The 514,056-nt window shown below is 40.7% G+C and overlaps 2 protein-coding genes across 2 annotated transcripts; one reads left to right on the top strand and one right to left on the bottom strand.

The window, feature by feature from the left end:
- The first annotated feature begins 12,334 nt into the window (after positions 1-12,334).
- LAMP5 (lysosomal associated membrane protein family member 5) lies at positions 12,335-40,215 on the top strand. The gene is given in 12 exon segments (XM_057704092.1): positions 12,335-12,387; positions 19,737-20,021; positions 20,812-21,007; positions 21,392-21,599; positions 22,011-22,278; positions 27,345-27,429; positions 27,431-27,671; positions 28,246-28,418; positions 28,789-28,920; positions 29,044-29,149; positions 30,516-30,704; positions 39,332-40,215. Coding segments are annotated over 12 exon segments (2,115 nt in total). The 3' UTR covers positions 39,511-40,215.
- A 6,062-nt stretch (positions 40,216-46,277) lies between these two features.
- On the bottom strand, positions 46,278-399,215 carry PAK5 (p21 (RAC1) activated kinase 5). Its single transcript, XM_057702212.1, has 10 exons — positions 399,048-399,215; positions 256,318-256,467; positions 160,113-160,326; positions 90,831-91,616; positions 71,900-72,391; positions 70,583-70,716; positions 66,347-66,473; positions 52,963-53,088; positions 50,740-50,874; positions 46,278-48,583 (listed from the first exon to the last, which is right to left on the bottom strand). The coding sequence occupies exons 3-10, from the start codon at positions 160,314-160,316 to the stop codon at positions 48,428-48,430; spliced, it is 2,160 nt and encodes a 719-aa protein (XP_057558195.1). The 5' UTR covers positions 160,317-160,326; positions 256,318-256,467; positions 399,048-399,215; the 3' UTR covers positions 46,278-48,427.
- Positions 399,216-514,056: the final 114,841 nt, after the last annotated feature.

The raw sequence follows: 514,056 nt of genomic DNA, 5'->3' as shown, positions 1-514,056 counted from the left end.
TGTAATTTTCTAGAGCTATGTCACAAGAAGCAAGAAACAAGCCTATAGAGGTTCTACTGCATCTTGCTTCTCGCTCCCCCAGGACTGAAGATCAAAGCGTTGCCTCAATTCTTACCTTTCACCTTCCTATCAGCCCCACAAGGATATTCAACTCTCATGGTTGACTGATTGGAATGCTCATACTGGACTGTACTTCTCCCCTAAGTAGATTGTTCTTCCCCTTCTGGGTGAATAAAAGGCTTCATGGAAAAGAAAGCAGATTGACGACATAGGGAAGCCCATCAGGAAGTACCATACTTCATCAAATCCAAGACATCGTTGATTATTACATGCCCATTACTATTTTATATCCCACAAAGAATGAAAGCATGCTGCCAGTTAAACTGTGACACACCATCCAGTGATTATAAGACACATCTCAATTTCAGTGATGTTAAAATGTGGAAAATATGTGAAACTTGGAATCCATGAAATACATATTATTTCAAAAAATACTGTAGAAGCTACTCAAACCCCAAGTCTTAATGGCGGGGCAGGGGCGTGGAGGGGGCGGGGACAGTTAGTTTTAAAGATAGAGCACAAGAGAAACATTATATCAGAAAACCTAAGCTAAGGGACACTTACACTATTGGGTTTGAAATTTAGCAAGGAGCTTCCTGAAAAGCAGTTCAAAAGGGGGAAAGAAATCTATTTTTCATCATCAATTCAAAGAGTGTTTTTTATGTGTATTTTCTCTTGGCTGTTTCATTCAGTTACATGCCTTCAATTTCTACTTCTCTGCACATAATTCTCAAATCCGTAACATTAGCCTTGATCTTACTTCTTGTAAGCTCTGGTTCTTCCTCTTACAGTTTCAGTTAAACAAGTGGCCCACAGGCACATTGTATGTAATTAATCAAAAATAGAGACCCTTCCTCCATCTGTCCTCCCTGTTTAACAATCCATAACAGGCGCTAAACCTTTGGGCCATCTTGTATATGCACCATCTTATTTGCTTCCACAACCCAATCGAAACCTATGATAAAAGCCATGAATTCTACCCTGTCTTGGAAGTTCCCTTCTCCCTTACAAATTTTCTTTATCCTCAACACCCAGAATTTTTAGTAACTTCCTATTGAATTTCTTTGCCCCTCAAATCCCTTCTACACCTAGATTAATCTCCCCAAATGGCAGCTCTAATCATATTACTATTCGGCTTGTAAAGGCTGAATTCCTCCTCACTACCTAAAGAATAACTTTGAGATTACTAATATCAGCGTTCAGTTTGGGCCCCAACCTGCCTCCTCACTTAGCCAATCCGGATTATCGCTGTTCTCTGTTCACACACGTAGCACACATCTTTTCTACATCACATGACGATGTTCTATGAATCCTTAAAAGCAATCTCCAAAAATGCCACTCTGAAACTTCCCTCATTTCCCCAAGCAAGAAATCACCTGCCCTTCCGAGTTTATCCATGTATACTTTAAAAGTTATTTAAGCATATGACTTTTCCACCAGTTCAGACTAATTTCTTTTCAGGCTTTTTGATTTGCTTTGCAAAGAACAGGTAATCAATAACTATCCAATGACCATTTAAGTTGTTTTCTGTGATGTAGAATGAAAGGTTTGTAACTGTCTGGGTGGCCTGTTGTGCAATGTCTTTGAATGAAAGGCTAAAATAAGCTGCCTACCCAATTTCAAGAACAACAATTTTCCTCAATTCTTATCATCAGCATCCTTTCAAAACAGTAGGACTATCACAGTGGCTAACAGGTGGTGTGGCTCTGTGAACACTGTGATTAACAGAGAGAGAAGAGGGAACACCCCGCATTATTTCGGTGTTGAGGTTGTCTTAGAGATGCCTCATTCCAAGCCCACAATAGCTTCTCCTTTACCATCACGTATGAAAGTTTAGCAGAAGACCACTTTTTTCTACAACTTTCCCTTGATGCTTGGCATTTAACCGAATCCCAAGCACAACTTTAATAACTACATCTTTAATGTCATAATAAATCCCAGGTAGTGCCTCTGGGATGAATTTTTATGAGCCATCTTCTTTAATAATATATCATGAAAAGTGTTCTGCTCCATAGGTTAGAGTAATGAAAAAATATCAGGAAGGGAGCTGGGAGATGGTTAAAAATAGCAGCATCATTGCTTTTATATTAAAAGAAAAAAAGGTGGCAGTACTTTACTCGATTAATGAAGCAATGTCTCTTCCTCTCCCCTCCTCATGTTATTTCCTTGGAAATTTGGGGCAGGGGACAGTCCCCAAGCTACTTCATCTGGAAATTTTTCAGACCCCCCCCTTGACGTCTCCACCAAGATAAAATTTGGAAAACTTTTCCAAAGGAGGCCAATTTAATATTGTATACCTAATTACTCACACCATGACCCGATAGCTTTAGTTAATTGAATGTACTTAAAACATAACAATGGAGATAAAAGAATTTGACCGTTGATTGTTTCTGAACTTATACAACTTGAATGAGGAAATGCTATACTGGTCCCTCAAAATACTTACTGTTTGCTCTTTTCAAGCCAGGTATACGTTTAATCTTCTCACACACAGCTTTTTACACTCTACCTTCTGCTTCTCCTTAGAAAAAAACGTGATGTTTGTGTTAAAGTGTGGTGCTCATAACGCAGCATATTGAACTCCATCGACTACAAGACTATATTATAGGGACTTTCCTGGTAGTACAGCGGTTAAGAATCTGCCTGCCAATGCAGGGGACACAGATTCCATCCCTGGTCCAGGAAGATCCCACAAGCCGCGGAACAACAAAGCCCATGTGCCACAACTACTGAAGCCCGCATGCTGCAACTACTGATGCCCACGCACCTGGAGCCCGTGCTCCGCAACAAGAGAAGCCACCACACTAAGAAGCCTGCACACTGAAACAATGAGTAGCCCCCACTCGTCACAACTAGAGAAAGCCCGCACGCAGACAAGAAGACCCAACACGACCAAAAATAAAAAAAGAAGTTTTTAAAGACTATGTTATGAATTCGTATATACCTTGACTGCTACACAAATGGTTGTAGTGAACACATTCTCAGCATCGAACTAACTTTATTCATTGATCAAATATTCATTAGTAGACTCTAGTCCTCTATACTGTCAAATATTGGGCTGGCCAAAAAGTTCGTTTGGGTTTTCTGTACGATGTTATGGGCAACCCCAAACGTTTTGGCCACCCCATTTTTAACTAGTAATATGCTATTTTTTTAAATTATCTGTAATTATAGTTTTAGGCCATGTCAATGTGATAGATGAGTTGTATTAATGGCCCAATTTGCCATGCCTTCCTATTAGGACCCATGTCCTTTGGTAGCACCCTGCTGCACTGACTCTGGGCTTGGTCATGTAATTTGCTTCTGCCACTAGGATGGCAAACTTGACAAAGCAGAGGCACATTTTTGTTTCACACCTTGGATCTCCACCACTGTCATGAGAACAAGTGCAGGCTGGCGGGCCGATGGTGTGGGAGACTTACAGAGAGTTGAGTCATCTTGTCCACTTTTCTAGCCAACAGCTGATGTACGAGCTCGCACCTAAGACCGCCCAAGCTTTTCCCAAATGAGTAGAACCACCCATCCAGCCCACAAACTCATGAGAAACAGTGAGTGTATGCTATTTTGGGTTGGTTTGTTATGTGGCAATAGTTGATACATCCAAGTCTTGGGAATATGAAAATGATGTGTCATCTCAGGACTCCAGAGACGTCACATTAAAAAAAAAAAAACAAAAAAAAAAACACTGGAATCACTGATGTGAGTGACACGTAGTGTTCTCTTCCATTGGACGAGCCCAAGTACTAAGCCACCATGTTTGGTGTCCCCTGCATCTCATTGTGTCTGGGTCTATTTTCTTTTGGAACCTTCTGAGGGTGTGTTTTTCACATCCTCTAACTTGGACCACTGATGCTTTCAACTTTGTCATTTGACATACACCTCTTTTTTCTTCTTTTACTTCCCATTCCTTTTCTTCCTTAATTTTTTGTTTGTTGTTTTTTTTTGTTTGTTTGTTTTAATAAATTTATTTATTTATTTATTTGGCTGTGTTGGGTCTTTTTTTGCTGTGCATGGGCTTTCTTTAATTGTGGTGAGTGAGGGCTACTCTTCGTTGTGGTGCGCGGGCTCCTCATTGCCGTGGCTTCTCTTTTTGTGGAGCATGGGCTCTAGGCGCATGGGCTTCAGTAGTTGCAGCACATAGGCTCAATAGTTGTGGCTCATGGGCTCTAAAGTGCAGGCTCCATAGTGTGGCACATGGGCTTAGTTGCTCTGCAGCAGGTGGGATCTTCCTGGAGCATGGATCGAACCCGTTTCCCCTGCATTGGCAGATGGATTCTTAACCACTGCACCCCCTAGGAAGCCCTGTGGTTTGTTTTTAAACCTTCTTTTTCCTTCCTTTGGGCTCCTCAGTCTGTAAAATTATACCAAGTGAACAGCCCTAGCTACTAATATTCATTAGTTGTTTTAAGATGTTTTGTTTGCTTGAGTTATGAGTCCTAACGTTTCCAGAAACATGGAACACATTCAGGTAAATGGGTAATTACTTTACTACCTCACCTTGTCCAATCACATAAAATAAAGGAAACAGGTTTTTTTTTTACTAGACTAGCAATGGAATTGTATAGTATTGGGAAATTACATGGATTTTTAAAGCAACATTTTAAAAGAAAAATATAGAAGAATAGATTATATATTAATAGGAAAATATGAAATAATTTATGTTAAATGATATATACTGACAAAATTCAACAAGTAAAATTATTTTCTATGGCTTGGAAATCTATAAAGCTAAACATCTGCCTGCTCATCTTATGTTTCAACAATTCCACTCCAAGAGAAATGAGTGCATGTGTTCACCAAAAACTATGTTCTTCACTCATAACAGTAAAAAAAAAAAAAAAAAAAAAAACTAGACACAATTCAAGCGTGAACCGATAGGAGAATGGATCAATAAAATATGGTATATCTGTTGCACAATGGAATGCACAGAAGTGCTTATATTGTGATTCCATGTCTATGAAACTCAAGAAGAGGTAATTCTAATCTTGAAGGTCAGGATAGTGGTTCCTGTGGGAACCTTCTGGAATGATGGGAATAGTCTCTAGAACTAGTTCTTAAAGTGTGTACCAAGGACCTCTTTGTGGACCAATGTGTCCATCAGCCCTTCAGAGGGTCTGCCAGGTCATTTTGTATCAAACCCATCTCTGTGGAAAACCAAATTTTCTTCATATACTTCAAAGAAAATCACAATAGACTGAATGAAGCAAAAGATACCAGAACACAGATGACTTCTATGAAGCCAGACATTAAACAGATTTGCAACAATATAAAACAATGTCACTCTTTCCACCAACATTTAGAAAACATACTTTTATTGAAATATGCTATTTTAACAACACATTAGTTATATCTTAACATATGATGGGGTTTATTATTTTTATTTTGAGTTTTCTTGGTTTCCATTTCTAGCATTTCTAGCATAATATTGACATTTAATTCACATAAATAAAAATCCTTTGAGTTTCTTAAAAATTTGAGTGTAAAGGGGTCTGAGACCAAATAGTAAAGTTAAATCTTACTTGTTTATCGCTTTTAACAATGTTTCTCATTTACTCCCCATATTACAGGCAAATCAGGAACATTATCACCATTGTACAGATGGAGAAATTATTGAATCCAAGGTCACAAAGCCACACAATGGGAGATTAAAGAATAAAACACATTTATTCTCCAGCCTCCAAATTCCTCTTCCTTACAGAACCACCACCCTGTAACAGAGATCATCATATCTTATACCTGAAAACCATGATCACAATACCACCTGACATTTTACAGTTGCAATTAACAAAGCATTGCCACAGACACAGTTTCACTTAATTGTCATGGCAACCTATTAGTGTGGGTTTTATCATCTTTTCTTCAAATGAGAAAATGATTGAGTGAGTCCCACAGCACAATAAAGAACAAATAATAAACTCTCTGCTCTGGTGTTATTATAAATTAATTTCTGTATACAACCACATGAGGTGCTCTGGGAAAAATGCAAAGGATATTTTCCCTGCCCTAGAAAGATTTATTTGCTGATAGTACATAAAAACTTGATAAATCCAATAAATCCAATGCATTCCTAGCATTAATTAGATTTGATTCAAATAATACCAATCAACAAGGAATTTAGCTGCATAAACAGGATTTTTCTTTGAAAGTCTAGCCTACAAGTCCACAAACTACACTCCACTGGTCAAATCCAGTCTGCTACCTGATTTTGGATGGTCTGCAAACTAAGGATGATTTTACATTTCTAAGTGGTTAGGGGGAAAATTAAAGAAAATTATTTTTGACTTGCAAACATTATATGAAATGCAAATTTCCATGTCCATAAATAAAGAAGTATTGGAACAGAGCCATGCTTGTCAATTTATCTATGACCTATGGCTGCTCTCATGCTACATACAACAGCAGGATTAAACAGAGATTGCATAGCCCACAAAGTCTACAATAGTTACCATCTTCTCCTTTACAGAGAAAATTTGCCAGCTCTTGATCTAGCCCACCGGAACTGGGTAAACAAGAGGGAAGGGGAATGAAGTACCCCAGAGTTGAGGAGCAGAGTGGTAAAAACACAGCTCTCTAGCCTTTGGAGAAGAGAAGCAATAACGGGCCTTTGGAGCCCCCAAAGAACAGGCTTTCTGAAACCCAGGGTCTGGGCAGTGGCAGAGCTACCTGACTGCTTTACAAGTCTTTATAGAGGGAAGGGAGCACCCAAGAGAGGAGGCTGCCTAGGACGTGGAGCCCCGGCCATGTTGGCTGGGACAAGCAACACTAGCAGCAGTGTCCTCTGGGACTGAGGAGTGGCGCCTCCCCCACTCCCGAGGCCTCCCAATGTCATCCTATGGTCCGAAAGAAGGGGAAGAAGACAATTAAGTGATGCTGGATGTCTCAGTGTGTGTTCCTCAAAAGCAGACCCTCAGACAAGAATTTGGGTACCAGTATTTTATTTGAGAGGTGGTCCTAGAATATATAATGAGAGATTGGAATGGGGCAGATAGAATACTAACAGTATAATAATGGTCACTGTTACTGCTGTGGGCAACTGGGGCTCCATCCCGCTGGGGACTCTGTGATGGAGAGTGTAGCAGTCCCCTCAGAACTGTCCCACCAGGAAGAAGACAAGGGCTTTTCATCCTCCAACTTCTTCTTCTCATTTGGTGAAAGTGGTTCTTGAGGGTAGTAACTCCTCGCACTTTCAGCCTGCGCTGTGGGGGCTGAGCAAGTTCCAGGGGCTAGAGAAAGCCCTCGGGAAGAAGCTACATGTTTTTGAGCCAGGAAGTACAAACACCACCACGTCCTAAAGCTGCCTGGGGCCACAGGGGAATAAATGGGCACCCAGAGTGCCTGCTGCACCGGGCTTTCCCTCAACCTTGCGGAGTCTGTGGGTTTTGGGGAGGACATTCAGATTAGACTCATTATGATTTTAAAAAATAAAGAAATGGTACCTTCAGCTGCCAGAGTGTGTCAGATGCCCATGTATGTGTCTTAACTTCACTATGAGGCAGCAACATCCTCAACGTCATGTAAAAAATGAGGCTTGACTTTTGCTTCATGGATTAGTCAATTGGGAAACAATATTAAGATTTTGCTTTGTCTTTCCTCTTTCACTGCCTGTATTCTGGTACGGAGGCTGTTGCTGAGAAATGTAAGTGACAATAATAATGAAAGTCATGAATAGCCTGCAATACATTATTCTTGAATAATCAATGGTGATACCAAAACCGGTGAGAGCTAATCAGCACTGGATCTCATCTCGAAAATTCTAACAAATAGGGCAAAAGAACATGACAGGTACACAGATGCTATCATATGCACTATATTTTAGTAGCAACAAATCTCTAGCGATATGACTGGGTGGGTCATGAGGGGTATTTTTTGTTTTGTTTTGTTTCATCTTATGATTTAAAAAAAAAATACAAAAGATGACGATGTGTCCAGTTGGAATGAACTCCAGCCAGCACTGCAGATTTCAAAGGAATTTATAATGGAAGCAACAGCCCATAAGTGGGTCATCAACAGTCTCGTCCATTAATCATCCCAGGTCCGCAGCATGTGCGTGCCAGGGGCCAAGAAAGCCACGAGACTGTCTCAAGGACAATGTGCTTTTCTAAATTTACTTTTCAGTGTGAAAGCCTCATATCTGGGTTCACTAATATTTTGCATTTGTACAAGGAAGTGGACCCTGCACCAAGGGGTGGGGCAAAGCAACACAGCCCTCCCTCGAAGTAGCAAAAAGTATCCCTAGTAATCAGACTCACAATTTTATATGTCCAGCAGTTCCTCCTCATTGATCCCCACTTAAATCTGCCATTGAGTATATAATAGGCATTTCAAAGTTAGCTTATTCCTGTTTGTTTGTTTTTTAACCCACTCTTCAACATTTCAGCTTTTCCATCTTCTTGGGCTCGGGTTAAAATTTTAAGAATAATTTTTGATTCTCTCTTTCTTTCATCCTTTCGGTCTAATCCATAGTATTATTGGCTCTTCCTCAAAGATGTTTCTGGAACAGAACTACTTCTCAACACTACTGGGAAAGTCACCCTGGTTGTAGCCACTGTCACCTCTCACTTTGACAACTGTCACAGCCTCCTGGTTTCATTTCCATCCATTCTTTTTTTTCTTAATTGGAGTATTATTGCTTTACACTGTTGTGCCAGTTTCTGCTGTGCAACAAAGTGAATCAGCTGTATTTATACGTATGTCCCCATATCCCCTCCCTCTTGAGCCTCCCTCCCACCTCCCTATCCCAGCCCTCTAAGTCATCACCCATCATCGAGTTGATCTCCCTGTGTCATGCAGCAGCTTCCCACTAGCCATCTATTTTACATTTGGTGGTGTATATATGTCAGTGCTACTCTCTCACTTCATCCCAGCTTCCCCTTCCCCTCTTGAGCCCCTACAGTATTTTCTCAACACATTAACAGAGTGACCCTCTTGAAGCGTAAATCAGACGTAACTCATCTGCTTAAAAATTCTCTAATTTTTCCCTCTGCATTAAAAATAAAAGCCAAATTTCTTTCCTGAGCCCCTAAAGCTTGCTGCAGTCTGGCCCCTGCTGGTCCACTTATCTCTGCTTGCATAACAAGCCTCCCAAACAAGGCTTCAAGCAACAACAATGCATTATTTCTCATGATGTTCAGCAGAACAGCTGGCCGGTTCTTCTGCTCCATTTGGTATTGGCTGGGGTCACTTGTATGACTGTGTTTGGTTGGGAACCCAACTGAGGCTGAAATGTCTAACATGCTTTACTCATGTGTCTGAGGATGACACTCATGTGTCTCGGCTGTGATGGGTGCCTGGGCCTCTCCCTCTCCTCATGCTCTCTCAGCTTTTAGTGGCCAAGTTCAAGCTTCTTTTCCTGGCAGCTGAATCTCTAGAGGACATCAAAGGAAGCTGCCAGTATTCTTAAAGACTAAGCCTAAGTCAAAGCACACCACATCACTTTCAGCACATCCTATTTATCAAAGCAAGTCACAAGAGTAGCCCAGACTCAGGAGGACCTGCCTCTTGATTGGAGGAGGAATATAAATGTATAAGAATGGAGGGATTTTTGGCAACCATCTTTATAAAGAATCTTCCAAGCCTTACTGTCTCTCCAAACTACTACTCTACCCCTTTTTTCAGTCTGCCCAAGCCACACTGGGCATCTTTGTCTTAATAGATGCTGAGATAGAGACTGCTGGCATTCTTTCTAATATCCTTCTACCCATCTTCATCAGGAATAGAGCCTCTGAATTTCAGTGAGGTGCATGGCTTCCCAGAATAAATACTGCATTTCCCAGGCTCCCTTGAAGCAAGGTAGGACCATGTGATTACATCCCAGGCTATGAAATGTCAGGGGTCCAGTGGCAGCTTTAGTAAACCTTCTGAAAAGACAACAGTTGTTTCTCCTTTGACATTGACCCATCTCTTTCTGTGACTTTTCTCCTTCTTACTGATTGCACTATGAGGAGACATTAAGAATGAAGGTTTTTCCAGATTGAGAAGCCTAGTCTCTGAGACCATGGAACAGCCTACCAGCCCTGGAGCCATGGCCCCTGGACTTTGAGAGAAATACGCTGTTATTTTTTTATCTTCCATCCTCCCTTCTTAGATCCTCCTGCTGGCCAAATCTAACTGAAAGCCAGTGAGCAAGGAGCTCTTGATGTAAGCCATCGCAGTTACCCTGCTAGGGGAGGAGGGGAGAGAAGGCGGAAAGAGGATCTGTGGGGCAAACAGTAAATATTTAGTACAATTCGCTAGCTAGACGTGCTAATTTCCTCTCTGGTTCTCAGTTTTATTCATCAGTAAAATGGGAAAATCACTCTGCCTACTTTGTTGTGAACTGCATTGCTCTGTGTGTGTGTGTGTGTGTGTGTGTGTGTGTGTGTGTGTGCGCGCGCACGCGTGCGTGTGTGTGTGTGTGCATTCACATGATGAATAGGTAGATATAGACAGATAGCATCATATCTTTCTATACATTTCATATATGGACAAAGGAGTACATACACACACACCCCCACACACACACCCCTTCATATCTTTCTAACTATAGTAAGGCTTTTAGGGGAGAAGTGGCAATGCCTTGTATCTGTCATCACCTGTTTCATAGCCCATGCATCTTTGGTCCCATGTTCAGCATCAGATGTACACCATATACTTAGTAAAGTCCCAAGAAGGGCTGGTGAACCAACTTGGAAGGAAGGAGTTTACTCTGGTCACTATGACAGTTTCTTTCATAGCAGCTGTTCAACAACTTCATACCCAACATTCACAAAATCCTTTGGGGCTTTTCAAAACCTCTTACCTGCTGTCTTGCTTAAGCCACAGTTATTTGGGGTTTGCCATCTTTGCAATCAACTTAATCCTTACTAGTGAGCATTCCCAGCAGAGGGATTAGCAAGCGCAGAGGGCTTGAGGCATGCGCATGTCCAGAATGTGAGCAGAGTGAAGGGGGGGGGGGGGAGGGACTGTAGAGGGTGTAACAGTGGCCACATCATACACAGCCTTACAGGCCTGGTTTTTTCATCTAATGAAACGGGAAACCACTGCAGGGTCTGGAGGAGAGAGTGACACGGTCTTACCCACACTGTGGAATCACTCTTGACCCCATGTGTAGAACAGACCACAGGAAGGCCAAGGAAGAAACAGAAGAATAACTAGGAAGTTTTTTAACTCGGTAAGAGGGGCAAAACCAGGAAGAGAGCAACGAAGATGGTGAGAAGTAGTCAGATCATGGACCTGGTTTAAAGGGAGAAATGGCAGGAATTTCTGATGAGTTAGATGGGTGAAGGGAATGGGAGAAGTCAGTGGTGGTTCAGAAGATTTTGTTCTGAACAACTGGAATTGCTGTTAACTGTAAGGGCTGAGATGAAGCAGGGTTTGGGGAGGTGGAGGCAGGAGAGAAATTAGAAGTTTGGTTTCTGACATTGTGTTAATCAGGGTTACCCAGAGAAACAAAACCGATAGAATGTGTACACACAGAGAGATGTATTTTAAGGAACTGATGCTTACAATTACGGACACTGGCAAGTCTGAAGTCTGCAGTCTGCAGAGTAGGCTGACAGGCGGGAGATCCAAGGAAGAGTTGATTTTGCTGCTCAAGTCTGAAGGCAGTCTGGAGGCAGAATCCCTCCTTCCTTGGGGGACTGCAGTCTTTTCTCTTAAGGGCCTCAACTGATTGGATGAGGACCACCCACATTGTAAGGGTAATCTGCTTTACTCAAAGTTTACTGATTTAAATGTTGATCACATTTTCAAAATACCTCCACAACAGCATCTAAGCTGGTGTTTGACCAAATATCTGGGCACCATAGCCTAGCCAAGCTGATGCATAAGATTAATGATCAAAGACATATGAAGTTGGAAATCTCTTTATATATCCCAGTGGTGATAATAAACAGTTGATTTATTTGAGATGAACATTTGGCATCATCAACATATATATTTCATTTAAAGAAACAAGACTGAATGATTTAACCAACTAAGTGCAGGAAGAGAAGAGAATAGGTTTGAGGACTGGGCACTCCAACTTTAAGAGTTAGGACACTACTACTCAGCCATTAAGAAAAGATAGTATCTTGCCATTCATGACAACATGGATGGATCTTGAGGGTACTGTGCTAAGTGAAGTAAGTCAGAAAAAGAAATACAAATACTAAATGATTTCATTCATATGTGGAAAACATACAAAACACCATTGATACAAAAACAAACAAAACAAAACATATGAACAAAGCAAATCAAACAAAAACACATACAGAGAACAGAGTAGTGGTTACCAGAAAGGGAGAGGGGGGCAAAAATGCATAAAGGGGACCAACCGTATGGTGAAAGATTGAAACCAAATTTTCAGTGGTGAGTATTCTGTAGTGTATAAGAAATATGATGCTGTATGCAATACAGTGTTCATTGCAGCACTGTTTACAATAGCCAGGTCATGGAAGCAACCTAAATGTCCATCAACAGATGAATGGATAAAGAAGATGTGGCACATATATACAATGGAATATTATTCAGCCATAAAAAGGAATGAAATTGGGACATTTGTAGAGACATGGATCTAAAGACTGTCATATAGAGTGAAGTAAGTCAGAAAGAGAAAAATAAATATCATATATTAACGCATATATGCAGAATATAGAAAAATGGTACAGATCAACTGGTTTACAAGGCAGAAATAGAGACACAGATGTAGAGAACAAACATATGGACACCAAGTGGGGAAAGTGGGGGGGAGTTGGGGTGGGATGAATTGGGAGATTGGGATTGCCATATATATATTACTATTAAGAAAGAAATATCAAATTGTACACTTTAAATATATGCAGTTTATTGTATGTCAATTATATCTCAATAAAAGTTCTTAAAAAAGAAATATGATGCTGTAGAAATATAATGCTGTGCACATGAAACTTAAAAAATATTATAAACCAATGTCACCTAGAATTTAAAAAAAAAAAAGGAAAGAATAAGGACGGATGAGGAAGAACCACAAATGGGAACTGGGAAGTAGCCAGTGATCCATTATAATCACTAGGAGAGCCAATGAACAAAGTGCTTCCAAGATGAGGAAAAGTTCACTGTGTCAAATATTCTTCTGATAGATCAGGTAAGATCTAAGAATTTGCCTTCAGATTCGGCAACTTGGAAATTATGAATAACTTCATGTGTGAGTTAAGGTTCAACCAGAGAAGCAGAAGTTGTAGGAGATATATATTAAGAGATTTATAGCAAAGAATTGGCTTATGCAATTGTGGGGCCTGGCTAGGCAAGTTTGAATTACAGGTAGGCCACCAGGTAGGACAAGCTGAAACTCTCAGCCATGGGCAGAGGCTGCAGGAGAGAAGAAATTAACATATCCCATCTGGAGACTGGCCAGAACCAGGAAATATTTTTAACAACTTCTTGCTTTTTTACTTTACCTCCTCACCTCCTCCACCCTTTGTTCTATAAAAGAAGCTAGCATCCAAACCGGGGTAGGATGGTTCTTTGGGACACTAGTCCATCATCTTCTCAGTCTGCTGGCTTTCTGAATAAAGTCACTATTCCTTGCCCCAATAACTGATCTCTCAGATTTTTTGGCCCGTCGTGCAGTTAGCAGTATGAGCTTGAACTTGGTAACAGTTCTAGGGCCTTGGTCTCACCTTTACTGATGGAAGCAGAGGAGTTTATCCCAGCACTTAATCCTTACAAACCTTGGTTTCCTCATGGGAATGACAGTTTGACTGGAGAAATTCTCCTGTGAAGCTCCTTCCAGCTATGTGACCCTGTGATTCTAAATCAGCCTTTAAAACAGTTTCATAACTTTTATTTGGCATGAATATTTGGTTCTCAGAATGTTCACTTTTTAAACTCCTTGGACTTCATCAAAATCACATTTAACCCCTTCTTGGCCTCTTTCCATAAGACTGAAAGAACAAACCTAGTACGTTTTGTCTAACTCCTGGCTCCTCTAAGGAATAAGAAGGCATCCTTAGACAGAAAGAGTTTACTTTTCCCTGGGCTTATGTAGCTATATAAAAGTTTCTGTATTTTATTTCATTCACATCTTAGAAAGCTATATTCAGAAAAGTAAAAGCCCCTCACTGTCCCCTCCCCATCCCCCAATCACCTCTAAGCCTTGTGTCAACTCACGTCGTCATCCCTCCAAGGATGAGCCCACAATAGTACATGAGCTGGAACGCTGATCCCCTCTCTAACCATCCAACCTCCTCCCCCAGACCAGCAGTTCTCAAACTGTGGTCCCTGGACCCACAGCATCAGGATCACCCAGGAACCTGGTAAAAACACACGTTCTCTTGCTGCTCCCCAGACCTACTGAATCAGAATCCCTGTCTCTTTCCCCAGGTGATCCTGGTGCATGCTTGAGAACCACAGCTTCAGACACAACATCCAGTTCTCCTAACTTTTCATACTTGTATCCCCGGGCCTTGAAGCTGTTCCTCCTGCTTGGAAAATCCCCCCTTACAGCACCTGCCTCTCACTCCCTTGTGGACCATCTTGGCTATCACCTCCCTGGGAGGTCTCCCACCAGGCGAAAGGACATACGCCCCTCAGCTTGCAAAGAAAACAGCCTGCCACCTTCTATTTATGCATTTCTTATATTGTTTCATGACTATTTACTGGATCTCTGGTCTTATTCCTGAAGACATGAATGCTATCCTCCACATTTAACACAATTTTAAATGCCTGTTATATTTCATGGAGTGTTTAAGACCCTAGGGAATTAGAAGTTTTTTAAAAAAAAGATTGAAATCTTTGTTTCTACTGAAAGGGCCAGACAATAAAAAACGTAAATGAATGCATTTTCTAGCATTACAGTGTTCTTTCGAAGCCAGATATAGTTTCTTTCCCCCACTTTTAGTATTCTGAAGTCAGAATGAGTCTTAATTGATGCCCTATCATGACTTAATGGGCAGTATTTTTTCCTTTCTTAATAGTATATAAAATAATGGTTTGTCTTACAATAAGGTGGCACCTTAGATTTGATGAAATACAGAAAGGTTAAAGATGTCATATGTTATAAAGAGAAAAAAATTAAGCCAGGAAGAAGGATGGGAAATGTAGCTGTGGGGGCAGAATGGGTATCTTTAGAAATAGGATGCTCAGGGAAGATCTCACTGAGAAGGGTGACATTTGAAGACAGACTTGAGGGAGGCAAGGATATGGAGGGGGTGGGAAAAGCCTTCCAGGCAGAAGGAAGAGGAGGGGCAAAGTTTTAAGTACAGGAAAGTGCCTGGTGTCTTAATCTATTTATAACAGAACTTTGAACAGTGTCTGATAAATACCCATAAACGTCTGTTTATATTGATATAATGAACCTCGAACCACTGGTAATGTATAGATACCTGTAGACATGATGATTACAAAATATTTTAACTTCATGCACATGTGGGCAATAGTGACTCCTGGAAACGACAAAGCCTTAATAGGTAAGTGTAAATTCGGGAAAGGAAAGCTTGCCTTGCATAGGTGGTTCCAAACCTTATGATAGGAGTTGGGGAGACATATAAAAATACAGAGATGTATTAAATGTGACCCTTGCCCTCAAGGAGTCCTCCGCTAGCACGAAAAACAGAAAAATAATTAAGGTATAGTCAGAGGAATGTGAAATGTGTTGTTATAGCCACTTAAGAAGGAGCAGTATCTATGTTCATTCATACTCCCGTCAAGGTCTATTTCATATTTCATTCTCTTGGAGGGAAGTTAAGACCAGCCTTTTAGTGGCACTTGGGTTGAACTATCTGCTGTGAGAAGTACATCTACCATACTGTTTGTAGACCCTGACTTTTTATCAAGTCTCCAGCATCAAAGTACTATAGATTGCAGGATATTCTTAAAAAACGAGATCCAAAGAAACAGGCTGCTACTGTGCCAGTTATGTGTCCTGCTACCAATGTTATTTAAAAATAATAATGCATCAAAGGGCTTGAATGTTAGACCAAGCTGTCCAACAAATGCAATTTGCCACTCTGGTCTGGCTTGTGATACGTACCGACCCATGAAAGGATCTCCTCCTCACCCATCTTTGAAAAAGTAGGGGATTCCGGCTGATCTTCAGCTGCCTTGAAGTGCAGGAGAGTCAGGGACTCAAGCCCTATGGTGCTGGCTTCCCTTTCTCTCAGTTCTGATCTTCTTCATGTTACCAGAAAGTCTGTTCCCTCATGGTGGAAGTTCAAGTTTTCACCTTCTGGCAGCTTCAGACCTTACATCCTCTTAGCCAAGTCCAGTGAAGAGCAAGAATATCTTTCCCACAAGCCCTAAGGAGCACCTCATCCTCCCTCATAAGGTCAGATATTGGTCTCTAAATCAATGATCAACAGCACATTCAACATTGCAAGAGTTCTATGGACAGAGAACTGGACACAGGGTTTCCTCCAAGGGAAACAGGGCACAGTTATAGGAAGTAGAAGTGGGTGCTGGGGATGGGTGAAGCAAAGCAAGACATGTCCACTAAACATCCTTTCAAAGCATGAACCCACTGATCATCACACCAGTGAAGGTGACGGCCCCATGTCTCACAGCTCCCAAATGACTCCTACCCTTTTATCCCTTCTTCTCTCTCCTCAACCCCCCTGTCTCCCATCTATACACAAAGAAACACCATACAAAGAGAAAACTATTTGGACATTCTGGCTTTTGTGCATCTCTGGGCCGTTTTCAAGGGAACAATGAAATTTCATGTCTACTACTTTTCAGTTGAAAGAATTCTCTAGACCTGCACCAGGTACTACAGAAGCCACCAGACATCTGTGGCTCTAAAGCAGTTGAAATGTGGCTATTACTGACCAGATTTCAAAGATGTAATAAAAAAAATACAAAACATATGCATATTTAATACAAAATGTTAAATAACATCACTTTTTGTTACTGATTAAATGCTGAAACATTAATATGTTGCATATATTAGGTTAAATAGACTATATTATTAAAATTAATGTTATCCATTTCTTTTTATTTTTGAAAAGTGTGGCTGCAAAACTCATTAAAAAGAAGCAAAATGGTGCTGCCAGAAGCTGGGGGAATAGGAAAGATTTTGCTTAAGGGTACAGACTTGCTAGGTAAATAAGTCTCAGAGATCTAATGGAATATATAATGAATATAGACAACAATACTGTATTATAATCATCAAACTTGGAAGAGACTAGATCTTAACCATCCACACCAAAAAAAAAAAGAAATGACAATTGTGATGTGATAGAGGTGCTATCACTACAATAGCAATCACATTACAAAATATAAATTATCAAATCAATATGCTGTACCCATTAAATTTGCACCATGTTACATGTCAAATGTATTTCAATAAAAATAAATAAATAAAATGTGGCTACCAGAATATTTAAAATTACAATTGTGATTTGCCTTTTATTTCGATCCGGTGGTGCTGCTATTGAGATTTCTATGATACTCTGAGCAGACCATTACTGGTGTTCTCAAAGTCCGGTCCCCTTTGACCAGAAGTATCCACACGACTGGGGGGCCTGTCAGATATGCAATTACTCTGCCCCTTCCCAAACCTACAGAAGCAGCATCTCTGGGCAGGGCCCTTCCTCTGTGTCTTAACAAGCTCTTTGGCTTATCTTAATTCTGTGGCTGCCCTGGCGAGACACAGAGCTAGAAGTACACTTCACTAGTGTTTCTAGAACTAATGACCTAGGAATGGAACTACTGGAAGTTGCAAAGATTAATCTTTGCATAGGGTCAGGTTTACTAAGTTGCTAAGCAATTAAAAATAACGGTTTTCATAATTCAAAAAGATACATGTACCACAATGTTCATTGCAGCACTATTTACAATAGCCAGGACATGGAAGCAACCTAAATGCCCATCAACAGATGAATGGGTAAAGAAGATGTGGCACATATATACAATGGAATATTACTCAGCCATAAAAAGGAATGAAATTGAAGTTATTTGTAGTGAGGTGGATGGACCTAGAGTCTATCATACAGAATGAAGTAAGCTAGAAAGAGAAAAACAAATTTCGTATGCTAACGCATATACAGTATATGAAATCTAGAAAAACGGTACTGATGAACCCAGTGGCAGGACAATAATAAAGATGCAGATGTAGAGAATGGACTTGAGGACATGGGGGGGGAGGGGAAGCTGAGACAAAGTGAGAGAGTAGCATTCACATATATACACTACCAAATGTAAAATAGAGAGTTAGTGGGAAGCTGCTGCATAGCACAGGGAGATCAACAGGATGACCTAGAGTGGTGGGATAGGGAGAGTGGGAGGGAGGCTCAAGAAGGAGGGGATATGGGGATATATGTATGAATACAGCTGATTCACTTTGTCATACAGCAGAAACTGGCACAACAGTGTAAAGCAACTATACTCCAATGAAGAGCTGGAAAAAAAAATACTGGTTTTCACGTTAAAATGTTGAAAAGTAAACACGAATATTTAAGCAAAAACAAGCTCAAGAAAAGGACTGCTTGCAAAAAAGGAGTGAGATAAATAAGTATTCTGCCATTTTGGGTTAAATGAGATTGAAGGACTTGGTTTATAAGTGAACATTTATTGAATTTGCTTCTAAACATTTGATTCTAAATCTGCACCACACCCTTTGTGGTAGGCATTATTAACTCCATTTTACAGGTAAGGAAATTTAGGCAAAACAAGATTAATTAGCTGCCTCAAGTCCACACTTGCTGGAGCCAGACTGAATCAGGCTACAGAGCCCAGGGGCCTTAACATTTTACTTACTGCTGTGCATAGAGCCCAGACCTATCTCAGCTCATCTGCAAAGTGGGTATTTCTACACTAGTTATTCCTGGCTGCTGTTAAAATCATCTGGGGACACTTAAAACCATATTCCTGCCTGGACTCCACCTTCTAATTCCACTGGTCTGAAGTGGCTCCAGGGGTGCTTGAGAGTCCCCAGAACCTCAGAAACAACTCCCGTTTGACAGATGATGGAGATGAGGCTGGGAGACACAAGGAGGAAGAAGTGGGCAGTGGCTAATGAGAGGTTCTATAAATTGGGCTTCTCCAGCTGAGATGTGCATTAAGTCCCCTAGACCACCGTTTTCAATGGAGCTTCTGATGCAGGAGGCCTGGGTGGGACCTGAGATTCTGCAATAACCAGGTGAGGGTGATGCTACTGGTCCACAGACCACACTTCAGCCTCTGAGCAGGGTCTAGATGCCCTCACCCTTGTGATGCTTTCCTGGCTCCCTAGAGAGTGGCCGTTTTCCCAGCAGGCAGTTGGGGAGTTGGTGGGATACTTTGCCCAGATGCATGCCCAGACTGGGGATTCCTTAAGATCCCAGGCCTGATCCCCTTAGGCATCTCCAAGGCCCAGCCTAGGATGAATGCCTCCAAGTGGAGTAAGAGTTCAAGCTCCTGGAGACCTAAAGGATGATTGCTGGAAGCTGAAAAGGAAAATCCCACAGTTATGGCCTAGAAACAGGAACCCCAGTGTCTGGGGTTCAGCTGTCCTCTCACCTGAACTCAGGCTCAGGCTGCCCCCTGTGTTTCTGGCCTCCTTCCACTCCTTCCTGAGTTGAGGAAGTGATGGGACAGGGACCAGCAACCTTGCCCTCCCCAGGGCGGCCACTTTTGTCGGCCTTGCTAGAGGGTCAGAGCACCCTGAAGCTAGTGTTCCAATGTGCATTTTCCCACCCCCACCCTTCTGCAACATTCCTTATCCATGCCTGACTGTCAAGGCCAGTTCCCTGTCTCCCTCCAAGGTTCCCAGGGAACCAGACTTTAGATGGACCCAGAATTGAGGCTTTCCCACACTGCGGCTTTCGCAACCCGTCTCCCAACCCACGGCCCTTTCTGGGGGCACTCGGAGGCCGAGTTCTGTTCTCCGCAGCAGCGGACTCAGAGGCCCAAGGAGAGGAGGAGGTGCCTGGAGCTCTGACAACCTCCACTGCACTCACAGCCCCGAGGTCCTCAGAGACCAGAGACAAGGCCCTTGTTCCCAGAGCAGAAAACCAGAGGAGAGAGAACTTCCCCTTTGGGGAGGGAGGGTATTCGGGTATTCGGGATCTTTCCCAAGATACGTATCTCTCTCTCTCTCTCTCACACACACACACACACACACACACACACACACTCACACACTCACACATACACACACGCGCCTATGCAGCTGTGCGGCTGGGTCCCTACACCAGCCCCCTCCCCGCGAGCCTGGCGACCCCAGGTTCCGGCCCATCAAGTCGGGAAATGAGAGGATCCATCAGCTGGCCCTGAGAGCCGGCCCCAGGCATCCCCCATCTGTGCGCCTTCACAAAGTCCCTGGGGATGAAGCACGCAGCGGCGGTACCCAGGCTCCGGAACCCGCTGACAGGGGCTGAGGCGCGTTGGTCACTGTGGCTTCGGTGCCCTAGGCTCGAAGACCCGCTTGGCTAGGGTTGTGACTCCAGAGCCTGTGGGCGAGGCGGCGGCTACCACCTCTAGAGACCTTGCTCTTTCGCTGACGAAATAAAAAAGGAGTGGGGAGGGGGGGCGGGGGAAGTATTAGAAACACAAAGAACATCCTGGAGGGGAAGGGTAGATTTGGACCTAGACTGCACGTGAGGATGCCACCGAGCTGCTGGGCCAGGGGACACCTCTGGCAGGCAGACCTGGGGCGGCAGAGGCCTGGGCTTGTCACAGGCAGAAGGACTGGGGCACCCACAAATTTGCTTTTAGAGTTAAAAAGTAATCGTGGAGTCGCCACGGAGAAAAATCCGAACGTTAGTGTTACTTTTAGTGTTGCAATTCGAGATTTAGTGTTATTTGAATTTTGGATTTAACGTTATTTATATTTTAAAGGGAATCTCGAGGGATCCCCACAGTGTTTTTCAGGTGTGGGGCCTCCCAGAGTCCTCTCCTGGGCCTCCCATCAGAGAAGAGCAGCGCCGCAGGCCCCCGGCTCCGCGTGCCGTCCACGTGGGACCTCACCCCGGGGGGGGAGGGGGCGCAGGATCACCGTCCGGAGCGGGGACCCTCCGTGGAGAGGAGGCCCCTGGTTTGTCCCTGGCCTTTTTCTTCCGGTTGCGACCTAGAGTAGAGAATACCCTCCGCTCCCACCCCCACCCCACCCCCACATTAGGAAACAAAAACACACAAAAAAACCCCCTTAATCTTAACCTCGCAGGCCTGGGCCTCCAGCAGCCCGGGGCGCCCCGAAGGCGTAGGATTGGGGGTGGGAGGAAGTGAGCGATTTGGTACCGCTTCACCCCCAAGTCAGGAGCCTCGCTTAGCGACCAGGGGACCCTGGTAGAGAGCCCCAGTGAATCAGTCCACCATCTCACCGTCCTATCCCCGGGCCGGGACCCACCCGGCTCCCAGGCCGCCAGCCCCGCCCGCAGAACCGCTTCCCCCGGGGTGCGCTCCCTCTGAGCCTTTTCAGCCGCCTCAGCTTCGATGGTCTCTCAGCAGAGTTTCAAAACCTTGCCACGTCCCAGAGCGGTCCAAGGACCGACCCGCGCTCGGAGAGGATGCCCGCGCGCGGCGAGGATGCCTGAGCGTCCCTGGCTGTGGGGCGCAGCATCCTCTCGACTTCTGCCCTGGAAGCTGGACAGGGCATTTTTCCTCCGGTGCGGATACCACCCTGGCAGGTTAGAAAAGAAAAAAAAAGAGAGACAGACAGAAAGAGAGACACAGAGAGAGCGATTAAAGAAGAGAAGCGAAGCCTCTGTAAGCTGGCCTCCTCCCCCTCCTCTGTGTAACACCCCACCCCGCCCCCAAGCCCCCCGGCTTTCCTCCGGGCGGGGAGGGACCCAGAGAGACGGGGTCTCACCGCCCACCCTCCCCGCCCCAGCGCAGGGTTTGTCAAGGCTTCCCGGGCGCGGGTGCTGCAAAGAAGGTCGCAAGGGAGCCAGGCAACACTTTGTGCCGGGAATTTTCTTCCTCCCTTTCTAGTCCTGACTCCCCTCGACACCGGAACACAAAAGAGCCCGGGGCTGCTGTCGTGCAGCCCACGCCCGCACTTGCTCAACCCCAGCACCTTCGCAACTGATCCTTCTTAGCCGGCTTTGGAGCGGGCGTGGAGCTCACCTTTGCAAGTTTCCCTCTCACCGCTACACCGGGAGGGGCTGCGCGGTGGCGTCCAACGCTGGTGCCAGGCGCCCACGTCTTTCCCAGGCTGAGGTCGCCGCGAACTCCAGGCGGCCCGGCCGCAGCGCCCAGCTCTCGTCGTGCGGGCAGAAGCAGTCGGGTCTGCAGTCCGCAGCCCCAGCCCCGCCAAGCTCCAGACCTTGAGCAACCAGGCCCATGTGCCTCAGTGCCCACCCAAAGGTAACACCGCGGGGCCGCAGTCCGTGAGTCTAGATCCGCGCAAGCTTCTAGCACGTGGGGATAGAAAGCTCTAGTAATGGAATTCCCCAGCGGCTTCTTCTTTTCTTTTTTTCTTTCCTTCCTTCCTTCCTTCCTTCCTTCCTTCCTTCCTTCCTTCTTTCCTTTCTCCCTTTCTTCTTTCCTTCCTTTTTTCTCTTTCTGGAAAGAATTGCTCAGATCACTTACCAACTAAGGTCACCCATAGAAGCGGGACATGCAGTCCTGGAAGGATCCTGTAGGAAAGGCATGTTGAAGAGGAGAGGGGTGAAGCCATTTCTTCCAGAAGCAGTTGTTAGTGGAGTAATAAAGGCAAAGCTAACATATTGCTCCCTAGATTCCCATGCCAGTAGCCTTTGCAATACACTGAAGGCTCTTTCCTCTTTCCCTTTCTTGGTTAAGTTGCAATGGTTTCAAATAAACAGCAATAGAAACATCTCAAACTTCCAAAATGAGAACAGCCTGGGGCACCCCAGGGCTCCAGCTCTGCACCAGCAAAGATTCTTTCCAAGCTCAGCTGACTGGCCGCCCCACTCTCACCCTCCCCTCAATGGCAATTAATATACATTTTCCTTAGTTCCAACACAGCTTCAGGTGAACATGCAGAGAACTTCAAATAGAGAGCTTAAAGAGTAGTTACCTGGGAATAAGAAACTTCGTCATAAAAGAAAGATTAAAGAATTGCATTATCTCAGAACTCAGGTAGCAAACTATTGTAAACAAGCCACAGCTTGTCTAACCTTAAGCCCACTAGGATAGCTGTTAGTATTTCTTGGAGAAAAAACTTCTTAAAGGATTTTTTGAAATTCTCAATTGACTCTTGTCTTTTACAGAGAAGTCCCCAGGCCCCGGAGTTAAGCTTTTCCTCACTGCCAAGAAAGCAGAGAGGACTGATTGTACTCAGTGGCCTAAAAATTTATGTACTGAAGCTAGCAGTAGCTATCAGAAACAGTTTTAAAAACAGTTAACTAATTACTGGCTCAAAAGATGAAAATAATTTCTTTGCTCTTGAATGTTTCAAGAATGATTACTTGGCCTCACCATCTGCTTATTCGAGGTTTTTCGTTCATTTGTTTTGGTCATGTTTTTTGTTTGTTTTTTTGTTTGTTTCTTTTTTTAATGAGAGACTTTGTCCCCTGCGTTCTCTCCTGTGTGAAGGCATTTATCCTAAATGACTAATAAAGGGCATTTTCTAAGAACATTGCCAATGTCTTCTCCATTGGTTACCCTTATTGCAGAAATAGCTTTGTTTCTTTAAAGTAGCTGCAGAAGAGACCGATGACACAAAGGATGAGGGAAATTTCATCAAGGTCATTCAGGCCGAGTGCATCAGAGGGCCAAATTAATTAATTTTCTGATTCTTTCCACATATTCTAGGGCTTGCCAATTTATACACAAAATATTCTTATGTACACTTATTTTTCAGTTCCCATCCCAACAGGGTTTCTACCCTAGAAAGGGTTTCAAAGATTTTCAAAGGCAGTGATTAAATTAAATGAAATAATTGTTCAGCGATAAGTTGAACACAGAAAAGGTTTTGGTAACTAGTAATTTGGGCTTAACAGCTGTGTGCATCTTGTCCAGTTTAGTTAAATTATCCCTGCTTCTGTTATCCATGTGTGCTTCCTTATCTGCATGTATATGTGTGTGTGTGTGTGTTGGGTCAGCGGAGAGCATTGGTGGTGATGGGAAAAGCAGAGCCAGAGTACAGTTTTACATTTCACTGTAAAGTGGACTGAAACATTGACAAGCCAAATTTCAGCTGCAACAAAGCTTAGCTTTCTGCCTTTATTCTACAGATACTAGTCAATTGCTTGTGCAACCAAGTGTAAAGAGATACACCTAATAGTTTGAATATTTAATTTTATTTAGAATGTTTGGCATATGCCATTCTTTTGCATATACCATGTATGGGTAAATTATCAAATAAAGGAGTTAAATAAGGGTTATATATCAATGCTATAAAACATTGTGGATTTGGGGGTCTAATTTCTTTATTGCAAATTGACAAACATAGAAGAATGAAGAGTTACAGTTTTGCACTGACTCTCCTACTTAATATATTTTTCTTCCATCTTCATTGCCCTTCTTTATCTTTCACTTTACATCAATCGTCCATTTCTTTAAGATCTCCCTCTCCAAGAGGCCTCCTTTGGTCAATTCCACCCCACCCTGGAATGGCTGTCTTACTTTTCCTTTCCTTAAACATCTATGCACACATTGTGCCAGGCAACCATACATCTTCAGGTTTCTTCTTATTTTCTTCCACCCAAGCTAAAAGTGCTATACATGCCGGGGGGTTTTCTTCCATATCCATGAAACAGTAACCACTCAGTGACATGCATGAGATTCATAAAGACTAATTCAATGAGTAAATACGAGAATTGAAGAGAATCCTTTGAAGAACTTAGAGGATCTAGAAGAGATTCCAAAGCCAATGCATTTTGACTGCCAGCAGCACTGATGAAATTGATACAGCTATCATCCACATGAGTGTATATGTTTATGTCAGTTTTTCCTACTTTCTCTCCCACTCAAGAAATGAAGAATGGGATGAATTCTGGAAAACTTTGTTACTATCTTAAAATATGACTAATAGTAAGTTTTTCTCCTTTATCACCTCCTTGGTACTTTTAAAGAGCCGATTTTTTTTAAAGGATGATTAGAAAGTATTTAATTAATGGTAGTGAAAGTTGTAGCCATAGTAATCCAACTCCTACTGCAACATGAGAATCACTATAGATAGATAAATAAGCTAATGGATATTTGTGTAGCTATGTTTAAGATTAAACACCTAAAGGGATTTTAAATTATGTTTTAAAGAGGATGCTCCCAAGAAAAGGGATTAAAATTGCTTCTTTCTTTCTTTTAACTCATTCAAGTACTAGTCAAGAAAAAGAACATTTATGTCAGGTATGAAAAGACACCATTTTCCAAAGGAACCACTATTTGATTTGTAAATCAGCTACAACAACTTAAGATTAATGACCAATGCTACTTGCCATCTAATATTTTCTTATAAAGCAGATAACCATCAATTAATTCAGCTGCTCTTTTAACAAGTTATAATTGAGGATATCTGCATTAATGTGTCACAAGAGAAAGTGTCCTAACTTTTATAAATATCTCTTCTACTTGTATACATAATGCTATTTATTTATCTTTGGGTTTCCAAAGTACCAAGCATAGTGCCAGTGGTGGGTACTCAGTTAATTCTTATGGCCTAAATTAATGTGGCTTCTGTTTTCAATGTTTTTATGTTCATTGGCTCAGTTGGCCTAAGCAGACACTCCTGAGCTGTTATCCCAGTTTTTTAGATGAGGAACACTAAAATCTGTTCAAATAATAAGAAATAAATAGTGAATCCTGGACTGAAATCTATTCATTTCTTTCCTCATTTAAGTACTGGAGGGAGAGAGGGAGAGAGAATATATAAATGCTTCATTACATATGTCTCATTGCTTTCTAATGGGTTTAATAACAATTGCTAACATGACAAATCATAATGCATATATAAATTTTACAGCCTCCACTCAACTTATAATAATTGACTTTGTATCAATCACAATTTTGCCTCAGTACTTCTGTATATATTCATTTATGTAAAGTTCTTGAGAAATGTTTGGATGAAATATCAAAATACAGAGATAAATGTAAAGATGTAAAAATGAGTATTAAACATTACTTCATAATTTGAATTGCTATTGATATAATTATTGACATAGGAATAGGCTTGAAAAAATAATTGTAGAGACACTTTGTGGTGAGCAGAATGTCAGAATATTATTATACTTAAAACAGCACTCTAAATTTCAGGAATGTGAGTTAGAGATCTTAGGTTTTAGCTTGTTATTTGGTCATTGAGTAAAGTTTTTTATGAAAATCAACATATGGTATATTTTAGAGTCAGAGTATTATATAAGAAAAAATGAAAATGATCCCTATGAAGTTAAATCATGTGATTTTTCTAATTTAATTTTACTGGCCATGTGACATTGAGGAAGGTCATTTAATTTCTCTGAGTCTCAATTCTGGGGTATGTACAACCACAATAAGGTATATTTTCCTTTGCCTACCTTCTAAGGTTGTAGGGAGGATCAAATTTGACAACATACATGAAAATACTTTGCAATTTTTCCCTTATTATGACATTGTTTTATGATATTATATTGTTGATTATTCATATAATGAAATATCATCTAAGAAATAAAATATTTGGACATCACTACAATTGATTAGGGCAGTATATCTATTGCCGAAAGAGCTGTATTGTGATTTATGGAGCAAAAATTTAAAAATTAAGCAAACTACTAAAAATGTAAATACAGGAATCAACGCAGTAGTATTTGTTTTTTCTGTCCCACTAGAGGCCATAGAGTAGTGTGTGTGTGTGTGCACGCGCCACGCAAACGCACGCGCTTTTATATGAGTATAACTCTTACAAGATCCTAAATAGCCCTCACAAACTTCGGGTTCACTTACATTCCTCTTGACAAGTAGTCACAATATAACGAGGGAGGGTAGGTGACCCCAGAGTTCAAAGTCCTCATGCAATCAGAGAACAGAACTCAGAAACTAAGCCCAAACAGATATACTGCATTGACTGACAGCCTCTTTGGAGGAGGCGTCAATTTAACTTTAAACCCTGAGCTCACTGAGAGCAGGGGAGGAAAGGGGATGGCTCCAAATGCAGGAAACTGTTGCCATAGCATTTCCCTTTTCTATTCCTGCTTCCTCCTCCTCCTCCCCCAAAGCAGCAACAATTTGTGCTCCACCGTTTTCCTTCAGGAACCGGATGCACTTTCAGAAGCCAGGACTCCAGTGGCGTGATGTCTCCACCATCTGACCACTGTACTGGTAGGGATATTGAATAAGTCTGAGGGTGCTGTTAAGTTTCTCAGGGCAGAATCATCTTTGCGGATGCAGTCGCAGCACAGGAAACAGGGAGAATTTTAGCCCTCCCAAATCTCATTGGCCCTCTGCACAAGCCCAGACACAATCACTCCGGCAATACAACCGAATCCTTTCAGCACTCGCAGCCGTGGACAGCTCCCTGGCCGCGCGGTCCTTTTCTCTGCAGTGAGCGGGCTCTCGTTCAGCCTGCCCGGGTCGGTGCCTGTACTCCATTCACTCCAAGTCCGCCCGCGCACACGGAACACGCGCTCCCTCCCTCCTTCCTCTCGGTGCCCCCGCCCCTCGCTCACCCCGGCTCACTCCTGCGGCGACTTTGAGGGATTCCCTCTCGAGCGGCCTCTGCAGCAGCACCTCTGGCCTTATTCACTGCTCAGCTAGCATGCATCTCCGAGGAAGAGCCGTTCTAGGCATGGACAGACTTCGAGTTCTTCTGATGCTGTTCCGTGAGTAGCGTTTCGGCGACCGTCAGAGCAGGGTGCACTCTTGGCAGAGAATAAAACTGGCACAGTAAAGCCAGTAGCTTAAGGTCAAAACATGGCCCTAATGTTTTCCGGGTTTGTTCTTTTCTTTCTTTCCTTTTCTTTTTGCGGGGGATGGGGGGGGGGGTGGGGCGGGGCGGGAGGACCTTCCCCTCAGTGGCAGGGAATTCCCCAGAGAGCCATACACCTGTATGGCAATCCAGACACGATGCTGCACAGGCCTGCTTCGTGGGCTCAGAGAATTGGCAAGAAAGCTTTCGTTTAAAAGTCTGAGATGAAGAAAAAGGCCAGTCGAATTACAAATTTGTAAGCCTTTAAATTTTTTTTTTCATTTTATTTTTATTATAAAGTAACGGCAACGAAGCCAAATTTGTTGGCGCTAGGTCAGAGAAATGGCTCGCAGAGCGCACGGCAGCCAGCAAGGAACTTTGTCACCCCAAAGCCCACAGACCACGACGTTCCTCCACCCTTGTGCTTTAGAAGCCTGGGCTCGCTGAGCCCGGAACCCATAGGATTTTTTGTTTGTTTTTTCCCGCAGATACAATGGCTCCAATCATGGCAGAACAAGAAGTGGAAAATCTCTCAGGCCTTTCCACTAACCCTGAAAAAGATATATTTGTGGTGCGGGAAAATGGGACGACGTGTCTCATGGCAGAGTTTGCAGCCAAATTTATTGTCCCTTATGATGTGTGGGCCAGCAATTATGTGGATGTAAGGCACTTTTTCCCTCCCAGCTTGCTCCTAGGGCTTCAGGGGCGAAGGGCCCCCTCCCTCAAGACCCTGTGAAGACTTGGGTCGCCCGCCCTTCCCCCTGCACCCTGCAGTCTGCTCCTGAATGCTGCATGGGGGTTCCGGCTTGTACCGCCTTCTGCTCGCCCTGCCTGCTTTGAAAGTAAACCCCCCTCTCTCTGCTTCCCTAACGGCCGGGTCTGCACGCAGAGCATCTAACCGCATGTTCCTGGACCTGGGAGCGCGCGCAAAGGAGCGCCCAGGCGTGCGACCCGGAGTTTGGACGCGCCGCCCTTTACAGTCCCCACTGGGGCCCGAGCGCTGAGGGGGTGCGGGGCGTCTGTGTTCCCAGCTGATCACGGAACAGGCTGATATCTCACTGACCCGGGGAGCTGAGGTGAAGGGCCGCTGTGGCCACAACGAATCGGAGCTGCAGGTGTTCTGGGTGGATCGCGCGTACGCACTCAAAATGCTGTTTGTAAAGGTAACTGCTAGTGGGGCGCTTGAAGGGGATGCAGACTCCAGGTGGGTGGAGGTAGGGGCCGCCGCTCGGTTTCCCCACCCAGATCCGCAGGGGCGGTTAACGCGCGCCTCTCCCGCTGGGCAGGAAAGTCACAACACGTCCAAGGGACCCGAGACTACGTGGAGGCTGAGCAAGGTCCAGTTTGTCTACGACTCCTCGGAGAAGACCCATTTTAAAGACGCAGTCAGTGGTGAGTAGAGTCCAGCAAGCGCTGGGGAGGGAGCCTGGGGAAGTGCGGACACTGCAGGGATCGCAGGCTTGGAGGCCGAATTCCTCAGGGTTTTGGAAACTGATCTGGCCTTGCACTCAGCGGCCAAGTCCGCCCTGGGCTAGCTCTCCAAGGCGGAGGAAGCGGAAGCGGGAGAGAGGATGGGTCCTCTGGACCTCAGGCCTCCTAATAGATGCGCAAGAAACCCAAGGCTTAATGATCAGCCGGTTACCCATCACCTGATCCTGGATGAGACGTCTCTAGAGGGCCTGTGTTCCCGTGGCTGCTGGGATGGCTTTCTTAAGATTTGTCCTTTAAAGGAGCACGGAGAAGGGCAAAGCTGTATTTTTATTTTCTTCTGCACCCCGGTTTTTCTTCTTACGCGCTAACATTTCAAGGGGGCAGTATGACTTTCATTTTGGGTCTGAATTTGATGGCCTTCAGATCTTTTGGTGCATAGCTCAGGCCTCACTACGATCCCCAGTCATCCACTGCAGCCACCCCAGAGTGGATTCTGAACCGTGTCCTAATTTATTAGCTTTTCGTGCCCATCACTCCAACAACTCACTCAGATTCTCCAAAAACATTGTGGCAAGGAATATCCAGGCTCCAAGCAACAAGCTTGGTTTCTCCAGGTACCATCAAAGACCACATTTAAATTTATGTAATTAATTTGTAAACTGTCTGACCTGCTCATGATGAAGCTTTCCATCACCTGGGCACCTGAGTTGGGAAAACATTTTTATTGAACACGTACAAGAATACATATGTCATCTCTTCCGTTTCACCCGTTATCATCTGGCAAATAGGGCAATTTCATCTCTTCATCAAAATCGTATCAAACATTTCCCACAATTAAATTAGACCAAAAAAAAGAAAAAGAAAAACTCTTAATCTGGAAAAAGAGAAAAAGGCTGGTGGCAGGCCTCCAAAGAATGTGTATGTGAAAAAGGGCATCTGCCCAGAGCACTAGCAGCAGCCATGCTTTGCTGAAGAAGACGTATTTTTTGCAGGCCAGCGTGAGTTGTAGAAAACCAAGTGACTCTTCTTTGTGTATCTTTGGAATCTGTCATTAGGTCTTACATAGTCAAAAAGGGTTGGGGTTTTAGGTATCACTGTCTTCTTCTTCCAAAAAGAAATTCCAAATTAATATTTAAGGAGCCCATGCTCATAAGAGAATAGATGCATTCCCATCTGCAGAGCTCCAGCCAGGCAAGGCAACAGGGCATGTCAGCAGAGGATTGGAGGAGGCTCTGGGCTAAGAAGCAAGAGCCAACTCTCTGGATCACCACGAGGAGGGTCCTGCCAGCCACAGGGGCCTGACCGTTGCTTTGGGCCTTCCCTGCAGCCGGGAAGCACACAGCCAACTCGCATCACCTCTCTGCCTTGGTCACCCCAGCCGGGAAGTCCTATGAATGTCAAGCTCAGCAGACCATTTCACTAGCCTCCAGCGATCCGCAGAAGACGGTCACCATGATCCTGTCCGCGGTCCACATCCAGCCCTTTGACATCATCTCTGATTTTGTCTTCAGTGAAGGTAGGTCGGTGGGGAGGCAGGGGGAGAGGGAGAGGAAGGAAGCAAAGGCTGACCTCAGGATAGATGTGGAAGGCGACCTGCAAGGGTGCCAGGCTGTTCCCGCTTGGGTTTTCTCTAGGATAACATGGTGCTGCCTCCCTCTATAGTATTTTTCAGAGACTAAACACAGCAAACGATTGTATCAACTTCAATGGCTTTTTCCTTCATCTTCCCTCTCTCTCTTCCTCTTTCACTGCTTTCTTTTCCTCTCTCTTTCTCTCTCTGCCTTTTCTGCATTTTCTTCCTTCCTCCCTCCCATCCTTTTTTCTCTTATTTTTTCATCTTTCTCTTCCTCCCTTCCTTTGTCAAAAGAGGAAACTGGATAGGGAAAAGATAAGAAAATCACCTGGAAAAAAATATAATTTGATGCAAGTTTCCCAAGGAAAAGGCAGCTAAAAATCCCAAGCAGCTATCTAGAGAGCCATGGATTGGAGAAGGGCTGTTGCTTGTGTGGGCCTCAGTTTCTCCATGGTCTCTAGGCACTTCCAACCCTAGGTTCTGCCACTATGAGCCTCAATTTTTGTGTGACCAGAATGCAATAGAGAGGGGTGTGTGTGTTTGTGTGTGTGTGTGTGTGTGTGTATACAGGTCACAGAGAGAGACTCATGAAGACCTGCCTCTGTCCGGCTCTCACCTTTATGTGGAGGGACACCCATGAGGTTCCAAGGAGGCAAGGTCCCTGGTCTGCTCCTTCTAGGGTGTGCAAGAAGGCTTCTTCTCAGTCTGTGTGAGCCCTGGAAGGGCATCAGTCAGGATCCAGGGTGGAGGGAGGGGAGAGGGAGGCAGGTAGGTTCATGGCATCCATATTCTTTTGGTTCTCTGAATCTCAGCAGAAGTAGGGCAGGAGGGGAGCTCACAGGCTGTAATTTGTCCAAATCTAACAACAATTTACACTGGGCAAGTGTGGGGTAAGTGAATTCTTCCATTCATTTGTTTCCTCTCTCTATTGTCTGGAGGAGGTGGTTAAAGGCAGTTCAATATTCTCGTTTATTCCTTGTGGTTAAGAAATGGGGAGAGATTCTGATAGCTTTATGGAGGCCCGCCTTTGGGCTGAGGACCCCCAGGTGAATAGAACCGTTCAAATGTGTAGGATATTAAGGAATCCCCATCTGGGGCACACACAGATCATCAGAAGGCATTTGGGAATTCCTAAGTTAAGCTGTCCTTGAGAGAAAGGCCTCCTTCTTATTTGGCTTTGTATTTTTAGCACCTAATACAGTGCTTGGCACATTGTAGATGCCCTGTTAATTTTGGCTGAATTGATATTCTGAAGCTGTGGGCTCAATTAATGGAGACTTGCAAATGCATCAGTGTCAAGCAAATCAGAATTTAATAGATGTAGTACAGCTGTTCCATGCTTACCTGTTATGGCTGGTACTTGTATGGGCTATTCCATCTTAATGTGTTTCCTACAAAATTGAAGCTAAACTAAACATCAAGATCTTAACACTAAAAAATACTGTTGATTATGAAAGTATAAATGTAATAGTGTTTTTCTTAAACTGAGTACAGTAAATATAATTAAAAGTAACTGGACATGATTATGGATGACCCAGAATTCATTTTGAAAATATTGGATCATGTAGTCCCCAGGATCCCTACCATAGATGCTTTTGAATTTATATAGGTACTTTCAATAGTCTCTAATTACTCTTTGTGTTTCCCTGGTCAGCTGTTTTTAGACACTTCTTCACTTCTTGGTACTACGGGTGCTATAATGGCTGCTTTTTACTAGTTCCTCATCACAGACTCACCCTAACCCATTCTGGTTTATTTCTAAGTTGTTGCTTAGGGTCATTTAAGAATGGAGAAATCAAATCTCATAGATGTTAGAACTGTGTACAAAAGAAGAGTAAAGGAGTACTGAGTAAGGACCAGGGCTACTTTCCTAAAAATCAGTGATATTCTTGGCATAGACTTAATGATGTTTTTGCATAAAAAGCAGTTTTTATTCACTTTCAGGGCCTAAATGGATAGACTTAGAGAGTCTGTAAGCACGTGTAACTTCCTAAATGCAGATATATTAAGCACAAGCAAATTGCAGTTGTCTCACACAGGCTTTTCTGGGTAATAATTAGGATGCTGCCTCCTCTATGGTGCCCTGGGGCTCGAGCCTTGATGCTCCTGGGAGGAGGCAAACCTCATTCAGAGTCACTCACTGGATCGATGTGCCTTTGTGTGGCAGGGCTTCTTTTGTTCCTGGCTCCCCCTGACTGTGCCGCTCAGCACCTACCTCCGGTGTGTTTTGTAAGAGATCATTTTATCTGATTTGGTGGAACCCGAAAGATTCCTTTCGGTGTGACTTTTCAGGACCTGGCACTTGGCCTGCCACTCCACAGAATAGAAGGAGGCTCTGGATGTGTTGCTGATGGCTGTGTGGGTGTGAGTGGAGCCTGGCTGTGTGGCGGGTGGGTATCTGGTCATATGCCGGATGACCACTGCAGGGCTGTGTACATGCAGGACCCGCAGCAAAATGGCTTCCAATGAAGAATCTGTTCCCTGTGTAAGGAGGTCATGGCTGGCAGTGGCAGTCTCTCACCTACCTCCTTCATAGAGTCTGAGAAATGCAAGGAAAGGACAGTGGAATGGATTAGTGGACACTCACAGGGTCTGAGAGCAGCCCAAATGAGGATGATGTCTTTATCACACAAATCACTGATCCGCAACAAATGTCTCTTAGCCCAGCCTGGCTCCAGTTGCACTGTGCACAGTTCTAGTGATTTTGTTATCATGACAAGTCTGGTTCAGTAGGTCTGGGGGTGGGGCTCAAGATGCTCCAATTCTAGCAAACTCCCTGGTGATACTGCTGGTCCATGGCAAACTGTAGGTGGATGGAGGAGAGGGGATGGTTGAGAGATTTTGAGCTGATCAAGGAAAGTGACATGACTATGAGAGGCGCTAACACATAAGCTTCATTGGGTGGCACTTGGGCAGAGTTGTGGATGGAAAGCCCCTCTTAGCATCGACTCTCCAGAAGAAGGCTTGCAGCACCCTGGGACCACTAGCTAGAAGGAGAGGAGGGTTAGGGCTCTCCTGGCAGGGAGAGGGGTGTCAGGAGGGGCTAATGGGTCTAGGGGATGTCACTCGGCAGCCTGGGGAGGAGTCTTGGGGTCAGAGAGCTCTGAGGGATGCAGAAGCTCAGGGCCTTATCTGTCTTATCAGTGGGTAACAGCTATTGGGTGAGGCAGGTAGGTCCTAAATGGCTAAATGTGTTTGGACTGTTTTTTAAATAATTAAATGTGTAAAAGTTTGACTTTGGCACAGGTGAGCTGTTGAGCTAACGGGTCTCAGCCTGCAGTGAAACTATAAACCACCAAGGGGCCAATCTACAGAGGCCAGCTTGTTTCTATAACAAATACACTTGGTGCGGCGCCTCTCAGCCTGCACTTCAAGGCAGCCCATGTGGCTCAGCTGGTGTTGGGTAACTTGTCCTTCCACAACTCATTCCTGGTAGTGTGTCCCTACCAGGAGACAGGCCCAGGAGAATTCTAACTGTGATGGGATGGGGGATGCATCACTGGGAGGGAACAAATCAGCCTGGGTGTTTTAATGGCTTGAATTGAAGGCAACTCTCATGCATAATGACAGAAGAAACATAATAGAACACATGATAGAACGTGAAGGTACCTCTGTGCCCCTTTGCTAAAGACTAGGTTTAACAGATATTTAAGTTGCCACATACAGACTGGGCCCTCCTTTTTGTTTTTCTTAATAAACTTTATTTATTTATTTATTTATTGGTTGAGTTAGGTCTTCATTGCTGTGCGTGGGCTTTCTCTAGTTGTGGAGAGCAGGGACGTCTCTTCCCATTGTGGTGGGCGGCCTTCTCGTTGTGGTGGATTCTCTTGTTGCGGAGGCTTCTCTTGTTGTGGAGCATGGGCTCTAGGCTCGAGGGCTTCAGTAGTTGTGGAGCATGGGCTCAGTAGTTGTGGCTCAAGGGCTCTAGAGCGCAGGCTCAGTAGTTGTGGCGCATGGGCTTAGTTGCTGCATGGTATGTGGGATCTTCCCGACCCAGGGATCATCTCCCCATTGGCAAGTGGATTTTTAACCACTGCGCCACCAGGGAAGTCCTGGGCCCCTCTTAATTCTCAAGGGGGGAGACAAAAAAATAAAGAGAGCTGTGAAGAAGGTACCGTGATCCCTGTTTACAGTGGAGAAACTCTAGGCTCAGGGAAGTGAAGTTACTGGCCAAGGCTGTGCTCCTGGTGGCTGCCAGGGCTGGGACGGGAGCCTGTCTTTGGGTATCAGATCCTGTACTCTTAGCCTCTCCGAGCCTCAGCTGCTCCTGCTGAGTGACTGTACCTAACATGTGAATGCAGGGGGCCATCTTCAGAAAGGTTGTCAAGTGCTCCGAATTTGTGAGCTTTTTTCATTGCTTCTAACAGCGTGATCGGGAGATACCACCTGATCTGTGTTTTACCCAGATCCCTTGGAAAAACAATCTGTGTTTTAGTGGAACCGAACATACACCACACCCCGGTAGAGCACCCCGAGGTGGCTGCCGTGCTGCAAACCGGAGAAGGGTGTGCCGATGCTGATCAGAGTGCTGTGTACACGTGTGGTTTACACGGCATCTCCCGACCAAGAAATGTGCCACTTGGGTAGTTGCTCCTCCTCAGAACCTCCTAAGGAAGCATCCAGAGACAATCCTGTTATTAACACCACAGAGAACTGTGATGAGGGCTGGAATACAGAAGCCCAGCACAGGGCCATGTAGCCAGCCAGTTCTAGAATTCTGTATGCTTGATCCTAGTGTTTGAGGTTGGGTTCCCCAAGGAGCACATCCTCTGTGAGTATGGGGCAAGTAGTTTATTTAGGAGGTGATTCTAGAAAGCACTGCTAGGGGAGTGGAGAAGTGAGGTGGGAAGGCAAGGCAGCTAGAACAGGTGGGTAAGTGAGCAGATTACCACCATGGGCACTGGGGCTCACACTGCTGGAACCTCCAGGAAAGAGGGTGGAACCCACTTGAGTTATCCCACCAACTCCCATCTGCCTTTGATGGCTGCCAGGGTTGGGGAGGCAGGCATTGACTCTCCGGGATGTCTAAACTGCCTTGTAGTCAAAGCCCATTGGAATGGGTGGGAATGGTGAATGCCAAGGGCATAAGACCCTGTCTGTGTCTGCTACACCTACTATTGGGATATAGAAACTTTCCCTGCCCTGGTGGAGGTGACAGGATAGTGGGAAAGAGTTTCTGCAACTCTTCCTTGTGCACAGGGGTGTTCCTGGCACACAGTGGCATCAATCAGTAATTGTTTTTCTTGTCTTATTTCTTATTGTGCTTATATCTTGGTGAGAGTATCTGCTTGTCTCCAGCCAAAGATCTCCAAAGCCCACTCATCTTAACAGCTTTTCAGTACATAAAATACCTTTTGCTGAGTTTACAGGAGTCCCGAGCTAGCCCAGAGATAATATGGAAAGAGGGGCAAACCCCTCCCTCCCGTTGCCCTATCAGACAGCAGAGGGAAGCACAGCCAGCAAAAGCCTTGCACTCCTTCTCCAACAAGATAAGTCTGTGGCATTAGCAGAGCTGGAAAGAGCAATCAGCTTGCCTCCTGGTCTGTTGCCCATCTCAATGCTGTTTGTTTGGAGCTGCTCTTCATTAAGACCTCTTACAGTTCATTTGCCTCAGGGAGTAAATACAACTTTAAAATGCTGTGGTCATCAAACAAAACAAAATAAAACATGCCTAGAAAACAGAACCTAAGATGATTCTGGATTGCAATGGAGGCACCAGGTTTATGGCTGAGGGGACCTGAGCTGGCAGCTGGCAATTATGCAGTTTTGTCTGATCTGTCTTCATCTGGTTCTTTCCAATGACTGGGCTGCTTGTTGCTTTTTCCAGTCATGGGTCATCCACCCTGGGCCTCTGTTTTGTGTTCTCTGAAACTGGAAGTCCAGCATGGGCAGAGGTGTGAGGGACCCCAAAACCTGTGGAGGTGGACAGGGAGTCAGGTCTCTGAGCACCCAAAGCCAGATACTGAGCTGGGCTAAGCCAAAGGATGCTCTTCTCCTAGGCAGAGATCAAAGCCAGCTGTCTTTGTTTTATAATCTGTGGGTTGTATAATCAGTTTATTGCACACTATCTTAACCCTGGGGTCTGTAGTGTTTGTGTATAGAATTCAGGGGGTCTGTAAATTTCAATGGGAAACATAAAAATTTACATCTTTATTTTCACTAATTTCTAATGAATATTTAACATTTCCTTTCATTTTCAATAAAGGTAACAACCCACATTAGTATTAGTCATACCTATGACTTTGTCGCCAATAGAAATGATAGACACTTTCTTCCCACATGTTTATGGAGATCTTGCAAAGTAGCAATTATGTTTCTCACTACTTTGCAATCACAGCCAGTATACATGTGTACTAATAAATACATATATAACTGTACCTCAAAGTATTTTAAAATATTTTAACAGCGGAACTTCAGCATAGTTCATTTTCTTTGTAATCTTATGTATTTTATTTTTATGCATTTATAAGTATTCTGAGAAGGGGAGATAGTTTCATCACACTGACACTAAAAAGATGATAATCTCTGCTTTAGTGGGTCATGACCAGCACTATTTTAAATGAAAGAGAATAGAATAGAGGATAAATTATTAGAGGCACAAAGTAAGGAAAATCATTTTTTTAAATAAAACTTTGGTTTTAGTTATGTATGTATATGTATGTTCTGGGTTGGAATGTAAAATATTGTTTCTCCTGGGGGTCAAAGGCAGAGTTTGAAAACATTGGCTTAAGCCTGAGAGAGGAATGCATGTCTTTTTTTAATGGGCTCACAGTTTCTCATCTAAAACCCTGAGGCTAGATGTTTTTCAGAATTCAGAGTATTTTGGATCTTAGGAAGATAATACAGTGCATTGTCCATGTACTATATAAGACCCAGAAGAGTGAGGGAAGCTTCTGTAATCAAACATATTAATGTATCTGTTTCCCACAGTGAAACACCTTAATGTTCGTGCTAAGGAGAAGAAATTGGAATCAGAGCAGCCTGATGTTGGTTCAAGCCAGCTTTTAGCTGCCAAATGAATGATACAGAGTACTTGTGGTTTCTAGAGCTGTGTGGATTTTGGGTTGGTGGGCAAGGGAAGGAAAACTCAGGAATTCCCCTCTATTTGACCACTTAATGAATGGGGATGGGTGGGGATGGGGATTCAGTATTTTTCATGATAATTTTTGACGTCCCCTTATTTTCTCATAATTACTTTTGACCTGTCCAGAGTTTCATACTCCCTTTCTATTCTCCTTTCTGTGGTGTGTTTAGTTCAGGTTTTTTTCCTAAGGCAAAAAACCAATTTTTAAAGAAATAAACTATGATAATATTTTAACCATAATTTTTTTGCCAATATACGTCATGCTTTTCTCCTCCTTCTTCCTTAAAGAATGGTGAATTAGATGTTATTCCCCATAACTATACCAAGGTTATTTTCCATTTAAGGATGATACTTTTGGCACCACAATTCTGACACCACAGTCCTGATATGTGGGGTGTAAATACATCAAACTCTACACTTTCTTTTTTAAATGGTAGTGTAATTTACATATATCAAAATGTACAAATCTGAAGTAGTAACTCAATATGTTTTTACCTGTACTTGCAACCACATAACCCTCACCTAAATCAACATAAAGAATATTTTCATCACACCTGAAGTTCTCAAGTCCTGTTCCCCAGGACACACTATTCCCCACTTTTCTGACTCCAATCATCGTAGACGTAGTTTTACCTGTTCTTGAACTTCATATAAATGTAGTCATACAACATGCACTCTTTTGTGTCTGACAGTTTTCACTCCACATAATGATTTTGAGATTCACCCATTTTGTTACATGTAGCCATAGTTCATTCCTTTGTGTTGTTGATTAATATTCCGTTGTATGAATATACCACAGTTTATTTAGCCATTCCACGTTGATGGACATTTTGGTTGTTTCTGTTTTTAGGCTATTATGAATAAAGCTTCTATGAACATTTATGTTCAAGACTTTTTGTGTCCAAATGTTTTCATTGTTTTGGGGTAAATTCCTAGGAATGGAATGCTGGGTTATAAGGTAGGTGTATATTTACCTTTATTAGGAACTGCTAAACAGATTTACAAGTGAAGTGATTGTACCATTTCCCACCGATGGTGGATAAGAATTCCAGTTGCTCTGTATCACTAACACTGGGTATTTTCAGGCTTTTTGAAAGCTGTGTATTTGTCTGCGATTCTATGTACGTTATATATCAATAAAAGGTTTTAAAAATTAAACAATAAAAATGATAGTGATTGTGTCTAATGCCAAAACTCTGAAAATTTACATAAATCATTTGAATGTTTTATTGACATCGGCCAGGAATCCACTAACCTGAACGTTGCCCTGTTTAATTGATGTATTTGTATTTTACACTACGCAGAAATATTAAGGGATTAGGCTTTAAGTTTGGTTGGGAAATATTGTTTCTGAAAAGAATATCTCCCTAAAGTTTCCTTGAGAAATCTTTTCACCTCTATCTGCCTTTTACTTTTGTTGAGCAGACTTATGATTCAGAATATTTTGGCAGGAGCTCATTGCTTTTCTTCTTCTTTCCCATTTCAGAGCATAAATGCCCAGTGGACGAGCGGGAGCAGCTGGAGGAAACTTTGCCCCTAATTTTGGGACTCATCTTGGGCCTCGTCATTGTAGTAACGCTGGTGATTTACCACATCCATCACAAAATGACTGCCAACCAGGTCCAGATCCCTAGGGACCGATCCCAATATAAGCACATGGGCTAGGAGCCATTAGGCGGACAGCCCCCAGCCCCCCTGCGCCGGCTGGATCAGGTAGAGAAACAAAAGCACTTTCCACCTGTACATGGGATATACCAACATAGCTACAATCAAACAGACCTGGGTATTCAAGGCTTGCTTGGCCTGCATCCATGCTTAAACCCCGGGATGGGGATGAGGGATTCTCTTGGATTCACGGGATGAAGGACAGTTGTTCCTTCCATGCTGGGGAGTGGGAGAGAGGGGTCAGCCAGCTTCCATGCTCATGGTGGTTTGGCTTTCACTCTCCAAGGAGCAACACATAAAACTCGGAGGGGTATCTGACTCTGAAGTTTAGGGATTGGAACCACACTTTGTTTGGAAAGACAGCCCTTAAGTTTCAAGAGGAATACTGGATGCTTTGCTCCCTTGAACACAGATGGCTTACCTTATACTGTCGTCAGTGCACACAAAGCACGGCCTCATGCTCCCTGCAGCAAGACCCCTGAAAGTGACCCATGCTTCTGGCTGGCGTTCTGCATGTCTAGTGATTGTTGTGGGAATGTTTCACTGCCACCTGCACCCAGTGAATTCACAGCACAAGAACCTGTTTAATGTAACTAGGCAGAGTTGTTTGGACTTCATAGTGTGTCAGGTCCAAGTAAGGGGACCTGAAGAATCAACCCATGTGAGTTTGTTTTTCAAAATGAATTAAAACGCACTACTGTCTAACATTTGGCTGCTTTCTTGAAATAAGAAAACAAACTAAAATGGTTTCTGTGGCATCCAGAGGAGAGAGGGGAATGATGAAGATGGGATTTCATTTCTGCCAGAGGAAAAGCAAGGGAAGAGCAGGGGAGAAATGGGAGGGGACTTGGCTTTTCCAGTTGAGAAAACGTGGATTTGTTTTGGCAAATATAAGTAGTTTTAATAATGGCACCTCTTGAACGATTGGTCTAATATAGCCTCTCATGCTTCCTGGTCTTGAGTCTGGCATTTTGCTTTGAATTAAAAAGCTAGGCTGAACATGGTAGCTTAGGTTGAGTTTTATTAGAAATAAAATGTGATTTACTAAAATTTCCTAGAGAAATATACATAGTTTGGGTTTCACTCACTTTCTGAATAATCATTTTTTCAGAAGATCTGAGCAGAGGTAAGGAAATCCTTTCCTCTGGTGTTAGGGTGGGAATCCCCCAAGCCCCATAAAATCACCACTATATGAGAGGCAGCTCGTGATTTTTCTCCCTAAGTCTTCAACTGATGACAGTAGCACATCCTTAGAAGTTATCCCTGCAAATCTTGATAAGTATCAGTGAGTTGCTCTCCTGTTATCCCTTTGTCTGCTCCTCTGTCGACCTCAGCCTTTCCCTGCATGACTTCTTTTCAGCATCTACCTGCTGCCGGTGAGGAACAAGCCCTGATTCCTCATGAAAGTTGCCTGTTGCACAAGAAAAAGGAGAGGCCTTTGGTGCCAGTGGACACCTCCTGCCCCCCACCCATCCATCACCTGTGATCAGCTCACCCCTGTGCCCCAAACGTGACAAGACCTTTCCTTTTTAGCATCTCATGTATTTTTAAGAAATCTCCTATTTATCCGGAACCACCCAAGGACTGGGGGAGAAACAGACACTTAGATTATCCATGAGTGACCCTTACTATCTGCAACCCCTTTAGAAAACATTTTTAGACATTTCTGAATCATACTTCTGAAAACTCCATATTTACTTAATTTACTTTAATCTACTTTTACAAAAGAAAATTTGTATTTTAAAAAACTTTTACTTTCACAAAACATAGGACTCATTACTAGTTTTGGAATTGTCCTTCATTCATTCAACAAACAGTTTTTGATCACGTACCATAAGCAGGCTCAGTGCTGTGTGTACAGTAGTAAACTTGACAACTAGGAGCCTATGGGGGGAGAACTGATAAGGACACACACACACACACACACACACACACACACACACACACACACACGTCATTCTGAACAGATCTAAGTACCCTGGCACCCACATGGCCACATCCCTGTGTCTAAGCTCACTAATTAAATCTTTCTAGAATCCAAATTTCTTACTTCTCAAAATTAAGAGTGATTTTTTTCCACCTGCGATATGCAGTATATATACAAAGCCATATACTACTACTGTTATTGTTATTATTAATTGCGGCATCTTTATCTAGCAGTCCTAAAATTACATCTCAAATTCAGCCTAATTTCTATGAACCTCACCTTATTTTTCTCGGCCCTTGTTTAATCTTCATATCAACTAAGCAGAATAAAGCAGGGCCTCCTGATGAGGGCAGGGCCAGTGGTCTCTGGGTGGACAACGCAGGGTGTCCAGAAGGATGACTCACGTTCATTGCCATTGTCCTTGCATTTCACGGAGGCTCCTGCAGCAGGAACGAGCTGGGGCCGTGGCTCGTCTATCTGCATTGCTGCCCAAGCTCAGACACGGGAAAGAAAATAAACAGATAAACCACAGATGCTCAATTACCCCTTTAACTGTCATGTTTCTTTTTTTACTGGAGTTTTAAACACAAACGCTTCCGGGCACAAAAGGATGATGTTGTATCTGGTTGCTGCTCTGCTGGCCTGGAAAAGCCAGGCCTGATGAACCATATGCATGTTTCCTTTGGGGAAAGAAGAGTTTGATTTCAATTCTGAGAGTGATTTTTTTGCAGGGTTCCTCCATTCTTAGAAAATAGCCCCCAGTGAAGCTGCCTCAGTGGGCAGGAGAACAGTCTCCAGCCAAAGAAAATCCTCTAAACTAAAATCGCTCTTTTCTTGCCAATTGTCCAGTCTTTTCATTAACAAAGACTTGGCAAAGCCACGTGGATGGGGGAGACAGCAGAGCTATGAGAATGGGGAAGTGGGAGGAAAGGTGGAAGGAATGACCTGCAGCATCTGGTGGAGGCAGCATGTGGTGCGTGCACTGGTGTTTTTTACAGGAGAGGGTAGTCCAAACCGGCACTAGGCACAAACACCTCCCTGGAACAAACATCCAAGCAACATGAACCAAACAGGCACAGCTTTCAATCTGTGGCTCAAAGTACAGTTTGCAAGCAGCCTGTATCAGAACCATCCCAGGGGGTCGTTGAAAAATGTCAGTTCTAGGGCGTCAACCCAATGATTGAGAATCTCTATGGCGAGACCCTAGAGTTGGTATTTTGCTCTGTCCATGTAATTTTAATGTAGCAGTATGACAACTTCTGGTTAAAAAAGCCTTTGCTATCAGCCTACCTGCAGCATTAGCCAAATTATTGGACTCCTCTGTGCTCATTTTCTCACCTGAAAATGGAGCTCACTGTTCTCTCCTTGCAAAGTTATTTGAGGATCATGGCAGTACGTTTAAGTCCCTAGCACAGCGCCTGGTACACTGGAAATGCTCCAGTAAAAATATTCTAATGACATTTTTCTAGCATCCTTCTTAACATGTGTGTTAAAATTTTATCTGCCAGACACATTCACAAAAGACCCAAAAAGACTGATACAAGGTTTTTGTTTTTAAACTAGCATCCACAGTTTTCTGTGTCAGTTTATTTTGAATTCAGAGTATGTTTCTATGCAGGGATTCTCTCCACCCCCAGCCCAATGAAACACTCAGGAGGCTGTCAGTTTGGGGGAGATGGTTGGAGTCCATGAACTTGGACGAGAAAAAATTACACCCCCAGTTTTACGAACCTCAAATGAACGGCGGTATCTCCTTCAATTATGAACACAGACACCAGAGCATTGTAGTGTAAACAGGACCTGAGTGTGCGTCGTCAGCAGAAATCACCACATTACACTGGTTGCGGGTACCTCCCGACATCATTTACATTCCTTACTGGAACCTATGGTAGTTAGACCCATCACGGATCTTGTTATTTAATGCACTATAACCATAACATTGAAAAATATATTTTGATAACTATGCTTTGTATGCCTATGTATTTTACTCTACATATATTTTTTTTTACTTTTCCATGTATACTTTTATTTATTTTACATTGAAAGTGTACAATTTGATATTTTTTTTCTTATTAGTAATATATATATGGCAATCCCAATCTCCCAATTCATGCCACCCCAATCTCCTACTCTATGCATTTTAAAACATTTTTCTGAGGAGTCCTTAGGCTTCGGATAGCCAAGGGGGGTCCAGGGTGCAAAATTAGGCTAAGAACTCCAGGGCTGATGGTACTTCAGTTGTCATTTTAAAAAGAATGTATATATGTGTGTAAGTGAGCCACTTTGCTGTACAGCAGAGATTTGCACAACAGTGTAAATCAATTAAACTCCAATAATAAATAAACAAATACATACATACATACATACATACCTAAAGTGACGGAACCTGGCAGGTTGTCTGTTGGGGAAGGAGTTACAAAGGCTCGTGTGACAAATGAGATGACAATTATTTGTTAGCACTGATCTTGTGTGTTTTAGACCCTGGAGTGGGTGCTGGGGACACATTAGTGAACAAAATAGGTTAAAAATCCCTGCCCTCATGGAACAGAACTCGTGTGTGTGTGTGTGTGTGTGTGTGTGGTCTATTCAGGTACCATGATTCATGTGCTGTCATTGACCAAGTTGTTGACCAAGTTAAGATGGACCATATGTGATCTTGCAGTCTTTTCTAGCTTTAATTTTTTTCAAAATGCTGCCAATGATGCCAATGCATAGTTATCAAAGCATTTGCTATGTGGGCAAACCTTTCAAGATAAGAAATCCCTTTGCTTTTAAAACAGTATATTTTGATCCAGAAATCAGGAACCCTTAGACTTTCTCAAGTCCCCTTTTTGTCCTTCATCAGATCCATTTATGTAGGAGACGTTGCCAGAGTCCCACCCACGTTCCCTCGGCCCTTCCTGGAGCTCATTTGCTGACAGTTTCCGTACATGCCCACGGCTTCCCATGTGTCCCTCCCTCTTTGTCAGAGGGAACAAACTTTGCCCATGTACAGGGCCAGATGGAAGTTCTGGGGGATGATGCCATAGGAGCAACACTCAACCAATGAGAGACAGGAGATGGCGGATAAATACCCCAGCCTCTTCACCCCAGAAGGACGATTCCGGAGCGTCTCTCCCAGAAGGTCTCCAGTGGGACTGAGCCCCAGGCACCCATAGTGGAGACTCATTCATTAATATACACCTTTTTTTTTTTTTCTTTCAAATTTCTGTCCCCTCTTGGTCTCACTTCTCTATTCTGCTATGTTAAATGAGTTTCCTGGGATCACCTCCCAGGAAATACTTGTGTGTAAGTCTTTGTCTTAGCTTCTCCTTTTGGAAGAACCCACACTAAGGTCACCTATTCACTTGACTCCAAATGCACACATTTCAAGGCTTACGTTGACAGGTTTGCCACACAATTTGGATTTGTATTATACCATATCACTTTCGCAGAATTGTTCCTGCTTGTCCATTTTGGACCTGCTTCAGACCAAATCAATCTTCTCTCTGCCTGGAATCTCATTACCACCTCCTTGATGACACAGTGACATTCATTTGATCGGTTTGACCAAAGAGTCTGAACTCACTGAGTTGATAACGTCATGGAATGATTTTATTTTTCCAGTAATTTCTACTGTGTTCTTCCCAGTGTGTAATGGAGACACAACCATAACTCAGACTGATTCCATCTGTCTAATCCATTAAACAAGTCAATCTCATTCAAATTCAAAATAACACCCCTCTCCTTTGCTTGGGCTAAACTTGTATCAGAGAGATAGAAGCAGCAGTGGAGAGGCAGCGGCAGGACATATGGCGTGCTCTCTTATTCTCCCTTTCTTTCTTCTGAGTCCCTACAGATCATGGAGTCTTAGACTAACTCTTGGCTCAAACTCATGGAGAGCTGGGAGGAAGGGAGATTCCAGTAACACAGCTGGCTGCAATCAGCTGCCTTGGAGATGCTGTTGGAGGAAGAAGAGATGGCTGAATCTCATTTCTGTCCACCTGACGACAGCCTGTGCTTTTTAGAGTGGTCATGGTGTAGATAATACACGTGGTTTTTAGAGTGAGCTTCAACTCCTCCCCGACCCCTGCCCACTGTAGAAAAGCAGCCATGTTTCCCTTTGCTTTTCCCCACGGTGCATCCCTCAATGGACTCCCCAAGTTGGACATCATCCCATGGCTTAGTTCAGTGGTTGCTGTGTTCCCTGCTCCCTCTCTAGGTACCATTGTAGCCAGAGGAACCTGGTGTCTTCTTCTGTGCCCTCCAGTGGCTTCGGGGACCTGCCTGGGGAAGGTTGCCTCCATCTTTCTCTTCCCTGGCACACAATATACTACCATCGAGAGGTCTCATCCTGCTATCTCAGGCTATTTCCTGAGGGTTTTCACTTTCTGAAATTTCCAGATGAGAAAAGAACTCTTTATATACCAGTATCCCTCTCAACTTCGTGGGATAAATGTTAACATCTCCCTTGTCACCAAGAGGAGGAGGGGCCCAACATTCTCTTCCAGTCTACCAGAGAGCTTCTCTAATCTAGAACAATCTATGTTTTATATCTTTCGTGGGTAAAAGCATTCAGATCAGTTTAGTGCCTTTGGAACAGGGAAGTCGAGTAGGAGTCTCTGGCCGTGAATCTGGCTTTCCTTGAATTTGGCCTTCCAGAATTTAATTTTGTTTTTTCAATAGCAGGACCTGCATCACAGTCTTACACTGCTTGTAACCTCTGGGAATGGAAATATTTATCTTTGGTTCATGTCAACATGATATTACACATACTTTTATAGCAACTCATGTGAATTCCCCAAGATCATAAAGACATCACTCTTGTTACTCAAGAAACAAATTCAGGAAATCACGAGAGTTTCCAATAACATGATGGGAAGAAGGCAAACATTTACTTTTATTTGCAAGTGCAGTTTCTGCCAATAGTTAGTGCTCACAAAACCTTTTAAGCTACAGTAACTTTTGGTAAACTCAATGAAGACTTTAAAAAAGACCCGGTAATAAGAAAATTACAGAAAAATTTCCATTACACTGTTGAAAATGTTTGGAATCCAAAATCTGCTATTTTCTGCAATGGTTTTTTAATATTTGCTCTGATTAAAAAAAGATTTTCTTTTTCTTTCCTTTCTACTTCCCATAGTCCTGGTTAAATGAATACAGTGTATTCCATGACTGCCATATTCTGGACTTAGATTACTTTCATTCTTACATACTTATATTAATATTTTAATATTTTACATAAAACATTGAGTGTGATGTATTTTATGAAACAAAATTATAGACCCTATTTATGATGAGGCATTTCCAGTTTAGGAAAAACTGAAAATTTAATCAGTAGAAGGTCATTTTATGCCTTTTTTCCTCTTTAACTATAATAAATAATTAGCAACCTATTAACTACAAACATTCTTAATTAGGCTTAGAGCAACCAGAGCATTTTCACAATTTTAAATTCATATTTGTTACAGTATGTGAAGTCATTAAGAAAAGCCTCTGGTTTTCCAGTTAGGTAACAAATGGCTTTCGTTTGATGCAGAATTAATAGAAACTAATCATGACTATGTAGCTTTTCCAGAGTTGTAAAGGCAAATCTATATTGGCCTACAGTTAACATGCAAATTCATCCAACAAGCAACACAAAATGTATTGTAGTAGCCATTCATGTTTATCAACATTCAGGGAGATCTAGTCAGCAGCACAACGCTCCTATGTCAAAAACACATAACATGGTCACGATGGAACTCAGGTCACACCCTGGAAACTCCCCTCTTCCTAATTCACCCTCTAGAGTCCAGACTTCCCGGACGATACACAAACAATAGCGATGAATACTGTGGTGCGAAGGTTAAGGTACAGACAAGAGTTTGGTGTGCTAGCATACAGAGTTTAACAGTGACAAACAAAATCAAACATCTTGCCCTGGTCTCTCTCTTTTCCCTTTGTGAGACTGGGATGCTCACAGCCTTCTTGACACATTCAATTTGGAGCACGGAGTCCGAATGATCCGAACACTGGGGTGTCAGATCAAGATGGCAGAGGAGTAGGACGGGGAGCTCACAGCCCCCCATTTAGTGATCCTAGCACTAAAAGTGTGCCTTGGAGGTGAAATTTGGCCACAAGGGGACATGGTACCCATCTGAGAGAGGGTACTAGGGGAACCATCCTGCCACGCAAAAGATGGTTTGCTACAAAGAGGCTTGAAGGAAAATGTGATTTTTCAAAATATTTAGCTTTCACCCAAGGAGTTCTTTTGGTGGTATCCCGTGGCTCCAATTTTATTATTTTTGATTGGATAAATGAAATGTGCACCCCATCACCATCACTCTTAAGTCTTCTTCCATCACATAAGACACTTGTTAAGATAAGAAAGATATTCTACTAAAGCTGACGGTGATTGAGAGTCATTCAGTATTCAAAGTTCCTAAAGAATCGTTGGTTCTCTGAAAGGGATAAAAAAGTAGGAAAGACTTTGTTCAAACTCTTGCTAGTAAACAGGTATTACTTCAACTGATACAATGGCTACGTGACATCAAAGTACTATAAATTATCAAAACTATCATACAGAAAAATTACAAATTCATTGCAAAATACATTACACTGCTACCATTAAGAAAAAAGTGCTTTTTGTTTTCCTTTCTTTTTTTTTTTTTGCCAGAAAAGTACTCTTTCAATATAGAAAATCCTATGCGTTACCCTGCACGTGGCTAGGATATATCATAATGGAGTTTGTACTGAGTCCTTCTGATTTGATGGATGAAAGGCTGAAAAATATAATAATGACTTAATAAAGCCGTGTTCCAAATGACCATGCCAGCTGTCAGTGGAGAGATGCCTGTTTAAGACACAAGAAGATGCCCTGGTCTGCTGAACCCTGCTAGTCATCACACAGTCCCATCCATCAGCTGGTCTGGAATACACAGGCCTGTTGCATGTTCTCTGGTTTCCTTGTGTTCTCCTGAATTATTCTCATGTCCTCATCTAGCTTTGTTACCTCTATGAATCCTCTGCTCAGTGATGCCTGTATTGTCTCATGAGGGGAACAATGCAAGATGGCGGACCTGCCAATTTCAAGAAGGGATGTCCGAGGAGTTCCTGGGCTGTGGCTCTTTGAGAGGGTTCCCTCACCAACATCAGGTCTAGGAATCCCCGGAGCACTGAAGAAACCTGTGAAAACGCAAGATACCATCTTGAGGACTAACACAGAGACCCAGCCCAGTTCCTGTAAAATGGTTTCCCAGTGAATTCCCAGGAAAGTCATTCTACCAACAACATCAAGTTGCAGAAAGTCAGCTTGAGAAGGAAGAGGTTATGGAAGCAAAAGCAGGTATTGCCTTTCTTAACATATGCTGTTTTCCTTACCTTCTTCAAGCCTGAAATAATCGGAGTAAATGACGGTATGACAAAGAATATTTACTAAATAAAATAACGATGGTAATGACAGTGACTGTAGCATCTATTCTGAAGCACCTAGTCACACATATTTGATGAACAGTGGTATAAACATGGAATGAGTTTCATTTTGCTAACCACTGCAACTATCTAGGCTTTGTGGAATCCCTTTCTTGAAGAGAAATAAACTTCTGTAAGGGTATCTGACAACAGATAGCATTTTTCCTTTAATTTCTTGTAAGTTACTTTTTGAGGTATAGCTTACATACATTCAAGGGCATAAAAGTATACGTTTTACAGTAGTTTTTAAAAACACATTTACACCTATATACAAAGGTGAGTCAAAAATTATCCACACTCCCGTTATATTAAAACGTCTGTAAATTCTACAGCCAGAGCACGGATAATTTTTGACTCACCCTCGTATATTCCCCACCCTTACCAAAATGTAGAACATCTCTACCTCCAGGAGCCTACCTGGGGCCCCCTTCCGGTCAATACCCATCTGCCTGCAAAGTGTTACCACTATCCTGACTTCCAATAGCATAAATTAACTTTACCTGCTTTTGGCCTTTATAGAGATGGAGTCATATGCTATCAACATTTCTCTGTCTGACTGTTTCACTCAACATTGTCTGTGAGATGCATCCCTGATGTGTGTGGCAAAAATTGTCTCCTTTTCATTGCTGTGTAGTATCCACTGCAGAATTATCCCATGTCATTTATCCCTTTGGGGAGCAATCTTGGATGGTTCGCAGCTTTTGACCATTAGGATGAAGACTGCTCTTGTCTGTGACTTTGAAGAACATCACCCTCATTGGTACTGAGTGTGGGACTATTTGATACCATACTATTTTAGCCACATTTTAGTATTTAAACTCAGTCCAATGCAGTAAAAGACTCAATGTCCTGTTCACGTCAAGCCATCTCCCATTTCTTTGGCAGATCCACACAACCTATGTGAGTGATGATACTGGGGGTCTTCCCTAAGGTCTAGGGATGAAGGAAGAGGAGATGCTACAATTACAAACTATTCTCCCCATAAAGGCAGCCTCACCCCCACTCTTGTTGTCAGGAGGGGGATGGGAGGGTCAGCGTTTACAGAGCTGATTTGTGGAAGCGGTCCCTCTCAGCAAGCCCTGCCCCACTGGTGGCTCCCACAGTGGTGGTTCTTTGACTTAGCATCATTTTTTCTGAGCTTGGCCCTCCTTGACAATCTGGAAAACAGGGCAGAGCCTACCTGGTCCCTTAACTGTGTTGCTCACTGCCCTGCGTGGTCTAGCCCCTGCCTGCCCTCTGACACAGCTCACCCTTTCCCTTCGCCCTGGCTGAGGGTCTTCGCACTGCTCCTCCCTCTGCCTAGGACGTTTTCCTCCCAGATCTTTGCACGACATGCTCCTTCTTTCCAATCAGGCTCCAGTCCCTTGAAAGGGCTTCCTTCACCCCTCAGCCAGAAGTAGCTTCTAATCCCTCTCTGGCCCCTTCCAACACACCAGTCTTTTATTCGCTTCATAGCAGGTACCACTCTCTGACATTATTTTGTCCATCCATTTGTTGGTAGTTTATTATCTGCCTCCCCACCTAGAATGCAACCCCTATGAGAGTCAGGAAATGTAGGATTTTGAGCTGCTGTGTCCCGGCCATTAGAACAGTCCCCAGCACGCGATAGATTCTCAATGAGGGAGTGCAGAGTAGAGCCAACCCCATGAGAGAGGAGCGGGTGTACCCCATTTTACTGATAAACTTCAGAGAGGGAGGGATGGCCTCACTCACCCAAATGAGGGAACAAGAAGAGCTGAGATCTGAAAGCAAGTTCCATGCCCATAAACCAGGATCCACTCCCGAATGGGATATGCCCATCTTTGAAACTACAGAGAGAAGGAAAAATTGAAGAACAATGTCCAACTTCAGCAATGGAAGCTGCTTCTCACCTTGTGCAGGTCCTTCACTCTTGGAGGTAAACTGTCCCGGATCCGCCGCATGGCCTGGAGGGGAGGCTCGTTGAAGTAGGGGGGCTCGCCGTCAATCATCTCCATCACCATGATCCCGAGGGACCAGATGTCCACCTGTTGGGCACAACCCATGGATCATCTCAGGCAAAGGGAACCTTCTGAAAGGTTGGGTGTGTCCAGGGAACCCGACAGGTTCATACTCATTCATAAACTAATATGGGATTTGCAACCTCTCAAAATCTACAATTCAGATTCATAGGCTGAATTGTTGAGTGGCCAAGTGTTTGCTAATGGCCTCCATCTGCTTTTTAAAGACACCTTCAGTGAAGATGCTGACACTTAGAGTACATGTGAATATCTTAACACTCTGAAGTTTAGACCTTTTTAAAAAATGTTGCTAACTTGGGTGGTTCATGCTCTATAAGGGCAGATGAGAAAACCATCCAGTTTTATGTTATGAACAGTGAAGAAAGTTGCATCCAAACCATAAGAAAATAAGAAAAGTTTCTGGCATATTCATAACAAACTCCGAAGAGCTACATTGCACAACACAATATATGCTGATTCTTTTATTAATTTGATTTTTAAAAGTAGTTCTTTGCCCCTGTCTTGGGGTTCTTTCCTTTGTGTGTTATCGCTTTGAAGCAGCGTGCACAAAACCCCACTCTGTAAAACCATGTTCAGGAACTGGCGGAAAGGAAAGGGAGAGATGACAAGCGATCCCTTCTGGGTGAAGAATGGGAAGTCAGGACAATGAGAGACCAGAGCCGCGCTATAAATTCCCAGGCACTGTCGCCTCCCGCTTCCAGCCTCATTATACCTCTTATCAGTTAGTCGCACTCCTGCTCTCACCCGCGCAGTGACCTTCACTGAGAATTGATGCTCTTGGGACCACAGTGAGATAAACAAGTGGAGTATTCATCCAAGGGCAAGCAAACCAGGGAAAGAGAGCGGAGTCCGCCTTAACTTCTGCCACATCCTGCGCTCTCTGGTCTGTGCCGCCTCCTCCAGACTTCTCTTCTCTTAGAATCCCTTTCTGCACCATAATGTATGGAAACACTGTATGCCCAGGCAAAATGAGCTCCTCGCCCGTGTGTGTGCGCATGTGTAGTCTTGTGTGTGTGTCTCAGAGTTTCTCCTCACACTATTCCCTCCCTAGAAGGCCCTCCTCCACTTCTGGCCCCTCATTTTATGTATCCAAACCTTGCCTCTTAATAGATTATGAGCAGGTATGGAAGCAACCCAAGTGTCCATCAACAGATGAATAAAGAAGATGTGGTATATATACAACAGAATACTACTCAATCATAAAAAAAAGAATGAAATTTTGTTATTTGTAACAACATGGATGGACTTGGAGGGCATTATGCTAAGTGAACTAAGTCAGACACAGAAAGACAAATACTGTATGACATCACAGCGGTGGAATCTAAAAACTACAACAAACTAGTGAATAAAACAAAAAAGAAGCGGACTCACAGATATAGAGAACAAACTAGTGGTTACCAGTGGGGAGAGGGAAGGGAGGAAGGGCAGAGGATTTTAAAAAAGGGAAGATTATTGTGGGATTATATGAAATCATGTGTGTGAAACTTTTGAAAATTGTAAAGCACTGTAGAATTTAAATAATCCTTCATTCAATAAAAAAGATCAAAAAAATTTTTTTGATTAAAAAACCCCCAAAACCAAAAAAATATATTATGAGTGATTGTTTCCTTTCCAGAGGAAACAAGAATTGTGCCATATTTGAAAATATGTCACAATATTCACATATAATTTTTCCTAGAGGAAAACATTATTCCTCATCCAAATATTAACCACAATCTTGTGGAGCTTTCTCTGACCCTCCATCCTTTGAACCATCACACCTGCTCATCTGTGTGTCTCCGGCCACTTTTCAGGTTGCATTGCCTTGCTTTGTGTGCGCCAGGCCCTGAGGGTGAGATGAGAGTTTGAGTGACTCTCCCCTACTGTCCTCTGGGGCCCTCAGTACACTCCTGGCTCAACGTCGTGGCAACATGCCCAGTGTGCCCGGTCTCCCTGCTGCCACAACCTACTTTGTGACGAGTCTGGAGAATGGGGTTCATAAGTGGAGTTAAAAGTCATCATCCTGATCTCCTGTGGTCAACGGTCTCAGAGCCCCTGTACCCCGGAGGCTGACCAGGCCCTGCCACTCCCCAACAATGACTGCCACCCCCTTACCTCTGTCCCATACGGCAGCCTGGAAATCACCTCAGGTGCCATCCAGTAGGGCGTGCCAACCAGTGATTTCCTTTTTGGCACCTCTTTGGAAACTTGAGCACAGAAACCAAAGTCAGACAACTTTATCTGAAAAGGAAAGGAATGCAACAAACTAACAATTTAAAAATACTGGCTTCGACATTTGCAGCAACATGGATGGACCCAGAGATTATCATACTAAGTGAAGAAAGAAAAAGACAGACATCATATAATATCGCTTACATGTGGAATCTAAAATATGAGGCAAATGAACTTATTTCCGAAACAGTAACAGACTCACAGACATAGAGAATAGACTTGTGGTTGCCAAGGGGAAGTGGGGGTGGGAGAGGGATGGATTGGGAGTTTGGGATTAGCAGATGCAAATTCTTATATATATGTATAACTGAATCACTTTGCTGTACACCAGAAACTAACACAACATTGTAAATCAACTATGCTTCAATAAAATAAATTTTAAAAAATAACGGCCTCGAGATGTAGAAATACAGAAAGAGTTTCAAATTCAAAACAAAGCTGTCTCATCATTAATAGGCCTTGGAAATACCAGAGTAGGGGCTATCAGACCCTTTTATTGGAAAGACACAATCCATTTTAATGACAAAACCTCTTATGGCTCCACCAGGATTGACTTGCAAATGTTTAACTCCTGCTGCTGATATCTTTTATAAAATTAGGAAACCCGAAAATTTACAATACACTCAAAACAAGTTCATTAAAATTCAAACCTACTACTTTCACTTAACGTAACAGGTCAAGCAGTGTTAGGTAAACTGCTTTTTGACTGCTGCAGTTTAGGGTTTTTGCATTGAACATATTTAGATTTCTAAGTAGCATGAGATGATTCATATATCCATCCTCATTTTTATGTCCGAATTATTGTAAGACCCCACTTATAAAGGATGCTGAGATATCCCATTCAGTACTGGCTCCCCTTTTCTTTTGGTTTTCCTCCTTCGCTCAGTTCAACTGAAGTTGCCAATGTGAACATCAATGCAAGTAGAAATATGGGCATAGAGACTGGGTGTTAACAATTAGTTACCGGGGTTCAAGGTGGTCTTTTTAATTACCCAATGTACGTACATACATGTTATTTATCTTACAGGTCATCAAAAAGAAAAGCACCCTTAAATTTCTTGCCCGAGAGCTTTTAAGAATACTCCTAAGAACATACTGCACCCTTAGGCACCCTGTCAGTATATATACTTCAAGTGACCAGGATTCAGTTTATTTCTGGGATGCGTGACTCCTGTTCATGGTGATCTGGTCTGAACTGCAGGTAGCCTCATGGAAAAGGACTGCCACTTAGGATTATTGGTGATAAGAGAATACATTAAAAACAAACAAAAACGATTCAGGCATTAGTTGACAATGGTTCAGAATGGCCATTTGAATTTAAAATTTCCATAGATCAAAGGTATAGTCTCTAAGGCACAAATTCTCCCTTGATTCTCTTGATACCTCTCTGAACTTTTTTCAACCTCTTTTTTTGGCTCTATCTCTGCTGCCCACACCTTAAGCACTGGGGCTACCTGGAGTTTGGGTCCCAGCTCTCACCTCTTCTCTTTTTATGTGCTCTTGCCAGATACTCTTTTTCCTCCCATGCTTAACGCAGATTTCTCTCCTTCATTCTAAACATATACATCCATCCAGCATATGCTTCCACATGGAGTTAATTTTTGTGAAGTGTGTGAGGTCTGTGTCTAGGTTCATTTTTTTTGTCATGTGGATGTCCAGTTCTTCCAGTACCATTTGTTGAAAAGACCACTTTTGCTCCATTGTATTGCCTTTACTCCCTTGTCAAAGATCAGTTGACTCTATCTATGTGGGTCTATTTCTGGGCTCTCTATCCTATTCCACTGGTCATTTGTCTACGCTTTTGCCAATACCACACTGTCTTGATAAGTCCTAAAGCAGTGTCGGTCTTGCACTTTGTTCTTCTTCCTCAATACTTGGCTACTGTGCTGGTCTTCTGCCTCTCCATATAAACTTTAGAATCAATTTGTCAAGATCTACAACATAACTTGCTGAGATTCTGACTGAGATTGCACTGAATCTGCAGATCAAGTTGGGAGGAAATAACATCTTAACAATACTGAGTCCCTTCTAGCCAATGGAATATCTCTCCACTTAGTTTTCTTTTTATTTTATTCATCAGAGTTTTATAGTTTTCCTCATATAGACCTAGTACACATTTTGTTTGATTTATCCCTAAGTGTTTTGCTTTAGAGCGTGCTAATGTAAATTGCGTTGTGTTTTTAATTTCAAATTCCACTTTTTTTTAAGCTCTTTATTGGAATATAATCGCTTTACACTCTTGTGCCACTTTTTGCTGTACAACAAAGTGAATCAGCTGTATTTATACATGTCCCCGTATCCCCTCCCTCCCACGATTCCCTCCTACCCTCCCTATCTCACCCCTCTAAATCATCACCCATCATCGAGTTGATCTCCCTGTGTTATGCAACAGCTTCCCACTAGCTATTTTACATTTGCTAGTGTATATATGTCAATGCTACTCTCTCACTTCATCCCAGCTTTCCCTTTGTTCCCCCACCGCCCCATTGTCCTCAGTCCGTTCTCTGCATCTGCATCTTTATTCTCGCCCTGTCACTGGGTTCACCAGTACCATTTTTTTAGATTCCATATACAAGAGTTAACACACGGTATTTGTTTTTCTCTTTCTGGCTCACTTTGCTCTGTATAATAGACTCTAGGTCCATCCACCTCACTATAAATAGCTCAATTTCATTCCTTTTTATGGCTGAGTAATATTCCATTGTATATATATGCCACATCTTCTTTATCCATTCACCTGTTGATGGGCATTTAGGTTGCTTCCATGTCCTGGCTATTGTAAATAGTGCTGCAATGAACACTGTGGTACATGTTTCTTTTTGGATTACGGTTTTCTCAGGGTATATGCTCAGAAGTGGGATTGCTGGGTTATACGGTAGGTCTATTTTTAGTTTTTTAAGGAATCTCCATACTGTTTTCCATAGTGGCTGTACCAATAAAATTCCACTTCTTTATTGCTGGCATATAGAAAAGTGTTTGACTTCTGTATATTAACTATATATCCTGCAATCTTGTTATAATCACTTATTAGTTCTAGTTTTTCTTGATTCTTTCAGATTTCTACATAGGTGATCATGACATCTGTGATTAAAGATAGTTTTATTTCTTCTTTCCCAATCAGTATGCCTTTTATTCCTTTTCTTGTTTTATTGCATTAGCTAGTACTTCCAGTATGATCTTGAAAAGGAGTGGTGAGAGGGGGACATGTTTGTCTTTTTCCTAATCTTTGTGGGAAAGCATATTCAATTCTTAGGCATACCTCAAGGCCCTGATCACTTCTCACTTCCTCCAGGATTTTTCTCAGGAGCCTATATTGATCTCTCCCTTCTCCAAATTCAAAAGAATTTAGCACTAATTTAATCTTGAACTCTTTTCTGATGCTGATTTTGTCACTCCAACTAGAAATGACATTGCTCAGGGGCAACAGCTCTGCCTTTTAATTGTGAAGCCTTACTGTGTTTTTTAAGAGCTGAGAAAACAGTAGATACTCAAAGAACTCATGCTACTAGATTGATTATATTTGATATTAATACACACAATTATGACAGCAGATCATGTGATAAAAGACACATCGGTGCTCTTTCTGAAACTAACAGTGACATACTGAAGACAACTGTTTCTAGAATCAAAGCTGGAACACAGATGAAATGGACGCAATGTTTTGGAAATTATTAATGTGTTTTTTTCTTTTTCCATTTCCTTGTTCATGATCTTCTTTCTAATTAGGCCAAAACTAGTGGGGTGTGGTTTGGAGTGGGACTCCATCAATTTGGATTTTTCCGGATGCAATGCTAGAGAAAGCTGGTTTAGCAGAGAGATGATTTCTCTCAACTGCTTAGGCATATCAAGAATCAAACTCAGATGCTTCAGATCAAAGAATTTCCATGTGGTATAAAGATGAGAGTCCAGTGGCCATACGGCTGGTCCATAATCCCTGTTGCTTTATTGTAAAAGGAGCCTACAATTCCAAGAAGTGAAAATCCTACCGTCTATCCCTTTTAACCTAGGATTACTTGCAGAAGAGGACATAGAACAGTGACTTATGTCAGGCCCCAACTCTTTATTATACATCACTTCCTACCAGCCCAAGCAGATGGTGGTGGGCTTCAGAAATATTGGAGTAGCATATATCCACACACAAACAAGGGAGAGGAGAAGCCACATACATCTGTGTTCAAGAGGTAATATTAAAAATATTTAATAACCAGATTCATCTAGACCAATCAGAATCTAGACATAAAGTTGCGCATTGTCCTACAGTTATCCTGGGGGTATTACCATCTTTAATGAAGCAAGCCCTGGTGAAGGGCTGGGGTCATGAAGCATAATACTGCAATGACCGGAAAGAGTGGCAAATAACCAACAAGCATGAGAATATTGCAACATCTTAACAACAGGTATAGATACAGTGGTGAATACCTGTTGTACATCAGCCTTGGCTATGACCAATATGGCCACCATGAAGAGACGGCACAGCACCGCGGGTGGAAATGAACTTGAGGCAATGTTACTGGCTTCCATGGCCTTTGTGTGGTGTGCAAGGGTCCAGAAGCTCCTCCAAATCTCAGTGAAGGAATGGGGAAGAGCCCGGCACAAGCCTATGGTTGACATGAGAGGAAATCTCAAGGATAGCTTTCAAGACTTGAGGAAAGAGGTCAGAGTGAAATACTTCAGAAATGTCTTCTTGAAAAGCCCAGCAGCTGATGAGAGCTGTTAATGCTCACTGGTCACTAGTCCAGAGAGCAGAAGAGGCTGCTACACCAAGACAGGGACCAGCGAGGAACAAGAAGATGGATCTTATCTCCTTCACCCAGAGGTCCCATAACCCACATTTGTCTCCATCCTGAGAAAGATGGGGGTGGGAGGTGGAATGAAGGAGTAGGTGGTGGACAAATCTGCAAGATTGAGGTTTTATAGGTATCAGTTTGACCTTACAATAATGTGGCTGAACTCTGATAGACAATGTTCAAATTATTTACACAGACTAGATTTAATAGACTGAATTAAAACAGAGCTTAAAAAAAATCCTAGTCAGTAGGGCTTTGTGAAGAAGTGGAGATTAGTTTTAAGAAACAGAAAAACTATATAATTGTGTGTGTGTGTGTGTGTGTGTGTGTGTGTGTTTATTTCCAAAACTCGAGTGTGAGTACATTTGCGACCCTAATACACAGATAGTAAAGGAGGAACAATTTTGCCAATATATTTTGTTTGCCTGTAAATTTAAGAAACCTGACTAAGGAGGTGAACAAATCAGCATTTTGGTATTGGCCATTTTAATTTCAATATCTCTAGGGTGGTTTTCTTTTTCCAGACATTAAAAATAAGATACCAGTCCCAACAGACTAATAATTACCTCCCTGACAAAATGTAAGTTGAGAAACTGAAACTCAACACTTCGAAGCCAGGCCCATTCTTCTGTTGTAGGAGTATAAGTGCTTTTGCATGATTTTTTGTACTCATCCAAGTACATTAAAGAGACAATTTTCTAAAAGAACATAATTGCATACAACATTCATCCAAATAAATCTGCAAGTAGATAATGAGAACTCAAGCAATGAGTATAATAAAGTATTGTAGGCAGTCCTCAAAAGCAAATCACACAGACTTGAAGCTGAGCCTTCATTTAGATAGGATTGTACAACATGAGTACTTAGGAAAACACCTTTGTCTCACTAACACAGTTAGGCTAAGAGAACTGAAGCAAGCACTTTGCTTGCTCCCTAAGAAGAGATGTAGCCATTTCCACAGGGGCCAGACAAGAAACTAGAGCTCAGAGCTCAGACAAAGCTTCTACTTAAACCTGACATCCTATCCATCTCAAAAGCATCCTGACTAGCAATCAGGGGCCCCATGAAAACATGCAAAGGGGGTACAAAAGAGAGTCAACCCACAAAATAGCTACAAGTTTAAAATAGAATGTAAAACCCTTGATTTGTATGTTGCATATGCTCTAAAGAGTTCTTGCATCTGCTCCAGGCTTTTGCTAAGGCAGAAAGATGCATGCTTTTACGCCTGGTTCCTGGGTGCATTGTATAAGGCAATGGTACTCAAGTGTGTGGCATCAGCATCCCCCTGGGAGCTTGTCAGAGATGCACCCAGCTTGCACCCAGAGATGCACCCAGCATGACTAAATCAGAATATCTGAGACAGAGGCCCAAGAATCTGTGTTTTTTTTTTTTTGCCAAGGTCTCCAGGGGTTCTAATGTTCACTAAAGTTTGAGAAGTTCTGTTTTAAGAAGAGCAATGACCCAGAGACAAAGGAACTGAGAGAAGTAGTAGAAGGGGCCAGACTGATGATGGTGCCTCCAGCTGAAGCCCCTCTTCTTCAGCAGCCAAACCCAAGAAGAGAGAGAAGGCATCATAGCAGCTGAGCTGGAATAGCCTAGAGGCCTCGAGCAGCCCCTCTGCCATTTGACATAGCACAGAGAGTGGTAGGAACTTGCCCAAGACTGTACAACAGTATTAGTGGTGAACTCAACCCTGGGGTCTCCTGACTTTTCATGCTGTGTTCCCTGAATTAGAAAAAGTAACATCTATGGAGGGAGAGTTTGGGTGTATCTCAAAGACTATTGGAAAGGAATGAATTTTAGCAAGCTATTTAATATGCCCAAGTCTCAATTTAAGAAGAACTTTTGGGAATAACCTTCAGGTCTTCTTCTAATTGTAAAATTTTAGCAGTTTTAGAGACAACAAAATTCAAATGACTAAAGGAGCCAGGAAAATATTGTGTTGGCCAAAACAATCCATTCAAGTTTTCCTGTAACATCTTATGGAAAAACCTGAATGAACTTTTTGGCCAACCCAATAATACCAATGAATTAAATGAGCCAGTGGAGACAATGGAAAACTAGGGGCACATGTCCCTGGTAAAGAGACACTAACTTCCAGCTGATTGTCAGGGGCCCACAGAGAAGGTTTGGAACACTCATAGGCTCTGGTTGCCCGTCTATGGCCCCTTTTTTATCCTTTAACCCTAACTTCAAATCCTGCAGGAGAAAGGGCACAGACATATTTATTATCTCCAGGTGCTATGTTAGTTTGGACCCCCTCCCCCAGAAGCAAGTGCTAAGATAAGGATTCAGCATAAGTCATTTATTGGGGGAGATACAGGAAACACTAGCAGTGAAATGAGGAAGTGTAACAGGGAAGGGAAGGCAGTCAATCAATGGTTAATCAGCAAGCAAGTTACCACCATGGGAACTAGAGCTTAATCCTGCTGAGGACTGTCTGGGAGACTGTGTAGAACATGGGCCTCAGAGCTATTCCATCCAAGGGCAAGAGAGCTGGGGTATTTACACACCAACTCCCATCACTTTTTCAGGGCTGCTCCTGGGAAGCATGATTGTTGATTTCCTGGAATTTCTAGCCTGCTTTGTGCTGGAAGAGCAGACTACAGTGGCCAGAGAAAGTCCCCAGGTGAAAGAGATGCAGGTGGTGGCACTGGGAGGTGGAGTTCGTGAGCACTGAAATGGGAAGATAAGGGTGGGGCACCAGCAACGCTTGCACCACAGTGCTCTTCACCCTCATCACACCACCTCCGTTACTGCCATGTGTTAAGTCAGGCACAGTTTTGTCAGACACTGATTTTTTTTCAAGGGAGACAGGAATCTGAATTTTTTTGTGAAATCTCCTAATTCTCAAAGTGTGGCAACCAATTTATAGTAAAAAGAAAAACCATAAAGATTACTTGTAAATGCTTCTTTTTAATAGATGCATTGGGCTTAAGAGGTCATGGGTTTGAATTCCATTTCAGCCGATGAATTCAATAAAAGTCACTCACCGCCTAGTGGCCCCTAAGTATCATCTTTTAAATGCAAGCCCCAAGCCAAAAAAAAAACCATGGATGAATTTACTCAATCCTTAATTGCAAGGGTGGGGGGACTGCATTTACTCTGAGGAACTACCTTGTACCTGGTTTACCTCTTATGGTTTTATACTAATTACTTCATGTAATTCTTGCAACCACTCTGTGACATGTTATTTATTTTCCCTTTCAAACCCCAAACACCAGTCCATAAACAGCCCTGCTTAACACAAATTGATATTATTTCTATCATGGACAAAGGGTGAATGATTTCTTTTCAGTTGATAGCAAATAATATCCCTTGTAGTCTTTGAAGAGGCCAGAAAGGATTTATCCTTTTAAACCTGAGCAATTCACTTAAAAAAAAAATCTTTTATTTTGAAATACATATAGGTTCATAGGAGGTTCCAAAGAAATGTGCATCCCGTCCTCCCTGTGTGCTATCATCTTATACACCAGAGCAGGGGTCCCCAATCCCCCGGTCTCAGACTGGTAATGGTCCTTGGCCTGTTAGGAACTGGGCTGCACAGCAGGAGGTGAGCGGTGGGCAAGGGGGTGAAGCTTCATCTGCTGCTCCCCATCACTCACATTACCGCCTGAACCATCCCCCCACCCCCACCTCCCACCTGCTGAAAAACTGTCTTCCATGAAGCCGGTCACTGGTGCCTAAAAAGGCTGGGGACCACTGCACTATAGCACAATATCAACACCAAGAAATTGATGTTGGTACAGTCCATAGACATCACTCAGATTTTGTCAATTATACATGAACTCATTTGTGTATGTAATGTGTGTGCATGTATATGTGTGTGTACTCTGCAATTGTAGCACATTGTAGTCTTGCACAACCACCATCACGAATCAAGATACCCAACTGTACCATCACCATAAAGGCTACCCCTTTATAGCCACACAGTTCCAATCCCTACCTCCTGGCAACCACTAATATGCTGTACATCTCTATAATTATGTTATGTCACAAATGTTACATAAATGGAATTATGCAGTGTGTATCCTTTTGAGGTTGACTTCTTTTTTCACTCAGCATAATTCCCTTGAGGTTCTTCCAAGTTCTTGCATGTGTCACTTGTTCATTCCTTTTTTGTTTTTTTTTTTTTTCTGGGTAATAGTCCCTGGTATAAATACACCACAGTTTATTTAACCCTTCATGCTCTGAAGGACATTTAGGTATTTTCTAGTTTGGGGCTATGATGATTAAAACTGCTATACACATTTGTGTACAAGTTTATGTGTGGAAATAAGTTTCCATTTCTCTGGAATCTATGCCTAAGAGTGAGACTGCTTGTCAGATGGTAAGTCCACTTTTAATTTTGAAAGGAGCTGCCTACCCATTTTTTAAGAGTGGCTCCACATTTTACATTCGCACCAGCAGTGCGTGAATGGGTGGTGTCATCACTGTTTTTCATTTTAGTTATTCGTACAGGTGCGTAATGATCTCTCATAGTTTTAATTTGCATTTCTCTAAGGGCAGATGATGTTGAACATCTCCCAACAGAAAGAGAACCCAGAACACCTTGTGTGACAGACAATATTTCCAAAAATGCCAACCATAATACTGTCCAGCCCATGAGATCTTCTTATCATGGGATTTGATTCTCCTACCACTCAGGAGGGTTTCATGTTCCTTCCCCCTGAATCTGGAAGGGTTGTGATCATGGTGGTAGTGACACTATGTGACCTTGACGCTAGGTCCTAAAGATGCCGTACTTCCACCCTGTTTTCTTGGGATTCTCACTCATGCAATCCAGCCTCCACGCTGTGAGGAAGGCCATGTGGGGACGCCACATGGTAGGTGTTCTGGGGCAGACAGTTCCAGCTGAGCGTCCAGCCACGGGTCAGCACCACGTGCCTGACATGTGCCTGAGGAAGACTTCTAGATGCATCGTGTAAGTCAGGGCAGCACTGGCTAGCTGAGCCCAGCCCACTCTCAGAGCCATGTGAGAGTGCTGAAATGACTTTGACTTAAGACCTAAGGTGATTTGTTATTATGACAATAAATGAATATGTCTTCTGCACTATATAATGCTATAAAAGCTCTAATAGATTAGTATAAATTGTATTCTCAGTCTTTTCTTGGAGTAGTCACACTCCATCTCTGCTCTCCTTTTTAAGGAAAAACATTTTCGTTCTCTATAGAAACTGGAGTCAACACGGCGCCTTGTTTTGAAATGTGGATGAGCTCACCTTGGCCAGTGTGGCTGAGAGCCAGCCTCCAACACACGCTGTGTCCCCTCTTCCAGGGTCACTCTCATCACTGAAGGCCACAGGCCCCATCCCTCACCCGTCTCTGCTGTCACCACCCCACTGCCAAGGGGCCTTCTCTGACCAGTCTCTACAAACCCTCCACTCTCCATCCTCCTTACTCTACTTAAATTAATCTAATTAATTATAGAAAACTTAGAATGTACCACCCTGCCTGTCTGGTAGTGATTTTATTTGTAGGTTTACCTATTTATTATCACACCCCTATTATCCACATAAAAGGAATGAAATGAGTGCTTTTGCTTTATTCATCCTTGGGACCTAGCACCGCCCTTGCACAGAATGACGCTCAGCTAATACTTATTGAATGAGTGAGTGAAGGAACCCATCAGACTGAAAGCACTGATGGTGCCGGTCTCTGTGAGCTCTGCTGGGTGCATAGAAACTCAAGAAATATTTGAAACGGGGATTCTGCCCTCGAGAATGACATTGAATGGTCTAACAGCCTTTCATATATTGTGGGGAGGGGAGATCTTTAAGTAAGCTGATTCAACAATGAATTGTCTTCATTTCACGTCTGATTTTTGACATCTGACAGGTATCACAGCAGGGAAGCCTACACCCTCAATCTCTAGAAACAAGAAAAGAAAGCCTGGCAGAAACTGTCCTGATTTTTCTTTCCTATAAGCTCCAGTCCCCAGCGCCAATTTGTGGACCAGTTCAATTCTCTGCAAATTGTGTTCTAAGGTCATGGGACCTTGCCCTGGTGTTTTTCTTTTTCTTTCTTTCTTCTTTTTTTTTTTTTTTTAATTTTATTTATTTACTTAGTTTTGGCTGCATCGGGTCTTCATTGCTGCACCCAGGCTTTCTCTAGTTGTGGCGAGTGGGGGCTATTCTTTGTTGCGGTGCACAGGCTTCTCAGTGTGGTGGCTTCTTTTGTTGCAGAGCACAAGCTCTAGGCATGTGGGCTTCAGTAGTTGCAGTGCATGGGCTCAGTAGTTGTGGCCCGAGGGCTCTAGAGCGCAGGCTCAGTAGTTGTGGCACACGGGCTTAGTTGCTCCATGGCATGTGGGAGCGTCCCAGACCAGGGCTCGAACCCGTGTGCCCTGCATTGGCAGGTGGATTCTTAACCACTGCACCACCAGGGAAGATCTGCCCTGGTGTTTTTCTGAGTCAGGCAAGGGGAGGGTTCTAGCCCTTTTCCTATAGCTCCCTGCTGTATGGGAGATTCTGCAAAATGGCCACAGTCTTCCCCTCCCTGTACCCACATCCCTTTGGCTGCAACTTTGCATCTTCTCCCATTAAGAGGCAGTGGTGTCTATTTCTCCACCCACTGCATCCAGGCTTGACCCAATGACTGACTTTGGCCAAGGGGACATTAGCAAACAAGATATAAGCAGAGGGTTCAAAAGTGCTTGTGCGTTGGCGCTTGCCTCTCCTGCTGCTCTTGGAAAACTTGCCACAGGCATCACGTGAGTAAGCCTGGGATAGTCTGCTGGGAGGTGAGTGACACACAGGCTAGTTACCTCCACTGGCTCTGCTGAGAGCCAGTGAACCTCCAGCAAATGAGTGAGGCTGTCAACCCCAGGCTGACCACAAATACAAGAGTGAGCTCAGCTGATGTCATGTGGAGCACAGGTGAGCTGTCCCAGCTGAGGTCAGTGCAAATGCCAACTCTCAGAATTGTGAGCAAATAAATGGTTCTGGGTTTAAGCCATTAAGTACTGAGTGGTTTGTTAGGTAGCAAAACCTGACTGATATATACTCCCGTATCCTCTTTTAAAAAATTCGGCCAGAGTAATGTAAAAAGCAGGGCTTAAAACTGCTCATTAAACATACACCAAATTGGTAAATTATATATATATATATATATATATATATATATATATATATATATATATATATATATATATATAAAATACACACATACACAAGTGAAATTATGAGAAATGGGATTGTGGGTGATCTTTATTTTACCCTTAATGCTTTTCTGAATTTGCTGAATTTTCTACAATAAAATCAATAATTGTTTTAAAACAAAAAAAGAAAAGCCAAAGTGCTTGGGTAGTTTCTTCCGGCTAGCCTCTGATCATTGATGGGCAAATTCTGATGTGACTTGAATGTTTTCCATGTGGCTGACGATGCAGGGTGGTAAAAGACAGGTGCATTAAAGGGACAGCTGGCTCCACTTATCCCAGGGCTCTTACATCTGGTGGGAGTTTCAGGGAGATTAAAAGGGCCTAAATAGGGGGGAAAAATCTATGCTTCAACTCTTCTATCTAACTAAGCCTTGGTGGGAATGTCAACTCACGCCCTCCTTGGCTGTTGTATTCTCTCTGGTGTGGCTGATGAGTTTCAAGTAAATCCCCTGAGCAGGTTGCAATGATGGGAAATGCAGATATCTGGGCCTGGAGATAACCTAGTGCGGTGGGTATCTTCCATTTGTCCTTTCAGGTCTGCTCTCCTCCCTCCTCTGAGCCCTGGGAGGCCAAACTGTGCTGACTGTTGATGGTTTCCAGTTGGACTCAGCCAATGGGGAGCACCAGTAGGAGATTGGAAGGAGGGACCAGAGTGAGGTTGGGGTATGTATTGGCCCAGCTCTCATCCTGCAGGTTCACTGTGGTCTGGCTTCCACTGAAGATCAGAGCTCCTGCCAGACAACCATCTTCACACAATAATCTCTATTTCCAGATTCCAGTAACTAGCTCTGCACCTCGCTTCTTCTGGCATGGGGTAATAAGAGCAGTGTTCCATTCTAGAGACCTGCACTGGTCCTCATGACAGCTCCTTTGGACTTTACTACATCTGCCCACACCTTTATTAAACTCTCCCCAAAGCACTGGAATTTGTCATCTGTTTCCTGCGGGGACTCTGAGAGATACTACAGACATGTGTAGTCACATGAATAGGGTGGACACAGTCCTGGAAAAGTCATTTTCTCTCCACCAACGAAAATAAGAATGTGGCAGAAAAATAAAAGAAATTTCGATAGTTTCTATTACGTCCTATGCTTACTGTTAAGGCAGAAAATTATCCGTCAAATTCAGTTCACAGATAGTTCTGACTAACAGGATGACACAGAGGATGGTAATTTTCTTCGTGAAAGCCTCTGGGAAGGGCAGTGGGTGATTTGCAACTCAGGAAAATTAGAATTATGAGAAAGTATCCTTAGGAAGATGATACCCATGACAGGTGAAATGACAAGGTAAACCAGGGAGGGACGAAACATGAAAATCTTACCCGGCCATCACTTGTCAGCAAGATGGAGTCACTCTTTATGTCCCTGTGAATCACTCCTTGGTTGTGCAGGTAGGAGAGAGCCCTCAAAACCGACAGACAGACGGTAGCTATTTGTTCTTCATTCATTCTAGAAAGGAAATCACATTGAAGCAGCAAGGTCAGGCTTAAGACCATCTTTGAAATGATCAAGAGAGGTGGCTCCCTTGTGTTCTAGTGCATCAGTCCATGCTCACCAGCGCATGTCTGGAAAATCTATGGGGAAGGGAAAGAAAGTCTTTGGGACTTGATTCCCAGAACCTAAGCTGACATTGAGGATGACAGGGGCTCAATATAAGCCAAAGGAAAGAGACCCCCATTGGCTGGCTTTTGGGTCATCAGTGCAAATGCACTACGTTGGACTCTTATAGGCAATGCCCCAGGTATTGAAAAACCTCCAGGGTCCTACAGAGAGGACACACTGAATGGAGCCAAAGTTCTAGGAGTGGCTGCTAGATGACCTTGAGGAAGTCCTTTAACTTCCTGAGGTCTCTTTTTCCTCATCTTGGAGATGGACACAGATGCGGTTCTCATCAAGGTTGGACTCAGGCAAAGCGGTCTTTGGATCTCTAAGATCCCCTCTAGGACTTGCTCTGCCTCTCACCAGCCCTCCCCTCCCTCGTTGGGGAGCTGGAAGCTTCTGCTGCTCCAGCTCCCTCTGTCAAGCAGGAAATTGGGCCTAGTTAGTTACTAATAACCAAGCGTGAACGGGTGATACCCTAATAAGTAGATGGTGGGGATGAAAAAGGCAAGCACAGCACTGGATATGCTCCCCCACTTCACGGCTGCACCCTCGGAAGATGGGATTTCTCATTTCAGAGGAGCCTGAGGTCAGGTGACTTGCCCAAGGGTATGTAGCTCAGAAAGCGACCAGATCATGATTGAAACCCCACCCTTTCTGAGTTCAGACCCCCTGCTTTCCCACTTTCCCACTGCATCAGGTAGCCATTGTAACTCAAAAGAATGGATTTTCAGCCGCTGAGGAACGCAGGTGGAAAGAATGATGTGGACAGTGGGGTCCCTCAGTGCCCTCAAAATGACCCATCAAGGCATCTGCCTGACCCCACTTGGTATAAAACTTCCTCCCTCTCACAGAGATATTGTGAGGCCTGAATTAGGTAGCAAATGTGAAAGACCCCCTAAAACAAACCATCAGGCAAACAGGAGAGACAGTCAGGAGACATAGTGGGTAACTGAGCGGAGCCCAAACTTAAGGACTGGCTTGAGAAATAATCCCAGGTAACTCAGCTCAGCAGGGTGAGTAAAGAGATGGCCTTGAATCTGAGTTTCAGTCATCAATGCCGACAAACCCCAACTGAGTAAAACCAGGGTTCAAATCCAAGGGCATAACCAATCAGGAGAATGTCAAAGGTACAAAGCAGATGAGTATGAAGAAATGTGACCTTCTCTTTGAAGAGGATTCTTACCACAACGAATTGGTCTCACAGGAAGGCAGGTGTCTGAAACAGAGTGGAAACCTGCAACCTCTCTGTTCTTTATTTTATGGTAACTGGGCTGGTCATTATGCTGGATTATTTTCAGGTGACAATTTTCACATCTGCCCAAAGCACACTCCTGAGAGGTTTAGAGCACCAGACACAGGGACAAGTCCAACTACATCTTAAAATTAATTCAGGACCAAGAATTTTCATTTTTAATAAAATTAATAAAATAAAATCCATTTTTATTGGATTCCATGAGATTTGAATTATTTGAAGCAGACATAAAAATTCTTCACAGATCAACTGTAACAAAAATTGACTCTGAGCCTCCCATCACAAACTGAAAGATCACCTGGAATTTGTAATAAATGATACTGACTCAATTCAATGACTTGAAATGGACAGAGCCTGCTGTAAAAAGGCTGGTGCTTTCCTACTTCAGCAGGGAGGAAGTCGGATGGGGATAAAGACACCTCAATTCTGGAGTCAACGCCAAATTCAAACCCTGGCTCTGTCAATTATTAAATACGTGATCTTGAGAAAGATACTTTTCACTTCTGTGAGTCATAGCTTCATCCTCTAACAGACAGGCACATCAACACTCACCTTATAGAGATGTGTGAAGGTTACATGAGCTAATGTATAAAGAACATGACAGAGCTTGGTACTTTCCTTTTCCTTCTAGAACTGTTTCATTGAAATAAGTAGGATATGATTTAACAAGATGCTAGGTGGGACTAAAACTTCAATACGTGTAAGAAACTCCTGAGCATCTGGCTAGATCATGGATTCTTTTAGGCCATCTGGGTAGAGCCTGAGATGCTGCATTTCTAACAAGCTCCTAAATAATGCTGATGCTGCTGGTTCCCAGACCACACTTTGAGTGGCCAGTGGTTAAACATTTTATCAACCAATCAATCAATCATCCAATAAATTACTTATTGAATATTTACTATAGGAAACTCTCTGAACGATCAGCTTAAGGATTTCAGATTCTAACTATCCAAGGTGTTCCTTGACTCACAATTGCTTCTTGCTCTCTGGAGCTACCTTGCCTTCACAGGGAAATTCACTGAAGAAACTAGATGGAGAGAATTAGAAAACACGATGGATTCTAGAGAGGCTAGCTCTTCAGTGGATCCCACAGATACAAAATAAGAGCTTGACAAAGGGAGAGCTCTAGAAAGACGTGTAGTTTTCTGAAGCTCCCCAAGGCTAGAAAAAAGCCCCTCCCTTGGACATATTTTTATTAATTGTTTTATACGTACGTCTTAAGTCGCATTTGTCTTATTCTTAGGTCTCTTCAGTGTACTTGTTGCTGTAATTTAAAATGAGCATATGTATAATATATGGTGGTTGTATGGCTATACCAATAAGAATCTGCCAGTTGGAATGTTGGTGATAAACGTTCCATGCTTTCCCTCATGTCCTTTTGTTTTTAGATGATCTACTGCAGATTCAGAGCTATAGGGGGTCATGATTGAAACACTGCCTCATTTTAGTGGAGAAAAAGCAGCGTCTTCGATCCCTTACAGAGGTTCTGAACCATTTCTTGCTCCCTTCCTTTCCCCCTATTGCCACTCATCTGGAGTCAGATGCCATTTCAGTGACATCAGCTAATATCCAATATGTCTCCTTCATGACATTCCTCTCAACTCTTTGGTATTTTATTTACCAGCAGAGCAAACTTAAAGTTTCCCAAATGTAACATGATTTTTTTTTACACATCTGTTCCTTTGAGCCTTGCTTTTCCAAGCGTGGTCCTTGAACCAGCAGCATTAACATCGCCTGGGGGTTCCTTAGAAGGCAGCGTATTATGCCTCTCCCTGCTGAATCAGGATCTGCATTTTAATAAGATCCACAGGTAATTTGTACACATATTAAAATTTTAGAAGCACTATCTTAGCACATACTCTTCCATCTGCTTTCAATGCCCTTTTCTTCCCACCTGCCTTCCTAGTAAACTCCTATGCATCTCTCAAAACCCATCTTGGACATCACCGTATATTGGAAATCTTTCTTGACTCTCTTAGAGATATTCAGGTATTCTTCTATGCTACTTCTACACATCTTTCTAATTCTGCACAGGTGTTATAATGTATTTATTTCTAATCTGTGATTTCCTTGAAAGGATGTACGTGAGCCTCACTCATTTGTATCTTTTGTATCCCCAGCACTTAGGAAAGAGCCTGGCACATAAAAAGTGATCAATAAACCCTTGATGAAATGACCACAACTGACACATCACAGAAGCAAATAGCTGAGGCAACAGTGGCAATCAACCATCGCTACTTGCAAGAAGATTTACAAACAGAATTGAACAATCTCTCTCTTTTATGTAGTTTGTTATTATGACATAAAACTTTGGTCTTTCATCTGACCCTGCCTTACCCAAGTACCCTTGGTGGTATCAACACAGAGCAACGTAGAAGAATGAAACTCGGTTTTAGAAATCTATGTACTGATAGTAAATTCTAACATTTGTCACTGAAACTCCACTCTCAGCAGCTTGCTGATTTAAAATCAGTGGGTATCAATGAACTTCTGGAGCGCAGAGAGAATGTGAAGTGAATGAATAAAATATACATGCACGAAACTGTGATAGGCACCCGGGAAGACAGAGAAAAGGGCACTCATTTCTCTGCCTTCAAAGTGCTTATGACGTATGAAGCGTTCATAAATATAGTCACTGAGGCCTTAGCCTGGAGAAGAATAACAAGCACCTTGAATTATTTGTCTGGATAATAAAGAAACTCACCTGGTATGAGTAACGATGTCTGTCAAGGCACCGCCTTCTAGAAATTCCATGACCACCCAGAGCTCATCGTTGACAAGGTAGCTGTTATACATGTCAACCACGTTGTCATGGTGATAATCCCGCATTATCACAACCTGGGCAAAGTGGAAAGATCCTGTTTAACTTAGGGTGGTGAGATTTGACTTTTTGTTTTCTTGTGGCTACATTTGGGCTGTGAGTTCAATTGATGGGGAGTACTGACTGGAGGTGAGTATTCAGAAGTCTATTACAGACAAAGGGACAGCACTGAGAGTAGTTGTAGGAATACAGGGGATCAAGTTAATAAATTCAGAGAAAACGGCAGGTCAGCCAGACACTGGATTGGGGGAGAATAAGGAGGAAAAACAGGCAGAGCCGTGGCATGGTCTGCATTCACAGGAGGGAGTTCAGTTGGCTGTTCTGGGGGATGTGATCTGATATCCCATGGGTTGCCTTTAAAACACATTGTCCATACTCTGCTGTTGGTTAACTGGGCAAAAGGGTCACCAACTCAAGGTAAGTAAGTCTCACAAATGAATGAAGTAAACAGTTATTAGAGCTGGGGCCACATAAGACCAATTTAACTTCTTGGGAGGTCTAAGCTGAGTCTGAAAGAGTTTGGACTGAATACAAAGGATCAGTCTTGAAGGTAAAAGCATTACGACTGGCATAGAAAGGCCAATTTGTGTCTGCTTGCTGGACAGAGCATCCAGGAATTGCCACCCTGTGGCTCTTTCTGGTGCCATTTTCAGAATGAGTGTTAAATAATAAATTATATAGTTGTTTAAGTTCTATTTACCCTGTCTGTTCTGGCATTGTGATTTGGAAATAAGTTCCAGAAATCAGGAGCTGTGGACTGGGAAGAAGCTGAATCCCATTCACCTGGTGCTCTCTGTGAGGCTGGGAGCATGGAAAAGAAATGAACACCAATGGAGCTAGAGATGCATGGAGCCACCATGGAAGAGGGTCCAAAACCACAGCTGACTGCACTGTTATAGTTGTATGAACTTGTTGTCTGACCCTGGGCTAATCAGGTAAACTGGGTCCAGCTTTCCTTGTTGCTAAATGGAGATAACATCTTTCTGTCTAACGCTGCTGTGAGAATCAAACCAGACCAATGCTTAGCACAGTGGCTGATCCCCAGGAAGTACTTCATAAAGAGGCAGGCATATAGGCATAGAAAAAGGGATGCTATTTTTGTATTTATATTTTCTGTGTCTTCTAACATCCTAAAATGTACATGTGCTATTTCTGAAATGGGAAATAGGATGGAAAGGATGATCCGAACACACCATCTACCTCATTAAAAAGCAGCTCTCGTCTCTGCTGCTTTCGGAGGTCCATTTTCTTCACAGCAACTTGTTTCCCCGTGTGTTTTTCAGTGGCTATGCACACAATGCCGGTTGACCCTTCTCCGATTTTGATAAAGTTGTCCAAGTATTCCCTGGGGTCTCCTGGGCTGACCACCAGCTGCAGGGCCGCCCGGAACTGTTCGTGGGACACCCTGGAGGGCTGCTGGTCTGAGGAGGAGCCCCAGCTGGGTGGGGGGTAGGTGCTGGATGAGATGCTGAGAGAGCTCAGGTAAGAAGCTGTGGAGATGTACTGCGAGCTGGTCTGCAGGGAAGGGTGGTGGTACAGGGTGGCTTTGTGGTACCCAGATGGGTACTGGTGGTTGCTTGAGGAATAGCCTGCTTTGCTTTGACTTTGAGGTAGTTTGGCGGGGCCCCTGGGGTAGGTGTCAGACCCTGACAGTGGAGGGCTGAGGACCATCTGTGCCCGATCGTAATCCACCTGGAAAGACAGACACAGATGGAGAAATTCACATGCTACCTCTGACCACTATTGCCATCACACAGCTGGTCCAAATGATGAGCAACGTTGCACAATCCGCTCATGGGTGAGGCTCACCTCATGAGGTCCCAGGATGCACTGCTCCCACCCTTCACCTGCCCTCAGACCTCCCCATTCAGCCTATTCCTTCCTCCTTCCCCATTAAAATCCCCAGAAGTAGACTCTGAGACCTGGATTAGAATACAAGTAGTAGGAGGTGATCCCAGGAGTTATGAAGGGGAAAATGCCAATACAGTAAGTCCCTTACATATGAATGAGTTCCGTTCCGAGAGTGTGTTCGTAAGTCCAATTTGTTCGTAAGTCCAACAAAGGTAGCCTAGGTACCCAACTAACACAATCGGCTACATAGTACTGTACTGTAATAGGCTTATAATACTTTTCACACAAATAATACATAAAAAACAAACACAAAAAATAAAGAAGATATTTTTAACCTTATAGTACAGTACCTTGAAAAGTACAGTAGTACCAGCTACATCATCGCTGCTTTTACACTTGCTTCCAGACATCCTGGGCTTGAAATAAAGATACTGTACTACTGTACTCTATACAGTACTGTACAGTAAAGTACACAAACGCACAACCACTTGTAGAGGATGCACGCACATGACAATGTACTCCAGACGTGAACTAACTTACGTGATTGGACATGCGAATGCATGTCCGCACCTTTGAAAGTTTGCAACTTGAAGGTTCGTATGTAGGGGACTTACTGAATATGTAAACGGGACAACCTAGTTTCCGGTGCAAAGCAGCTTTTCGGACAACAAGATAAACACATACAAATCAGTATAATATTTGGGAGAAAACAAAATTTGCAGGGCTGTGTGTGTGTGTGAAAGAGAAATCTGCTCAGCCCTCAACAGGATTCCAGTCAAGAACATTCTGCTCTGATTGTGAAGAGTGGATTGAGGGAACTTAGCGGAGAGGATGGGGAGGGCAGACAGGGCAGGGGTGGGGAAGCCAGTGAGGGGCTGTCGTGACACTAGGTGTAGGTTCCAGCAATCACTTTCTGGAAAAGATCAAGAAGGAGCTCTGGCCACCCCTGTTGGACCTCAGGCACCTTCTTAACCCAGCGCCCCAGGAAGTCTCTACCATTCGAATGGGATGTACATGGAATGACATTTACACGCCCACCCCCATCTTCTCAAAGGATCTAGATTTGCTCTAAAATGATGGTTACTAGCCACATGTTGTGATTTTAAATCAATAGAAATTAAAGTTAAAATAAAAACTTCCATTCCTCACTCATGTTAGTCACATGTCAGCTATTTAAGTCACCACACTGGACAAGGCAGATACAGAACATCTCCACCATGGCAGAATATTCTATTGGGTGGCACTGTTCTAGTTGAATTCACTGCTCCCCTGTGGTCCATTCATTCACTCATTTAGTGCACAATTAGTATTTGAGCAAGCATTTTGTGCTGGGCACCATTTCAGGTGCCGTGAGAAGGTCCAGCAATAATCACAATGGATGGTATTTCTGTCTTCCCGGAGTTTACATTCTAGTGAAAGAGAGAGATGATAAACAAGAAAATTAATAAATACACAGTATGTGGTCCAGCAGTGATAGGTAATATGAGGAACAATACAGCAGAGCAAGGGGGTTGAGAGTAACAGGGTGCTGTCTTACATGGCATGGCCAAGGAAGAGGAGCCGCGCGAGCAGAAACCTGGTTGAGGTCAGGAGCAAGCCCTGTGACTAGTGGGGGCGGGGGGGGGGGGGCGCAGTTCAGGCAGAGGGCACAGCACACGCAGAGGCCTGGGGAACAGCGTGGAGGCTCTCCTGGAGTGGAGAGGAGGCCGTTTGGAAAGACGGACAGAGAAGCAGCAGTGAAGGGGCAGATCATACAGGCTGCGGCAAGGACGCTGGCTGTTGCTGAGGGAGGTGAGAGCCGCTGGAGGCTGCTAAGCAGAGGGGAGTGACATGAACTTGACTCTGGCTGCAGGAGAAGTGGCTTTGGTGGCAAGAGTGGAAACAGGGATGCCAGTGAGCCTACTGCGGTCAACGCGGGCAGTGATGAGGGTGGGTGCTGCAGATGGGGCGAGAAATGGTGGCATCCAGGGTAGGGTCTGAACATGGAGCTGACAGGATTTGCTGATGGACTGGATTAGAATATGAAGGAGAAGAATCAGCGATGACTCCCAGGATATTAGCCTGAGGAACAAGTCACTTAATACGAGGAGCACAGGGGCGGGAGCAGACGGGCGGGCTGTGAGTCAGCCTCCAAGACGGCTCCCAGCGATGCCCGCCTCCCAGCGTTGAACGTATAGTCTCCTCCTCCATCGTGTCAGGTGGATGTGCGTGAGTGAGAGAACACGGTGGAAGTAACAGTAAGTGCCCTCTGAGGACAAAAAAGACATTGTGGCTGCTCTGCCCTCTCCCTTGGATCACTTGCTCTGGCTTTCTCCAGCTGCCATCTCGTGAGGACACGCAGAATCCTATAGAGAGGTCGTCTGGCCAAGAGCCAGCTAGAAACTGAGGGCTTCCACCAACAGCCGTGGGCGCCATCTTGGGCGTAATCCTCTGGGCCCAGGCAAGCCTTCAGACGACTGCAGCCCTGCTGACGGCGTGCAACTTCGTGGCAGACTCAAGGCCAGAATCACCCAGCCAAGCTAGCCATGGAAACCCACCAGAACTGCGTGAGGTAATAAATGCTCATTGTTGTTTTAAGCCATTACGTCTGGGGATGAGTTGTTACACAGCAGTAGATAACTATTGGGGGGAAACCCGGAGTTCCAGCCTGGCCACGTCGAGTCTGAGAGAGCTATTAAGCATCCACACAGAGATGCCACTTAGGTGACTTAGACATGCCTCCAGCCCAGGGAAGAGTTGAGGATAAAGACATGAATCTGAGCGTCATCAGTATTTAGCTGGTATTAAAAGCCCTGGTATTGAATGTGTAACAAAAAGTCCAAGGACTCCAATATCTAGAGACCAGAAAGTAGAAACTTGCAAAAAGGAGCAGAGAAGGAGTGGCCAATGATGTGGGAAAGAAACCAAGGGATTAGAATGTCCTGAAACCCAGGAAGGAAAGCGTTTCAAGAAGGAAGGAGTTGGGACTTCCCTAGTGGTGCAGTGCTTAAGAATCTGCCTGCCAATGTTCCGCGGCATGTGGGATCTTCCCGGACTGGTTTGATCCCTGGTCTGAGAAGATCCCACATGCCGCGGAACAACCAAGCCCGTGTGCCACAACTACTGAGCCTGTGCTCTAGAACCTGTGAGCCACAACTGCTGAGCCTGAGTGCCACAACTATTGAAGCCCGCACATGCTTAGAACCTGTGCTCTGCAAAAAAAAAGAAGCCACTGAGCTGAGAAGCCCGTGCACTGCAATGAAGAGTAGTCCCCGTTCACCAAAACTAGAGAAAACCCGCGCGCAGCAACGAAGACCCAACACAGGCAATAAAAATAAATAAATTAATTTAAAAATAATAATAATAAAAGAAGGAAGGATGTGATGAATGCCATGGAGAAGCGAAATGGGAGGAGGCATGTTGCTCATTGCACCTGGCAACCTGGTGGTCGTCTGGCACAAGGCAGGTATCTGAAGCTCCGGCCCCTCACACAGCATGAACAGATGCCTCTTCCACAAGTCAGGGAGCAAGATCTGCACACAGCAGGCTCCAGAAAATTGCTGCCATTGTACCATTCTCAGTTATGCACTGTCCATTGGCTCCCAGATCACACTGCTGGCCTCCTGCACTGCTGTACTCAGACAGCCTCGCACCAGCCAGCAGGGGCTGGGGTCCTGCTAAACCAGGGCCCTGGCCTGGTTGCAGAGCAGAGAGAACATATTTGAAGGACATATTGAGGGTTGAATTTTGATTCTGATGACCTGGGTCAACTCATTTAGCCTCTCTGAACCTCAGTTTCCTCATCTGTAAAACGAGGGTCATCATACCTCCATCATACCTCCCTCGTAGAAGGGGCTTTTATGGAGCTTACCCAGGGGCATCCTAGAGCAGCCTCATGTTTGAGAAAAGACTCTGGACTCAAAACCTTCTTCTGCCATTTACAAGTTGTTTGACACTGGGTAAGTTATTTAAACTCCCATGCTTCAGTTTTCTTATCAGTAAAATGAGAGCAATAATAATAATACCTACCTAATAATAGTAATACCTACCTCCTTAGGTCACTGTGAACTCTAAAGAACTGAATACAAATCGAAGGATCTGAGCAGTGACTGTTCCATACATTCTGTTCATTCATTCTGGGTAGTGTTATTATTATATATAGTGCTTAGCACAGCAGTGGGAGTTTAAAAGAAAATAATAAATAGTAACTACAGTGGTAATAAAACTAGTGAGCATTTATTGCATACATACAATGTACTGGTGGCATATATACTCCCATACATTAATCTTCTAAAGCAATCAGACAAAGTGTCTCTAACTATAATATATTCAACATTGTGTTATAATTAAGATGCTATATTTGAAATCAAGCTGATTTTTATCTAAGACCCTGGATTTGTGCCACACACAGGCAAAGCTGGCGTGTGTATGTGCTGGGCTGGAAGAAGACGAATCTCAGTGTAAATTAAATAATTTGATTCTTCCTTCAAATTAAGCCCCAGCTTAGCCAAGCCTGGCTAGTCACAAGGCCAGCGTGTGAGGGGAAGCGGCGTCTGTGACTTTTACTTTTGAAAGTCGTCCTGGGAGCCATCACTGCCATCGTCTCCTAGTGTCTTCCTGGGAGGATTTCCTCCCATACTTTAAGTGAAACTGAATTCATTTGCCACAAGCACGTACAACTGATCTCTGAAGAAATATTAGAAATAAAAGGCTGTCTCCTGTAGGAATCGCATTTGGCCACTGCCCTTCCTCATCAGAGTCTACTCTTCGCGCCTGGCATGTAGCATCAAAAAAAGGATGTTGGGTTGGTATAAGAGTATAAAGCAATTATTTTCCAATAAAGAGCTTGGGGGAAAAAAAAAAGGATGTTGGGACATCCCTGGTGGTGCAGTGGTTAAAGAATTCACCTGCCAATGCAGGGGACACGGGTTCAAGCTCTGGGCTGGGAAGATCCCACATGCCGCGGAGCAACTAAACCCATGCGCCACAACTACTGAGCCTGTGCTCTAGAGCCTGTGAGCCACAACTATCGAGCCCACATGCCACAATTACTGAAGCCCATGTGCCTAGAGCCTGTGCTCCGCCACAAGAGAAGCCACTGCATTGAGAAGCCGGTGCACCACAACAAAGAGTAGCCCCTGCTCACCACAACTAGAGAAAGTCTGCATACAGCAACGAAGACCTAACACAGCCAAAAAATAAATAAATAAAATTAATCAATCAATTAATTAATTTAAAAAAAGAAAAAGAAAAGGATGTTGTATCCGGCTTACATTCAGGTCTTTAATGCACTTTGAGTTTATTGTTGTGTATGGTGTTAGAGGATGTTCTAATTTCATTCTTTTACATGTAGCTGTCCAGTTTTCCCAGCACCACTTATTGAAGAGACTGTCTTTTCTCCATTTCCTATTCTTACCTCCTTTTCTAAATCAACCACACTCCAATATAATATAAAATAAAAATTAAATTAAAAAAAACAATTAAATGCCAAAAAAATAAAAAAGAAAAGAAAAGGATGCTTGTCTGCACAAATGGGACAATTTCCAGTCAGACAGAAGGCAGAGTTATTCACTGCAAGCTAAATGTCTTTGAAACTAGGTCTTGGAGATAAAACAGGGCCATCGTCTTTCATGGCTGCTAGGAAGAGGTGCAGATGCTTAAAAAAGCAGTGGATGAAGAGCAAACACTATTACAGGAGATAATTTCTGGAACCAGACTCAAGGGATACTGGTCAAAGGACAATGGACTTTTGGCTCCAGTGAGAGAACATGTGGTCCTTCCTCCAGGCTTCATCCATTCAGAGAGATGATGGTGGACAAACAGCTGGCTTTGGGAAGGAGAAATTCATAAGTGACTCTGTTCTGGCCACCATGTTGCTGAACAATGGCCTTCAGTTGGGTCCTGATGACCCAAGGGTTCCATGATGGTGACTATGGCTCGCCCACACATTGGTGGCTGGCCTTGTGATTTTTCACTCTAAGAGTCAAGCAGAAGGCAGTTAATCCCATTGTATGGCTGGTAAAACTGAGGCTCTGGGAGGTGAAACTGTCCCCAAGCAATGCAAGGCCAACTGTCCCAAACCTCCAACAAGATTACACAACCCAATTCTTCGGCTCAGGTCAGACCTTCACCCCCAGTGGGGGGGTGTCCCTGTCCCAGCTGTCGGGCACACTGGCACCACAGGCCTGCTTTCCTGCCTGCCTTGGTATTTCTACCACTAGTTGTCACCTCTCTGATCTAGGCAATCAAGTCTAGACATTCTCTTTTTGATAAAACAGAGGGGTATCTTACTGGGAGCCAATGATGGGTCCCTTCCATTAACCAACTGCTCTGTTAAAAACCTGTCCCACAGGAGTAACTCACACTGATGTTAATAATGATACTTGATATTTGCTGAGAGCTTTCCACGTGCCAGGCACTGTTCCAAGCATTTCATGTATGGAGCTGCATTTAAATCCCATGTTACACAGTGAGATGAAGTCCTGTAATTGTTCCATTTTACAGAAAAGCAATCTTGAGACACGGCAGGTATAAGTAGGTCATGCAAAGGTCTCAGAGCTCCTAAGAAGTCGAGCTGGGATTCAAATCCAGACAGTGTTACTTTAGAACTTGGGTTCTTGAGACCTTCTCAGAGCTATCCTTCAATGATAAGAAGGTAGACAGGGTCAGGACAGAGGTGGGCACAGTGTAGTGACAGCTACGCAGCGGAAGCCCGGTTACAGTGTTTCACTGGGGGCCCAGATGTATGAGCAGCCTGGGGCAGAATGCAAGAACTGGGCCAGAAAATGATGGATGATAATGCCTGGGGGAGGGGGATGGAAGAAAAATTAAGTGTGTGTGTGTGTGTGTGTGTTTTAACAGTCTTGGCTTAAATAAATCAGCTCAAAATATACAAAAAAGGAATAATCATCACAGCAAAATGAGTTGATCATATGTACCTAATTTATTGCTTTCATTTTTGCTTTGGCCAGAGCAGAATTTTGTATTCAACTACAATGCTCAAACTTTCTTCTGTGTGTTGGTTTGAGAAGAAAGCTCAAGCTTTGATCTATAACAAGGCCTCCTGGCCCTTTTACATGGCTCTTAAACTATTATAATTATTTAATTGTCCTACCTAAATCATCTTTCCCATGATATCCTATAGTTGTAAATGGATGAAACAAAAATGATTTGTACTGAAACAAAAATTATGAATTTGCCCATATGTACTGTTTTGTACATACATACAACTTTATGTCTGCAAGAAAGACTTGCAAAGGAGTAAAGCTTGAACTGGGTAACCTTTTCTACAACCTGATTTACAAATATATTCTAGAAAAAAAGGAGTACCTTTGGAGTCCACGTGGGCAGGCCTATAGCATCTCAAGAGGGATGTAGGATTTTATCATTTAGTGAAACCACAAGGTAGTGAAATTTTAATAAGGGAATCCAATGTGCCGCCCATCACCTGTGCCCCAAACCATTCCCAAAAGATATATGCATATAGTTTACCTTCTAAGACCTTACTGCAAGGGCACAGGGACCAGCAGCAGGGGTGGAAAGCCACAAGGCGGGAGAGAAAACAACTAAGAGACACCAGAAGGGCTTCCCCACTCCTCCGAAGAGAACAGTCCTGTGATTTTGTGGAAAAATATCAATCATTTCATACAAATGAGACCATGGTCTGCATACTTTTTAAGGGGGATTTCCACATGGCAAGATGTAATAAGAGGAGACCAGATTGATCTGCAAATTATCACTCAGGCTGATATCACCAGGCTGCCAAACTACTTAGTTGATGTCACAGGACCACTAATTGTCATTGGAAATCAGATATGTTCTGAGAAGGAATTCTCTCTACAGGAATCTTTGAATTAGGAAGCAGTCTTAGTTTCCTTCCTCTGAAATGGTTAATAACACATATTCATTTGTTAGTTTCCTGATGCCTTTTAGAACTCAACATAAATTAAATCTTAAAGAAACGGGCTCTACTCAAACCCAATCAAAAAATAAGAAGGGCCAAAAAAAAAAAAAAAAGCAGTATTATATGGGAATAAATAATCCTCAGTTAACAACTCAGCCAGACTGCCCTTCCACAATGAGCACAATATCTCCAAGGATAGGGTCAGACACAGGCTTGTGATGTATCAAAATTACAAATAATTATAGCAATGAATTCATTTAATCAATCAATTTCACCAGTGGTGTGCTGGAGTGGACAGGACATAAAACTCCACACAGCTATCAATTGCTCCGATTACAGCTGGCTGTCAGCCAGAATTCCCCTGATCCGTGTTAGTTAAATGCACATTAATCTGAATTTGGCAGTGTAATCAAGGACCTAACTGAACTGTGAAATTGAATTCTGCGGTAGAACATCATTTGACCATTTTATGCCAAGGCTGGGAGAAAAGGCTCGGTGGAGGGAGGGAAAGAGAAAGAAAAGAAGGAAAAAAATCCTGCGGCAGCATCTATTTGTCACCATGGCCTTCCATGCTGGTGATAGGCAGGCTGCGGCTGGAGGATTGTGCTGGACATGTGTGCGTGTGTGTGTGTGTGTTTGTGTGTGTATGTGGGTGTGTGTGGTATAAGTCTGCGCCCATCCCAAAGGATGGAGTCTCTCTTCCCACGCCCCACAGTTACAGGGGATGGGAGGCAGCTGGTTCCAGTGTCTGAGTGATACTCCAATACACCTTTTCAAAGAACAATAAAGCAAAGAGATGCCTCATCCCCAAAATGAAAAAAGCCAGACCGCGTGCTACTTGTTCTTCATAAATCAAATGCAGGATAAAAGTGAATAGTAAGGCTCTGAGCAAGCAAAGGACATCTTAAATTGTCCTTACTTGACTCAAAGCGAAATGTAACAGGACCACGCTTGGCTTGGGGGAAAGAAAAACGTCTCCTTGTTTTTCTCCAGGATTCGTGGGAGAATCAGTACCCGGCTTTCTCTGTAGAGACATTTTAAAGACTGACGGTTAGGGGAAGGGGATTCATTAAACCCTGTGACCTGCATCCCTCCGGTTGTGCTCTGCAATTCCAGGGCACGCCGCTGATGGGGGCTAGTCCCCACCTGCCTGGCCCATGGCCAATGGGCTCCTGTGTCTCCATCCCTGACTTTCCGGCCTCAGCGTCTCCCACCGAGGTGACTGCTGACACGAGAGCTCCGATTACAGGGTGGTAGGGAGTTGTTCCACCTCTAACGGCATCTTAATAGACAGTAACTGCTGTCCCCACTTGAGGCGAAACCTTGACATGTGCTACGGTCCGTTTCCTCCAAATTACTTACGCTCATTTACAAAATGGAGTGCCCCTGTTTCAGAGCCTATTATATTGGCTGGATGACAAAGAGACACAGCACACACTTTGAGCTGGCATTCAATTTCAGTGAAAGAGGCACGTATATCACCGCAGGGAACAGCGGTCAAGAGCAAGACCCAGTAGGTGTTTCCTTAAGGTCCTGGTGCAGGGAGCTTGGGAAGGAGGTTCAGTTCTGGACGGTCAAACACTTGCTGGGTTTCCAAACTGCATGCAGCAGAAAGCCATTCACCATGTTTAGCTTTTTTGTAGGAAAATCTCCCACATCTTGATGTTGGAGTCCCATTTAGGCTTGTAGGAGTTTACACCTTATGACAAGAAGTTTGAAGAGTCATGTATTTCCCTGCCTTACAAAATGAACGGCAAATGCACACCGAGAGTTCTGACAAGTGACTCATGACCCCTACAAAAAGGCAAACCCTAGTTATTTGAAGAGATGAATCAATCTCGTGATACTGAGCAGGGCCCTGTGGGGCTCCCGGGCACAAAGCCCTTCGGTGTCCCCTATTTCTTTGATGACAGGAAACAGCCTTCATTCAGCCTCCATGACCTTCCCTGAGTTCCAATGGGCAGATTCAAGCAATCGTTAATTAGGGAAGGGAGGAGACGAGCGAGACCAAAAACTGTCAAGAGCAGCCTCGGGGCAGGTCCCGTTTCCCCATCAATGAATACACACAACAATATCTCTGAGCTATTTTGCAGATACGGAAACCCCGTCCAGATAGGAGAAGTTAAGGATTAAGGATGGCAGGCTGCCCTGAAGCAGGGAGACCACAGACCAGTCGGACTTGAAGGCTGCTGATGCTGACTCCTACTTCCCTCACCACTAACCAGTCAGAAGAACGTAGACTTGCTACTGCCTTGATTCTTATCGCCTACCCCTGACCACGAGCCCCTGACTATAAGACCTCTCCCTGTTCCCCAGGGACGGGGGCACAATTCTTGAGGCACTAGCCTACTGTGTTACCTCTTTTCCTGGCAAAGTAATAAAGCTATTCCTTTTCTACTTCACCCAAAACTCTGTCTCCAGGATTTGATTCAGCACCAATGCACAGAGAAGCTGAGCTTTCAGCATCACTGCAATCAGCAGGCTCAAGCGGGTATTTCGGGCTCTTCTTCCACCTCAGAATCAGTTCATCCAATTAACCCCCCACCGTTGCTACTCCAAACTCTAAGGATGCATTCTCTATTCAAGAGCAGATTACTCTGACCTGTGATCTATCACCGCCTGCAGGGACATGGTGAGGGGAGGGGGGCTGCACCTCTGGGGATTAGTTCGCTGCTGCAGAATATGGTTCAAATGTGTCAGGGCCTCTGAGAGCACTGGGACGGACAATGCCAGCTTAGAGTAATTTCGTTTTTAATTTGATAATGGGAAAACCCGCTTATAATGACCAAAATACAATTTACTTTGAACCACAAGAACGTTCACGGGAAGATGAGTTCATTCATATGCAAAGGACGTCTAAAGTCTCCATCAGAAGGGACAGATGTTAGAAATGTTGCTCTGAATCACCTCTTTGGATGTTTTATGAGCCTTAATGAACAGACTGCAGGAGCCCATGTGTAAAGAAAAAGAAAAAAATTCTACAGGCAATACTATCCATTGTTATATTAAGTGATTAAGCACTTTTCTCTCTTTCTCCCCTCTCCCTCCCCCTCCCCCCTCTCAGATTTTTGGCACAGCCCATCAGATTTCACCAGCCTCATCATTTCACTACCCATCAGGCCCTAAAGTATCTATGAAAAGTGTTCTGCTGGGATCCTTACTAGATTAGGAGCTGCAGTTTTGTTCCTGGAGCCTTGGTTGAATCTCGGTGTGACAAGTACCACAACGAACGGTGAGTCATTAAACTATTCGTTCAGGAAGGCTGAGCACACTGGTTCAACTGCTTTTCCTTCCAGGGGAAGCAAAATGATAGCCGAGCCGTGAAAAATCATTGCACGGGTGACCCTGGAAGGAAGGTCTGGGGAACCATGCCACTGTTTTTCTTGCATTCTCTCTCTTCACTCAGAACCCCTTAATATGCTATCTATTTGGGATGACCTGGGCCCAGCATGGGTCACTTTGCTGCTCTGTGCAGTGGAGATGAAGAGGGTAAGGTGGAGGGGTTGGCTGGCAGGAACCATCACAGCTATACATCTATAGAGATGATGGTGCTTGTCTTAATGCTGCTAAATTTCCTGTTCTCTCTTAGCAGCTGGCTTTAACAGGAGGTCTGAGAATTTCATGTCCATTCTGGAGAATAGAGAAAGCACTGCGGTGGCGGGATTGGGGTCCTCACACCAGATCAATCACTAAGGCTTTGCATGACCTTGAGGAAGTCACACGGCTACCCTGGCCTTCTGTGACCCATATCTCTAAAGAGAGGACAGCAGTACTTGTGAGGTTGCCCAGAGCGGCCGTGAGGGCAAGAGTCAGATAGAAGCTGTCCCCGTATTTTGAAGATATATAGAAGATGATACAGACAGGATGCTCCTATGACTGGCGAGAGCAGATCTGGTGACAATATTTCCAACCAGAAATACTCCTGAGAACAAGGGCTGATGCTGAGGGCTTGCCATGTGCTAACTCCTCTACATTTATTAACTTTTTTTGATCCTCGGGACAAGTTCAAAGACGGTGTTGAAACACCCTACTTTACAGATGAATGAACTGAGGCACAGACAAGCTCACATAGCTGGAAAGTGCTTGAATCTTGGGAATCTGATTCTAGAACTTGTGCTCTTAAATGCCTTCTGTAATGGGTGGGAAAACCTGGACTGTCTTTTCTAAAATCAAATAAGACCATCACTCAAGGTAGAGTGAGTGCATACGAGAGACTCGAGATCTCTACTCTTAATGCTTCCTGTGCAGCCCATGGTCCCAGCTTTACCCACAGATCACAGTCTGCTGACACTAAGGAGCTTCTCAGAGGATCCCAGCCTACCAAAAACAGAGTCAAGTGCATTCCCACACACCCCAAAGCCATCAGTGAGTCAGTAGCACCCATCGTTCGTCAGCAAGGTGAGGGCTGCCTGTGGTGTGTGCATCTGCGCCCCAAAGCCTCATACCCATCTTTCTGCTCCTCAGTTTTCTTCTGTAGAAATGGGAATGTTCTGGAATAGGTAGACTTTGGAGTCAGAGGGACCTAATTTTGGCTCAGTGTTTTGTCTTCACATCCTTGGGACGTCCAGAAACATTTAGTCTCTGAGTCTCAGCTTCTTCGCTGTAAAAGGGAGATGATCTTGAATTCCTCCAGAGTTGTTGCGAGGACAAAATTGGGTCGTGCTTGCAAAATGCTTAACACAGTACCTGGCAGCACACAGAAGCCCTCAGCATTACATCACAGCTGCCATCCATTTACATGCTATACACACAGACTGATGTATACAAACGATCCATATTAATAATGAGGCTACTGTAATGATTAACTTATTTAACCTCACTCAACATGATAAGGCAGGGACAGTCTTTATCCACATCGCATGGATAAAGAAGTAAAGGCGCAGTTAAGCAGGTTACTCACCCAATTGTAGCTAGCAATATCAAGACTCAAACCCAGGGAATTTATCTCCACAAGCTACGGCCTTGACTGCCAGAAAGCACTTGAGAAATGCTAGCTAGAGAGCAGGGGTTCTCAGCTGGAGCTGCTTTGGCTCCCCCTGCCCCACACGACATTGGGTGGTGTCTAGAGATATTTTGGTTGTTACAAGTGAGGGAGGGGTGCTACTGGTGTTTAGTGAGTTGAGGTCAGGGATGCTACGAAATATCCAAGAATACATGGGATGCCCCCACAGCAAACAATTACCAGGCCCCAAAAGTCAGTAGTGTCAAGGCTGAGAAATCTAGCTACAGAATGGAATAGGATGACGCAACCCAAGGGGACTTCACTGCTGCGGGTGTTAGAAAGAGTCAGGTTAAGGCTTGGCACCCACAGAAGTTATTCCTATGCCATTGGGTATACAGCCAACGTCCGGTGAGGGGGTTGAGCCCAGAAAGCTGGGTTCCAGCTCTGCTATGCAGACTGACTGGGCTGTTTCTGGAGCCTCTCAAAGCCCCAGTATCCTCATCTGTTCGAAGGGGGCAAGAATTTATAGGACTGTGAGGCTCAACAAGACAACATGTGGATCTGACACCCAGCCAGTGTTTAGTGAACTGCCAGATCTGGGATGATGCTGAGGGCTTCTCAGCAGTTGGAGCCAGAACAAGGGAAGGATGTGCCAGGCCAGCACCAGACACTTGAGCCAGCAGCCAGCTGGTCCCTGGAGAGCGTCGGCATGAGCAAAACCGAATGCACTGGAACAGGGTCTCCAGCCAGTGCCCTTCCCTGTGAGGCAGGCTCCACATCCGTTTTGGTAGTTCTAGTGATCTGAATGGTGCTACATGGCTTTGGTTTGCCTTTATTTTTTTCCCTCAAGGTTTCATTTGCTCAGCTCCAGCAAAAAATGATTTAAAAGTAGAGAGATGATGTCAATAGCTACAGATTTCATAGCATCCTTTATTCCTGTCACATTAATGGGAAAATTAGGTAGATAGATAACATTGGAGTTTTTTTTTTTTTTTTTTTTTTACTGTGGGTTAACATTTGTGGGGTTTTTTTTTTTTTAAAGAAATTTGAGCCAAAATGTAAAACTGGCGTCACACACACACACACACACACCCCTCCTCATTTTTGCTCTATCTGGAAACCTACTCAAGTTTCATGCTTTCTCTTATTATAGGAGATGTGAACACTACCCACCAGTTTCTAGAATTTTCCATGAACCAAAGCCAAATTATGTGAGTCATGACTGCTATTTCTTCCCTCAGTAGGAAATCCAAATGTGATTGGTAGATTTTTAAGAGTCTAGTTCTAAGAACACAGGCACCTAAGTCTTTTTAGAGAGATGTTATATTTTGAATCAAGTAAACATTTTAATTACTAACAGGCCTCCCACCTCCGACCCTTCCACAAGACCTGCTCGTGAGTTTCTCACGGGTCTCCTGCTTGCTCCTTTGGAGTTCTGAACACAAGAGCTGAAAAACTCTTGGTAGAACCGTTATGTGTTCTTTTGTTTGTTTGTTTGCTTGTTTGTTTTTCTGAGCCACAATAGGTTCTGCATTATTTTTGGGTTTGACAAAACCAGATGTCACAGCAGGTCTGTTTTGCCTTATATTTGGAAGTCTGCAAGAAGAGGCAGTTAGTAAAAAATTAAGCAATTTATCCCCTTCCTCCTTCCTTCCTCCCATCATCTTCCTATTCCTCCACTTAACCTTAAGTTCTGGTGGCCACTGGGACCTCTCAGGGGTTTTACTGGCAAATGCAGTCAAACCCCTAAAACTACATATGCCAATATAATGGGAAACATACTGACCTGGGAGAAACTGCAGACCTAGATTCTTGTCCTTGTTTTGCAGCCAACCAACTATGGAACCTTATGTGTGCCATGTGACTTTCTGGACCTCAGTCTCCTCTTCTGTGAAACAAGTAGGCAGGGGATGCTGGTGGTTATATTAAATCTCAAATGCCTCTAGGGATTAGGCTAATGGGAAAATGAATGAAGTGAGCTGGGCAGAGCCAATTCCTTGTAATGAGGCAGCTTTTACCTCCAGTCAATTCTATTTTCAATGCTATGTGAAAAGGTGGGCCCAGGGGTAACAGACGCTTCCATTTTTCACAAGATAAACCTGAGACCCAAAAGCTGAGAATTCTAAATGAAAATTTTGAGTTTTCAGATGTTGAAAATAACTATGATGACTAAACATGTCAATGAGCCAAATATGGCTCCATGACTGGAAGGTTAAAGCCTCTGGACAGAACTGTCCTGATGACCATGATCTAACACAGATCCCAACAACAAACTTCAAATATACCACACATACAAAATCACATGCGACCCTGAACAGCCAAAGCAATCCTGAGAAAAAAAGAACAAAACTGGAAGCATCACATTTCCTGATTGAAAACTATATTACAAAGTTATAGTAATCAAAATAGTATGGTTTTGGCATAAAAACACACTTAGATTAGTGGAACAGAATAGAGAGCCCAGAAATAAACTACATGTATATGGTCAATTAATCTTTGACAAAGGAGCCAAGAATATACAATAGGGAAATGATAGTCTCTTCAATAAATAGAGCTGGGAAAACTGAATATCCATGAGTAAAAGGATGAAACTGGACACCGATCTTAAACCACACACAAAATCAACTCAAATGGATTAGAGACTTGAATATAAGACCCGAAATCACAAAGTTCTTGGAAGAAAACATGGGAGTAAGCTCTTTGACTTTGTTCTTGGTAATGTTGTTTTTAGACTTGGCACTAAAAGCAAAGGCAACAAAAGCAGAAATAAACAAGTAGGACTAAATTAAACAAAAAAACTTCTGCTCAGCAAAGAAAACCACCAAAAAAATGAAAAGGCAACCTACAGAACAGGAGAAAATATTTGCAAATCACATATTTGATAAGGAGTTATATCCAAAGTATACTGGGAACTAATAGCAAGGAATTCAATAGCAAAAACACCATATTATGTAATTTAAAAATGGGCAAATGACCTGAATAGACATTTTTCTGAAGAAAACATACAAATGGCCAACAGATATATAAAAAGGTGCTCAACATCACTCATCATCAGGAAAATGGAAACCAAAACCACAATGAGATATCACCTCACACCTGTTAGGATAGCTATTATTAAATAGGTAAGAGATAACAAATGCTGGTGAGGATATGGAGAAAAGAGAACCCTTGTACACTGTTGGTAGGAATATACACTGTTACAGCCACAATGGAAAACAGTAAGGGAGTTTCTCAAGAAATTAAAAATAGAACTACTACATAATTCAGCAATCCCACTTCTGGGTATATATTCAAATGAAATCATTATCTGGAAGAGATATCTGTACCCCCATGCCCTCTGCAGCATTATTAGCATAGATACAGTATGGAAACAGCGTATGTGTCCATCAACGAATGAAGGGATCAAGAAAGTGTGAATCAAAGAAATATATATACAAAGGAATATTACTCAGCCTTAAAAGAGAAGAAAATCCTGTCACTTGCAATAACATGGAAGAAGCCGAAGGGCATTACACTAAGTGAAATAAGCCAGACAAAGAATGACAATACTATAAATGGTATCATTTATATATGGAATCTTAAAAAACAAAAGAAGAAACCAAACTCATAGAAACAGAGAGTAGAAAAGTGGTTGCCAGGGTCTAGGAGTTGGGGAAAAGGAAGGAGTTGACTAAAGGGTACAAACTTTCAGCTATAAGGATCAAATGTATAACATGGTGACTATAGTTGATAACACTATGCTGTAGAATTGAAAGCTGCTAAGAGAGTAGAACCTAAGTGTTCTCACACATAAATAAAAAAGGTAAATACGTGAGGTGATGAATGTCTTAACTCAGTGAGGGAAATCCTTTCACAATGTATATCAGATCATCAGCTTGTCCACTTTAAACATCTTATAATTTTGTCAATTATATCTCAGTAAAGCTGAAAAAAATTACATTCTTTATTCCTAAAGTAACCACTGATGTTCAAAAACCAGAGAATGTAACTAGATTCAGCTACAGAGTGTGTTCATTTGCTTAGCTCACTCTACAGCTATGAAGGGGTTCCTCTGGTTGAGTGATATGCACAGGAAATTGAATAAATGATCTCATGCATCACGACACATGCACACGCCTTCCTATAGCTTTTGTCTGTTGTCAGTTAGACAGACCTCTTTCCAACCACTGCCCTGGCAAGAACATAGGAAGAAAAGGCAGTCATGATACCCTAATCATGGGAATTCAAATAAATAACACAGTGAGATGGAAAACGTTTTCAATATTTAAATTTTAACCAGCGGTATATATTTCAGGTCTTTATTTTCTTAAGGTTTATTTTTAAGTTTATATATTGGGAACTAAAGTGATAGCTTTGTTGCTTTTTCTAAAGCATGGCTTAAGCCCCTCCCAGGATGTCCCTAAAAGACTTCAACATCTTGGATTGGGTTTATGAGAAATAATAAGCAAAGGAAAAATATTGGGTATTGACAATCAACCAAACAGATGATGCAGGCAGGCCTGCCTTCAGGGTTTGCTGCGCAGCCATCGAGCAGTTGAAACGACAGTATTTGGTGAAAGTTCTATGATCATGCTTCTAGAAGTCAAGTCTCCCTCAACGTCTGAGACCTCTGATATCTAGAGCCCACTGCGAAATGCCCCATTTTCACTTTGCTGTACAGGGGAGGCAGCAAAAACATTTCTAAATTAACTATGGGAAAATAACCCCCTGGCACACTTTCTAAGCTATTTTTGCAAAGTCAGTTAACTCCTCCAACAGCAGTTTCCAAACTCTGGGATATCACAGACCAGCCACGTTTCAAGGCAAATTTGCAGCAGCTAACATTAGGGGGAGAAAAAGGTATCAAGAGAAGAATTACAATAAGACAAAAACAAAATAAAAAGCACACCAAAGAAGGCCCAGCAATCAGATTCCATCTATTATCCCAAAGTTTCATAAAAACCCGACATTTGAATACTAAACCAGTAAAAAGAACATAGTCTCAAAATGTGGGACCATCCCTTGAGTTGAATACAATTAACTATATTAAAAACTTACCACATTATCCTGATTTTTTTCCCATTGTCAGCAGCTGCCTGTAACTTTTACCCAAATGCAGGAACCACCGTTACTCCATCTAATGGTCTACAACTGTATACTCCTTCACACAGGACTTAGTGTCACATGAGCACATAACGATCATCATTAGTGTATCAGAATATCTTTTGAATAAATAATTTTTTTCCTTTTAACTAGAAACCCTGTAGGAGCTCCTAAAAGGCTTTGATTTCAATGAATAAATGTGCCTTGCCCTAAATTCTCTGCCCTTGGGGCTTGTGGGTGGAAATCAGGTAGAATTTTGACATGGACTCTCACTTATAGGCAAACCAGCAATCTAGAATCTGTACAAGAAGGTCGTGGGAGCACACCTTTGTGGAGGCCCCGCCCGCTGGAGGGAAGGAGGTGGTGAACGTTACCTTGGGAATGCACATTGTGGGCTCGGACAAGCGAGGATAGGTGTAGGAGCTGTACGAGTGTCCTTGGGGGTGGGTTTTAAATGCACTTGCTCCGAAGGGCATCATGGGTTCCTGGAGCCCTGAGCCTGACCGTGACCTCTGCCGCATGGCGGGCTGAGGGCTCGTCTGACTCAGGTACGATGACTTTGGCCTCCTGTCATAGTCATCCAGGCTGGGTCCCCACTCACTTTCGCTGTACGCCAGGCTCTCCTTGGAGCACCCACTGGTCCCTGCAGTTCTAGAAGGCGTGAATTGGAATGGGTAATCCAGAGGGGAGCTGCTCGAGGCTCGCTGGTACCCCCACTTGAGGTCACTGTACTCACTGGGTTTGCTCAGTGAGTCCAAGTGTGCGTGATAATCGACCGGAAACCTGGCTCTGTCAGATTGCAAAGGCTTCACCTCAGAATAGTGGGCCTCCCCATGCTGCACTTTCATCATGTGCCCATTTTGCTTGGCCAAGTGGCTGCTTTTGTAAAATGGGTCCAGATCGTCTCCATAGAGACTCTTTTCTCTGTACTTTTCCGTCGCATAGTCAGCAGTGGTATCAGACTCGCTGGAATACTGTGAGAAGGTGAGGAAGCCGTTTTCTTCCCGATGGCCTTGACCATAGCTGGAGGCTCCCTGGTCTGGGGTGGGTGGGCTTTCCTTCCTTAGGGAGTTGGAGCGGGTCACAGAGATGTTGTCGAAATCCTCCAGCAGGCCGTTGATGGAGGTTTCCTTGCAGGGTTTGTTTCCTCTAACGATTGTCTGGGAATAATAAAGGGAACACTGTTTAAAGAAAACATTTCATGCTTTTCAAATTGATGGAAGAATCCCACCCTGACTCCAACCAAATTAAACCACAGAGGAAAATAGGCCCAAAGAACGTTTCATTAAAAAAGATAGAGAAAAAAAAAAGTTGTTGGTTGATTTCACTGGTGAAATAAATCAAATATTAAACAATAACCTCAAACTGCAAATTCTTCCATACCTATCTCAATAGAGATCAAACATCAGGAGGCCATTTAGAAGACTATATATAGGATATCACTGTCTTACTTACCAGTTCCTTGTTCCTCCACTTAATAATAAACCCTAGCTATCTAACAATAAGCTGATGATTATAATTTTAAGTATATAACTCTTTGGTTATAAAAGGTATATTACCTTTTTACATTCTCCAGATTATTTTGAACATCAAAAACATTGTTACTTGAAGAGTAACATACTCAGAAAGAGGTGCAAATTTTTTTTACCTTGCTATGGAAGATATAATAATTTATCAGATTTTATATAGACGAGGAAGAAACTTTTGAGCTGTAAACAGGGAACGGCATGAAGACTACTCGTATGATTTTTTAAATAAATTTATTTATTTATTCATTTATTTATTGGCTGCATTGAGTCTTCATTGCTGCACACAGGCTTTCTCTACTTGCGGCAAGCGGGGGCTACTCTTCATTGTGGTGCGTGGGCTGCTCACTGCGGTGGCCTCTCTTGTTTTGGAGCACAGGCTTTAGGCCCGTGGGCTTCAGTAGCTGCAGCACATGGGCTCAATAGCTGTGGCTCACGGGCTCTAGAGCACAGGCTCAATAGTTGTGGCGCCCGGGCTTAGCTGCTCCAAGACATGTGGTAACTTCCTGGGGAAGGGCTCGAACCCGTGTCCCCTGCATTGGCAGATAGATTCTTAACCACTGCTCCACCTAGGAACCCCCTACTTGTATGATTTAATTTGTGATCAAATGTGATGTTCTTATAAAGTATATAACTAATGCTTTCTTGGCACACTTCTGTGTATCATCAGTAACATCATTGCTGAATTTTGAATGGCTTGGTAATGATGTGATTGTACCCGAATCTTAGTGACAAATTGCCAAGCCCAAATGTTCCCTTTAATGAACCTAAATAACACCGGAATGAATACCAGGAACAGAAAGAAATCAGAAACTACTTACAAAGCCAGTCAGCTGCACCTTGACAATGACAAGGTTTGCAGTAAAATATGACGGGGGTGGATAAAAGAACAAAGAACAAAGTGTGACTTCAGACTTCCAGGATTTCAAGAGAAAAATAACCTTTGAGTAAGTAACAAGGAGTTCAAAGCCATTTCAGTTAGTACACTATATTTCAAACTGGAAGAAAAAGTCATATGTCCCAGAGCATATGGTTTTATAGATCAGTACTTCTCCAACTTTCTATAGTGAGGAACAAGGTTTTGTCTTTTCTCCCCTAATCAGTCCTGGATTAAAGCTTTTGGTCTCTACCCTTTTCTTCTAAACAAACATTGAAGTCTGGAATACTTTCAGATGAACAGAGAAGCTGCAAAGAGAGTTCACTTAGTCCGCCGATTGTTATGATCTTGCATTACTATTAACTAAACTCCACAGTTTTATGTAGATTTCATTAGGTTTTTTTTTTTTCCCCTAGCATTCCAGGGTCCCATCCAGGATACCTCATTACCTTTATTTGTCACGTCTCCTTAAACATGCGACAGTTTCTCAGACTTTCCTTGTTTTTGATGACCTTGACAATTTTACTGGTCAGGGATTCTGCAGAATGTCCCTCAGTTGGGTGTGTCTGATGTTTTTCTCATGGTTAAACCGGGGTTATTGGTTTTAGGGAGGAAGATCACAGAGTAATATATCAATTTTGTTACATCATATCCAGGGTATACACCATCAACACGGCTCATCTCTGATGATGTTGACCTTGATCGCCTTGCCAAGGTAATGGTTGCCTGGTTTCCACCCTGTAAAGTTATACACCCTCCCTCCCCTCCCCCTTTCCATAATGCACTCTTTGGAAGCAAGTCACTAAGTACAGCCCACACTCAAGGGGTGTCAATTCAAGATCGACCTTCCTGAGAGGGTGTATCAACATAAAGTACTTGGAATTCTCCTGCACTGGAGACTAGGCAAGTCTCCCTATTTATTTTTTCATCCAATTGTTTATTTGAATCATGGATATTTACTTGTCTTATACTTTGGGTTGTAGTTCATTTTGGGTTGTACTTCATTTTATTGCATGTCACTTGATTCCTCTTTGAAGATATTGTGAGGGTTTTTTGTTTTTGTTTCTGTAATCAAATTGAAGGTTTATGGCAGGCAACCCTGCCTCAAGCAAGTCTATTGGTACCATTTTTTCAACAGCATTTGCTCACTTCTTGCCTTTGTGTCGCATTCTGGTAATTCTCAAAACATTTCCAACCTTTCACCAGTAAAGAAGATTATAACTTGCTGAAGCCTCAGATGATGGTTAGCATTTTTCAGCAATAAAGTATTTTAAAATTCAAGTATGTACATTTTTTTAGGCATAATGCTATCATACACTTAATAGACTACAGTATAGCATAAACATAACTTTTATATGCACTGGGAAACCAACAAATGTGTGTGTCTCTCAATTTATTGGGGCCTTTGCTTTACTGCAGTGATCTGGAGCTGAACTCGCAATATCTCTGAGGTTTGCCTGTACTATGTTGTTTTGTTGCTCAAATTGTTCCAACTTTGGTTATCAGAAGTTCTTTCACACTGGATGCTATGTCCTTATGAGAAGCCTCCACTCTTTTACTTTTGGAGCATTTGCTTACTTTCTGGCACTATAAGGTGCTCCAGGCTCATCTTGTATTTTCCCTGTCCTTGCCCTAAAATCAGCCATTTCTCCAAGGAGCCCTGGCTCCTTTTACTGGAGAATGATATTAGAAACCAATATCTGGGTGCTGGGTATACACATTGCTACTGGGGTGTCACTGCTTCCAAACCCCTCTCAGTGAATAGAGCTATGAAATAAGTGTATGTATAGTTACCCACATACACAATTTAAAATTATATAAATCCAGCTCTATCTATATTAAACTAAACATGAATTTAGATGGATGTCTCTGAATCTAATCTAGTACCACATGGTTCATTCTAGCTTTCCCCCCTTACTTGTCTGTAATTCCCACTCTCCCAACAGTGAAAAACCTGGATTCCACCATCTGCTGTTCATTTACCTATTCAATCCCAATAGATATGTATAGCAGTTTCAGAATTATGAACCCACACTGTGGGAAGACATTCAGGAGTCTTTCTGAAACCTTGCAAATGTTACTAAAAGTAATTAAAGTATGTGGGCAGAGCGACTAGATGCAGAATGTCCTGCTTGAGCAGTGGAGGAGCTAAAGGTGCTGGGCGTGGAGACTATGGGGGCATAGGCAGAAAATTGACCCTCTCTGGGGGCGCAGCCCCTTTCTCACTGCATTCCTCATATCACCCTGTTTGGCCCTGGAGGATGGCTGGTTAGCCAGAGACGGGTAAGTTTCCTTAGTGGAGGAACAACCTAAGACAGGCACAGTCGCAGAGGGGCCAACAGGGGTGGGGCATAGGCCCTTAATCCTTCTGAGAAAGGTCTCCTGCCCCCAGGGCTGCTTTGCTCTCCAAGCCCAGCTCAAATCCGCACCCTGCTCAGATCCACAGCTGCTCAAATTGGACCCAGGAGGCAAACAAAGATCATTGCCCCAGTCATGTGAGGCCTTTGATTGTTTATGGGATTAACCTGGGAGTGTTAGCCAAGAACTCAATAAAAGCAACCTGGGATGAATCAGCAAGGCTCTTGATCCTAGAGGTCTTGAGTCCCCCGGTCCCATCCTTCTCTTCAATCTGTGTCTGTGTTTTCTTTAAGCTTGCGGCACCCGTCACTCACCTCAAGTTGCTGAGCTGGTCTCGGCACCACACCGCTATCGGAAAAAGCTTTGCCAACTACAGCATAGTGTTTATGTGCAGTTTTTTTTTTTTTTACTTTAGTCTCACAGTTTCCATTCAAATCACTGTTTTTAAAAGTTACTTAGGTTGGTGTCTTTTTTCCTCACCCCCTCTTCAGGGAGCTTACGTTATACATGTGTAATAATAGATTCTTTTGTCACAGTCTCCATCCCATCTTGGGATCCTCTGATCTCCTGGCTGACTTTTTTTAAAAATTGCATATATTAGTTCACTTTTTGTGCCAGAAAGTTCAATGGGAATTGACAAATGCAAAGCATCACGTATTCACCACTGGCAGTGCCATACAGGTTAGTTCCACCCTCCCCTCCCCAAATGACCTGAGTTTCCCCTAGTCAGGCACTACCCTTCCCCAAACCCTGTTTTTCATCCTTATAGTTTTGCCTTTTCCAGGATATCATATGAACGGAACCATACATGCTGGAGTCTTTTGGTCTTACTTCTTTCACTTAGCAAAATCCATTTAAGGTTCATCCAGGTTGTCCTGTGAACTAATAATAGCCTATTCTGCTATTTTCCCCCCAATTCCCTTTTATCACCGAATAGAGCTCCTTTATATGGAATGTTGTGATTGTTTTTGTGGAGGGGAGTATAAATTGATTAATTGGTTGCCAAAATAGGTGACATTCTGTTGAAGCATCCCCCAGAGACAGAAAGAATCATATATCACATGTATACTTTGGACCTTTTCTCAGAGCAATGTCTATGCCTACCCCAAAAGATAAACTTGGGAGAAACAATAGCTCCGAACCGGGCAGAGGGAGCAGCCTAGGAAGAGGCAAGGATGAAATGGACACCTTCTAATGCATTAAATATGAATGCTAATAGCTTACCCTCTAAAGTACCAAGTCTGTTCGAGCAGCTTCCTATTGCACTGCAGGTGGGTCTTACCTGTTTACACTTCTTGTTCTCTGCTCAGGGTGGCCTTCAAAGCCTCTGAGACATCCATACTGTTTCTTCCTGTGCACTTAAACTCTTGGCCTCTTTTCCTCTTCATAATGCTTGTAGTAATTTTCAAGAAAATAGTATCCATTTGTTTACATCACAGTGTATCTACTAAAGGTCTTTTTAAGCCAGCATTCTGGATAGAAATTACCATCTTCACATTCCTACTCTCTCTCTTTATCAACAGAAAGCAGATTACTCCAAGAAATGTAATAAGGAATTCATGATCCCCCAGAAAGTAGCTTCTTGGTATTTTCTAATGCCAGGAATCTGTGTTGACTAATGTATCACACGAATAATGACTGTAGGGTTTGCTGAGGTCTTCAAGTACCCTCTGAACTATTGGACTTATTTGGATAATCCTTTAGCAAAAAATACCATCCAGACTTCTCTGGACTTAGCAAATAATAGATAACTATATCAGAATTTTTTGTATTTAATGCTATCTTTAGGTCTACATGCTAGGAAAAACATCATTTCTCTAAATTCTATCCACTTTAAAGAATATTTCAGTCTTTCCTGTCTTCCTCTACCCTTCTCATCTCTGAATATTTGAAATATTCAGCTCTGGGACTACCGAATCATTTTGAGTATCTTAATGTCGAAAGGAGTCTAGAAATCATCTAAGTCACCTCCTCCTTTTAATAAATAAACACTGAAACTCAGAGTTGGCTTTGCGGGCTGGTATGTAACAGACCTGGGATTCAAACCCAAGATCTCTCTCTCCTAGTCTAGCTTTTTACCAAGGTATTCCTCAGACTCGTTTGAGCTAAGCAAAACAGCATGAGTTGGCAACGCAAAGGCTGGGTGTGTAGTATCATAACTCATCAAAAATGGGTCATTGGGGACTTCCCTGGTTGCGTAGTGGTTAAGAATCTGCCTGCCAATGCAGGGGACACGGGCTTGATCCCTGGGTCAGGAAGATCCCACATGCCACGGAGCAACTAAGCCCATGCACCACAGCTACTGAGCCCTCGTGCGGCAACTACTGAAGCCTGCGTGCCTAGAGCCCGTGCTCTGCAGCAAGAGAAGCCATGGCAATGAGGAGCCTGTGCACTGCAACGAAGAGTAGCCCCTGCTCTCCACAACTAGAGAAGCCTGTGTGCAGCAACAAAGACCCAATGCAGCGAAAAATATAAATAAATAAATAAATAAATAAATAAATAATAATAAAACTTTAAAAAATGGGTCACTGAAGTACACATATCTGTGGCACATTTTACCCCTACCTGAGTTGTTGAATTTACAGAATATAGTTTATTCTAGGTCCTGGTCTCAATTCTAGCCACACTCGCTATGTAATTTAATTTTATTATTTCATTACCTGTTCGCCAATTTGTAAAAAGGATAATTTCACTTGGTATCTAGTGACATTTCCCTGCCTGCCCCCTGAACTGTAGAGGGTGATGGAGGGAGGGATTAAAAAGCAGTTTTAAAACACATCTGATGCCCTCAATAAATACACTGCCTTCAGGTGGACATAAATGTGCAAATATGAAATGAATTAAGAACGTTTAAATACAACTTATCAATGAAGGCAAATTAAAACGTGAAGATTTATAGAGTAAAGGAAAGATCAGAAAAGAACAAACCAAAAATCTTGGAAAGTTTTCAGGAAGAGAATTATGAGCTAAATCCAGGAGGAAACGAGATGTAATGGGATGGGGGGAAAAAAGAGGTAATTACTGGCTCCTCACGTACTGAATGACTGAGGCACAGAGACGATCAGAATGAGTTAAGGTGTCACCATCTCTAGGGCTATGAGGATGTGTGATTCTCTGCTCAAATTAGCATCTCAATCACTTGTCCTTTGGAACTTATATCCAGACAACCTGTTAGTTCATCTTAAGCAAATTAATAAATAGCTAAGTTGAGGGCTGGACTTGGAAATTCACTACCAGGACATAAATACTTAGAAGGAAAAACAAAAACAAAAACAACCAAAAGCAAAACCCTTCCCTGTGTGATACGATTCCTCTGAGAGGAGAGCATTATTGAACACTTCCTTTGAAACTGCTTATTCCTTAAATCTCCCTATTTTCCCGCCAACACCCTTACAGATTCACTAACGAGTTGAATTAGCAGACATGAAATTAACTCCGTTTCTGGGGAATACTGAGAGAAAGGAATTTAGATGCCAAAAAGGCTTCTCTTTTATCCATCCATCCATCCATCCATCCATCCATCCATCCAGCTACCGAGCTGTTGATATCCATAGAGAAGTATAATAGATATCCATAATATCTATATACGTGACTATCTGTAAAGATTTTTTAAGTGACTGAGCAATAACATAGTTTGGGAGAGATTTTTCCCTTCTCTCATTAATTGTGCTATAAATGTCTTACATTTGGAAAATTAAAAACCAAGCTATCACAAACAACTATTTCACAATTTTTTTTTTATTGCCCAAGTATGTTTGCTTAGATTTCTGTGGGGATTAGAGGGTCACTGATTTAGCATACAAATTAACATATGACCTCAGAATTGGGGAGTTTGCTGTTTCTGTGCACTAATTGAATAGCCAAAGTATGTTCGGTTTACATGCAAAATTATAGCAGTAAACGTAATAAACATAATTCTATACATTTTTAATGTGGACGCAGAAATATTAATATTGCTATGAGCTAAATGCTATTTAGGAAGAAAAATATAAAGACTACTGAATAATAAAATTTCAAAAGAATGAGTATGTATTTATTATCCTTGCTTTGAATCTTAGGCTCACAGCACTTGTCAGCTTTGTAACACCAGGCAAGTTACCTAGCCTTTTCAGCCACAGCTTCCTAATCCATAAATGGCAAGAATAAATACTTGTCTCATAGCGTTAATGTGATGCTTTAATGAAATAACATGTGGAACAGCTGGCATGATTCCTGGCATACTAAGTTCTAATAATGGCAGTCATTTCACTACTTTATGGGTAAAATTTACCTTTAAATTACACTGATAATAATTTAGGGAAAAAAAGAAGCTGCAAAGAACACTAGAAGAAATAAATCTTAGCTTTATACACTGGAAGAAAAAGGATAATTGATGTAGCAGATGTTAAATATTACCATTAGTAATTTTAGATATAAATGTCTTGCATTTAAACGGTTGAACCTCAAATTAATTCAAATTGTTATATACAGTAAATAGATACTTCTTATTAGATTTAACAAATGGGATACTTTCAAATCGTGATTAATACTTGATTTCTATCTTTTTAAAAAAATGCTGGGACTTCCTTAGTGGTCCAGTGGGTAAGATGCCAGGCTCCTAATGGAGGGGGCCTGGGTTTTATCCCTGGTTGTGCAACTAAGATCTCACATGCATGCTACAACTGAATTCGCGTGCTGCAACTAAGACCCAGCACAGCCAAAATAAATAAATAAATAAATAAGAAAAAAACAAAGAAAAAATAAAATTAAAAAATTGCTAATGGTTGCAAATATTGATAAAATTTGACTTTCAATATTTAATGGAAAGATCTGTATGGGAAAGAAAGGCTAATAGAAACACAGTAAAAAGTTGACATTGGTCATCCCTGGGTGGGAGTTTAAGGGTGGCTTATACTTCAGGCCAGTGCTTCTCAAACTTTAATGTGCTCACAAATCACCCAAGAGTCCTGTTAAAGGGAGATTCTGACTCAGTAGGTGTGAGGAGGGGCCTGAGACTCTGGGTCTCAACTAAGCTCCCAGGGGATGCTGCTGTTGCTGGTCTGCTGTTCACACTGTGTACGTGTAATAAGGAAGGACAAAGCTGACTCCATGTTGGATCTGTTTCTTTCACTTTAAGCTCTGTGCTCTGTTGCCTGTGCTTAGTCGTGCTGGCTCTGCACCTTCTGTAAAAGAATGTTGCCTACAGCCTGAAATACACAGGAGAGCCCATTCTCAAGGCTCTGACCCTTAAAGGTATCACTCTTCCATTCATACAGAGATAAAAAGTTGCAGAACAGAGAATAACATTTGTCTTGTTGGAGGTTTACAGGAACATTGGGACCTCACCTACCTTTACAGATGCAAGAATAAAGGATTCTGACACCAAGAAGTGTGCAACAATCAACCACACTCCCTTTCCTTTTTTTTTTTAATAGTGCCTTTCCTTTTAATATAAAAGAAACCTGGAATCTAACTTGGGTAAAATGATGCTATGGGACATTAGTCCACCATCTTCTTGGCCTGCTGGCTTTCCAAATAAAGTCGTTACTCCTTGTCCCAACAATTCGTATCCTGATTTATTGGCCTGTTTTATGGCGAGCAGAATGAGTTTGGACTTGGGAACATACTCAATGGGGTTAGTGTATTTTCCAGATTCTTCTATAATCATGGTTACTTTTATAATTAAAAAAAGTTAGAGTGGGCTGTGCTTTTCAGTACAATAGGATTCAGCATTTTATATATATATATATATATGTATATATATACATACATACACACATGCTATTAAATATATAATGCATACTTTATTAAATATATATAGCATAGAGTTAAATATATTGTATATACATAGTGTTAAATATGCACCTATTGTGTACATTTTTGATGTTATAGTTGGTTATTGCTATAGTTGTTCAATATTTCCACCTTCCCTATGAAGGTTAAATATTTATGTTTAACCAAAATGAAGATCTTTAACAGATCTTACCATTTGGGAACATCTTCTATAGCATCGTATTCTTACCATGAAGCTCCAAGCCTTGGAGCTATTGATGAGTAAAAGCTGAGCACCACGAAAATGAAGGTGTGGTTGCAGACATTTGAAAAGAAGAAAATTTTATCTATAGTGAAAACAAACAAAACTCCAAGAACCAAAAGCACAGACTACCTAAGGCATTTTCTTGGATCTCCTTTTTAGCATTTGAAAATGTTTACTGATGGTGTACCTGAATCCCTCCTAATTAGGAAACACATGCTTTTCTCTCTTTCAATGAAAACTATTAAATCTGTGTTAACAAGAAGGGGCTTACAAAACGCCAACATTAAAAATAAATTGTTGACTTGCCCTCCAAAAATGTTTTTATAAAGAAGGGTATAATAACCTTTAATCAGAAAAACCAGTTAAACCAGAACTGAGGCAATATGTGTTTCCGTGACATGGGTTTCATTTTAACGAACCCTAAGCGCCAAAGTGATGATAATGAAATCCAAACATGCAGAATTTTACAACATGGCTTAACCAGGCTTCAAAAGGTAAGAACTGCTATTTATTGCTGTCAGGATGTAATGTTTATTAAACCAAGATTGTGCAATTTTGTAGAGATCAATAATACAATAACTGCAAGAGTAGCGGTAAATTTCACGCTGCAGAACAGCCAGGCATTAAAAATCAATGTAACCCAATCTACTTGAGTTTGACGCTGTGGTTCTCATTGTGTCTGCTCTGTTCCTGGACCAGCTCGGCGGCCCTGGTTCCCGGTGACAGGGGCCATATTTCATGGTGCTCCTTCTTCAGGCTGCTGGCCGGTGATAAGCTATAATGGATCTGTCCGTAAGAACAGCTGTCTCCCCTTGTTCCCGGGAAGAGATGAAAAAGTGCCTTTGCTCTCACAAACTGTATTAAGCTTGACAATAATAAAGTGTGTAATTAACAACTTTGCCCTAATAAGACCTCGCATTTCTTTTCCAAAACAATGTCTTCTATCCTCCTCAAGAATGTGTTTCATTTTGTCTTTCTGGTAAATACTTCTCGGGAGGTCAATAAGCTAAATAGTCCCCTGACTCAAGAATAAGCCAGGACCTCTCAGAAAATAATCGACTTTTAAACAATCCATCTAAATTCTTATCCTTTTTGCAGAGAACCAATTCCCTTGTTTTTATTAAGGAATGTGGCTAGAAACAGCTGGGTACATAATCACAACAAACAGACCTGATATACTTGGATCCTTATGGGAAGAAATGTGGGCTTTTTTGTAACATTAAAAGAACGCAGACTGTCTATTTTCTTTCCGTTTTCTACATACGCTTTTTTCTGATAACCACAGGGGGTGGGGCTACTTGGGTGAGTGGTTGAGAATTGCACATTCCTGCAAAATATGAGAATTAGGGCAAGGTATCTCAGAGTGGAGGGGCTGGTGAGGGTTTCTAATCATTAACACCCTTTAATGTAAATTATGTAATAATCTTAATCACATGGACTCCAAATAAGCCAATTCCTTTACTAAGAATATTATCATATTCTGCACAAATTATTTTAAAAAATGTTGAACGTATGTAAGGAAGTTTCTGTGAATTTTGTGGAGATCAAGATTTCCTCATTAAGGTCACTGGAAAATGTCCTGTCGTTGGCCACTTTCTCTGCCCTTGAAAACACAGTGAATCTGACACATTTACTCATCCGTTCCACACAAGCACAACCCCTGAAGGTGACGTCCTATTTATTGCTAACTTTGGCAAAGCAAATGTGTGGTTTACAGCCCTAGTTCTTGCTGCTTGCAACGCGAGGCAGCCAGGCTGAAGTCAACTAAAGTCAGTTTGCCCAGAGTTAACAGCCAGAAGGCTTTTATGTTTGTAGTTAAAGTCAGTTTGAGACTATGAGTACCATAGCTGGGAATTTAACTGTTATTTGCTTGCTGTTTTTTGGTTCTGGTGTCTAGGTAGCAATGAAGTTTATGGAAGTATCTCTGCTCATTCATTTATCCATTTAATCACACCAAAAATCGTTTCCACAATCTGTTTCTTAACTTGGGCACAAGATGTAAGAATTTAGTATTATTCCTGAAGCTCCATCATGTGCTACATTCACGTCTCACTCTGGCTTCCTCAAAAGCAGAGCTGAAACAACGGCTTGCATGTGGGTAGTTTATTTTGGAACATGAGGTCAGCAGGGAAAGTGAAAAGGGGAAAGGCGGAAGGCCATTTGGGGGTGTGTTACCAAGCCGGTTGTCTGCGGACAACCAGGGCTAATTCTCAGCTTCAGCACTGAGACTCAAGGGAATGAAAATGCAAGTATTCGTCTTCCATCTCCTCTGTCAGAATGGCTGAGGGGACCGCCCCCCTCCCCCCCCATGCACACCACCAGGTCCGAAAGCAGAGGTAAGTGACGCAACTGAGGTGACAGCAGGCAATGGCCGGAGGAGAAAGGCTGGCCTAAAACATGTGAGATGGGACACAAGAGGTGTTTAGCACACCTGTTTTAGATATATATTTCACACTAAAAATATGAAAATGAAGTAAGGCAGGGTCCCCTGCTCACAAACCAATGGGCATGGGTATCAGTACCCCCAGTTAATGTGGTAGATATGCTAGGTGGCCACCAAAGATGTGTGCTCCCTTTCCATAGGGCACCCTTACTGCTGCCAAGCTGTTCCCAGCCAGGGACCACATTTCCCAGCACCCTTTGCATCTAAACGGACCATCAGACCAATTCTTACCCATGGACTATGAGCAGGCTGTAATGTGTGTCCTTCCACAGGCCAGTTACAAAGAAATGTCTGTTCTTCTCTTTATTCTCTTGTCTGCCTGCTGGACAGAGAAGATCGAGCAGGATACTCTCAGAAGTTGCTAGGAGATGCCAGAGCCATGTGATGGAATCTATGTTCCGAACTGGAACATACACGTTGGATAGTGAGTGAGAAATAAACTCCTATTTTGTTGAGCTTACTTATTGAGGTGTATGGGTTAATTTGTTACAGCAGCTGGAATTACCTTAACTCACGCATCATAATGATGATTATAGTGAGTCTGGAATTACAAAGCACTCCTGGAATAAAGAGAGTAAGGAGGGACAGTCTTTTCCTGGTTTCTCTATCAAGTATGTCCAGGTTACATAGAGAATAGACTTGTGGTTGCCAGGGGGTGCAGGGGTAGGTAGGCAGGGATGTATTGGGAGTTGGGGTTAGCAGATGCAATTTATTATACACAGAATGGATAAACAACAAAGTCCTACTGGGTAGCACAGGGAACTATATTCAATATCCTGTGATACACCATAATGGAAAAGAATATAAAAAAGAATGTATATTTATGTTTAACTGAATCACGTTGCTGTACAGCAGAAATGAACACAACATTGTAAGTCAACTCTACTTCAATAGGAAAAAAAAGTGTGTCCAGGCTAATCCCCCATCACTGGCCATGGAGCCAAGGCTACCACGGCAGCTGCAGGGATGCTCTGAGTTACGAACCAGACATGCACTGATAATGAACTGGCAGAAGAAATGGTGCAGCATCTGGAGCCCGGGACGGGGCACTGAGAACTGTGACTGGGACCACCTATCTCAGCCTGATGCTAGGCTCTCAGGAAGAGCTGACCACGGATGAACAGTGTTTCACTCTTCAGTATTTAGGGATGAGATACAAACTCACGGGTTGTGAAAGAAGGCGTATTCATTAGAGTGTATCACACAGGGGCCAAGCCTATGGTTTGATATTAGTCCCTGTGATAGACTGCTTACAAAATGGGCACACTTATTCCCCTCCCTATGCAATGTGACACTGTAGTTCTTCACATTGGGAGGTGGTGAAGTCTGTGTCCCCAACCTTGAATGTGGGATGGCCACGTGGCTGCTTAGATAAAAGAGGGTGGTTGCAGTGACATGATACTAATTCTTAGTCTGGACTGCAAGAAGCTCTGCTCTCTGTGTCCCCTGCCTCTCCCAGGTGAACCAGCTTGGACTGGCCAGCTGCAGGATCAGAGAGGAGCCATCCCTGCTGAGACAGTCCTAGACCAGCCCGTTCCAATTCATCTATGTGCCCCTTTCCTCCATGCTGGCCAGAGAAGAGAGATGCAGAGGAAAGGAGGCATGAAAGCTGGAATCTGGGCCCATTTGTGCTAGGGCAGGTGAACCAGACTGCAGAAGGGGGAAAGGCCTGTGTGCTTGGGGGTAAGGAATGCTAATCCTTGATGTGGCTACAGAAAGGGGCATGGATATGAGTGGAAACCCCTGAGATAAGTCTGGGGGAGGGGAGCAGGCGTCTCTTAAGTGGTGCCAATCACTAAGCCCCCAACATCTGCTTTTGCCCAGGAAGGATGAGTCAGCATGGAGTCCAAACAGGGGTGTGGTCAAAGCTTATCTGTGAGTGGGTTTTAGCTTTTTTATAGCAAAATTATTTGAAATTGACATAGCTTCATGGATATAATTTTGGTTCTATTTATATGGATTCTAAAAAATCAGTCAAAATGGGCATTTTAATAATTACACAAAGTTTCCTGTCACTTAAGATTTCTTAAGGAAGGCATTAGATATCAGGTTGCTTCAACAAATTTACGGTATTTGTAAAGAAAGGAATCTGTCCCTTTCTACTCTAAGATTTTTTTTTATTCTATTTTTTAAGTCCTTGAAGATTGAGATGTTTTAATATATCAAGAACTTTTCAAATGTGGTTATTGGGAAATGTAAAATTAAGTATGTATTTTGCATTATATTTCTATTGGACAGTACCGATGTAGAACGAGGGTTGGCAAACTATGACCCGTGGGCTAAATCTAGTCTGTTTTTGTAAATAACACCTTATTGGCACACAGCTACATCCATTTGTGTAGGTAGAGTGTGTAACTGCTTTTTTTTTTAAATTCTTTTTTTAATTGGATTATTTCTCTTCTTATCATTAAACTTCATATTTATTTATATATTTATTTTTTTATTGGCTGCCTTGTGTCTTTGTAGCTGCGTGAGGGCTTTCTCTAGTTGCAGAGAGTGGGGGCTACTCTTCATTGTATTGCATGGACTTTTGTTTGTTTGTTTTAATTTTATTTATTTATTTATTATTTTGGGGGGTACACCAAGTTCAATCATCTGTTTTTGTACACATATCCCCATATTTCCTCCCTCCCTCGACTCCCCCCACCCTCCCCGTCCCAGTCCTCTAAGGCATCATCCATCCTCAAGTTGAACTCCCTTTGTTATACAGCAAATACCCACTGGCTATCTATTTTACAGTTGGTAGTATATATATGTCTATGCTACTCTCTCACTTAGTCTCAGCTTCCCCTTCACACCCCGCCCCCTCCCAAACCTCGAGTTCTCCAGTCCATTCTCTGCATCTGTGTCCTTGTTCTTGTCTTGTCACTGAGTTCATCAGTACCATTTCTAGATTCCGTATATGTGAGTTAGCATACAATATTTGTCTTTCTCTTTCTGACTTACTTCACTCTGTATGACAGATTCTAGGTCTATCCACCTCATGACACATAGCTCCATCTCATCTCTTTTTATAGCTGAGTAATATTCCATTGTATATATATGCCACATCTTCTTTATCCATTCATTTGTTGATGGGCATTTGGGTTGCTTCCATGTCCTGGCTATTTGTAAATAGTGCTGCAATAAATATTATGGTACATGTTTCTTTTCGGATTATGGTTTTCTTTGGGTATATGCCCAGTAGTGGGATGACTGGATCATATGGTAGTTCTATTTGTAGTTTTTTAAGGAACCTCCAAATTGTTTTCCATAGTGGCTGTACCAACCTACATTCCCACCAACAGTGCAGGAGAGTTCCCTTTTCTCCACACCCTCTCCAACATTTGTTGTTTCCAGATTTTGTGATGATGGCCATTCTGATCGGTGTGAGGTGATACCTCATTGTGGCCTTGACTTGCATTTCTCTGATGATGAGTGATGTTGAGCATCTTTTCATGTGTTTGTTGGCCATCTGTAAGTCTTCTTTGGAGAAGTGTCTATTTAGGTCTTCCGCCCATTTGTGGATTGAGTTATTTGCTTTTTTGGTATTAAGCTGCATGAACTGCTTGTATATTTTGAAGGTTAATCCTTTGTCCATTGTTTCATAGGCAACTATTTTTTCCCATTCTGAGGGTTGCCTTCTAGTCTTGTTTATGGTTTCTTTCGCTGTGCAAAAGCTTTTAAGTTTCATGAGGTCCCATTTGTTTATTCTTGATTTTATTTCCATGATTCTAGGAGGTGGGTCAGAAAGGATCTTGCTTTGATGGATGTCATAGAGGGTTCTGCCTATGTTTTCCTCTAGGAATTTTATAGTGTCTGGCCTTACATGTAGGTCTTTAATCCATTTGGAGTTTATTTTTGTGTATGGTGTTAGGAAGTGTTCTAATTTCATTCTTTGACATGTAGCTGTCCAATTTTCCCAGCACCACTTATTGAAGAGGCTGTCTTTTTTCCATTGTATATTCATGCCTCCTTTGTCAAAGATAAGGTGCCCATATGTGTTTGGGCTTACTTCTGAGTTCTCTATTCTATTCCATTGATCTTCCTTTCTGTTTTTGTGCCAGTACCATACTGTCTTGATCACTATGGCCTTGTAGTATAGTTTGAAGTCAGGAAGCCTGATTCCACCAACTCCATTTTTCCTTCTCAAGATTGCTTTGGCTATTCGGGGTCTTTTGCATTTCCATACAAATCGTAAGATTTCTTGCTCTAGTTCTGTGAAAAATGCCATTGGTAATTTGATCGGGATTGCATTGAATCTGTAAATTGCTTTGGGTAGTACAGTCATTTTCACAATGTTGATTCTTCCAATCCAGGAACATGGTATGTCCCTCCATCTGTTTGTGTCGTCTTTGATTTCTTTCATCAATGTCTTAAAGTTTTCTGCATACAGATCTTTTGCCTCCTTAGGCAGGTTTATTCCTAGGTATTTGATTCTTTTTGTTGCAATGGTGAATGGGAGAGTTTCCTTAATTTCTCTTTCTGCTCTTCCGTTGTTAGTGTATAGGAATGCAAGAGATTTCTGTGCATTAATTTTGTATCCTGCATGGGCTTTTCATTGCAGTGGCTTCTCCTGTTGTGGAGCACAGGCTCTAGGTGCTTGGGCTTCAGTAGTTGTGGCACATAGGCTCAGTAGCTGTGGCACACGGGCTTAGTAGCGCCAAAGCACGTGGGAATTTCCCAGACCAGGGCTCAAACCCGTGTTCCCTGCGTTGACAAGTGGATTCTTAAGCACTGTGCCACCAGGGAAGTGCCTGTGTGGCTGCTTTTGCACCACAATTAGCAGAGTTGAGTATCTGCAATGGAGACCACATGGCCCTCAAAGTGTAAAATATTCATCATCAAGCCCTTTACAGAAAAGTTTGCTGCCTCTTGATGTACAGTATCACTAGCTGGACAGGAATATTTCAGGGGGAAAACTACTAGCATTTGATTCATGTGCCATGACAAAAAAAGAAGAAAGACTCCCAGTAAGTTGGGTGTGTGGTTTCAGAGGGATGTGGTCACTTGGCACCAAAGGACCACTCTTGGCTCATTGACAATCCGTAGTTCTGTGGCAGAAGTGACACAAAACATATGTCTACCCATTCCTGAAGCAATTCCATTTGTGGGCCAAGCCAATCCACTAGAATAAGAAACCACATCCTATTTTCGAAGGAATTTTGAAGTGACAGTAGGGAAGCATGCTGGTTGAGTTTTGCTGGGTGGTGAGCTCAGCCTTAGGCATCACAGACGAGACGGGCATAAACAAGAGTTGACTCCCCTCCCCCACACAGGATGTGAACTTGAAATAATTTGTGAGATGATTGAAGTGGCTGCCGTCATTCCATGCATTGGTTGAAAAGAGCTTCTAGTCACTAACACTGACTTCAACAGTCACTGTGTGCCAAGACCATTAGAAGTGTTTTCCCCATTAAATCCTCACACAAGACTCTGAGATTTGGGCTTTACTACCCCTTTGTACAGGGAAGGAAATTAAGACTCAGAGAGGCCAAGTCACTTGACTGATGTTACTCAGCTGGTAGGTGGAGGGTTTGAAAGCAAGACCCACTCTTACCTATGACAAATACTGCGTCTCAATACATACGGAAATCACAGCCGCCCAACTCCCAACTCTAGCTTCTGAGGAGGTGGAAAAGACAGCAAAAGCATCAGGACAAACTGTATCACTCTGTGATACAATGCAGGGAATGTAAACAAACACCATGGCAAGGAAAAAGAAAATATTTCCAGAAACAAAACTTTCTTAAGAAAGGATGGTTAAAACTCAGAATTATGGGAACTGGGGAAAAATAAGTTGATTGCTATTTGGCATAATTAGGCTTTGCAGCAACTTCAAAATTCTGTCATTGTAACAAAAGAAGTATCTTGTTACATCGCATGTGCTGGCGTCTGACATTTAAAAATTAATACCTACCAAAATGTGTGGTCTACGCATTGATTACCACCCTCCCCCTGTAAAAACAAACCCATTCCTGAAATGTGGCTAATGTGCAATGCTAAATGTCAACATTTTTTTGCTTTCTCTGGTAGGCTATATAAAGAAGCACAGGGAGTATTTATTTTAAATTTGATGAACAGAATTTTACCTTTGAGTGTCCAAAACTTTGTTCATTAACCTGACATTTTAAGCAATCTTAACAAACTTAAAAATCTCTTCAAGGCATCATAAGTGTTAAGAAACTTGTTCATCTAGAAATAAAACTTCTAGGTGGTTAAATGACATTTAAAGTATAAAGTCAGTATTATAATTATGTATCTATTATTTCAGAAATGGACTGGTCTTAGATGCCAAACAAAACATATGCACCTGTGGGAAACAAGTGGAGAAAAGCTGGGCTCCAAATTTTCTAAATATTTCAGAAATATACAAAATATCCCTTAGTTATTAGGAATAATTATTAATTATTTATTAATTAAATAGTATATTATTAAGTTATTAATAGTTATTAACCCATTTCTTTTTAGTGATCAAAGTCAGAATAACCATTACCTCCAAGGGAAGGATGTTCACTGGGGACAAGGGAATTTTCTGGGTGATGAAAATTTTCTATATTTTGATCTGAGCTGTGGTCACATGACTATATATGTAAAATTTAGCAAGCTGTACATTTATGATTTGTCTTTTATGATGTGTAAATTATTTTGTTAAAATACATTGAAGTGGAGCCACAAACCAAGTGGTTGCTTGTCTTTTCCAGCAAATATGTAGCATACTGAGGGCAGCTTCCACAAATGTGGGGCTCTGCATGTATCTCAGAGTGCATATTTGCCAGGTGGGTGCCATGATGACTAATAGCAGGTAAGTACCAATGAGGAATTAATAAAGGAGGGGGCTGATAGGTAAGGATAATGCAGCAGTGTCAGAAGATCGGCGCTCCAAGGAGGGGAGAAGAACAGGTGTTGTGGGGTGTGGCTGTGGAGTAAGGGCTCAGTCAGAGGGAAGGCAACCTCTATCAAAGACATGGGACTGCACACTGAATATTCTAGTAACTTAGCAAGTGTCAAAGAAATGATGTTATCAAGAGTTGGGAGGCTCCTTTCATCTTTAATTTCTTCACCATTCCCACTGGTAGAGCCTCGTGCCTCTCTAGCTACTAACTTGGCTCACACAGAGAAACGTGCAAGTTGGTGGGGCTTTCCTTGTGCATAGCAGAGGTGCTAATACCTCAATGTTTGATTCATATAAGCTATGTATAGAATAAAATCATGTGGTTTCTCTCTCTTTTTTTTTTTGCAAAATGAGACATTTTCCCCAAGAATATGAATGTGTCTATTATGTACCTCTCACCCTCAAGCACAGATATAAGATTTGTTCACACTTAAATGATTTTATTTCCTTGAAACCTAATGAAATGTTTAAGAATGCACCTTTATTGTATAACAAAGGGTGTTCACCTCGAGGATGGAAGATGCCTTAGAGGACTGGGAGGGGGAGGATGGGGGGGACTCGAGGTAGGGTGGGGGGGGAGTCGAGGGAGGGAGGGAATATGGGGATATGTGTATAAAAACAGATGACTGAACTTGGTGTACCCCCCCAAAAAATAATAAATAAATTAAAAAAAAAAAAAAAGAATGCACCTTGAGGTTTTCTGATAGCTCTTAGGAAAGGCTAAAGCAGTGAGAGCTTCAGCTCCATCTGGCAGTTTCAACCACAACTGCTCTCAGCCAGAGTGACACCTGGGAGTCACCTGGGGAGTTTATGAACGTTTCTGAGGCCAACTCCTCTCCCCAGACCAATTACAGTTTTGGTGGTGGTTCCAGGTGTCAGTAATTTCTAAAGCTCCCTGGGTGAGTCCTGTGTGCAGTCAATTTTGGGACCGATGCTGCTAGTAGCCTTTTCCAGCCTGATGCTCTAAGCGTGATCCCAGACCAGCATCATCACCTAGAAGCATGTCAGGACTGCAGAATCTCAGCTCAACTTCCAATCAGAATTTGCACTTTAACAAAGCTTCCAGGTAATTCTCATACAAACTGAAGTCTAAACAGCACTGGTGGATCATTTGTGTGAGGTCCCCTTTACACAACCCAAAAATTTCAATTCAATAGAGATTTTGAAAATCAGTCGATTCTTTCAGTGAAAAATATATATACACACACTCATATACATATATATTTATATAACAATTGTAACAAATATAACAATTGTATATTTACATGTATCTATATTTAGATGTATCTATACCTATAGATACACATTATCATAGAAAATATATTCTCTAGACTTTGAACTCCAGATTAGCAGGGTCATTTGTTGTATAGAAAAAGAAACAGCTGTCCAAAACTGAAAAGGGAAAACGATTGAGTCATAACACCAAGGGCAGCTCTGGGGTATTATGTTCCTAGAACATCTTCTGTGACTTAATGCTGGAGCACATTCATCCTATTATGACTGTGTTCAAATATCCCAGAGGGCAAGTTTAAGGCTAGAATGCAGGAGTCCAAAAAGACTTCACTGGATAATCTTGTTCACACATTCAGGGATATTAACAGAACAGCAAGAGCCCTTGCACCAGAACAGAGAGAACACCCACAACTCTCCCTTTAGGCAGATGACAGACACCCAACCAAATTTAAAGAGGGGGTGACTTTACAACGCCCTTTCCTTAAATTATATCTTAGATTAAGCTGGGACACACACAACACACCCACAGATGAACCCCAGAGGAGACTCAGATGATATTCTCTTTCCTTTTTCCAAGGCCGTATTCCATCAATTGTGTTTCATGTGATGACAACAGGTTTTTAAAAAAGACACTATAAGAAACAGATGAAATCCAGGAATTTTCTCGAAGACATAGTTCACAATGTCATTGTGTTCCCACTGAAAGACCTCATGAAACACTTATTTACAAATTGGAGTTAGGGAGCTTTGCTTTCCTGTAGGAAAGACTGTTTCTCTCACTCCTTGCCTCTATTGAAAAAAAAAATCTGCAACTGTTTCAACTTGACTCCTAGGAGGCTTGAAAAAAAAATCAAATTTATATCCTAACTATGTTCACATGTGAGATTTTCACATTTGTGTCCTTTTTAACTGTCTTGTCTCTCGTCCATGATTTATATTTTTCAGTCCTCAATCTTGTGTTTATAATCTGACAAAATTTATTATGTGGGATTTCATTGTACATAAGTGCCGATCCTTTTGGGGAACAAAGTAGGTTTAAAAAATTCCCTTCAATACCAGCTCCAGTATTAAACGTCTTCCCTTGTAAAGATATTTAAATAATTCTTGGCAATTTATAAATCCCTTAATCCGACATCTGATGCAGGACACTGGAGCAAGGTCATCAGTTAGGGTCTTCTGAAACTTGGGTGCACTTATTAAGAAAATACTAGCCCACCGCATGGAGGGAAAACCTAATAAAAAAAACCTCTAACATCTTTAGCACATTAGAGACAGGCTATAGATGTAACACGGAAGAACAAATCTGACTTCATATTGGATCTGTTCCTTTTACTTTAACCTTTGCATTCTGTTGCTTAAGCTACAAATTAACAATGTTGTCAATAGCCTGAAATATACAGGATAGCCCATTCTCAAGGCTCCGACCTTTAAAGATACAATGCTTTTCCAGTCATATAGAAATGAAAAGTTGCAGAACAGAGAAAATCATTTGTCTTGTTGGAGGTTTACAGGAATATCATGACCTGACCTACCTGGACAGCTGCAAGAACAAAGGATTCTGATGCCAAGAAGTTTGCAACAATCAACCACAGCCCCTCCCTTTTTAATATAAAAGAAGCCTGCATTCTAACTTGGGTAAAACTGTTCTTTGGGACACTAGTCCACTATCTTCTCTGTCTGCCAGCTTTCTGAATAAAGTCACTATTCCTCACTCCAACAACTTGTCTCTCCATTAGCCTGTGTGCTGTGAGCAGTACGGGCTTGGACTCAATAACAGAGAAGTGGTCGCTTGAGGAGCTTTGAAAAAGCCTTATTCCCAGATTGCACCCAAGAACAAATAAATAAGGATCTTTGGGGGTAGAACCCTGGCATCAGAATTTTTACACTTCTCCTACTGATCTCAGTGAGTAGCCAAGGTTGAAAACCAGTGTCCCAAGGCAACACATATCAAGCTCTACCCTACACACAAATGCCCAGGGCATCCTATAAATTTGCAGACTCTAATTCAGCAGGTCTGATGTGGGGCATGAATTTCTGAGTTTCTAACAAGCTCTCGGGTGAGGCTGATGTTCTGAAGGACAACTTTAAGTTGCAAAGTCCTAAAGAACAGATCAAGTTCCTTGGATAACTGACCTAGGGTCTGTATAGTCTAAGGAAAATGAGATCACCACTACGTCCTCGAGAGAGCACGGGATTATGAGTTCAGCAATCTGGGTTCTAGTCCAAGTTCTATCATTGGCAACTATGAAGGCTCTGTCAAGTTGCTTTACGTTGCTGGGTCTATGGTTCAGTTTGTGCTGAGATTTGCCTGGCCTCCTTCCAGCTCCAAAATTCTGTTGTTTTGAAGACTCTCCACAGTCCAGCTGCTCCAAAGAGTTACAGCTTCTACAAAGTACCAACTTTGCAAAGGAGCTGGCTTGATTGAAAAATAATCTGACAGGTGCTTAATGCCTAGGAGAGAAAATTATGTGCGCTAACTGGAGTTTGTGTATACTTTCCTACACTTTTAAATTCCTAGAACAGGCACTGACCCTCTATTGTAAACAACTCCTAGGTTAGATAAATGATCCCATCCTGCCTCAAGCTATTTGGCGTCCTGACATGTTCTGTATAAACAATGTCAAACTGTGGTAGGTTGATGCAAAAATGGTGCCAATTTTCCTCTCCTGTTTCTATCCAGGTCGCTTTCAACATGACTCTGCAGCTTCTCCCATCAGAAGATGGTGACTGTTTCCCTTCCCCTTTGGCCACATGACTTGCTCTGGCCAATAGAATGCAGGCAAAGTGATGTCATGCCTATTCAAGCCTTCATCTCTAGAGGCTGTGTAGCTTTGGACCCTGCCCACGTGCCATGAGAACAAGCCTAAGCTAGCCTGGGGAACGATGAGAGGCTCGTAGAGCAAAGACGGGCAATCCCAGCTGAGGCCATCCTAGACCAGCCAGCCGCCAGCCCACTCAGCAGCTGACTCTAGACGCATGAGTGAGCCCAGATGAGACCAGAAGACCTGCCAGCTGAGCACAGCTCACATTGTCAACTTGCAGAACTGTGAGGAATAACAAATGTTTATTGTACTCAGCTCTTTAAAAACAAATTTACCATTTTAAACATGTTTAAGTGTATAATTCAGTGGCATTAGCTATATTCACAATGTTATGCAACCATCACCACTATGCATTTCCAGAACTTTTTCATCATTCCAAACAGAAACTGTGACCATTAAAAACTAACTCCCCATTTGCCTCCCCCTGGCCCCGAGTCTCTGGTAACCTCAAATCTACTTTCTGTCTCTATGAATTTGTTTATTCTTGGTCCCTCATAAAAGTGGAATCATACAATATTTGTCTTTTTGCATTTGGCTTATTTCACTTAGCATGATGATTTCAAGGCTTATGTTGTAGCATGTGTCAGAATTTCATTCCTTTTTAAGGCTGAATAACACCCTATTACATGTATATACCACATTTTGTTTATCTATCTTTTGATAGATCATCTTTTGGCTTTTGAATAATGCTACTGTGAACATCAGTGTACAAATATCTGAGTCCCTACTTTGAATTCTTTAGGTGTATATAACAAGAATTACTGGATCATGTGGTAAGCCTATGTTTAACTTTTGAGGAAACACCAAACTGTTTTCCACAGCAGCTGAGTCATTTTACATTCTCACTAGCAATGCATGAAGGTTAAAATTTCTCCACATTCTTGAAACTTGTTATTTTTCATTTTTTTATCTAAAAATTTTTTCTTATAATAGCCATCCTAATGAATGTGAAGTGGTATTTCATTGTGTTTTTAAAAATAAATTTATTTATTCTATTTTTATTTATTGGCTGTGTTGAGTCTTTATTACTGTGTGTGGGCTTTAGTTGCAGAGAGCGGGGGCTATTCTTCGTTGTGGTGTGCAGTCTTCTCATTGCGGTGGCTTCTCTTGTTGCGGAGCATGGGCTGTAGGCACACAGGCTTCAGTAGTTGTGGAACGTGGTCTCATTAGTTGTGGCTCACGGGCTCTAAAGCGTAGGCTCAATAGTTGTGGTGCATGGGTTTAGTTGCTCTGTGGCATGTGGGATCTTCCCAGCCTGGGGCTTGAACCCATGTCCCCTGCATTGGCAGGCGGATTCTTAACCACTGCGCCAGCAGGGAAGCCCCTCATTGTGGTTTTGATTTGCATCTCCCCAGTAACTAGTGATGTTGAACATGTTTTCATGCACTTATTAGCCACTTGTATATCTTCTCTGGAGAATGTCCATTCAAATCCTTTGCCCATTTGTAAATTGTTTTGTTGTTGTCATCGTTGAATTGAAGTTCATTATTTTTCCTCAATATTAATAGGAGACAAATGATTTTGCAACTGTTTTCTCACATTCTGTGGCTTGTGTTTTCACTCTCTTGATAGTGTCTTTTGATGCACAAGGTTTTAATGAAGTCCAGTTTATTGATTTCTTTTCTTATGGTGCCTGTGCTTTTGGTGTCATATCCAAGAAATCATTGCCGAATACAATGTCATAAAGCTTTTCTATTATGTTTTTGACTGAGAGTTTTATAGTGTTAGCTCCTGTGTTTATGTCTTTGATTCATTTGGAGTTAATTTCTGTATATGGTATAAGGTAAGCCTCCAACTTCATTCTTTGCATGTGGATATTCAGTTTTCTCAGGACCATTTGTTAAAGACATTGCCCTTTCCCCTATCCAACGGCCTTGACACCCTTATCAAAAATCACTTGACCGAGGAGAAAAAGATGGCAGCGAAGTAGAGGGATGTGGAATGCATCCCTCTCCACAGATGCATTGGGAATGCACCACAGGACACAATAATTCCCACAAAGAACCAGCTGAACACCAGCAGACGGCCTCTGACACCAGAAAGGACCGCAAGGAGCCCAACATAACCGGTAGGGAGGCATCTACGACCGCTCAAAGAGGGTGAAGCGGCGGAGCTGTGGCAGACGGGAGGGAGGGAGAAACATACGGAAGGTCCGCACCTCTGCTCAGCGTTCCTGGACCGAGACGTTGATCCACAGCTGAATAGAGGTTCCGGGAGCGGGAGCGTGGGAACAGGAGAGCCAGTTCAGGGTGAGGAAAATTGTTGCCAGTAAGGTGACGGACCGAGAGGACAGGAGGGAAGAGGTCTGCGGCGAGGAGTGCCCGCCCCTGAGAGCTGCCCAGCCATGATGGCGGCTGGATGCTGCAGGCTCATGGGCGGGGGGGTGGGATGGGGTGGGGGGAGGATCCTCAGGCACTCGGGCGGGGCTCGGCGGGGCTAGATTAAAACCCCTTGGAATGCCAGCAGCAGAGAGGCTGCTGAGAAGAAAATAATAAATAAATAAAACCCGAGAGAGGCTCAACTCTGAGACTTTCTGTTTACACCTGAGCCACCGGCATCCCTCTGCAACAGGCACCTCCAAGCCCAACTGAAACAACAGTGCGCCACTGCTCACTCACGCCCAGGGGAAGGAGCCACTATTGTACCCTCTCCCTCCCCACACACCGACGCTTACAGACCAACAATAAAGGAAGCTCTGCTGGTCACAGAATAATGCAAAAAAACCCAAGGCGAGTAGAAGGACACTTACAGCTGAGACTCTAAGGAAACAGAAATATTAGTATCAATCCTATTGAACTGGTCCATTCTGGGAGCAGTTCTGGATTTTTTTTTTCCTTTATTAATTACGATCTTAGTCCTAAGGGATCTACAAGTTTTATAACATAATTTTTTAATGCTATTTTTTATTCTATTTTTATTTTTTTGCCTTTTATATACTTCTATTTCTAGCTAAGTTTTTGGTAGTACGGACAATATATCTCTCATATGTTCCTTTCACCCCTATCTTTTATACATTTCTATTCCTTTCTTTTTATTTGCATATTTCCAATCACACTACGCTCTTCTGCTCCCCTTTCTTCCATCCATTTTTAGTTTATTTTATCTTAACGTACTTATAAGCAACACTATCGATCTGCTCAGACTCCTTGCTCTATTATCCAGATGACGCACCACCTTGGTATTTAATATTAGGTTTTTGTCTTTATCTTAGTTCTTAGTACAGTTGTCTAATTTCATTCTGAGAATCTCCATTCTGTCTGGTGGTACTCTAGCTCTTTTCTATATTTGATTCTAGCTTACAAAATCTCCCTGGATTAGTGTTTGTATGCGTAAGGTGTTATTTGTTTGTTCGTTTGCTTTTGCTTTTGTCTCTGATTTGTTCTGTTTCAGTTGTCAATTTCTGTTGGGTTTCTCTTTGAATATCTGGTAGCATACTGAGGTTCTGTCAGGTCTTTCCAGAGCCTTATGTCCTAATGGATTCAGTAATTGTGTGTCTTATACATGTATGTGTTTCCTAGACTTAATATGTGTTTAACCCAATACTTGGACATTAGTCTGAGGCTTGGACAGTCTTCTATAAACACCTCTATCACCAGGACAAGCAGCCCCAAAAGTTTGGACAACCATGAGGAAACAAAGAAACACCATGCAGGTAAAGGAGCAGGAAAAAAACCCACAAGACCAAATAAATGAGGAGGAAATAGGAAAAAGGCCTGAAAAAGAATTTAGAGTAATGATAGTAAAAATGATACAAAATCTCTATAACAAAATAGAGAAAGTACAAGAAAAAGTTCATAAGAACTCAGAAAAACAAACAGCAATGGATAACAAAATAACCGAAATTAAAAATACTCTAGATGCTATAAGCAGCAGAATGACTGAGGCAGAAGAACGAATAAGTGAGTTGGAAGATAGAATGGGGGAAATAACTGCCACAGAGCAGGAAAAAGAAAAAAGAATAAAAAGAATAGACAGTCTCAGAGACCTCAGTGATAACATTAAGCGTACCAACATTCGAATTATAGGCATCCCAGAAGAAGAAAACAAGAAAGGGTCTGAGAAAATATTTGAAGAGGTTATAGTGGAAAACTTCCCCAACGTGGGAAAGGAAATAATTAACCAAGTCCAAGAAGCACAGAGAGTCCCATACAGAATAAACCCAAAGAGAAACACACAAAGGCACATATTAATCAAACTAACGACAATTAAACACAAAGAAAAAATATTAAAAGCAGCAAGAGAAAAGCAACAAACAACATATAAGGGAAAACCCATCAGGATAACAGCTGACCTTTCTACAGAAACGCTGCAGGCCAGAAGGGAATGGCAGGATATACTGAAAGCCCTGAAAGAGAGAAACCTACAGCCAAGAATACTCTACCCAGCAAGAATCTCATTCAGATTTGAGGGAGAAATCAAAAGCTTTCCAGACAAGCAAAAGTTAAGAGAATTCAGCACCACCAAACCAGCCTTACAACAAGTGCTAAAGGAACTTCTCTAAGTAGGAACCACAAGAAAAGGAAAACACCTACAAATACAAACCCAAAACAATTAAGAAAATGGGAATTGGAACACACATGTCAATAATCACTTTAAATGTAAACGGATTAAATGCTCCAACCAAAAGACACAGACTGGCTGAATGGATCCAAAAACAAGACCCTTCTATATGCTGCCTACAAGAAACCCACTTCAGACCAAGGGACACATATAGACTGAAAGTAAAGGGATGGAAAAAGATATTCCATGCAAATGGAAGTCCAAAGAAAGCTGGAGTAGCAATCCTCATATCAGACAAATTAGACTTGAAAGTAAAGACTACTAAAAGAGACAAGGAAGGACACTACATAATGATCAAGGGATCCATTCAAGAAGAACATATCACAATGGTAAATATCTATGCTCCCAACATAGGAGCACCTCAATACAGAAGGCAAATGCTAACAGCTATAAAAGAGGACATCGACAGTAAAACAATAATAGTGGGAGACTTGAACACCCCACTTACATTAATGGACAGATCATGCAAACAGAAAATAAATAAAGACACACAAGCTTTAAATGACACATTAGACCATCTCGACTTCATTGATATTTATAGGACATTCCATCCAAAAACGACAGACTACACTTTCTTCTCAAGTGCACACGGAACATTTTCCAGGATAGATCACATCTTGGGTCACAAATCAAACCTCAGCAAATTCAAGAAAATTGAAATCATATCAAGCATCTTCTCAGACCACAACACCATGAGACTAGATATCAATTACAGGAAAAAAACTGCAAAAAATACAAACACATGGAGGCTAAACAATTCACTATTAAACAACCAAGAAATCCCTAAAGAAATCAAAGAGGAAATCAAAAAATATCTAGAAACAAACGACAACGAAAACACAACAACCCAAAACCTATGGGACGCAGCAAAAGCAGTTCTAAGAGGGAAGTTTATAGCAATACAGTCCTACCTTAAGAAACAAGAAAATTATCGAATAAACAACCTAACCTTACACCTAAAGCAACTAGAGAAAGAAGAACAAAGAAACCCCAAAGTGAGCAGAAGGAAAGAAATCATAAAGATCAGAGCAGAAATAAATGAAAAAGAAAGGAAGGAAGCAATAGCAAAAATTAATGAAACTAAAAGCTGGTGCTTTGAGAAGATTAACAAAATTGATAAACCATTAGCCAGACTCATCAAGAAAAAGAGGGAGAAGGTGCAAATCAACAGAATTAGAAATGAAAAAGGAGAAGTCACAACAGACACCTCAGAAATACAAAACATCATGAGAGACTACTACAAGCAAATATATGCCAATCAACTGGATAACCTGGAGGAAATGGATACATTCTTAGAAAAATACAATCTTCCAAGACTGAACCAGGAAGAAATAGAAACCATGAACAGACCAATCACAACTATGGAAATTGAGGCAATGATTAAAAATCTCCCAACACACAAAAGCCCAGGACCAGATGGATTCACAGGAGAATTCTATCAAACATTTAGAGAAGAGCTAGCACCTATCCTTCTCAAACTCTTCCAAAATATTGCAGAAGGCGGAACACTCCAAAACTCATTCTATGAGGCCACCATCACCCTGATACCAAAACCAGGCAAAGATGTCACAAAAAAAGAAAACTACATATCAATATCACTGATGAATATAGATGCAAAAATCCTCAACAAAATACTAGCTAACAAAATCCAACAGCACATTAAAAAAATCATACACCATGATCAAGTGGGGTTTATCCCTGGGATACAAGGATTCTTCAATATACACAAATCAATCAACGTGATACATCATATCAACAAATTGAAGGATAAAAACCATATGATCATCTCAATAGATGCAGAAAAAGCTCTTGACAAAGTTCAACATCCATTTATGATAAAAGCTCTCCAGAAAATGGGCATAGAAGGAAATTACCTCAACATAATAAAAGCCATATATGAGAAACCAAAAGCCAACATCATTCTCAATGGGGAAAAACTGAAAGAATTCCCTCTGAGAACAGGAACAAGACAAGGGTGTCCACTCTCACCATTATTATTCAACATAGTTTTGGAAGTTTTAGCCACAGCAATCAGAGAAGAAAAAGAAATAAAAGGAATCCAAATTGGAAAAGAAGAAGTAAAATTGTCACTCTTTGCAGATGACATGATATTATATATAGAAAACCCTAAAGACTCTACCAGAAAACTGCTAGCACTAATTGATGAATTTGGTAAAGTAGCAGGATACAAAATTAATGCACAGAAATCTCTTGCATTCCTATACACTAACAACGGAAGAGCAGAAAGAGAAATTAAGGAAACTCTCCCATTCACCATTGCAACCAAAAGAATAAAATACCTAGGAATAAACCTGCCTAAGGAGGCAAAAGATCTGTATGCAGAAAACTTTAAGACATTGATGAAAGAAATCAAAGACGACACAAACAGATGGAGGGACATACCATGTTCCTGGATTGGAAGAATCAACATTGTGAAAATGACTGTACTACCCAAAGCAATTTACAGATTCAATGCAATCCCGATCAAATTACCAATGGCATTTTTCACAGAACTAGAGCAAGAAATCTTACGATTTGTATGGAAATGCAAAAGACCCCGAATAGCCAAAGCCATCTTGAGAAGGAAAAATGGAGTTGGTGGAATCAGGCTTCCTGACTTCAAACTATACTACAAGGCCATAGTGATCAAGACAGTATGATACTGGCACAAAAATAGAAAGGAAGATCAATGGAATAGAATAGAGAACTCAGAAGTAAGCCCAAACACATGTGGGCACCTTATCTTTGACAAAGGAGGCACGAATATACAATGGAAAAAAGACAGCCTCTTCAATAAGTGGTGCTGGGAAAATTGGACAGCTACATGTCAAAGAATGAAATTAGAACACTTCCTAACACCATACACAAAAATAAACTCCAAATGGATTAAAGACCTACATGTAAGGCCAGACACTATAAAACTCCTAGAGGAAAACATAGGCAGAACCCTCTATGACATCCATCAAAGCAAGATCCTTTCTGACACACCTCCTAGAATCATGGAAATAAAATCAAGAATAAACAAATGGGACCTCATGAAACTTAAAAGCTTTTGCACAGCAAAAGAAACCGTAAACAAGACTAGAAGGCAGCCCTCAGAATGGGAAAAAATAGTTGCCTATGAAACAATGGACAAAGGATTAACCTCCAAAATATACAAGCAGCTCCAGCAGCTTAATACCAAAAAAGCAAATAACCCAATCCACAAATGGGCGGAAGACCTAAATAGACACTTCTCCAAAGAAGACTTACAGATGGCCAACAAACACATGAAAAGATGCTCAACATCACTCATCATCAGAGAAATGCAAGTCAAGGCCACCATGAGGTATCACCTCACACCGATCAGAATGGCCATCATCACAAAATCTGGAAACAACAAATGTTGGAGAGGGTGTGGAGAAAAGGGAACCCTCCTGCACTGTTGGTGGGAATGTAGGTTGGTAAAGCCACTATGGAAAACAATTTGAGGTTCCTTAAAAAACTACAAATAGAACTACCATATGATCCAGTAATCCCACTCCTGGGCATATACCCAAAGAAAACCATAATCCCAAAAGAAACATGTACCATAATGTTTATTGCAGCACTATTTACAATAGCCAGGACATGGAAGCAACCCAAATGCCCATCAACAAATGAATGGATAAAGAAGATGTGGCATATATATACAATGGAATATTACTCAGCTATAAAAAGGGATGAGATGGAGCTATATGTCATGAGGTGGATAGACCTAGAGTCTGTCATACAGAGTGAAGTAAGTCAGAAAGAGAAAGACAAATATTGTATGCTAACTCACATATACGGCATCTAGAAATGGTACTGATGAACTCAGTGACAAGAACAAGGATGCAGATGCAGAGAATGGACTGGAGAACTCGAGGTTTGGGAGGGGGCGGGGTGTGAAGGGAAAGCTGAGATGAAGCGAGAGAGTAGCACAGACATATATTTACTACCAACTGTAAAATAGATAGCCAGTGGGAAGCTGTTGTATAACAAAGGGAGTTCAACTTGAGGATGGAAGATGCCTTAGAGGACTGGGATGGGGAGGATGGGGGGGACTCGAGGGAGGGTGCGGGGGGGGAGTCGAGAGAGGGAGGGAATACGGGGATGTGTGTATAAAAACAGATGATTGAACTTGGTGTACCCCCCAAAAAATAATAAATAAATAAATTTAAAAAAAAATCACTTGACCAAAACTGCGAGGGTTAGTTTTCAGTTCTATATCCTATTCCATTGGTCTAGATATCTATCCTTATGCCTGCACCATACTTTGGTTTTTATTATTGTAATAGTTTTTTTTGTTATTTTGTAAGCTTTGAAATCACTAAGTGTGTGTTCCTCAAGTTTGTTCTTTTTGAAGAATGTTTGGTTATTTCGGGTTCCTTGAGATTCTATATGAGTTTCAGGATGGGTTTTTCTATTTCTGCAAATAACGCTGCTGAGATTTAGACAGGGACTGCATTGATCTGTAGATCACTTTATGTCATATTGTCATCTTAACAATACTAAGTCTTCCAACCCATTAACACAGATGTCTTTCCATTAATTTATGTCTTCTTTAATTTCTTTCAGGAATACTTTGTAGTTTTCAGCGTGTTTTAAACTCTTTGATTTTGAAGTGCTTTGTTACACACCCTTATTTGTGATAATAGATGACTCTATTGAGAAAGCTCCCAGCAAGGGATTAACCTTCCTCATTTGTAAAACAGGTTGTCAGGGAAACTGCTTCTCCCCAGTCCTCATGTTTCCACGAGAAGGGCCTTCCACTGGGATAATGCTTTTATTCTCTTGTCTCTACTACTCAACTTGTCTGCATGTGACAGGGAGTGTGGCTTATCTGATGGAGGCCAAATGAGAAGGGTTAGGGCATGTGCATGACTTGAGGGCCCTTCTCTTTCTTTTTCTGGACAGTCTTCCTGTCTGCATGGCTTGGCTATTCTTCTACTTCCATGTGGCAAGGACCCAGAACTTCTTGTCTAGAGGTCAGCAGTCTCATTCTGACATCATTCTGGCAGGTGATGAGTGAGTGTGTGTGGAAATGATCCTCCCTCCCCTGGGTCAATAACAGCTTTGCAGAGCTCTCTCTTATACTTCAACTGGAGGGTGCAGTAGAGGTGTGTATTTTATTAGTAAATGGGGCTTTACAGTCATAAAGCTGGTATCTGGATCTTGATCTCTTTCCCACAGTCTAAATACAAAGATATTCACATTGCCTTAACCTCATGTGCAATTATAATCATTTGAATTGGTCCTGGAAATGAGAAGAAGCCAAGCAGGAGAATCCAGGAATGGAAGGTGGGACGTGCTGCTCGTGGGATGGTGGAGAGATGAGGAGAGAAAAAGAGTCCAAAGGGAAAGGGCAGATTCTGTTACAATCAAGGTACCCTTCGTTAATCACTCACTATGTGCTATCCTCCATCTACTGTTTTTAATCATCCCATCACCTCTAGGAGGCAAATACTATTATGCTTCATTTTACAAATGAAAAGAGAAGTTATCAAGGTTTGCAGCTTGTTAATGGTTGTGATAGACAAAATACTGTTTCAATTCTTCACCCCCTCCCTGTAATGATTATAAATTCAACCCTTTGTATATGACTTTTCAGTGCCTCTCGGTAGAGTTTGTGGAATATATATCCCCAATCCACTGACTTTGAGCTTGGCCATGGGTTTTGCTTTGGCCATTGCAATGCTGATGAATGGACACAAGCAGGGGCTTTGATGTGCTTGCATGGTTTGGCCTGGTTCCTTGAGTTCTTGTCATCTCCCTGAAAAGAACCTGCCCTGGGCACTTGCTCATCCAAGAATACCAAGAGGCATCCACAACAGGCTTGAACCCAACCTAAACCCTGAAGCCAACTTCAGCTGTTGTGAAGCTTGAAGCAGAGTGATTCTACCAATCTGCAGACCCAAGAGTAAGAAAAATAAGTGTTTGTAATTATAAGCCATTGCATTTTGGGGGTTGTTTGTTAGGCAGCATTTTTAAAACCATGGTTGACTAATACAGCAGTGAAGTCAGGATTAAATTCCAGGACTGTCTGAATTCAAAGCCTTTGCTCCGAAACCTCCCTAATATACAACTCAGGGAATCACATTTCCTGTGGCTAGCCCCATTGCATTCATGTGGAGCAGAGCCCCTTGGTGCCTGGGATATGCCTGGTACAGATGTTCACCTGCCATGGATTAATCATCTTTATGGATAACACTTCAGGCTGATTCATCAGTCAGTTCCTCAGAATCTAAAGATTTCTTTTGCAGTTCATTCTAATCATTTTGCACTGCCGGGCTTTTCCACGCTAGATTGGTAGCTAGTGGAAAGCTTGGTTTACATGCAGCATTTGGCAGAGCTGAGATTTCAGAGCTGCTCCAAATCAGTCAAACATGACCACAGCATCTGAACAAAACGCAGACAGGACCCACTTTATCAACCAAAGTTTGCTTTCCTCTTGGGGAATAATTTGAACTTAATCCAAGGAATTCCTCATCTTGCCTGAATTGATATGTAATACAGCTCTTGCAGGCAAAAATAGCCATTTACTTAACCTAGTCTTTAACCAAAAAACAACACAACAACAACAAAAAAACCCCAAAAGCAAGCAAGCACATGAACAAAAGGAAAATAACATGTGCAATCAGTCATGCACTTTCATTCCTATTCCTCTAAATCACAGATGGTTGAGACAGAGGTGTCTTGGATGGAGAAGCCAAGTTGACTTATTTTACCCCACTTGGTCTTGGCACAGAACCCAGGAAGCTGGATGGGACCACTTTCAACACAGAAGCATCACAAAGCATAGCAGGCTAGTAGGTACAGTGGCCTGGAGGAAAAAAATCACACACATCTCTAGATAGAAAAGTAGCCAAAACCCCTATTAGCTACCTGGCTGATGACATAATGGCTTTCTGGGTAGATGGAGCTCTTAGGGAGGGATGCCCTTTGGCTTCTCCCGGAAGTGCCTCTAGATGGGGAGGGAGGACAGGTAAGTAGCAGCCGGCTTTATGTGATGGGGAGGAGGAAGCCACACAGTTCCTTGATGTCTATCTGCTTGTTCTCCTCTGTTCTTTTTCCTGTTTTTGCAGGTCTCTTCCCCTTATGCCACCTCATTCCCCAAAGACATCAGGTTCTGTCCTACTTTAATCAGAGAATCAGCACCTCCTGGTACCTGAGGGTTTCGGTCTCTGCCTGGCTGGTCTCCAAGGAAGAGCTTCTGCTCCAGAGGAAAATTCAGGGCTGTCTTTCAGCATTATTCTCCGTGACTAGCTCATGTCCCTCCTGCCTATTAGTCAGTCCACACCTTCTGGACCCACACGCCATGACTGTGCTCCAAGACTCTGTCTCCAAACAGTTTCTGGATTCAAGTCGTTTTTCTAGATTTTCTAGGACTTTTGAGGTGTTACACATGGTTTAAAGTTCTCTGTCTCTCCCTCCCTCCACCCCTCTCTATTTCTCTCTGTATTTAATCTTCACAACATATCTATGAGGTCTGTACTATTATTATCCCCATTTTATAGATGTGCAACTGAGGCCTGACCCAGTAAGTAGGAAAGCTGTGTATCTGAACCCAGACTCTCTAGCCAGCACATCCACATGGCTAACATTAAAAAAAAAAAAAAAAAAAAAAGATTATCTACTGAGAATTATATTAAGGGCTTTAAATATATTTTCAAATTTAATCCATTCAACAACCTCTAAGATTGGCAGAATTATTACCACCGTATGACATGGAGAAAGTGAGGTATGGAAAAGGTTAGCTGACTCAATCAAGGTCACACAGCTAGTTTCAGTGGAAGAATCAAAGTTTGAAGTTAGGCTGCTTTAGATGCAAAGCTTTTGCTCATAAAAAGTTATGAATCCCTACTCAAAATGAGTGCATCCAAGCTTGGGAAACTGCCTCTTTGTTACCCACACACCAACACCATCCTTTCTCATCTCTCTTTAGGCACTCTCTCTCTGAGGGAAGAAAAAGATACCTGGTTGTCTTGATGCGGTTTTCCTCCCACAGAGGTACCACTGAATGCTGAAACGAGGTACCCTGTGGGAGGGAGGGGAAAACTCAGGGCTTCTACAACCAGCCATGGGGTGTCACCTGAGATACTACCCTATTCAGAGGCATTTTGGTACCCTGTCAGGGAACTGCATTAGAACAGGTGTCCTAATCTGGGTTCTCCTGAAAGTAGACCCTGATGAAGGACTTTAGTGCAGCTTCTTTATATAGGAGGAGATTTCAGGGAACCACAGAGAGACTGAGGAAAGTGCAAAGGAAATGAGAGAAATCCAAAATGGGTGCATGATGAGCTTGGTACCACTGTGGGTGACTGGGGCTCAGTTCTGCGGTGGCCCCTCTACGGATACAAGCAGAATACACATCAGAATTATCCCCCTAGGTGACAGGGTGGCGGTCAAGGTGTGTCTACCAGGCCCAGTCTCTAGCTAACATTCTGGATGTTCTGTAGGTGTTTGTGGAACAAAAGAAGGAATAAAAGACCCCAAATCCGGACGGTGACCTAGGAGGGACAGTAATGGCAACTGTATAGGACAGCACAGATGCGAGAGCATCTCATCATGGTGAGTGAAAGCAGTTGGGCATCATCCAGAGTCTACAAACAATACATACGGGAGAGGGTGTGGAGAAAAAGGGACCCGCCTGCACTGCTGGTGGGAATGTAAATTGGTGCAGCCACTATGGAGAACAGTGCGGAGGTTCCCTAAAAAAACAAAAATAGAACTACTGTGTGATCCACTCCTGGGCATATATCTGGAAAAGATGAAAACTTCAATTTGAAAAGATACAATGTTCATGGCAGTACTATTTATAACAGCAGAGACTTAGAAGCAATCTAAGTGTCCATTGACAGATGAATGGATAAAAAGGTGTGAGATATATATATATACACACACACATAATGTAACATCAGGCATACAAAAGAATGAAATAATGACATTTGCAGCAACATGGGTGGACCTAGAGGTTATCATATTAAGTGAAGTAAGTCAGACAAAGACAAATATCGTATGATGTCACTTGTATATGAAATCTAAAAACATGATACAAATGAACTTATTTACAAAACAGAAATAGACCCACAGACATAGAAAACAAACTTATGATTACCAAAGGGGAATGGCGGGGAGAGAGATAATTGGGAACTTGGGATTAACAGATACCCACTACAATATATAAAATAACAACAAATACCTACTCTATAGCACAGGGAATCATATTCAATACCTTGTCATAACCTATAATGGAAAAGAATCTGAAAAAAATATGTATGACTGAATCACTTTGCTGTACACCTGAAACATTGTAAGTCAAATACACTTCAATTAAAAAAAGTTCAAAAAAAAAAAAAAAAGTTGGGCACAACAGAGCAGATCCTGTGCAATTCCATGAAAGTCAAGTCCTCAAACTGGCGAAATCTGTGGTGGACAGTGGGTTACCTTTGGGCATGACTGAGAATGGAAGTGGAGACAAGGTTGGTGTCTGCTGGGGTGGTGGGTAGGTGTTACAGTATAGAGATTCTAGTGTGTTGGGCTCTTTGTGTACAATTTGTGCACTTTTCTATATAAATGTTAAACATCAAGACTTTTTACCAGGGTGAGTCAAAAATTATCTGCACTCCGGTTATATTAAAACTTCTGTTGGCCGCACTGTCTTATCAGCACTTTCCTTTCAATGCTACTATCTCCCCAGTCACTGCTGTGCAGGTGTGAATGTGTTACACCAGTTCATTTGTAACTGTGGTATGAGCAAAAATGGATGTCCCACTTGTGATTTGCACGAAAGAAGAGCAGTGTGCAGTGATTCATTTTTTGTGGTCCGAGGGTGTGCACGTCCGCATACTTCTGCCCACACTGTGGACACTCTGCAGAAACTTCATTTTGAGGTGTTAAAGCATCCTCCCTATAGTCCTGATCTTGCTCCATCGGACTTTCACCTGTTTGGTCCCCTGAAATCAGCTCTACAAGGACAAAGATTCTTCTGATGAAGAAGTGGGAAGTTGCTGTATAACAAAGGAAGATCAACTCAATGATGGGTGATGCCTTAGAGGGCCGGGATGGGGAGGGTGGGGGGGAGTCGCGGGAGGGAGGGGATATGGGGATATGTGTATAAATACAACTGATTCACTTCGGTGTACCTCATAAGCTGATACAAGAGTGTAAAGCAATTATATTCCAATAAAGAGCTAAAAAAAAAAAAAAAAGAAGTGAAGACAGTGGTGCATTCGTGGCTCACAGCTCAGCCTAAAACATTTTTATGTGGGAATACGAAAGCTTGTTGACAATGGACAAAGTGTATTGAAAAGCAAGGAGATTATGTCAAAAAATCATGTATCTGTTTTTTCCAAAAGTTTATTAAGTTCTATAGCCAGAGTGTGGATAATTTTTGACTCATCTTCGTATAAAAGAAAAAGTGCAAGTGGGGACATGTAGGCTTAGCTTTAAGCATTTCTAGGACTTAACATCCCCAGGGAATGAGAAATACAGAGACACCCAGAGTTAATTTCCTTCTGTTCCTTCTGAACAAAAATGTAAGGAAGCCAACCAAGCCTTTTTAGAAAGGTAACTAAAATTTGGGATCAAAAATCCTTTTGCTGATGGATGTTTTAAAAATGAAGAACCAAATTTCATCTTCTCAAATGACCTCCAATACTTACTAATTACAAAGGAGAAAAGAGTAACCTTACAGTAGAGAAGCCTGGCAGACACCACCTTCAGTGAGTGACCCCCATCAGCAACGGGACACATCGAAACTGACCGGATACAACAGGAAGACCCAGCATCACTTCTCTGATAGGCCTGCAAAGGTGCATCACCTGAACCCCATTACAAGGAAACAGCAGACAAAACCAAACCAAGGGACACTGTACAAAACAAATGGCCAAGGTCAAGAAAGACATCAAGACATTCCAGACTCAATGAGACTAAAGAGACATAACAACTAAATGCAACGTGATTTTCAGCTGGATCATTTTGCTATAAAGGCTGTTTCTGGGACTCTGGAGAATCTTCCTGAGGCCTGAGATTAAAGGGCTGTAAAGTTTCAGTGTTGATGTCCTGATGTAGGTGCTGGCATGTGGCTATTTAGAAGACTCTCCTTTTTTAGTAGGAAAAACACACTATGGGATTTGGAGGTGATGGAGCATTGAGTTGACAACATATTCTCAATAAATTCAGGACAAAGAGTTCTTTATATGGTGCTTACATTCTTTGTGTAAATTTGAGACTATTTGAAACAAAAGTGAAAAGTAAAGAAGTTTCCACAAACACTTCAGTCAAGGAGATTCCCAATCTCAGAAGACAGCCACGTAGTCCAAGAACACAAGGTGCAATTGCTCCTTCTTGGAGGGGGCTTAAGCTGATCAGTGAGCCTCAGCTATTTCTATGCTGGACAAGGTATTCAGACACCCTAGATCCTGTATAATGTCTTCTTATTTGATTTTCAATCTTGTTTTCGAAACCAGAGGGAAATATTTTAAATTTCAAATATCTTCTCTGCAAAGTCTGAAAGGGTATTTTTTTAAAAGAGAAATGTCTGCGTAATGTGCACATGTTCTCAAATTAAAACAAAATCAATAGGAAGACTCTAAAATGAATTAATTTATAGGAAGCTGCTGAAACACTTTTTGAATCATTTAGATTAAATCTGCTTTGCTGGACGGGTCCACTTCTGCCTGTTCTGTTATCAGCGGTAGATTGGCCTTGACAACCTTAATAAATTAAACTGTCCGGCTGCCGCTCCTTCCTCTATGCCACTGGTAATAGAAACAAGACTGAAAGGGGAAAAAGGGAAATCTCCAGTAACAGAGGCTATTCAGTGCGAGGAAGAAGAAAGCAAAGCATCTCCCGAATGAGCAAATTAATGATGCCTCTTCACCAAGTGATACTCCTTATCTGGAAGGTATGAATTCAACCCCCTTCCCAGGACCAGAGAAGGGGTCCCCTTTATAGCTAGACACCGGGCTTTGGGTAACAGGGAACTGATGACCCTATGGTGTTGGGTTGTGTGTGTGTGTGTGTGTGTGTGTGTGTGTGTGTGTGTGTGTGTGTGCGCGTGCACGCGCGTGAACGTGCATGTGTGTGTAGAGCGTTCTCCACGTGGTCTCTTTGGCAAGAAAGAAGGTCTTGCCTTCACTTCCCAGACCCAGGCCAGAAGCTCGCATTTACCAATTGACCAGTTGGTCATCAGGCAGTGTCTGAGCCATGAGCATGCGTCACACGAGGAGGTCACCTGCCATCGTAGCCCATTTACGTCACCCTAAGCAACCAAGCTAGTGCCACCACCTTCCAGACTGATGAGAATCAGACACATCACAGTTTTACCCCATGCAGGTACCCACATATCCTAGCTCAGGGCAAAGACACCAAAAAGGGGTTGAGCAGGCACAGATGCAAACTCTTCCTTCCCTCTGCGAGGCTGAGGGATCACGCCAGACAAATGAGTCTGTGGTTCTGTGGTCCTCGAACTCTGAGACCAACCCTCTGCCACCAGCAGTCAAGGCCATCAGAGGCAGGGACATCAGGACTTGTCTGCATTTGGCCACTGGGCATGCTCTACTGAAAGATTCTAGGCTAGCAAAGCAAGAACACATTTAAAATGACTAATTTTGGCAAACTTTTTATTCTAGGAATTTGGAAACTGTGGCTCTATATCAGCTGGTGAGTTTTTAACACAGAGAATATATTCTCCTGTTTAAAGCTCCAATGGATTCTCAAAAATTGTCCCAAATGGAGTAGGAAAAAAACAGACAGGACAGATGGACAGCAACACTTCTAAATCTAGTCCACAGAAGGTTTGTAACCAGCCCATGAAAGTGAAAGAAGTGAAATGCCGGATGGTAATTTTCCTTGGAGGTAGCCAAGTGTAGTGCGTATTGGTTTTTATTTTCTTTCAAAATTACATTCAGCTATTGTTTTCTAAGGACATACATCAGATTTCAGACTCACGTCTGCCCCCTGGTGTCGGACATGGTAAAAGCAACTACAGCTACTTAAGGTGCTTAAAAGGCATCTAAGTACCTTGGGGATAAGGCTGAAATTACCCTGCTATACACAAACCCAAGGGTGTATGGTGGGCTAATAAAGTCCACAACAGTTTTTACATTGAATGTATTCAAAACCAGGCTAGCCACTAAGTAAGGTGTCAAAGGAAGGGAAGAGTTAGCCTGTGTCCTTTAGAGAATCAGACTATCATTAAATATCTTCCGGATTTGCTGCCCCAGGTAGAGTCTGAATGTGGCTTTGCACACAGGACCAGTGCTATCAGTTACCTCTGCTGTACTTTCTGAAACAAAACTACTGGGTGTGAGGTGGCATTCCCCAACTGGAGAGCAAGCTTGCACAGTGTGCTTGCCCCATCCTTACCCAGAATCATATATTTAATAGAGTTAACTGAATGGAATACAGGAGATGTGCCTGATATTTGAAACAAATAGGCAAATATAGGACTTCCTAGGTGGCGGAGTGGTAAAGAATCTGCCTGCCAAGGCAGGGGACATGGGTTCGAGCCCTGCCCTGGGAAGATTCCACATGCCACGGAGCAACTAAGGCTGAGTGCCACAACTACTGAGCCTGTGCTCTAGAGCCTGTGAGCCACAACTATTGAGCCCAGGTGCCGCAACTATTGAAGCCCATATGCCTAGAGCCTGTGCTCCAAAACAAGAGAAGCCACTACAATGAGGAGTCTGCACACCACAGTGAAGAGTAGCCCCCACTCGCAGCAACTAGAGAAAGCCCATGTGCAGCAACGAAGACCCAACGCAGTCAATAAACAAATTAAATAAATAAATAAATAAATAAATAAATAAATAAATAAATAAATAAATTTATGAAAAAAAAAAAAACAAATAGGCAAATATAAGGCGTGGACATATTTACAAGATCCTAAGGTATTTCCTCTTTCTTCTTCTCATTTCTCCTCCGGTCTTTGTAGCAGAGGCTGCTGATAATCTGCTTGGATTCACTGGGTCTTTTTTAGTGTACCCATGTGTGTCCCTCCCCTGGCCTCTGTGTGCTTTGCTTCTAATGACCTGTTCCTGTAACTAATCTTCCAAGGACTACCCTTGGGGCCGCTCTGCCTGTGCAGGCACACAGCAGTAGTGCCTGGGAATCTACGGTCCACCCCGTCCTGGGGTGGCCCTCGGCCAGCCTGCCTGTGCTGGGGATGTGAGAGGCAGCTCCTTGCCTCAACAGGGAACAAACTCAGAGGAGTCATTCATGCTCCAGGGCTCCCTGGGGGATCGGGCTGAGGCAGGGGATTTGCCTGAAACTGCCCCACTGCTGAGCTTCTTTGTTCCTTCTCTCTGCCTGTTTCCCTCACTCTCTGACAAGCTTTTCCTGAGCTTACGCCCTTCAGAAATCCTTTGCACATGAAATTTTGCCTTTAGGTCTCCTCCAGGGAATCCATCCTGAGACAGCTCTGTTCTCCTCTTTAAAAAAATATTTTTTTTTAATTGAGGTGCTTTAAATTCTTCAAATAGGTATGAACATTGCTCTGCTGCATTAGGAAAACCCCAGGTGTCCGGTCCATCATGGAAGGCCTGCCCTCAAGAGAAACTATTTTACCAGAGCTAAAGTACTGTTTTATTTTATTTTTTCCAGAGCTTAATAATTAAGAAAGAAATTATACCAGCTTTCTATAATCTTTTCCAGAAAACGGAAGCAGAGGGAATGTTTTCTGACTCATTCTCTGAGGTTGGCATCATTCTCACACCCAAACCAGGCAAAGATGCCACAGGAGAAGAGAACCACAGACCAACATCTCTCATGAACAGAGATGCTAAAGTCCTCACTAAAACATCAACAAATTGAATCCAGCAATACATAAAAAGAATTATACACCATGACCACAGATTTATTCCAGGCCCATGAGGCTGGTTCATCATTTGAAAGCAAATTAATGTAGTCCATCATATCAACAGAGGAAAAAAATCACAGGACCACATCAACAGATGCAGAGAAAACATTTGACAAAAATCCAACACTCATTCATGATTAAAAACTCTCAGCAAACTAGGATTAGAGGAAACTTCCTCAACTTAACAAAGAACACCTACAGGATACCTATAACCAACACCGCACTTAGCGCTGAGAAGCCAGAAGCTTTACTGCTAAGATCAGAAAATATGCAGGGATATTTCTCTTTACCACCCCTTTTTAATATTGTACTGGAAGTCCCAGCTAATGCAATATGATAAGAAAAGGAAATAAACAGTATCTTGATTGGGAAGGAAGGAATTAAACTGTTTGTTTGCAGACAACATGACTATCTATGCAGAAAATCTGAAAGAACTGACAACCCCCTGAACTAATAAGCAATGACAGCCAGATTATAGGATAAAAGGTTAATATAAAAAGTCAATTGCTTTCCTATATACCAGCAATGAACAAGTGGAATTTGATATTAAAAACATAATATCATAATGTGTCCCTTAAAAAGAAATACTTAGGTATAAATTTAACAAAATATGTACTAGATCTATATGAGGAAAACTACAAAGCTGTGATGAAAGAAACCAAAGATGAACAAATAAATGGAGAGACATTCTATGTTCATGATGGAAAGACTCAATATTGTAAAGATGTCAGTTCAATTTATAGATCTTGATTTGATCTATAAATTCAGTGCAATCCCAATTAAAATTCCAGCAAGTGATTTTGTGGATATTCACAAACTGATCCTAAAGTTAAATGAGAGGCAAAGACCCAAAATAGTCACCACAATATTGAAGGAGAGGAACAAAGTCAGAGGGCTGACACCACCTGACTTCAAGACATTGTAAAGCTATAATAATCAAGATAGTGTGGTATTGGTGAAAGAACAGCGAAATGGACCAATGGAAGAGAATAGAGTGTATACAAATAGATCTGCATAAATATAGTCATCTGATATTCGATAAAAGAGTAAATACAAGACAATGGAGCAAAGATAAGCTCTTCAACAAATGGTGCTGGAACAGCTGGACGTCTACATGCAAAAAAAAAAAAAAAAAAGAATCTAGACACAGACCTTATCTCGTCACAAAAAATAACTCAAAATGGATCACAGACCTAAATATAAAACACAAAACTATAGAATTCCAGAACATAATTTAAATAGATAACCTTGGGTATTGCAATGGCATTTTAGATACAACATGAAAGACATGATCGAATAAAGAAAGACTTGATAAACTGGACTTCATTAAAATTAAAAATTCTGCTCTGTGAAGACACTGTCAAGAGAAAAATAAGACAAGACACAGACCGGGAGAAGATATTTGCAAAAGACATCTGACCAAAGACTGTTAACCAAAACATACAAAAAAACTCTTGAACTCAACTATAAGAAAATGAACAATCTAATTAAAAAATGGGCAAAAGACCTCACAGACACTCACCAAAGAAGATATACACATGGCAAATAACCATATGAAAAGATGCTCTACATCATATGTCACTGGAGAATTGCAAAATAAAACAACAAAAGAATACTACTACACACCTATTAAAATGGCCAAAATTCAAAACACTGACAACACCAAACGCTGGAGAGGCTGTGGAGCAACAGGAACTCTCATTCATTGGTGGTAGGAATGCAAAATGGTACAGCCACTTTGGAAGACAGTTTAGGGGTTTCTTATAAAACTAAACATACTCCTACTATATGATCCAGCAATTGTGCTCCTTAGTATTTATGCAAATGATCCGAAAACTTATGTCTACACAAAAACCTGCACACAAATATTTATAGTGGCTTTATTTATAACTTCTAAAACTTGGAAACAACTAAGATGTCCTTCAGTAGGTGAATGGATAAACTGGGTACATCCAGACAATGGAATATTATTCAGCGCTAAAAAAAAATCAGCTATCAAGCCATGAAAAGACATGGAGGAATCTTAAATGCACATTACTAAGTGTAAACAACTAATCTGAAAATGCTATACACTGTATGATTCCAACTCTATGACATGCTGGAAAATGCAAAACTATAGAGACAGTAAAAAGAGCAGTGGTTGCCGGGAGAGGGATGAATAGGCAGAGTATAAGGATTTTTTGGGCAGTGAAACTATTCTGTACGATAATAATAATAATAATGGATACACGTCAAAATCCATAGAAAGTATAGCACCAAGAGTGAACTGTAGCATAAACTATGAGTTTTGGGTGGTAATGATGTGTCAATACAGGTTCATCCATCGCAACAGAGGTACCATTTTCATGTGAGATGTTGACAGTGAGGCCACCGTGTGTATGTGGAGGCAACGGTGTATGGGGACCTCCCTACTTTCTGCTCAGTTGTTCTGTAACTGCTCAAAAAATAAGGTCTGAAAAAAAAATACAGTCTGTTAAAAACAACGACAACAAAACCCCCAGATCAGATGGCAAGCAAGATTTGGCTGGCAGGTTTAGTCTGTTGACTCCTGATTTAGGTCTGTTGTTGAAGAAATAAATGAAAGAATCCCAAAGCATTCCAGTTACTGTTGCCGCATAATCAATGACCCCCAAACAACTGTTACTTTGCTCATAATTGTGTGGCTGAGTCAGGCATCTGGGAAGGGCATCGGCTGGGCAATTGTCTTTAACTGTGGTCAGATGTTGTCTGGGGTGGCAGGCGGCAGACTGGATGTCCAAGATGCTCACTCACGTTGCGGCTGTTGGGAGCTCCTGGCTGGGAGCTCAGCCAAGCTGTCTGAGCATCCACATTAAGCCTCTCCGGGGTGGCGGTTTCTCACACTGTGCAGGGCTCCTCCCAGAGCTAGCATCCCGAGAGAACCAGGTGGAAGCTGAGCTGCAGCCAGCCCTGACAGTCCTGTGGGGGCACTTCCCCCACATTCTCCTGGGTACCAGGGAGTCAGAGCCCAGCCTGAGTCAAGGGGATGGGAGGGAGACACCACCTCTGCTAGGAAAAGTATCAAAGAACAAAAGTGTGTTGAAACTATTCTCAACATTTTCAGCTGGAGCAGGAGTGGGTGGGTAGAGAAAGGAGCTGATGCTGATCCAGGGCAGACCATGAGGCAGGCGTCAGGCCATGTGCTTTATATGTTAAAGCCTGCAACTCCCTGAAGTAGTTATCACAACCCCCATCTTACAGCCAGGAACTGGAGGCAGAGAAAGTTGGAGTTGCCCAGACCATCGTGGCGGTCAGCGGCAGATTCTGATGCCACAGCCAGATCTGCCTGATGCTCGTCCTTCCAGATGATGCTTGGTGATGCTCCTGGGAACGCAGCAAAGGGAAGCAGCACATTGGGAGGCGGATCCAAGCTCTCTGGCTAAAACCTCTGTGCTCTGCACAGCGGTGCTTCTTACACTTTATCATGCAAGTGCATCACCTGGGCGTCTTGCTGAAATGCAGATTCTGGTTCAGCAGGCCTGGGGTGGGCCTGAGATTCTGCATGTAACAAGCCCCCAGGGGATGCTGAGGCTGCTGGCTTGTGGCCCGCACTGTGTGACACGAGGCTCTATGGTACAAAAGGGGCTCACTGCCCAGACAAGGCCTGTGACCCAAGAAAAGCATGTCTCCTTCCCAAGGGGCCTGGTAAACTTAGCTCTCCGTGGGCAGTTAGAACCTAAGGATAGAAGTCTGGGGTGGGTGGCCAGGAGGGTGGTGGAAAGCTGTTGGATTCCTTGGCAACCTGCCACTTACCACCAGGAGGAACAGGGAGGAGTGAGAAATTGCCATTTTCCTCTGTGGAAGTCTTTCATTCCTTCACTTTGGTCTTCCTGGAGTTGTGTGTAAAAATATAGTTAATTGCAAAAAGCTGGACCACTGCAATTGTGTGTGATTCAGACACAACAAGGCTGAGAGGCATAACTGAGTTCAGAAAAAAGAGGAAGTCATAAATCAAAAGGGAAAGCAAACCAATTATTACAGGTAAGTCGATGGGCTAACACTAACCTATCTCACAACAGCATCGGCTTAACTAATTAAATGCAAATTCTACTGCATTTATAGCTAGAAAAACAGATAAGTGAAAGCTTCAATATATCCATATTGGATGGAGCAACATGAAATTCCAGGCGCATCCACTGCTTCATCCATTCGGCCAATTCCGAGCGTGAGGCTGTCCAAATTGTTCATGACCACTAGGTGGCGCTGCAGCATCTGTCTTTACAAATCCAGAATTTAAAACTCGAAGCAACGGAAAGAAACCTGTTCGTTCCAGTGGTCTCAAACACACTAAATCAAACCCTGGAGACTGGACTCTGGGAATTAGTATTTTAAGTAACCCTTCCCAGATGATTTTTCTACACTGACGGTTGATATGCTGGCATGAGAAGGCATTAAAAGCAGCAAACGATTAAACCTTTTACAGAAAAATAAGGAAACTAAGGCTGACATTTATTCAATTTGCAGGGACCAGACTAGAAGCCAGGAACCCCAATGCTTGTTTTGATGGCTTTGCTATCAAATCAGGGAAAACAAAAAGTGAGAATTTTAAACACGTTTAATTGTCAAAGCATCAAAGAGATTGTTAAACCTCTAAAGTGTGTCCCGAAATTGAAGATACACCATGGAAGAAAAGGTTGAGGCTATCAAAAGAAATTATGCAACATCTAACCTTCAATTGAGCTAATATTAATATAATGAAAAATAAGCCTTTTATAAGCTTACGAAAGACGGGTAGGCTTGTAATGTGGCCCTAGTTCCAGTAGATGGCAGCATAATTTTAGGAATGCGCAGTCCTTAACACCATCAAGAGTAAAGCTGTAGGTAATAAAGTACACACAATTTTAACAGATGAGCTAGACGCCTAATGTGTAGTTTAAAGTTACTTTTTGTATACAAAAAAAAAAATTCAGGACCTTCCCAAATTTTATTAGCCCACTACATTATAATCTGACTGAAGACACAGCTCTACCCCACGTGGCTGCTGTATTTTCTACGTTTAAGACTCCCTGCCAGGTGTTACTGCTGGGCATATGTTAATACCTGTGACAAACTATTATGGGCTGCAACGTATTAATTCAATCATTAAATATTTATTGAGCACCTGCCTGGTGACAGGCACAGTTGTATAAGTAGAATGTACATACAAATTAAAGAAAGCTTAGATGAATATTTCATAACATAGCATGTTTCAGGACTAAGGTTTTGAAAGGAGATAAGGAAGGCAGACTCTATTGTTGTTTTACTCTTGGTGGACCAGAGAGGAAAAGAGAAGAAAAAAATTTGGAGAAAAAAAAAAGCATGCTGTATCCAATCTTAGGGAACTTAGAGGTCACCTAGGATTGGTAAAGATGTAATTGGAAAGCGGTTCCATTCTTTCCTGACTCCTCCTTGACCACGGCCACACTTCTCAGACCTCCCTCCTCCTCCCTCTCCACCCCCACCCCGCCCCGATGCTCTTCCCTCTCCTGGGTTTCCTCAGCCTCTCAGACACCAAGTTCCCCAACAAATGTCACTACTCCAGTCCTTCCAGACCTTTACTGCTGCCCCACCTGCTGTGTCCAGGTCCCTTCTATGTGTGTAGTTGGGCCAATACTTTCCAAGGCAGCCCCATCGACTGCCGGAGAACACACACTGCTTCCAAGTCCTGCTCTACTGAGTGTGCAGCGCTGAGGCTCTCTGTGCTCACTCTACTTAGCTCTGCCTGCGCGTCCTTCCAGGGGATTCCTAGAGGATCCCGAATTGCCCTCCTGTGGGGCAGGCACTCAGCAGCTGAAGAAAGCCATCCTGCACCTTCCTCCCTGGATCAAGGATTACGAGTGTTCTCAACCAGCTGCCAAACTGCCTCTGTCCTAGACTCTCCATCATCTTGGCCACTTCTGTTCGGATACATGGGTTAAACATCATCCAAGGATGAAATGGAATGAAATGGACATCTTTACAGTGAACCTAACAGGGCAGGAGGTTTGTTGTGACAACTAGGTGGGCACGGAGAGCAAAAATGTGAGGAGCACACACTGCCATTCCATCGCAGCCCTCTGTCTCTGTCTCCATCCTGTCTGTGGACCACATCTGTAATTATTTCCCCTCTGGAGTAAACGTTCCTGGAAGGCCTCTTGCCCGAGTTATCCACACTGTGTCCCCAGCATGTAGCATGGGGCAGGCATTTGTTGAAACAAAATAATCTGAAATGGAAGAATGGAAACTTGCATTTGGGTCTCTTTGGAAGGAAAGCAGAAGGCAGAAAGGAGGATGATTCTGGAACCACGACGACCCAAACATTGCTCCCATCCTCTCCATGTTCAATTCCAGCCTGTCTATTTCTCTCCATCAGATGGCCTCTGAGACCAATGGGCAGCTGGAGGTTAGCAAGGCCAGGGTACAGAGGATGTCTCAATAGAGGAACCGGTGGGCTGGCTAGAAATGTAAAATAATTTCATCAAAATGTAAAAGTTTGGGAGGTGTTTAAGAAATAAAAGCATTCATATCGAGTGGATAAGGAGAAGGAGGAGAAGAGATGAAAGTTTTCTACATGTCTTATGAGAGCACAGGGTATGGAGGAAACATAGCATCTTTTGAGGGGACACACACAGTGCATCTCACTGAGGGAATTAGTTGGGGTTTTGTTTACAAAATATAGTAAGGAAGGAGGAATCTGATCGCAAGAGCAGAGAAAGGGGAGAGAGAATCCACTGGTGGAATGGAAAAGTGGAGCCTCCAAGTTAATGAATGAAAAGCAATGATGAAAATTAGCAAGAAAATAAGGAAAAAATAAAATAATAATATATATTAAAACACTAATATGGCAGAAATAAAATCAAGCATATGAGTCATGATAATAAAAAGTAATGTACTGAATTCTTCTAATAAATGACAGATGGAGTGAAGACAAAATGGCATAAAACCAAATACCTAAATACTGTGTGCAAAAACATGCTGACATGAAGAAACATGCAGTGTTAGTTAAGGATGTATCAGATGAGCATAAACAAAAAGAAATCCGGTTTGGAAACGTACATATCAGAAAGGGGAGCATTTAAAATTAAACGCACTGAACAAACTTACTAATGAAAACAGTTTTGCAACACAAATGAAAAGACTGGAAAACCCACAGAAAAATTGGCAACAGATCTGAAAAAAGGCAATTCACAGAACGAGTGGTCCGACAGTTCACAGTGATATGAAGACATGATCAAACATATTAGCAGTCGGAGAGAGGAAAGGAAAGCCGCAATGACACTCTCTTTAGAGCTGAAAGTATCAGAAGGGTTTATCACACCAAGGCACGGTGAGGGTTTAAGATGTGGCTCCTGTGCTTTACCGGCGGGGCGTGCTGGTATCGCCGTTCTGGAGCGCCACCTGGTGGCGCCACTAAACTTAAGTGCACATATGCCCATGACCCAGCTGTCCCACTCCAGGGTGACAGTATGCCCTGGAGGCAAGGAAGAGTTTAACTCAACGCTGCATCTGAAGTCCAGCATCAGAGAATAAAATGTTACAGAAAAGTATTTTAAAAATCACAATCCTAGAGAGACTTAAATATACCTCTCTTGGAATTTGGCAGAGATAGAGAATTTTTGCCAAAAACAGAAATAAGGCATAGGAGAATTGTGTTGGGAAATTCAAATCTGGTCCAATTCTATAAACATTTTAGCTTCTGCTAGTTATCCATGTCGCAGTCACGGGTGCACGTCTTGTATTTCAGCAACCACCGCACCACACCCAGCTTTACAACAAACGAAATGTTCAAAACCTAATAAAGGTATCAATGCAGTGAACAAATCAGAAATCAAGACATCTTGAACGCTTGGGAGGTACCTACAGGAAAGTTTTTCATGCAGTGCCCTGGAATGGGCTAATTTTCATCATTGCCTTTCATTCATTAACTTGGAGGCTCCACTTTTCCATTCCATCAATGGATTCTCTCTCCCCTTTCTCTGCTCTTGCGATCAGATTCCTCCTTCCTTACTATATTTTGTAAACAAAATCCCAACTAATTCCCCCCATGAGATGCACTGTGTCCCCCCCAAAAATGCTATATTTCCTCCCTACCCTGTGCTCTCATAAGACATGTAGAAAACTTTCATCTCTTCCCCTTTTTCCCCTTATCCACTTATGGAGATAATGCAGGCAGAGTTTCCTCCAACTCATCTGTGCTCTTGCTAATTGAGGTTTCTGGTTTCTCCACACTTCCCTGCCTTGTAATATGCTATTAATGGCGCTATACCCTCAGCAACTACCACCCATCTTAAACATGGTTTTCAAGTTCCAGCTCTACCATGTGATAGTTGTGTGACCTGTGCGAAGCGCCTGTGTTCTCTGAGTCCAGATTTCCCATCTGTAAAATAAGGTGGACATACCTCCCCTCACTTAGTATGGCTCAGATGAGGTCATGTCTATTCAAATGTATTAGTACTACTAATCTCAACCCTGCTCCCCAGAGGGAGTTCACATCCCTCCCAGAGAAAACCGCATTGAGAATCTGTTACCAGCAGATTTGGAAGCCAGAAACACACGTACCCAATATTCACACTGGTTCTGGTTTGTAGACACTGAAGTTTATAACTGGGCATAAAGTAATTGTGGGCTTTTTCCATCTACGGGGAGCCATTCATGAAGGTTTTAAAACAGTATTATTACTAGTGTCCTCACCCCCATCCCCCGCTCCACCAACCACCATCACCATCTTTTTCCTTTTTCTTTCTTTTTTCCTATGACTTGACTCACATAATAATCTTAAAAGGCAGGAAGGTGTCGTTTGGGGCTGAGGCAATGTTAACTCAGCACAGGGCAGGGATCTGTCCTTAACTGAAGACTTAACTCCCACCCTGAACTGTTATCTATTAAACCTTGCCAAGGAGAGAAGCGAAAAGCTGAGTAGAGCATCAGTGTCTTTCCCTGCTGAGCCAAGCTCACCAATGAGGCAGAAGACAGTGCTGAGCCCAGATTTTTGGTGTGAAGCTACCAAAAAATCAGTTTTTGGAATTTGAGCATTTTTTTTAACTTGCCTGCATTGTTTTCTGTGTTCTAGGTTAATTTCTCTCCGGTTTTTGCTAATTTACAAAGTCTTGTCAACTGCTTGGCTTTATTTTCAGTCATTAACTAGGAAATGTGAAGCATGGCCGATGGGTTACAGAATTGTTTCCTGTTTTAGGCTCGTTGTTCCTAAAGCCAAATCACTTACAAAACAACAAAGATCATAGGATCTGGAAGACGGAAATTCATAGCATTCAAGACTGCAGGTGCTACCGGCTAATTGGGCTAACTGGGCTCTGAAACTGCAAGGTGAGAATGTAAACAAGCCAAATAACTACAGTAGGCAGGAACTGTGCACTCAAAAATTTCACTTTTACATCAACGAATGGAACTTTTTACCCTTTTGAAGATAATGAACTTATCAATAAAAAAATAAACTAGCAATCAACATAAATTTCTAACAGTAGGAAGCTTTTCAAATCATGACACATCTGTCCTAATGCGGCCACTAAAAAGGATATTGCAGAAAATATAACAATACGTTAGGTTCATGGTTCCCAAACTGTATATCCAAGTGCCCCAGAGGCCTGCTGTGAACTCTTATCAGTGTGACAGGATATTTTAAATTTCGAAGGAGACACCAATGTCTAACCTTTTGTAAAAACAATTCTGAAGCTGACAAGACTTTTAATTATAACATTTCTTATTTGTGCATGATTCTAATAACAAATATGTATTTTTACCTTTCATCTAAATACCGTATATGACATGACACTTTGTAAATTACCAGCTCAAGGTAGTTCAAGGTTCTACACTCGATTGCACTATATGCCTGATGATGACAGCACTGAATGTAAAGCTGTGAGTTTGGCCGTTGTCATGACAGAAAAATGCAGGCTCTGTGAAAATCAATGGAACAGGAAATGAGGCTGAAATATTGAGGGATCCAACAGGTTTCCAAGGCTGAAGAAGATGTGCAGTGCCCAAGCAGACCTGCACATTTTCATTAGCGTTTCTTTAAGAATGACATCAAATATCTCAATTTTGTGTACTATCTGTTAGGAGATAAATACTTAAGTTTGGATTGAACTATGTATTTAATAAATAAAATAATTATCTCTTTTTGCCTGGGGGGGGGTGCGCTGAGACAAAATTACTGAGACACCATGTTCACTCATGCTGTGAACCAAGAAAGTTTGGGAACTGCTGGATTAGGTGAAAAAAATGAAATAAAAACTGCATAAACATTGTAATCAATCTTGCTTTTCCGTGTGTGTGCGTATGCGTGTGTGTTTTCAACTGGTGGAAGAAAACACGTCAAAGTGCAGCAGTGGAAATACAAGTCTCTTCTCCATAGTTTTCTAAATTGACTAACCTACTTGTGATGAATCAGCATTACTATCATATGCTGAAAACGATGAAAGGTTATTAAAAATGACTCCCCAAGGGAGCATATTTGCTTCTATGAATACAAATATCTGCTAAACCAGAGAGTTTCATTTTTGGAGAAGAATAAAATCTTATTAGCACTTAGCACTCTGCTAACCTCTCCAGCTTCCTGCTCCATAAATGTGGGATTGGCTTTCGGACACTGAGGTTTGGAAGAAACTTGTTTCCCTGTGTATCTCTCCTTTTATGCTATCTAAAAAAAAACAAAAACAAAAAATACAAAAACACCCCCACCCATTTCCCACCCCTGCAGCCCTTAGGCAGTGAGCTTGGCTTGGAGCTTCCAGCAATGGGGCTTCTCAGCCTAAAGGCTGGCGGATCTAACACAGATGCTGCAGCTGACAGGGTGGGGGGCGGGGCCTGCGGACGTCACGGATGCTCTGTGGGGACCCTCGTTTCTCTGGTTCCTGCTTCATGGTGGAAGGAATGGCCTGCAGCATCTTGCACGTCTGAGGTTAAAGATGTCACTGGGAGCCTGCCCTGAGGAAATGCACATGTGAAAGCACTCCTGAGTGAAGGTGATCTGTGGGGTTTTGCTGTTAAAACCGACCAACTCCTGAGAACTCACATTTTATAAAACTACAGAGTTATCTAAACAACTGAGACATACACATGTAGTCTTTGCTTTATTGATTGTGAGTGGAAACAAGCTCAAAATATTTTTCTCCTACAAACTTTTGGTTACCAAAGGAGGGGGATAAATTAGGAGTTTGGGATTAACATATACACACTACTATATATAAAATAGATAACTAACAAGGACCTACTGTAGAGCACAGGGAACTCTACTCAGTATTCTGTAATAATCTATACGGTAAAAGAATCTGAAAAAGCATGCATATATGTATCTGTATACCTGAATCACTTTGTTGTACACCTGAAATTAACACAACATTGTAAACCAATTACAGTCCAATGTGAAATAAAAATTATATTAAAAATTGTAAAGAGAAAACAATACAAACTTTTTTTCTCCTAAAAAGGCAATTTTCATTGCACTTTGTCCTTGAGATATCTGGGTTTGTTTCCTTTTTAAATTTATTGACCACTAATATTTTAAATGTAATTGACTGTTCAGCCTTCACACCAGCCCTGGGAGGCAGCACTGTTATATCTGCTCTTAACAGATGAGGCAGCTGAGGTGCACAGAGGGCGAGTAACTCGCACAAGGTCAAACGTCTAGAAAGGGTGGGACCAAGCTTCGGGGTTTATCTTGAATAGTGTGGCTCCAGAGGGCTCTGAGGCAAGACACTGTCACTGCCTCTTTGTAAATTTATGCTCTTATCTATGAGGTATCCTTTCATTAGGCATGAATAGAAGACTATTTCCATTCTTTCAAAATCCAAAAATCACATCTTCCCTGCATTTCCTAGGACTTCATTCCATTCTCAAAGTTTTCATAACAAAGTGTTTATATAATCTATCGTTATATATTCTAGTAATTGTTAGATATTCTATTATAACATTTATTCTATTTTATTTGTCTTCATATTGATAAATCTATTTCCCCCCCTAGGCTGTGTGCCCGCAGAGAGGGGACCACACATTGTCTCTCTCCAGAGCGTCACTGCCGAGAACACAACAGGTTCACAAAACACATTTGCTGAAGATGTGAAAGCCGGTGTTACACTGACAGCAGCTGCCACTGGTGCTGTGCCTTTACGTCACTAGTCCACCTCCAAGGCCACCTGCAGCCACTTCCTGTCCACACTGAGGGCTGCCCCAGGGAGTCTCTCTACCTGAAGGTGTCCTTGGGCGCTGGGGAATGCTTGGCCAAATGTGGGGAGGCTGGATTCTGCCAGGAATTAACTCCCAGGGCCAGCTGACAACCAGGGGGGACTGGGCTTGGTGGACAGATAGCCCAGCTTCCTTGCTCTTGGCAGGGCCAGTTCTGAGCTGTGTCCTACAAAGTCACATCCTAGCAGCATCCCCAGTGGAACTGGACCCCAGCTGCCCACAGCAGTTACCTGTTCATTAACACAGGTAACTTCTCTCGGCTTCTCTTCCTTCCTGGTCTCAGTACCCTCTTTCCTCAGAGCCACGAGGCAATGGATTCTGCCAACAACCTAGATGAACTCTGAAGTGATTCTTCCTCATCGAGTCCCTTGATAGGAAGGCAGCTGGGAGGGCAGCTCAGTGGACATGCTGATCTCTGCCTTGTGAGACCCTGAGAAGAGAATCTGGCTAAGCTGTGTCCAGCTCCTGACCTCTTAAATGTTAAGGACAGTAATACACATGTGCTGTTGGAAGCTATTACGTTTATGAAAACTTACCATAATAGAAAGCACAATACTATAGTAGCAATAGAAAACTAACACAGATTGTGGTGCCTGGAAGTGGGATGCTGTTCTAACAAATACCTAAAAACCTGAGTATGAGTTTGGTAGGGCTGCTATAACAAAGTACCACAGACTGGTGGCTTAACCAACAGAAATTTATTTCCCACAGTTCTGGAGGCGGGAAGTCTGAGATCAAGGTATCTGCAGGATTGCTTCTTCTAAGACTGCTCTCCTTGACTTGCAGACAGCCTTCTCTCTGTGCCCCTGTGCATCCCTGGCATCTCTTCCCTCTTCTTATAAGGACACCAGTCCTACTGGATTAGGGTCCCAGCCTCATGACCTTGTTTAACCTTAATTACCTCCCTTAAAGGCCCTATTACCATATAAAATCACACTGGTGGTTAGGGCTTCAATATGCGGCTTTTGGTAGGAATTGGATTCGATCCATAACAACAAGGGCTTTTGCAACCAGAAGTGGGTGGAGGCTGCAGGGATGTTGAGGAACATGGAAGAGAAAGTCCAACTTGCCATGAACACCGTCTTAATAGAAATCTGGACTTTGAGGATGCAGATGGTGAGGGCACAGAAACAAATGAGGAACACATCATTGGAAACTGGAGGAAGGGGGATCCTTGCTAGGTACTGGCAGAAATTTTGGAAAAACTGTCTTCTGGAGCTATGTGGAAAGCAGATGCTGTAAGTGATAAATTTCGTGACATGTCTACAGAGATTTCCAAGCAAAGTGTGGTCAGTGCTGACTGGTTTCTTCCTTCTACTTACAGTAAAATGTAAGAGGAAAGAGATTCATTGAAGGAAGAATTTATTTAAAAAAGGGAACCAGAATCTCATGACTTAAAAAATTCTGAGCCTCTGTATTTGGCAAAGGTGAGAAAATGAAGGGATGCACTCAGGAAAGCTTACTCTAGAGAAAAGGCTGAGGGTGTGGCTGTATAACCAACTCTCAGTTAAAAACTGAGCAAAGGGACTTCCCTGGCAGTCCAGTGGCTAAGACTTCTCCTTTCAATGCAGGGGTTGCAGGTTCGATCCCTGGTTGGGGAGCTAAGATCCCATATGCCTTGTGGCCAAAAAACCAAAACATAAAAACAAAAGCAATATTGTAACAAATTCAATAAAGACTTCAAAAATGGTCCACATCAACCCCCCCCCCCAAAAAAAAAGAAAACAAAAAACAAACAAACAAAAAAACTCAAGAAAGACCCAACGTCAGGGTATGCAGTCATACAATGGGCCTTTTGAAGAAATTAAGGGTATGCCCCATAGATCTTCTCAATCAAACCAGAGAACCTCTAGGAAGCTTAAAGGCACTGCCCCTCAGCCTCTTAGGGGAGGCTGAGGTCCTGGAGGGTTTATCTTAATATCTGTGGATGTAGTTGTTTCCTCATGGAGGGAACAACAGTGACATCCACACAAGGTCTACAAAGTTCTTGAGAAATTGTCTCAACAGAAACACTGCCAGCCTGGACTGCGAGGCACCGAGATGTTATGGCAGGAGGGTTTCAGATCCCCCCCCCCACCCCAAATTCTACTGGCAACAAAGAGCAGGCTGATAAAACTACTGGGCTGTAGACATGGGCTACTTTTCATGGGAAAGGAGGGCAGAACCAAGACCCCGAGAGTGAGAGTGGGGCTTGAGCCACAGAGGACTATTCCCAAGCTTGAAACCTAATCGAGGAACTCCCAACATCTGCCAGGCTGGGTTTCACGGCAGCTTTGGACTGATGACTCCTTTTCACCTCCTGTTTCTCCTGTTTTGAACCAGAACGTCTACAGCAATTATCCTATGCCGGCCCCACCACCACTGTTGGGAGGGCTGAGGGTTCACAGCTCCACAGATGGAGGGCAGTGGTGCCCCAGCAGCTGTGCTTAACAGATTACGCCTGAGAGCTTCGTGTACACCTGACCCCAATTTCACTTGAGGTGATTCTATAACAGGATGAAATGGAAAACTTGGGCTGACGTGATACATTTTGCATGTGGGAGGGACTGTGAGGACCAGAGTGGATAGGCCCTAGCGTGGCTCCTCCATGATTCTGGTCTCCTGGTGCTCACGCCTTTCTGTGATCCCCTCTCTATGAGCCTGGGCAGGACCTGGGACTTGCTTCTAAACCACCAGAACATGGCAGAGGTGGCAGGATGCCACTTCCACACTTGTGGGTTATGTGATATGGCAAGGGTCATGGCGTGTCACCTGTCTCATGGTTATGTTACATGATATGACAACAGTGATGGGACATCACTTCATGATTACATTATGACATATACATCAGACTCCACGCAGGTAGCTCTCACTCTCCTGCTGGCTTTGAAGAAGCAAAGCATCATCCATTCTACAAAAGCAAGGAGGTGAGTTCTGCCAACAACCTAAATGAGCTTGGAAGTGGATTCTTTCCCAGTCAAGCCTCCGGATGGCAATGAAGCCCAGCTGACCCTGACCGCAGCTTTGTGGGAGCCTGAGCAGAGAACCCAGACTCTACACTCACAGAAACTGTTGAGATGATAAATGTGTATTCTTGTAAGCCATGGCATGTGTGGTGATTTATCATGCAGCAGTAGAAAACTAATACAAAGATTCTCAATAAGCGATGGACTGTGTGAGTACAGCAAACTCTTAGACTAGTGCCATTTTGGGTACAGCTTTTGCACTGCAGTTTTCACCTTGTAGGTAATAGTAGTAGCATCCAATCAGTTGGATGGTGATGTGCAGCTTGGAAATGACCAAGCATTGATTAAATTCCTTTATCAATAGTTGACAACATAACGCTTATATTTAAAATTACAAGACAAAACGATTAAAAACTATAGGATTTGACAGTGCCCCTCCAGAAGCCTATAGCTGCCATCTTAGTGCCCCAATTTCTATGAGATGCTAAATAAAAGATAAAATTAAATCTTTCAAGTTCCAAGCATGTGTGGGAGTCACAGGGAGCCACATGCTTTTGCCTCTGGATTTAGAAGCACTATTTTCAGTTAGGTCACCCCTGCCAGGAGAGAAGAGCTGGGGCAAATAAGGCATCCCTGAGAACATCGTCTCTGTATATAGAATTTCCCAGTTATCAAAGCACGACCATCCTCATTGGAGGAGTTCAGCTGTCAGGAGTTCAGAGCAGTTCACTCAACAGGAAACCAGCATGAGTCTGGAGTGATGCCTGTGATCTGAGGGTTCATGTTTGACCTCAGATATGATCAGCTCAGGGAACAGGGAGGCCACCGTGGACAGAGAGGGAGCAGCAGGCGTTTGAACACTTACTCGTTTGCTTCTTGGTGCCTGTGTTCCGCCACTATGAGGGATCTGTCCATCTCCTCCTCGGAGTTACATCTGGGGACCAGAGTCACTGCAGGAATGCTGGGCTGGGGATTTTAAGCTGAGAGGAGGCACTTAGAAATAGACCTAACCACCAATTAGTCATAAACTACTTTTCAATACAACCAGTGATTGACCATTGCTTTAAAATGGTACATCCTATTTTTGTTTATCTTCAGGGCTATAGCAGATACCAAAGTCTTGAGAGGGAGGGGCTGAGAGCCCTTGCTCGTGGGACCTTAGTGGTCCTCTTTTCATGGGAAACCCAGGATCTTCCACATTCTAGGATCACGGAACATGAAAGTGTAGCTGTTTTCTACTTGTCCCATAGCTGCAGGTGTGCAATCCCGTCATTTGTGAGTACAGAGACGTCACAGGGGTGCCGGGAGGAGCCAGCTGAGAACCCAGGGGAAGTGTGCAGTTAATATCCGGCTCTCCTCAAAATGCAAGAAGGGGTGAGAACCTACAGGGGTCACTCTCCTGTGATGATTCCCTCTGCCCTGAAAACATCAGCCTCTGCTTTTCTGGAGTAACAACTAGGCCATACGAGCTTAAGTCTGCTCCAACGGAAAGGAAATATTGAAGCAGCTTGAGTAAAACACTGCAGTAAAAGAAGAAAGATGGTACGTTTGAAGGATGTCAATTTTTACTTTTTTTTTTTTTTTTTTTTTTACTTTCGGAGGTGGCTGTATGTGTGGGGTGAGGGGAGTGGTGGGCGTGTGGCATGCCAAATACTAACCTCATTTATACAATGGAAAATGCTTTAAAGAAGTTTCCAGATTTGGTTGGTTCATAGAAATGAAGATAGATCATAAATCTGGCTTTAGGTTTGGCCTTATCCACTCCTTTGGGATAAAGCTCACCTTGCCCCAATCTCCTGAATTTAGGCAAGTGAGAGAATTTGAAGCCAGTGTAATGTTTTCCTTGCAGTCTCTGTGGCAGTGGAAGGTTGAGAAGGCATATTGAAAATGGAAGGAGAGATTCCAGAAAGAAATGGGCACCAAGACAGTTATGAGAGTCCAAGTCTGTTCTCCTCACTGGTTTTTGAAGTGCAGAAATATTAGAACTTCAGCAAAGGTTAATCACCTGTCCTCCCAGTGAAAGCCTTGGTTCCAGTCTACTTAACAGACACTCCTGTAGGTGTTTCCAAGTGATGTTTTTGATGAGAGGTTTTAGAATAGAGGTAATCTGCCCCCAAGTTTCATTTTATAATTACCTTTTCCTTTAAAAAAAATTAAACATCTTTACAACACACACATTATTTCTTCTGCAAGAGGTTTGTGTTTTTCTTAAATGTCTTTTGACAGTCATAGAGTTGGAAGGACTCCCCGAATCTCAACTATTCACACCCATTTAATTAATACGCCCCTAAAACCTGCAGGACTTGCATATCAAATCAATATCGCTGGCACACTTTAAAACTGGATCTGACCTTTAAATGAATCAATTTATTTTGTAATAGAGCAATTTCTTGATCTGAGACCCAAGTCCTTCATGCACAGGGGTTTAACCAATAACAACTCCTGCCTGTGGCTCACAAGGCGCCCCCCCCACCCCACCCCCACCCAATCCCTCTTTGCCTTGTGTCTGAACACGTCTCCCAGCCCCTCTCCCTGCGCCCTCTGCTCCAGCCCCACAGGCCAACTCCCCACGCTTGTTCCCACCCCAAGGTCCCTGCACTAGTTCTTCTTCCACCAGGGAACATCTCCCCCTCCTGGGCCTTCTCCTCCTTGGCTCCCTCGTCACCTTCATGGAAGGACATTCTTCAAGGACTCCAAATAGCCTCACCCTCAGTTACTTTATAGGATGATGATATTTTCTTTTCTCCATCATATTTATTGCTACTGTAGCTGTGTTGTCTGCTTATTTAAATGATCACTAACTGTCTTCCCATGAGAATTCCAGTCCCCAGGACAGGGACCTGGCACTTCCTGTCCACATGGACAACTCTAGCATGGAGTGAGCCTCCAATAAACACTTGTTGAATGAATGAGTGAAATTAATGTAAAATTTTCTGCATCCTGGGGGTTTTAAGGATACAGATTTCAGAACTGGCTCTGAGTTAGCAAACAAGTTTGGGCAACCTGGGGTACATTAGAGGACATAAACTCCGAAGGAATAACAGTAACAATACCACCACCACCATCACTCCCAACAATGACCACAAGCACAACATTAGGTTCTGTTTACTGAGTCCCTAACAGCTTGCTTGAGATGGTTGGTATCTTTTATCTTTTAGGTCTGGTAGTACTGTGTAACCCTAGGAAGGCTTAAAAATAAGTTTTGCAGTAAAATTTGAGAAAGTATAAAATATATATTGAAATAATGAGGAAAGGAAGCAAAACCACAATATCAATAATTTTGTAAGAGACCAAGTGTTGGTAAAACAATATATCTTACAGCTGTTATGACGGTTATGATATTTGATGTGTCTTTACTATCCTTGTTCGCATGTGTTTACTTTTTTTGCATTTATGGTTGAAGCAGCCAAGAAAACTTGAAATATTCCACCTATGATATTCTTGAAATATTTGGGAGATTCTAATTAGTATTTAAATGCATAATTTGATCAATGGAATTAATTTAATGGTGGGTACTGGTATTTTTCTAAAATATTACTTAACAGACCCATAATTTTATCATGTTATTAAACTAAGTACAAATAGTAGAATGTATTCTCCACCCACCAAAGCTCCTTGGACAGTTAGGATCTTGCCATTCAAACGTTCAAGGGAAATACCAGTACCTTCATTTAACAGACAAGGAAACTTCTGTTCAGAGCAGCAGGTAGGTGACTCATGTGAAGCCATTCAGTCTGCAACTGGCATCTTGCACTTAGATGCCAGTGAGCTGACTTCTGAAGCCTCTTCTTCCCATTTCTCCCCATAGACGGGTGAACATCAGGGCACTGAATTTCACGTTGTAAGAAAGATGCTTCCACGCTCAACACTATATTTTAGTGGAAACAGATCTAAAAGGAGGAGTAGATAGAACCACATGGACTTCAGAGGATAAGAAGATCATGGGGGATCCATGAGCTTTAAGAGGGGACCCAGTAGAAAATATCATGATGAAAAAAAACAGGACAGAAGACACTCAGCCTAGCTGAAGGTCAATTGTGAGGCTCCCATATTACAAGTCAGTCACGAAACAGGAATAAGAGCCAGAAAAGTCGTGATGAGACTTCTGAGCTCTCGGAATTGCTGGAAGTTTCATTCAGTTAAGAGCCTGACAACCATCTGAGACACAGTTTGAACTCGTTGATGACAGCTCTCAGAAGGCAAAGCTGGTCCTAAAACCAATAGTCCCTCTAGACTGGATTCTGACCAATGAGGAAGAGCACATCAGTGATGGGGGAATGAGAAGGAACCTTGTGAGAAATTGTCACCTTGTGTCAAAGGGAGATCATGCCAGAAAATGTCAGAGAGTTGCCCTGTATATTAGGAGAGGAAATTTCAAAAAATATTCAGGGACCTCCCTGATGCCACAGTGGATAAGAATCCACCTGCCAATACAGGGAACACAGGTTCGATCCTTGGTCCGGGAAGATTCCACATGCCACGGAGCAGCTAAGCCCCTGTGCCACAACTACTGAGCCTGCACACCACAACTACTGAAGCCCGTGTGCCTAGAGCCCGTGCTCCGCAACAAGAGAAGTCACTGCAAATGAGAAGTCCGCGCACCGCAATGAAGAGAAGCCCCCTGCTCGCAGCAACTAGAGAAAGCCTGCACGCAGCAACAAAGACCCAACACAGCCAAAAAAAAAAAAAAAAAAAAAAAAAAAAATTCAAGGAGAGGGTGAATCCCAAGGAAATAGAGCTAAGAAGGATGATGTGGCTCTGAAAACCTAAATCCTGAATGCAAAGTTGTGAATCACGAAAAGGGAGAAAAGATGAAGAATTACATTGTTCAATCTTCAACAAGACACTTCAACATAAACGATGACATGGGAGAAAATAAAACAACAGTACAAGTATTCAAGAATGGGGAGGCGGGACCTGAGGATTTATCCCTCCTGATTTTACTTGTTTGTGTGAGTAGAGTGGTTTTTAATGCAACAGTCAGGGGCAGACAAGGATGAGGGAAGCTCGGCTTTGGAAGATTATACAGTACCACAGACCACGGAGAGGATGCAGACCCAGGCAGAACCAGTGTGTGTTCCTAGTCTCTGTGACTCTTCAAACTTGAAAGGATAAAAAGAAGACTGGCAGAAAGGATTTGAAGGCTACATCAGAAAAGGGGATGGTAAGGATGGGGGCATTTTACTTTATTATTTTTAAAAATAATTTATTTTATTTATTTTTTATTGGAGTATAATTGATTTACAATGTTGTGTTAGTTTCAGGTGTGCAGCAAAGCGATTAAGTTATACATATACATATATATATTTTTCAGATTCTTTTCCTTTTATAGGTTATTACAAAAATTGAGCATAGTTGCCTGTGCTATAGTAGGTTCTTGTTGTTTATTTTATAAATAGTAGTGTGTATATGTTAATCCCAAACTCCTAATTTATCCCTGTTCCCCTTTCCCCTTTGGTAGCCATAAGTTTGTTTTCTTGGTCTGTGGGTCTGTTTCTGTTTTGTAAATGAGTTCATTTGTATATTTTTTTTTAGATTTTACATACAAGTGATATCATAGGGTATTTGTCTCTCTCTGACTTACCTCACTTAGTATGATAATCTCTAGGTGCATCTATGTTGCCGCAAACGGCATGATTTCATTCTTTTTATGGTTGAGTAGAATTCCATTGTATCTATGCACCATATTTTCTTTACCCATTAATCTGTTGATGGACATTTAGGTGCTTCATGTCTCGGTTATTGTAAGTAGTGCTGCAATGAACATTGGGGTGTGTGTATCTTTTCGAATTATGGTTTTCTCTGGATATATGCCCTGGAGTAGGATTCCTGGATCATATGGTAGCTCCATTTTTAGTTTTTAAAGGAACCTCCATATTGGCTGTACCAATTTACATTCCCACCAACAGTGCAGGAAGGCTCCTTTTTCTAGGACGGAGTCATTTTAAATGACTTCAAAACCAGAGAACTCATGTTCTTAGAGAAATTATATTCTATGACACTAAAAGGGATAAAATACTGCATTCAATAATCTATGAGACAGTTGTTTACCCCAGAAGATTACCAGCCAACTGGAGAAAAGTAGCCTCTATTTTCAAAACAAACAAACAAACAAACAAAAGAATAAGAAGAAAACACCAAAAAACACTGGGTAGTATGTAAGGAGCAAGTTGAAGAAGCCACAGATAATTAAATTTGATGTCAGCCCTAAGACAATGGTGCTCCAACTTTTTGGTCTCAAGAACCTCAGTTACTGAGGACCACAAAAGACTTTGGTTTATGTTATATCTATCAATATTGACTGCATCTGAAACAAACTGAGAAACATTTAAAACACAAGAATACAAAGCACAACATCCATTAGGCATCAGACCAATGGCATTAACACACGCCATGTAGGTTTTAGGAAACTCTACTGTACACTTGGGAGAGAATGAAAGTGAAAATGGCAAGTGATGCTTTAGTATTATAATGAAAATAGTTTTGATCTTCCATTCCCTGAGACAGTCTGAGGGACCCCCAGGGGTTCTAGACCAAACTTTGAGAACTGCTGCAAGAAAATGTCTCACCATGTGCCCAAGGGAACAAGAACAAAGATATTCACAACATTATTTATAAATAGCAAATATTTGGCAACATCCCTTCATCAAAAAATGGAGAAGCTGTAAACAGATACAATTTTTAAATAAATTCATATTGATTTGTAGAAAATGAGTTTATCTCAAAACAATGTTAAGTAAAAAAGCAAGTTAGAGCATATTATAGACAGTATGACATCACTTAACAAAACAAATATGCCAACCAATACTATTAATATTATTTCTATGGTTTTACTTGAAAAACAAATCTGAAGCAAATGTTAAGATATGCTATTTGTTCACTTTATTTTTTTAATTAATATATTTATTGGCTGTGTTGGGTATTTGTTGCTGTGCACAGGCTTTCTCTAGTTGCGGTGAGTGGCATTACCCTTACTTGCAATGCACGGGCTCCTCATTGGGGTGGCTTCTCTTGTTGTGGAGCACAGCCTCTAGGCACGTGGGCTCAGTAGTTGTGGCACATAGGCTTAGTTGCTCTGCAGCATGTGGGATCTTCCCAGACCAGGGATTGAACCCATGTCCCCTGCCTTGGCAGGCGGATTCTTAACCACTGCTCCACCAGGGAAGTCTCTATTTGTTCACTTTAAACAGAAACTATAAAGCCTTTTTTAAATGGCCATTTATTCTTATTTTATTTTTTAATTGGAGTATAGTTGATTTTACAACATTGTGGTACAAAGCCTTTTTCACATTATCCTCTGTATATTTTTTTAGCATTTTAAAATGATTTGTAGGCTGTTATAAAGGGTGATCACTAAGTTCAAGCTTCAGTCCACCTAAAACAGTGGTTCTTAAAGTTGTCCTCCACCCATCAGTAGCATCAGCATCATCTGAGAGAGTGTTAGACATGCAGACTATGGCATCCACCCAGAACTTACTGAATCAGAATCTCTAGGGTGGGGCCCAGGAATCTCAAGTTTTAATAAGCTCATCAGGAGATTCTACTGAAAGCCCAAGTCTGAGAACCACTGGGCAAGAACAAACATGACCATTCAACCTGCCCTTTATATAAATGTATCTAATTCAGCAGGAACTTTGCTAATATTGCTTATGACATTCTTGTGGACAGAATGATGTTACATTTTGAGAAAAGGAGTTTCTCAAAGATATTTGCCAAACATTTTATGTTTTAAAGGGCACTCCCCACCCCACCCTCACCTTGCCTACAAGTCTTTGGCTTGGGTACCTGAAGTTTAACTTTGGACACAAATCAAAGCTAGCCTGTGGTTCTTGGTTTCTGAGATTTTGTCAATGTTGGCCAGTGTAAATATGTGTTGATACATTATATGGATACATTCCTTTGTATTAGCTAAATCAAGGTTTTCAAAGCGTGGTCCCCAGACCAGCAGCATCCATATCACCTGGAAACTTATTAGAAGTGCAAATTCTTAGGCTCCACCCCAGCCCTGTTCAATCAGAAACTTTGGGGATGGGCTCAGCAATCATTGTCTATCAAGCCCTGCAGGTGATTCTGTTGGACTGTAGTTTGAGAAACACTGACCTAAATGAATCTCCGTAGAAGAGTATGTCCTGGTGATGGTGACGTGTAATTTGAAGAAGGTTTGAACAGGAACAGCTGACACGTTAACCAAGCAGAGAAGAGAGTGTTGGATGCAACAGTGAATTTCTATTCAGAACCAGCCCGCCTGAAGCTTACTGACCAATCCTGAAGAACTGGCACTTTGCCACCACCTAAGGCGCTATGCACCTCTTCCAGTACTGCTTTTATGTCACGATCTATTTTCTCATTTCCTTTGCCTGCTTTAAAGGACAACTCGACCAAATTAGAATAGTCAATTCTACTTAACTTAAAAAAGCTTTGCCAAAATGGCTTTAAATCCGCACAACTCTGCCTATTCATTCCTTTCTATCACTTCATTCATGGCTTCTTATTCCAAAGACTGTTCTGACTTCTGCAATATATTTTGCATGGTTTATAATTTGTCCTTCTCAAGTCACTTGCAAGATTTCTTCAGAGAAGACATTTCCAAAGAGCGAGATAATCCTAACCTCATGGTGTACTTTGGCCCCTGGAATCTTTTATTTTCCTTACTCCAAGAGGCTGGTAGAGTCAGCAGGATTCTCTTGGACTCCAATTCAATATGTGCTGATAGCACCAGCTGCATTTGTGGGATCTTGGGAAAGAGAGGCTCCATCTCAAGGAGTTTGGTGAGAGTATGAAGTATGGATTTCTTGGGGGTCCTTCAGTTAAAAAGCACTCAATTATCTCTGCTCTTTCTGGGGAAAATTCAACCTAGCTGACTCTTGTTACTCCTTGTCTGTTTTTGTTTGTTTCTCACAGGCAAAACTGTGCTTGAAATTTGCAGGACTGGATACTCAAGATGTATCTTGCAATACTTGAGATGTATTTTCCACTCATCTTTCTGTTTGCATTTAAGTGTTTAAAACAAACATTCGCATTTCATACAGCCTGCATACTCACACATTTGGCATCAGGGCTGGGAAGCCCATGATGTAAGAGAATCACAGGGCCCAGGAGCTCAGTAATTCTGTCTGGGAGGATAATGAGCCAGCCCATTCAGGAGATGGAAGAAATGAGCTAGAAGGTTCTCTTAGGTCCCATGTCCACTGAGCGTGGTAGATTATCACTGAGATAGGAGCTTCCTACCTCACTGCCAGCCAGGATCTGCTAGCATCCGGACAAGTGAAAAACCATGGTGAAATAATTGGTACTTTGTCCTGACCCCATAATAAACACACTCCTGGATAAGAGAGCACATCGTGGGCCTTTAGTTAAGATGTCACACTAAGACTGCTTCCTTCCAGAATGTTCTTCATCAAATCACTACATTCAAGGGTAAAAAAATAGCGCTTGTTTCATTTGGGCATTTTTCCTTTGCCATAATGATTAATAGCAGATAACTTTTCTGGGCACACTGCATCTTCTGTTTTCTGGGTTTTATAAAAACTTGGAATATGCAAAAAATAATGAAACTAAAAGGTAAATTCTTTCCAACCTCAACTTCTTTTTAGATAAAGTCCAGCCTATTATTTATTAGTCATTAGTGAGGCATCAGTCTTTATTACAGAAGAAAATCATGTTCAATAGTAGGATACTGCCTAATATTAACCAGTTGAGTTGGTGAATTGGTCAGTTTCTATTAAATATCAATCAATACCTGTTTAGAATGAGAGGTTCCTTTTTGTCCCTACAGATTTATCTTCTCACTATCTATCTCTTCAGTATTTTACATTTTAGCTGGCCTGAAAACTTCCAAAATCTTATCAGAATATCAAATTCACAAGATGCAGGATTAAAACACTCTGTGTCCATCTTTGGGCAGAACAGACCCACGTGTTCAATACTAGAAAAGACAGAATCACAATTTCAACTTAGCTCAGGTGATGTCATAAGAATTTCTTGTAATTTATCAGGTTCCTTCTTTACACCCTTTAAAAATGCATCCGCTATTGTTTCACGTATCATTTAAACCCAGTACATTCAATATGCATGTTAATACAGAACAAGGTATTTATGCAGCTGAGATGCCTGCTAATATAAGGAGTGAGGATAGAATCTGACCTAGTGGATAACATGACGATAAGCTTCAATGATGTTTAACTCCCATAGGGAGCTTTTGGGAAATGGCCCAGGGAATTCGTATCACTCTGAGGTGCAGAAGGAGATGGCAAAGGCTGGATTTTCTTTGTAGTCTCTTGACATATCTTAAATGTATTGGGTCTGATTTCCACTTCGATGCAATTATTTTGATGAACATTCCTTTTAAAAATCCACTAGCCATTTGTTTAAGACACATTATAGCCTATTCTAGGACACAAATGATTCATTTTTATTTGAAATAGCTCTCTCTTAGACTATGACGGCTACATACATATAATTTATAGATGCATATACTTATAAATATACTTAAAGATATATATTTGATTATATATAAAATACATGCATATGCATGTATGTGTATACATATATAAATCATTTATTATTGTTAAAAACTGTTATTACTATTTATATAAAAGTTTAGACATTCTGAGGGCAAATGCAAAACAACACAAGGCTGCCTAACATAATGTCTACTCAGAGGTTATAGTAAAAAGAACACACATCATTAAAAGTAGAAATAAAAATTTCCTATTTTGTGACTGTATTGTATGATTCTGATTAAAAAAACTCACATCTGAAAGCTGAGGTTCCTTTTCATGTGTTGCAACTTACAGTAAGTGGTGAACATTATAATCATTGAAGATGATTGTGGATAATCTGTAGATATTTAAAAACAAATACATAATTTACACATTTGATAGCTCGCCCGTAAAGATGGTGCACTGCATCAAACGAGAACATGCTTCTTAAGCCAACTTAAAGACAGAACCCTCGCCATACCTTCATGGGAGCCAGCTGGATGGGAGTGATGCACGAAGGGTCTACCATGGGCTTCGGTCTGTTCGCCGTGTCTGCTAACAGGCTGTGCCACTGCTGGGGGAGGCCGGTAAATTTCTGTTCTTGTGGATCAAACCCAGTATGAACCCTGTGTTCAAAGTTGGATGGGCCAGATATTTCAATCTTTTTCTTTTTCTTTCCAAACATGGTGCAAAACCTGAGAAATGCAAACAGAAAAGGGGAGCTGTTGATATCTCACCAGCAGAAGACCGTAGGAAAATTAGTAATTCATTCAGAGTTCTACCTTTTCAATTCTTCCTCTATACATCAGCAGCAAAAGATGGAATTTGTATTTTCAGGGTGTGTAGATTAGATAACTTCATTCAAATGTTTTTGTTCTCTCCTTGCACTTGCCATGTATAGTTTCCTGACCCATAGAGTTTGGATTTGACCATGTGACTCGCTTTGACTAATGGACTGTGGGTGGAAGAGAACGTCCTTCAGTTCAGGGTGGACATTTCTGAAGGTGAATATGTATGTTTCCACTTCCCACTTATGCTCCTGCCACTTGGTATGAAGATATCTCTAGTAGGCAATACTCCCTTAGTCAAGATTCTAGAGGGAGAGATGCAAGAAGCAGACACAAATATGACCTCCAGTTTGCAGCCAAGCCCAGCTAAGCCACAGCTGAGTTACAAGTATGAAATAAATGTTTGTCATGAAGCCTCTAAGATTTTGCACTTGTTTGTTACATGATGTTATCAAAGCAAAAGCTGACCAGCACACAGGGAGAAGCATCTCAAAGTCTGGTGTGCATTTAAACTCTAAAACATTTGTGCGGAAAATATGTATAAACATGAAAAATGGGGTTAATAATTCTATTTGCCACACAAAATTATTATTAGGATTAAACAAGTAAACATTTGTAAAACACTTTGAAAAGCACCTGGCACAAAGTAAGTGCTGCAAGTATTAAAAATACTTCTGAATGAATATATCAGAAACTTGACTGGTGTTGCCTGCAGAGGAAGGAGCCAGGGGGACAAGGCAGGGAGGAAGAGCCAATTTTCACTGTATAGTTAGAATTTTATACAATGTATTTTACTTGTTTGAAACAATGTATTTACCCTGTGACAGGGATACCTCTAGAAAATAATGTAAAATAGTCACTGTATGCTTTACATTTATTGAAAAGATGTAGGGTAACTTGGGTTTGAATCCCAGCTCTTCACCATGATCTTGGGTAACTGCTTTCCTCTTTCTGAATTTATTGTGAACAGGACAATCATGACCATTTGGGGAATCCTGACAGCCCTGCTGCAGGTATGATTTATGCTGCAGGTATGATTTATGCTGCAGATATGATTTATGCTGCAGGTATGATTTATGCAGGTAAAGGATGGTGCTTAGGCTTCAATGCTGCTTTGTTAGAGAAGCCTTTTCTCAGCCCTCAGACTTGAGTAGGTGGGTTATACATACACTCCTACAGCTCTGTACATACTTTTCACTGCACTTATCCACTTGCTGTCAATTAATTGGGTGTAACCATACGCCCACTGTCTGTCTTCCCATCTAGAATTTAAGATCCGTGAGAGTAGGGATGCTGTCTGCTTGTTTATTACTGTTTGCCAACACCTGGCATATGGTAGGGCTCAGGAAATATTTGCTGACAGACTAAAATCACGCAGCACAGAACATTCAGGGAAGAGCACCTAGGATTAGAGCTCCGTAGATGCTCACATCTTCCTTTCTTCTCTCCCTCCTTCCTCTCTCCCTCCCTCCCCTTCACCCTCCATTAAAACTTCTGTTTTCTCTTTTAACCACTTATTCTTGCTTGTCCCGTGGGGGCTTCCTCCTTCCCTTCTAGTTTTCTAAAGCTTCTGTTCCATCCTCTACTGATGCTAGTTGGGCTGCTATGACAAAACACCAGAGACCAGGAGGTTTATAAACAACAGAAATTCATTTCTTACTGTTCTGGAGGCTGAAGTCCAAGATCAAGGTGCTGGCAGATTCAATACCTAGTGAGAACCCGCTTTCTGGATGGCTGCCTTTTTGCTGTAACTTCACAGAAGGGACAAGGGAGCTCTCTCTGGTCTCTTCTTATAGGGGCACTAATCCCATTCATGGGCTTCCACCCTCATGAAGCGATCATCTCCCAAAGGTCCCACTTCCTACTGCCATCACCTTGGGGATTAGGATTTCAACATGAATTTTGGAGGGACACATTCAGACCACAGCACTTCATATATATTCTCTTGACAGGGATAAGACTCTTCATAGCATTAACTCCCCAGAATTTATCAAAACCCATTTTCCCATTCATCCTGGTTGTTACTTCAGACTAATTTAGAAAACTCACATAAGGTGATAATGAAAAACTAATGAAGGATGATAAGGGCTCAAAAATACCTTGATGTGTTGTCTCTCTTGGAAAACATAATTGTAATTTTTTAAAATTCTTTAAGTATCTTACTATAATTAGGTTAATAAATATAGGTCAACTGATTTTAAACATGTGAGAACATCTCAGCCAGAATATAAAGAAGTAAAGGAACCCAGATGCAGTAGATCATCACAGGAATGACCCCCAATGTTTCATGCCTTCCAATGTCCAAGCCCTTGCGTGGGTCTCCCCCGCACGGACGCTGGACCAGGATACGTAATCTACAAGGGGACAACAGAAACCGTGACACAAGTACGAATGTGCTTGCCCACGAGGGCTTGCCTCTGTGCTGCTCTTGGACCCAGCAGCCAGCATGAGAACAAGGCCAGGCTATCCTGCCAGGGAACGGCCCACCATGTAGCCCAGGCACTCACCAGCCAGGCAACAACTAGCCCTGGAAACAAAGCTGCCTCGCTGACCAGCAGCTATCCACAAGGCGAGCCCCATCAAAACCAGCAGAAAAAACCCCAGCTAAGCTGGACCCAAAGTGCCAACCTATAGAATCAGGACGCAAATAAAATGGCTGCTGCTTTAAGCTGTTACATTTTGGAGAAGCTCGTTGCACAGAAAAAGCTAACTGATTATCATCCCATACCTTGCATCTTCAGATGTCCATCATTTTTTTCTCTATTTTAGCTGCTTCAAAGTCTCAAGTAACAATGCCCAATCTGGGTACTGTATTAGCTGTTACACAATTGTGTCCACTCAGAGGAGTCTTTACTCTGATGCTACCGTTTGGTGTGTCGAGGGCCTAGAAGGTTTTTAGCGGCCAGGAAATTATGCCAAATAAGTGACTCCATACACCATATCTCAGTATTATTTTGTGAAAATAAAAAATATTTGACAGACTTCCCTGGTGGTCCAGTGGTTAAGACTCTGTGCTTTCACTGCAGAGGGCACGGGTTTGATCCTTGGTTGGGGAACTAAGGTCCCACATGCCGTGCGTCATGGCCAAAACATTTTTTTGAAAAAATAATTTGGTCATGTGTGGGCTGAGTCTACTTGACATTAAAACAAGGTGGCAATTGTTTTAGAAAAGTCATTTGAGAAGAGTTCTTTGCATGTATTCACACCTGAACGAACACTGAGAATGTTAGATCAGGTATTTTCAGAACCAGAATAGAAATGTCTTACGATTCCCTTCCTGACTGTGAGTTTCTCAGTGGTTGCTATGTCACTCAAGGGAGAATATAAAAAAAGAATATATCAATGAACTAATAGTATTCTTGTTTTAAAATAAGACAGTTGCGGAGAGGAAACCCACAGCTGAATTAATTTGCCTACGTTTCATCGTGTGATACTATACAACTGTAATTTAAATGGTAATAAACAGTTTTAGGTGTCTAGTAAGTTTGAGTTAAAGCGGAAACAACTTAAAAAGAAAATGAAGACATTCTAAATCCTAAAGCCGTGTTCCTGTGACGCTCACACCTGACTAAAAGCAGAGAGGGAATCCCCGTGATGTCCAGTGATGTTCGTGAGTGATGGCCATTCCTCCAACAGCAGTAAGGACTCTCACACTTAGGTGAAAGACACACGCCAGGGAACCCTCCTCAAACCCAGACCTGCTTAGTGAATGGTTTCTTCTCTCTGATGAGCCCATGCTTAGTCTGTACCGGCAAAGTGCTAAATGTTCAGTGTGTCTGATCTTACTTAAAACTCACAACAACCCTATAATGGGGGACCCCAAGACCACCCCCAGGTTTGATTTGTTAGGAGAACTCATAGGACTCGGCATAGAGTTACACACATGGCTGTGATTTATTACACTGAAAGGATACAAAGCAAAAACACCAAAGGAAAAAGGCACAAGAGGTGAAGTCTGGAGGGAACCAGGCATAAGCTTCCAGGGGTCCTCTCCCAGCAGACTCACACAGGACATGACGAATTCCCCTAGCACTGAGTTGTGACAACACATGTGAGATGTTGTCTACCAGGAAAGCTTGTGAAAGACTCAGTGCCTGAGGATTTTATTCAGTACTTGTCATATAGGTACCTGTGCCTGGTCTGTGCCAAAATTTCAGACTCCAGAAGAAACATGGGTTCAGCTTAGACCATATTGTGTGGATAAACAGTTTAGTCACAGTGAGCCACTCTAATCAGAAAACAGTGGGAACCCTCCTAAAATCCCAGTACCCAGATGCCAGCCGAGTGCCAACCCTGCACAGAGGCTTCTCTAAGACATGCCGTCTCAGACCTGCTATGTTAACCCCTCTGTACAAGGGGTGTTATTATCATATCTCCATTTTACAGAAGGCAAAACAGGAGCTCAGAGGTGAGAAACTGGCAAAGCTGGAGACTCAGAATCTCAAAGCACATGCTTTCAATCCCTGGGCAGATTGTATAATAAAGCTAAATTCTATCTACCATAAACAGAAAATAGGATGGAGATGCCTAACACTGGTATAGCTGCATACACATATTTTCGTCAGAGGTAAAAAACTAAAAAAAAAAAATACCTGCCCAAACCGAAGAAATGTCATGGTGACCTCTGGGGAAACAGAACTTGGAGTTATCGTAGGGTACATCGGGGAACCATTGGGTTTTGAAAGTTTTTTTGATAAACCACGTGTGGTATGTTTATTTTCTAAAATATGTTTAAATCGACTCAAAACAAAGCCTTGTTCAGCAGGAGTTCCCTGGTTGCATAGTGGTTAGGACCTCAGGCTTTCACTGCTGTGGCCCGGGTTCAATCCCTGGTCGGGGAACCGAGATCCTGCAAGCCGTGCAGTGCAGCCAACAACAACAGCAACCAAAGTGGGTTAGAAAAAAAGGAACAAACAAACAAACAAACAACCAAAAACCCCCACTTGTTAAAGTTAGCATGTATCAGAATACATTGAATAAAACTTAAAAAATTCGTCCTTTGGGTTAACATTCTGAAGAAAAGATTGATTTACGTGAGTAGCCATTCACATATGATTCTAGAAGCTGCTGTCTCTTGAGGAATACATCAGATGACAACTTGGTCTTCCCAGTGGTGCCAGCCTGTTTAGATTCTCATCTTGCCTGAGAAGTGGCAGTTCCTACAGAATGAGTGTTCAGTAAGGTGTTTGAATCCTGAGGAGCTTTCTAATCTTGAGTCATTTTACCTTTATTGCTGTTGCTCTACATTAAAGTTTTTGAATATTGGCAAAACCTACCTAGTTCTTTGGTAGCCGTATCCACTGAAAGTGGCATGTAGCTCAGGAAAGAACTATTTCCTTTGACTGTTGAATTGTACATTTACAGCTGGATGAGCCAGTGGAGACATTTCAAGAAGCCACATATAACAGACAGACATAAACTAATGCCCCCTATTTTTAGCCTCTCTAAAATGTCTCTTAGCTCATAGGTCCTCACCTTATGAAATAAACACTGTAATAGAGTTCTCCTGAGAAACAGAACCAATAGGATTTATATATTATAGATCTATATAGGAAGAAATTGGGACTTCCTAGGTGGCACAGTGGTAAAGAATCCACCCGTCAATGCAGGGGACATGGGTTTAAGCCCTGCTCCAGGAAGATCCCACATGCCGCGGAGCAACTAAGCCCGTGCACAACTATTGAGCCTGCGCACCAGAGTCCGTGAGCCACAACTATTGAGCCCGTGTGTCACAACTACTGAAGCCCATATACCTAAAGCCCGTGCTCTGCAACAAGAGAAGCCACAGCAATGAGGAGCCTGTGCACCACAATGAAGAGTAGCCCCAACTCGCTGCAACTAGAGAAAGCCCTTGCACAGCAACGAAGACCCAACACAGCCAATAAATAAAGAAATAAATAAATAAATAAATGAAGAAATTTATTTCAGGAATTGGCTAATGTGGTTATATTGGCTAAGATACCCCCTGCTCTGCTGTCTGCAAGGTGGTGAACCAGGAAAGCTATCACTGTAATTCAGTCCGTGTCCACAGCCCGGAGAATCAGGGGCTGGTGGTGCAGGTCCCAGTCTTGAGTCTGAAAACACAAGAACCAGGAGTGCCAGTGTCCAAGCGCAGGAGGAGATGGAAGTCTCAGCTCCAGCAGGGAGAGCGTGAGCTTACCCTTCTTTGTCTTTTTGCTCATTTGGGTCCTTGAGAAATTGGACGAGGCTCGCCCACGTTGGGGAGGGTCATCAGCTTTATTCGGTTCACTAATTCGAATGCTAATCCTTCCAGAAACGTGCCCAGAAATAACAAATACCAACTATCTGGCCATCCTTTGGCCCAGTCAGGCTGACACATAATATTAACCATCACAAACATGCAGGGGAGAGCTTATAAGAACATCCTTCTTGTTTACGTAGAAAATGAAGTAACCGTGCAGGTAGATTTTAAAACTCTCCTTGACTACAACCATGCCTAGTGGTCTAGAAGACACGTGGCTACTGGCCACTAACACTTTTTATTTCCCTGAATATTTTTGGTTCAAAAGGTCTGTTTCAGGACTATGAATTCTATTTTCAACTTTCTTGTTCAAAGTATAATTTGTTTTATACATATACCTGGTAATTCTATATTTGTAACTACTTTTCCCATCCTTTATTAATATGTAGAGTTGGAATAATCAGTAAGAATAGTCTATACTGATGGGAAATACCTCTAGTTTTCAAAATGTCGGCATGATGCTCATAAGGGGCTTTGAATGCAGGTTGGGCCACAGTATAAAAATTCACAAGGTATTTTATTTTTCTAGTGCATTCAAAATTACTAAAAAATATTTGAGACACAGGCAACAGTGTGGATGAGCCTCAAAGATATTATACTAAGTGAAATAAGCCAGACCCAGAAGGACAAATGTCTGATTCTACATACATGAGGTCCCTAAAGTGGTCAAATTCACAGGGACAGAGAGTAGAATGGTGTTGCCAGGCATTGGGAAGAGGGGAGCATGAGGACTTACTGTTTAATGGGTACAGGGTTTCAGTTTGGGAAGATGAAAAGGTTCTGAAGATGGATTGACGGTTGCACAATGCGCATGGACTTAATGATGGCACTGAACTGTACACTTAAGGACGGTTAAAATGGTCAATTTTATATTATGTGTATTTTACAATAATAATAATAATAAATAATAGTATAGACATGCCCCAGGAGCTTTGGCCTGCATGGGGGGAAGCAGTTAGCAGAAAGGGGCCACACTGAAGATGGGGTGTGGCAGCGAGCTGAGCAGAGCTGGGGCCAATCTATTAGACAATCTTTTGTTCTTATCCTCTCTCACCATCAAAATGGTATTGGTATTTGGCACTGACAACAGCTTGGACTGTGCTTGCAGGCCCTACAGCTGAAGTGAGGAGTCAGTGTAATTACTGGACTATGAAGGTTTTCAGCTAGACAGACAGCGGGATGCTTACAGGAAGACCGCAGAATTAAACGATGGCGCCTTTAACGAACATCTCAGGGGTGATTCTTTTCCTGTTGACCCTCTCATGAAGAGATTTTTCTTTTCTTAGCCTCAGATCTCTTTTGAAGAACTTGGGAAATGCGGTAATGGATATTTAAGTACTTCCGAAATACCTACCAGTGTTCAGATAATTTAGGTTTAATGACCAGCCTGTCATTGGTTGAAGAAAGATGGCTGTTTGAGAAACTCCAGTGCAGAGGGGATGGCACCTGCCACACCATCCCCTTGTCGAGATGCCATTGCTCAGAAACCATTTGACACAGTCTCAGATTTGAGAACAAAGGATTCACTGGGCTTTCAGTTAGGTGATTTTAGGTAAAATATAACACGGATATAATACAATTTGGGATTCAGAGGAAAATATTAAAAACTTGGGATGCATCTATAATATCAATAAAAATAAAGATGTTTCCTAAGAAAAGTTATTGTATTGTGTCCAAAACAGTGTAAATGACATGGTTTCCTTCCCTGGGATTCTTTTACTGTGGTGTGTCTCTTGGACATCACTCACGGGACAGCCACTGTTCCAGCGGGTGCTTCCCACTCCAGAAAAACTGCTTCAAGGCATGTTGGGTCAACAAAAGAACAATTCTTGCACTCAGTCCCCGTTTGTATTGCACAGACACTCGTGACCCAGATGCTTGCTGCTCTGTGGGCTCTTCCGACTTGCTCCCTAATCCAACTACACCTGCCTTCTCAACCTCCTTGGAAGCAAATGACTCTGATTTTCAATTTTTATCCTCTGGATTTAAACTCAGCCTTCATACCTGACTCCTTGCTTCTTCTCTGTCCTTCTCTACTGTGTGAATCTCTCAGTACCTCCACTGATCAAGTTGTTTGGATCTAATATATCTGCTGGCTTCTTCTCACCTAAGCTTTCTGATTCTGTCCTGATTCTGGAATCTGTGACTGCAGATGGATTTATCATATCCATTTATCCAACTCCACACTGTCTAGATCATCCACATCGCAAGACCACTCTGATCTATCTCAACTCTCCATCCTGGCTTCGATTCATCCAACTCTTTTTTTTCTGCCACCGAACACCCAGGATTGACAAAAGGAATGCTTTGAGAAAACATTTAAATTCTAATTATTTTCACACTGTCCAGAGTGATAAAAATGTTAAAATAGGAGGAAGAAGAAAATTATGCTTTGTGGAATAGCATCAACAGAGTAGACATTCCAAAAAAAAAAAAAAAACCTGCAGAAAAACTATGTTAAATGTTACAGTCAAAAGCTATTATATCATTATGGTCTTATCCTATACCCTGTTTCTTCTTCCTTATTCCAATAACCACACATATAGAGACATAGCTCAGACCCCTTTCCTAAGCTCCAGATTTATGCATTCAAATCTACTCTTGGATTCATTCCACTCATGACACCCAGCGTCTTCAAAACGTAAGTCACAATCTTCCTACTTGTTCAACCTGTTCCTTCTCCAGATATCTCAATCCTAGTATATATACAGTACCATACTGTATGGAATTGCTGAAGCCAATTTTGGGAATCCACTTTGACCTTCTCTCCTCTATGATTCTGTACCTCCAATCACTGCCAATTCCTGTCCATTCTGTCTCCCAAATGTCCACTACATCTGTCCGTCTCTCGGAATTCCCACTGTATTAGTTTTCTACTGCTACTGTGACAGTTACCTCAAACTTAAGGTAAATTCATTACCCTATAATTCTGGAAGTCAAAAGTCTGAAATGGGTCTCACCAGGTGAAAATTAAGGTGTCAGCAGAGCTGTGTCCCTTTCTGGAAGCTCTAAGGGGGAACCTATTTCCTTGCCTTTTCCAGCTTCTAGAGGCCACCTGCGTTTCTTGACTCTTAGAACCTTCCTCCATATTCAAAGCCAGCAACAGTACATTTTTCTCTGACTGTTCTTCTTTGTACATGGCTCTACCCAACTCTCTTCTTCTGCCTTGCTCTTCCACTTTTAAGGACACTTGTGATTACATAGGGCCCATTTGAATAATCTCCCTATTTATTTACTTGTCCCCTTCCAAGCAGCCCTCCACCTAACAGGTAGACCAATTTTTCTAAATGTAAATCTGACTGCATCATGCTGTCTCTTTCCTAAGCCTTTTCTATGACTTCTCGTTGACCTTAAAAACAAAATCAAACTCACCAGGCTCCATAGGTCTACACCTTGCATAGCTCTCTAACTGCATACATCCCTCTCCCCTTCATTAAGCCTTACCTTCTTTAGTCACCTCCAACAGAGGCTCCCTGACCCTCCAACAGCTGCCTTCCCCTGCCCCAGGCCCCACATCACCCTAAGTCTTTCTTCCAGCCACTCTTGAACCCCAGAATCCCTTTCTTCTTCTGTTCTCCATAGCTCTTTATATAACTATTGTGCTTATTCCAAATTACAGAAGTAATACATGAGTAATATACAAGTTGGCGTGGATGGTTCAAACAATAAAGAAGCATATAGAATAAAAGCTAAACGTCAAGTACCATACACTTTCCCAACACAAAATCCCAAACATGGACTTTTTTCTGTTTGCTTCTGCCATTCCTGCACACAACCTGAATTTTCATACATAAACATGACCCCATGATGCTAACTGTTGTGGGATTTGCTTTTTGTGTCATTTAACCTAATTTGGCTGTTAAGTTTAAAAAAAAAAAAAAAGCAAACCTTGGCTATCTTTCCATAGTACACATATTGGTACTTGCTTTTTTTTTTTTTTTTTAAAGACATCATAGCATTTTATAAAATGGACTGTACTGGGACTTTCCTGGTGGCATAGTGGTTAAGAATCCACCTGCCAATGCAGGGGACAAGGGTTCAAGCCCTGGTCTGGCAATATTCCACATGCCGTGGAGCAACTAAGCCCGTGCGCCACAACTACTAAGCCTGCACTCTAGAGTCTGTGAGCCACAACTACTAAGCCCATGTGTCTAGAGCCCATGCTCCACAACAAGGGAAGCCACCTCACTGAGAAGCCCATGCACCGCAACGAAGAGTAGACCCCTGCTCACCTCAGCTAGAGAAGGCCCGTGTGAAGCAATGAAGACCCAACACAACCAAAAATAAATAAATAAATTTATTTTTTAAAAAATGAATATACTATAATTCATCTATTGATTCATTTATTGACTAATATTTAAGAGAGTTTTGTTTTGTTTGCTTCTTGTCATTTTGGCTACTAGTGTTTCTCCTCGGGTTTATCCTGCCTGGGACTCTCTGCGCTTCCTGCACTTGGGTAGCTATTTCCTTTCCCATGTTAGGGAAGTTTTCAACTATAATCTCTTCCAGTATTTTCTCAGGTCCTTTCTCTCTCTCGTCTCCTTCTGGGACTCCTATAATGCGAATGTTGGTGCGTTTAACATTGTCCCAGAGGACTCTTAGGCTGTCTTCAGTTCTTTTCATTCTTTTTTCTTTATTCTTTTCTTCATCAGTGATTTTCACCATTCTGTCTTCCAGGTCACTTATTCACCCTTCTGCCTCAGTTAATCTGCTATTGGTTCCTTCTAGTGTATTTTTCATTTCAGTTATTGTGTTGCATATCTCTGTTTGTATGTTCTTTAATTCTTCTAGGTCTTTGGTAAACTTTTCTTGCAACTTTTTGATCTTTGCATCCAGCCTTTTTTCAAAGTCCTGGATCATCTTCACCATCATTATTCTGAATTCTTTTTCTGGAGGGGTGCCTATCTCCTCTTCATTTAGTTGTTTTTCTGGGGTTTTAGCTTGTCCCTTCATCCGGTACAAAGTCTTTTGCCTTTTCATTTTCTCTATCTTTCTGTGGCTGTGGTTTTCAGTTTTGTTTGCTTCTTAAAAACAGCATTCTGGTGAGAGTCCTGGCGCATGTATCATTCTGCATAAGTATGAGCAGTTCTCCAGCACAGAATGTCAGAGATGGGAATAATGGGACCAAAGGCACATGTATCAGTTTGCTAGGGCTGCCATATAAGGTACCACAGTTCTGGAGGATGGACGTATGAGATCAGCATGTTTGTAGGGTTAGTTTCTTCTGAGGCCTCTCTCCTTGGCTTGTGGACGGCCGTCTTCTCCCTGTGTCTTCATGTGGTCTCCCCTCTGTACCCATCTGTGTCCTAATTTCCTCTTCTTATAAGGACACCAGTCACATGGATTAAGGCCCACACTAATGATCTCATTTTAACTTAATTACCTCTTTAAAGACTCTATCTTCAAACACAGTCACAGAGGTATTGGTAGTTAGAACCTCAACATATGACTTTGGCATGACAATTGGGAGGGTAGGGAATACAGACAATTCAGCCTATAACAGCAAGTATGTTTAAAAATTTTTAAATGCTGGCAAGGTGGTTTTCAGAAAGCCTGGCTCATTTTTCTCTCCTACCAACATTGTCAGAAAGCAAAACTGGCCTTCCCTAGTACTCCATAAACTCCATCAGCTGATTGCCATCTTATCTGTGCCTGGGACATAAATAATAATTTATTTATGTCCTAATACATATTTCAATAAATATTTGTTGAATGAGTGGTCACTGGGACAAAAATATTTACCTCTCTAAAGGCAATTTGTGGTTTAACCAGATTGGCAGCCCATAGGGTGAGAGCGGCAGCATGTGACAGGCAAGCATCTGAATCCTTATCTCAGGCTCTGCTCCTAAGGAACCCAATTTAAACATATAGCTGCCATTGACAGTGTGGGACAGAGAACCCAGGGCTCCCAAACTTTTTCCTTGTAAGTTTTTAATCACTCCTTCAAAAATATCTCTAAGCAGTGAACTATAGACAAAGCAGGAATGGGGAGGACAAGACCTTATGGAGTAGAGGTAAGAGATTTTCTAGTGGAGAAGAAAGACACAGGTATAGTGACATCTGGAGCTTGAATGCTAGCTTTGTCACTTATTGGGGCATATTACTTAATCTCTTTGTGCCTCTATTTTCTCATCAATAAATGCACCTAGCAATTAATACCTATGTCAAAGGGTTGCTGTGGATATACAATGAGTTAATGTCTGCCAAGCACATAAAATACTGCCTGGCACAGAATGGGTATTTGATAATTGTTAGGTATTGTTACTACAAAGGAAAGAAAACATGATAGGGTATAAAAAGTTCTATGAAATTAACAAAATAAGACCAGGTGATAGAGCTGTTCTATTTGATATAGATGCATATGAGTATAGAGTTCCAGAAATGGGGCTAGTCTACACTGAGATTGAAATATACAACATATGCCAAATTGTGAACACTGGGTATAAAAAAGAATATAAAATATTTCATATACATTTGTGTGTGTACTTTTTACTTTGAGATATTATAGATTTACAGGAGGTTGCATGTACCCTTCCTCCAGTTTTCCCCCATATTTACATCTTACATGATCATAGTACAATATCAAAACCAGGAATTTGACATTGGTAGAATGTGTGCATTTGGTGCTAAACCATTTTATCACATGTGTAGATTCGTGTAACCTCCAGCATAATCAAGATGCAAAATTGTTTCATCACCACAAAGATCTCCCTCTTGCTACCCTTTTATAGTCACACCCACCCCTTCAGCTCTGACAACTGCTAATCTGTTTTTTATTTACATAAATTCGTAATTTTGAGACTCTTATATAAATGGCATCACAAAGGGTATGACCACTTGAGATTGGCTTTTTCTTTCCTGCAGCATAATGTCCTTGAGAGCCAGGAAGTTGTTTTGTGTACCAAAAGTTTGTTCCTTTTTATTGCTGAGTAGTATTCCATGATATGGTATACCACAGTCTGTTTAACCATTCATCTACTGAGAGAGAGTTTGGCTGTTTCCAATTTTTGACTATGATAAATAAAGCTAGTATGAACAATAGTGTATATGTCTTCTGTGGTCATGAGACTTACTAATTTTTTATATTAATTGTGTATTGAAATGATAATATTTTGGATACTTTGAATTAAGTAAAATATATCATTTAAGTTAATTTCACTTTTTTACATTTTAAAATACAGCTACTAGGATATTTAAAATTAAATATGTGTCTCCTTTATTTCTATTAAATATCACTGTGATAGAGTAACTTCTGAGGAGAGTAGCGGTGTGACTACTTGTAATATGGATATTGGTGAATAATGTGTAGAGTTCAGTCTTCATGAATAAGAAGGTGTAGGTCTTGAAAAGTTGAGATGGAACAATCCAGGGAGAAGGAACACAGGATAATGGCCCCAGGAAAGAAAAGAACTTGCTTTGTTCAAGAAACCAAAGAAGCCTGTGTTGCAGAAGCAATAATGACTGAAGGGGGAATGGCATGGCCCACCATTTTGAGATAGACATTACCTACGTAGCTCCAGATTCTCTACTCCATTGATACTAATGCCCAAATATCCTCATCTACTTTCTCTGAGGCTAACAGGTAGGAAAACGTAATACAGAAAATACTTTCAAAGTGATTCTTTAAGCATAGTAGAGGCTCCCAAATAGACATTTGATGATATATTAGTCCTCACAATACTGCCATTTGTTTAAAACTTACTGTAAATTATAAGATTAGTGTATCAGTTAGCTTTTGCTGCATAACAAACAATCCCAATAATTAGTGACTTAAAATGACAACCATTTATTTAGCTCACAATACTCTGGGCTGTTAATCTGTGCTAAGATCAGGTAGGTGTTTCTTCTGGTCTTGCCCATGCTTGCTTCTGTGGTCAGCTGTGGGTTGGCTGGAGACTGACTGGTCTAGGATGGCCACATGAACTCTATTCTTTCAGCAGGATAGCACAGGCTTGTTACAGTGGTATCAGGGTTTCAAGAGAGTGCAGAAGTGAGGCCTCTTGAGACCTAGGCTAGGAATAGGCACATTGCTGGTCCTGCTACAATCTATAACCAATGCAAGTCATAAGTCCAGCCCAGATTCAAGATGTGGGACATAGAGTCCACCTGTTAAAGGAAGAAGCTGCAAAGTCACATTACAAAGGGTGTGGCTACCAGGAAAGGTAGTGAATTAGGACCATGTTTATAGTCTATCACAGTTAGTGGTATACTGGTAAATGGTAAATGATTGGCTCTGGCAAGGAGGTTAGAAAGGAGCAAACAGCCCTTATTGTACCATTTGTCAATTTCTATGGTGCAAATATTCCCAGAATGGCTGATGTCAAGCTACCATGTGACATTGCTGAACAAGGATGCACACAACTGGCTCTCAACAGCTCATGTGAGACAGCTCCAGCACAGCACTGAGAGTGACACTAAATCCAGAAATTGGCAGTGGACTGCTCCAATTTTTGGCATTCACCATTCAGGACAGCACACTAAGACCCCTGTCCTCTCTTAAAAGGGCTACTGCAGGGAGCTACATTCCCCAGTAATAGGTACAAAGGCCTCCAAATTCCCATATTGGGTGTAAAGATTTTAGAGTTCTTTGCAACAGAAACTATGAAATATATGGTAGATGTTGTCATTATCTAATTCTCCAACTTCCCAGGTGACTGAAGATAGGATTATGCATGTGTGGCTGGCAATCAAAACAGATCTCCTATAAATCATAATTGGAAACACTGTCAAGTTATTATAATAATATTAGAGAAGTCTTTCTTTCCTTCAGTCTCCAAGCAGATAAAAATTGATGCATTTCACATGGAGTGAAAGAACCTTAAGTAATCTTAATTTTTCTTTATTTAGATTGGTCAGATGAGTTGCACAAACACTTGCCTAATTTTGCTCTTACTCGTTTGAGGTCAGATGCTAATACCACCTCTGGTGAGAACATGGGCTTCACCTGGGCAATGGCACTGGCACCTGTCTTATTTCCAAAAATAAGTTATTAGCCTTGCTGCCAACTATTTGAAAAAAACCTCACAGAGTTGGGCATTTGCTGGAGGTTACGGGAAGAAGTTAGCAAACTGTCCATTTCTAAAGTCTCTGATCATGTGCAGTTTTACAGAGTATTGGGTATAAGGGACCCTTCCCTGTTGAAGAATTTTGGTCAAAACATCAAGAAGGGATTTTGCTGCTATAGGCAAAGAAAGGATCCTCCTTGGTAGTTACTCCAAACTCACAGGACAATTTCAGACAGAGAATCATTTGGGGTTTTTTTGGGGGGTGGGGGAGCTTGTTTCTTCCTTTCTTTTTCTTCTTTTCATTTTTTTTTCTTTATACCATTGGGTTTGTTGTCAGATTGTTGTCTTCAAATCATCCAACATCCTAAATTAACAGGAGCTGTACTCCTGCTGATGTGTCAGCTTCAGACTGAAGTTTCCATGTGTAGAAACTCCTGCCTCGGGACACAAAGCTCACCATCTGGCTCCCTTCCTCATGTGTGCTCCTCCATGACAGCGAACAGGCCAAAGGCGAAGAGTCAGGATGGGCTTGGTTCATGCAGCCCAAGTCAGATCAGCCGGGGGCCCAATCATAGCACCACCATCAACAATAACCCACCTCTCATTCCATAACTCCCTTCAAAATCTTAAGGTGCCCACTCCTACTGTAAAACCATCCAGAGCAGCTCACTGAATGCCTGTCACCCACCCAAGGCCCTCAAACCCCAGAAGATCCTGAGGATGATGTTGGCAGCAGGAGGATAAATGTGACCAGCGCAGTAAAGGCTTTCAGGATCACACAAGGAAGCAGATGCACCACAAGCAAATTGGCTGTGTGCTCGTGAGATGTGATGCCCATTCCAGGTGGACCAAATTTGTGGTTTATTGAATAAGATGATTTTAACTCACCTCTCCAGTCTTCCTCCATCCTCCCTCAACCTTTTCTTCAACAAGTATTTTATTGAGCACCTACTACACAGCAGGCACTGTCCTGAGTGCTGAAGGTTTAATAGAGAAATAGACAAAGATTACTGCAACCCTGTGGGACTCATATTCCAGTCAGGACAGAAAAATAATAACAAATTAATAAGTAAAGTACTTAGTGCATTAGAAGGTGGTAAGGCCTGGAAGGACACACACACACAAAATAAGGCAGGGATGGGGGATAGTGAGTCTGGGTGGGGAGGAGTTATATTAAATTGTGGGTCAGAGAAGAGAAGATGCCCCTAAGAAGGTGATATTTGGGCAAAGAAATGAAGGCAGTAAGGGTGGAAACCATGAGAACATCCGGGCAAAAGGTTCTAGTCTGAGGCAAAGGCCTGGACATGTGGACGTGCCCAGCTGGCTCATGGAAGGTGGCTGGTGAGCTGGAGAAGGGTGAGCCAGGGACAGAGACACGTGAGGACAGAGATGAAGGAGGACAGAGTTCAAGTGTGGCCCTAGACCAGCAGCATCAGCATGACTGGGCCACTTGTTAAAAATGTGAATGTCGGTGCTCCACCCCAGACCTACTGAATCAGAAACTCTTAGGGTTGGGACCCAGAAATCTGTATTTTACCAAGCTCTTCAGATGATTCTGATTCACACTGCAGTTTGAGAAGCCAAGATTTAGGGCATCATCTGCCACTGCAGGACTTTTTTTTTTTAATCTGAGTGGAGTAAGAGGTGATTTGAATATTTGGTGATTTGACCTGAAACCACATCTGATTTTGGTTAAGATGTGATTAACTGGTTGGATGTATTCCAGGTACATTTATTTTCCTCAACCACAGGGTAGAATAGTGGAGAGATGGTTATGTAGGATCTGCCTCCTTAGCACGGCCTCCTTGGGTCTCCCTTCAGCCTTTCTGGACAGTGACTGGTCCTAGAGGAAAGGATGCTCATCTGATACCAACATCCTGCAAACGAAGCCTGGGTTTAGCTGCAGATCTCTCCCACCATGACTCTTGAATAACTGCAGCACAGAATTTTTTCTATATATGGTGGCTTAAGTTAGCCTAATTTGGGGGGCCCCCTACCTGATGGGGATCCATTTGTTAACTCAGCAAAATGTTGGTGGTGGCGTATACCCTGTATTGGGTGTTCTCAGCAGCAGCTGTATTTCTTACTGTGATGACTCATTGGTCATCTTTTATAAGATAACATGGTAATGTTCCATTTGACTATGGGATACTGGTGCAGAATGGTGATGCTATAGGGAAGAGTACCTAAAATGTTAATAGCAAAACATCAACATGATTCACAATGTATATGGATTTCACATGCTCTGCCATCTGAATGTGGTGCTCACCCTAGGCAGTGGGTGCCCAGCCTACCAGACTACATCCCCAGTTCCCTCTGCATCCAAGTATTGCCATTTGATTTCTCCTGGCCAACAGGATGTGTACAGAAGTTAAGTCAGTCAATTCCAAGTAAGAGCTTTCATGCTGGCTGGATGCAGAGAAAGGTGATGTGCAAGGAGGTGGCAACATTTCAAGGCAGAAGGAGCCTGGGTCCCTGAGCTGTCGCCTAGAGGAGACCCAGCTGCTGACCAGAACACCTGCATTGGACTTCATGCAAGAGAGAAATCAAATTTTCCTGGGTAAGCAAATGAAATTTCAGGGTTAGCTGTTATAACTGTGAGCAATACTGTAATATGCATATCACTTTTTTCTGCTGTCAACACTATCCTGTCAACAAATAGCTTTAACCTCATATCAAGGAGTAAAACAACTGACTATTAGAATGAAATCACTTGCCTAAGGTCACTTGGCTAGCTGGTGGCAAATATAGGACCCATGTCAAACTCTTTTGGCTTTTAATGTACAGTTTTTACATTATATATAATGAGCCAAAGAATGACACACAAATATGCAGTCACGACAACAGTGATTATTAGCCACTCTGCAACATTTCAGCATTTATACCCTAAGGAAGACTGCTAATGAAGTTGTTGACAAAATTACTGCATACTTTGCAGGATGGACTCTATTGTGATATACAGTAGCAGATAAACTTTTGCTCCTTTAAATATATAAATTAATAAAAGGGGGAAAATGGCAGAGTAGGAGGACATGCGCTCACTCCCTCTTGCAAGAGCACCGGAATTACAACTAACTGCTGAACAATCATTGACAGAAAGACACTGGAACTCACCAAAAAAGACACCCCATATCCAGAGACAAAGGAAAAGCTGCAATGAGACAGTAGGAGGGGTGCAACTGCGTTAAAATCAAATCCCATAAATGCTGGGTGGGTGACTCACAAGCTGGAGAACAGTTATACCACAGAAGTCTACCCACTAAAGTGAGGGTTTTGAGCCCCCCATCAGGCTTCCCAACCTGGGAGTCCAGCAACAGGAGGAGGAATTCCCAGAGAATCAGACTTTGAAAGCCAGCGGAATTTGACTGCAGGACCTCCACAGGACTAGGGGAAACAGAGACTCCACTCCTGGAGGGCAAACAAAAAACTGTGCTCACCACGACCCAGGGGGAAGGAGCAGCGACCCCATAGGAGACTGAACCAGACCTACCTGCTGGTGTTGGAGGGGTGCCTGCAGAGGTGGGGGGTAGTTGTGGCTCACCGAGGAGACAGGGGCACTGGTGGCAGGGGTTTTGGGAAGTGCTCATTGGTGTGAGCCCTCCCAGAGTCTGCCATTAGACACACCAAAGAGCCTGTAAGCTCCAGTGCTGGGTAGCCTGAGGCCAAACAACCAACAAGGTGGGAACACAGCCTCACCCATTGGCAGACAAGCAGATTAAAGTTTTACTGAACTCTGCTCACCAAATCAGATTAAAGTCTTACTGAGCTCTGCACACTCAGCCCTACCCACCATCAGTCCCTCCCATCAGGAAGCACCCACCAGCCTCCTAGACAGCTTCCTCCACAAGAGGGCAGACAGCAGTATCAACCAGTATCAGCAGTATTTCATCTTGTGGAGCTGAAAACCATAGCCACAGAAAGATAGAGAAAATGAAAAGGCAAAAGACTTTGTACCGGATGAAGGGACAAGCTAAAACCCCAGAAAAACAACTAAATGAAGAGGAGATAGGCACCCCTCCAGAAAAAGAATTCAGAATAATGATGGTGAAGATGATCCAGGACTTTGAAAAAAGGCTGGATGCAAAGATCAAAAAGTTGCAAGAAAAGTTTACCAAAGACCTAGAAGAATTAAAGAACATACAAACAGAGATATGCAACACAATAACTGAAATGAAAAATACACTAGAAGGAACCAATAGCAGATTAACTGAGGCAGAAGGGTGAATAAGTGACCTGGAAGACAGAATGGTGAAAATCACTGATGAAGAAAAGAATAAAGAAAAAAGAATGAAAAGAACTGAAGACAGCCTAAGAGTCCTCTGGGACAATGTTAAACGCACCAACATTCGCATTATAGGAGTCCCAGAAGGAGACGAGAGAGAGAAAGGACCTGAGAAAATACTGGAAGAGATTATAGTTGAAAACTTCCCTAACATGGGAAAGGAAATAGCTACCCAAGTGCAGGAAGCGCAGAGAGTCCCAGGCAGGATAAACCCAAGGAGAAGCACGCCAAGACATATAGTAGTCAAATGGACAAAAATTAAAGACAGAGAAGTGTTATTAAAAGCAACAAGGGAAAAATGACAAATAACATACAAGCGAACTCTCATAAGGTTAACAGCTGATTTCTCAGCAGAAACTCTGCAAGCCAGAAGGGAGTGGCATGATATATTTCAAGTGATGACAGGGAAGAATCTACAACCAAGAATACTCTACCCAGCAAGGATCTAATTCAGATTTGATGGAGAAATCCAAAGCTTTACAGACAAGCAACAGCTAAGAGAATTCAGCACCACCAAACCAGCCCTACAACAAATGCTAAAAGAACTTCTCTAAGCTGGAAACATAAGAGAAGAAAAGCATCACAGAAACAAAAACAAAACAATTAAGAAAATGGTAATAGGAACATACATATTGATAATTAGCTTGAATGTAAAATGGACTAAATGCACCAACCAAAAGACACAGACTGGCTGAATGGATACAAAAACAAGACCCTTCTATATGCTGTCTACAAGAGACCCACTTCAGACCTAGGGACACATACTGACTGAAAGTGAGGGGATGGAGAAAGATATTCCATGCAAACGGAAATCAAAAGTAAGCTGGAGTAGCGATACTCATGTCAGATAAAATAGACTTTCAAATAAAAAAATGTTACAAGAGACAAGAAAGGACACTACATAAAGATCAAGGGATCAATCCAAGAAGAGATAATAATTATAAACATATATGCACCCAATATAGGAGCACCTCAATACGTAAGGCAAATGCTAACAGCTATGAAAGAGCAAATCAACAGTAACAATCATAGTGGGGGACTTTAAAACCCTACTGACACCAATGGACAGATCATCCACACAGAGATTTAAAAGGAAATACAAGCTTTAAATGACACAATAATCAGCTTGATTTAATAGATATCTATAGGACATTACATCCAAAAACAATAGATTACACATTCTTCTCAAGTGCACATGGAACATTCTCCAGGATAGATCACATTTTGGGTCATAAATCAAGCCTCGGTAAATTCAAGAAAATGGAAATCATATCAAGCATCTTTTCCAACCACAACACTGTGAGATTAGAAATCACTTAAAGGAAAAAAACTGTATAAAACACAAACACATGGAGGCTAAACACTACGCTACTAAATAACCAAGAGATCACTGAAGAAATCAAAGAGGAAATCAAAAAATACCTAGAGACAAATAACAATGAAAACACAACGATCCAAAACCTATGGGATGCAACAAAGGCAGTTCTAAGAGGGAAGTTTATAACAATACAATCCTACCTCAAGAAACAAGAAAAATCCCAAATAAACAATCTAACCTTACACCTAAAGAAACTAGAGAAAGAAGAGCAAACAAAACCCAAAGTGAGTAGACGGAGAGAAATCATAAAGATCAGAGCAGAAATAAATGAAATAGAGACAAAGAAAACAATAGCAAAAATCAATAAAACTAAAAGCTGGTTCTTTGAGAAGATAAATAAAATTGATAAACCTCTAGCAAGACTCATCAAGAAAAAGAGGGAGAGGACTCAAATCAATAAAATTAGAAAGGAAACAGGAGATGTTACAACAGACCCTGCAGAAATAAAAAGCACCACAAGAGACTACTACAAGCAACGGTATGCCAATAAAATGGGCAACCTGAAGGAAATGGACATATTCTTAGAAAGGTATAACCTTCAAAGACTGAATCAGGAAGACATAGAAAATATGAACAGACCAATCACAAGCAATGAAATTGAATCTGTGATTAAAAATCTCCCAACAAACAAAAGCCCAGGACCAGATGGATTCACAGGTAAATTTTATCACAAAATTTAGAGAAGAGCTAACACCCAACCTTCTCAAGCTCTTCCAAAACATTGCAGAGGAAGGAACACTCCCAAACTCATTTTATGAGGCCACCATCACCCTGATACCAAAACCAGACAAAGATACTACAAAAAAAGAAAATTACAGACCAATATCACTGATGAATTTAGATGCAAAAATCCTCAACAAAATACTAGCCAACAGAATCCAACAACACATTAAAAGGATCATATACCATGACCAAGTGGGGTTTATCCCTGGAATGCAAGGATTCTTCAATATACGCAAATCAATCAATGTGATACACCATATTAATAAATTGAAGGATAAAAACCACATGATCATCTCAACAGATGCAGAAAAAGCTTTTGACAAAATTCAACACCCATTTATGATAAAAACTCTCCAGAAGGTGGGCATAGAGGGAACCTACCTCAACATATTAAAGGCCATATACGACAAACCCACAGCAAACATCATTCTCAATGGTGAAAAACTGAAAGCATTCCCTCTAAGATCAGGAACAAGACAAGGATGTCCACTCTCTCCACTACTATTCAACATAGTTTTGGAAGTCCTTGCCACAGCAATCAGAGAAAAAAAGAAATAAAAGGAATCCAAATGGGAAAAGAAGTAAAACTGTCACTGTTCACAGATAACATGATACTATACATAGAAAATCCTAAAGATGCCACCAGAAAATTACTCGAGCTAATCAATGAAATCGGTAAAGTTGCAGGATACAAAATTAACACACAGAAATCTCTTGCATTTCTATACAGTAACAATGAAAGATCAGAAAGAGAAATTAAGGAAACAATCCCATTCACCATTGCAACAAAAAGAATAAAATACCTAGGGATAAACCTAACCAAGGAGGTAAAAGACCTGTACTCAGAAAACTATAAGACATTAATGAAAGAAATCAAAGACGATATAAACAGACGGAGGGACATACCATGTTCTTGGATTGGAAGAATCAACATTGTGAAAATAACTATACTACCCAGAGCAATTTACACATTCAACGCAATCCTGATCAAATTACCAATGGCATTTTTCACAGAACTAGAACAAGACATTTTACGATTTGTATGGAAATGCAAAAGACCCCGAATAGCCAAAGCAATCTTGAGAAGGAAACAGGCTCCCTGACTTCAGGCTATAGTACAAGGCTACCGTGATCAAGACAGTATGGTACTGACACAAAAACAGAAATATAGATCAATGGAACAGGATAGAAAGCCCAGAGATAAACTATGGTCAAGTAATCTGTGACAAAGGATCCAAGGATATACAATGGAGAAAAGGCAGCCTCTTCAATAAGTGGTGCTAGGAAAACTGGACAGCTACATGGAAAAGAATGAAATTAGAACACTCCTTAACACCATACACAAAAATAAACTCCAAATGGATTAAAGACCTAAGTGTAAGGCCAGACACTATAAAACTCCTAGAGGAAAACATAGGAAGAACACTCTTCGATGTAAATCACAGCAAGATCTTTTTTGACCCACCCCCTAGAGTAATGGAAATAAAAACAAAAATAAATAAGTGGGACCTAATGAAACTTCAAAGCTTCTGCACAGTAAAGGAAACTAGAAGTAAGACAAAAAGACAACCCTCACAATGGGAGAAAATATTTGCAAACGAAACAACAGACAAAGGATTAATCTCCAAAATATATAAACAGTTCATCCAGCTCAATATCAAAAAAACAAACAACCCAATCAAAAAATGGGCAGAAGACCTAAATAGGCATTTCTCTAAGAAGACATATGGATGGCCAAGAGGTACATGAAAAGCTGCTCAACATCACTAATTATTAGAGAAATGCAAATCAAAAATAAAATGAGGTATCACCTCACACCGGTTAGAATGGGCATCATGAGAAAATCTACAAACAGTAAATGCTGGAGAGGGTGTGGAGAAAAGGGAACGCTCTTGCACTACTGGTGGGAATGTCAATTGATACAGCTACTATGGAGGACAGTATGGAGGTTTCTTGCAAAACTAAAAGCAGAGTTACCATATGATCCAGCAATCCCACTGCTGGGCATATACCCAGAGAAAACTATAATTCAAAAAGACACATGCACTCCAATGTTCACTGCAGCACTATTTACAATAGCCAAGACATGGAAGCACCTAAATGTCCATCAACAGATAAATGGATAAAAAAGATGTGGTATATATATACAATGGAATATCACTCAGCTGTAAAAAGCAATGAAACTGGGACATTTGTAGAGACATGGATGGACCTAGAGACTGTCATACAGAGTGAAGTGAGTCAGAAAAAGAAAAACAAATATCGTGTATTAACACATATATGCGGACTATAGAAAAATCGTACAAATCAACCGGTTTGCAAGGCAGAAATAGAGACACAGATGTAGAGAACAACCATATGGACACCAAGTGGGGAAAGCAGGGAGGGTTGGGGGGGAATGAATTGGGAGATTGGGATACCAAATTGTACACTCTAAATATATGCAGTTTATTGTCTTTTAACTGTATCTCAATAAAAGTTCTTTAAAAAAATTAATAAAGGGAAAACAATTGCAGTGGTAAAATCTGCAACAGGTTGGGGCAATGTGTTTTTTGTTTTGTTTTGTTTTGACCAAATCTTGATTTTAGTCTAGAAGTTGTGTGTTCCTATGAAGCTATCCCACTACGTGGTGACTGGTCAGCCCAGTAAGATAATCTTGAGTAAGGAAATACTGCCAAAATAGTAATTCCTAATTTCTGCATCTTGAAACTGTGTCTAAAATGTGTGGAACTTTCTAGAGAAGCTTACTTAAATAGCATTGTCATTTCCCTCTCTGTTATGCATAATAATAACCCTTTGAAATTCAGATCTTTGAAAAAATGTCAAAATGCATTTTCCTCTCCAACTTATTACTAGGGTTTAATTTGGGTAGGTGTGTTGGAGAACAGTGGGATTTCTGGCTCTTTTAAAAGAGAAGATGGGCTTACTGTTCCTACTCTCTATAATGTCAGAATTATGAAATATATACACTCAGCAAAGGCTGCCCCTCCTGTTGAACATGTGAGGCCAGGCTGTACCTTGGAGGTCATATCCATCAGGCTTTCTCTGAGTTCTCAGGTAGAGACAGGGAACTTAAATTACCACTAGGAGAGTCAGTTTCCCCCTCAGTAGAAGAGAGGAACTCTTTGAATGAAGAGAACATTTAAAATGACTGCTTTACACACCTACTTTTCTATACACAAGTGACTCTCATTGCCTACTTGCTCAAGAATCCCAAACTATCTTTCTCTGACTTATTTCACTTAGTATGGTAATCTCTAGGTCCATTTATGATATCACTTATATGTAGAATCTAAAAAAAGGTACAAATGAATTCATCTATAAAACAGAAATAGAATAACAGATGCAGAAAACAAATTTATGGTTACCAAAGGGGAAAGGTGGGGGGGAGGGATAAATTTGGAGCTTGGGATTAACATATACACACTACTATAAATAAAATAGATAATCAATAAGGACCTACTATATAGCATAGGGAACTCTACTTGATACTCTGGAATAACCTACATGGGAAAAGAATATGAAAGATAATAGATATATGTAGATGTACAACTGAATCACTTTGCTGTACATCTGAAAGTAACACAACACTGTAAATCAACTATACTCCAAAATAAAATAAAAATTAAAAAAAAAAAAGAATCCCAAACTGCAAATTACTCACATGCCCATGAGCAGAATGCAGAAACAAACTGTAGTGTATTCCCTTGCAGAGAACAATGAGATATAACTACAGAGAAAAGTTTCATGAATTTCACAAACATAATGTTGATGGGAAAAAAGCCAGATACGAATGAGTGCATAGTTCATCCTAGGATAGGAGATGTTACAAATAGGTCAGACACAGGCAGGAAAGTCTCTTATATCAAGGTCACACCGTATAATGGAAAGAACCCCAGACAACACATCAGAACTCTTAATATAGAGTGAAGACCCTTCTCTGGGACTCAATTATCTCATCTCAGCAAAGCCTGAAAGAGAGAACCTGTAGATCCTAACCAAGACTGCAAAGTTTAATCCAAACTGAAGAGTTTCCCCTTCTCTCTCCAAATAGGTCAACAGACTGACACCCTCTTTTGTCTGAGAACAAAGTGATCACAAGAGATTCTTCCACCACCAATGGTTTCCTACAGTAAATCAGACCTCCAGTGACCCTATCCAGCTCTAAAATTCTGTGATTCTTTGATGCTGTAGGAATTGGGACTTTGAAAATTAACAAGAGGTATATTTTAAATGGTTGAAAAATAGCATATTACTGTATAATTTACCCAGACATAAACATTTTGGTTAGCCAACAGAACTTTGCCAGACATCCTTTAAATCTCATGGAATATCATTTCATTTTTCAGAAGAACCAAGATTGTATTCACTGCTGCTGTTTGAAATGATTTCTCTCACTTTCTTCCACAGTTATCATCCTGTATCCTTGGCAGTACCAAAGGCAATTGTCATGCATGGATGAAAGTTATTGTTTTTAGAAAAAATGGCTCATAGCTGCGAGCTTCATGCTGTGTATCATAGCCTCATAAATACAAAGCTAAAGGACATTTAAAATCAGAAAACTATTCACAGAGACACGGCCCTGACCCATAAATGTCAAATTATTTTATTAAAGAAGAGCCTCTCAAAAATTGGGCGTGGGGAGGCACAGTTTGGCAGTACCACCTGTGGGGTGTGGAAGAACAATCAGATAGCTATCATTGTGTATCAGTTACACAAATGTTGAGTGATTTTATAGAGCAGCAAATGTGGCATACGATTAACTGTGTGCACCACCAACTGCCCACCCGCTGCACCCCGCCCCTGCCTCAACCCACCCTCAAAGCCCTCCTCCCTGGCAACATGAATGTCTGGCTAGAAACTAAAATTCCCAGAGTCCTTACTGGTACCTGTGATCATGTGACTAAATTCTTGCCATCAAGATAGGTGAAAATTATGTGTGCAACTTCTAGGTCATCTTCTTAAAGATGTAGAGATTTTTGCCCTGGACTTGGTCTCTATTTCCTTCCTGCTGCTTGAAAATGATGGCAATTAGAAGAACAATGGAAACCACATTTTGAGGATGGTTGAGCCCCTCAGACTGGATTCCCGAATTACATTGTGGAGCAGAGCTTGCTTCCATACCCTAGACTATTAAGAAAGAGAGAGAAATAAATATCTATCTTTTGGGACACCTTGTATGTTTCAGACTGTGTTATAGCATCTTCACCTTTACCTCGACTTACTTAAGAAAGAAAGTGCTTTCTGTTTACTTGTAAATGAGCTGAAAAAGAAGAAGGGAAGGAGGGAGAGAAAGGTAGATAGAGTTTAGCACTATTTCTTAGCTTCTTTCTGGGAAAGAATCGAATATAATTTAACAAAGACATTTCTACCTCTTTAGAGGGAATGATTAGAGTCATATTACTGAAATCTGCCATCCACAAGCATGATACAACATCCTTACTGTCCAAAGGAAGCAACTAATGGCAAACAGAAGTCCAGTAAGATTAACAGGGAGGAATGAGAGGGTGTGCTTCATTCTTCAATATGATGGGCATTCTGAGAAAATATCTTCAGTAAAAGCAAAATCAAATGGGAAATAGTAAACTTTCAGTTATGGCATTATGCTGTCTGACTGGTGATTCCTTTTCTTGTTTTCCAAGAGGCTTGCTTACCCCTGGCTACAACGTCCTCCTTCCCCTCCCCCTTTTATAGTCAGATGAACTACAAAAAACTACAAATAACAGCAAACTTGAGTACTTTGCATGTATATGTGTATCTGTGTGTCACTTATCACATGGACTTACAGTACCACACTATGAGATATGCATAGGTATTACCACTATTCTTTGTTTTTAGATGAGGAGATGAGAAAGTAAAAGCTTCACATCTAATCAGTTATAGAACTGCTCTTCCACATTCTTGACCACTGTACCATCTCTCTCCCTGTTAGCCAGGGCACAGCCACTGTACCATCTCTCTCCCTGTTAGCCATGTGATAGATTAAACATGGCTGCAAATTTGGTGTCACTCCTCCCATTAAGATGTAGAGTATAATTTCCCTCCCCTTAAATCTGGGCTGCTTGTAGGGACTGTTGCAGAAGTTATGCTATGCCAGGAGTTCTGGGCTCAGGCCTTAAGAGCCTGGCAGCTTCCACTTCCTGTTTCCTGGAATGCTTGCTCTTAGAGTACCGGGTCCAACTACCCTGAGACCATCATACTGGGTTGACCATGTGCAGGTACTCCAGTCAACAGCCCCAGCTGAGCCCAACCTCCAGCCAGCCCCACCAAGGTCCAGACATGGAGGTGAAGCTGTCTTAGATTCTCCAGATTAGTCCATCTGCTAGTTGCATACTACTGAGGAATCTGCATCGATATCATGTGAAATAAAAGTATCATCTAGCCAAGTGTGGACTAAATTCCTGCTTCACAAAATCATGAGATATCATAAAGCTGTCTTTTTTTTTTTAACCATTAAGCTTTGGGATAGTTTGTTACAAAGCAACAGGTCACCAGAACATAGAATTTCCTAACTTAAAGCCCAAGATGTATACATGCAGATTTATGTGTTTGTGTACATGTGTGTATGTATTCTCTTATATTCACATATTTGAAAAATGAATTGTTGCATCCTCTTAATATATTTCCAAAATACTTCCTTCTTAAAATGTTTACCAGCATTTCCAATCACTGAAGAAATAATAGCTTGTTAGTATTAAGAACATTCTATTTTGAATGTATAGTTTATGTGTATCACATAGATTAGAAAGTAAGACATGGAAATTTGAGCAGAATTTTCTTGATCTTTCTTAGATAATCATTTGAGTCATCATAATTTCCATTCAGGAAGAGAGGGAAGAATGTTTTTATTTTAGAACTGCTTTTGTACGATTTCTGTCCTCTGAATACAGTAGCCAGTATACAGAATTCCAGTAATATTAGAATATCCCTATTAGAATCTAAATACACAGCTCTCCCATACAACCTAAAAGAACTGGACATGTACTCCTAAACTCATACTGCAAGCAAATAAGACCACTCCAAAGAGTGATAGTTACCCATACATAACGCAATGTAAAATGGCTCTCTACGTCTCTGTGCTTTTCAGGGGAAAATCTTGGATCCTACACTTTCATTCTTTTCCCTTTGTGATTTGTTGCCTGCACAGGGGATACAAGGCAGTCAGTTCCTCCCTGGATTTAAATCCTTCACCGCTGGAAGAACAACATAGCATTTCATTCACTTACAAAGATGATACTGACATACCTTCTGCAGGATGGCACTTCAGAAGAGCCTTTCACTCTTTCTGCCTGGCCTTTTCTTATGACCAGGAAAAATGGTCAGGATTAAGTAGGAAGTTGATGGATAGATCAACAAAAAAGCAATTGGCCACTTGGAAAGGGAAGCCATGGACTTTCTCAGAGCAGAACACTGAGGGTGAGAGCCATACTTTTGCACACTGTCAATAGTGTCATGCTCCAACCAATAAACGAAAGCATCTTTTAGAAGCTGCATTTGCTGTCTTCAGACACCAGTGCACCACTGACTTGATGATGTAATAACCTCTGTCCTATTCGGAAATTTTACTGAGACATTTTCAATTTTGCTAATCTGGTTGGGGGATGCTGCATCGAAGACACAGTTACCTAAATGCAGAAACAAAAGGGAATGTGCATTTACACACTGGACACTCTACTGGAGAGAGCAGGATGGGGTCCTCCTGCAGGCCAGCATGGACTCTTCAAGGGGCCCATCAGTGCCTACCGGCCACAATGTATTCAAGAGAGCTCCTTTCCTTGAATCCACAGTATCACAAGAGACATTTTTTTTTAAATTGAAGTATAATTGATTTACCATGTTGTGTTAATTTCTGCTGTACAGCAAAGTGATTCAGTTATACATACATATACATTCTTTATTATATTCTTTTCCATTATGGTTTATCATAGGATATTAAATGTAGTTCCCTGTGCTAAGCAGTAGGACCTTGTTGTTTATCCATTCTATATATAATCCTTTGCATCTGCTAATCCCAAACTCCCAATCCATCCCTCCCCCAGCAACCACACGTCTGTTTTCTATGTCTGCAAGTCTGTTTCCGTTTCATAGATAAAAGTTCATTTGTGTCACGTTTTAGATTCACATATAAGTGGTATCATATGGTATTTGTCTTTCTATAAGAGACATTTTTTGATGTATCATGGACTACAAAATCCAACTTGCACTAATTGCAGAAGTTAGTGAACATTTCTGTAACAAAAGGCATTTGACATAACTATGGTTGTAAATGTAATTACACACTTTGTAACACACCTGTTAAGCCGGCAAAGTTCAAATGGCAGGCCATGTTCACTTTTTGGAGGTAAAAAGTGATTTGGTTATTATTTTACATTTAATAAAGTGTTTCTAGGATAGTTTCTCTGGAGCTCAGATTACTATTATATTTACATGCTATTTTTAATTCCTTATATATTTATCTATGTACATGCTATTGCTAAATATTTAACTAGTGTCCTTTCAGAAATAGCTCAGAAAAACTGTTTTCTTTTTCTTACTACCATTTTAAGTGATTATCTTATTTTTAATAGGCTTTGTAAGAAAAAAAAGATTTTGTTTTTTCTCAGAGAAAAGGACTGTGTATATCACCATCCAAAGAACACCCAAGTTGGAGCATCTTTGCCCTGGTCTGGGATAAGAATTGGCCACTTTGTTTTGGAGCAGAGAATTGGCCACACAGCTGTTTCCAATTTGGCTTTTTGATTTACCCTTTTGAGGAGAAACCCAGGCAAGCATTAGTTGCTGTAAAGATAGCCTTGAGTTTAAAACAGACCCTGCTCCTGTCATAGAACTCCTGATCCTTTCATGAAAATGAGCCACATCCTGCAGAAAGCTAGCTTAGAGAGAGCTTTGTTCTTAGCCTTTGAATGTAAAATTTGTTGAAGAAAAGAAGGAGAGAATCAGAGAAAGAGGAAGAAAGAACTTTCTTACAGAAGTAGTGCTAGAAATGGTGGTACATTAAGAGTTAATTCAGCTCGTGAAGGCAGCCTAAGAACCAATGCATCACTTTAAACAATGGTTTCCATGGACATTTTTTATTCCAAATTATACTTACCAAATGTCCTTGGAAATGCAACACATTTATACACATAACATTTATCAAATGCTTGACATATGTCAGTGCTTATGGTTATTGGATTTAATATACATGAAATCATGGCACGTAACAGACACTCAGTAAATTCTAAAAAGCAAAAGTTAGAAATGAGCATCTTCTCAATTCCCAAATTAGAATAGTGAGTTTTCTTTTTAAAAATTCTGTCCACATATACAGGTAGGAGGTATCAATATAAACTGACAGCTCTTAAACCAAAGTCTACATTTGGTAACCCTTGAGTACAAATAACTTCATCCTATAAAGGATGCAGTAAACACAGTCACTGCATTAGATGGGGATGGTATATAGAAGACCTGTGAGGTCCTTTCTGATGCTAAGTTGTAGAGACTCAAAGAATGACATCCACTTCTTGTTCTTTCTATCCATTTGTCTCTGTGCAAAACCATTCCCCATACAAAAGAAAGAACTGCAGGGGCAAGAAAGAAATCTTAACATGAAGGGACAGGCACAGAATGTTTTTAGTGTGTTTGAAATCTTATTGCATTTAAAATGACTACAAAACACCAGTTGTCCTTCCTGTTGTAACAGATGGAAGGAATCTGGCACCTTGTCCTTAGTGTGTTTCCAGGAAAGGGACTCAAAATGTGTTTATTATCATATTTATTGGAATAGAGAAAAAGAACTCAAAAGAAATGAACCTCTCAAATCTCCTCCTTTAAATAAAAATAACAACCTTTTAAAAGGCTGTTCAGTAGAACTTTCCTTTATATGTTGGCCATGGGAGCTGTCAGTGAGGAGCCACACGTGGCTTTTGAGCACTTGAGACATGTTAGTGCAGGTGAGGAACTGAATTTTTTACTGAATTTAATTTTAATTAATTGTATTAAATTTCAGTAGCCACATGTGGCTTGTGGCTACCACACTGGACATCTCTAAAGACTGGGACTTCATAGGTTATCTGAAGGGAAATCAATAGTACAAACAATTCCCTATAATTTATCTGATTGAGTTAATGACATTTGCCTCCCAAATGTCCAAATATCTCTTCTTAAAATAATCAAGTTAAAAACTCCTCTCTAACTCCTACTTGTCCACCAGGATACTGGGACAGATTTTATGAGACATTTCTGCCCATAGGTACCCTCTGGGCAATTCTCTATCACTGACAGTCCTACTGAATGAGAACCCAGCTGTTACAAACTGCATGACCACCCCCACCTACCTCTGGCACTCCTGGAAGGGTTCCTGACCCCAATGCAATCTATTCATAGGCTGGCCAATTAGTATCTTAAAACCCGGTGAGTAAAGTTAAACTGTGCTAATGGGAGACATGGATTTGGAATCAGAAATCTGGGAGATTCTGCTAGTTATTATATTGCAAATGGGACCAAAGTAATACAGGAATTATGAACTTATTGCGCTACAGAGGGACCCACACAGCATAATGGCCTTGTGTAAATTGGAAAAGGGAAGAAAAGCTCCAAGAAAGTCAGGAAGTCCAGCAGCAGAAATAGAAGGAGAAGAACAGCACAGCCTTGCTGAAGGAAGTACAGAACTGCCTTAGCTCCTGACTGGCAAGAGTAGTTCCAAAATCTATTTTCACTATGATTACTATGTTTTAGATATTCTTCAGATCCACAATTCTAACTGTGACTCCTCATCCTTTTTTTCTGAGCTAACCTGAACCTAAGAAAGTCTCTGTTCACTAAGATACATAGATTTAACACACATATGTAGAACACTCACCTCACTACTGAATGGGAATCTAATTGTTATATAAAACAAAAAACAAACTTGAGACCCCCTGAGTCCTAAAGTTGATGAACCTGGGGATCAGTCCTAGAGGAAGAAGATATGTGCTTTACAGGGTGGATTGCTTTTTCTTATGTTTCTCTTTTTGAGGGTTTTCCCTTGCTAGGCATTGCTGCTGAGTAATCTTTGCCACTGGAATATGTTCTTTTTTAAAGAAGCTTCATAGTTTTTGTTTGTACTTTAATTTTTTTAGGTTTTTATAGGAATTAATTCTTATAAAGTACATCTTAGATTATATCATCTGCAGGCAGATGCTCCATTTACTTCAAGAGATGCAAACACCCAAGCCAGGATGACAGCTACGTGATTAGAAACAATGCTACACATATGAACTGAGAAAATCATAGAGGATCAATATACTTTTTAAAAGCCCATTTGCCACTGACTCTGTTATTTGAATATGAGTCAGGTCATGTGGAAAAGGCTAGGACTTCCTAGTCTGGCAGACAGAGGGTGGCACAACCTAGCGTGATTCTTACTGTCTTTGGCTGGGTTCCACCAGAGCCTGAAGCAGGGATTTGGATGCATATAACTTACAGAAGCAGTGCTCTCAGGGAAGCAGGGTAGGCAGGATGAGGAGCTGCGTAAGGATGTGGTCTTGTTGCAGAAATCGGTCCGTGGAGAAACCAAGCACCACATTCAGAGGGTTGGAGAACTCAAGTTTATTAAGCTGGCAGCCCCAGGAGAGCTAACGCTCCGAACTTCTGGGCCCCGAGCTCAGGGTGAGCTTTACTTTTATAGTGCACATGTTTACAGAGCATGGAAGTTTCCAAAGAGAAACTTACAAGAGCAGGTGCAGAACATTCCATTTTTTAGCAAAACATCTTAAAGTTACACTGGATTGGTAGCGCATCCTGTTTTTCTGTTTTTCTCCACGCAGCAAGCATATTTCACAGGAGCAAAACAAGCATGGAGTTATTTTTAGCTGAGTGTAAGTCAGTCTCAGCTGGAGTCTGGTCTCAGCCTGATCTCAGAGGGAGCTCTGGAGCATTAGCTGCCTCACAGGCAAGGGGATCAACATCCTGTATCCCTGTGTCAGTCACTGCCTGTAAATGAGCACCTTGGATGGAGATTCTTCCATTGGCTGAGGGCAACTCTCCAGAGAAGGGGCCATCTGTGAGTGACTGGCAACCAGCATGCCCTGTAGCTCGGGGATGGTACCCAGACCCAGTAACGGAATCTGGGGAACTGGGTGGGGCACTTATAACATCTACCACACACCTCTTCCTAAACAGCAGCTCCAGTCCCCAGGAGAAAATGGTACATTTGAAAATTGTTGGGAGTGGGGGGGGGTGGAAACTTCCCTGGTGGTGCAGTGGTTAAGAATCCGCCTGCCAATGCAGGGGACATGGGTTTGATCCCTGGTCCGGGAAGATCCCACACGCCATAGAGCAACTAAGCCCGTGCGCCACAACTATGGAGCCTGCGCCCTAGAGCCCACGAGCCACAACTATTGAGCCTGTGTGCTGCAACTACTGAAGCCCATGCACCTAGAGCAAGAAGAGAAGCCACCACACTGAGAAGCCCATGCACTGAAACGAAGAGTAGCCCCCGCTCTCTGCAACTAGAGAAAGCCTGTGTGCAGCAATGAAGACCCAGTGCAGCCAAAAACTAATAATAATAATAAAAAAAAATTGTTGGGGTGGAGGGAACTTCCCCAGTGGTCCAGTGGTTAAGACTCCATGCTCCCACTGCAGGGGGCCCAGTTTTGATCCCTGGTCAGGAAACTAGATCCCGCAGGTGACAACGAAGACCTAGCACAGCCAAATAAATAAATAAATTTTTTTTAAAAATTGTAAGTATTTTGGTTTTCTCAGGGTATATGCCCAGTAGTGGGTTTGCTGGGTCATACGGTAGCTCTATTTTTAGTTCTTTAAGGGACCTCCATACTGTTCTCCATAGTAGCTGTACCAACTTACCTTCCTACCAACAGTGCAGGAGGGTTCCCTTTCCTCTGCGCCCTCTCCAACATTTATAGTTTTTAGATTTTTTGATGATGGCCATTCTGACTGGTGTGAGGTGATACCTCATTGTGGCTTTGAGTTGCATTTCTCTAATGATTAGTGAAGCGCTTAAAAAAAACTGTAAGTATTGAATTGAGCAAAGAGGATTCCTCAGACTAAGGACAATCAAAGATATGGAGATCCTGGTAACTTTTTAAGGAGACAGAACCGAATACAGGTGACGAGCAATGAAGCACAGAGAGGGCAGGAGTCAAAACAGGCCAGCTGATCACCCATGGAGGCACAGGGAACACCTTCCTCTCATGCAAGGACGACAGAAGACTCAATTTGGACTGAAAGAGCAAATAGGACCAATGGTTCTTAGCACAAGGCATGGCACAGAGTAGATGCTTTAAATACTTGTTCCACAATTGAATATAATAATGAGTAAATGAATGAATAAAACTCTCAACAGGTCAATAGTTAGTTCATCATTCCCAGTGTTCACTTATTCCCCATTCTGATACATTATTCGGTTCACATTTTTTAAATTAAAAACTACCAGAGGAAAGAATGTTTTTAAAGAAGAAAAGCAAGTGATACAGCCATCCAAAATATTTATGGAAAATAAACAAATCAGTCAACTAATACTATGTGTCTTACTGCTTATTTTGGTAGTCATAAGGCTCCTTGGCGATCACTTGCTATAAGCAATATTTAATTTCTAATTCTATAACACTTCCTTGTAACATCACTGTAAATGAAACAAATAATTACTCTAAGCAATATATGAATTATTGCAACTGGATCAATCCAAATCTTTTATGTGAGTATATGAAATATTACACATGATAATTTTTAAATTTCATAATTTATTTTTAAAGGATCTAATAAACTGATTACTGTCTCCCCAGAAAGGAAAACAGAAGAGTATTCAATGAACATTACTGATACCATTTTTTAACAAAGAAGAAAGAAGAGGGGGTGGTTTTCATTTCAGTTTTTCTGGAAAACATGGTGGGGAAGGAGAGGTTAAGAGAAAAAAGGACATTTTCAGAAATCTTACCTTTCATTTGAGTATGAAAATTCTTTCAAAAGCAACAAATAAAAGAAAGTTTAGGAGAATACTGAAAGGGTATATCAGTATAACCACACACATATAAATACATATGTGTGTATGAAACACATTCTTTCTTTGATATAAAGTCCTTCTGACTGTGACAATTCATTTCCCAGGGGGCAAAAGAAACTATGTCCACAAATCCTCATAATTTTACACACAGTTTTGTATATTTGGTGATATTCAAAATGTTCGCAATCATCTCTCAGTATCCGCAGGGGATTCATTCTAGGACCCCCTGCAAATACCAAAATCCACGGATGCTCAAGGCCTTTATGGCACAGTATTTATATATAACCTACGTGCATCCTCCCGTATACTTTATATCATCTTTAGATTACTTAATAATACTAACACTATATAAATAGTTGCTGGTACACAACAAATTCAAGTTTTGTGTTTTGGAGGGTTCTGGAATTTTTTTTCACATATTTTTGATCTGTGGTTGGTTGAATCCACAGATGCAGTACCCATGGAAATGGAGGCCAACTGTATATATGATATACGTAATTTTTATCATTTATTTGCTGCATTTGTATTTACTTCAGATGTTGAATTTCATGTATTAAGTGCATATCTGATATTCTAACAATAAAATAGCAGTTTTATTATAACCATGTATAAAAATGGAGACTATTTATATTTAGTTATCTATCTACAATAAAATAAGTGGGTCTAAATGGTTGGTTAGTGTTTCAGGGACTCTGACACTTTGCCACTGAAGACTATCTAAAGACAGAGGAAAACAGACAGATCTGCCTAAAGTCATGTTGTTAAGGGCACAAAATGGTATTTTGTGTATGTGCGTGGGGGGAGGAAGGGCACCTTCCCTTTTATTTCAAAGGAAGAATATTGCCTTTCGCTCTGTAATATATTCTGCCTTAATATGAAGCTCAGGTTTTCCTCCCCACAACTCTTAACAACTCTTTCCTCTGACAACTCCAATGTCCTTTGGCATTCTAATAAGACACATGACATTCATACCGTGCTTTCCGCACTCCAGCCCTGGCCCAGTGCTCTATACTTACTGGAAGGAGTAGAAAAGAGCCAGGGCTGAGAGGCTCAGACTGGTAGAGCCCAGAGGTATATACCTCTTCTTCCTAGCTTCAATCTGAATGTTTGGGGGGTGGGGCCTGCACACAGGCTGTGGCAGGCAGCCTTAAACACTAGTGCACCAGGCCACACTATGCTTCTAAAATGATGCTGCTCACTGCAACCCCTCCCTTGACAACATTCACTGGCTCCCATTTGCTTGTAGAGAAAAGCTCTAAACTCTTTTCAACACTAGCCAACTTCTCACCCATGGCTTCTTTACCTAATCCTGAAGGGCTGGAGCTTGGATGGGCAAAATTAAACATTTATCTTTATTAACCATTAATAGAAACTGATTATTTCCTTAAATGATGTATGGAGCAACAGACCATAAAAGTAACAGGGTCACTTGTGATGCTTTTACTCGTGGGGATTACAGATATCTTCATAAGTTTTTTTTTAACGTTCTGTTAACTGCAGTTCAATAAAATTGAAGTTATTCTGAGAAGGGCTACAGGATTTGCCACCTGTGGCACAAACCAAGGTTAGAACCCCGCTCCAGCCTTTCTCTACTGATACCCTCTACCTACGCCATGGTTCTGCTATAACTAGGTGATGTTCTTCCCAAAACATGCCTTGGCCTTTCGTGACCTCATGTCTTGATCTCATAGCTCTTTTCTTGGGATCTTCATCCCTGTTGGAAAAAGTGTTCTTTAAGAATGTTCTGGGAAGAACAAGCTTGATGAGGTCTTCCCTGATGTTAGACTATATCTCCTTTGTGCTTTTAAAACTGTTGGTACATTTTCCAACTTCAGTCTTTAGCAGATTCTATTTTGAGTCTGTCTGTCTCTACCATCACACCTATGTCTCTACATGATAAAGACCACCTTTTTAATTTTTCATCTCCCAACTCCTGGCATAGTAATTGTCACATTGAAGACACTCCAAAAATGCTTAACGAATAAAGGAAAGGCTATTTTCCTGGTAATAATAGATTAATAAAGCATTCTCTATAGTCAGGACACAGCAGCAGAGTGGCACAGTGACGTGGCAGGACGCACTTGCTTTCAATGACAATTTCTGAGTATAGGATGGTGCTCTCATTTCCAAACAAAGTTTCCCTTAAAATCAAATTACTGATTGATTGCAAATAAAATTACAAATCAATACAGCATCTCTTCATGTTATAAGCAAGGCTGGCTCCAGGCAAAATGTGACAGGCAAAACCTGTCTCAGGAACCCCGATATTCCATCTCATCAACCTTGCCCTTGTTCAACAAAAGCTCCGTGTATATCTCCCAGGCAGGCCCTGAGGACTCCTCTGACATCCCAGTATGTCTAGGGATACTTCCTGCAGCATGTAATCCTGGCCTGTCCTTCTAGGAGTTCATGCTTGTCTCCACTCTCTCTTTTTTAAAACCCTGCTGTGTGATCTGCTCGGGCAGCCCTGTCCTGAGAGAGCTGATGATAGCTTTCAAAACCAGGTTCATTCATCGATTTGACAACTGCTACTGGGTACTCATTAAGCACTTCTTATGTGCAGGTGCCATGTTCTAGGATAAAGAGATAAAAGCAGAGTTCTGCCCTCAAAGAGTTCCCTACTAAGAGGCAATGAGCAGTTGCAACTTACTTGGTTTAAGTTATGATAAGGAGCACAGCCAGGGGTGCTGTCTTAGTTCAGGTTCTCAAAAGCAGACCCATGCACAAAAGCTTGAGGCAGGCTTTCATTTGGAAGGATGCATGGAGAGAGTATGAGGAAGTGAGACAGGAAGGAAAGAGCAGCCAACACAGGGTACGTTTTCAATTGGTTATGCCATGAGCAATTGGGGTTCAGTCCTGATAAGGATATCTGGGTGATGTAGAATGTAACCCAGAGTTGTCCTACATGAGAGGCCATAATTGATTCAGCAATTCCCACTATTCACTGTTGGAAACTCTACCTGGCATGTTAACTCTGGAGTTTCCGGCTTGAAATGTATGTGGCTTGAGCAAGTTCCTATGAGGAGGGAAAGTCCTCAGGAGGGCATCCAGGGTGCTTGCAGAAAGAAGCTATAGGCATGTGGGAAAATGATGAGTGCTAAGGGACACAGACAGGGTCTGCTCCAGACCAGAGTGGGGGCACTGCCAAGGAAGGTTTTCCAGAGGACAGGATGCCTGAGAGGTGCTTTAAAAGATGAAGACTCCTGAAGTAGCATATGATCACACTAGCAAACATTGCATGTCCACTTCCAAAGGATATGTACTCTTCAATTGCTAAGTGCAGTGTTTTACATGTCAATTAGTTCAAGTTTACAAATTATTTTGTCAAAATCTATAACATTTCTTTTGATCAGGAGTTACCAAGACTTGTGGATCTGTCTGTCTCTCTTTTTAGTTTTATCAATTTTTGCTTATACAGTTGACCCTTGAACAACACAAGTTTGAACTGGGTGGGTACATTTCTATGCAGATAATTTTCAATAGTAAATACTACAGTACTACATGGTCTGTGGTTGGTGACTCTGCAGCATGTGGAGGAATCATGATACAAAGGGCCGAGTATAAGTTACATGTGAATTAATTCCCAAGTTGCTCAAGGGTCAACTGTGTGTACCTGTGCGTGCATGTGTGTGCGTAAGCAAGAGAGTGCAAGACTTTATTATTTGGCACATAGATATTAAGAATTGTTATATCTTTCTGGTGGAATCACCCTTTAATTTTAGCAAGTATGACAGATTTTTCTTTCTAAAAATGGATTTCTTGTCTTAAAATCCACTCTAGATTTATATAAACATATCTATATCCACTTTTGTTTTTAATGTTGCATCATCTATATTCTTTTTTTTTTTCATTTTTTTTTTATTTTTTTTTTTTTTGGGGGGTACACCAGGTTCAATCAACTGTTTTTATACACATATCCCCATATTCCTTCCCTTCCTTGACGCCCCCCCTCGAGTCCCCCCCACCCTCCCTGCCCCAGTCCTCTAAGGCATCTTCCATCCTCGAGTTGGACTCCCTTTGTTATACAACAACTTCCCACTGACTATTTTACAGTTGGTAGTATATATATGTCTGTGCTACTCTCTCGCTTCTTCTCAGTTTCCCCTTCACCCCCCGCCCCCTCCCATACCTCGAGTTCTCCAGTCCATTCTCTGTATCTGCTTCCTTGTTCTTGTCACTGAGTTCATCAGTACCATTTTTAGATTCCGTATATGTGAGTTAGCATACAATATTTGTCCTTCTCTTTCTGACTTACTTCACTCTGTATGACAGATTGTAGTTCTATCCACCTCATTACATATAGCTCCATCTCATCCCTTTTTATAGCTGAGTAATATTCCATTGTATATATATGCCACATCTTCTGTATCCATTCATTTGTTGATGGGCATTTAGGTTGCTTCCATGTCCTGGCTATTGTAAAGAGTGCTGCAATAAACATGATGCTACAAGTTTCTTTTGGGATTATGGTTTTCTTTGGGTATATGCCCAGGAGTGGGATTACTGGATCATATGGAAGTTCTATTTGTAGTTTTTTAAGGAACCTCCAAATTGTTTTCCATAGTGGCTGTACCAACTTACAGTCCCACCAACAGTGCAGGAGAGTTCCCTTTTCTCCACACCCTCTCCAACATTTGTGGTTTCCAGACTTTGTGATGATGGCCATTCTGATTGGTGTGAGGTGATACCTCATTGTGGCTTTGACTTGCATTTCTCTGATGATGAGTGATGTTGAGCATCTTTTCATGTGTTTGTTGGCCATCTGTATGTCTTCTTTGGAGAAATGTCTATTTAGGTCTTCTGCCCATTTGTGGATTGGGTTATTTGCTTTTTTGGTATGAAGCTGCATGAGCTGCTTGTATATTTTGGAGGTTAATCCTTTGTCCGTTGTTTCATAGGCAATTATTTTTTCCCATTCTGAGGGTTGCCTTTTAGTCTTGTTTATGGTTTCTTTCACTGTGCAAAAGCTTTTAAGTTTCATGAGGTCCCATTCATTTATTCTTGATTTTATTTCCATGATTCTAGGAGGTGGGTCAAAAAGGATGTTGCTTTGATGTATGTCAAAGAGTGTTCTGCCTATGTTTTCCTCTAGGAGTTTTATAGTGTCTGGCCTTACATGTAGGTCTTTAATCCATTTGGAGTTTATTTTTGTGTATGGTGTTAGGAAGTGTTCTAATTTCATTCTTTTACATGTTGCTGTCCAATGTTCCCAGCACCACTTATTGAAGAGGCTGTCTTTTGTCCATTGTATACTCGTGCCTCCTTTGTCAAAGATAAGGTGCCCGTATGTGTTTGGGCTTACTTCTGAGTTCTCTATTCTATTCCATTGATCATCCTTTCTATTTTTGTGCCAGTACCATACTGTCTTGATCACTATGGCCTTGTAGTATAGTTTGAAGTCAGGAAGCCTGATTCCACCAACTCCATTTTTCCTTCTCAAGATTGCTTTGGCTATTCGGGGTCTTTTGCGTTTCCATACAAATCGTAAGATTTCTTGCTCTAGTTCTGTGAAAAATGCCATTGGTAATTTGATGGGGATTGCATTGAATCTGTAAATTGCTTTGGGTAGTACAGTCATTTTCACGATGTTGATTCTTCCAATCCAGGAACATGGTATGTCCCTCCATCTGTTTGTGTCATCTTTGATTTCTTTCATCAATGTCTTAAAGTTTTCTGCATACAGATCTTTTGCCTCCTTAGGCAGGTTTATTCCTAGGTATTTTATTCTTTTGGTTGCAATGGTGAATGGGAGAGTTTCCTTAATTTCTCTTTCTGCTCTTCCGTTGTTAGTGTATAGGAATGCAAGAGATTTCTGTGCATTAATTTTGTATCCTGCTACTTTACTAAACTCATCAATGAGTGCTAGCAGTTTTCTGGTAGAGTCTTTCGGGTTTTCTATATATAATATCATGTCATCTGCAAAGAGTGACAATTTTACTTCTTCTTTTCCAATTTGGATTCCTTTAATTTCTTTTTCTTCTCTGATTGCTGTGGCTAACACTTCCAAAACTATGTTGAATAACAGTGGTGAGAGTGGACACCCTTGTCTTGTTCCTGTTCTTAGAGGGAATTCTTCCAGTTTTTCTCCATTGAGAACCATGTTGGCTTTTGGTTTGTCATATATGGCTTTTATGATGTTGAGGTAATTTCCTTCTATGCCCATTTTCTGGAGAGCTTTTATCATAAATGGATGTTGAACTTTGTCAAAAGCTTTTTCTGCATCTATTGAGATGATCATATGGTTTTTATCCTTCAATTTGTTGATATGATGTATCATGTTGATTGATTTGCATATATTGAAGAATCCTTGCATCCCAGGGATAAACCCCACTTGATCATGGTGTATGATTTTTTTAATGTGCTGTTGCAGTCTGTTAGCTAGTATTTTGTTGAGGATTTTTGCATCTATATTCATCAGTGATATTGGTCTGTAGTTTTCTTTTTTTGTGACATCTTTGCCTGGTTTTGGTATCAGGGTGATGGTAGCCTCGTAGAATGAGTTTGGGAGTGCTCCGCCTTCTGCAATATTTTGGAAGAGTTTGAGAAGGATAGGTGTTAACTCCTCTCGAAATGTTTGATAGAATTCGCCTGTGAATCCATCTGGTCCTGGGCTTTTGTGTGTTGGGAGATTTTTAATCACTGCCTCAATTTCTGTACTTGTGATTGGTCTGTTCATGGTTTCTATTTCTTCCTGGTTCAGTCTTGGAAGATTGTATTTTTCTAAGAATGTATCCATTTCTTCCAGGTTATCCAATTGATTGGCATAGAGTTGCTTGTAGTAGTCTCTCATGATCTTTTGTATTTCTGACGTGTCCGTTGTGACTTCTCCTTTTTCATTTCTAAGTCTGTTGATTTGCATCTTCTCCCTTTTTTTCTTGATGAGTCTGGCTAATGGTTTATCAATTTTGTTAATCTTCTCAAAGAACCAGCTTTTAGTTTTATTTATTTTTCTTATGGTTTCTTTCCTTTCTTTTTCATTTATTTCTGCTCTGATCTTTATGATTTCTTTCCTTCTGCTCACTTTGGGGTTTCTTTGTTCTTCTTTCTCTAGTTGTTTGAGGTGTAAGGTTAGGTTGTTTATTCGATCATTTTCTTGTTTCTTAAGGTAGGAGTGTATTGCTATAAACTTCCCTCTTAGAACTGCTTTTGCTGCATCCCATAGGTTTTGGGTTGTTGTGTTTTCGTTGTCATTTGTTTCTAGATATTTTTTGATTTCCTCTTTGATTTCTGTAGTGATTCCTTGGTTGTTTAAGAGTGAATTGTTTAGCCTCCATGTGTTTGTATTTTTTGCAGTTTTTTTCCTGTAATTGATATCTAGTCTCATGGCGTTGTGGTCTGAGAAGATGCTTGATATGATTTCAATTTTCTTGAATTTGCTGAGGTTTGATTTGTGACCCAAGATGTGATCTATCCTGGAAAATGTTCCGTGTGCACTTGAGAAGAACGTGTAGTCTGTCGTTTTTGGATGGAATGTCCTATAAATATCAATTAAGTCGAGATGGTCTAATGTGTCATTTAAAGCTTGTGTGTCTTTATTTATTTTCTGTTTGGATGATCTGTCCATTGATGTAAGTGGGGTGTTCAAGTCTCCCACTATAATTGTGTTACTGTCGATGTCCCCTTTTATAGCTGTTAGCATTTGCCTTATGTATTGAGGTGCTCCTATATTGGGGGCATAGATATTTACCATTGTGATATGTTCTTCTTGGATGGATCCCTTGATCATTATGTAGTGCCCTTCCTTGTCTCTTTTAATAGTCTTTACTTTCAAGTCTAATTTGTCTGATATGAGTATTGCTACTCCAGCTTTCTTTTGACTTCCATTTGCATGGAATATCTTTTTCCATCCCTTCACTTTCAGTCTATATGTATCCCTTGGTCTGAAGTGGGTTTCTTGTAGGCAGCATATAGAAGGGTCTTGTGTTTGTATCCATTCAGCCAGTCTGTGTCTTTTGGTTGGAGCATTTAATCCATTTACATTTAAAGTGATTATTGACATGTGTGTTCCAATTACCATTTTCTGAATTGTTTTGGGTTTGTATTTGTAGGTGTTTTCCTTTTCTTGTGTTTCCTACTTAGAGAAGTTCCTTTAGCACTTGTTGTAAGGCTGGTTTGGTGGTGCTGAATTCTCTTAACTTTTGCTTGTCTGGAAAGCTTTTGATTTCTCCCTCAAATCTGAATGAGATTCTTGCTGGGTAGAGTATTCTTGGCTGTAGGTTTCTCTCTTTCAGGACTTTCAGTATATCCTGCCATTCCCTTCTGGCCTGCAGAGTTTCTGTAGAAAGGTCAGCTGTTATCCTGATGGGTTTTCCCTTATATGTTGTTTGTTGCTTTTCTCTTGCTGCTTTTAATATTTTTTCTTTGTGTTTAATTGTCGTTAGTTTGATTAATATGTGTCTTGGTGTATTTCTCCTTGGGTTTATTCTGTATGGGACTCTCTGTGCTTCTTGGACTTGGTGAATTATTTCCTTTCCCATGTTGGGGAAGTTTTCCACCATAACCTCTTCAAATATTTTCTCAGACCCTTTCTTGTTTTCTTCTTCTTCTGGGATGCCTATAATTCGAATGTTGGTACGCTTCATGTTATCACTGAGGTCTCTGAGGCTGTCTTCTAGTCTTTTTATTTTTTTTTCTTTTTCCTGCTCTGTGGCGTTTATTTCTCCCATTCTATCTTCCAACTCACTTATTCGTTCTTCTGCCTCAGTCATTCTGCTGGTTATAGCATCTAGAGTATTTTTAATTTCAGTTATTTTGTTATCCATTGCTGTTTGTTTTTCTGAGTTCTTATGAACTGTTTCTTGTACTTTCTCTATTTTGTTATCGAGATTTTGTATCATTTTTACTATCATGACTCTAAATTCTTTTTCAGGCATTTTTCCTATTTCCTCCTCATTTATTTGGTCTTGTGGGGTTTTTTCCTGCTCCTTTGCCTGCATGGTGTTTCTTTGTTTCCTCATGGTTGTCCAAGCTTTTGGGGTTGCTTGTCCTGGTGATAGAGGTGTTTATAGAAGACTGTCCAAGCCTCAGACTAATGTCCAAGTATTGGATTAAATGAATATTCAGTCTAGGAAACACATACATGTATAAGATACACAATTATTGAATCCGTTAGGACAGAAGGCTCTAGAAAGATCTGACAGAACCCCAGTGTGCTATCAGATATTCAAAGAGAAACCCAGCAGAAATTGACAACTGAAACAGAACAAATCAGAGACAAAAGCAAAAGCAAACAAACAACAAATAACACCTTACACATACAAACATCAATCCAGGGAGATTTTGTAAGCTAGGATCAAATATAGAAATGAGCTGGAGTACCACCAGAGAGAATGGAGATTCTCAGAATGTAATTAGACAACTGTACTAAGAACTAAGATACAGACAAAAGCCTAATATTAATACCAAGGCAGTGCATCATCTGGAGAATAGAGCAAGGAGTCTGAGCAGACCGATAGTGTTGCTTATAAGTATGTTAAGATAAAATACACTTAAAATGGCTGGAAGAAAGGGGAACAGAAGAGCGTAATGTGGTTGGAAATATGCAAAGAAAAAGAAAGGAATAGAAGTGAATAAAAGAAAGGGATGAAAGGAAAGTATGAAAGATATTTTGTCTGTACTACCAAAAACTTAGCTAGATATAGAAGTATATAAAAAGGCAAAAAAAAAAAAAAAAAAAAAAAAAAAAAAAAAAGGAATAAAAAATATCCTTAAAAAATTATGTTATAAAACTTGTAGATCCCTTAGGGCTAAGATCGTATTTAATAAATCAAAAAAAAAAAAAAGAGAGAGAGAGAGAAAGAAAAAAAAAAAATCCAGAACTGATCCCAGCATGGACCAGTTCAATAGTTATTGATACTACTATTTCTGTTTCCTTAGCGTCTCAGCTGTAAGTGTCCTTCTCCTTGCCTTGGGTTTTTTTTTGCGTTATTCTGTGACCAGCAGAGGTTCCTTTATTGTTCGTCTGTAAGCCTCGGTGTGTGGGGAGGGAGAGGGTACAATAGTGGCTCCTTCTCCTGGGAGGGAGTGAGCAGTGGCGCACTGTTGTTTCAGTCAGGCTTGGAGGTGCCTGTTGCAGAGGGCGCTGGTGGCTCAGGCGTACACAGAAAGTCTTAGAGTTGGGCCTCTCTCGGGGTTTTTTCTTTTTGATGCTGTTTTTTTTTTTTTTTTTTTTCTCTCGGCAGCCTCCCTGCTGCTGGCGTTGCAAGGAGTTTTAATCTAGCCCCGCCCGAGTGCCTGAGGGTGCTTGTTATCCCTGAGTGCCTTAGGTGGCCCGCAGGGCGTCTCTCCACTGCCTGTTGCAGAGGCACGGAAAGAGAGGGAGAGGCTATGCGCGCGGCTCCTCCCCCGCGCCCGGGAGCCTGCAGCCTCCAGCCGCCATCATGGCCGGGCAGCTCTCAGGGACAGGCACTGCTCTCCGCGGACCTCTTCCCTCCTGTGCTCTCGGTCCGTGACCCTACCGGCAACAATATTTCTCCCCCTGAACCCGCTCTCCGGTTCCCACGCTCCCGCTCCTGGACCCTCCGTTCAGCCGCGGATCGATGTCTCGGTCCGGGAACGCTGAGCTGCGCTGCGGACCCTCCGTATGTTTCTCACTCCCTCCCGTCTGCCACAGCTCCGCCGCTTCACCCTCTTTGAGCCCTCGTAGATGCCTCCCTACCGGCTATGTCGGGCTCCCCGCTGCCCTTTCTGGTGTCCGAGGCCGTCTGCTGGTGTTCAGCTGGTTCTCTGTGGGAATGACTGCGTCCTTCCGTGCATTCCCAATGCAACTGTGGAGAGGGATGCACTCCACGTCTCTCTACTTCGCCGCCATCTTGAGATCTCCATCTATATTCTTATTAGCATTGTTCCTTCAACATTTGTACACCATCATATTTAAGGCTGTCTCCTACAAGCAGCATGGGATGGTATTTCTTTTTTATTGAATCCAATCTTAAAGTTTTTGATTTTTAATTGCAGTGTTCAGTCCCTTTACACTTAATATAGTGTAATAAAGCAACGATCTTGCTTCAGAAATAATTTTTCCCCACTTGCCCTACATTCCTGTTTCTCTGCTTTATGGGCTTCTTTTGGACTAATCAAGTATTTACCATTCATTCTCCACCCCCCCCACCCCCATTAGCTGGTTAATTATATATTGTTTTGCTTTTCTTTGAATAGTTTCCCTGGAGATAACAACATGAATCCTTATCTTTGTGGAATAATTACAATGCAATTATATGTTAGTCATTTTACTACTTTCTATTCAATGTAAGACCTTTGGAATGCTTTCACTCCATTTACCTCACATTATCTTTGGTAATTCTGTACAAATTTAAAACCCTCTGAGACATCATTATTATTTTATGTAGTCAATATTCATTTCTATTTACTCTTGATCTTGCTCTTCTTTCCTTTCTGCATGTCTGTGTTTTCCTTTTAGGTCATTTTCTGTTCACTAAAATTCTCTTTTTAGTGTAGGTCTGCTGGTAACATTTTTTTTTCATTTCTATTATCTGTAAACATCTTTATCTTGCCTTAATATTTGAAGGTTTCTTCACCAGATAATCTTAAGTTTCCTTTCAGAACTATAAAGATGCAATTCTACTGTTTATTGTTTTTCACCATTTCTGTCAAAAATTCAGTTATCAGTATTATCGTGGTTCTTTTGAAAGCAACATGTCTTTTCTTTGATTGTTAGGATTTGCTTATTGTCTTCAGTTTTAAGAAGTTTTATTATAATGTGCCTACATGCAGATCTTTTTGAATTATCTTGCTTGGGACTCTTATTCCTTCTTAAATCTGTGAATTTTCATCCTTTCAAACAATTTTGATTATTATTTCTTAAGCTATTATTACTTCTGTATTATTTCTTCTCCCCATCAGACGTCAATTATGTTAAACTTTTCATGGGGTTATGTATGTCTTTTATGTTCTTTTCTATATGTTTCAACTGTTTTCCTCTCTATTTCAGTCCATTTGTTTTCTTTTGACCTATGTTCCAGTTCACTAATCCTATCTTCTCTTGTATTGAATCTGTTTTAACCCCATTTATTGAGTAGTTAATTTCTGTCATATTTTCAGCTATATAATTGCCAGTTGAATATTATCATAGATTTCAGTCCTCTGAAGAATTCTCCAGCTTATTATCTATATTCTTAAACATACTAAGCAAATTATGTAAAAGTCCCTATAAAATGGCACTCATAACTGTGGGTATGCTTGTATTATCTGTTTTGTTTCTCTTGGTTTTTAATCATTGAATCCCACTTTCAGCATTTCTGATAAAGTTTTATTAAATGCTTGACATTGCATAAGAAAAATTGATAATAACTGAAGCTATGCCTGACATTATCTTCTTACACTGGAGTATAGCTGACTCTTGAACAACATGAGGGTTAGGGCTGCCAACCCCCGTGTAGTCGAAAAACCATGGATAACTTTACAACTGGTCCTCCATGTCCATGGTTCTGCATCTGCAGATTCAACTAATGTGGATTGTGTAGTACAGTAGTATGTATTTATTTTTTAAAAATCCATATATAAGGGGACCTGCACAGTTCAAACCCATATTGTTCAAGAGTCAACCATATTATTTTTTTAATGGCAGGCAGTTATAAACAGGGGTAGATAAATTTAATTCTGTCTGGCATCGAGCTTGGTCTAAGCTGGTTTCAACATGTCTGTTTGATGGCTAGTCTGTAACTAGTATACCTTATTCCTAGGCTGGAGTCCTTCTGTTTATAGAGCCCCTTTTTCATGGTGTACCTTATTTGCATCTGTTAGGCCCCAAGAAACTGAGCCTGCTGAAAGCTCCTGTTGGCTTTCTAACCTCTTAGATGAAGCTTTCTATTTGGTTTCTTAGCTTCTCAGTCCTAAGTCATTACTTTTAACTGCTTTGATAGAGAAAAGTTGGGAAGGGAAAATGAACCTAACGTTTGTTGCACAACTACTATGATCCAGGTACATTTTATAATTAGATTGTTTGAGCCTCTTTCATATCCTATGGCATACATAGCATTATTCCTATGTTCCAGATGGAAGGTCTGAAGCACAGAGAAATAAACAGAACAAGACACACAGCTGGTAAATTAGTAGAGTGGAGACTCCACTCCACTCTTTGTTACCAAAGCGTTATGCTTAGAAATGATAGACTTAAAAATAACAAAATTTTTGAGATCAAAGAAAGATGGTGGTGTTTAATTTTAATAACCAATATGCACGTTGTATTTTGCCAGGCATACTAATGGCACTTAAAAAATAATTTTAAAAAATCATACAGCATCTATCCCGTGGCTTTTTGTTTGTTTGTTTTTGTTTATAGAGTTTATTACATGCAATTATTTTAAGGGTACATAAGCAAATTTGAGTCAGGATGGCTGGGTAGATAAATGGAATTACTCGTCATTGATATGGTGTGATTTGAAAATTTCAAGTAAGTTTCCTTTATCATAAGCATTTTTACCACTGATCTTTTCCTTTGGCTAGAATGCTGAAACCATACACTTCAGATGGGACTTGAACACACGTACCAGGACTCAAACCCAGCCTAAACCTAGACTGGGACTTGAACCCACATGCCAGGACTCAACCCAGCCAGGACCCACTGTCTTTTAATTGAGCTCACACACCTGGTCTTGGGACTTAATGAAACTCAAATGCTTTATCTCTCATCACAGAAAGAATTCAGTGAGAGACAAAGTGATAGGTAAGAAGTGGATTTATTTAGAGAGAAACAGACTCTACAGACAGAGTGTGGGCCATCTCAGAAGGCAAAAGGCCCCAAAATATGGGGTGGTTAGTTTTTATGCGTTGGGTAATTTCAAAGGTTAATGAGTGGGAGGATTATTCCAACTGTTTTGGAGATGGGGCAGAGATTTCCAGGAATTGGGCCACCACCCACTTTTTGGCCTTTTATGGTTGGCCTCAGAACTGTCATGGAGCTGGTGGGGTATGTCATTTAGCATGCTAATGTATTATATTGAGCATATAATGAGGCTCGAAGTCTATTGGAAGTTGAATCTTCTGCCATCTTGGATCTAGTTCATTCTAACCAGTTTTTTTTATTGTTGTTGTTTTTAATTTTTATGGCTACATCAGGTCTTAGTTGTGGCATATGGGATCTTCAATGAGGCATGCAGGATCTTTCATTGTGGGACATGGGCTTATCTCTAGTTGCAGCGTGTGGGTTTTCTCTTCTCTAGTTGTGGTGCACAGGCTCCAGGGTGCGTGGGCTCTGCAGTAGTGGTGCACGAACTCAGTAGTCATGGCGCACTGGCTTAGTTGCCCTGTGGCATGTGGGATCTTAGCTCCCTGACCAGGGATTGAACCTGCATCCCCTGCATTGAAAGGTGGATTCTTTACCACTGGATCACCAGGGAAGTCCCAGTTCTAACCAGTTTTTGTCATGTCCTATGGCTATGTCATTCCTTTAAAAGTTGTACCCTGCCCCCTTCCTTCCTGTTTCAATTCCATTATTCAAATATACCTCTTTTTAAAAAATTTTCATTTTTGAAAAGGGTAGAGTACAAACCCTTCCCCCTAAAATAACTAGCAAAGCTTGACAGTTTATGTTGAAATCATGCTCACAGGCACCAGAAAGCTACTAAGGCAGCCAGAACTTGACAGACCAGGACGTTGGAGAGAAGGGAAGCACATGAGGTGAGAGTCTGAGCTTCATTTCCTTTCAAGGCATTTACTGACTCAGAAGAACTCCAGATCCAGAAAGTCAAAAGCCACGTACAAAGCAGTGGCCAAAAGGGAGAAATTTCATCAGTCTCATTAGTCTGGTGACTTAAAATATGAATATTAGGGCTACAAAGCAAAAACAAAAACAAAAACAAAAACCTGACTTTCCAAGGTCCTGAAGAAATGGGAAACACCTTGAATTGAGCCCAACCTTATGTTCCTGAGGTTCTTTATGTTCTTAGACAAACCAAAGGAGGGATGGCCATCCCTACATCTTCCCTTTGTTGGTCAAAGTAAGCAAGAAGTGGTTGCCATCTTGCACACAGCTCATCACCCACTGGAATGATAACACTCTACATATGGAAGGATCACCATGGCTCAAGGAAAAATTCCTAATTGTGTTCAAGCTCCAGGAAGTAGGTTTATGGATTCTGTGAAAGCAGCCATAGGGTTGGCATTTACTCTAACTTCATTCTAGAAATTAGGGTGCTAAGGTTTAAAACTTCATACTTAAGTAAACTGCAATCTTCAGAACACTTGGTACTAACAGGCAAGCTGACTGTCTTCCCTTTTGGGACTAATGTAATCCTACTGTAACCAAGCAGGAGCCTATGGGGCCTTCCCAGGGAAGACCCCTCACCCATATCCTCTGCTTTAGCTCTTCTCTGAGGTACCTAGATAATATTTCAATAGGTACCTATTGCACATTTCCCAGGTTGTTTTACAGATGCTAAAAACCCCACCAAATGGAAGAACTTAACTACTTCATGACCATGAGCAGGTAACCCCAAGCTACTGATTCCCAAGGATTGACAATGTTAATCCCTGAAACACTGCTCTGCTACCTCACCACCAACTAATCAGAAAACTGTGCATGAGCTGATCACATATCCCGTGACTCCCCTCCCTCACTTTACCTTTAAAAATGCTTTCCTGAAACCCATCAAGGAGTTCGGGTGTTTTGAGCACTAACTGCCTGGACTCCTTGCTTGGCACCCTGCAATAAACTCCACATTTTCCTTCACCACAACCTGCTGTCAGTAGATTGGCTTTACTGCATGTGGGTGACCAGACCCAAGTTTGGTTTTGTAACACTAACTACATTGTTCATTAGAAACCTCCAGAGAAGGTTTCACAAACCTACTGAGGAATTCTGTTCAAATATTCACATACTCTCTCTCAAATGTCTAGTTAACCAAAAATATCTCATGCTGCTATTTAGGCTCCTGCCTCTGGTTCTGTTCTCAGAAGGAATGGAAAAATACATGTCCCACACTCTGTGAATAATTATATTTTTTACATAGAGTGAGACCTCAATTAGCTATTCTCCTGGGAATGAAGTTCCTATAAACGAACTCATTGATGTTAAAGATAATCTGTATTTCTCTGAAATTTCATAAAGCAAATCTATGTTTGCACCTGCCATGTACTTTCTATTAATGCAGGACCAAATGAAGGTAAATAAGATCCCTTAGGACAGGGGTCCCCAACCTGACTGGTTCTGGTCTGTGGCCTGTTAGGAACCAGGTCTCATAGCAGGAGCTGAGTGGCAGGCGAGCAAATGAAGCTTCATCTGTATTTACAGCCACTCCGCATCACTCACACTATTGCCTGAGCTCTACCTCCTGTCAGCATTATGGTGAGTTGTATTATTTCATTATATATTACAATGTAATAGTAATAGAAATAAAGTGCACAATAAATGTAATGTGCTTCAATCATCCCGATACCACCATCACCCCCACCCCCCAACCCTGGTCTGTGGAAAAATTGTCTTCCATGAAACCAGTCCCTGATGCCAAAAAGGTTTGGGGACTGCTGCCTTAGGAGATATTGTGAATTCCAGGGGAGTCTAATTCTGCCTCTTTTTTCTTTCTTTTTTTCCCACATGGATTGGCCTGAGATATGAAGTTGTACCAGAAACCGTTTCCCTTTTTCTCAGATTACACTTCCCAGCTACCCCTGCAGTTAGGTACGGTCATGTGATTAAGTTCAGACCCACAAAATACAGATGATAGTTATTTATCCCACTGCTAAGCACAGCCCATAAAATTCCCAAGTGATCCCTAGCTTTTTTTTCTCATATGCCCAGAATCAGCGTAGATTTCTGATGGAACATGTGGAGGGCTGCCAACCAGAACCACTTACATTGGTCAGTGAAGTGAATGAGAGATATACCTTTATTTTGCTTTATTACCATTGGGAATTTGGATTTTTATTATAGAAGTAAGCCAGTTATCATTAAAGAGAGACTGGAATCAGGATCCACAGATTGTTAAGCACACGTTTAACTCTCTGGAAATAGACTGCCTGTGTTCAGGTCATGGTTCTGCCACCTGCACTAGTTATGTGACTCTGGGAAACTCCCTGAGGATTCTGATTCCTGAAGGAAGGCTGTTGGACCAGAACTCCTGCACTGGACTAGGAAATGAAGGAGAAATAAAAACCTATTTGTGTTAAGCCACTGAGAGTTTTGAAGTTGTGTGCTACACTGATTTGCCTATTCTGACTGAATCAAAAGGTACTGAAGATGGGAAAGTCATCAAGGAATGGAAGCCTTCAAGAAACAGTGGCACTCAAGGCTTGGGAATGTACAGAGAGAAAGCTACTGACAATTTGCCAGTATCCTTTATCATAGTAATTTGGACACATCGGTTTGCTACAGCGACATTCTGGTCCTCTTTTCCCTGCTCTTTCCCCTCCTCCCAGGAACGTTCACACTGCATCTGAATGGCCTCTCTTGCTTTTCTAAAACTACACCTCTGTTCTTTACCCCCCAAAACTTACAGCCAAACTGATTAAACTCATTCATGCAGGTGCTTCTTCAATCATGCATTAGTATTTTTAAGCCTTTTAGCTTAAAGTATGGAGTTGCCCGCCTTTTCCAGTAAATAGGTGGGCGATTTTTTTATGACTAAAAGCTGCCTGGAAAGCAGACCTGACAGCAATTTGGGGAGCTTTGAGGTGAGGGTGGGAAGCATGCCTGGCATACAGGTGCCTCTCTCTCCCTGCTTTATACGGGAGATCTAACCTTCCCCCGCTTTCCTTAAGACCCCCTCCAGCCCCAGCCTCTCAGATCTATAGACACAGGCTTTCCTTTTAGCCCTTCATTTAAACTCTTTTCTTCTTGGAGACAGCTTGGTTCTAAAATCTCTAATCTTAATCCAATTTTGTCCTTGCCTTTCCATAGCACTGGCTCCATGCTTCTGACAAATGTTGTTTTTGAGCACAGTGGATACCTTTTAAAGCATTTTATAGTTGGGTAAACTTTATATTGATTAAATTCTTGCTGACTCAGTTTTCTCATCTGACAATTGTGTTACGGGTTAAAATGTGTGTGTTTCCCCCTCCCCCTCCAACACATTCATATGTTGAAGTCTTACCCCTCAGTGCCACAGAATGTGACCTTATTTGGAAATAAGGTCCTTGCAGATGTAATTAGTTATAATGGGGTCATTAGGGTGGACTTTAATACAATACGACTGGTGTCCTTCTAGAAAGCGGAAATTTGGAGACACCCACACACATTATCAGTGAAAATGAAGGCAAAGACCTAACAAGCCAGGAACGCCAAGGATTGCCAGCAAACCACCAGAAGCTAGAAGAGAAGCACACAACAGCCTTTTCTCTCACAGCTCTCAGAAGAAACCAACCCTGCTGACACCGTGATCTTGGACACATCCAGCCTCCAGAACTGTGATTCAATAAATTTCTGTTGTTTAAGCCAGCCAATCTGTGGTGTTGTTACAGCAGCCCAAGAAAACTAACTCAAAGGTGGACAGCAATAGCTATGTAATCGGGCTACTTTGAGGATTTCAAGAGTAAGTGATATTTATAATGTTCATAGCATAGACTCTGGCACATAGCGAGTGCCCAATAAATGTCTGCTGTCCATGATATTTCTGCTTCTCCTTCTTTACTGAAGATTTCATCCATCAATTGCATCATCTATGCTCTTGGAAGGGCAGCCCCATCCTGTCTGCATTATTTTCATCTTTGGCCTCAAAATTTCTGATGAAAAAATGTATTATGTTTGAACCCATTTTCTTGATTAGCAAAGTATTGCTACATGGAATGAACAATTTTAATTGATCCTTCAGACTTCCTTTCTTTGAGCTAAATGAGCCTTGATTTTTTTCTTACTGAGTCTTAATGCCTTAAGGTTTTTAATCATCTCTATAGTGGCTAAGAAAGGCCCTGAGTTCTTCAGTAATAGAATCTAGAATCTCACATGGTATCAGCAGGAGCCAAGGCTCTACTGTGATAAGTAGGAATACCATGTGGGCTACTTATTCTCTGTGTGCTCTGGCAAATCCAATATCTGCCCATTGCTGTGTCCTTGGAGGTTTACCCATGAAATCTATCTGGTCCAGATTTCCTTGGTGACTGGTATCTGGATGGGTTTGGCCACTGGGAAAGGCACTGGCAGAGGCCATGGGGGCAGGAAGAGATGAAAGTCAGGGTATTTCTTTCCTTCTCCCTTCCTGCATTGGTTCTTTGTCTCTGAGGGTAGCTGCATCCCTCCATGATCATAGTGCCTGGAAGATACCTGCACCCCTTATCCCCTCAGCCCTAGGGACAGTAAAGGTTTCCTGCTATTCCCAGTCCCAGGGCCTCTCCATCTTTTGCTTCCTTCCTTAACCCTGTCCACACCTCCTTAGGCATCCCTTCCATTGACTCGGTTCATCTGCACCACCTGGAGTGGGTTCTCTCTCCTACCTGTACCGTGACTGATGCGTTCTTGAAGTCAGAGGTTGCCCTGTAGCAGATCCTGAGGCAAGGACTGAGTGCCAGTTTATCTGGGAAGCGCACTGTCATGAAGTAGGGAATGGATATGGGAGGGGAAGACAGCTAATTAAGGGTGAGCTAGTTCACCAGTTACAACAGCCTGTGACTGAGCTTCAATCCTGCTCAGAACTCTGGGGTATAAAACATGTGCCTCAAAATTATCTCACCCACGGGGTGAAGGGGCTGAGCTCAGTGGGTGCAGAGCTACTCCACGTGTTCTTCACTGGAACTGCCAGCCTATCTTGTCCCAAGGCTGTACAGCTTTGCTCAGGAAAAAGGGCCCTTGGCCCCAGAGCTGCACAAATTGGCAGCTGGAAGAAAAGCAAAAAGCTCAGTGTGTGAGGGTGAGTCAAAAATTATCCACATTCTGGCTGTAGAATTTATTTTAATTAACTTTTAGAAAAGACACATAGATCATTTTTCGACATTATCTCCTTGCTTTTCAATCCACTTTGTCCATCTGTCAACAAGCTTTCATAGTCCCTCATTAAAAAATGTTTTAGGCTGAGCTGCAAACCACGAATGCACCACTGTCTTCACTTCTTCATCAGAAGTGAATCCGGCTCCTTCTTGATGGCTAACACTTGTGTGACCCTCCTTGAACTTCTCTATCCATTCATACACACTTCTTCCAGACAAAACACTTTCTCCATACTGTGCACGAAGTCTTCGATATATAATGGCACCAGGTATGCCCTCAGACCACAAAACATGAATCACTGCACGCTGCTCTTCTTTCGTGCAAATCACAAGTGGGGCACCCATTTTTGCTCGCCCCGCAGTTACAAGTGAACTAATGTAATACGTTCACACCTGCACAGCAGTGACTGGGGAGACAGTAACCTTGAACAGAGGATGATAAGACAGTGCGGCCAACAGAAGTTTTAATATAACCAGAGTGCGGATAATTTTTGACACTCTCTCATACATGGGTGGTGCTCAAAGACCAGCTCCTGCCTACATCCAGTCCACACACCTCTCCTTTCAGGCATGCTGCTGAGACTGTCCTTTTAGGGAGGCTCCAGTCACGCCATCTCTCCTGGATATTTTCCAATGACACTTGCGCCTGCAGTGTATAATTTTCCATCTCACTTGTGAACTTTCTCCACCCTAATCAGGGTTTCTTGGGCTTTTCTTCACTGGATTTTATCCTGACACTTTCAATTTCACTGTGTCATTCTGAGTCCTGATTTCCTCTGTTGTACACTGAAAACATGACTTAACAGCATTCTCATCATCCAGGGGCTACTCCGGATAAGAATCAGGACAGGGCTTCTCTAGGTTTCGTGCTTTTCAAAGACGTGGGGCTAAGACATATAAATACCTGGTGATTAATTTCAAATGCTGCAAATAGTGGTTCCAAATGTGGTCAAACTCATTTTTTGGGTCACTAAGGTAGTCACTTTTCCACTCAATTACCATGTAGGCTGTGTCTGCCATGAATGGGGCGCCGAGAATATATTGATGCGTATAAAAGGGTCTTTGTCCTCATGAGCAGTCAGACAAATAGATAACTGAAACAGTATGATGGGTGTTTGCATGAAGAGAAGGGGCTGGGTGTGTGTGTGTGTGTGTGTGTGTGTGATTATCCATTCCAGAACTGAGGGTGGGATCAACGACGTCTCTGAGATGGCAGGAGGCAGGGGCTGGGATAAGGATGTTCCAAATATTTAAACAGACACCTAGGTGAGAGAGAAGCTGGTGCCTTTTGGGGAGGTAGAAGGAGTCTAAAAGTGGCTGGAGCACAGCCTTAGCAGAATCCAAGGGCAAGGGATGGGTTGAGGCGCAGAACAGCAGAGGGCAGACTTTGCTGCCTTCCTTCTTCCAAACATGACTTCCTCTGTGAGCCCCATGAAGAGCCAACAAGCCAGAGTCTTGCTTTACACAAATTCTGCTTTTCTCCCATGTGCACCTTGTATCATTTAGGAGATGACAGAGCATTGCCCTTGAACTTGAACATCTTTCTCAAAGGGGAGATAAGTCTATTCCAAGGAACGGAGGGAAGATGCCTGTGTGTTCACTCGACTGGTAATGAATGCTGAGTCAGGGCATCCCTGCTTCTACCGTCTGTTCGGCATGGGCACAGGGCTCTCCTGGTTGGGGCCTCTTCCCTGGCTGATAGCAATGGCCCCTTCCTCATTCTCCTGGCGCAGCCAGGTTCAGGCAGATTCTGGGAAACCTCGGTAATTCCTCCCAGCACACTGAGAGGCAGAAGCTCACAGAGCCTGCATACAGGATAGGAATGAGCAGCGAGTCAGGGGCACTTAAAACATTTCCACCTTGGAGCTAAGGCTGTGGAGAAAAGGGAATCCTTGTACACTGTAGCTGGGAATGTAAATTGGTGCAGCCACTGTGGAAAAGAGTACGGAGGTTACTCAAAAGAGAAAAAGTAGAACTACAATATGACACAGGAATCCTACTCCTGGGTATATATTCAAAAAAATACTAATTCAAAAAGATACATGTACCTCAATGTTCAGAGCAGCATTGTTTATAATCACCAAAATTTGGAAGCAACTTAAGTGTCCATCAACACACGAATGGATTAAGAAGATGTGGGAGGTGTGTGTGTGTGTGTGTCTGTGTGTGTGTGTGTACACACACACACAGACACACACACAATGGAATACTATTCAGCCATAAAAAAGGACATTTGCCATTTGCAGCAACACGGATGGACTTGGAGGGTATTATGCTACGTGAGATCAGTCAGACAAAGACAAATACCATATATTATTTATATGTGGAATATAAAAAATACAACAAACTAGTGAATATAACAAAAAAGAAGCAGACTCACAGATATAGGAAATAAACTAGCAGTTACCAGTGGGTAGAGAGGGTGGAGGGGCAACACAGGTGTAGGGGAATAAGAAGTACAAACTATTAGATATAAAATAAGCTATATGGATATTGTACAAAGCGGGGGATACTGCTAGTATTCTATAATAACTATAAGTGGAGTATAGCCTTTAAAAATTGTGAATCACTATACTGTATACCTGTAACGTACATAATACTGTACATTAGCTCTACTTCAATAAAAAACTTTCAACCTTGGATCTCCCTGCCTCAGTGTCCCCATCAACACAAAACCACCTGGGGTTGCTGTTAAATGTGGTATCATTGAAAACAATTTGCCTGGCAAAAATGACTGCTATCTAAATTTTAACTAGTCCTTTTTCTAGCCAGCCCTACAAAGGGACGATGCCCAAGTGATGAGAGCCTTGGTTGGCTGTAAATTACATCTGCCATCCACGCAGGCACAGTCCTATCACTGTAGGTGCAGCGACAGTGTGGACTCAGTCCCATTCTTGTTAGAGGAGCGTTCGGAATTGTTAGATAATAGTTCCCTCAGACCAACGACTGCATTTATATCAAAGTGATATTTCAAACTGTTCTCAAAGAATTGTGAGGCTTCATTGCGTTTGTTTCTTATAATTAAGGTCTGTAGTCGAATATTTCTCTCCTCAGGTACTGCCTCATTTGTTTTCTGAGTCAGGAGGTGTCACTGTTCTGTAAACACCCTCCCTCTGCAGAAGCTGTGGGAGGTTCTGTCTGCCACATCCCAGCCCTCCAACTAGGCTTCAGAAAGGAGGAAATGAGGATGCAGAATAAATCCACCCATCTTTGCTCCTTTCATCCTGTGGCCAGCCTAATTATCTACTCAGCCAAATACCAATTACCTGTAATCAGCGTTACTATGAAGTTCAATAGCAGATGGACACTCAATTGATTTCAAACAGACTCTTAATTGCTTCTCCTCCTTTACCCCTCTTCTTCCTTTGTATCTCTCTCCGGCAGTTCTAACTCTCTCTTGAGTTCCCTAACCTCCCTGGCAACTTCACCAAACCAACAATTACTCCCTCCCCCAGCCTTCACACTTTAAGCATTTAATGATTTGGAACCTAGTGATGAAACTTCCAATAATCAAGAGACATCCTGCACATTGGCTTGGAGAAAGCTATCTTTGGCAACTTGAACTAGATAAGTGGATTATTCAGATTCTAAGTCTTTATCTAAAATGACTTTTTGATCCCTTGTACCCCATAAATTCTTACTTTCAGGTCAGAAGTACATTGGAATTTAGAGTGAGAAGAACTGTTTAACAGCCAGATCTCTCTTGGATGTCTCTGTGGATTCATCTGTAGACACATTATATTCATATTTATACTCACGTGTAGAGGTAACTAGAACATATCTGCCCTTCTAGGCCATTTCTACGGTTACATGATGACCACACTGGCCTGCGGGAAGTAGGAGCTTATAGGCACCTTTATATGCAGATGCACACAGATAAAATTCTCGTTTGAGGACAAGATGCTGTACTCTAGATCTTTGAAAAAGCACACCCAACTCCACCCTCAAAATATAGTCCCCTTTGCCCAATGAGTCAACCAGAAGTATTATATAAATAGGTGGCTATTTATAAATAACTCACTTAGGTCAGTTGATAGAAAAACTGTCAGTAGCTCTGCCCTTCATTGGAAACTCAAAGGAGAGCTGTGGTCAGGGGAGGAGAAACCAAGATGGCAGCCAGAGTCCTGCGGAGGGGAGGCGAACAACAGCATAGCATCTGAAACCCCCCGTTTGTGCTGGCTGCTCCATAGTATGGACAGTGATTCCCAAAGAGAATTGCCTTCTGCTCAAACACCACGTGGGTGTGGCACATCACATCAATTCCGAAAGAAGTATGTTGTCTCAGGTGCAGGCTGCCCCAGGAGGCAGACTCTGGGACAAGGATCTGAGTGCAAGCAGTTTATCTGCAAAGTCGCCCGGGAAGCAATGCTTGGGAAGGAAGGCAATGATTCAGGGAAAGAAAGGCTGCCAGAGGAAGTCGAGTTAATAAACAAGTTATTGCCGTGGGCAACTAAGTCTCAGTCCTGCTGGGAAACCGCTGGAAGACAGTGTAAAGGTGCTTCAGAGTTGTCACCTCCTTGGTCCCTTAAATCCCACTCGGGAGCTAGGAAGCTACAGTATTTATACATGAGCTACTAAGCATCATATGCTGAGAGATGCTCCAAGGGTATCAATTCTTCACCACTTCTTTCTGCCCCCCACAGACAGGCTAAGAGGCAAGAGAAAGTCAAGGGGAGACAGGCAGGGCAGTAACAGCTTCTGTGTGTCTTACAGCTGCCTCACAGAAACGTATGCTCAGATATGCCTGGTAGGAGATGCCCTTGTAAATGTTTCAAATGCAGAGGTCCCTGGTACCAAGATGAAACCTACAGAGCTGCAGGAAACTGGATAACATCTGTGCCAAAAGATGGATGCACTTGGTTACTGAGGACACAGTGGGAGATGGTGGTGGGAGAAGGTGAGAGGGTGGGGGGTGGGGGAAGAGTGAGGGTAATGAAGAAATGCTGTTCCTGGAGTTAAAAGTATCCCAAAAGCCTTAGGCAACTCTGCCACCAAAATCATAGACTCTATGGAAAGAAGACAACCTATGATCATTTTCTCAAACACCCGTCCCGAGGGTAACATGTTGACTGAATGGCCCAAATTTTGTACAGTTTCAATGGGAAACCACCTTATTCTTTTCCATCCTTTCCATGGACCTCCTTTCCTTGCTCTGAACAAAAACTTGAGGAAGATGCCATAGATCACTGGTCGCTCTCAGTTATAAGAATCATCTAATTTTTAATAATTAAAATTCATAAATTAAGTCACAAATCTAATTCTACGATTTACAAGGAAAATAAAATGAATCACAAGTATATGACGGTAACAAACCTGCTTATATTCTTCATATGCAAAGAATATGGCCCAGAACTTCATTCCAGAACAGCACTTATTTCCTCTTAAGAATACCTGATACTCAGGGTGCAATTTAAGATACTTTACTTTTATAAAAACTTTTATTTGGGGTCATTTGTTTTGACTTTTGATTTAAAAAGAATGACTTGTTTTCAAAACATTTATTAGCTGATCACAAGCCTCAATTGTGCCTTACCTTCAAACAGGGCTGCTGCTGGGCCCGCACTCTAAAGGCCTCTAGGATTGCTAAGCCTACCTTGCAATGCAGAATCAAGTTTAAATCCATCTGCAAAGAGATCACTGAATCTGCCCAGGTTCACACATCACTCATTGTTCAAACTTTGCTTATCATGCATTCTCCCTTCCAGAGAATGAACATTTCATGATTGTCGTTCCAAAAGAGCTCCTGAGATTTAAAAAAATTTTCACGGAAAATAAAACAGATGGACATCAGGACCTGTTTCACCTGTAATGCTTCTAACTTGACTGTAATGTCAAGAAATACGAAAGCCACATTCATTGTGTGATAGCAACGAGAAGGTGAAAGATCATTGGTGCAGTCCCCCTTTTTAATTACTGGTTTGTAATATCTTCCATATTAAAATGCAAATAAACTCTTGGAGCAGGATTCAGGCCTGTCAAGTACCCATCTCTGCCACTACGTGTAGGGCTTTATCTATGGACCCTAGCAAGGGTCAATCATAATTTTATTTCAATTGGCAGTTAGGCTATGTTTTATTCCATGGATAAACTTCCATATAACATGATTTAAATTGAGGTATTTGATACTAAAGGAATTCCAACTCTCAGCGATTTTTTTGAAGTAGCTGATTCAACTTCATTCATTTATTTTGGAAGGAGAAGAAAAAGCACTGGGAAGTAATCATAACTCCAGCTTTTACGCATGCATGATGCCTTTTTACATAGTTGCAAAGTATACACTAATACTTTGGAAACCTGCCATTACAGCATTAAAAAAAAATTAGATGGGGGAATGACAAAGCTCTAAACTGGAGGTCGGGTGATATGCTGGAAAGAGTGTGAGTTTTACATGGGTCAATACCAGCTTAGCAGTTATGTGAACCTGGCCCACAAGTACTGGGTTAGTTCTTTATTCAAAAAAACCCACAAAGAAACAAACAAAACCTTCCGCCCCGTCTCTCTCAACATGCAAACTCACAAAACAAACAGCCCATCTCATAGGTTTACTGAGAGAAGCAATGCTAGTTCCTCCCTTACCAGCAAATCATGGGTATTACAACATATTTCCACTTTATTCTATGTACCATGCAATTTGAATGCATTAACATCTGGTCCCATGAAGGACAACTAAGTCCTCTATGATGAGTGAATGTAACTGACCACTTGTGAAGGTAATTGATATTCCTTTTTCAGAAAAGGGATAAAAGCCTCCTTCTTCGTATATCTATCATTATTCTTGATAATTTAAGAGTGGGATAAGACCTTCATTTAAAGCGATGTTCTGGCTGAGGGAAGAGAGACCTGTGGGTAAGCCAAAAGCAGAAAACTCAAAAATGAAACAATAACAAACATAAAGTGATGCTCAGAAAGAGTAACTGATTTGACTTTTTAATTCCACCAAACGAGGAAGACAGTGAAGAAATGAGTCTGATTAATTACAGCATGAGTTCCTCTCCCCCTTCCTCTTTACCTCCATTCTTTCCTTCTCCATCTTTCTTTATCCCCCTTTTCTGTCTTTCCCTCCCTCCCTCCTTCCCTGTCTGTCTCTGTCTCACTCTGTCTCACTCTCTATCACATACCCCCAAAGTATGCAACCTTAATAAAGCCAAAGAACAGTAATTATAGTCATTTCTAATGCAAAGAGGCATATAACACATTAGATTAGTGGAATCGTGTCAGTAATGCAGCATTTCAAAGTAGTCATGCATAGATATTACATGCTACTACACTGCAATCATATACTTATGTACTAAAACCAAAAGTTGGAGCAAATGAGTTTTGAGTCATATAATTTTTAGTTCATTAGTGCTTTAGAAAAATATACATTAAGACCAACTTCCTACTGGTAAAGAATACATCAGTATACTCGTGAAGGCTTTTGAATATGCTGTGTTGAACAAATTATGTTTTCTAAAATAATTCCTCTACATAATTTGTCATTTCAATCTAATGTAAATACATGGATGGCAGTTGTATATATTTATGACTGTCAAAACTCTTTTGAGTCACATAAGACTTTTCAAATCCTGCGATCTATAGAACATGGCTGCTATCAAGGTTCTAGATTTTTTTAGGTTTTGGGGGACAGTTTGAATAATATAACATCTCTATTAGCTACCTGATATCTAATTGAATATAGAATCCATTAAAGTTCTATAATTCAACAGTTATTATCATATTTTAATTTTCAATGCTATGTGCTTGGTAAGGAATTTAAGATAATTAAATAAACTGATAGTTCCAAAATCTCACTATATTAAACAATTTCAGTAAGTCTACTGCAACCTATACTTTTATTTATCTTTTGTTTATTTTTGCAATCTATAGTTATTAGCTGTGGGATACAGCTACGATTAGTGTGTGTGTGTGTGTGAGCACGCGTGTGTGTGTGAGCACACGCGTGCGTGTGTGGTGTATTTTAAGGAGGTAAGTTACTTTGGGGGGCAGTCATGAAGGTTTGACTTTGTGTTTCCTGTTCTTTTTTGTCAGGTAAACATTTTATTGAAGTATAGTACACATGCAGAAAAGCACACAAATCTTAAGCATACAGCTTAATGAATTTTCACAAAGGGAACATATTCCTGAAACTACAGTAAAAATCAAAGAGAAAAGTGCCAGAAGTCTCCCTTAAGCTGTGCTGGAATCAACATCTCCACCAAAGATAAGTCGTCCTTTTGACTTCTCCCACCAGAGACTGGTTCTGCTTGATTTTGAACTTTATATGCATAAAATCACACAGCAAGTATTCTTTCAGGTCAAGTGTCTATGTTTCAACAGCTATGAGATTTATCCATGTTGCTGAATGCCACACTCCTCCTCACTGCTGTCTAGTGTTCCACTGTGTGGTGATACCACAATTTATAAGTTCACTCTCATGTTGGTGGAAATGTGGGTGGTTTCCAGTCTGGGGTTACCAGAAATAATGCTGCCATGAATGTTCTAGTACTTGTCTTTAGGTGAATGCAATGTGTGATGCATTACTGATTGATAGGTATATACATACCTAGGATTGGAATTGTTGGGTCAGGGTTATGTGTATATTTGTCTTCAGTAGACACTTCCAATCAGCTTTTTAAGATAGCTACAAAATTTACACTCCTACCAGCAGCTTAGGATGCTTACATCCTCATCCACACTTTCTACTGTCAACCTTTTTCATTATAGCCATTCTAGTGAGCGTGTAGTGGCATTTTGTTCTGGTTTTATTTTGTATTTCTCTAGTGATTAATGAGTCTGAATACTGTTCACATGCATTGGTCATTTGAATATTCCATTTTGTAAAATGCCTGTGCAAGTCTTTTGCCCATTTTCCCATTGGATTCTCTCCCTTTTTCTTACTCATTTGATGTAGTTCTTTATGAATTCTTGATGAAAGTCCTTTGTTTAAATGTTTTCTCATACTCGATGATCTTTTTACTCTCTTAATAATGCTTTTTTAAAATTGAAGTATAGTTGCTGTACAATATTATATAAATTACAGGTGTATACTATACAGTGATTCTGCTGAAAGCGCTTCCTCTCCAGATGCGGAACAAGACAAAGATGCCCACTCTCACCACTTTTATTCAACGTAGTTTTGAAATGCTAGCCACAAAAATCAGAGAAGAAAAAGAAATAAAAGAAATCCGAATTGGAAAGTAAGAAGTAAAATTGTCATTGTTTGCAAATGACACACTATACATAGAAAATCCTAAAGATGCCACCAGAAAACCACTAGAGCTCATCAATAAATTTGGCAAAGTTGCAAGATACAAAATTAATACAGAAATCTGTTGCATTTCTATACACTAACAATGAACTATTAGAAAGAGAAATTAAGGAAACAATCCCATTTACAACTGCATCAAAAAGAATAAATACTTAGGAATAAACCTACTTAAGGAGGTAAAAGATCAATACTTGGAAAACTATAAGACACTGATGAAAGAAACTGAAAAGGACACAAACGGATGGAAAGATATACCCATGTTCTTAGATTGGAAGAATTAACATTGTAAAAATGACCATACTACCCAAGGCAATCTACTCTCTTAATAATGCTTTTGGAACTTCCCTAGTGGTCCAGTGGTTAAGACTCCATGCTTCCACTGCAGGGGGAGTGGGTACCATCCCTGGTCCGGGAAATAAGATCCTGCATGTTATGAAGTGTGGTTAATAATAATAATAATAATAATACTTTTGATAAACACATGTAACTTTAATTAGTCCAATTTAGATATCTTTTCACTGTATCTATTATATTCTGTGCCTTCTTTTAAAAGTCCTTGCTTCTACCAAGATCATGAATATACTTCTCCTAAGCTTAGGTTTACAACCTATCTGTAACTGATTTATGCATATTGAAAAAGGGGTTCAAATGGATTCAAAGAAGGAAAATTGAATGGTCTTTAGGGGCTTTATACAAGAACATTTCTTAGCAACTCCAAGGAATAAAGAAAACTCAGGAGAAACTGACCCAACAGCTACATCTGGTCAAGCATCTACTGAAAAAATCTCCTGATGAATATTATTGTGTTAATTGTTATTCAAAACAAAATGAATAAAAAGGGTATTCCTGAAAAGTACATTACTTATCTACAAAAAAAAAGTACAGTACCTTCTTTTCCTCTGCTAGTAACTCTTAAGTTCTGAAAAACTTCCAGATTCTAAAAACAAGACTCCAAATCCTCAGCATTCACATTTAGAAAAGATTTACAGACCAGTTTTGTTTATTCGGAATATAAAGCAAGCCACATGTCAATTTAAAATTTCCTAGTAACCACATTAAAAATTTAAAAATCAGGTCAAATTATTTTTAATAATATATTTTACTTAACCTAAGAGATCCAACACATTTTCATTTCAACATGTGGCAACAGCCACACTTCAAGAGCTCAATAGCCACATCTGCCTACAATATTGGTCAACCCAGCCATAGACAGTTACAAGAATACAATGGCCTCCTTCATAAATATTACAATTTATATATCTACAAATCAATAATTTTATATTCATATTGTAGCTACATATTTAAAGTAGAACGAGGTGGTTCTCAACATGCAGCCTCTTAATGATCAGCACAGGCATCACCTGGGATTGTTAGAAATGCAAATTCTCAGCTCCCATCTGGACTTTCTGAATCAGAATCTCTAAGGGTGGGCCAACTGTTTCTGTGATTTTGATGTGTGCTCCAGAACTGTGGGAATAACAGGGTTATTTCTGTTTTATATAATGATATTAACTTTGTATTACAACATTATAAATACACTGTCTTATCTGAAGCAGGAGCATTCTGGGGGTGTGGGCAACCTCAGAGTCAGGTTACGATTTCACATATTCCAAATGAGACCTCTCATAGCACGACAAATGGTTCACTACTTTCTGCAACAGACGTGGGAGAAAGTTTCTTCTTTGTTGGCAAATGATTCCCAATTGCCACAGGCATCTATTAAATTTGCAGAAGCGAAGACTTGGACCCACACAGTAATAATCAGAGCAAGGAAACTGTATTATAGAGAAAAGTGAATAACTATGTTCCCCTCATTAGCTCTGTATGAATAAAGTGAATATATAAAGAGATGCTTGAAGAACTTTTATTTTTTAAAAAAAATATTCATCACTTTGGCTTGGGACATATGATCTTGAAAGACCCAATCTTTTTTTTTTTTTATTGGAGTACAATTGCTTTCCAATGTTGTGTTAGTTTCTTCTGTACAACGAAGTGAATCAGCTATATTCCCTCCCTCTTGGACCTCCCTCCCATCCTCCCCCCGCCTCCATCTCACCCATCTGGGTCATCACAGAGCACCAAGCTGAGCTTCTTGTGCTTTATAGCAGGTTCCTACAGGCTATTTTACGCATGGTAGTGTATATGTGTCCATCCTAATCTCCCAATTCGTCCCACCCTCCTGTCTCCTCAAAGGCTGGGAGCTTTCCCCAGGTTTCTTATTACTGCATTCCCAGTCCATGGCCCAGTCCCAGGCACCTAGGAGAGTCTCAATAAATGTTGAGCAACTGGATGCTTGATAAAATCCTCTCCATGTCTCAAATTCTGGTTTAGGAAGATCATTGGCTCAGTTGCTGGGGTTCCCTTATTATTTTAACACAAAATGAGCTAAATCATTCTGTTTTCTTCTTTTCCAGTAGCATTCCCCTCTTTCCAGAATACCTCTTGCTACTTATAAGTTGGATGAGGAGTCTAAAGGGGATACAGATATCAAGGAAAGTTCTTAAAAGGATTTTGTTGTTCACTGCTCTATTTCTGGACTTTAGAAATCAATGTTCAATAAATATTCATTGAAAGACTAAATTGCATCCTTTAAAAATTCCTTTACAAAGGAGAAAAGATGGTGGCGAAGTAGAGGGATGTGGAACGCATCCCTCTCCACAGATGCATTGGGAATGCACCAAAAGACACAATAATTTCCAGAGAGAACCAACTGAACACCAGCAGATGACCTCACACACCAGAAAGGACTGCAAGGATCCAAACATAACCGGTAGGGAGGCATTTACGATGACTCAAAGGGGGTGAAGCAGCTGAGCTGTGGCAGATAGGAGAGAGTGAGAAACACATGGAGGGTCCACACCACGGCTCAGCGTTCCTGGACTGAGACGTCAATTCACAGCTGAACAGGGGGTCCAGGAGCAGGAGCGTGGGAACCGGAGAACTGGTTCAGGGTGAGAAACATTGTTGCCAGTGGGGAGATGGATCGAGAGGACAGCAGGGAAGAGGTCCACAGCAAGGAGTGCCTGCCCCTGAGAGCTGCCGGGCCATGGTGGTAGCTGGATGGTGGGGGGGAGGAGCCACGGGCATAGCCTCTCCCTCTCTCTCTCTCTCTCTCTCTCTCTCTCTCTCTCTCTCTCTCTCTCTCGGAACCTGCAACAGGCAGAGAAAGGATGCCTGCAGGCCAAGCTAAGGCACTCAGGGATAACAAAAGCCCTTGAGTAGGGCTGGCTTAGAGTGCCAGCAGCCAGCGGAGAGCAAAAAAGCCCGGAGAGAGGTTCAACTCTGAGATATTCTGTTTACACATGAGCCACCAGCAACCCTCTGCAACAGGCACCTCCACGCCCAACAGAAACGACGTGACCCAGACAGTGCACCACTGCTCAATCATTCCCAGGGGAAGGAGCCATTATTGTACCCTCTCCCTCCCCACACACCAGCGCTTACAAACAAACAATAAAGGAAGCTCTGCTGGTCACAGAATAATACAAAAAACCCAAGGCGGGTAGAAGGACACTTACAGCTGAGACTCCAAGGAAACAGAAATATTAGTAATAACTCCATTGAACAGGTCCATTCTGCGGTCACTTCTTTTTTTTTTTTTCTTTATTAATTATGATCTTAGTCCTAAGGGATCTAAAAGTTTTATAACATATTTTTTATTGTATTTTTTATTCTATTTTTATTTTTAGCCTTTTTATATACTTCTATTTCTAGCTAAGTTTTTTGTAGTGTGGACAATATATCTCTCATACTTTCTTTTCATCTCTATCTTTTATACATTTCTATTTCTTTCTTTTTATTTTCATATTTCCAGCCACACTACACTCTTCTATTGCCCTGTCTTCTATCCCTTTTTAGTTTATTTTATCGTAACATACTTATAAGCAACACTATCGGTCTGCTCAGACTCCTTGCTCTATTCTCCAGATGACACACCGCCTTGGTATTTAATATTAGGTTTTTGTCTTTATCTTAGTTCTTAGTATAATTCTCTAATTTCACTCTGAGAATCTCCATTCTGTCTGGTGGTACTCTAGCTCTTTTCTATATTTGATTCTAGCTTACAAAATCTCCCTGGATTAGTGTTCATATGTGTAAGGTGTTATTTCTTTGTTAGTTTGCTTTAGCTTCTGTCTCTGATTTGTTCTGTTTCAGTTGTCAATTTCTGTTGGGTTTCTCTTTGAATATCTGATAGCACACTGGGGTTCTGTCAGGTCTTTCCAGAGCCTTATGTCCTAATGGATTCAGTAATTGTGTGTCTTATACATGTATGTGTTTCCTAGACTTAACATTTGTTTAACCCAACACTTGGACATTAGTCTGAGGCTTGGACAGTCTTCTATAAACACCTCTATCACCAGGACAAGAAACCCCAAAAGTCTGGACAACCATGAGGAAACAAAGAAACACCATGCAGGCAAAGGAGCAGGAAAAAAACCCACAAGACCAAATAAATGAAGAGGAAATAGGAAAACTGCCTGAAAAAGAATTCCGAGTAATGATAGTAAAAATGATACAAAATCTTGATAACAAAATACAGAAAATACAAGAAACAGTTAATAAGGACTCAGAAGAACTAAAGAACAAACAAACAGCATTGGACAACAAAATAACTGAAATTAAAAATACTCTAGATGGTATAAACAGCAGAATAACTGAGGCAGAAGAGCAAATAAGTGAGTTGGAAGACAGAATGGGGGAAATAAACGCCAAAGAGCAGGAAAAAGAAAAAAGAATAAAAAGATTAGAAGACAGTCTCAGAGGCCTCAGTGATAACATTAAGCGCACCAACATTTGAATCATAGGCATCCCAGAAGAAGAAGAAGAAAAGAAAGGGTCTGAAAAAATATTTGAAGAGGTTATGGTGGAAAACTTCCCCAACATGGGAAAGGAAATAATTCACCAAGTCCAAGAAGCACAGAGAGTCCCATACAGAATAAACCCAAGGAGAAATACACCAAGGCACATATTAATCAAACTAAGGACAATTAAACACAAAGGAAAAATATTAAAAGCAGCAAGAGAAAAGCAACAAACAACATATAAGGGAAAACCCATAAGGATAACAACTGACCTTTCTACAGAAACTCTGCAGGCCAGAAGGGAATGGCAGGATATACTGAAAGTCCTGAAAGAGAAAAACCTACAGCCAAGAGTACTCTACCCAGCAAGGATCTCATTCACATTTGATGGAGAAATCAAAAGCTTTCCAGACAAGCAAAAGTTAAGAGAATTCAGCACCACCAAACCAGCCTTACAACAAGTGCTAAGGGAATTTCTCTAAGTAGGAAACATAAGAGAAGGAAAACATCTACAAAAACAAACCCAAAGCAATTAAGAAAATGGTAATAGGAACACACATGTCAATAATCACTTTAAATGTAAATGGATTAAATGCTCCAACCAAGGGATACAAAAACAAGACCCTTCTATATGCTGCCTACAAGAAACCCACTTCAGACCAAGGGATACATATAGACTGAAAGGAAAGGGATGGAAAAAGATATTCCATGCAAATGGAAGCCAAAAGAAAGCTGGAGTAGCAATACTCATATCAGACAAATTAGACTTGAAAGTAAAGACTATTAAAAGAGACAAGGAAGGACACTACATAATGATCAAGGGATCCATTCAAGAAGAACATATCACAATGGTAAATATCTATGCACCCAACATAGGAGCACCTCAATACAGAAGGCACATGCTAACAGTCATAAAAGGGGACATCGATGGTAACACAATAATAGTGGGAGACTTAAACACCCCACTTACATCAATGGGCAGATCATCCAAACAGAAAATAAATAAGGACACACAAGCTTTAAATGACACATTAGACCGTCTCGACTTAATTGATATTTATAGGACATTCCATCCAAAAACAACAGAATACACTTTCTTCTCAAGTGCACATGGGACATTTTCCAGGATAGATCACATCTTGGGTCACAAATCAAACCTCAGCAAATTCAAGAAAATTGAAATCATATCAAGCATCTTCTCTGACCACAACACCATGAGACTAGATATCAATTACAGGAAAAAAACTGCAAAAAATACAAACACATGGGGGCTAAACAATACACTATTAAACAACCAAGAAATCATTAAAGAAATCAAAGAGGAAATCAAAAAATATCTAGAAACAAATGACAATGAAAACACAACAACCAGAAACCTATGGGATGCAGCAAAAGCAGTTCTAAGAGGGAAGTTCATAGCAATACAGTCCTACCTTAAGAAACAAGAAAATGATCGAATAAACAACCTAACCTTACACCTAAAACAATTAGAAAAAGAAGAACAAAGAAACCCCAAAGTGAGCAGAAGAAAAGAAATCATAAAGATCAGAGCAGAAATAAATGAAAAAGAAAGGAAGGAAGCAATAGCAAACATTAATGAAACTAAAAGCTGGTGCTTTGAGAAGATTAACAAAATTGATAAACCATTAGCCAGACTCATCAAGAAAAAAAGGGAGAAGATGCAAATCAACAGAATTAGAAATGAAAAAGGAGAAGTAACAACTGACACCACAGAAATACAAAAGATCATGAGAGACTACTACAAGCAACTATATGCCAATACATTGGATAACCTGGAATAAATAAAAACATTCTTAGAAAAATACAATCTTCCAAGACTGAACCAGGAAGAAATAGAAACCATGAACAGACCAATCACAACTATGGAAATTGAGGCTGTGATAAAAAATCTCCCAACAAACAAAAGCCCAGGGCCAGATGGATTCACAGGTGAATTCTATCAAACATTTAGAGAAGAGCTAACACCTATCCTTCTTAAACTCTTCCAAAATATTGCAGAATGAGGAACACTCCCAAACTCATTCTACGAGGCTACCATCACCCTGATACCAAAACCAGGCAAAGATGTCACAAAAAAAGAAAATTACAGACCAATATCACTGATCAATAGAGATGCAAAAATCCTCAACATAATACTAGCTAACAGAATCCAACAGCACATTAAAAAATCATACACCATGATCAAGTGGGGTTTATCCCTGGGGAGCAATGATTCTTCAATATATGCAAATCAAACAATGTGATATATCATATCAACAAATGGAAGGATAAAAGCCATATGATAATCTCAATAGACGCAGAAAAAGCTTTTGACAAAATTCAACATCCATTTATGATAAAAACTCTCCAGAAAATGGGCATAGAAGGAAATTACCTCAACAGAATGAAAGCCATATATGAGAAAGCAAAAGCGAACATCATTCTAAACAGTGAAAAACTGAAAGAATTCCCTCTAAGAACAGGAACAAGACAAGGGTGTCCACTCTCACCATTATTAGTCAAGATAGTTTTGGAAGTTTTAGCCACAGCAATCAGAGAAGAAAATGAAATAAAAGGAATTCAAATTGGAACAGAAGAAGTAAAATTGTCACTCTTTGCAGGTGAGATGATATTATACATAGAAAACTCTAAAGATTCTACCGGAAAACTGCTAGCACTAATAGATGAATTTAGTTAAGTAGCAGGATACAAAATTAATGTGCAGAAATCTCTTGCATGCCTATACATTAACAACAAAAAAGCAGAAAGAGAAATTAAGGAAACTCTCCCAATTACCACTGCAACAAAAAGAATAAAATACCTAGGAATAAACCTGCCTAAGGAGGCAAAAGATCTCTATGCAGAAAACTTTAAGGCACTGATGAAAGACATCAAAGATGACACAAAGAGATGGAGGGACATACCATGTTCCTGGATTGGAAGAATCAACATTGTGAAAATGACTGTACTACCCAAAGCAATTTACAGATTCAACACAATCCCTATCAAATTACCAATGGCATTTTTCACAGAACTAGAACAAGAAATCTTACAATTTGTATGGAAACGCAAAAGACCCCGAATAGCCAAAGGAATCTTGAGAAGGAAAAACGGAGTTGGTGGAATCAGGCTTCCTGACTTCAAACTATACTACAAGGCCATAGTGATCAGGACAGTAGGGAACAGGCACAAAAACAGAAAGGAAGATCAATGGAATAGAATAGAGAACTCAGAGGTAAGCCCAAGCACATATGGGCCACCTTATCTTTGACAAAGGAGGCAAGAATATACAATGGAAAAAAGACAGCCTCCTCAATAACTGGTGCTGGGAAAATTGGACAGCAACATGTTAAAGAATGAAATTAGAACACTTCCTAACACCATACTCAAAAATAAACTCCAAATGGATTAAAGACCTAAATGCAAGGCCAGACACTATAAAACTCCTAGAGGAAAACATAGGCAGAACACTCTATGACGTACATCAAAGCAAAATCCTTCTTGACCCACTTCCTAGAATCATGGAAATAAAATCAAGAATAAACAAACGGCACCTAATGAAACTTAAAAGCTTTTGCACAGCCAAAGAAACCATAAAGAAGACACGAAGGCAGCCCTCAGAATGGGAAAAAATAGTTGCCAGCGAAACAGCAGACAAAGGATTAATTTCCAAAATCTACAAGCAGCTCATGCAGCTTAATACCAAATAAGCAAATAACCCAATCCACAAAAGGGCAGAAGACCTAAATAGACATTTCTCCAAAGAAGACATACAGATGGCCAACAAACACATGAAAAGACGCTCAACATCACTCATCATCAGAGAAATGCAAGTCAAAGCCCCAATGAGGTATCACCTCACACCAGTCAGAATGGCCATCATCACAAAATCTGGAAACAACAAATGTTGGAGAGGGTGTGGAGAAAAGGGAACTCTCCTGCACTGTTGGTGGGACTGTAAGTTGGTACAGCCACTATGGAAAACAGTTTGGCGGTTCTTTAAAAACTAAAAATAGAACTACCATATGATCCAGTAATCCCACTACTGGGCATATACACACAGAAAACCATAATCCAAAAAGAAACATGTACCATAATGTTTATTGTAGCACTATTTACAACAGCCAGGACATGGAAGCAACCTAAACGCCCACCAACAAATGAGTAGATAAAGAATATGTGGCATATATATACAATGGAATATTACTCAGCTATAAAAAGGAATGAAATGGAGCTATATGTAATGAGGTGGACAGACCTAAAGTCTGTCATACAGAGTGAAGTAAGCCAGAAAGAGAAAAACAAATATTGCATGCTAACTCATAGATACGGAATCCAAAAAAAAAAAAAAAGGTACTGATGAACCCAGTGACAAGACAAGAATAAGGATGCAGATGCAGAGAATGGACTGGAGGACACGAAGTTGGGGGGGGGGGCGGGGGGTGAAGGGGAAGCTGGGACGAAGTGAGAGAGTAGGCTAGACATATGTATACTACCAACTGTAAAATAGATAGCCAGTGAGAAGTTGCTGTATAACAAAGGGAGATCAACTCGATGATGGATGATGCCTTAGAGGGCTGGGACAGGGAGGGTGGAGGGGAGTCGAGGGAGCGAGGGGATATGGGGATATGTGTATAAATACAGCTGATTGACTTTGGTGTACCTCAAAAACTGGTACAAGAGTGTAAAGCAATTATATTCCAGTAAAAAAAAATTCCTTTACAGCCTTCTGCCTCCTTTTTACATGCAGCCAGGGAAACCCACCCATTTTTGTATTGATTCATCAGATGCTCTGCTTCCCTAGATGGCCTCCCACTCTACTTTCTCCACATCTACTGAGGTTCCAAACAGTCTTTTCCACCCAGTTAAAGCATCTCCTCCCAGAAAGGCTTCCCAGAAACTCAAAGTTGTCTAAGTGTCCAAACGTCCACCATACTCCATCCAACACTTGCAAACGTGATGCCTTTCAATTATTCTTTTGGCATCATTGCCTTTCATAAACTATCTCTTGCCATGTAGGCTGTGGCTTCCTGAAGGCCAGAACCACAGCATTCACTCAGTTTTGTTTTTTAAAATCTTTCCCACATCTAGATTAGTGCATAGAGCACATTAAACAAAATTATGACTTGACTTAAAAGGGAAGCTTTTAAATAATAATCTTTTTTGGACCAGAACAGTCCTAGTTTACTACTGTTATCCTAGCATCATTATAATTAACAGCTCTCCTTTTTACTGTCAAACTAGTCCTCATTTGGACAATAAATTGTTACATGTTTTCCCAACTTTTGGCCAACACCGACAATAAAACATTGGCCACAAAGCGCCTCCAAGTCCTTGACAACTGCCCATGATGTGAGAACCGTTTGACCATCACAATGAATCTGACACATGCAATGCCTTTGCTGTTTACCGTACTTACTGGGAATTTTAAGAGAGAAAAACATTCAGACAGTGTGGCAAGTGGGATAGATGGCGTGATCAATCTTCTCAGAACCCTCAACATATTGCTTAGAAACCCTTCTGAGAAGGGAAAGGAAAAGCGGTATAAACCCTCAGCTGTACCCTCTCATTTTGTAGTTTTGAATCCTTTTTACACGTATGATTTCCTTTGATATTTACAACACTCTTTTTAAGTAGATCGGGGTAGTAGATGCTAGTATTCCTATTTTAGAAACTAAAATAACAACTCCATGGAGTTAATACCATTTGGCCAGCCAGAATAAGACAGGAGCTAGAATAAAACCCAATATTTTCTATTATAATTGTAAATCTCCTTTTTCCCATTAAAATACATGCTCTTTACTTATCTTTCCACACTGAAAGACACTCACGTCAGCTTCCAGTAAAACTGAAACATTAGTTCATCCAAGAAATATTTTCAGACATGATATTTGGTATACCTTCTAAGCTACAGGGATAATAATGACCATACCTTCCATCCACCTTACGTTTTACACGTTCCTAGGTGCCTTTCATTTTCTTTCATGCTAAACTTAGGAAACAGACAGACTGTGCTTTAACTTTGCTTTCCTCAATGCTCAGAGAGCTTAAGAAGTCAGTTCAAGACTTCACTGAAGCCTGTAAGGGCTAGAGCTAAGAATGACTGAGGGCATCAGACTCCCAAGTTAGGTATCTTTGGTTCTGCCAAATGAAAATTCCATGGAATGAGATGCCAAATTTCCCATGAAGCTTACTGTAATGAGGTTTAACTTGCCTTTAAAAATAGTAATAATAGTGATAATTGGAAGTTGAGACCAAGACCATTTTCCAATTTTTCCTATCTTTCTTACATTATAGATAAGTAAGTTAAGTGCTTTAAAGAGATTCTGTGCAGTTTTATGTTTTTGAGTATCGTGTGTGGATATAACTGAAACTTTCAATTAGGAGCAAAGCCCTTAGGGATGCAGATGAGAACATCAGCTGTAGGCTGTGATGACACAGCATCCTTCTCTGCATCCCCTGCACTTCAACCAGATCTTAGGCTCCTTCCTGCATTTCATGTCATAGAAGCAATGAGCTGCAATAAACAACTACTATCTACATATGCATTTGGAATCCACGATCTTGACTGTTTCACAGAAGCCCCTCCTGGCTAAGGGCTCAGTGTATGCTCCCACTTCTTCAGTTATTCCTTTTGTTTTTACAAAGCAGACTCTTTCTCCTTGACCCACTTTCTGCCTTAAAGAAGAGATGCCAAATAAAAGAGGCTTGGCTCTTTTAGGGTTCCTTCCAATAGCTGTTAGGACCTTTTGGGACCTCACCCACCAGTATTCTGGGTCAGGTGAGAGAATCCATATGGTGACTCAGGTTTCTAGTAGCAGAGACACAGGGATGCATATTTTCCTCCTTTGAGTCTATTCCTTAGGAAACTTTAAATAAATATTAAGCTTGTGAGTGAAGGGAAAAGGTTACTCTGCTATGTATTTTCTTTAATGTGCAGAGACTAGGGTGCTGCAGGGTAAGATAGGGGGTCATTGGCCACAAGGAATGTCCCCCAAAATGCCAACTCCTCAAGCTTGGTAGGTTTTACAGAAAACTCTAAATGTCTTTGATGGCTAAAGGATGTCGTATCTCATAGGTGGGGAACCTGGAGGACTTGGAAAAACTGGAGTGTCATCAACATGGGGATGCAGATGGCCTTCACCTCTACACACATGCATAGACACACTGACATCTCATGTGAGAGAGCAATGAGAAGAATTAGCCTTCAAGCTCCAGCCCTCTCACTCCTGTGAAAACAGGGATCCTTGGAAACCTCCTTCAAATTACACAGAGATTGGCTGCTGAATAATCATCGACAGAAAGACACTGGAACTCACCAAAAAAGACACCCCACAACCAGAGACAAAGGAGAAGCCACAGTGAGATGGTAGGAGGGGTGCAATCACGTTAAAATCAAATCCCATAAATGCTGGATGGGCGACTCACAGACTGGAGAACAGTCAGACTGCAGGAGTCCACCCACTAAAGTGAGGATTCTGAACCCCACGTCAGGCTTCCCAACCTGGGAGTCCAGCAACGGGAGGAGAAATCTCCAGAGAATCAGACTTTGAAAGCCATCGGGATTTGATTGCAGGACCTGCACAGGACTGGGGGAAATGGAGAATCCACTCTTGGAGGGCACACAAAAAGTGTGCTCACCAGGACCCAGGGGAAGGAGCAGTGACTGCATAGGAGACTGAACCAGACCTACCTGCTGGTGCTGAAGGGTTGCCTGTAGGGGTGGGGGGCAGCTGTGGCTCACCAAGGAGACAGGGGCACTGGCAGCAGGGGTTCTGGGAAGTGCTCATTGGTGTGAGCCCTCCCAGAGTCTGCCATTAGACCCACCAAAGAGCCTGCAAGCTCCAGTGCTAGGCAGCCTCGGGCAAAACAACCAACAAGGTGTGAACACAGCCCCACCCACTGGGAGACAAGCAGATTAAAGTTTTACTGAGCTCCACCCACCAAATCAGAGTAAAGCCTTACTGAGATCTGCCCACTCAGCCCTACCCACCATCAGTCCCTCCGATCAGGAAGCACCCACGAGCCTCCTAGATAGCTTCCTCCACAAGAGGGCAGACAGCAGTATCAAGCAGTATCAGCAGTATTTCATCTTGTGGAACTGAAAACCACAGCCACAGAAAGAGAGAGAAAATGAAAAAGCAGAGGACTTTGTACCAGATGAAGGGACAAGCTAAAACCCCAGAAAAACAACTAAATGAAGAGGAGATGGGCACCCTTACAGAAAAAGAACTCAGAATAATGATGGTGAAGATGATCCAGGACTTTGCAAAAAGACTGGATGCAAAGATGGAAAAGTTTACCAAAGACCTAGAAGAATTAAAGATCAAACAAACAGAGATATGCAACACAACAACTGAAATGAAAAACACACTAGAAGGAACCAGTAGCAGATTAACTGAGGCAGAAGGGCAAATAAGTGACCTGAAAGACAGAATGGTGATAATCACTGATGCGGAAAAGAACAGGGGAAAAAGGAATGAAAAGAACTGAAGACAGCTTAAGATATCTCTGGGACTATGTTAAATGTACCAACATTCGCATTATAGGGGTCCCAGAAGGAGAAGAGAGAGAGAAAGGACCCGAGAAAATACTGGAAGAGATTACAGTTGAAAACGTCCCTAACATGGGAAAGGAAATAGCTACCCAAGTCCAGGAAGCACAGAGAGCCCCAGGCAGGATAAACCCAAGGAGAAACATACCAAGACATACAGTAGTCAAATTGGCAAAAATGAAAGACAGAGAGAAGTTATTAAAAGCAACAAGGAAAAAACGACAAGTAACACACAAGGGAACTCCCATAAGGGTAACAACTGATTTCTCAGCAGAAACTCTGCAAGCCAGAAGGGAGTGGCATAATATATTTCAAGTGATGAAAGGGAAGAACCTACAGCCAAGAATACTCTACCCAGCGAGGAGCTCATTCAGATTTGATGGAGAAATCCAAAGCTTTACAGACAAGCAACAGCTAAGAGAATTCAGCACCACCAAACCAGCCCTACAACAAATACTAAAGGAACTTCTCTAAGCTGGAAACATAAGAGAAGAAAAGCACCTACAGAAACAAAAACAAAACAATTAAGAAAATGGTACTAGGAACATACATATCGATAATTATCTTGAATGTAAATGGACTAAATGCGCTAACCAAAAGACGCAGACTGGCTGAATGGCTACAAAATCAAGACCCTTCTATATGCTGTCTACAAGAGACCCACTTCAGACCTAGGGACACATACAGACTGAAAGTGAAGGGATGGAGAAAGATATTCCATGCAAATGGAATTGAAAAGTAAGCTGGAGTAGTGATACTCATATCAGATAAAATAGACTTTCAAATAAAAAATGTTACAAGAGACAAGAAAGGACATTACATAAAGATCGAGGGATCCATCCAAGAAGAGGGGATAACAATTATAAACATATATGCACCCAATATAGGAGCACCTCAATACATAAGGCAAATGCTAACAACTATGAAAGAGGAAATTGACAGTAACACAATCATAGTGGGGGACTTTAACAGCCCACTTACACCAATGGACAGATGATCCACACAGAAAATTAATAAGGAAACACAAACTTTAAATGACACAATAAATCAGCTTCATTTAATAGATATCTATAGGCCATTTACATAGGGTTCAAGAACAGGCAAAACTAACCAACAGTGATAGAACTCAACACATTAGTTTATGGTGACAGGACTTTGCAGGACACACAGGGGCCTTCTAGTGCATTGGTAACTGTCCGTCTCATGACCCAGGGAGTGGTTGTATAGCTGTAAACAGTTGAGATTTCTGCATTCTGTGTGCAATAAAAAGTAAATAAATAACGAAATGGGCAGCAGTGGTTAGTAATTAACTTTAAGGTTTTGTAGCTCAGAGATAACCTCTGTGTAAGTTTTTTTTTTAACAGACAATAAACAGCATATATTAAGAGTGTACAATTTGATATCCCAATCTCCCAATTCATTCCCCCACAAACCTCCCTGCTTTCCTCACTTGGTGTCCATATGTTTGTTCTCTACATCTGGGTCTCTATTTCTGCCTTTCATTTCCTCTTTCATAGTTGTTAGCATTTGCCTTATGTATTGAGGTGCTCCTATATTGGGTGCATATATGTTTATAATTGTTATCCCCTCTTCTTGGATGGATCCCTCGATCTTTATGTAATGTCCTTTCTTGTCTCTTGTAACATTTTTTATTTGAAAGTCTATTTTATCTGATATGAGTATCACTACTCCAGCTTACTTTTCAATTCCATTTGCATGGAATATCTTTCTCCATCCCTTCACTTTCAGTCTGTATGTGTCCCTAGGTCTGAAGTGGGTCTCTTGTAGACAGCATATAGAAGGGTCTTGATTTTGTAGCCATTCAGCCAGTCTGCGTCTTTTGGTTAGCGCATTTAGTCCATTTACATTCAAGATAATTATCGATATGTATGTTCCTAGTACCATTTTCTTAATTGTTTTGTTTTTGTTTCTGTAGGTGCTTTTCTTCTCTTATGTTTCCAGCTTAGAGAAGTTCCTTTAGTATTTGTTGTAGGGCTGGTTTGGTGGTGCTGAATTCTCTTAGCTGTTGCTTGTCTGTAAAGCTTTGGATTTCTCCATCAAATCTGAATGAGCTCCTCGCTGGGTAGAGTATTCTTGGCTGTAGGTTCTTCCCTTTCATCACTTGAAATATATTATGCCACTCCCTTCTGGCTTGCAGAGTTTCTGCTGAGAAATCAGTTGTTACCCTTATGGGAGTTCCCTTGTGTGTTACTTGTCGTTTTTTCCTTGTTGCTTTTAATAACTTCTCTCTGTCTTTCATTTTTGCCAATTTGACTACTGTATGTCTTGGTATGTTTCTCCTTGGGTTTATCCTGCCTGGGACTCTCTGTGCTTCCTGGACTTGGGTAGCTATTTCCTTTCCCATGTTAGGGACGTTTTCAACTGTAATCTCTTCCAGTATTTTCTCGGGTCCTTTCTCTCTCTCTTCTCCTTCTGGGACCCCTATAATGCGAATGTTGGTACATTTAACATAGTCCCAGAGATATCTTAAGCTGTCTTCAGTTCTTTTCATTCCTTTTTCCCCTGTTCTTTTCCGCATCAGTGATTATCACCATTCTGTCTTTCAGGTCACTTATTTGCCCTTCTGCCTCAGTTAATCTGCTACTGGTTCCTTCTAGTGTGTTTTTCATTTCAGTTGTTGTGTTGCATATCTCTGTTTGTTTGATCTTTAATTCTTCTAGGTCTTTGGTAAACTTTTCCATCTTTGCATCCAGTCTTTTTGCAAAGTCCTGGATCATCTTCACCATCATTATTCTGAGTTCTTTTTCTGTAAGGGTGCCCATCTCCTCTTCATTTAGTTGTTTTTCTGGGGTTTTAGCTTGTCCCTTCATCTGGTACAAAGTCCTCTGCTTTTTCATTTTCTCTCTCTTTCTGTGGCTGTGGTTTTCAGTTCCACAAGATGAAATACTGCTGATACTGCTTGATACTGCTGTCTGCCCTCTTGTGGAGGAAGCTATCTAGGAGGCTCGTGGGTGCTTCCTGATCGGAGGGACTGATGGTGGGTAGGGCTGAGTGGGCAGATCTCAGTAAGGCTTTACTCTGATTTGGTGGGTGGAGCTCAGTAAAACTTTAATCTGCTTGTCTCCCAGTGGGTGGGGCTGTGTTCACACCTTGTTGGTTGTTTTGCCCGAGGCTGCCTAGCACTGGAGCTTGCAGGCTCTTTGGTGGGTCTAATGGCAGACTCTGGGAGGGCTCACACCAATGAGCACTTCCCAGAACCCCTGCTGCCAGTGCCCCTGTCTCCTTGGTGAGCCACAGCTGCCCCCCACCCCTACAGGCAACCCTTCAGCACCAGCAGGTAGGTCTGGTTCAGTCTCCTATGCAGTCACTGCTCCTTCCCCTGGGTCCTGGTGAGCACACTTTTTGTGTGCCCTCCAAGAGTGGATTCTCCATTTCCCCCAGTCCTGTGCAGGTCCTGCAATCAAATCCCGATGGCTTTCAAAGTCTGATTCTCTGGAGATTTCTCCTCCCGTTGCTGGACCCCCAGGTTAGGAAGCCTGATGTGGGGCTCAGAGCCCTCAGGATTTCTGTGGTATAACTGTTCTCCAGTCTGTGAGTCGCCCACCCAGCATTTATGGGATTTGATTTTAATGTGATTGCGCCCCTCCTACCATCTCATTGTGGCTTCTCCTTTGTCTCTGGTTGTGGGGTGTCTTTTCTGGTGAGTTCCAGTGTCTTTCTGTCGATGGTTGTTCAGCAGTTAGTTGTGGTTCCAGTGTTCTTGCAAGAGGGAGTGAGCGCACGTCCTCCTACTCCGCCATCTTGATTCTTCCCTCCCCGAATCCTACATAAATGGAATCAGGAATATGTCCTCTGTTGTGTGTGGCTCCTTTCGTTCAATGTGCTCTCTGTCAGATTCATCTATGTTGTTGTGCGGTTCAATAGTGTGATCTCTGACAGGTTTACAAGACAGAAATAGAAACACAGATGTAGAGAACAAACATATGGACACCCAGGGTGGGGGGAAGTAGCGGGGGGGTTGGGGTGGATGAATTGGGAGATTGGGATTGTCGTATATACATTACTAATAAAAAAAAAAGAATCAAACTATATACTTTAAATATATGCAGTTTACTGTATGTCAATTATATCTCAATAAAAGTTCTAATAAAAATAATAGTGTGATCTCTGTGTAGTCACACAGTATTCCATCACATGAATAAACCAAGGTTTTGTTTTTGTTTTTTAACATTTTCTTGTTGAACATTTGGCTTATTTCCAGTTACTGTAGCTTTGTTGAGATTCTGAGTTGTTTCCATGTCTCTCTCTCTCTCTCTCTCTCTCTCTCTCTCTCTCACACACACACACACACACACACACACACACACAGGATCTTTGCATGTGTGCTGCTTTAATTGGTAGAGCATCTACTAGGCTTTTAAGTTTTACTAGGGAGTAAAATCGCAAGCAGAAAAACAAGCAAGTGAAAGCAAAAATAAATAAGACAAAAAGTTTTTTTCCTTAATACAAAATAATCAAATTCCCACACAGACAGGATTTACATTCTGAAAGTGATCGCAAGCTACATGCTCTCAACTTGAACTTGTCTGCAGGCGAAATTCAGTTTGTTGGTTGCCTACAAAGGTTTTATTTCCCTGCACAATCAGGATTTTTTTGATTTGCATTTGTTTTTGATAAACCAATGCTTAAAAATTGGGAGAGCTCGTATCAGAAAACTCCAGTTTTCAAGCTTCTCTTAAAAAATTGGAACATCTGGGGACTTCTCTGACAGTCAAGTGGATAAGACTCTGCATTTCTAATGCAGGGGGTGCAGGTTTGATCCCTGGTCAGGGAACTAAGATGCCCTGCAGTGTTGCAAAAAAAAAAGAAGGGGGGGGGGAACATTTGGTAGACTTGAGCCCCATTCCCACAGAGCAATGACAGACAGGAGTTAAGTATGGGCCCCGGCAATCAGACAGGGACACATCCCCCCTATTTACACAGGGCCCACCACCTACTGCTTCTTAACTGCTTGGTCTGTGTAAGCATGAGAATGTGTTCCACCCAATGACCTGTCAGTCAAATTCATCGATGCTTCTCTCACTTAGAGTACACAGATTTGACAGTTCCCTGTTGATGACAGTGCTTTAGACAATTGAAAATTTGTTTTTATGCGTGTCCAAAGATCTTTCTAAAAGTATTACATGCTAAATTGGCTGAAATAAGAGCAACAGCTGAGAATATGTTGAATCTGTGTGTTAAATGTAGAAGAGGGGAAGGGCAGAGAGAAGAGACAGCTGACCTTGCTTCTTCTGGCCAGAGAAACTTCACTCAGGATATCCACCCACAGGCCAGTCTTCTGATCAACATCTGCTAGCCATGTGGGAGGATAGTTGACAGCAGATGAGAAAAACAGCCCTCTGATCCATTCAATTAAATACTTCCGGGGCCAAACCCAATTCCATCATGAGTGGTGCGCTGGGCAGTTGCTAACCGCATTTAGTCATTTTCATGGTGCCAGTGATTCTGGGTCCCATCATCCCAGTGATATCAGGAAGCCTGACTCCTAGACAGCTTCTCAGCTCAACTCGGCCCATAGATGACAGCCCCACAGAGCTTCTTGAAGATACCAGCGCCCTTCTGCAGAGAATACTTGTCTCTCTCTCTCTCTTTTAATTAATTAATTAATTAATTAATTAATTGGCTGCATTGGGTCTTCATTGCTATATGTGGGCTTTCTCTAGTTGCGGTGAGCGGGGGGCTACTCTTTGTTGCAGTGCGCAGGCTTCTCAATTGTGGCGGCTTCTCTTGCTGTGGAGCACAGGTTCTAGGCATAAGGGCTTCAGTAGTTGTGGCATGTGGGCTCAACAGTTGTGGCTTGCAGGTTCTAGAGTGCAGGCTCAGTAGTTGTGGTGCATGGGCTAAGTCACTCTGCGGCATGGAGGATCTTCCCGGCCCAGGGATCGAACCATGTCCCCTGCATTGGCAGGTGGATTCTTAACCACTGTGCCACCAGGGAGGTCCTTTATTGTCTTTGTAAAAGGAATGTCCTCTGGGCTCTCTTAGTCAGTTAGAAACATAGACAAGAGATAGGTTCTCAGATGGTACCTAAAACCATTTTCATATCCATTCTAACTTCCTTCTTCCCTCGACTCTTTATGAAGATAGGGTGGAATTAACATGATCCTGCAACCCCACTCCTGGGCATATATCCAGAGGAAAGCATAACTCAAAATGATACATGCACCCCAGTGTTCATTGCAGCACTATTTACAACAGCCAAGACATGGAAACAACCTAAATGTCCATCAATAGAGGAATGGATAAAGAAGATGTGGTAGATGTATACAATGGAATATTACTTAGCCATTAAAGAGAGAAATAATGCCATTTGCAGCAACATGGATAGATCTAGAGATTATCATACTAAGTGAAGTCAGTCACACAGAGAAAAACAAATATCCTATGATATCACTTATATGTAGAATCTAAAAAAATTATACAAATGAACTTATTTACAAAACAGAAACAGACTCACAGACTTAGAAATCAAACTTATGGTTACCAAAGGGGAAAGGTGGGAGGGAAGGGATAAATTAGGAGCTAGGGATTAACATATACATGCTACTATATATAAAATAAATCATCAACAAGGACTTACTGTAGAGCACAGGGAACTCAATATTCTGTAATAACCTATACAGAAAAAGAATCTGAAAAAGAATGGACATATGTATATGTATAACTAAATCACTTTGCTGCATACCTGAAACTAACACAACATTTTAAATCAACTATATTACAATATAAAATAAGAATTAAATTTTAAAAATAAAATAAAATGTGAGGGGAAAAAAAAGATGGGGTCAAAGAAGTTGTGGACTTTTCTCCTCATTTGCTATAGGCCATCAGAGCAAACAGGTTTCAAAGAACCCTCCTAACGAAACTGAGTTATTTGTAGTGAGGTGGAAGGCCCTAGAGTTTGTCATACAGAGTGAAGTAAGTCAGAAAGAGGAAAACAAATACCATATGCTAACGCATATATATGGAATCTAAAAAGACAGTACTGATGAACCCAGTGACAGGGCAAGAATAAAGATGCAGATGTAGAGAACAGACTTGAGAACACAGGGTGGGGGGGGGGGGAGGGGAAGCTGGGATGAAGTGAGAGAGTAGCACTGACATATATACACTACCAAATGTAAAATAGATGGCTAGTGGGAAGCTGCTGCATAACACAGGGAGATCAACTCGATGCTTGGTGACGACCTAGAGAGGTGGGATAGGGAGGGTAGGAGGGAGCCTCAAGAGGGAGAAGATATGGGGATATATGTATAAATACAGCTGATTTACTTTGTTGTGCAGTGGAAACTGGCACAACATTGTAAAGCAATTATACTGCAATAAAGATCTGAAGAAAAAAGAAAAAGAAGAACCATCCCAGAAAACCATCAGGACCAGCTTCAAGCATCCCTAATAAAAGACAGACTCTTAAGCTAGTGAGTGATACCATATCAATAAATCCTCCCTGTTCCAGCTCCATGTGGGTTTCACCCTTCCCACCTTATACTCAAAGTTTGCTCTCAAGTGGGTTTCCTTGGTTCTAAGGGCCTATATCAGTTAGGTATTGCAATTTTTCAGTGGGTATGCCACTTCTTCCTGGAAAGAGGCTGGTACATCTCTGCTGAGACTATATGCCAGTTATCAGCTTGGAGGCAATGAGGAGTAGCAGAGAAAGACCTTAAGGAGAATGAGAATCATCTTAGGAGGCTTCAGGTGAGGTCCCCGTACAGCCAGTTGGTAAGGAAGGTAGATCTTCTCTGTCAAGGGAGAAGGGACTACTCCGGTCTTCAAAGATGATTTAGGGAAATTGAGGAGTTCAAAGTTCTCAAGCTCATGCACCCAAAAGAACTCATCCCAGGTCTCAGAATCCTTGTTAGGGCCTTGAGTCTGAAATAGGAGACTTGACAAAGCTGTCTGTTTAGTCTCCTTTACAGCTCTGCTGACCTGATAGTCAGATCCTGGGTCTGAATTTCATCACACTCCATCCTGCAATGGCCAAAGATAAGCCTCCTTGAAAGCTGTCATAGATGCACTCTGGCTTCAGGACGTGCCTTAGGCTGGCAATTAACCACACCCAGCCTAACTTTTTTTTGACAGATAAAAAGTAGTCACTTTATTCCATAATCTGTATAATATCATTTCATGTTGTAGCTATTAGATATCCCAATACTTGACCATTGGTAGACTTAGGTATAAGACATCTCAATTTACTACAGGTGAAAGCTTAAATAAGTGTGATGCTGCTGTATACCAGGGTTAATTTTCTCTCCAATTACCACAAAAAATGTGGTCCCTATTTCTTTTAGATAGGTTAGTGATCCAATTCTCAAATCCTATCCACAGGGCCTCCTTTCTACAACCACTTGTCTTAGCTCAGTTTCCTAGCGACAAGCACTAAGGGCTAATGCTTTAATTGGAATATGCAATCCCAAGGTAGGAGAGAAATGAGAAAAGAAATGAGGCAGGGAAGGATAAGAAGCAAAACAAAGTCCTATGTTACTGTCCTGGACACAGCATGACCATAAACCATGAAGAAATGCAGCCAGGTGCCCAGCAAATGCACGGGACACCTCTAAACATGCTCTACAGGGATATATGCCACAGAACAGGCCACCAGAGAGACATGTAGAGAGGGAATTTATCTGCCTTGCTCCTTTCCTCTCCCACAAGAGCAAACTGCTAAGGATATAGGTCAGTGTTTTTCAGCCAGGTACAATTTTGTCCCCCAGGGTGACATCTGACATTATGTCTAGAGACATTTTTCTTGTCACAATTGGGAGAAGCTATTGGCATCTCATGAGTATAGCCCCAAGATAACTTTATTTTTTTCCAATTTCTCAATTTTTTTTAATTAGTAGAAAATGTCTCTTTACAAAACTGTATCTAATCACATTTTGGGTAGATAAACGTTAGGTTGGACCTTTTGAAAATTCTCTTAATTATGAAAATTTTCTTAATACACCTGAAGAAATCATTAATGCCACACACCCTATGGGCAATAGAGAATACTGAAGACATCAAAACAATGCCTGAGGTGTCCCAGAATAAAATGCTGTCTTTCAGACGATTCTAGGATCTGGGAGTTTCAGACAAAAAAGATACAAGTCATCTGCAAACATATTGGGAACCAAGAACTGAGAAGTCCAGGAACTGACTTTAGAAAGACAGACTTGAAAACAGCAACACAGCCCAATAAACTTACAAAATGTCTATCAATTAAAAAAAAAAAAAAACCCAGAAAACAAACCACTGTCTTTCAGATTCAAAGGCCACTCTAGCGATGTGTGCACGTGCAGTTTAAAAGATCAAGGATAATTTTAAACATACTACAGTGCACAGGACAGTCCCCACAACAAGAATTATTCATTAATGCTACTGTGACAGACCCTGTTCCAGGTGATGGTAAAGTTGAGAGAATACGCAGAGGTTCTTAAGGTGTGCCTGACAAAGCAGCCCACAGAAAAAGATGTGCAAGACATTTCATAGAAGAGAAAACACAAATGGAGAACAAAACATAAAAAGATCTGAAGCTCATTAGTAAACAGGGAACTCAAATCATGGTAAGACACCATTTCACACTCAACTGAGTGGCAAAAATTAAGATCTTGAGAATACCAAGCATGGGGAGATTGGGTCTCCAGGGTAATTCTCATTTACTGTTGTGCCGGTCAGGAGTGTAAATTGCTTCCGTCTCCCTGGGAAAGAGTTTAGTATCACGTTGTAAAGTTGAACATGTACATATTTAAGGTGGTCACTCACGTCACTCCTGGTTTTAACACTGGAAATCCTGCACTTACAAAACTCTGCAATTCCAGGCAAACTGGGACGACTGGTCACCTGTATATCTTACATCCTCACAATCTATTCCTATGTATGTAACCCTAAACAACTCTTGCACAAGCACCAGGAGATACATAAAAAATGATCATAATATCATTCTCATAACAGCAGAAAATGGAAATAACAGCAGTGTCAATCTATAAGAGAACAAAATAAATTGTGACAGTCACACAATGTAATGTTTTTTAGTTATGAAAACGAACTACAGCTACATGTAACCACACGGATGACTCAGAAAAAACCATTTGATAAAATGAGCATATCTGTAGACTATATGAGTATGAGATTATTATAAAGTTCAAAAGGAAGCAAAAATAAAACATTTCATAGAGATATATTCATGTTTGGTCCAATTTCTTTTTAAGCAAGAAAATGGGGAACAGTAGACAAATTTAGGATAGTGGTTACCTGTGGAGGCGAAAGGAGGAAATGGAATGAAAGGCTCCCTTCTCCCCAAAGCAAAATGAATTAACCTAATCAATTATTACATCCTCAGAGAGTGTTCATTGGATTTTGTATCTTTGCTGTCAGCTTTAATGGGTTCCTTCTTTTTTGGCTATGTTATTTTCTGTTTGTTTTACCTTTTTTTTAAAGAAATCCATCTTTATCTCACTTTTTAGAAGTAGAGAACCAAGGATGAATGATAGTATTTGGGAGAGAAGAATGAATATAATATATTCCCCAAGCCAACACAGATAGGTGGGTGTTCTGGCCCCGGGTTCTCCATTCATGTGTCTTGCCAGCATGTACTTCCGCAGTCAAGTTCCCATCCTGCCTCCAAGGAGCTGGCGATGCTAATTTCCACCTGTTAGTCCGCATGCTAGCATCGGCTGCACCTGGTCACTTGGGAGAGCACCACACTTAAAACACAGGCCCAGCAGAACAACAAAAACTTAGGAAAACTACGGAACAGGGCTGCTGTTTAATTTACACCATTTAGTCTCAAAGTGAAGAAATCTATGAACTGAAAATGACCATTTCACACACACACATGCCAGTGGAAACACACATGCACAGATCTCTCTATAAATATGTTCCTAACCTGCCCCAAAAACTTGACCTTGGGAGAGTCTAGAGCCTTAGAATTTCAGTTTGCGACCATAATCCAAAAATCCTTTATTAGTTTCCACAAAAACCCACTCACTGTGCTGAGCATGCTTATGGGAGGTGCGTCACAGAAAGAGGTCCTATCACATAATCTGCACCATTGATTATCTCCCTGAAGCCACACAGCTGTACACAGAAAATTTCTCACATCCAGGCCCACTCTGAATCTTCCTTGCAGTCTCTCTTCCTGTAGGTGACTTTGAAGCTCTTTTTCTTGCCTCCAAGCACCCATCAAAGTATTTCCTTCCTTTTTTCCTTCCTTCCTCCCTTCCTCTCTCTCTTTGAAATAAATACAAATCCTATTATTCTGCCTGCAAGTTAACTTTGGTCTTCCTGAATTCTGGTACATTTTACGTGTTTCTAGTCCTTAACCTTGCTCCCTTTCACGCACGGTGCTTGGTCCTTCTCTTGCCCTCACCCCTGTATGCCTTCACTTCCAAATCACCTGACAGCGTTGGGGGACGTCTTTTTGTGCTTGCCTTTGCACATACACTACCGTCCTTGCCTTAAACCTGCTTCCTTCTTTACTATGGCTGAGGAACACCTACGCTCCTTGCACATTTTAATCTAGATGTTTCTGTCCTTGGTGAATCGCAATCTCCCTTCCTGTATGTGACTTTGAAGCACCTCTCACCAAGACGTGGGATCTATTTCCACATCCCTCAAATCTGGGCTGGCCTTATGATTTGCTTTGGCCAATATAACAAAGCAGAAGTGATTGTTCTGAGCCTAGGTCTCAAAAAAACTTAGCACACTTTTGAGTCAAAGAGAAAAACAAATATCGTATATTAACACATACGCGGAATATAGAAAAATGGTACACATCAACCAGTTTGCAAGGCAGAAACAGAGACACAGATGTTGAGAACAAACATATGGACACCAAGTGGGGAAAGTGGGGGGGGAGGGTTGGGGGGGTTTGGGGGGGATGAATTGGGAGATTGGGATTGCTATATATACATTACTAATAAGAAAAAATATCAGATTGTACACTTTAAATATATGCAGTTCATTGCATGCCAATTGTATCTCAATAAAAGTTCTTAAAAAAAAAAAAGAAACTTGGCACACTTTTGTTCACTCTCTTAAACCTTCCTCAGCCCACATGAGTGAGCCTGGGCTAGGCTGCTGGAGAGCTGAAGTGCCCCAGCTACTTCCAATCAATTACCAGCTATGCAAGTGAAGCCATCTCAGGCTATCCAACCCCCAACCAGCCTGTCAGCTGATTACAGACACATGAGCGAACCAAGCCCAGGTCGGAACTCAGGTCACAGAGACGCAGGAGCAATAATACACGCTCATCGCCTTAAGCTACTGAGTTAGGGGTTCTGTGTTACACGGCAACCTCAGACATTCTTCCTTGATCCTACTTAGTAGCTGCAACATACTTCCATCACAACATAGTTTCCTGTCTTTTTCTCCCACAGATATTTGAGCTCTCTGAAAACAGGAGCACGTTTTATTTTGTATCCCCAGACCTAACAGCACCTACCAACTTTTCAATAAATGGGTGTCAGAAAAACACCAATGATTAATTAGTTAATTAAGGATTACAATGATGGCCAAGGGATGGTTTTGGAGCCAGACACACCTGAATTTGAATCCCAACTCTGTTTCCTGTATGTTACTCCAGAGATTTTGGTTAACCTCGCTTTACCTGCCACGTGTAAACTGAAGGTTAGAATAATGCATTTGCTGCAGGACTGTGGTGATAAGACATATATTCCCTCCACTCCCAACCTGGCACAGAGCGAGTGTTCAACTAATAAGAATTAAATGATAAAAGGTTCGTAAAGCATTTAGTTTATAGTACACGGCTTAGAGTTACTCAACAAATATGATTAATTAATATGACCTACGATCTGTTAATAGGATCACGACCATCATCTCTGTTGTCACTTTTTGTAAGAGAAACTGTAGATGCTCCATCTGTAAGCCCTTGGCATCAACATTTCTGTGCGTGCTGAGCTGATGGTGGCTTCCGATGGAAACACACAGGACTCTTTGCCTGAGGGCTTCCTTGGTCCATATACATTACAGGCCACAAATGCCAGGGAGTTACCACCCCTCACTCCCACCCAGAGGAGCAGCCTTCAGCCAAGGCAGACAGGAGAAGGTGGCTACATATCCCAAGTGTCCTGCCCTTGGTTACATATCCCAACTGTCCTGCCCTTGGTTACATATCTCAACTGTCCTGCCCTTGGTTACATATCCCAAGTGTCCTGCCCTTGGTTACATATCCCAAGTGTCCTGCCCTTGGTTACATATCCCAACTGTCCTGCCCTTGATTACATATCCCAATTGTCCTGCCCTTGGTTACATATCCCAACTGTCCTGCCCTTGGTTACATATCCCAATTGTCTTGCCCTTGGTTAGGATAAATCCAAGGTGTATTCTATACCGTACCCCAGAATTGCCTGATGAGATTGTGTGCCTTGGTCACAGCGGTGATAAAGCACCTTTTCTTTCTTCTCTTCGCCATCTCACATCCCTACTCCCCTACAAAGGTATACTAGCATCACCCCCGAATACACACCAGTATCCAAATTTAGAATCACTGTCTGATTCTAGGGAAATCAACCTAAAACAATATTACTCAGTTTTATTTTACCCTTATTGCTTCAGAATCTACTTCTTCCAGGAATTCTGACTTCCACTTGAAAGCCTAGCCTTTTAATGATCTCTCCAGCTAATCAAAGACTTATATCCAGCCAGTGATGACAAAACCAAGCACCAAATGCGGTGTGCCAGCCATCTTTAGTCTTCTTGGTGTTTTCATCATGGCTCAATTCTCTGAGTATATGAGGATAGAGTTAACTTGCAGTTGATCTTGGGTAGCTCTGTGCTCCTCTTGAAGGGCACCTGAAACCATGTAATTGATTCTTTCTTTTTTAAGGAATTCATTTTTTTTAAAAATTTTTATTTATTTTATTTATTTATTTATTGGCTGTGTTACACCTTCATTGCACGAGGGCTTTCTCTAGCTGCAGCGAGCAGGGGCTACTCTTTGTCGCAGTGCACGGGCTTCTCAGTGCGGCGGCTTCTCTTGTTGCAGAGCACGGGCTCTAGGCTCGCAGGCTTCCATAGCTGTGGCACGTGGGCTCACCAGTTGCGGCTCACGGGCTCTAGAGTGCAGGCTCAGTGGTTGCGGTGCATGGGCTTAGGTGCTCTGTGGCATGTGGGATCTTCCTAGACCAGGGTTCAAACCCGTGTCCCCTGCATTGGCAGGTGGATTCTTAACCAGTGTTCCACCAGAGAAGTCCCTGGAATTGATTCCTGGTCAAGACAGCAGTGAAACGTATTAGCTAGTGATTTGTAATGTGCTGTGAAAATCCAAACCCACTACACATCCTGTACCAGCTTGCCTATGCTGTTTATTCAAACTGCATGGATTTACGGTTTGCACCTGTTTACCTGTTCACAAAGCCTTCTTTTAGCTACCTGAGTTGTGGAATATAAAACATCCTTCAGTAACTTTAAGCCTTGGCTCCTCCGAGACACATGTATCTTGGTGGTTCATGATCAGAAGACAAAGTACATCCTGTGTGATGGAGTGGGGGCTCCACCTGGAAGTCTCAGTCTCTCGGATGTTTGCTGAGCTTGCTTTCTCCTGCGGGACCCTATCCTCTGCCTTTATGTGTATACTCTGGGGCATCTTAAGAGTTTTTACAATTATCTGACACTATATAACTATTGCACTGAGGCTCTTTTCTTACAACCAAAACCTTTTTATAGGGTTCTGGAGTGGAGGAAGGAAGGGGCTACAGCACCCAAATTTAGAACCATTTCAGAAAGTTATGAGCCTTAGAAAGCAGGGCTCACTACTTTGCTGAGCTCTTAAAATGTTGTTTGGCTGAGTTTTCATGAAAACCCTTCCAAACACAGACTAGAGATTGGTCCATGCTCCAACAGGGGCTGTGGGCTTCTCGAAATCTTGGACCACCAGCCAAGGTGTCCTCCCTTCCTCCCACAGCGAGCTTTGCCCAGTGGTCACATATTGCAACACATGAAGCCCCACCTGTGGAGAGCATTAGTTTTGCTGCGTGAATCCACATATTCCTGTCTTTTGTTAAACTGAAGCATCGTTGATTTATAATGTTTCAGGTGTACAGCAAAATGAATCAGTTATACATACACACATATATGTGTGTGCATATATATGTGTATATATATAAATTCTTTTTCAGATTCTTTTCCATTATAAGTTATTACAAGATACTGAATATAGTTCCCTGTGTTATACAGTAGGTCCTTGTTGTTTATCTAATATATATATATTAGTGTATATCTATTAACCCCCAAATCCCAAACTCCTAATTTATCCCTTTCCTTCCCTCTTCTGCCTTTGGTAACAATAAGTTTGTTTTCTGTCTGCATGTTTCTCTTTTGTAAATGAGTTCACTTTTATCATTTTTTTAGATTCCATATATAAGTAATATCATATGATATTTGCCTTTCTGACTTACTTCACTTAGTATGATCATTTCTAGGTCCATCCATGTTGTTGCAAATGGCACTATTTAATTTTTTATGGCTGAGTAATATTCCATTGATATACTGATATATATATATATATATATATATATATATATATATATCACTTCTTTATCCACTTCTCTGTTGATGGACATTTAGGATATTTCCATGTCTCGGCTATTGTAAATAGTGCTGCAGTGAACGCTGGGGCACATGTATCTTTTTGAATTACTGTTTTCTCCAGATATATGCCCAGAAGTTGGATTGCGGGATCATATGGTAACTCTATTTTTAGTTTTTTGAGGAATTTCCATACTGTTTTCCATACTGGCTGCACCAACTTACATTCCCACCAACAAACACCAACAGTGTAGGAAGGTTCCCTTTTCTCCACACCCTCTCCAGGATTTATTATCTGTAGACTTTTTGAGGATGGCCATTCTGACCAGTACGATACCTCATCATAGTTTTGATTTTAATTTCTCTAATAAATAATGATGTTGAGCATCTTTTCATGTGCCTGTTGGCCATCTGTATGTCTTCTTTGGAGAAATGTCTATTTAGGTTTTCTGCCCATTTTTGGATTGGGTTGTTTGTTTTGGTTTTTTTTTATATATATTGAATTGTAGGAGCTGTTTGTATATTTTGGAAATTAATCCCTTACATATTCCTGCCTTTCTAAAATGCCAATTTTAAGCAGTATTTTCATTTTTCTTTTAATGTTCCACCTAGCAATAATCCATTATGAAAGTTTTAGTCTTCGGGTTATGCTTGACTAACCTAAGCTGCTTGTCCTTTAAAAACTCATTTCTTATCCAGAAGTGTACCCTTCACATGAGCTACCTCTCTGCAGCTCAAGTAACACTGTTCTTAGAAGTCAGGAACCACACAGGAAGGAAGACAGTTGTTGCAAAAACATCTGGAAGGCTCAAGTCTCTACGTGTTGCAAGATAACCTGCCTTGATCATGAGACTTCAGGGCAGATTTTATGTCTTTTCACAGTGTGACATAAACCCCCGCTAAGTTTCAGAAGCCACAAATATATACGTATATCATAAGCTGTTCTTGGAAACAGGAAAGTAGATTACCATTTGACTACTGTACATTAAAACACAAATGACAGCATACCCTACATCAGATAATTATAATTATGTTTGGGGATTCAGAAAGAGCACTGGCGGTCATCTAGTTTAATGCGATTGAAGAAGATCCATGATCTACTTTAAATCCCTCTATCCCCTATGTCAGGTCCCTAAGCCAACTCACCATCATCTCTCGCCTAGGTGACAGCGCCCTGTTTTCCACTACTACTGAGCCCCTGCCCCTTAGCTAAATAAAGCAGAATGGCCTTTTACAAATATAATATAAACTCAGTCCTCTGCTGATAACTCTCCAATGGTCTGGGGCTAGGTGGTAGATTCACTGATGCTCATTATAAATTAATAAATCTACAAATAAATGAACTAAAAGCAGGCCATGTATGGACTAGAGATGAGAGTGTATTTTAAAAAAATAAGAATTAGGATTAATCTTTTCCTGTGTACCTGAGGTCCAGATTTTAAAAGGGATGTGTGTGTGCACACACACACGCACTGGGATAACTAGATATCCACATGCAAAAGTATGAAGTCACTGGTGTAAAATCAAGACACTTTTCCACGTCTAAAGGCTCTCTAACTACCTCTCTACATCATGCTTCTCAAATACCCTCTCCAAGCAATAAATGCCTGGTTTGCAAGCCTTGAGCATATCCATCTGGATCCTGGTTCACAGCACAGGCAAGGTCCTATCTTCGAACTTTCACCATGTTGGCTCCTTTCCATCATTCAGCTCAAAATTCTCTGAGTGGTCTGGTCTGACACTCAGAGCAGAAGTAGCCTTTTATTCATCCTTTACCTCATTAGCCTCTTTCTCATGTTCATCAACATTATAAATGGCTGCCAGTTTCTTTTGCATTTATTTACAATCATCCCTTGGTATCTGCGGGTGATTGGTTACAGGACCCCTGAGGGCACCAAAATCTGCAGATGCTCAAGTCCCTTATATAAAATGGTGCAGAAAGTCAGCCCTCTGCATCCACAGATTCCCCGTCCAAGGATTCAATAAGGATATAGAACCTGCGAATACAGAGGACTGACTCTACTTACTTACGTCCTCCCGCGAGAACGTCAGCTCCTTCAAAGCCATACCCCTGACTTTTTTGTTCACTATCATATCCCTAATTGCCTAGGACAATGTACAAGCATGTAGAAGTCACTCAATAAATATGTGTTAAATAAAAAGGTACCTTTTTGTTTTCTCACCATTGCATAATTTAAAATAAAAATTTTAAAGGAAAAAACCCAAAAGGCCATTTATTCCCCTACCTTTTTTATGATGGCTGTGGATGAAATCAGACTCCAGAGGAGCGTGGCTATTTCTGTTCTGCAACTTTTCGTTGGTGTTCTTCACTGTTCTTCATTTTCCCTCAGTGTTCATTTTGGCAAGAGGTGGAAGCATTTTGCCACAGTGTATTTCTGCAACAACATAGTACCAACATGAGTCAGAAGCCCACCAACATTATGCTCTGTTTAAAAATAAACATAAAACCTCATTTACTTCACGTTCTCCTCCGTGCTGTCCAACCTTTCTTTTCTGTTTGAACCCTTCGGTCAGGCATGCAGCTACTGATCCGCATGTTATTACCTGGACACCCCCAGGCAACATCAAGTTGCCCTTAGCACTGCCTGCACCTGTCATAGCCCTTACTCTAATCATTCTGCTGTGAGTCCATCTCCCACATCGATGGTGAGCCCTCTGGGGACAGGAACTGTGCCTTTGGACCGTGAATCTCTGGGGCCTTGCCACTAATTATACAGGTTTAATACAGTTGATTTTCATGATCTGTAGTAGTCACATTTCATAAAGTTGCCACCAGCGCCAAATTAGTGATGCTGAACCACTGCTCTGAGAGGAAATATGGGATTAGGCTTATGCTAGTCTCTGGCCCCAACGCTTACACCAGTCAACCAATATACAACCTCATTGTATGGTTTTATGTGTGTTTCTACTTAAAGACACCTTACATTGTTCATTCACTAACATTCAACCTACAGCCAAGAGCACTGTAACTCATGCTGGAACGAGCTTACTCAGGACATGCATTTTCTCCGTAAGGTACATCACAGCTTTCTTGCACACAGAAACACTAGACAGCACTTCAGTACTATGTTGGGGAGAGCGGGGGTTGGCGGGGCAGGGGAATTACCAACAGCAAACTCATCAACAAAAAGCACAGAAATGCAAAAAACGTAAGAAGGTGAGTTTGCAAATACAAAATCCATGAATAATGAGGACCAACTGAATACACATTGGTGGATCATATGCACTGAGGTTTAAATGAGTAAAAAATAAATAGTATTGATAGGGGAGACAGGGACTAATACACATTTCACATGACTCATGAAAGATCCAGGAACTGAATACACTTATTCTCTCCTATCCTATGAAAAGGACAAATTCCAGATCCCAGTTCTTTTCTTCTGCCTAATATTACTCACTGCTCATCCAATTTTCAGACAAGCCCAAAGAAAATTTCCTTGAAAATAATTACAGGTTGATAGTCTACCGTATCCATTACAGCACAGCCCAAACTGCTCCCAGAAGATGGCTGCATTTTTCTCCTGGGATTATAAGAAGAAATACCTGCTTTTATTTCATTATAGGCATCAGTTAACTGTAAGTACACAATGTACACACTTTACAGACTTACATTTTCTGTAAAAATGCCAATACTCTGTGACTTAAACAACGAATGTATCACACTTTAAGTATCCACTTTCTAATGCATTTGAAGGACATTTAAGACTTACTTAGGAATACAGATTTATGTTTTGGAGCTGCTACAAAATTTTTCCAATTAAGTTTACTTCTCAAAACTTTAAAGTGGTTAAATTTAACCTTGATTTAGTTGTAGTTCATGGAAAGTTATTTGTTGGTAAAATCACCTTTGCAGAAGCACATCCTATGTTATAAACTACCACTGCTAGGATCAGAAGGATTTGCAGAAGGCGATGGTTTGCACAAGTAACAAGAAATAGAAGGATGATTCTGAAAGTTCAGTTCTTATGTGTTCAGAATCAACTAAAATACAACTAGACACAATTTCCTTTTAAAGTCTTGTGAGATTCTCTTCATATTGGGTTTTCTTATGGAAAAACCCGAATGAACTTTTTGACCAACCCAATACATGTTGGAGTATCAGAAGATAAATCACCTTGTCGGGAAATGCTACTTCAGGATTGATAAAATCATATGGGTCTACTGCGTAACAACAAGATAATTCAATATATTTTACAAAAGTAATACCTTGATGCAGGAAAATAAAATAAATGAAATACATCTTACTTTATACTCTACTAGTACCATTATATTACATTTTCCATATAATTTACCAATATTTGCTTTTTTATTTTGTAAAATTTAGTATTACTTTTCATTTTCTATTTATTCTGCATAAAACTAAAAAAAAATGCCATTAACTTACTTTATTATGTGCCTAGATCATCGCTAAAACTCTCAAATTTCTTTCTCTTTAAACATTCCACTAAGAAATCTTTATTTATATATCTCTGATAAAGCCATATCGCTGCTGCTGACCTAGAAATAGCAATCAGATTATTCAGGTAACAGTTATCTCATTCTGAACCTGGTAATAACGTGCATCTTAATATGAGGTACTGATGCCAATTAAATTTCATATTAGCATTCCCAACCTTCAAGGGGAAGGGGCTGGCTTTGAAATTCAAAGCTGTGGCTCCGTCTTGTACTAACTGCATGATTTGGGCCAATTCATTATTCCCCAAATTTATTTATTCATCTGAAAAATGGAGATGGACACCATCTTCTATAACCTAGAGTGGTCCTCATGATAAAGTGAAAATGGTCTGTGTAAAGGACCTGGCCAGCAGTGAATAGTAAAAAAATGTTAGTTCTTGTTTTTATTAAGTACAAAATCAACCCAAGCGGCACTATAGATAATTGCATTTAGCTCTTAAAGCCAAAATATAGTAACCTGTCACCTGTGCGTAATTTGGAAAAAAAAAAAAGTTATAGTTCACCCACATTTTGACTTAATACCAGCAAAACAAGCATCTCTATGGATGTGACATGTATGTGTGTTATAATATATAACTCAAAATCTCTTAAGAGTCTATTTTATGTAAAACAGAACAAAGACTGACCATCAGCTATATTAAAATGAACAGTTCTGTTCCTGTATGTTTTTTTCTCCTCTCATTCAAAGATGAAAGCACTTATGCAGATGTATTTTAAGGAGGTTTAGACCCAGGATGAAATGAGCTTCAGCAGCCCTGAAATCTTAGAATGTTTGTTGGATCATTCAGCCTTTTATCCACTTCCCCTAGTAACAAGAAATGCAAATTTGTGAATCGTAGGTCTAATATGACGTCTGTGCTATTATGATAGAAAAACAAGACTTTAATAAAAAAAAAAGAAAAACAAGACTTTTTCTTTTCTCTATGAGAATAGGCTATGACCTTGGCCTCATTAATATTGAGTTCTGGCCAAAGCATGTCCAGTGGGTTATGAAATCATGAAAGCTGCTAAATCCCACCAGGCTAAATCTTCCAACAATTCCAAGGCATTGGGGTAAAAAGAGAAAAAAAATGGACCGTATGGAGAACACTTAAGGCACAATTACTTTTTTAACCTGTTTTTTTTCAAAATTACAATAGAACCTTTCCACAAGGAATTAATACGAATCGTCCTTCCTGAAAATATTATCTTCACCACTGTGCCATTTTTAAATAGATTTTCTTTGTGTATATTTTTAAATTTTCACTTTTATTTTATTTTTTAACTGAAGTATAGTTGATTTGCAGTGTTGCGTTAGTTTCAGGTGTACAGCAAAGTGATTCAGTTTATACACATACATACACACACACACACCCCTATTCTTTTTCAGATTTGTTTTCCATACAGGTTATTACAAAATATTGAATATAGTTCTCTGTGCTATATAGTAGGTCCTTGTTGGTTGTCTATTTTATATATAGTAGAGTGTATATGTTAACCCCAAACTCCTAATTGATGCCTGCCCTCTTTGTGTATACTTTTTTTAAAATTTATTTTTGGCTGCATTGGGTCTTTGTTGCTGCACGCAGGCTTTCTCTAGCTGAGGTGAGCAGGGGCTACTTCTCATTGCAGTGCTCAGGCTTCTCAGGGCTGTGGCTTCTCTTGTTGTGGAGCACGGGCTCTAGGTGCATGGGCTGCAGTAGTTGCAGCATGCGGGATTCGGTAGTTGGGGCGTGCGGGCTCTAGAGCACAGGCTAGTAGTTGTGGCACACGGGCTTAGTTGCGCCTCAGCACGTGGGATCTTCCTGGACCAGGGATGGAACCCGTGTCCGCTGCATCAGCAGGCAGATTCTTAACCATTGCGCCACCAGGGAAGTCCTGTGCATACTTTAGAATGGAGATAATTCTATACTTTCAGCTAGATGCTGTGCTCCTCATCTAATAGGTAAACTCCAGGTACACAAAGGGTTTCATTACCAGGCTTGACAGTGTAAAAGCCAAGCAGGAAACAAGCTGGCAGAGGTGCTTTCACATAAGCTTCCTCTGAGGAGTTGAAAACATCATCACATTTGTCTCCTGCTATTCATCTGCCCCTCTGTGATCTTTGTCTCTCTCTACAATATTTATGGGCGGAGCTCAGCATCCCTTCCTCCTGCTTCACTGTTGGAAAAAAGGTGTGTTCTGCTTCCACGGGAGGAAACAACAACATAATAGAAACACTAAAATCTGAATAAATAACTTTGGGGAGGAGTAGAAAACCTAATCCACTCAAAAAGGGATTTTCTTTCCTTCGAAGCAAGATAACTGACATAGGGGACTGCATGTTTGCAGTAATTATTTACACCCTTGTTAGACTGCACTGAACTCTCTTGTGGGAAATTTCTTGGGAACCTACAGAATTGCTTCCTGACTTTGGATGCCCTCCAATATACATTGTGCACTATTTTGTTTTTCTTTTCAGATGTTAATGAAATGATTTTTAAAAACAATCTCACCTCTTCCTATAGGAAAATATCCTGTTTGAATGTCTGGCCTCTGCCTATGAGACATCTCCCCTAGCCAATGGAAGGAATGAGCTTTTAAGGACTATGAACTATAGGTAATATTCTCATGTTAATGCTCTTTTCATCTGGAAGAGCAGCTTGTAATGTATTGGTTTTTATTTTTAGGAGAAACCGTTCCTTGTGCTGAAAACCAAGCAAACAATTAAATTTGGATATGTTGCTTTTCTGGTCCAACCCAAAAAAGCACTTAAAGTTTTTATTTGCTAGATATCCCAAGTTCTGGACACACTGGTGCATACCTGCTTTTTGAATCTGATTGACTAAATCATTCGCTGTCTGGGCCTCCTTGTCTTGAACCCATGGTAATGACAGCTTGGACTCAGACAAGAGCATGTACTCACCATTTTCAGAGGATTAAATAAGATGATGCATGTGTAAGAACTTTAGATAGTCTGAAGCACTATGCAACATTAGATTTAGAAAAGTTATTTTAACTCCTGAGTATACCAAAATTTACTAAAATTTAATCTAATACAGAAAACAAAAATAACAGCTCAAAACCTGATGACAATGTCTCTGCAATATGAGGACTGTCCAATCCCCACTTCAAAGGATCTGCATCTGTCCAGGCAAGCCTGCTGAGGTTAGGTTTCCAAAGATGATGACAGGATGGAGGAGTGGTGGGGAGAGACGTAGGAAGACATAAAGCTACAGAGAGAAGGGGTCAACAGGAAGTTCATTCTTTAACCACTCTCCTTTCTAAAGCAGCGAGTTCTTGACTGGGGGGTCTTAACTTCAAGTCCCCGGGCTCGTTTAGATAGAATTCATGGGTACCATGAATTTGAATGGGAAAGAAATTACATCTTTATTTTCATTAGCCTTTAACAGACAATAAATAAATATTGTGAGGACTGGTGATCAAGAAAAACAGATCTTTTCACACCACATTATAACTGCTGCAGATACCGTAAACCATCATTTGCACTCATCGCCACTTTGATTATATGGCAGTTTTTAGACCTGTCATTAGATCTTATTATATCTCAAAATCAAGAAACACATGTTACCACAGCATAAATTTATTTAATGTTTTGATAACTCAATGAAAACATACTTGGCTCCCTTTATAACCCTAAGTATTTTATTTTATGCATTTTAAAGCATTAATTTGCCACTGTGGTTACCCAGCAATTCCACTTCTAGGTATTTACCCAAAAGAACTGAAAATAGGTACTCAAACAAATATTGGTACAGGATTACTTGTATTATATAGTAGCATTGTTCACAACAGAAAAAAAAAAAAGGAAACAACCTAAATGGTATATCCACACAACTAAATATTATTCAGGCATAAAAGAGAATGAATAGTAATACATGCTACAATGTGAACGAACCTCAAAAACATTATATTAAATGAAAGAAGTCAGACACCAAAGGTCACGTTATATGATTCTACTTATAGGAAATATCAAGAATAGGAAAACCCACGGAAAGGAAAAGCAGATTGGTGGTTACCAAGGGCTTGGGGGAGAGGGGAATGAACAGAACTGCTTAATGGGTACAGTATTTTGTTTTGGACTGATGGAAACGTTTTGAAACTAGATCGAGATGGCAGCTGCACAACTTTATGAATGTACTGAATATCAGTGAGTTGTTCACTTTAAAATGATTAATGTTATGTCTTGTGAATTTCACCTCACTAAATAAAACACCCCGTGTTAAAAAACTGGTTCCTGGTCTTCCTGAGACTGCCAAAGAAGTCCATGGTACAGCAAAAGGATAAAAACCCTGACTTAAAGCTTCCCACAATGACACGAGCTCTTCTGCTTTGGTCCAGTTGAGGAAGCTGGGCTCAGTCCAGGCTCTGCACATTTTCCTAGCATGCCGGAGCACCCCCTGTGGCCCGAGGTTAAAGTCAGGAGGAAGCAAGAGTGCAGCCAATGAGCACTAAGCTTGCTGTTAACAATTCGCGTTTGTCTATATATCTCTAATACACACTTGGAGATATATTCCAGAAAATGCAGAATGAACAGAAACACAACAGACTTCACATTTTAAATGACCAGCAGTGCTAGACGCTAGTTTTTCAATGGTAAGATTCTTCTGTGCAGTTCTCCCACATACCATGACCTGTTTGGGGGATATCTTCATGCTAGCTGTAATGCTCCTAGAACCTTATTCCACTTCCTTTAGGTTATTTTTTTTTTTCATTCAACAAGTACACATTATACAGGCAAACCTAGCTCTACTGTGCTTTACTTCATTATGCTTCACAGTTACAAACTGAAGGTTTCTGGCAACCCTGGGTTGTCAGATAATGGATATCATCTTTTAGCAATAAAGTATTAAGGTATGTACTTTGTTTTTTTAAGCATAATGCTATTGCACACTTAATAGATGACAGTATGGTATAAACATAACTTTTATTTGTACCAGGAAACCAAAAAATTCCTGTGACTTGCTTTATTGTGGTATTTGCTTTACTGCAGTCGTCTGGAAATGAACTTACAAAATCTCTGAGGTATGCCTGTAATATGTAGGAGAAACATATGCTATGAAGAAAAAAAAAAAGTTGGGCAGGAATGAGAGTGACAAAAGTTACTAGAAAAAGAGATCAACTAGGAGACTCCAAAGAGGCAGCATTTGAGGAAGAACCTGAATGAAGTAAATAAATGAGTATTATAGACAGTGGGATCAACAGAATTTCAGGCTATGGAGACAGCATGTGCAAATGTCCTGAGGTCATGAATGTTCATAGAACAACACTGAAGGCCCATGTGGCTATAATGAAGTCCATAAGGAAAGAATGGTATAAATATATGACATGGGAAGCAGGCCATAACCAGACTGTGGATGGCCTGTTAGGCTTTTTGGATTTGGAATTTTATTATAAATCTGATGGGAGAGCCATCAGAGCTTTGAATACAAGGTAACTTTTTTTTAAAGCTCTTTATTGGAATATAATTGCTTTACACTGTTGTGCCAATTTCTGAGGTACACCAAAGTGAATCAGCTGTATTTATACATATAACCCCATATCCCCTCCTTCGAGTGACTCCCCCCCCACCCTCCCTCCCTATCCTGGCCCTCTAAGTCATCACCCATCATCAAGTTTATCTCCCTATATTATGCAGGAACTTCCCAATAGCTACCTATTTTACATTTGGTAGTGTATATATGTCAATGCTACTCTCTCACTAACAATTTGACTTATACTTTAAAACTGCTCCTAGGTGCAGAAGAAACATTGCAGAAGGTTAAGAGTGAAAGCAAGAATATTAGTTAAGAGGCTAGTTAGGGAGCACAGGTGAAGGATGATAGCAGCTCGCACTTAGGGTGGCAGTGGAGGGGACAGTGAGAAGTGGTCTGACTCTAGATATACTTTCAAATTTTAGATGACTCTTTAATCAGCTGGGTATGGTACAGGAGAAGTCATTTCTGTCTGAGCAGTCGGGTGAACAGCGATGCCACCTACTGAGCTGGGAGACAGCTGGAGAGGAGAGATTTAAATGATGCCTTTGTCCCTTTGGGCTGCCATAGCACAGTATCACAGACTGGGTAGCTTTTAAGCAACAGAAATGTATTTCTCGTGGTTCTGGAGGTGGAAGCCTGAGATCAGGATGGCAGGAGCGTAACTGGGTGAAGGCTCTCCTCTGCGTTGCATCCTCAGATGGTGGAAGGGGCTAGGGAGCTGGGTGGGATCTCTCTCATAAGTACACTAACTCCACTCATGAGGCCTCCACCCTCATGACCTAATCACTGCCTCAAAGCCCCACCTACTAACACCATCCCCTTTGGACCTCAGACTGTCAACATGTGCTTCTTGTAGGAGAGTATGTTTGTCAAGAAAAGCAAGGATTCAGTTCAGGATACCAGGATAGACCGACTGAAAAATAAATTGCCCAAATTCCTCATATTTCACTGTATCCATGCTTTTCACCAAGTGGCTTTTTAGGCCACTCCCTCTCTGACTCTAGGTTTGGTTATGTGGCTTGATTTAGCCAATGGGACATAGCAGCTTCCCTACATTTTCAGGTGTTTGTGCTTTTTTGATTTTTCTTGCACATCTGCCATTATGAAAACACATCCAGGCAGCTGGCACAGAAGAGAGACACGAGGAGACATGCAGCATGGTCCTGGTGGTAAGAAATTCATAACAGAAACCAAATCATAAATAAATGAATGCACCACAAAATCCAGGCTCCCTCTCAGACCATTTCAAGAAAAGCCCAGCCTGGTTAACTGTGGGGAAAAAATTTGTTTTTAATTTACAGTTTAAGAAAGTTTATTAAAAGTTTGTGATACTAAGAATTCTATTTTTGAAGATTATTGTCATATTTTAAAAACTTCTCTCAAGTGTAAGATTTCAGGGCATTTCTGGATTTCTTTGAATTGCCAGCACTCACTCAGCCACTAGTTCATCATCAGTGTCTTCACTGCCTTTGCATCTGATGCTTCCCAGCAGGATAAGGAACAGAGATAAAGGTATCATGAAGCCAATAAAGCTAAAGGCTCAAGGCCACTCACTTGTTCACGGACATTAAGGCCGTGAGAAGGACCTCAGCAATATGTTCACATGGTCATATATTTTTGCAAATTATGCAAAGTAAGATATTTCCACAGCAACTGGTTAAGAGAGCTGTCTCTTTGTATTCTAACTTCCTACATTACACTTCTCTATATGTTCATGGAGTTGGGGGTGGCTATAGTTATTTGGGGACTCTAACTAAGGGAGAACTTGAGTTGGAGATGCATTTGGTTTGTAACAGTGGGATATATTTATGTGTTTTGCAGTCAATTTCCATTACAGTTTACTTTTTGTTAGTCATCCCAAGGGCAGCAATGGCTCCAGGGACTCTCCAACACCTCCACACACTGACTGACTGGGCATCACAGCACAAAGATGCAGGACCTGAAAGCATATTGCCATAGAAGTGTGCCCTGCAGCTCTGGGTATGTGTGCAAGGGGGAAGTCTGCCTTTTATAAAGCTTCTTAAGCCTTTAAAACTGTTCCTAGGTGAGGGGGCACAACAACAATTAAGTATGCAGAAATGTATTTTCAAAGATTCTCAAACCTTTTGTATAGAAAGTTGATATAGTTTGAACACACCATTTAACAGCATATGGAAAGTTGTTTTGAAGGTATCATTAAAACAAGTGAGAAATTAAAGATCTTTGCTTTGGTCATATAATAAAGGTACATTTTATATCATCTTTAAGAATGGCAGAAAAACTTTTAAAAACTGAATATGAAACAAACATTTGATTAAATCAACAGAAATTTTTCTGACATTGAAGAAATCTTTTGTGCCAAAATAATTTTACCACATCCAAAGCATTCATTAGGAGGAAAATGGTGAGTAGCAGTAAAGGATTGGTTCCTGTTTGATAACTCAATTGATATATAAAGTGAATCATATGAACACCAGGAAATATTTCCATTCTTTGATACAAATGAAGATTATGAAGATAACATACAATTCATCACAGTCAAGCAAGGAAGACAATGACAAGTCACTGATGATGTGGTTCATCAATATAAAGAGTATTAAAATTGGTCACTGTACAAGCAAACTTCAAATGCACTGAAATCTTAGGGCTCACATATTCAAGAAATGTGGTAGAGGTGTTCCAAAATTTGGTAATTCTAAAAAAGTTTACATGCCATTACTGATAACAAGATGTGATGCCCTATAAATGTAATCTAGAAAAATGGTACTGATGAACCTAGAGACGGGGCAGGAATAAAGACTCAGACATACAGAATGGACTTGAGGACACAGTGGGGGAAGGGGAGGCTGGGACAAAGTGAGAGAGTAGCATTGACATACATACATTACCAAATGTAAAATACATAGCTAGTAGGAAGCTGCTGCATAGCACAGGGAGATCAGCTTGGCGTTCTGTGATGACCTAGAGGGGTGGGATGGGGAGGGTGGGAGAGAGTTGCGGGAGGGAGGGGATATGGGGATATATGTATAAATACAGCTGTTTCACTTTGGTGTACCTCAAAAGCTTGTACAAAAGTGTAAAGCAATTATATTCCAATAAAGATGTATTTAAAAAAAGATGTGATGCCCAAATAAACTTTTCTAGATGTCAGTAAAAAATAAATTTCAATCAGACATCTTAAAGGGAAAGCTGTATTATATTTCTATTTTCTCTACAGAAGGATGTTTTAAAACAATTTTTATATTTAAAGGTAAAGAGATAAATGATTTTGCACCAAAATGTATAGGGGTCAAGATATTATATCAGAAATGTAGGGTGGCAACCTATTAGTAAAAATATACTGCTTTTCTGATTTTGTGATATTTGCATTGTTAGCTTGTTAACTTCATATTAAATACTTTGTTATGAACTACTACCTCATTCTAAATATTCACATTCCTACCTAATTTTGTATCCACAGGCACACCTTCTAGAGTCACAGATCTTTTGGTTTCTGGATCTTGTTTGCTGGGCCATTGGTTACTTTTCCCCAGTATGACTGCTCAGAAGTTTACATTTAAGAAGTCAACTAAAATGTATATATGAAGCACGACTACAATTCAATCAAAGGAGACATGTCAGAGTGAAAATGCAGCAGCCTCAGCAACCCTGTCTCCCTTTGTGATGGCTGCACAGCAATTTCACTTCTGGATTTCATCTTCAACTGGGTGGTTTGTTTCAATAAATTGAAATCCTGATAAAGGTAAGTGATTCTAAGCAAAACCAATGTTAACCAAACGCATGACAAAATGGAGCACAGGAATGATTCTAAGCAAAGAAATATAAATAGAACTTTGAGTATATGGCTGAAAAAGAAAGCACGTGGACTTTTTCATCAAGTACTTCAAGTGCTAGTGCCCACAGCAAAGCCATCAGCCATATATGCCAGATACTAAAGCGATGTGCCCTGGAACATGTTTAATTAACTCAACAGAATAAAGCATAAGTTATAAGTTTTGAATGACTGACCCAAGGAGGTAACCATTCAGAGTCTTCTTGAATTTGTTTTAATCCAGCATAGTTACAAAAGATGTATGGGCTTTGTTTTCTTTCTAGAAATTCTACCAACCCTAAGATTTGAATCCAGTGAATACCAAACACATATACACTTCTTTTAGCCTACTGTGACTGTCATACTTCAATTCTTTTTTAATTAAGAAGAAAATACACAGTTTCATAAGAGGCAAGAAAATACAATTTATTTAAAAAAGGTTTTTTAAGCAGTGACAGAGTTGTGGCAAATCAAGTACTGCCCAGGTACACTCTATGGTAGAGCCTGCAAACTGACGAAGCGAGAACACAATCTCACTATTTAACTAAACTGATGTTTAAAATGTTTGAAACAGGGGTACACAACGTTACGTCTTATTACTGGTGATGTTAACCTTGATCATTCAGTTAAGGTGTATCTGCCACGTAGTGAAATATAACTAGTTCCCCCTTTGTAAACACCTTGCGGGTGATACGTTGAGATTACGCAAATATCCTGTTCTCCACCAACTTTAGCCTATTCCTTTTAGCATCCATCAGCGGACTGCGTCTGCAAAAATTATCACTGTGCTATTTGCCTAATGGTAATTTTCTCTCTCTTTCATCCTTTCACTGGAATGTATTTAATTCCATTTATTAATTGGAATTCTTCCATAAAAGAGACTATCCCTTCACTCCAGTTATTTGTGTATTCATTTATTTATTTATATCAGCATTGACTCAGGGATACTTATTATAATCCATGAGTTATAATCCAAAACTCTCATTATATATCTGGCTGCTCACAATGTTCCAGTTCTGGCCATTGAGAACTCCTTCTGGTTCACGTGTCCTTTTGACACGCTCATGCTACCTTACTTTTTGATAACACAAATATTCCAGGCAATTCTCATATTTTCCCTGCCCTGGCCATGGAATCAACTACTTCTCCAAAGAGCTCTGGATCCTTCTGTTAGAGAATGGTGTTTAAAAATCAAGGCTCTGGGTGCTAGGTATGTGCTTTGCTACTGGGGTTTCATTGATCTTAGGCTTTCTCAGCGGACAGAGTTAGGAAACCTATGCATGTATAGCAACCCATGCAAAGTCTCCCATCTGTTATCACACATAACCTCAGTCTAATCAGGGGAAGCCATCAGACAATTGTGGGACATTCTACAAAATAACTGACTAGCATACTTCAAAAGGGTCAAGTTCATGAAAGATAAGAAAAGAAAGTAAACTGTTAGATTGGAGGAGCTTAAGGAGAGCTTAATCTCAATCGATGTTTTGGGGGAGCTTGAATTGAACAGAAAAAACATTAATGGGAAAACGGATGAAATCAAATAAGGTCTGTACCTAAGTTTATAGCAGGTGTTGGCACACTACACAGCCCATGGGTCACATCTGGTCTGCCACCTGTTTTTGAAATACAGGTTGACTCGATATACTCTCATTTTCTACATATTGGCTAGGACTATTTTTTGCTACAATGGCAGAGTTACGTAGTAGTGGCAGATCCCTAAAACAGTTACTATCTGGCCTTTTACAGAAAAAGCTTCCAACCCCTGGTTATAGAGTTGTACCATTTTTAAGTCCTATTTTTGGTAATTATACCATGCTTACGTCAAATGTTAACATCAGGGAAGAACCGTGTGCAGAAACTGTACTATTTTGGCAACTACTCTGTAGTTTAAAATTATTTCAAAATAAAAAATTTTTTAATTGAATTAGGTGCCAACATATAAAATACAGGAAATTTTACATTAAATTTCTGTATCTGTGGGTTTTTTTCTTAAAGTCAGGATGTTTGATAATCTGCTCAACAATCAAAACAAAATGAACGTTGGGACCTATGGATAATATGTCCGATACTGCTGGTTATTGACTTGATATCAGCTTTGACAGCATCAGAACCCTGATTTTGTTTGGCATGAAGTATCGGTTAAAAGGCCACATTTCCTAGTCTTTCTTTTAGCCAGGGATAGTTAATGATGTGTAAGTGCAAGTGTTTTGGTGAGATTTTAAGGAAAGCTCATTAGAAAGGGTCAGGAGTCTGGCATGAGTCCTATTTACCCTTCCCTCTTTCTAGTGCTTCTTGCCCGGACAATCAATGTGACACATTCATCTTAGACCATGAGGTGAAAACAGAAGTCATGCATCCATCCTCACTTCAAGTAGCGCTCAAAGACAGAAGTTAATGATAGACTTAGTGCGGCCTAGTTTTTCATGCATCCTCATATTCACATCCTTTGCAACATCTCCCACCAAAAGGTGGAAACTGTTTCCCAATATTTAACCTAGGCTGGCCTTACGACTTGCTTTTGGCCAAGAGAATGTGGCAGAAGTGCCTGAGTATCAGTTCTGAACCTAGATCTCAACAGGCCCTGAGTGGTTCTACTTGCTTTCTTGGAAACCTTCCACAGATATGTGAAATATCCCATACTACAGAATGATGACAGTTTTTATGAACTAGGACCCACCTGTCCTAGTTGAGGACATCCTAAAGCCAGGCCTCCAAATATAAGAGAGAACCCAGTCAAGATGACAAGATGAACAGAGCTATTTCCTCAACACAATGCTGACTGCAGATGCAGGCAAAACACCAATCAAGATCAGTACAGCTGATCTGCAGACTTATGAGTAATGGTTCTTCCTGTTTTATGACACTGAGTTTGAGATGATCTGCTATTCAGTGGTAGTGGCCTGATCTAGAACCTGATGACCATGGAATCACTGCTGTGGCCTGAAACCTCTTGCCTGAGGTCATCTTTTATAAAAAAGAGAGAAAAGTCATCTCACTAAACCACTCTGATTTTCAGTCTGTCTTACCTGCCAGCAAATAGAATTCCTAAGTGATACACAAAGGGCATGAGCTGTCTACTTTTCCACAATCCCCACTTATCATGTGTCACCCATTTATGTCACATTTATGTCATCTGTCTTGGCCCTGTAGCCCTTGAATGTGTGACCTGCTCTACAGGCCATGTTTTTGAAAAAGAGGAAAAAGATGATCTTTCAGTCTCACTTTGTACTTTGAGGTTCATTTAACTTAGTAGATTTTTGTGAAGGGAACAAAGTTTTGTATTAGAGGACAATTATATATTTTGCTTTGTAAACTCATACCATACCCAAACCACCTGAGCTGGAGGCCTGTGGCTCAGGACAGCAGTTGGAAATACCTTGGGAGACCAAGGAAATAACTGAAATGATAGGGGCTTTTTTTGGAGCATTTTAAAGCTTATTAAGTTCATGCCAGCCTCCCTTATTGTCAAGTGCTTCTGAAAGCTCAATGAAATCCCTTTAGAGATGAAACACTTTTCTTGAAAAAAGAGCAGTATAAATCTAGCTTCAAACTTTATTAGAAGAAAGAGAGAAAATCCATGCTACCATTTCCTTTAATATATATACACATATGGCTCTTGAGAATCTGCAGTTTCAAACAACTGCTAAACACATTCTTCCACAGATAGTCATATTAATGTACATGTAGAATAATTAGTTACAGATATGCCATAATAGCAGACAAAATTATTAATAAATATGGTGAATATTAATATATAACACCCTATCAATTAAAATACATATGAGAAATTAATAGTTTATATCACCAGTAAAAAGCAGTATAATTCAATTTCATCCTCCTACATTTACTACTTCAAATGGCAGCTTTTATCAATAAAATTACCACGAAGAAAGATATTTCCACTTATAATTGGTACTCTGCTGTTATGTTTTCAGAAGAAAGTCTTAAAAAGAGACACTTCTTTTACGGAGACTTCTGCTTTTCAACAATACCTCTGTTACATAAGAAACTCAAGAATGTCAAGCCCATGCTCTGAATTCTGGTATTTATCACTTCGTTCTGCATCACAAGCCTTTAACAAACAAAGTAAAAATATGTGCGTGCTTACGACTGTCACAGGCTCTGAAGATTCTTTGTAAAACGTAAAAGATCTGCTTCACAAAAATCTGGAAAAGATATGACGTGGATGTGTTCTGACCCAGGATGCTGACTCCCATGGAATGAATGCAGGTGCACAGGCAGACCCAGCAGGCACTGTTAGCCCAAGCAAGTGACTGTCCATTTCATTAAGCTCTTTATTGCGGAGCTCAAATTCTTGCCAGCTGGCTTTCTGTGTTATCCCTTGATCTACTGGCTACGGACTCAGCCTCATCCAATGAAAAGTGACTGAGATTCATGTACGTCAGTGGACGATAAGAAGTATTTCTCAGAAACAAAACCCAAAGGTCAGAACAGGGAAAATCCCTGCACAATATATAGCAAGAAGCAACTGATATAATGGTGGAAAGCTTGGGTGGATGCTACCTTGGCAAATCGCAACATTTACAAAAACTGGGGGCTGCACTCACCAAAACGTTTTTGGTAGAACATGTCTCCTTGGTGAAGAAGCAAGCACTAAAGTAGCACTGCCCGAGAGAAATATAATATGAACCACAAATGTGAGTCACAAATATAGTTTTAAATTTTCTAATACCCACATTAAAAAAAGGTAAAAGAAACAGGTAAAGTTTTAATAATGCATTTTTAAACCAACATAGTCAAAATATTATTTCAGCTGTTATGAATCTGATATTTTCATTCATGTTTTCACGATAGATGTTTGACATCCATTGTATACTCTGTGTTTATGGCACCTCAATTTGGAGTTGCCACATGTCAAGTTCACAAGAGCCACAGGTGGTTAGTGGCTCCCACATTGGACATGACACGTCAAGAGTACTTTATGACTCACTGTGATGATTTAAAGACCTTAGGACTGATCATAACTAGCGAAAAAAAGGATGGGATTTCAACTATAATGAATTAGTGAGTTTTCCAAGAACAATTTGATAGCAATACGAAAAGAATTTATACTAGCAATACAAAAATCGACACCAACGAGTTGGGTTTTGCTTTACTTTTTAAATATGCAGTTTTAAAGCAGATATTTTTCAGGTCAGAGGAAGTATATCATTGGAAATTGTCTCACTTACAACTCAAATATTTTATAGGCAGAGGAATTATTGGGACATTAACGTATACCAAAATAAAACCTATTAAGCTTTAGTTAAACATCCCAAGCATCTAATAAAACATTTATTTACATCCTGCAACGCTGGATAATAAAACATAATGTAGAAAGTCTGCAATGAATATAAAATGTCAACACTAATAGCACCATTTTATAATCAGCTCCTGATGCAATTATTAGTCTTTAGGGCAGGATTCATTTACATTAAAAATTGATATGCAAAGATTTTCTCCAGAGTCAAATGAATTCATTTAAAACAATCTATAAATTAGGTCAAACAGAAGGTACAGAGGTCAGGTTGCATGTTAATAAGCCATGAAACATGTAGGCAAAAATTAAAGGTGTGCAGAAACTAAAGATTTCTCTGAAAGCTTTTTAAGAAAAATATTTTTAAAAACAGCTTACAGACTCTAACATCAATAAAACACTGCAAGCCTTAAGGCTGTCAAATACCTGATAACTCAGTAATACTCAGAGTGTGTGCTTCTCAGGGTAGACTTTAGTTTGTATTCCCTGAGACTGTAAAACAAATAATTTGCACCAATGTAAATGGCAAAAGTTATATATTTTGAAACCTGATTATATATTGTCCAGGTGTTCCTTGTAGAGAAACTGGAAAAACATAAAAGTACAAAGTAGGAAAAAACAGTCACTCAGAATCCCAGGACCCAAGACATTGTTGACATTTTAGTCTACCTCCTTCCACACTAATATTAGCATAATTATTGCTTCCAAACCATGGTGACAGAATAAACTCATGTGAGCCTTCTGTAGGTCTGATTCCTCCAATAGATCTGCCCATCCCACTTGGTACATATATACTCACACCCTTCCCGTCTCCTACACAGCCAGCTTCCCAAAGGCTGCAGAGACTTCAGGGGCGCCTTAATCTGGAGTTGATCTTTTGGCATCTTCTCGCACGTGCTCCTCCCCCAACACCATCCCCCCCTCAATCACACCCCCAACCCACAGAACAAGACCACTGTCTAAACACTCTTTCAGTTAGCTCTAGATTTGTAAGGCTCTTATTTAAGGATAAAACATTGCTTGCATAGAGACACAAATTACCAACTTTGCTTATTTATTAGAACAGTAGAAAAACCCAGAAGAAACATCACCTTTTACCTCATATTCACTAATAACATTGGTACTGACTGTAAACATAACCCTGTGGTTCTATTTTCCTGGGCTTTACTTCGTGCCTGGAAGAGCCTACTTTGTCAGAACTAGATTCAACAATAAATATTTATCAAGGGCTTCACAGGGCAGACTTTGGGTTCAGGGCAGGATAGTGAATTGTGCATGAATCAGATATGGTCCTTTGGCCTCACCAAAGTAATAGTTTAGTAGGGAAGAGAGTCTGCAATAAATTCAACAGATGAATATATATTTACACACCGGGATCAATGTGATGAAGGCAACGGACATTGATGCTGAGATGGAGAACACAACACTGCCAATCTTAGTTATTGACCTGATGGCCTGTTTCAGAGACTGACAAGGGTTCAGGAAGTTTCCCACCCACTACCTCAAAACTGAGCCTTCTGCTCAGAAGCATGAGGCTATGGCAAAGGAGGCCCGGACAGACGGACCCGCACCGAGAGTTCCTATACTGGTTTTATTTTTTTATTTTTTATTTTTTTTATTGAAGTATAGTTGATTTACAATGTTGTGTTAGTTTATGGTACACAGCAAAGTATACCAGATTTTTTCAGATTCTTTTCTATTATAGGTTATTACAAAATATTGAATATGGTTCCCTATGCTATACAGGAGGACCTTTTTGTTTATCTACTTCATATACAGTAGTTTGTATCTATTAATCCCAAACTCCTAATGTATCCCTCCCTCACCCCCTTTCCTCTTTGGTAACCATAAGTTTGTTTTCTATGCCTGTGAGTCTGTTTCTGCTTTGTAAATAAGTTCATTTATAATACTCCTACACAGGTTTTAACAAATTCTGAATGTTTTACTAAGGTAGATTAACATGGGGATGGTTTTTATTGTTGTTTGTTTGTAAGAGGGATGCTATTTCTTTTTTTAAAATATTTTATTTATTTATTTATTTATTTATTTATTTATTTATTTATTTATTTTATGGCTGCGTTAGGTCTTCGTTGCTGTGCGCGGGCTTTCTCTAGTTGTGAGCAGGGGCTACTCTTTGTTGTGGTGCACAGGCTTCTCAGTGTGATGGCTTCTCTTGTTGCAGAGCACAGGCTCTAGGCACGTGGGCTTCAGTAGTTGCAGCATGCAGGCTCAGTCATTGTGGCTCATGGCCTCTAGAGTGCAGTCTCAGTAGTTGTGGCGCACAGGCTTAGTTGCTCCGCGGCACGTGGGATCTTCCCGGACTAGGGATTGAACCCATGTCCCCTGCATTGGCAGGCAGATTCTTAACCACTGTGCCACCAGGGAAGTCCGATGGTTCTCTTTTTAAGAAATATAGAAATCCTTCCAAAGACCACTAAGGAGGGAAAAAAAAATGTCTTCTATTGGATTTCCTATTGTAATTAGGGAATGTCTCCCTTTAAGGCTACTGTAGGCACCCTATCTATGAAGTTGATCTCAGATATGCTAAAAGAAAAGCTAACTGCAAAGCCTGTGACAGTTTTTGTATATGGAAGGATGGAAACCCAGAGAAATTTTTGGATCTTAGTTGAGCAGAAGCACTATACTGAACGTCTTCTATATATGCAAACTTTCGGCCAAAGGTGTAGTTGGAATAAGACAAGAGAGCTGGTTTGGCCTCCATGGAAGAGTAAAAGGAATTTGGGAAGAGTAAGTAGGCAACTGAATAGATCAGAGAGAGAACAATGACAGAAGGAAGACAAGCAGAGAGAGACACACAGACTAACAGAACGAGGGTGGGAGATAGAAGAGAAAAGAGAAAGACATAAAGAGATACAAAGAGAAAGCAAGGGGACACACAAGCACAAATAGAGGGCAGCGGGGGATGTGGGAGAGTGGGAGAGAAGCCCTAGGACACGGCAAAATCAATGCTAATGATGTAGGCACATTAGCACTGACTCTCACAGTGTGAGAATATCACTGTCGATAGACTGTTGCATCTCGAGATACTAATAACTAACCCTGAATTCAAAGTTCTCTCTCATTGTCTGCTATAATTTCTCTCTGTGAATCTTTAGGAAAGTCTGCTAGCAAATATTCCCCTTACCATTAAAAGTATTGATATTTCATAGAAATGAAGGAACAGGAAAGGTAACCGGCCTGGGGCAAGTAAGCTGGCAAAAGAGGGTGATATAGGATCCAAGAGTCCTGGGACAATGAAAGGGAGAAATGGGCTTCAGCACAGGTTGACTCAGGGGTGGTAAGTGAACGGCCACTTTGCGAAATTACAGTCCTCTCTCAGTATTGCGGGCGACAGGCCCCTGTAAATACCAAAATCCGTGGCTGCTCAAGTCCCAACTATAAAATGGGCCAGTATTTGCATATAACTTAGGCCCCTCCTGCTGCACACAGGCATACCTTCGAGATACTGAAGGCTTAGTTCCAGACTATTGCACCAAAGCAAATATCACAAGGAGGTGAGTCACATGAATTTCTTGGTTTCCCAAAAACTGTTTTGGGAGGAAGGGAAGGAGAGAGGGAAGAAAGGGAGGAAGAGGAGGGGGAGAGAGAAAGGGGGAGAACTCCAGAGATTTGCAGAACATCTCGTTCATGTATTCGGCTGAGTGCTATTCAGTGCGAGCATGTGAGGAAACTACTTGAGGCCAGGGAAAGAATCACCCAAAATGTTCAGAGGTAACAATGGCCAGCCTTCACACAGGACCAGCGACAGTTCCTGTTTCTATTAGCCAGACTGGAAAGCCTGCAGCTTCATGGGACACTGACTGGGTAAAGTACTCCAGAAGAACTTGCCCCAGTAGTCAGTAATCATTAGCCATAGATCAAGTACTGCTCCAGTTGCCCCTAACAGATATTAAAATGAATAAAACTATTTCCAAATAATTGTGTGTCACGGGATATTTATAGGAATACTGAAATATCCAGCACCCCAAAAAAGAGAAAGCACAATAGCTGGTATCCACAATTATCAGGCATGCAAAGGAACAGAAAAATATGACCAATAAGCAGAAAGTAAATCCTTCAATCAAAACCAATGCAAGAACTTTAAAACAGTGATTATACTGCATTTCATATGTCTGAAAAATACCCAAATTAATCACCTACAAATAAAGAATACAATGTGCGGGATGAAAAAAAAAAAACACTTGATGAGATTAACAGCAGATTAAATATTACAGAATGAAAGATTAATGAATTTGGAGACACAGCAATAGAAACTATTAAAAATGAAGCACACAGAGAAAGGATACCAAATAAATTAATAACAGCGACCTGTGGAACACCTTCAAGTGGCCTGAAATAAGTATATGTGGATTCACCAATGGAGACGATGAAGCAAAAAAGCCAGAGAAAATATCTGAAGGTATAATGACTGAGCATTTTCCAAACTTGATGAAAACTATATATCCACAGATTTAACAAGCTCAATGAAGCTCAAACACACAAAAAATTTTAAACTACACCAAGATACATCATAATTATAATGCTGAAAAATAGTGATAAAAAGAAAATTTTAGCAAAAGCCAATGGGGGGAAAAACACAGTATTATGGAGAAGCAAAGATGAGGATGATGTATTTATTATCAGAAAGAATGCAAACAAGAACACAGTGGAATAAAATCTTTAAAGTAGTGAAAGAGAAAAAGAACGGTCAATTTACAATTCTCCATTCAAAAGAATACATTACAAAACTGAAGGTGAAATAAAGATATTCTGAGATACCCTCCTCCAAAAACAAAAACAAAAAAACCTGCTGCAGAAAATGTATTAAAAAATAGCAAGAGATGGTAGACTGACACCTAACCACATGAAATGTAAATGGTCTAAGTACCCATTAAAAGGCAGAGATATGACTGGTTAAAAAAGCAGTACTCAACTGCCTACAAGAAACACATTTTATACATAAATACACAAATAAATTGAAAGTAAAGAATGGAAGAAAATATGCTGAAGCTCATTGAAAGAAAGCTAGCGTGATATATTAATACCATACAAGTAAATTTCAGAGCAAAGAATATTACCAAGAATATAACTGGTAATTTTATAACAATAAAAGGGAAAATTCATCAAGACTTAACAATACTAAATGTTGATGCATCTAAAAAGAGTTTAGAAATATATGAAGTAAAGCTAATAAAACTGCAAAAAATAGGCAAATCTTTTATTATTTAATCTACAATCTATAATTATTATATAAAAACAATGCTATCTCAATAACTGATAGAATAAGTAGACACAAAATCTTAAGGATACAGAAGACTTGAACAACACTAATAACCAATTTGGCTTAATTAACATTTATAGAAAACTTCAACCAGCAACAGCAGAATAAACATTCTTGTCAAGGACACAAAGAATGCTTACCAAGACAGACTACATTCTGAGTCATAAGACAAGTCTCAGTTAGTTTAAAAGGATTCAGTCATACAGTTTGTTATCTAACTGTAATAAAATTAAATTAGAAAACAATAACAGAAAAACCTCTGGAATGTTCCCAAGTATTTGGAGACTACATAACATACTTTTAAATAAACCATGAGTTTAAAGGAGAAATCAAAAGGGAAACCAGAAAGTATTCAGAAGTAAATAAAAGAAAAATTTTAAAGCACAACAAAAATTTGTGGGATGCCACTACAATAGTATCTAGGGGACTTTTTTATAGTTGTTATTAATTTTAAAAAAACATAAGAAAGGTCTCAAATCAATGACCTCAGCTTCCATCTTAACAAAACTAGGAAAAGAAGAGCAATAAAACTCAAAGTAGAAGAAAGTAAATAATATCACTACAGAAGTCAATACACAGAAAGTATAAAAACAATGGAGAAAAATGAATAAAATAAAAATCTGGTTCCTTGGGGATGCAGAGAGCGGATTTGAGGACACAGGCTGGGCAGGGCGAGGGACAAAGGGGAAGGTGGGACGAAGTGAGAGAGTAGCATTGACATATACACACTACCAAATGTAAAACAGATAGCTAGTGGGAAGTTGCTGCATAACACAGGGAGATCAACTGATGATGGGTGATGCCTTAGAGGGCCAGGACAGGGAGGGTGGGAGGGAGTCACGGGGGGGGGGGGGGAGGGCATACGGGGATATATGTATAAATACAGCTGATTCACTTTTGGTGTACAGAAAAAAACTGGCACAACAGTGTAAAGCAATTATATTCCAATAAAGAGCTTAAAAAAAATCTGGTTCTTGATAAGACTGATACAATTGATAACAGATAGCAAGACTGATCGGAAAAAAAGATATGACATAATTTACCAATCATGATTTCTGATTTAGCAATATTAAAAATGATAGAGAAAAAAATGATAGAGGAGGCATCACTAAAATTTTAAAAATATAAAAGGAAAATTTTAAAAGTTATGAACAATTTTATGACAATGAATTTGTGAACTTGGATGAAATGTCAAATTCTTTGAAAGACACAAACTACCAAAGCCCATTCAATAACAGCACCATATCTATTCGAGAAATTGAATTTGTAATTTAAAACTTGCCAACAAAGAAAACTGTAGGTGTAGATAACTTTACTGGTGAACTTTTTCAATCACTTAAAAGAAGAAACAATATCAATTCTATACAAACTCTTCCAGAAAAATGGAAATAAAGGAATCCTTTCCAACTCACTGTTTTAAGCAAGCATCACTGTTACCGAAACCCAACAGAGATACTACACAACAATAACCATCATGAACATAGATGCACAAATTTTAATGAAAAATTTACTAAATGAATCCAACAGTATATAAGAAGGATAACACATCATGGCCAAATGGGATTTATTTCAGAAAAGCAAGGTTGGTTTACATTTGAAAAAAATCAATGTAATTCACCATATTGATAAGCCAAAAATTATATTCTCCATAGTTGCATAAAGAGCATTAACAAAATCTAACATCTAACATGAAAAATCTCAGCAAACTTGGAATAGAGGAGAACTACTTAACTTGATGAAGGGCATTTATGAAAAATATAGAGCTAACATCCTATTGAATAATAAAGGAATTGATTGTTTTTTCCTCTAACATGAAGGACAAAACAGGGATGTCTGCTCTCACCACATCTATTCAACATTGTTCTACAGAGTCTAGTTAGAGCAATGAGGTGAGAAAACAAAATAAAAAGATTAAGCATATCAGATCTTGTTAAGGATGTGGAAGGACTAAGGCTCTCGTATATTCCCAAGGGAATATAAATGGTAAAGTGCTTTGGAAAATAGTCTGGCAGTTTCTTAAAATGTTAAACATATGCCTGCTATATGGTCCAGTCATTTCATCTAAGTATTCACTCAAGAGAAATCAAAACATATGTCCATACAAAGGCTTGTGAATGCCTATTCACAGCAGCTTCATTGGTACTAGCCAAAAAAACTGGAAACAATCCAAATGTCCATCAACAGGTAAATGTACAAACCACCTGTGTTGTATCTGTACTACAGACTACTGCTTAACAATAAAATGGAATGAACTCGATACATGCTGCAACTTGGAGAACCTGAGTGATGATGCTGAGTGAAAGAAATCCGATCAACAAAGTATATATACTATTATGATTTCATTTATATAAAACTCTAGGTAATGCAACCTAATATATGGTGATGGAAGTAAGACCGGAGGTTTCCTGGGGACAGACGTAGGGGTGGAAAAGGAGGAAAATGAGAGAGAGATTTAAAAAGCCCACAAGAATACTTCTCAGGATGGAAATGCTGATCACATTGGAATGTCTTGATTGATGCTGATGGTTTCATAGTTGCACATATATGTCAACATGTATCAAACTGCACACCTTAAATATGGATAGTATTTATATGTCAGTTATACCTCAATAAAGCCGCTTTTTTTTTTTTTTTTAAAGGCCGTTCATTGCCTCATCTGTACTAGGTACACAGAGAAGCTCAATAACCTTATAGGGCTAATGTTATTGTACTGTCAGCACAGATATAAAACATTCCCATCAAAGCAGACAGCTCTATTAGACAGCATTGCTCTAACTCCTATAATTGCAATTAAGTGAATGATAACTTTTAAAAAGCATATAGGGATTACTCTTCCTCTCACAAATGTCTCAAGTACTTTTATACGTTACTTGCAATACTCTGTAATATATGCAAAATCCCTCAAATATCAAGATGCCACATGTTGCCAAAAAATCCTTCTTTCTGCAGTTGGATCAACACAAGCCTGTTTTTGTTTTTTGTTTTTGTTTTTTTAATTACAGCTTGCAGCCATTTTCTAAGTGCTCACTGCCTTCTCTACTTAGCCAGAATCAAAGAAAGAACCAAATATTTCAGCTGGGTAAAATGATCACCATCTTCGACCTTTTCTGAAATACACTGATAAAAGCAAACACGCACATATTTGGGGCACAATTTATGCTTGTGAAATACAGTATTAAGCTGCAATTGCTAAAACTTCTAACACTGCCCTTGGCATATTTTATGGAAGTTGAGTTTAAAATCGCCGGAAATTCAGAAACAGTTGAACTAAATTACCCGCCCAAGAGAATGCTGTTTTAATTTATCCTACCCTTTCTCTCTATTTTTAAAAGTCTTTTCCCAAAAGCTAAATGACAGTTTTAATATGAACCTGTACCTCTGCCTCAACTTGTCAGCAGGGTTCAGATTAATGACCTTTGTGACTGAGACTGAATAGTCAATATTTTATGAATACACGCAGACCTCATTTTCTTGTGCTTCACCTTACTGCACTTCACAGATAAATTGCATTTTTTACAAACTGAAGGTTCATGGCACCCCTGCATTCTGTCTGTCAGTGCCATTTTCCCAACAGCACTATTTTCTAAAAGTATATACAATGTATGTGTAGACGATGCTATTACACACTTAATTGACTATATGCTTTAGCATAAACACAACTTTTATAAGCATGGGGAAACCAAAAAATTCATGTGACTTGCTTTACTGCAGTAGCTTGGAACCACACCTGCAATATGGCTGGGGTACAACTGTAATCAGTAATTCTCCAAGCCTAATTCGAGAGAACCCCAGAATGAGTGACTGATGGAAGCTAAGGATGTTTTGTCTTCCAAAGGGTCTGGTTATAAGAAAATGCTCAAGATAGAAGCATATCTTGCCACCACAACTCTCAACCTGAAACCAGTGAAGACAGAAATGAGAATCATTACAGCCTGACGACGCTTGGGTATTTATTCCCAAAAAAGCAGATCCAAGCTAAGTGAAGCAGTGATGGTCTCTACTGTTGTCTAGCTTTTGCTCAGTTCAGTTTTGCATGACAACCAGAAGTTCCCTTTGGCAGCTGTACATGTTTCATATTTTTAGAGAGAAACGTAATTCAGAACTCTTACAAATTACAAAGCAATTTCCAAACATGGAGTCTACAAGGAAAAGAAATCATAAATGTTCTTTGTTGTAAACATGTTGGAGCCACCACTGGACTTGATCAGCAAACACCTTAAGAGTCGACACTGTGGCTGGGATTAGGGGACTACTGGAGGAGAACAAGAGCCCAGTACAACGTGGGGATCAGAAGGAAGCCTGCCAGCAAACTGAAGGCTCTAAATACCTGGGGTTTTTGTGGGGGTGGGGGGGCATGTCTAAGATGAGTTGAGATTATCTGGAAATGATGTAAAAGGAATTAGTGGCGGGGGAGGGGGAAGAGACCTGGCTCTATCTTAATTCTATTCCTAACCTATTAGGGAACTGTGATTGGTAAACTTAGTCATACTGTCATTATTTAGTAATTACCCTCATCCTACCCATACCTTTTGCCATGTGACTTTGGAGTTGCTCCCTAAGGTGAGGGATATTTCTCCACCCCAGGTGCCTTACTTTGTCAAACAAAATAACAGCTTACTACTCCAAGGCTAGATCTTGAGAGACACTTTCTGTTTCCCCTTGGGCTCTTACACTACAGCCCTCACCTTGGGAACATGTTGGAAGATGCGACAAATGGAGCAGGACTGAGCTGCCCACTCTTCCCAGCTGAGGCCAGCCAAGATCAGCCACTAGCCAGCCAAGATCATCAGAGCTGCAGAGCTGACCGCTGGCTGATCCAAGACGCATGCAATCAACATTTACTGCAACCTGTCACTGGGGTTTTGTGTTTGTTATGCAGTATTGTGGCAGTAGGTAATTGCTAGAATGCACATGCTCTGAAATGCTTGAAAATGAGACTTTAATAGATGGTCTCTTGGGTCCCATTCAGCTCAGCCTCTGCAATTGAACCAACACAAGGTCTTGAGCTGACCCATCAAAAGCTTTTCCCTGTCACTTCAAACACATCTATCACAAACTGCAAGGCCAAGGAGTACCACCAGTCAGCCTCTAGTTAACCTTATTCATGCAAGAGCCCCTGCTAGATAACCATCATTTACAAGTTTTATGTACTTCAAACTGTCTGCAAAGTTGAAAGACAGAAGTGAAAAATGTGTGGCTACATGAGACCCAAGATGGCTTCAGTATTTCTGGAAAACAATATTGATTGCATTGATATGGAACAGAGGGAGGGAGGAAGGAAAAAGGAAAGAAGGGAGAGATAGGCAAGACAACACCCTATGGAATTGCCCAGCCCCATTCAGATCACCCTTGAGCCCCCCACTCTTTTTCTTACCCCACCAAACTTCACTCAGTTATGTTATCCACAAGGTCCCTGAGGGAATTTCAGTATGTTTGTAATGGTCAACACAGGTACTCCCCACCCTTTTATTGGAAAGTTTCCTTTAAGAAAGACGTCCGTTAGTACCTGTTCTCCCTAGTCAAAAGAAATCTGAAGAGGATTTTCACTCTCAAAAAAAGGCAAAAAGTGAAAAGAAAAAAATAAGAAAAATAAATAAAAAAAAAAGGCAAAAAGTGAAAATAGTGTTCAGCATCTGTTTTGCAGGGGAGCTGTTATAGAAGCAGCTGTGCTCCACCAAGAGGGGCACCACCAAGCTCCTTCCCTGGGAACTGTACTCAGCATCTCAGCATCCAGCCGCCATGGCTCTGAAGTGTATCTGCGAGCATCTGTCTTTATCTCTATTTATTATGTGCATTTGTCAGCAAGCTGTGTCCTAGGGTAGTTGCTTCTTTGCTTTACACCATGAAAGGTCTCACAGGAACACTCTACTTTTGCATAGTGGGGGAAACCTGTAAGACTTCTGGATTAAGCTCCTGGAGGAATAAGCAACCTCTACTCTGTTTATTAAAAATGGATAAAGAAAACATAGTGTGTGTGTGTGTGTATATAGATATATATATATATCTCTATATATATACATATACACCCAATGGAATACTACTCAACCATAAAAAAGAATGAAATGTTGCCATTTGCAATAACATGGATAGACTTGGAGGGTACCATGCTAAGTGAAAGAAGTCATATAGAAAGATAAATACTGTGTGATATCACTTACATGTGGAATCTAAAAAATATAAGAAACTAGTAAACATAACAAACAGAGACAGACTCACAGATATAGAGAACAAACTAGTGGTTACCAGTGGGGAGAGGGAAGGAGGGAGAGGCAAGATAGGGGTATGGGATTAAGAGATACAAACCATCATGTATAAGATAAGCTACAAGAACACATTGTATAACACGGGGAATACAGCCAATATTTTTAAATAATTATAGTGGAGTATAACCTTTAAAAATCGTTGATCACTATATTGTATACCTGTAACTTGTATAATATTGTATACAACTACACTCAATAAAAAAAAAAAAAAAGGTCTTCTAATAAAATAGCTGTAACCAATGTGGAAAAAAAAAAAAGAATGACATGACTTTGGGCAAGTTGCCTGACCTCTCTTAGCTTCAATTTTCTCATCTATGAATTGAAGATTAATACCTGTCCAGATGACTTCAGAGGATTATTCCAAGAGCAAATGTGATAACATCCATACAATTGCTTTTAAAACCCAAAGGTGCTCTACAAAATGCCAGGCTCTATCACGAGCACAGCTGCTAAGGGCAAAGGTCTTTGTTGGGGGCGTGATAAGGCAACCAGTTAAGACCTGGGGGTCTCTGGAGGTCCTGCGTGGCATCTTTGATATGCCCACTTCTTCACGCAGCACTAAGGAGGATCCCGACGATTCAGCAGAGAAAAAATCCTCCCTCTTTCTTTCCCTGAAAGCAATACTTAGAAAAATGTCAGGTCAACACTGAAAGTAGCTACTCAGATCCTGCCCTTTTGTCCTCACTTAAATCCTACCTTAAAAGATATGAAGCCAAGTTGGAGGCCAGCAGTGGTCTTCTGATGAGCAGTTCTCCTTAAGGCACAGAGCTAGGAGAGCTGAATAGAGCAATGTGTTAGCCAACCCTGACCGCCCAAGGGCATTCAGATGCCACACAGAGTTGACCTTCCTGGAGAAGATTCTAACAACGATTTCCTCCCCACACACCCACACGTTACTGTGAATCTGTTCACAGCAAGGAAACCAACAGACAGATGGCAACTATCAGGTGCCAAGTATACACTCTTTCTTCCATGCAAAAGCCAAATAAAGAGTGAAGGAGAATCATCTTATTTGTATTATTGTCTCTGTAACAAAGGGTAACTGTGAAACTAAAGCAGATCTGCCCATAAATAAAAATAGGAGCCCCATTATTTGATCCAAGTCATTCTCTCATTCATCAGATGGAAGTAAGTTTTTAATTGTTTTTAATCTCATGCAATAAAGGCATCTAAATATCTCATACATAAATTACACACACTGATGATCATTCTCTTAGCTGAAGTCCCTGAGGCATCTTTAGTATAAGCAAATATACCAAGTTCTGTTCAAACAGCACACATTACACCCACAACCCTTGCTCTTACATGGTTCCCTTTCACTTCTGCTGTCTGCTCTACACTCCTGTTACAGAGAGCAGACACGCACCAGCAATCGTTTCAGGATGGACCTAAGAGAATAATTTGATTCTCTGATTTATTTATGCACTTGGTCTCCAAATGACAAGGTGTCAAAAGTGAATATTCTCTAAATCTAAAATCTAATCCACATGTGGGGAAAAGAGAACTAGCTGTGGGTCTATCACTTCTAGCTCCCTCCCTCCTTAGGATGTCCCCAAGGAGGTGCTGGCCTTCACAAGACCAGACCTTCCTGTGAATACTGTGAAAGGATTTCCTAGCAGGAAGATAACCCAGGAATTCATATCTAAGGTTTTAGCAGGTGATTCCCGGTCTGCCTTGAGTGCTTACTGAAGTAACCTGGAATTGATGGATTGATGGGATACAGCCAGCTGGGGAATGGATATTAATCAGGGAGGCTCCCTACCTCTGTGACTAATCAAGTATAAAAAACTGAGATGCCTTAAATCGAAATGGCTTCAACTGAACTAACCTGTATCACACTTTCAGGTAGCATTTGTCAGTTACTCCTAAACCAAAACCTGAAGTTTTAGGAAGCTGCATCTGAGGTTCAAGGCCCTTTCTGGGGCAGATGCAAGGATGCTGAGAAGGTACTTTTGTGTCACTCACATTCATCACTAATTATGAGTAATGCCTGATGTTGGGTGAGGTCCATGAGCCTTTGTGGAACAACAATATGCTAGACACAATATCTATTCTCTAAGAATAAACAACATTTTATTTTTATTTTTTTTGGGGGGTACACCAGGTTCAATCAACTGTTTTTATATACATATCCCCGTATTCCCTCCCTTCCTTGACGCCCCCCCCTCGAGTCCCCCCCACCCTCCCTGCCCCAGTCCTCTAAGGCATCTTCCATCCTCAAGTTGGACTTCCTTTCTTATACAACAACTTCCCACTGACTATTTTACAGTTGGTAGTATATATATGTCTGTGCTACTCTCTCGCTTCGTCTCAGCTTCCCCTTCACCCCCCGCCCCCTCCCATACCTCGAGTTCTCCAGTCCATTCTCTGCATCTGTGTCCTTGTTCTTGTCTTGTCACTGAGTTCATCAGTACCATTTTTAGATTCCATATATGTGAGTTAGCATACAATATTTGTCCTTCTCTTTCTGACTTACTTCACTATGTATGACAGATTGTAGTTCTATCCACCTCATGACATATAGCTCCATCTCATCCCTTTTTATAGCTGAGTAATATTCCATTGTATATATATGCCACATCTTCTGTATCCATTCATTTGTTGATGGGCATTTAGGTTGCTTCCATGTCCTGGCTATCGTAAAGAGTGCTGCAATAAACATTATGGTACAAGTTTCTTTTGGGATTATGGTTTTCTTTGGGTATACGCCCAGGAGTGGGATGACTGGATCATATGGTAGTTCTATTTGTAGTTTTTTAAGGAACCTCCAAATTGTTTTCCATAGTGGCTGTACCAACTTACATTCCCACCAACAGTGCAGGAGAGTTCCCTTTTCTCCACACCCTCTCCAACATTTGTGGTTTCCAGACTTTGTGATGATGGCCATTCTGATTGGTGTGAGGTGATACCTCATTGTGGCTTTGACTTGCATTTCTCTGATGATGAGTGATGTTGAGCATCTTTTCATGTGTTTGTTGGCCATCTGTATGTCTTCTTTGGAGAAATGTCTATTTAGGTCTTCTGCCCATTTGTGGATTGGGTTATTTGCTTTTTTGGTATGAAGCTGCATGAGCTGCTTGTATATTTTGGAGGTTAATCCTTTGTCCGTTGTTTCATAGGCAATTATTATTTCCCATTCTGAGGGTTGCCTTTTAGTCTTGTTTATGGTTTCTTTTGCTGTGCAAAAGCTTTTAAGTTTCATGAGGTCCCATTTGTTTATTCTTGATTTTATTTCCATGATTCTAGGAGGTGGGTCAAAAAGGATGTTGCTTTGATGGATGTCAAAGAGTGTTCTGCCTATGTTTTCCTCTAGGAGTTTTATAGTGTCTGGCCTTACATGGAGGTCTTTAATCCATTTGGAGTTTATTTTTGTGTATGGTGTTAGGAAGTGTTCTAATTTCATTCTTTAACATGTTGCTGTCCAATTTTCCCAGCACCACTTATTGAAGAGGCTGTCTTTTGTCCATTGTATACTCGTGCCTCCTTTGTCAAAGATAAGGTGCCCATATGTGTTTGGGCTTACTTCTGAGTTCTCTATTCTATTCCATTGATCATCCTTTCTATTTTTGTGCCAGGACCATACTGTCTTGATCACTATGGCCTTGTAGTATAGTTTGAAGTCAAGAAGCCTGATTCCACCAACTCCATTTTTCCTTCTCAAGATTGCTGTGGCTATTCGGGGTCTTTTGTGTTTCCATACAAATCGTAAGATTTCTTGCTCTAGTTCTGTGAAAAATGCCATTGGTAATCTGATCGGGATTGCATTAAATCTGTAAATTGCTTTGGGTAGTACAGTCATTTTCACGATGTTGATTCTTCCAATCCAGGAACATGGTATGGCCCTCCATCTGTTTGTGTCATCTTTGATTTCTTTCATCAATGTCTTAAAGTTTTCTGCATACAGATCTTTTGCCTCCTTAGGCAGGTTTATTCCTAGGTATTTTATTCTTTTGGTTGCAATGGTGAATGGGAGAGTTTCCTTAATTTCTCTTTCTGCTCTTCCGTTGTTAGTGTATAGGAATGCAAGAGATTTCTGTGCATTAATTTTGTATCCTGCTACTTTACTAAACTCATCAATGAGTGCTAGCAGTTTTCTGGTAGAGTCTTTAGGGTTTTCTATATATAATATCATGTCATCTGCAAAGAGTGACAATTTTACTTCTTCTTTTCCAATTTGGATTCCTTTGATTTCTTTTTCTTCTCTGATTGCTGTGGCTAAAACTTCCAAAACTATGTTGAATAACAGTGGTGAGAGTGGACACCCTTGTCTTGTTCCTGTTCTTAGAGGGAATTCTTCCAGTTTTTCTCCATTGAGAACAATGTTGGCTTTTGGTTTGTCATATATGGCTTTTATTATGTTGAGGTAATTTCCTTCTATGCCCATTTTCTGGAGAGCTTTTATCATAAATGGATGTTGAACTTTGTCAAAAGCTTTTTCTGCATCTATTGAAATGATCATATGGTTTTTATCCTTCAATTTGTTGATATGATGTATCACGTTGATTGATTTGCGTATATTGAAGAATCCTTGCATCCCAGGGATAAACCCCACTTGATCATGGTGTATGATTTTTTTAATGTGCTGTTGCAGTCTGTTAGCTAGTATTTTGTTGAGGATTTTTGCATCTATATTCATCAGTGATATTGGTCTGTAGTTTTCTTTTTTTGTGCCATCTTTGCCTGGTTTTGGTATCAGGGTGATGGTAGCCTCGTAGAATGAGTTTGGGAGTGCTCCGCCTTCTGCTATATTTTGGAAGAGTTTGAGAAGGATAGGTGTTAACTCTTCTCGAAATGTTTGATAGAATTCGCCTGTGAATCCATCTGGTCCTGGGCTTTTGTGTGTTGGGAGATTTTGAATCACTGCCTCAATTTCCGTAGTTGTGATTGGTCTGTTCATGGTTTCTATTTCTTCCTGGTTCAGTCTTGGAAGATTGTATTTTTCTAAGATTGTATCCATTTCTTCCAGGTTATCCAATTGATTGGCATAGAGTTGCTTGTAGTAGTCTCTCATGATGTTTTGTATTTCTGAGGTGTCCGTTGTGACTTCTCCTTTTTCATTTCTAATTCTGTTGATTTGCATCTTCTCCCTTTTTTTCTTGATGAGTCTGGCTAATGGTTTATCAATTTTGTTAATCTTCTCAAAGAACCAGCTTTTAGTTTTATTTATTTTTCTTATGGTTTCTTTCCTTTCTTTTTCATTTATTTCTGCTCTGATCTTTGTGATTTCTTTCCTTCTGCTCACTTTGGGGTTTCTTTGTTCTTCTTTCTCCAGTTGTTTGAGGTGTAAGGTTAGGTTGTTTATTCGATCATTTTCTTGTTTCTTAAGGTAGGACTGTATTGCTATAAACTTCCCTCTTAGAACTGCTTTTGCTGCATCCCATAGGTTTTGGGTTGTTGTGTTTTCGTTGTCATTTGTTTCTAGATATTTTTTGATTTCCTCTTTGATTTCTGTAGTGATTCCTTGGTTGTTTAAGAGTGAATTGTTTAGCCTCCATGTGTTTGTATTTTTTGCAGTTTTTTTCCTGTAATTGATATCTAGTCTCATGGCGCTGTGGTCTGAGAAGATGCTTGATATGATTTCAATTTTCTTGAATTTGCTGAGGTTTCATTTGTGACCCAAGATGTGATCTATCCTGGAAAATGTTCCGTGTGCACTTGAGAAGAAAGTGTAGTCTGTCGTTTTTGGATGGAATGTCCTATAAATATCAATTAAGTCGAGATGGTCTAATGTGTCATTTAAAGCTTGTGTGACTTTATTGATTTTCTGTTTGGATGATCTGTCCATTGATGTAAGTGGGGTGTTCAAGTCTCCCACTGTTATTGTGTTCCTGTCGATGTCCCCTTTTATAGCTGTTAGCATTTGCCTTATGGATTGAGGTGCTCCTATATTGGGGGCATAGATATTTACCATTGTGATGTGTTCTTCTTGGATGGATCCCTTGATCATTATGTAGTGCCCTTCCTTGTCTCTTTTAATAGTCTTTACTTTCAAGTCTAATTTGTCTGATATGAGTATTGCTACTCTAGCTTTCTTTTGACTTCCATTTGCATGGAATATCTTTTTCCATCCCTTCACTTTCAGTCTATATGTATCCCTTGGTCTGAAGTGGGTTTCTTGTAGGCAGCATATAGAAGGGTCTTGTGTTTGTATCCATTCAGCCAGTCTGTGTCTTTTGGTTGGAGCATTTAATCCATTTACATTTAAAGTGATTATTGACATGTGTGTCCCAATTACCATTTTCTGAATTGTTTTGGGTTTGTATTTGTAGGTGTTTTCCTTTTCTTGTGTTTCCTACTTAGAGAAGTTCCTTTAGCACTTGTTGTAAGGCTGGTTTGGTGGTGCTGAATTCTCTTAACTTTTGCTTGTCTGGAAAGCTTTTGATTTCTCCCTCAAATCTGAATGAGATTCTTGCTGGGTAGAGTATTCTTGGCTGTAGGTTTCTCTCTTTCAGGACTTTCAGTATATCCTGCCATTCCCTTCTGGCCTGCAGAGTTTCTGTAGAAAGATCAGCTGTTATCCTTATGGGTTTTCCCTTATATGCTGTTTGTTGCTTTTCTCTTGCTGCTTTTAACATTTTTTCTTTGTGTTTAATTGTCGTTAGTTTGATTAATATGTGTCTTGGTGTATTTCTCCTTGGGTTTATTCTGTATGGGACTCTCTGTGCTTCCTGGACTTGGTGAATTATTTCTTTTCCCATGTTGGGGAAGTTTTCCACTAGAACCTCTTCAAATATTTTCTCAGACCCTTTCTTGTTTTCTTCTTCTTCTGGGATGCCTATAATTCGAATGTTGGTACGTTTAAGGTTATCACTGAGGTCTCTGAGGCTGTCTTCTAGTCTTTTTATTTTTTTTTCTTTTTCCTGCTCTGTGGCGTTTATTTCTCCCATTCTATCTTCCAACTCACTTATTCGTTCTTCTGCCTCAGTCATTCTGCTGTTTATACCATCTAGAGTATTTTTAATTTCAGTTATTTTGTTATCCATTGCTGTTTGTTTTTCTGAGTTCTTATGAACTGTTTCTTGTACTTTCTCTATTTTGTTATTGAGATTTTGTATCATTTTTACTATCATTACTCTAAATTCTTTTTCAGGCATTTTTCCTATTTCCTCCTCATTTATTTGGTCTTGTGGGTTTTTTTCCTGCTCCTTTGCCTGCATGGGGTTTCTTTGTTTCCTCATGGTTGTCCAAGCTTTTGGGGTTGCTTGTCCTGGTGATAGAGGTGTTTATAGAAGACTGTCCAAGCCTCAGACTAATGTCCAAGTATTGGATTAAACGAATATTCAGTCTTGGGTTTTTTTTTGCGTTATTCTGTGACCAGCAGAGGTTCCTTTATTGTTCGTCTGTAAGCCTCGGTGTGTGGGGAGGGAGAGGGTACAATAGTGGCTCCTTCTCCTGGGAGGGAGTGAGCAGTGGCGCACTGTTGTTTCAGTCAGGCTTGGAGGTGCCTGTTGCAGAGGGCGCTGGTGGCTCAGGCGTACACAGAAAGTCTTAGAGTTCGGCCTCTCTTGGGGTTTTTTCTTTTTGATGCTGGTTTTTTTTTTCTCTCGGCAGCCTCCCTGCTGGCGTTGCAAGGAGTTTTAATCTAGCCCCGCCCGAGTGCCTGAGGGTGCTTGTTATCCCTGAGCGCCTTAGGTGGCCCGCAGGGCATCTCTCCACTGCCTGTTGCAGAGGCACCGAAAGAGAGGGAGAGGCTACGCGCGCGGCTCCTCCCCCCCGCCCGGGAGCCTGCAGCCTCCAGCCGCCATCATGGCCGGGCAGCTCTCAGGGACGGGCACTCCTCTCCGCGGACCTCCTCCCTCCTGTCCTCTCGGTCCGTCACCCTACCGGCAACAATGTTTCTCACCCTGAACCAGCTCTCCAGTTCCCACGCTCCAGCTCCTGGACCCTCCGTTCAGCCGCGGATCGATGTCTCGGTCCGGGAACGCTGAGCTGCGCTGCGGACCCTCCGTATGTTTCTCACTCCCTCCCGTCTGCCACAGCTCCGCCGCTTCACCCTCTTTGAGCCGTCGTAGATGCCTCCCTACCGGCTATGTCGGGCTCCCCGCAGCCCTTTCTGGTGTCTGAGGCCGTCTGCTGGTGTTCAGCTGGTTCTCTGTGGGAATGACTGCGTCCTTTCGTGCATTCCCAATGCATCTGTGGAGAGGGATGCACTCCACGTCTCTCTACTTCGCCGCCATCTTTTCTCTCTAAACAACATTTTAAACAGGAATGCTCTAATTCCTTGGAGACTTCAGGAGGCTGAGAAATGATCTCCCCCACCCCCCCGCAAAAGATATCCACATCCTCACTTCTGGTACCTGTGAATGTTCCCTGACATGGCAAACACTTCGCAGATGTGATTAAGTTAAGGATATTGAGATATGAAGACTATTCTGAATTAGCCAGATGGGCTTTAAATACCATCATACATGTCCTTTTAAGAGGGAGGCAGAGGGAGATTAGATGCACAGAGGAGAAGGCCATGTGGAGAGATTTGAAGATGTTGGCCTTAAAAGACTGGAGTGCTGTACACACAAAATCAAGGAGTGCAGGCAGCAATCAGAAGCTGGAAACGGCAGGAACAAATCCTGTCCTATAAGCTCAAGACGGAATGCACCCCCCTGAGCTTACTTTCAGACCTTAATTTCAGCTCATTGATACTGATTTTCAGATTTCCGGCCTTCAGAACGGGGAGAGAACAGACTTCTACTGCTTGTAGTGACGGGTTATAGTAGTTACAGGAAATTAATATCTACCCTAAAGATACCCTGAAACATCAGTACATTACCTAGAAACAAAAACCCAAGAAAGCAACATGGCTTCTTTTAGAATAGTTTATGCTATTAGCTCACTCAACTGGCAAAACTGGCCTGTGCTCTTAATGGAAGAGCTAGACCATGTAAGCTTATTAAAAGCAAGAGTTTCTCTGATTACATTAGCATCTCCAGTACACAGTTCTTTCATGGACATTTAGCCATGTCCGATGAATGGACAGTAGAAATAAAATTTTAACAAATTAAGAGTTTGGGGGGAAAAATTGTCAAGTTCATGCTGGGTGATTAAATGGACAGATGGGTGGATTATGGATTGAAGAGATGATTGGCAGACCATTCTAACTATCTCCCTGATGACAGGCAACATCGCAGCAGAACTTTTTCACTCGTGAGATGTGTGTGATGGAGTGGCCATCTTGAATCATGTTCCATATGAGCTCAATCTTATCTTCTTTGTGACTTGGCTTGTCTACTCTTGCCCTTGGGTTTAACAGTTGGCAACCCCATGGCACTCAGCATTGGCTCTTGCTTTGTTTCCACGTCGTTCTCAGTATCAAGTTTTGCTTTCCAGGCTTCTATGATTTGGCAAAATCAGCTCATTCTGGCCATGCTGAGAGGCCTCTTGGGGAATGCAGAGTTTATTTGCCTATATGTGAGCTGAAGAAGTTCCAACAGCAGGCAAATGGGGATAGAGAGGAAACTAAATAGGCCCTTTGTTCCTCCCAAGTCAGGTTTTCTGAGCATGTCCTCAGTATCTGATTTGAAATGAAGTCATCTCTAGTCAAAAGTAAGCAGAACATACATTATAAAGCTAACTATAAGTAATATTAATTATCTGACATCTGGAGTTATTCATTCTTTTTCTTTCATTTCCAGAGATTAATTGAAAGCTGTCAGGACCAAGTTATTTCCTATTAAATTGTCATCATTTAGTCAAAGGCTTAAAATGGTGCACTTATCCTTTTATAGGTCATTCTTCACTCTGAGTGACGCTACGTCAAGAAGCAATTTTCGCTTTTAATATATAAAATACATTTGCCCTCTCAAATGCCTGTTATAAGAAGATGGACTGCAACCTTGGTGACTCAGTTTCTCTGTGAAATGAGAAATCCCACAAGAAGGAAACAACCTTTTACAGCTGTTACATTTAGCTGACAATAGATGGTCAATTTAATATCTGTAATGCATCTTGAGTAATAAGCTACAAAATGGTCAACCTAATTTATGAATACAGTTATGCAATATTCTGGGTGACACATATAAAGATGTGTTCAGATATATGCCCAGGAGTGAGATTGCTGGATCATATGGTAATTCTATTTTTAGTTTTCTGAGGAATCTCCACACTCTTTTCCAAAGTGTCTGTACCAACTTACTTTCCCACCAACAGAGTAGGAGGGTTCCCTTTTCTCCACACCCTCTCCAGCATTTGTTATTTGTAGACTTTTTAATCATGGCCATTCTGACTTGTGTGAGGTGGTACCTCATTGTAGTTTTGATTTGCATTTCTCTAATAATTAGCGATGCTGAGCATCTTTTCATGTAAAGTGCACAAATCTTAAGTGTACAACTCGATGACTACTGACAAATTTGTACAACCAAGTAACCAGCCAGACCAAGACCGAACACAGCGCTGTCCAACAGGACTTTCCACAATGATGGAAAATAAAATAAAATCACTTTACTATTCCATAATAAAATAATTATACACTGCCCAACTCATTAGCCACAGTGCCACTGAGCATATCAAATGTGGCTAGTGCAACCAAGGAACTTAATTTTTAACTGTAGTTATTTTAATTAATTTACATTTAAGTAGCCATAGTGGCTAGTGGCTGCCATATTGGGTAGCACAGGCCTAGAACATTTCCAGTACCTCAGAAGCTTCTCTTGTGCCCTTCTCCCTGCCAATATCCCCTAAACATAAGCCCTCTTCTGGCCTCCAATACCACAGGTTAGTTTCGGCTGTCTCTAGTTTAACTGTGATCAAAAACATATTTTTAGTTTTTAGACCTAACGCTTTATTTGAATGAGTGATGGGAAAATATTAGGAAATAACCCCTTAGCTGTGCACAAAAAAGCCAATGCCAACATTATTATTATTAAATTACCTTCATTATTATAACTATTTTTATAATTATAATTCTCTTAATTCTCTCTTGATCAGGGGAAAATAGTTTAAAACTATACTGAGAGCTACTAACTCATATACAAAACTAAGAAAAATTAACAGTTTATCCCATATTCATTTAAAATACTGTGTGGACAGAGCTTTCTAAAGTGCTATAATTTTTATTAAAAACACCTCAAATCATTCGCCATATCTAGTATTTGAATATAATTGCTTTTAATGTCTTTTCCCCACTTATGAGGTTTGAAATTTTTGATGCCCATGGTTATCTTAGATGTTTTTATAAATCTAACAAATCCAGCAAAGTATTTTGTACACGGCACCTGCCCAAGGTTCACTTATGGAAAAAAGATAATGAGAGTCCTATAATAAGTACTAATTTAAATGCTTGTTTTGAAATGAGAGTTAGTATGAGGTCATATTTTACTGTTCCAGAGGTTGATGTAATCACCTGTCATTTCCCGCCTTTTATAATATTTATGACCCACTACATTACTGCCACTCAAAATATCCAATCCACAAAGCTGCTATGATCAGTGACAAGATAATTTACATCTTTGGGCAAATTCTTAAGTCACCAACTTTCAAAGCCTTGTACCTAGAGAAACATCAGCTAGACTAAACAGTGTGCTGAGTGATTTACAATTGGATACAAGTTCTTTAATCCATTGTTGGCCAGTAACAGTTTGTGGCTGGCACAGGTCTGTGGACCATACTTTGAGTACCACTGCCCAAAACTATAAGGCCCTGAGAGCTGTTTCCTAAAGAAGAATTACCCAAACATCATCCATTCTAACTCTCCAGTGCCTTATAATTCCTAGCTTTAGCAAGTATCCAATAATATCTTACATAAACAGTTGTTGAGCCACCTAGATTTTCAACCTTGTAATGCATTCACCTTTATCAGGTTCTGCTCAAACTTCCTACCAGAGGGAATTACTCTCTTGGTGGAGGCAACAAATGTTTGCCTTCCTGATACCTACTAAAATATACCATGAGAATGATCAGACTCAATAGAAAATTGTTACATAGACTAAATCTATTCAGTGAAACTCTAAGAAAAAAGCAATCTTTTAAACACAGTGAAGCATAACATTGAATAAAGAGGTTCTAATTTTTAAATTAGTTATAATTTTTTTATCAGTAAAAAAAAAAAAAAAAAAAACTGGGAAACCAATGTAACCAAACTTTTAAGTCCTCCTAAAAAGAATTCTCATTATTTTGGTGGTACTGGGTAACATTAACACATGATTGTGTTAATCACATAAAGAATCAAATAAGTGATATTTGATGAAATATCACTACTAACCATTGCATGATTAGCATCTTTTATTGGAATGAGCTAGTCATGGTGCTTATGTGTAAGCACCAAAAAAGTGACCCTACTTCATTAAAAAGTAAAGGAATCTATTGAAATGATAATAGTTAACTCACAGCATTGATGGGAAGGTGAAGAAAGAATCAGGAAGAGGCAAAGGAGGTTAAGATGGACCATGACTAGAATTCCACCCCAGCTACCCCATGAGGACATACATGTGTTGTCACATAGCTTACCATGCCACTAGTTCCTACTGGCCCTGTGTCCCCAGCTGCCACTAACTCTGCGCATAAAATGAATTTTCTCCTGCTCTACCTCTTTATATCATTAATCTAGGGTTCATTTATCTGATGGCCGAAGCCTAGGTCACATGCCTGTGCCCTGGCTGCAAAGGAGGCTGGGAGACTGAGGGTCTAGCTTCTCTGGCTTCTACAGACTCAGGAAGGAAGGAATTCTCCCAGGTAGAAAAAGGAGGCAGCCACTTGGCAGCCCTCCCAAATTACAAATATACATTACAATGTCATTCCAAACTATTCATTTTAAGAGATGAGAAACAATTACTAATGTACCGACACAAATCATTACTAAGGTATAGAGGATCTATATGTAAGGTCCTCTAGCATCTTCAAAATGCCAGCTATCTCCTGTTCAAAATGTAGTTCTTATGACTCAAAACATTTTAGCATAAACACTTTTAGATGTTATGGACCCAGGGAGAGGCTTTGCAATATATGACTTCCTCCTCCATTTCTCCCTCTCACAGTGTATTTCCCAAGGCCATCATCTAATTAACAATCACAAAGCTTCCTACAATACAATTGTCTATGAAACGGCTGGCTTCTTCATTAGCTTCCTTCTCTCTCCTCATCTCTTCTGATTAGCAGCTGATAAAAGAAAATCAAAAGCACCTGATACCCATTTTTCATGATGGAGAGATTTCACCTCTCTCTGAAGCATGAATAAAATTCAATTTCAGAGAGCGTTCTTCTCCATTTGGAAAATGAGACTCTGAATACCGAGGCCTTTATCTGGTAAAGACCCCTTTATGAAAATGTTTACTTGTGTTGTTTTAAGCAAGGCACTAATACATTGCTTTTGTAAATGCCATCACTATACATGCAGCATCAGATGCATCCACTTTTAATTCTTTGGACCATCCTAATTCCATTTCCACAATAAAAGATCATTTGTTATGATCAGTATTTATGATGTGCATCTGAGTATATTGCCATGAAAATATGGAAAATAAAAAAAATTAAAAGGAATATTACAAATATTCCTCAGTTTTGTTTTTTAGTAAAAATTTTATGTTGCGTCTGCTCTGTAGGAAATCAACATTTATTAAGCAACTAGTATACACAATGATGTGAATAATCAGATACTGTTTTTGACTTTATGAAGCACATGTTTTGGTGGAAGAAATAGGCCATAAACATGTAAATTGACAAACTAAACAGTATTAAGGAAGTACACAAAGCAGTACAATAGAAGATAATCAGGGGAGTGCTACTTGACACGGGTAGTTAAGGAAGCACCCAGGAAGGAGATGTGGTTGTATGAGAAGAAAAAAAGTCATCTGAAAAGTTGGAGAAGGAACATATCAGGAAGAGGGTCCAGTGATTTAAAAAACAAAAAAATAGTATCTGGCTTTTTTTTTTTTTCTTTGGCTCTGTCGCTGCACGCGGGCTTTCTCTAGTTGCAGAGAGCGGGGGCTACTCTTCGTTGCTCTGCGGTATGTAGGATCTTCCTGGACCAGGGAGTGAACCTGTGTCCCCTGTATTGGCAGGCAGATCCTTAACCACTGCACCACCAGGGAAGTCCAGGTCTAGCAATTTTTGAAGTCCCTGAGACAGACTGGGCTTGATATGCTCTAGGGCTTCCTAGGAGGCAGGAGCTGGGCAGAAGTCAGATCACTGTGAGACATTGTGGGACACGGAAAGGAGCAGAGATTTATTCCAAGACTGGGAAGCTACAAGAATGGATTTATATTTGTAAAAGATCACCATGCCCGTGTGGAAAACAGATTATAGATGGCCAGGAGTGGAAGTAGGGAGATAAGTTAGGGAGCTTCTGTGGTCAACCAGGCTAGATGGTGGCTTGGATTAGTGGTGATAAGAGAAAGATGAATTTTTAAAATATTTTAGCGACAGAACAGATAAGCGTTACTGACTAATAACATGGGGAATCAGCATGAGGCTGATTGCAAAAATGACCACCAATTCTCTATCCCTCCCCGTATCCAAGCCCCTTACAAAGTGACCTTCCAGCTCCTCCCATCAGGAGGTAGAGTCTGTTTTCCCATCCCTTGTATCTGGGCTTGGACATGTGACTCACTTTGGCCAACTGATAGAGGTAGAATCAACACCCAGCCTCAGAACAGCCTTAGAACAGCCTTAGAACACCCAGCCTTAGAACAGCCTGTTCTAAGGCTGGGTTTCAAAAAGCTTTGTAGCTTCCACTCTTTCTTGGAGCCTTGCCACCACCATGAAAATATGCTGAGATTAGCCTTCCGGAACATGGGAGACAAATGGAAAGAGGATCCAATCATCCCAATATCCCAGCAGATGGCATCTTAGACCAGTCAAACTTAAGCTGATCTCTACCTGGCCTCACCCACGTGAGTCAACCAGCTGAACACAACCAAGCCCAGCCTGGATCTGCACCACTGCCCAGACCACCTGCAGACCAATAAGCTTAATAATGTTTGTGGTTTTAAATCATTAAATTTTGAGATATAGTGTGTAACACAGCAATAACCTACTGTTACAATGGGAAAGAAAAGAATCAAGTGTGACATTTACATTATATAACTTACAACAGTGCAATACCCTACACAAGAAAGTTTTTTTTTTCCTTATTCTATGGGCAGCCCTAAGGTAATATTTATTATAATCGGAGAAAGGTCACACTACTCAAGCATATATTATAATGTATCATTGGAGGGTTCGTCTATATTAAGATACATGACATATTGGGAAATATATGATAAATTTCTCTTCTTTAAATTTCACCTTAACTAAGAATGCCAAGAATGCAAGAGTTTACATGTTATTAAGTTTTACAGAAAAGTTGTTTTCTTTAATTCTATCAATCAACAGACTTCTTATCTTATCAAGTAAGGGTATTTTACCTGCACACACACTCATCCTTATCTGCTTTTTCTAACGCTATCGCTTCATGAAAGGTGATACTTTGAAAAGAGAAACCCCAATGAAAAAACTCCTAAAGAGCATACCACATTGTTTACAATTTTCCAAGTCCTCCTGAAAACATGGTCCCACATAGATGCTGACTTACGGACTATTGAAGAAGAGGGAACACAGGAGGACCACAGAGATGAACACTGGGGCCATAATGTACCCTTGGACAGGTCACTTCATCCGTCTGTACCACAATTTACTCATCTACAAAGAAGGGCATGTAGAGTTGATGAGGGTCCTAACTCCGACCATGCGTAAATAAAAAAGGAGGACTCTGTTTCTTAGGTCCTCCCGTCACAGCCCACGTAGCATCACGCCTAGAAAACAGATGTTCATAGTCCTGGGTCTTTTCTATCCATCAACAATTCATGGAGGATGCTACACAAAGCAACTAAGGAAAATTCTGAAGTTAAATCTCAGAGTATTGTCTCAGTTTAATCCCACCAGAGGGTCAAATAACATGAACAGAAAGGGGTTGAGGTAAAGTTAGGTTCTTACTAACTTCCCTGAAAGCATAAAAAAGTGGGTGTGATGAAAAAGAAGCCATGCCATAATTTTCAGGTGTGCAGGCTGGAAGGGGGCACTGAACTGTCACCTGGTGGGAAAGTGGGCACAGAAAAATCACATCATCCTGCAAATAGTTTTCTCTGTAGGACTCAAGTTCTAGCCTAAGATGTTTCAATCACGTGCTTGACAATGCTTTCTCTAATGTCTTCATTCTTGTGTGAACAGCTGTCATATCACCAAAATGTTATCTTAAGTTTTTTGGTTTTTTTCAAAATACCATATTTGGGTATGTGCTCAGAGGGAGTAACTGTTGCCCTGCTCCCCACCTACATAATCTGAACCACCACAGAGGAGGAAAGGCAAAGTTTTCAGTCTGTAATGAAGACACAACCAAGAGCAAAAATCAAAGGGAGGACAGCAGCTATGGAACTAGTGTTCAGGTACAGGAAAGTTTCAGACCGCTGACATCACTGAGTAGTGTGTCATTCTGGGGTAATGAGTTTTCTCTAAATGTGAGAGTTTCCCCATCAAGTACCACTACTTGCTCACTTAAGCCATGAATTCTGAGAAGTACTGACCAGGGAAAGCCTCCTCCCGCTAAAACCTGAAACTCTCCTCCATGAATTACCTGTCTCCTGCCTGGATCAGAGCTGAGCTGAGCCAAGTTGGAAGCAGCTGCCCACACTCTTGTTGGGGGCTCTTCTAGAAGAATTTCATATTCGTGGGTTGTGGCTCTGTTGTCAGAGCTGGTTTTCTTCCTAAGGAGATGTGACCCTCACCTTCAAGTTGACAGCTCTACAAGACTGATTTCTGGATAACTCAGGTTTCACTGTAGGGAATAAAGGGACAAAACAGGGAAAAGAACTGACCGAGGTCAGTATCACACACAACACAGCTGACAGGGAGTGTTATTACCATATAAAAAAGTAGTCTGGTATAGAGAAGGATCTCAGCCCCTGAAGTCAAACAGAAAATCTCAACTTTTGTCATTCCTCAGTCAAGGTGCTTACTGATTTTTGCCTCCGTTTCCCTATATGTGAAATGAAAATAAGAATATATCCTTCATAGGATATTGTGAAATCAAACAACATAAAATAAGTATATCAAAAAGTAGTAATATGAGTACAGTATTTTAAAGTCTAATGTAATAATGACACCAAAAATAGGTGGTTTTAGTACAATGTTAGAGTTACGGTCAGCTTTCCTGTGATCTTCTTGGCTTTCTTCTCGTTACCACAAAATGGCAACCACAGCTCCAAGCACCAAGTTCTGGCCTAACTTCATTCAAAGCAGGAAGAGGAAAAGGTGTGGGGCTTCCCTTTATGCACATCTCTCTCTTTATAAGGGAGGTAAATCTTTCAGAGAAGATTGACCTCCCCAAAGACCTCCTCTCAGGACCCCCTGGTCAGAACCAGGTCATGCTTCCAAGTCCTATGTGCAAAGGATGCTGAGAAAGTCAAAGTCCAGCATTTTTTAGCTTCTTTAAAGGCAGCAGGACTCTGCCTTCAAGGAGGAAGTTGCGGAGAAAGTCTAGTGAGGAGGCAACAATTCCTGCCACTGTACACAGACTAACAAAAATAGTTGCTGGCAAATAGGTATTGGCTTTAAGGAAAAAAATAATCAATGTTAGTTTCTTTTGTTATAATTTTGCCAACTTCTACTCCACGTGTGGTAAATTTCCATCACTGATGCTATGCAGCCTCCACTTACCATGAGTAAGAGTTTCCAGCCTCCTTTTTGGGAACCACACCTCCCCCCAGTTTTGAATGGTCTTGGAGGGAATTAGTGCTTCCCTTCTACGACCGAAGCACATGGACTAAATCTTTCCTTATAGTTTCTGGGGTACAACCAGAGGGAGCATGTGCCTTCGGTGGGACCAATGTACACTTTCTTCATGGACTTTGCCTTTTGAGCACATGCACTGGCAGTCAGGGGGCAACCAAAGCGGCGGCAAGTAGCAGTGGGAGCCTGCCCGCAGAGCTGACTTTCCTCTTCCTGCTGTGTGATGCTCACCAGGTTCCCTGTATCACGTCAGCCTCCGGTAGAGGTTTCCCAGGTCTTTCATGGGTGGGTGCACGTCTCCCCAGCTGCTGTGAGTGTCGGCCGCTAACAGTTTACAGTTGCCCCTTTCTCCAAAGAACCGCGTGCTCAGAGGACAGGAACCCCACCCCCACCTTCCCACCCCCTGTCCAGGAGATGCCTGAGAACAGTGATTTCCTGGAACCAGCTCAAACGAGCTCACCAGAGCTTCATGTGCACATTTTTTCCCCAGCTCCACACTCAGTAACTTCACCTTGGGAGCTTGAAAGAGGCCATGGAGGGAGTATTTACACCACGGAAATTGGCAAATGCTATAAATGTGGTTCCCCACTGCTCCAGAGAACCCCTCTGTACCAAGACATCACCGTCTGGGAGGCTGTGCTCCAACCAGAGCATTGCTGCTCCAAAGCAGCAGTTCTGCCCCTTTCCTGTTGGCACCTTAAAACAACCTAATTATAGGAATGAGATCACCAGGCAATTTAACCTAACTCCTGACTTACGCTCTCCTGAATGCACACCACGCCTCGTCTAACCTGTTGTTTCTTTTCCTAGATAGAAAGAACTAAGAATGAAGAATTAAGTAGTTAAAGAATGATTAGCTCTGTACCCCCAACAGTCCCCTAAGGAATCCGGCAGGCAGATCACGCGGGCAAGAGAACATCTGAAGAAAGAGCCGGCCAGCCCGCACACACGGAGGATGCTGCAGAACCCACCCCCTGCCTCGATGACTCACTGAGAGTCTTCCCCCCATTTCTTCCTTTAAAAACTGTCTTGGCTGAGCAAAATCTTCAGAGCTGGTCGCTAGACACGAGTCGATCATCTCCCCAGATGGCAGGCTTTTCTAATTAAAGCACATTTCCTTTCAACGGTCGCTTGCCTCTGGAATTACTGGCTTTTGAGTGGTGAGCAGCCCAACTTAAGTTTGGTACCAGAGGCAGCTCACAGCCACTGCCTGACTGACACAGAAGCACAACCACCGCCTGACTGACACAGAAGCACAACCACCCGGCCCGCTGTCTCAAGCTGGAATAGTTCTCTGAGGATATTTGAGCCTCAGAGCCCTGTGAAACCAAGCTGAGGCTAGACTTCACCTGAACCCTCATTTTTTACTTAAATCTTTCTCCGGCCCGATCCTGTTTCTCTCACTCCCTTACAGCTTTCTGCAGAGAACATTCCCTCAGTAAGTCATTTGCACAAGACTCTCCCTCTCAGGCTCTGCTCTTTAGGGACCCCAACCTAAGCCACCCCTAGTATGCCCTTGGCTCCTGTTTGGAAAGCCCAAGGCGAAAGACTTCTGTCCATTCTTAGTCCACTGTCTTTCCAAGAAGTTTTTGTGCTTAAGATAGCCATTGTCAGCCTCTATTTTGCTTGCAACCATCAAAAAATTAGGAAGTAAGGTATATAGAAAGGAACACAATAGCCACCTTTGTCTATTGGGAAATGGCTTAAGTTTCGGGAAGCAATCTAACCTAGAAAATTAACTCGATGAAAACAAAACATATGATCTTAAGTACTGAATCAACTCACCCAATCTGATGTGTTAAAGATGTTTAAAAAGTAAATGTAATCTTTTCAATTAGTTACATTAAAATCATTCAATAAGCCACATGAAATACCCACACCCATAAGAGGCAATTATTATGTAATAAAACACTATTATATTCAGCCAGTTAAATTCTACTGAAAGAATTTTCCTAGCCTAATACATTACAACTCCAGAAATATCCTGTATGTGCAATCACTGCAGTAAGATCTTTGCAAGTGTCATTGCTTCAAGTTACCTTTTTTTTCTTCAGTGTCCCAACCCTCAAAAGTCAATTATGCTTTGAAAACACCGTCTTTAAATAATTAAATGCTTTCACATTTCACCCAATGAATAAAACCAACTTAATTAGTCGAGAAATCATAGCCTTGCTCACATTAGCAGCTCAAATAAACACCTCCTAGGGTCCAACTGGAAATATGGAAATGTAAAGTCTTTGACCTGCCCTGCTGGCTGCTACTCTTCAAAGATCTATAAAGTTTATGCCAGAAAGATGGCACAAGCAGTGACTCAGTCATGCAACCGACAGCCCGTGCAGAAGTAGATGTTTGAATTGCCCATAAATTAGGCAGCCAAGGATGCAAACTACGGCAAAATATCCTCCTAAGCAGACTTTGTGCAACTTATTTCACAGTATAGGTAACTCCCTAAAAGTTCCCTATAAATTAGTTCAAAGAAAGAATCTAAATCAAGCCTCCCTCTAATTAAAGGAACCCTGACGTGAAAATTTCTGAAAAATGTGAAATCCTCTTTTAAGAGGGATTTAAATAACCACTATCCAACTTATTTATTCTTACCTATGATATGACTTTGATATACGGCATCTGATGAAGTAAGATAAAGCCTAGTGACAAGCTGCAAAAACCACTTGCTAAGAACCTGTTCTTCCTAATGTAAAGCATGGACTTTAGGGGATTATGATGTGTCAGTGTTGGCTCATCAGTTGTACCAGAGCTACCACTCTGGTGGGGATGCTGATCACGGGGAGACTGCATGTGTGGGGGCAGGGGGTACATGGGGACTCTCTGTACCTGCCTCTTAACTGTGAACCAAAAACTGCTCTAAAAAGTAAAGTTTTGTTTTCTTAAAGAACCTGTTCTTCATGGCTCTCATTATTTATACAGTATTCTGTTCACCGTCTGCCTTCCTCAGCAAAATATAAGCTGAGTCTGTCTCTTCACCGAAGGGTCCCACGGCCTATAACTGTGCCTGGCCCAAAAAAAGGTGTTCAATAAAGATTTGGTGGGTGGAGAGAGAAAACAGGATAAATGAGGAGCAAATTTTTACTAGTAAAACCCTACATAGATCTGTTAACAAAAACAACAGCAATGCATCTGCAAAGACAATAAAATTGTTAAGGTTTTCAAAATCTCAAAAATCAAAATAATTCTGTAGAATAAGCAGAAGACAGTATTTCCCAGCTTTTATATCTTGAGAAATCAGCAGAACGTAATTGAGAAAGTGAAGGACCAGTTAGGCCCAAAATTGAAAGTACGTGTTTGGTTCCTTGACTTACTTGGTGGAATTGATTTGGGGGGGGGCAGTTACTCAGAGTAATTGACATATGCTCCCAGCACAGCCAGATACAATAGCCACTAGACCCATGTGACTACTAAGTACTTGAAGAGTGGCTAATTTGAATTAAGATGCAAGATGTGCTGTTAAACGTAAAATGCATACCAAATTTCAAAGACCTGCGCAAAAAAGATTCAGTTTTTATACTGTTTACGTGTTGACATGATAATATCTTGCATGTACTATCTTAAAAACAGGTATTAAGATTAATTCCACCTGTGTCTTTTTACTTCTTAAAGTGGCTCTTGGAAAATTTTAAATGACACAGGTAGCTCACATTAGTGGCTCAGAATAAACTTTTTTAAACAGTGTTGCACTGAGGAACGACCTGACTCTACAGAGTGAAGGCTCCTTACTGCAAACACCTGTACTTTCTGCTCCTTACTACAAACAGCTGTACTTTCCTATCAGGCCATAGGCACTCACTGAGGCCTTTTTGCAGAACAAGGTGGTCCTGTCAAATCATTAATGACCCTGGAAGCGACCTTGAACCAGTGGCAGAAAGTGAGCTGAATAAATTCACCAGCTTTTCTTAACTTCTTTGTTGGCTGCACCCACGCAGTATGCAGGATCTTAGTTCCCGACTAGGAATCAAACCCGCCTCCAGGAATCTTAACCACTTCCACGTGGTTAAGTGGAAGTCTTAACCACTGGACCACGGGGGAAGTCACCCTCTTGTCTTTCATTTGTGACAGTTCAGAGGCGCATTCTACAATGTTTCACAGAGTTCCCCAGCAGGACTGAGTGCCAGTTATCCATAAGGCCAACTCCATCAATAACATTCCTCACTGAATTCTTCCCCTTCCCCATCTCACCTCCCTTCACCCAGGTGTTTCCTGGAATTATTTCCCCCCAAAATTATACTCACATTAGAATCTTCTCTCAAGGTCTGCATCTGGGAGAACCCAAATGAAGACAACAGAGAAGACAAAATAAAACAGAACAAAATCCACCAGAGATATTCCATACCTGTCAAGGAGTTTTATCTCAACTAGTCCTAAACGTAACAACCCCTTAAAGCTAAAGTACAGTAAGAGGCTTCGTGACCATCACAGCTATTGCTCCTGCTTTATCAAAGACAGGATAAAAATAAAACATGTGAATATAAAAAGAAAACATATGTTCAGTTCCACCAAATCTAAATATAGGTTTTTAATTTTTTTCCTCCTAGATCCTTTATTGGATTGCACTCAGCTCAGTCTTTTAGAAGATTTTTATAGTTCTGTTCTGATTCTATTTGGGAAATTATGACTTTTTAAAGAAAAAACAGCAAAGTTCAGAGATTCTAAGACTGAATGGAGGGTTTTGTCATACTTCACAGGGATCTGAATCCTTAGGCCAGGTGCCCTGTAAAATGGCCTGATTTTAAGAACAGCGTAAATTACTAAAAATAAACCTTCCACATTCTACATCTTCCAAGAGCATCTTCATGCTGGTCTGTTTTTAAACTTTTATTTGAATTCTTTTCCTTTCTCTCCAAATACCTTGGTAGTAATAAATAAGTCAGTTCCCCAGATGAAATACACCCCCTCTTTATTACCTTAGAGTGTATAACCCATCATCACAGTGTTTTTGGCTCTAAACCCTGTGGCGACAAGAATAATCAAACATTGAACTCAGGTACTAACAAAAGTAAATATGGACACTGGCTGCACTTGGTCTATAAATAACAGGATTCTTTGAAAAGGAGGAGTTTGCTTCCGAAGCTCTGCTGCCCTGGGAGCTTCTTCATAGTCTTATTTGCATGCAGCCTCTTTTATACTTTCCTACGAGAGCAAATGCATGCAACCGCTTTCTGGGACAAGAAAGTGTGTGCATGCATGCCTTTTGCTCTGGGGGCAGCCTTAAGTGGGAAAAAGGGTATTGCTGTGTCATTTATCCAGTGGCCTGAGATGTGATGTCCTTTCTAGCCTCATGCTTTGCAGTGAACTCATCAGGTTATTAAACAGAAACACAGAATCCGGCATTTTAAAGCTTCCTAGCACTGGGGGCCAACATAGCATGGAAAGGCAGAGGCTTGAACATGTGAATATTTTCGCATCTAATGAAGACCACTAGATCTGTCTCCCTCCCTATACGCTAAGCCTGCGCATACGTGATTCCTCCCTCCTACCCACATCCACCAAGGGCCAGCTCAGTTCCTATCCTCTGCAGTCTCGTGAGAGTGCTGGGAAGGGAGCCTTTGGGCATGGGTGTGCTGAGGCCAGCTGGCACAGGACAGTGACAGCCTGTGGTCCCAGCTCCACTCCGCTGACATCACCCTGACAGTTGGAAACTGGTAGGAGTATTTACATCATAAAAATCTGCCTAAGTTACAATTCAGGACCTCCCTGCCAGGAGAGTAGCTTGCTAAACATCTTCCAGCACACCTCTGAATTTGGGGGGACTAAAATGAACGTGTTCTATCCACGCAGGATAAAACCATGCCCTAATAAGGACAAGATATGCCCCGGTCGGGTCCGCAGGCTCCCTTCTCCAAGAACTGTTTCGTCTTTTGCCTGGAGGCCACGTCTAAAGAAATGTTTCCCAACCAAGAAACCAGTCCCAACACTCACTAAGTTTGGGTCTAGGTCTGCTTTTCAAAAGAGACCAAAATCTCTGTGACTCCAGTCATAATACAGTCCCTTGAGGAGCTACACACTAATGTCATCTTTGCTTAGCACCTAAGAACTCAATGCGAAAGCAGGCAAGCATCCATTATCAGAAAAAATTCAAATGAGGAAGATTTCACTTAATGCTGTGTCCTACAGTATAAAAGGGAAACCCAGGGGGGAGAAAAATCTAAAGAGTATGGGAGTTACACAAGATGCTGTACACGACAGCTCTTTATTTTACTGTCTTTTCACTGCTAAACATCTGATAACACTGTGTTTTAAGGAAATTACTCTCTAGCACATTTAGATTTGTAAGAACCTGTTTCTAATCACGGTTTATAGATAAGTATTCAGCCATTTGCATTTCAGGAAACAACTTCTATTCGGCAGGGTGAGCAGATCATCATGATTGGCTTTGGAGAAGCAGTCAGCTGTAAGGCTGATTGTTGCCTCACACCTATTGAAAATCTAAGGTTGTTAGACTTCACAGAATTACCTGGAGAGCTTGTTAAAACACAGGTTCTTGAGCCCCACCCCCAGGGATTCTGAGTCAGTAAGGGGGCCATTAATTAGCATCTCTAACAAGCTCCCAGGTGAGAGGGAACACAGACCTCACTCTGAGTAGCCCTGCTCTACACAAAGCTATGCCTTGAATGAGGGTAGATGATGGCCAAGGTCCAGAAAGGAGGCACCCCTGGTTCCATAAAGGGGTCTTCTGTTAAGACCATAAGTAGCGCTGTTACAATGTTTACTGAAACACTGCTGGGAGTGACTCCCTGGAGGCAGGAAGACTAGTTGCCTAATGACAAAATGTTGGGTCACGGAGATGATCTTGTAAGACACCGGGAGACTCTTTTCGGTTCTACATCCAAGGTTACATTCAGCTCATAATATATACCAACCACTTCATTCTCTAGTCAACACCCACCTACGAACCATTTAGTCAAATAACAACTTTTAGGTAGGTATACAGCGTCATATTGTGATAAGTTGCTACCCTACTGGAAGTGTCCCTCTGCCCGCATTTTTCTCCCAGGGCTTGTATTGAAAAGTATTTAAATATCTGTAATTAAATCAGTGTAGCTGCCCTTTCCATGTGGTTTTATGGACTACCTGTAGCACCCAGAGTGTTCCAGCCATATAAGGCATATTTACTGCAAACAGTCAAATAACGGCTTTTTTGTGTGTTTCAAAAAGTAGAACACCCCGCCCCATTCAAAAAAAAAAAAAAAAGATAAAAGAAAAAGAAAGAAAAGAAAAGAAGAAAGAAACAAAAGAAACGGGAACAAAAAAAGAGTGAGAGAGAAGCTTAAAAAGCCCATTCCAGACTTTTAGGGCAATGACAAAATAATGAAAACATCTGAAAACATTATCATTTATTTATCCATGCTATACTCCAGAAGTCCCAGTACTGAGGGTTGAATGATTAGTTTGATTAACAATCCATTCTGGGAACAACCAAAAAAATGGTTCTTGTTTTCAGTTCTAAGCAAAACTACCCACACAGATCTGCTGTTCTCCCATTCGAATCTGGACTCATAAAAGGCATGAGAAGTGTCAATATTGCTTCAACAATCCAGCAACCTACTCCAACAGAATGGCCAGACATTGTCCCAGAATTTCAAATTTTTGATGGTTTAGAGAAAATATATATTTATCTGAGTTCAGGTTCTTTTTTGAAGTTCACCCTCTGTACCAACTCATCTGACATTGATGCTCTTCCCACGAAATTACGGGGCCTGTCCTGAAAAGACAGCCCATTCATGTAGCACTAGAGGTCATGTTGTCGTTCTCCTTACAGCATAAGCATATGCAGTCTCATGAGTATCACTGAAGAATCAAAGATTTTTTCCCCCAGTTTGGGGTCATAATACAGGCTGATCAGAACCGACAGAAACGATAAAGGGGGAAGTTATCTTCAGCTTTACTCTTCCTGATGTCACTGTTTACTGTAGGAAAACCCACATCATCTTGCAGGCATGATGCCCTATTAATCCAAACACACACAAGGTCTTTTCTGCTTTTGGCTCTTTCCCTTGTTCCAGGCATCTCTTCAGGGCAGGGGGGTGAATGCTAAGAATCCTTCTTCTTGAAGGTCAAATTCCTACCCGTTACTAGACAAATAAGATTAAACAATATAGTGAAGTTTATCCCAAGAAGACCGACATTTTGCCAAAATTTTACAGAATAAATGGAGTTGTGAAACTACAGAAGAAATGGAATGAATGGTATTTTCTCAACTTTTAAATTTCAAAACATTTCAAAACCATAGAAAAGTTACCCGAGTAGAAGCTTCATACCCATATAACCTTCATCTGCTTTCAAAGGTTAACATTTGCTTCCTCTGCCTCTTCTTGTATGTGTATTCTATATGTATACATAATCACACACATACTTGCAGGTACACATATAAACATATGCACATATGTTTTTGGCAATCATTTGGAAGTTACTTGCTGATATAACACTTTACGCACAAGTATTCAGCAGATTTCTCATAAGGTCAAAGCCAATCTCCCACATGACCACTATATATTGACTGCATTTCAGCAATTTAACATGGATACAATATTATCTAATACACAGACTACAGTCAAAGTCTCCAAATTCTCCCAATAATGTCCTTTATAGCTTCACTTTCCCAGTATCCAATCCAGGACCATGCACTACATTTAGTCATAAGGAGTCAAGACTCCTTTAATCTGGGAAAATGTGTTGCTGTTCATGACAGTGACATTTTAAGAGTACTCTAAATAGACATTTCTCCAAAGAAGACATAAAGATGGCCAAAAAGCACATTAAAAAAAAAAAGTTCAACATTGCTAATTATTAGAGAAATGCAAATCAAAACTACAATGAGGTATCACCTCACACCAGTCAGAATGGCCATCATCAAAAAGTCTATAAACAATAAATGCTGGAGAGGATACGGAGAAAAGGGAACCCTCCTACACTGTTGTTGGGAATGTAAATTGGTACAGCCACTATGGAGAACAGTATGGAGGTTCCTTAAGAAATTAAAAATAGAGCTACCATATGATCCAGCACCCCCACTCCTGGGCATATACCCAGAGAAAACCACAATTTGAAAAGATACATGTACGCTGATGTTCACTGCAGCACCATTTACAATAGCCAGGTCATGGAAACAACCTAAACGTCAATTGACAGAAGAATGGATAAAGAAGCTGTGGTACATACAATGGAATATTACTCAGCCATAGAAAAGAATGAAACAATGCCTTTTGCAGCAACACAGATGGACCTAGAGATTATCATACTAAGTGAAATAAGTCAGACAGAGAAAGACAAATATCATAGATGTGACTTATATGTGGAATCTAAAAAAGATGGTACAAATGAACATTTAACAAAACAAAAACAGACTCACAGACTTTGAAGACTTAAGGTTACCAAAGGGGATAGGTGGATGGGGAGGGAATAAATTAGGAGTTTGGTATTAACATATACACACTGCTATATATAAAATAGATAATCAATAAGGACCTACTGTATAGCACAGGGAAATCTACTCAATATTCTGTAATAACCTATATGGGAAAAGAATCTGAAAAAGAATGGATATAAGTATATGTACAACTGAGTCACTTTGCTGTACACCCGAAACTAACAGCAGTGTAAATTAAATTTTAAAAAAAGTACTATACAGCCAAGATTTTTCAAGTATGGTCCTCAGGTTTAGGTTTCCTGATTTTTTTTCTCATGATTACATTCAGATTTAACAGTTTTGGCAAAAATACTGCCTAGATAACATTATACCCTTTCCTAATGCATCTTAAGGGGCACGTGGTTTCAGTTAGCCCCATTATCGGCAATATTAAATTTGATCAGCTGGAAAAGGCAGTATCTGCCAAATGTCTCCATTTTAACGGTATCTTTTCCCCTCTGTAAGTAATAGATAATCTGTAGGAGACACTTTGAAGACCATGTGAATATTCTCTTGCTCAACAACTTTAAGCCGGTAGTTAACATCTATTGCTGACTCTTGCTTAGATCAATTATTGCTATGGTGTTTGCAAAATAAGCATTATATATACTGGAGATACAGTCCAATACAAAAGCACATTAACTCATATATAGAAAATAGTCTTCATTAGAACTGATCCTGTCATGGTTTAACAGTTTCCTCTTTACTTTCTGAGAAAACTCAATACTAGTAGATAATTCTTTGAGTACAGCTGTCAGTTATTTTTCTAGGGTAATTCATATCTATTCAAGGATGGAAATGCACAGATATGAAGTGAAATAAGCCCTTTAAAAATAACAAATGGGGGACTTCCTTGGTGGTGCAGTGGTTAAGAATCCGCCTGCCAATGCAGGGGACACAGTTTCAGTCCCTGGTCCAGGAAGATCCCACATGCTGCAGAGCAACTAAGCCCATGTGCCACAAGTACTGAGCCTGCTCTCTAGAGCCCACAAGCCACAACTACTGAAGCCCATGTGCCTAGAGCCCATGATCCGCAACAAGAGAAGCCACTGCAATGAGAAGCCAGCACACTGCAACACAGAGTAGCCCCCACTCACCACAAGCTAAAGCCCGTGTGCAACAACAAAGACCCAACACAGCCAAAAATAAAAAATAAATTAAAAAAAAAAAAGAACTAGTTACTTGGTCCCTCCCCACTTCTGTAGTTGTGGCATGTGGGCTCAACAGTTGTGGCTCACAGTCTCTAGAGCACAGGCTCAGTAGCTGTGGCACACAGGCTTAGTTGCTCTGCAGCATGTGGGATCCTCCTGAACCAGGGATTGAATCCGTATCCCCTGCAGTGGCAGACAGATTCTTAAACACTGCACTACCAGGGAAGCCGCCAAGTAACTAGTTCTGACCAATGACCCATGAGTGGAAGTGACAAGTCACTTCTCAGCTGAAATTCCTACAAATCCATAACCCTCGTCTCCCTCCTTTGCTTCAGCAGTGACCATGGAGACTGAGTGTTGAAATGAGGAGTCAGAAAAATAGAAGCAGACCAGGCTGCTAAATCACTGCATTGGAAACAGCTGCCCTGAAGAGCTGCTTGACTTACAGTGGACTTAGCATGAGTGGGAAATAAACTCCTATGTGCTGAGCTGCTGTAATTTAGGATTTTTTATTACCACAGCATAATCTAGTCTATCCTAATATCTCTAAAAGCCAATTTATCAACAGTCAGAATTTTACAAGAACCACCTTTGGATTAGAATAGTGGTTTATTAATTTATCCGTGGTAATAATACTGGTTATCCACAGAACCTCCCCTACCCTTCCCCTGCCACCTTTTTCTCTGACAGCCAAACTTCAATATAAAGGATGACAATGAGAGCTAGTGGTATCTTGGAGCTGTTTCAGGGGAGCTGCTTTGCAAGCTGGTTGATGTAACATTGGCACCTTGAAATTGGCCATGAAGGGAGTATTTACACCCAAAAAACCAGCAAAATGCTACACATTGGCCCCACTTCCCTCAACCTCATGCAGAGAGCTGGTTGTTGAACATTTAAACAGCACATAACTGGCTATTCTCTTTTCCGGGTTCTGCTACAAATAGAAGATGGGCATATGACCCAGTGTTCACTGATAAGACCTGAAGGGAAATTAGACACAAAACTTCAAAAAAGACTTCTCTCCTTATTAAAAATGAAACTGTATATATGTCCAAAAGAAATGCATGCATATCATCACTAAAAGATATGCACTAGAATATTCATTGTAACCCCAAACTAGTTACTATTCGATTGCTCATCAACAGTAGAACAGACAACAAAATACTAGAAAGCAATGATAATAATTTGCCACTACACACAAAAAATGGCTGGGAATGTCACAAACATCATTAGTAAAAGAAGCCAACACAAGACATATTAAATGAAATTCCATTTAGACAAAAGTTCGAAACAGGCAAAATTAATCGATGGTGTTAGAAATTTAAACTCATACAACTAGTTACACTTGGAAAAGGTAGTTATGGAAAAGAAACCTATGAGAGACTTCTTGGGTCTACTTATATTTTTTCTTGATTTGGAATAGATCCCAGATGCATTTAGTTTGTGAGAATATATCAAACATACGTATACTTAAAACATGTACACTTTTCTGTGTGTATAATATACTTCTATTGAATGTTTTTTTAAAATAAAGAAAGATAAGAGAAAGAAGAGACGAAAGAAAAGAGAAGAGGCTGACTTTGCTTCTCCTTCCTACATTAAGACATGTCTGTGTGAGACCTGGATGCCTAGACCACGGCAGCCATCTCAACCAACACACTGAGGGGAGCAGAGCTGGACCCCTGAGGACAAGGTATAACTGCTGCACCAATCTTGGAAGTCCCTCTGGGTCTCTTGTTTTGGAAATAATAAATATCATGTTTGTTTGGCCTGGGGTAGTCATGTCATCCAAGTTATTCATTCTGATGTTAGATGGAGGCAGCCTTTGGTATTAAATGAAGAAAAAAAATTGGATGTCAGGATTGCAAAGCAGAACGATTAACCTATTCAACAGTTTTCAGTACTGCATCAGATAATCAACGAGGCTGTCCGTCCATTGGAACTGCTATCACAGAACACCGCACACTGGGTGGCTTATCAACAAGAGGTTTGTCGCTCATGGTTCTGGAGGCTGGGAAGCCCAAGATCAAGGCGCCAGCAAGGGCGCCTTTTTTGTGAGAGCCCTCTTCCCGTTCATAGGCCAGCAGCTTCTCACAGTGTCCTCACGTGGAGAAGGGGCGAGGTGTCTCTCTGGGAGGCTCTCTTATAAAGGCACTAATCCTGTTCAGGAGGGCTCTACCTCACGATTAAAACACGTCCCAAAGGCGCTCCCTTCTAATACCATCACCTTTGGGGTTTAGGATTTCAGCATACGAAGTTTGGGGGAATACAAACAGTCAGACCATAGCAACGGTTATTCTGGTCCTTCTATTTATCAAACCAGGCCCCCCAAGGACTGACCTCTCTGCTCAAATGTCACCTCTTCAATAACAAACAAAACAAAATCTATTTACCTTTGTTATGTGTATATAAATACTCTTTATATTTATTCTGTAGTAACAGCATTTCCTCACTCCTGTCACCTGTTTCCTTCCTATTGCCCTCCTTTACTGTTCTGAGCACACCTATCTCTCTGGAATTGTATTATCTGTCTCTATGTTTCTCTTCTAGGGCATGAGCTCCACATCAAAACGAAGAGTAGAGGAGTAGAGAGCCCTTTTCCACCTCATTCAATGTGGCCTCTCTAGTGTCTACAATGGAGTCTGGCAGAGTGTGGACAATCAACAAATGTTTGTTTTAAATAAATGAATAAAGAAGGAACGCACATCTCCAGGCAATATTAAGTGTTCCCCTGAGTACCTATGGGCTCCTTTGGGGTTTCCCTGTTCTCCTTTACGTCTTGCGGTCATGCTGTGGTTTCCCTCTTTCTTCCTGCCTGATGTGGGTACCAGGCAGGCCTGGTGGCACTGGGGGGGGGGGTTCCTGTCCTACTTGCCCTGGGATTCACCTCCGTCACCTAGCTTTATTCTAAACATAGTCTGTGGGTTTTCAGTCTTGCTACCTCATTGTCCTCTTCTCATAAGAGGATTTTAGAAACATGACAAACGATGCCTCCCCAAACTGACACCTTCCCAGAAATCCCTCTGTAATTTATCGTTTTCAAAAATAACCCAATGGCAAGCCTCCCTTTTAAAACAGCAAGAAAACAGAGATGCAACTTATTAGGCCTGAACTTCTGACTACTCAGAGGCACAGAAGAGCAAATCTAGCAAAATTAACATTTCTTAGATAAGTGAAAACACAGGCACCCAAGGCATGACATGACCCATGGCAGAAACCAACGGCGCTGAAGCAGGACACGCTTGCAAGGGTGGGGGGATGAGGCTTTCCTCTCTCACAATCAGAGAGTGAATATTATCTGCAAAGTCTGCCCATGGAATAAAAACATGCCATCAAAACACAAGGCAGAGGGCTTCCTAGGTGGCGCAGTGGTTAAGAATCCACCTGCCAATGCAGGGGACACAGGTTCGATCCCTGGTCCAGGAAGATTCCCACATGCCGCGGAGCAACAAAGCCTGTGCGCCACAACTATTGAGCCTGTGCTTTAGAGCCTGTGAGCCACAACTGTTGAGCCCATGTGCTGCAACTACTGAAGCCCACGTGCCTAGGGCCCATGCTCCGCAACAAGAGAAGCCATGGCAATGAGGAACCCGCGCACCACAACGAAGTGTAGCCCCCACTCACTGCAACTAAAGAAAGCCTGCGCAAAGCAAAAAAAGACCCAACACAGCCAATTTAATTAATTAATTAATTAATGAAATAAAAAGATCCAGTGCAACCAGATAAATAAATATTAAAAAAAAAAAAACCCACAAAGCAGAGGTTATGCTAGTCCCGCAACATCCCTGCCAGGCTGCATAAGCACGCAGGTGTCCCTGTGACAGGCGCTACCCCTCAGCCATCAGTACTAAAAATACTTCTTTGCTGCCACTGCTACAGGGTAAAGACTCTGACTTTGACATAATTGACCAGATTTGGCTAGCGCTTCCCTCCTCTTTTTTTTTACTTTCAATGAGGCGCTAAACTCTTCCCCTCAAAATTGAATCTGACAACTGCAAACCAAAGATATTTAAAAGAACAAATGGGTTCCTAGCTTTCCTTCAAGGCTGGTTAGACAGACTTCATGAGCCTTGAGCTCAGCTGTGGGCCAGAGAGAGCACATCGAAGGTACAGAGCAAACAGAAACGCTTCTACAACAGTCGGTGACGGAAGGGAACGGCTTCATCGCTCCTCTAAATATTTGGCTGCATTTCCTCCTTTTTTCAACTGTTTTAAACTTCCAAGCAGCCACTCCCTATGTGATGTGACCTCTGGTATTGAGATGAAATATTTTGAGAGGAAACAGCTCTTTAACAACTAAATATGGTACAAAGAAGCCAGAAGTAATTAGTGGACGGACACAGGACGAGGAGGTTGTGGAATGATGTGAACTGCAGAAATGTGTGAATCATTCTATTGAAGAGTTTTGCTCTAAAGGGGGGGAGAAAATGGGGTGATAGCTGGAGGGACCTAAAGTCAAGAGAATTACTTTCTTTTTTGTTTGTTTTTATTTTCATTTATTTATTTAAGCTCTTTATTGGAATATAATTGCTTTACACTCTTGTACCAGTTTTTGAGGTACACCAAAGTGAAACAGCTGTATTTATACATATATCCCCATATCCCCTCCCTCCCGCAACTCTCTCCCACCATCCCTATCCTGGCCCTCTAAGGCATCACACATCATCGAGTTGATCTCCCTTTGTTATACAGCAACTTCCCACTAGCTATCTGTTTTACATTTGGTAGTGTATATATGTCTATGCTACTCTTACACTTCGTCCCAGCTTCCATTTTGCTACCCCCACCCCCAATGCCATGTCCTCAAGTCTGTTCTCTACATCTGCATCTTTATTCTTTTTTTAAAAAAAATTTTATTTATTTATTATTTTTTGGGGGGTACACCAAGTTCAATCATCTGTTTTTATACACATATCCCCGTATTCCCTCCCTCCCTTGACTCCCCCCCACCTCGAGTTCCCCCCACCCTCCCCGCCCCAGTCCTCTAAGGCATCGTCCACCCTCGAGTTGGATTCCCTTTGTTATACAACGACTTCCCACTGACTATCTATTTTACAGTTGGTAGTATATATATGTCTGTGCTACTCTCTCGCTTCGTCTCAGCTTCCCCTTCACCCCCTGCCCCCTCCCAAACCTCGAGTTCTCCAGTCCATTCTCTGTATCTGCGTCCTTGTTCTTCTCACTGAGATCATCAGTACCAGTTTTAGATTCCATATATGTGAGTTAGCATACAATATTTGTCCTTCTCTTTCTGACTTACTTCACTCTGTATGACAGACTCTAGGTCTATCCACCTCATGACATATAGCTCCATCTCATCCCTTTTTATAGCTGAGTAATATTCCATTGTATATATATGCCACATCTTCTTTATCCATCTATCCGCTGATGGGCATTGAGGTTGCTTCCATGTCCTGGCTATTGTAAATAGTACTTCAATGAACATTATGGTACATGCTTCTTTTTGGATTGTGGTTTTCTCTGGGTATATGCCCAGTAGCGGGATTGCTGGGTCATATGGTAGTTCTATTTTTAGTTTTTTAAGGAACCTCCAAACTGTTTTCCATAGTGGCTGTACCAACTTACATTCCAACAGTGCAGGAAGGTTCCCTTTTCTCCACACCCTCTCCAACATTTATTGTTTCTAGATTTTTTCATGATGGCCATTCTGACCCGTGTGAGGTGATACCTCATTGTGGCTTTGACTTGCATTTCTCTAATGATTAGTGATGTTGAGCATAAGAGAATTTCTTTTTTAGGTGGAAAAAAATTAATAGTACATGGATGTGATGCAGAAAGGCAACGCTGATTCAGGGCAGAGGGAGGAGTCGACAGAGCAGGTGAGAAAGGATGATGATTTACTTTGGAAGAGGAGTGGTTGACAGTTCCTACTGAGCAAAAGGAGTGAAAGCAGAGACCATAGGGACAGATGCAAGGTTGGTAATGTGATGGGGAAGGCAGGGGGGTGTTCTATTCTGATGACTTCTCTTTTCTTCATGAAACAAGAAGCAAGAATAACAGCTATAGGGCTTCCCTGGTGGTGCAGTGGTTAAGAATCCGCCTGCCAATGCAGGGGACACAGGTTCGCTCCCTGGTCTGGGAAGATTCCACATGCAGAGCAACTAAGCCCATGCACCACAACCACTGAGCCCTTGTGCCACAACCACTGAAGCCCATGCACCTAGAGCCCGTGCTCTGCAACAGGAGAAGCCACTGCAATAGGAAGCCCATGCACCACAACGAAGAGTAGCCCCTGCTCAGCACAACTAGAGAAAGCCTTTGAGCAGCAACAAAGACCCAATGCAGCGCCAACCCCCTCCCCCCCAAAAAAGAAAAACAGCTACAAGTAGAAATGAGGGATAAGAGAGGAGAAGGTCTGAAATGGTTGCCTAAGAGAACAGGAGAGCAAATGGGCTCCTCAGCAGGCTTGAAGGACTCATGCGTGCTTCCTGGTCTTGAACGTCGAGGGAAAACAGCCACCATGATGGTGTTTTTCCAGCTGTGTTAGCTGGGTGAGTGTAGGCAATGAGTGAGCAAAGAGTTGAACGCACTCATGGTTACATCTGCCAAGTGAATACAAAGAAAGAAGAAAGGGGAAATGTGTATCGACAAGAGAGGAATTATAATTATGGCAACTAGAATCCAATGTGGCGTGGGCAGGGGGGAAATGAGGACAGGAAAGGGCCTAGAGCTGGTGAAGAGGTGAGAGGAGTGATGTATTTCAGGTCACAGTGGGGCTGAAGAATTGGTGAGCTGAGGTATTACAGGGCACAAGGGCCCTGGAGAAGTTATCCTCACTGCCACACGGGGCTCCAATAGTAGGATAAATGGAGGAGCAAGTTGTCAAGGAAAGATAAACAGCAGAGACAGTCCCCCTATTGTTTAAGGCTGCTATGGGAACAGACAACTTAGACTAGAGCTGTCTTAAGGGAAAGATAAAACTGTCTAGTAAGGAAGAGATTAAAAAGGATGAGGAGAGCTCCTAGGTATAAACACAGACCTGGGAACTTCCCTTTCCTTTATGAGACTGTAGATGTAAGAAAGCAAGATATCAGCAAGAAGGAAAAACATCCTTGAATAAATTTCTGGTGGCAGCCCCGGCAATGACCCATATCCTGGAGCCTTCCTGCCTACTTTAAGATTCATAAAACCAAGACTGTTATTGTTGGATTTCTAGCCAAACCCATTTTAGAGATGAGTAACTAAGAGTCAAAGAGGTGGGAGGATTTCCTAAAAGCCACACAGCTACAATGCTGACATCTTGACTCACTTTTTAAAAGGGAAGATTACTGTCTTCATGTCAGCTGAACCATATGAAATTGACGTTATAAGTCAACGGTGGTTGAATATTGCCACTTTCATATTGCTAACCTAATGCAAGCTGACATCCTTTCCATTATAGCTGAGTGTCAAGAATGAGCAATGATTTTTTTTTTTAACAAAGTAGTACTCACTTGGTTCCTTAGTAAATCTCCAAATATCATCAAGAAAATGTTTGCATGAAGCTCTGTGGAGTTAACAGTAAAGAATTGCCTAAAACTGAAGTTAAATGTAACCTCTAGTAAGAAAATGATAAAGATTCCAAAAGTAACGGGTAAGAGCAGCCATCTGGAGCTGTGACTAAGAGATTACTGGTGACCCTAAAATCTAAGTTAAGGTGACCTGGGAAAGGTATAAATGGATTATGATTATAAACCATAAGGACTTAACACTGTGTATTAGGAAAAGGACAATGGTCAGCAAGGTGTCTCTAAAAGGAAGAACAGAGTCAAATCCAAGAAAAAGTGTTTTGTAGGAATCTCCACCCATCCCCATGGAGGGATATGCCACCTCAGGGATGGATGCCACTGGTCCACAAAACTCAATGACACCAGACTTCCCTGGTGGCGCAGTGGTTAAGAATCCGCCTGCCAGTGCAGGGGACACGGGTTCAATCCCTGGTCCAGGAAGATCCCACATGCCGAGAAGCAACTAAGCCATCACCACAACTACTGAGCCTGCGCTCTAGAGCCTGCGAGCCATAACTATTGAGCCCATGTGCCACAACGACTGAAGCCCACGAGCTCTAGGGCCCATGCTCCACAACAAGAGAAGCCACCGCACTGAGAAGCCCACACACCACAACAAGCAGTGGACCCTGCTTGCCACAACTAGAAAAAAGCCCAACAAAGTGGGCTTTGTGTGTGGCAACAAAGACCCAACACAGCTAAAAATAAATAAATAAATAAATAAATAAATATTTTTTTTTAAAAAGATCAAAAAAAAAAAGATCAAATGAGGACCATGGTGAATTTGACAAGTTATGGAAGGCAACCCATCTGGAAGACTAGCTGACTTTGCCCAAAGAACTGCAACGTACCCCAGAGCTCAAGCAAGACCACCATACTGCACTTGACAATAATACAGATGTGGCTCTTCCTCCCATTGCTTCTCTCTAAACTCTACATGATAAGCATTAGACAGTGCATGAGAGTCTGGTAAATGATTTCTCACTGTCTTCTCCCATTTGACAGGAGGTCACACGTGTATAACTGGTTTCCTAAGTGAAAAAGAGAAGCCCGACGCCTGAATCACGCATTGACTTGACATGGCTAGAAGCATATGAAAAGGAACATAGAAAGACAGCAACAAGGATAAAAGCTGGTAGTAAGCAAGGGCAGAGAGTGGTGAACAGCCAAGTTATCAATAGTAGATACCAGAAGTGACAAGAGGCAGTATTCTAGCAGCTACCATGGTAATAACAGTCAGCAGAGTTGAGCCCTGAGCTGTCTGAGGTGAAGTGCTTTGCATACTTCAGTCTCACAATAACACTTTTTAAAATTTTATTCTCACAATAACACTACTAAGTAATTTTTGTTGTTGTTGCATTTTGCAGGTGATGAAAACAAGGCTTGAGGTTAAGTCCAAGGTAAACAACTGGTAAGCAGTAGAGTCAGGATGCGTGCCCAGGCAGTCAGTCCTGAGGCCACGTTCTGCAACTACTCTGTTCCACTGCACTCCTGTCTGTGCTGGACAAAGCTAGGAGAAGTTATGTCTCAGAAGGTTACAGTTTGAAAATGGGAGTGAGCGTAAGGAGGGAATGGGAGAGCCACAAAGCAACGCAGGACACAGGGTCAGACCTGCTCACTCTGGCAAAGGCTGAGACCCCTGCGGAACAAAGAACATTCGCATCTGGAAGTACCCAGCAAGTGGAGAGCTGCCCTGGGGTGGAGCCCATCACTCTGTGCAACACCTCATCCTCCAGCGGGAACACTCCCCACTAGAAGAGCTTGGGGGGGAAGAGGGAACAGAGACAGTTCAACATTTCTCTTGAGAAATTAGCGCAAAAGCTGTGACTGGAGAAAATGGGAGCATGCACGTAATCTGGATGCCACATCACATCTGCTAAAAGTGAAATGACAATCAACATCAAGTGTTAGGGGACTTCCCTGGTACAGCACTGGTTAAGAATCCTCCTGCCAATGCAGGGGACACCAGTTCAATCCCTGGTCTGGGAAGATCCCACATGCCACAGAGCAACTAAGCCCATGCACCACAACTACTGAACCTGTGCTCTAGAGTCCGCAAGCCACAACTACCAAAGCCTGCGCACCTAGAGCCCATGCTCCACAACAACAGAAGCCGCCGCAATGAGAAGCCTGCACACCACAACGAAGAGTAGTCCCCACTCGCCAGAACTAGAGAAAGCTCGTGCGCAGCAATGACGACCCAATGCAGCCAAAAATAAATTAATTAAAAAAAAAGAAACTTAAAAAAACAAAACAAAATATCAAATGTTAGGGAGGATGTGGCGCAACCGCACATCTCCTACATTGCTGATGGGAGTATACAATGGTACAAGCACTTTTAAAAATGGCCTGGCCGTTCCTTATAAGATTAAACACCAACCTTATTACCCAACAATTACATTGCTCACTATTTACCCCGAAGAAACAAAAGATGTCCAAAATTGTTCACAGAAGTTTTATTCACAATAGTCAAAAATCAGAAACAACCTAAATGTTCAACCAATGAATGGGTAAACAGACTGTGGTATGTCCATACACTGGATATGACTCAAAGGAAAAAGCAAGGAACTACTGATAATATACAACAAGGACCTCAGAGGAATAGTAATTGGCATAACAGTACATACTTTCTAGAACAGACTAAACTAATGATGACAGAAATCACATCAGTGGTTCCCCTGGGGGGGCAGGTGAATGGCTAGAAAGGGACAGAATATTTTCAGGTGATATAAATGTTCTATCTTGACTGGGGTGTGGGCACACATTTTTGAAAACTCAAAGAATTGTAAAATTTAGATATGTGCTTTTCCTTAATGAAAATTACACCTAAAAAATTTTTTTTGAGGAAAAACTATAACTGCATCAGTAAACTCATTCATATGTTATCAAGTTTCAGGACAGCTGGGGGAAGACTTTGCTGCAGTTTGTGATTTAACTAACTGCCATTTCCCACAGGAATAAATGTCATAGCTACAGAAGAATCCTTTGGTTTTTCTTCAAGTACAAAGTATTATCACATTCATTTCTTTTAGACAAAATATGGGGTCTAAATAGCAGTGAAACTCCCTACAATAACAAACTGCCTTTCCACCTGACACATTTGTTAATTTTCCCCTCCATGCACATATTAGAATTCTCTTGGGAGGACCTCATAGGTAGAGATTATGCATCAGTGCCAAAGTTTCTCTGATCTGATGTAAACTAATTTTTCTTTAAAAACTGAACAAGTATTTCATCATAAGAAGAGTTAAATTTTTGACATCACAGAGTAAAGAAATGGTTATCACTGAAGGTGTTGGGAAAAGTAGAAAGAAGGGGACAAAAATCAGGTGCGCTAAAATTCAAATGCTTACTTTGTGACGTACACTGGAGAAAGTGCTTTGCATATGCAATCTCATTAATCCCCAGAGCATTAATGAGAGGTGGAGCCAGTGAAAGGTGGAGAGAGATTTCATTCCAGGTCTAGATTACTCCATGGCCTACCTTTTTTGTTGCCTAAGAGAATATCCATCCATTTACGCAGTCAACAGGTGTTTATCAAAGTGCCTACTGTTCCCTACTGTCCATTAAGGACATAACTGTGAGTAGCAACCCATTTCCTGCACTGTTGGAGCCTGTATTCTATTTGGGAATGTGGCAGTTTTAAATTACGTCCACAGATTCTTTGAAGTTCCTTTCAATAACTGGGGTTTAATTTCCCTTACCCCGGGTGTGGACTAGACTTACTGGCTTATTGGTAACAAACAGAATAAGTTAGAAGTGGTGTGTCACTCCTGAAACTAGGTCATAACACACTGTGGCTGTCTCTCTTGGATCATTTGCTCTGGGGGAAGTCAGTGGCCCGTAGTGAGAACACTCAAGCAGCCGTGTGGAGAGGCCTATATGGTGAGCAACTGAGGCCTCCTGCCAACAGCCGTGGAAGTGAGCTTGAAAGCAAACCCCCTAACCTCAGTCAGGCTCTCCAGGAAGAGACTATAGCCCTGATCAATACCCTGACTACAACCTGATGAGAGAAGCTGAGCCAGATACATCCAGTTAAGTGACTCCTGAATTCCTGATCCACAGACACTATGAGTTAAACGTTTGTTGCTTTTAGCCAATAAACAGGAGTAATTTGTCACACAGCAATATAGGGTACAAAGATGTGCTGGGAAGAAAACAAAGAATTGAAAGAAATGGAAATGTGCTAGTGCTGTTTTAGGTAGGGTGGGCATGGATGGCATCCCTGCGGGTTTACTATTTCACATGAGATGAAGATGGAGAAAAGAGAAGTGTCCTCCGGATTTGGCAGCATGGAGGTAGCTGGCCCCCTTGACAAGATCAGTTACAGTAAACAGTGGAAACCAAGACCCAATTAGAATAACACAAGGAATAAACGGATAGAAAAAGGCAGAAGCATTATTTGTATGTGTTTTCCTAAAATCTTAGCTAGAGGAACAGAAATGGAAGAGAAGCTGGCATGGGCCATGAGAGGGCCATTGATGGTGTTTCGTCACTGTTGCCCATTTGAGATGGGAGGTATTCGTGTGTGCACGTGTGATGAGAAAAATCCAGTGAAAAAGGAGGAAATGACCAAGCTGAGGATGGGCAATCTGGACACAAATACAGGGATCACAGGCATGCTCCTTCCTGCATCACAATGAGAAAGGCTGGGGTAGGCAAAAAGGTTTATGTGAAGCTCTGTGGGTATGAAGGTGAGCAAATTTCTGGATAGTTTTCATCAGGGTAAAATCCCTTTTGAGATGTACATTAATTTTAAGTCATAGAATTATTATCTAAAATACTAACAAAGGAACTCTAAATGTGTTAGTTTTCATTTTTAATATACTGCTTTTGGGGTTTTGTGTCTTAACATGTCAGGTTCATAATTATGGTAAATTGAACAAAGTTCTCCAATGTTATCTTTTCATACCTTCATATTTTTGTTTTTTGGATTTTTTTACATTTATTTCTTTAACTTGAGCAATGTAGTTGAGATACACGATGAAGACAGATAATCTTCTAGGTGCATGTTCAGTTTTCCCACTTATTGGATGGTTTGCTGTCTCTACACTAATTAGAAATGATACCTCTGCTAAATTCTCATATAAACATGAGCCCACCCCTGGACTGACAATTCCTTCCACTGATATATTGGTCCTTTCCTGTGTCTACACCATACTCTTTTTCTATTATAAAATATAAAACACACACAAAATGGCATTCATTACACACATACGGTTTAGTGAATAGTTATAAAGTAAATTCTCAGGCAACCATTCAAGTTCAGATAGGCAACATTAGGAGTCCCTGTAAGCCCTCCAATGTCCCTTCCTATTTATACCTTTTCTCTCCTCTACATGTAAGCGTTATCCTAAATACACACACACACGAGCACACACGTATACACATACATGTGCGTATATACATGCGCACATTCACATATATATGTGTATTTTTATATATGTATTCATCGCTAAATAATACAGTTAAATTTTCTTATACCTCACTTTTAAAATTATTATAATACATTTTGATATCTGGCTGGGTTAATTCTATTCACTACTACTTTTTTCCCCACATTTTCCCCATTTTTTGGCAGAATGTTCTTTTCCAGACACATTCTGGAATCAGATTTGATAGTTCACAAAATTACATTAACATTTTGGCTGGCATTACATTAATAGATTATAATTCTTACTGTCAGTTCTAAGAACTTGACATTAGTGAAGGGAGACATCGGAAAGTCCCTACTTTATAAATATTCCCATCTCACATATTTTCTTTATATATGTATATATATCCATTTTACATATTCTTGTAATTATATTTATACCATATTTAATACTGAAGGTGAAATTAATATTAGCCCCTTAAAGCCATTTCATTATTACAACTAAAAACACAAGATTATCTACTAAAGACCTTTGTTTCCAATTAGCAGCAAAGGGCAAATGTATTCATGCATCCTTACCAAAAATAATTATTATAATAATCATATGCTCTTTACTAATAGCCCAAAGCACACAAAAAGCATGAATTCTGAATATATATATGAGAATTTGTACTTCACATCCATTCCAATATGTATATTCTACAGTAAAATGCATGTTTCCACATACTAAACTAGACTTCCAACTCTCAATAGCAACATTTGTAAGAGAATCTCTCATGGGACTACTGACATAACCAGGTCTGGAGATTAAGCCATCGAAATACTAACAAGGACTTTTCTGGACTTGCAGGGGGAAAGGCAGCTCCTAGTGAGTTTCTATTAGCATGGGGCAAAAATTGGATGAAAAAATATGCATTAAATAACTCTCCTAGAACCCTTTTCACCTCTGGTTCATTCTCCCCAAGCACTAAATCAGGTCAGGAAAATTGTATTGGAAAGAAATAGGACATATAAGGTGCAATTTAGAAAGGCCAATATTTACTCTATAGAGAAAATAGCTCACCTCGAGGGAGGGAGGGAATACAGGAATATGTGTATAAATACAGATGATTGAACTTGGTGTACCTCAAAAACATAAATAAATAAATTTTAAAAATGAGAAGAAAAAAAAGGAAAATAGCTCACCTTATGCTTCTTCGGCTCTGATATTCAAAGTAAAGTTAATTCATTCTGCCACTAATTTTACTTCCAATTTCAATCTAAAGTAATATTTTCTCAATCAAAACCAAAATGTTATCCAGGTCCTGGGGCATGCTGAGATGTTTATGCCATACAGCTCATCAAATAAAATTGGGCATACACCATCAACACATCTCCATTCTTTTAGAAATGCATATTTGTATTAGTGCTAATCTGTATTTTTAATATTAGAAAAACTAATTTCTGTATTTAGGTTAAAAATATATGTACAACTACACATCTTGGTTATTTTCCCACACTCATTATATTATTTAGTTTACACATACCCCTTTGGAGGCTGCTAGTCTACACTATACAAACATTGAATATTAGCTTTCTCTGAACAAGCCTGTTCACACGCTATAACCATTTGAACATTAAGCAGATAGAGATTTAACTTTAAGTGTATCCCATCTATAAATCATGTACATTAAAGGTTATAATACACAGAATGTTATGACTTAGTCTTCTTATACATCATCAATACCCTCACATGCTTGTTCCTTTACTTATCTGGGTATTATGATGATGACAGTTTTTCCTTTATTGACAGAGGTCTCAGACTTTGTGTCTTTTTTCATGAAATGATCATGCCTCATAGAGCATCCTCGGGAATAAAGGTAACAATTGAAATGGACAACGTAAAGTCCTCTTTTAAACTGGCGGCCATCACTGATACTTACAAATACAGCTGTATAGCACTGGGTAAATAAATGAAATGCCTTCTTTACAGATTACTAAATCTTAATGGACTACATTTCTGAACAGATTCCATCACTGTCTTAATTCTGGATTTTAGGAACAGAATTGGATAAACCTGGGAGAAAGGTACACAACATCCTTCATGAATTCACCAGTGATAGAAAGGACAACTGTCTAAAATAAAGTGTAAAAAAATGGAAGGAGAAATTTCAGAAAAGCTTGTCTGGGTCAAGTGTCAGTATGACAGCTCCCCCAAAGAAGGCTCTCCTGAGAGTGGGAATTAAGAGGATGCTGTCTTTGCTTGTTATGAAGACTGGATGGGCAAGTAAGTTATAGCAGGTATCACAGATACCATGTCCTACATTTCCTTAAATCAGGATGCTGTAGCTAAGTAATATCAAGGTTAGACCTTTCTCATGCCCAACGGCCTCCTCGGCATCATTTGGATCACCTGCCATCAGCTAACAGACAATGCAAAGTTAACATGTCCAAACCAGGACTCCTGATCTTCTCTCCCAAACCAGTTCTATCCACAGCTGTCCTCACTGAGGTGAGGGCAACCCCTTCCTTTCAGTTTCTTATGACAAGAACCTTGACACTATCCTTCACCCTTTCCTCCTCTCACATCAACATCTAGTCCCTCAAGGAAGATAGAGTCCCTTGGCCCTATCTTCATGAGACATCCAGATTCCAACTATTTCTTACTTCCTCCGAAGCCACCATCCTCTCTCCCCAGATCAATGTAAAATCTCAGAACAGGTCTCTTAGTCTCTCCCTTTGTCCCTATATAGTCTGTTATTGGTCATCAGTCAGAATAAATTAAGAACAAAAATGCAAATTAAGTCATGCATATTTCTGCTTAGAACCCTGCATGGGCCCCATATGTCATTCAATGAAAGTCTAAGTCTTTACAATGACCTTCAGAACCTTACATGATCCACTGCTCACTCCACTCCACCACCACCACCACCCCACCATTCTCTCTCTGAGACCATCTCCTATTACTCTCCCCCTTGCTCAGCCACAGGTCCTTCCTGATGGGTTCCACAGATGTCAGATGCACTCACAGCTTTGTAATGTCTATTTCCTTTTCCCATAAAATTCTTCCTCTGGATAGTCTCTCCCTCACCTCCTTCTAGTCCTTCTCAAACCTCATCTTCTCGGTGATGCCCACCCTTACCATCTTATTTAATACTGCATCCCTCCCTTCCCCCACCCTACTCCAACCCAGCTCACCTAATGCCTCCTCTCCTGTTCTCATCTGCAAAGCTCTTACCACTTTCCAATATACTTCACTGAATTTCAGACACCATCAACTATGAGTCATCCCGGTATGACACACCTAACTATGACATGTCATTGATGATAAGATACATCTTGATTTCAGGTATGTTAAAATGTGATTCCTTCCTGGGAACTCTGCATCGGGCATTGTAGATTCAGTAATAAAGAAACAGTGTCTGCTCTCAGGTGGAACTTGCAGTCCAATAGGAAGCCTGACTATAAATTAGAACTTGAATTACAGTATGCTAACTGCTATGATGACTACATAGTCTCAAATGAGGTCCCAAGTCATCAAACACAAAGCTAAAGAGAGAGTAGGCATAGCTGTCTCCTTTTTTTTTTTGCCAAACTATGAAAATGAGATTAATAATAGTACTGACATGAGAGGCAGCAAGTAATATATCCAACTAAAGTATCATTTAATGTGTGTGAGTGGGTATATATATATGTGTCTATATATATATGTCATATATATGTGTCTATATATATATGTCATATATATATATGACAACTTAAATCAAGTGGAACTCTTAACTCAGAGTTCCAATTAACTCTGGAACTCAATTTTTAATTTACAATACAATGTTATAACGCTCTGTAAGAAAGAAGAGCTAGAAGCATTCTGTCAGTGGGTCTCATTTAACATGACACTCTCAAGGATCTTGAAGGCCAAAACAGCTTTCATCTCCTTGTTTAACAGATTTAATCATGCTAAGAATCTTCTATCTGTAAAATTCTTCTAACTATGCCAATTGCCATTCAATGCATGAATCAAACTATGATGTAAGGCTTTGGCAAGTATGGGGTATATCAATCAATGACAATTCTACAATGAAATCATAACTTAAATCCCACAAAAAGGTAAAAAATAAAGTTAAATAGATGTCAGTGTCTTCTCAATAATCTACAATGATACAACCAACCACAGGAATCTCAGACTAGACCAAAAATATATATAGTACAGGTTTTTACTGGTTTAAACTTTAATTAAAAGGACTATTCCTAATGTTCCTGTTGTATTTCTACATTATGATACAGAAACTTGTTTAATTTTTTGCTTTGGGGCTGCCACTGCTGAGATACAGGATAGGGGATTGGAGAGTAGCTTCCAAGATGAGAGGCGGGTGGAAAATAAATCCAGTTCTGGATATATTTTTAAGCTATCACCCAGATGGAGACATCCAGCACAAGCTGGGAATATAGCTTTGATGCTCAGGGGAGAAGTTGGAGTTGAAGACATAGATTTGGTGATCAACATTGTAGAGAGCACTGTGAGAGCCATCAGGAGGTACGCAATTAAAAAGGGAGAGACGAACTCATCTCAAAGAGAGAGGAGAAAACCACAGGGGATGGTGAGAGGAGAAAGAGTTGAGAAAGACGACAGTGATGGAGAATCTTGAGAGGTCAGGGGGATTGAGGATTAAAATGACTTTGTTGGATTTTTAGGTTATTTTTTTACATTTGCTAAGAACTCTGCCATTGGTGGGCTTGCAGATGGAGTTTTGGAAGGAAGAATGAGAAAAAAGCCTTGTTCTAGGCTGGCAAGAGAAGGTGAGAAAACAGAAGCGTTTTTAAGATGTTTGGAAGAAAGGGGGTAGAGAGGGCAGTTGCTGGAGGGGAAAGGCATGTAGTGGGGAGATTTTATAGTGTTTGCAGCTTGAGGACAAGAAGGTAAGAAAGAAAAACACTGAATACACCAGTAAAATAGAGGGCTCTTCTGCAGCTGCCAAGTCCTAGATCAGGTGGAGAATATGACATCAAAGGCTCATGGTCTACAGGACGTTGATGTTATTAATACATGAGCCTCAGGGAGCGGAGAAGTCAATCACAGATGGGCTGCCTTCTCTGTACGTGGGAGGCAGGACCATATGCAAGAAGCAAGAAGGAAGCTAAAAGACATGCAGCCACCACTGCCGGGAGTTTCCCAGCCTCCTTACCTAAACTCTCTTGCACTTACAAGTGAATAAAGGAATAGACTGATCAAATCTAAGCTAAATTGAACTAAATGCAGTTTAGCTTCAAATGAACATTTTCTTTAATTTTAATAAGTCTTCACATTATGTTAGATTCACTTTAATTTTCACTGTATCTTCTGGCTTTCAAAACACATAAAGCTTTTGCTTTAACTAAATATCCTAGCCCCTAAATATAATCCCTAGATATTTTTCTAGTCTGCATTCCACAATCATTATAAGAATTCCTGACATTAATAAATTATTCTAGGAAAGGATGTAAAAAGATCCTTCCATAATTAAACAGATTGAATCCATTTTCTCCTCCAAGTTGGCAAATTAACACATAACCATATTTATATTATTTAAATTATCACTGTGCCTTAGTATATGCACATATGATTTCTGAGTACAATAAATGCAAACAAACAAAAAAGTTTGGTCATGGGTGACAGGGAGCAAAGAATTTCCATGTTACAGCTTCAAAGTGGCTGTGATAAAATGTGCTTGCTCAGCTGAATCACAGCATCTGTTCTGTCAACTTCTGAAGTTTATCAAATTCTTTTCTAGTCTCTCCATTCCCCTCTGAGTATATCTTCTTGGAAAAGTATCAAGTCTCAGTAAAAATGACTGTTCTCTCCAGATATGGAAATGTTCAAAATGTTGAAAATGTTTCACTTTATAAAGAATGCTCCAAGACTAGGATGACATAAAATTAATATCTTAACAGGAAAAAAAAAATGTCCAAGGAGCAGCAGAGGCAAAGCATTTGAATCAGCAAAAACTTTCTGACAGTAACTTTGAAAAAGCTGGCCATCAACAAAACTTTGGTTAATATGATCACGTGTTGTTGCTTGCAAGAATATGTCCAGTATGGCAAAACAGCATCAAAATAATTACTGGAAAAAGCAGCCTGTCTGTAGATCATGTCAAAACTTCCAAAGGCGACTCATGGCGCAGCCTACAGGTCAGAAAAAACAATGACCTAAAATGGACTGACCCACCCAACCTCCTCAGTCACAGTGGTCCAGAGAACTTCGCCCCACCCATCCGTCCATCCTCCACTCATAGTACACAGGCCTTTGTCATGATGCCTGTCATGTCATGATTGAAAGATTGCTGACCATGGGACCATGGCCCCATTCCAGCAGGATGAAGAAGAGAGACAGCAACGGACAGAAAGATTAGGGGTAAGCCCAGTGAGTCTACCCATTTATAAAAGGTTTTTCCAGAAATCCATTCAACATACAGATGGCCACACCTCGCTGGAAGGGAAGCTAAAAAGTTGGAACATTCCAACTTTGATGGAAAAGGAAGGCAAGAGCAGAATATCAATAGATTGTGACTGATTTAGAGTACCTAGCCCACAGTACTTCCAGCTGTGACACAGTAAGTGCTTGATGAATGTTTAGTCTTGTGCAATAATCCACCCCTCCATGTGACACAAACATGCCACGTCCATCCTAACTCTAGCCTCATCTCATTTTGCGTCTTGCTTCCATGGTCCAGTGGAGCAAACACTTTCTCCTCTGTTGAAACCCTACTCCTTTTTTAAGAAAAAAAATCTTAAAATTGCAGTGTCACACACACATAGAGAAGGACACAAAACAAGTGTACAACCTGTTCAATTTTGATAAACTGAGCACACTACTGTAAGAAGAAACAGAATGTTGCCAAAGCCACAGAAGCCCTTTACTCTTATATTATACCATTAGTGACACTCCAAGATATGCCTATATAATCAAAATGTGGATAAGAAGACTCAGTAACCTATTTTATGAGTAACAGATACCTGGTAAAAATCAGAAGACCTGGATTTTCAAAATATCAAATATGAGTTTGTTTTTTCTTTTTTGTTTTTGGGGGGGTTTTTGTTTTTTGGGTTTTTTTTGCTTTGTCTTATAGAATCCATATTGGCCATTTGGAAAGTGTCACAAAAGTGTGTCCTGCTGGGAGTCCACCATCCTGTCAGTAAGACAGCTAAAGACAGGTTTCTAGCAATCCTGGATCAATTTAAGCTGCATTGCTCTGTAGATTTTATACAGGTTTAAATATGGGTGTATTTAAGTGTTTCTGAATCACACATGGTACAGCTGTTAAAAATGGCAAGAAAAAATTATTCCTCCTTAAATTTACATTTAAGTCAAAAGAAAAGAGCGGTGATGAAGCCACAGTGTTGGCTTAGCTTTATTAACAATGATTTACCTAACACCTCAAATTTGCACACACCACCATCTTTTACTCTCACCTAAAGCATGATATGACCCATTCTACAGATCAGAAAAATAAGGCAAAGAAAAAAGTTATTTGCCTGGTTTCATAAGCAGCACACATGAGCCCACCTCTGGGCCCTTACACTGGCTGTACCCTCTGTCTGGAATGCTGGTCTCCCAGATTTCCACAGGGTGCCCCCTTGCCCTTCAAATCTCTGCTCTTTACTTCTAATCCAAAGCACAGCCTCTGTTCTCCCTAATCATTCCCTAGGCTTACTTATTTTCAGTTTTGGAGAGGTAGGAGAATTGAAGGATGAGAATGGTTCCTTGGGCAAGTTACTTAATCTCTCTAAGTCTCAGTTTCTTATTTATGAAAGAGAGGAACTTACACCTACTCTGCATGGTTATGGAAAGGATTTAGAAAAATAAGAAAAAGAAAGTGTGTTTGTGTGTGTACTTTCACAATGGTGTGATGGTAAATGTTTAACAACTGGCTCACAAAAAAAAGTTCCTGATGTTGCTACATGCAGATTTGGGAATGGATGGCCAGAAAACAAACCATTAGATAGTATTTCCCCCCATACATACGATACCCATAACTAACCACAAGAGCACAGATAATAGTAAAATGTAGTCAAGTAATGAGTAAGCAGTGAGTTTTGTTTTTTGTGTTTTTTTTTTGGGGGGTAAACCAGGTTCAATCAACTGTTTTTATACACATATCCCCATATTCCCTCCCTTCCTTGACGCCCCCCCCCCGAGTCCCCCCCACCCTCCCTGCCCCAGTCCTCTAAGGCATCTTCCATCCTCAAGTTGGACTCCCTTTGTTATACAACAACTTCCCACTGACTATTTTACAGTTGGTAGTATATATATGTCTGTGCTACTCTCTCGCTTCTTCTCAGTTTCCCCTTCACCCCCCGCCCCCTCCCATACCTCGAGTTCTCCAGTCCATTCTCTGTATCTGCTTCCTTGTTCTTGTCACTGAGTTCATCAGTACCATTTTTAGATTCCGTATATGTGAGTTAGCATACAATATTTGTCCTTCTCTTTCTGACTTACTTCACTATGTATGACAGATTGTAGTTCTATCCACCTCATGACATATAGCTCCATCTCATCCCTTTTTATAGCTGAGTAATATTCCATTGTATATATATGCCACATCTTCTGTATCCATTCATTTGTTGATGGGCATTTAGGTTGCTTCCATGTCCTGGCTATTGTAAAGAGTGCTGCAATAAACATTATGGTACAAGTTTCTTTTGGGATTATGGTTTTCTTTGGGTATATGCCCAGGAGTGGGATGACTGGATCATATGGTAGTTCTATTTGTAGTTTTTTAAGGAACCTCCAAATTGTTTTCCATAGTGGCTGTACCAACTTACAGTCCCACCAACAGTGCAGGAGAGTTCCCTTTTCTCCACACCCTCTCCAACATTTGTTGTTTCCAGACTTTGTGATGATGGCCATTCTGATTGGTGTGAGGTGATACCTCATTGTGGCTTTGACTTGCATTTCTCTGATGATTAGTGATGTTGAGCATCTTTTCATGTGTTTGTTGGCCATCTGTAAGTCTTCTTTGGAGAAATGTCTATTTAGGTCTTCTGCCCATTTGTGGATTGGGTTATTTGCTTTTTTGGTATGAAGCTGCATGAGCTGCTTGTATATTTTGGAGGTTAATCCTTTGTCCATTGTTTCATAGGCAATTATTTTTTCCCATTCTGAGGGTTGCCTTTTAGTCTTGTTTATGGTTTCTTTTGCTGTGCAAAAGCTTTTAAGTTTCATGAGGTCCCATTCGTTTATTCTTGATTTTATTTCCATGATTCTAGGAGGTGGGTCAAAAAGGATGTTGCTTTGATGGATGTCAAAGAGTGTTCTGCCTATGTTTTCCTCTAGGAGTTTTATAGTGTCTGGCCTTACATGGAGGTCTTTAATCCATATGGAGTTTACTTTTGTGTATGGTGTTAGGAAGTGTTCTAATTTCATTCTTTTACATGTTGCTGTCCAATTTTCCCAGCACCACTTATTGAAGAGGCTGTCTTTTTTCCATTGTATACTCGTGCCTCCTTTGTCAAAGATAAGGTGCCCGTATGTGTTTGGGCTTACTTCTGAGTTCTCTATTCTATTCCATTGATCTTCCTTTCTATTTTTGTGCCAGTACCATACTGTCTTGATCACTATGGCCTTGTAGTATAGTTTGAAGTCAGGAAGCCTGATTCCACCAACTCCATTTTTCCTTCTCAAGATTGCTTTGGCTATTCGGGGTCTTTTGCGTTTCCATACAAATCATAAGATTTCTTGCTCTAGTTCTGTGAAAAATGCCATTGGTAATTTGATCGGGATTGCATTGAATCTGTAAATTGCTTTGGGTAGTACAGTCATTTTCACGATGTTGATTCTTCCAATCCAGGAACATGGTATGGCCCTCCATCTGTTTGTGTCATCTTTGATTTCTTTCATCAATGTCTTAAAGTTTTCTGCATACAGATCTTTTGCCTCCTTAGGCAGGTTTATTCCTAGGTATTTTATTCTTTTGGTTGCAATGGTGAATGGGAGAGTTTCCTTAATTTCTCTTTCTGCTCTTCCGTTGTTAGTGTATAGGAATGCAAGAGATTTCTGTGCATTAATTTTGTATCCTGCTACTTTACTAAACTCATCAATTAGTGCTAGCAGTTTTCTGGTAGAGTCTTTAGGGTTTTCTATATATAATATCATGTCATCTGCAAAGAGTGACAATTTGACTTCTTCTTTTCCAATTTGGATTCCTTTGATTTCTTTTTCTTCTCTGATTGCTGTGGCTAACACTTCCAAAACTATTTTGAATAACAGTGGTGAGAGTGGACACCCTTGCCTTGTTCCTGTTCTTAGAGGGAATTCTTCCAGTTTTTCTCCATTGAGAACAATGTTGGCTTTTGGTTTGTCATATATGGCTTTTATTATGTTGAGGTAATTTCCTTCTATGCCCATTTTCTGGAGAGCTTTTATCATAAATGGATGTTGAACTTTGTCAAGAGCTTTTTCTGCATCTATTGAAATGATCATATGGTTTTTATCCTTCAATTTGTTGATATGATGTATCACGTTGATTGATTTGCGTATATTGAAGAATCCTTGCATCCCAGGGATAAACCCCACTTGATCGTGGTGTATGATTTTTTTAATGTGCTGTTGCAGTCTGTTAGCTAGTATTTTGTTGAGGATTTTTGCATCTATATTCATCAGTGATATTGGTCTGTAGTTTTCTTTTTTTGTGACATCTTTGCCTGGTTTTGGTATCAGGGTGATGGTAGCCTCGTAGAATGAGTTTGGGAGTGCTCCGCCTTCTGCAATATTTTGGAAGAGTTTGAGAAGGATAGGTGTTAACTCTTCTCGAAATGTTTGATAGAATTCGCCTGTGAATCCATCTGGTCCTGGGCTTTTGTGTGTTGGGAGATTTTTAATCACTGCCTCAATTTCTGTACTTGTGATTGGTCTGTTCATGGTTTCTATTTCTTCCTGGTTCAGTCTTGGAAGATTGTATTTTTCTAAGAATGTATCCATTTCTTCCAGGTTATCCAATTGATTGGCATAGAGTTGCTTGTAGTAGTCTCTCATGATGCTTTGTATTTCTGAGGTGTCCGTTGTGACTTCTCCTTTTTCATTTCTAATTCTGTTGATTTGCATCTTCTCCCTTTTTTTCTTGATGAGTCTGGCTAATGGTTTATCAATTTTGTTAATCTTCTCAAAGAACCAGCTTTTAGTTTCATTTATTTTTCTTATGGTTTCTTTCCTTTCTTTTTCATTTATTTCTGCTCTGATCTTTATGATTTCTTTCCTTCTGCTCACTTTCGGGTTTCTTTGTTCTTCTTTCTCTAGTTGTTTGAGGTGTAAGGTTAGGTTGTTTATTCGATCATTTTCTTGTTTCTTAAGGTAGGACTGTATTGCTATAAACTTCCCTCTTAGAACTGCTTTTGCTGCATCCCATAGGTTTTGGGTTGTTGTGTTTTCGTTGTCATTTGTTTCTAGATATTTTTTGATTTCCTCTTTGATTTCTGTAGTGATTCCTTGGTTGTTTAAGAGTGAATTGTTTAGCCTCCATGTGTTTGTATTTTTTGCAGTTTTTTTTCTGTAATTGATATCTAGTCTCATGGCGTTGTGGTCTGAGAAGATGCTTGATATGATTTCAATTTTCTTGAATTTGTTGAGGTTTGATTTGTGACCCAAGATGTGATCTATCCTGGAAAATGTTCCGTGTGCACTTGAGAAGAAAGTGTAGTCTGTCGTTTTTGGATGGAATGTCCTATAAATATCAATTAAGTCGAGATGGTCTAATGTGTCATTTAAAGCTTGTGTGTCTTTATTGATTTTCTGTTTGCATGATCTGTCCATTGATGTAAGTGGGGTGTTCAAGTCTCCCACTATTATTGTGTTACTGTCGATGTCCCCTTTTATAGCTGTTAGCCTTTGCCTTATGTATTGAGGTGCTCCTATATTGGGGGCATAGATATTTACCATTGTGATATGTTCTTCTTGGATGGATCCCTTGATCATTATGTAGTGCCCTTCCTTGTCTCTTGTAATAGTCTTTACTTTCAAGTCTAATTTGTCTGATATGAGGATTGCTACTCCAGCTTTCTTTTGACTTCCATTTGCATGGAATATCTTTTTCCATCCCTTCACTTTCAGTCTATATGTATCCCTTGGTCTGAAGTGGGTTTCTTGTAGGCAGCATATAGAAGGGTCTTGTTTTTGTATCCATTCAGCCAGTCTGTGTCTTTTGGTTGGAGCATTTCATCCATTTACATTTAAAGTGATTATTGACATGTGTGTTCCAATTACCATTTTCTTAATTGCTTTGGATTTGTATTTGTAGGTGTTTTCCTTTTCTTGTGTTTCCTACTTAGAGAAGTTCCTTTAGCACTTGTTGTAAGGCTGGTTTGGTGGTGCTGAATTCTCTTAACTTTTGCTTGTCTGGAAAGCTTTTGATTTCTCCCTCAAATCTGAATGAGATTCTTGCTGGGTAGAGTATTCTTGGCTGTAGGTTTCTCTCTTTCAGGACTTTCAGTATATCCTGCCATTCCCTTCTGGCCTGCAGAGTTTCTGTAGAAAGGTCAGCTGTTATCCTGATGGGTTTTCCCTTATATGTTGTTTGTTGCTTTTCTCTTGCTGCTTTTAATATTTTTTCTTTGTGTTTAATTGTCGTTAGTTTGATTAATATGTGTCTTGGTGTATTTCTCCTTGGGTTTATTCTGTATGGGACTCTCTGTGCTTCTTGGACTTGGTTCATTATTTCCTTTCCCATGTTGGGGAAGTTTTCCACTAGAACCTCTTCAAATATTTTCTCAGACCCTTTCTTGTTTTCTTCTTCTTCCGGGATGCCTATAATTCGAATGTTGGTGCGTTTAAGGTTATCACTGAGGTCTCTGAGGCTGTCTTCTAGTCTTTTTATTTTTTTTTTCTTTTTCCTGCTCTGTGGCGTTTATTTCTCCCATTCGATCTTCCAACTCACTTATTCGTTCTTCTGCCTCAGTCATTCTGCTGGTTATAGCATCTAGAGTATTTTTAATTTCAGTTATTTTGTTATCCATTGCTGTTTGTTTTTCTGAGTTCTTATGAACTGTTTCTTGTACTTTCTCTATTTTGTTATCGAGATTTTGTATCATTTTTACTATCATTACTCTAAATTCTTTTTCAGGCATTTTTCCTATTTTCTCCTCATTTATTTGGTCTTGTGGGTTTTTTTCCTGCTCCTTTGCCTGCATGGGGTTTCTTTGTTTCCTCATGGTTGTCCAAGCTTTTGGGATTGCTTGTCCTGGTGATAGAGGTGTTTATAGAAGACTGTCCAAGCCTCAGACTAATGTCCAAGTATTGGATTAAACGAATATTCAGTCCCTTTTAAACTCCTAGATTGTGATGAAGCTCCATGAGGCATTCTCGCCCTGGGGTTTACAAGTCATGTTGGTGACTTTGGACATTTGAACTGTTGGAGCTTCAGTTTCTTTTTCTCCAACCAGCTTTCTGATTTGTAGACCTCAGAAAAGGGCCTGAGAGGATCAGGGAGATAACAGCCTGGAGATGCCAGACTGAATCAGCCTCTGTCGCGTGTTGCTTTTAAATGCCCCCACACCTAACACAGGCCAGCAATGCAGGCAAACCCAAGGGATCTCAAACGATGCCCAGAAGCGCATCTTACCAGTTAGGGGCCCAGCCAGTAAGCAGTGAGTTTTGAGTGTTTATTACTTTTTCAAATAAAATGTGTTTAACTGTATATTTACATAATGTAACTTTTTTATATAAATTTATTTATTTATTTATTTATTTATTTATTTATTTATTTATTTATTTATTTTATTGGCTGTGTTGGGTCTTTTCTGCTGTGCACGGGCTTTTTTTTTAGTTGCGGTGAGTGGGGGCTACTCCTCGTTGTGGTGCACAGGCTCCTCATTGCCGTGGCTTCTCTTGTTGCAGAGAACGGGCTCTAGGTGCATGGGCTTCAGTAGTTGCAGCACATGGGTTCAATAGTTGTGGCTCACGGGCTCCAAAGCGCAGGCTCAGTAGTTGTGGCGCATGGGCTTAGTTGCTCCGTGGCATGTGGGATCTTCCTGGAGCAGGGCTCCAACCCGTGTCCCCTGCATTGGCAGGTGGATTCTTAATCACTGTGCCACCTAGGAAGCCCTACATAATGTAACTTTTAATCATGGCTGAAAGTGAGTTCGCTCTAAAACACTGCTCTGTGTTGTGGTGGGGGTGGGGGAATAAGGAACAAACCAAAGCCAGTGCTACACACAGGAAAGAAAAACTACAATATTTGTTTTCCCTAAACATACATAAATTAAAGGAAGCACTGACTTCATCAAATGTGCTCTTATATCACTGCTGCCTCATAGCAGGTTTAATCACGGGGCCATGGCAGCCACTTCATGCTAATGCACAGAAACTCCAAGACACTAAGAATTACAAAGGAATCTCAACCAGGGAACCTCAGAAAAGGTGTCTCCAACAAAAAGGCAGGGATCTATCACTGCTGAGCGTTTTGTCATAATAGATACCTGGTCTCTAGATTGAAAACTCCCCCTGAAAGATTTCCGAAAAGCTGGTCAGGGCAAGTCCTCAAGTCATTACAGACCCAGACAAGCTTTAAATCGAGGTCAGGGTGAAATCCCTCCACACCACCACCCAAATTCTAAATTGCCAACCTGCTTCAGCTGTGTTAAGATCCCAGCAGGGGAATGTGATCAAAGCAGGGGAGAGAGAAGCACTACAGTGTTGGCTTCAACATGAGAATTAAAAGGAGAATGTTCTGCTATTAAAGCTATGGCTGGACAGATGCAGCGCAGAGATAAACCTGGTTCCCACTTGGCCAAAAATACCACAAAAGGCATCATAGGAAGTGCCTTGTCCTTTCCCGTTCTCTGCTCCTATCCAAGCCACTGTTATGCTTTCACCTTGGCTGCAATTAGATACAGTCAGCCTTCCACATCTGCAGTTCTGTATCCACGAATTCAACCAACTATGGATCAAAAATATTTAGAAAAATATTCCAGAAAGTTGCAAAAAGCAAAACTTGAATTTGCCACTATTTACATAGCATTTACATTGTGTTAGGTATTCTAACTATCTAGAGATGATTTAAAGTAAGTAGGAAAATGTGTGTAGGTTACATGCAAATATTAAATGCTGTTTTATATGAGACTTGAGCATCCTTGGTTTTGGTATCCGTTGGAGGCCCTGGAACAAATTCCCCCCCTGGATACTGAAGGATGACTATATTTGGGCCAATTTATGCCTGACCCCATCCGTTACTGAAAGTCCCTCTTCTTATTCCTGATATTAAAGAGGTTTTAAGATTTGGCATAATCCCAGCATTATCCTACCATCACAAAGCAGAAAGAAGACAGTTAAACCCAAGGGGTAAAACTTACCTTGAGCCAGGTAGCAAAGGAACACACACAGCCATGCAGGTAAACCCCAGGTCTTAGAGCTTTCAACAACCAATCACAAGGTAAGGATGTAGAAGGATATACAGGTGAATAAAGACCCAGGCCCTGTCCTCAGATCCCTCGGTTGACTCATCGAGATGCACCTATTAGAACATGGCCTCTGGAATTGAATCTACTAGAATAGGCCACTGGAAGGCCTTAAGAGCCTTCTTAGTTGAGCTGCAGGAGAATTCACAGTATGCAATTTGGGCTGAATGAGTCAATTCTTTCTAGAAGTGCGTTCCAGCTCACCTGCAGTCACCCCCTGGGTTATTCAGGTACTTCTAAACATCTTGCTAAGATGTCTTCTGCTGTCTTTTTTCTTTGTGGGACACTCTGTGTGACAGCAGGTCTGCCTAATTCACAACTCTTAGTCCAAGCAGGTGTCACTTCTGCTCCATCTTGCTGCCAGGCTGCATTTCTTGGGGACAGATGGCTATTAGACTGCTCTTGCATTCGGAACACACACTAGATGCCCTCACAAATCAAAGAGAAATACTAGGCTCTTCAAGGTGTGAGCTCTTACACTCCAAGCTTAAAATTCACTTAACTTTCAAGTCTTCCAACAGGAGGAAAAAAGTTTCCATTAAGCCATTCCATTGTTCTTCCTAAAACCTGGCTTATACAAAGTTTTTACTTTTGCCATCATTAAAGGATAGTATTAAAGGTGACTTCAAAAACACCACAAGCTAGATCCTGTGCAGACCATGAAGGGTTCACTGCATTTAGTAGATGTTTCTGGCACTGTCCCAGAATCCTCCTCTCCTGGTGCCACATACAGCGGTATGGAGAATACTGGAAAGATCAGGATTTCTTAGGGAAAGCCAAGCAGCTGTCTCCTGAATTTCTTACTGAGGCTCCAGAAGAGGTTGAAATAAAGCCATCCCTCTGCCTTAACCTCCAGAGACTGTTATAAAGTTACTCCTGAGGATCTCAGGGGCTAGCATCAGCCCAAAATTGCCCCGGGAAAAATACCAGTAAGACTGCATGGCTCCTTTCCCCATAATCCTAACCACAGGAATTTGCAAAAAGATGCTGATGCAGATCGGGGTGGGGGGCGGGTCTCACCATACCCAAGATACAAGCAAATGAATACACATCCGCTTGAATGAGTTTAGGAAGGAGCTGTCAGAGAATTTTACTTAAGGGACTTCTTCCCCAGCATATCTCTCTACTCCAGCTTCCAAACAGCTTGCCCATGACAGCTGAAAGAGCCTGCCTCCTGCTAAGGCAAAGAAAACTATACTCCCAAACTTCCTCTACTGCTTATGTTGTTGGGTTTGAAATCCCTGCAACCAACTGCTTTGGCTCAAGGCTTTGAGGACCAAGGTGAAGATGAGAGCCCTGCCACGCCATCATTAAGCCGTGGCATGTTATACAGAACCAATGTGTTTGCCTATCACACAGCAAATAGGGCAAAAGGGGCCCCAGGAAAGACAGGTTTTTATTTTGAGGTGAAGCATGGGCAGAGAAAGAAAGGAGAGAGACAAACCTATTCCAAGGTATGAGGAAGTGGGAGGCAGAAGGTTCGGGATGAGAATGTTACATAAAGGAGAATGGTCGCTAAAATAAGCCACTGATGAAGACCTGTTATTTTATAGTCTGATCTTGGATCAAAGATGAGGAAAAAGGAAGAGAGTACTTCCCCGAATTTAGAGTTGGTCTCAAGTCCAATCAAGGCTAAGAGAAAAGGGAAAAAATTAATGTGTGAATGCTCAGTGAAGAATAGAACCACTATCTATGACTACCCAGCTGCAGTTTCTGCCTGCATGCACGTTGTTGCAGAGGTAAAGTGATGAGCTGGAGGCACTAACATGGTCCATTTCCTTTTATGTCACAAACTGAGTTCTTGGTTTTCTCCAAAACCCCATCTGGTCATCAAACCACTTGTCCTCCCCATTCTCATCAAGCTCCACGGAAGCACAGCTTTCTCTGGGGACACCTCATTCTGTATCACCCACTCCCACTGCCCTGTGGTACTTCTCGTCCAGTAGGGGTGAATTTGATTCCCTATTTACCAAAAGCAATGGGATCTGGTCTTCATCTTTCCTGGCCTCTCAGCAGCACTGGGAACGGGTGGGCTGCATTTGCTCTCTCCCACACCCTTCCTTGTCCGGTTTTTGCTCCTCACTTGTGGAGGTCAATTTGCAGGTATATTTCATTTGCCCTTCCCTTACATGACAGTGGAATCCAACATTCAGCCTCATTCTCTCTACTTCTTCTCACTGTATTGTGTCTATCAGCCGCTGTTAGCCACAACTCCCTTGCAAATTACTTGAAAACCTTAACTTTTAGTCCAGACGTCAACCCTAAGCCCTAGATAGATACCCTAAATTCCATGTCGACCTGAACCACCGAGAGCAGCAAGGCATTCAGGGGGTGGGCTGAACAGGCACAAACAACCCACCAATCCTTTTTAAAAAGATATTTTAAAAAGTACAGCATCAAATAAGACACTGGTGCCTAAACCAAAAACAGTTACAGTCCCTCTGCATAGACCAGTTTTCTATCTGAAGCCTGTGGGCCGGTGATAAAGACAAACTCCTTTAAAAAGGCATTTGGCGGGTGAGCCACGCGTCCCATAAACGCAGCCTTCCTGGGGATCCCGCCCTCTCGACTCCATGGCTTTGCTCAAGCTGCTAGCTCCACCTGGTCTGGCCCCTCCCAGGTCCCTGGAAGGCTTTGTCTTGAAGGACTTGATCCAAGTGAAACCCTTTTTATGAAGCTTCTTCTGCCTCCATACCCCTCACAGTGAAGAAATCCAGGAACATTCTGGAGGGAAGAGTCTTTTCTATCTCAGACCCTCTATCATATCAGTGTCTTATTTATTCACTGGTCCATCTCCCTTACGAGACTAGAAGCACCTTGAGGGACAGGAGTAGGCTTGAAGACCATTTTGGATCCTCCCATCATACATTGTGTATGTTATACTTGTTCATTAGATGAATACATAAGTAAATGAATGAACGATAATACTTCTGACAGCTTTACATTGGCAGGGAAAATAAATGAGGATGTGTTGGGTATTTAAAGGACCATCCAAGTAACAAGAAAGCCACAGAATCCAAGACACCACATCTAAGAGGAAGAAGCAGCTGAGTAACCATGGTTAACAAAATCCCTGGTCCTGGCCCCTGGATTGAGACAACATCTTGTGTCAAGAAGTCACAACAGTTCTACAGCAGCGCCGTGGATCAAGCACCTTTCAGCAGGGCTGTTTGTAGGATTTATACTCCTCAGCCCATGAACAGTGCAGGGAGTTATTTTCACCTGAAGATAGTTCTAAGAATTGCCAGGCAGCTTTTAAGTGGGATGGTACTTTATGGCAGACACATCTCTGAACACATCTCCAATTTAATTTTCAAGAAACATAAGTGGAGGCAATTCTTCTGAGAATATCTAATAACAGATCTCAAAGAAACAAGCCCAAAGAAACATATTTGAATAGAAAGCTGGAGAACATATTACCATTTCACAGATGACTGACAACTCATTTATATTTTACTACCTGTTCTATTAGTAATCCCAGCAATGCAATATTTTCAGAAAGCAAGACTAGGTGAGAGATTCTAGGTTACAGGAGGTATCATTAACCTCGGATCAAGTGGAAGTTGGCACCCGAAATCCTTCTAGGAATTAAGCAGGGTACGACTCAATCAATCAGGTATGCTGGCAGAAAGCGAACAGACAGGTAACTGTGATGATGCTTGCTTAGAGAAAAGGGACTAAATCAAGCTTGCTCTACTGCATCACCAGAGTGCCTTGAAAACTTCGGGGGAACATTTTTTAAATAACTGTGATAGTGCCTCATCAATTTCTCTGCACAATAAGGATGCCGTTTTGTCCTACCCAAGCAGAGGAGTTTAAGAATTGTATCATAGTAGCTATAGCTACTCCCTCTAGCTCTCTGTGCTTTCATTGGGGCTAATTTCATTCATTTATTCAATAATTCAGTATTAATTCTGCAGTAGACATGGGGCTACCTTCCTAGGGATGTGAAATATATTCTTAGCCTTGTGAATATCACTCTTTGCTGGCAAAAGCACAACATGAATGAACACATCAATGTTTTTAAAAGAGAAGATTTTAATAAAGAACATCCATGTGTGCTGGTACAAAATAATGTGTGGGTCAGGCTATCTACATCAACAGATTCCCTAGAAGTACCTAAAGGTTAGTCCGTGAAAGTGGCAAGAGAGCTGACTCAGAGTGCTCTAGAATTATGAGACGAGTTTCAGTGGGAGAAAGAGGCACCAGAATTGATGGAGGTAGCAAGGATGTGGATGTAAATCACTGAATCTCTGCAGAAGTAATGAAGACAAAGAGGACAGGGCTACAGAACAAGAAAAATGTGGATTCACAGACGAGTGGTCTTGATGAAAGAGACATAGCAGGTGAATGTGGACAGAAGGTTTGGTCAGGGCATAGGATGTAGGCAACCAGGATGCTAAAGCTGGTGGTGTTTCTGGTCAGGACAGGATCCGAAGTGTGACCTTGGGAGAGTGTGATGAAGGTGAAGGGCATAAAAAGGTCAGTCCCTGGAAAAGAGAAGAACAAGGAACTGGAGAAGAAACGTGGACACAATGTGTCTCCCCGTCTTTGGAAAGTTGGTCTTAAAGATATTTGCCGAAAGTCAGCACTTCATCTTTCCTTAAAGCAACAGCTCCCAAATCTCTATGGTCCCCTGTATCTCTGTGGTGTCACTAGTAACTTCTTTTTCATTTCTAATATTATTGAATTGGGCCCTCTCCTTTTTTTTCTGGATGAGTCTTGCCCGCTAAAAGTTTATTAATTTTGTCTATCTTTTCAAAGAACTAGTTTTCAGTTTCATGGATCTTTTCTATTGTTTTCTTAGTCTCTATTTTATTTATTTCTGCTCTGATCTTCATGATTTCTTTCCTACTACTAACTCTGGGTTTTGTTTGTTCTTCTTTCTCTAGTTGAACAGCTCCCAAATCTGACAGCTGTCTTTCTTTTCTCTTCCAAGTTTCACACTCTCAATAAAAGAATAATCACAGCTTCAGTATATGAACTCCCCTGGATGGCTTTTCCTCTCCCTCCCACTCTTCCAGGTCTTCCCTTTCCTACTGCACATTTTTACCTTCTTTCCCCACGAGACTATGATATTCCCTCCATCCCCTAGACGTCCAATGGACACACTCCACTTGCAACTCAGTTTCTACCACCTTGAGAGCTTTGCCCTTCTGGATTCAAAACGGTTTCCATAAATACCCTCAGGCGTGTGTTACAAATATTAACTAATTATCAAGAGACCCTGAATCTACTCCGGCACTCATTTTCCAAGATGAACATGTCACTAAGGCCATGTTAAAGAAGTCAGTCTCTAGGCAAAGAAAAGCAAGATTGTTTTGTGTTTCCCACAGGGAACTGTCCACATTTATAAACTTTCTAAGTTATAAGTACTACTCATTTGTATAACCGCCTCTATACCAAAGGTATTTACACAATTAATGATTTTTCCATCAAAGTGAAAAGCATGCACCTGACCAAGTAAACTGTTCTAAAATGATTAATGCGTATTTTTGCCATGGAAGTATTTAAATGCTGTTTAAAATTACTTAATTACAACATTGATCATGTTTACCATCAAAAGTTTAGAAATAAGAATGCAGAAGGAAATCCAACCATAATTCCACCACCCTAAGAGAAAAACCTTCATAATATTTATTTTTTTAGATACCAAATTATGGGGAAAAGATGGATCCTTCTGTATATGAAGCCTCTAGCAGCACCTGGTACACAGACGATGAATAAATATTTGTAGACAATGAATACAGTGTACATACTATTTTATAATCCACTTCAAAATGTCTTTCCTTTCAAACTAAGATGTTATAAAAGGAATATTTGCAAATTACAAAAATTTAAAAATCCAACAGTTCAGAAAGGGATAAGAAAGGGATGAGATATTGCCATTCCCTGGAAGAAATCCCTATAGAAATCCTGGAAATTGAAAAAGGAAGGAAGAAAGACAGAGAGACACATCCAGATATAAATATGAAGATGCAGTTAAGAAAAACTGGTGTTAGTCTATATCATGTTTAACAATGGGCTTTTTCCACTTACTATTTCTTAAATACATTGCCCATATCAGCATATATAAATTTACATCTCTCTTAATAAAGTCTTCGTGTGGACTGTCCTATAACTTAATCATTAAATTGATGGACCTTTATATTGTGGCCAGCTCTCTTGCTGTTAAAAACAGTGCTCCAATAAACATTATTCGATCTCCCAACACATACTTACTGAGCACTCATGTGCCCTACAACGAGCTAGATTCTGGGGATTCAGATGTTAACAAAACAGCTGAGATCTCTAGCCTCAGAGAGCTCATGAACTACTAGAGGAGATTACAAGCAAGGAAACAAAAACGAACATACCCTTTCAAATTTTGCTCTGTGCTATGAGGGAGAAGGAGGAGAAGGAAAAGAGAAGGAAGTCACTTACATCAGATGGGCAGGAAGGTCTTTCTGAGGACATAAGCAGTCCGTTGGGACCTAAAGAATGACAAGGAGGCAGGTTGCAAAGGCTGAGGAACAGCTAAGTGGAGGGGACAGCTAATGCAAAGGCGCCAGTGGGAGATCTTGTTTTTAGGAAGCTGAAGAACAATGAAGGTACAGAGAACACAGACCAGGACCAGGCTGGAGGGTAAGAGATGAGTGGATCTTGTAGGATGCTAAATGAAAACTTTAAATTTTATTCCAAAATTGCAGTGGGAAACTACCAAAGAGTTGTAAGTGAGGGAGTGACATGATCTGATTTGCATTTTTAAAAGATCCCTCTAACTGCTGTGAGGGAGAGAGACTGGAGAGAGGCAAGCAAGGAGACTTGCTGTGGAGGAAAGTTAAACTCTGGTGATGGATTAGCATGGCCGGTAAGATGGGGAACTGTCTCAGGACTCCTGCTGAACTGTGAGCAACTGGGCATACCTTTTTCTGAAATAGGGGGAAAATTGGGAGAGGAACTGGGCTGGGGAAAAAAATCTAGAGTTCCTCTTTGAATACATCAATTTTGAGCTGCTTATTAGACAACCAAGCGGAGATCATTTAGGTAAGTGTGAATGTGACAGTCCAGGTTTCAGCATAAAGGTCTGTACCACACATAAAACGAAAGCTTCATCAACTTATGGATGGTTGGATATCATCCAAGGAGAGATGAGTAATGTTGCTGAACTCAGGTTCAGCGGCTTGTCACTCAGAAGCCAATACTCCAGAGACAAATGCTGGTAGGAATGGAAAGGTTGCTTTATTCAGGAGGCAGGCAACCTGGGGAGAAGACTGAAACCAACTCCAAAGATTCTGCTCTACCATGAAAGTCTTTAAAGGGAGATCATTTGAGAAGGGGGTCAGGGTCTTCACTACCTTCCATGTGTGCAGACCTTCTTCTGATTGGTTGGTGGTGAGATAACAAGGTGGTGCTCCAGGAATCTTGTGCTCAGCCTGAAGTTACCATCCTCCACCCGGGTGGGGGGCCTTAATTCCTACAGAAGAACTCAAAGGTATTTTGTTATATATATTCTTTGAGGAGGCACCAGGACCCTGCCCAAGGGCTGCACTATTATTTTTTTCATTTTTTTAATTAATTTCTTTTTATTGCAGTATCATTAATTTAAAATGTTGTATTAGTTTCAGATGTACAGCAAAGTGATTTAGTTATACATACATACATATATATGTATGTATATATATATTCCTTTTCAGATTCTTTTCCTTTATAGTTTAATACAAGATATTGAATATAGTTCCCTGTGCCATAGTAGGTCCTCGTGATTATTTTATATACATAGCAGTGTATATATGTTAATCCTAACATATTAGAAATTCCTAATTTCTCTCCCCTGCCACTCATTCCCTTTGGTAACCATAAATTTGTTTTCTATGTCTGTGAGTCTATTTCTGTTTCAAAAATAAGTTCATTTGTATCATTTTTTAGATTCCACATGCTCCTCCTTTTGTTTCTATATGCCTCCCTTCCCTCATTAGCAACTGTCTGAATCTGCCCCTTGGAACTCAGGGAAGGTCATGGAGGCTGAATGAAGCCTATTTCCTACAGACAAGAAACAGAGGACATGGAAGGGCCCCATAGGGTCCTGCTCCGTTTCAGTAAGGCTACATAGGAAAAGAAGGTTGAGAGAAGAGAACACAACCTGTAGAGATCGCTGAGAGCAGGTTGTTCTGGCACAGGGGTCAGTGGGGAGAATAAATGGGTCAGATGTTACAAGAAGAGGATTAAGAACTGAGAGGTTGGGGGACTTCCCTGGTGGTGCAGTGGTTAAGAACCTGCCAATGCAGGGGACATGGGTTCCAGCCCTGGGCTGGGAAGACCCCACATGCCACGGAGCAACTAAGCCCGTGCGCCACAACTACTGAGCCTGCACTCTAGAGACCATGAGCCACAACTACTGAGTCCACGTGCTGCAACTACTGAAGCCCGTGTGCCTAGAGCCCATGCTCCACAACAAGAGAAGCCACAAGAGAAGCCACTGCAATGAGAAGCCCTCGCACCACAATGAAGAGTAGCCCCCACTCACTGCAACTAAAGAAAGCCCGCACGTAGCAATGAAGACCCAACACAGCCAATAAATAAATATTTTTTTTAAAAGGAGGAAACTGAGAGGTCAGGAGAGGATAGGGAAATCCATTTCAGGGGCATTTGGGGGGCACAACGAGATTGGAATGTGCTAACCAGTTACTGGAAGGTAGGAGGAGGTATATCTATACAATTCTTTAGAGAAGTTTCACTTTAAAAGTCTGCAACAAAGGAGAGTAACTGTGGGAGTGGTAGGGTAAAAACGGTTCATGGTTGTTGCTAAGAGTATAATTTTAATGGACAATCCTAGCAGATTGTTGTATTAATGGGAATAATCCAATAAGGTGAGAGGAAATAACCAAGCAAACAAGTGAATCTGGAGAAGGTTAGAAAGTATGGGATTCAAAGTACAATTTGTTTTTTACTCCCTTCAGGGAAGAGGAAAGATGAAGGAGAAACAGGACTCAGATACCAGCTGGTTTGTAGATTTGTGATAAGATGTTAGGAGTCTTCCCTATGGTGTTTTCTCTCCTCTCAAGAAAGCCTGAGGCAAGTTATCAGCCTAAAGTGTTTGCACTTATGTGCCTGTGAGAAAAAGAGATAAGTTTGAAGGGGAAAAGCTAGATGTCAAATTCTTTGTATACAATGGAAAAGGAAGCTTGTTAGAACTGCCCGGAAGTGTTTCACTTGGCATATATCCAGAGAAAACTCTAAAAGATACACACACCCCAATGTTCACTGCAGCGCTATTTACAATAGTCAAGACATGGAAGCAACCTAAGTGTCCACTGACAGATGAATAGATAAAGATGTGGTATATATATACAATGGAGTATTACTCAGCCATACAAAAGAATGAAATAATGCCATCTGTAGCAACATGGATGGACCTAGAGATTATCATACTAAGAGATGCAAGTCAGATAGAGAAAGACAAAAATCGTATATCACTTATATGTGGAATCTAAAGAAAAGATACAAAGAAACTTATTTACAAAAGAGAAATAGACTCACAGACATGGAAAACAAACTTATGGTTACCAAAGGGGAAAGAGGCAGAGGGAGGGATACATTAGGGGTTTTGAATTAATACCCACCACTATACATAAAATATACAGCAAGGATCTACGGTATAGTGCAGGCAGCTATATTCAATACCTGTAATAACCTATAATGGAAAAGAAACTGAGAAAGGAATATATATTATTTTGCTGTCCACCTGAAATGAACACTACGTTGTAAATCAGCTATGCTTCAATTAAAAAAAATAGTTGGGGGTTTCCTAGGTGGCTCAGTGGTTAAGAATCTGCCTGCCAATGCAGGGGACACGGGTTCGATCCCTGCTCCAGGAAGATCCCACATGCCACAGAGCAACTAAGCCCCTGCGCCACAACTATTGAGCCTGCGCTTTAGAGCCCGTGAGCCACAACTATTGAGCCCATGTGCTGCAACTACTGAAGCCCATGCGCCTAGAGCCCGTGCTCCGCAACCAGAGAAGCCACGGCAATGAGAAGCCCGCGCACCACAACGAAGAGTAGCCCCCCATTCACCGCAACTAAAAAAAAAGCCCGTGCACAGCAAAAAAGACCCAACACAGCCAATAAAATAAATAAATAAATAAATAAATTTATATTAAAAAAAAAAAAGTTGGGGCTCATGCATTTGTAGAGACACCAATCTGCCAGCTATGATTCTCTCAAGCAACACTCACGAAGGGGGGTTCACCCAGAGCAGTGGTCCTCAAAGTGTGTCACCCTGACCGGCATCATCAAGCAGATAACTTATGAAAATGCAAATGACCAGGTTCCACCCCAGAATGACTTCTCTCACAATGCCTGGGGTAGGCCCACCAATCTGGTGTCACCTGCCCTCCAGGTGATTCCAATACCCTGGAAAGCCTGAGAAACAATAAACGAGGGCGAGCTTGTTTTGCCTTGTAAATACAAAGGAGGGAGGAAACAAACAAACAAGCAAAAGAGTGATTATACTGATGATTTGCTGAATAAAAACTGGATAAGGAGCAAAGACAGCCTTTACAGACTCCTCGGCCCCTTTTAGAACAATACATTTTAAAAAATATTGCTCTTAAAGGAAAGGTGTGTACGTTTTAAATTGTGCTACATATTGCACAATGGCCCTCTTAAAAACTTCACCTACCCGTTCACAAGTCCTCAGAGAAAAGAATGCCCACAACACTGTACGGCTGCCCAACAATTTTCTGCATTGCTGTCCATTTGATAGGTGAAAATGGTATCTTCTCTTTTTTTAAAAAATTTATTTTTGGCTGCATTTGGTCTTCATTGCTGCACGTGAGCTTTCTCTAGTTGTGGCGAGCGGGGGCTACTCTTCATTGCAGTGTGCAGGTTTCTCATCACGGTGGCTTCTCTTGCTGTGGAGCACGGGCTCTAGAGCACAGGATCGGTAGTTGCGGTGCAGCGGCTTAGTTGCCCCGTGACATGTGGGGTCTTCCCGGACCTGGGCTCGAACTCCTGCCCCCTGCGTTGGCAGGCAGATTCTTAACCTCTGCACCACCAGGAAAGCTGAATGGTATCTCTTTTGATTGTTGTTTTTATGTTTCTGTTGTGCTTGCTTATCTTTTATTGTATCTATGTCCATAAAATGAACTGTGTAAGATAGTGTGGGGGTACCTCACAACAATGTGGGAGAGAAGGGCCCGAGGAGTTTTAACTGGAATATGCAATAAATTCAGAGTATGGGGACTTCCTAGGTGGCGCAGTGGTAAAGAATCCACCTGCCAATGCAGGCGACGCAGGTTCGAGCCCTGCCCTGGGAAGAATCCACATGCCATGGAGCAACTAAGCCCGTGTGCCACAACTATTGAGCCTGTGCTCTAGAGCCCATGAGCCACAACTACTGAGCCCATGTGCCGCAACTACTGAAGCCCACGCGCCTAGGGCCCGTGCTCCACAACAAGAGAAGCCACTACAATGAGGAGCCTACGCACCACAATGAAGAGTAGCCCCCGCTCACAACAACTAGAGAAAGCCCGTGTGCAGCAATGAAGACCCAATGCAGCCAATAAATAAAGTAAATAAATAAAAATAAATTTATAAAAAAATAAATAAATAAATAAAAATAAATTCAGAGTATGCTATGGCTCTATTAATAGGAACGTGTGCCCTGTTCTACTGCAGTGACACTCCCATTCAATTCTGTCCTGGGAAGATTCACACGAGTCTTCTATTCAGTCCTGGATATCATACTTTGAGAAATAGATTTATAATCTAGAACACAAAAGTAATGATAAAGTGCTTTCCTGAGATCAAACAAGAAATATAGTTGAATGTTCCGGGAATATCTGGACTAAAATGGAGACTTCTGTGGAGGGAAGAAGAGACTGTAGGAAAGAGACTAGCATGACACCCATAAAGAAATATGTGAACAACTGACAAATGAACAACCATGTAGACTTCACCACCACAAATCTTTAAAAAAGATTCAAGAGTAGAATTTATAAGGAGACAACATCTATAAGAATACATCCTAATAAAGCAGAACTTTCTTATTCAATGCTGTAGGATTTCAAAGCCAAGGTTATATGGTATTAGCTAAAGGCTAGAACAAGAATCTTTACCTTCTTTTCTAACTTTGCAATTCAGGATGCCCTGAGGGTTCCACATTCACTTTGTTTCTATTATTTACATTTCCAACATAGCCTGGTTTCCAACCAAAGGATTTGAGCTTCTCATATAGCACAGAGTTAAAGGTCATTTTTGTTTTTTCAACTTTGAGTGTATTATCCAACCACTATAAAAAAAAAATACTGAAATTCACTACTATTTATCACATTGCTTAATATCTATTTGAACTTTGTACCTATGGAATGACAAGAAAAATGTACCCAGAGACCTTTTACTTTCCAACATTCTTAAGGTAGGACTAGTTTCGATAGAATAATAAAGATGACCAGCAAGTAAGAAATGAATGTGTCATACCAGACCTAGAGTTTGAATTTATAATGATGCAGGTCATTGTGGTTCTTTTAGATTTACTTCTAACATCTTTGTGGCTGACGAAATGACGGATTATGGCCTAACCATCTTTGCTATCTCCACAATCTACTTTCTAAGAAGTAAATCTGGTACTGGCATAAAAACAGAAATATAGATCAATGGAACAGGACAGAAAGCCTAGAGATAAACCCATGCACCTGTGGTCACCTAATTTCCTGTGGTCACAAAGGAGGCAAGAATACAAAATGGAGAAAAGACAGCCTCTTCAATGGTGCTTGGAAAAGTGGACAGCCACATGCAAAAGAATGAAAATAAACTCAAAATGGATTAAAGGCCTAAATGTAAGGCCAAACATTATAAAACTCTTAGAGGAAAACATAGGCAGAACACTCTTTGACATAAGTTGCAGCGAGATATTTTTGACCCACCTCCTAGAGTAATGAAAATAAAAACAAAAATAAATAAATGGGACCTAATGAAACAAAAGCTTTTGCACAGCAAAGGAAACCATAAACAAAACAAAAAGACAACCCTCAGAATACGAGAAAACATTTGCAAATGCAGCAGCTGACAAGGGATTAATCTCCAAAATATACAAAAAGCTCACGTAGCTCAATATTAAAAAAACAAACAACCCAATCAAAAAATGGGCTGAAGACCTAAACAAACATTTCTCCAGAGAAGACATACAGATGGCCAACAAACACATGAAAAGATGCTCAACATCACTATTAGAAAAATGCAGTTCAAAACTACAATAAGGTATCACCTCACACTGGTCAGAACGGCCATCATCAAAAAATCTACAAGCAACAAATGCTAGAGATGGCATAGAGAAAAGGGAACCCTCTTACACTGTTGGTAGGAATATAAATTGATACATCCACTATGGAGAACAGTATGGAGGTTCCTTAAAGAACTAAAAACAGCACTACCATATGACCCAGCAATCCCTCTCCTGGGCATATACCCAGAGAAAACCATAATTCAAAAAGATACATGCAACCCAATGTTCATTGCAGCACTAGTTACAATAACCAGGACACGGAAGCAACCTAAACGTCCATCAACAGAGGAATGGATAAAGAAGATGTGGTACATATATACAATGGAATATTACTCAGCCATAAAAAGGAATGAAATTGTGCCATTTGCTAGGACATGGATGGACCTAGAGACTGTCATACAGAGTGAAGTTAGAAAAAGAAAAACAAATATCGCATATTAACATGTATATGTGGAATCTAGAAAAAAGGTAAAGATGAACTCACTTGCAAAGCAGAAATAGAGTCACAAACGTAGAGAACAAATGTATGGATACTAGGGAGGAAGGAGGGAGTGGGATGAATTGGGAGATTGGGATTGACATATATACACTACTATGTATAAAATAGATAACTAATGAGAACCAACTGTATACCACAGGGAACTGTACTCAATGCTCTGTGGTGACCTAAATGGGAAGGAAATCCAAAAAAGAGGGGATATATGTACACATATAGCTGATTCATTTTGCTGTACAGCAGAAACTAACACAACATTGTAAAACAACTATACTCCAATTTAAAAAAAGGAAGAAGAGATCTCTCTCTACCTCTCTCCACATGCACATACCGAGGACAGTTAATACAAGCACATGGTGAGAAGGCAAGAAGTCTGCAAGCTTGGAAGAGGGTGCCCAGCAGAACCTAACCATGCTTGTCCTCTGACCTTGACCTTCTTGCTTCCAGAATTGTGAGAAAACAAATTTCTATTGTTTAAGTCAAAAAAAAAAAGAAGTAAATGTAAATCATAAATGTCAACCTATTGCCAACTGCTCTTTTCCTAAGAAGATTAAACTAACATCACAAACAGAACGGGGTTCTGTCATCAATACACCTCCCTCCACTGAGTTCGAGATTCTATATCATGCTTCCAACTCTGGAAGGACAGAGCCCGCTGAGACAAGCAAATGCTACTGCAGACACTAAAGAGTGAAAGGAATGAATATAAAGACAAATTCTGAAAATTCAAAGACTGGAGGAGAGTGTGCAAAGAGTTCTAACAGTAGTACAATTAGGTAAGAGGGGGATGTCTAATTATCCTGTTTACTTTTATACACTTATTTTTCCAGTAAGGTAGTAAATGGAATGTAATTAGTAAAGAAAAAGAATATGGGTAGAAGTTTCAACATTACTACTGACTCTATGGAAAAAACAAATCACAAAAACCTGATATATAACCTCAGCCAAGAAGGTTTTCAAGTCACGGCTGAGAATAATTGAGTGGGTCGCTCTTTTCTTCACTGTCACCCACAAGGAGAAAAGGGACACTAACTAGAAATACTGATTCATGGGGGACCACATAGCACATCCAGCTAATTCTTCCCATTCTTGTCCAGGAAAAGTCTCAAATTTTCAAACTCAGTTAAGTGCATATGCTAATGTCAATTTCAGAAATGCTGAATTTTCATTTGACAAAAATAATGAGCTAGTACATCTTATATACCCCACAATATCCTGCTGTGTTCTAAATGGTTTCCATATTCTGTATTTAAGTAGCAAATTTTTAGACAAAGAGTTTTTTTTTAATTTTTATTGGAGTATAGTTGATTTACAGTGTTGCGTTAGTTTCAGGTGTACAGCAAAGTGAATAAGTTATACATATACATACAGTTACTCTTTTTTAGATTCTTTTCCCATATAGGTCATTACAGAGTACTGAGTAGAGTTCCCTGGACTATACAGTGCTGATTATTTTATATGTAGTAGTGTATATACGTCAATTCTAATCTCCCAATTTATCCCTCCCCACCCTCCCCCCATAACTGTAAGTTTGTTTCCTACATCTGTGACTATTTCTGTTTTGTAAATAAGTTCATTTGTTCCATTTTTTAAGATTACACATATAAGCGATATCACATGATATTTGTCTTTTGCTGGTAAATATATATTTTTTAACCCACATTTTCTGTATTTATTTGACCATGAGCCCTATTTTCCTGCTTAACATCTGTTGGCATCCAGAGACCTACTGTTCAGTAGTATACATTTCAGGAAATGCTACTTTAGGTGAAAACATTTTCCATTTTCACGTCTGATAATGTCTATTTTTTTTTAAGAACTTTTATTGAGATACAGCTAACAGAAAATAAACAGCATATATTTAGAATGTACAATTTGGTATCCCAATCTCCCAATTCATCCCCCCCAACCCTCCCCACTTTCCACACTTGATGTCCATATGTTTGTTCTCTACATCTGTGTCTCTATTTCTGCCTTTCATTTCCTCTTTCATAGTTGTTAGCATTTGCCTTATGTATTGAGGTGCTCCTGTATTGGGTGCATATATATTTATAATTGTTATCCCCTCTTCTTGGATGGATCCCTCGATCTTTATGTAATGTCCTTTCTTGTCTCTTGTAACATTTTTTATTTTTAAAGTCTATTTTATCTGATATGACTATTGCTACTCCAGCTTTCTTTTGATTTTCATTTATGTGGAATATCTTTCTCCATCCCCTCACTTTCAGTCAGAATGTGTCCCTAGGTCTGAAGTGGGTCTCTTGTGGACAGCATATATATGGGTCTTGTTTTTGCATCCATTCAGCCAGTCTGTGTCTTTTGCTTGGGGCATTTAGTCCATTTACATTCAAGATAATTATCGATATGTATGTTCCTATCACCATTTTCTTAATTGTTTTGTTTTTGTTTTTGTAGGTCCTCTTCTTCTCGTATGTTTCCCACTTAGAGAAGTTCCTTTGCATTTGTTGGAGGGTGGCTTGCTGGTGCTGAATTCTCTTAGCTGTTGCTTGTCTGTGAAGCTTTTGATTTCTCCATCGAATCTGAATGAGATCTTTGCTGGGTAGAGTATTCTTGGTTGTAGGTTCTTCCCTTTCATCACTTTAATTACACCGTGCCACTACCTTCTGGCTTGCAGAGTTTCTGCTGAGAAATCAGCTGTTAACCTGATGGGAGTTCCCTTGTATGTTATTTGTCCTTTTCCCCTTATTGCTTTTAATAACTTTTCTCTTTCATTTTTGTCCATTTGACTACTATATGTCTTGGCGTGTTTCTCCTTGGTTTTCTCCTGCCTGGGACTCTCTGCGCTTCCTGGACTTGGGTGGCTATTTCCTTTCCCATGTTAGGGAAGTTTTCAACTATAATCTCTTCCAGTATTTTCTCAGGTCCTTTCTCTCTCTCTTCTCCTTCTGGGACCCCTATGATGCAAATGTTGTTGCATTTCATGTTGTCCCAGAGGTCTCTTAGGCTGTCTTCAGTTCTTTTCATTCTTTTTTCTTTACTTTTTTCTGCATCAGTGATCATCACCATTCTGTCTTCCAGGTCACTTATTCGCCCTTCTGCCTCAGTTAATCTGCTATAGGTTCCTTCTAGTGTATTGTTCATTTCAGTTATTGTGTTGCATATCTCTGTTTGTTTGCTCTTTAATTCTTCTAGGTCTTTGGTAAACTTTTCCATCTTTGCATTCAGTCTTTTTGCAAAGTCCTGGATCATCTTCACCATCATTATTCTGAATTCTTTTTCTGTAAGGGTGCCTGTCTCCTCTTCATTTAGTTGTCTTTCTGGGATTTTATCCTGACCCTTCATCTGGTACAAAGTCCTCTGCTTTTTCATTTTCTCTCTCTTTCTGTGGCTGTGGTTTTCAGCTCCACAAGAAGAAATACTGCTGATACTGCTTGATACTGCTGTCTGTCCTCCTGTGGAGGAAGCTATCTAGGAGGCTCGTGGGTGCTTCCTGATGGGAGGGACTGATGGTGGGTAGGGCTGGATGGACGGAGCTCAATAAGACTTTAATCTGCTTGTCTCCCAATGGGTGGGGCTGTGTTCCCACCTTGTTGGTTGTTTGGCCTCAGGCTACCCAGCACTGGAGCTTACAGGCTCTTTGGTGGGGCTAATGGCAGACTCTGGGAGGGCTTACACCAATGCACACTTCCCAGAACCCCTGCCACCAGTGCCCATCTCCTCGGTCAGCCACAGCTGCCCCCCACCTCTGCAGGCAACCCTCCAACACCAGCAGGCAGGTCTGGTTCAGTCTCCTACTGCTCCTTCCCCCTGGGTCCTAGTGAGCACACTTTTGTGTGCCCTCCAAGAGTGGAGTCTCTGTTTCCCCCAGTCCTGTGGAGGTCCTGCAATCAAATCCTGCTGGCTTTCAGAGTCTGATTCTCTGGGGATTCCTCCTCCTGTTGCTGGACTCCCAGGTTGGGAAGCCTGACGGGGGGCTCAGGACCCTCACTTTAGTGGGTGGACTTCTGCAGTATAACTGTTCTCCAGTTTGTGAGTCACCCACCCAGCATTTATGGGATTTGATTTTAACACAATTGCGCCCCTCCTACCGTCTCATTGCAGCTTCTCCTTTGTCTCTGGATGTGGGGTGTCTTTTTTGGTGAGTTCCAGTGTCTTTCTGTCGATGATTATTCAGCAGTTAGTTGTAATTCCGGTGCTCTTGCAAGAGGGAGTGAGCGCACGTCCTCCTACTCTGCCATCTTGATCCTATCTCTCTCTGGTAAAGATTTTTAAAGAGTTTCTTAATCACTTAAAAAAAATTTCTCTGTAACTCAGCTCCGTAACTACAGAAGACAGATTTTTTTTAAAAAAGTGTGCATTTATATGCGTGTGTGATACATGTAACTGGGTAAACCTTGTCTGCCAGCTAGAAAAACAAAATTTCTTCTCTTCACCCACACCATGATTTTGTATTCATTTTAATTAAATGTGATATGGGCAAGCTTTGTAATTCAACATTTGAGGATATTAAAACCTTATTAATTCAGACTAGTTGTAGGAAAGGCCAGTATGAATTAAAGTATTTCAATTCTGAATAGCTTAAGATAAAATTAATTAAATCCACCTATAAAAGTAACTCAAATTAAAGGCCACTAAAATACCCTGGAGGAGGAGGGTTTGTGTGATGCTGTCTGATGCGGAAGTGGGATCTAAGGAAGCGAGGGTGAACGACATGGGAACCAAAGCCGAAAAGCAACAAGAGCCAATACAAAAACTCTTTATTTACGGTCAGGCCTCCACTAAGGGTGAATGATTTCTCCTGATCGCGTGGGACCATCTTCTGAGAAGCTTCTTAGGACAGTCTCTCTGGGGAAGAATTTAACTCGCTCGTGTTTCTTAATGTTCAAAGATTAGCCCTTTGGAGCATTAATTTCCCGTATTTCTGGCTGTGCGTTTCTATGCAATAAATAGGATCTTCTAGAGTTCCATGCTATGGACACAAATGAAGGAGACAAAAGGCACATGGCTCAGGCATGACAGGAGATGAAGTCAGGCTGAATCTGTGAGATGGTGGTGATGCAGTGACCGGAAGAAGAGCCAGGTGAGGCCAGGAGGATCTGCACATAAACAAAGCTCAATGGGGACATCACCAAATATGGGAGAACATGGCGTGTACACGTACTGCTTTTACACACACTAAAGCATCTGGAAGAGAACCCCCCAAAATTATTATTGTTGGGGGGAATAACATTTTAAGTCAGATGTGGAGGGAAGGAGTCTTAATGACGGATATTTTTATGTTTTGATTTTCAAACTGCATGAAGCTCTCCTATTCCACAAGTTAGATAATTTTTTTTTAAATTTAACTCTGAAAAAGAAATAGGATTTAAGCATTTATTCTAAAATCATCAAGAAGAAATATACAAATTTGGGAAGTGAAGAAACTGGGAGTTGGGGCAGACAGGAAAGTTAGGAGATAATGTCATTGCTTGAAATTCCCCATTTTTTCAAAGTAGGGGTTGAAGATATTCTGCATCAATCAAGACACAAAAGTGTCAAAATATCCAAGATACCATGTAAAGTACAGTGATAACTAACAGAAGGGATGGGGCTATAAAATGGGGTTAATTTGCATTTTATCCCATTCTGTATCATTTGATATTTTAAACATATGCATGCAGCACTCTTAGAAACACCATTTAGCACAAATGAAAGAAAATAAAAGCTCCAACCCATGCCTCAACTACAGGCTACATGCAGCGCTGCCCAGATGTTGCACCAAAAAGATTGCAAATCAAAAATCTATCCCTAACCACTAACCACTAACCCTAAGTCACTAATATTTGAAGAGCTTCCTGAAACATTTAGAAAGCAATGAAGGACAAAAACAAACAACAACAACAACAACAAATGCTCCTAACTCAGAACATTGCCATTGTTCTGAAAGCAAACACTGCATAAGAGCTCATTTTTAAAATGTGGGTTTACTAGAAATTGACATTCAGAATTAACAGCTGCAGTTGCCTGAAACTACAAAACCCCTTTACCCAGAAATCAATGACCACTTACTACACCAAGCCCAGAGAGCATGAAATGATATGCAAGGGCACAGCTGACATATATTTGAGAATCGTAAAGTGCAAGCCTAACCAAAGTACTTGAGAAACAGCAGTTTTCCTGTAAAAGGAAAAAGACAGATGTTCCTTATGTGAAAATGGAGACATGCTACATCCAAACAATTAAGATGACTTACTAAAAGAAAACATTAAAAAAAAAATTAGGAAGATTCTAAGGATATAACATCAGCTTCAAAACACACCACCTCTAAAATAAAGGCAGAGGACTTCCCTGGTGGTCCAGTGGTTAAGAATCCACCTTCCTATTGTAAATAGTGCTGCAATGAACATTGTGGTACATGTTTCTTTTTGGATTATGGTTTTCTCTGGGTATACGCCCAGTAGTGGGATTGCTGGGTCATATGGTAGTTCTGTTTTTAGTTTTTTAAATAACTGCCATACTGTTTTCCATAGTGGCTGTACCAATTTACATTCCTACCAACAGTGCAGGAGGGTTCCCTTTTCTCCACACCCTCTCCAGCATTTATTGTTTCTAGATTTTTTTGATGATGGCCATTCTGACTGGTGTGAGATGATACCTCATTGTGGCTTTGACTTGCATTTCTCTAATGATTAGCAACCTTTACTCAGCCATAAAAAGGAATGAAATTGAGTTCTTTGTAGTGAGGTGGATGGACCTAGAGTCTGTCATACCTAGAGCCTGGCGAAGTAAGCCAGAAAGAGAAAAATACCGTATGCTAACTCATATATATGGAATCTAAAAAAATGGTACTGATGAACCCAGTGACAGGGCAAGAATAAAGATGCAGATGTAGAGAACGGACTTGAGGACCCTGAGAGGCAAAGGAGAAGCTGGGACAAAGTGAAAGAGTAGCACTGACATATATATACTACCAAATGTAAAATAGATAGCTAGTGGGAAGCTGCTGCATAACACAGGGAGATCAACTCATGATTGGTGAAGACTTAAAGCGGTGGGATAGGGAGGATGGGAAGGAGTTGTGGGGGGGAGGGGATATGGGGATATATGTATAAATACAGCTGATTCACTTTGTTGTACAGCAGAAACTGGCACAACTGCGTAAAGCTATTATACTCCAATAAAGAGTTTAAAAAAAAAAAAAAAAAAGAATCTGCCTTCCAATGCAGGGGATGCTGATTCAATCCCTGGCTGGGTAACTAAGATCACACATGCCTTGGGGCAATTAAGCCTGCACTCCGCTGCAACTACTGAGCCTGTGTGCACTGGAGCCCATGCACCACAACTAGAGAGAAGCCCACGAGCTACAATGAAGATTCGACTAAGCAATAAATAAATAGATAGATAGACAGATAAATAAATGAATATTTTCAAAGAAGATATAATAAAAGGTAGATCAAGTGGACACTGGAAAAGTTTATGTCATCTAGCACCTGTGACTTATCTAAACCCATTTTTCAGGCAAACATGATGCAATTACATTTGCATTAAAGTATCAACTGTAAGAGAAAAACAACCTGCCAATAGACACCTTCTGGGAAAAAGTAGAATTAAAATAAATGGAAACATTATAGTCAGGATGTTGTTCAGAAACCAATAAATCCCTTTCTCAATTAAGCATTCCTAACTCCACATGATTTCTCCTGTAAGCCCAGAAATAAAAGCCTGAAGCCTTTTTAAAAACTACTCCCAAAAGCTGACATGGACGGCATCACATATAGCTGAGAAATACATTATCTCAGTTGCATTAAAATAAAGGTAAAGACTAATATGGGAAAAAGTCATATATTCAACTGAGCCTAAACATGCCTCCCAAGGCCCACCTGGAAGGCCTGGGTCATGGCTACTGTGGGAGACTTACTAGGATCCAGCCACTAACAGTGTGGTCTGTGGGCCTGCAGCATCCGCACCACCTAGGAACTTGGTGGAAGTGCAAATCTCAGACCCCAACCCAGACTTACTGAATCAGAATCTGCCTTTAATAAGAGCCCTAGAGAGTGACATGTTCATTAAAGTCTGAGAAGCACTACCATGGTTTCTTAATCCCCATCCCAGTGTCACCTGGTGGTGCACATATGAAATGCAGATTTCCAAGCACCTTCTCAGACTTACCGAATGTCCAGGGATCAGCCATGCAGTCATGTTAACAAAGCACTTCCCAGTAATCTTTCAAATCAGGCACAGACGACAGATATATGTAGTGTGCCCTCCATATCTGTGGATTCCACCAACAGCAGATGAAAAATATTTGGAAAAAAAATTCCAGAAAGTTCTAAAAAGCAAAACTTGAATTTGCCACGTGCTGGCAACTATTTACACGGCATTTATATTGTATTAGGCATTATAAGTAATCTAGAGCAGACTTAAAGTACACAGGAAGACGTGCAGAGGTTATATATACAAATGCTGTGCCATTTTACATCAGGGACTTGAGCATCCATGGATGTCGGTACCCCTGGGAGGGGTGGTCCTGGAACCCATCCCCCACAGATACTGAGGGATGATTGTACATCAATGGAAAAGAAATGAGTCCAGAAAAAAAAAATACATCTGTGGTCAATTCTTTTTCTTTTAAATTTTATCTTTTGACATGTCTTTATATTTTTTTACTGAGGCATGACTGACATGCACAAAAGGCAGTACATACTTAATGTATACATCTTGATGATTCTGAAGGTAAGTATACACCCATAAAACCACCACCACATACTATGCCATAACCTTAACCATCACCTCAAGTTTCTTTTTTTAAAAATAACATTTAATATAACATCTACCCTCTTAAATTCTTAACTATACAACACAGTAGTGTTGACCATCTACCAGTACAGTAGATGCCTAGGACTTATCTTGCATAGGTGAAACTATGTACCCTTTGACCAAAACCTCCCTGAGCCCCCACTTCCCCTAGTTCCTGGTAACTACCTACTCTACTCTCTATCTTTGAGTTTGACAATTTTAGATTCCTGATATAAGTGGGATCATGTAGTATTTGTTCTTCTGTGTCTGGATTATTTTACTTAGCATGATGTCTTCCAAGCTCATTTATGTTACAACAAAAGACAGAATTTCCTCTTCTCCAAAGCGGAATAAAGCTTCTTTATCCATTCATCTGTTAATGGACATTTAGGTTGTTTCCATGTCTTTGCTATTGTAAATAACGCTACAATGAACATGGGAATGCAGATATCTCTTTGAGGTCCTGATTTTAATTCTTGGGTATATACCTAGAGAAGTGCCAAAACAGTTCAATGGGGGAAAAATAGTATTTTCACCAAATGGTGCTGGGACAATGAGATATCCATACACAAAAGAATAAATTTAACCCTTACCACTTCACAGCATATATGAAATTTAACTAAAAATGGATCAAAGACCTAAATGTAAGAGCTGTTATAAAACTTTAAAACTCCTCTAAAAAAAAAATACAGGGTAAATCTGCATGACCTCAGATTTGGCAATAGTTTCTTAGATAAAACACCTAAAACACAAGCAAGCAAAGCAAAAACAGATAGATCTGATTTCTTCAAAAACTTTTATGCAATGGACACTATCAACAGAGTGAAAAACCAATCCATAGAATGAAAGAAAACACTTGCAAATCATGTATATCTGATAATGGTATACTGGTGTAGTATCTAAAGTATAAAAAGAACTCATACAACTCAAGAAGTATTGAGTTGTAAGGGTTCCTAAATAACCCAGTTTAAAGGTGAATAGATATTTTTCTGTGGACAACATATAAATTGCCAATAAGCATGTGAAAAGATGCTCTGTATCATTAACCATCGGTGAAATGAAAATCAAAAACACAATAAGATCCCACTGTATACTCACTAGGATGGCCAGAATTAAACAGTAAGATCATAAGAAGTGATGAGCACTGATGAAAGAAGTCAAAGACAATACAAACAGATGAGGGGACATAACATGTTCTTGGATTGGAAGAATCAACATTGTGAAAATGACTATCCTACCCAAAGCAATTTACAGAGTCAATGCAATCCCTATCAAATTACCAATGGCATTTTTCACAGAACTAGAACAAGAAATTTTACGATTTGTATGGAAACGCAAAAGACCCCAAATAGCCAAAGCAATCTTGAGAAGGAAAGACGGAGCTGGAGGAATCAGGCTTCCTGACTTCAGGCTATACTACAAGGCTACAGTGATCAAGACAGTATGGTACTGGCACAAAAACGGAAATATAGATCAATGGAACAGAATAGAGAGCCCAGAGATAAACCCATGCACATATGGGCACCTTATCTTTGATAAAGGAGGCAAGAATATACAATGGAAAAAAGACAGCCTCTTTAATAAGTGGTGCTGGGAAAATTGGACAGCTACATGTAAAAGAATGAAATTAGAACACGTCCTAACACCATACACAAAAATAAACTCAAAATGGATTAAAGATATAAATGTAAGGCCAGACACTATAAAACTCTTAAGAGGAAAACAAAGGTGGAACATTTTATGACATAAGCCAAAGCAAATTTTTTTTGACCCTCCACCTAGAATAATGGAAATAAAATCAAGAATAAACAAATGGCACCTAATGAAACTTAAAAGCTTTTGCACAGTGAAAGAAACCAAAAACAAGACAAGAAGACAACCCTAAGAATGGGAGAAAATATTTGCCAACGAAGCAACTGACAAAGGATTAATCTCCAAAATACACAAACAGCTCATGCAGCTTAATACCAAAAAAGCAAATAACCCAATCCACAAATGGGTGGAAGACCTAAATAGACATTTCTGCAAAGAAGACATGCAGATGGCCAACAAACACATGAAAAGATGCTCAACATCACTAATCATTAGGGAAATGCAAGTCAAAGCCGCAATGAGGTATCATCTCACACCAGTCAGAATGGCCATCATCAAAACACCTAGAAACAATAAATGCTGGAGAGGGTGTGGAGAAAAGGGAACCCTCCTGCACTGTTGGTGGGAATGTAAGTTGGTACAGCCACTATGGAAAACAGTTTGGAGGTTCCTTAAAAAACTAAAAATGGAATTACCATGTGACCCAGCAATCCCACTACTGGGCATATACCCAGAGAAAACCATAATCCAAAAAGAAACATGTACCACAGTGGTTAAGAATCTGCCTGCCAAGGCAGGGGACATGGGTTCGATCCCTGCTCCAGGAAGATCCCACATGCCGCGGAGCAACTAAGCCCGTGCACCACAACTATTGAGCCTGCACTTTAGAGCCCATGAGCCACAACTATTGAGCCCATGTGCTGCAACTACTGAAGCCCACGTGCCTAGAGCCTGTGCTCCGCAACAAGAGAAGCCACGGCAATGCGGAGCCCACGCACCACAACGAAGAGCAGCCCCCACTCACCACAACTAAAAGAAAGCCCGCGCGCAGCAAAAAAAGAAAGAAAGAAACATGTACCATAATGTTCATTGCAGCACTATTTACAATAGCCAGGACATGGAAGCAACCTCAATGCCCATCAGCAGATGAATGGATAAAGAAGATGTGGCACATATATACAATGGAATATTACCCAGCCATAAAAAGGAATGAAATTGAACTATATGTAATGAGGTGGAGAGACCTAGAGACTATTATACAGAGTGAAGTAAGCCAGAAAGAGAAAAACAAATACCGTGTGCTAACACGTATGTATGGAATCTAAAAGAATGGTACTGATGAACCCAGTGACAGCTCAAGAATAAAGATGCAGATGTAGAGAACAGACTTGAGGACACGGGGGCGCGGGGGGGCGGCAAAAGGGAAGCTGGGACAAAGTGAAAGAGTAGCACTGACATATATATACTACCAAATGTAAAACAGATAGCTAGTGGGAAGTTCCTGCATAACATAGGGAGATAAACTTGATGATGGGTGATGACTTAGAGGGCCAAGATAGGGATGGTGGGAGGAAGTCATGGGAGGGAGGGGATATGGGGATGTATATGTATAAATACAGCTGATTCACTTTGTTGTACCTCAAAACCTGGCACAACAGTGTAAAGCAATTATATTCCAATAAAGAGCTTTAAAAAAATTTTTTTAATTAAAAAAATTTTTTTTTAAAGTGATGAGGATATGGAGAAATTGGAACTCTGTTGAGAATGTAAAATGGTGCAGCAATGTTGGAAAACAGTTTGGCAATTCTTCAAAAAGTTAAACATAGAGTAACCATATGACCTAGCAATTCTGCTCCTAGGTATATATCCAAGAGAACTGAAAACATATGTCCACGCAAAAATTTGTACTAAAGTGTTCATAAAAGAAGCATTATTCACTGAAGCCAAAACATGAAAATAATCCAAATGTCACCCTAATGATGAATGGATAAAGAAAATGTGGTATATCCCTACAATGGAATATTTTTCAGTCTTTTACTGATGCTATAACATGGGTGAACCTTAAAAACATTATGCTAAGTGAAAAAAACCACCTACAAAGGACCACAGATTGTACATTTCATATAAATAGGATCAACACAAAACAGGTAAATCCATAGAGAGAGAAAGTAGACTGATATTGCCTAGGGCTGAGAGTTTGGTGGGGTGAATGGAAAAGGGGAGTGAAAGCTGATGATGTCTAGGTTTCTTTTGGGGATGATGAGAATGCCCTAAAACTGGCTGTGTTGATGCTTGCACAACTCTGAATATTAAATTGAATGATTCAATTGCATAGAATATTAATTATATCTCATTAAAGCTGTTAATTAGAAAATTAGAAGAGTGATTCTCTCTATGGGGAAAGAAGGCAATGCAATTTGGGGACAATACATAGAAGTACTTCAACTGTTGAGTAACATATTATCTCTTATGCTGGGTGGTGGGTATATGCATGGATGTTCATTACATTGTTCTTTCTACTGTGCAGGTGATCCCAGAAGAGAGAGCCGTGCTTTGACCAGTGACAGAAACCTCATCCCCACCACCTCCAAGTTCTCAACCAACATTAGAGTGACATGCACCAGACACACCATCGCGATGCTTACATAACAATACAGGTGACAGAGCCTCACACCAGATCTCTCAAGTGAGAGACGCTGGGAATGTAAACTGACATGAAAAAGAGAGTTTTGCTGAACAACAATTCAGGGAACAACTGATGCTATTTTTCTGTTGAGGCGATCCAAAATTGTGCTACGTTTTCTGGCAGCCTCATAATGATGATCACTCAGATTCAGGGACTGGGGGAAAACTAGGTGTAAAAAAAATTAAAAAAGAGAAAAGAAGAACATAGCACAAAGCGGGCCACAAATACCCGCTTTTAGTAAGTCAAGTAATAGCCAAGGCAACTGAATGGCAGATTAACGTCACTGTTTCCTCCCATCAGGGATTTAATTGGGCATATACTTGGATCCTACCTTCATCTAATCTAAGCCGGGCTTTAATTTGGTTCCAGTTCATTCTACTTGATGGACAAATCAGACTAGGGAATAGTTTTGATTTGAATGGTTTTGATTTCTCCTATTCTCTACCTTCTACCATTTGCCTCTTTCAGGAGTAGGCTCATCTCGTCCCTGGTTTTTCTTCTCCCTGAGCACATCACATTTTCGAACTTTTTCACTGTCATCTTCATATTTTTGAAAGCCAATCTTTAGAAAAGCTGTTCTTGAGGGTGCATGGCACGATTTTATCATTGTCTCCTGGTCTCTTCACATTGATGAGCACTGTACCTTTAAAACTCTGAGCTCTGAAACTCTTTATGCTGTCATTTTATTCTTTTAAGATGCATTGTCTTCACTGGCTCAATGTTTCTCACATTTTTTTTAAGATCTATTTATTTTATTTATTTTTGGCTGTGTTGGGTACTCATTGCTCTGTGTGGGCTTTCTCTAGTTGTGGCAAGTGGAGGCTACTCTTCATTGCGATGCACAGGCTTCTTACTGTGGTAGCTTCTCTTGCTGCAGAGCATGGGCTCTAGGAGCATGGGCTTCAGTAGTTGTGGCACATGGGCTCAGTAGTTGTGGCTCACAGGCTCTAGAGCGCAGGCTTAGTAGTTGTGTCACATGGACTTAGTTGCTCCACAGCATGTGGGATCTTCTCGGGTGAGGGCTCGAACCTGTGTCCCCTGCATTGGCAGGTGGATTCTTAACCACTACACCACCAGGGGAGTCCCTGTTTCTCACATTTTAAAATTGATTCATATTCTTCCTTATATTTCTGTCCTACAGCACCTGTATATTTATTTATTTATGTTATTTAAATCAATTTAAAATTTACTCGCTTTTTAAATTGCAAACAGATTCATGCAATCACATATTTGATGTGCCTCTTATAGGTTTAGTGCATATTAAATAAATGCCTAGCTGTTAACGATCTTTGTGTGTAACTTACACACAAGGTAGGAGACCCACCTTTGGAAAACCCTGCTTGCAAGGTCGCGAGGTCAGAATTTTATTCTGAGGAAGTCTCCTCACACTGAGTTGTCAAACTTTAGGAAGCCCCTGGACACAGAATCCTATTTATCCCCCGACTCTCCATTCTGTAAAGCATTTTCCTGACACTGAAGGTCTGTCTTAGCGGTAAAATGACAGCCATTTCCTCCCAAGACTCACGGGTTTCACTTCCCAAGTGTATGGTCACAGATGCCCCTCACTGCTTCCTCTGCCTTTTGGTCAGTGGTTCTTGACCTCCTCTGCACCTGGAGAGCTTTCACAAATCCTGATGTCCTAACCACACCTCAGCTCAGTGCAACCGGAATCACTTGGAATGGGGCCCAGACATCAGTATTTTGTAAAAATTTTTCATTAAAGTATAGTTGATTTACAATTTTGTGTTAGTTTCAGGTGTACAGCAAAGTGATTCAGTTATACATATATATTTTTTATTTCAGATTCTTTTCCCTTCTAAGTTATTACAAAATATTGAGTATAGTTCCCTGTGCTATACAGTAGGTCCTTGCTGGTTATCTATTTTATATATAGTAGCGTGTATATATGTTAATCCCAAGCTCCTAATTTATCCCCCCCCCCACCCTTTCCCCTTTGGTAACCGTAAGTTTATTTTCTGTCTGTGAGTCTATAAAACTTCCCTGGTGGCTCCAACACGTAGCCAAAGTTGACAGCTACTCCTTTCATGAAAGACAGTATTTACTAGACATAATTTTCCAGATATTTGCTTTTCTGACAACTCCAAACACTACAATTTATAATTCCAACTCTTGATATCAAATTTGAAATAATACTTTTTGGCCAGTAGCTGTTAAAATTATCTCCTTGCAAAATGTACACAACCTGATAATACTCCAATAGACAATCAGTTTAACACAGACTAACAAGAATTTGTAAAGTCAGGTTTCTCCAGTTCTTGACATAGATAAATAAAAGATCTGCAAAGTTAAGTTACACAATATATGCACTCACATATATATATACACACACACACACATAAATACACAGAGTTGGAGACCTTCAGGAAGTGAGCCTTCAAATAATTCTAGTGATATGGAAAACACTCCCAAAAGCAGCTCACAAAAGAGACATCTGGTAGCCACATCAGCAATGAAAGCGGTATAAGAGTTTATAGAGCTAGCATGATTTGCTGCACATTTTCATACATTCTGTGCTGCCTAAGCACTACTTGAATATCTCCTTAATGACTGTGGAATACTTAAATTGAGTAAAATGAGCACCAGATTGTTTACAAAATGCTGGCCAATAATCCCCTCCTTACAAATTCATCTGCCCCCATATCTGATCAAATTTCATTTTTTTTTTTGAAATTTACTTATCCAGTTTTTGATAAGACTTACCAAAGACCACCCAGTAACCCTTAAAGCTACTAAAACTCCCATACACTCTCTCTACCACTCCCACAAAAGAAAAGTGTTCCTAAAATTTACAGAAAAAAGAGACAGAGACAGAGACTGAGAGACAGAGACAGAGACTGAGAGACAGAGAAGTTTTTCTTTGTTTTATTCATAAAGAGTGGTCTAGTAAAATGCTGGCACAATGAAAACCAGCTGTAATCTTCAGGTCTAACAACATGGAGAGAAGAAAAGGGGGAGGAGGCACTCTGACCAGAGGCCGACCCTGTGCACTGTGGCATGGGGTACACGGTCATGTGAGGCTGAATGGCCCACAGAACCGAACAACCACAGATACAGTCAACCGAGCTGGTCTCTACAACTAGAACCTCAGACATTCCCTGTACATGTCTATCTAGGGCTTTAAATTATGTAGTCCAAAACCTGAATATATGTGTCTCTTTTAAAATATCATCATTAAGTACTCTTCAAAAATACAAAACTATCATATGCTCATGCAGCCGGTGAAACAATGTGAAGTTGGGTAGTGAAAAAAGTTACTATGCTCCCTCTAGCCCTCTGCATTCCCTCTGCATCCCCTCTGGACATCCTACCCTCCATGGCCTGTGGGGTGAGAAGGTCTTTTTCAAACACTGGCTGTACCACTTTCCCTCTTAGTGACTTTGGACAAGGTAATCTCATTTCCATCAGTATGAGTTTCATTATTTTTATAACAGTGATAAATTATAGCAATTACAGCACCTACCTCAAATATATGTGTATATATATATTTTTAATTTTTTAATCTCTTTACTGGAATATAATTGATTTATATATTTTTAAATTATTATTTATTAATTCATTTATTGGCTGTGTTGGAGCTTCTTTGCTGCACACGGGCTTTTTCTAGTTGCCGTGAATGGAGGCTACTCTTTGTTGTGGGACATGGGCTTCTTATTGCAGTAGCTTCTCTTGGTGCAGAGCACAGGCTCTAGGCACGTGGGCTTCAGTACTTGTGGCACACGGGCTCAGTAGTTGTGGCGTACAGGCTTAGTTGCTCTGCAGTATGTGGGATCTTCCCGGACCAGGGCTCAAACCGTGTCCCCTGTATTGGCAGGCAGATTCTTAACTACTGCACCACCAGGGAAGTCCTATATATGTATATATTTTAATGAACAAAAAGACCAGGGCCTGGCACATAGTAACCACTCAAAATATGTTAGCTATTATTTCCCTTCTACATCAAAAATTCGTTCAAGTAAATATATATTACATAATATACTTCATTATATTATATATGCCTAAATATAATATGTACTGATTAAGATGAAAGGTTCTGGGGTTGGTCAAACCTGGTTTGGAACCTAAGATAACTTGCTAGGGTACCACCTGTCATTAAATCTGCTTTTCAAGAAAAATTCTGAGTGCACCATGTGCTAATCATTGCTCTAGTTCCTGGTGACACAGTATTAAAACAAAATACACTGTTATGAGAATAAAAGGTAAAGCTACAGTCTGGGGGAAAATATTTGTAAGACATATGAAGGTGAGTCAAAAATTATCTATATATTATCTGTTATATTAAAACTTCTGGGACATCCCTGGTGGTGCAAGTGGTTAAGAATCTGCTTGCCAATGCAGGGGACACGGGTTTGAGCCCTGCTCCAGGAAGATTCCACATGCCATGGAGCAACTAAGCCACAACTATTGAGCCTGTGCTCTGGAGCCTGTGAGCCACAACTATTGAGCCCATGTGCCACAACTACTGAAGCCCACAAACCTCGGGCCCATGCTCCACAACAAGAGAAGCCACTACAATGAGGAGCCTGCGCACCACAATGAGGAGTAGCCCCTGCTAGCAGCAACGAGAGAAAGCCCATGTACAGCAATGAAGACCCAATGCAGCCAATAAATAAATTTATTAAAAAAAAAAAAAACTTCTGTTGGCCACACTGTCTTATCAGCACTTTCCGTTCAAGGCTACTGTCTCCCCAGTCACTGCTGTGCAGGTGTGAACGTGTTACATCAGTTCATTTGTAACTGCAGTGCAAGCAAAAATGGATGCCCCACTTGTAATTTGCACAAAAGAAAAGCAGCATGCAGTGATTCGTTTTTTGTGGTGTGAGGGTGTGCACGTCCACACAGTTCTGCCCACATTGTCGACACTCTGCAAAAACTTTGTTTTGAGGTGTTAAATCATCTTCCCTATAGTCGTGATCTTGAACCATCAGACTTTCACCTGTTTGGTCCCCTGAAAGCAGTCCTACAAGGATGAAGATTCACTTCTGATGAAGAAGTGAAGACAGCGATGCATTCGTGGCTCACAGCTCACTCTAAAACATTTTTTAATGAGGGAATATGAAAGTTTGTTGACAGATGGACAAAGTGTATTGAAAAGCAAGGAGACTGTGGCAAAAAATTATGTATTTGTGTTTTCTAAAAGTTAATAAAAATCAATTCTACAGCCAAAGTGCAGATAATTTTTGACTCACCCTTGTATATATCTAACAAAGGCCTTTTATTTGGAATATATTTTTAAAACCTCATAATCAATAAGAAAAACAGCCCAACTTTTTAAATGAGCAAAAAACTTAAGCAGATACTTCACCAAAGAAGATACACAAATGGCCCATAATATATTAAAAGATGCTCAACATCATCAGCCACTGAATTAAAACCATGAGATACCGCCACTCTCACTAGATTAGATAAAATGACAAAAAAAATTGATCAAAGAGTTGGGAAGGATATGGAGCAACTGGAACTCTTACACAGGAAACAGGCTGACACTTTCTTAAGAAGTTAAATTGACCTACCATATGACCCAGCAATTCCCCACTTAAGATACAATACACAAGGGAAGCAAAAGCACATGCATGAAAGCTTATACATCAATACTCCTAGCAGCATATTTGTAATAGACAAAAACTGGAATCAACTCAAATGTCCATCAACAGATGAATGGATAAACAAACTGTAGTATACCCATAAAATAAAACACTACTCCTCGATAAAAAGAAACTGTTCATATATGCAACAATATGACTTTCAAAGTAACTATGCTAAGTGAGGAAAAAAGAGTATATTATTTATGATCCCATTTATATAAAATTCTAGAAAATACAAACTAATGTATAGTGATGGAAAGCAACCCAGGTGGTTGCCTGGGATGGGAGATACAGGGAGAAGAGGAACAAAGGGATTAAAAAAGAGCAAACTTTTGGGGGCAAGAGGTTCAGTATCTTGGTTGTGGTAACGGCTTCATGGGCATATACATTTATCAAAACTCAGTGTAAAAAATATATACAGATCACTGTATAACAATTATATCTTAATAAAGCTGAAAAATAAACACAAGCAAGACAAAATATAAACAAGGTCTTTACCTTCATAAAACCAGATTTTAATGGGAGTAGAGTTAGACAGAAAAATAAATGCATACCACATAGTTCACACCACATAGTTCTAGCAGAATTAAAATTAATTCCCATGGTGCTCACCAAAAAAAATACATTCAAGAATGTTCATCACAGCATCATTTGTAACAGCCCCAAACTGAAAACCAGTAAATGCCCATCAATAGCAGAATAGATTAAATAAAATTTGGTATACTCACACAGTAGAACACTATACAGCTCTGAGAATAAGTGAACTAGTTCTACACATAAAAACATGGGAGAATCTCACAAATGAAACAGTGAAGGAAAGAATGAAGCCAGGCCCAAATAAGGACTTCCTCTGTGATTCCAACTGCAGTCACTGCTGATAGAGGTCAGGATGGCAGTTACCCTGAGCACATAGTGACTACTAGGGAGCACCAAGGAGGGCTTCTGGGTGCTGGTGACATTCTCTGTCTTGATCTGGGTGCTAAAAGATAGATGTGTTCCCTTTGCGAAAATTCAAGTTATATTCTTAAGATTTGTGTGCTTTTTGTATATATGTTAAGCTTCAAGAAAAAATTTTATCTTATTGGAGTACAGTTGATTTACAATATTGTGTTAATTTCTGCTGTACAGCAAAATGATTCAGTTACACATATACACAGATATTCTTTTTCATATTCTTTTCCATTATGGTTTATCATAGGATACTGAATATAGCTCCCTGGGCTATACAGTTGGACTTTGTGGTTTATACATCCTGTACATACTAATCTGCTAATCCCAAACTCCCAATCCTTCCCTTCCCCCACCCCTGGCAACCACAAGTCTGTTCTCTTTGTCTGTGAGTCTGTTTCTGTTTCGTAGACATGTTCACTTGTGTTGTATTTTAGATTCCACATTTAAGTCATAGCATATGGTATTTGTCTTTCTGACTTACTTAGTTTAGTATGACAATCTCTAAGTCCCTTCAGGTTGCTGCAAATGCCATTATTTCATTTTTAATAAAAAATATTTTAAATAAAATTAGAACGAAGCCACACAATATGACAGGGATTGCCTGGCTATTTGAGGCTAAACATCAGAAACACCTCTCTGAGCAGGGAGCACGGAAGCTGAGCCCTGAACAATAAGAATGTGCCAGACAGGTCAAGTTCTTGGGCAAGCACGTTCTAGGCAGAGAGAAGGGCAAGTGTAACCACGCGAGCACAGACAGGAGAGCCAGGCAGAGGAGTGCATGGGATGACGGGGAGAAGTAGACAGGGGCCACGTCATAGAAGGGCACCACTGGCTAGGTAGGCAATTTCTATTTTATTCAGATCCATCTCAAAGCCACTGAAAAGTTCTACATAAGAAATGTTATGAAATGATTTGCACTTTTATGAGTTTTCTTATCTGTTTAAGCCACAGTTTCATCATCAGTGAAATGGGAATAGGAAAATAAATGACCTAAAGTATATGAAGGATTTAACACAGTACTTAGCATGTTTTCAAAAATTGCTTGTTGTTAATATTTCATTCCTATTTTATAGAATTTAAGATACCAGGAATTGCAAGCTGCACCATTATTTTGCAAATCTTTGAGAAAGGGAAAAATGCTGCCAATTAAACTATCACAACACTATTATTTATCAGTTAGAATTTTAGTTTACCTTGTCAAAGAATTCATTTGGACTTCCTGTTATCTATGTCACTCTTTAAGCTTATATAAAAAGTAAAAATATAGGTTCTTACTAAAATGCCTTCCCAATCAGAATCTCCCTGTTCTGAGTCACTTTTGGACTCAATCGCCCTACTCCATGTGTAAGCGCTTGCAGGCAACAGCAATGACATGATGGTGGTCACCCAGAAGTCGTCTGATACTTTTGCTATCCAACCAGATTTTGCCATATAAATCTGGTTTAATATCTGCATGGAAAACAACACCAATACCTGCCACCATTTCTGTGAACACAGGGTGTGAAAACAGTAATGCATTTGTGGAGCACTCAGAGTTTCTTGGGAAGAAAGGCACTGTTAGGGTCCAGGTGATGCTATGGGGCCACCCATCCCTCCCTCCCGGAGCAGCTCTCCAAATTCTCACACTCAGGTTGAGACCTTACTCGCTGCTCCACCCTCTATGCCAGACCCTCCCCAACTCCTTCAAGGAACAGGAGTTATTTTCTTATGTCAAACCATTGTTCAAGTATAATTTTGTTCAGGTAATGGTCCCATCTCTATTCTAATTCTTTGTATCCTAAATTATCTGCTCTTCCCAGGGGCCCTAGTGATTGAAAAAAAAAAACAACCCTTATGATCATGAAAGGTCTATTGTAGCAATTCTTTTTGTATCTAGTATTTGAAAAGTTTCCTTTCTTCTGCCTACTAAACTGGTAATTAATTTTTAAAAATTTTTCTTGAAGTATAGTGAGTTGATTTACAATATTTTGTTAGTTTCAGGTATACAGCAAAGTGATTCAGTTATACATATACTATATATGTATATATAGATACATAGATATTCTTTTTCAGATTATTTTCCATTAAGGTTATTATAAGATATTGAGTATAGTTCTCTGTGCTACACAGTAGGTCCTTGTTGGTTGTCTATTTTACATACAGTAGTGTGTATATGTTAATCACAAAGTCCTAATTATCCCTCCCCACCCTTTGGTAACTGTAAGTTTGTTTTCTATGTCTGTAAGTCTATTTCTGTTTTGTAAACAAGTTCATTTGTATCATTTTTTTAGATTCTACATATGTGATATCATATGATATTTGTTTTTCTCTGTCTGGCTTACTTCACCTTAGTATGATAGTATCTAGGTCCATCCATAATGCTGCAAAAACATGGTAATTAAATTTAATCCCATCTGGACTTCCTAGGTGGCGCAGTGGTAAGGAATCCGCCTGCCAATGCAGGGGACACGGGTTCGAGCCCTGCCCTGGGGAGATTCCACATGCCATGGAACAACTAAGCCCGTGTGCCACAACTATAAAAAAATAAAAAAATTAAAAAAAATAAAATAAAGTCAGCTGGAAAAATTAAAAAAAAAAAATTTAATCCCATCAACCAACCCTGGGGAAAATAAGATCCAACACGCTTCTATTTCACCTGCCAGATGACTGCTCCTGCCTGCCTCTCAAGCAACCCAAACCAACAAGATGCTTCCCTGGGTTTCCTTTCCGTGACGCCAGACACAGCGTCTCACGCCAGATGTACACTGTGAGGATGGCTCTTACAAAGCAAGAAGTGCGCACACATTCAGGGAACTCAAAGTCACGTGTCAGTGGAGCACCCTGAGTCACTGCAATGTGAAGGTCAGTCTGATTTAATGGAAGTTGTGAATTACAGGAGACTGGTACCCTGGGGTCAGTAGTGCTTCGTGGTTCCACGGGCAGGCTCTGGAGAGAGACCTCACTGGGTTCAGAAGTGGCAGCGTGACCTTGGGTAATAACTTCTCTAGAGCCTCAGTTGCATCATCTGAAATATGGGGATTACAACAGCACTCACCTCATGGGCCTACTGTGCGCATAATATCTGCCACATTAAGCGTGAAGCAAAGGTTAGCCACCATTACCATGACTACTATCGGTTTCATTATTCTACTATAACTACCATTCCACCGACATGCAGGATGGGGAGGACAGCGGGGAGGACAGCCTGAACCCTCACCGTCTATCTGCTACTAACCGCTCCTGAAGGAACAAATCTCTTGATTTCTCTAGCATTTCTTTTGATGCGAAGCCGTGGTTTAATATGACCTTGAGAATATACAAATAAGGGCATTCAACATAACAGCGTGGGGTAGAAAGGGAAGCTCAAAACCACTACAACCTCAAACCAAGTTTCCATGATTGTAAATCTGAACAATAAAAAAGTCATATCCAAATGTAAAGCTTTCAAGTCTACACACAGAGGAGCCTCAGGTATCAGCAAATGAAAATCTGCATTTATTAAGTGCCTACTAAGTGCATTGTTCTGTGCTAAGTGAGGCAGGAGACACATAGGCCCCCAGGGCAAACAGTCTGAGTTGGTTCCCTGTGGACCCATACTCTGAGACAGGAATAACAGGACAATTGGGAGAGGAGGCTGGGACCTGCCCAGATAGAAGATAAGAGACCACATGTTCCTCAATCTCGAAGTCAGCAGACCTCCCCCGACCACACACATGCACAGAAAGCCTTCTTGGAGGTCAAAAGGGGAGTGATGCCAAGTGGCCAAACCTACCCATAGGCCTCTTCGGTGGAATCCATCTTGGCTAAGAGATGCGCATACACACGTGGGAAAATCCTGAGATACACCAAAAATGGACTTTGAACCGAGCAGATCAAAATGACTGGTCAAAGGAAACACGGAAGAAATACCCCGCATAAGTGATTTAAACTGCCACAAGGGCGCGACTCTCTCTGAGCCCGCCCACGTGTCTATCCACACGTATTCTGCTCTTTTTTTTTCCTAATAAATACTTTACTTGTTTCACTACTTTCTGTCTTTGTGAGAATCATTTTCTGCAAAGCTGCAGGGCCAGGGCCTTGTCACTGACCACTGGTCTGGTGACTGGTGCTCTCACCACCGCTACCCAGCATCAATCACTGACAGGGAGCTGAAACCTCACTTCAAGCCGCTGCAGGCCGAAGCCAGCCGAGATCACTAAGCATGAGTGATTCATTCCTTCCTTCATTTAACACATATTTACCGATCCCTTCTTCCAGGCCCTGGAGATAGAGGGCTGAACAAAGTAGACAAGGTCCCTGATCTTGTGGGGAAGATATTTTAATGATGGAGACAGATAATAAAAATAAACGGATGGAAAAAAATATTTTTAAATAAACAGATGAACAAGGTAATCTCAGATGGTGAAAAAATATGTAGAAAATAAACCGGAGTCACATTTCAGGTCAGGGATACTGGAAACCCACAGCAACCCTCCTAAGGTCCCTAACAGTATTATTACTTTTTTTAATGCTTAGGTAATCAATGCTCAGAGTGACTTATAAACTTGCACAGCTAGTAACAGTCCACACAGGGACTGGAACCCATGTCTGTCAAGTTCAGAATCCAAAGTCGCACCCACACCACAAGTTGCCTTTGTAACACAAGGGTTTGCTTAGCTATCTGTCATGGCTAGCATAGAGCTATATGCCAGGTTGGTCCCTACAATTTATATCAGATTCCAAAGCTGTCGATTCTGAGTTAAAGTGGTCAAACCAGGTGGGGCCAGACACAACCAGACTCCGGTAGTGGAATTGTCCCTGAGGGGTCACAGAGCAGCTGGGGTCATAAGCTACCTTTGACACATAAAATTCAGCTGGCATTTCCAAAACAAATATTCAACTGCATCTGTTGTGAAAATTAAAGAAGGCTGAGTTTCTTCTGAAAAGAAAAGCAAAGAAATGTCAATCCAGAAGGAACACTCCCTTCAAATATATTTCTACTCGTTTTTTGTGTCTTTTGGTCTGGAAGAAAATTATCTCAGAAAAAAACATTTTTTTTCTGGAAAGAGAGGAGGACTTAAATCTTCTCTTTTTTGAAGAAGAAAGTGGAGGAATATATTTATTTTTCAAGAAGGCAACCCAAAAGGAGGTAAAAGGAAGAGAAAGAGGGGAATCTGAACTGGCAGTCCACCGACATGGGACCAGCAGCTCACAGGGCCGTTTTATAGGAGACTAAGGACCTACAAGAACCAAATCAGGCAAACCATGTCAGGGAAAGCATATACACCTGAACAGATGCACACAGACCCTGATGTGCCTAAGACCACTAAAATTTAACCTCTAAATGGACAGATGAAATTATCATAAAGTATATATCTGATAAAATTCCATGAAAAAGACTGGAAGCATTATGGTTTCAGAGGGGCTGGAATGAGACAGAATTCCAAGTCTGCCACGTTCTCAAGAACTCATGAACATCCCCAACCAAACAAAACGGAAGGTATACAGTGCTGAAATAGAACCCAGGCTGGCAGACAGGACTGTAGAAATCTAAATACCAACAAGGGACTGAACATCATTTCAACTAAATAACAACAGCCAAAAATAACAGTAGTTACCAAAGGTACTTCGCAATTGGTCTCGTCCAAAAGTTGAACCTAATAAAACATGAAGCTATACGGGACTACACAATAGCAAATCACAGAGAGGAAAATATACTCTTTGTGAGAAAGCCGAAGAAAGAAACGATCAGGAGAAGTAGAGGGCTTGGGTGTCTACACTTCACGTTACTTCCCTATGACAGTCAATATGCCCGCACCAACCCACATACGTTCATTTCCCTGAGAAACATTTAGGTTGCAATTATCACTGATTTTCCTCCCATTAAGTTAGGTTCTGAATATGCAAATGACTTTGCATTATAATTTCATACTAAATCAGTATAACCACACAAATCTATTTCTTACCAAGGTTCCAAAATAGAAGCTGCTGTACAATGGCAAAATTAGGACACCAAGATGAAAAGCGAAGATCACAAGAGGATGAGGGAAAAGAATCTATGTATAGTGTCTTGGGAAGCTACTATTTCCAGGAAAAATAGATATTTTCAAATACAATCAGTCTAATCAATTAGGGCTGTCAAAACTATGTGACCAGAGACATTTCACTTGGCCAGAAAACTTTAAGAGAATGTAATTACATTGGGCAATTTTACTTTTATTCACTCTAAGAAAAAAAAAAATTCACGACCATATCCACTACTCCTGCTTCTGATAATGGCAGCCTGACAACCCTTATGGGTCTTCTCTATCCCCACTCTCTGTCCAGGTGGTTTGGGAAAAAGTAACTCTACTCTGACTTCTGACTCCAGGGATGGGTCTATGAAAAACGAACACATTCCCTCAGGTGACATGAATTAGGCTAGGAATGGGCACTGTCTTGTGACCTACAAAAACAACCCAGGAACGACTGAAATTCAATCCTGAGACTTGGAATTCTTGGGCTGTTAAGCGTTTTCTGGATTTTGAAATTAGTAGGATCTAAACCTAGAGCAATGGAGGTGGGGGTGGAGAAAGGGGTTATCTTGCCAGGAAAATGGAGAAGCTGCCTGAGAATGAAGCCCACAAAGAAACATGCAGAGCTGAGAGATGGGGAAACACTGGCACCATAATAATATTTTTTGAGCTCCTGATCCAGTTGTATTTCTGGATTCTTAAGCTATACAGATGAATAACTTCCTAGTTTGCTTGGTATCCTTTGACTTGCATCTTTGAGTCTCTTTCAAGCAAAAGAATCCTGTTGAAGACATTCATCCTCTTTCCCAAAGCATCTGGCTGCAAATGCAACTTTAGCCTATAGGGAAGACACCCAGAATCCCTCCTAATAATTCCAACTTTCATGAAAATGAATCAAGAGGTAGAGATCAGGAGAAGGAAAACCTATTTTCTTCAAAAGCATTTGATAAAATTCAAACCTCCCCTATGTGCAGAAGGCCTCTCTTACTTTAGATTCTGATTAAATTGGGCGAAACTTCTTTTGTCTGATAGACACAAAGAAAATGCATACTTAGCATTTTAATTCGCAGCCAGTTTCATTAATATGACTTGATAGAAGTACATGGAGATGCTAGGGTCTCTGGATCAACGGACTCAGTCTCTGAATTCCTGCAGAGACCATTTCATACCCTCTCCACTCTCCTGAAGACCACTATCACCCTCGCCGTGATCACCACAACCTGCTTCCTCAAACTGAATAGATAACTTTGTCTCCTTCAAGGCTTCAGACAGGAACTTTCAGCTTCCCACCACCAAGTTTCCCAGAAGTATCCCATCCCCTCTTTAATTCCTCTTGCAGGAGAACAAACGTCTTGTCTATTTCTCCATGTGTCTGTCCTCTGGGTTCATCTCTAAACAATATCAATTATCAGGTCTCTTCAACTACATGTTCCATCTCCGACTCACAGCTGAATCCATCCTATCAATATTTAAACATGCTCCAGTCCATCAATTTTTATATAAAGTGCTCTCCCTCAATCTAACAACCTATTTCGGCGATACCTTCTGAAATTGTCTTCACTCACTGTCTCCTTATACACCTTCTCACCATCTCCGTGTTCCTCAAAGGAGAAATGAAGGCAATGTGCACCCCCCATGGGGGTCACTTTTTAATTAAGGGACAGGAACAGGTAAAATATTTTACACAGAGCCCAACAACTAGTCAAGTCTCAACAAGGCACAGCATCATTATTCGTTCATGTACAGCTGACCCTTGAACAACATGAGTTACTTACAGGCTGGTTTTTTTCAACAGCAAATACCACAGACCTAGTATCACAGGGATGCAGAACCTTGGATACAAAAGACTCATATAAAAAGGGCTGACTTGGTGATTTCCCTGGCAGTCCAGTGGTTAGGAATCTGTGTTTTACTGCCGAGGGCAGGTTCAATCCCAGGTTCAATCCCGGGTTGGGGAATTAAGATCACACAAGCTGTGCAGCTAAAAAAAGGGGGAGGGGGATGGCTAAGTATAAATTATACATAGATTTTTGACTGCATGAAGGGTCAGCGCCCCTAACCCCTGTGTTGTTCAAGGGTCAACTGTATTTAGCAAAGATTTATTGAGCAACTCCACATGAAGAGCGTCACGTGAGATGCTTTATTGTAAACACGTAAAAAATTTAGCTTCTTCCCTAGCTGGGATGAAGTGAGTGAGTAGCATAGACATATATACACTATCAACTGTAAAACAGGTAGCTAGTGGGAAGTTGCTGTATAACACAGGGAGATCAACTCAATGATGGGTGATGCCTTAGAGGGCCAGGATAGGGAGGGTGGGGGGGAGTCGCGGGAGGGAGGGGATATGGGGATATATGTATAAATACAGCTGATTCACTTTGGTGTACCTCAAAAGCTGGTACAAGAGTGTAAAGCAATTATATTCCAATAAAGAGCTTAAAAAAAGATATAAAATTCAGTTTAACTCCACTACTACAAATAAAATGGCAAAGTTCTGACAAAAAAAAAAAAATTTAGCTTCTTCCCTAAAGCCTCTCACAGTCCAGAGGGAGAGGAAGAAAGAGAACAGAAAACACACACAATTACAAGGCGTGTTGATCCATTCCACAAAGTCTGGACCAAATCAATGGCAACCGCACCAGAATCACTGCAGAAGGCCAAGCAGGCTGTGGACAACAGCACTCCAAGAGGCTCCATGCGTGTGGCCCAGAGGGGAAGGTGCTCCCTGAAGTTTTACGACACAGAGGTCCTGAATGGAAAGGAACTGGATGGTGAACCTTGACGTTCTGACTGGGAAGGGCAAGTTCAGGTTCAACGATTCCACGCACCAAAGATGGTAAATAAGGGCTCAGTGCTGATGACCCAAAGCCCACTCAGGACCACTCTTCTACTGGCTCTGACAGCTCTCCCCAAATTTCTTCCTTCCATTCCTTTAGGAACACCAGAAATTATGAAATGATTGTCTACAGGTTTCTCTGCTCCAGGTGGGAAAACTCCAGCATCTAAGGTATTGTCTGGTGGTGTGAGAAAAATCTAGAAGGCTCCTTGCTATACCAGTGAGGATGAGTTTCTTAAACACCATATCTCAAATCCAAGGCTTAACAGCTATTATTTTAAGAGCACAGTGATCTGGGGCCTGCTAAGCCTGAATATCCTACTGGCAATCATTGAAAAGACCTCATCAACTCTGGATCCCCTTGTTGCCCCACAACTGTTTGAAGCAGGTGGCTGGTTTTAAAATACTTTCACCATCCTAAACCACCTCAACTAACACATTCTCATCAAGGGAACCATCTGGGTGTTTTCTGAAATCCCCCTACAGCCTGCTAACTGCCTGTCCAAAGTCCATTCCTCACTTCCAGTTGATCAAGTACATTTCAACACCCAGTTAAAATTCACCAACATTTACTGTACACCCACATGTAAAAATGACTAGGAACTATCTCTCTGCCCTCTGCATACCTGTTACATGCTCTTCTTTCTCCGTGCGCAGCTATTTTTAGTCTGCGGTTTCTAGCAAGACCTAGACTCAAAATCATGTTTATTACCCATGCCAATAGATATAACTTTTATTTACATTTTGTCCAACTTACCCTACTTTCATGATATCTGTTCCCTTAAAAATGATCACGGTGCAAGCCACATTATTTGGGACACAGAGTTCCATTAATGCCTTGGAGGAGATGACTTACCAACTGGTCCACCAGTGCCCTGAAAGAATGCAATTGCATTACACGGGTAAATGATTTACTCCTGGGGAATATTTTAATCTTTCTGATTCATCACAAGGTCAACTGTAGCCTTACTTCTGTCCCATTTTTCAACATTAGATGCATTTAACAGCTGCATGCTTAATTACCTAAGACTCCAATTCAGTGCCTATAGTTATATTATCTCATCTGTTTGGAAATGACTTTGAGTGCAACTTACACGGGCTTGATGCCCTTTCACCCATCGTACATGTGCTGTCCTTGTCTACATCAACTGACGGTTCAATCAATACACTCACATTTGGCTAGTAAAGGATAGGGCCTTTGACCATAACTTCTGAAAGCTCTCTGAAGTTTTGCAGGAACAGACTAAGGCGACAACAGGTGTGGATACAGCGAGCCCTTTTGGTCCACATGCCTATGATTTCCAAATGCCAGTACAGAGGTACTCAACACTGCCATCCCAGTGGATGTCTAATGTCCAAACATAAACCTCTGATTTCTCCTCCAGGAATGTATTTCTTCCAGTCTTCCCTTAACTGAGAACAACTCCACTCTCGGAGTTGCCCAGGCCAAAAACCTTGGCACCATCCTTGACTCCTCTTTTTGTCTCCTAACTCATACCCAATCCCAAGGTAACACCTCCTTCAAGATATATGAGAACTGGGTCACTCCTCACCATTTTCACTGCAACAAGTCTGGTCAAGTCATCATTTCTCGCCTGAATTTATCGTACCATCTCCCCGCTTTCACACTTTACCCCTCTCAAGAGAGGCCGAAGTGACTCCTCTAAACTATGTCAGATCCTGACCCCTGCTCATATCTCTCCAGTGGTTCCCATCGTGGTCAGAGAAAAGCCCAAGGTGTTTACCTCTGCCTCTAAGGCCTTCATCTCCCTGACCTCATCTCCTTCGGCTCCTGCCCTCGTTCACTCTGTCCTAACCACATTGGCCTCCCTGCACTTCCTCATCCAGCCAGGCATCCCAGCTGGGAGCCTTTGCCTGCGGCTCCCTCTGCCAGTGATGCTCTTCTGGATGAATCACAGGTAGTTTACACAGGTACTTCCCTCCGCTCCTTCAAATATCACCTCCCTACCCCCCGCCACCTTTTAAAACTTCCCCCCCTTCCTGCCAGCATCTCAGTACTTCTGATCCCCCTTATCGACCACTCTAGTTTTTCAAAGCACAGATGCCCTTCTGACATTGTACGCATTTACTTATGATGCTTATTGTTTACTGTCTGTCTCTTCCTGCACAGGAGGAATTTTCATCTCTGTTCACTGATGTGCCCCCATGTGTTTAAGGGTCACCCCCAAATAAATACAGTAGTGTACAAGGAATACCCATTGAGTGGATGAATGACTAGCTGGGGATGGTCACTCTAATATCTGTTTCCTATCTTTTCTCTATCCTGTCAAAGGACAAAGCAGACACCGCCCTAATAGAGATCCAATTATCTTTTTCATTTAATCCTAGCAGTTAAGAGATTAACTTAGGCCTAAGGTTTTCTGTTTTATAGTGACATCTACATACCCTGGTCTACGTAGAAAATTGCCTTCAATGGGAGGGCTGTGCTCTATGTTTAAAATAAAATTGAGGTCTGGGAAAAAAAAGGGAGGGGGACCACTTTATAAAGTCTTCTCTCACTCTTCTAGCTCAAGTAAATAAGAACTCTGGGGACAACTCTAGAATTTCCTAACTCATTTGTTTTTCATTACTTTTTAGTAAGGTACAGGGATATCATTATTCTCAGCCACCCGAGGTGATTCCAATATTGATTTTGAGATTTTTCCAGCCATTCTATAGAATGCATATCGTTTATAAGGTTTACTTTACTTCTGTGGGCATATTTGCATTCTGAATGTTTTAGATTTTCCAGATGATAAGATCCTGTGAAATATGATAGCATCCTTTTGAGTTGTGACAATCCCCACCACCAGTGCAAGCTCAAGACCATATGATTTCTTTTTCCATTTCAGTTTAATTCTAACGAAACAGGAATTTTTTTTCTTACAATCATCCAATGTTGAAAAAATATTGAAAAAGTTAGCTGCTGAAGCCTATTTAACTATACAAATATTCCCACCAAATATCCCCAAATTCTATCCTTTTGAATAAATTTCATACCAGCATGGAAGGCTTAACTCTAGACATTTTTTCTAGGATGAAATTTTTAAAATGCATGTTTCTATGTAGATAGATTTTTTTGGCGGGGGGAGGGCGCTCCCTGGCTTGTGGGATCTTAGTTCCCTGCCAGGGATCGAACCTGGGCTCTCAGCATTGAGAGCAAGCAGTCTTAACCACTGGACCTCCAGGGAATTCCCAAAATGCATCTTTCTAAAATGTCATTCACCTTATACTTAAATAAATTGGCTCATATTTTCAGGAAATGGGATGAAGAAGGAACACTATATAAAGATAAAAGGATCCCCAAACCTAGAGCAACCCTCTCCTCTAATGCAAAGATTACAAATCCAAAAGACGTGAAGGACCAAAAGGATAATATAAACAAGTAAAATGGCCTGAAAATACACAGTAGAGAGTGGTAGGAACTGTGGCAAAGTAAAGACTCCAAACATGGTCAGTGTTGCCAAATTTTGTATTTATGAATATACAATTTTTTTTAAGAGAAGCCAGAAATCTGGATTTTTGAAAGCAATTTCACAGTATGTGTGCCCAACACATCTCGGCCACAAGACTAGAAACTGCTGTAAATCAGCATTGTCAAATGTGTAGGACCTAACTGAATTCATAGCGCTCTCCTATACCTTCCAGCTTTAAAGGACAGCTCAACTATATCTCACAGATAGTGAAAGTCTCCAGTTGTTGTTCCCTGATTCCTAGCTGTTAGTGGGCTCTTGGCGGGAAGTGTTTCTTTCAACCAGTGTAGACTGCTGATACGCCAACGCCGGTACTGCGGCAGGAATCCAAGCGAAAGTAAACATGAATTGCTGTCATAGAGACTATCTACACGCTGCCTTTAAAATCCTTGCAGTTATCACCCTAGAATCTTCTATCTTTGGGAATCCTGCCACAAATACATGTGACCAGAAGCCTGAAGACACCCTGGATCCCACAATGGGGAACCCCTTGCTTGGACCACGGACTTTGATTAATTTCCATCCCAAGCCTTCCTGGTTTTTCTCACTTCATAGTGCATTGGTTACTATGGAAACAAGTACCAAAGACTAGGGCACAAGTGAATAAAACCCCAGCTTTCATTATAAAAATCAATTGATGTTCAAGCAGGGGTCACATCACCAACCAAGCGTATTCATACCAGGTTTCGGACAATGGAGCGGTAGGTGTAAGTTGCATCTAGTAATCAAATAATTATTCTTAATGTTTTTCAATAAACAGTTTATTTACACTGGCTCTTAGTGTGGTTTGCTTCATTACTTTTCAGTGTATTAAGAAAGTCTACTTTATATCCACATCCAATATTAAAATTTATCTCTAACCAGAAACAGAGAGTATTAATCTTTCCTTCCCTGTACTAGCATACAACTTTTTTTTTTTTTTTTTAAGGATATGGAGTACATTAGATCACTGCTAGCTTCCATTCCAGAATTTTAAGTCATGGCATTACTCTTTTTGCATTTGGACTCATTTTTTAACCTAGGTAACATCCACTCATCAACAAACCTTTTTTTTTTTAATCTTTATTGGAATATAATTGCTTTACAGTATTGTGTCAGTTTCTGCTGTACAACAAAGTGAAAGAGCCACATGTATACATACGTCCCCATATCCCCTCCCTCTTGAGCCTCCCTCCCAACCTCCCTATCCCACCCCTTTAAGTCTTCACAAAGCATCAAGCTGGTCTCCCTGTGCTCTGTAGCAGCTTCCCACTAGCCATCTATTTTACATTTGGTAGTGTGTCTATGTCGATGCTACTCTCTCACTATGTCCCAGCTTCCCCTCCCCCTGGTGTCCTCAAGTCCATTCTCTACGTCTGCATCTCTATTCCTACCCTTCCACTAGGTTCATCAGTACCATTTTTCTAGATTCTGTAAGTATGTGTTAGCATACGGTATTTGTTTTTCTCTTTCTGGCTTACTTCACTCTGTATGACAGGCTCTAGGTCCATCCACCTCACTACGAATAGCTCAATTTCATCCCTTTTTATGGCTGAGTAACATTCCATTGTATATATGTGTCACATCTTCTTTATCCATTCATCTGTTGATGGACATTTAGGTTGCTTCCATGTCCTGGCTATTGTAAATAATGCTGCAATGAACATTGTGGTACATGTATCTTTTTGAATTATGGTTTTCTCTGGGTATATGCCCAGTAGTGGGATTGCTGGGTCATATGGTAGTTCTATTTTTTGTTTTTTAAGGAATCTCCATACTGTTTTCCATAGTGGCTATATCAATTTACATTCCTACCAACAGTACAGGAGAGTTCCCTTTCCTCCACACCCTCTCCAGCATTTATGGTTTCCAGATTTTCTGATGATGACATTTCTCCAAGGAAGACATACAGATGGCCAACAGACATGAAAAGATGCTCAACATCACTAATCATTAGAGAAATACAAATCAAAACCATAAACTCTTTTGAAGACCTGATGTATGTATGCATAAAGCTAGGTGCTAGGGACACAAAGTCAAAGCAACAAGGTCTCTTCTTTAGGAGTTCTCAGTCTAGTAGAAGAAGGGCAGTTGAGGAAGAAAACATCTGCAAAAAGCATTATGATGAGGGCTTTGAGAGCTTTCCCAGGACCATGTGGAAGAATTTGGGGGGCGGGGTGGGGGTAGCTGGTAGGAAATTTTCAATGAGAAGGTGATAATCAGATGATAAGATGTTCATTTGCGGGTGGTAGTGAATACAAAGAACACACTGGAAGCTGATACACTGTCTAACTGAGAGACACTATGGGGAGTGGCAGTGGGGCCAGGGAAGGGCGTGTTGAGGAAAGTTAAGTTGATGAGATTTAGGGACTCCTTGGCTGTGAGAAGCAAGAGTAGAGTCTGCTTGGAGTAGTAAAACGGGACACAATTTGGAGGTAGCTGTTATCTTAAAAATTCTCATAAAGGGTAAAACAAGCTACTGTTTACCTCAAATTATGAATAACGGATCTTCAAATATTATTGGAAAAGTTCTTTTTTGTTCCCACATCTCTAAAATCTAGAGAAGAAGGAACATTGTCCTAAAAACCACACAGGGGAAAAGCGCTACATTCAGTTTCTGTAAGATTTTATTCCCTTTAACTCCCCTCCTCCACCAGTGTTTATATTTTTAGAGGTTAAATTACACCCAAGTAGCAACTGTTCCTACTTGGGAGGAAGAAGCTTTCTTTGAAACAAATGAAGTATAAGTTTTCTTACCCTTTCCTTCCAGGAAGCTGTCTTCCTGGGTCAGTAAACTGCAGCAGAGCTAAATTTGGTAAGGGGGCAACTCGGTTGACAGTTAAGAATATTTAGCTGGGAAATATATTTGCATGACACAAATGACTATCCTTAAAAGCAAAGGGATCAAATTCCATGTAGAAAATAGCTAAAGAGTTTCTTTTCCTTTTTTTTTAATTTATTTATTTATTTATTTATTTATTTATTTTATTGGCTGTGTTGGATCTTTTTTTTGCTATGCATGGGCTTTCTTTTTTAGTTGCGGTGAGTGGGGGCTACTCTTCCTTGTGGTGCGCGGGCTCCTCATTGCCGTGACTTCTCTTGTGGTGGAGCATGGGCTCTAGGTGCGTGGGCTTCAGTAGTTGCAGCACATGGGCTCAATAGTTGTGGCTTACGGGCTCTAAAGCGCAGGCTCAACAGTGGTGACGCACGGGCTTAGTCGCTCCGCAGCATGTGGGATCTTCCTGGAGCAGGGATCGAACCCGTGTCCCCTCCATTGGCAGGCAGATTCTCAACCACCACGCCACCTAGGAAGCCCAAGAGTTTCTTAAATAGTATGTCAGCCTTGAATTTCAATTTGAATTGAGAAGTGAAGCTAGCAACTGCTGACTATCATAGATCTTCTATTTGGGATTGAAGGCGTGAGTGACTGAGCTCTCCCCCATCCTCCCTCTGTCTGTAATTTATTAAAAGAGTGATGGAATCAATAATCTTAGGATAAAGTCATCTTGATTCAGTGGAGCAGTGATGTAATGGAGGCTTAGGGATGTGAACTGTGCTTTATAGGAAAGACAAAGCCACTCTTCACTGCGCATTTACCTTCATCACCAATAACACAAATGGCAATTTCCTTGAAAACTGGCGGAGGGAATCCCATAACTGATATCTGTTTTAAAATGTAAATTAAATTTGTCTTTTATACACGCATGGTTGATTAATCCAGCAATTCTTAAGTTATTGGAGGTTCAAGGACTCCAAACAAAACTTATCTACTGAGTTGCCATATGCAATAGTCTATATGGACACTGGATTCAGATGAGGCAGGGTTTGACCCCTCTGCATGACATTTTGCCTTGAATAACCTACTTTATAGAGGTAGTTTGATGATTAATTAAGATACACAGGTAGGGACTTCCCTAGCAGTCCAGTGGTTAAGACTTTGCCTTCCAATGCAGGGGGTTGGGGATCCCTGGTCCGGGAGCTAAGACCCCACATGCCTCGAAGCCAAAAGAAAACCCAAAATACAAAAAAAAAAAAAAGCAATGTTGCAAGACTTTAAAAATGGTACACATCAAAAAAAAAATCTTAAAAAAAGAAAAAGATACACAGGTAAAATACTTGGATGAGGGCTTAACACACCTTGTTCAACACATTTGCTATAATCACAGGAGTGAAAGCTACTTTTCTTATAATCTACGTTGCTGTTGCATGAGGAGCAAAGTGTGTAGGTGTCTGTGCATGCGAGTGCATAACTGAGTGTGACCTTTGTAAAACGGTCACCTGAGCAGGCCCAATTCTAACATTCAAGAGGGCAACAGCACCAATGGAGTCTCAATCTAAAAATTGTTAGATATCCACCTAGCCTGGTAAATATGCCTTCAAAACAACCTAGAAGCCACGTTTAAACTTAGAAGACTGAGATCCCAGAATGTAGCTAAGTAAGGGGACCCACTCTCCCGCCCCACTGCCTTGCTCTTCCCACCCTGGATTCCAGGTCCTGTGTGTGGACTACGGATTCCATCCACACCTCCCATTAATAAACAGTCTTTCCTTGGCCTGCCTTAGGCCCCGGAGCCTCATGAGAGGGGAATTCCAAGGTCCCAGGTCTGCAAAGCAGGGCCCAGTGGGAGCCAAGGTAGCCCTTGGGCTCTCAGTGGTACAGGAGGGCTTGGCTGTACAGGTGTCCAGAGGTTGGGGGACAGAGCAGACGAGCTCTTCACTATGCAGTATCCAGGGTCCTCTCTTGCTAATTTAAGATGTCCTCTGTCCTGTTTTTAGTGCAATTAAGCAATAATTACTTTTTTTTTTTTTTTTGGCTTTCCATTTGCAAGTCCTCTTTCCTCAGGGAAAAGTTTATAAACAGTTATAAAAGCAATGTGAACCTGAGAAGTACCTGAACAGCCAGACGTTTCCTATTTATGATGAGAACTGCAGGAAGAATACAGACTGATCTACGGCTGATGTTTTAGTATTACAAATCAAAAGTTATTTGAACCCAGAGCCCAATATTCTTGGCGGACTAAACTCAAACATGCCTATAGGACTTGCTCACTGTAAGATAATTCAGAATAAAAAGAAGCCTGGACTTACGCTCAGGCCCCATCCATTTTCAAACTATGCCTCTTGCTTCTGCTAAACTGTTTCTTTCAGATTATCCTTTCACTGGCTCTGGTCTCACCTGAGAATGGTGTCTTCCCTTCAAAAATCCTGCACACACGTGAAGATCAATTCTGACAAGCCAGCTTCTTCAGGATCTGTCCTACTGACCCCAGGAGAAAATGGCATCTCCTGTGTGGGGCACCACCGGGCACACTGTATCACAAACCTTGCGTTCACCGTGATTCTGCATCTCAGCAGATGTTCCCTCTGGAGAGGAGGTGGGGATGCCTGCTATTCAACCCTGTTGGCCTCCAAGTCGTGGGCTAATGCGCATTTTAATTTTTTTTGTTTGGTCTGGTTTGGGTTTGGTTGTTCAGCACCCATCCCATCTTTTTTGGTTCTCTCATTGGAAAAAGGGCCATGGGACTGAGGGTCAAGGTACCTTCCCCTCCCTAATGTTGAGTGAACTAGGGGATGGGGTGGGGGGAGGGCAAGCCCCAGGTACAAAAACCAGTGGACTGGGGCCCAGCCTGGGCAAACTGTTCTTCGCTGGAGCCTGTTTCTCTAGTCCGTGATAGCTAGACTCTAGAGCTGGCTAGGTTCTGGTTTGCTTCCAAGCCTGTTTTTTGGTAGTGGTGGTTGTTTTGGGGGGACACCCCCATTCCTGGCAATTTTTTAGCTATCTATAGCCTTCTAGTAAATTCTTTTTGCTCAAGTTACAGAGTTTCTTTCATTTGCATGCAAACTAAAAGTCACTGCTGATACACTTGGCAGGGCCAAGTAAGAGATAATTAATGAATGTCACATACATGACTCCTTACAACCTAAATGTGTATCATCGCCATATTTGTAAAACAGTGTTTTTTTTCTAATTCATAAAACAATATGTTATCATTGACTAAATTTTGAAAAATTCAAAAAGGTATAAAAAAATATAAGCCATCCATATTTCTACTGCCCAGACAATGCCTAACTTTGTTTTTGATCCAGTTTTTATACGCCTATATGTGATATTCCCAAAATGCATATTGTTGTAACGCAGTAGTGCATTTGGTTATTTCTGGTTAAAGTTGTTGTGAAGGTTGTTCCTTGTTATTACATAGTCTTTGAAATGATCACTTTTAATACGTGTTGTAGTCCCATCATTTGGGGGACTTTAAAATACCTTTAACCTACCCCCAATTTTTAAATGGGTTGTTTTCAAATTTTTTATTATTTTAGACTATTATAACAAACAATCCTCCATGTAAGTTTTTGCCTTCATCTATTTCCTTAGCAAAGACTAAAATAAGAAGCCAGAGAAACAGTGTGTCAATCTGAACTTTTAAGTTTTTGACATATATTTTCAAATTGCTCTCAGGAAGGTTGTATCATGTAATCCTTCCACCAGTAGTAATGCCACTGTCCTTCTCAGTGTATTCTTGCCAGTCATGAGTATTTTATTTTTATTTATATATACATACATATATTTTGCTGGTTTAATCCATGAAACATGGCATCTCATTTTTATTTTAATTTCTATTTCTGTGATTAACAGTAAGACTATTTATTAAATATGTATGTTAGCCTTTTCATTTCTACCCTTTTAACTATTCAGATATTTGGACAATTCTGTTGGGGCTTTATTTGCTGCTTACTGATATCTAAGAGTTCTTCAGCGTGATTATTACATTAATTGTTCTGTTATACTTGGAGACAGAAAATATTTTTCTCCGTGATTACTTTTTGTTTTAAACTGTATTTTTTCATGCAAAAGTTTAAAATATATGCAAATCTATCTTTTGCTTTGTGATTCTTTCCATTAATTTTATATTAAAAAGTCATTGCCCTAAAATTATTAAATATTTTCTTCTGGCTTTCTCATTTGGCAGATAAACTTTCCAATTTGGAATTTAGTCTAGTGAGTCATGTAAACATTCAACTAAGAGGTTCTTAGTTGAATGTTTTTTGCATGCTTTGCCAATTTCCTTGACTCTTTTGGTCAAATATTCCTATTTCAAACTGCTTTCTCCATCACAGTTCTGTTTCCAAAAATTACCTGAATCTATTTCCAGACTATTCTATTCCATTGAGCTATCTATTGATTTGTACACCAGTACTACTCTGCTATAATGATTGTAGTTCAATGATCAGATTTATTTTTATGTCTGGAAGGGCAACCCACCCCAACCCCCATATATATTCTTTTGCAAAATTTTCTTGACTATTGTCACAAAGTTATTCTTCTAGACGAATGTCAGAATCATTTTGACAAGTTTCCCCAAATCCCAATGCAATAAAACTAAATAATTAATGGTGGAAAAATCACCATATCATACTATCCAACTCTCTATCCAAGAATAACGCATGTTTTCATTTGTTCGTTTCTTATTTTATGTGTCTTGAGTAAAACTTTATAGCTTTCCTACATAAGTCCTTAGATATTTTTTCTCCAAGTATTGATATTTTATGTACATTTCCTGCTTTTCCTAGATAACATATATTTTTGTGGGTTGATGAACAGAGTCATTTTCTACCGTATTTTTTAGTTGGTAAATACTGGTATTTGAGGTGATCCTTGATTTCTGAACATGTATTTTATAACCAACAACCTTACTGAACCATCTTACTAGTTTCTTTTGGTTTTAGCTGACTCAACTGTGTATCCATTGCTTTTAAACAAAATCAAGATACAATGTCTGATTTTTCCTTGCTTAGGTAAAAAGTATACATAAGTATATGCATTAAATGATACTTTATTTTTAAAAATCACCTTTTATGCAACTACTAAAATGACATGAAACTGAGGCCACCCTAGAAATCCAAAATATAACCTGTGTTCCTGTATTGAACCACCTTCATTTCCCTCAGTCTTGCTATTCAAAACTACCACAAAGGGCTCTAAATGACAGAGATTGTCACTTCTCACTTAGATTAAACGGGACAGATAAAACAATTCAACTTGTGATTAAGAATTTTGACAACTGTGGAAGACAAACACACCAGGAACCAGTTCTCACATAAAGAGCAATCTGTCTCTTATTTTAACTCCAGAGACAATAGGCAGGATAATTTTTAAAGTAGAACAGGGCCTACCTAGATATATTCAGAAAGCAATTGCATGCACTTCTGTATATGAGCAGATTCTTTTTTTCCCAGTTAAGCATGTTTCCTACTTTGAAAGATCAGGATAATAGTACCTAATTATTAATTCCTCAAATATTTGTTGTGCATCTAATTTGGGTTCTGTATTATTGGGAAAGGCTGGAGAGCCCTCTGTAGTAACGAGTAGGTATAGGGATGAAAGAGAATCTGGCATATAACAAAAGCTCAATAAATAATGTTATTAATTATTATTATTACACATCAGGATTACTTATTGTTATTATTAATCTCTAGAAGGCTAAAAGTCTAGTTCACCACTGTCTTCCTAGGGCCTAGCATGGAAAATGTAAATGTCCAACAAATATTTGGGAAATATTTGTTGACTGACATTTTTACAAAAGCTTCAGTTGCCGGAAAATATTTTGACTCAATTCTTAACTGCTCACTTAAAATTAATTCTTCGAAGATGCATTTGTTAAAGCCAAGAATACTCCTCTCAAAGTCAAAACGAGGTTCTAAATTGCTTTTTTTATGTAAGCAGTAAGAAAAAATTTCTAAAAAATCGTATCTTTAAATTGGCACAGAAAAATGCTGTGAGGAAGAGTATTCATTCCTTCACTCATTCACCATTTAGTGAGCATCTTCTACACACAAGACACAAAACAAATGGCCATCAGAGAGCTTACAGACGTTAAATGAATAGCCAAACAGATAAATCGGAAACTGCAAATTGAGGTAAGTGCTATGGAAGAAAAGTAGAAAGGTGATGAGAGATTCGGGTTAGCAAGGAAAGAAGATCAAGGAGGATCAAAGGGTGAGTACAGCTTGGACTGGCAAAATATAGGGGGAAGTGCTTGGGATGTTCAAGAAACAGATGAGTATGACAGCAGTAAGAGGAAGAGATGCCCAAGATGAGGCCAGCTAAGTCCCCAAGGCTCCAAGTGTCTCTGGAAACTGGCCCAGGTATGTGAATGCATCTCATGCAGGAGACTGACATGATTCTATCTGTTCTGGGTGGAGGCTTGGAGGGGCCAAGCAGGGAACCAGGAGTCTTGTTAGAAGGTTATACTAGTGGACCGAGTGAGAGATGACAACTTGAAGTTTGATGGTGGTGGCAGTGGGGATGGAAAGAAGAATCTATCAAGATTTTAGACATATATGTAGAAGCCAGAATTGGCAAGAATTTGTGATAGTTTTTGATATGGAGGACAAAGGGAACAGAGGTATCAGAGATGATTCTTGAGTTTCTGGCAACTCCTTGGACAGTGGTACCATTTACCAGGATAAGAAAGGTTAGAAAGGTGTTAACATTGGGATATTTTTGTTACTGCTCTTATTTTTGTTGTTTAATATGGTTTTCTGCCCTTTGTTTACATTGTGTTGGTGGGTTAGCAAAAAGGGAGAAGGCAAACATTAACAAATTCATTTGGGACAGGGTATGTCAGTTATGTTACCTGTACAAGATTGAAACCCTGGATTGTCTTGGTTTCCAGACTAGTGACATTTGTATAAATACCTACCATGTTTGGGTATATAAAACCTCAAATACATTAGCTGGATTAAATAAGCATTAAGGTCTTTTCTGGACCCATACTACTTTATCTTTATATCCTGCTGGGAGGCTGACATAATACTAACATTGTCATTAAATCAGATCACAGGGTGTCCGTCCCAGGCTGAATAGTCTCCCCCCAAAATTCATGCCCAACTGGAACCTAAAAATGTGACCTGATTAGGAAATAGAGTCTTCGCAGATGTAATCAAGTTAAGATGAGGTCACACTGAACTTAGGGTGGGCCCTAAATCCAATATGAATGGTGTCCTTATTTATAGAAGGGGGAACTCTGCCATGTGAAGATGGAGGCAGAAATTTGAGTGGTTTTCACAAATCAAGGAGCACCTGGGTCTACCAGAAGCTGGGGGAAGCCAGAAAGGACGCTTCTCTTGATGCTTCCAAGAGAGCATGGCCTTGCCTATACCTTGATTATGGCCTTGTAGTTTCCAGAACTGTGAGAGAATAAACTTCTGCCATTTTAAGCCCTCTAGCTTCTGGTAATTGGTTCTGGCAGCCCCAGGAAACTAATACAGTTGGGAAGATTAAATGAGATCACATGTTTGAACTTGTCTAGCTTAATGCAGGGCACATAATATAGGCTAAATAAACACCCATTTCCCTTCCTTATAATGATCACCACCATTGGTTGTGGTTTATATTATGAGTAATCCACACACCTACCCATTTAGGTTAAGTCTTACTAGTTCTAGACTTGTTTTACAGATGAGGAAACTGAGGCTTGGGGAAGTTAAATAGCTTGCCCAAGATCACAAAGCTAAATAGGGAAGAGTCAGAGCTCAAACACAACTGTCTCATCACCAAGATGATACCACAGCCTAGAACACCTGCCTCTCACACCTGCAACATTTTAGCAAATTGACAAAGTGAAGGGAGAGGGGAGAGGCACAGTCAAACTGTTTTCACTGCCTGCAATTAAAACTCACATTTATTAACAAAACAACAAGTTCAGGTAGCTAATACAATCAATCTCTACCCATTCACAGAAGAGCACAGAAATATCATTCTAAGACCAATGCTTTCAATGAACTTGCCATCCACTTCTACTGCTTCCATCAGCAGTGCTTCTGCTTTGCACATATGTTCCAAGTCAAGACATTATCAGCAGATTGGACATTTATGGCTTTAATTTAATTAAATGCATTTTCTTCAAGCATCTTCCATGTCATTTTAATGATACTGACTCATTCTTGTCACCTAAGAAGCCCATAAAAATAAATACTGTAAGTATGGAGGGAGGTGTCTCTAAACTTCATAGTCACAGATGTCCATCCTTTAAATTATAAAGCAAAAACTAAAAGCATATTCTAAATTTACCATTCTTCCCTTACTCAGTGAGTTGTAGGGCCAAATAAGACAGACATACAAATGCAAGGTGCAGAGCTGTTATTATGGGGTGTCAATTTCATAGAATTCTGGTGTAGGAGGGACTTCTAAAGAGTGGTCTAGTCCATCTGGACTCAGGTAACAGAGTATCTACCTGCCACCAAATCCCAGAAAGGAAAAGAATGCGCTGGGAGGTTTTGTGAGTTACCTAAGACCCTATGGCTATTTCTTGGTAGAACCCTGTGGAATGCCAGGTTTCCTGATTTCCCCAAAAGTGTATTCAAGCCTTCCAAAGCTGTCATTAACTATGAAGGATGACACTTTCCTCTGGCTTTGCGCCAACTTTTCTTTTTATTCATTTGGCTTAAAAAAAAAAAAAAAAGACCACCATAGATAACCCCAATGCTTCAATTTCCTTCATAGATCTCTAATGTTGAATTACCTCCCAGATACACACACTTGGGTTCAAGAAAGGCGAACATGCTTCTCCTTTAAACTGCGCACTGATGATCTCTGGACTTTACAAGTTTACCCTCCAGGAGGCCGACATCGCAGGCAATTTTGCCAAGAGTTTGGAACCGAGATTCTCTTACACGCTCTGTCCACACCCGTGCCCACGAGCATAAGTTCTCTCTCTCCATTACAACCCACCACGCGCACACACGCACACACCAAGGCAAGTAACAAAGGAAAACACAGCCCCATAAAGGCTCAGCTATTGCATCCTCCAGTCTACACCTGCCAAGAGACAAAACCCATACGGGAATCCTGCCCTGGCAATATGTCCAACACTCCTCGGGAGAAGCAGGCACCGTGGTACCCCCGGGCGTGCGCGGCTCTATACACAAAGAACTGGTGCTGGGCTTGCCAGCCGTCCGGGGGACCAGCGCACTCCCAGGACTGGTATCCGGGGTTCTCCCCCACGCCCTCCCGCCCAGCAGAAAAAAAAAAAAAAAAAAAAAAAACACACCCTTTATTTGACCCGTAGAGAGCCCAGGCTAGATGGTAGCGCATGGGTGTGGGGGGCGGGGGGCGGTCCCCGGATCCCTTTCCTCCAGCTAGCCGGTCCCCAGCCTTTGGCATCTCCTAGGAGATGCACAATTGCGCGCTGTCACAGATGTCCGCTTCGCATCCTCTCCCGGCAAAGCGAGATGCCCGGGTCCCAGCCGTGCGCATCCCCGCAAGCGTCCCTCCCCGCGCCGGTATCCATCCATGCAGCCCGGCCAGGAGCGCCTGCCTACCTGGTGGCTGGCTGTCAGCGCAGCGGCGGTGCCTCATCCCCTTCTCCTCGTCTGCTGCTACATCGCTCGGAACGCCATGTTCCCGGTCTCCCCGGGCGCACGCCGGGCAACTACTACGAGCTGGGTAGGGGCAAGGGGGGCGGGAGCCGGCGGGAGGGGGTGGGAGGCTGAGCCAAAGCTATCTACTCTCCACCCAAGCCTCCCCCAGCTACTGAGCATGCCCAGCTGCCCGGCTTCGCCCTAGCAGCACTTTCCAGGAGCGCACGCCGCTGTTCCGGGTTTTCGTGGCAGCCGGCGAGAGGCAGGCGGTAGCAGCTGCGGGGGGTGGGGGTGGAGAGGTGTCGGGGGGCGGGGGGGGGAAGGGTCGGGGGAGTGTCTCCACGCCGCTGTGCTCCCAGCTGGAGAAAGCCGCCTTTCGCCCATCCGCTCTCACTCTGCTTCTGCCCTCCTCGGCCGGGCAGCTCCTGCACGCCCCCTCCCATACATTCCGGGTTTGCAGAAATTTTGTGCAGGACCAAAGCGGGGCTCAGCTTTGCTTAAGGGGAGAGCTGGGGGGGCGGGGCTGAGAGGTAGATCCTTCCGCTAGCTTCACTGCTACCACCTGGACCTGTGCTTCTCAAACTTCAAGGTGCCTAGGAATTAAAATGCATATTCTGATTCAATTCGTCTGGCTGGGGGTCTGAGATTCTACTGGCCGAACAAGCTCCCAGGCGATGCAGATGCCACTGGTCCTCCGACCACACTGAGTAGCGAGGATCTAGAGAATCCCTCGCTCTGTGACCTCTGAGTTGCCCTCCTTCTATCAGCCACCCCAGAAACATTCTCTGGCACCCACAGAGGCCCCTCCTACTTACAGATGGTTTGGCATCTAACAAGTGAAGATGCCCTGGTCATGTGTTGTGCCCGCCCAGGAGGAATCTCAATAGGGCTGGGCTCTGAGAGCCCAGCACAAACTGGCTACTTTCTGACTTAGAATTTGCGACTTAGAGGAAGCTGGAACTTTCCATGCTTACTTTGCTAGTTGGGTGGTAAACCAGTTCTAGCTGAGCCTCTACTCACGTCTGAAACACTCTGCCTTGACTGTCCCCCGCCTTTCCAGATCTGGGACAAAAACTCAGACTGGGCATCAAAGTTTCAATGTATTGTGCATGTAATGATAAGGTTGGGCTTGCCCAATTAAGAAGACTCACAGAACATGATAAGAATAGGGCATTGGTGTACCAAGAGATGACAGTGCTTTCTGATAAGTGAAGTTCGGGTTGAAGCTTGCAAAAATACCTTGTGGTTCATCTTAAATCCCTTGGTTGCCCACTCCCTTTCCAACCCCCGAAGGCTCCAGCATTTTCGGGAATATTTACTCTCCATGCTACAATAAGAGAGATTCACAAAACCAGTCATGAGTTTTCAACGTTGGAAATGAAGAAGTCACACCCTTTTCTGTCCTTAACTGCCCCAATAATACCCTCAGGAGCTAGCTATATGGTATCTGATCCCACAACTGGATGGCAGATTAAAAATAAAGGTTTGTATCCGTGGGTACCCTATTACATTCAGTAACTCTCAACAGTTTTCTAGTTAATGGTGCAATATGTATCATTTCCCTCTTGCTTGTTTCCCATTGGCTCTGTACCCTGGATGTAGTAGCTGCCATAGCAAAACAGGAACCATAGGAGAAACGGATGATTATTTTTCTCCCTCAGCATTCCTACCTATGAAGGAGAAATATGTCCTGGTATATCATACCCTGTTTTTCTGTTTAAAGGAATAGGAGTCTCTAAATCCATCCCTTTATTTACTGTCACACACATAGCCCTAACTACCCACCTACCACCCCCACTCCCACTCACACCAGTATTTGCATAAATATTTTCTATTTTTTACTTTCTAGTATGTGTGCTCACACAGATGCAAAAGCCAGAGGTGTTGTTTATTTGTGATTAATTGGGATCAATTAAAATTTTGCTTTGAAATATTGAACTTTACTCACTTAAACTCTCTTTCCTGTCCTACATAAAGCTTGTGTTTGTGTGGTTGTGTCTACTGGTTAAATACTATGATTATTGTTAATTGTCTCAAATTCATTTAGGAGTTATGCAAGGTAAACGTTCTGAATGAATAATAATACTATTTCTGTAAACACTGCATTGCACTAGATCCTAGGGGTTTTCTTTTTATACAGACAATGATATTTCTTGAGAGTTTAGCAGGCAAGATATTAAGGACCAACACCTGTGTGTGGGAGGTACAGGGGGCAGGGGTGGGTAGAGATAGAAGTCAAGCTATGATTCAGGCCAGTAATAGGCTTGGGCCCTCCAGGGAGCTCTGGAGCTTGGATGACCCTGCAGAGTTGTCCTTAGTTGGATTGTTGTCCAGTCCTTTATACACTAACATTAATTATTGAGTATGAGCTGCTTTGGGAGGGACTTGAACTTGAGACAAGACAGCTCCCTGAAGCTGAGACAATCCTTGAAGAAGAGAACAGCTGGAGGCCTTCTTCCAGCAGTAGTTCTGCAGCTGCAGCTGGGGTAACAGGTCCTTCCTTTAAGGGCGTCTGGGTAATACAATATGTTACTTTGTCCACTATACACTAATACATTTATTGACCGTATCAATTTTGAATACACAAACTAGAACTGCACTGATTTGTCAGAGGGATTCCAAACCTTTATTTTTAAATAGATAATAGACTTTCTCCAATGCTCAGTTTTGAAAGTTGGAACATAACCTGTAATCAGCAACTGGGAGTTGTTGCAGGAGGTAATTGAGAGGACATGACCTCCGCTTGACCCTTGAGCTGGATCTGGGCAATCTGAGGCCCCTCACCCCCTCTCATGTCCTTGAAATGTACACACTGCCCACGGTTGCCACAGTGGGAGCTGGTTCCAAAGACACATGAGAGAGAATTGTATTGTTGGGAGCATCTGAATGAGATACATGACTGAACCTGAAACCACACCTCATAAGGGACCCAAACCCACAATCTTCCAACTGAAACCACACAACTCATCTCAGGACTTATTGAAGCTCAGGTTCTTCATCCATGTTTGGGAACAGAAAGAATTCAGTGAGAGACAAAGTGATAGGTAAGAAGTAGATCTATTTAGAGAGATACATACTCCAGAGGCAGAATGTGGTCTGTCTCAGAATGTGAGAGCTGTGCGGGGGCTGGAGGAGGTTAGTTTTTAATGGGCCGGATAATTTCATAGGCTAAACAGTGGGAGGGGGCTTCCTAGGTGGCGCAGTGGTTAAGAATCCGCCTGCCAATTCAGAGGTCACGGGTTCGATCCCAGCTCCAGGAAGGTCCCACATGCCGCGGAGCAACTAAGCCCGTGTGCTAAAAAAAAAAAAAACACAAAAAAAAAAAAAAAAAAAAAAACAGTGGGAGGAATATTCCAACTACTTTAAGGATGGGGTGAGGATTTCCAGGAATTGGGCCGCTTTTTGGCCTTTTATGGCCTGCCTTGGAACCATCATGGCGCCTGCAAGTCTGTCATTTAGACACTAATGCATTGCAATGAACATGTAATGAGGCTCAGGGTCCACTGGAAGTCGAGTCTTCTGCCATCTTGGGCCTAGGTGGTTCTAACCAGTTTATGTCATGTCCTGAATGGCTATCATTCTTTTAAAGATTGTGTCCTGCCCCCTCCCCTCCCATCTCAAACCCAGGTAAAGTATCTATATAAACTTTTAAGATTCTGGTTGTCTAGTGCAGATTTCTGCTTGTCTTGTGGTGCCCAAGACAAGCCTCATATGTAAATTCCCTTGGCTTTTAACCTGCCACCTACCAATCTTAACAGTCTGGATTGCTCTGCCCCTTTCTTCAGTCTTTCCTTGCCTACCAGGGTGGGGCAGGACAGTTTCAGATTTCACCCAAGAAGCTCTAGATTTTGGAAACCAACAGGAGTACATTGTCCCTTTAAGTATCTGGCTCTATACATTTTTTGTATGTGAAATGATTAATTATGATCTCTTGGGCTGGCATGTATTCCTTCTCTGGTATTTAAGACATGGTTTTATCTACTCTCAAAATCTATATTTGTAATTTGTAATTTTGGAGGGGAAAATAAATAATAACTAGAAGTTTGTGGTTTTTTAATATAATAAAGCTACCAACTAGTGAATATTTCATGAGAAACTAATCTCAACCAACTTTATTAACACCAAAAACCATGAAAGGATGAACCTGAGGGATAGAGAACTTAGTAGATTAGTTGAGAGGGATGTTTAAGACAGAATTCTGGAATAAAGGTTCAGACTGCCCCAGCTCACTTTTTACCCTTATCTATTCAACAGCAGATAGCTAGAATCCCTCAAAGGTAAATCACAATTATAAAGGAACCAGCACGGATTCCAGAAAGGAACCAGACATGTGCTTAGATAATGGAGTGGTGGGGGGGTAAAGAACAGGGGATGAAAATGAATGTTTCAAGGAACATAAATAAAAAGAATATGCATCTGAAGAAGAATTACCCCCAGGAAACAGAACAAAAGTTCAGACAAATATTTCCCCACAGTTCTAAAGTAATGAAAGATAATAAGAGAAACACAAGGGTTTAAAGAAGAGATATGACCAAAATGAAAGGGAAACTGGCAGAGTTCAGGGTGAAATAAAAGGAAATTATTAAACCATTCAGAAGATTTAAAAAAAAATAGGGAATAAGACTAAACACAACTGAAATCCAGTGATAGATGGACAGTTCATAACTACAAAAAATATATATATAAAATCAATTGTAGGAAAATTATATAGGAGTAAAAGAAGATCTAACACATGTATGTCTGTAGGCTTGCACTAGCTTTGCAAGAGTTGATTAAACATACCTGTTTCTAACTCCATTTTCAATAACACATTGGTAGCTTAACATTAACCATTGTGAGAGTATTTATACCACATAAATTGACAGCACACATCAGAGATTTTTGTTTGTTTATTTTCATTTACTAGGATACTAGTTTTTACAACCTTCACTGAAAGAAAAAAAAGAAAACAAACAACAAAAACAGAATAAAATGGAATATAAAAATTAATTGAAGATGTAATAGAAGCTAATTTCCTGAAATAAAGTCTTAAATCTTCTGAACAAAGGAACACAGTTGAAATATACTCTGGTGAAGATACAGAATTTCAAAGGCAAATGATCTTTGGTGCATCCAGGCAGAAAAGGTAATTTACATACAAGAAAAGGAAAATCAGGCTGCATTAGATTGCTTCACAGCATCATGACATGCCTGAGGGGATGTGCTACGGGAAAAAGGACGGTGACCCAGGAAGCTGTGTTTCGTCTAGTCAGGCTGTTCTTCAAGTTTTCAAGGCAAGAGTCAATTGTTCCCACACATACAACAAATTAGGATATATAGCAGATATAAACCTTAAACAAACAAACAAACAAAAACCCCACTTCATCATGAAATTCACCTAACAAAGAAGTAAATATAAAAAACAAATCTCAAGAATGATGAAGCCATGATCAAATGGAACAATGATAATCGTATCTATTTTAAAATAAATCTGAGACTAAAAATTATATATCCTCATTTTCTTTAGCAAGAGGTCAGTGGATATTATTAATGTTGAAGCATATAGGTATACATGCTTCATGTATACCTCATATATAGAGGAGATATATATGTATATCAGGTACAAAAAAACCAGTTTCAATTTCATTATGACTTTTCAGTCTGTTTTTCTTATCTTTAAGGAAATATTTTACAAGCTTATCTTTCTTGTGAAAAAAAAATTTTTCTGAAGTTTGGAAAATACTATAGAAACACTTCGGTTTCATTTCCTTTTATTTTTAAATTTGATTTTAATAAGATTAAATGTAATTTAGTTTTAAAGTAGCAAATGTGGTACCATCCATATGTAAAAAAACTTATCTTTCAGTTTATCTTATTATCTTGTATTTTTCTCTCTCTCTCTATAGGAAGGTTTGTGGAATATTATAAACCAAGGGATATTTCTGATGGAAAGATTTTGGTTGTTTACATACTTTTTTCTCTGTATTTTTCAGAACAGTTTGAAATGTTTAGTAATGAATGCATATATTTTAAAATAAGGCATTCTTCTCTAAAAAAAAAATCTCAAAATATATTTCCTTTTTGTGACATTAAAACATTGCAAAATATAAAAATAGAGTGAGACAGATAATTAAAATCAGTCTAGATTAAAGTAATTTATTTAGATGAAAATAAAGAGAAGACACAAATCACCAGTATCAGAAATGGAATAGGATATAACTACAGATTCTGCAGCTATAAAAAAGAAAATAAGCTAATGCTTTGAACAACTTTATGCTCATCAAGTCAACAACCTACAAGAAATGGAACATTCTTCTAAACCACGCACTACCAAAAAAAATCAGCCAAGATGAAATACATACTCAAAATCATTTTTTAAAATTAATACATTTTGAATATAATCATTAATAAAAATTGAATTCATGCTCAAAAACACTCCAAAAATAAATCTTCAAGCCTGGATGGTTTCATTGGAGAAAACTACCAAACATATGAAGAAGAATTAACACTTCTTTTACACAATCTCCTCTAGAAAATAGGAGAGAGCACTTTCCAACTTATTTTATAAGGCCAGTATTACCCTGATACTAAAACTAAACAAACACAGTAGGGGGAAAAAAATAACCAATGAATTGCAGGCAAATATGTTTTATGAACTTAGATGCAAAAATCCTTTAAAAAATTTACCAAATCAAATCTTACAAACTATAAAAATAATTATAAGTGGTGATCAAGTGAAATTTACCCCAAGAATATAAGGCTGGTTTAACATTAAAAATAAATTAATATAATTCAATATACTAAAAAACTAAAAAAGAAAGGCAATATATCAATTGATGTAGGAAAAATATGACAAATCTAACACACATTCATGATTAAAAACTCTCAGCAAGTTAAGAATGGGGGCAATTACCTCAACTTTATTTTTTAAAAATCTACAAAAAAATTCTCCAACTAACATCAAAGTTAATGGTGAAAGACTGAATGATTTCCGTCTAAGATGTGGAACAAGGCTAGTGTGTTTTTAACACCAATCTTACTCAACATAGTACTAGAAATTCCAGCCACAGCAAGGAGACAAGCAAAATGAAAGACAATGGATTGCAAAGGAATTAATAAAATTGTCTCTATTTGCAGATGGCATGATGGTCTACATAGAAAATGCAAAAGACTCTACAAAAGTAACTCCTGGAACTAATAAACAAGTTCAGCAAGCTTGCAGGATACAAAATCTACATCCAAAAGTCAATTCCATTTCTGTATACATGCAGAAAATGAAATTTAAAACATAATACCATTTACAACTGCTCCAAAGAAAAGGAAATACTTAGGTATACACTTAACAAAACATGTACAGTAGCTACATGCTGAAAATTACAAGATACAAATTAAATAAATCAAAGAAAACCTGAATAAATGGGAAAACATACTGTGTTCATGAATTAGAAGACATAGTAAAGATATCAATTTTGCCCCAAATTCATCTAAATATTTAGTAAAATTCCTATAAAAATTCCACTATGATTTTGTAGACATAGTCAAATTTATTCTAGAATTTATATGGAAAGGCATGGGCCTTAGAATAGCTAAACAATTTGACAAAGAATAGGTGGGAAGAATCACTCTTCCCAAATTAAGGCTTTTTCTACAGCTACAGTAATCAAGACGGTGTAGTATTTGCAGGAGGATAGACATATAGATCAGTGGAACAGAATAGAGAACCCAGAAAGAGTTCACACAAATACAATCAACTCATTGTTGACAAAGGTGAAAAAGCAATTATAGCTTTTTCAACAAATAGTGCAAGCACAATTGGGCAATCATAGGCAAAAAAAAGAAAAAAGAAAAGAAAAGAAAACCTCCCCACAGCTAACATCTCAATGGTGGAAGACTGAAATCTTTTCCTCTAAGATCAAGAACAAAGCAAGGATGCCACTTCTGCCACGTTTTTTCTACATAGTATTGGAAATTCTACTGAGAGCAAGTACACAGGAAAAAGAAATAAAATCCAAACTGGAAAGACAGAGTAAAGTTATCTCTGTTTGTGGAAAATGTGATCTTGTGTGTAGAAAAATCTAAAGATTCCACATACCAAAAAATTGTTAGAACTATTAAATGAATTCAGCAAAGTTGCAGTTATAAAATCAATACACAAAAATCAGTTGCATTTCCACACACTAAGAATGAAAAATCCAAAAAGGAAATTAAGAAAACAATTCCATTTTCAATAGCACGAAAAATAATAAAACACTTAGAAATTAATTTAATCAAGGAGGTCAAAGACTTATACACTGAAAACTACAAATCATTTTTGAAAGAAATTAAAGATGTGTAAATGGAAAGACATCCCATGTTCATGGATTTGAAGACTTGATATTGTTGAGATGCCAGTACATCCAAAAGTGATCTATAGATTCAATGCCTAGAAAAATCCCAATAACTTCTTTGCAGAAATAGAAAAAGCTGTCCTAAAATGTATATGAAATTCCAAAGAACACCGATAGCCAACCAATCTTGAAAAAGAACAAAGCCAGAGGACTCACACTTCCTGATTTCAAAATTGACTACAAAGCTACAATAATCAAAACAGCATGGTGCTGGCATAAAGATAGACAAAAATACCAATGTAATAGAATAGAGAGCCCAGAAATAAATCCTCCATATAAGGTTAAATTATTTTCAACACGGATTCTGAGACCACTTAATGGGGAAAGAACAGTCTTAACAAATGGTGCTGGGAAACTGGATATCCACTTTTAAAAGAAATAATTACCTTTTACCATACACAGAAATTAAAATGGTTCAAATATCTAAACAAAAGAGCTAAAACTATGAAACTCTGAAAGGAAAACATAGGGCAAAATCATCAGAAGTTTGGATATGGAAATAGTTTCTTGGATATGACACCAAAAGCACAGGCAACAAAAGAAAAATTAGATAAATTGGACCATTAAAATCTTCTTTGCAAAGGACACAATCAGCACAGTGAAAAGGTAAACCACAAAATGGGAGAAAATATTTTCAAATTATGTTTCTGATAAAGGGTTAATATCCAGAATATATAAAGAACTCCTAAAACTCAACAGCAAAAAACAAAAATTTGAAAATAGCCAAAGGACTTAAATAGACATCTGTCCAAAGAAGACACACAGATGGCCAATAAGCACATGAAAAGATGCTCAATATCACTATTCGGGGAAATGTGAATCAAAACCACAATGAGATGCTGTAGAAAATGTGTTGGCAAGAATGTGGAGAAACTGCAACCCTTGTGCACTGATGGTGGGAATATAAAAGGGTATAGCTGCTGTGGAAAATAGTATGGCAGTCCTTCAAAAAATTAAACATAGGATTACTATAGGATCCAGGAATTCTGCTTCTAGATATATGCCCCAAATAATTGAAAGTAGGGAACTTAGATATTTTTACACCAATAATCACAGTGATTTTTGAAATGACAACATTTTATAAATGCAGAATAGATTAGTGGTTTCAGGATTTGGGAGGTGGGGTGTGAGGTACAGAAAGAAGTGGGTGTGGTTATGAAAGGGCAACAAGAGGGATTCTTCTGGTCATGAAATTGTATCTTGGCTGCGGTGGTGAATGCATGACCTCTACAGATGATTTAATTGTATAGAACTAGATACACACACACACACAGAGAAATGAATACAAGTAAAACTGAGGATATCTGAATAAGATCAGTGAATTTTTTTTTTAAGCTCTACATAAACAAGTCTTAAAGCATGTGTAGGTAATATTTCATTTACAATGGGTCAATTGCTACTCTATTTTATTAATTTTTGGCTGCATTGGGTCTTCGTTACTGCAGGCGGGCTTTCTCTAATTGCGGTGAGCAGGGGCTAGTTTTCACTGCGGTGCGCAGGCTTCGGTGGCTTCTCTTGTTGCAGAGCACGGGCTTTAGGCACCTGGGCTTCAGTAGTTGCAGCATGCGGGCTCAGTAGTTGTAGCACACGGTTAGTTGCTCCGAGGCATGCGGGATCTTCCTAGACCAGGGCTCAAACTCATGTCCCCTGCACTGGCAGGTGGATTCTTAACCACTGCACCACCAGGGAAGTCCCTAAGATCAGTGAATTTTATCAATGTCAATATACTGGTTGTGATATTGTACTATAGTTTTACAAGATGTTGGGAAAAACTGAATAAAGACTCATCCTTCTGTATTATCATTACAACTACTTGTGAATCTGCAAGCACCTCAGTAAAAATTTCAATTAAAAAATAATTCATATATTCTTTACTTACCAATATTTACTGAGCTCTTCCTATATCAGTGCTGTCCCACAAACCTTTCTGTGATGATGGAAGTGTTCTTCACCTACATTGTCTAGTACAGTAACCACTAGCCATATATGGCCACTAAGCACTTGAAATGAGGCTAATATGACTGAGAACCTGAATTTTAAATTTTAAATCATTTAAGTCTAAATTGCCACATGTAACCAATGGCTCCCACAGTGGGCAGCACAGTCCTATATGTCAAGCACTAAGCAAGTCACTGAAGACCCTAAAATGAACCCTTATCTTCCAGAAACTCAAAGTCTATTTGAAGGAGGCTAATAAAAATTTCAATATTATAAGCTATCTGCCAGAGTGGGATTGCTCATAAGCATTTGGATAGCAATTATGAAGCGTGCCTCATCTAGCTATGGTCAGAGAGGTCATGAGGAAAGGCTGGCAAAATGAAACAACCCTTCAAATGAGTCTTGAGGACAATTAAAGTGGGCCAGGTGAGCTAAGGTAGGACCTGGGGATGAGAAAAATTGTCCCAAGTAGAGGGAGCAGGATTTATAAGGCACATGGACTTGACAAGGCATTCAGGAAAGACAAGTGTTTGATAAGCTGGGGCCGGGTCAGTCTGGAGAGAAGGGAAGGGCTGGATGGTGAAGGGCCTCGAATGCCACACCTTGGCACTTGATTTTCATTGTGAAGGTCATGGAGACACATTGAGGTAGTTTAGGGATAACCTAATTAGGTTTGCATCTTTAACACACCATTCTCTCAGCAACGCACTGGAATAGGGCGAGACTCTAGGTAAGTTGGTGCAGCCCCTGCGAAGAAAAATCAAAGGCTCAAATATGGCAAGTGGAAGTAGGGGAGGGAAGAAGGAAATAGATTCAATAGACATTTAAAAAGTAGAATCAGGAACTTCCCTGCGGTCCAGTGGTTAAGACTGCACTTCCAATATTCCAATGCAGGGATGCAGGGGATGCTGGTTTGATCCCTGGTTGCGAAACTAAGAACCCCCATGCTGTGCAGCATGGCAAAAAAAAAAAAAAAAAAAAAAAAGTAGAATCGGGAGGAAGTTGTGCCCAAATGGATGTAAGTGATAAAGGTGACCAGTAATTGAGATGGTTTCTGGGCAATTGACTGGAACAACTTCATGGATAATAGTGCTATTGTCAGAGATAGTTAATGAAAGAGAAATTATAGGTTGAAGTAGAAGATGTATGGCTCCACTTTGTTAATGTGTTGAGATCGAAGGGCCTGAGGAAACCCCGAGGACTCAGATGTCAAGTAGTCACTTAGAAGACTAAGTCTGAGGCTTAACAAGGAAGTGTGAAAGGCATACCAGTTTGGGTGTCAGCTGAAAACATAGATATACAATTGAGAAAACTATACCAAGTGAAAATGGCCAGAGCATGGAACTCAGGCAAACACCAATATAAAAGGAGTGAATGCAGGGAAAAGTGGCTACAAAGGAAAAAGAGTGGCTAGAGGGATGATGTGAGGAAAACCAGGAGTGTGCTAGAGAAAGCAAACGGAGTGACAGCTTCCACGAGGATGAAGGAGTCTACCTTGAGAGATACTCAGAGAGGCCTTTTTTTGTTCCTGGCCTGAAGGAAACTGAAATTAAAACATTTTTGTATTGACTCATGAAATAGACATCAGTAGAGCAGAAGAGTACAGAAATAAACCCAAATCTATATGGGAATTTCATTTGTAATAAAGGTGGCACTTTAAGTCAGCGGAGAAAAGATGGATTTCTATTGGTGAAAGAGGGTGGCTGAAGTTCTGTAGAACTGAGCTCTCAGTGCCAGTGGCCTTAAGCAACAGTAAATTACTTTGTCCAATTTAGTGAGCTCTATCCTCTTTCTGAAAGGGAAACCTATGTAGCTTTAAGGTCATGGATTTCAGTGAAATTTGTATGAAATCTCCTTGAATGATTTAGGTTGAATTTCACTCCAGAACAAGCTTAAGAATTCAGAATGAGATGCCAGATTTTGGAAAATTAAAATATCCGCTGCTTATATATGACAGGTACTCAGAACGTACAAGGCGTGCCAGCTAAGCAATTAAGGCCTAAGTCACTCATACACAGTGTGTATAATTGCTTCGCTCCTACTGAAATCCCAGTATTGCTGATGAATATCAATGCCAGTTTTTTCTGTAAGAAGAAAAACATTATCATCAACACTACTACATAAAGGCTATCCCTCAATGCATTTCCAAGCCATTATTTAATATTGAGGTTGAAGGATGGAAAATAAAGTACAACCCCATTTACCAGTAGCAGCTACAGCGACTTAGTCATGGTCCCTGGGCCATGCCCAGGTGATGAAAGATTGTGACTCATGTGTCACTTAGTAAAGCTGTCAGCGTGGAAAGTAGTATGGATTCTTTTGGGAAGATTTTTGATCACTTCTCTTTGCTTTGCACAGACCTACTGGTTTAGACAGGATCAGAGAGTTGATCAGAGATTTGAAGTGGGCACACACCAAAAAAAAACAAACAAATGGCCAGATTCTTTGCCCATTAAACCCACCCCATCCTTATTTTTAACTTGCTTTTTCATTTAAAACACATCCTCACTGATGCCACGTAAAGCCTCAGTTGCCTCTTGGAAGGGAATTTAATACACTCCCCTTTTCTGGAAAACCCAACTCTGTCTTATAAGATGTAGGAGGGATTTATTTAGTGAAAACAGATGAGAAAGAGTTGCCGTTTCTTTTCAGTATCTGGTATTTTGAGTTAAAGCAAAGCTATTGCCAGGATCAAAGCCAGCACCCTCTGACCATCTATGCCAGAGAGAATATAGTGTGAAATCTATTATTACCATGACAGGGTCAAAATTTTATTTTTATAAGAAGGGCTACTAATATAACATTCGAGAAGTTTCTGAGGATGATAAGGGCACTTATTTTACTTTAAGAACAATGACTTTTACAGTAGTAGATTTTAAATGTATAAGAGAGGGAGAGGGAAAGAAGGAGATTGAGAGGGAGATAGAGAAAGAAAGAGAGAGAGACTTGAAGCAGGGCTAGGCAAGTTTGAGCCTGAGTAGTACTTAGCAGCTGTATGACCTTGGGCATTTAACTTATGCTTTCTAAGCTGGTTTTCTTATCTACAAAATACAGATGTCAGTTCTGCTTTTTTTCATGGAATTGTGAGTATCAAAGGAAGGAACTTTGAAGCCATAGCAATGTTCTACAAGCAAAGGACATAGGCTTGGCCCAGAATCTTTACTCAGGGTTTTGAATGAATATCTAAAAGAGTAATTATCAAACTCCTGTGCACCAAAATCATGTGGGAACTTTATTTACAATAAAAGCACCTGGCTTTATTCCATGTCTAGCAATTCAGAGTGGAGTCTGGTTCTCTGAAGGTCCCTGAGGGATTCTAAAGCACCCATTTGATGTGAGGGATGCTGTCATGTGCCACACAGCCCTACCTTCAAGGAAGAACGTGTTGCCCAGCCCTTGGTAGTGTGGTTGGTAGATGACCTTCAGCTCTCAGCACCTCCAGGGACTGCCTCAACCAGAGAGAGCTGCCCTGTACCAGGTCACAGCCCTTCCCAGGACTGCCCAAGTTCAGTGCACAGATCAATGTGGGGATATCAAGGCCTAGACACCTCAGGCCAACTTGGTGCAATGCTGAATGGCCCCTGGATCCAGGCTCCCTGTGGGATTTGCTGAGACTGATTTGGGTCTGCATTACTCTTCCCTTCTCCCACTGCGCATCCTGCTTCCCTCCCCTCTGTCCATAGCCTTCTTGGGTCCTCATTGCCTATAAATTCAACTTCATGGAAGTGAAGGCCCTTCATGACTGAGTACCAGTCTTTCTTTCCTGCCTCATGTCTCCATATTCATTTCTTAATTCTCAGGCCAGCCAGATGGTACTGTTTTCTGTTGAAATGAGCATTTTTGTGATGAAAGTCTTTGCTTAAGTGCTCCCCTGACATTAACTTACTCTTCCTTTTCCTATGGGAATCCTATTGGTTCATAAAGGTCCCTTTTCAGGTACTACCTTGATTCCCAATCTCGCTCTGATCTCATTCCCATGTTATGAGCTGTGTAATTTGTGTCCCTGCTCATCAAACTGAGCTCCCTGAAGACAGAGTTCTGTGTTTTCCAGTATTTCATTTGCCCACATCACTTAGCCTCATGCCTTGTTCACAGTAGATTCACAAAGCATTTGTTGGATTAGTCAATGGTAGTGAAGCAGTAATTTGCTAAAACATAAACTTGTGATGCTAGAAGGACCCCATAGACCATATTGTTGAAGCTATTAACCTCGTGTTTTTTTTTCTTTCAATCTTAATTGGAGTATAATAGCTTTACACTGTTGTGTCAGTTTCAGCTGTACAACAAAGCGAGTCAGCTGTATTTATACATATATCCCCTCCCTCTGGAGCCTCCCTCCCACCCTCCCTTTCCCACCCTTCCAGGTCAACCAGTCATAGAGTTGATCTCCCTATGTTGTGCAGTTGCTTCCCACTAGCTATCTATTTTACATTTGGTAGTGTATAAATGTCAGTGTCACTCTCTCACTTCGTCCCAGCTTCTCCTTCCCCCCTCGCCATGTGACGTCTTGTGCTGCATGGATAAGAAAGCTGAAGGTTAAAGGGCTTGCCTGAAGTCATATAAATTAATAAATAATAAATGGAACTCAGACCTGTTGACTTTTTATTGCGCATATATTTTAATGCTCAATTTTAAAATTAAAAGCGTAAGAGATAAACATTTGAAAAACTGTTTTTGGTAACTTTTAACAGATTGTGCAATTAATTAAATTCCCATAAAAATTAGATCTGAATTACTAATTTGTTCATAATTTGGTTCTTTGATCACTTCAGACACATTAAAGAATAACCAAAACATCCAAATGCAAAACATTTTACAAAATTACTGCTACCTGCCTATTTATACTCCGAAGTTCACCATCATGAATTTAATTCACTTTCTCAATCTCTTGACAGCTACTTAGATTTAGAGTTACCCTTGCTTTTTAAATTCCCTAATGGTTTCCTAATGTTATTTGATAACTTTCCAGGTTTCAGTAATTTTACAAGAACTTGGGGCTCTACCTGATGGTTCTGCATTGCTACCTGACTAATTTTTTAAGATGTTTGAAGTATCACACACATAAATAAGCATAAGTGAAACCTACCCATCTGCTCAGTCCCCAGAGCAAGAATGATAACATTGCTAGTGAGCAGAGGGATTGGATGAAGCAGGTCTGTTTTACTCAGTTCTTGTTTAAATGTATAGCCATTGTAATGACCCTTGGTCAACTCTGAGAACTAAACTACTAGAGTGTTCACATAGTGGCTGTGTAGCGATATTACTCTATATTCCCAAAGTGGTGAGTCAAGATGAGCCAGCATGTTAGTTTCATGATGTGTACCCAGGGGTTTGGGGTTCACACCCACGGCTAGGATTGGACCATTTCCATTTAGGAAATTTGGATCCCAAGAGTCAAGCCAACTTTCCTGAGTGTGGTAATCTCAAGCATATTCCTGTGCTTCCCAACTGGAGAGGAAGATGCATCCATGCATTTCCTGCACAAGGAGGACAAGAAAGCCTGCTTTTGATCTCTCTAGCCTTTGCCTATACTATCTTTTTTCTGTTATTCTTTTTTTAAAAATAAATTTACTTTATTTATTTATTTATTTATTTATTTATTGGTTGTGTTGGTTTTTGTTGCTGTGTATGGGCTTTCTCTAGTTGTGGGGAGCGGGGGCTACTCTTCACTGTGGTGCACAGGCTTCTCATTGCGGTGGCTTCTCTTATTGTGGAGCACAGGCTCTAGGCACATGGGCTCAACAGTTGTGGCTCATGGGCTCTAGAGCGCCGGCTCAGTAGTTGTGGCGCACAGGCTTTGTTGCTCCGCAGCATGTGGGATCTTCCCAGACCAGGGACTGAACCCATGTCCCCTGTATTGGCAGGCAGATTCTTAACTTCTGTGCCACCAGGGAAGCCCCTTTTCTTTCTCCCTGCCCTGTATCCTTTGCAGTAATAAATTGTAGCTGTGGCTAAAACTATGTTGGGTCATGTTTGTGCTTCCAGTGAATCCCCAAGCTAGCAGGTGGTCATGGGATGGCCGAGGCAACTAGCACCTCAGAAGATCCCTTCTTGCTCCCTTAAAATCAGTACATCGCCCAAAAATAATTACTACCCTGACTTCTAATAGCACAGAGTGGTTTTGCTTGTTTTTGAACAGTTTGTATTTGGAATCATACAATCTGTATTCTTTTGTACCTGGCTTCTGCCACTCAAATATTTTTGTGGGAGGCATATATGTTATGTGTGTAGTTGTAGTTCATTCATTATCGTTGCTGAACTGAGTATTTTCAATGACTATACCACAGTTTCTGTTTCCGTGCTTCTGTAGATGAACATCTGGGTTGTTCTAAGTCTTGGGTGATTATCAGCAGTGTTGCTGTGTATATTTTGATTTATGTCTTTTGGTGAACATGTGTATTCTCTTCACATGTCTACCAGGAGTGGAGTTATTGCCTCACAGGGAATGTATATGTTGAGCTTTGGTAAATATTGCCAGTAGTTTTCCCAAAATGGTTATACCAATTGATCCATCCAACTGCAATGTATGAGAGTCCCAACTGCTCCATATTTTTGCCAGTAGCCGGCATCATCTCTTTTTATTTTAAACCAATCTAGTTAGAAGATATGGTGTTGCATTGGGTTTTCATTTGCGTTGCTCTAATGAGAATGAAGCTGAGCACATTGTCTCATGTTTACTGGCCATTTAGATATAATAATGTAGTTCTGACCATTTTTTCCTATGGGCTTGCGCCTTTGTAATTTATTTTTAATTCTTTACGTACTCTGGATTGGAGTCCTTTATTGGCTATGTATTGCTAATATTGTCTCCAACTCTATGGTTTGCCTTTCCATCCCTAATAATGTGTTTGACAAGCTGATCTGCTAACTTTATTCCAGTTCTCTTTCTGCCATACTTTCACTCGACAAATATTTTTTCATTAACTGCTCTATATCTGGACACTCTGTAGATACTGGGAGAAAACAATAAGCACAATGATTTCTGTCTGTACGCTTCCTGAAGAAATTAACGTGGCTTGCTTTCACCTGGAGCCCATTCATCTTAATTACTGAAAGGATGTGGTAACATTCTCTTCCCAGAGTTTAGGATTATATTTTCCAAGCACATTATTTACTAACCAGCTTTTTTTAGGGATATTTTTAAGCCTTGTTCTTTTCTACCATTGAGGACTGAAAATGAAAGAGGGAAGATACTCTTGGCTTATTTTGCAATCGTGCCATGTCATTGTTTATCATCATCCCCCTGGCCATAAATGTTTTTGCTGCCACTCACACAATATGTAAATATTTTGTCTTGGTTCCAGTGCCCCAGAAGCAAACTTTGAGATAAAGATTCATGTGCAATTGTTTATTGAGGATGCGAACCTAGAAAACATTGTGTTTTCTAGGCAGAATGGAAAAGTGAGGCAAGGAAAAGCAGGCAGCCAAGAAAGGGTATGTTATCAAGCCAGTTACAACTCTGGATAACTGGATCTTAATCCTGGTGAGGAACTCTGGGAATCAGTGTGAAATAAATGCCTTTGAGTTAATCCACCTCATAGGGCAAAGCAGCTGGGATATTTATAAATGGTCTTCTTTCCATCTTTGGTTCAGGGCTGTTCCTAAACTGGAGGATGTGTGTTAATTCCCTGACACATCCTGCCTTATCCTCAGGAAGAGCAGGTTTTGCTGCCAGATCAAGCGCACAGTAAAAAAAAAAAAAAAAAAAAAAAAAATCACAGGTGCTGGCAGTTAGAAGTCAGATTTTCTGGTGCTGAGTTACATAAGTTCACTTTCATTAGATAAAATACTAAAGAACTTGAAAAAATGTACATCTTAAAGGATTAAAATAACTGTGCACAAAACTTCATTTTCCTTTGGTCTTTATTCATGTAAAAAGATTCTGACTACCTAATGATTTTTCTCAAAAATTTCCATCACAATTATACGTATTGATACTTGGACCTTAGTTGGAAATGGCATCTGCTAGAATCTTTATTAGTAGGATACTGTCCAATTTAAAAAGATATATAGGCTATGAGTAATAGAAAGCCCCTGAATAATAAGGCTATAAAATAAATTTATTTTGCACTCACAGTCAAGAAGCCTGATTCAAGAAGTCAGCCAATCCAGGATTAAAATGATTCTCTATGGTGTAAGAGACCCAAGCTACTGCTATGTTGCTGCTCTGTTGGGCATGGCTTCTGTTCACAAAGTGTTCTTATTGTCTACGATGGCTGCTGGGGCTCCAGGCATTCCAGTCTCTGCCTGCTGCCTAAAGGAAGGAGGAAGGTTTGAAGAAGAGATGCAGTGTCCTTCTCAAAGTTACACACCCTATCTCTGCTTATATCCCATTGCCAAGAACATGATCACGTGAACATACCTAGCTGCAAGAGATGCCGGAAAAAGAATATTATAAGTGGCCATATGCCCAACTAAAATGGAAGCTTCACTACTGAAGAAATGGGTCAAGAGATATTTGAGAAAGCCATTACTCTGTGCCTCACAAAATCAAAATTATGAAATGTGAAGTTCTAAAAATTTAAATTGTAAATAACCTCCAGCAGATAGTTTTAGCTTTAACCAGTGATTCTTTGGACTTAGAGAAAACCAGTGTTTTCCTTAGGACCCTCCTGAATTCATACTTAGGTCAGACTCTTTCAACTTAAAAAAAAAAAATGCTAAGTAAAAATACAGTATGCAAACAGCACAGACCTATTCTAACAAGAGAGACAGAGAGAGAGGGAGAGAGAGGGAGAGAGAGAGAGAAAGAGAGAGTGTGTGTGTGTGTGTGTGTGTGTGAATGTGTGTAAATTAGGATCCTACAGGAGATTTTTTCTGATACCAGCAATGTTACAGAGATAGTCATACAACTTTCACCTGTGTGAAAAAGAGATGACATCAGTACTATGAGGACATGGGGGAAAATTCTCAAATAAGAATTTTTTTTATAGGTCTTCTTTCTCATCAGAGTGGTATTTCAATTCAAGCCATTTGTTTGACTTCTAAATCTAAGGTATTCTTCAAGCCATAATAATATGATAGGTATTTTAAAGTGCCATGATTCTGGAAGAATAAGTAGTTCCTCAGAAAACTGAGTGAAAGATATTGAAGAAGATTAAGAAAGACATTTTCAAGCTAGACTTTTGTATCACCATAAGACACAAACCCAAGAAAAAACAGACCATTGGCATTGTTATTGCTCATAAATTCAGAAGCAGATTTCACAATTAAAAATAAACTATGAGTCTCTTGACAAGAACGATGGGTAGAAACCAAAAAATTGTGATTCTCCTTGAGCGATTGTGATGAATAATCAAAGACAGCTTTTTCATATTGATGGGCCTCATCTTTTGGGAGCCCAGAAATGGAATCCATCTGGACATTTGCTAAAGGACAGCAGATGGAGTTATACCACTTGACAACGAGCTGTTCTCTCTATCCCAGTCCACCAATGGCGTTTTTTGTAAGAATAACAGTACGGGGGACCTGGGAAATCATTTTTTTCTTATGGTTTATTTCCAGATTTGTTATGGCTGTGCATTCTGCATACTAGGAGAGAAAGTTCCTTAAATACTCTCAGTATTTTCAGTTTTTTAAAAATTGGAGAATAAAGAGAGACAAGCTAGCAAGACTTTGGAAATGTTCTGGAGCAATTTATTAAAGGCTCATTGAAAATGGGCAGCAACAGTAAGTTTTCTTAAGTAAATTGTGCCAAATACAGCAAATGAACTTTCTCAGTTGTATAATACATCAGTCATGTTTTAAACATAAAGATACTTGGCTTCGCCTGTTTGCAATTATCTTCTTCTCCAAACCTTCATCGTATTAGACCCCAGATCTATACATACAGTAGCCCTTATAACTTAGTTAATATCTTTCCTTCACTTTATCTCATTATCATCTGTCTCTGTCTTCCTTATCTTTAATATTAGCTGCATTGATCCTATTTCCTTGACTTCTATCTTCACCTTACGTTATATACCGAGCAAATAGTTCACCTCCTATCATTTTTCCTAGGTCTCCAAATCAGCTCACTCTGAGTCTTAAAAAGAACTCCTTTATCTGTGATCTCTCCCATTCCCCCAAGAAACTTATTTCAAGTTCAGGCCCCCACTCAGTTCACTAAAACCCTTAGCCTCTCTTTTGAAACTTCCTTTCCATATTGACTAAAAGGGCCACATTTAGTTTTACTCTTTCATCCAGCAAGATTATAAAGTTTCACACAACCCTTTGGTATTGTCCCTAAATTTCAGAGACAGAAAGGCATGGAATAATGCCACTACAAACAAAGTCACATGAGATGATCCAAATATAGACAGAGGCTGGAGCTTAGTGAAAAACAGAGCTATCCTTTTTTCATCAAGTTGTTCATCAGTCCCTCCCAAGTAGGAGGTATCCCTCATTCATGCTTCTTCCCCTTGTCCTCTCCATAGTTTTGTTGCACTGAACCACTTACCAACAGGGTCTCACTACCCCGTCAATAGGTTCTCTCTGGTCCTCCATCCACACTATAGAGATGAAGAATCTTTACCAGGTCATTCAGATACTGTGATGCCTCTGGAGATGGCTTCAATTCCTCTAGATCCTCTCAGAAAAATGTTCCAAGTTCAACAAAATGTTCTTCTGTTAATAGAGACCAACTCTTAAAACATAGATTGGGGACAATTTTGTGCTAAGGAAAGATCTCTTCTCAGAAACGGGCAAAGAGAAAACAAGACACCTAGAGTATGCTTTAGTAATCATTACAAGAATACACCTCTTCACATCCTATACACCCTCAGGCTTCTAATTTGCTTTCTTCACCATTCTCAGAACTAGATAATCTGCTTTATTTTTACTCTGTTATCACACTGCTGGAGAAAATCAGAGAGGCAAGCAGATTTGACTCACTACAAGTTTCTGTTCTGTAATATTACTGACATTAGTGCAGAAAGACAATACTTTCCTACATGGAAGCTCATACACAATTCCTCTTAAAAATTTTTTTTTCAGTTTTAATGAGAAGTAATTGACATACATCACTATACAAGGTTAAGGTATGTAGCATGATGGGTGATTTACATATGTTGTGAAATGATTATCACAACAAGTTAACATCCATTGTCTCATGTAGACACAATAGTAAGCAAAGAAAAACATTTTCTTCTTGTGATGAGAACTCTTAGGATCTACCCTCTTAACAACTTTCCTATACACCATTACAGCAGTGTTAACTGCATTCATCATGTACATTACATCCTTATAACTAGAAGTTGGTATCTTTTGACCACCTTTCTCTAATTCCTTCTTCCTTCCCAACTCCCCCTCTAGCAACCACAAATCTGATCTCTTTTTCTATGGGTTTGGTGAGGTTTTTTGCTTTGTTTTTTTAGATTCCACATATAAGTGAGATCATATAGTATTAGTCTTTCTCTTTCTGACAGTTCTTTCTTAAGTACCCTTTTCTGCTTCCCCAAAAGCTGTGCTCCGTTTTCTCACAAAAACATATTTACTTCTAGAGGAATAAATGCAGACTTATCACATATACATTCATTGGCTTATCTCTTCTTTCATTCACTCAGCAAATTGAGCAGTGCTAGGAACTGGAAATTAAAAAATAATTTAAAAAAAGACAAAGACTTTGGTATTATAGGAGATACACTGTAGACAAGACCAACTTTAATAAAATAACCAGTGATATAAATGTAAAAATTGTAATAGTGAAAAGTAAATATAGAGTTACATAGCTCTATAACAGCCCGTAAGAGAGAGATTTAACCTAATAAGGCATGTTTGGGAACTTTTCAATGAAAGTGACTCTGGACTTGAGATCTGAAGAGGAGACATTAACTAGGCAAGGGGTTAGGTGAGGGGAAGATTGCAGAGAAGGATTTTTTTCTAAGAAAATAAAAGAGTTATTACAAACATAATCATGGTGCAGGGGAACAAGAGATTTGGAGGAATTGAACATAGAAAGGTTGGATGGCTGGAAAGTTGAAATCAAGGGAAGTCTGGTTGTAGTTGAGACCAGAGATTGTTAACCGAAAGCTTGGCCTCTCTGTACATCGGTGACGAATCAAATCCCAGAGACAGAGTTTTGGGTGAAGTAGAAAAGGAGAGCTTTATTACTTTACCAGGCAAAGGGGGACACACCAGGGCTTGTGCCTCGAAAAACTAAGTGTCTCAACCCCAGAGGATTTGCCAAAGGGTTTATAACAGTGGTTCAAAGGTAGGGTCTCTGGCAAGATTAAGGGTGAGCAGGGTTTGCACTCCTTAATCTGTTCTCAGGTCGTCATCTCTCTGATGAACTTCTCTGGTCCCTTTAATCTGGCCTCAGGTGGTTTCTTGGCTGCTCCTCCCTTGATAAGCAACTATTCAAATCCACCCTTTGGAGCTCAGGGAAGGTGTGGAGGCTGGAGTCTTGTCTATAAGAAATGGGGGACAAAAGGAGGCCCCACTCGGTTTCGGTGCCTGGGAGCCCCAAAGGCCCCCTTCTGTTTCAAGATGTCGGGGATGGGATAGAGTCCAGATCATGCACAATCTTGCAGGTTGTATTGAGGAGTGCTGGCTGTAAAGCAAGAGGGGAGGAAAGCCATAGTCTTAGTCAGCTCAGGCTACCATAATAAAATACCATAAGTTGGGAGGCTTAAAAACAACAGAAATGTATATCTCACAGCCCTAGAGACAAGAAAGTCCAAAGTCAAGGCACTGGCAGATTTGGAGTCTGGTGAGATCCCACTTCCTGGTAGAAAGAGACAGGCATCTTCTCACTGTGTCCTAACATGGTGGAAGGGGTGAGGGAGCTCTCTGGGGTCTCTTTCATAAGGGCACTAATCCCATTCATGAGAGTTCCACACTCATGGCCTAATCAACTCCAAATACCATCACACTGGGCACTAGGGTTGGACATAAGAATTTGGGCGGGGGCACAAACATTCAGTCTGTGGTAGCCATTAAAGAGTTTTAAGCAATGTGAGGATATAAAAAAATCAGACTTGGCTTTGAAAAGTTCACCTACAGATGCTGAGTGGAGAATGGATTGGATGGGGATCAGAATGAATGCAGAAGACCAATTAGGAAGCTGGTGTAAGAGTCGAAGTGGGAGATGAGGCAGCCTAGGGTTATGGAAACAGAGATGGAGAGAAGTGATTTGAGAGATATTTAGAAGGTAAACCTACAGAACTTGTTGATCTCAATATAAAATACGAGATAGAGGAAACTGGCAAAGATAATTTTTAGGTTTCTGTTTTGGGGAATTGTATTGGTTTAACGAGATATGGACTAGATTTACAAAGGAAATGTGATCTCTAGTGATGGAATCTATTTTTTCTCTTGTGCAGAAGAATTTGGTTTCACTCTCTGTGTTAGGCTCAATTCCATGTAAGCAAGGACTTGAATGTGAGTCATTGTTTTGAGGAAGCAAAGGTGGAAAATGAGTAAGGAAGAGGGAAGTAAGAAAGGGAAGGAAAGCGATCCATTACCTGTCGATGAACAGGTTCCCACTGTGGGCATCTGAGGTTCATCCTGCTGGGGTCCTCTGGGAGATGGGTAGAACACGCCTCTGAATTGTCCTATATTGGGGAATGAGGAATCTGGGATCTTTATGTGTCAAATTCTAGATATTATTGGTTGAAGGACCCTCCCAGGGACATTAATTCATGGCACTTCTGTCCTTTCCCTGTGCTGTGGAAGCCAGGGAAAGCCTCAGGCTTTCTCAATGAGACATCAGAGTGCATTTGAAAGGGGGATGCTGAAGGGATGCTAGTGGAGCATGGACGGTGTCTGTTGTCCTTGAGTTCCCGCCTTCAATATTACACATTTCACCATTTCTCTAAGCGTATTAACTCTATCTTGATGTTTTTGTCTTTTTCAATTCCTAGCCCATTTCTCAATTTTCTTTCATTGCCACATTTTGAGTGAATCACTGATCCACAAATTCTTTGAACTTCAAGTTAAAATGGTACTTTCTGTAACACTCCACACCCATAACTTCACATCTTTTTATGAGACAGTATTATTAAGTATAAAACCAGGCATGATCCTGTGAAAGTGGTGATGAGAAGCTAAGAGGATGGACTCATAGCCAGGCATACAAAATACAGGTTACAATGAAATAGTGCTGTAAATAACGTTGACTTAAATTGCTCAGGTGTAGCTGTCAGGGCTTTGGTTTTACACTGAAAAGAGAAAGCAAGTTGGGTGCCTTAAGGACCTAAATCCAAAGTCACTCCTTATTTTTATTAGTGACTTTCTGTGATGGAGTGGAGAGCACATTTTACAACATTTGCTGATATCACCAAGTTGGCAGCAACCACCAGCACTTTGGAAAGTGAAAGTGTATCTAATAGACCATGGGACATAGACTAGATGTTCTGGAAATGCTTTGCGATTGATGGATTAAAATCTAGTATAATCTCCTCCATCAGTTGTTTTCTCCTACCCCTCCCCTCCTGTATGTTAAGTTTTTTTCTCATCATTCCTTCATTCTCCTGGCTGGAAACCTGCTCAGTTGTCCCCTAGATGAAACACTCACCTGCGCCCCATCATGTTACTCTTCTGAGCCTCTAAGTGTGTCTCTGGAGAGTAATAATCTCCATCCACACCTCCATTCCTCCTCCTCCTCCTTTATTTATTAATCCTCCTTGCCTTCTCTGGCTTATAATCTTTTATATCCAGCTCGTAGCACAGCTCCCATTCCTTCACTGGGGATGACTGATCACTTACTGAGGGAGTGCCGGTCAGCACTTGGCAATTTATCTTCTTCCCACCCCAACACTTCTTGATTATCTGCATTGCCTTCTTCATTCCACTGGTTCAGAGCCTTTCATCTTTAGGTCTTTTTTTTTTTTTTCTAATACATTTAGAGTTTCTTCCCAAGTTTTCTTCTGTCTTTGTCCCTTTTCCTTCTTTCCCTCGATTCTCTCACTTGAGGAGTTCTACTCTAATGGGCTCAACCATCGCTCTGGGTTCCCTCCAAGTCCCAGTCACCTGTGAACTCTTCCTCTCCCTTGCCTATCTCTCCCTTTTTTCTCTTAGTGCTACCCCCGTGCAACTTGCCCTCTCTTGAAAACTTAACAACTTGCTGTTTCTCTAGAATGTCTTGAACTTTCTTACCTCCGTACCCTTGCTGATACAAGTTCCACTGCCTCTGGTGCTTTTCTTGCCCTTTCTCCAAAATCCACATTCCCAATCCCATACATTCAGGAAAGCTCCACATCACAGTTACCTCTTCCGTAAAATATTTCCAGCTATCATTCAGTCAGGGGCACTTATCCTTTGTACAACATTATATGAACTCCCCCACAGTTTATTACCTTTCATTGTGTACAAGTGACATCTTTCCATGCTTCAGCTTTTTCTAGCCCTTTCAAGTGATCCCAGATCCATTGTACAGATATACCCAAGGAGATGGAAAAAATGCACAGCACAATTATGGGTTCATTTCTGAAATCACGCCAGAACCACTACCTCTTTCCCCACATCCCTGCTCCCCCACTTCCTACTTTCTAACCCCCACCGTTTCAGCATATGTGCTCCCAGCACCCTACTCACTGGTGACCATCAGCTTTTGCTGTCCAGTTGAACACACTTCTCCACTACCTTTACATATGATTCATATCACTCTTCAAAATCATGGGCCAAAGATACTCCAAACCCCACCCTAGGACGTTCTAACATTCTGGAGTCCAGTTCAGGGTAGGGTCATCAGATGATAAAGAGACTGAAATCCCCTTGAAATCAAGTCCCAAATCCTGTACGTTTTCACTATGCCCATTACAGTTAATACTAATCTTTCAATGTAACAAGTGCTCAGTAGTAAAATTTTAATTATTATGTTAGTTTCTTTGTATAATAAACATCTTAAGAAATGGAATTTAGGATAGGGTGCCATGAAGGGCACAAGAGGAGGAAAAATGACGTGCTTGGTGAGTCCTCTGAGACAACAACTTCTGTAGACGGTTCTGCATAGCTAAGGAAACTGGATACCTCGAATGCATTGGGAAGTCTTACAGCTTAGTGATTAGGTATGAATGTTTTGAGTTCAAATCTTAATTGCATTGTCTATTAGGGATCTGTAATTTGATCTCTCTGTGCTTCGTTTCCTCAACTGCAAAATGAGATTAATAGCAGATCATTCTCCATGAAGTTCATAGAGAGGTTAAACAAGATAATACCTATAATTAGTATAGAAATTAGTATAATGCCTGGTATATATTAAGTACTCAATAAATGTTAATTATTATCATCAAAGGGAGGAGGGTGTTGAATAAGAAACAAAGAATCAGAGGAAAAAATTTGCCTCCTTCACGATTTTCTCTAGAAGTGGATTTGTGTAGGATCTCCTTTGTGGCCATAACACAGTGGTGGCATTATTTAAAATAGACCAGGACTTCCCTGGTGGCGCGGTGGTTGAGAATCTGCCTGCCAGTGCAGGGTACACGGGTTCCAGCCCTGGTCTGGGAAGATCCCACATGTCTCGGAGCAACTAAGCCCACGTGCCACAATTACTGAGCCTGTGTTCTAGAGCTCATGAGCCACAACTACTGAGCCCACATGCCGCAACTACTGAAGCCTGCAAGCCTAGAGCCCATGTTCCACAACAAGAGAAGCCACTGCAATAAGAAGCCCAAGCACTGCAACAAAGAATAGCCCCCACTCGCTGCAACTAGAGAAAGCTTGTGCACAGCAAAGAAGACCCAACACAGCCAATAAATAAAATAAAATAAAATAAAATAAAATAAAATAAAATAAAATAAAATAGACCAGACACCTAATTAGTTACTGAAGGGATCTAGGCTCTTTCCATGTTTATCTCCCACACAGCTTTTTGAAGTTGCTCATTCTGTCCATGGATGGGAAAAGTGGGATGAATATCAGAAGTCCCACTTTTTTTAATGGGTCAGAGCTAGATGTGGCACTCATTGCCTCTACTCACATGCCATTGGCTAGAACTCATCACATGACTGCAGCTCCCCAAAAGGAATACTGGGAGATGTAACATGAGCTAAAGAAAAAAGAAAGGAGAACATAGAAGCGAGTGAGCACTTAGGGGAATTAGGGGACCATTTCCAGAGCACGATTATCACAGGAAGTAGCAAGCTCACGTGTGTGTCCTACTGTGGCATCATCCTCCCTCACTGTCCCTCTCATCTCTGGCATATTCATGCCAGTCACCTTGGGTTCAAAGGTACTAGGGATGGAGGAGCACAGAAACATGGCAAGGGAAGGTTGGGGTTTTTTTTTGTTTTTGTTTTTGTTTTTGTCTGTTTTTTTTTCCCACTTCAGATAGTCAACAGATGATTACAGAATGCCCTTTATATGTCTGCACTTGGCTAAGGAATACAAGGAAAAATCGTCAGATCCCCCTAAAACAAAGACTTCTGACCACAAAGCTGAGCATTTACTTGAGTAGCAAGTGTTCAGAAGAATGAAGTAAAACAATGAAAGTGGACCTTCTTTTTCTCATTTAACATTCTTGTACGGAGCTCCCCAGCCAATAGTCCTGAGCTATTTTCAACTTGCCCTGCCTAACATTTTTAGAGCTACTATTTTATCCTAAAGTGATGAAAAAATATTTGACAACACTGTAAGCTATATAATTATATTTAAATGTCAGTATTTTTTAAATAGAAGAAAATCAAACAAAAGTTTAATAATGTGTATACATGGGAGAGACCCAGGAAAACTGAGTAGCTCCTAAATATCAGTATATTTAAAGCTAAATTTCAAATTCAAATCTATGATCCACTTGGCTTGTTTGTTAAATCATGACATCAGAGAAAACACTCATGTCAAGTGGTATTATTTCCATATACAGAATCCCAAACATAAATAGCACTTATTATGGTTCAGACCCCATTATAAATATTATACATATATTGTCACACTTCATTTTCACCAATACCATGTGAGGTAGATGTTATTACCTCCATTTTAAAGATGATGAAATCATCCTCTGGAGATGTTAAGTAATTTGCCTGAGATCACAAAGCTAGTAATAGGCAGAGTACTTACTCAATCCTGGTCATGTTCCAAACTCAGTTCTCTTAATAAATTCAAATATTACCTCTCTCCTCCATTCCCAACAGGATTTGAAATTAATTAAGGACAACACAGAAGTTTGGTTACATGGAGATACTTTACACATTTTCTCTTACTTAAAAAATAAGCCTATGTTAACCTCCAAAATATACAAGCAGCTCATGCAGCTTCATACCAAAAAAGCAAATAACCCAATCCACAAATGGGCGGAAGACCTAAATAGACATTTCTCCAAAGAAGACATACAGATGGCCAACAAACACATGAAAAGATGCTCAACATCACTCATCATCAGAGAAATGCAAGTCAAAGCCACAATGAGGTATCACCTCACACCAATCAGAATGGCCATCATCACAAAGTCTGGAAACAACAAATGTTGGAGAGGGTGTGGAGAAAAGGGAACTCTCCTGCACTGTTGGTGGGACTGTAAGTTGGTACAGCCACTATGGAAAACAATTTGGAGGTTCCTTAAAAAACTACAAATAGAACTACCATATGATCCAGTAATCCCACTCCTGGGCATATACCCAAAGAAAACCATAATCCCAAAAGAAACTTGTACCATAATGTTTATTGCAGCACTCTTTACAATAGGCAGGACATGGAAGCAACCTAAATGCCCATCAACAAATGAATGGATACAGAAGATGTGGCATATATATACAATGGAATATTACTCAGCTATAAAAAGGGATGAGATGGAGCTATATGTAATGAGGTGGATAGAACTACAATCTGTCATACAGAGTGAAGTAAGTCAGAAAGAGAAGGACAAATATTGTATGCTAACTCACATATACAGAATCTAAAAATGGTACTGATGAACTCAGTGACAAGAACAAGGAAGCAGATACAGAGAATGGACTGGAGAACTCGAGGTATGGGAGGGGGCGGGGGGTGAAGGGGAAACTGAGAAGAAGCGAGAGAGTAGCACAGACATATATATACTACCAACTGTAAAATAGTCAGTGGGAAGTTGTTGTATAACAAAGGGAGTCCAACTTGAGGATGGAAGATGCCTTAGAGGACTGGGGCAGGGAGGGTGGGGGGGACTCGAGGAGGGGGAGTCAAGGAAGGGAGGGAATATGGGGATATGTGTATAAAAACAGTTGATTGAACCTGGTGTACCCTCCAAAAAATAAAAATAAAAAAAAAAAATAAGCCTATGAAGTTATAATATTGAGCATGCATAAACTGTATTAGACAAAATATTCAGATAAAAATAAAACACAAACTGTTTGGACTGATTAAATGTTTGTATCACCCATATGGGACACTGTATGGAAAACATACTTAGGTTTTTATTTTATTCTTGACAAACAAATTAACATCTGTTATCCCAATTAGGCGAGTTTAGCCAGCCGTGACACTTCTCAACAAATATGTTCTGGAAACTTTTAAGAATCCATTTGTTTTGGAGGCTTCAGAGAAGTGGAGTAAGCAGCTGGCAGCACCTAGCAAGGCTCCTCTTTTCCCCTATTCTCTCCCATCAAAAAATTCTCTTTCAAAGCATCATACAGTTGAAACCAAAAGGAAAATATTAAAATATGGAAAAGTCAGGAGAGACAGGTGTTTAGGTAGGGGGAAATTTCCTCCTCTACCCCTCTTGACTTCTCGTGGTTGGACTAACAATAAAATTGACACAAGATAGATTGACAGGAGAAAAAGAAGCAAGTTTAATTCGTGGGCCTGGAGGTCCCATAAAAATGGCAAAAGCAGGCAGCTTTTATACTTTTTAGACAATAAATAAATAAATAAATAAATAAATAAATAAATAAATTTAAAAGGAATTGACAGGACAAAGAAACTTAGGCTTTGAATGCTTAGCTAGTGAAGACTCTAAACAGAATATGGGCTTGGGGTAGTTAATTTAAAAAGTAACAAGATTTGTTTATATAGGATTTTTGACCGAAATTCCCTATCTATGGTGTTAAGCATCTTTTTTTTTAATCTCCTGGTACAGCGAGGGCACCTCTCGTGTGAGATATTTATTTCCAGCTTTCAGGGAGACAAGAGGAGGGTCAAAGTGTCCCTCCTGCACTAGCCATTTCTTCAGTAACATTAGTTCAAAGTAATATTCCATCAATGCACATTTTGGGGCGCCCTGTCCTGGGCCCCAACAGGTGGCAGTTCTGTAAGTAATAAGAGCACATACATGAGATTTGGTTTTTGAGAAGTGACTTGAACAATTTCAATATTTATTTTACCCACGGCTGGGTGAGGTTATTGGAAGCTATATCCTGAATCCTTAAGAAGAGTTATTGGACTAAGAGATAAAACAATTAGAGCATAACATACTGAAGGCCCTGCTATACCTCTGATTAAGTTTTTCTTCAGTTGGGCCTGCTGAGATCTATGTGGTAGCATGGCCAATAACCATTAGCACTGCTGCATGAGGGCAGGCATTATGGTTTGAGGACAGAACACAAGGAAACACAAGAGGCACCAGGAAACTTTTGAGAGCAATGGATATGTTAACTATCTCGACTGTGGTGACTGTCCCCTGGTGTACATAACAAAATGTCACTTTATACACTTTATTTTTATTTTTTATTTTTTGGCTGCTTTGGGCCTTCATTGCTGTGTGTGGGCTTTCTCTAGTTGTGGCGAGCGGGGTCTACTCTTCGTTGCGGTGCATGGGCTTCTCATTGCAGTGGCTTCTCTTGTTGTGGAGCACTGGCTCTAGGTTTGTGGGCTTTGGCAGTTGCAGCACACAGGCTCAGTAGTTGTGGCATGTGGGCCCTACAGCTCAGGCTCAGTAGCTGTGGCACACGGGCTTAGTTGCTCCTCAGCATGTGGGATCTTCCCAGACCAGGGCTCGAACCTGTGTCCCCTGCATTGGCAGGTGGATTCTCAACCACTTTGCCACAAGGGAAGTCCCTAATTGTATACTTTAAATGTGGGCCATTTGCTGTGTATGTCACTTATACCTCAAAAAGACGTTAATTTTTTTTTTAAAGGTTAATCTTGGTGATTCCTAAGCAACTTTACAGTAGGAATGACATATGATTTTAGCAAACCCTTGGGCTTTCCCACTGAGTCCTGGGGGATTCAGTCCCTCCCCACACAGGCCTCAGGAGAGAAAACAATCCTTCTTCCATAGGTATCTAATGAATGCTAGGTATGGTCCTAGGCATTGACAATAAAAAAGAAAATTTTTAAAGTAAAAGATCATATGTTAGGATCAAGAAACAAAATCCAACTATGTGCAGAATACACAAGATCTGAAAACAGAATAACAAAAAAGTTGGGCAAAAGATTAAGAAAGTTAATACTAATCTAAATTGGAAAACAGAGGTCATAATCTTAACACCAGACAAAGATGAGTGTGTAGACACAAGTATTAGATGAAAGGGAACTCATTTTGAAGTACGCAGCGTGAGGAGCTGAGGGTCTCTGTGGATCTGTTCCCCAGGGAAATTGGTAAAAATTATTTAAGTTTCTAGAAATGGTAAGGGTATACAGCAGATGAAGAAATATTTGTTTAAGAAAGTCTACCAAAATTCAGTAAGAACAGTGAGATTCTGTAATATTTGAACCAAGACCACTCCCTCTTTTTGTATTCTAGCTCAGTGAGACAAACTGCACTCCAGACTAGTACAGCCCAAAACACAGGGCTCCCTCTACACCCCACTTTCCAGTTTAGAGGCCTATTTTACTGGGAGTCAGGACCACAGTGTTTCTCATCCTATCCCCCAGCAACCTGTTGCTATGACTAAGTTCTGAGAGAATTCACTCAAGAGGTGGGTGGTCCTTCCTTCTCCCAGTCCCCACTTGTGAAACGGAGGCTCTACCTGGGACACAGCACCTCTAAGAATATTGGGGTTTCTTGCCTCAGCTTGCAAGACCATGGTTCCATGCCAAGAGAAGCAAACTGAGATGGTCAGAGGCTGTTGCAGAAGCGGGGAGTGAGAGGATGGTCATGTCCCAGGTCTCTAGCAAGTTCCTAGGATGCACCTGCCAAGTGAGGATCCTTGGCTTCACCCAGGAAAAAATTCCAGAGTGAGCCTTAGTAAAAATGAAAGCAAGTCTATTTAGAGAGATACACATTCCATAGGCAGAATGCAACCATCTCAGAAGGCGAGAGCAGCCCCTGGGGTGTGAGGTTGTTAGTTTTTATGGGCTGGGTAATTTCATACCTAAAGAGTGAAAGTAGGACTTCCCTGGCTGCAGGGTGCAGTGGTTAAGAATCTGCCTGCCAATGCAGGGGACACGGGTTTGAACCCTGGTCCAGGAAGATCCCACATGCCATGGAGCAACTAAGCCTGTGAGCCACAACTGCTGAGCCCGTGTGCTGCAACTACTGAACCCCCATGCCTAGAGCCTGTGCTCCACAACAAAAGAAGCCCCCGCTTGCCACAACTAGAGAAAAAGCTCATGCAGCAACAAAGACCAAAAGCAACACCCCCCTCCCCCCTCCAAGAAAAGAATGGAAGGATTATTCCAACTATTTGGGGGAAGAGGTGGGGATTTCCAAGAATCAGGTCACACCCACTTTTGGCCTTTTATGGTCATGACTGCCTGAGGGGGGTGGGAACTGTCTTGGTGCTTATGGGTGTGTCATTTAGCATGTGCTAATGTATTACAATGAGCACATAATAAGGTTCAGGGTCTCCTGGAAGTCAAATCTTCCACCATCTTGGGCCTAGCAGATTGTAACCAGTTTTTGTCCTATCCTAAACAGCTGTAAGACTCTTTTAACAGTTGTGCTCTGTCCCTTTCCTTCCTGTCTCAAGACTACTGCCTTTCCCTAATACCTAGTGACCAGTTCCTAAAGCAGAGGTGTCATTCAGAGAGAGGTGCACCATTGTCCCCAACCCCAGCTCCAGAGTCTTGGCTCCAGGGCTGTTTCCTGGGGGACAAAACAGGCCTTAAAACAGATAACTCCTAATCGCTTCACCAAGGAAATGACTTCCTTTGCCACACAGTGCAGAAAAATTCAAGCCTTCAGGTACTCTCAAAAACAATGGAGGTTGTGGTGAGATGTAATTGGGAGGAGGTTGGTAGTTTCATTGGAGATAGAGATTAAACTGTGAGAGCAGTAGTTTCTCAGGGAAACTAGAAAAGAGACAGAAGAGAGGATCCCACTGGGTCAGAACAAATCTAACACACTGACTTTAGTAACTAACCTTTCAAAGAAGCCTGGATTTGATGGTATTAGTTTGTAGAGCCATTTATGCCAGAGGACATTGTTGAAAAAAAGATCAGTTAGCCAGCAATCCCTGGCTCTTAACAGCTGGGTGTGGCCAGGAAAAGAGACAAAGAGAGCTCTGCTAAAATCCCTGTCCTCTCTTGGTGACATAGGCTTATCCAAAATTACACCTGCCACCCCCTACACACCAGGAGCATCATCATAGTCTTCACACTGTGTGAGGGAAGTAGACTCCACTAATCCATCCAGGCACTAAACAAATAAATAAGTAAATAACAGTAATAAGCCCTGGAAGTAGGGGGGTTGGGGAAGAAGTACCCAGACTGACTACAATACATTATCTAAAATATCCACTTTCTGACTCCCTCTTGCAAAAGCACTGGAATTACAACTAAATGCTGAACAGTCATTGACAGAAAGACACTGGAACTCACCAAAAAAGACACCCCACATCCAGAGACAAAGGAGAAGCTGCAATGAGGTGGTAGGAGGGGCGCAATAGCATTAAAATCAAATCCCATAAATGCTGGATGGGCGAATCACAGACTGGAGAACAGTTAGACTGCAGGAGTCCACCCACTAAAGTGAGGGTTCTGAGCCCCACGTCAGGCTTCCCAACCTGGGAGTCCTGCAACAGGAGGAGGAATCCCCAGAGAATCAGACTTTGAAAGCCGGCAGGATTTGATTGCAGGACCTCCACAGGACTAGGGGAAACAGAGACTCCACTCTTGGAGGGCACACAAAAAAGTTTGCTCACCAGGACCCGCTCACCAGTGACCCCATAGGAGACTGAACCAGACCTACCTGTGGATGTTGGAGGGTTGTCTGCAGAGGTAGGGGGCAGCTGTGACTCACTGAGGAGACAGGGGCACTGGCAGCAGCAGTTCTGGGATGTGCTCATTGGCATGAACCCTCCCAGAGCCCACCAAAGAGCCTGTAAGCTCCAGTGCTAAGTAGCCTGAGGCCAAACAACCAACAAGGTGTGAAGACAGCCCTACCCATTAGCAGACAAGCAGATTAAAGTCTTACTGAGCTCTGCCCACACAGCCCTACCCACCATCAGTCCCTCCCATCAGGAAGCACCCACGAGTCTCCTAGATAGCTTCCTCCACAAGAGGGCAGGCAGCAGTATCAAGCAGTATCAGCAGTATCAGCAGTATCAAGCAGTATCAGCAGTATTTCTTCTTGTGGAACTGAAAACCACAGCCACAGAAAGAGAGAGAAAATGAAAAAGCAGAGGACTTTGTACCAGATGAAGGGTCAGGATAAAACCCCAGAAAAACAACTAAATGAAGAGGAGACAGTCATCCTTACAGAAAAAGAATTCAGAATAATGATGGTGAAGATGATCCAGGACTTTGCAAAAAGACTGGATGCAAAGATGGAAAAGTTTACCAAAGACCTAGAAGAAATAAAGAGCAAACAAACAGAGATATGCAACACAATAACTGAAATGAATAACACACTAGAAGGAACCAATAGCAGATTAACTGAGGCAGAAGGGCAAATAAGTGACCTGAAAGACAGAATGGTGATAATCACTGATGTGGAAAAGAATGAGGAAAAAAGAATGAAAAGAACTGAAGACAGCCTAAGAGACCTCTGGGATAATGTTAAATGCACCAACATTCGCATTATAGGGGTCCCAGAAGGAGAAGAGAGAGAGAAAGGACCCAAGAAAATATTGGAAGAGATTCTAGTTAAAAACTTCCCTAACATGGGGAAGGAAATAGCTACCGAAGTCCAGGAAGCGCAGAGAGTCCCAGGCAGGAGAAAACCAAGGAGAAACATGCCAAGACATATAGTAGTCAAATGGACAAAAATTAAAGACAGAGAAAAGTTATTAAAAGCAACAAGGGAAAAACAACAAATAACATACAAGGGAACTCCCATCAGGTTAACAGCTGATTTCTCAGCAGAAACTCTGCAAGCTGGAAGGGAGTGGCATGGTGTAATTAAAGTGATGAAAGGGAAGAAGCTACAACCAAGAATACTCTACCCAGCAAGGATCTCATTCAGATTTGATGGAGAAATCCAAAGCTTTACAGACAAGCAACAGCTAAGAGAATTCAGCACCACCAAGCCAGCCCTCCAACAGATGCTAAAGGAACTTCTATAAGCTGGAAACATTAGAGAAGAAAAGGACCTACAAAACAAAAAGAAAACAATTAAGAAAATGGTACTAGGAACACACATATTGATAATTACCTTGAATGTAAATGGACTAAATGCCCCAAGCAAAAGACACAGACTGGCTGAATGGATGCAAAAACAAGACCCATATATATACTGTCTACAAGAGACCCACTTCAGACCTAGGGACACATACAGACTGAAAGTGAGGGGATGAAAAAAGATATTCCATGCAAATGGAAATGAAAAGAAAGCTGGAGTAGCAATAGTCATATCAGATAAAATAGACTTTAAAATAAAAAATGTTACAAGAGACAAGAAAGGACATTACATAAAGATCAAGGGATCCATCCAAGAAGAGGAGATAACAATTATAAATCTATATGCACCCAATATAGGAGCACCTTCATACATAAGGCAAGTGCTAACAACTATGAAAGAGGAAATGCAAGGCAGAAATAGAGACACAGATGTAGAGAAAAAATATATGGGCACCAAGTGGGGAAAGCAGGGAGGGTTGGGGGGGGATGAATTGGGAGACTGGGATACCAAATTGTACACTCTAAATATATGCTGTTTATTGTCTGTTAGCTGTATCTCAATAAAAGTTCTTAAAAATTATCAAAAATAAAAAAAATTTGAAAATTAAAAAAGTAATAATAAAGTATCCAGTTTCCAACAAAATGTCACAAGACATGCAAAGAAACAGGAATGTATGTCCCATATGTTGGAAAAAGAGCAAGTAACTGAAAGTGCTTGTGAGAGCAACCAGATGTTAGGTTCAAAAAAGACTTCAAATTAGCCATCATAAATACATTCAAAGGACTAATGGAAGCTGTGATTAAAGAGTAAAAGAAGGTACAATGATAATATTGCATCAGATGGAAAATATCAGCAAAGAGGTAGAAATTATCAGAAAGAACCAAATGGAAACTCTGGAGTTGAAAAATACAATAACTGATTCTGGATGGCAGATGGTATGCCCGCCCTGTCTTTGGTAACTGTGTGAAGGACTTTTCCAGCATTTTCTTTTTTTTTTTTTTAATTTATTTATTATTTCCTGGGGGGTACACCAAGTTCAATCATCTGTTTTTATACACATATCCCCATATTCCCTCCCTCCCTCAACTTCCCCCCCACCCTCCCTCGAGTCCCCCCCCCATCCCAGTCCAGCATTTTCTTAAACAAGCAACTTAAATATTTTTTTCAGTCATTCGTTCCACTTATGTCTTTTTCTTATCTAAATAGTCATTTAAAAATATTTTCAGATAATGTATTAAATTGATTTGACAGGGAAAAAAAGCACTGGGCTCTGTGAATCTGACAGAAATGGTAGGGATTGATTAGGATGATCAAATAGTCAGCTTAGAAGCCCCATTGTAGATAGAGAGGGAACTTTAGGGGACTTTGGGAGACCACAGTAAGAGTAACGACCACTCAAGAAAATCTGAAACAATGCGGGCTTGCTTGACTCATAAAACAAAACAAGTTGCTTAGCATCAAAGCCAGATTGGCTTGCTTAGCAGCAAGATCAAACTAACTTGATCATCAACAGATTCATGCTGCAGAAGTGCAAGACATGACCCCAAACAATAAAACAGTGGTAGCATGAGGCCTGTGCCCTGCCCAGTGAGCTCAGTAAGTTACTGACCCCCAACACATGCTCTTTGCACCGTGTCCTAAAAACAATAAAACAATAGTGGAAAATAAGTCCTACAATCTGCCCAGTGGTGTTGTCAAGTGAATAACCCCTAGCACATACTCTGTGTACACACACAAAAATGCAATCATTTATGGAAACGTGACATTTACTCAAGAAAGACAAAGAAAATCTTCTCCCCCTCCCCATCTTCCTTGATTATAAAAAATGTAACCCACTGCACACTCAGGGCAGCTCATTGCTTGCCTGCCTGCTTGGAAGCCTCACAAGCATCCTATTCTAATAAATCCCTTCTTATCTCTCACGTTGCCTCTCACTGAATTCTTTCTGTGCTGAGACATAAAGGACCAGGCTCCTTGGAGCTCCCCTTGAAACCACTCCTATCCATTTCAGAACAACCCTGATGAAAAAATGTCCTTAAAATAAATGTAACAATAACGAAGGAAAGGAACTAATATTTGGCGAATGCCTGCATCGTCTCAGGAATCTCAGTGCTTTCTCACTTAATCTTCATTAAAAGGAGAATTCCTCCAGGAATCTCCAATTTAGAGGTCAGGAAAATGAAACTTAAAATCAATGTGGATGAATGGCCACATCTTTGACTCAAAAGCTTGTTTCCTCTAAAGCATTTCCTTATACTAATGAATATTTTCACCACTTCTCATGCATCTGAAAAATTCCTGACTCTTCCTCTAGACCCTGCTGAGAGGTTAATGTGCGGTGACATTCTGAATTCTCTGAGGCTATTGCCATCTTGGCACCTAGAAAATGTCCCACCACTGCTTGCTCACATCTAGGTCTTGATGCCATGCCAAAAGCTCAGCTTCTCTGCACACCAGTGCCTAATTGAATCTCGGAGACAGAGTTTTGGGTGAAGTAGAAAAGGATAGCTTTATTATTTTGCCAGGCAAAGGGGGACACAGTGGGCTCCTGCCTTGAAAAACTGTGTGTCCCCACTTGGAGAAGATAGTGAGAAATTTGATAGTAATGGTTCAAAGAGGGCGTGATCAGCTCATGGAATTTTTCTGATGGGTTGGTGGTGAGGTAAGTAGGAGTCAGCATCATCAACCTTCAGGTTGCAGCTGGTCTGGGGTCTACATGCTTGTGGACAGCATACCATCATTAATTTCTCCCACCTGGAGGGGGTTTCAGTATCTGCAAAACAGCTCAAAGATACTGTTGTCTGTATCCCTTGATGGGGAACCAGGACACTGCTCTAAGGCTGCACAATTGTTTCTCTTGACTGTTTCTCCCTGGTCTCACATGCCCTCCCTTCCCTAATTAACAACTGTTTGGATCTGCCCACTGAAACTCAGGGAAGGTCATGGAGGCTGAATGAAGGCTATTTCCTGTCATCAAAGAAATAGGGGACACAGAAAGGCTTTGTGCCCAAGGAGCCACACAGACCCTGTTCAGTATCAATCTCTTACTGAGACTGTGAGTTCCTAAAAAGCAGGGATGATATCTTATTTGTCTTTTTATTCCTAGAACCTGAGAAGTTTGGTTTACAGTAAGAATTCAGTGTTTGTTGAGTGAATAATCAATATATGTGTTCCTCCTTTGGGAGATTCCTTTGAGTTAGTAGGCTCTGATTTTAGAATGAAAATTAACTGGTAAACATGTAAATGGACATTTTTATTAATTATATGATGGTGATGCTTCTAGCCCATCTGACATCAGCTGCTCTGGAGAAGTAGCTGCTTTACTTAAGAGCTTGCAGACACAGTAATGTCAGTGCCTTGACAGAAGGCAGGACTGTGTGGGCTGCCCTATGGGAGATTTGGGGTACCAGATCACAGACTTGGTGGAAACCACCAAAACCAACTCTGACTAACTTAAGTTAAAAAAAATGAATGTTTTGGAAATATATTTGTTAGCATCTGGAATAAAAAAAAAACAGTTCTGGAGAACCAATTTTGGAAAATCAACATTCATCAAGGGGAGTAGGGTGTCTGGGAAGAGAACACAGCCAAGGATGCATCATGGGCTCCTTGTAGGGTACCATCATTGACCACTAGACACTGCTCATTGGACTTCTGGCTCTCAGTCCCCAAGCTGCCATGGCAAATGGCTTGGATCTTTCAAAATCCTGGACGGGAGCATTTCATTGTCCCAAATTAGGTAATATGATCAACCCCAGGTGCCAGGGAGTGAGGAAGGAGAATGCTTGCTCCCTTTATCTTCTGGGGTTGGAATTGGGCTCTGCATTCTAGTTATTTTGGGATATGCCCTAAGTGGAAAGAGTATTTACTTGTGATGGGGTTCAGGGCAGGACACCTCAAAATATGCCACTTGGGCATATTGACTATTTTAAATTAAAGTTACTTAAGAAAGTAGCAGAAGAACACGCTGACCCCCCTTTGTTCCCCTGAAACCAGGAAACCATGTGAAAGGTACTCTGCCTGTAGCAGGAGGCAAAGAGACATCTTTATCACCAGGGATAGGGAATTCAGGGCAGAGAAGGCTTGATCAACAAACCTTGTTCCTTCCTCACTAATTAATTACTTGATGTTTAAACTCCTTTGTCTTGTCAAAATTCTTCACAAATTTTTCGTTTCTTTGCCTAAAAAGTATAAAAGCTATATGCTTTTGTCTTCTTTGGGCCCTATATCTTTGAGGCCCCCATACATACAAAATTAAAATAAAATTGTTTTTCTCTTGTTAATCTCTCTTTTATTACAGGGGACATCTCAGCCAAGAACTTAGAAGGGTAGAAAAAAAAATTAATTTTTTCCCTCCACTTGCTAATAGCCTCATAAAAATAATAGTCATAATGGTAGACTGATTGCACTGAATGCTTAAGGCCCTCCATGCTGGTGCTGAATTCTAGGAAGACTATTTCTATACTGTCTCTTACACCTTCTTTCTGTTCCTATGGTATGATCTGTCCCTTCATTATTTCTGTTCTAGGAAATGGCAATGACCTATTTTTGGTTACTTGCTCCTCCCTGCACCAAATCATGATCCTGCCCCTCCAGTTTACCCTCTCATAGCTGCCAGAGTAAACTTGAATATAAGCAATGGCCGTAAAATTTTTTCCACCATAAAAAGTCAATATTATCCTTCGTTATGGAAGAAAGTCAAACTTTTCTTAGGATGGAATTGGAATATCTTTGTGATGTGTGCTAATTTATCTTGCCAGTGTTTTCACATCCTCTAGTCCACACAGACACCTTAGATGCTAGTCATAGAGGACACTCAAGGTTACTGGAGCACATTCATAGCTTCAGACATTCCTTCCAAATATGTAGTGTGTGCCTAGATACTGATGAGGTAACCATGACTAAGAATAGGTTCTTTTTTTTAAAAATTAATTAATTAATTAATTGACTGCATTGGGTCTTTGTTGCTGCGCAGGGGCTTCCTCTAGTTGCGGTGAGCAGGGCCTACTCTTCATTGTAGTGTGTGAGCTTCTCATTGCAGTGGCTTCTCTTGTTTTGGAGCATGGACTCTAGGCATGTGGGCCTCAGTAGTTGTGGCACATGGGCTCAATAGTTGTGGCTCGCGAGCTCTAGAGCACAGGCTCAATAGTTGTGGCACATAGGCTTAGTTGTTCCGTGACGTGGGATCTTCCTGGAGCAGGGCTCGAGCCCATGTCCCCTGAATTGTCAGGTGGATTCTTAGCCACTGCACCACCAGGGAAGTCCGGGAACTCGTTCTTTGTGCCTCAGATGAGATATTCCAAATATTTATTTATTTATTTATTTATTTTTATAGTCCCTACTCTTTTTTTTTTTTACATTTTTTATTTTATTTTATTTTTGTAAATTGATTGATTGGCTGCATTGGATCTTTGTTGCTGCGTGCAGGCTTTCTCTTGTTGAGGTAAGCGGGGGCTACTCTTCATTGAGGTGTGCAGTCTTCTCAGCGTGGTGGCTTCTCTTGTTATGGAGCATGGGCTCTAGGTGTGTAGGCTTCAGTAGTTGTGGCTCATGGGCTCAGTAGTGCAGGCTCTAGAGGGCAGGCTCAGTAGTTGTGGCACATGGGCTTACTTGCTCTGCGGCATGTGGGATCTTCCCGGACCAGGGCTTGAACCAGTGTCCCCTGCATTGGCAGGCAGATTCTTAACCACTGAGTCACTAGGGAAGTCCCTTGAACTATTTAAACCTGGAATGGACATCAAACAAATAGAATAACCAAACAATTAGGTCTGAATTGGTTGTAAACAAGGTATCAGTTTGCATCAAAATATCTGCTCTGTTCTAATTGTTTCTTGAATACCCCACCCCAGCAACCGCCACCCATTTTTAAGGCCTAGACCCAACATCATCCAATCTTTGAAAGGATTTATGAGCATCTTCCTTTGCAGTAAGGCTCTCTCCTTCCTCTCTTCTTAGAACTTCTGTCAATACACAACTCTGACACATAGCACATCCTGTCTGTAATTTATCACACAAGCCAAGCCTTTTTCTCGCACTAGATTTGAAGCTTCTTGAGAAGAGGAATCCCATCTTGTTCACCTTGTGTTCCTCAATATGTAGCCCAAGACCTTTCACATGGTAAATACCTGTGAAATTGGTTGTAAGTGAAGACAGAGAACTGAAATATTTCAACACAAATCTGTCACTAGTACTTGAGCATGTACCATATTGACAATATGTTATTATTTTGGTCTATGTTACACAGTTACCACAGAGTGTCACAGATTGTAGAAAACCACAATTTGCTAACATTTAATTTAGCAATTAATTAAATGTAAGATATTATTCAAGACCTTTAAAAATTCAACGGAAATGTCAACATACATAGACAAAAAGCTACTAATGGTAGAAATATTTTTTTTTTTGCTTGTTGAAAAGCAGAAGTAAAATATTAAGTTACCTAAAGGTAATTGTAGTATAAGCCCTGATAGTTTAAAAAAAATTTTTTTTCATAATGCAAGTGCTTGACTTCAGCTCTGATTGTTGCCGCATCCATTTCAGAGAGGTATTCTGTTCAAAGACGGCCATCCTGAATACACGCACTTCCAGCAACAAGACTAGATGAAGAGCCAGGCCATTTCCCCCCACTGAGTCTCCCTTGCTTCAGAGATCTTGGTTGATTTTGATAACTGACCTTTTGGGCCACTCATTTTTTTTGTTGGTTTCTTTTGTTTATTTCTGTTTCTCTCTTCTTATGCTTTAAATTCCCGCTTTTACGTTTTAAATTTACCCAAAATGGTGAGCCCACAAAACCCTAGGCCCCCACTCTCAATTCCAATAAACGCACAACCCCACGTTGGCTCTCTTTCTATGTTGTGTAATTTCCAGGTCTTAAACCTCTATTTTTTTCAAAGTTTCCTGATGATTATTGTTGAAGGGTGCCTTGCAATTATAACAGCAACCCCAAGGGCTGGTCAAACTACCACACTGGTTATTGATAGGCTGAGAGCAGAGGAAAACAGTAGTGATGGCCAATAATAGCAATTTATTTACCAGCTCTTTTCTAGGTGCTTTACCTATGTAAGCTCATTAATTCTCCTCACACTGCTAGGAGATTAAAGGTATTACTATAATCTTTTTACAGATGAGCAAATAAAAACTCAGAGAAGTTAGGTGATTTGCCTAAGGCCAGTTTAGCTAGTAATTGGCTGAGCTAGAATTAGGCACCAGATGTGCCCAGTTCTATCTCATATAGATACTTCCTTCCTGTGTGGGAAAAACTCTAACCTGATTTAATTGAAAGGCAACACATTTAGTACTCCGATGGCATTTTTCTTTCTTTTTTCTTCTTTATTTTTTCCATTTAGGGGAAGTCATAACAAAACTTCTTATATTTTTGAGTGGTGTCTATAGCTGTCCTGATACGAACAGGGCAGGGTTCGATATTGGTATAAATGAGCAGTAACAAGTTAAAAGGAGAGCAAGTCTTAGGCATCTTTGGGAGCTTAGGGTTGAAGGTGGATTGATGCTCATGCAATTAGCTGCCATCCTGGTACCCTTCAAAAGGCAATGTGACTTATGACTGGAAAGTAGCCTTTGGAGTTACAGTCAGAATTTGGGGTCAAAAGAAACAGACTCACAGATGTAGAGAACAAACTAGTGGTCGCCAGTAGGGAGAGGGAAGGGGAGAGGGAAAGGGGAGGGGCAACATAGGGGGAGGGGATCAAGAGGGACCAACTGTTATGTATTTTATGTTTTTGTTTATCATATTTTATACATAATAGTTGGTACCTCCTGATCCCCTCCCCCTACATTGCCCCTCCCCCTCCCTCTCCCCACTGGTAACCACTAGTTTAGAGTTTTACTCTACCACTTACTATTCGGATGCCCTTGGACAGTTTACTTAGCTTTAATATGTTTTTACCTTTATTTCTATAAAGGGAATAATATTCATTGTGACTGTGAGGATTATAAATGGCAAATGTAAAGTGCTCAGATCATGATTCATAGGATGTACTTTTCATGGAGACAATACACAAAGCTAGTTGGCTTTTTACCAGGGGCATAATATGTTGTCATTTTCCTTGATTATATGTTTTTCCTCCTTAACATGAACTCATAAGCAGGCCTTGCTGCTGTATAGTAACAGTGATGGAGAGAGGAACTTTTTCATGTCCTGCCCTCCCTGCCCGCCCCTGCTCCTGCGGAATCCAGACTCTCCTCCTAGAGTGGCATGTGATGCTCTCAGCAGAGCCTGCACTTGGCTCAGGGCTCGTGCCTCACGCCTTCAACAAAGTGTGCTGTCTAAATGGCTGTCAAACCACAAGCTTTGCATTGGCCTGCTCCTGACATTTTTGTATAACTTGAAAAAAATCTAAAAAATTAAAAAGAAGCACTCATTTGCTGAAATAAAATTTCCTGAATGAAATTTTCTATGGGGACAACTTGAACAACTTGGACAAGAAGCCAATTTAAGCTATCAGGTGTTGGATATGAGTAGTTAAAATGTCAGATGTGACAGAGGGGTCAGCTAGAAAGCCATGGAATTCATTGCTACATTTTTGAAGAACTGGACATTAGCTTTTTTTTTTTTTAAAAATATTGAAGTATAGTTGATTTACAATGTTGTGTTAGTTTCAGGTGTACAGCAAAGTGATTCATACACACACACACACACACATATGCATATATGTATATATTCATTATAAGATATTGAATACAGTTCCCTGTGCTATATAGTAGGTCCTTGTTGGTTATCTATTTTACATATAGTAGGGTGTATATGTTAATCCCCAACTCCTGATTTATCCCTTCCCCACCCCTTTGGTAACCATAAGTTTGTTTTCTATGTCTGTAACTCTATATCTGTTACGTAAATAAGTTCGTTTGTATTATTTTTTTAGATTCTACATATAAGTGATATCATATGATATTTGTCTTTCTCTGTCTGACTTACTTCACTTAGTATGATCATCTCTAGGTCCACCCATGTTGCTGCAAATGGCATGATTTCACTATTTATGGCTGAGTAGTATTCCATTATATGGACGTTAGCTTTTTGGAGGTCCAGAAGCTATTTCAGAGGCTACACCAAGAGGTGATTAGTCTCTGACTCAAAATCAACAATCATTTGAAAATGGCAGGTAATTAAAATTGGCAATAAAATAATACTAATGATCTGGAGCTCAGGCTGTGTGATTAGAGTCGTATTTTCCTTAACATCAGGCTGGAGTGATCTCTCTACATGTCTTGAGGGTTCTTACATTTTGAGAGCAAATTTCTAGGGCTCCATGTACTCAATAAATAAATCTTATCTTTGGACCCTTAAAACTATAGTCGTTGATGTCGTCTGCTTGAAAGATTCAGGAAAGGAACTTAAAGTGTGTTATACTTCACTTCATTGACAGAAGTGAAAAAACTACAGACCTGGTCAGAAAAGAACTCCAGAGAGGATGGAATGGAGGGAGTATTGAAGGAGGTGAAACCTCCAAGTCACAGCCCTTGAGTACCCCCACCTCTGATTCCACCAGCACCCATTTTACGGTGTCCCAGCTACAGGACTAGTTTTGCTACCGAATGAGTCGGGTCATGCTGCTCACGGTTTCCTGCAAAGAGTTGCTTACAGTTTATTCTAGCTAATTTCCCCAGATCTCAGCCTAGTTTATTTGTGTCCTGCACTCCCCTCCCTCAGTCCCAGACTGAAGGCCTTGGCAGCATCCTGGCTCTTTGATTAGCACTTGGCTATGGACTGCCTGATTCCTAGAACCAAAGGCTCTTGCTACTCTGCAGATGATGCACAATGCACTTTGTAGAATGTCTCACAATGCAATGTCCCACCGGCCTACTTGAAGTTCCCCAGGTGGAAATGGTGGCTTGAAATATCCTTGAACTTGGTGATGCCTGTAATTCGAATTCCTACTTCTCCTATCCCTCGCTTGTCATTGTGCTGACAAAATGCCAAGGTTCCTCAACATATGCTACAACTATGACTTTTAGTTTCATAATTAAAATAATGAAAGTGTATACAAACGGGTGTAAAATATAAATCTGACTTGTGATGCACAGACATATACAATTATACCTTACGTGGAGTTTTATTAGCGCCAAGATAAACGTGATCACACTCTCCTTGTCCCTCTTTGGAACAATAAGCCTGATTTGTCTCAATGTCTCTTCTAACGTTGGCTTTTTCAAATGTTAAAATCCAAGACTTCTGATTGTAACATGACCACATGCATTTCTTTCCTCTACTTCCTGGAGCTTCACTAAGATAAAGAACAGGTATTTTTCAAGGCCCTAAACCCACAAGGATAGGGAGACCAAGAGAAGGGACATTGTCAGGTGAGTAATCTCCACTGTTGTTTGGAAGCCAGAGGGTCAGTGGAGGGGTAGCTGCTAACTCAGCTCTGCAGGAGAGCAGAGCAAGAGAAGAAAGCTGATTGGCTCTGGAGACCTGGAAACCTCAGGATTTGGAGGCAGCAGTGATGTCAGAAGGGGAGGTGAAAAGCTAGGCTTGAAAAACACAGCAGCTTATTTAGACTTGCACATGGGGCATTTCATAAGCCCCACTCACACACTATTTCGTTAACGCCTCTCTCTTCAATAAAAATAAGACATTTGAAAAAACATTCTAATATGAATGAAAGAGGAGAAAAAAAAAATCCAGTTGAACAGACAGATGGAAAAAGGAAACTGGAGGAGAGAGAGAGACAGTGAGGGAATAGGAAAAAACCTTTTAAAAACGATAATATCCTCAGATAAAGAAGGAAACATGCAGGTGAGAAGGGGGAGACAGAAAAGGGAGACAGAAGAGGAAGAACTCTGTTCTGCATACTCCCCTATACATTTTAGGGGGAGAAGACTCTACAGAATTTTCTTGTTGCTTCATTTAATAGTGATATTTAAATACAATCACTTCTTCATGAACTAAGAATACAGAAACCATTCTATAAATTCAACAGTCATGCATTGTGTCTAAACAAACTGTCCTGCTTCTTTTGAGCACAGGCAATTGACATGTCCTTCATCACGTGGAGAACCAGACTTGGTCAAAAATAACACATAGTTTTTTTGTAAGCTCATTACATAGCTATGCTTTGTTTAATAAATTAGAAGTCTAACTCAGCTGTTAATTAATTAACTTGCTTTTTGTTCTTGGAGATTGCGAACAAATGGTCTACCTCCACAATAGTGTAGATTGTGTGAGCCAGCTTTGCTTCACTGCCAAACCCCAGATCCACCTCCTTGACTACCTTTAGAATTAGCCCCAAGGCTAGGACCAGCCAAGGTTAATTGAGGCCCCAAAGGCATATAATTTAAGGAGGTGTTCACTGTTAGGGTCTGAGACTTTTATTTTTATGACTGAAATTCCTGTACCACTATATCTTTGTAAGTTTTCAAAGAAAAAAGATCTGAAAATGCATGTGGTTTCTGACAGCATTCTGTTTCTCTAACCATTTTGAAATCTCCAAATAGTTCTCAAATGAGTAGTTCACCTGGCAGACGCTACATTTCAACCCATAGTATATACTATTTCCTGAGTCTGAGGTTTGCTGGTGGCTTAACTTTCTCAAAACGATTACAACCTTACACACATGAAATGGATGAAAAGGTCGAAGGCCACACAGTGGTTTTCCCTTTTGTTTTTAGAAAACCGTAACTGTTCTAGAGCCCTTCTTTTACTTAACTCAGTGCTTAGGGTTAGTCTTCAGGAATGATTAATAAAGGGTGAGGAGAGAGGCATGTGCTCATAAATTTCAATAAATATGTGTAGTGAGTGTTATTAATGACAATCATAGGGATATTTTCCCTCTCTGTGTACTCTGGCTTTTTATTTTAATTTGACCTCAGTTGCTCAGGATGGGATTTAGCATAATCCCTGGTTCTTGATGAGCTATCACCCATCCACATACAGCCCTCTTTCATTCATCCATCTAGTCATTATTCACTTACTTTCAGATGATGTCATGAACTGTCTTGGATCCTTCACTAAACTCAACAACTAGAAGTTAACAAGCACAAGTACTTGCATCTACCTATGTGCTTCTTCCCTCTCCCATCTTCCTTTCTACCTGAAAAGGACCCCCATCCTCAATTCTGTGTTGATAATTTATATAATTTTTAAACATTTATATAGATTTCTAAAAAATGGATATATGTTTAAACAGTATATTTAGTTTAATCGTTCTTAGACTTTTTCAGAAGGCTCCCATGTTCTATGCGGTCTTCTGAGACTTTTTTCACTCAATATTGGGTCCCTACGATGCATCCATGAGATTGCTGTATAATATTCTTTTGGGTAAATTTATCTCTATTTATGCCTTCTTTGTCTTTGAGCATTGAGAGTCCCCCCCCCACATTTTTGTATTACCAACAATGTTGCTGTGAGCCTTTGTATAGAAGATGTGTCAGTTCAAATTGTTCTCTACTATAAAGCTACTGTTTCCCCTCTTTATCTAATAATCATCTTGGAGAAGATTCTTTGAGACCATGCAAAAATCCTGTTTCTCCTCATTACCTGTTAATTTTAGCTTTCTCCTACAGATTGTGCCTGCAACAATTATTACTGTGTTGCTTGCCTAATGGTGAGTTTGTATTGCCTTCACTTCTACATTTATTAATTATAATATCATGGTATTATAGTAATATATCTAATAATATATAGTGTCGTGTATTAATATTATAATATGTTAATAGCATTAATAATAGCACATTTTAATCATGATTATATTGTAAGGAAGAGCTATTTTTGCTCCCCCATTATAGTATATTTAATTATTTATTTATGTTAGCATGGGTTCATGGATATTTATTTTATATTTTGAGTAATCATGTAATATTATCATATCAGCTAGTTCTGCTTTGGCCATTGGTTGCTCATTCAGGTGGCTCCTGTACCCTTTTAACATGACCCATCCTTTTTCTATCTTTTTCTTTCTTTCTTTTTCCATTATTTTCTTTTTTTCTTTAAGAACTTTTATTGAGATACAATTGACATACAATAAACTGCATATATTTAAAACATACAATTTGATAATTATTTTCTTATTGGTAATGTATATATGGCAATCCCAATCTCCCAATTCATCCCACCCCAACACCCTCCCACTTTCCCCAGTTGGTGTCTATATGTTTATTCTCTACATCTGTGTCTCTATTTCTTCCTTGCAAACTGGTTGATTTGTACCATTTTTCTATATTCCACATATATGTGTTAATATACGATATTTGTTTTTCTCTTTCTGACTCACTTCACTCTGTATGACAGTCTCTATGTCCATCCATGAGTCTACAAATGTCCCCATTTCGTTCCTTTTTACAGCTGAGTAGTATTCCATTGTATATATGTACCACATCTTCTTTATCCATTTATCTATTGGACCCATCCTTTTTCAAGCACTTTCTTATTTTCTTACACTACAAGATATTCCAAGGACTGAAGCTTGCTCCCTAGGAATCTTGTATTTTCCCAGCATTCGCCTTGGAATAAACCACTTTTATAAGCAAACTGATTTCTTTTATTGGAGAATGGTGTTTAGAAACCAAGATCTGGGCACTATATTTGCTTATTGCTACTACCTCGTCACTGCTTCTAGGTTTTCTCAGTGGACAGAATTATGAGATGTATGTATACACAGATTCATATATGTACGTATATTCCCTTAGCTTTGAATGAATGAAGGGTTTGCTTCATGTCCAAATCTAACTTGTTAAGCCTTAATTTAATTTTCCTTTGTCCCATAGAATCAACTTCGACACCCCAGCTCTAAGAGATATTTCACTTTCCTGAAACTGCATAGATCTTCATTTGTGTCACATATTCTTTTTTTTTTACACTTCTTTATTGGTGTATAATTGCTTTATAGTGTTTTGTTAGTTTCTGCTGTACAACAGAGTGAATCAGCTATATGTATACATATATCCCCATATCTCTTCCCTCTTGAGCCTCCCTCCCACCCTCCCTATCCCGCCCCTCTAGGTCATGACCAAGCATCAAGTTGATCTCTCTGTGCTATGCAGCAGCTTCCCACTAGCTGTCTTTACATTTGGTAGTGTATATGTGTCAATACCACTCTCTCACTATGTCCCAGCCTCCCCATCATCCCCATGTTCTCTAGTGTGTTCTCTACATCTGCGTCTTTATTCCTGTTCTGCCACTATGTTCACCAGTACCATTTTTCTAGATTCCATACACATGCATTAGCATATGGTATTTGTTTTTCTCTTTCTGACTTACTTCACCCTGTATGACAGTCTCTAGGTCCATCTACCTCACTACAAACAATTCAATTTCATTCTATTTTATGGCTGGGTAATATTCCATTGTGTGTATGTACCACATCTTCTTTATCCATTCATGTGTCGATGGGCATTTAGGTTGTTTCCATGTCCTGGCTATTGTAAATAGTGCTGCGATGAACGTTGTGATATGTGTATCTTTTTGAATTATGGTTAACCCTCAGAATCAAAGAAAATATTTGCAAACAAAGCAACCAACAAAGGATTAATCTCCAAAATATAAAAGTAGCTCATACAAAGTAGCTTAATATCAAAAAAAGCAAACAACCCTATAAAAATGGGCGGAAGACCTAAATAGACATTTCTCCAAAGAAGACATAAAGATGGTCAACAAACACATGAAAAGATGCTCAACATCACTAATCATCAGAGAAATGCAAATCAAAACCACAGTGAGGTATCACCTCACACCAGTCAGAATGGCTATCATCACAAAATCTAGGAACAATAAATGCTGGAGAGGCTGTGGAGAAAAGGGAACCCTCCTGCACTGCTGGTGGGAATGTAACTTGATACAGCCACTATAGAAAACAGTATGGAGGTTCCTTAAAAAACTAAAAATAGAACTACCATATATATCACAAATTCCTTTTTCCCATAGGTTATGTTAATTTCTATCTCTTCATTATAGTTGATGCTAGACTGTAAGAGCTCTAAAAGAAAGCTCCTATTTTAATTCTTTTTACACAGGACTTTTTATAGTTCTTTACATACAGAATCAATAGTATAGCCATCTCTTATGGGGAATTACACATTTTAAAACAGAAAATTATTTTCTCTGTGAAAATGAATTAATTTCAAAAAGAATTTTAGGTCTTATTACAATGAGGTAGTTTAAGAGGAAACAAAATTAATAAAGCATGTAGAAGAGTGTTTACAACATTGTAGGTACAAAATACATGTGAATTCCTTCCCTGTCCCTTACAAAACTGCTTTCTCTCAGGAAGGATCAAATGATCTTAGAATCTAAGTTAATTAATCTGTTCTAAAGAAGTAGCCAGCTTCTTATTCCCTTACTATGTCCTAGGACGTAACAGAGCCATTAGAAATGCATTAAACAAGTAAACTCAGGACAGAAGAGGTTAATTATTATAACCTATTCATTTTATAAATAAGACTGTAATATTTTTGTTCTTTCAATTATGATAAATGGTTAGCATTGGCATTTTCTTCTCTCTTATTGAGAATCTATTTTTATATTTTTAGCATAATGATTAAGTTGGACTTTTAAAAAGATGTTTAATAAGCTCTTTGATTTCTTTTTTCTTTTTGCACATGCTAGCCAGGAAGCCCAGCTGGCCATATTAACATATGTCATCTCATCAAAATACTTTTGAGATGTATGAATTTGTGTGTGTGTATGTGTGTGTGTGTGGTTGTGTAGAAAACAATCTTTTATTGTAAGTTTTACTTTTCTCTTTTCTCTGTCACTGAATTGGCAAACTGTGTCATGTAGATCATATTTCGCCCCTACGCCAACCAGAGATTCACTCAGCATTCAGCCAAACATCTTCATTACTTGGTGATTCTGATCTTATTTCCTGATACTAGGCCATGTTATTGTTGATGACAAGGCTAATAAACATCCCAGCTTTAAGAATTGGCAGAAAATGATTGGTTCATCTTCTCCACTTGCCCCCTCTTCCCAGAGATAGGTTTGTAGAACTCCACCATCAGTCCTTTAGAATCAATTTTGACCTCAGAAGAGAGAGATTTAAAGTGTTCACCACTCTCTGGTACTTAGACTCAAATCCTTCCTGCCCCAGCTTTGAAAGATGCTGGGCCTCTGCAATGTTTACCTGGGGCCAGATTCCCAGTTTCCACCCCAGTTGCTGCTACGGAACTTCATGTTTTTCCCTGTCATAGCAAATAGCCTGATCTCCAAATCTCTCTGAGACCTGGGAATCTGCCCCTCTTAAAAGTCAACTCCCAGGGACAGGGGTTTGCTCTCTAAGAATCTCCTCATCCACTCCTGAGACACCTGGCTGAACTTCTCCAACTACTAGAAACATTGTGTACAAGGGGAACGTGTTCCAACTCCAGGAGATGTAATTTCAATTCTGCTCAATCCAATTCAACTTCAAGATTTTTAAAGCAACTTCAGGGTCAGGTCCTATACTAGAGTCTGGGAATATAAAGATGAATGAGACATAAGAATGCTCTCAAGGAGTTCCTTGTCTGTTGAGGAGACTGAGGTACAAATATTCTACAACAGTGTGTGTTAAGAACTAGTCGTGTACCTGGTCAGAGAGAGGAGCAGCTCTGAGGAAGGAGTAGTCAACCATCTAGGAGGAAAACATGGAGATGATGAAGCTTCCACGTGTACTTGCTACATAAGCACCATGCCAGAATTTTGTCCTTTGGCCATTAGAAAATACGGTAGATTGCATCATTGGCCCCATTTTTTACCTTTCCCTGTTTATATACTTTTTGACATGACTTCATTGGGGTGGCCACCTGTCACATCACATAACTCTGGGAAATTAGTGGACATAATACAAACAGGGATGTAGGCTGGATATGCACATTGGAGCTTGTGCTTTTATACTGCTGCCATTGCTGTAAAGACATGCTCAGGTCAGTTGGCTGGTCCCGGCAGGGACCACGTGAGAGGCACGTGGAATAAAGTTGCTCCAGCTAAGCTACCTTGGCCAAGCTAGCCTTGAGCAGCAACCCCAACTGACACACAGCTGCATGAGAAAGCTCAGCTGAGATCAGCTCAGTCCTGGCCTCATGAGCTATAAAAATTAATTATTGTGGTGTTCAGCGCCTTAGTGTTGGTGATTTATTATGCAGGAGTAGCTAGCCTGCATAATAGGAATCATTGAAGCTGCTGAAGAGTTTTTCAGAGTTATATGAGGGGAAGAGATTGGAGATGGACAGACAAGACAAGATCACAATATTTAGCTAAGAGACTGTGAAGCCTTCAACTACAGTGACAAAGAAAAAAAAATGGATTCAAGAGTGACAGAAGGTGTGGGTCATAGCAATTTATTGATTATAGATGGAGAACAAGAGGATGGAGTTGAGAACGGCTTCTAGATTTCTGACAAAACAGATTGAGATAAATGGAAAATATAGGAGTTCTGGCAGGTTTATTATTGGGCATGAAAAAACAGCAGGTCAGTAACCCATTCCCTTCTTAGCAGAGATATAGAGAAGTAATGATTTCAGGCAAATCTCCATGTAAACGTGGTAATGACCTGAAGATACGATCTCCTGGTAGACATAGTAATGGGGTTTAGTGGTGGAAGATACCAGAGATCCCTTACTTTTTTTCCCCATGTGATGTGCCTGGTGTCTCTTGAGTAGTAACTGTACACGAAACTGGAATTTATGGATTTATAGGTCAAGGGTGGCTGAAAAATGGAAAGTCATATCATAGACTTTAGTTAACAGTGTGAAATGGGTGTTTCTAAAATGGAAATGAGTCTCTGTGAGTAGTGTCTCCATATACATTGCTCAGAAAGAATCTTCTCTGTTAAATATGAAACCAAAATTCAGTTAAATGACAGAGAAAAATGGTCTTTTTGGGATCTGTGTCTCACTGTCTCACATTCTTCCAAGAGATGCATATTTCACCTGAGACTGGTGATTTCCTGCTTCCTTTGAATAATTAGTAAGTTTTGGTTTGGGGTAGGATCTATAACTTTGTGAGTCTTCTTTGACAATTCAACACATTGCGTTCTCAAAATGAGGATGTAGGTGCTGGGATGCGGACAGGGAAAGGTGTGAAATTTGACAGAAGATGTTGCTAATAAAATAAGCAGAAGCCACCAACAAGGACCTGGCACTTCACCTATTCATAATCAGTGAATATTATCCCAGAGACGGGCTCCTCCCAGGGAGTGTTAGCTACCTGCCTATGTTAACGAACAAGCCTGGGGACTGACTTATTAAGACAAAGGCTTTCTTTGATTACATATGAGGACAATGTGGGTGGAGTGAGCACTAGAAGTTGCCGGAAGGAGTGAACACTGGAAGTTGCCAGTTCTCAGGAAAAGTAAGAGATGTTAGGCAAACAAACAAGAGCTGTTCTTGATGAAATTCCCTCAGGTTGGCACACAGTGTTAACGTTCAGGTAGGTTTGATGTCAGGTCCTTTGTTATTCTGGAATCACTTGAATTGTTGCATATATTCACTCTTTTGCTCATTTTAAACAGCTTATGCTTTATTTCTCCCCCAATATAATTAACTTCTTGAGAAGAGCAGTGTGATGTACACCAGTGATTCTCAAACTGAACTCAAAACACATCACTAGGGTATCCTAACAAATGCAGATTCTGACTCTGCAGGTCGTGGCGGGGGCGGGGGGGCTGAGAATCTGCATTTCTACCAACTTCTATCAACTTCTCTGGTGTTGCTGCTCCTGCCAATCCATGGACCACACGAGTAACACTGTCTAGCTCTAGAAAGATCATTTATCAGAGTACGAGCATCTCACAGCTGTTTATTATGGCTTCTTAATTACAGAAATTATTCCCATGGCTGCCTTCCATGAAGAAATTTCCCATTTGAGAAAAGCTCCTTCACTGCCTCTTTTTTCTTCTTTCTAGAGAGCAGAATAAATCAGAGAGAGACCCATGTAGCAAAACAATACTTTCCTCCCTACCCACCACAAAGTGGCTGCTAGCTGGCTTGAAATTAAAACACAACTTCCTTCGATGGCACTATGTTAATTAACTATCCTCAGCAAACTAAATTACAAGCATAAAAAGGCTCTTTTTTTGGAAAAGTGCTTTCGAAGAAATTTCAGGGCACCTAATCTGTCTTCCTTTTACTGCCCCCTCTCCCCACTTCATAGGGAACAGCTAAAATCTCCCCAACCTCAGGGTCCTTGCTCATATCAGTAATACTCATCTGCCCCATTGATTTAGAGTTATTATCATCTACTGGGTTTCACTATTATTTATTTCCCATGCTTGACTCCTCTCCCCTAGGTGTTAAGCTCTTGCAAGTTGTAACAGTAACAATGTAACATGTAATAGTAACAATCACATCAATTAGCAGTCAAATATTTCCTATGTGTCAGGCATCATCCCCTGGATTTTCTCTGCATTATTTCACACAGTACTCTCGACATCTCTATTATCTCTGTTTCACAGATGAGAAAACTAAGGCTTAAAGGGAGTAAAGAATTCACCTGAAGCATGTCAGTTGCTACCAATATCCATTCTCTATTTCTATTCTCTATTTCTGTTCTCTATTTCTTCTCTTGCATAGAATAACAATGACATTTGGGGCAGCAATGCAGTTAGCTAAAAGATTACCTTTCCCAGCCTCTCTTGAAGCTAGGTTTGCATGTGACTAGGGAATCTCCAATGCAAGCCTAAATGTGGTAGAAAACTTGAAGATGCATAAACGAAGCTGCAGCTATGAGGAGAGAAGCATTTTTTAACATAAGCACTTGTCACCCTTCTGACTTTTTTCCTTCTTCAGGCCTTGGATGATCCTTTAATGGCTTCGAGCTCTGGCAGGTGACCTTGGGGATGAAGGCTATCCACTGGCATGGTGCAGCCAGAAAATGGAAAAAGCCTGGGTCCCTGATGATTTGGAAGCTACACTATTTGTGCAGAACTACTAGAGTAGACTTCTGTTACATGAGATAGAAGGCAGTATACACTATTTCAGTCATTTTGGATTTTCTCCCAGCCTGGCTTTATCCTAAGTGAAGCACACATCACAGCTAAGAGATATTGCTGTGATTCAGCTCTAGGCAATTTTGTATTTTCTTGCTACCCTTGGTGCCTGACCCCATGATACTCACATATGTTCTGCTTAGTGTGGATGCAGAATGAACTCCTTATTGAGAAGAAAAAAAAAGGAAAATGGTATATTTTCTGTACTAAAATAATCTTCCCCAGAATTTCCTTGCAGATCCAGCAGACAGAAGGCAGGAACACATTGGTTTTCCCCTTATGTAATGAGAAAATGTGATGAAGGTAGTTCTTGAATGCTGGAAATGCTTTTCAAGATTCTTATTTTTTTATTGGTGTTCCTGCACTCCACATTTTTATCATTTGCAATCATACATCTGAAGTTGCCGTTATCATTTGTACATTCCTTTGGCAAAGATTTAAAAAGCACCTATTGTGCGCCACTAACCGGTTAGTTGCTGGGGGCAGGAGAGTGAACAAAATAGCCAATACTCCTGATATTACGGTGTTTGTGTGGGAGGGTTTGAGGAGATGACAAATAATAAACAAATAATATCAGTTAGTGTATGTTTTATGGAGAAAACTAAAGTGGAGTAAGGTGGGAAGTATTGCCAGGATTGGGAAAGTTACCTGAAACAGGTAAGAGAGCAGATCAAGGAACACTGGTTTTCCATATATGGCTGCCGACATATGTTTTTAGTTTGCGAATTAACATATATCCTGGTGACAGAGATCGACACATTTCTGAAAATATTCTGCATTGTTCTTGACAACTGGAAAACTTTTCTGTAGACTTGCCTGAGCATTTGCTGTCCACCAATCCCAATTGGACAATAACTGATTTGCTTTTTCTTTTCTTTTCTTTTTTTTTCTTTTCTTTCCTTTCTGCTGCGAATGTGAATGTCGTTCCATCAGGATCTCAAGTACTTCCTTGGTCAAGTGAGATTACACCTTGTTAAACCAACCTGGAGAAGAGAATGTGAATGCACGAATAACTGGGTGTGCACGGGGGCGTGGGTGCCTACCCCAGTTGTGCAGGTATCTGAAATGGGAACTACAACCAACAAGACAATCTTGATACTTATTTGGTCAAAGGATTGATATTCCTGAACATCCAACCTGAATTCCTCTCAGTCCTCTTTATTTTTTAATTTACCATTTCTTAAATATTTATTTATTAATTTATTTATTGGCTGTGTTGGGTCTTTGTTGCTGCACACGGGCTTTTTCTAGTTGTGGGTAACGGGGGCTACTTTTTGTTGTGGTGTGTGGGCCTCTCATTGTGGTGGCTTCTCTTGTTGTGGAACACGGGCTCTAGGCATGCGAGCTTCAGTAGTTGCAGCACGTGGGCTCAGTAGTTGTGGCTAGTGGGCTCTAGAGTGCAGGCTCAGTAGCCGAGGCTCAAGGGCTTAGTTGCTCTGCAGCATGTGGGATCTTCCCAGCCTAGGGCTTGAATCCATGTCCCCTGCATTGGCAGGCGGATTCTTAACCACTGTGCCATCAAGGAAGTCCCCTCTCAGTCCTCTTAAAATGCAAACTCGCTCCCAATAGTATGTGGTCTGTCAGGTAAGTGGAGGTGGAAAGAGAAGCAGGAAGAAATCTGAAAGCAGTGGAAGGAAAGATAGTGAGACGGCTGCTGAACACTTTGCACAAGAGCAGGAGGACTTCCCTTAATACTTAAAGACAGCAACTTGCGGCCTTTTCCATTTTGATTTCATTTTCCTCATCTAATGATTAAGTGAGAATCCAGATGACCTATAGGTCAAGCATTTCCTAGAGATGAGAAGTCCAGAGTTAATAGTCCTTGTCTTTGCCCTAGGACTGAAAACCATCTGCCTAGCACAAACCAACAGAAACCAGCTTTCCTATCATTATCACAAAAAGGAAGCCCCTTAGAAGCTTATGGAGACCTGTAATATTTATCATTGGAATTAAAGCTAATAACTTCTCATCTCTAATGTGGAAATATATGTACTTCTAGGATGGTATACTGTTGTCCCCTAAAGAGAACTAGAAATTGAATTTTGAGTTTGTGCTACATAAATCATGAAGTGCTATTACTATATCATTACACCCTGATCTAGTCTCTCAAAATCTGATTGCACCCTAAAAGTCTAATATTTTGCCATTCTCTGTTAATGAGACAATTAGTAATAAATGTTTTTATTGGTCTTTGTGTTTTATGTTGGGCAGAATTCCCTAGAAACAAAGCCTGAGGCTGGGATTCAGGAGGAAGTGATTAATTGAGGAAGGGTTCTCAGTAGAAAACGGGTGGGGAAACCAGGTTAGAACAAGGGAAATAAAGTAAACAAGGACATGGTCTCAGCTGAAATCTGGCTTCATCTGATCCCACAGGGAGTTCTGGAGCACAAGTTGTAACATTCTCTCCTGGTCTTTTGTACCCCTGTGTCCATCAGTTGCTGGCTGTGGGATGTCTTTCTTCTGTGGGTTTATAACCTCCCATAGAAGGCAGCTCCCATTGACCAAGGGTAGTTCTATGCTGCTGTGAGCCATTAGCAACCAATATCGAGAGAAGCTGGCCCATGGGCACGCCAGCCTGGCAATGGTGATCAGAGAGCATCCACCCTTTCTCTTTTTCATTTGGGAAAACTTCCTGCTTGCCTTCTTTTGTAGTATTCTTTCATATTCCTTCTCCTTTAGTACTCATGCTCTTCTTTGTTCCACTCCTAAAAGTTATGAACGATTGCTTTATTCCTTGAATAACTGACCCAACCTATGAATGAATAATGACTTATCAGGAGAGAATAGACCTCTGAATTTTGTGATCAAAGCACACAAAATCACAGTGCCCTGGGACATTTTGGCGTTGTATAACTAACAACAGGATTTTTCTAAGTCTATCATTTTTTGTTTGTTTGTTTGTTTGCTTACGTCTATTGGCTATGCTATAAATAGCTTGGAGTAAGAACTGACGTGTTTGTCTCTTATTTCCAGCTTCTAGCATGGTTCCTAGCATAGAGCAGACATTCAATAAGTGCTAATGAGTAACTGAATGAATGAATAAAGAGTGGAGGTGAATTTTGAGATTTGAGACTTCACTGTAAGAATCCTAAGATCCAAAAAGATTGAAAAGTTTGTCAGGGTCAGGTCAGTCATGTAAATGAGTACAGGTAAAAGAGCTGTGGTCAGTTGGAGATCCCATACAGCATCCTACGGGGCCAACAACTGATCAGATAGTGGGAATTGGATGGGGATGCTGGCCTGGATTTTTTTTCAAGAAAATCTAAAAATGCCTTTACTTTAAATATTAAAAACTAACTTAAAGAAAAACAAACAACTTCACAGTGGTCAGAGTGGCCATCACCAAAAAGTCTAAAAATGAAAAATGCTGGAGAGGGTGTGGAGAATGTAAATTGGGAATGTTGGTGGGAATGTAAATTGGTACAGCCACTAATGGCAAACAGTATGGAGGTTCCTTAAAAATCTAAAAATAGAATTACTATATGATCCAGCAATCTCACTCCTGGGCATATATTGGCAAAAGATGAAAATTCTTATTGAAAAAGATATATGCACCCCAATATTCATAGCAGCACAATTTACAATAGCCAAGACATGGAAGCAACCTAAATGTCCATCAGTGGTTGAATGGATAAAGAAGATGTCAAACATATGCCATGGAATATTACTGAACCGTAAAAAAGGATGAAATAATACCACTTGCAGCAACATAGATGGACCTAGAGATTATCATACTCAGTGAAGTAAATCAGACAAGGAAAGATAAATACCATATGACATCACTTATATGTGGAATCTAAGAAAATGATAAAAATGAACTTATTTACAAAACACAAACAGACTCAGACCTAGAAAACAAACTTATGGTTACCAAAGGAGAAAGGTTGGGAGGGAGAGATAAATTTAGGAATTTGAGATTAACATATACACACTACTATATATAAAATAGAGAAACAACAAAGACCTGTATAGCACAGGGAACTATATCCAATATCTTATAATAACTTATAATGAAAATAATTTGAAAAAGAATATATGTATATACATGTACATATATAATATATACATACTATATATATACACATATACATCTGAGTCACTTTTCTGTACACCTGAAACTAACACAACATTGTAAATCAACTATACTCAATTAAAAAAAAAAAAGAAAACCAAACAACTAACATTGTTAGAACCAAGCAATACATTTACTAATTGAACTTCACTTGAAAGCTTTCATTTTTGTTTTCTGCCATGGAATATTTCCTGATTGATGGTTACTGTTTTTTCCTGCTTCAGTGATTAATAACAAAAAATGAAGAACTAGACAGCAATATTCTCTATCATTTCCTACTAATCAAAAGTGGCTCAACCAAGGGCATCCTTTACTTTTTCCCAGTAAAACTCTGCTTTGAGTCCTTTCCTGTCCCAGTGACACCTGCTTATTCTGCTTTCTTTGCTCCTGTGTGTATTTAAACTCCTCAGCCCTCTTCTCACTCAATACTTGGAGCTCCTGACCACTCTTCTGGAAATCTTGAGGACATTTATGGTTATACTTCAAAGGTGGTCAGCGAACACCTGGAAATTCCTTTGCCAAATTATGTGTATGTGTTTATATGCATTTTTATGTGGAGGAATTTGTCAGATTGTAAAAGTAGTACCCCTTTTCCTGGGTTATTTCATTTGCTGTTGAAGCCTCATCTATGCTTGCCTATATCTTACAGCTACGTCATAACATGTTCCCTTCCCCTCCTTCTAAAAGTATTTTAGTGGATCCCCACTGCTTTCAAAATAAAATGCAGATTTTTGGATTAGCATACAAGATCTGTTATCATCATTTCCAGACCTTGCACCCTCTGTTCCATCAATTGTAACTATTCATAGTCTCGAGGTTCCCTCCTGCTTCCACATATGTGCACACATCACCCACCTTCTCCCCACTTCTCACCCATCTGCACTTGGGCAGCCCATATTTATCCCAGGGTTGAGTTTGTCCCAGAAGCAGACCCTAAGACAAGGACTTGAGTGTGAGAGTTTTATTTGGGAGTTGATGCCAGGAAGCACACATAAGGGAAAGGAAGATGAACCAGAATGGAAGGAATCTAGTAAAAGTTGGATTGTCAAGCCCGTTACCACTGGGGGCAATTAGAGGAATTCTATCTCGCTGAGGAAGTCTAAAAGACAGCGTAGAACAACTTCAGAGTTATTGCAACTGTGAAGCAATAAAGGTGAGGTATTTATCTACCAACTCCTGGAAGTCACTGCTCTTGGGGGTACTTCCTGCAGCAACCAGGTATGTTCTAAGGCCAGGAAAAAGCCCGCAAGTGTTGAGTCTTAGGTGTTCCCAGTAAGTTGCCTGTAGCATAGAAATGAGTGTTGAGGGCATATGGGCAGGGTAACGTCAGTTTCACTATAAAATCGGAAATGTACAGATTCCTCTGTAAAGGTACCCAGTCAAAGGAAACTAACCCAAGAGAAGTTCTCCAAAGATCTTTCTTCCTCATTTGAGTCACGTAACTGTTCATCGTGTTCTCTTAATGACCTCTGATAACTTCTATAAACATATTAGCTACATAACTGAGAAAATATTTATTAAGTTGATTCCCTGGGCTGGGCACTGTTCTAGACAATGAGGATATAACAGTGAAAATGGCAGGCACCCACCCATCAATTACAGGAGTGATGAGCATCACACGACTATAACAAGTTGACCATTTGTCTACCTCCAAGACTAAACGACATTTTTATGTCTTAATTCTAAGCCTTACTCATTATCTGCTACAGAGTGGGCAGTCAATAAATCCTTATCTGTAATCAGTGAATAAATGAAGCATATTCTCCAGGCTTACCTGGAGCCCTTTATTTGGAAATTGTGAGCATGTGGAACAATTCCAAGTTGAATTGAGAATCGAAATTCTACCTATAAGCAGAGATCTGGGAAATCACAGCCTCGTTTGGAACATGCCACCTTGACTGGGGGCTTAATGTGAAGCAGTAATCCCTACTTAGCTGTCACCCAGGAAGGACATGCTGTACAATTCCAATAGCATGTTCTTTTTCAGTAAACTCAAAGCAAGCCAACTTTGCAGCCAGAATCACTGCAATTGATCAGCTGTAATTAAATCCAGACCTAAGAGGCAGACTTTTAATCTTTAAAGTAATTCCCAATGTGAACCTATAAGGGTATCCACCCGGGGGGGACCTAAACCAGAGCAGAATGATTCACTTCCTGACCTTTTGGTGAAGTGAAGTGCAGGATAATGTATGGAGTATTTTCTTGGTTATTTTATCTTGACACAACTGAATTTTTCTTATAAAGAAATGCAGTCTAACATAAAAAGTCTAAAGAAATATTTTCAGATTCAAGAATGGAAGTTCCTACATGTTTGTCTAGAAGATTTGTTAGGAGTCACACATTCAAAGAGACTGAAGAAAGGACATTTGAATTATTCTACAAATATGCCTACAGTCTTTTTGTTTACTTACTACTTGTTTTTCTGGAGATGCCTTGATATGCAAATGAACTCTTTTTTGCTAACCTGTGTGATGATCAAGTGAGCCACCTGTTGGTCATAGCTGGCAACTGCACCATAATTGAATTGTATTTTATTTTCTTTCCACGTGGCCTGATGCTGGAATGTGCTGCAGAGCAGTGGTTATCGAACTTTGGTGTGTCTCAGAAACACCTGAAGAATTAATAAGAACACACGTGACCAAGTTTCTTGAAGCAGGATAGGGCCTCGGTCTTTGTATTTTTACCAAGTTCTCACACCCACTGAAGTTTGAGAATCACTGCTCTAGATTATGAACACTATTTTTTCTCAAATATTTCGAGCAATTGTTTTCTGCAGAACACCTATGAAAAAAGGTTTTAAATTTATAGCCCTCCAAAAAATTAATAAAAAGCATAATCATAAAAGAAAATCAAAAGTGTATTTCAGAGAAACAAATGGAAACACTTTAAGTATTAGTTTAACAAAGGAGTAAGATTTCATTTTGTTTTAATGCAGAAGAAGCTATAGTTGAATTGTGTATTAAATGCTCATGGAAAACCTGCAAGTTATTCTCAGAATAGTGGTTTATTTATTTATTTATTTATTTATTTATTTATTTAAATTTATTTATTTATTGGCTGTGTTGAGTCTTTGTTGTGGTGCAAGGGTTTTCTCTAGTTGTGGCGAGCGGGGGCTACTCTTAGTTGGGGTGCATGGGCTTCTCATTGCAGTGGCTTCTCTTGTTGCGGAGCACAGGTTCTAGGCACGTGGGCATCATTAGTTGTGGCACATGGGCTCAATAGTTTTGGCTTGAAGGCTCTAGGGCGCAGGCTCAGTAGTTGCTCCGCAGCATGTGGGAATCTTCCTGGACCAGGGCTTGAACCTGTGCCCCCTGCGCTGACAGGCAGATTCTTAACCACTTAGCCACCAGGAAAGTCCCAGAATAGTGGTTTATTAAATACTGATTTAGTATATTATAACCTTTCTTTATTTAGCCTTCCTTTGGTTTCCTACTTAAATTCTAACCTTAAATCTGTGCTATCTATGCCCTATATTCCAAATTTTTCTTCTAACCCATTTCTTTTTCTGGTGATTTAAATTATTTTTATTTGAAAGGCATTTATATATTTTCTTTAATTTTATTTCATTAAACATAAAATAGTCAGGTCATATTATAGAAGACTAGAGCTCAAAAATTAATTTCCATGTGTAGAAAACTTTAAAAAAAATAGAAGCCTTAGATTAAATAATTTGGCTCAAATATGGACAATTTCAGGTCAGCATACAGTGAAAAAAACCCTGAAAAAATAGTAAGTGTTACCACTTCAAACACACCCGAATTGTTAAAAATAAAAAAGACTGGCCACACCAAATATTGGTGAGAATGTAGAGCTATTGGAACTCTTTGGAGTGTCAAATGGTACTATCAACTTTGGAAAAAAATCTTTTATGAAGTTAAACTTTTATAGTTATGATGCAGTTAGTGCCCCTCCTGGGAGAAAGTGCATGCAAGAGAAATGAAAACATATGTCCACAAAAAGACTTGTAAAGAATCTTCATAGAACTTTATTGGTAGGCGCCCAAACCTAACTCAAATTTCATCAACATGAAATGGATAAAGTAATTATGTTGTTTTCAAATCGTGGAATACTACTCAGCAACACCAAAGGATGAACTTCGAAGACAAGAATATAGATGAATCTCACAGTCATTTTGCTGAGCAAAAAAAGACAAAACTCAGGAAGTAACATGTAATTTCATTTATAGGAAGTTCAAGAACAGGCAAAGCTAATACATGGTGATAGAAATCAGGTCAGAGGCTGCTTGTTGGTTTGACTGAGAGGAGGCACGTGATATTGTGATTTATAATAAGAAATATATCTACTTGGTTTTTGTACCCTTGGAATTTCCTAAGTGAATGTTAATGAGGTAATATTTGGACCTCACCTAAGGACGGGGGCTGGTTGTCAGCTGATGTTTCGAGAATTGCTTAGTGATGTGTGGGAAGTTCGCTCCCTCCCCCAACCCACTAATGTTGGAATTGGGTCCAAGAACCCAAAATAAGGCATTAAGGAACTTTCTAAGATGATGCAGATGTTCTCTTTGGAAGTTATTACATTTTCAAAACACATTGATTTTTATGCTTAAGAGCTGTGCATTACACTGTATGTAAGTTTTACCTCAATTAAAGTGGAAAAAATACAGTTTTGAGTCTAGTGAAATATTTGAATAGTTCATTGTCTTACACTAAAAGCCCAAGAGAAGCCCATGAGTTGTCCTTTGCACTGATGTGACCAATGGATGTCATGCATGTATGGTGGAGGTGCTAATAAACCTTGAAAAAGGTATTTCAAAAGCTAGAAGTGAAGAGGCACTTGGATTTGGTTTGGGGATAGAGGTAGATGTATTGATCTGAGACCAGATAAGATGCTCTTTCTTGAACCAAGAGAGTCTGAATATGTTAAAATTTGGGTTCCCAAATCTATCCTCACTGGGTCAGAAGGCAAGTTCCTGATTCCTGGTGAAAGCCAAAGTAATTAGATCTGGAAATGAATACACAGCAAAAACCGGAGTTGAAGGGAAGAGTAAAAGCAGATGAGTTTGCTAGGCTTTAGGTAGAGGTCCAAATGGACCTGAAAGTGGTGGGCATCCTTCTGTTGGTGAGATCATTCTGGAAATGCCTGGAAAGGTGGAGAATGTAGAAGGGGAGGTGGCAGCCGCTGGCGTCAAATTAAATTTATGGCCTATCATCAGAGTGGCTCCTTGGATCTCTCAGTGAAGCTTCATCAAACCCAAACAGAGGCAGGACTCCCTAAGACTAAGTGGAGGAGCATGCATTGGACTTGTTTAATTCTGGACAAATCTCTTCTGTTAGGAGAAAATACATCAAAACTGAATATGTCATAGGTAGGGATGAGGGGATGAGAGGCAACATGTTGCCGATTTCAGTGAACTGGTCGGAGGAACGAGTTTGCCTAACTGCAGTGGTTCTCAACCCTGGTTATGTTGTTATCATCTGAGATGCTTCAAAAAATACCAATGCCTGAGCCCCACACACAAAGATGCTGATTGAATAGGTCTACAAGGGGCCCAGGAAATTCTAAAAAGCAACTAGGATTGGTTTAAAGCAGTGGTTCTCACAGTATGGTCCCCAGACCAGCAGCATCATCATAACCAGAGAAATTGTTAAAAAGCAAATTTCCAGGCCTCACCCTAGATCTACAGAATCAGAAATGCAGGGATGGGGCCCAGCCGTTTTTATTTCAACAAGCCCTCTAGGTGATTATTATGCACCACATAGTTTGTCCACTGATGAGAAAATTTCTTTTGGGCTGTTTCAAAATCAAGTCTTCCTGGATTTGGTTTTAGAGTCACTGGTTTTTGAAGCATTCCTCTTTTTATATCACGGTATTAATTTCAATCTTAAGCAACTTTCTTTTGAATTGCATATGGAAATTTCTATTTTATGTAATTCCCCCTCCATTTCTTGAATTCCTTGCCTGTAAGTTTTCATCTCCTCTGCAGTTGATTGCTTTTGCTCTTTCTTTTCCTATTTCTTCTCTTCCTGAATCAGCTTCTTTTACAAAGCTACATCTTCATCTGCTTTCAGGATCCCTACATTGTGTGGCAAGGTTTTGCATTCATTTTCCAGTAGAGCTTTGTCGAATGCAGAGAACAAATCACATGTTCTTTATTTGTTCTTCCAGCTCATGCCTGGTTGACAGCTCATCACTCAGTTTGGATGGGAAATGGCCTCAATCTTTTCCAGCTATTGTTAACAAAGATTACATCAGGGAGATAGATATCATCTGTCATCTCTGATTTATTTTATTTCCTCACTCTGGTGATTTACCAGTTATTTCAGCTCCCCAATGCAATTATTCAAAACTTCAAATTCCTTTTCTTTATAAACAAGAGTTTCCTCGAGGTCTTTCTGAATCTTATAATAAACTGTAATTTTATTGGTTTTCTCACCTAAGTGTTCTCTTCATTCTGGTTGGCTGCTTCCTATAGGAACTGCTTCATGCACTCCTTAGGTCTTGATTTTTTTTCTCTTGAACCTGCCAGAAGTCAAACTTCATCTTCTCTTTGCCGAGTTTAGCTGCTTTAGAACTTTTTCTCACTTTTAAAGTTTTATAGAGTTCCTTGAAAATATTTGTAATATTTTCATAGACTTCTCTCTTTCCAATGCCTTGCTCTGTTCCTTTAATTTTGTTTCTTTTGTTTGTTTGCTTTTGTGTTCTCTACTTCCTAGGTTTCCCCAAACAAGTATGCTTTCTACCAGCATTTCATTTATTATCTGATTCATTTTTTAAAGATGCTGATTGGACTCTTTTATACTGATTGGAGTCTCTTCCTCAGAGAGATGTTTATATTGTATCTTGATTTACACCCCTCAAGTCTTTGCTGCTTCAATTTTCTGTTCCTATTTGACAATCTTTGTTTATTTTAAGGTATTTTAAAGCTTTTGTAAATCTGTTGTTTGTCATTTATCACTGTGTCTTTGTGGAAAGGAATACTCTCCTAATGACAATGACCTCAAACACCTCAGCTTCAGGAACTTAACAGGTTTGTTCCTTTCCTTCCTAGTGCCAACTGTGGGCTTTTCCTAAAGGATGTTCATTGAGAAATGGTTCATTTTCTCTCCTTCTCACCGAAATCCTATTTTTCTCCAGGCAAAGTATTAAACTTCATTTCCTCTATGAAAACAAATACAGCCTTTGCCTGTTGACCATGCTGGCAGTAGATCTCTCTTCCTCTCCCTCTCTCATACTTCATATTTAGTTGAATTAAATCATTTAGGAATTACCCACCACCAAACAACCCAAAGCTCCCACTAGCTTGTAACACACATATAGTTCCTTCATTTTGTTGTTGTTTTTTGGTATTTCAACTCCAATTTTTTTTGTTTCTTGTTTTTTTTTTTTCCTTCCAGGTTTATTAAGATATAATTGACATACAGCACTGAATAAGTTTAAAATGTACAGCATAATGATTTCACTTATATACATCATGAAGTGATTATCACAATAAGTTCGGTGAACTCATAATCTCATATAGATATAAAAATAAAGAAATAGAAAAAAGTTGTTTTCCTTGTGATGAGAATTCTTAAGATTTACTCTCTTAACAACTTTCATATACAACATATAAAAGTGTTATTATATTTATCATGTTTTACATTACACCCCTAGTACTGGAAATTTATCTTGTAACTGGAAAGAACTTTGAGTACAAATAGTATTTTGAAATTTAGCATCATCCATTTTTAAGAAATTCTCCAATGACAATCAGCACATTTACATCATTTCTCTTACTGCTTGAAACCAAATTTTTATCATGATTCTCCTACCGAATTGTTTCCTAATTTGTTTTATATTTAAAAGTTTTTTTTTAATAGCTAATACTTATATACTTTATTCACTTATTTATTTTTGACTGCATTGTGTCTTCATTGCTGCGCGTGGGCTTTCTCTAGTTGTGGCAAGCAGAGGCTACTCTTCGTTGCGATGTGCGGGCTTCTCAATGCAGTGGCTTCTCTTTTTGCGGAGCACAGGCTCTAGGCACGCGGGCTGCAGTAGTTGTGACACATGGGCTCAGTAGTTACGGTGCACAGGCTTAGTTGCCCTGCGGCATGTAGGATCTTCCTGGTCCAGGGATCGAACCCATGTCCCCTGCATTGGCAGGCGGATTCTTAACCACTGTGCCACCAAGGAAGTCCCTATTTAAAAGTTTTTATTGATCATTCTACATTCTTCACAGCACCAAAAATATGTACAATAAATTGAAAAAAGTTTTTTTATTGCTGATGACCATAAAAGTTGCTGTGTTTAAAAATATATTGTAGGGACTAAGCCCAAGCGCCAAAACTACTGAGCCCAGGTACTACAACTATGAAGCCCGTGTGCCTAGAGGCTGTGCTCCGCAACAAGAGAAGCCACTTCAATGAGAAGGCCTCGCACTGCAATGAGGAGTAGCCCCTGCTTGCCGCAACCAGAGAAAGCCCATGCGCAGCAATGAAAACCCAATGCAACCAATACATAAATAAATTTAAAAAAAAGTCAAGACAGGTCGATGAGAGAAAGTATAAAAAAAAATATTATAATTGCGACTATTGGTAATTCACAATTCGTAAAAACATTATAAATCTACTACAAATTTCGATAAATTAAGTATTCATGTAAATGTAAATTTTTTTGTAAGTGCACCTCTTAACGAGATAAGTGAGACTTTTCCTCAATTTATACATGTGGATATTTATGAAGGAGATAAATATTTCTTTATTGCTAAAAGGATATGGGTCTATCATGAATTCTATTTCTATCCTTTTTGTATATATAGTCACTGTGAAATCTTGTTCTCATAAACAAGAACACAAGAATTAGGAGTTTTGCAATAATAATGGCATTTTCTTATTTGAACTTTCCAAATAGACACCAAAATCACACTGTGAACGACCTATCAGAATAACCTTTTAATGATTCTATCAGCTATGAGCTTGACAAACTCCTGCTTCAATTTTGCTGACAGCTCATGGTTGGAAACCCCCAGACTTGCAAAAGGATTTCTATTCCAATCGCTAGAGCTGTTTAATATCTCAATTTCTAGGAAAAATAGCAAAAAGGCTTTACCAAGAATAATCAAGTGCTATCAACTCGGCACGTTACTCTTTCAACTAGATATTTACTCTGAAAGTTTTGGAAAATCAAAATGTTGCTGATTTCCATATACCTTTGCAAATAAAGTATTTTTATAAAATGTCTTGCCTTAAATACATTTTTATGCATTCTTATGTATTCTTATGCCTTAAATACATTCTTCTTTTTAATGAAAATCTACAAATTAATTCATGGAAAAGTTCCCTGAAGAACTTAATTGGCAAAGCCAGGCCTCATTTTAAAACTCATCAGCCAAACTCATCGTATCTGTCAGAAAAAGTGGGACATCATTTTTCTGTACAAATAGATGCTATGATGCATATTGAAATATCCATCTTACAGAATGCATCTTGTAATGCATGTTCCTGGAAACAAGATAAAAATTTATTAACTTTATGGTACATTATTAAAAAATAATAATACCCTGCTTCTCATTACTTAATTTGTAATTATTCAACATATCTAAAATATAAATTATTTGTAAAGCAAGGAGTATGATAGCATAGCATTTCTTTGAAATATATTTTTGTATATATGTGTACATGTGTGTGTGTCTGGTGCTCTGTTTTTAAGAATAATGATATGACTCATGTATTAAAATTAGCAAGAATTTCTTCAATTTCACTAGATATCAAGAAAGAAACTGTCTTTATGTATTTAATTTAAAAGAATAGCATAAACTGCTAAAAACAAATTGATCTGACAACCAGTACACAATTTAATTTAATTTTTTAATTGCAGGAAAAATAATGTGACATTTATAAAATGAAACGATAAGGTTACTGTAATCAAGATAAATAGCTGATAATATTACTTGATAAAATAGGTTTCAATTCTTTTATTTAATAATAAAAAATGTGAAAGAAGTCCTATAAAAATTTGTCTCTGATTGGTGATGCTCCCAGAAAACAGTTTAAATGAATTAGAGTCCCTAACCAGTCATCTTCCATTCATTCAAAGCTTCTTTTCTTCCCTTATCTGGGGATGAAGATTGATAATAGACATCACTTATGCTTAAAAACATGAAAGAAATTGGTATGTTCGCTTTCAGTATTTCTTATGATCTCTTTGCTTTGTTCTCATGGACTCTACCTCAAGAGGGATTTCTCCTTTGACAGTATTCGGGGATTTAGAGGTGAGATTGTACACTCCCATCTCTCACTGTACACATGAATTAAGAAACGTTAGAAATGAATAGTAATGAAACTCCTGTGACATAATAACAAATATATTTGGTCTTTGCCCCTCTTTCCTGGCACACAGCTCCTAAAACCCTTGGAATTGCTGAGTATGCTACTGAGATGACTAGTGGCTGGGGCTCTTGGATAACCTCAGGATGGGGGCTAGTTGCCAAGGGAACCAGCCATGTGATTAGAGAGTTGGAACTCTCAGCCCCACTTGGGACTCGAGGTTGAGTTAATCACCAATGACTGATGATTTAATCCATCAATTCCTACGTCATGAGGCCTCCATAAAAACCCTAAATGAAGAAATTGGGAGAGCTTCTGAGTTGGGGAACACTTAGAGGTGCTGGGAGAGAGGCATGTGCAGAGAGAGCATGGAAGCTCTGCATCCCTTCCTTCATATCCTGACCTCTGCATCTCTTCTGTCTGGCTGTTCCTGAGTTGCATCCTTTCGCAAAAAAAGAGTACTAGTAAGTAAAGTGCTTTCCTGAGTATCGTGAGTCATTCAAGCACATTATCAGACATGAGATGGGAGTTGTGGGAACTTATTCATAGCCAGTGGGTCAAAGTATAAGAGGTCTGGACTTGTGATTGGCATCCAAAGTGGGGGCAGTCTTGTGGGACTGAGCCCTTAACTTGTGTGACCTTAAACTAACTGCAGGTAGATAGTATCTGAATTGAATTGTAGGATACCCAAGTGGTGTCGGAGAGAATTGGTTGATGTTGGAAGAAACTCACACTTTTGGCATCGGAAGTGTGTGTAGTAGAGAGAAATAGAGTTTTCTCTTTTATAAGACACGTCAAAATCTGAGGGACATAAAATCAGTACATAAAGAAAATATATAGCTTTAATACATACATCAAGAAACCAAAAAGGGTAAAAAGAAAAAAAGTGAACTAAGCATGCAAATAAAGAATATGAAAAATAACATGTAAGGCCAGACACTATAAAACTCCTAGAGGAAAACATAGGCAGAACACTCTTTGACATACATCAAAGCAACATCCTTTTTGACCCACCTCCTAGAATCATGGAAATAAAATCAAGAATAAACGAATGGGACCTCATGAAACTGAAAAGCTTTTGCACAGCAAAAGAAACCATAAACAAGACTAGAAGGCAACCCTCAGAATGGGAAAAAATAATTGCCTATGAAACAACGGACAAAGGATTAACCTCCAAAATATACAAGCAGCTCATGCAGCTTCATACCAAAAAAGCAAATAACCCAATCCACAAATGGGCAGAAGACCTAAATAGACATTTCTCCAAAGAAGACATCCAGATGGCCAACAAACACATGAAAAGATGCTCAACATCACTCATCATCAGAGAAATGCAAGTCAAAGCCACAATGAGGTATCACCTCACACCAATCAGAATGGCCATCATCACAAAGTCTGGAAACAACAAATGTTGGAGAGGGTGTGGAGAAAAGGGAACTCTCCTGCACTGTTGGTGGGACTGTAAGTTGGTACAGCCACTATGGAAAACAATTTGGAGGTTCCTTAAAAAACTACAAATAGAACTACCATATGATCCAGTCATCCCACTCCTGGGCATATACCCAAAGAAAACCATAATCCCAAAAGAAACTTGTACCATAATGTTTATTGCAGCACTCTTTACAATAGCCAGGACATGGGAGCAACCTAAACGCCCATCAACAAATGAATGGATACAGAAGATGTGGCATATATATACAATGCAATATTACTCAGCTATAAAAAGGGATGAGATGGAGCTATATGTAATGAGATGGATAGAACTACAATCTGTCATACATAGTGAAGTAAGTCAGAAAGAGAAGGACAAATATTGTATGCTAACTCACATATACGAAATCTAAAAATGGTACTGATGAACTCAGTGACAAGAACAAGGAAGCAGATACAGAGAATGGACTGGAGAACTCGAGGTATGGGAGGGGGCGGGGGGTGAAGGGGAAACTGAGACGAAGCGAGAGAGTAGCACAGACATATATATACTACCAACTGTAAAATAGTCAGTGGGAAGTTGTTGTATAACAAAGGGAGTCCAACTCAAGGATGGAAGATGCCTTAGAGGACTGGGGCAGGGAGGGTGGGGGGGACTCGAGGGGGGGGGGGGCGTCAAGGAAGGGAGGGAATATGGGGATATGTGTATAAAAACAGTTGATTGAACCTTGTGTACCCCCCCAAAAAAAATAATAATAATAAACCTCAAAAAAAAATAAAATAAAAAAAGAATATGAAAAGTAGCAGAGGAAATCCAATAAACCAAAGTCAAGGGAAATATTAAAATAATGACAGAAGTCTGTGAACTTGTGAACAATAGAAATAAAAGCAAATAGCAATAATTAAGCAAAACAAAATACTTGTTCTTTGAAAAGCTTAACAGAAAAACAGGTCTCTGGAAAAATGGAATGATGGAATGAGGAAGAGTGGAATTTGTAAATAAACAGATCCATAATTTGAATACCTAGATGGAACGAACAAATTCTTAGAAAAATAACTGCGAGCATAATCAAAGTGGAGAAGATTGAAGTGGACCGGTAAGAATTAAAGAAACTGAGTTGTCGAAGACCTTTTCTGAAACATCCCATGTCTAACTGCTTTTATAAGTATTACCTCCCAAATATTTAAGAAATGGTTAATTCCTATTGTTTACTCCTGAAACTAGCAAAAGAGAAAAGTCTTGTCTCTTTGTAACTGATACAGTAAAACAGAATTTTTAAATGATGACTATAATCAAGCATCTGTTAAAAGATATAAAGAGGGGAGTGATGTAACCAGATTTACAATTGAAAATCCCTCTTCCTGCTGCACAAGGCATGGACTGGATGAAGTTTAAAGGGAAGGAGGAGAGGTCAAATTAGGAGAATTTTTCAATAGTCAAGGTGAGAGAATAAGAACATGAGCTAAGAAAGCGACAGTGGTGGTGGAAGAGATGGATTAGAGAGCTTTGAAGGAATTAGAATTGGCAGGTCCTAATAACTGATTAGCCCTGAAAAGTGACAATGAGGGAGGTCTCCAAGGTGACAGCCAAATTTCTGGCCCAGGAGACCAAGGGAACCAGTTCCATTAACCAAGCTAAGGAAGAAGGTGGTCACCAGAGAGAGAGGGGATACAGGTAACCACAAATAGGACTAGAGGAGGAGGAATACTTTGATGATTTTAGATGCCATAAGCTCTAGTAAGCAGATGAATATAAGGATCTAGGTCACAGGAGGAAACTCTGGGTCAAAGATTTGAAAGTTTTCAACGTATAGAAGATGATGAAAGGCTGGGGTGTGATGAGATGCATCAGCCCAGACAATGTGCAGAGTGAGAAGGGCAAGGACAGAAAGAGGACGTTAGCAGACATCTTCAGTGGCTTTCACATCTCCTCTGTGAACACCGCACCTTCTGGCTGAGGCATTCTGTCCATGGAACATGGTTCCCAGGCAGTAAGTGGCTGGAAACACTGTTGTGTTAACTCCCTAGGAAGAGCCCTCAGCCAGGAGGTTGGGGAGCTGTTGGTAGATGGATGCCCCAGTCTCCTCCCAAATGGCTGGGGCTGCTCTGAGCTGTGTTCTACACTGTCTCTCAGAGCCTCCAGGGGGACTGATCTCTGGTTGCCCATAATGGTGATGCATTTGTATTGATAAAATACCTTTTATCAGATCTTGTCTTCCCTGTCTTACTCCCCTACTCCATACCATGGGTTCCTAGGATCACCTCTGGCGTAAACTACCTACACACAAATTCTTGTCTCAGGAAACCCAAACTATCACAGGAGGGGAAATGCCAGGGGGAGAAGGAGAAAGTTGGAGAGAGGGTGTAGAAGAAACTGGGAGAGACCAGTCTGATGTAGGAAAAAGCAAAGGAGAAAATAATTTCAACAAGGAGAGAATACAAATACTGTAAGTTTCCACTTATAGGGGGTATCTAGAGTAGTCAAATTCATAGAAATGGAAAGTAGAACGGTCGTTGCCAAGGGCTGGTGGGAAGGGGAGATAGGGAGTTGTTGAATGGATACTGAGTTTCAGTTTTGCAGGTTGAAGAAGTTCTGGAGATTGGCAGCACAACAATGTGAATGTATTTAATGCTACTGAATGGTATCCTTAAAAATGATTAAGATGGTAAATTTTATGTTGTGTATTTTACCACAATTAAATTTTTTAAGTGAAAAAGGCAAAAAGATAACAAATGGTGTCAAATGCTCTGAAAGGTGGTTAAAAATAAGAAATGACATAGGTGTACGGACTTGGCAAAATTGGGGTTCTGAAGAACTTAGAAGAGAGATTTGATTGTAACAAGGGTGGTAAAAGCTGGAAAGTAGTGGATTGAGCTGTGCTTAGGTGAGATTAGCATATACTGAATATTTATACCAAAGACTCGAAACCAGTGGAGCAGGAGGAAATCAGAGTAATCTGCTTCTTGCATAGTCTTGTAGTCCTGTGAGAAAACATAAAACGAAATATTTCTCCACTTACACACCACTTATAATCGAGAACCCAGTTATATTGTTCTCTGTGGCATTGTCATTTAGTCACCCATTCTATAACACAGTTGGAGAGAGACAGAGCAAAGAGGAAATAGCAGTGAAGAAGACCAGGCGCGGTTCCTGCGCGTACGACCTTACGGTGGAGTGATCCAGTGAGGGGCATGGAGAGCAATCAGATACTCCTACAAATTAATACAGACCCTCCTACGAACAGCACCTATTGTTAATGTTTTAGAAACAGAGATACATGGTGCTATGAGGACATTAGAATTGCTACTGGACCCAACCAGGAAGGCAAAGTCAACCATGGTGATGCAGGATGAGGAGCAGGAGTTATCGGAAGCAGGGGAGAAGTAGAGGAAGAGGGAATAGCAAGAGAGACAGAGAGAATAGCATGTGCAAAGGGCCTGGAAGGAGAGGGAGAATGGCAAGATTCAAGTCTAAACGAAGGCTTCAGGGACTGGAACAAGAAGATCCCAGTTCAAGAGCTAGAGAGAAAAGTAGGGATCAAAGATGCAGGCTTTGCTGGCCCTCTTAGAGAGAGAGGACTTCCTCTTTAGAGAAAAAGAAAGTCTGAGAAATCTTTTGAGTGGGGTGAGTGTAGCTGGGAGTTGGGGTAGTAGTTAGGAGTGTGACATGACCTCTCTGGCTCCAGAGTGGTGAATGGACAGAAGAGGGCAATAGTGGATGGGATGCGATCCATCAGGAGGGCAATGTAGCAGTCCTGGTGAGAGAGGACAGTGGCTGAGGCTGGGTGGTGGCAGATTGAAAGCATGGAAGAATTCAAGACATACTTAGGAAATAGATCATCTGGTCACGAGTCGCCTGTGGAAATGTGAACGTAGAGTCCCCATAGAATGAGAAGAAAATTAGGCAAAATCCAAAAGTTACCCAGGCTATAGTTGCCAGGTGAGCAGAATATACACCATAACACATCGTGGTATGAGGATGGGTTGGGGAGAGTATTTGCAGGTAGTTGAGTCATACCTGTTATGGCACCCAGATCACAAGTTCTGGGTCAAAGGAGGTTACTATAATTATAGACATGGAGGACTGCAATGGAGCAAATCGAGGCCCACTTTAGTGTACTAGTAGGAGTACAGTAGGTGGAGATTCTCAACATTACAAGATTATTAGAGCCCTCAGAAAAGCAGGAAGCAGAAAGCCTGCAATTTAGACCCACCTTCTACCTATCAGCCATGTGACCATTCATTCATTCACTTAATTGTCCATTAACTTATGAATTCATTCACTTATTCAACAAATATTTATTGAGTGCTAATATGCAAAGGCTGTGTGTTAGATGCTCGGGAAATAAGGAAAAAGACAGATAAACTACTGCTTTCATAGAAAGCATGACCAGTACATGCTGGTAAGTGTTTAGCATTTATCTCCTTCTCCCTGTACTCCTTTCCCCAAATCAAAGACCTGCTTTGTACTTTATGCCACTTTCTAGCAGTAAATATTCCTGCTATCATTGATTTCAAATTACCAACATGTTATTAACTGGCTCAAAATTCCTGGAAATGTAACAGTTGGTTCTTTTTTTATTTTTTTTTAAATAAATTTATTGATTTCTTTGCTGTGTTGGGTCTTCATTGCTGCATGCGGGCTTTCTCTAGTTGCAGCGAGTGGGGGCTACTCTTCATTGTGCGGGCTTCTCCTTGGATTCTAGGCATGCAGCCTTCAGCAGTTGTGGCTCACGGGCTTAGTTGCTCTGCGGCATGTGGGTTCTTCCCGGACCAGGGATTGAACCCATGTCCCCTGTATTGGCAGGAGGATTCTTAACCACTGTGCCACCAGGGGAGTCCTAACAGTTGGCTCTTATGAGCTGGTATGAGCCAGTCCAGCATCATTGGAATGGACACTCTAGTGGGGAAGAAGAAGTCAATAGTCAAGAAGGAAAATAAATAATATTATTATATATTATTATTTCATTATTGGTAATTAGTGCTAAGTAAAAAGTGAAAAGAGTGTCTTTGATTAGGGTAGCGAGGCAAGACCTCATCAAGGAAGGTTGTTTATATTGAGACTGAATGAATGAGAGGGATCAAACAAGAGCATTCTCGGCTAAGGGAACCACTAAGCAAAGCTCTAGAGTTTGGAACATATATTTCTCTATCTTGCTCTCTAGGAATTCCTTCAGGCTGCCTGAGTTTCTCCACTGAAGTTCTCAGGTCCCTTTCTCACTCTCATCTGTATCCACCCACTTTGGTAGTGCCTTCCCAAGGCTTGGTCATGTGACTTGCTTTGGCCAATGGGACATTAGCAAACTCAGAGCATGCAAAGGCTTGAAAAAGCATTTGTGCATTTCTGCTTTTGCTCTTGGCCCTCTGTGTTCACCATGGCAACATGCCCACGCCAGCGTGCTGGAGGATGAGAGATACCTGGAGCAGAGCTGGGCTGGCTTAATACGACCAAGGTTCAGACATGAGAGAGGGTCCAACCAAGACCATCAAAACCATCTAGATGACCCATGCCAGACCACAGAAGCACAGGTGAGCTCCGCTGAGCCTAGATCTCATCAGCAGAACCACCCGGCCACCTGTAAACTCCTGACAAATAATAAATTATTGTTATTTCAAGCTACCAGGTTCTAAGATGGTTAGCTGGCAATAGCTAATATAAGTGGCTTCATCTATATCTATCGATTGATAGGTAGATAGATAGACAGACAGACATAGAAAGATAGACTATGAGATTAAGAATTTGTTTGTGGAAAGGAGAGTATTTTTCTGCTAAGATGACAATTATATAGAATCCTTCAAACGTTTAGAAGTCCAGTGAAATAGTATCCTCTTAATTTATAATTAAGAATTCAATGAATTAAATATATGTTCTTAGGGCAAGACAAAAATGGGACTCGGACTATGCAAACAAAGATAGTTAACTTTCAGCCCCAGTTAACGTTAGAAAATGTATCTGATGGTCTTGTTTTCTGGGTGTTGAAATTAGACATATGTACCTTTACCAGTTTCTCCATTTTCTAAGAGGGCGAGAAATCTTATTTTGTAAGAGGGAGAGAAAGCTTTAAAAAATAATTGACATTAGTTTCATCCAACTTGCAAAATTTGTGCTGTCTCTAGCAATATTTGGTTTTCTCCTCTTAGCCAGTCATGTCTCTTCACGCTCTGTTATGCTCAGAGGAAGACTGCTTCCTCTGTGTGCAGACACAAGCCGTGTTTAACTTACCCAGATTCCTTGGAAAACTAAGCAAGCAAGGATTTCTAAAGTTGGGAGCATGTGCTAAATTTTCCTGGAACCTCTGCTTTCTGTTTACTTTAATTACTCTGAGTAGCTGGGCAGAGAAATAAAAAGTAGCTAAAAAATAACATGTAATAAATGTATATATATGTCATTAACCATGATGCATTGATCTTTAAGGACCTGTAGTAGCTTTGGGCCTGGAAGACAGCAGGTAACCAAGGAATGTTTTTTGGGCAACTGACTTACAATTAATGTATCTAGAGACCAAGTTAAATATGTGGGCACTGCCAACATTCATGTTTGGATGAGTATCCCCTAATTAACACTCAGATTGTTCCTATAAACCCATGTGATTTCAATCACATTTATCACTAAGAAATTTATAGAAGTTCCAAGTGATATGTTAAAAAAAAATTTCACCCGCAAAGTTCAAGGAGGTAGAATTTTTCTCATCATGTACATCTATTGATTAAGCCCACATCACTCTTGTGCAGAAGAGAAATGCTTCTGAAGACTGACTACTGTGATTTGGCTCTTTTGTTTGATGTGGATTATTTTCACATGGCCTAATTGCCTTAAAAGCTGATGATCGTGTTAGCAGTGGTAAATTGCTAAGCACAGGTGCTGTGTCTGTAGTTTTGAAAATCATGATTTTGAAATGCTTTCGGAAAACAAAAGCAACTTAACAAGCAAAGACCCCCTCTCAGTTTTAGATTAACTTCAAATGAATGTTTATCATATGAAGACTATATCTGAATGAAAATTGCTCAAAAAATGCATTTTAAAACTGTGTCCTGTATACACACAAATCAGTGTATGAAAAAATCTTTTAAGGATGCATGGAGCCTTTCAATACTATTGATACTTAGTAATAAAAAGGAACCAATTACCAATACACGAAACAACATGGATAAATTTTACAGACATTACAATAAGGGGGAAGAAATGGACCCTAGAGAATATGTAACATATGAATCCACTTATATAAAATCTAGAGAAATCAAAATAATTTTTCATGAGTGAATTCAGAAGGCAGTTGCTTCTGGGGAAGAATGTGACTGGAAACGGGCTCAGGGGAACTTTCTGGGGTGATGATAATGTTCTGTCTTATATAGGGTGGTGGTTACATTGTTACTCAGCCCTTGTCAATTGTCAAAACTTGTCTAACTAAACACTTAAGAACCATGTTTCATTCTATGTAAACTGCACCTGAATAAAATAAAAATCGGGCACTCAAGAATAATTTTAGCTTTGCTATTTTGATTATAAAGAACGGAGTTTGATTTTATAACCAAAAAGAATGGTGTCCACTATGGATCAGAGATTACTTGAACACACACAGCACTAAGTAGATGGTGGTTGACTAATTACATGTGCTCTGCTGGAAATGGTGCTCAATTTTGTGATGTGTAATGAAATAGGAAAATTCGCAAAAAGTAATCGTGAAAATTTATAGGAAATCAGATAAGCATGTAGAGTATGGGTGTGTAACTCTAGCAGAGCAGACTGGCCCATTGCACGTGTAACACCTTACAGTGATTGTAGCATCATACGGATAGATGGGTGGGTGTTCATATAGGTTGTTCCTTTCTGTATTTCTGTAGAGATTTAATCTTCCAACATCGCGCTTAGCCCAAGTGCCTGGCCGAGCGTCTGGGCCCATAGCTTTTTGCTTTACTCTGTGACTCCTCTTTTATCTGTTTTATATATTAAGATTCTGCATAAAATTTCATTGGGGAAAGAGGTTTGTGGCTCACATAAAATTGAATTTCACTGTAGAAACTAGTATTTTAATTTTTCTGAGTCAGGACAAGAGAATGTGTTATTATTACTATTTTTTTTGGCTTTTTGGTTCTTTCCCTGGTAACACATAGTAGGTAGCAGTTGTAATGGGCTCTGCTAACCCTCTGTATTCTCTTAAGCAGCTTGTTTTGCGACCAGTGGCATCCCTTTTCAGGATAGGAATCACAATTCAAATTTCTTTCAAGTTAATTTATTTTTGGCTGCATTGGGTCTTCATTGCTGCGCACGGGTTTTCTCTAGTTGCAACGAGTGGGGACTTCTCTTTGCTGTGGTGTGCAGGCTTCTCATTGTGGTGGCTTCTCTTGTTGCAGAGCATGGGCTTCAGTAGTTGTGGCACATGGGCTTAGTAGTTGTGCCATACAGGCTTAGTTGCTCCATGGCATGTGGGATCTTCCCAGACCAGGGCTCGAACCCATGTACCCTGCATCGGCCAGGCGGATTTGTAACCACTGTGCCACCAGGGAAGTCCCTCAAATTCTTAAGAGGTAGCTATGTTTATTCCTAGAGATATTGACTATAAATGATGTTGCTGCCATGGTTATTACTATATGGGCCAAAAATTGTCTCATAAGGTGGATAACAAATAGTGTTAGAATATAACAGGTTTTGCATGCTTTTTAAATACTTTTTTTTAGGAAAGTGACTTTTAGTTACCAGTATCTGAATCTTTGTACTAACATCACTCCAGATTTAGAGGGATTTAAAAAAAAAAAACAACTTTTGATTTAGCATCAGTTTGTTTTCAGACAGATTGTCCAATAAAACCTGACTTACTACACAAACAAAGCTAGAGTGTCTCTGGTTGAAGTAGAATTGGGGAAACTGGAGTCTTACTTATTTGGTTTCCCCAACATTTTCTGTGGCACCCCCTAAAGAACTACAGCATAACCCTAGGGACCACATAAAGATATTGATTTGGAGCCGTGATTCTGAATGAGCAGTACTTCTGTGCCATGGGACATCCGACAATGTCTGGAGACATTCCTGGTTGTCATGATTATGCAGAGAGTGTACTGGCATCTAGCTGGTACTGGTCAGGGATTCTGCTCACCATCCTACCATGCACAGGACAGCCCCCACAACGAAGAATTACTTGGCCCCAAATGTCCATAGTGCCAAGGCTGAGACACCCTGACGCAGAGCAAGATTGAAAGAGATGCAAACAACTTGGTGTAATTTGTACCATCTTTGTGGCTGAGTTAATAAAAAATCCACTTACATATTTTACTATATTATGAAGTGAAAAATATAGAGCTTGACTCTGGTACCAACATTTCTGAGTAGCTGCTTATAGCATTACTCTTCTGTCTTTAAGTACTTACCTAGAACTAATTAGAAGAACACTTTAAGGTGTCCCTTAGTGCTCTCAATTGGGTCTTGATATAATTGGTCTTCATTTTTCTCACCCAGCCAGGGGTCAGAAGTACCAACCTCATCCCATAGTTCTAAAGCAAAAGGAAAACTTTCAACTGTATTCTGAAAATACTGCAGCAATTATGATGCAAATTCCTAATTAAGTGTCAATTAGACCCGTGTTATAGCTGATAAAACTGTCATAGTTCTTCATATGAGTATTTTTCCTGGAGTTGGAGAGTAATACCTCTCTGCCTATAAGACTGGCAACATAATGTCCATTGTTTGGGATGACAGATCTACGTAAACATTTCCATCAGGTTTCATTGTTATAGAAAACAACCTACCCACTGCACAGGAAATTAAGCAATAATTAATGAAAAACAGGGGAACTGGTTATTAACACTTTTCAGTACAAAAAGCAATCAAGGCGGCTTGCGAGTATCATGTATTTCTTTTAAAAGAAAGATTTTTGAAAAACTCATTATGTCCGAACTTGACTAATTAGAAAACTAATTTACAACAACCCTTTTCAGTTCAAAAACATAATGCACAGGCAAAGCTGCACGTTTAGAGTGCCCTGGAGTTTTAAAAATATGAACCTTTTCGGAGATCAACTCTATGATGGGTGATGCCTTAGAGGGCCAGGACAGAGAGGGTGGGAGGGAGTCACGGGAGGGAGGGGACATGGGGATATATGTATAAATACAACTGATTCACTTTGGTGTACCTCAAAAGCTGGTACAAAAGTGTAAAGCAATTATATTCCAATAAAGAGCTTAAAAAAAATGAACCTTTTCAAGTTTGCTATAAGTGTGATCTACTCACAAGATCATGCTATCAGTTGTTGCTGCATAAAATATTTATTGCTGCATAAAAGCTACTCTAAAGCTTAGGAGCTTAAAACAGCAGTTGTGTACTTAGCCCTTGATTCAATAGGTCAGCAATGTAGGCTTGGCTGAGCACCCTTATGCATATACAGTCAGCAGTAGATCAAGGAAGAGATGCTGCTTCTTGTGGTTGGTTAGCTGTTGGCTGGTACAGAATCAGGGCAACTGGGTCATCAGCCACCAGGTTAGCCCTGGTCTGTTTGCAGAGAGAGGCAAGGGTCTGGAGAGAGAGAGAGAGAGAGAGAGAGGGCAGAAGCATGCAAGGCCTCTTGCAGTCTAAATTGGTACAAAATTGTTTCTGTCACATTCTATAGGCTAATGCAAGTTAAAAGGCCAGCCCAGCTTGAAGGCATAGAGAAACGGTTTCTAGCACCTAAGTTTGAACTTGGGCTTTATTTTCTATGAAACGCAGACTATGAGATTGTCTATCACTCTACAGTTTGTTTGTTTTTCTTTAGCCAATGTACTTGAATATGCTTAAAATTTTTTTTGGTATTAGTACTACTAAGCTAGGATTAATAAAAATAAAACAACACAACATTGTAAATCAACTATACTCCAATAAAAATTAAAAAAAAATTAATACATATAATCCCATCACCTCCACAATAAAACAGTCCATTATTTTCCAATTTTCTTTTCTAATTTTTTCCATATACATACAACATTTTGCAGTAATTCCTCCTTTGACTACTTGTCATAACATATTCTGCACTTTTTTTCTTTTTTAACCTAACCCCAATGTCATAGTCATTACCACTACTGAGTTATCTTCAAAAATTTTGCTAACAGCACAGTACTCCAGATTTTGAGGGATCTGGTAGAGTATTATTTTCATTTTACTTGACAGATGCTTAGTCTGTTTTGTTCTATTATTAACACTTTGTGGTTTTAATATTAAAGATACTCATAAAAATTTATAAAGATTTTCTAACCTCTACTTTTCTAACATGTAGCATGATTGAATAAAAGATCACAAGAACTGGATATTTCTTGAACAATCACTGAGTATAAAATATGCTGCAAAATATAGTCACTAACAATAATCAGATTTTTTTTTTAATAAATTTATTTATTTATTTATTTTATTGACTGTGTTGGGTCTTTTCTGCTGTGTGCGGGCTTTCTTTTAGTTGCGGTGAGTGGGGGCTACTCTTCGTTGTGGTGCATGGACTCCTCATTGCCGTGGCCTCTCTTGTTGTGGAGCACGGGCTCTAGGTGCGTGGGCTTCAGTAGTTGCAGCACATGGGCTCAATAGTTGTGGTGCATGGGCTTAGTTGCTCCGTGGCATGTGGGATCTTCCTGGAGCAGGGATCAAACCCGTGTCCCCTGCATTGGCAGGCAGATTCTTAACCACTGCACCACCTAGGAAGCCCCAGATTTTTTTTAAAGCAAATTTTTTAAATAACTTTTTTCTTTTTCTTTTTAAAATTTATTCATTTATTTATTGGTTGCATTGGGTCTTTGTTGCTGCACATGGGCTTTCTCTAGTTGCAGCAAGCAGGGGCTACTTTTCATTGTGGTGTGCGGGCTCCTCATTGTGTCGGCTTCTCTTGCTGTGGAGCATGGGCTCTAGGTGCGAGGGCTTCAGCAGTTGCAGCAAGCAGGCTCAGTAGTTGTGGCTCGTGGGCTCTAGAGTGTAGGCTCAATAGTTGTGGCACGTGGACTTAGTTGCTCCACGGCATGTGAAATCTTCCTGGACCAAGGATCGACCTGTGTCCCCTGCATTGGCAGGCGGAGTCTTAACAAGTCCCTCAGATTGTTAGTTTTATAATTTTTGTGCAATTTCTATAAAAGAGATAAATTGTTTCATTTGTTCACTCAGAAAACATTTGTCATATGCCAGGCATTATTGTAATCTTCTTAAATACAAATACGAATAAAATATGGAATTGACCTCAAGGAGTTTTCAGACACCGAAGTTCTGCTTCTTGGCAGTCTAGTTACTTGAATAGTTACTTAAGTTTATATGCATTATTATTTATAATTGTTATTATGTGAAAATCAAAATTGTAATTTAAAGTTATAAACTGGTGTGGTGTTTGAGCAGGAGTAGAAAAAAAATAACTGATGGAACAGAATTCAGAAACAGATTCATGATAAATGAGAAAATATTGTTCTTTAGAAGACATTTCAATTCAGTGGGGGAAAGTTAGACTATTAAATGAATTATTGTTGGACCAATAATCCATTCACTTTGGGAAATAAAGTAAAATTAGTTACCTACACATACCACAAAATATAAAATCTAGGTGGAATAAATTTCTAGAAGTACAAGGAAATATAGCAGAGGTTAGGAAGTTCTTCCTATGCAAGACTCAAAACTCAGAATTCATAAAGGTAAAGATAGGCAGATTTGGTTTTATAAAAATGTTTTAAATCTTCTGTAAATATAAACTTATAAGGTGAATGACAGACTGGAAGAAAACATATACAGAAAAGTTAAAAACAGATACTATTTCTGTAATATTCAGGTTTCAGTCACAGACAACAAATCCACACACACTGCTTTAGGCTGAAAAGAATCTAATATGGGGAACAGGAATATAAACAAAATCAATATAGGAACTAGAAGAATAGAAGTTACTTCCAGGGGACATCAATACTATGGTGGAGTGAGATGCTCCCTTTATCCCTCCCCCTCAATCTACAACCAGTAAAACATTCATAATTCAAAAAACATGCCTCGGCCCTACATACCAGGATGCTGAGAATTCCACAAATCTGTGCATCTAAAGGTGGGAGAACTGGAACACATAGAGGAAGCGGAACCAGGGAAACAGTGAAGGCAGGGCCTGCAATCCTAGATCCCCCAGCTGATGCAGCTGAGCCTGCAGCCCCAGGGAACCTGGTAGCAGCAGGGGAGATGGTGCACATGACTCCAGTCTCCTTGCTACAGCAGTGTGCTTGGCCACAAGTGACTGCACAGCACTCGTAGTAGACTTGAGACCCCATCCCTCCAGTCACAGAGGCACCCATTACTCAGACCCCTTGACCCCTGCCCACAGAAGTAGAGCCTGTGTACCAGACAACACCAGACATGGCAGAGGTGCCCACATGTCTGTGGTTGCTGCTGCATCCTCCACTTCCCCCTGCAGTGGTGGAGGCTGTGACTCCACCAGATCCTGGACCTGGCAGAAAAGTCCACCATCCTGATGCCCCAGGCAACACTGTCCAGTGACACTGGACAGTCAGCAGCAAGGCATCAATCACCCTGAAGGCACAGCAGTGATATAACAAGGGCACTGAGAGAGGTGGTGGAGGGTGGAAAATGCAGACTCAAATATAACCAGAGGTCTCTCAGGTAAGAGAAACCAAAAATTTGTGCTATCGTGCCACCTACTGGAAAACAAAAGAAAGGCTCTAATTGCTAACCTGTTAAATCTTTAGAAACAAGTAAATAAAAAAAAAATTAAAAAGCTTTACCTAAAGAAGAAAGATGTTTGCTACTTCACATGTACCAGCTGAAGAAAAACTCATCAAGCACCATGAAGAGTCACAGTAGTACTGTACCACAAAAAGAAAATGGCAATTCTCTAGAAACCAAACTTAAAGGCATAGAATATTGCAACCTGATAAAGAATTCAAAATAGGTGTTATGGAGAAACTGAATGAGAGAAATTTATGTTTATAAAGTACTACCACAAGAAAAAGAAAAATCTCAAATAAACAATCTAACCTTTCACCTAAAAGAACTAGAAAAAGAAGAACAAAGGCCAAAGAGAGTAGAAGGAAGGAAATAATAAAAATCATAATGAAAATAAATGAAATAGAAAAGATCTATCAAAGTAAGAGCTGGTTCCTTGAAACATAAATGAAATTGACAAAACTTTAGCTAGACTCACTAACAAAAAAAAAAAAAGGCTCTCATAGATAAAATCAGAAATGAAAGAGGAGAAATAACAATGGATAATGCACAAGTACAAAGGATTATAAGATAATATTATGAACAGCTAAACACCAACAAATAGAAAAAACTAGAAGAAATGGACAAGTTCTTAGAATCGTACAATATCCCAAGACTAAATGATGAAGAAATAGAAAATCTGAGTAAACAGATCACTAGTAAAGAGATTGAAAGAGTAATCAAAAATCTCCCCCAAAACAAAAGTCCAGGGCCAGATGGCTTCACATGTGAATTCTATCAAACATTCCAAGGAGATTTAATAACTATCCTTCTCAAACTTTTCCAAAATTTGAAGAGGAGGGGATGCTTTCTAAATTCATTTTATGAGGCCAACATTACCTTGACATCAAAACCAGACAAGGACAACACAGAAAAAGAAAATTATAGGTCAATATCTCTGATGAACATAGATGCAAAAATCTGCCTCCCCCCCAAACATTAGTAAATGGAATACAACAATATATTTAAAAGATCGTACACCACAATCAGGTGAAGTTTATTCCAAGGATGCAAGGATGCTTCAACATCCACAAATCAACCAACATGATACACTACATTAACAAAACGAAGAATAAAAATGATATGATCATAAAACTCCTAGAGGAAAACATAGGCAGAACACTCTATGACATCCATCAAAGCAAGATCCTTTTTGACCCACCTCCTAGAATCATGGAAATAAAATCAAGAATAAACAAATGGGACCTCATGAAACTTAAAAGCTTTTGCACAGTGAAAGAAACCATAAACAAGACTAAAAGGCAACCCTCAGAATGGGAAAAAATAATTGCCTATGAAACAACGGACAAAGGATTAACCTCCAAAATATACAAGCAGCTCATGAAGCTTCATACCAAAAAAGCAAATAACCCAATCCACAAATGGGCAGAAGACCTAAATAGACATTTCTCCAAAGAAGACATACAGATGGCCAAAGAACACATGAAAAGATGCTCAACATCACTAATCATCAGAGAAATGCAAGTCAAAGCCACAATGAGATATCATCTCACACCAGTCAGAATGGCCATCATCACAAAATCTGGAAACAACAAATGTTGGAGAGGGTGTGGAGAAAAGGGAACTCTCCTGCACTGTTGGTGGGAATGTAAGTTGGTACAGCCACTATGGAAAACAATTTGGAGGTTCCTTAAAAAACTACAAATAGAACTACCATATGATCCAGTAATCCCACTCCTGGGCATATACCCAAAGAAAACCATAATCCCAAAAGAAACTTGTACCATAATGTTTATTGCAGCACTCTTTACAATAGCCAGGACATGGAAGCAACCTAAATGCCCATCAACAAATGAATGGATAAAGAAGATGTGGCATATATATACAATGGAATATTACTCAGCTATAAAAAGGGATGAGATGGAGCTATGTGTCATGAGGTGGATAGAACTACAGTCTGTCATACAGAGTGAAGTAAGTCAGAAAGAGAAAGACAAATATTGTATGCTAACTCACATGTATGGAATCTAAAACTGGTACTGATGAACTCAGTGACAAGAACAAGGACGCAGATGCAGAGAATGGACTGGAGAACTCGAGGTTTGGGAGGGGGCGGAGGGTGAAGGGGAAGCTGAGACGAAGCGAGAGAGTAGCACAGACATATATATACTACCAACTGTAAAATAGATAGTCAGTGGGAAGTTGTTGTATAACAAAGGGAGTCCAACTCGAGGATGGAAGATGCCTTAGAGGACTGGGGCAGGGAGGGTGGGGGGGACTCGAGGTGGGGGGGGAGTCAAGGAAGGGAGGGAATACGGGGATATGTGTATAAAAACAGTTGATTGAATTTGGTTTTCTCCCCCAAAAAAATAATAAATAAATAAAATTAAAAAAACAAAACAAAACAAAGAAAACGATATGATCATCTCAGAAAGAGCATTTGACAAGATCAACACCAATTAAAACAAAACCTCGATAAAATGAGTGTAAAAACAATGTACTTCAACATAATACATCATTCTTTTTTTTTTTTTTTTTTTTTTTTTTTTTTTTTTTTTATTATTATTTTATTTTATTTTTTTGGGGGGTACACCAGGTTCAATCATCTGTTTTTATACACATATCCCCGTATTCCCTCCCTCCCTCGAGTCCCCCCCATCCTCCCCCTCCCAGTCCTCTAAGGCATCTTCCATCCTCGAGTTGAACTCCCTTTGTTATATAACAACTTCCCACTGGCTATCTATTTTACAGTTGGTAGTATATATATGTCTGTGCTACTCTCTCGCTTTGTCTCAGCTTCCCCTTCACCCCCTGCTGCCTCCCAAACCTCGAGTTCTCCAGTCCATTCTCTGCATCTGCATCCTTATTCTTGTCACTGAGTTCATCAGTACAATTTTTTTTAAATTTTATTTATTTATTATTTTTTGGGGGTACACCAAGTTCAATCATCTGTTTTTATACGCATATCCCCGTATTCCCTCCCTCCCTCGACTCCCCCCCCCACCCTCCCTCGAGTTCCCCCCATCCTCCCCGTCCCAGTCCTCTAAGGCATCTTCCATCCTCAAGTTGAACTCCCTTTGTTATACAACAATTTCCCACTGGCTATCTATTTTACAGTTGGTAGTATATGTATGTCTGTGCTACTCTCTCGCTTCATCTCAGCTTCCCCTTCACCCCCCGCCCCCTCCCAAACCTCGAGTTCTCCAGTCCATTCTCTGCACCTGCATCCTTGTTCTTGTCACTGAGTTCATCAGTACCATTTTTAGATTCCGTATATGTGAGTTAGCATACAATATTTGTCTTTCTCTTTCTGACTTACTTCACTCTGTATGACAGACTCTAGGTCTATCCACCTCATAACATATAGCTCCATCTCATCCCTTTTTATAGCTGAGTAATATTCCATTGTATATATATGTCACATCTTCTTTATCCATTCACTTGTTAATACATCATTCTTAATGATAAAAAACTGAAAGCTATCCCTCCAAAATCAGGAACAAGACAAGGATGCCCACTCTCATCACTTTTATTCAACATAGTACTGGAAGCTTAGCCAGAGAAATTAGGCAAGAAAAAGAAATAAAAGGCATCCAAATTAGAAAGAAAAAAGTAAAAGTTTCACTATTTGTGGATAACGTGGTATAGAAAACTTTAAAGACTCCACCAAAAAGCTATTAGAAATAATAAACAGATATGGTTAAGATACACCATATAAAATCAACATACAAAAATGTTGCATTTATATATGCTAACAATGAGCTAGCAGAAACAGAAATTAAGAAATAATCCCATTTAAAATTGCAACTAAGAGAAAATACACCTAGGAATAAATTTATCCAAGGGGATGTAAGACCTATACACTGAAAATTATAAGACGTTTTTGAAAGAAATTGAAGATGACACAAATAAATGGAAAGATATTCTATGATCATGAATTGGAAGACATAACATTGTTAAAATGTCCATATTACCTAAAACAATCTACAGATTCAATACAATCCCTATTAAAATCCCAAGGACTTTTTTCCACAGAAACAGGACAAAAAACTCTAAAATTTATATGGAACTACAGAAGACCTCAAATAGCCAAGCAATCCTAAGGGGAAAAAAAGAACATAGCTGGAGGTATCACACTCCCTGATTTAAAACTATATTACAAAACTAGAGTAATCAAAACAATATTACACTGGCAGAAAAACAGATACATAAATCAATGGAACAGAATTGAGAGCCCAGAAATAAACCCACACATGTATGGAATGATACATTTACAACAAAGGAGCAAAGAACATACAATGGAAAAAGAATAGTCCTTTCAAATAAATGGTGTTGGGAAAACTGGACAGCCAAAAAAATGAAACAAGACCACTATCTCACACCATACACAAAAATCAACTCAAAATGGATTAAAGAATTGAACCATAAAACTCTTAGAAGGAAATATGGGGAGTGAGCTCTTTGAGATCAGTCTTAATATCTTTCTAGATGCGTCTCCTAAGGCAAGGGAAACAAAAGCAAAAATAAACAAACAGGACTGCATCAAACTAAAGTGCTTCTGCACTGCAAAGGAAACCATCAACAAAATGAATTTCTCAAGTAATTTAGAAAAGAACTACCATTTGATCCAGCAGTCACACTTCTTGGTATTTATCCAAAAAATATGAAAATACTAATTTTAAAAGATGTATGCACCCCTACATTCACTGCAGCCTTACTTACAACAGCCAAGGTGTGGAAACACCTAAGTGTCTGTCAATGAACAAATGATTAAAGAACACACACAGAATGGAAGACTACTCAGCCATAAAAAAGACGAAATCTTGTCATTTGGGACAACATGGATGGACTTTGAGGGTATTATGCTAAGTAAAATAAGTCAGATGGAGAAAAACAAATACCATATGATTTCACTTATATGTGGGATATAACAAGCAAGCAAACAAACAACAACAAGCCCAAGTAAATGAACTAATCAAACCAAAACCAAACCAAACACATAGAACAGAGAATAGAGTACTGGTTACCTGAGGAGAAAGCTCAGGAGAAGGGGGAAATGGGTAAAAGGGGATCAATTGTATGGTGATGGGTAGAAACTAAATTTTCAATGGTGAGTGTGCTGTAGTGTATATAGAAGTATAAATATAATGGGGATATGAAACAATGTTATAAATCAATGTTACCTTGATAAAAAATAAATTTAAAAAAAGAAACAAATTATGCCCAGCCTCAGAACTCCTCTGCCCCAGGTATGGTCTGGAAAGCTGCCTCTGTGGCTGCAGCAGGAAGCTAACAAACCCTGAATCTGATGCTACTGCTGAGAGAAATCCATATTCCATTCGTCTAAATGAGGAGAATTGCCTTCATTAACAAAGGAAGCAGATGAACCAAGAAGATGCATGCACATTAGAAAGTTGAACTACAGCCATTGATTGCAAAACCATACCATTTCCACAAGTGACATATGTAAAATAAGTGTCCTGGGCCCTGCCTCTTCCGTCTCTTCTAAGCAACGTACTCTGTAAGTGCATGTGATTAGTGGCTCCTAAATGATGTTCAGTAGCCAAGTTTCCAAAAAGTCTGGGAAATCTGGTGTTTACATGCCTACTTTTGCATGCAAGAAGTGGATTGGGATGAAAGTTAAGTGAGTCAACCAACCGCAATCCCTAATATGCAAAGAGTTCCTATGAATCAATAAGAAAAGGTTGATAGACTGGTTACCAAAAATAATTCACAGAAAAGGAAATTTTAAAAATTTATGTACAATATAAAATAATGTTCCTCCTCATTAGCAATCAAGGAAGAACTTTACATAGTTAAATCAGATTGGCTGAAATAATAAATAGTATCCAATATTGGCAGGAAGAAGGAATGTTCAATGACCTACTGACTGGTGGTGAGGCAGTAAGTTTATTCAGGTCTCCCCCTGCCCTTTTTGGAGGCAACTTATTATTTTCAATCAATATTTAAAATACTTTGACCCAATAGTACTTCATCTAGTAATCTGTCCTCCAGGAATACCTAAACTTGCACAAAGAGATGTATATGAAGAATTTATTGTATCATGGTTTGATATCAAATAATTAGAAAGAATTTAAATGTTCATTGGAAAGGCAATATTAAATTGTATAATCACATTATAGAATTTTATACAGATTTTTTGAGAACTATATTTTTAAAGACTGACTTGGAAAAGGCCCATGAACATTAGTAAATGTAAAAGCAAGTTTCAGAACTTTAGGGAGAGATCCTTTTTTTGAAAAATAAAATATGCATGTAACCTATCTATCCCCATTTCTCTACAAATATTTCAGTAATGTATACATTGGTGATTTGATGTGTGTGTGCGCATGTGTGTGAAAGAGTCTGGAAGAATATACATTACATTTTTACCAATGATTACTTTGGGATAATGGAGTTGAAGAGGAGATTTTGATTTTTACCCTGCATGTTTTTATGTTGTTTGAATATTTTGCAAGTTGCAATGCTTGTGTAAGTGAAAGAATGCATGATGTACCAAGAAAAATGCTGTCAACAGCTATTCAGACTGTTAGATTGTTCCCTAAAACCCTTGTTCCAAATGCTGCCAGCAATAATTTCCAGGATTATCATCACAGAATATCCTTGAGGCCTAAAAACTTGCCTATGAAATCTTCTGAGATTTGTCAGTCTGATAATTATCAAAACTTCCAAGTTAAATTAATTAACCTTGATACATTCTTAGGGCCTGCCCACTCACAACCATCTTTGCCTGTTACAGCACTCTGTCTTCAGTTGGCAATAGATGTTATATGCTACTGAATGATGCTACAGCTAGATTCCAGTTTAACAAAACATTGCTCAGAACCTTACCAAAGAGAGCTTAAATACAAATCCCAGGGTAATGTGCAATTATTTTGGCTACTCCTTGGCCTAAGGGAAACTGTTAGACATTTAAAATTAATAATAAAGTAACTTGAGGTTTGGGAGGGATAAGGGGTTGAAGGGGAAGCTGAGACGAAGCGAGAGAGTAGCACAGACATATATATACTACCAACTGTAAAATAGATAGTCAGTGGGAAGTTGTATAACAAAGGGAGTTCAACTCGAGGATGGAAGATGCCTTAGAGGACTGGGGAGGGGAGGGTGGGGGGGACTCGAGGTGGGGGGGAGTCAAGGAAGGGAGGGAATACGGGGATATGTGTATAAAAACAGATGATTGAACTTGGTGTACCCCCAAAAAATAATAAATAAATTAATAAAATTTAAAAAAAAAGTAACTAATGAGGCTGTACTTATTTTTGCTTTATATAAATTGCCCAATTTCCCTGCAGCTCACTCTGCTTGATTTTTGGCCCTGGGTATTTCATAATGAAAATTATATGATGCAACTTTGGGGCCATTTGCTCCTTTAAGTTACCAAACCCAGACATCCCTGGAAATGACATTGCCTCTTATCATTACAGGAAAACATCCTGTTCTCACCAAAGCTCATGGGGGCATACCCAAACTGAGAATGTATTTTCGGAGAGCAATAGCCAGCTTTGCTTTACACAGATCTTTACTCTGAAGCTGATTAAAAGAGCTGTCCAAACCATTTAGAGTTTGAGATATACTGGGGAATTCCCAGCTCATATGTATAAGCCCAGGATAAGAACACTCAAGAAATTAATCTCTAAACTAGGTGGAAATACAAAATTATGCTGATTAGAGACAGATAATTATCATAACAAATAAAGAAGAGTTTAAAAATTGAAACATCCTATATTACCAAATAGGATTTCATTCTGTCACCTGGAATTCTTCAACATAAATAAACATATTCTCTAGAAATAAACGTTAGCTGAAATATGCATTTTTCCTCCTTTGCAACTGATGGTTGTCTCAAACTAGGAAAACTTTATCCATCTTGATTTCTTACTTCTCTTCCCTTCATTTTTTAAAAATAAATTTATTTATTTATTTATTTATTTATTTATTTATTTATTTATTTATTGGCTGAGTTGGGTCTTCATTGCTGCGCCTGGGCTTTCTCTAGTTGCGGAGAGCAGGGGCTACTTTTCCTTGTGGTGCACGGGCTTCTCATTGCAGTGGCTTCTCTTGTTGCGAAGCACAGGCTCTAGGAGTGCAGGCTTCAGTAGTGCTGCACTTGGGCACAATAGTTGTGGCTCATGGGCTCTAGAGTGCAGGCTCAGTAGCTGTGGCACGTGGGCTTAGTTGCTCCGCAGCATGTAGGATCTTCCCGGATCAGGGACCAAACCTGTGTTCCCTGCATTTGCAGGTGGATTCTTAACCACTGCACCCCCAGGGAAGTCCCTCTTCACCTCATTTTCTGGGCTTTATTTATTTGTTTATTTTAATTAATTAATTAATTAATTAATTGGCTTCGTTGGGTCTTCACTGCTGCACACAGGCTTTCTCTAGTTGTGGTGAGTGGGAGCTACTCTTCGTCGTGATGCGTGAGCTTCTCAGTGTGGTGGCTTCTCTTGTGGAGCATGGGCTCCAGGTGCATGGGCTTCAGTAGTTGTGGCACATAGGCTCAAGAGTTGTGGTGCACAGGCTTAGTTGCTCTGTGGCATGTGGGATCTTCCTGGAGCAGGGATTGAACTCATGTCCCCTGCATTGGCAGGTGGATTCTTAACCACTGTGCCACCTACGAAGCTCCCCCCTCATTTTTATTCTTTTATCATTTGGAGGGAAATCTCAATGTAAAACAAGTCTTTGTTCCCAAAGTCTCAAGTTTTATCTCTGTGAATCTTGATTTTGGAGCAAGTTTCCAAAATAATCTTTGCAAACTGAGGTCTCCAAATAAAGTCAATTTTGAATGACATGGATGTGGAAAGAAGCAGTTAACTGGAGGTCCTCAGTGTCATGGAGACCATCCTGGAGAATTGCTTCAGACGAAGGGGCTGGGCAAGGGAGAGTGCCAAGTGTCCTGCAGCATCGGTTTCCACTCGTAGGTAATAACCACCACAATCGTGTGTCTCTCATTCCAGCCCCACTGGCTTCCTTCCTGTCACGAGGATAAAATACTGACTTCCTGGTTACTTTTCTCTTTCCCCATTTACTAATTCCTACCCTTCATTTAGAGCCAGTTTAAATTCAACCAACACTTTTACGATTCCTTAATCTTTTCTGGTCTGGATATCTCTTCTTGCCTTGTGAATTCATATCCATAACCTTCATGAAATTTTTAGTGCAATTATGCTTGTATCATTGATAATTTTATAACAATAGCATCTGCTCTCCAGAAGTAGATTGAGGACTTTTTCAGGCTAAGGTCCCAACTTGCATACATTTTTTTTCCATTTTTAAAAATGAAGTTGTTCTCCCTTTTCTGCGTACAGTTCTGAAAGCTTTGACAGTTGTATGTAGTCATGTAGCCACCATTAAGGTCAAGATGTAGGGCATGTCCTTTACTTCAAAAGATTCCCCCATGCCCCTTTCTAGTCAGTCTCTACACACATCCCCAGCTCCTGGCAAGGATGGGTCTATTTTCTGTCCATAGTTTTATCTTTGCAAAAGTGTTATATAAATGGAATCATACAGTAGCCTTCTTTCACTTAATGTATTTGAGATTCGTCTATGTTGCTGCATGTTTCAGCAGTGCATTCCTTTTTATTGCTGAGTAGATTTCCAGTCTATGGATCTACTGCCGTTTGTTTACGAACGCTCCCGTTGAAGGATATTTGAGTTGTTTCCAATCTGGGGTGACTATAAGTTTGATACATTATAAACATCCAGGTACAGATTTTTGTGTGAATACAGGTTTTCATTTCGTTTGGATAAATACCTAGTAGTGGGATGGTTGGGTCTCATAGTACAGGTATGTTTAACGTCTATGTTTTCTGTTACACCTCACATTTTTTTGGCTGCGCTGCATGGCATGTGGGATCTTAATTCCCCAACCAGGGATGGAACCCATGCCCCCTACAGTGGAAGAGTGGAGTCTTAGCCACCGGGCCACCAGGGATGTCCCATACACCCCACATTCTTATATGCTGCCTTATGTAATTGAGACATTAGCTGGGCTCCCTTCCCTTAATGGTCTGGGTAAAATTGTTTCACAGTCTCAATAAGTTCAAAGTTCTCTCCTAATGTTAGTTTATTTGGGGGAATTTTACTTTGATGGGTACCATGACATCTGATTTCTGGGTCCTTTAATGATGTCCTCCCCACTACTAATAACCTCGATTTGAAATTTGCAACACCTTGCAATTAATTATATAGTATTGTAGTAAAACATGAGTAAGTATTATAGATTTTACTGAAGTTCATAGGGACCATAAGTTGTGAGGGTGAAAATGTTACATTTTACATCCTACAGAAAAAAACTAAAAGTTACATCTTAAACATCCCTGTCCTTTTATGGAATCCCAACTTGGACATTCACCATTATGACTTCTTTCTACTCTTGCCCTTTTAGGAGGCAGTCTTGTTAACCTGTCTCTAAGCCTAAACCAATTGTCCTCCCTCTATATACAGGGCAACTCATCTCTCCCTGGTTGCTATTCCCAATAGTGTGTATATATACTGAGGAAAGCAAAACAAATGCTTTCCTGTTGAGATTATTTTCCCTACTTAGAAAATGACAGTTTCTTCTTAAGGATGCTATTTCTTAAATTAAGTTCTAATTCTTTGAAAGCTGACAAGTTGATAATTCTTAGCTTATCAGTTAAATAGTACACCCCCAAATTTAGTGGCTTAAAAGACAATTTTTTTTTATTGCTCTTGAGGTCTCAGGTGAGCTAGGCAGTTCTGGTCTCATCTGGTTTTACTCTTGTCTCTACAGTCAACAGTTGGTGGGTTGACAGTTCTGCTGACCTAAGCCAGGCTTCCTTACACGCTTGGCTGTAGGATGTTTTAACATGACCTTGGCTAAGACTGCCTAGTTCTCACGCATGTTGTCTCCCAATGCCCCACCGAATAGCCTGGCGTGCTCTCATGGCAGTGGTAGAGTCCAAGAGAAGTGTGGAAACATCCGTGGCTCCCCTGGAACCAGCACACCAACCCTTCTGCGGCACTCTGTTGGCGGAGAAGTCGCAAGCCCAGCCCAGATTCTAAGGTGGAGCAAGAGACTCCATCTGTCAACGGGAGCTGCTACCAAGTCATGTTACATAGAGGATGCATGTAGGAAAGGTGAGGAATTAGGGACATTTGCTCAATCAATCTAGCACGGTTGCAATCAGAATATTCTATTAATTAGAAGATCTAATTTTCCTATAATTCTAAATAAGCAAAATTTTAACTTTATTCAGCTCATGAACACGAAGCTAATTAAACTTCACAGTTCATTTAAAAAAACTTGTACCTTCTCTAATGAAAAGCTAAAACCACATTGTTGGATTCCTTTCAATTTAATAAAGTACACATAACCTAAAACTAAAATAATACCACTATGGTTTTCTGTCAGTTATTTTAGTTAATACCATTGAATCCCTTTACATAAAACATATTAAAATGGTTCTATAAAAAAACTTTCAATAGATAGAAAATATGAAATAAAAGGGAAGCTAGTTTACAACTTAGAAAATCCCTAATTTGTTCTTTTTTTGGAGGGGATAATTTTATGAAGTTATACATGTATAATTTAAAGAGTAAAATATGAAACGGTTTTCCAATGTTTGAAACAGCAATTCCCTATGTCCCAGCAGTCACCATCCTTTTCCAGCAGGCAAATATTTGCAACATTACATCCAACCTTTTTGTTTAGACCTCTGCATTGCTTAAAATTCCATGCTTATATTGCCTTCTTTTAATTTTCAGTCTTGGGCGTTGCCTGATGTATTCCTATTACGAAAAGTGATGAATCGTTCGTGATCTCTCCTGCATCTTCCTGCTCCCTTATGCCCCACCAACTGCACTTCCCCCCCCTTCCCATCCTTTTAGGATATTTATATCCCAGTTTGGGTTAGAACAATATGCAATTACCATTATAGGAATGCTATCTGCAGGTCGTCCCTGTGATACACTGTAATTATTTTCCATGTCTTGCAAAACTTTTGTTTTGTTTGTAATTAATAATCATCTGTTTTGTTCCCTTAATTCTCTCTGTATTTTTTAAAGCAACACAACCCCAAATGCTCAGCCAATTATTTATCTCCCCTTTTTAATTTTTCAGATATATCATTATCCAATAATTTCATCTTTTCAAATACTTTTCTCCCAAGGCCCTGCAGCATGCTTTCATCAGGACACTTGTCTGTGCCTGGTAAATCAACATCCTTCTGGTGAGTCTCTTTATCTCTTCCTAAGTTGGGTTCTCTGTTTTTTTAAGTCCTCTATCTGTTTTCTTTTCTTGGTTTCTTTATTTCTTTGGTGGTGCACATCCTCCAAAAGCTTCCCGAAGAAAAATTTTGGAGACCTTGCGTGTCTGAAAATATTCTATCCTCACATTAAGTGACAAGTTGCTAAGGTATAAAATTCTATTTGAAATAAATGTCCTTTGGAATTTTGAAGGCATTTCTCTGTTGTCTACAGCATGTAATGTTATCTACAGCTGGCTAGTGTTGGCCATGAGAAGTTCAAGACCGTTTTCAATTTTTATTCTTTAATTGTGACTACTTTTTTCTCTTGTTGTGTCTTCTCTTTGTCCCAGGCATTTGGCATTTCTCCACTGTCTTGGCATAGGAATATTTACATCTATTTTCCTTGGCACTTGCTGGGTTCTTTTAATCTGGAAATTAGTATCCCTTTATTCTGGGGAGTTTCTAGAATTATGGTTTACTTCTCTCTGTTTCCCTGATATCTCTGTTGGAAATTCCAACTTCTTTTTTTTTTTTTTTAATTTTAGACCTTTTGGACTGAAACTCTAGCTTTCTTTTTCTTTTTTCCCCCTTACTTTCCATCTCTACTTTTATATTCTTCCTTCTGTGGAGATATTCTCAACTTTATTTTCCAAGACTTCCATGGGGTTTTTATGTCTGTTCTCATGTTTCAATTTCTAAGAGCTCTTTTTATTATCTGAACATTCCTTTTTATAATATCCTGTTCTTTTATTCATGAATGCAATATCTTCCTTTAGGATTCTAAAGATATTAATGTAGATGTTTTTTAAATTTCTTCCCCTTGTGTAATGTTTCCTTCTAAGATCTCCCCCCCACCCTGTTTCTTTTGACCTTAATCTTTCATGCTAAATATTTTCCCCCCTGTCTGGTGATCCTTGGCTGTCCGCTTATATTTACACTTAGGACCCCAAAATGCTGATTGGATGCCCTGAGCCAGTGGGTGGGCTTTCTTGACTCTGGGCTTTATGGCAGAGGCATCTAAGGAAGCTCTTTGGGAGAATCCTTAATGTCAGATTCTTTAGCTCTTTCTTCTTGGACAAGTCAGTTTCTCCAGAGGAAGACATCTAATTTCCTGGCTAGAAGACAGGTCTTGCTACTGGCACTCTGGGAACTAAATGGGAAAAGAGGGCTGGGGGGGGTCTCAGAGTTAAGTATGCAAATATAGTCTCACCCTTGAGCCTGGAAGGGTAAACAGTAAACACGCTTTGCTCAGGACTGAGATGTTTCCTGGAATGCAGGATTTTTAGTGTTAAAATCAGTACGGGACAGTCCATCACTTTAGCCTGGGCAACATTCTTTAAAGATCCTGCTCTGGCCCTTCTCTGGAGTGTCTTCCCCAAGGGCAAGGGGACCTGTCCATCATTTCTAGACTAACTTCAGAATTCCTGCCCAAATGACCTCAAGCCTGCTTTCAGGGACCATGTGGGTCTCTTCTCTCATTCTGTCTTATTTAGGGTGAATAATTTCACCTACAGCGTATGCCCCCTGAAACCAAGGGATAGCCAAGGAATTTAACAGAACTTGAACAGGAGGACTGAGTCTCCACACTTGCTTATTTGAGGCCCCTGAGAGTGAGGCAAGGAACTAGAGTGGGAAGAGAAGGGAGGGGAGGGCAGGAGCCACAGCCTGGGTACTGTTGCTTTGGGCTCTGCAAATGTCAGGTGCGAGCCTGAACCTTGCTCTTTTCACTGTGATATCTACTCTACTCCCAACTGTGCCTAGACCCCTCCAGTCCAGAGACCTCTCAATTACCTTCTCCCATGACTATATTCCTTGCATTTTACAAGGATGCAAAAGGGCAATTGCCCAGCTCCATGAAGTGACAGTGGGATCTTGCAATCAAACCTCCTTAAGAGACTTCCAACCAAATTGTCATGGTGCCATCTTCACTCCCACTTCAGGAATACCCAGCACTGCTAGTTCCTGAATCTGTTGGAGGTCGGTGGGGTGTTAACTGGATTGCTTCATGTCTTTCTCCACTTCAGGCTTGTAATTTAGCTTTCTTTCATTTGTGAAGTCAGGTTCCTCCCATTCATCCATTTTACATCTTCCCACATCTTGGGCTGTAGTTGCTGCTCCAGTCTTTGTATTAGCAGGTCTTACTTTTTAAATTGCTATGTTAAATTACTGCTGTGTTAATAGAGTTTACAGAAGAAGAGAAAGCAAATGTGTATGTTCAATCATCCAGCTCTACTAGGAAGTTAAAATGCCAAAATATTTCCAGCAACATAGTAAACAGGAAGAAAAAGAATAAATCTGGGGTAAGGATGTGGGTGAGAAATTGACAGAGAAATGCTCAATGTCCATTTGATCCACTAATGAAACAACATCCTGAAGTTAGGTGAGATAACATCTACCAATTTGCTACCAAATATATTATATCAGGCAAACGTACATCTGCTCTGAAATGGGATTAGAAAGCAAAGGGAATTGCATTTCTTTCCGACACATTATTCCTGACCTCTGCTGGTGAAAAGCTATAGCAATTGTGCTACTTTATATATAGATGGAGGACAAAAGCAACTAGAGGTTCTCAAATGGTGAGAGACATACATGTAAAATAATTTTTTTAAAGATTGTTTGGGGAGGGTGTCATCAAAACAGGCCTGTAGCCTCACTTCAGCCTCAGTTCCTAGTGAGGCTGCGTGTCCGGGGCAGTGAGGGCGGTGGGCAGCACGAGCAAAGCTAGAACCCTTGTGAGTGTGGAAGCACAGGGTACTCTGTTGGAGAGTACAGCCCCCCATGCGCTCAGTGTAGCCCACCATGCACTCAGTACATACAGCCCCCCTTGCGCTCAGTACAGCCCCACCATGCACTCAGTACAGCCCCCCATGCACTCAGTACATACAGCCCCCCTTGCACTCAGTACAGCCCCCCATGCACTCAGTACATACAGCCCCCCTTGCACTCAGTACAGCCCCCCATGTACTCAGTACATACAGCCCCCCTTGCACTCAGTACAGCCCCCCATGCACTCAGTACATACAGCCCCCCTTGAACTCAGTACAGCCCCCCATGCACTCAGTACAGCCCCACCATGCACTCAGTACATACAGCCCCTCATGCACTCAGTATAGCCCATTCCTTTTGGCATGAAGTTAGGCCCTGGACAGAGAAAGCAGGGACTGTTGCTGTCAAGGCCAGACCAAAACCCATGTTAACTCAGGGAAAAGGCACTACCCTTGATTATGTGCCTAATATGGACTCATGTAATGCCTGATTTCAGTGAATGCTTTGGTAACCCCCCTTTATATGCAAGAAAATGGAAGGCCAGAGAGGTTAGATAATTTACTTTCAGCCCACAGTGGCTGGTCGACAGTGGAACTGGGAATCCCATCCAATTCTGGCTAGTTCTGTAAGCTACGTATCAGTATCATGAATCAGGGTGGAGGCAAGGACTTTTTTTTTTCTTCTTCTTTTTTTCTTTAAGAACTTTTATTGAGATACAATTGACATATAATAAACTGCATATATTTAAAGGACTTCTAAACATGGTTGCTACTATAGTTTCCCAAGTAGCAAGGTGTCGAGCCTTTGGACACAGTTTTTCTCCACCTGGGCACAGGTGCCCTGGGCAACATGGCCTAGGCAGCAAAGCGTATCTGGCAGGGGTGCCTTCTTTACTGTGAGGTGCAATTGGCTTCCCTTACACACAGGACCCTGCTCACTTTCAGATTTCAAATCTTCAGTCCATGGATGATCAGGGGATCACACTCCCATTTTAGGGGGAGTGGATTCACACCATTTAGTGTGCTGACATCTCCTGGTTCTTGGCATTCTACACTTTTTTTGGTTATTGTTTTAATTGTGGAATGGGTGTATTTGTTTCATATTAAGGACCTCAGCCAATTGAGATCGTATAGGGACATATGGCAAGAGAAGGGAATCTTCTTTCTTGGGTTTAGGATTTATTTTTAGTCATTTTGAACCACTTTTAATCCAATTCTCCCTCCCCACCCCACCATCCCCCAAAAAAGCCTCACCGGGTTAGGTTTTCTCAGAAAAAGTTCATAGAAGTTATTTTAAGTTCTGGAAGACAATAATGTATTGAGATATAAATGCCCATGGTCATATCAACTGTCATCTCAGCCGTTCACGTAGGCCATGAGAAGCATATAAGAGCACAGCTCAGGGACTGCAGGAAGAGGCAGTCCTCCAGAGGTGAGGACGGCTGTGAGCTGTTTGCAAGTGTACTTGCAATGGAGGGTGACGGGTGTAAAGGGACCAGGACGTGGATCCCTGTAGCATCCCTGCAGCCCCCTGTGGTACAGTCAGCAGCTTGACTCGGTGGCTCGTTCAGTCTCTGCTTCTCTCTGATGGTCTTTTTCATCTGCTCCCACTTCCAAATAATTGACTTCATGTTTATATTTGATTTTTTAAAACATTTTAGAAATGAAAATTTATCGAATATGACTTTATATAAATAGGAAAACACCCATGTGGTCGTCATCCAGAATTAGCAGTGGTTACTATTTGCTTGTAGTTGCTTTCAGAAACAAATAAAGCATTACAAACATGATCCCGTTCAATTAGAAATCCCCTGAGTCCCATTGCCTAAGCGCCTGCTCAAAGGTAAGAAGAGTCAGTGGTGGGTTTCTTTCCATTCCATGTTTTATACCCTGAACAATAAGTAGCATAGAGTATATGTGTGTTTTATTTACATAAATGATGTCAAGGTGCATATTTCCTTTTTAACTGTAAATTGTATTTTGGAGATACAGCCATTCGATTTGTATTTATTTATACATTTACCCACATGCATGAAATGGTCATCCCTTTTTGGCTACTGTGTAGTATTTTGTCATATAAATATGCCTGCCACATTTCATTTCTTCCCCCATTAATAGACATTTAGATTGCTTTAATTTTTCTGTTGATACAAAAATATTGCAATGAACACTCTTGTAACATCTGTTATGCAAATATGCAAGCTGGTGTGAATTCTTGAAAGTGGAATTCTTGAGTCAAATGTCAGGCATCTTTTCAATTTATGCTGCCAAATTGGTCTCTAAAATGCATGTAACATTTGACATTCTCAGGGTAATGCTTGAAAGTTCTGTTTTTTTCAATATTTTGCCAAGACTTGGTTTTGGCAGACTTTTTTTCTCCGCCATCTGATGGATGAAAATGGCATTTCTTTGCTTTTTTTCCCCATCTCCCTGAAAATGAATAAGATTTTCTTTCCAATTGTTGATTGGCCATTTGAGTCTCCTTTTCTGCTTTTTTCTTAATTTACAGGATGTTTGCTCATTTACTTACTCATGGATTTTTTTTTTAATGATCAATTCCTTTCTTTTCTTTTTCTTTTTTTTTTTGGCACACACGCTTAGTTGTTCTGCGGCATGTGGGATCTTCCTGGAGCAGGGATCGAACCCATGTCCTCTGCATTGGCAGGCAGATTCTTAACCACTGCGCCACCTAGGAAGTCCACTCATGGATTATTTATTAAGACTGGGCCCTTTTCTAAGCATTGCTGGTGAATAGTGGTATATAAGACAGACAAAGACTTCAGTTCCCTTGGAGTTTATATTCCAGGGGAACTGGGGGAAGCAAGGAAAAAAAAAAATAAAAGAACAAAGGAATTTCAGAAAACATCCACGAAAATTCCAAACAGTAAAGAAAATAAACACTTGATGTGATAGTAACAGAAAAAGAGCAGTAATTTATAGTGGGTGATCTAGGACAGACTTCCTGGGAAGGGGACATTTAAGTGGAGATTTAGAGGACAAGAAGGAGCAAGCCATATAAAAAGTGGGTGAAGATTTGGGCAGAGGAAGCAGCAAGTGCAAATGCCCTGAGAATACAAGTGTGGAGTCTTCTAAGGCTGAAATGAAAGCCTGGGTGGTTGCATCCCAGTAAGAAAAAGGAAAGAGGGTAATAGCTGTTATCAGAAAGACAGATGATACAGGGACTTTTAGTACATGCTGAGAGTTTGACATTGCTCTAAGGGCAATGTAAGGCTTTAGAAAATGCAGGGAAGTGATGTCATCTGATTTACTTGCTATAAATGTCACTCTAGCTGTTGGGGAGAAAATGAATTGGAAGGAAGAAGTAGGAAGAAGAGTTAAGAGGCCATTGAACCATCCAAGTTGGAGATGATTGAGGCTTGGATTAAGGCATTAGGGGTGGAGATAAGGAGAGATGAGCGGATTCAGGGTATACTTTGCAGAAGAAGGTGTCAGGATTTTGTGATAGATTGGGTAGAGAGTGGAAGTTGAGAGACCTAGAATAATCTCAAATGGGTTTTAATAGTTGGGTAAGAGGAAGGGAATAATTGCTGCTGAATGAAAAACCTCTTGGACAGCTGAATGTCTTGACAGTAATCCCAGTGGCAGGGTACAGAGGGCCCTGGAGACCTCAAGTCTCCTTCCTCAGGCTGATGTTTCAAAGGAAGTTTTGGATCAAAGGTTAGCAACTATATCAGTCAAGATCCTGCTGGGAAACAGGACCCAACACAGACTGTTCAAGGGACTTGAATGAAGAGCTATTCACAGAGGTGTGGGCCGGGTTAAGGGAACCCACAGGGAGTTTGCAGCATCCAAGGGACTAGCCATGGCAGGAAGCTGTTTCCACCTCAGGCTTGAAGGGTCAAAGAAAGCAAGCAGGTTAATGGAGCTTAATGAGAGTGGGGACCTTTTGGCAACCACTGCCACAAATGTGGAAAAGCCAAGAGAGAGCCAGAGGAATGAAAATCCTGACCTCTCCTATATGTCCTGCTGCTGTCTCCCAAGTCCAACCAGAAAACAGACAACAGTGGAGTCTGGGCCAGGAAGCCCATAGGAATTAGTACTCCTCTCCCCCAGGAAATAGAGCAGGACAAAGAAAGGCAGAAAGTGGGTCTGGTTGGGGGAAGGAAGGGGCAAATGGAGAATATCTGCAAAGTAACCTATAGAATGTTTCCTGTGACATGTGGTTAAGTCTCCCCCGACATCCCTTTCCATGCTGGCTTTGAGGGCACGACATTTGACAAAGTAATCTTTCCTCTCCCCACCCTCCTCCTCCCACTCATGTATGTGAGACTCTGGGATGTCACTCACTACTTCCCCCATTTCAGTAAGTAGACTAGCAATGATTTTGTTCAAAATGTAGAGTTCATATGATCCCTCTTCATGTCTGGCTTTCTACCTAAATTCGACATGGTGATACCTTTGATCTTCTTAAGAGCCTTCCATGACTCCACACCACTGAATGAAGAAAATCCTTTTTTTTTCCTTTTGCCTTTGCATTCAAAGTCACCACCCACAAATTGGCTTTAGTCACCATCTCTAGATATTTCTTCTACTATTTCTCATAAAGGACCCTACATGGCCGTCAGTCTGAAACACCGTCTCATACATTCCCCATCTTTATGCCTTTATATTGCTCAAGTCCACTTGTAAACATTCTTTCTTGCTTTTTAAGGACCAAATAAAATGTCACTTAATCTGGTGGGCCTACCATCCTCACTGTCACTTGGCCGGAGCCTTGCCTCCCACTGCTCTGAGCTGGGTGTCATATGATCTGTCACTAGGAAAATCACAAGGGTGGGGGAAGGGCAGCTCACACGTATTAGCTCATTACTGCAAGGTAAAAATCCAATGGCATCAGAGCTACCCTGATAAGAAAACTAAGGCTTGGAAGGGCATAGTGTTTGTTACACGTGGATTGCATGTCTTCTCACACTGGGGTGCTATAACACTCGCCCAGTTTTCAGAGGAGGAACTGAAACTCTGCGAGATCAAGTACCTTTCTCAAGAGCTCATAGCTTGACACGACAGAGGCTGGAATCAAACTCAGCTCTCTATCCTCAGGCTCCACACCTTGGCTTCTCACAACAGACACTACTGGTAGCCCTCTCTGGCCCAAGAGCAGGGTTGGGGGCTTTCGTGTAAGATTGTCTCACTGAATCCTAACCAGAACCCTGGGTGGAAAGGAATGTTCAATGAGGAAGGAAAGCAGAGCACCCAGGAAAGACCCAGACTCTAGCACAGAGTGGCTGCTGGCTTTAGGCTGAGACCCTTCTCTTCTCTCGCCCTCCATTAATTTGACCTGTTGATTGAATCATATTATGAAAGATGCAGTTGGGGAGTTATACAGAAAAAACTGTTTCTTTTATAGAGTTTCTAGGTGACGGTCTTGATAGGCTTGGTAGTGGCAGCTCCCGGGAGAAAGGGAAAAGCAGATACATTCTGGCTGCTTAAAAAAAAAAAAACACAAGCTCCTCCTTTGTGGCCACCATCTTGCCAGTTAATTCTCAGTGAGTATTTACCACTTAATTCCTTGTCATGGTTACAAAAGTTAAAAAGTGATTCATATGGTTTCTCATCCTCACAGCAACCTTAAAGTATAGTGGCTTACTCAAACATATTTTGTGAGAAAACAAATATCCAGATTTTCTTGCCCCCTCATCTAATCTGATTCTCTCTCTCTCTCTCTCTCTCTCTCTCTCTCACACACACACACACACACACACACACACACACACACACACACACAGTCGTACACCCAAGTTGGTGCTGACTTGTATCTTTAGTCTCACTAACATTTACACTGCAATACCTGAACCTTGCCCCACTCATATTTCACCTCTCTAGTGGCCAAGTAAGTATCCTGAGATCCACTTTCAGTTTCTAAACAGACAACCATGTTACATAATCTTAAAATAATACCTAACCTCATTGATATTTCCTTTCACTTACAAATAATCTATTGCAAATTTCTATTCAATTATAATTTAACCTCTCCTACTTTTTTAGTCAGAGTCCTAGCAGGAATCAGCACTTTGTTCAGAAGATTCAAATGAAAAGACTATTTACAGAGGTATGGGCAGCATTAAAAGAACCAGTGAGGAAGGATGAGGCATGCAGAGACTAGCAACGGTAGAAAGCTGCTATCACTCACAAGGTTGAAGGGATGTGGGGCAGTGGTGATGTAACTGATGGAGCTGTGGTAGATGGGCTGCCAGGTGGACGGATTCAGCCATTTCCAGAGCTGAAAAACCAAAGCCATCAGGGAGTAGGAAAGAAGTGCTCTGAGCTCTTTTCTAACCATGATCTATGGCAGAGCCTCCCACTGGCCAAATCCAAAAGGCTACCAAATGACAAGAGGAGTAGCTAATGCAACCAGGCTGGTCAGGCTCCTGGGGCACAGAGGAGAGGAGAGAGGCTGAGAATGGATGGGGAGAAAGGAAATAGCCAACACATCCACATTCCTAATCCATAGACCTCTACCACCAGCAGTGGCCCCATTCTAGCATAATCCTGTCTCCCGATGTCTTCATTTGATTGACTCATTCATGTGACACGGATTCGTTGACTGCATTATTGTTTTATGGGAAACATAAAGCAATTTGAATATAAGAGTAAATTTTACTCATAAGAAGCACATGCTCTAGATATATGAGAAGACATACCTGGTGAAACATTCTTTGGAAGCATTTCCTTAACTCTCTTGGACTCTGCAGCGAGCCCACTAACATAAAGTTCATTTTTATAAAAAATATGTCAGTATTATCTCCTAGTAATTTGTATCTGAACTTTATTGTGGATCACATTTTAGTCAGTGATGAAAACATATTTCTGGCACATTTTAGGTAGTTCAGTGTTCAATCTGTTGATCTTGGAAACCTTCCAATAGCAAGTAAGCTTGCAAACACTTGAGGGCAAAATTTCCAGGAACTTGACAATTCCTTGTTAGCCTATATTCTTAAAGCTCTATCATTATGTTGAGATGATGTACTACAGAGACAAGCCCTCCCAGATTGCTTTAGCTTGGCTTTCCACAGAAAAGCCTTCATTAAGCTCTGCTTTAATACTTTGGGTTTAATTAAAGGTTGGTATGAGAAATGGCCATGTGAAACATGTTGCTGCTTATTCTACAAAACTACGTTTGTAGATGGCACCTATTACATTCTGTGGTGTTGCTTATATAAGAAGCCGTATGAACTCCTCCTAAAAGAGGTTCTCTGAAAATGAGATCTCTAGTTTTGTTTCCCTATTTACCATAATTGCTAAAACAACTGTTATAAATCAGGTTTCTAGAACATTGTTACCATAAAATAATTCCTCTATTCTTTTCAGTGTTTACTCATAATGACCTACTTTGATCTTTGAAAAATATGTCACCTCAAATTCTTTTTAGAAAAAGTAAAATATAAATTAAGAATTGGAGCTAGAGAAGACTGTTATTTATTATTAGGTAGCTAGTTAAACCAAAGAGCAATGGAATAATTAAATAACCATACAAAACATAAAAATATATGTATATACATATACGCACACACAAAGATATATGTGTGTTTGTGTATGTGTATATATATAATATGTATAATATACATATAGACACACACACATATTGCACAATGTATTGCAAAGAGATAAGTATGAAGTGAGTGATAAAGATAATTTGTAAAATGAATCATAGGAGAAAACCCACAATGCACTAAAGAAGGCAGCTAGAGTTTCATTTATTAGTTTATTAATTCCACAAACACTTATTAGATTGCTTCTGTGTGCTAGACATTGGGCTAGATGATACAGAGTTGCATTAAGCAACAGCTCTGTTCTTAAGGAGCTTTCAGTCCAGCAGGGTAGGAGGGTATGGTGGGCAGATGAGTAAATTTATTACAGGAATATGTTATAAGAGGAACATTTTGGATGCTAACGAGAGTCCAAAGTTAATGCTCAAAGCACATGAGGAATTTGGAAGGGCAGAAAGTCCATATCACAGAACAGTTGTCTTTTTTTTTTAAGCTCTTTATTAGAATATAATTGCTTTACACTCTTGTACCAGTTTCTGAGATACACCAAAGTGAATCAGCTGCATTTATACATATATCCCCATATCCCCTCCCTCCCGCAACTCTCTCCCACCCTCCCTGTCCTGGCCCTCTAAAGCATCACCCATCACCGAGTTGATCTCCCTTTGTTATACAGCAACTTCCCACTAGCTATCTATTTTACATTTGGTAGTGTATATATGTCTATGCTACTCTCTCACTTCATCCCAGCTTCCCCTTCGCTCCCCCCCCACCCCCATGTCCTCAAGTCTGTTCTCTACATCTGCATCTTTATTCTTGCCCTGTCACTGGGTTCATCAGTACCATTCTTTTAGATTCCATATGTATGAGTTAGCATACGGTATTTGGTTTTCTCTTTCTGGCTTACTTCGCTCTGTATGACAGTCTTTAGGTCTATCCACCTCATTACATATAGTTCAATTTCATCCCTTTTTGTGGCTGAGTAATATTCCATTGTATATATATGCCACATATTCTTTATCCATTCATCTGTTGATGGGCATTTACGTTGCTTCCATGTCCTGGCTATTGTAAATAGTGCTGCAATGAACATTATGGTACATGTTTCTTTTTGGATTATGGTTTTCTTTGGGTATATGCCCAGTAGTGGGATTACTGGGTCATATGTTAGTTCCATTTTTAGTTTTTTAAGGACCCTCCAAACTGTTTTCCACAGTGGCTGTACCAACTTACATTCCCACCAACAGTGCAGGAGAGTTCCCTTTTCTCCACACCCTTTCCAACATTTATTGTTTCCTGATGTTTTGATGATGGCCATTCTGATCGGTGTGAGGCGATACCTCATTGTGGCTTTGACTTGCATTTCTCTAATGATTAGTGATGTTGAGCATCTTTTCATGTGTGTGTTGGCCATCTGCATGTCTTCTTTGGAGAAATGCCTATTTAGGTCTTCCACCCATTTGTGGATTGGGTTATTTGCTTTTTTGGTATTAAGCCACATGAGCTCCTTGTATATTTTGGAGATTAATCCTTTGTCTGTTGCTTCATTGTCAAGTATTCTCTCCCATTCTGAGGGTTGTCTTCTTGTCGTTTATGGTTTCTTTCAGTGTGCAAAAGCTACTAAGTTTCATTAGGTCCCATTTGTTTATTCTTGATTTTATTTCCTTTATACTAGGAGGTGGGTTAAAAAGGATCTTGCTTTGATGGATGTCATAGAGTGTTCTGCCTATGTTTTCCTCGAGGAGTTTTATAGTGTCTGGACTTACATGTAGGACTTTAACCCATTTGGAGTTTATTTTTGTGTATGGTGTTAGGAAGTGTTCTAATTTCATTCTTTTACATGTAGCTGTCCAATTTTCCCAGCACCACTTATTGAAGAGGCTTTTTTCCATTGTATATTCTTGCCTCCTTTGTCAAAGATAAGGTGCCCATATGTGCTTGGGCTTACTTCTGAGTTCTCTATTCTGTTCCATTGATCTTCCTTTCTATTTTTGTGCCAGTACCATACTGTCTTGAACACTGTGGCCTTGTAGTATAGTTTGAAGTCAGGAAGCCTAATTCCACCAACCCTGTCTTTCCTTCTCAAGATCGCCTTGGCTATTCCGGGTCTTTTGCATTTCCATACAATTCATAAGATTTCTTGTTCTAGTTCTGTGAAAAATGCCATTGGTAATTTGATAGGGATTGTGTTGAATCTGTAAATTGCTTTGGGTAGGATAATCATTTTCACAGTGATAATTCTTCCAATTCAAGAACATGGTATGTTCCTCCATCTGTTTGTATTGTCTTTGATTTCCTTCATCAGTGTCTTATAGTTTTCTGCATACAGGTCTTTTGCCTCCTTAGGCAGGTTTATTCCTAGGTATTTTATTCTTTTTGTTGCAATGGTAAATGGGAGAGTCTCCTCAATTTCTCTTTCTGCTCTTTTGTTGTTAGTGTATAGGAATGCAAGAGATTTCTGTGCATTAATTTTATATCTTGCTACTTTACTAAATTCATCAATTAGTGCTAGCAGTTTTCTGGTAGAGTCTTTTGGGTTTTCTATATATAATATCATGTCATCTGCAAAAAGTGACAATTTTACTTCTTCTGTTCCAATTTGAATTCCTTTTATTTCATTTTCTTCTCTGATTGCTGTGGCTAAAACTTCCAAAACTATGTTGAATAATAATGGTTAGAGTGACACCCTTGTCTTGTTCCTGTTCTTAGAGGGAATGCTTTCAGTTTTTCATCATTTAGAATGATGTTGGCTGTTGGTTTGTCATATATGGCTTTTATTATGTTGATGTAATTTCCTCCTATGCCCATTTTCTGGAGAGTTTTTATCATAAATGGATGTTGAATTTTGTCAAAACCTTTTTCTGCATCTATTGAGATTATCATATGGTTTTTATCCTTCAATTTATTAATATGATGTATCACATTCATTGATTTGTGTATATTGAAGAATTCTTGGCATTCCAGGGATACACCCCACATGATCATGGTGTATGAGCTTTTTAATGTGCTGTTGGATTCTGTTAGCTAGTATTTTGTTGAGGATTTTTGCATCTATATTCATCAGTGATATGGGCCTGTAATTTTCTTTGTTGTGTGACATCTTTGACTGGTTTTGGTACCAGCATGATGGTGGCCTCGTAGAATGAGTTTGGGAGTGTTCCTCTTTCTGCTATATTTTGGAAGAGTTTCAGAAGGATAGGTGTTAGCTCTTCTCTAAATATTTGATAGAATTCGCCTGTGAAGCCATCTGGCCCTGGGCTTTTGTTTGTTGGGAGATTTTTAATCACAGTCTCAATTTCTGTACTTGTGATTGGTCTATTCACATGTTCTATTTCTTCCTGGTTCAGTCTTGGAAGATTGTACTTTTCTAAGAATTTATCCATTTCTTCCAGGTTATCCAATTTATTGGCATATAGTTGCTTGTAGTAGTCTCTCATGATCTTTTGTATTTCTGTGGTGTCTGTTGTTACTTGTCCTTTTTCATTTCTAATTCTGTTGATTTACATCTTCTCCCTTTTTTTCCTGATAAGTTTGGCTAATGGTTTATCAATTTTGTTTATCTTCTCAAAGAACCAGCTTTTAGTTTCATTGATCTTTGCTATTGTTTCCTTTCTTTTTCATTTATTTCTGCTCTGATCTTTATGATTTCTTTCCTTCTGCTCACTTTGGGGTTTCTTTGTTCTTCTTTCTCTAATTGTTTTAGGTGTAAGGTTAGGTTGTTTATTTGATATTTTTCTTGTTTCTTGAGGTAGGACTGTATTGCTATAAACTTCCCTCTTAGAACTACTTTTGCTGTGTCCCATAGGTTTTGGGATGTTGTGTTTTCATTGTCATTTGTTTCTAGGTATTTTTGGATTTCCTCTTTGACTTCCTTAGAGATTTCTTGGTTGTTTAATAGCATATTATTTAGTCTCCATGTGTTTGTATTTTTTACAGTTTTTTTCAGGTAATTGATATCTAGTCCCATGGCATTGTGGTCAGAGAAAATGCTTGAAATGATTTCAATTTTTTTGAATTTACTGAGGCTTGATTTGTGACCCAAGATGTGATCTCTCCTGGTAAATATTCCATGTGCGCTTGACAAGAAAGTGTATTCTGTCATTTTTGGGTGGAATGTCCTATAAATATCAATTAAGTCGAGATGGTCTAATGTGTCAATTAAAGCTTGTGTTTCCTTATTTATTTTCTGTTTGGATGATCTGTCCATTGATGTAAGTGGGGTGTTAAAGTCTCCTACTATTATTGTGTTACTGTCAATTTCCCCTTTTATGGCTGTTAGTATTTGCCTTATGTATTGAGGTGCTCCTATGTTGGGTGCATAGATATTTACAATTGTTATATCTTCTTCTTGGATTGATCCCTTGATCATTATGTAGTGTCCTTCCTTGTCTCTCTTTTTTTTTTATAATTTATTTATTTATTTATTTTACTTATTGGCTGTGCTGGGTCTTCCTTGCTGCACATGGGCTTTCTCTAGTTGCTGAGACCAGGGGCTACTCTTCATTGCGGTGCGCAGGCTCCTTATTGTAGTGGCAATAGTGGCTTCCCTTGTTGTGGAGCATGGGCCCTAGGTGCATGGGCTTCAGCAGTTGTGGCACATGGGCTCAACAGTTGTGGCTCAAGGGCTCTAGAGCACAGGCTCATTAGTTGTGGCACATGGGCTTAGTTGCTCCGTGGCATGTGGAATCTTCCCAGGGCAGGGCTCAAACCCATGTCCCCTGCATTGGCAGGTGGATTCTTTACCACTGCACCACCTAGGAAGTCCCCTTGTCTCTTGTATTAGTCTTTACTAAGTGTAATTTGTCTGATATGAGTATTGCTACTCCAGCTTTCTTTTGACTTCCATTTGCATGGAATATCTTTTTCCATCCCCTTACTTTCAGTCTATATGTGTCCCTTGGTCTGAAGTGGGTTTCTTATAGACAGCATATGTAAGGGTCTTGTTTTTGTATCTATTCAACCAGTCTGTGTCTTTTGGTTGGAGCATTTAATCCATTTACATTTAAGGTGATTATTGACATGTGTGCTCCTATTACCTTTTTCTTAATTGTTTTGGGTTTGTTTTTGTAGGTCTTTCATTCTCTTGTGTTTCCCGCTTAGAAAAGCTCCTTTAGCAATTGTTGTGAGGCTGGTTTGGTGGTGCTGAATTCTCTTAACTTTTGCTTGTCTGTAGAGCTTTTGATTTCTCCATCAAATCTGAATGAGATTCTTGCTGAGTAGAGTATTCTTGGCTGTGGGTTTTTGTCTCTCAGGACTTTCAGTCACTCCCTTCTGGCCTTCAGAGTTTTATGCAGAAAGATCAGCTGTTATCCTTATGGGTTTTCCCTTATATGTTATTTGTTGCTTTTCTCTTGCTGCTTTTAATATTTTTTCTTTGTGTTTAATTTTCGTTAGTTTGATTAGTATGTGCCTCAGTGTATTTCTCCTTGGGTTTTTTCTGTATGGGTCTGTCTGAGCTTCTTGGGCTTGATTAATTATTTCCTTTTCCATGTTGGGGAAGTTTTCTACTATAACCTCCTGAAATATTTTCTCAGACCCCTTTTTCTTCTTCTTCTTCTTCTGGGATGCCTATGATTTGAATGTTGGTGTGCTTAAAGTTGTCACCAAGATCTCTGAGCCTGTCTTCCATTCTTTTTATCCTTTTTTCTTTTTCCTGCTCTGTGGCAGTTACTTCCCTCATTCTCACTTATTCATTCTTCTGCCTCAGTTATTCTGCTGTTTATAGCATCTAGAGTATTTTTAATTTCAGTTATTTTGTTATCTATTACTGTTTGTTTGCTCTTTAGTTCTTGTGAGTCCTTATTAACTGTTTCTTGTATTTTCTGTATTTTGTTATTGAGATTTTGGATCATCTTTACTATCATTACTCTGAATTCTTTTCCAGGCAATTTTCCTGTTTCCTCTTCATTTATTTGGTCTTGTGTATTTTTACCTTGTTCCTTCATCTGTGACTTTTTTTGTCATCTCATTTTCCCCCCACTTTGGATAGCAGGATTGTGTTCCTGTCCCACTGGGTGTTCAGCCTGAGGTTTCAAGCAGTGGAGTTTGTAGGCTGTTGAGTATAGTTGGGTCTTGGTGTTGAGGTGAGAACCTCTGGGAGACCTCACTGTGATGAATATTCCCTGGGAACTGGGTTTCCCTGTTAGTCCAATGTTTTGGACCCAGAGCTCCCACCTCAGGAGCTCAGGCCTGACCCTGGGCTTGTGAATCAAGATCCCACAAGCCATGTGGAGCAGGAAAATGAAAAAAATTAAAAAAAAAAAAAAGTAGGAGAACAGCAGAACAATAGCAAGATAAAAAATACGATAAGCATAGGAAACTAACAGATGTGTTATAAAAAATTAAAAAAAAAATGATGGAGCAACAACTGGAATATAAAACAACTGCAATAGCCTAAGTGAGGAGGTAGGAAGGAAAAAAAAAGAAAAAGAAAAAAAAGAAAAAAAAAAAAGCCAGAAATGGCCTTGGCTGTGGTGGTGGGGCTTAGACAAGGGTGGGGGTGGGGGTGGGGGTGGGGGGAGGTTAGGCAATGGGCAGGACCAATGCTTAGAAAAGGCCCTGGGGGTGGTGGGGAATTGGGCTTAGGCCCAATAAGGCAGAGGGGCCCAGGAATGCCTCTGGTCCTGGGGGCAAAGGACCAGGTCAAGGTACCCAGCAGGCTCCTTGGGCCCGAGTTGGTGGGAGAAATGCTAGGCACCTCCCCTAGTCCTCCACTCTTGGAGGGTCCCTCCCCCTTGGGTTCTATTCTTCCTTACCCCCTCTCTCCTATTCCCCTAGGACCCTCACAGCTGCAGGGGCCACTGGAAGGCAGGAGACCAGACTCTGATGCCCAACAGACTTCCCAGGGCCAACTGGGCTAGGGTAATGCCTGTGGCACTTCCCGAGATCTCCCAGTCTCATAGGGTCCTTGTCTGCCTCTCTTCCTCTCCCCCACCCCCCACACTCTCCTAGGTTCCAAGCAGCTAGAGGGGGCCCTGGAGTGTGAAAGACCAGGTCTGTGAGCCTAGTAGGCTTCCCAGGGCTAGTGGGCAGAGGAAATACCTTCTCTGCCTCCATTGATCCTCCAATCCCAGAAGGCCCCCTCCCCTGCCCACTTCTCCTCTCCTCCCCTGCTTTCCTTCTACACCCTTAGGACCAGTGAGACCTAGAGGGGCCCCGGAGGACCAAAGACCAGGCCTGGGGGGCGCAACAGGCCTCCCGTGCCAAGTGGGTAGGGAGATTTTCTACAGTGTCCCCCCGATCCTCCAGTCCCGCAAGGTCCCCCCCACCACTCTCTGCTTCTCTTCCTCTTCCCCTGCCATGCTCCAATGTTCCCAGGAGCAATGCGTCTGGGAGGGGACCCTGGAGAGTTGGAGACCAGGCCGGGGAGCCCGGCAGGCATCTTGGGCCAGTGGGCAGTGGAAATGCCTTCCCTCCTCCCCCATCCTCTGATCCCAGAGGGTCCCTCCCTGCTTCTGCCTCTCTTCTTCCCCCCCCCCCCCCCCCCACTGCT

This window comes from Hippopotamus amphibius, chromosome 12 (assembly GCF_030028045.1).
Source record: "Hippopotamus amphibius kiboko isolate mHipAmp2 chromosome 12, mHipAmp2.hap2, whole genome shotgun sequence".
Taxonomy (NCBI): Eukaryota; Metazoa; Chordata; class Mammalia; order Artiodactyla; family Hippopotamidae; genus Hippopotamus; species Hippopotamus amphibius.
The sequence above is the reverse complement of the archived record's forward strand: the minus strand, read 5'-3'. Positions and strand labels throughout refer to the sequence as shown.

Bases quoted from the DNA above. Each gene is read 5' to 3' on its own strand.
- PAK5 (XM_057702212.1), bottom strand. From the start codon at position 160,316: ATGTTTGGAAAGAAAAAGAAAAAGATTGAAATATCTGGCCCATCCAAC. The intron at 91,617-160,112 runs GTATGGCGAGGG...TATTATTCCCAG, and splicing joins TCCAGCTGGCTCCCATGAAG to ACAATCGTTAGAGGAAACAA. The intron at 48,584-50,739 runs GTGAGAAGCAGC...GCGTTTTCACAG, and splicing joins GAGTGAAGGACCTGCACAAG to GTTTCTTCAGTGCTCCGGGG.